The 576,716-nt window shown below is 36.3% G+C and overlaps 1 protein-coding gene across 6 annotated transcripts; it reads left to right on the top strand.

Annotated features, from left to right (window-relative positions):
• Window positions 1-1,173: 1,173 nt before the first annotated feature.
• ROBO1 (roundabout guidance receptor 1) lies at window positions 1,174-405,491 on the top strand. Of its 6 annotated transcripts, none has more exons than XM_067739205.1 (30): window positions 1,174-2,439; window positions 80,857-81,183; window positions 258,178-258,335; window positions 291,013-291,133; window positions 291,484-291,622; window positions 293,893-294,020; window positions 319,658-319,782; window positions 322,940-323,111; window positions 330,478-330,683; window positions 332,189-332,270; window positions 332,423-332,591; window positions 332,678-332,844; window positions 339,742-339,863; window positions 340,567-340,798; window positions 341,777-341,898; window positions 345,331-345,502; window positions 349,048-349,245; window positions 353,431-353,457; window positions 354,868-354,910; window positions 361,611-361,765; window positions 364,491-364,661; window positions 366,871-366,978; window positions 370,241-370,382; window positions 373,569-373,817; window positions 379,213-379,275; window positions 384,622-385,028; window positions 387,941-388,093; window positions 395,321-395,629; window positions 402,156-402,349; window positions 403,804-405,491. In XM_067739205.1, the coding sequence occupies exons 1-30, from the start codon at window positions 2,385-2,387 to the stop codon at window positions 403,816-403,818; spliced, it is 4,731 nt and encodes a 1,576-aa protein (XP_067595306.1). In that variant the 5' UTR covers window positions 1,174-2,384; the 3' UTR covers window positions 403,819-405,491. The 6 variants fall into 6 exon arrangements, with proteins under 6 accessions (XP_067595306.1, XP_067595302.1, XP_067595303.1 ...); XM_067739201.1 differs by having other exon boundaries at window positions 1,175-2,439; window positions 364,326-364,661; XM_067739202.1 differs by lacking the exon at window positions 353,431-353,457 and having other exon boundaries at window positions 1,178-2,439; window positions 364,326-364,661.
• The last annotated feature ends 171,225 nt before the right edge of the window (window positions 405,492-576,716 follow it).

The following is a 576,716-nucleotide window of genomic DNA, read 5'->3' on the forward strand; positions in this document are numbered from 1 at the left end:
GGGGACGCGGGTTTGTGCTCCGGTCCGGGAAGATCCCCCACGTCGCGGAGCGGCTGGGCCCGTGAGCCATGGCCGCTGAGCCTGCGCGTCCGGAGACTGTACTCCGCAAAACAAAACAAAACAAAACTGTATCCTTTGTTAGATAATGCAGGTGCTCACTTAAAAAAAAATGTACAACAGTATTTAGACAAGAGTAAATCCATTCCCACCTCTCCATCCATCATGCATTCCCCTCTCCAGAGTCAACCTCTGGAAGCAGGTTCTGGTATATCCTGACAGATAACAAATAATTTTGAAGTTATTGTACATAACTTGGTGCATAATAATTTGTGGAAAAGTATAATAGTCCTAAATATCAATATCTACCATTTACTGGGCACTCACCATGTCTCAGGTGGTTTTTGTATAGTGTCTTTTTTAATAGAAAGAAAGAAAAATGAATGAGTGAATAAATGCATGAATGAATGCAAGAATGCCCATCAGATGCGCTAGGTTTGTTTTGCTTTGGGTATGATTTGTGACTATCTCAAGAGTCTCTGATTCAGAAAGGAAAACGGAGATTTGGCCTGGTAACAGAGCTAGTAACTGGTAGGTTGGGATTTCAGGGCGAGGTGTATGAGATGTTAAAGCCCACGCCTTTTGGTTTTGAAATGCTGAATGACTTCTCTTACAATCGCAAACTCCCGGGTAGCAAGGATGTTTTTTACATTTGTCCCTCTTCCTTAGTTACTTCCCCATTGTTAGCATTCGGATACTGAGAGTCAATGAAGTTGAAGCAGAGGCATTTGCTTACAAAAGATAAAAAGTCCCCATGGCCCACTCCTGCGCCCCTCGAGTTGGGTAGCCTTTCTACGGGAGACTCAACAACTACAGTTTAAAAGAAACTGATTTTCGTATTACATATAACTACGTAATAAATTCTACGTAGTTATTTCTCTACCTCCTGTCCTATAGGCTTATTTGCCCACGTTTGATTTTTTTTTTTTTTTTTTTTTTTAATGGGAATAGGGAAGGGTGAAGACAAAGTTATTTGAGAGTTTACTTCAACTCCTGTAAGCGGTAGGGAAGAGGTTAAGCTGGACCAGGAGGGTTTTTGAAGTCTTTGGCTGGGAGGTTCCATTTGGAGAAAGGTGCAGGGGAGCCAGGGGTGTCGAGAGAAACAAGGCAAGTTCCAATTCGCTCGGCTTTGTGATCCTGAGCAGTTTGATTCTCACCTGAGGGCGTAGTCGGGCACCCTGGCTTATGGATGGAAATATTAACGAGCAGAACTTGCCAGACCGGCGTCTGGAGAGTGTAGAGTGAAGCGTGGAAAGGACCGCGCGGCCCCTTTAAGCATTCTCGGGCTGGGAAAGAGAGGGAGGAAACCGGGAGCCGCGGGGACTGTGGGGGAAACCCGCAAGCAATCGAGCCAGAGAAGAGGCAGCGTGAGAGTAGAAACTTCAGACGCCGCTGATCCCGGCGGAGTTCGGGTGAGCCGCGGCAGCCGTCGCTCCCACCCGCAGCGGCATCCTCCTGGCCCCTCTCCGCCACCCCGGGGAGGTCGGGTGCCTCTCTGCAGCTACCACGAGCCAGGGCTGCGGGCAGCCACCGCCTGGAAGTTTAGGCTCCAGCGTTCCAGCCGCGGAGAGTTCGGGGTGCCTTGCGCGCACGCCCCCGCGGGCGAGGGGCCGGAGGGATGGTGAGCGCCGCGCTGGGCTGGGGGCGCCCGGGAGGCTTGAGTGTGTCCGCGGAGCTGCTGCCTTCTTCAGTACCCTCCGCATCCCCCAAGTGATGGGAACAAGGGCCCGCCCAGGGAACCGCTGTCGCCGCACCGCCCCCTTGCTCGCCCCCAGCGCGCGGAGTCACCCAGGCACACCCCCGGCACCCTGTGCCCGTCCTCCCGAGCTGCTGCCACTGCCTTGGCTGCCTTTGCCGCCGGCGCGGGTGGCCAGCTGTTGACTGGGCTCGCCTATAGACGGAGAAGCACTTTTCGGCCCTCCCTAATCCGTTCTCACACGCCAACTTTGCCGCCGCCGCGCCGGCCCTCGCCGCGGGAGCACGCCGGGAGGCTCGGCAAGATTGTGGAGGCAGGAAACCGCACAACTGCTCTTCTGCTTCGGCTCTTTGTTGTTCGCTTTGGATGGTCCTTGGAAGTGGCCAAGCCTCCTCGGAAACCCTGGCGCCAGAGAAGGCAAACCTTGGAATTCTTAGTTTGCAGAGGGCTCAGAGATACTGAGAAGCGTCCGGAGAGGTGGACAAGTAATTGCCCTAAAAACTCCTGGCGGATTGACCCACGTTGCTTATATTAAGCCTTTGTGTGTAGTGTGTGGCTTCATAAATTTGGAGACCCCATTTCTACTCTCTCCTCTTGGCATGAGACTGTATGCAGGATCCACCCGAGGACAATGATCGCGGAGCCTGCTCACTTTTACCTCTTTGGATTAATATGTCTCTGTTCAGGTAACCCCGCGTCTTCTTCCTTCACCCTCCATTCCCCTTGCACGCCCCCTCTCCACTTTCCAAAATCAACCCCGAACTGCATTTTGGTGACCTCTCCCTTCTAAGGCCGGAAGGGCCCGACCCCTGGCAGGAGTTTTAGACGAAAAGGTTCTTAGTTCCTACTTTGTGTTGTCCCCTTTCCCTCATCTCCCAAGACCTTCCAAGCCTCTTCGCAGACCTAGGCCTTTTGCCAAGTTCGAGGCACGCCCAGATCATTCTGGGCAAACGCACGTCGGAGCGCAAGGGTGGGAGAGTCAGCGGTTGGCGGTGAGCTTGGGCCATGAGGATGAGCCAAAGTGAGTTTCAGCCCTCGGCTGCTTCCCGCGGGAAGGGAGATGTGCGCCCGGGGAGCTGGAGCCCAGAAACCCGCCAGGATTCCTGAACCTGGTCCTCCAATTCGCCCCTCCTCTTTCGAGCAAAGGGGTTATTAATAGTTGTTTTATATAACCAAGGTCTGTAATTAAATTCGATTCTGAAGAAACTTCAGGAAATAACTCCTTCTTACCGTAGGATATAAAGTATCCCCTCTGCCTGGGTGAGTTTAGAAGGAAAACAAGAGGTTGCACGTATCTGAAAGGGAACACTTAGTTGCCTGGGAGTTTTCATTGGCAAGGGAAAACAGAAGGCTGAATTTAGGATTTTGGGGATTCATTAAATAGCACCAAAACTCTTCACATGAGCTGTTGGAAGGATACTGCAGTGGGATACGTCTGACCTAAGAGTGTACACTGCATCTGCACTTCCAAATAGTTTTCTTACTCTCCCGAAGAAACTTTTACTATGAGGGAACAGAGCCACGGCTCAACTTTTCTTTCTTTCCTTTTGGTAGATTCTGGTTTCAATCAAGGATCCGATTTCAGGCCTTAACACACACACACACACACACACACACACACACACACACACAGTGTACCTCAGGGAATTTTTTATAGTCCTGTACTGAGCTTCAAGTTGCATCAGAGCCTGTACGTTAGAGTCACTCAATTTCCATGATTATGAAACAGTTTTGAAAGGTTGGTTTGAGCTTTTTGTGGTCCACGGCTATGATTAATATTTTGACCAAGGATTTTACTTAAGGAAATATGTAAAAGAAAAACACATCAGCTAAATGATGGCAAATAAATCCCTAAAATAATCCCTAAAATATGCTTTCTGACTAAAAGGAACCTTTGCAACGGAACTAAATGAGAAATTTATTAAATTGTTATTCCTTTGAAGAAAACAGAAAACTGAAGTTTTCATTCCTGTCACAGTGGAAGGATGACTAGATTAAACAGACTCTTTGGGGCCAGCCACCTCTTCTTTCTTCCAGCTTCCCCTCTCTCGTGTATTTTTTTCTTAGTTTGCATATCTGAGGGATTGAATGGTTTCCCACCCCCATACCAGCCAAGGATGCAAATCAGAAACATTCAGATCTGATCTCTCTATTTGTCTCTCTTCGCCAAGTCTCCCCCTAGTTTAATTTACAGCTTCAGATACCTTTGAGATTTTTGTTGATTCACCTTCTCGGTTAAAGTTTATTCACGTGTGTAAAGTGAAGTGTCAGTGTGATAAATGACTGGAGGAGCAGATTACTGAAGATAGGGGGATTAATGGTCATTAGTCACTGTTTGAGCTGAGTTTGTATATGTTGGGACATTTTATCATGGCAGTAGATTAAAGATAGGGTCACACTAATAGGATGTCACTGAAAGCTAGTCGTGTCAGCGTGCAAATTCTGTCTTCACTTGGAGAAATATGTTGGAGCGTGTACTGCCCTTTAGATTTAATAATTTGATTAGTACTTAGTACCTGAGGTTTGTAATTTAAATAGATAGAAGGCATTTATAACCTTAGAGCTGAAATGATTTCTGGCTTTGTTTTTCTAATTTAATTTTCCACCGAAGCTACTGGTGATTTTAATAAACCTAAGTTTTTCCGATAGGTGTGGTTATCCACTTTGTTGGTGGGGTCAGAGTTGTCCTTGTGAGATGCTCTGTCATATTTAACCTGAAGCTGTTTATCGGTCTTCTGCTGACTTTCACTCCAGCTGTGAATCTGAACTTGGGGAGGCCAGATTACTGGGCTGCTGGGGAGGGTTCACGACCGTGTGCTATTCTAAAGCCACACTATTGACTTGCATAAAACTTCACAAAACTCAGATAAGTAAGTAGAGTTGGGCGTGCTCAAGACACCTGGGCAGGGAATGAATGAAGTTCTTGAAAGATTGTGTTTCATATCTTGCCTCAAGCCTAAGATCACAGTCTATCACTTGTTAATGGAGTGTATTTAAGAGAAATGTGGTGAGTTTAAATAAATCAAAGTGTACTGAGGGGGGTAAGGTACCTTCAACAAGATTTAACCTGTAAAAACATCTATTGGTTGTCAGTTCTTTTTTCTTTTCCTTTTTTTTTTTTAAAAAAAACCTGGCTGCCAACTTGATAAAGTCCTATAGTTTTCTTCAAACAGATTATAAACTTCACGTTGATGTCATACTTAACATCAAAATATTATGTGTTTGTTTTTTGTAGTCTTTTATTTATTAGCCTAATGCTACAATGTATAACTTTTTATTCTAGGAAACTAAGATTTTGGAAAAAATAGGTATTTCTTTAGAAATTCTTTTTCATGGTAAATTTCTTTAGTGTTTGTATACCTGAGTTCTTTTCTGTGGAGAGCTAGACTTTGGTGAGGGGCGCAGATGGGATAGCCCTGGAAAAAAAAAATCTGTGTGATCTCTCAGGAACTGATTCTAAACATTCTTTCTTTATGGACTTCCTCTCCTCAACTCCATTTGATCAAAACTGCTTTTAAGTGAAAAAGTGATGGAATTTCAGTTCAGACTTAGGATGAGATCTGAACTTCAAATGAAGTAGAAATTCACTAGTGCTGTCTTTCTTTCCTCCTTTTTTTGGGAGGGAGGAGTCTTTTTCTCTTGGGGGGAGGGAAATTTTTTAGATAAGTTTCACTATGAGAGCCACTTATCTGGCTCTGTGGTCTCTGTAACTGGAAAGATTCTTCGGTAATTCCAATAATTTCTTATTAATTTCTTTATAAACTTATTGGCTTTTAAATAAACTTATCTGAATACTGTGACATCTTTTAAGGCATCCTATTTCTTGATAATGGGCCCTCTAATACATAAGATATTTACAGTTAAAATGTCTCAGAACAATAAATTTACCTGAAATTTTCCCTTAGTCTTCCCTATGACAAATGAAATACTCTTGTGTGAATAAAGTGATACAAAATGCTAAATTTCAAACCTATAATCACAGTTGTTTGTTTATTTATTTATTTTACGTTGAGTAGGTATCTGTAATTTAAAATACTGGGCAAGAGGAATAAGATTGGGAGGAAGCTAAAATAACAGCTTGCCAATGAAGATCATAAATAGTTGAGTACGTATCATCTTCTGTGTTAGTAAGAGATGTTAAGGTAATGCTCATTTTAAGTGCTGGCCTTTAGAAAAATGTTTAATTCTAAAAACAAAAGTATAACTGCCTTGCATGCTTGATTTCTTATAGAAAAATATAAGGAAATCAAAATTGTTACTCAATTAAAAATTAGGCCTAAGGTAATCTGTAGAGTATATTAAGAAATTCGGTAATAAGAAAGGAAAAAAAAAAAGTGGAACTAGAAGCAGAAGGCTAGAGAAGTACAGTAGAAGAAACAGATCCATAATCAAGCTGGTTTTAAACTATAGGAGGAGGGAGAGTGGCAGTAGACAGAGCCAATCTTAGTGCACCCTCTGACCACACATAGCACAAAGAGCAAATCTGAAAAGTGGGCTCTTGAAAAATTGATGTCAGTGTGTATGCTCTATGTTTAACAACTATATAAAGAACTAGACAATTTTTAAAGCAAAGGAGTAGTTTGAAACATGGAGTAGTTTGAAAACAAAGGAGTAGTTGGAATCTTTAATGAATTCATAAAATAGGTTTTTTTTAAGCTATATTTAAGAAGACTTTAGAATGTTGACTTCCTCAATTTATACATAGGAGTGGAAAGCTAAGTAGTTACCTTCTGTATCATAATGTTTTTGCTTAGAGGAGACCAGCAAGTGAGAGAAGGAAATAATAAAAACAAAAATGAGATCAAGTTCAAATTCTGGGGCACCGTAAGAAACTTTATGATGATGACTACTGCTAGTGCTATGAAGATATGACTGTCATTTGTGGAATGGTCACCATTATCTTATTTAATGCTTATAAGAGCCCTATGACATAGGTGCTATTGTTACGAAAATTTTACTTTATCTGTATTTTATCGCTGTGGAAACTACATCATAGAGAGGTTAGGAGATGTGGATGAGCAGGGATTTGAACCATGCTGATTCCAAAACCCTTAACCACTGTGCACTTTCCTAGCTGAAAGAGAGAAATGAAGGATTTAAAATAAGAAAGATTATGGTTCAATCATTTTTTTTTTAATTTTAAAACATGTCCCCCTAATTCACCCAAACAAGACTGTGGTTTGAACTCTTGAGAATTTGGAAGGGAGGCATTTTTTATCCTGCCATTAAGTAAATGATCTTTAAATTTTTAGATCACCAAGCAAGATGATCGGTTCTTTACATTCAACCAACTCACATCCAGCCTTTATCATGTCTGTATTTCCTGGCATGCTTAAAAAAAGACACCGAACAGAAGTCAAAACAATGACTGCTGGTGATGTAGAAATACACGGATTCCAAGTTGTATTTTGAAAAATGAATGCCGTCCTCATTCATGCACACTTGAGGAAAGATTTTGCTCTGAGTCCCAAGGCAAATAATTGGTGCTTATCAGGGAAGAGCCTGCCTGTGGAGAAACAATCATTTCCCCTGGGGTTGCACCTTCCCCTCTGGGTTGGGCATGCGCTGGTGGTCGTTTAGCAGTAGATGAGCCTTCTGCTTGACTGCTATCCACAGATGACTCACTTCATGGTTACTGATCATGGAAGGGTGTTGAGTGTTAATACCTGGTTGATCAGCTGGTTGGAAACTGCTTATGCATAGCCAATAAAGTTGCCATCCTGTGGAGATCAAAGGCCACCTCCTTTCCCTACAATTCTGGATTAGCATGGTTTCCTTTTCCCCTTGTCCCTCTACCTTCAGCGCTTTCCTTCAATCTTGCTGTTGAGGAAGAGGAAGAAAAAAAGATTATCTGTAGTGTACAGGGAGATAGCTTTGATCTCCACTTCATTGCTTCCCTCTCTTTTGCTCCTTAGCCAACCAAAAGGCTATTTCTAATGCTGGAAGGTGTCATGTTGCTTGCTTCATGGGAGAGCTCAGTCTCATTTCCTGTAAGCCAAAACAGATTGCTACAAATTCCCTTACTTCTGTGATTTTACTTGGCTTCCAAATGTCTTATGACAATGTTGTTCCACACATAAACCAATATTTTGAACAGCATCACTGTGCATATCTTTCTGACTTCATTCAATGAGAGAAGTACCTCTGCCGTGTTCACAGCTGTCCGTGGCTTACAGCCGGAAAAGAATATGTTTATTTTATTTAATTAATTTATTTTCTGATTGGGAGGAGAGTGTATAGAAGGTAAACAATGGTAGAAAAGGTTCTTAGATCGTGAGTTTGATGCTGAATGGTCTGCAGGCTTAATGCCTGTCACCTAGTTTGACACTTAAATGAAGCATTAAAAGCACCACCAGTGGATACAAGCAAATGTATACAGAGCAGTGTGGTTCTGCCTTAAGTGGGAATATATTCTTTTTGTGTCAAGTGAGTGATTTATATGTAGCATATAGGAAGTAGTAGGCTTCAATTCCTAATAACACCGTGTATCTCAGGGATCTGTTTTTTCGATCATGTTAGTTTTCCTTACTAGAAAACACATTTTTAAAGCACTTCTGGCAAGTAGTAGCTCATGGTCACACTTTCTCAAAATGCTCTTGATTGGATTTCAGAAAGTATCAAGTTCAAAGTATGGGTCATCTATGCGTATGTTCAGCTTATGTGTACATGCCCCGAGAACCAGGGACAGCTTATCCACAGTCAGCCATGGAAAGATCATGGAGCCTTTGGAACTTTCTCCCAAAGTTATTTGCAAGAGGTTCTGCTTGACAATGTCAGAGACCGAATCTGTATCCCTGACACTCTGTAGGTTTTTCTTTTCTTTTTTTTTTAATTTATTATTTTTGGCTGCGTTGAGTCTTCGTTGCTGCGCGCGGGCTTTCTCTAGTTGTGGCGAGCAGGGGCTACTCTTCGTTGCGGTGCGCGGGCTTCTCATTGCGGTGGCTTCTCTTGTTGCGGAGCGGTGGCTTCTCTTGTTGCGGAGCGCTGGCTCTAGGTGCGCGGGCTTCAGTAGTTGCAGCATGAGGGCTCGGTAGTTGTGGCTCGCAGGCTCTAGAGTGCAGACTGAGTAGTTGTGGCTCATGGGCTTAGTTGCTCTGCAGCATGTGGGATCTTCCTGGACCAGTGCTTGAATCCGTGTCTCCTGCTTGGCAGGCAGATTCTTAACCACTGCGCCACCAGGAAAGCCCTGTAGATTCGTCTTTTAATGTGAGGAAAATTCTCTTAGGAGTAATAAAATCGTTACATGTGACCATTTAGTACTTTAAAAATCATTTCAGGTATATGTTATTTCTTGATATAACTTAAAATTTCAATGAACGTAACAAGAGGTGTGCTTATATGACAGTCAAGTTCCTTGTAGCATGTGATGTATGGTCATAATTTATGCACCATCATGGAAAAAAAATATCAACTCTGTAAACTCATTCATGGATGTTAGCAGAAGAGGAAACAGAGGCCAGATTTTAGTTTCTCTCCACTCATGTGACGGAGGCCCTTTTATGTCATTAGCAATCCCAGGTAGAGTTTGAAAGGAAAATGGGGCAAAAGAATAAGTGAATCAGGCTACATTTGTCTGTTCCAAGATCATTTGGCATCAGACGGTGCTAATGAGGTACCATCTCAAAATTTAATCTCCAAACTTCCATAACATGCATACTCTGTTATATTTTCTGTTTTAGCATGTGGTTGTTTTCTTCCACTAACAATGTACTAACTTTTAGTTTGGCTAGAAGTATCTGCCTGCAATTCCTTTCCTATATAAAGGAAATATAAAATGTATACTTTGCAGTTTCACTGATCTAAAGCTGATTTTGTTTACTCAGGCTTGATTTAAAAGGCAGTCTTTTATTACTTGGAAACTTCACTAATGGTGCTTGTTCATATATCAAAGTGAGTTAAAACACATTTGTAAGTGTTAACTACACACCTCTGGGTAACTTTAAACTACTTTAGTTGCCTGGTTTGGGAAGTAATTTCAGCGTCTCCAGACCATTCAATTAGCAAGCTGTCTGAATAAAGTAAACTGGCTTGTACAGGCCGTGGGAGATAGACTCATCTGTTTTTCTCCCTTATATTTGAAGAGAAGTGAAAATTTCCTTACCAATCTGCTATTAAGTTTGGAACTGGAATTTGCTTCAATTAATGAACTTAGTAGTTCATTAATTGCCAAAACCTAAACACGTAGAAGGAAAAGAGGAGATGGGCAGAAGCTTTACTTGGATACTGCATGGAGATGAGGGAGCATTTAACTGACAAGATTGTTGCTATTCATCAGTTAATAATTAGGATTCGGTAGACGCATCATAAGGGCAGCTTTTATTTAGATTCAGTATGGTCAGAGAAGAAACAAAATTCATTGCATTATTTGGTCTTTTCTCCTGTTAAGGGTCATTCCAATCCAGGAGCTCGTCCTTTCCTAGGACCCCATATTCAAAACTACCCTTTCACCATTTTGCATTTGACACATTGAACATAATGCTTTAATAACCACACATGATTATTAAATATATTGTAAGATATATGTGTATATATGTATAAATATAGCCTGATGATGAAAAAAACAAGTAATTAAATGATGAGTTATGGATCCAGTTATGTGCATTGAACCTAAAGGACTAGGAATCAATAATATAATATCTCTAATAATAATTATTATAAAGTCTAAAATGTATAAAGTTATGTGCTGGCACAGTGCTCATACACCTTATCTTATTTAATACCGCATTAAGAATGAATGCATTGCTGTTATCCCTGTTTATCAATATGGAAAATGAGGCTCAGAAAATGTACGTTCCTTGACTGTGGTCAGTCAGCTAGAGTGGTAGAATCAGGATTTGAAACCAGCCTGTCTGATTGCAGAATTTGGCTCGTCACCATTATACCCACTGCACTGTTTCCTTATAGGAAAATCATTGTAGATGAAACAGTATAAAATGTATAGATAACAAGGCTAAGATGCTTCTTTGTGAGGGAACTAACTTGTGCTGCCCAGCTGTTTTAGTTGCCTTTTAGATGATAGATTTTTCTGGTATATCTGATTGTCTGTTCCCCTCTTTTGCTTGATAACCCTGATATTATACACCATAGAACACAGAAATCTCAATTCAGCCCGTAATATGATCTAGTGGAATTCAGTGCTGTTCAGTTTGTGGAGTAAATCTGACACAGGAGCGAAGTAAGTTTTATGAGAGCTCATTTGGGTAAGTGAATAGCAATGTCTTCATAGAGAAAATACTATTACTGGCATCTAATTTCTCTAAGAAACTGGTGCTGAATTTTTGTTTTTTTAGTCAGAAATAGACAGTGAACATAGTGATACGATGTTATGGATAATAAAAGTATATTAGGCAACAGCTTGGTTAGATCTGTTACTAGTATTCCTTTAAAGGTGTATCCTTCACAGATGGCAAGTTTTCTAGAAAATAAAGAATGTAGCATTGGTGAACATGATCCCTGAAAACTGCCAGAGTCTGTAGTAACTATTAAAAACAGTACTGTAATCAACCCTCTCTCAGAAGTAATATAGTTGTTTTTTTAAATGTTACTCTTTTGTTCTTCTTACTCTTTTTATTTATTTATTTATTTATTTAAGGCTGCATTGGGTCTTCGTTGCTGTGCGCAGGCTTTCTCTAGTTGCGGTGAGCGGAGGTTACTCTTCGTTGTGGTGCACAGGCTTCTCACTGCGGTGGCTTCTCTTGTTGCGGAGCACGGGCTCTAGGCGCACGGGCTTCAGTAGTTGTGGCACGTGGGCTCAGTAGTTGTGGCGCACGGGCTTAGTTGCTCCGCGGCACGTGGGATCTTCCCAGACCAGGATCGAACCCGTGTCCCCTGCATTGGCAGGCAGATTCTTAACCACTGCACCACCAGGGAAGTTCCATTCTTTTAAATAGATATGTCTGACTAAAGATTGTTCTGTAATTTCTTAGGAGTTGTTTTCTCAGTTGAACTCAACAGTCTTCCAAAGTTATTTCCAAATGTGTAGATGGGATGGTACGTTTCTCTTCTCTCTGTCCATAGGTTTATGACTTTATATAGGCTTAAATGAAAATTGAAAATTTTCCCTGTTCCTTACTCTTTACCAGTAATCGAAACTAGGTATCATATCTAAAACCCTCCCTCATATGAGACCTGGTCATAGCCTTAAGGTTTTTACTCTGTCTTAAAATAACGTCATAATAAATGTGTTTCTGTGCATTTATTGCTTTGCAGCCTGCCATTCATTTGTATTCGATAATGCTACTTGTTTTTTTATTATGAATGGAGCTTAATAACATTCTTTATTCCTTAGTAAATGACTGTCAATCTTGATTATCTTGATTAGCTAAATCAAGATTATCAATCTTGATAATAATGAAAAATTATTATTAACCAACTGTCTACTTTTGTTGCTGTTAGACACTTTGTTTTAGACCTACTGATAATGTGTAGGAGCTTTTAATACAACATCCAGGTTATGTACTTATAGACAGGAAAATGTATGTTGAAGCACATGAGTGAATTGTTGGCACTCTGTGAATGAAAGATGTTTTGATATGATGGTAGAAGTGAGAATGCATTTGAGAACTGATAGATTAAGGGGATTTACTTAGTCAGCAAACTCTCCCTGGAATAAGTAGTTGCCAAAGAGCGTTGAAAGAAAGAATAGAATATCTTGTTGAGCAAGGTGAAGTGTTAGAAAGGTGCATCCAGGAGTGGTGATCTGAAAAAAAGATATAATCTCTTTGAAGAGGTAGATTTTACAATAGTTAGTTGTTATAGAATTTCACTTATGACACTTATATTTTAGAGGACATTATTTAATAATAACATTCATCCATTCATTTGATCAATCTTACCAGGCAACAGATTATTTAAAAAAAAAAAAGCTCATTTTTTGCACTTAAGGAATTTATGCTAAATGGTTGATTGCCCAATAGGTAATTTAACAGAGGTATGTGTGACTACCCTGTGAGCCTACGTTTAGATAATAAAGAGCTTCCACCAAATGGAGAAGAGGTGATAAAAAATAAATATAAATTTGATATCATAATTCTTAGAAATTAAGACATTTACTTTTTGGCATATTCTCTGAGGGTATGGATAGCAGTGTATAGACAAACTTAGATATAATGATATATGTTTTATTGTCCTTAACCTATCAGAGAATCATTTGGACAGTATCTTAGAACAACTTTATTTCTGTGCCTCTACCCTCTCTGCAGTAACCTGAACACCTATTCTTTATTCTATCCTCATTACTTTCTGGGTGACAGGAATTATCTCCTCATAGCATAGAAGATTCCATTTATAAGTTTTGTATACATTTTCCTCATTAATGAAGCTAAAACTCAACTCTATTTCCTGTCCTACTGGACTCTGTTTTACCCTCCGAACTACCCATGGTAAATTCAGTTTGGTTTCTACATGCAACTGTTTCGATATTTGAAGACAGCTATGCTCTTTTAAAATTTTCTGTTCTCTGCACACAAGATTTCTGTTTTCTTCCAATTTTCCTTATTTGATAAAGAGTCATTTCACTTGGTTATGTTCTTTTGTTATTGTTTTTAATATATATTTTGTCAGTGTCCTAAAGTGTAACATGGATTTTGAGGATCCTGTTTTCTTTTTTAGTAAAAATTTAGATAACTTTTAACTTTTTCCTAGTGTTCAAATAAATATCTCATTTCATCTAAAAGTTCTGTCAGCATCCTGGGATGTAATGCTTTTCTGGATCAGGAGATTGAAAATATATTAATAAGCTAGATACTTATCTTCCCACCTTCATTTACCACTGAACCATCTTCGGACTGCCCTTCCTGTTCTAAAGTCATGATTCTTGGCAGGGAAGATAAACAAAATGAAATTTGTGAGATTCTGTTTTTCTTCTCTGATAATATTTTATAACGGTTGAAAACTGAAATGCCAATACAGGGCCTGTGTAAGGAAGGCCCTGTATCAGGTCTAAGGGATGGTTGGCTGGATGTTGCCATGGGGATATGTGGACTTAAATGTGGACAGACTTCCAGGGTTTTCAAGAAAAGGCATAAATCTGTATTTTAAAGTAAAATCTCCCAACCTATAATGGGAACAATTAGGTCTAAATGAATAATAAAAGTAACAACAACAATAGCAAGTCTTCACACCAGATGTGGCCCACAGATCATCATTTTGTAGCTGCAATATTACATTATCCATCCCATATAGAACCGACCTATCTGTGGCTGTTTATTCCTACTCTAAATACATTGATATCCCTTCACTCTGTTATCTTCAGCGTTTTCGAAGCTTTTCCTTTTCTGGTGTTTGGCCATCCTTACTGTATTGTTTCTAGCTAAATGGTTACATAATGGCTTATTTATTTAACCCAAAGCGTCTGCCTTTATTGGCATTATTTACATTTTACAAATTGTTAAGCCAGGCAAAGTGATCAGTTTGACTGTTTATGTTTATTCTTTGTCCTAAAGCTAACGAAAACAGAACCATAAGCCCTTTGATGAGCAGAGTTCCTGATGAATTGAATAAATAAATATATTCTTGAATAAGAAGAGAAATTATCAACAGAGACAGTCTAAAGGTTTACTGATTGCTATTAAGAGACACACCACCGTGTTGCCTATGAATTACAGGTTGAGAAAGTACATTAAGGAAATCAGAAGAAATAAGAATAAAATTGGGGCTTTGGCTGAATTGCAAAGAAGCTTTTACCTTCTGCAAGTATTTATTGCAGGATCATTTCTAAAACCCAGTTTCCCATATTTGTTTTATTATTTGTTTTATAGATCATTAGCTGTTTGACAGAAATATTATCAGGAGAGAAGCTTAATCTAGAGGGTCAGAAATCATTGCCAATTGAATATTAATGAGAAATGAAAATAAAGCATCTCTGAAATAATTTGTTGGTGAAAAATGTTATTTAATTTACAAAATATTGATTTATGCACAGTTTTCAAGAGCATATCTAGTGTTTCTGTGAAGAAACCTTGTGTATAATTCATAAATGTCTCTAAAACAACATTTGGAGGATTTCTTTAAGGCAACGTAGAAATGGGATAATTTGCTCAGGTGTTCAAGATATACTGCAAAGCTAAATATATATGAAGACACTTTGGTTAACTCTTTAAAAAAAACCCAAACTGGTCATTTCTTACTAAATCTAAGTAAAATATTCCTATATGTAATAATTTCTTGTCTTCATTATGTTTCACTGTAAAGTGGATAGAATTTCTTTTTGTCTTCCAATGACTCATCCTGCTGGAAGAATATGGCAGAGTCCCATTGGGGATCATTAAGAGCATTACTCATGTTAGACATCTATCAGGGGCAGCCCTCCTCATGCTAAATTCTAGAGCCACAGCTCACGAATAATATGAGATGCTCACAGCACAAGGCAGGGAATAACGTTGGAGTGGGAGAAGGTCAAGGCACGGGCAGGGGAAGAGGTCAGAAGCAGTATTGTGCCCTGAGCAGTGAGCACTGATTCATTTGAAGCTGGAAACCATCACCAGCATTTCATTGTCCACAGGAGGCATGTTTAAAGATGAGCATTATTTGATGCTCTGACAAAATAGCTTGCTAATAATAATGTATTCTTCATCACTTAAAAGGGCAGCCATGACTTTCACGTTTATTTGGAAATTATTTCTATAGTTGAGAACTGAAGCTTTTAAAGGAATGTAATGAAAACCTATCAGCTAATTTGCCTAAGTCTTGTTGATTTTGTCTATTTCTTCTTCCTATTTCTTTCCATATAAAGACTATTCCCTTTTTTTTGAACCACAGAAACGTTATGTTTGATTTATTTTCTTAAGAGAAAAAGTACCCTGTCTTTGGAGGTATTTTTTTTTAATTTGTTTATTTAATTTATTTGATTTATTTTTGGCTGCATTGGTCTGTATTGCTGCATGGGGGCTTTCTCTAGTTGCGGCAAGCGAGGGCTACTCTTCGTTGAGCTGCAAGGGCTTCTCATTGCGGTGGCTTCTCTTGTTGCGGAGCACGGGCTCTAGGCACGCGAGTTCAGTAGTTGTGGTTAGCGGGCTCTAGAGCACAGGCTCAGTAGTTGTGGCGCACGGGCTTAGCTGTTCCGCGGCATGTGGTATCTTCCCGGACCAGGGCTCGAACCCGTGTCCCCTGCATTGGCGGGCGGATTCTTAACCACTGCACCACCAAGGAAGCCCTGGAGGTATTGTTATTATTGATTTGATTATATTACACACCTGCCTAATTAGGGTTCCCTACATATGAACCAGCTTCAGCCTCTTATCCCTCAGGCTTTTCTAATGCTGTTCCTCTATCTGGGACTGCTCTGTCTAGACCCATTCCATTCTCTCCGTTTTCCTCCCCTTTTCCCCACCCTAACTGCTGTTTGGCCTAATGAATAAATTCAGGTGTCTCCTCCTCCAAAAACTCTTAGACGCCCCTTCCACCCACCCAGTGTAGATTTGATGTACTTCTTATGTGTTTCCATAGCACCCTCTACAAAACTGTGACCTTGCCCATGATCATTCTCTATTACATTTACTTATCCAGGTCTCCTTTCAAACTATGAGGGTCTATATCTACTTAACTATTACAACGAACACATTCAGTGAATTAATAAGTGATTCAGTACATCAATTTCTTTGCTTTGACAGTTATAAAATAAATTAATAATCCCTCTGATTCTTGGGTAAATTTTCATTCTTTTAGAAACAGAGATGTGAGTAATCAGAAAGAAGAAAAACCGGAGTTGCCAAATGGGAGCTCGCAAGAGTTTGTATTTACCAGATCTTACAAAATGCATTGGCTAGGATTTTGAATATCTACCTTTGCTTGGAGTTTCTAGGTTTTGCTATGATTTTTCTATGGACTAACTGTAGTATAGTGAGGGAAAAAACACGACTTGGATTCAGACTTGGTTCTTTCTGGGTTTGAATCTGCCACTAGGTAGCTTTTCGCCATGCCATGAGTTAGTTTCTTCACCTGTAAAATGCAGGAATTGAAACAGTGACATTAAGGCCACTTTCAGAATTTAAATTCTGTAGTTTTTATCCTAGGGAACAACACAGGGAGCTGGATTATTTATCCCTGAGTTTTTCCTAATCAGTGTGTCTTTCAGTAGAGTGTAGTGATTGTAAGGGAATGGGCTTCAGAGTTAAAATACAATGGTTTCAAATGTGGCTTCACTGCACACCAGCCATGTCACCTTAATAGCTTATCTCACTTTTCTGTTTCCTTACCAGTAAAATGGAAATGATGGGGTTGCTGTGAAGGTTAAATAAGTTAATATATATAAAGTCTTTAAAACAGTGTTTGACATGTTCTAATGTCTATTTAAGTGTGAATTGTGTTGTTTTCATCATTGCTTTGTTGATTGGTCATCTTTATCACGATTCTTTTTCTTAAAGAAACTAGTTCATGATAGTTGCTTTGTATAGACCCTGACTTACAAACCCTAAACATAAAAATTATCCCTACAGAGCTATCACTCCAAACCTTAAGACCTCTCCCCAGAGATTTAAAAACAACAACAACAAACAAACAAAGCAGAAGGGTGAATGTTGTTAAGAGAAAATTCAGGGTTAATTTGACAGGTTGGAGACAGATTTCTGGGCAGATTGCCATGCCAATGTGATAACCATTTCTATCCGAATAAAGCAAAATATATTATTGTTTATGCTGTACGAAAATGCCAACAATTAGAGGCTATATCAAGTTGCTTTCCCCTTCCAAATTAAAAAAATAATGTTACTTCCTCTAAGAGGATTAAGAGATTTGCAATTTACTGTGAATTATTTTAATGAGATTAAAGGTCCTCTTTTACTTGGAGTTCAACTATTTAGCACTTGGGGAATGGAAGTTTTCCTTTGGAGTGTGGGATGGTGACAGATAACTGGGAAGTGTCAGGGATGGAGAAGGGTGAGGCCACTTTGGCTCCTGAGTAATATGGGGGGCCAAACTGGGAGAGTGAAATTTGAAGTTGGTGGCGCGGGTGGGATGGGGGCTGGGTAGGGGAGTACCAGTAACAAACCTCACATGTTAAAGATGTTCTTTGAATCCAGCTCCCTTCTTTACTACTTAAGTCCTTCCTTCAAGAAACAAAAACTAAATCAGATTGCTTCCATGTCCTGACTATTGTAAATAGACCTGCAGTGACCACTGTGGTACATGACTCTTTGAATTATGGTTTTCTTAGGATATATGCCCAGTAGTGGGATTGCTGGGTCGTATGGTACTTCTATTTTTAGGTTTTTTTTTTTGTGTTAGATATGGTTGTGTTGTGTTTTTTTTATTTTTTTTTTGGAGTATAATTGCTTTACAATGGTGTGTTAGTTTCCACTTTATAACAAAGTGAATCAGTTATACATATACATATGTTCCCATATCTCTTCCCTCTTGCTTCTCCCTCCCTCACACCCTCCCTATCCCACCCCTCCAGGCGGTCACAAAGCACCCAGCTGATCTCCCTGTGCTATGTGGCTGCTTCCCACTAGCTATCTATTTTACGTTTGGTAGTGTATATATGTCCATGCCTCTCTCTAGCTTTGTCACAGCTTACTCTTCCCCCTACCCATATCCTCAAGTCCATTCTCTAGTAGGTCTGTGTCTTTATTCCTGTCTTACCCCTAGGTTCTTCATGACATTTTTTTTTCTTAAATTCCATACATATGTGTTAGCATATGGTATTTGTCTTTCTTTTTCTGACTTACTTCACTCTGTATGACAGACTCTAGGTCTATCCACCTCATTACAAATAGCTCAATTTCATTTCTCTTTATGGCTGAGTAATATTCCATTGTATATATGTGCCACATCTTTTTTATCCATTCATCCGATGATGGACACTTAGGTTGTTTCCATCTCCGGGCTATTGTAAATAGAGCTGCAATGAACATTTTGGTACATGACTCTTTGAATTATGGTTTTCTCAGGGTATATGCCCAGTAGTGGGATTGCTGGGTCATATGGTAGTTCTATTTGTAGTTTTTTAAGGAACCTCCATACTGTTCTCCACAGTGGCTGTATCCATTTACATTCCCACCAACAGTGCAAGAGGGCTCCGTTTTCTCCACACCCTCTCCAGCATTTATTGTTTGTAGATTTTTTGATGATGGCCATTTGGACCGGTGTGAGATGATAGCTCATTGTAGTTTTGATTTGCATTTCTCTAATGATTAATGATGTTGAGCATTCTTTCATGTGTTTGTTGGCAATCTGTATATCTTCTTTGGAGAAATGTCTATTTAGGTCTTCTGACCGTTTTTGTATTGGATCGTTTATTTTTTTGTTATTGAGCTGCATGAGCTGCTTATAAATTTTGGAGACTAATTCTTTGTCAGTTGCTTCATTTGAAAATATTTTCTCCCATTCTGAGAGTTGTCTTTTGGACTTGTTTATGGTTTCCTTTGCTGTGCAAAAGCTTTGAAGTTTCATTAGGTCCCATTTGTTTATTTTTGCTTCTATTTCCATTTCTCTAGGAGGTGGGTCAAAAAGGATCTTGCTGTGATTTATGTCATAGAGTGTTCTGACTATGTTTTCCTCTAAGAGTTTGATAGTGTCTCGTCTTACATTTAGGTCTTTAATCCATTTTGAGCTTATTTTTGTGTATGGTGTTAGGGAGTGATCTAATCTCATACTTTTACATGTACCTGTCCAGTTTTCCCAGCATCACTTATTGAAGAGTCAGTCCTTTCTCCACTGTACATTCCTGCCTCCTTTATCAAAGATAAGGTGACCATATGTGCATGGGTTTATCTCTGGGCTTTCTATCCAGTTCCATTGATCTATCTTTCTGTTTTTGTGCCAGTACCATACTGTCTTGATTACTGTAGCTTTGTAGTATAGTCTGAAGTCAGGGAGCCTAATTCCTCCAGCTCCGTTTTTCGTTCTCAAGATTGCTTTGGCTATTCGGGGTCTTTTGTGTTTCCCTACAAATTGTGAAATTTTTTGTTCTAGTTCTGTGAAAAATTCCAGTGGTAGTTTGATAGGGATTGTGTTGAATCTGTAGATTGTTTTGGGTAGTAGAGTCATTTTCACAATGTTGATTCTTCCAATCCAAGGACATGGTATATCTCTCCATCTATTTGTATCATCTTTAATTTCTTTCATCAGTGTCTTATAATTTTCTGCATACAAGTCTTTTGTCTCCTTAGGTAGGTTTATTCCTAGATATTTATTCTTTTTGTTGCAATGGTAAATGGGAGTGTTTTCTTGATTTCACTTTCAGATTTTTCATCATTAGTCTATAGGAATGCCAGAGATTTCTGTGCATTAATTTTGTATCCTGCTACTTTACCAAATTCATTGATTAGCTCTAGTAGTTTTCTGATAGCATCTTTAGGATTCTCTATGTATAGTATCATATCATCTGCAAACAGTGACAGCTTTACTTCTTCCTTTCCGATTTGGATTCCTTTTATTTGCTTTTCTTCTCTGATTGCTGTGGCTAAAACTTCCAAAACTATGTTGAATAAGAGTGGTGAGAGTGGGCAACCTTGTCTTGTTCCTGATCTTAGTGGAAATGCTTTTAATTTTTCACCATTGAGCACAATGTTGGCTGTGGGTTTGTCATATATGGCCTTTATTATGTTGAGGAAAGTTCCCTCTATGCCTACTTTCTGGAGGGTTTTTATCATAAATTGGTGTTGAATTTTGTCAAAAGCTTTCTCTGGATCTACTGAGATGATCATATGGTTTTTCTCCTTCAATTTGTTAATATGGTTTATCACATTGATAGATTTGTGTATATTGAAGAATCCTTGCATTCCTAGAATAAACCCCACTTGATCATGGTGTATGATCCGTTTAATGTGCTGTTGGATTCTGTTTGCTAGTATTTTGTTGAGGATTTTTGCATCTATGTTCATCAGTGATATTGGCCTGTAGTTTTCTTTCTTTGTGACATCCTTGTCTGGTTTTGGTATCAGGGTGATGGTGGCCTCATAGAATGAGTTTGGGAGTGTTCCTCCCTATGCTATATTTTGGAAGAGTTTGAGAAGGACAGGTGTTAGCTCTTCTCTAAATGTTTGATAGAATTCGCCTGTGAAGCCATCTAGTCCTGGGCTTTCGTTTGTTGGAAGAATTTTAATCACAGTTTCAATTTCAGTGCTTGTGATTGGTCTGTTCATATTTTCTATTTCTTCCTGATTCAGTCTTGGCAGGTTGTGCCTTTCTAAGAATTTGTCCATTTCTTCCAGGTTGTCCACTTTATTGGCATAGAGTTGCTTGTAGTAATCTCTCATGATCTTTTGTATTTCTGCAGTGTCAGTTGTTACTTCTCCTTTTTCATTTCTAATTCTATTGATTTGAGTCTTCTCCCTTTTTTTCTTGATGAGTCTGGCTAATGGTTTATCAATTTTGTTTATTTTCTCAAAGAACCAGCTTTTAGTTTTATTGATCTTTGCTATTGTTTCCTTCATTTCTTTTTCATTTATTTCTGATCTGATTTTTATGATTTCTTTCCTTCTGCTAACTTAGGGTTTTTTTTGTTCTTCTTTCTCTAATTGCTTTAGGTGCACAGTTAGGTTGTTTATTCGAGATGTTTCCTGTTTCTTAAGGTAGGATTGTATTGCTATAAACGTCCCTCTTAGAACTGCTTTTGCTGCATCCCATAGATTTTGAGTCGTTGTGTCTCCATTGTCATTTGTTTCTAGGTATTTTTTTAATTTCCTCTTTGATTTCTTCAGTGATCACTTCGTTATTAAGTAGTGTATTGTTTAGCCTCCATGTGTTTGTATTTTTTACAGATCTTTTCCTGTAATTGATATCTAGTCTCATAGCGTTGTGGTCGGAAAAGATACTTGATACAATTTCAATTTTCTTAAATTTACCAAGGCTTGGTTTGTGACCCAAGATATGATCTATCCTGGAGAACATTCCATAAGCACTTGAGAAAAATGTGTATTCTGTTGTTTTTGGATGGAATGTTCTATAAATATCAATTAAGTCCATCTTGTTTAATGTATCATTTAAAGTTTGTGTTTCCTTATTTATTTTCATTTTGGATGATCTGGCTATTAGTGAAAGTGGGGTGTTAAAGTCTCCTACTATGAATGTGTTACTGTCGATTTCCCCTTTTATGGCTGTTAGTATTTGCCTTATGTATTGAGGTGCTCCTATGTTGGGTGCATAAATATTTACAATTGTTATATCTTCTTCTTGGATCGATCCCTTGATCATTATGTAGTGTCCTTCTTTATCTCTTCTAATAGTCTTTATTTTAAAGTCTATTTTGTCTGATATGAGAATTGCTACTCCAACTTTCTTTTGGTTTCCATTTGCATGAAATATCTTTTTCCATCCCCTCACTTTCAGTCTGTATGTGTCTCTAGGTTTGAAGTGGGTCTCTTGTAGACAGCAAATATATGGGTCTTGTTTTTGTATCCATTCAGCCAATCTGTGTCTTTTGGTGGGAGCATTTAATCCATTTACATTTAAGGTAATTATCGATATGTATGTTCCTATTCCCATTTTCTAAATTGTTTTGGGTTCGTTATTATAGGTCTTTTCCTTCTCTTGTGTTTCTTGTCTAGAGAAGTTCCTTTAGCAGTTGTTGTAAAGCTGGTTTGGTGGTGCTGAACTCTCTCAGCTTTTGCTTGTCTGTAAAGGTTTTAATTTCTCCATCAAATCTGAATGAGATCCTTGCTGGGTAGAGTAATCTTGGTTGCAGGTTTTTCTCCTTCATCACTTTCAGTATGTCCTGCCAGTCCCTCCTGGCTTGCAGAGTTTCTGCTGAAAGATCAGCTGTTAACCTTATGGGGATTCCCTTGTGTGTTATTTGTTGTTTTTCCCTTGCTGCTTTTAATATGTTTTCTTTGTATTTAATTTTCGACAGTTTGATTAATATGTGTCTTGGCGTATTTCTTCTTGGATTTATCCTGTATGGGACTCTCTGTGCTTCCTGGACTTGATTAACTATTTCCTTTCCCATATTAGGGAAGTTTTCAACTATAATCTCTTCAAATATTTTCTCAGTCCCTTTCTTTTTCTCTTCTTCTTCTGGAACCCCTATAATTCGAATGTTGGTGCGTTTGTTGTTGTCCTAGAGGTCTCTGAGACTGTCCTCAGTTCTTTTCATTCTTTTTTCTTTATTCTGCTCTGCAGTAGTTATTTCCACTATTTTATCTTCCAGGTCACTTATCCGTTCTTCTGCCTCAGTTATTCTTCTATTGATTCCATCTAGAGTATTTTTAATTTCATTTAATGTGTTGTTCATCGTTGTTTGTTTCATCTTTAGTTCTTCTAGGTCCTTGTTAAATGTTTCTTGCATTTTGTCTATTCTATTTCCAAGATTCTGGATCATCTTTACTATCATTATTCTGAATTCTTTTTCAGGTAGACTGCGTATTTCCTCTTCATCTGTTAGGTCGTTTGGGTTTTTATCTTGCTCCTTCATCTGCTGTGTGTTTTTCTGTCTTCTCATTTTGCTTATTTTACTGTGTTTGGGGTCTCCTTTTTGCAGGCTGCAGGTTTGTATTTCCCATTGTTTTTGGTGTCTGTCCCCAGTGGCTAAGGTTGCTTCAATGGGTTGTGTAGGCTTCCTGGTGGAGGGGACTAGTGCCTGTGTTCTGGTGGATGAGGCTGGATCTTGTCTTTCTGGTGGGCAGGTCCACGTCTGGTGGTGTGTTTTGGGGTGTCCGTGGATTTATTATGATTTTAGGCAGCCTCTCTGCTAATGGGTGGGGTTGTGTTCCTGTCTTGCTAGTTGTTTGGCATAGGATGTCCAGCATTGTAGCTTGCTGGTCGTTGAGTGAAGTTGGGTGCTGGTGTTGAGATGGAGATCTCTGGGAGATTTTCACCATTTGATGTTATGTGGAGCTGGGAGGTCTCTTGTGGACCAGTGTCCTGAAGTTGGCTCTCCCACCTCAGAGGCACAGCACTGACTCCTGGCTGCAGCACCAAGAGCCTTTCATTCACACGGCTCAGAATAAAAGGGAGAAAAAGTAGAAAGAAAGAATTAGTAGAAGTAGAAAGAAAGAAAGGAAGAAAGGAGGGACGGAGGAAGGAAGGAGGGAAGGAAGGAAAGAAAGAAAGAAGATAAAGTAAAATAAAATAAGATAAAATATGATAAAGTTATTAAAATAAAAAATTATTAAGAAAAAAAAGAAAATTAAAACAAAAAATGGATGGATAGAACCCTAGGACAAATGGTGGAAGCAAAGCTATACAGAGAAAATCTCACACAGAAGCATACACATACACACTCACAAAAAGAGGAAAAGGGGAAAAAATCATAAATCTTGTTCTCAAAGTTCAGCTCCTTAATTTGGGATGATTCGTTGTCTATTCATGTATTCCACAGATGCAGGGTACATCAAGTTGATTGTGGAGCTTTAATCCGCTGCTTCTGAGGCTGCTCGGAGGGATTTCCTTTTCTCTTCTTTGTTCTCACAGCTCCCAGGGGCTCAGCTTTGGATTTGGCCCCACCTCTGCGTGTAGGTCGCCGGAGGGCGTCTGTTCTTCGCTCAGACAGGACGGGGTTAAAGGAGCCGCTGATTCGGGAGCTCTGGCTCACTCAGGCCAGGGGGGAGGGAGGGGCACAGAATGCAGGGTCAGCCTGCGGCGGCAGAGGCCGGCGTGACTTTGCACCAGCCTGAGGCACGCCGTGCGTTCTCCCCGGGGAGTTGGCCCTGGATTCCCGGGACCCTGGCAGTGGTGGGCTGCACAGGCTCCCCGTAAGGGGGGTGTGGATAGTGACCTGTGCTCGCACACAGGCTTCTTGGTGGCGGCAGCAGCAGCCTTAGCGTCTCATGCCCGTCTCTGTGGTCCACGCTTTTAGCCGCGGCTCGCGCCTGTCTCTGAAGATCCTTTAAGCAGCGCTCTTAATCCCGTCTCCTCGCGCACCAGGAAACAAAGAGGGAAGAAAAAGTCTCTTGCCTCTTCGGCAGGTGCAGACTTTTCCCTGGACTCCCTCCCGGCTAGCCGTGGTGCACTAACCCCCTGCAGGCTGTGTTCACGCCGCCAACACCAGTCCTCTCCCGGTGCTCTGACCGAAGCCCAAGCCTCAGCTCCCAGCCCCGCCCGCCCCGGTGGGTGAGCAGACAAGCCTCTCGGACTGGTGAGTGCCGGTCGGCCATGATCCTCTGTGCGGGAGTCTCTCCGCTTTGCCTTACGCACCACTGTTGCTGTGCTCTCCTCCGTGGCTCCGAAGGTTTCTCCCTCCGCCACCCGCAGTCTCCGCCCGTGAAGGGGCTTCTAGTGTGTGTGGAAAACTTTCCTCCTTCGCATCTCCCTCCCACTGGTGCAGGTCCCGTCCCTATCCTTTTGTCTCTGTTTATTCTTTTTTCTTTTGCCCTACCCAGGTACGTGGGGAGTTTCTTGCCTTTTGGGAGGTCTGAGGTCTTCTGCCAGCCTTCAGTAGGTGTTCTGTAGGAGCGGTTCCGTGTGTAGATGTATTTCTGGTGTATCTGTGGGGAGGAAGGTGATCTCCGCGTCTTACTCTTCCGCCATCTTCCCGGAAGCTATTTTTAGTTTTTTAAGGAACCTCCATACTGTTCTCCCTAGTGGCTGTAACAATTTACATTCCCACCAACAGTGCAAGAGGGCTCCGTTTTCTCCACACCCTCTCCAGCATTTATTGTTTGTAGATTTTTTGATGATGGCCATTCTGACCGGTGTGAGATGATATTGCATTGTAGTTCTGATTTGCATTTCTCTAATGATTAATGACTTTGAGCATCCTTTCATGTGTTTGTTGGCAATCTGTATATCTTCTCTGGAGAAATGTCTATTTAGGTCTTCTGCCCATTTTTGGATTGGGTTGTTTTTGTGATATTGAGCTGCATGAGCTGCTTGTAAATTTTGGAGATTAATCCTTTGTCAGTTGCTTCATTTGCAAATATTTTCTCCCATTCTGAGGGTTGTCTTTTTGTCTTGTTTATGGTTTCCTTTGCTGTGCAAAAGCAACCTAAGTGTCCATCGATAGATGAATGGATAAAGAAGATGTGGCACATATATACAATGGAATATTACTCAGACATAAAAAGAAATGAAATTGTGCTATTTGTAGTGAGTTGGATGTACCAAGAGTCTGTCATACAGAGTGAAGTAAGTCAGAAAGAGAAAAACAAACACCGTATGCTAACACGTATATATGGAATCTAAAAAAAAAAAAAAAATGGTCATGAAGAACCTAGGGGCAAGATGGGAATAAAGACACAGACCTACTCGAGAATGGTCTTGAGGACACGGGGAGGGGGAAGGGTAAGCTGGGACAAAGTGAGAGAGTGGAATGGACATACATACACTACCAAATGTAAAATAGCTAGTTAGAAGCAGTCGCATAGCACAGGGAGATCAGCTGGGTGCTTGGTGACCCCCAGAAGGGTGGGATAGGGAGGGTGGGAGGGAGGGAGACGCAAGAGGGAAGAGATACGGGGATATATGTATATGTATAACTGATTCACTTTGTTATAAAGCAGAAACTAGAACACTATTGAAAAGCAATTATACTCCAATAAAAATGTTAAGAGGGGCTTCCCTGGTGGTGCAGTGGTTGAGAGTCCGCCTGCCGATGCAGGGGACACGGGTTTGTGCCCCGGTCCGGGAAGATCCCACATGCCACGGAGCGGCTGGGCCCATGAGCCATGGCTGCTGAGCCTGCGCATCTGGAGCCTGTGCTCCGCAACGGGAGAGGACACGACAGTGAGAGGCACGCGTACCGCAAAAAACAAAACAAAACAAATTAGAAGCATTAATACTGTATACAAGGACCTGATTTTTGGATGAGTCATTGACATATATTTGGGAAGTCGTGTCGTTTTTAGGTGGGTAAGATTTTAGCCTGTAGAGTAATTCATTCATTTAATACATAATGACATCACATTCTGTGTGTCTGGCTGGCTGTGCTCTCATCTTGGCACTATCACTAGCTGTTTTCAAACGTACCCAGGATTTGTTTTCATCAGCTATGGCAAGACATGCAGAGACAGAAATGACTGTCATGAAGTTGTTACAGATTCCAAGAAGCGGGAGGCAGAGGGTGCCATGCTTCCCTACCTGGCCAGGGTTGGTTGAAGCAGAATGAAGGAGGCAACAGCTTGGGCAAAAGGCTTTCCTGTGGATTTCACAGGAAAGAAGGAGTAAGGCAGGGTATGAAAGCTGACCAGATTTAGGCTTGAATAGTTTCAGTAACTTCAGCAGGTTGTCAGCTACAGGGAAGGTCCCTAACTGGGGACATGGCCCTGGGGTGATTAGGGCAGAGGAATATTGCCTTCTGGAGTATAAGAGCCAGATGGAAGAGGTGATTCAGCATGTGGGATCTGGATTGGTTGGTTGTATTTGAAGAGAATGCTCTTCCGCACGTGTTTGCCATCTCTAGAAATTGACTAGCCCTAGGAGGGGTCGTCTCTCCCAGTCAGCAAGGCCCCAGATGCCAGAGCATGACGAATACAAAAAATAAGAAAACAGAGTTAATATATTAGCGAACTATGTGAACGTGGTTCTATTGCTTAAGGTTTCTAAGCCTTAGTGTCCTCATCTGATAGCAATAATATCTACCTTGAAGAGTTTTGAGATTAAATGGGGAAAGGCATTATTTTCCTCATAAGAAATATTTAATAAGTAGTAGAAGGTCAAAGTCCAGAAAGGTGATGCCGAAATGAACTGGGAGTTCCAACCAATACTAAGTTTCTGAGACCATGTGTGTGTGTGTGTGTGTGTGTGTGTGTGTGTGTGTGTGCGCGCGCGCGCACGCGCACGCGCGTGCGTGTGTGTTTAATAAGATGAGATAAAATCGTGTGTCTATTGATGAGACAAGTTGTAAATTACGGTACTTAGGTTATTCAATAAAGACATCATCTCAGTCTCACCATAGATCAAACTTATGTATAGAACTGTTACCTCCCAACCTTAACACACATAAGTCTTATAAATATTTCTTTGTATCTCTTCATATGGTATGTTTTCTGGGAAAGCAGCAGAATATTAGAGTAGTGCTATTTAATGCTAATTAAGTACTGATTAATAGTACTAACATCAGGAGGAGGGTAGGGAGAGTTGTAGGGAGGTTTCCTGGCCAAGGGAGCCATCTGTCTATTTTGTCATGTTGCTGTTGCTTGCTGAGTGGCACATCCCCCTTTATATATTGTTGTATTTCATCCTGGCCCAGTATTCCCAGTATGCTTGTCACTGCTCCTTGCTTGACATGTGCTCACACTCACTTTCTCAGGAAGCTTTCCTTACAGACTCTCTCTTTTTTTTTTTTTTTTTTGCGGTACCCGGGCCTCTCACTGCTGTGGCCTCTGCCGTTGCGGAGCACAGGCTCCGGATGCGCAGGCTCAGCCGCTCCGCGGCATGTGGTATCTTCCCGGACCGGGGCACGAACCCGCATCCTCTGCATCGGCAGGCGGACTCTCAACCACTGCGCCACGAGGGAAGCCCCTCACAGTTCCTCTTAAAGGCACTGTACACTCTTATTCAAAGCATTGTGTCAGCTTCAGTATTAATTAGTTTCCATGATTATTTAAATTCTGCTTTTTACAGTAGTCTCACATCTCTGTGAGGGATGACCCATGACTGTATTACAGAATTAAGTACCCCCAATAGTTGCTACACACTTAGCACATAGCGGGTGGTCAGAAGATATTTCTCTAACGGACAAAGACTGAACTGACCATTTTAGCATTCTAAAAAAATAAAGTGTATCTAATGAAAAAATAATAAATCCTCCCACAAATGAAAGATAAATAAGGCTATGTTATCAGATATTTTAACTATCCTTTATGTTAATAATTTTTTCCCCATAAATGTAATAGTAAAGAACTCATCGTGTTTGGGTTTGCCTTGAATAGTGCTAAGAAGAGAGATTTAAATGCTTGTTTCTTTTAGGAATCTACAGTGATGAGCTCTATATTTGAGGTTGTAGAGAAACATCTAGAGGATTCAAGAACCTCAAGTTATTAAAAAAGGGAAGTTTTAAAATAGTTTTATGTGTTACTGAAACTCATTCATAAATAGATGGGCATAGAAGATACAGTGCAATTTTCTCTTATTCTTTAGAATATTTGCCATTCAAAATAATTTTTACTGTGCACCTGCTATAGGTGAGAGACTTCTAGGCACTGGTAATCCGAAGATGGATTTAGTTATGGGTTCTGCACACGGAGTTCACATTGTCTGATAATTGAGGAAGATACATGAAAAATTAAAATATGAGGGAAAAAATACACGTGTGGTAATGGAAGTGCAAGAAAGGAATACTTCCTACTCGGTCAGGAAGTATTTCAAGAATAATTGAAGTAAATATTGAAGAATATCTTTCCTTCTGCTTGTTTGCCCCTCAGACTAAGCAGCAGAAACACATATATGTAGGCAAAGAAAAGATAAATTGTGTTGCATGCTGGAGAAACCAGAAATAGTTTGGGATTAATAACAGATCAGGTGCCTGTAAGGATAAACTTGTGGTCAAAATATGAAGCTTCTTTAATTTTATGCTAAGTAGAGTGAATGTCATTAAGTGGCAAAGGAAAGGTTTTTAGGTAGGGAAGAACCTGTTCTCTTGGGTGGGATAGAGAGATCTCCCAACCAGTGGTAAGGACAGTGGATTGAATGGGCAGGATACTACAGGCCATGAGAAGACTTAGAAGGCTATTAAAATAATAAAGGGGAGAGATGATGCATAAATACAGCATTGATGGAAATGAAGCAAAGGGGAAAGATATAGTAGAAGGAATGGATAGAATTGATAGGACATATGCAAGATAGAGGAATTTCTGGTGACCCTTAGATGACTCCCTGGACAGCAAGGATTTTTCAGTAATAAGGGAGGAGTAGTTTGTATAGAGGAAACACTGTAACTTGTACCTTGGTAGGTTGAGTGTATGATGCCAGTGAGCTGTCCATGTGAGCATTTTACAATGACTGAAATGCTAAAAAAATTACATCCGGATTTTAAGGGATTCTTTAATTAATTAATTAATTTTGCATCTTTATTGGAGTATAATTGCTTTACAATGGTGTGTTAGTTTCTGCTTTATAACAAAGTGAATCAGTCATACATATACATATGTGGGATTCTTTAATTTAGAGATACAGCTTTGGGAGAAACCTTAGTATATGTGGTAAGAGAAGTTTCTCCTGAGAGGCTAGAGGGTGAAGAGAGACACAGAGAGAAGGATCTAAAATAAATGAGCTCTTCCTGCCTGTTTTATTATTATTATTACTATATAGATTACAGTAATGGGAACCTGTACATAAGATTAGAGGTATGTATTATTAAAGGGAAAATTAAAGGAAATGGTCATTTCTGAATCTCAATTTTGAACAAGTTTATCCTTTGATAAGTACATTGCAAATTTCAATACGCACTATTGATTTAGGAAAAACGTGGAGGCTGGAGTAAATTCAAGTTACAATTTGAAGCCACAAATATTTGCCGAGTGATCATTATGTAACATTATCTGGGATAAACACTGGGAATATAACAGTGATTCAGACAAAGCCCTAGTCTGGAGGACCCCAGGTTGCATGAATGCTGATGTATGATCTTAGATAAGTTTTGTTCTTTGGAATTACAAGTTTTTCTTTCCTTTTTTTGTTTTTTTGCCTGCTCCTCGCGGCTTGTGGGATCTCAGTTCTCTGACCAGGGATTGAACTCCAGGCCACGGCAGTGAAAGCCCGGATTCCTAACCTCTAGACCACCGGGGAACTCCTGGAATTACAAGTTTTTCTAATTTTGAAGTTACAGTGTTAATTCATGATCATGCTATATAGATTCAGAAAGACTTTCTGGAAACAAGTGTGTCAGAAACAGATTATGAAGACCGATGTTTAAGGGCAGGCCCATAATGTGGTAATTGAATGAAGAAATTATAGGCTCACAGAATCTCTTAGTGGGAAGGAAACAGAGAGGTCTGGCCCAATGGATACTAAGACAGAAATTTCATTTATGTTCACATAGTAGGGCCTTAATATGTTTCTCCTCTTATTTGCAGAAAGCTATCTACTTACCCCAGCAATGCTAAACTGCTTGCCCTTTCTAACTTCTCAAGTCTTATCTTTGAAAATGCTGTTTCTTCCTCCTACCCCTCTGCCTAATTAGTACTTAGCACCTCCGAGGTAGGCCAGGCGTCAAGTCTAGAAGGACATTTTGAACTCCCATCCCTTCCACCCCATCTTCCAATTTTTCAAATCTAGGTGAATTGGCCCTTCTCTATGCTACTATAGTAGTCTTTGTATGCCTTTACAGTAAGAATGTGTGAATTACATTGTGTTGTATTATTTGTTTCCAGTGTTAGATTTTGAATAATTTGAGGGCAAAGAGATTTTTTTTCTTGATCTATGTATGCCTAGAACTCAACCGTATTTTTTGGTTCAACCTGAATGCTTCACTTATTCAGCCAACATTTAGACACATGGCCAGTGTGAAGCATAAAATGACAAATCACTGCTACTCGATTCATTTATTCTTTTTTTTTTTTTTTTTTTTTTTTTTGCGGTACGCGGGCCTCTCACTGTCGTGGCCTCTCCCGCTGCGGAGCACAGGCTCCGGACGCGCAGGCTCAGCGGCCATGGCTCATGGACCCAGCCGCTCCGCGGCATGTGGGATCTTCCCGGACCGGGGCATGAACCCGTGTCCCCTGCTTCGGAAGGCGGACTCTCAACCACTGTGCCACCAGGGAAGCCCGATTCATTTATTCTTTATTGAAGGTTTACAAGGGACCAGGCACTGTACTAGGTGTAAACCAAAATCAAAACAACAACAAAAGGGTTTTTTTATGGTCCCTTATAGAACTTACATGCCTGCAGTCAGTTAAACAATATTTAAAAAAAAAAAAAATTCACAATGGTATTGAGGATCTAATTTAAAATTATTCCCTACCTCCCCAGACCCAAACTGTAGGGTGGCTCTTACTTCTTTTGGCAAAATTGGAGTTAGGGAAACTTAACGGTTTCTTAAACTTAGCAGTAATAACATTTTGAGCCAGATGATGCTTTCTTTTGGAGACTGTGTTATACCTTGAGGATGTTTAGCAGCTGCTTGGCCTGTATCACTAGGTGTCAATAGCATCCCCCTAGTTGCGAGAGGCAGAAATGTCTCTAGACACTGCCAAACCTCGGAGGGGAAAAAAATTACCTCAAGTTGAGAACCACTGCCTTATGTCGACACGAGGAGACTCCTCAAAAAGTCCATCTGGCTGAACCACACTGAGGTAGATTAATATTTACTTGCATATTAACCATTTTAATAGAAATCATACACATATAAACATACATATGCTTGTTGTGTGTGTGTGTATGCATGTGTACACACAAAAAGAGTATTTTTTCTCTCTTCTTGCAGAAAACTATTGTAAATACTTAGTGAACAAGCAATAATCAGTCAACCTGCCAATGTGCTTTTATGAAGTAATGAAGCTTGAAGGTTGTGTGTGTGTGTGTGTGTGTGTGTGTATGTCTTATTGGCTCAGTTTAGCATATTCTGTATTGATTTTTATTGAAAGTGGGTTTTATTAATATATCAGGAAGGCCATTGCTTACAGACTAAATATTAATACATGAGGAAGGCCACTGCTTACAGACTAAATCTACCAGTGTGACTTATTCAAATCCTTGTTCATGAGGAGATACACTATAAGAAAAATTAAATAGAGTGGTGTGATAAGTGACTTGTGAGGAGGATTTATATTAGATAGAGTAGTCAGGGAAAGGTTTGAAGAGGAGACTTTTAAGCTGAGATCTAAGGGATAAGAATGAATGAAAAAAAACATGGGAAAAGTATTGTGCTAAGGATCTGAGGTAAGAAAAGCTTGGTAAATTAGAGGAAAAAAAGGGGCATTTTGTCCAAGCATGCTAATAAAGGGGGAGAGTGTTATAAAATGTCATCACCCAACAGTGTCCTATGCCAGTCGGCAGGGCTATTTGGCTTATTTCACATTGTTTAAAATTTTACGCAACATTGAAAAATTGCAGTTGCACATGAAAATCAAAATTTATAGCTTCTCTTGAAAAATTAGATGGTCTGATCACTTTACAGTCGTCCTCACACGTGGAAGCTGTCACTTGGAGCTGGATTGAGGCGGTCTCCCTGCACCCTGGTTTGCTGGTACCCTCTACTCACATTGTATATGCTCAGGGCCTAAGGTCTGTGTTGCCCTATTAATTAACTACATGGCCCTGTAGCGATGCACTTTTCATTCTCTGAGTACTATGACCTGCTTTAAAAACCAAAAAGATTACTCAGCAAGTTCTGGAATGATAGAGTATAGAGGCAAGAGTGTAAATGGGGAGGAGGTTTAAGAGGATGCTGCAGACGGGGATTGATGGGAACTCAGCCTGAGGTGGTGGGACCAGGGAGATGGAGAGAAGCTGTCTAGGTCTCTTTGTTGCGCAGTTTCAGGTGCATCGTTCATGCTGCTATGAATGACCAGCCCCTGGAGCATAGATCCCAAGTGTGGTGAGAGCTGGGGCCTCTGGGCTTGTGCAGTGTTAACAGTCCTGAAGGAAGGATTTGGAACATGCCTTGCAGGTAGAAATGAAGGTTCTTGCTGATGGATTTGCCCTATGTGGAAGCAACAGTTCTGGAAAGGAAAAAATATGAATTACCCAACTTTGATTTGGATTTTCTTTTTTTAGTTGCAGATGGAATTTGTTAGAATTAATTTATGTCAGTGTTAAAAGTATAAGGTGCGCTATATAAAATAGCACAATAGACACTTCTGGCTTTGAGTGTACAGCAGTCATTATTTTCCATCTGGTTCTCTAAACAACTGTCGTATGAAAAGTGTCCTGGTAGCTTGAATGTATGGATTCATGTCTGCGAGGTATTTATAAACACACGATGTGCCCTTTCTAGCATTTTAGTGGTTTCACATTAAATGGTAGGTCATTATACTTTTCACTGAGACAGTGAAGGGTGATTAACTCTGTCTGGCTTCAACCAGTGTAATTTTAGAGGCTACAAATATTGTTACAAGTCAGGTTAGGGTTTAAAGGTGAAAGTATAGTGAAGCTTGACTGAATGACTTTTACAGCATCGAGTTAATGTACACAAACAAAGAAAGTCTTGTTTTCTTTCCATTATGAGTGCAGAAGAGAACAAATGACTTGCTTGTTATAGAGAGGAAAATGTGAAAATTAGCTTGGTCTACAATAAAATCCATGCTGTGTGAACCCATTTACTCAGTATTCCAAATTGAAAGTTCGTTTTAAAGCCCTGTTTAACATTGCTGAGATTCAGAAACTTTAGATCCTGAATGCCTGCCCTTTGTTGAGATAAGACTATCCTAACAAATGGCATCAACAGATTTACTATCTTTTACATAAAGAAGGCGATTTACCACAATAAATACACTAGCATACTTTGAGAGGGGAAAATTGCTTTTTTCTCTCCACTGACTATTTTTGATAGATCCAACTCACCCCAAATGCTTCCATTTCTTTCCATTTCTATGAGTAAGTACTTTGGGTAATTTGATATATAGCCTTTTCCTAGTTAGATTCAAATATTGGAGACTGGATTTCAGTTAAGGAATGGAGTGTGAGGGCCTAAGTTTGCTTCTTGTGACCCAGGAATGGGATTAGAAGACTAAAGCTTCCTTTTAAAGCTGTGTTTAGTATCTACATTGATCTTAAAAGCAGATGAGCAATGAAGTTTGATGCTTAAGTAGACCAGTTTTGCTTAAGTGACTAGATTTTTTTGAGGTTGCTCACGTGGAACTTAAGGTAAGTGCTGGAAACTATAATTTAATATTCGAGACATTAAAAATCCTTATATCTAATAAACTGGCCACTCTCTTCCCCTTTAATATTTAACACTCTTTTTACTTACAGTTTTTGCTTTGGTTTGAATTTCTGTCAAAATATGACAGGATTTTGTGGGGAAAAAAATAAACATTTTGACTTTAACAGATTTTAGATGTAAACTTTAAAGAATTTAGGGAACATTTTGTTTTTACAGAAGTTGAATAGATTTAACTGTTCGTAGGTCCTGAAAAAAGAAACTCAAGAGAACTGAACAATAATGGGCAAAGTAAATAGCTTTCATTTGGGCTAACTGATCCTTTAAAAAACATAGCAGCCTGATCTGACAAGTTGTAAAGGTTGGGGTGAGATGAGTAGGTTTGGTCCCTGAGGTCACTGCGGAAACGCAAAGGTCAAGGCTTTGCACTTAGCCTTGTGTCAACAGCGTCATGCCCTAATAAGTCTCAGAACTGATTTGACTGGGTTCAACTACATATATAAGTATATTATGCTCTTTCCTCAACTTAAAGAAGCCAGTAAATGAAGGCTTTTAGGCGTTTATATTACTGCCTAAACTTGATGCACATTCAAAGAATTTACACCTATGAGGGGGAAAAAAAGTCTTAAAGAACATTTTACTCAGGATTTGAGTATGCTTGGTTAAATTGATTTTTTTCTTAGAAATATTTAAAGTATGTGTATATTCTATACACATACTTGTGAATATCTTCTTAAAATTAATCTTTACATAGACACACACACACGTCATTATGGAACATGGCTAATTCAAGAGCATAAATTAATTTCACTGTATTTTGCTTGAATTCATTCCTCCTGTGGTCAGAAAAGATTTCCTGATGACACTGATGATTTTAGATTTAGTTGGGTTCTATAATGGTGGAGATGAGTGGAGGAGAACTGAGAAAGTTCTAGCACAATATGATGAAACACTTAGATAAAATATTATCCAACTTTTCTGCCACTCCATGGCAAACTGGATATATGTACTCTCGTCTCCAACCCAATCTTGGTGTGTTCTTTGGTCCTCACTGCTGCTTCAGTTTTGGAAAAATAGAAGAATCTGATCTGTTTCAGAGCTTTCCTTGAACAAGGCTTTTTGTTGCCCTGTGAAACACTGGATGTACACAGAGATGCTTGAACTTCTTGGATGTCTTCTGGTCTGAGATCAATTTGTGATCACATTGTTTTTCGAGACCTTGATTGAGACCACATGAGTCTCTTGTGCCTTCCATCTTGACTTTAATACTTTAGGCAGAGTTGACACAGGGCACAATTCCAAGTGTATGTGTCTTCTATTTAAGTAGTGGCCCTGGAGTTATGCAGCTTTTGCTGGCAAGTCACTGTAAACCTTGATTCACAGCGCTTTGAGAAGTAAGCAGATGTGTTATGTCATATGAGCAGAAATCCAGGAGACATAAGCTGCTCACAGATGTCATCAAGCACCGTGTTCTTTCTGCCTCTCCCCATGGTTCACTTCAGCCTAGGACTGCTTTCTTGTTGAGGCAAAATGGCTGCTGGTGGTAACTGTAGATCCTTGTTTTAATTTCAGCAATAGTGAGAGGAACTGCTCCTTCAGCCTCATGAAATAATCCTTCCCTTTAGTCTGATTAACCCATTTTCAGTTAAATACCACCTTTGGACCAATAAATGTACTAGGGAAATGACATGTGGAGGTTGGCTTAAGGTTCCTGGAGCCAGGATTGAAATCGCCTTCATCTGAGACATGTTGGCGATGGGTAGATACCTGAATGGCATCAGGGCCATTGGGAAGAAGTATGCTCACCATGTTCTTTGTTAAATAAATTTATTCTGTCTTGTACCCATTAGTGGAAGCTACTCTGCCAGAGCAATCCATTATTGTGTTCCAATCCAGATAGTCTTCTCTGTAAGCCTACTGAACAGTCTTCATTTTTAATTTTAGCCATAATTTTTAATTTAGTCATCATTTTAATCTGCACAAACATGCTCTTTTTTTTTCTGATTATTCCTTTTTCATGGCATTCTTGTTTTGTAGATGTAATATCTTCCTGAATACTCCTGACTTTATTCAGAAATGAGTTTATTATTATTCTGTCCGCCCCCCCCCCCCATTTTCTTGTGTGTTGCTTGAGTTACCTTCATTTTCTTTGGGGTCAATTTTTAGTTTCTTAATTTTGTCTCTCGCATCTTATTCTGCAGCTTTTCTTGTATGTCTGGTAATCCTCCCTATAGAAAAAAGGGCCATGTAGTTAATAAAAGTCTTCTGAGTTGTAACTAATGCTTACCTGGAAATCTCACTAGGAGTTCTGTGTGAGGTAAACAGAAGTGAGCCTTTGCTGTAGGGGGATCAGCTAGGAAGCCAGCTGTCAGACTATAGGATCACTCAAATTAAAGGGTGAGGATTATGCCAGGTCTCACCTGGCAGGTTGTTCAGTTTCACTGGGAAAGGGTCAGCTATTTTTGCTGGAGGTAAATACCAGCTGCCTGATTTTGCCTGCACTTGGGAAGGAGGGGGTGACAAGAGAGAGAGCTGCCCTTATGCAGACCTTTAATCCAATTCCTATAGCTTTTAGTTCCTTTTCACACCCATCTTCCACAGTACCTGCTGGATGGGTTTTGATTTCCGAAGGCTGCTTCTGTAGACTTCTACATTTTCCAGAGCCACCTCACAGCGAATTCTAAGCTACACTCTCTATTTAATTCCTAACACATTCCTAGTCTTTCTCTTTCCATCAGAAGCACATTAATATCTCTTGTTCATTGGTGATACCCATCCCTCTACCCCATCTCAGAACTTTTGTGTTAGTGGCTCCAGAAAGAGTGGAGGCTGTTTTAATCTGCCATCTTAAACAGTTACTACTACTTTGCATAACGTAATGCATAATTAGAGTTTTAAATGTAGGTTATTACTTATAATAATAACTCAGTTGGTTGGAATATGGTATTAATATTTCCACAGTGATTTATTAGACACCTAAACGGAACAAGCACAAACTGATTCCTATTACAAAGGCAATTCATAGTGTATTTATTTTAACTCTGTGTGCAACAGTTTATATTTACCATTTTATTTTATCAAGCTTGTTTAATCAGAGAGGTTAATTTATAAAAAGCTAAATCCAGGATTAATTTCTCTTGCTGCTCCTTCATCCATTCAGCAAATATTTATGGAACTTCCATGAAGTGCTAGCTACTGTGAATGACCTTATATATAATTTCTTTAGTTTTACGTAAACAATTTTTGTTTCAATAAAGTCTAACTAAACGATAAGAACTGACAGTGGGGTTTGAAACAGAATGTAAATACTTCTGCATTCTAGGGTGAACTAAATGTAAATTTGCAAGGGGATGGGAGATGTTTAACTATTTTTATGGTTTCTCCTGTACCAGATACAGCCCGTGCAAATAATAATCATTCATAAGTTATATTGAAAGCATGAATGCAATCCCATTGCTTTGTTATTGGTTACATATTAGTGACATTGCAACTGATTCATTTTCACTTTTGCTTATAATTAGCTGAAAGAGAATACTAACTTATTCACCAGAAAACTGACTCAGATTCATTTGCGTGTGGTGTGGTAAACTTTTGGTGGGTTCTATTGTTCTCTTGCTTAAAAGCTGGAGGAACACAATATATAAAATTCTGAAATATTACCTGAAGAATGGTTTATTCACGGATTCTTATGTATTCAACATGAGCAAAATGGCATACTGCCAATCAACAATGATTGAAAGAGTATTAAAGGAAGAAAAAACTAGTGTTTTTTTAGGAAACTATTGTTAGTTTAAAAGGAAAAATCCAATGTTGGCAGGCAATTTCCCCTTTCTTTCTATTTTTTTTCCCTGCAGTGACTATTGCTGTTATTAAACACCAATGAGATATAAAAATGTTTAACCAAAAGGCAAATACTTTGTTTTTATACCCATTATGCATTAACTTTTATTTTGGCTTCTTATAATAGTCTTAGGCTTCTACTAAATTATTTATTACATCCAATTATATGTAAGCAATCAGAAAGAGCAGTAACCTTTTTTTGAAGATATATAGATTTGTTTTTAGTAAATTAGTGAATAATCAACAGTGGCAATTAATTTATAGAACAGAAGGTGAACCGAGGCAGCTGTTTTCTGTTTCCATATCCCCTGAGGTATATGCAGCTAAAATTCAGTGTTATATCCTAAAGAAAAGGAGGGTTTTTTTCCCCAAGAGAAAGCTGTTTTTCTCCGTTAAAAATATGTAATATCTTATTTTTGAAGCTCTTACCTCAGCATCATTTTTCTTTGTATATAATAAACAGTAGACATTACATTCCTTATAACTCAAGGTATGTGGTATATGATCTTTCCATACCAATGTCTTTCCTAAGGACCATTGACTATTATCCAACTATTACGTACGCATTTCCATCATTTTTTTGCAAAATAATAGCTTGACAATTTTGATGGCATGTAATGACCCACTTTAAAACTTTAAAAGGAAATAGACAAGAAGAATAAACCTTGTGACAATCACAAAACAAAGAATTTTAGGGTTGTGAATTAATTCAGTGACAGATAAAATGTACCAAGGGCTATAGTTTAAAATGGGTGATTTAAAATCTAATTTGGGTAAATATACTTTTTTTCTTCCTGAAATATGTCTATGATTATCTTGAACCCAGTTATGTTTCAGGCTTCCAGCAGGTGGAGATAAAAGGTTTCTAGGAATGATGCTAGTAATCTGGTGTATCCAATAAGGAAAATGTTAGACCACAAAAATGCGAGACTGGAGAATTATGTTGTGGAAAAGTCAGAGCAGGCATCATTCTTTTTCTGTCTTCACAGCTCTTTTGCTTTTAGTTTTAGCTAATTGAAACGAATGTTCCCCCAAACTGGACCAGATAGAAGAGTCTGCCAGTCTTGTGAGATGAACACATTTTCCTTCATAAAAAGTTGCCTTTTAGTTCTTAGCTCTTTTTAATTGACATGAAAACTCTGACAAAAAGTGAACTTGGAAACAAATCACAAATGTATGAGAAAAATACATGGGCAGCAAGATTTCAAATTTCACTCTCAAGAAGAAATAACATTTGGACAGTCAGTTGTTCACATCATCACAACTCTTCCCCAGATTTATTTCAGTAACTTTGATGCTGAAGAAGACATTGGAATATCTATTTACTTGCCAAATATTATTAAAAGTACATGCAGGGTGTGAATCCATTGTTATCTTATTCATCAATTATTTACCTTTGGATACAGTTCTGGGTATTTAGTGACTTAAAATATATAATGTCTTTATAGCATGACTCTTGACTCAAGGATGTTTTAACAAGATCCCACCTACTTGTCAGAAAACAAACATCTACCCAAAGGGAGGCTTGTTGGTCTACCTCAGAGGTCACGGGGTTTATCACCAGGTTGTTATCTTTTCTTCATTTTTATGACCTATATTTTATTGCCAATATAATTCTGTGAGGAGTAAGAGTTACCCTTCCCTAATCTGTTGTGTATGTTGTTTTTGTTTATTTCATTGGGGTTTTATAAAGATAGGGTGCAGTTGCTCATTTTTGTGGTCTAGATAGCTCTGAGGAAATCAATCTATCTATATCTATCTATCCATCCTATCTCTATGTATGTAAACTATTTCTGATTTTCTGCCCTTTTTCTTTCCATCTCCTCATCCTGTGTTTGTGGCAAAAAAAACAGAAAAGAAAGCAGCTTTTTTCCTCCCGAACACTCAGAGTACTTTGTCATGTTTGGGGGGAAGAGGTTAACATTTAGAAACACTGCTGTGTTTTATTGCCAGTAAATGTTTTTACTCACTAGTGAAAAGTTTGTAAATAGGCACTGTTTAAGAAAACAAAGAGATGGTAAGTACTCAGACTTTTCCCTTCAAATTCTCTATACCTAGGAAAATGCATTGGTGATCTCAGCCCTTCTGAACAATAGTTGGGATCACAAAACCACTACTCATCATTCAGCCTGCCTGGCATAATTAGCGGCTTTGATTCAAAGGAGACTAAGGGGTGTTTAGAAAAGAGGGAAAAGCCTCCCCCCCATCCCCTGTTATTCACAACTAAGACTGCACATAACCCAAAAGGCCAGGGTTGCAGCTGAACAAGTAGCTGCCTTCTATACCTGTTCTTCCGACGAAATGTTTTCTCTGATGTGCCATTTGGAGGACAGTCCATTAAAAGCCTGAAAGAACAGTAGAGTTTGTGCACCAGATGGATGGTTGGGAAACATTTTCTGTTAGCTCAGTAAAGGCAAGTCGTGCTGAACTGAACCATCACTGTTGCCTGAATTTGATCAGCTTGGGACACGTGAATAGCTGTCATTGAAGACTTCTGCCTGGGTGAATAGTGTATATTACAAAGAGATTTGAGAGGCAGGATCTGGCCAGCATGGTTGACTGGTTAGCATCCACGACTCAGAAGGACTGGGTTTTATTCTTTCTTTCCTCACTGAATGCTACCGTGGAAGTATAACCTATGCTGATAGTAATTGCTGGCCACTCAAGCATGGTTAAGTCTACATGAACTCTTTGATTCCACTATGGTAACAGAGGACTGCTCTAGGGCAGCAAATGGTAAGGTGGTGGCTTGAAACGCTCATTCTAGAGCCCTTTTCTCTGAGATAGCCAACCATTCCCTTTTGGCTGAAAGCAACAGCATCATCTGGGTTCTTGTTTTCTTGGCCCTTTCTGTGAACTCTGTCTCTGATTAGCTTCTTCAGACTCCTGGCTTTGGAGGAGATGGCATGCCATAAGCTTTGTTCTTCTCTTTCAACAACTTTTTTGCTAATGTCTTTTACCTGATTATTAACTTCACGTTACCCATTCAAGGTTTAGCCCTGGACTTTCTGCTGCCCCTCCTTTATTTCACTGTCGAGGTTTTCACCATTCATATAACTTGAATTGTAACTCTGTAGAGCTGATATTTGAATAGGTAGAATTTCCACAAATGCTTGGCAGTGCGGATTTCCCAGGCTTTGTTTGAAATCCCACCTTTGTTGCTGTCTGCAAATCTTCTTTCGAATATAAATACTCCATATAAATACTAATTTATAATAATAATAGCAAAACAAACAAAAAATCCTTAAATGTATCTAAAATGGTTGTCCTGGACATTTGGCAATGTGGATTGTTATAACTGGGCAAATACTGGCATCTAGTGAGTCGAGGCCAAGGATGTTACTCAGCATCCTATAATACACAGGACAGCCCTTCACAACAAACAATGATCCCATTCAAAATGTCCATTTGAGACAAGTTGCGAACCCCCGGTATAAGACAAAATCATTTTACTTCCCCATTCAGTTTTTACACCTTTAAAACATTGCCTTCTATGCAATACTACCACTTCCTTTCACTTTTCTGGACCAAAATTGGTGTAGTTACCTGCATAGTCTAATCTGCCAGCCAGCTGATAGGAATGGCCCGTTTTTCCTCATCCTCATTCAACTAAGAACAAGGTCTAATGGGAAAACTAATTCTGGGGCAGAGAATAAAGAAAGACGCCCTCACTGCTCACTCAACAAGCGTCTCTGAGAGCTAAAGGTGAATAGGAAGACACAGGACAGTCCTGGACATTGAAAGGGAAATACTATATGATATCACTTATATGTGGAATCTAAAAAAGCCCAATTCTAGAAACAATAGAATGGTGGTTACCAGGGGCTAAGGGTGGGGAATCAGGGAGATGTTATTTAAGGGAACAAACTTGCAATTAGTGGACAAATACTTCTGGAGTTCAATGTACAGCATAGCGATTATAGTCACTGATAATATAGCGTAGACTTCAAGGTTGCTAGAGACTAGATCTTAATCGTTCTCACCTCAAAAAAGATAATTATGTGACACGATAAAGGTGTTAGCTAATGCTGTAATGGTAATCATACTGCAATATATGAGTCAATCAAATCAACACGTTGTACACCTTAAACTTACACTATGTTGTATGTCAATTATATCTCAATTAAAAACAAAACAAAACAAATGGTGTTTCTGGAAGCCACCGAAAGACTTTTATACCTTTTATACTTCATTTACAGTATATTCCCAATGTAATTATTACTGATCTTTTGTCTGTATACCTCTCACATCATTCATTGTGAACCTGATGTTTATTGAAACAGCCTCTTGACTTGCTTCCCTCCCTCTGACCTCCTTTTTCTTTGTCTACCTTCTGAACATCTCAGCAGTAGTTTGGGGAAGCTGAGCTTAGCAGTAACCTCTGATTTTCCTAATCTCATGTATCAGCATCGAATAAGGGTAAATAGCATAGGTTCTGGAGTCAGCTCCCATCCCTGATATCTCCCAGCCTCAGTTCCCCTTTCTGTAAAATGGAACTGTAAAATCATCACTGGCATTATTATCCCAGTACGTTCATAAATTTATTGGAAGAATGAAGTGAAATACTAACACAGTGTTTGGCACAAAGCTTTGATAATTTATTTCTGTATTACTCTCGTTGTTATTAACATTTTCTTTGTTATACATTGATAGCATGCTTGAGTAGCATGGATTCTCCTAACAATATGTTTATGTGTTTCACCTTATTTAAGTTTGTCACCCAGATTACAAGTTGCTTTGAGCCAATTGCCCTTAAAATTTTCTTCTTTAACACTTGCCTTTCTGCTTTCAATAGACTTCTCAGTGTCACTACACCAATATCCCTACCCCAACTTCCTTCCATTTTAACCCAAGATAGTATCTGTTCTCAATTACTTAAATACTCAAATATTAATATTTACAGTTGAGATTGGTCACATGTCTTTACCCCTTTCTTGTTCCTCATACGTATGTTCCTTCACATTAAAGCTTTGTGTTTTTTGTTGCTTAACTCTTGTAATTTTCCTATATTATTTTTTACAATGCCAAGTATGACTCACTCACAGAAGAAGCGACTACATTATGAGTTCTGATAGACTATTTTACCTTTATATTAAGCTGAGTTTGCGGATTTGAATCTTGTGGCAATTTGAATTAAAATGCTTTTTTGATTAGCATTAGTATCGAATGTCCTGACCTATGGGATTGAGACATGGATTCTGTAAGTGTCTGCCAGGGTTCTTTGTGTTTGCCTTTGAGCAACTAAGGGGGAAAGATAGTGTAAGTGGTAATTTAATTCAAAATCATTTCTTTGTTTCCTTTAGGAAGTTGGCTTGTGCATGTGTGTATGGGGGGGTAAGGTGGAAAGAAAGGGGGTCGTAAATTTGCTCTTTAGTTGCTACCTTTTAATTTCACATTTCCATTTATCAGTTATTTAATTTTGATAACTGTGATTAGCATATTGAAACCTTTCGAAGTGACCTCACTGTTTTTCTCGTCTAAAAATGTAAAAACCACAAAAAGACGGCTGTTGAATATCACACTTGGAATTTGTGATAGAAATGCTCAACTCTTACGTAAACATTTTCAAGCCAGCATCTTTGATATTTCCGTAATTTTAAGGTGTGACTATTTTTTTTTTTTTTTTTTTTTTTTTGCGGTACACGGGCCTCTCACTGTTGTGGCCCCTCCCGTTGCGGAGCACAGGCTCCGGACGCGCAGGCTCAGCGGCCATGGCTCACGGGCCCAGCCGCTCCGCGGCATGTGGGATCTTCCCAGACCGGGGCACGAACCCGTGTCCCCTGCATCGGCAGGCGGACTCCCAACCACTGCGCCACCAGGGAAGCCCAAGGTGTGACTTTCTTAAAGAAAAAAAAAAAAAAACTCAGTTTTTTAATCTAGTTACTATCATTTCAATGTATAGGAGTGTGTTTGTTTATAAATGTTTATAATGATACAAAAATGCTCAGTATTGACAGCTTTAGGGAGCGGGGGCTGGGGAAGGAGTTATTATTTAATGAGTATACAGTTTCAGTTTTGCAAGGTGAAAAAGTTCTGGAGATCAGTTTCGGAAAAATGTGAATATACTCAACACTACTGCAGTGTACCCTTAGAAATGGTTAAGAGGGTACATTTTATGTTATGTGTTTTCACCACAGTTAAAAGAGAAAAGCTCAGTGTTTAATCAGGCATAAATGCCTTTATTGCAAAGCCATGGCTTAGTGAGCTTTGAATAGTAGACGTGGGGCATCTCATTCTTGTTTAAAGAGGTTGTCACTTAAGAGGGTAATAGGACTTACCTCATGACTGTTGAGAGATTTAAATGAGATAGTTTGTGTGAGGTGCTTAACATAGTCTCTGACTCCAAATGTGAAACCACTGCTGCTATGTCGGGTACAATAAAATGAACTACAATATACTATAATTTCTTTAATTATATAGAATGGCATAATGGTTAAGTGCACAAACTCAGTGCCTAATTACAAGCTCTATGAGCTTGGGAAATTTGAATTCCTTAAACTTTTGTTGCTCATGAGCTTTCTCATTTCTTTGGTGATAAAACAATAAGATCTATTTCATATGGTTGATGAAAGGATTAAATAAGCTAATACATGTAACTCATATACTATGTTTTATATGTCATTATTGTCTTACTTTGATGATTTAGAAGATAACGATAGTTTGGATGTTAGTAGTGGTTTAGAGTTTTAAAGTAATATATATTTTAAACTCACTAATTGCTCTCAATTATTATTTCTTTTTATTTAATATTATCTCCCTTGATGGATCGTTTTAAAGCTATATCTACCAGGGGTGGAATCATTACACATTCCCATGGATTGAAGTGTCTGGAGGTGGTTTATAGAATTGCATATAACTAGGCAGCAGGGAAAAAAGACCTAAGAAGCTAAGTTCAGTCCAAGGAGCAAAGTTTTTACTGCATATCTTTCAGCCATTTCCCGATGATGTGAAGACTAGTAGTTACTGTTACAGTGTTTTGTTTGTTTTAAATGAATACCAGGCTGCAGAGAAACAGAGATTAGTATACATGCAAGAGCTGTGGTGAAAATATTCAAGAAGATATTTAAGTTTTTGATAGAAGGAATGTTCCTCTGTTGGAAAAGTGCTTTATTAGTTATCTGTATATGTTTATATTTTTCTATCCTTTTAGAGTTTTTTGTGTAGCTTCAAAGAAGTAGTTGGTGCCTGCTGAAGTTTTCACATCACATGGCATTTTGACATTGTGCCAAGCACAGATGAAAATATGTTAAGTTCTTTGTGCCCATGTTTTTGGCGGGGGGTGTGGCGGGCAGGAGGTGGTGATTATAATCTTCACCCTTTGTCCAGACATCTTATATCCTGCCCAATCTTAGGGAGTAGGTCACTTTCTTATAATTACAGTTTTGGGCTAATATGCCTCTTTGAACATGTTGAATTCTTACTTAATGTATTGATTTTTAAACATGATTATAACGTGAATGTAATTTGGTATATGTGTTTGGAATATGTGCTACTCCTTGGCAAATGCTTCCTTAAATTATATGCTTGTGCCTGTATTAAAGTGTAGGAAATTATTGTTTTACTTGTAACATGCTCAAGGTGTATTTCAATAAATATAAAGGAATACCCTGAGGCAGGGGAACAGTGAGATCAAAAGCTTACTCTATTTTAGAAGCTAGTTTTATTAAGGTTGATTATTAATTTAAGGATTTATTTTTGGTGGGTAAAATGGCTGGGAGGGGTATGAGACTAAGTAGATCGTTTGTGTGTGTGTGTGTGTGTGCGCGCGCGTGCGCGTGTGTGCGTGCGCGTGTGTGCGTGTTCATTTTCTTTCATTTTGCCTATATCCTGTCTTATCCCACTTCCCCCTCCCACCTTTTTGTTTATTATGCCAATGAGCTTTCATAGCACTTTTAAAACAGCAAAGGCCCAGGGTACTGGAGCTGTGGGGGGGGGCAGATTTCAGTCAAAGAACATGTGTTGTTTTAACTCTGGTTAGTAAAGTGAGTTGAAAGCCACGTAAGTAAAAGGAGATCAACAAAAGAGTCATCAATTTCTAGGATCCTAATCCTCCCCCAAATCTCTATGATGCTTAGTATAAATGTGAGAGGAGGTCTTACTTAGTGATACTTTATCAGAATGTGATCTGCATTGCTGAGGAGACTGAAATCTTTTAACAGTTGCCTTTAAGGAACTGTAAATTTCAACAATTATTCAGCCCACTGCTTTCAGCACCTTTTGTTCGCTTATTAGTGTGTAGAACAGCAGGGTTGAAATGGGAGGAAGAGCCTGTGCATTTTAATTAGCTCCAAAGACAGTGTGAGATAAAAGCCAGGATTTTTGCCTCATTTTCATTTCGCATGGGCTGATTAAGGATGCTATTGTAGGCTGAGCTGGTTTGACCTTATCTCGGTGACCACCCATTTATGGAAGGGGAATGGCAAAAACTTGCTCCAGTTTTCTGAATGGGATTAGGAAAGCACTAATTAGCAAACCCTGCAAGCCATGAGGCGTGGATAGGAACACAGCACCCATCCTTAAGGAACAAATGCAGTCTGGGGAAACATTCACCAATTGAACCAATTAATGATTGCATATATTAGGCACTTGGTGATGTGTTTTCCGTTTTTAATTACTTAACCATGAATAAGAGCCTGATGTTCCTCAAGCTGTACTTGTTGATTAAATAAATACTTCTGGCCTGAAGAGAGATGTCAGAACTTGAAGGGTACTAATGCTGATAAAGAGGTCTGTAAATAGTTGGAGAATAGATTTGAGCTGAATTTGACCTCTGCTGGAAGGGAGGTGGCTGGGAATACAATCTGCAGAATTTTAAAGTTAACTCTTTCAGCTTAAGCACAGTCAGACTTTAATTGTTGAAAGGGAAAAACAGTCTATTTGGGAATCATCAGCTCTTTCCTTCTCTCTTACCTATTTTTAATCACACAGAATATTATGGGAAGAGCACAGGCTTTGGAATCAGCCTTTGCGACTTACTGATATAGAATATTAGGGAAGGTACTTCACATCTTTGAGTTTCAGTTTCTCTACCTTCCAAATGAGGATAATATTATCTATTTTATAAAAATGTTGTTAGGCATGACATAATATGTGTAATGTCATGGGTAGTAGCTGGTTTCAATAAGGACTCCTTAAGGGGCTGTTGCCATTACTAATTATTACTATCATTATTATTTCTCAGCATTTCAAACAAATATAAGGTAGCATATATGGAAGAAGTGAAAACTGAAGATACTTTGTCTAGAACCTTTGATCCAGAAGAGACAGGACTAGGCTTATTTGGCTGAAATGAGATTGGAAGTTTCATTTGGATTTCACTTACCCATTCCTTTACCCCTACTTTGGTTGGTTGAATTGGCCACAAACGGAAGCATATATTTTTATTGGTTTTACATCTGTAAATATATAGGTCTTTTATAAGTAGATATGCATATCTAAAATCAAAATATCAGATATAGTCTGTGTAATTGATAATTTTTGAAATCTGTAGAACTAGATTGAGACTCCTGTATAGGAAAGAACAATAAAAATAACTTAAGATTACGGAAATACAGATGTGGGATTTGTATACTTGCAAATTATATTCAATATATTGGTAATGTTTAAAATTAATTGGCAAGACAATTCTGTCCTCCTAGTTTAGATGACAGATTATAATTCTTTTTCTTAATTTATATACATTAGAGCGGCTTACTATATGGATATTAAAAAGTTATTTAACTTAAGTACTTTCTTAGCCTAGAGGGACTGATTACATTTTCATCAAGGTCCTAAGTGTACATAATCACTAGTTTGAGCAGTATTGAATATGTTAATAAGTAGGACTTAAGCCTCCAATGTGTGATGCTAATTTTGTGGTATATATTTCTAAATATATCAGGAAGATTTTTATTTTCTCATGGTTCATTTCTTTTATGCTTTCCTCTATTTCTCTTCAATGTATCTTAGGATTTTTTTAAAACTAGTAATTGGCTGCTTGAGTTGAGATCCTCTGCTAGATGCTCTGGTTTGAATAAGAAAAAATAAAAATTTCTGTTCCTTTCTTCAAGGAACTTACATTGTAGTTTGAGTGAAAAAAATATAAATAGTTGAATAATATATGCGATTTTTAATTCCAGACGACAAGGAAAAATGATTCAAAACTTTGTAGGGAGAAATGATTTCATGCTGGAGTAGGTACTTTAAATTAGTGAAGAGGAGGGCAGTGGGAAAAAGGGGAATTTTAGGAAGAGGGAAGTATGTGGATAAAGAGCAAAGCATGTTTGCAGGCCAGTGAGTAATCTGACTTTTCTAGATTGGAAGGCAGTCATGGGAATTGGGGTTTAAAAATGTAGATTGAAGGGCTTCCCTGGTGGCGCAGTGGTTGAGAGTCCGCCTGCCGATGCAGGGGACACGGGTTTGTGCCCCGGTCCGGGAAGATCCCACATGCCGTGGAGCGGCTGGGCCCATGATCCATGGCCGCTGGGCCTGCGCGTCCGGAGCCTGTGCTCCGCAACGGGAGAGGCCACAACAGTGAGAGGCCCGCGTACCGCAAAAAAAAAAAAAAAAAAAAAAAGAGGTTTCTAAAAAAAATGTAGATTGAGTTCAGGTTGGGGAAGATTTTAACTGACTGGGCTAAGTGCTGTGGAATTTATCCTATAGACAATTGAGAACATTCAGCTTAAATAGTCATAGTCACTTTAGGAGAGGAAAGGGATAGTTTCATACCACTTTCTTTGTCTTAAAGTTCTAGTTGAATCCCCTTTTCAAATTGCATGAAGAAATTTAAGGGAATTTGGTGTTAGGCAAAGTTCACATTTTCACTGTTAAACTGTAATAGGGCTATTAGATTTGCTGTAATTCACCATATGTACAAGGCAACCACATATTGGGGTCTTAAAGAAAATTTTAGCGAAAATTTATGTGTTCTTGTTCTCTTTGGCAAAGGATTACCCTGTGCACTTTGATTGCTGGCTCATTTTTATTTCTCTTCCAATGCAAAAATAGATTGTTTCTTGGTCATATTGAGTGAAGAAAGGCTTCTGAAACTTATAGCTGTATGTAAAGTAAAATATATAAATTCAGTTAGTTGATGAAAATAGAGAGTCTGTATAGGATTTGGGTAGAACTAAAATTGGGCAAATGCTGATATGAAGAGGAGAGACAAAATACCCAAGAGTTTGGTTACAATTGGTGAGGGATTTGGAGGCGACGTGAAGGTAAAGATTATGCTGTCCTGTGCCTTAAGTGGGAAGCTACGTCAAGGAAAAGTAGGCTGCATGTAATTCCAGGTAGACAGAAGACTGGAATCTTGAGGCATCTGACAGTCAGGATTATGTCTCCAGGTGCCTAATCATCTAGGCACAAGGGACTCTCAGGCAGAGTGGAAGCAGCCCGAGGTCACACTCCGGACTGGTGTAGGCACTAATTCTAATGCATGATTAAGAGGTTCTTTTCCCTTTTTCTCTTCTCTCTTCAGGGGAGTCTTTGTGTCTCCACTTTGGGGTTCAGGGCAACACTGAGTTCAAATTGCATACTATAGGATGGAGGATTATTTTATTGCCGCTGTTATTTCTCAGTACCCTGTCTTAACCCTTAGCTCTTGATTTTGAGACCCTACACCTTGCTGGAGCAGTTCTAATGTGTGTATTACAGTGAGCCTGCTTTTCTGTTTAGGACTTAATTCACGTTATACCCGAATATGAAGAATTAATTCTGGTTAAACTTGAAATTGAAAAACCACATAAACAATAAAATAAAACAAAAGAACAAAGTTAGGCTCACCTGTATATTTTTATGTAATTTATTTTAAATATCTGGTGAGCAAAGGTCTTTATGCTACCTTCAAGCAGGTAGAGTTTTCAGGTTCAAAAGAAACACTTATTGCAGGCCTACTTTTGTGTCAGACTGTGCTAAGTCTTTCTCACACTATATTTCATTGAGTCCTCTCAATAGTTACTTTTTTTTTTTGTCAGGAAACTAAGGATAAGAGAGGTTAAGAAATGGGTGGCCCAAGTTTACACAACTAGTTAAAGGGCAGAGCTGGGATTCCAAAGTCCAGGCCTCATTCTCTATCTATTGTGCCTCAGCAGTCTCCCTAAAGCAGACAGGAAGGCATGCTGTTGGGTTTTTTTTTTTTTGGCCTTGCCACGTGGCTTGCGGGATCTCAGTTCCCCGAACAGGGATGGAGTCTGCGCCCCCTGCAATGGAAGCCAGGAGTCCTAACCACTGGACCGCTGGGGAATTCCTAGGCATGCTGGTTTTATCTTTATGAAACCACAAATAAAATTGTTACAAAAGTTTTTATTTAACCTGATCAAATTCCCCTTGTATGTAGGCAAAGTTGTGAAAATAGGAGATAATCTTTCAAATGCTTATTTATGTGATACATTCAGATGAAACCAAAAAGATTCATTTAAACTGTCTTTTACTATCAGAGCTAGCCTGGAAGAGATTTATTTTAAATGTAATTTACTGCAATATCTTTGGTAAGGGTGAGCCAGAGCCTAAGAGACATGTCCTAGACAACTCACTTTTTAGAAAAAAAATCAGCTTCCTTGATTCTCAGATCAGCTCTTTTCTCTGCAGGGCCCCATATCCTCGTTTCATTCCCAAGATAATGAAAATTCTAATTTATATTGGAAGAGCCCCCTATTCACCAGGAAAATGACTAATCAAATTGAACTTTCTGGTCCTGATTTAATTTGGTGGCATTAGTAGAGATGGTCTGAGGCTCTTGGGACAGAATTATTGAACACTAATATAAACTTGACAAAATATAATCTAATATAAAATTTACCTTGAGCAACAAAAAAATGAAATTATTGTATTTGTATATGTATATAGGGACTTTGTATTTTGGGTACAGTATTTGTTTCTCTTAGGTTATAAAGAAATTCTCAAATGATGTATCTTAAAAAAAATAGAAATAGACATTGTTAGTTTATATTCGGTAAGAAATAAGAAAGAAGATCAGCAGTAATGGGGCTTCGGTAGGAAAACCATTAGATGTGATCTCTTCACCTGTTAAACCCAGCTGTCCCTTCTGGGATTTGGCTTTGTTTTCTGAGAACCATTTCTATGAAAATCTAACGAGGAAGCTCTAAACTGCTGGTGACAAGAGTAGCCTATTTTACAAGCCATACAGTAACCAGGATCAAGTATCAGAGTACGGATTCAAGCCTCTTTCTGCTTTTCATATATTGAGTTTGGTGGCATTTTGTAAAACTATCTATCCTTCTTCCATTGCCAAGCTGACTAATCGACTGGTCTGTTGACACCATCTGTCTAAAGAATCCACAGCCGCTACCATGACTTTTGGTTCAGCTTTCAGTAGAAACACATTCCATCAAGAAAGAAAAAATGTTTTTTTAAATTTCGTAAGTCTGAAGTTGTGAATCACATTGGAATTTCCCTTTCTTTGGATTTTTCAGTCTTTTTCTTTCTTGCTTGCTTTTCATTGTTCAAACACATTTATTTAATGTTGTATTGCAAGAGAGTTGAGCACTGTGGATTTTAATGATACATTAATAGAAACTGATCTATTGGCTCATGATGTGAACATGACATAGGATGCATATGTTTGAAAATAATTTACTTATAACTTGTTTTTAAAAAAGAATTCTCTAAATGAGTCCATGTTTCTTAGAAATTAAAACAGCAAGAGTATACTGTTTTAAGAAAAATGCTTTTGATTTGGTGAATACTTATGGTTTCATTTAGGTAGCTCATTTATTCAGTCTTATAAGTTTTAGACTTAAGTAGAACAAAGCTGATTATATATTTTATGAGAAAAATATAATGGACACTAAACACTTTTTGAAAATGAATTTTTTTAAAGAAACGAAATTTAAGTGGACTTCCTGTCCGCCTCAGACATTATTATTTAGACTAAACACTTCAGAAGAATTCAGAGAACACTTTAGATGATAAATACCTGGTACTTGTGTAACATCTTTTGAGTGAATCAAATTTTTAAACTAGTACTACCTCCTCAGTTTCCACTGACAACTATGAAAAGTATGCCAGAACTTGTTCACTTGCCTTTACTATATATGTATGCTTGTTTTGGAGGATGGAGGGAACAAAAGTTGCCCACTGAACTGAGAAGGCATCGTGAGACCGAATACCAAGGCAGGCAGCTCCATATGATCAGTGGGTCAGTTTACTATAGGGCAACTTGCTCACAGGGTGGGATCTGGATCCGGCAGACAATGATCAGGAAGCATTTGTGGCTGCCCTCTGCACCAAGGGGCCATTGGGGCAATTTTATAGTTAACCTAGGGTATGGGGGTAGGTGGCTTGGAAACAGGACGTACTTTCCTAAGTTAAGATTTATGAATGGGTAACTAGCCTCGTGGGCACTGGGAATAAATCAAGGAAGGTTTTCATCATTGTTTAGGGACTAACAGAGCATAGAGGCTACCTGGTCCTAATGATTATTAAACAATGTCTATTAACTACAAAGCCCTTGACAACAGAGAAGTGATTCACTGCACAGTACACTCCTGGGTAGAGTCAGCAGAAGGACAGTAGAAACTGTAAGGGCCCAAGATGGCATCAGTAATACTAACATCTGTACAGCTTGGAAGTGTATGAAAACCTGAGGTGATTGCAAATAAATTTAAGATGTTGGCTTTCACCTTAAGCTGTTAATAATTTAGTTAGCGAAAAAGACATATACATGTAATAAGTTAAATAATAATAGAAGATTTGAATGTTGTTATAGATAACAAGATGATACATCATAGTATTTTTCTTTAAAATAAAGAGGGCATGGATTGTACTGGTTTGGAAGCTTCATGGAAGAAAAGAAGATGAATAGAAACTTGAAGGCGTTGGAGAAGTGGAGAGGTGATAGTGTAAAATTCCTAACAGGGTCTCCACAGTGACACAGTCCAGGGGAGGAAAAGCTTGATTTAATACAGGGAAATTAGTGCATTAGGACGATCTGGTTTCAAGCAGAAGAATCCCATTCAATAACAAAAGGAAAATTCATCAACTCATATGCTCAAGCCATCGAAAACGCATTGGTGGAATCAGACTTAAGTGGCAAACGGAACAAATAACCAAATGGCACCAGCGTGTTTTCGTTTTCTCTCCTCTGCTTCCTCTTGTGTGGCTGTTTCATTTTTCTACTTTACAGATGAACCTTTTCCATTGCAAGAGCAAACATGATGTTTGGCAGCTCACAATCTAATCGCTTTCCCCTTCCAACTCTAGGTAGGAAAATCCCAGGGAAGGATTCCAGTTGTCCTGGCATTAGTCATAGTTACATTCCTGGACCAGTAATTGGTGTCACCAGCCTGGGGCCAGTGCTTGCCCCTGTGATCTAGGAGTGGAGCCTGTTACCTGAAGAGTGGAGGGAAAGCATACTGGCCATGGACTTCTCCACTCTCACAAAAAAATCGCCACCAAAGAGTGTTAATACGCAGCTGAAGAAAATTTCTATTTGTTCCTTAACAATTGGGGGCAGTGAATGATTTTAATAATCAGTGAAGGATACTGAATCATGAGTGAAATTAAGAATGCCACTCAGTGTCAAGTTCCTTTACATGTTAGTGAGCTTATAATTCTAGTTAATATAGCCCTGACCAGAACCATGTGTGTTGTTTATTTTTTAAGTTACAATATTATTACCATAATTATTATTACATTGTTAAAGCCTTGAAATGGAAATTTTTATGCTATTTTAAAGTAAACATGTTGATCCATTCTTTTTTTTTTATACATTTATTTTATTTATTTTTGGCTGCATTGGGTCCTTGTTGCTGCGCGTGGGCTTTCTCTAGTTGCGGCGAGCGGGGGCTATTCTTCGTTGCAGTGAGCGGGCTTCTCATTGCGGTGGCTTCTCTTGCTGCGGAGCACAAGCTCTGGGCGTGTGGGCTTCAGTAGTTGTGGCACATGGGCTCAGTAGTTGTGGCTCGTGGGCTCTAGAGCCCAGGCTCAGTAGTTGTGGCGCATGGGCTTAGTTGCTCCGTGGCATGTGGGATCTTCCTGGACCAGGGCTCGAACCCGTGTCCCCTGCATTGGCAGGCGGATTCTTAACCACTGCGCCACCAGGGAAGCCCCTGATCCATTCTTTAAGTTTATGAAAGAGATGATGTTATGATTACACTGTATAGCGTGGCCTGGTTTTCAAAGCATGAGTGTGGAAGGGACTGTCCTGTTTATTTAGTAGAACTTCTAAGATATGCTTTTGACACTACTTGGAAAATATTTAAACTTAAGCTTTTTTGATACAAAAAGTAAAAGGAATTCTGAAAATTACACTGTTGACCATAGTCAGCTGTGTGAGGACTGACTGGCCAGTGGCCACAGCCCTTGCTATGAGTATTTGTAAAAAGAATGGGTTTATTAGCCTTTTGGATATTTTAAAGGAGTTAAAGTGTCAGTACAAAGTATTGTAGTTTTACCAGTTTATCCCATTTTATTGTCATAGGACCTCTTCTGTTGGTGCATTAGATCTGTAGGTTTTTTTTTTTTTTTTTTTTTTTTGTGGTACGCGGGCCTCTCACTGTCGTGGCCTCTCCAGTTGCGGAGCACAGGCTCCGGACGCGCAGGCTCAGCGGCCATGGCTCACGGGCCCAGCCGCTCCGCAGCATGTGGGATCTTCCCGGACCGGGGCACGAACCCGTGTCCCCTGCATCGGCAGGCGGATTCTCAACCACTGCGCCACCAGGGAAGCCCCAGATCTGTAGGTTTTTTAATTTATTTTGTGTTAGGCGGGTTAAAGGGATATCGGAATTGCTGCTGGTGGCCTGGCCTCTTTAACTTCCCATTTCAGGCTGTTAAGGCTGACCCATTTGCTCACACTGGGACTTCTTTCTCTGTGCATCACCAGTTCTGTGTCTGTTTTTTATGTTATGAGCTGGTGCTTCTCAAACTTTGGTGCCTGAGCCAGACCTCAAACCTACCAAATCAGAACCTCTCTGTTGATTTGGTTTATCAAACTTCCCAGGTGATAAATCTGAGAACTGCTTTTCCTCTTAATTCTGTTGTTGTTGATCCTGAGAATATAGTGACATATTTTCTGCAAATCTATACCAAGAGTAAACACCCAGAGGTATCATTTATGATGAGACGAGCTTTGCCATCAAATGACCTAGATTCAAATTCTACCTCAATTACTAGCTGATTAAATCTAGGTAATATGCGTGAGTCACTTGGCACTCTTGTTCTTGGTTTCCTCTGGGTAAACTTGAGATGATAAAAGCATCCATTGATTGTGGACTGAATGAAATGAATTATAATTTTTCTAGAAGATAACTTGCTCATTACCTCTGCAAAGGTTTTTTTTAAAATTTTCATTGTAATAATTACTTGATAATTTTTTTATTATTATGGTTATTTTATGTTGTAGATGATTTAATATTAAATTCCCTGGACAAGTCATCTGGACTTCTTAATCTATTCTGATTTCAGATTTTGGGGAAGTGATATTTGAGCAACAGTTATGCTTTTAGCTCTTTAAAAGGCATAAAGGACTCTCACTCTAATGTACCTTAAAGATTAGAGGGTGGATGTAGTTGGAAGTTTGAAGGTTGGACCTTAATGATAAAAGAGCTGTTGACATCATCATGCAGTGTGGTATTATTATTGACCAGAACACCCTCTGGTCTGATTACCCAACGCCAAAGAAGGAAGGCAGAAGGGAACCAGCATTATCTGAGTATATATTATGTGTGAGGCACTGGGTTTAGCAATTTCTCCTGAATTACTTAATCTGTGAAGCAGATATTATCACCAGTTCCTCAGAATCACTGACGCTTGAACTTTATTCATTCAAGCATTAGTTATATTCTGAGTATAAAAAGAGAAAAATACCCTATTGTGATAGTTAATATATAGTTTTATTACTCCTTTTTACCCTTATCTTTATGTAGCCTTTTGCCTCCTCTTGGTACCTCCAATTTGGGAAATGAAGTGTGCTCTAAAATATAAAGGTTCATATAAATATAAACCATTTTTAGGTAATTCTCTTTCCCTTATGTATCCAAAAAGACTGCATTTAAATTTTTAAAAGTTTCCTATGAAAAGACTATTTAGGCTATCATCTTGTTTTTGTGTGAATTATGTCTCACTCATAACTCAGTGAATTTTTATCTATGTGTAATAATAGTAATTTAACTCTGCAAACACCAAATACTTTACTTGTTGTTTATTTATTTATTTTTTGTGTGCAATGGAAAATGAAGCTTGTATCCATATGACTTTTATATAAAATAATCATTTTCATATGCTTCGTGTCGGGTTTTTTGAAAGACAAACTTTAGAAAATGTGAGGGCTTCAAATCTCCACATGTGATGCTGCCAGACACATCACAATAGGCTGCTGTTTCAGTGCAACACATAAACCATTGAATATGCACACTGAAATGATACCGTGCTTCCCAAGTGGCTTGATGGAGACTATCCAGGAAGTGGAGCTCACCATAGATTTATTTGGTTCTACTACTATTATAGGCATTTTCAAATACTCTGGTCTAGAGTCAGGATGAAATAAGTTATGGTCAACCTTACTCTGCTGTCGTGTTTCTAACATTCTGTGCCAAGCAATTAGCAGTATAACCAATATATAATTCAAAAGAGTTCCTAGGAGAAGGACATTTAAGTTAGGTATTCTTTCTACTTGTAGACTTGTGCTATGCTCTACGGCATTCTCCTCCATCCTTTATGAATGTTGGAACACGATTTTAATATCTGAGCTTCTGTAATGATAATACTTATAATTTTAATAGCGTTTCACTTGGGGGAACAAAGCTGTTGGGAATTCAGTATTGTTTTAAAGAAAATTTATGTTTTATCAATTATAACGACTATCTTCTTACGTTTTAAAAAGGTACATTTGTGTGCAGAACAATAGTTATTTAGTTTATAGAGTAATACTTGATGCAGACACGATTTTGAGATTCAGTCATGTGTCCCTTGGCTTTACAAAATTCAGATAATTTCAACTTATTGGAGTAGTGTCAGACAGGCTGAAGTAATTTACCGAAAATTAGACCTCAAATAAGGTGCTTAACTATTCTGAGCCTCCCTTTCTTCATCTTCACATATTTAAAAGTAGGACATCACGGATACTCATTAAGATAAAGTCACTTTGCTGTAAACCTGAAACTAACACAACATTGTAAATCAACTATAAAAAAAAAAGATAAAATACATAGACTGGCATTTAAAAGATGCCAGATAAAAAAAGAAAAGATAAAATACATAGACTGACATCTAATTATGTCTATTATAAAATTCATTTTTATTTACCCTTACCAGTAATGGAATATATTCTGAAATTTACTGGTATATCATGTGAATGAAACTTATTTTTCAGACAAAGAAAATGCATTGTATCTCACATAATGTAAAAACTCATACCTTGTTGTTGTTGAGTTGGACTAGAAACAACTCCTGACAAAAGAAAATGGAAGTTTGGCCAAACTTGATCAGTTTCTTCTCACTAACTTATGGTCAGAGAGTTTCTTTTGTCATTTCAAAAATCCATATATTACTTACAATTGTATTTCTGCAGTTACCATAAAGTATCATGCTTTCCATTTTATGACTCCCGAGAGTATCTTACTAGTTATTCTTCAAGGTCCTTATTGCTTTGTCCTCAAATAAATCACATGGTCTCTAAAAGGAGGTAACAAGTAAAACTTTCAGAAGCTCTTTTGATAGTTTTATAATAGCACTTTAAAAATCAACTGCATTTAGGGCTTCCCTGGTGGCGCAGTGGTTGAGAGTCCGCCTGCCGATGCAGGGGACATGGGTTCGTGCCCCAGTCCGGGAAGATCCCACATGCCGTGGAGCGGCTGGGCCCGTGAGCCATGGCCGCTGAGCCTGCGCGTCTGGAGCCTGTGTTCCGCAACGGGAGAGGCCACAACAGTGAGAGGCCCGCGTACCGCAAAAAAAAAAAAAAAAAAAAAGAAAAAAAAATCAACTGCATTTAATATGAAATATTGATTTCCCTCCACCCATAATTTCTTAAACTTCAGTAGAAAAGTTTATTTGTTTGCCATTCTAATCCCAAAATGATAGCAAGTGTGTGATGGGTTCACCTTTGGAAGACTAAAAACAGGTAAACCTCAAAAGAATTGTGTACGTAATTGTAGCCAGTTTGAGAAAATCAAAACATTTTTCTTTTCTTTTTTTTTTTTTTAGATAGCATTCAATTTTACCCTAATGCTTAGAACAGTTACCATATTTTCTTATAAGGTGGAGAAATCACTTTACATAATGTTGAAACACTTTTATTAGATTTAGCGTCTTTTTAATTTTAGGAATTTTTCCTATTGATGCAAGGGATTAACTCTCAAATGTGGACCAACCCTACAGCTGTGTAATACCACTAGAAAATAAAAGATGGAGGGTGACCATTCCTTTTTTGCTTCTAAACAAGATATATCAAATGCTGTATGACCAGATTGAGGGGCTTTTACTCCCAAGTCCTGTATAAATGAAGGAAGTCTTCATTGCCCATTCTTTCTTTGTTGGAGGATGAAAGAGTGAGGGTTGTGTGTAAGGCAAAACCTAAAAATCAAGTCTTAAGTAGGGAAGCAAGGTTTTAGTTACAGGAACTGGGCGTGGCTTAGAGTGATAAACAGTAGCCTAGCTTTAAAGGTGGAGTGGAGGGGAGAGGTGGGCAAGAGTGAGCAGGTCATAGCAGAATATAGCTTGATGAAGAGTCACATGCCCTTAGATTTCCCCTGCCAAAGGGAAGCATGTTCTCAGACTCCTCCTAGCTTTAAAACTGAAAATAGAGGTTAAGTGCTTTCAGGCAAGTATCCACAATATTGACAGATGCATGGATTGAAAGGGAAGTAAATAGAAAAGCACTCAACTGAGAAGAGGAAGGGAAGTGGATACCTAGCATTTATTACCTATGTGCCTGACTCTCTGCTGGGCACTTTACATCTGGCCTCATACCAATTCTGGGAGGTAGGAGTTTGCATTCCAGTTTTATATCATTTTTTCAGATAAGGAAATTGAGAATCAGAGAATGACATTGTATAGATTTATGTAGCCAGCATTAGGACATGGATTTAAAGCTGTAGAATAAAAAAGAGTTGTGTTAATAATCAAGGCAGGTAAGTCATTTACTATAGGTTCTACAGAGAGAGAGATCTGATGAAGAGCAGCACTTGTCTGGGAAAGTTAGTTGATACTAATACTAGTGGTATTTTAGAATGTGAAATAATTTATTCTCCAGTTGTTTCTAAAGAGATGGATCTCTTTAAAAATGTTGGTTAAGAGGTGCCAATGTTATTTAAATTAAAACAATATGTTTTAACATTAGAACTCAATAGTTAGTATGAATTCATATTTCCTGTTAGAGAAACAGTGACTCAACTTTGCACTGGAACCAGAAATAGATCAGGTGTTTTTAGACTTTAATGTGCATCAGAATTACCTCTGGTATTTGTTAAAAATAGATTTTTGAAAGACTTGGTCCAGTGGATCAGGAGTGGGGATCCCTGACATCCGAATAATTAACAAGAGCCCACCTCTCTAGTTTACTCCGAAGTTCCCCAGAAATTAAGATTCATGGATATAAATTATGATATTCATTGTGATATATAGCAGTGTTTAAGAGCTATAGGTATAGGTTTTGATTGTCCCTTCTGCATTTATTTTCACTTACCAGTAGATTAGAACTGTGTTATCCAGCACAGTAGCCACCAGTTGTATGTGACTATTTAAATGAAATTAATTAAAATAAAATGAAATAAAATTTGAGTTTCAAGGCTTCCCTGGTGGCGCAGTGGTTGAGAGTTTCCCTGCCAATTCAGGGGACACGGGTTCGTGCCCCGGTCTGGGAAGATCCCACGTGCCGCAGAGCGGCTGGGCCCGTGAGCCATGGCCGCTGAGCCTGTGCGTCCGGAGCCTGTGCTCCGCAATGGGAGAGGCCACAACAGTGAGAGACCCGTGTACCGCAAAAAAAAAAAAAAAAATTTGAGTTTCAAGTGCTCAAAAGCCTCATGTGGCTGATGGGTGCTGTATCAGAGAGAGCACATATAGAACATTTTAATCATTATTGCAGAAAATTCTCTTGGACAGCACTGGATTAGAATGTAAGAATAATGAAATGTGGCCCCATTATGGTTTTTATGGTATTGGGAATTATTTTTGAAAGTTAGCCTTATTAAAATATCAATTTCTTGGACTTCCCTGGTGGCTCAGTGATTAAGAATCTGCCTGCCACTGCAGGGACACGGGTTTGAACCCTGGTCCAGGAAGATGCCACATGCCGCGGAGCAGCTAAGCCTGTGCGCCACAACTACTGAGCCTGCATGCCACAACTACTGAAGCCTGCGCGTCTAGAGTGCCTAGAGCTCACAACAAGAGAAACCACCACAATGAGAAGCCCGTGCACCACAACCAAGAGTAGCCCCCTCTCGCCACAACTAGAGAAAGCCTGCGCACAGCAATGAAGACCCAACACAGCCAAACAGAGAATAAAAAAAAAAAAAAATCACTTTCTTTAAGTAGGAACAGATGATTTCTTTACAATAGTAACTTTCATATTAAACAATACTTCTAATTAAATAATAAAGATTGCATGCTTTCTTCTTTTGTTCTTTCTCTGAAAAGAATAAACATGCTTAAAGAAGATAAATTACTTAGATGGTTTCAACTTGTACTTGGAATGGTAATCATCTGAAGACTTTTTTGATGTACATGGGATTTTCCTGCTAAAAAACTTGCCCAAAGAACATTTCTTACTCTGCTCAAAGAAGTAGGAGTGGCCTCAGTATTCTATCACTTTATAAAACAGATTTAAAGATGATCTGCAAAAAATAAAGCTAAGTGTTCTAAACAACCTTGAGGATTTGTCCTAATATTGCTTCATTATATCAGCTTGTGTGTATCAGCAAAACAGTTTCTGTATTAAATGTTCATGGAATTTAGCATTAAATTTTAAGTGTAACTATACTAGTTTGATAGCATTTTCCTGAACATATCGAAGATAATTTCTAAATTATCAAGTGAAGTTATCTTAGGAAAATATATAGTATAATTATAGATTATAATCTGAAACATATAATTCTTTTTTTTTTTTTTTTTTGTGGTACGTGGGCCTCTCACTGTTGTGGCTTCTCCTGTTGTGGATCACAGGTTCCGGACGCGCAGACTCAGTGGCCATGGCTCACAGGCCTAGCCGCTCCACGGCATGTGGGATCTTCCCGGACCGGGTCACGAACCCGTCTCCCCTGCATCGGCAGGCGGACTCTCAACCACTGTGCCACCAGGGAAGCCCTGAAACATATAACTGTTGAAATTTAAAAATCCATGGGAATGGTATGGAAAAAGAAAGCCTTCTCTACACTCTTTTAAAACATCATCTGTTGAGCTTCAAGTTGGTTTTTAAAAAATCTTAGAGTTATGTCATATTTAATGTATGAAAAAAAAACTGAAATTGACAGTGTTGGTTGTTTCTCATAGTCAAACACAAGTTTCAGATGAAAGCAACCCAAAGCTGGCTTTCTTTTTGTCTCTCAAACCCCAAACCTCAGAGCTGTTGGACTGAGTTGTGTGAATTCTTACTTCACAATGTCACTTGAATTTTTCATTTTTGTTACCTTTGTTGCCTCACACCTGTGTTATGGGGAGGTGATTATCTTATCAGTCCTGGGTCTCCTCCCACTGCTCTTCATCCTGCCCAGTCCTCCCAGTCCTGTTTTCATCCTGTTATTTTACTTATCAAAATCTTTTAAGGGGCTTCCCTGGTGGCGCAGTGGTTGAGAGTCCGCCTGCCGATGCAGGGGACACGGGTTCGTGCCCCAGTCTGGGAAGATCCCACATGCCGCGGAGCGGCTGGGCCCATGAGCCATGGCCACTGAGCCTGCGCGTCCGGAACCTGTGCTCCGTAACGGGAGAGGCCACGACAGTGAGAGGCCCGCGTACCGCAAAAAAACAAATCAAAACAAAACAAAGTCTTTTAAGAACTTCTTTGTTACTAAGAGGCTAGAATCCAGAAGCCTCTCTTGAACATTTTTAGGTCTTAGAGTTTGGCCCAAGTTGACATTTCAGCTCCTATTTTCTACTAGTCTTAGACCAAACCCTTCGTACAAATGATGCTAGGCTTCTTTCTGATACATTATTCTCTGTTTCTTCCCCTCTATATTTCTTTCGAATCATCCTTCTCACTCATTTCTGCTTATCCCAGGGGTTGTTATGGGTTGAAGTTTGTCCCACAAAAACAGTTGTTGAAGTCTTAACCCTTAGTATCTGTGAATGTGACATTATTTAGAGATGGGGGCTTTGCAGATGAGCAAGTTAAGATGAGGTCATTAGGGTGGGCCTTAATCCAATTTTAAAAGGAGGAAATTTGGGCACAGAAAGAGAGATAGGGAGAAGACCATGTGAAGATGAAGGCGGAGTTTGGGGGTGAGGTGATGTGCAGCAAAAGCTGAGGAACTTCCAGGAAACCGCTAGAAGGTGGGAGAAAAGCATAAAACAGATTCTCTCTCACAGCCTTCAGGAGGAACTAATCCTGCTGGATCTTAATCTTGGACTTCTAGTCTCCAGAACTGTGAGACAAAAAAATTCTGTTGTTCAATCCACCCAGTTTGTGTACTTTGTTATGGCAACCCTAGAAAATGGATACACTCAACTATTTTGTTGTTTATTAAAAAAAATGTTATTTTTGCCTTACTGTCCCTCTTCAAGAATCTGATGGCCTTTTCTGTGTATAGATTGTCTGTCTAGAAAAATGCAAATATGTTTATCAACACAAAACTCCAAATAATTTCAGGGGCAAAGAACCTTTGACCAACCCAAATCATATCCAGCTTTCCATGTCCAACCAAAACCTCGTCTTCTCTGAGAAAGCAGTCTCCCCACTTCACTTTTGGTTCTTATTTCTTCTCTGGCTTTTACTGTATATATTTTGTTTTTGGTGCTTCATCACAAACTTCTTGGATTCTGAACTTCCCAACATATATAAGCCCTCCCCAACTTAAAAACACCAGTCTTTCTCAGTCCTGAAGTCCTCCATTGTAAGATTTTGAAGTATAGGATTAGTTCACCAAGATTACAAGGTAAGTATATATATGATATGGGGAGATCACATGTTCACAATTCCCAATAAATGCTTGGAAGTTACTAATTTACAAAGTGCTCAGTACCTTCATGCCAGCTAGTGTTGTTCCTTTCTTAATATTAGTGTCTGCTAAAATACTTCTCCACACAAAATAACTTGAATTTCCTGCTTGGGCAAGGGAATAATAATAACAGGTGTTAACTGCGCTCAGCCTGTGCTGAGTCCAGCAGAAGTTTAAAATGTGAAGGCAGAGAAGCAGTGTTGCATGGCAATGCATTGTAAGGACTGCGGGTCCTGGAGTCCACAGCTTTGAATATGATTCTCAGCTCTCTATGAATTATTTGAGATATTGTGCAAGTTGTTTACTCCTGTGAACTTTTCTTTATTCATCTAAAAAAATAAAGATAATTAACCTTATATTTCTTGTGAAGATTAGAACCTGTCCTAAGACTATGTCGCTTTTTATATCTCTGTGCATGCCCAGAGAAATTTGCCTCCACTCTCAAAAATTCATAGACACTTTGAAGCACATCCTGGATGAGCTAAGAACACCTCTTCTTTAGACTCTTCTACAAAAGATTTTATACTGAACCTCATGTTTAAAAGATTCAGAAGGACCAGGTCTTGGTTCTGGCTACAAGGGATTATTTGTTGTCAGCTTTAATCAAGTATTTTCAATCCGTTGACTCGTCTTCCTTTGTTTGGAAAATGTGAGGATCGACAAATTTATCTGTTCTTATTCCAGCTCTAACATGCTATATTAACCTCATTTTATGGATGAAGAAACTGACCCAGTAACTGAGGATGGAGAGGTAGTCATTTATGAACCTAGGAGAAAAACCCAAGTATTGTGATATGAATTCACTACCTTCCTTCCTCCCAACTACCATGTAGAACCAAAGTATTTTTTCTAGTTTTTCCTACATTAATTTGAGAGTTGAAGAAAAATCTTTGGATTAATGATATTTATTCTTATACAAGATAAATCCTTAAATAATTGGACTGTTTTACAGCATGGATTAGTGGTTAGGTGCCTGAATTCTGGAGCTGACTGCAGGGATGTAAATCTCTGTTCCATCACTTAGTACCTGTGAAATCTTGGACTGGTTACTTATTTTCTGTGCCTCAGTTTGTTTCCTCATCTATGAATTATGAATAATAGTAGTGCCTAACTCAGAACATTTTGAGGATTGTGAGAATTATGAAAATGGAACATAAGTATATTGTAGCTATTGTTCTAACATTCCTGACTGATGAGATAATTTTAAAAGTCTTTTTCATGGAAGCAACCTAAGTGTCCATCGACAGATGAATGGATAAAGAAGATGTGGCACATATATACAATGGAATATTACTCAGCTATAAAAAGAAACAAAATTGAGTTATTTGTAGTGAGGTGGATGGACCTAGAGACTGTCATACAGAGTGAAGTAAGGCAGAAAGAGAAAAACAAATACCATATGCTAACACGTATATATGGAATCTTAAAAAAAAAAAAAAAGGGTTCTGAAGAACCCAGGGGCAGGACAGGGATAAAGACACAGGCGAAGAGAATGGACTTGAGGATACGGGGAGGCAGAAGGGTAAGCTGGGACGAAGTGAGAGAGTGGCATGGACATATATACACTACCAAATGTAAAATAGATGGCTAGTGGGAAACAGTTGCATAGCACAGGGAGATCAGCTCGGTGCTCTGTGAGCACCTAGAGGGGTGGGATAGGGAGAGTGGGAGGGAGATGCAAGAGAGAGGAGATACGGGTATATATATATATATATATATATATATATATATATATAGCTGATTCATTTTGTTATATAGCAGAAACTAACACACCATTGTAAAGCAATTATACTCCAATAAAGATGTTAAAGAAAAATAAATGTCTTTTTTATTGAAGTATTACTAATTTACAATGTTGTGTTAGCTTCAAGTGTACAGCAAAGTGACTCAGTTTTATATATATATATATATATATATATATATATATATATATTTTCTTTTTCAGATTATTTTCCGCAATAGGTTATTAAAAGGTATTGAGTAAAGTTCCCTGTGCTATACAGTAGGTCCTTTTTGTTTGTTTACCTATTTTTTATATAGTAGTGTGTATAAGTTAATCCCAAACTCTTAAGTTCTCTCTCTTCCTCTATCCCCTTTGGTAACCATAAGTTTGTTTTCTATGTCTGTGAGTCTCTCTCTGTTTCATAAATAAGTTCATTTGTATCTTTTTTTCCTTTAGATTCCTCTTATAAGCAATTTATGTTGCTACAAATGCAAGTATTTCATTATTTTTTATGGCTGAGTATTATTCCATTGTCTATATGTACCACATCTTCTTTATCCATTCATCTGTCAATGGACATTTAGGTTGCTTCCATGGTTTGGCTATTGTAAATAGTGCTGCTCTGAATAGTGCTGTAAATAGCGGTGCATGTATCTTTTCAAATTATTTTTCTCTGGCTATATGCCCGGGCGTGGGATTGCAGCATTATGTGGTAACTCTATTTTTAGTTCTTTAAGGACCCTCCATACTGTTCTCTATAGTGACTGCACCAATTTTCATTCCAACAGTGTAGGATGATTCCTTTTTCTCCACACCCTCTCCAGCATTTATTATTTATAGACTTTTTAATGATGGCCATTCTGACTGGTCTGAGGTGATACCTTATGGTAGTTTTGATTTGCATTTCTCTAATAATTAGCAATATTGAGCCTCTTTTCACGTGCCTGTTGGCCATCTGTATGTATTTTTTGGAGGGATGTCTATTTAGGTCTTCTGCCCATTTTTTGATGGGGTTGTTTGCTTTTTGATATTAAGTTGTATGAGCTGTTTTGTATATTTTGGAAATTAATGCCTTCTCAGTAACATCATTTGCAAATATTTTCTCCCAGTGTGTAAGTTTTGTTTTCATTTTGTTTATGTTTTCCTTTGCTGTGCAAAAGCTTTTAAGTTTAATTAGGTCCCATTTGTTTATTTTTGCTTTTATTTCCATTATTCTAGGAGACAGATACAAAAATTATGTTCAAACCATTGAGTTTGTGTGGCTAATGGATGAATAAGAATTAAAACTTGAAGATTTCCTGAGACTAGAATTTAAAGTTGTTTTGAGAATTAATAAATGTTTAAATGTAAATTTAATCCTGTAAATTTAATGTATAATCTGTAATGAAAATAGGGGTTTGAGTAGTCATTAGTATTTTGCAGGAAGGTTCTGAACAGTGTGAACCAAATTGAAGGCACAAATAAGCATATTTTTAAAGTGATGTAACTAGGAATATAGCATTAAAGAAAAATCATATACTTAATAGTATATTCATACTTAATTTTCATTTCCGTATATTAAAGGATTATAGAGAATTTTAAAGTAACATTTTAGAAAGGCAGTATTATAATCAAAGTACCAGACAACTGTAGGTTACAGATAAAAAAGTTGGAATTTAGCATTTTTTAACAAGGTGTTAAGTATTTTTGGAATTATTGAAATTTTTTAAAAAATACCTTTAAAAATGTATTTTTGAAGATATGCATCAACACTTAAACTTTTAAAAACGCATTGGTCCCCAAATTCCATAACTAAGATGGTATATTAAGGAAATAATTTAATACATGAATGAAGGTGTATACACAATTATGTTAAACTTTAGATTTTGATAATCCTAAAAATTTGGTAATAAACTTCCTATAAGGAAGTTCAGTTAATTGTAGCACATCAATGAGATATATTATTTATACATTTAAAGTTTTATGGTTTTTATACATAAAAAAACATAAAAATATGTTTTTCATGAGTTCCTAGTGAAAGGGCAAAATGTTTACTGTAAGAAAAAATTGATTTTAGGATATATCATGTAAAAATGAATAGAATAATATTGGAAGGAAGGGTATTAAAATAATAGCCTTGTTTTTTTTCTGTAGGTGTATGGAATTATAAGTAAGTATTTTATTATTTACTTTACTCCATACTTTCTACATTTTCTGCAATGCATTTTTTATTATTTATTTTAATTTGTATCAGTTTTTGTATATTTTTTATTTATAAAAGTAATATATAAAAGGAAGCATAACTTTTTGGCTGTCGGTTTTGAGAGGCTTGTTTATACTATAGGTTAATTTTTAACTTGAGTAAAGTTGAGACAACAGCTCAAGTTATGTTGTTATACTTCCTACCCCTGGAACAATATTTGCCATTTTCTTTCCATTTCTTGACTCAGTGATTTCGTAATGCACAAGTATATGAGTAAAATATTCTCTTTGAAGAGCGTATTCTTGCAAGTATACATTAGTCATATATATTTTAGATTTTTTAATACATGATTACACTAAATGTTGTATTAAGGTTCTGCTAATAGTTAAGTGGAGAATAGCTATTATAAATGTAAACTCTGGAGCCAAATTACCTGAGACCATGACTCAGATCTCTCATATATTAGCAGTGTGACCTCAGGTGAATTACTTAACATTGTTATGCTTCAATTTCTCATCTATAAAATGGGATTAATAATAACATTGCAGTTTTTGTGTGTCTGTGTGATAATTAAATGAGTTAATGTATTTGAAACACTTAGAAAAGTGTGGAATTCATAGTAAGCACTGTATAACTATTTGCTAGTATTAACATTAATAGTCATTGAAATATTGTAAAAATGGTATAATTTCAGAACACTCAATAATATGAGAAATATATATCATCATAGGCTCAGCTTCTAGTTCAGTGGTTCTCAAACTTTAGATTTCATTAAAATCACATTGTGTAAAGTACCACTTAGAAGTCGTCACACCCAAAAGGCATGACTGAATAGGTCAGGAACCACTTATCTACACTTTTAACCTCATCCCAAGTTTTTCTAAAGCAGAAAAATAAAATAAAGAATACTTAGAAATTAGAGAAACCTCTAAAACAAATAAAGATGGATCACATATTGAGGCTCATTGCTTTCATTTAATGTTTCATATTAAAAAAATTTTTTTTAAAGGTTACCTACTGAGTGGGTCATTACTACTCCAGTTTGGAATGCCTGTACCTGATATTTTGGAAGGCTTTATTTTGATGCGCCTATATTTGTCTCTGAAAACATTAGATGCAATTTTATACATACTTGTAGTAAACAAAATACTTATTTCAAAAGAAAAGTACCCTTACTTTTTCAAAAGACCATATTCTATAAATAAATAATATATAATATAATACATTATATAAATATAGTTACAAATAAATACAGTTCTAAAATGAATAAAACAAAAAATCAGCCAAGTAAACAAACAAAAACAACTTTCATCCCTCTCCATCTCAGTTCTTGTTTCAGTGCTAGCAGAAAGCTAGAGAAATACCTATTATATTGAAATATTTTACTAGTTATTAACAGGTTGAGTAGGAAAAATGTAAATATATTTTGATAATGTAATTGGGTCTTAATTTATTATTAATAGAAGGTCTCAGAATTGCTCAAAAATAGTCAAATGTGAAGAGAAAATTTATTTAAGATAAAAAAAAAAAAAGACTTTCCCTGAGTGACAGACTAGGAATTACCTTGTAATGTATCGAAGATAAGTAAAATAATTAGGTCTATTTGTTTCCTAAAGAGAAGAGGCGATTGATACCTGTTAATAGGTTTAAATCCATATCCAGTCTTTGAACTCCTAGTGATGACACAGGGCAGGACCAAGCAGCTCTGCGCCTCAGGGTTTGTGGCCTCTTTTCATTTAAATCTCATACAGACTTTCAACCTTTCCAGGAAGGTTTATTTTTGGTTGAAGACATTTGCTTCTGCTCATTCTATCTTGCATGGAGTACATTTGCTTCCACTAATTCTAACTATGTTGCACACAGCTTTGCATATACAACTCTTTCATTTGTTCAGTGATTGCTTTTGTGTATTCACAAAAAAGTGTAATGTTGGCTAAAAGGTATATAAGTGCATATGCATTGTTTAACTGCACACAGTGTTAGCTGTGTGTCGTTCACATTAACTTTGCATTTTTAGTAACAGAGAGAGAGAGAGAGAGAGAAAGACAGGTACTACTGTTTTTGTTTGTTTCTTTGTTTGCACTCTTCTATTACCTGCATCTAGCAAAGACCTGGTGTAGTGTGAGTACTTAGTACATATTTGTTGAGTGAATAAATGAATGCTAAAGAGTTAGCAAAAGTTGAATTTTATTTTCTCCATATTTTCCAAAACATTTTGTTGGCTTTCACACTTCTAAAATAAAATATTTTATTATGAAAATAATACCAGAACATCATGGAATACTTAAAAACTAGAGAAAATTAGAGAGAATTTTCAACAATGCCTAAGAAATTGACATTAATATTCCTTTTACATCTTTTTTCTTGGTCTCTTTCTCCTTCTGTCTCTCTTTCTCTCAGTCTATCTCTTGTGCTAGAATTGTGCAACTTACACTTGTGTTAATCTTTGTATTTGTGCTGCACATGATACTGTGTACAGGTTCCAAAGGTCTTAGAATTAATTTTAAAGAAAGCTCCCTACTTCAAATGGACCAGTGTATCTCCAGATCCTTTCAGGGAGGCCATTGCTTCAGGGCTCCTTTCCTGTGGATGTTTGCTTCCCAGAAGCAGAAGTAAAGATTTCCATTACTTTCTCTTGAACCCAGGGGTGGGGGTTGGGGGGTGGGAGGGGGTGGGGGGGTGGGCACTGACTGCCTTCAAGCATTGATGTGTGTCTATACCATGTTCTAAACTATTTATAAATACGTGTGAGGGCACCCATCATTTTTTTCCCATTATCTGATTATTCATTCAACAAATTCTGTTGAATACCTGCTGAGTGCTAGATGCTATTGTAGGCACTGGAGATGTAGAAGTATTTCAGTTATTTTTTATTTAGTAACTAAGCAGAAGTATTTCAATATTATAAATGCTTTCTAATCAAAACTGATTTTATGGCGCTTTCCCCTCAAAATTAAACCACCATCAAAATAATGATTAAAAGTATTATATTTCCTTTTTAAAGTTACATTAACATACAAAATGATAAATTCATATGGACATATTATTGCAATTACAAAATAAAAAGCCCTCAGGAAAAAGTGACAACAGACCTCCATTCCACAAGAAAAAAAAATTCCAAACGTACCTGCAAAAGAAGGAGAGAGAGAGAGAGAGAGAGAGAGAGAGGGAGAGAGAGAGAGAGTTACAAATCTCAAGTCAGAGTGCAAAAAAGAAAAAAATCCTCAGAAGAATTTTTTGGAATTTTATCATTTTGCATCAAAATTTACATATGGTAATAATTTATGTACATGGATTTTTCTCTGTTAGATCAACTACACAGAACTTTGTTGTGGATTGATGAAGTATTTACTTATCTCTTTAGAAAATAAAGATTACAGAGTCGATTTTAAGTTAACATATAGGATAGCTTTTAAATCCCCATATCTCATATGTCAAAGGATTAGAATCTGCCTCTCAGCATTTTTTTATTAGGGTGCCTTTTAGAATCTGTAAGAACTAAATTTGAAATATAATGAGAGAGAAATGGGGAAGTTATGGAGAGGTAAAGATGAAAGTTTGCTAATTGTAAAAGAGTTTGTTTAGAAATTCTTGTTCATGTCAGAAGTATTGACTGTGTTTTAAAATGAGTGAAGTTGACTGCATTCCTATAGAGATTTCTCAGTAATCTTTTAAAAGTTGTTTTAAGTGTTTTGTTTTCCAAAAGAGTAATTGTCTTTAGACTCTTTAGACCATTAATTTTAGAATTGCAATTCCATACTCTATCTTGCAGACATTAATAACTTAACCTAGATTCAGGAGTTCTCTAAATATGGCTCAAGCATGACTAATTCAAGAAATAAAGTTGAAAGTTTTATTTTAATACTTTAATTGATTAAAGGTTATTGACTAAGTAAATTATATCTATACAGATTCTATGAAAATCTAATGTAACTCTTTAGGGAAAGAATTGATAAATATTACTTTACATAATCATTTTTTAAAAACTTCTGTACAGTTAAGGAATTGCACTTTATCCATATTTGTTTTTATGTACTTCTAATTTATGATTTAAAAACATATTTTTAAGCACAAAAATAAGATTATTTTCAGAATAAAGGTTTTCCCCTAGAAATTTGAATTCAGGACAGAGGAAGATTAGTAAGCCAGGTTTATTTTATACAGTTTTAAGAGTGTTTTTGTGTTGCTATTTCAATAAGGAAAGTCTTCTCATGTTCTGTGTACTGAAGTAGTTAGCTAAAATTTATAACCATTTGCTGTTTCTGTATTATATCCAAAGAAATGAAGTATAAATTAACATTGATTGGAATGCCACATAATTTGTTCCAATATGTTGAAAATCCAATATTAGGATGAACTATATTTCTATAGCAATAAAAAATATTCACAGGACGACCCATATACTGTTTTCACAGTTCAAAATATTGTCCAAAACGCTTTGCCTATAAAAAACAGTCCTAAAAGCTGAAACAAGCGATTCTATGTTCAGACCTAAATATCTTGGTTCATCAGTATGAGCATTAATAAATAAAGAATTATTTGTGAATTTTGATAGTCTTAGTATATCTATAGAGAGTTGACTTGAAATGTTATGCTACACAATTACCAACTGTATCTGTATTCTCGCTACCCATAGGATTTTTTATATTTGTAATGAAAAGGAAAAGAAGAACAATATGACTATTCACTCAGTTTATTGAACATCTTTATGATCATTACCTTGAACTCTTTATTGGGTAGATTGGTTATCTCCACTTTCCTTAGGTCTTCTGGGATTCTGTCTTGTTCCTTCATTTGGCACATATTCCTCTGCCTCCTTATTTTGCCTAATTCTCTGTGTTTATATTTATGTAGTTAGGTAGGTTGGTTACGTTTCCCAGTCTCGGAGAAGTGTCCTTACATAGGAGACATCCTATGGGGTCCAGCAGCATGCTCCCCTCTGTTCACCAGATCTGTATGCTCTTGGGGTGTCCCCTGTGTGGGCTACCTGGGCCCCTCTGTTGTGGCAGGGCTAACTGCTGTGGGTGCGCTGGTAGGCGGGGTGGGCTTGTGGTCTGGTTGACTGCCAAGCCCTGCTTTGTGTGGTGACTGGTGCTGGGCCGCCCCCCCTGGTGGCCAGGTAAGCCTTTAGCGCTAATAGGCCAGAGGGAGGACTCCAAAATGGTGCTTGCCTACACCAGTGTCTTCATGGTATAACGAGCTCCCCAAGATGGCTACTGCCAGCATTTATGTCCTCAGGGGAGTCCAGTTGCCTCCTGCCTCTCTGGGAGGTTTTTCTAAGATCAGCAAGTGGATCTGACCCAGGTTCCTTTCAGATTATTGCCTCTGGGCTGGGACTCAGAGGGTGTGAATTTTTTGCATGCCCTTTCACAGAGGAGTCTGTTTTCTATAGCCCTCTCACTCTCCCGTATCTAAACCCCTTTGGCCTTCAAAACCAAGTGTTCTGCGAGCTCTTCTTCCAGGCAGGGCCCCTGGGTTAGAGAGCCCAATGGGGGCCTAAACGTCTCGCTTTTTGGAGAAAACCTCAGCAGTTGTGATTCTCTTCCTGTTTGTGGGTCACCTCCCTGGGGGTGTGGGTCTTGACTGTACTATGTCTCTGTGCGTCTTATCTGTCTCATTTTGGTTCCTTCTTTATATCTTTAGTTATAGAAGATCTTTTCTGCTAGTTTTCAGGTCACTCTCATAGATAGTTGCCCTGTAAAGGGTTGCAATTTTGGTGTGTTCTTGGAAGGAGATGATCTCAGGGTCTTTCTACTTCACCATCTTGGCCCTTTCAACCATAATCTATATTATTTTAAAAGCATTACTGTGTCTTTTAAAGTTTTGAAAGTAATATATTTAATCAATATATCTATATGGAATATTTTTCACACGGAACAGAGATGCTTCATTATAGATGACCTTAGCGTCAACATCTGATAATTCTTAGTAAAACAATCAGTTGGCTGTGCTAAGTGCTCTAGTTTTGTTTTATTTTTTTATCCTCTTTTGAAAACTGTTTTGCTGGAATTGTGCCAGATCTTGCCAAGAACTGTGTAAATGAGAAATTATTTTGGTTTGACTTCTCAACTAAAACTAGAGACTGGCTTAGTCTGCAACTGTTCTTACAGATTTAGGAAAAAATGTAATTGATTTCTTTATAAATTAACAAGAGTCCTAATGTAATCCCAGAAGAAGAGAATCATAAAATCAAACAATGGTCTTTATTCCAATTTCCAAAATACTACTTAATGGTTCTAACCCATGAGTTAATGCAATATTATTTTGTGCTTCAGGGATTATGCTAGCCTCTAAAGTATAGGTATTATTTTTATATTCATTTACAGAGGAAGAAACTTTCAGAGAGGTGAAGCAATTTATCCAAGTTCACACAGCTAACAAGTAGCAGAGCCTAGATTTAAACCCATTCAAACTGAATCCATTCTCTAGATTTAATAAAATTTCCCCACAAATAATGCTTTCTTGCCAATGCAGTTCCTTCTTCTGGAATCTAGTTTCTCCTCCTCCTACCTCTCCTTGTATGGCTCTTATTTTTCAGTATTATCCTTATTAATATTTCTGTCTCTTTTGTTGAACTTCTGGCTGTTAAGGTTAGGAATTTTATTTCATTTTTCTTTGCGTTGCCAATGCTTAGCACAAGTCTTAATGCAATGTAGGCATGATATATAGGTAAACTAATGGGTAAGAGAGTGAGAGAATTTGGACTTTAAGATATGCAAATATTTTGTTTGGCATTTTATTGAAAATAAAATTCTCTTATTTGCATGTTAATTGGAAATTTTACTAAAGGGCAGATAGGAAGCATGAACTCAACTGAACAACTCAACCCTCCAGTCCCTTTAGTTATAGCTTATAGTGAAATCCTGGCTGATTTGAGTCAGCTGAGGCAGTTCTTGCAGTTAATGCCATAGTAGCTTCTGCAATATTTGTATTCCATGATCATATTATTAAAAATAGGGGGAAGGGCAAGCAATATTGTTTCAAAAATTTAACTTATGCGACTGTCAGTCTTTCTCACATCTCTGGGGACACCACCATATGATATTAGATTCTGTAGAAATATTACAAAAATACCAGGGATTCATTCCTAGAATTTCATTTTGGTCTATTTTAGTAATCATTGAAGATCATAACAGACAGTACCAGTGGCACTCAGTTAATTATTGGGATTATTCTAAATTTTGACTAGAAAATAATCCCTCTCCCCAATTTGTTAGGTGGGATTATAATCAAGGGGAATTAGGAAGGAACAAAGTACCTAAGGAAAATGGCATGATCCATTAATCATATAATTATTTTAATGCATCTTGTATTCCTTTACTCTATATAAATTTCAGGTGAAATTACCGAGTTTTTCTGTAGAGTGTGCTCTGTTTTTATAGTTACAGTAAGCATGAGTATTTGGGAAATGTGTATAACTCAGTAGAGGATATTTAAGTCTACTCTCTGCACAGTGAGTAATTAATGGGTGCTGTCTTCTTATTTTTAACAAATATCTCCTTGTAGGATGAAATTCTGACAGGAAAATTACAGGATTGGAGCCCATGATAGGATTTATGTTAATAATTGGAGGCCTTTTGCTCCTTAAGATGTAAATGGAGCTTAAATAAAAAAGGTTAAGAGGCAAGGCTCTTTTAAGAATGTAAGTATTCTTTTACAAATATAGGTGTGCTGTCAAGGCAAATGTATATTCTCCACACCCCCCTTTGGGCAAATGTCACCAAATTGTCTATTAATATTCATTGTGCATATGTCAACTACTCACTGAACTTGTTTCTCTTGTGCTTTTAGCAATGTTACAGGCATTCTTGTGCTGCAGATGTTTTAATATGATACATGATACGAATGGATATTTTAATCATTTAGGTTTTCCATTTTACCTACCACGGGATAGGAAAAAGAAATTTGGATCAAAACAAAACTTTGTTAATAAAATAAATACTGCTTTGCTCAATCCGCTAAGAAGAAACAGACTTGAAAACCTAAACAAACAAAACCCTGAGACACGTATTACTGCTATACTAGAAAAGAAGAATAAAATCATACATTTGAAAAAAGAATAAAATTATATATTTGTATGTTTGCATACCTCAGCAAAATATTAACAAATCAGTCTCTTAAACGGTTACTTGCTTATGTTTCTGTAAATGCAATGTCTTAAAGGGGGGAACAGTTTACATCCAACTAGGAGTTTGGTTTCCTCATAATAAATCTCATGTGACTTTGATATATTTCCTTGAAATACTTAGCACTTACGTGTGTATCTTTTTCCAGCTGTGGTTGTGTAAATATTTAGATATTTCAGTCACTCATGTTTATATTTTATCTTCCAACCGGGCAGTTGTTGAAGGAATCCTGCCCTGCCCTTTTCCCTGATGCTGGCCTTTCCCGAAGTCAATTGCGTTATATTCCCAAGGTCCTACCAGGATTCTTGCCTTGCCTTGTCAGGATTCAGCTGACGTTATCATCCTAGTTCCTTGTTAAAGCCTCACTCCATCAGCCCCTTTCCTTTTACCCTCTCTTCTTTGTAACTTTTTAGTTTCTTATGCAGAATATAGTTGAAACCTTGAATTTGGTTTTGCCAAGTGTAATATAAACCTTTTATCTTATTATATAAAAAATACCCAAATTAGCATAACTATAATGGTGGTTATTGGGTGATTTATAGGACTCAGAATTTATGATTGAAGAAAGAAGGCATTTTATGAATAGCGAGTCAAGAATATTATATAAAGAGTGGTGTTGTGACAGAGTGGAGATGGACACAACCTCTAAGATTTATATAGTATGTTCTTCCCTAATTATTCTTGGTGTAACTCCCTCAAGGTCCTCCTTTGAGAAAGTGAATCACAGTTATTGATAGAAGTTGGGTGACGTTTTTCCCTCAAAGCATGCTGGTGGAAAAAAAAATGGGGATCAGTGATATTTAATTTTAATTATGCAAACTGTGTAGAAACTGAGGTTCTCAAATATTAAAACCTGATAAAATAGGAGAGCTACTCAGAAATGCAAGCTCATATTTAGATAAGCTCACAAGGAATGCTTTATGTTCTCATTCGTTCATCATGAAAGTCTTTACTGAGTTAACTGACTATGAAACCATATGATTTACAGTTAGATATTCTCTGATTGCATGGGAAAAGAACATTAGATGTTATCAGGTTTGACTGCTTCTTACTGTTTTCATTATCTACATTTTAAATAAAAGTAATCAAAATTAACAACTTCCAGTGTTGGAAACAAGAATGGATTTTAACTAATTAATCCTAGCAATATTTATGGAATAGTGGGAAAGAGCAAGGATTTTGAATTTGACTAGGGTTGGATCCCAGCACTGCCACCTTCCAGCCAAGCACCAGTGCTTAGTTCCCCCATATGGGTACCAGATAACAACACCCACCTCATGAAGATGCTGTTGTGACAAAGGAGATGGTGGATAATTAATATTTGTTTTCTTTTCCATTCCTTTTCTTCCTGTTTAGACATGATAATAAAGAATAATTTATTATAGTTTTTAATAGAGATGATGAGTGCAATTTATAATTGTTATTATTGAGGTTAACTGATGACTTGTGATAAATATCACTCGGGAATTGGAAAGTTCCTTTCTTGAAGGTTGTACGTTATGAGAAATGTGGCATTTCTATGTTTTTTGTTGTGATTTCCAAAAGTTTTGGCTCTACAGCCAAGTAACTCTTTTTTTTTTTTTTTTGCTAACCCTGTTCATTCTCTTCAGATTATTATATGCTAACAGAGTGTATTTTCTTTTGAAGTGTGTTCCTCAGAAGCAAAGTTCAGTGGTATGTCCCATAAAAAGAAAAATATAGAGTTCAGTGGCCAAATAAGTTTAAGAAATTGCTGCATATTATACTTTTCTTCTAGAGCACATAATGTACATTAGCAAGATTAAAAGACCCTGAGAACCCAGATCTTTTTTTGAGTAAACAATCTGAGAAAAGAATATTTCACAGAGCATTTTGAAAATTTAGCCTTTAATAGAATAGAGAGCATTTTTATTGCTGAAAGTCTTTTACTGAATGCTGCTGTACAAACATCATGGTGAAAACTTGGACCTGAGCTCTCCACTCCCAAAAGTCATATTGGCTGTGGTCCAGCTATACGTGGCTGTAGGTTAGGGATGGAGAGAGTCTTGAGCTCCACTGCACTTTCGTGGAGGCTGGGTGATCTCCAGGTTCTTTAATTGGCCGTTACTTCCTCTATACACGCTCCCTAGGCAGTTTTATTCTTTCCCAGTGTTTCAGTCTCCAACTTGATTTTCATATATGGATCCAACTGAGATTTTTTTCCTGAGGTCAAACTTGGATATTTAATAGGCAACTTGTCATCCTTATTTGGATATTCTGGAAGTATCCCAAACTCTCCACATCTCATGCTGAATAAATCATTCTCTGTCCTTCTTCCTCTCACCACATCCCACTCTTTTATTCTTGACCTTCATTGGGACTGCCCTTCACCCATTGCTCAGATCAGAAACTCAGAATCTCTCTATCCTCTGCTTTTCTTCCATCTTGTGCATTTTTCATTTCCACCTTCTCCCACATTGCCAGTGAGTAGGTCCTGTTGATACTGTAACTAAATATCTCTAGATTCTTCCTTTTATCTTCCTGTCTGTCTGTCAAGATCCAAGTTCAAGCTTTCAGAATTTATTGTTTAAAGAGTGTAAAAATGTCCTAACTAATCCCTTCCTAGCTTAGCTGCTGCAGTCTAGTTTCATACCATCAAGAGTGAGCTCTTGGGCTTCCCTGGTGGCGCAGTGGTTGAGAGTCCGCCTGCCGATGCAGGGGACACGGGTTCGTGCCCCGGTCCGGGAAGATCCCACATGCCGCGGAGCGGCTGGGCCCGTGAGCCATGGCCCCTGAGCCTGCGCGTCCGGAGCCTGCACATCCGGAGCCTGTGCTCCGCAACGGGAGAGGCCACAACAGTGAGAGGCCCACATACCGCAAAAAAACAAACAAACAAACAAACAAAAAAAAAAAAGAGTGAGCTCTTTAAAACCAAACTTAAGCATGCAGTCCCTTGCTTAAAATATTTGAATGTTCTTGTTGCCTTCATTTAGGTTCCAGAACTTTGGCTTGATGTACAAAGCCCACCTGACACCTGCCTTATACTGAGGCTGTACTAACCTACCTACAGGTCGCACAGTGTACCACATGCTTTTGTAGCTGTGCCTCTGAGTGAAATCCTTTCCTTTCTTTTCTTCCTGACTCATTTTTCAAGACCTACCTCAAGTTTCATGTGTCGGTATGCCTTTCTTGTGCAGTGTTAAGTGCCCACTCTTTGTATTCTTATAGCAACCTGTACATCCCCGTTTCCTATCTGAAATAGACTTACAGAATATAAATAAAATTGGCTTAAATTAAATATATATTACCTCAGCAGTTGCTCTTCATTAGCATCCATCTTTCATAATTACAGCCAAAATAAGGGCCAGTAATATATTACAATGCTTTATTTTCTGAACTATACAGCACTTGTGGTTGAGTAATCTTAAATTCAATTTAAATTTCATTTGCCTTCAGTATAGCCTTTGCTAAAGACCACGAGTTTCCAAGTAATTTTTTCCCCATGTAGCTGGCTTAGTTCCTCCTCTTTTAGAGCCTGGTTTCATTTAACGGACTTATAATATGCTGTATACCATGCACTGAACTAAAGCTATTTCTCAATATTTCAGATTATAAAACTATTACTCAATATTTCAGATTATAATTTTTTTGCTTCATGGTAGACATAAGCAAATAATAGATCTTTTAGTTTCATCATTCATTAAGAAATAGTAACTGCAGCAGTTACAAATTAGAGATGTAAATAAACCCCATGCAGAGCTTACAGTCTAGTAAAGGTTAAACAGTACGCCTATATGGTTACAATTTAAAAATAAAATCTTTTAAAGTCTCTTTGTACAGTGCATGATTATTAAGCTTCAGATCATTCCACTCAAATAGGGTTTTGCTGTTAGCACTTTATTTTTTTATTTACTCAACACTAATTTGTTGAGTATCTGTAGTGTGTTCAGCACTCTGCCAGGGATAAGGGAAGCAACCATGAGCAAAATCAGACCCACAGATCTTACAGAGTGATGGGAAAGACAGACAGTGTTCAAAGCATCAAACAAATAAATTTAAAATATAATTCTGATTATTTTACCATAGGTAGTTTCATACCCTTGCTAAAAAGAAGCATTTAAGTTTTGTGGTAAAGATCAGGGAAGGTCGAGATTTGAAAGAAGAATGGGTATAAACCAGGGTAAGATCCTTTTGATCCCAGACGCTGTGGCAGGCATAGGCCTGTGGTAGGAAGAAGCTTAATATATTTGTGGAACTAACAGAAGACTGGGGTGAAGAAAGCAGAGAAAGGAGTGGAACAGGAAGCATCCTGAGATCTAGATAGGGGAATGAACACACTGTCTCTTGTAAGTTTTGTTAAAGATTTTAAGAGCGATGAGTTTACTTTAAGAGCCACTGAAGTAGGGGAGGACCCAGATTGTATTTGTATTTCAGAGCCATTATTTGGCTGCATTGAAGTGAAGCTATTTAATTGCTTTCCTAAATCCTGGTGGGAATCTATAGTACTTTGATCTGGGATCGTAGCTGGCTGTAGAGAGTGAGATGAGTAGATTGATTTAAGAAACTTGGGGGAGGGTTAGAGGACAGAAAGAGGGGTGTCAAGCGAGACTGGTTTCTACTTTTCATTGTTTATTGAGATCGGAACACTGGATGAGAACAAGGTTTAAGGTTTGGTTGTTGAAGTTGAGAAATCGCTAAGATTTTTACATATGAAATCTATCCATGGCAACAGTAAGGTAGGAAACTTGATCCCTCTTTTAGAGATTATAATCTCATTGAAAAAAATAAGGTACAGACAGAAAATATTTAAATGACACATACACTCAGGCCTTCACTTATTAAGTAATATATAAGGTCGAGAATGTAGGCTCTCACCTAGTATCCTTTTTCATTGAATGTTATATTTAATTATTTAAACTCCATTATTTAACATTTCATCTTTGAAGTCTACTAAAATAGTAACAGAATTATTGGAGACAAATGAACTTAATTTATTAATAAAAACTCTGGGAAAGTAAATATATATATATATATATACACACACACACATATATACACATATATATTTATTATTTAGAAAAATATAAAGAACAGTTCCATCATATATATTTTAACATAAATGTTTATTATTATATAGCATATGTTTTGCTAAAGTGTTGATTGATGTTTCATTAAAAATGAGATTCCAGGAAGCCATGCCATTATTTGTAATAGTCGACAATTCTCTAACACATTCCTCTGCAAAAACAGGCACGTACATGGTACAAACAGACAGGGTAATGGGTTCTGAAAGGATTTGTGGACAAGGGATTTGGAGAGCAGACAGGATTTGTACAAAGTTTTAGCAAGAGCACTTTCTAAGTGGTGGGTCAAAAGGATTCAGGAATTAGAAGGTATAGTCAAGGTGGACACCAGAAGGATTAGTTAGTAAGGAGGTGAGGAAGAGTAGGTCATTATTATGCAGTGTTTAGATAGTAGTGCTAACGCCTATGCTTTTGAAATAAGACTTTTAATTGTTTTCAAGTGATGAAATGAAGATATTTTGTCAATTCTTATGCAGGCTCCCGTCTTCGTCAGGAAGATTTTCCACCTCGCATTGTTGAACACCCTTCTGACCTAATTGTCTCAAAAGGAGAACCTGCAACTTTGAACTGCAAAGCTGAAGGCCGCCCCACACCCACCATTGAATGGTACAAAGGTGGGGAGAGAGTGGAGACAGACAAAGATGACCCTCGCTCACACCGAATGTTGCTGCCAAGTGGATCTTTATTTTTCTTACGTATAGTGCATGGACGAAAAAGTAGGCCTGATGAAGGGGTCTATGTCTGTGTAGCAAGGAATTACCTCGGAGAGGCTGTGAGTCACAATGCATCGCTGGAGGTAGCCAGTAAGTAAAATGGGCTTTCTGTGTTTGGAGAGATGGCCACATGGGATCATTTCACTTGATCACAGTAATAAAAGTTTAAACCTGTATCACAGGCTTTACCTGAGGAAAATCTCTAGATTTGTATATGAATATCATCTACTATTTGTTTGAATTTTCTATATTTCTCATCTTAGCTGGTTATTCAAGCTAAATTGGGATTTACGCATAGTTGTTGAACTGTTTTACTTTTTAAAAAAATTTTTTAGTTAAAAAAATTTTATTTTATATTGGACTAGAGTTGATTTACAATGTTGTGTTACTTTCAGGTGTACAGCAAAGCAATTCAATTATGCGTATACGTATATCTATTCTTTTTCAAATTCTTTTCCCATTTAGGTTATTACAGAGTATGGAGCAGAGTTTCTTGTGCTTTGTTTTACTTTTTGGAGCTGTTTTTCTGTTGAACATGCTCACTGAAATGGATGTATTCGCCTCCTTTGTTCCTTTTAAATATATAGAAAATGAGGATGTTTATGGAAATATAATAGTGTAGGGTATTTTTCATTTGTCTTCATTAGGAGAAATACTTTCACCTGGTAGTGTAGGGTGTAGTTTTAAACTGTTTCTAATTCTCAGAAATACACTTTCGGTAAAGCTATATCCAAAGAAATGTATGTATATGCCTCATACTGTATTATCTTGGCTACACTGTAGTGCACCCTTGGAGGAAAACACATGGATGGAATCCTCAGGGAGTTGATGGTTCAGTTTATTTACACAAATACCAAAGGCTGCTCATTTGGAATTACCTCAATAAGGATTTAGTTGACTAATGATTAAGTTGTTATATATAGAGTCTAGATGTGTATTGTATTTGAATTAGAATTAGGCTTATTTTCAATAAACATTCAAGAGGTGGCCAGAAAATTCCATTCCTTTGAAAGAATCCTGCTGTGTATATGTATATGTGACAGAAATTGAGAATTGTATAGGGATTGGAGACACAAATGAAATTTAGATCTAATTCACTTTAAATTTTAATATCACTTTAAATTTAGCTGTCTATAATTATATATGAAACTGTATACATAACTATGTCTATATTTATATATAATGTTTTCCAAGGTGATTGATATTTTACTACAATGTATGTTCAAAATTTTAGTTATATACTCAGTTTTCATAATCTCTAACATTGTCTCCTGCATTCAACTAGAACATGAATATAAAGAACCGCAGATAATTATGACATTATAGACATAGAAAGGAATTTAAAGGTAGATTATTCCAACTCAATCATATTGTTAATGTGAAATCATCTCCAGAGAATTTAGATGATTTGAACACACTCACAGAGCCACGTAATACTTACCTTGAGACAGAAGGCCAAAGATATCTGATACGAGCATAAAATTTAATTAGATAGAATAAAAAATTAAAGTAACCATTTAAACCTCTGTCAGAATTAGGCATTCACATTTTTAAAACATTTACTTGAAACCCAAGTTTATATTTCTCTATTCACAGTTAACTGATAATTAACTTATTGTACTTTCTCTTATTGCCTTGATTCTCAGTGAAGGTTCTAGAGCTAAATCAGTGAGATGTATAAAAGCTATAATCACAGCAGAAAGATATTTTTCTTTTTCTTTTGTTTTTTAAGCTCAACTTTAAATGTAGCACAAGCAAAATAATTTTAAAGTTTCAACTTATTTATAAGACACATATATATGTTTTGACAAAGTCATCTTTCAAAGTTACGATATTAACACCTTTCTAATGCTTGGCATCGTTATACTTAAGAATTATTATTTTCTATGAAGATAAATGTGAGTTAACATTTGAGAACAAATTTAGAGAATCAAGAAAGATGATGTAGATAACCTAGGCCAACTCCTGTGTGGGGTATGTAAGAAACTGAGGATGAGGAGGGAAAAACAGTGTTTGTTTATTCTCTGGAATTAGAATTCTTTATAAGAAATGTGTACCAACAGAAATATCAAAGATCATCTCATGCTTCTGTATTATTTTCTACTCTCTTTGTATTCTTATCATTGTCAGAATTTTTAAAAAAGTTTATAGACTTTAGTAGAGAGTCTAAATGCTTACCCTCTAGATCTTCCTTTTCAAAACACCTCTAGTTTTACCTCAGATGATCAAGATATCCTTAATGGATTGGGATTTAGAGACCTGTTTTAATCTGGCTTTTGTGCAGTTATTTTAAAAGACACCATTAGTTTCCAGTTAAGTTCTCTTTCTAACTTAGACGTTCCATTACCTTGAGAGTCCATTATGGGAAAAGCTCTTGCAGTCTCAGTCAACAAATATACGATCATGAAATTGAAACCAGACATAAGAGCACTATATAACTTTTACCAGTAAAATATTCAAATACATAGTCCCTTAATGCATAGTTCACAAATTTTAGTGGGATATTCCTGACACATTCCAAAATGTTGTCAAGCTCCAGAGAAAAAAGGATATCATAATTTACTGAATAAAATTTAATCAAACTACTCTAGAAAATACTTTAAGATCATATTCAGTAACAATTCATATACTTGGGAAGGGAGAAGTATATAGATATTATATATTTATCAAATATAGTTTGCTGTTAATAAGGGTAGTTTGATAATAAGAATCACCTTTTTTTTTTTTTTTTTTTTGCGGTACTTGGGCCTCTCACTGTTGTGGCCTCTCCCGTTGCGGAGCACCGGCTCCAGACGCGCAGGCCCAGCGGCCATGGTTCACGGGCCCAGCCGCTCCGCGGCATGTGGGATCTTCCCGGATCGGGGCACAAACCCGTGTCCCCTGCATCGGCAGGTGGACTCTCAACCACTGCGCCACCAGGGAAGCCCAGGATCACCTTATTAGTGATAATAATTATTTGAAAACATGAGAAAAGTTCAAGTAGTGTTTGCTTCCAATAATTTTTATATAAATTGTAAAAATTAAAAGCATGTTTTAATTTAAAGAAATTGTGTTATTTGGTCACATAAGTTATATGGGAAAAATTAAGTACTCTGCAGTTAAAATGGGTTTTTGTGTCTAAAAAAATTCATGGTTCAGTGCACTACAAATAGATATATAGTAATTTAGTTCACATGTATTTCAGTTATTTATTTTAGCCAATGGTTACTGCTCATTCACCATTTTAAAATATGTTTGCATCCTAAAATCAAAACTAGCCTTTTGTATGTTACACAAATACAGGAGGGGAAGGAGGGCAGGGAAACATGGGTCATATTTGCTGTAGGTTAAATCTATAAAGTACTATTATAGCTTGGTTTTATTATTTCCTGGAGAATATTACTATTTTTTTGCATATTTTCTTAGTTTAGGTACCAGAAGTTCAGTAAGAGCTATTCTTATTCTTCCCAAAGGCTCAGACACAGGAAGACAAAGCTTTCATCTAATTTCTTAGTGACGCTATAGCCCAAAGTAATAGCATTAACAAAAGTGTCTTGAGGCAACACTGGTTTCACAGCACAGTTGTTGGTAATGCTTTTAAAAACATTTATCTGTGTTTTATTTGCCTTTAAACCAAGTTTTACAGCTGTAACAACAACTGGATTTCTTGGTTCCTAACAGTTGTCAATCTCTCAAACAGTGGAGAAAAAAATGTTATGGAACATCATTTAAAACTTTTATTTTTGTATAGAAATGAAAATATTCTTCTCTTTTGTGTTTTTAATATTTATTTAAATTTAAATAATGTACCAAAAGGATTGCATTTATTGGTTATCTTTAGGATTATTTATTTTTGTTTTCATTTAAATCGCAATTATAACCAGGTTGGACCCAGTGAAAAGCACTGACCGATCTTTAGGTGCTGATCTTTGCCATGTAGTAAAAATTGTATTCTTGTTCTTGAAAACTCAGTTTTGATGCAATTAAGTTTATCTCACACAATTATAAAGTCTAAGAATTGGAATGCTAAGAAATATATGGTAGTCCTTACACCTAAAGTTTCCACCTTGAATTTTTGGAAGCTTATCTCTGTAAGGAAACCAATTTTTAATCACAGATGCATTTTTTTTAATTTGTTTTTTTAATTATTGTTTTTCTTTGCAAGCCAAGAATGATATATCTTGATGAGGACTTTAACTTGTAAATTTAGAATATATTGCTGTTTCTAAGACTTATGAAAATTCACTGTTTAACTCAGTTTCAAACCCAGCTTTCTAAAATGGTATTGCAAGTAGTATTTTTTTGTTTCGTATTAGCTCTATTTGAGAGTCTACTAAATGTTTAGAAAAATATTTTACGAGTCTGTCCTTCCATATTCAACATTACCAGTTAGTAAATTTAGAACTTTATTTTATGCCTGGCACAAATTGATAGCACAGTTCTTCAACACAACTTATATTTAATAAGTAACTCGATCTTGGGTAATTGCATTGAATTTTAAGGAAAATTAATTTGAACCTTGACCCTCATGCTTTCGATTACAGAACATGTCTCTCTACGTCATCTGCTAAGTAGTACATAGTCAGCATACGGCTATTTGTTTCCTATGTAAGCTGTTTTCTCCTGAGGAAGAGAAATTCCCTTCAGACTAGGCAGACATCTGCTGACTGTCTTAGCAGCAAAACACAGAACTATCTTTCCAGAAAAAAATAATTTTGTACAATTAATCAGAGATTAATCTTCCCAGATTTTATTAACCGGGGTGCTTTTTAATAGTAATTACTTTGAGGTAAAATGTTTATATTTTAAAGTAATATTTTCCCACTACTTTCAATACACTATGATCTTTCATTGTTATTAAACAATTCTCCTTATAAAGTGATTTAGAATTCGAATTATCTGATTTTCCTCCTTTGGATAAAATGAGAAAGTGTACTGACGTGTATGCTAAGGAGCCAGGTGTTGGTGTAGTAGAATGTATTTCTAAAATCTGGAGCATTGAAGATGAAAGGATGACTCCTGGCAGTAAAATGGTACCGCTGAGCAGGTGAAAATAGAATATGCCATTATATTGTAAAATATCGATCGATTGATTGATTGATTGTGCACACAATCAAGTTGACCTTTATATGTGTGCACACACACATATATTGTTCCTTGAAGGACTTTTTATCTTTGAAATTGAACTAGCTCTATATTGCATCTTTGAAAATATTTGTTTCCTCTAATCTGCTTTATCTTTTAAAAAAACTTTGCGATTTTCCATGATTTGATGAGATTCTAAAACATTTATATATGTATTATTTTTGTTTTCAGTGTTCAAATGAAGAATGTTAAAGATTCATTTAGTTTAATGATTTTAAAATATCTTTTTTCTTTGTTGCACACTTATATCCTAAAATGCAATGACTTTTTGGTGCAAAATTGATTCATGAATAAATGAAATAATGCATATAAAGTGTGTAGCACAGTGACTGGCACATAATTATAAATCATAAATCTAATTGTCGGTGCTGTTGGTTTCACTGCTTTCTTCTCTTTCCTTGTATTATGGCCAGACACTAGGATTATTTATACAAAGGGGATCTGGATGCTTTTTATTTCAGAAATGGACTGACTTCATTTTGAATTTGAAGATATGTGTGTTAATATACTAAAATTTAAATTAAATGTTTCAGTAAGTAAATTTTCTTAAATTAATTTCTGGTTAAGTACAGAGCATGTTAAGTATATTAAATTCCATCTTGAGTTGAAATTCCTGGTATGAGAAATTTACCCTTATCTTTAGATTCTCGTTGTTAATGCAAGGCATGCAAATAGTATTGACTTAAATCATTTTTGTCTTAGGGTCAAATGAAAATTTTCATTTTTGTAACTTTTACAGTTGGTATAACATTAAAATTTTCGTTTTGAATTCACATGTTTTTTCACTTAAGAAGCAATATTGCTAAGTTCTGTGACATGATTATATTTACTAAAGACTTGAGTTTTTACCACCAGTTAGAATATAGTCTTTTGTTGTTGCCAGTCTTTTTTTTTTGCAGTACGCGGGCCTCTCACTGTTGTGGCCTCTCCCGTTGCGGAGCACAGGCTCTGGACGCACAGGCTTAGCGGCCATGGCTCACGGGCCCAGCCGCTCCGCGGCATGTGGGATCTTCCCGGACCGGGGCACGAACCCGTGTCCCCTGCATCGGCAGGCGGACTCTCAACCACTGTGCCACCAGGGAAGCCCTGTTGCCAGTCTTAGTTCAGGCTGCTTTAACAAGAATACCACGTACTGGGTGGCTTACACAACAAACTTTTATTTCTCATAGTTCTAGAGGCTTGGAAGTCAGAGGCCAGGGTACCAGCATGGTCAGGTTCTGGTGAGAGTTCTCTTCCTGGTTTCCTCACATGGTGAAGAGAAAGCTCTGGTCTCTATCCCCGTATAAAGACTCTAATTCCATCACAGGGGCTGCACCCCAGTGAACTCATTCCACCCTAATTACCTCCAAATACCATCACATTGGGGATAAAGATTTCAACATACAAATTTTTTTGGGGGGTGGCACAAACATTCCACCTATAGCTGTCTTTAAATAACAATTATTTGGGGATTTTTAAGTTGGATTTGTAGTTACTTTATCATCTTTAGTAACTGAGAAATAAAAATCAGAAAACCAGGGGGAAAAATCGTGTAATCTCCGTGGTCCATCAGATCACTTGCTGCATCCAAATATCGGGTTTAAATTGTGTCATAAATTGAGGATAGAAATATTATGTCTTCAAGTAAATATAGTGTGAATTCCGTATTTGTTGAGAAAAGTAAGAACAGTATCCTTTCTATACTACATTAAGAGAGGAGACAATTCTCATTTTCTTTGAAATAACATAAAAATTCTTTCTTCTTCTTCTTTTTTTTGGTTTTATCTGTCCAAAGAGTATTTAGTATGAAATATAAAAGCAGAAACCCATATTCCATAACCCATGTGAGAGATGACAGTGACGATGGGCATAAAGAGAAAGTTTAAGTTTCAATGGGTATTTTAGTAGAAAAGGACGAAGTCCGTTGACCTTTTGAACGTGGGTGTTAAAGGAGGTGGCTGTGTCAGAGAATGTACTACTTATTCATAAATAACCAACAGGTGACATTCTATCTTAAAACTACTCTTAGTTAAACCAATTATGGGCTGTAGATATGTGTGCAGTTGATTTCTTAGGCAAACTTTTATTGTTTTTTCTTTGGCTCACACAACTGTCATTTATTAATCTTTAGCAAATTTGTAGAAAGATCTTAGAGTGGGGACATGTCATACATTTTCATTCCTTTGCTCCCAAACTCAGGTTAAGGAATATGATTAGTAAGCTTACGGAGATCATTTTAAAATAACTTATTGTATGTTATTTCTAAACACATGCATTATAGAACATACTTGCTCTTTTAAAATATATGTTCTTGTAATCTCATTTGCCCAGAGTTAACCACTGTTGAAAGTTGGGTGGATATCCTTCTAGATATCCTAACATCATTGTATGTTCTCTAGGGAAAACTATTTACTATTCAATTAATATTCAGTCTTTTCTTGGTTGGTTAAATAAAAAAAAAAGGCATTGGCTATGTTGGAACACATAGCTATGTCATAAAGACTAAATGGAAGAGTTTAGCTCTCTAGATTGGATGTTACAAAACAGGTTCCATCTGCTGGATATTACTACATACACCGTCCTGGACCAGATTCAATCCAGTAATCTTGGGGTTAAAGGTTATGTATTCCATTACCAGTCTCATTAGCCACTCCTTTTATTTTCTCAAAAAGTAGATGGTGTCCACACACGCTGAAAAGTACTAAGATGATTATTCCAACACTATTTGATGCTTAGATATAAAGTCCCTTGAGGCTTCCAGGAAATCAATTCAGTATTTAGTTATTTATGGGAAATTCTTGGCAGTGTCTCCTCATATCAACAACATTGCCTTTAAAAACTAATAACCATGGTTATCTCTTAAATCTTATCATCATATCACCCTTCCTTTTAATCCTCCTAACTTACTTGTGATTTAAATGCTAGACATCTTTCCCACATACAGAGACTAACTTGAGAATCATTTGTATTTATTTAAAAATTTTTGCTTCAATGACAAGTTTAATAAAACATACCTAAACATTCTTAGTATAGTTAATTTTAATTAATACAATATAAATTAACTTAAACCTTTCATTAATTATCAATTCAAGCTTTTTTGTCAGATTAGAATAAAGCCCCATTGAATGTTTTGAAGGCATAAAAGTTCTTTTCTTAGTTACACAATGTGGGCATTAAAAATGTTGTTTTTAAAAAGTCAGGCATTAAATAAAAATATGAAGAATAACGAAATATAGTTTATCCAAAAAATTGATATTTTTCCCTAAGTAACTCTTTCCAGGCCTTTTGCTTAGTTTTAGCTATTCAGTGGTGAACAAAAAAGAAAATGGTTTCTGCCTTCATAGAAATTACAAAATAGTGGGAAGAGGGGGTTGTGATGACAGAAAATAAGTAACTAACCACACAAATAACTTTATCCTTAAAATTGTGCCAAGTGCCAGGAAGGATTGGGGTTAAGCTGAGAGCAGAAATACCCGTGGATATTACCAAGACACAAAGTAAAAGAAAAGGTGTTTCAGGCAAAAAGAATAGTACATGTAAAAGGCCATGAGAAATGATAGACTTGGGCATATTTGAGAAAATGAAAGATAGCTAGTATGGCATATGAGTAAGGGAAACAGCTAGAGAGATGGATGGGGGCCAGGTCATGCAGGATCCTGTAACCTGGTTAGTGATATTGGACTGTATGTTCAGTGCAATGAGAACCACAGGAAGTTTTCAGGCAATGATGGAGGTGACATGATCTTATTTATAGTCTAAAATGTCACTCATGTGATACTTGCGTACTGCACGTTGGGAGAATGAATTGCAGAATGATTGAGGGAGGCCAGTTAGGAAGCTATTGCAGTATTACAGGCAGGAGATGGTGCTAGTTTGAAATAAGTGTAGTAATAGAGATGAAGAGAAAAGTGAAGATTAGATTTGGAGATTGAAGACTTTGTTTAGCTTTGGAGGGTGAGTCAGTAGAAGCTGAGATTTTCCAAGAGATGCAATCATTGCTGATGGTGAAGTCAAGGTCAAGTCTATGACCGTGAAAGTGGAATTGAGAATTTGGATTAGGTGATGTTAGCTTTGAATGGCTGACAGTAGTTCAGTATGCTGCAGCCCATCACAGCCCCAAGAAATGGCACTTTCCTCTGTTTCCGCAGCCTGGAATGTGCTTCTCTTCCTGTTCCACCGGTCACTCTTTTTGTTTTTGTTTGTTTGTTTTTGCGGTAGCGGGCCTCTCGCTGCTGTGGCCTCTCCGGTTGCAGAGCACAGGCTCCGGACGTGCAGGCTCAGCGGCCATGGCTCACGGGCCCAGCCGCTCCACGGCCTGTGGGATCTTCCCGGACCGGGGCACGAACCCGTTTCCCCTGCATCGGCAGGTGGACTCTCAACCACTGCGCCACCAGGGAAGCCCCCGGTCACTCTCTTATAATTGGCTCAAGAGTCACCTCCTCTGGAGCCATCTGTGACTCAAGTGCCTAGCACAATTCCTGGCCCATTGTAAGTGACGTGATCTAACATGTAACTTGGAAGTGTTTTATTCCATGTCTGAGGAGCATCATAAAGTATGAGAACGCCACTTGAAGGAACAATCTCATTTCCACACAACTTGTTTGTAAAGGCAAGCAGGTCACGTGATCTCAAACACTCATTTGAAGGCACGGCTCTTAGAATGCAGTCTCGGTACTATTTCCCTGGGAGTTTTTCTTTCTTTCAAGATTTTGGAGTATTTAATTGGCTCTTTTGGGCGATAACATTACTCAGGAAATTTAGTTGACTTCCACTAGTACAAAAAGTCAAATGAGTTCTTTTTAGGCTCTAGTAAGTGTAGGACAAGCTCTCTAAGTGTACTGACCCCTTCTGAGTAGCATCAACCTGTGTTTATGAGTGTAATGACTGGCTGATAGAAAACAAAGGGGTTTAAACTTCCTGACTGATAAGGAAACAATTAGTATTGATGGTACCTGAAGGGATTTTTCTGAAGTTCCCTTGAGAAACTTTACATATGCAAAACAGGACCTAACCATCTTTACTTTCTCTTTTTCTTTCTGGATAGGGGGGAAAAATACACAAAATAAGTATTCTGTAAAGTAGAATTATTTGCATTCCTGTACTTTGCCAGTAATCTGTATATTATATGTAAAGCTATTATCATAGTCCAATAGATTTATATTTAATGAAGCAAATTTGATGAGAAATCAAAGAAAATTATAACATAGTAATATTTTTCATTACAACCTTAGGCTTTCATCTGTGGTTGATGAAATATATTTTTAGGAAAGCTTAATTAAAATAAGATGTAAAAACCAATGGAAATCTAGGTGCTGCAGCAACTAGGCATGATATGGATAAGAAAAAGAAGAGACCCACGCAGATGGTAACGTGTGGGGAGGCAAACTCAGATGTGGGAAGGATTGGGTCTACTACAGGCAGCAGCTGGAAGCTTCTACTCAAAATATGCTCCATGGACCATCAGCATTGGCATCACCTGGTAGCAAGTTAGAGATGCTGAATGTTGGGCCCCCCTCCTGACCACCTGAATCAGACCCTGTATTTAAACAATATTTTAAGGTGGTTCATATGATTCACATGCAAATTCAAGTTTGAGAAGCCTAGTATACATTGTGGTGAACTGGAGTTCATAGACCCCTGCTCATCTCCCAGAGCCCCAAACACCTTTTGGGAATGCAAGCCCAATGTGGTTGATTTTTAAAAAGAGAAGCAGGTGAAGTATGATTTTAGGGGAACTATCCTGGGTTTCTAAACCAGTAAAAGTGGAGGCACAGAGTGGGGAGGGATATGTAAGAGACTGGTAGAGACAGCATTCAGGGGCAGAAATGGAGGAAGAGAAACACACAGAAAGAAAAGCAAAAGAGGGATACAGCGGGAAACATATCCAGAGTAACAAGAGAAAGAGATTCAAGGAGGAGGGGGCGGAGAAAGAGAAAGACAGAGACAGGGAAGGGAAGAGAGAGAGCATGCGCACTGGGCGGGTGGCGGTGCAGCAGGTACTGGTATGGTAGGGGTAAGCTTGGGAGAGCACAAAAATACATTTGCCTGGATGAATAAGGAAAAATAATTGCTTCCTACATATGAATATTTACAGAGTGGAATATTAATCAGAGAAGGGGATACTCAAACCTCTATTAATATCCATGCCATCATTCATCAAGAAAAGTAATATGTGAAATGATCTTATATATTCTTAAGTAAATTCATGGAAGGCTATATTTGCTTAGCATAATCCAAAAGAGAAATGCTAGCTTTTTTATTTTACTTTACATTTCCTAGAATGAAAACTGTGAAATAAAACAAAACTAGGTTTTATTAATAAGAATGGAACTGTGCTGGAAGGATCATTTGGAAATCATTTAATCTGTCCTTCTGACTTTTAGTTTAAATTACCTGAAGATCATTTGTTGTATTAAAAGAGGTTCGGAACAAAAGATTATTCAGCTTCCATCATCAATATCCCTTATATGCATCAGCATATGTTAACACAAAGTTATTACTTTAATTTACTTAAATTCTGTGCTGCAGCATGACTTTCTTTCATTTTACATGGTAAGTGATAACAGAAAAGCCATTTCTAAATTATAGCAGCTCTTATGTTTGAAGATCGTTATTAAGTGCGACCTAAATTTTAATAAAGTACATCTGATGTTTAATTTAGGTTTCTGAGTATAATAAAACAGTTTCTAATCGCAGTCTCTTAGTATCCAAAGTGGAAATTGTAGCTTTTGTAACATTTTAAGTTATGTCGTATTTAACCAGAGGTTTAAATTGAAGTTTTAATAGCGCTTATGACATTTTACACTTGTCAAGAGAAATAAAAATTTATGACCAAGGTATTTAGTATGCCTGAATGGGGACATTTTTAATCTTATCCAGTGAATGATGAAGTAAAACTTAGAGTAAACCCAGAAAGTTAAGAAGAAAGTGGGAAAGGACGTCCCTCACAAGGGATCTATATTCTGTCTCAATCTTTCCTTCTTCATCACCCTGTATCTCTTTACCAAATAATACTGTACTTTATCTAGATTGAGTCATATTAAGTTACCCTTTTATTAGATTCTTATATCGGTCAGACTCTAGAAAATGGATTAGGAGCCTGTGTTTGTAGAAGGACACTGAGAACATTTTGATCATACAGTTCAGCACTTGTCATCGTCACCCAAGTGACTTCCCTTAGTTCTAAAATAGAAGTGTAGGGACTTCCCTGCTGGCACAGTGGTTAAGAATCTGCCTGCCAATGCAGGGGACACGGGTTTGAGCCCTGGTCCGGGAAGATCCCACATGCCGCAGAGCAACTAAGCCCGGGCGCCACAACTACTGAGCCTGCGCTCTAGAGCCCATGAGACGCAACTACTGAAGCCCTTGCGCCACAACTACTGAAGCCCGTGCGCCTAGAGCCCGTGCTCCGCAACAAGAGAAGCCACGATGATGAGAAGCCCGTGCACCACAATGAAAAGTAGCCCCTACTCACTGCTCCTAGAAAAAGCCCGCACGCAGCAACAAAGACCCAATGCAGCCAAAAATAAATAAATTTATATATATATAAAAAAAGAAGTCTAGGGCAGGTTGCAGCCTTGTTGAATCTTGCTTGAGGGAATTCTTGGAAAATATGATTATAACGTATTTACCTTTGGGACTACTTCAGGAAAGAAAAATTCCACAGGAACGGAGACAATGTTTTATGGCCAGTGTTTTATGGCCAGACAATGTTTTCTGGCCAGTGGAGACAATGTTTTAGGTCCTGCTGATAATTACCTTTTCCTCCACTTCTCTCATCTTTTGTCAAAATCACCAAAACCTAAAACTTGAATAATAACCTCAGAATTATGTGGTTAGACTCCCCAATATTTGTAGGCAATAAAGTCAATTCCTTACCACTTTTCTTTTTTTTCCTTCTTTTTAAAAAGTAATGACCACTTAGGTCTCTGTATGGTTTCCTGTGAAACAGGTTCCTTCTGGACTCTGTCAGCTATGATTCTTCAATCTCCTTCACAATTTTGATCATCAGCGTCAGGTGAATAACAACACCTATTCCAAGAGGAGTTTGTGTTCTTTTAATATAAGGGGTTCTCTTAAGCCATTAACCCCATGGCTCTTATCCATAGACTGCATTATGGAAACTGTTCATAGATACGATTAATTCTGTCAAGGTAAAATAAATTTTGTTCCCCACAAATTCAGTAAGTGTTCATTTAGCATAGCTTTCTGCCCTTGGTGAAGTTACTTAGCCTTTCTATACTTTAATAAGAAATGGGGATATTATTCTATTTACCTTATAGAGCTTTGGAGAGGATTAAGTAAGTTAACACGCATAATGTGCTTAGATCTGTGCCTGGCCAACAGTAAGCATTATATGAATGGTAGCTGTGGTTTTACGTGCTATTTATTGTACTAGGCACATTATTAGGCTTACCTTTTCCATTCCTGTGGTCCCAGAGAATGTATCTCTTTATTTCAGGAAGGGGGATGCTGAAAACAAAATACCATATATTGTTACATTTAGAAAAAGCTTTCTGTTCCCAGAGGTAGGCATCTTCTTATACACAGGTGTATTTAAAATCCACATAAATATTTGTGAAATGATAAGTATTCTTCATATATCAGTATACAGTATGTCTTTTATGACAGTATATTTTTAAGGGTTTGGAAAACTGTTGTTATTGGCATGGTTAGCATTTAAATATTTTATTGTGGCCTTTCTCAAAATATGCTCCAGTGAATTTTTTTCTGTGAGCTGTTAAAAAAATAATTTGGAAAATACATCTTTAAGTGTATTTTCTCTATAAGACTTCATAGCTTTTAATATATTAATGAATGATGTGAAACACCAGTAGGAGATCTAAATTATTATGATTCCCACACTTAAATGAACTGTCAGAATTTTTTTTTCAGAAAAAAATTGGTTTTCTCAGAAGACATTTTGGATAAACGGTAATATTTGGTACTTTGTGGGAGGACAAACAATTTCAAAAGTGTGTATCTCAGATTCAGGTGTGTGGTTATCTTCATGGTTCTTTGTTTCAAGATCATAGGAGTAAGCATATGATATACTGTTGTTTCCATTTTGTGTTTGGGGATGTTTTCTTCTTCTACATCAGCATTTTGAAAACCATATAACAAGGATCCATTCAGTATTCCAAACATAGGCAATTTAAATATAGTGCTTTACCAAAACTTTGCAAAGAGGTGCAGAGCGCAGTGTGTGGCCTTCCTTACCCTTCTCTCTCACTAATATCCTGTTACTCTAAATAGCCTTGACCTCAGCTTTCTAAACTTTGCCTTCTATTATGGATGTAATTTACCTCTTGCAGCCATTTGACACAGTTGACCTTATTTGTGAAATATTCCCTTTCCCAGAATTTCATGGCACCCAGCTAGATCAGGATTGCATCCTATTGCATGTAACCACAGTCAGACAATTTAGCCAAATAGGTTTAAATTTGATTCTGGAGCAAGGATGTAGAGAGAAAGTATATCGGCTCCAAGAAGCCATTAAGAATCCAGCTCCCTTTGATTTTTTTCTGCTCTACCAACCTTAGTATGTGACTTTCTTTCTTGTGGTTGCGAGGTGACTGCTGCACCTTCCAGTGTCATATTTCTGTGCTGTTCTTGAGGGAGGAATGTGAAAAATCATCAGCCTATTGTTTTTTTAGAAAAATAATAAATTTCCTGGAAGTCCCACCCACTAGAATTTGATTACACCTTGTTGGCTAGGACGATGTTTGATGGCCACCCTTAGTTTCAAAGTTGCATGGAGAGATGTGTTTTTAACTGGCCCATTTCTTCTCCAAACAATGGGTATTTAGTAGGCAACTAGCAAGGTCTACCACACATATGCTATTGATTTTCCTCTTATTCTTCTGGCTCTGCTGGGTCTACTGCTGAAGTTTGCATGTTCCAGGAGATTTTACTCTGTGGCCTGCCCTGGAGGACCTCACCTTCCTCCTGGGATTCAGTTATCAAAGTTGTCCTGACTCACTCCTTGTTCTGTTCTCTCTAGGCAGACCTCTACACTCAGCTCCATTTGGAGGTCCTGGTGGCATCTCCCACTCAAATATCCAGAATGAGACTCTTCATCTTCCTTTCTATCCCTGCCTTTCCTCTATTATTTCCTAACTCTGAAAATGATACCACCCTGCCATCTATCCAGCCCAGCAGACCAGAAACCTGAGATCAATTCCTTCCTCCTTTCTTTCTGTCTGTTCACATCAGTTGATCATCAGGTCTTCCTGATGTTTTTTCCTGAATAGCTTTAGTGTTTTCCCACTTATCTCCATCCCCTTTGCTATTTTTCTAATGAGTATCACCATCATTTCTCACTTAGATAACTGTAATACTTCTTTACAAGTAAAAACCTGATCTCTCTTGATTGCTCACTCAGAGGTTCTCAATTGCTCCTAAAATCTAAACTCTTTAAAATGACTTGCAAAGATTTGTGTGATCCTGGCACTGTAGCCTAGACTTTACGCTCTCCTACCCCCCATCCCTTTGATCTGGAAAAAGCTATTTATTGCTTCAGACCTCAGCAGAGTTATCACATCCTCTGAGCCTCCTTTTCTGTATACCCCACTCCTCTCCCCATCACAAGTCAAGGTTAACCTTACCCACGCCACACCTTGATCACAGCATGTAAGTCCTGTATTGTAATTAAATGTTTACCTGTCTGTATTTCCCACTTAATTTTAAGCACTGTGTATAACTTGTTGTACCTAGCACAGGTCACAAAGGGTGTGTTATTACTGAATTTCTGCCAGTAAAAAATTCTATACAATGATCTCCAACCAAAAACAGTGGAAAACAATGTTTTCTTTCTTATATTTGAAGGTGCTAATGTACAATTTGGCATTTTATATGTCCAGTAGAAATGAGAGATTGCATAAATTATCTGCATTTTTTGTGCCTGGTCTACTTTATGAATCTTCTTTTTTTTTCTATTTAGGAACAAATATTTTTTTTTCTAGAATCAACTGTAATGATAAGTCAAGTCTGTGATTGCATATATCAGCTAATTTTTCTGAAAAGAACTTTAAGTCAGACATTAGTTTAACATCATATTCTGATCAGTATCTCAGACTAAATTTAATATGTGTTAAATGAAGGAGTGAAGTTAAGATTTTATAATTTATACTAATAGAAGATATTTTGCATGGATAGCCAAAAGATACATGTATGGATATACATCAATGGAAATAAGCATCATTTTACCCCTAAACTATTAGATAACCTCACATTAACATTTACAGGTGAATATATAGCATAAAACTTTATCCCAAAGTTTGTTTTAATAATCCAGCATAGAATTCTTCCAAAAAATATAGAATTCAGATTTTCCCTTATAAGGTTAAATTTAAAAATTAATAAAACTAAAAACATTGACTATAAAATTTTAATATGAATTTTTAAAATATAAACATTTTCATATAAATATAAATAAGCATGTTAAGTATTTTAAAATTTAAAAATTTTAGAACATTCCTTCTGCTTTTGCCTAAAGGAAGACATAAAATCTGAGACATTGGTAACTATTTCTTTTGACTAACTCAGTTGTGCTGATGATAACCCTTTTCTAAGCTACAACAGTTAGTTATACTAAGCGGAGAGAGGAAAGAATGTTAATTTGAATGAAGTGGTTCCAATTTTAAAGGGATTTTATTGAAGCCAGAAAGGATACACACACACACACACACACACACACACACACACACACACACAAGCATACATAAATCAAGGAAATCTTTTAATATGCTGTTATGGATTCAGTTAAAGCTCCTCTTTGTTTTTTAATGTTTTAAAAAAACATCAGATTCAAATTTTCTTTAGTTTTTTAAAATAGGGTTGAAACATATGATTTATTCATGAAATTTTGGATAGGAAAATATGAACAAAGGAAATCTCCTCTCTCTCTACCCTTGCCTTGAAATGCTACAATTACTGCAATGATGAGCTCAATGTTATTATGGATTTTTTTTCTTGTAAATAATTTATACTTCAGTTTGCCTTCATCCTGTAAGATGGCAATGCATGAAATTGATTTGGTATAATTGCACCTTTGATTAATATTTAATTTGAAATTATTTTACAGATTTAAGTTTAGATGTAATTGTGTCACATTTTAGAATGTTGACTATACATTAGAAAACTTGAGTATATGAGTATACATATCTTTATAGTCACTGTTTTATTATTCAAAAGCCACCATTTCTCCAGATCTGTAAAGTAATTTTTATTATATATACATTATATATATATATATATATATATATTTTTTTTTTTTTTTGGCTCACTAACAGAATTGATTAAATTTAGAAATTCCTCCATTGCCACCTGAGTTCAGGTCATATTTCTATAATATTACATATAGAACATGTAACTGTTATAAATGAAAATATTTGCCAATTTGAAAATATAGGTCGTTAATTCCACAGGTTAAGTTCCTCCTTAAAGGGACTATTTTTCATCTCTTAGTTCACACATCTGAGGAACATGGGCAATCAGTTCGTGATGAAAGCTCTTGAGCTACTGATGCTCATGTAGGTGACAGGGCAAAGGACTTCCCTGAGGGATATATTTCTTAGGAAGCTTGAGTTGATGAGTGGGATAGGTGGCTTGAGAGAGGATTACCTTCTTCTGGAACAAGGAGTATCATCAATCACTTTCTCTTCTTCCCAGTCCCTGTATCTTTTCTCCCCTATAGGTTTTTGATTTGATACAAAAGAGGGGGCTGTTTTAGAGTAGGGTTACACACATCTCTAAAAGCTTGTTCGCCAATTCAGCTCAAATTTCTGGAATCTGTCCATTGATAACTTACAGTTCTAAGTACAGCCCCTGAGGAAGGGGGGCTCTTGATAGTTTTTTTTTTTTTTCCATTTTAGCAGTAAATGACTTGCAAATAACCAAAACAAACAAATAAACAAATAACAAAAGAAGGCTGGGATCATTTGAATAATGGTGTATAATTTTTTTACCATTGATTTCCCTTCCTGCAGTATCTGATACATTAGGACAAGGACCTTGTCACTCTGGATAACTGCTGATCTAGAAGAGTGCCTGGCAGAGAAAAAGTCTCCAAAATGTTTGGTGTATGACTGTTCTGTTAGCTTAACGCTTGGGATTGATTTTCTGGGACTTTTCTAAGGACCTGATAATGCCTCTTAACCTTTGTGACTTAATTTCCTTATCTGCAAATAGGTAACAGTTTTTACTATCTTACATAAAAATTATGTTATTGGTAACTATTGGAAGGTGATTTGGAATGGTCAGAGATAGGCATTGTACAGATGAGAGGTGGTTATCTTTATTAAGTAATCAATGATATCTTTAGAATTTATGATATTTCTTATGCTTTTGCAAAACTGTACAATCTTAGTACCTGAGGAAAGCCATTTGGCAGTTCTATAAAAATAAATAGAGGAGAGGGAAAGCCAGAAGGAGAGGGCTTTAAATTTAAATAGCTCTGACAACCTTGTCTATGATCTTTTCTTTTATGCTTTTCTATGATCTTTTCTTTAAAATTATGCTTTTTCATAAGAATTTGTGCATTTTTGATGATGTTTTCATTTTTTAATCAGTTGCTATGGATTTGTATGTCTAGGGCAGAGTGAGTGTAGGTCATGATCATATGCGGCAAGGATGAAGTCTGCTTGCAGAAGGTACGTTCCTCTGTGATCTTCCCAGACGTTTCTGCTTGGTGGTGTGGGGCTGGGGAAACAGTAAGAGATTAGTTTTTGGTCTTTTTTTCTGAAGGATAACTTTAGCCTTAGTTTTAGATTTTATTGTCAAAGCATTTATTCTAATGACTAGGCTTACATGTTTGTAATTCCATGGAAACCTAGTCTGCCTTTTATATGTTTAATTCACTAGATGGTTAAAGCTCTTTTCTGTTCTTTTACATGTGCTGTGTCTTTTCTTTACATTATAGTTGTTTGACAGATTTAACTGTTCATGCCAGATTTTGTTCCCTGTTCAAAGTGTGTTTTTGTGCTGGTGAACTATTATAAATTTTGTGTGTAAACATACCCATTTGTATTCTGCCACTTACAACCTTTTTCTTTTTATCCCTGTACCTTCCTAAAATTCTGGCTCTTTAATTAAAAAGGTGGACTTATTTTGAGAACTAAATCGTATTATTTCAGAAACATTACATTTGGTATATTTATTGTCCTACAGAGAATCTCTGTATCACACTCACTTGTATCACACTCAGTGTTTGCAAAAAATGTTCATTTATCTCACATAAGGGGCTAATCAAACTGTGTAAGTACATTCCTGGCTGTTTGGAAGCTTCTTAAGCACCATAGAGAGAGTGCTTAGCTGTGGAAATTGTGTTTGTATATATGGAACATTATTACTGAAATTCTGAACAGAAGCAAAGGAAGACTATTGAATTTTAATATTTAATCTAAAATATTAATTTTTATATTTAACTGTTTATATTTAACTTAGTGGGATAAATTGGCCCTTAGTAAAACCCTATTATAGAATACAATCTAAGTTTTTTTAAAGTTGAGGAAGGAGTTGAGGTAAAAGGCCATGTTATTTGTCATAATAACCAATGCTTCTGAGTACCAGACTCTTTATTAATTTATTTAATCCTCACCAAAACTCAATGGAGTAGGCATAATTATTATCCTTACTTTTCAGATGATGAAATTAACGCCCAAGTAATTTAAATAACTTTGCTTATGCTCATAATCTCTATGTTATTTTGCTTCTAACACTTAATGAGACTCCTTAATCATGAGGGATTCTTAATCATTAATGTGAAACTTAAGACAAATTCATTTTGCACATGAGACAATTACCTTCTCAAAAATAATGACAAAGCTTGATATGTGTATATGTGTGTGTGTGTGTGTGTATATATATATATATATATATAATTTCCTTTGGAAAATAACTGCCAATATACACAATTTTCAAATTATATTTTTCTATTTGTTTTCTTAATCTATACTCAATCATAGACAAGAACCAGTAAAAATGTTAATATTGTTTTACATGTAATTCCTTTTTACATATGAAACTCTTACATTTTTATCCTGCCATGGTTAATTCGTTCAAGACGTATACATTTTACGTTTAAGATTGAGCTGTGGCTTTGATATCTATGCATTATGACAAATCAAACTATCACAGGATTAGTATACTCAAAAATAAAAAAAGTAGACTCCCCCAATAAAATTTGAGATGGGCTAAAAAGAGAAGTAAATTAATAGTTTTTTTTCCTTGTTTTTGCCTTTATTGTCCTTTAATAGACCCCCAAAATTTGACCCGTATCAACTTGCCTTCTTCAACTTATTCTGTGCTATAAAGACAGAACAGCTTTGGGTAAAGAAACCATTACCTAATATGGCCCCTTAAAAGAACATGACCCGTATTGCTAGGAGAGATCAATATTTGGGATCTTCTGACATGGCATTGGTAATCTTTTAAAGCCTAGATATTGATAAGGCAATCACTAAGTAAATAGCTGGGAAGCAGTAAAACTTCAGTTGGCTTACATTGTGAACACATACTGTTTCCCTTTCTCTTGTATTGATGAGTTAGTTCTTGTGACATGTTCAGCTTTCTGTTAGAGCCATATACTTTGATTCTACTTAATTTACCCTTAATCATGTTGTTTTATATTGTCAAAGTCAACACAATTTTTCACCTTAGAAAATGTCAGTCATCTCTGGCTAGTAAGTTTCCATGATGTGAAAGTCCTATTATTGAATCCTGCTTTGTACTGTTTGATCAAGTAGATGTGTGAGTTCCCCTGTTCAGAGGATCCACAGAAACTCCATTTCTGACGACTCACTTGGGACTGTTTGAAGTTCATGGGACCATGATCTCCTGACAGATATAAAAGCCACTGAGAAAATCAAACACGAATTGATATGACATATATGTCTGAGGGCAGTAGTCATAATTCACTTTGATATGATTGTGTTAGAGATAACATTGTCAGTATATCACTGAACTTTTAGCTAAAATTGGTAAAGTATTTGTAAGAATATGAAAAATCATTTCAATGTGATGATGTTCCTTTGCTCCAGAAAGAACCACAAGAAAGGGGCAATAAATTGGTTGCAGAAACATGTGGTGGAGAATTAGGTAAACACACTCAGATTGGGATAATTGCCAGATGCCTTATTTTTTCATATCAGAGTGTATAATGGTGGTAGGCTGTCAGTAACCATAAGCATTCTCTTCTACAAGAGGTTTCCTAAAAGTATGAAGGATATATGTATGAATTGTACTCACCTTCACAGATAGACCCCGCCTTCTGGCACCTTGGAAGGCAGCTGCGAAGTCTCAGCTGAATGACAATCAGTGTAATAATCTGAACTTGGAAAGTTCAAGAAAGAAAGCCAGGATCTAATTGAGCTGATAATGATTTCTTTTGGCTGCCCTACCACAGACTACCTGGTGATTTTTTTTATATCCTGAAGAGTAAGCAAACACTGAGTTAGGAAAGATTGCCACAAATTAACATGATACAAAATCTAAAAATTGCCAAATAAGGGATGAGATTCATCTTTAATCATTAAAAGCATCAAATAGTCCTTTAAAATTTATAGCTAATTTTTGTTCTCTAAATTGAACAAAAGTTACCATATTTTCCATGTGAGACTTTTTTCTGGTTAATAAGTTTTCCAAGCTGCTCTTCCATCGTGGTTAGTTTTCTCTTATTTCTCTCATCACATTCTCTGACTCTTTTACGGACCATAGGCATTCCAAAATATTTACATATTTCTCACTCTGAAAAATATTTTTTTCTGTTTATAGATGTAATTTCCATTTATAGATTTATTTTCCATTTATGGATGTAAATGTTATGAACACAATCCAATCTTATGTCATAGGAGAAGGAATAAATTAAAATTGTTTTATAATTTTTCTATAAATGGTTTACCATATATATGTGTTATATATGGTTATCAACTTTTAATAGTTGATTAAAAATATACTACCAAGTGGCTTTGGTGCTCACAACATCATGCTTTATTATTTAACTTATTATCAAATATTATTCAATGTCAGTTAATGTGTGTTGAAAGCCTATGGTAAGTATAGAACTGTGCTATGTACTTAAAGATATATAGAAATTAATCATATAACAAGTTAGGCCCTTCTAGTAGCTGCTATTTAAACAACATTAATAACAACTCACATAGGAAAGGATAAAAAGAAGGAAGATATTTTCTGAATGGAAGCTGAGAGTTGGGGTTGAAAACCCCCCAGTTATTTCCTTTGTGCTTGCTTTCTTGTTTGGATTCTTTGAATTAGAATTGTTAATAGGCCAGATGAATCTGTCTAAGATAAATCCTTCAAAGCTGAGTGAATGATATGGCCCCAGAGAAACTATCTTACCTGGGACATGATCTGAATTTATGCCAAGGCCTGTTTGAAGGTTCAGGATGACTAAGAACTTCTTGAGACTGGAGTTTTAACAGTCATTCCTTGAATATAGCATCTTTTCTTCTTTATTTTAGCTGAAGAGTAACGATGGAAATTGAGATTTTATAAAATTAATCATATTTCTACATATAAAACAAGTTAATTTACCACCCTCAGCAAGTTACATTTATATTTAATATGGTATCAGAGGCAAAATAAACAGCCTACATTTGTGTAATTTAGCTTACTCTTTTTTTTTTAGAAATATTTGTTATTTTTCTAAGAGGTGGTATCTTATTAATACTGAATATTTCATATTTATTTTTAAAATAAGTGAATAGCCATTTATAAGAGGAATTCTGCCTATTTTGTTGTTGATCATTATTAAATGGGAATATGAATATTTAATGATACAACCTGAGAGTTCATGGCAAAAATTTTTGATTTCGGACTTCTTATCTGGTTTTCTAATGCTTAAGTCATTCATCTCCTCTAAGTATACTTATGTAATAAAGTTAACAGTGGAAGTTTTCCTGTCCTGACTAGTTCAAAGAAGATGGTCATAAACTCTTATGTGTACCATCGGGGTTTTTTTTGTTTGTTTTTCCTTTTCAAAAAGAGAATACCTGAACTTACCTAGTAATGTCTATCTAGACTCTAATTAAACGGAATAATAATTCCTGGAAAACAGTATTTAACTAGATTGGAAATTGTAAATTCAGTTATTGTAGTACCATACTCAGAATCATAGTTAAAACTGTTATAAGTTTTACCTCCAATTTTTCATGAGGTTTTGCTCATTATTATTTAACATTATATTTTGGATAAGATATATATAAAATACATAATCATATATATTAGATAAATAACAAAATTTTCATTTAGAAAAGATCACTTTGGAAAAAAAATGGTCTAAATATATTTCTATTTGATTTTTCCCCAAATTATATAGTTTTCAAATAGGCAAATTTGTTAACATATCTTGGATATAATCTAAATTTTACTTTAGTAATTAAATTTCATGTCTAATAAGTGTTATGCTACAGAAACTTTTTTTTTTAATTGTCATAAAATAAAATACATAAAGAGGTGGGAGGGAAAAGTAATCAGTCATTATGTGGAAATATGGGAAGTATATCAGGTAAAAACCATCGTTAATCTTATCTACATTTCTCATTGTGATTTCATTTGGAAATATGCTTGGATTATTATGAAGTTAATTTTAAATAGAAATTGAATATAAGAATATTTGAGCCTTTGAGAGAAGCAGGTTAAAATTAAATCAGAAATACTTAAGGCTAACTTTTCATATCTCCCTAAATTTTGAATATTTTTAGAATTGTGAAATCTTTTAGAAAATTATTGGTGTTTCTTACTATTTGATACCTTTATAATTGTGAGGAAATCTAAATTTAAACCGCTGTTAACTCTATATTTTTTAGCATTATGCTTCCAGGAGCCCAAGGTGCAAAGGCTAATTTTGACCTTGCCAGAAGAGATGATAGTCTTTCATTTTTTTGTCATGCCATGTGAGGTGGTGGGACCTGTATCTTCCATATCACTTCTGTCCTCTCAGTTTGCCATTGTTTTTGTCTTCTTTTTCAATAAACATCCAATTAAGATAATGAAAAAAGGGAATAGGTGCATTTGTAAGTTTTCTGTGCTGATCCTTTAAGAGAAAGTATTTTCATGTAGAACAGATGATTAATAAGGCATTTTTGATAAAAAAAATTGCCATATTTTAACTACGTCTTACCTTAAAAAAGCACTTTCTCCATTTTGACTTAAGGTTTTAGTCAGATTTAAGTAGGAAAAGTTAAATGCAGGATTGTAAACCATTGCACCTTATTGTTAAGGCTGGTGTTCAAAAACCAAGCAAGTTTCATCCAATAAAGGTATTGATTTATATTATTGTTTCTTCTGGCTGAAGTAGTGTCAGGGAAATAGGTATAGCTAGCTGGTGAGGGCCATTGGAGTCCACAAAGGATGTTAATTGGGCATAGGATAAGTATGTATATTAATACACAGCTTCTCCATCTGGCTCTTAAGGACACTCTAACATTAAACTTTTCAACGAAACTCATTATGTGCACTGAGTGAAGTAGTATTTTAAAAACCTGTAACTGTTACCTTTAAATTTGCATTAGTTTTCTTGTATTATGGACTGTTGATAATAAATATTTGGGAAATTTCTTTACTTAGTATCTTTTTTTTAGCTTTTGATGCAACATAGTTTTATGCTTTCTGATTTTTGAAGAGATTTTAAAAATATAATATGATTGTATTGGAAATTGTCAAACACAATGTCTGTTACTGGCTTATCATATAGTGAATGATTTGTACAAAATGAAATTTAAAATCGAAGAAATAAAGGACCGCAGATTTAAAATCCTAGCCATTTGAGAGATTGCATTCTCTCACTGCCATTTGTTTCTTTTGAATTAGTAGTCACTTGTGCTCAGATAAGATGAAAATCACACCCTTGTCCTCATACTTTGATTACTGAATCTTAATGCTCTCAGTGAATGAATTGTTCTCACTACAAAACCCTAGGCCTGGGGCAGTTAAGTTTTCTTGGTCTTTAGCCTAAGGAAATATGACCCTTTCTAGAAGTACTTCCCATCTGCACACATAAAAGGGCTCTGTCTTTAAACATTACAATAGCTTTCTGCTTTGCTTTAAGGAAAGTTTTGTAAATCAAGAAAGCTTTTGTAATGTGTTCCTTTAATCTCTTCTTGCTTCTCCCTATTCTTTTTATTTCAAAGTTTAATCAGGGATTCTGACATTGTACAAGTTGAAAGAAATAAAATGCTTGACTAATATAAATTAGAACTCAACCATGTAAAACAAAATACATCTGCAAATATCAGTCTATTATTTTCCTCCAAGAGAACTAGAATTTATGACTATTTACAATGATTATATTTTGAAATCATTTTATCCTTCTAGTTAACCTAAGATAAAGCAATGGGATTTTAAATATATGTTTTACTCTGTTTTTATAAATTGTTTTTGCATTGTTTTAGGTTATTAATCTTTTGGACTAAATCATATTGACTGGAGGCCTTAAATGTTGAACGCTAGGCAAAACAGCTGCTAGTGGACCTGTTGTTTGGTCCATTGTTCAGTTGGCTACAGCACAGTGTAAACATAGTAGGGCCACAACTTTGTGTTTGATTTCGATAGAGCTGAGTTAGCCCTGCATTCACCAAAACAGAACTCAATATCTCATCATTTAGCATTTTACATACTGTTGTTTACAAATTAGGCTGACCAAGTACATATATGCGTCTGATAATGAAACACAGTTTTTTTTTACTCCGTTTATTCCATAGTAGAAATGCACATTCATTTATCCATCCCCATTTGTTGATTAAAGATTTAGTAAAGGAACTGATATAACTCTAAATATGCATTTTATTTTTCAAATAAAGGTAACTTTTTTTCCAGCTATAATATTTAAAAATCTGTACGTCTTTTCATATACTATTCTCTGTCAGGTACATTCAATTATGTAACTTTTTTGTAAGTGGTGAGTAAAGGAAAACATTCTAGCAAAATTATTTCTAGTAAATTATGTATGTGATAGTTTTAATGGTTAATGTATTTTTTTAATGATGACGTAAGTTTTAATTTATTGTGACATATAGCCTGAACTTACTATGCCTTGAAATTACAAAGAAAAAAAGACCCTCACTGTTTTCTGTTTTCACATGGAGGCTTTACTAGTTAGCTAAAATATCACAAACATAGCTTATGCAAGGTTTCAGGAACAAGGAAAGAGATTTAATAAAACAGAGGCTTAGACTCTGCTTAAACACCCTGTCTTCCATGCTAATCTGCTGTTTACAGTGATCCATTACAAATATTTAATGGTAGGCAGCATGCAGACCAGAATTAGAGAACATATGGGTACAGTTATCCTGGTTAAAATGGCCAACGTGCCTTGTATTGTGTACGGAAGATAACGGGACAGGTGGTAATCCATCTTCACAGAGTGGAGACAGCTGGTATTTTCCGTAAGCTGAAGTAGTCTTTTTCAATGTCCTCTCACCTCACAGCTGATATGTTGCTTATTAGTATAATTTAAAACATATATTGATGTTGAAAAGCATTCTGTTTTTCCGTCCACTACAAAAAGCACCTTGTGGGCCAGGCATAAATCAGTATGTATATCATATATATTTTAGTTTTTGAAATTGAAAGAAATTAAGCTTCAATTTGATTGTTTTTTAAATGTAAAATAAAGCTTATATTTAACTATGTTCTTTTATAAAATAGTTTTCCTTCAAATAGGTAAAAGAACTCTCTTCCCTGTGTTCCATATTCCCCCAAATTATGAAGTTATTAGGGAAAATGATAGTTCAATCAGCAAGATATATTTGTTAAATATTTTTTAAAAAAATCATTTATCATCTAAACTATTTCTCATTTCTTATATTAAAGAAAGACTCATCAGACATACATTTGAATCAAAATAGCAGAATCTCTCAGTATCTGCTTGAATATTGTTTAACTTTTTTGTTTGCTTCACATTTTACAGAATAAAGAAGAAATCAAGTGTGTTGAATTCCTGGTATATTGCAAAACTGTAGTTCCATGTTACTTACAGTCCATTTCATGTCCCAATTACCCCCTTCAAATACTGTTAAAATTTTGACAGGGCCTTCAGTTGCAATGGCCATATCAATTGATTTAGTCCATCTCAAAATTCCCCAAAGGAGAGTTCAGGTTAAAGGTCAGGTTACTAGTGTATGACACTCTTACTCATTTTAGTAAAATCAGGATCAGCAGTTTCCAATAGCACAATGGACATATTAACATCTCCCTGACCAAGTATTATACAGTCAGTATTACTAATACAGTCCATATCCATAAAAGAGGTAAGGTTATTCATAAAGTAACTGTGAATTAAATAGGATAAGGGGTTCAGCACATGCATTAAATTCTTGATTATCAAGTGAATACTCTTTTACTTAACCACTCAATTTTAGTTTAGTAAATTTCCTGGCTTGTGTTCTTATACATCAATTTCAAAAAAGTTTATGTAGCTATGCTCTATGAAAGCAGACTTCAAAACTACAGATGTGAAATCAACAATTTGCCATAGACTGGATTTCAGAGCTTCTCAAAGTATGGCTCTAATTATCTACTACTTCCTTTAAGTTCTTTCATGTCTTTGGTTCCATGTTGTCTAATGGTAAATTTCTCCTTTTACTTACACGTTTTTGGAATAGTTGGCATTATTTAGTGCAGTGATAAACTGAAAGATCTTTTTGACCTAACTTTCTCCTCAAGGTGTAATTACCTCCAAGCTCTGTTTTCTTAAAGTCTAGATCAACAATTCTCAAACATTTGTGTTTATCTGAATCACCTGTATGACTTGTTATACCCTGAATTCCTGGGCCCCAGCCCCATACCTTCTGATTTAGCAGGCCTGGGATTGGGCCTGAGAATTTGCATTCCTAACAAGTTCCCAGGCGTTGCTGATGAAGCAGGTTCAGAGACCACCCATTGACAACTTCTCTTTTATAAAATACTTTTTAACATTGCTTTCAGCATATTTCAGTTAACACTTTTCAAAAATATGACCTCTAATAGGGAAGTTACCCAGAGAAATACCTAGAATGTTTGCCATAACATATGAGCAAAGCATTGTAAAAGCATTTGCTCCGTTGGCTTGGGAGGGGCATTTATGGAAGCTACTGGCATTTCCTCCCACTTCCCATTTCTCTCTTCTCCCCATTTCTCTCTGTCCTAACCCTCTTCATCCACTCTATAGGTTTATTCAGGATTTCCCTAATATTTGACTAATCAACTCTCTTATTAATTACTTGGTGACATTTCATATTTTCATTGATCCTTTCTAGGAGTTGAATCAGTTTTGGTATTGGGGGATTGGAAAGAATAAAATATTCCTGTGCCTCCTTGGCAGGAATTCTACAAAATCGGCAATTCTTAGGTGAACCTACGTATGATTTGGAGTCATCTTTTACTGAGAACACATACACACACACACACACACACACACATACACACACACACGGAACCATGTCTTGACATTTACCCATGTTAGGTATATAAAAGATAAATATGTGACACCTTTGAAATATATAAAGTGGCTTGAATTTTCAATTTAACAAAAACTTTATTCATAGGACCATGAAGGATTCTTTATGAATATACACATGCCGTTGATTGTCTTATACATTGAAGGTCATTCATTTTGAAGTGCAAATTTACTATTCCTCCTTTGTTCTCTCATTCAAAATAAGTCCTTCCTTATTAGGTAGTGTAATATTAAGACTCAGGAGTGTTTTGATACCCATATATTCTTTTCTTAATGTCTTCACAAAATGCCACTGTTGGTATCTGACTTTACATTAATTAAAATTTGGAGAGTTTCAGGGTCAAGTGATTCTATTCCTTTATTGTGACATCATTGTTTTTTACAGTTTTAAGTATTAGAATCAATGTAGGATACCTAATGGTTAATCAGCAACAAATATTGATTGTTATTAAAATTATCTAATAAATCATTTTAATTGCAATAATGCATGACATTAAAATTAAAATAACTATTTAACAAAATATACTGGTGGTCTTAAAAAAAAGATTCCTTTTTTTTCCCTAGGTTTTTTTCTCTTTTTAGAATTGCTCTTTTATCTTTGATGTATCTTTGATATAAATATCAAGTGAATACCCTTCTTTCAAAAGAGAAAGGAAATGAGATTAGCAATTTATTAATTTTCAGTTTGATGATTTAATTTATTAGGAGACCAGAATATTCACAAGTGTACTTAAATTCTTTTGCTGCCAGGAAATGACCTTATAAGGTTTCTTGATGAGCATGTAATTAGAGGAAAGGTGTTTGTTATGCTTAAGACACCTCATTGGGTTTAATATAGCTACCTCTTATCCCCTAGAGGAATACACTTTGTGTTTGAAACTCTTGGGCAAGACTCTTATCCTTTTAACAGTGTAGGATTCACATTGGCTGTATTTTCCTTGCTGAACCAAGTACATAGATTATGAAATTTATAACTTAATCCTTTCTGTGAACATGAAAATGATTTTATATATATGGTCATTTTCATTCTGATTGTCTGAAAAATTCCAACATTGATGTGAAATGTAGTTTTCTGTTTAAAGAAGAATGTATTCTATATTTCTAATATACCTGGGGCCAACTGGAATTTGACTCTCGCTGGGCATTAGTGAACTGGAGGTAGAGAGAATCAAGCTAATCACCATTTTCCTGCACTGAAATGCAACGCTCCATAAGTTACCATTATTAGGAGAAGCATGGCTCATAATCAGATTTTCTTTCTGCTTTACCACCTGTATACCTGTAATTTAAATATTATCTGTATTAAAAGATCTTTAATTGTTTTAAGCTTCATGTTCGTATTTTTGGCTTATTCTTATTGTTTTTAATGCTCATTTTTCAGTAAAACTAAAAAACGACTTTTCAGATTAGGGTATGGAATGCAGTTTATGTTTTTATTATATCTATGTTGGAAGGCTGACCAAAAAATGTCTATTAGAAAGATTTTAGCAAGTTCTAGAGTGCAGTTTACTCGAATGTTCAATACAGCTCATGCATGCTTTTTATCTGTGGAATAAAAGTTGTCTTTACCTCTGCTACAAGTATGTACTTTCAAAGCCTGTTGCAGCTTGGTATAGTGGAAACTTAAGGTTAACTAATGGCATAAGGGATGCAATAGTGTCTGACTTTCCATATAACATGTGATTCTAATGAGCTCAGAAAGTGGTAAAGGAAAAAGAACCACAATTAGTACCAAATACAGTAATTTTTCTACTTATAACCAGCTTTTAATATATTCATTTTAAATGGCTACTCCGATCTATTGGTAATCTCCAGTGTATATGAGTCATCATTTATAAACCCTGTGTTTTGCAAAATTGCATATTTACCACATAACACAAGTCTCTGAAAGACATTGATGTTTTGGAATTGTACTGTGTGGCACCAGATATGGTAGGAATTAGCTAGTTTATTTGATGGTAGGTTATGTTGGTAAAAGTCAGATTTACATTATAACTGCATAGAAATAAATGAATAAGAGCATGAATTTGGTAATGGTTATAGCATGGCGTAATAATTAAAAGCAATGAGATAGAAACAGATTTTTGCTGAACATTAATTTAGTTATAAATATCTTCCTTTACTGATATACTCAAGTTGAGGCAAACTAGCAAAAATTAGTGATCTCATCACATTTTAAAGAAAAAAGTTTTAAACTATTTCAATGTTTACAGAGTTTTCTATTTTAAAATCTTTTGTTTCATTATATTTTCATGAACTGTCACTTTCTTTGGGTAGTGTGCACCTTCTTTATGAGACAAAGGGAAAATGCTTACAAATTTGTTTTGTTACTGCTTTTAACTGAAGGGAATTTCTCACTTTTTAAAAAGAAAATTCTTAATCATAAGATTTAAAATTAGATTTTCTTTTTTTTTTTTTAATGCTTTCTATGTACCTACTTTGTTCCCCCTGGTAATACACATGTCCTGAAATAAAAGCACTCTGCTGGGACCTGATATTATTATTTTCTACTGACCATGAACTTTTAACTGCCAAAAGTGTCATGAATATACCCCAGAAGTGAAAGAATAAAAGTTGAAGAATAGCATGAATTATTTCAAATTGTTATGGCTCACAAGAGCAAATTTTTTCTTCCTTTTTCCCCCTACTATGTGTGAATTGCCATTCCTAGTATGTCAGTGTAACCAGGGCTACCATGTATAGTTGTGTAGTTTGTTCACTGCAAAAGCTCAGTCTGGCCATCTGACTCTATTCTACCTAAACCAAGCTTGCAAGGCTGCATCTCCAGGATGGGCCTGTTTTCTGGTTTACAGTGCTAAACATATAATGCTGGTATGAGTTAGCCAAAATCTTGAACCCTTTTATAAAGTTCTTTGTATAATTACTACACCTTGCTTTGTCACTATGCTAGATTTATTCATTCATACTCTTTAAAAATTTTGTATTGAAATATATTTGACATATTACACTATATTGTTATGTTAGTTTCAGGTGTACTACATAATGATTTGACATTTGCATGCATTATGAAATAATCACCATAAGTCTATAAATCATCTGTCCTCATACAAAGTTATTACAATATTATTGACCATATTCCTTATGTTGTGTTTTGCATCCTTGTGACTTATTACATAATTGGAGGTTTGTACCTCTTAATCCCCTTCACTTAATTTGCCTACTTGCCACCCCTCTTCCTTCTGACAACCACTCGTTTGTAATTTGTATCTGTGAGTCTGTTTTCATTTTATTTTGTTTGTTTGTTTTGTTTTGTTTTAGATTCCACATATAAGTGAGATCATATGGTGTTTGTCTTTCTCTGACTTATTTCACTTAGCATTATACTCTCTAGATCCAGCCATTTTGTTGCACATGGCAATATTTCATTTTTTAATGGCTAATAGTCCATTGTGTGTAAATATATATATATATATATATATATATACATATATATATACACACACACACACACACACACACACGCACCATCTTCTCTATTCACCTATCATTGGACACTTAGGTTGCTTCCACTTCTTGGCTACTCTAAATAATGCTGCATTGCACATTATAGTGCATATATAGTTTGGAATTAGTGGGGTTTTGTTTCAGATCAATACCCAGAACTGAAATTGTTTGATAATAGCTAGTTCAATTCTTAAGTTTTTCAGAAACCTCCATTCTGTTTTCCATAGTCGTTGCACCAGTTTACATCCCCACCAACAGTGCAAGAGGGCATTCATATTCTTTTCAGTTTTTTATGTTGGAGTGACTCTCGAAGTGTGGTCCAGAGATCCTTTCAGGGAGTCCACCAGGTCAAAGTCATGTACGGCTAAAAGATCCATTCAAAGTTCAAGATAAAACAATGGCTTTTAAGGTAACAGATTAAAAAAGTTCACTGAAGTGGTTTCAGATTCCCCACTGCCACTAACTTTTAAAGAACTACCACATGTTGAGTGTGTATAATAGTATGATAGAAGAATATTCACAATTATCTGAGAAGGCTATTAAAATACTCCCTTTCTCAACTACATGTCTTTGTAAGGCTGGATTTTCTTCATATATTTCAACAAAATAATATGTTGCAACAGACTAAAGGCAGAAGTAGACAGAAGAATCCAGCTGTCTACTTATTAAACCAGACATTTAATAAAAACCTGCAAAAATGTCAAGCAGGGTCCGTCTTTTCACTGAATTTATTTGTCTGGGAATATATAGTTATTTTTTTCATGAAATTGATTTTTATACTGACACATAATAGGGTTATTTTTAATTCAAAGTAAATTAATAAATATTTTAAATGTTTCTCCATTTTAATTTCTAACATAATTGTGTCAATGGATAAAATTCCCATAAATGAAAGCCTTTTGGAGTTGTCAATAATATTTAAGAGTACAAAAGCCTCCTGACACCAAATCATTTGAGAACAACTGCTTTAACATTTCTTTGTTAGCAATCATAGTGATGTTCTAAGTATTGGACTGGATGTACACATATACATTTGGTCCAGGAGAATTGCTTATCTTAGGAAAAAGGAATCCAACTCTTCTATTTTTTAAGGATCCCTTCAGTTTTCACATTTGATTCATCATGAGCCAGCCTACAGGTGCAGATATGTTGACTCAACTCGGCAAACACAGAGAGAAGCCGCATCATAAAGGCCAAGTCAGTGGCTGTCAGGATGGTTTTAATTAACAGGAAGGCACTATTGGTCCCATTTTGTGTGCGCTTCAAAATGTTACTTGTCCATTGAGATGGCTCACAGATGAGGCACTACTCCAGCCTCGTTGAAATGCAGCTGTGACATGCTTTTATAAAGAAGACAGGAGAGAGGAGTTTGGGGCAAATGATTCCATGTGAATTAGGAACTATTTTATGAGAGATGTTGGACAGCTGTTCTGTTCACAGTGATTGTCAGAGAAAACCTAATATGGCAGGGAGGACCTCAGGATTCAGGAATAAGAAGGTTCTTGTTAGTGATACCTAAATAACTATTTAAAAGACAAAACAGAGAAACAAGCAAAAAACAAAAAATGCAGAACAATCCTCCCCCCTCCACATTTATAAAAACCTTGTAGTTTGATTAGAATTACGTTCACCTATGAGATGGAACAGTTCTACCATCATACCTGTTCTTGACAGTCATGGCCTTAGCTGCAGAAGGCGATCTATAGTGGTTAAGCACTGGCTTTGAAGTCAGTCAGACATACTTAGACCCACATCCTGCCCCCAGTGCTTTCTGATTGTGTGAACGTGGGCAAATTAACTTTCTTCGCCAAGGCAACTCAGGTGTGAAATATCTACACAGACACAGACACACACACACACACACACAAAAGCGCATACATCCATACACACACACAAATAATAATATTAGTCATCTAAAAATATACTCACATTACCTATCATTTATTTAGTACTCTGTTAGGCCCTGTTATAAATGCTTCATATGGAATCACTGTTACTTCTTACTATAATCCTCTGAGGTAAATAAAACCATTGCTCCCATTTATAGGTGAGGAAACTACTCTCAGGATGATGAGTAAATTTACAAATTACGCTTAATGAGCACTTGGCAGAGCCTGGATATGAACCAAGACAGCGTTGCCCATTCTACTCAATTCTTTGTCTCTCTAGTGTAATCAATCATTGAAAAGTCTCCTTGCAAGACATACTTCTAAACTTTCTTTTTTAATAATTGCCTCAGTGATCTTTTAAGAAGTAAATCTAAATTTGCTTATTACATACTTTTTTTTAACAATGAAGACTAAAACAAGTGTGATGTCAGATTTGTTTCCTCCTTTCAGATGCTTTTATTATATATGACATATTCCTTTGAAGTTAAGCTGGAAGGCAGGTGTTGTGGGACAAAGCATCCAAAAGTAAAATAGACTAAATATGGAGAAAGCATTGATTGTTTAGTAGCTAAGACTTTCTGTTGGCCAAATTGAAAAACCATAATATGTATCGGATATGATGTGTGTGGCATTTGAAGTTATAAAAGAGGATTCAAAAGAATATTCCTCATTGAGGATTATGTTACTAAAAAGTGGCAAACTTTAATTATATTTATGACTTTAACTATTTGTTTGTATGTATTTGAAGAGAGTTATGTTTCTGTTTGCCCCATTTAAACTGCGGCTACCTCTTCCTTATGACAGTAGTTCTTGACTCCTGTCTATATAAATAAACAAATTTTCAAAATCTTTTTCTGCTTTATTTACCATAATGACATCTTCCTGTGACTTAGGAGTAAAAGAAAATTAACTATAGAAAAAATAAGACTCTATAGCTTGGACTTTTAGGGCAATACTAGAAAATATCTCTGTACCAATAAATATATTTTTAATATTTTACCATTCTACAGACATTTTGTATTATTTGCCTTCTTAAGAAAACACAAAACGAAAACTTAGTTATATAAAAAGTTATTCATTGTGTACTGAAGCTAGCAGAAGATAAGGCAAGAAAAATCAGTTTAGATTTTGGAAATCTCCGTCACCTAATCTTTGCAAACCAGAAAGGGATTTATTCTCTACGGAGAATAAATAGTAGTTTGTATAAGAGAATTCTTTGATCTAAAATAGAGCATAGAGCATAAAATTATTCTTTCATTTCAAACATGATTTGCTTGTTTAAATATACCTCTGCTTCACTACATATTAAAATGTTATCATACATTTTATTTCACTTAATTATTTAAGGCTTTTTGTAAAACTCTAAATATTTATTTCATAGAGTACAGAAAATATTTTACCCTTACAATAGCTTTGAGATGCCAAAATATCAAATGGTCATGGATTAGTGGCACTGAGTGATTGCCTGAGTTCCATTGCTTCCTAGGCTGTTGTTTATCAGGGATTCTAGAATGTGCGGTGGACCTGGAGTCCAGTATAAGAAACAAAAACTGTAATTTTCTGGAGACAATTATAAAGGGCACTCATATTTCATCAAACTGATCTTTCCCTCCCCCCACCCTGGCAATAAATGACAGAAAGAAAACAATGGGAAAAGTGGCCACCGTCACGGAAAGATGGGCGATCACAAAAGTTATTAGTGTAGACATTTGATGGGGTCTAATCTACCTATGGAATACTGTATTCTGTCAAGAAAAGAGAGCTAATGCATCTTCTAAATATCAAAAGACAGGAGACAATTTATGCCTGTCAGGCCTCACTTTTCACAGATTTAAATCATTCCTGTTACAGAGAGATACATTACTCCCATTGTAGTTAAATTTCCCTCTTGATTTTAGTCAAAAATAATTTTAAAAGCTTTCTGACAATTTAAAAGAGCATTTTAAAATAAATGGCATTATTTTAAAAATCCCTACTGAATACCATAATTATCTATAATTAGCAGCAAGTTTTAATGTTTTACATTGCTTCTCTTTTATATTTACCATATGTTAAAGTAAAATTTCTTCAAGGCATACTCCTATCAATTATTAGACCTTTTTTCCTTGTAAATGTTGAAGAGTTGTATAAAACTTTTGCTATCCCTAATCTGAGTGAACTTTACAGTATTATTTTTGTTGGCTGAACGAAAATCCCTGATGATATTTCATTGGTTAATTAACTTCCTAATATTTGCAGGTGTGGCATCTGCCGTATTCTTGATTGTCACGGCATAATGAAATTGTGGGCTGGAAGACATGAACGTGGAAATTTCCCCTACCCATTATATTTCTTATGCAAGCAATGTATCCTCGTTACTTTAGGTCAGCATGACATTGTGTGCAAAATTGCATACTGCATTGGGCCAGATGAGACATCGCCATACATTGCTCATGAGGATGCAAATTGCCACTTATCTGAAAAAGATTCTCACAATAAATGAACAAGCAATTTCTCTCTGTGTAGTGAGGCTGTTAATGTCTCCATGGATGGATAATGAGAAAGAGACAGATGAGAGGAATAAAGGTGTTACATTTCATTTTCTGTTTTATCTTTTCTTTTTTGTAGCTTCTGTCAAATTAATACTATAAAAGTATTTGTTTCCAACTTTTATTATTTCCATTCTAGAACATGACATTTATTTTGGAGAAAGAGATAACATCTCACTTTATTTTGGAAATTGGTTAACATACTCTATACCCAAATAAGTGTTTTTTTGTTTTTAAAGATAATATAAGAAATCAATTTAGAAACGTTTCATTTTCTACACTCAAAAATCATAGGTGAAAATCGGCGTGTTTAAGCATTCTTCTATATGTGTAGGCAAAGATAAAAGTAATAGAAACTGTCATTCCTGAAACTATTCTTTTAATGTAGCTAAATCCAGGACCAATTTAAAAATGTGTAACAAGGTTTCATTTGAAAACAGCAGTGCATCTATTAATATAAATATTTTAGTTAATTTGGCAGCCAACATTTTCATCAGGAACAACATGCAATTCTTTTATCAGATCTACAGATTAAGAATTTTAAAGTTTATATTCTTAGGCCTATACCAAAACACTCTGAATGTTTGATACAATAATTTAAGACCCATGAATCTATACATATATTTTTTTGAGAATTAAATATTTAGCAATGATTTTTTAGTTTACATTCTATGTTTATGTCGACATTGAAGAATAATAGAAATTGTCAAATAAACTTAAATTTATTAAGAATTTTGGTTGGTTGAACCAAATTAAATATTAATTTAACAACTACTTGTTAATATGTCAGTATTGATTGTATCTTAGAGAAGTGCAATTATGTGTAACTGAACTTTCTGTTTTCTTGTGGTTGGGCTTTAAATTACCATGTCTTCTGGTTTCAGTGTTTTTCCTGGGGCACAGATCATATTTCTTACTGCCAAAGCCCAGAAATAATAGCCTCACACATCCAGAGTCCCAAAGGCTTTCCTGCCTGGTACCCAGAGAGCAACTGCAGTGCTCCAGACTGTGTTGTAGACATGAAATCCTAAAGCAACAGGGATACTGTTGAAAGCAATTTCATTTCATAATACAATTCATAATTATCTGCATTTATCTCATTGTCTAAATTCCAACTGGTAACCTATCATACTGATGAATTCTTAGAGGATGCCTTTGTTCTATAGGATGTGTGCTTTTCTAGATGATATTATTTTTAAGGAAACAATCACTGTTTGTAACAAATAGGCAAAAAAAGTAGAGAAATGGTAATGAAAAATTTGTAGATATATGTTATCATTTACCTTTCTTTTACCATCTAAATGAAAGTGTGTTTAATATCAGTTTTTGAATATGAGATCTTTGTTTATTTTGAAGGCATGTCCTTCTTTTGTTGTTGCTTTATAGCCATGCCATATTTCCGTATGTTTAAAAATTTATGTTCAGAGAGTAAACATCCCCAGTTTTCCTAGTTCTTAGATATTGTCTAATACATAAACAGAAGTATATAAACTAGAATTAAAGTCAGCTACCTGTAGTGGGACATAACCATGCATCCTTCTATTGAGTATTAAATTGCAGAGAAGTATCTATTTCCATGATTTTAAAACGTTATCATTGAATAATAATCACTTCTATAAGTTAATTAATAAGATAATTATAGTTTGCAATGAAAAGTACCCACAATTTTTTTTTTTTTTTCGGTACGCGGGCCTCTCACTGTTGTGGCCTCTCCCATTGCGGAGCATAAGCTCCGGACGTGCAGGCTCAGTGGCCATGGCTCACAGGCCCAGCTGCTCCACGGCATGTGGGATCTTCCCGGACCGGGGCACGAACCTGCGTCCCCTGCATCGGCAGGCGGACTCTCAACCACTGCTCCACCAGGGAAGCCCCCCACAATTTTAATGGCTGCCAGGTATATGAAATCACAAAGCATGGCATTTTTATAGGAGTTGGGATTTCCATCTTCAGAAAATGTACTCATCTCTTTAAGTTGTCCCACAGCCTCTAATTACTTTATCTTTTAAGAAAAGGAAAAAGAGCAGTATGTTTATTCTATGATCAGTAAAGACCAAAAGGACACTTACTATTTTAAAATTGAGCCAGTTAATGACTCCAGAATTTGGTGAACACTGGGGTACTGGTATTGGCACAGAACATTGGGAATAAATCAAATGTAAGTGAGAGTAAAGAACAAATGTCCTGGCTCATGCATGATGCCTGGATGTTTTGGGCATGTTACACTGTCGGCGCCTCTGGGCTTCTTCCTGTTCCCTCTTTCTCTACCAATATCTAGACTGTGCCCCCTTCAGCCTTTGCTTTTATTCCCTCTGTTTACAAAGTAGGTGAAAAGAGACATGACATTAAAAAAATAGAAAAATTACTTTTGGGATGGAGATGGGATATGCATATATATCCCCTTTATTGGTCATATCATGTGCAAGTATTTTTTCCCATTCAGTAGGTTGTCTTTTTGTTTTGTCAATGGCTTCCTGTGCTCTGCAAAGATTTTAAGTTTAATTAGGTCTAATTTGTTTATTTTTGCTATATATATATATACACATATATATGTATATATTGTATATATAGCAAATATTGATATATATAGCAAATATATAACAAATGTAACAAATATACATATATTTGGAAATGATATATAAGCACTATCTGTATTTTGTATACTAAATATAATATATCATATATGAGTTCTACCGTTCACAATGTAAGTTATACCATTCACAAGCATTTGGTAAATCCAGGTCAAACATCTGGACAAGACTTCCTTGTTATACCATCTTTTTGTTCCCACTCAAGAATGAGGATCTATCAGTGATATACTACTTTTTTTTTCTTTTTTTGTTTTCTCTTTTTTTGTATCTACATGAGGTGATGGGTGCTAAATAAACTTATTTGGTAATCATTCCACAGTATATATAGGTCAGACCATTCTGCTATACACTGTAAACTTGATATATGTCAGTTATATCTCAGTAAAATTGGTAGGGGAAAATTTTTTTATTGATGTATTGTTGAGTTACAATATTTTATTAGTTTCAGGTGTACAGCATAGTGATTCAGTATTTTTATAGATTAACTCCTTTAAATGTTATTACAAACTAATGGCTATAATTCCTTGTGCTGTACAATATATTCATGTTGCTTATCTATTTTATACATAGTAGTTTGTATTTCTTAACCCCATACTCCTATCCCTCCCCTCTTACCTCTCCCCACTGGTAACCACTACTTTGTTCTCTGTATCTGTGAGTCTGTTTCTGTTTTGCTATGTATATATCCATTTGTTTTATTTTTTAGATTCTACATATAAGTAATATCATTCAGTATTTGTCTTTTTCTGTCTGACTTATTTCACTAAGTATAATATAATATTCTCTAGGTCCATCCACATTGCTACAAATGGCAGAATTTCATTCTTTTTATGGCTTAGTAATATTCCTCTGTGTGTGTGTGTGTGTGTGTGTGTGTGTGTGTGTGTGTGCGTATTACATCTTCTCTATCCATTTATCTGTTGATGGACACTTGGGTTGCTTGCATAGCTTGGCTATTATAAATAGTGGTTCTGTGAACATTGAAGTGCATGTATCTTTTCGAATTATGTTTCTGCTTTTTCCAAATACATACCCAGGAGTGGAATTGCTGGATTCATATAGTAGTTCTATTTTTAGTCTTTAGAGACACTTCCATATTGTTTTCCACAGTGTCTGCACCAATTTACATTACCACCAACAGTGTATGTGTTCTTTTTTCTCTGCATCCTTACCAACATAACAAAATTTGTGTTCTCTTTGATGATAGCCATTCTGACAGGTATGAGATGATAATCTCATTATGGTGTTAATTTGCATTTGTCGGATAATTAACACTTTTGCTCATCTTTTCATGAGCCTGTTGGCCATCTGTATATCTTCTTTGGAAAAATGTCTATTCAGGTCTTCTGCCCATTTTTTGATTAGGTTGTTTTTTTGATGCTGAATTGTATGAGCTGTTTATATACTTTGGATATTATCCTCTTCATGGTCATATTATTGCAAGTATTTTCTCCCATTCAGTAGGTTGTCTTTTTGTTTTGTCAGTAGTTTCCTTTGCTATGCAAAGCTTTTAAGTTCAATTAGGTCCAATTTGTTTATTTTTGCTTTTATTTATTTTACCTTATTTATTTCCTCTGATTTTTATTTTTACTTTCCTTCTTCTAATTTTGTTCTTCTTTTTGTAATTCCTTTAGGTGGAAGGTTAGGTTGTTCATTTGAGATTCTTTCTTGCTTCTTGAGGATGGCCTCCTCTATTGCTATACACTTTCCTCTTAGAACTGCCTTTGCTGCATCCCATAGATTTTTGAAAGTTGTGTTTCCATTTTCATTTGTCTTGGGATATTTTCTCATTTCCTCTTTGATTTCTTCATTGACTCATTTTTTTGAAATAGCATGTTTGGTCTCCACATGTTTGTTCTTTTCCCATTTTTCCTTCTGTAATTGATTTCTAGTTTGTTACAATTGTGGTTGGAAAAATAGTATAGTTTCTATCCTCTTAAATTTGTTGAGACTTGTTTTGTAGCCTAGCACGTGATCTATTCTGGGGAAGGTTCTGTGTGCACTTGAAAAGAACGTGTATTCTGCTGTTTTGGGATGGAATGCCCTGTAGATATCTATTAAATCTAATTGGCCTATTGTGTCATTTAATACCACTGTTACTTTATTGATTTTCTGTCTGGATGATCTATCCATTGATTTAAGTGGGGTGTTAAAGTCCCCTACTATTATTGCATTATTGTCAATTTCTCTATTTTATGTCTGTAGGTTTTTGCTTTATATATATAGGTGCTCCTGTACTGGGTGCATATATGTTAAATGAGTGTAATATCCTCTTCCTGTATTGATCCCTTTATCATTATATAATCTCCTTCTTTGTCTTTTTTTATAGCTTTTGTTTTAAAGTCTGTTTTGTCTCATGTGAGTATTGCTACCCCCATTTTCTTTTCATTTCTGTTTGCATGAAATATCTTTTTTCCATCCTCTCACTTTCAGTCTGTGTGTGTCTTTCTTTAGCTCTGAAGTGAATTTCTTGTAGGCAGCATATAGATGGATCTTGGTTTTTCTTCAGTCAGCCACCCTATGTCTTTTGATTGGAGCATTTAGTCCATTGATATTTAAAGTAATTTTTTTGTTTTTTTTTTTTTTTGTCGTACACGGGCCTCTCACTGCTGTGGCCTCTCCCGTCGCGGAGCACAGGCTCCAGATGTGCAGGCCCAGCGGCCATGGCTCATGGGCCCAGCCGCTACACGGCATGCGGGATCCTCCTGGACCAGGGCACAAACCCGTGTCCCCTACATCGGCAGGCGGACTCTCAACCACTGCACCACCAGGGAAGCCCTAAAGTAATTATTGATATGTATGTACTTATTGCCATTTTATGACTTGCTTTCTGGTTGCTTTGTAGTTCTTCTCTGTTTATCAATTCTTCTTTTTGCTTCTACCCTTGTGGTTTGATGATTTTCTTTACTAGAATGGATGTGTTCCTTTCTTTTTAGTTTTTGTGTATCTACTATAGGTTTTTGGTTGTGGCTACCCTGGAGTTCATATATGTTGACCTATAGCTATATCTTCTTGTTTTAAATTGGTAGTCATTTAGGTTCAAACACATTCTAAAAGATCTACATTTTTTACCCCCCTCCCACACATTTTGTGTTTTTGATGTGATACTTTACATCTTCATGTTTATCCTTAACTGTTTGTTATAGTCATAGTTGTTTTTACAATTTATTTTGTCGTTTAATCTTTATACTGGTATTTGCCTTTCCTAGTGGGATTTTCCCTTTCCTGTAGATTCTTTTTTTTTTTTCACCACGCCACATGGCTTGTGGGAACTTAGTTCCTCGATCAGGGATTGAACCCAGGCTCCTGGCAGTGAAAGCACAAAGTCCTAACCACTGGACCGCCAGGGAATTCACTCCTATAGATTCTTGCTTCTTTTTCTACTTAGAAGAACCTTTAACATTTCTTTTATGGTAGGTTTAGTATTGATGAACCCTTTTAGTTTTTGCTTCTCTGAAATGTTCTTTATCTCTCCTTTGATAATAAGTGATAATTTTGCTGAGTAGAATATACCAGGTTGCAGGTATTCTCTTTCAGCACTTTATATATATCATGCTACTCCCTTCTGTCCTGCAAAGTTTCTGCAGAAAAATCAGCTGATAGCCATTTGAGGATTCCCTCATTTACAACTCTTTGTTTTTCTCTTGCTGCTTTTAGAATTCTCTCTTTAACTTTTGCTGTTTTCATTATGATATATCTTGGTGTGAGTCTGTTTGGTTGTGACCCTCTGTGTACTGTGGTCGAGTTTTCTCCCCGATCGTGGCAGCCCTGTGACATGGAGTAAGTAGGGCTGGAGTGTTTGTTCTGCTTTGGCTGGGGTGCATGGTGAGGTGGTCACAGGAAAACCTGCCTCCACCCTATCTTGGGGGCAAGCCAGAACACGTGTGCTCCTCACAAGCAGAGTCCAGGCTTCCCACTGCCCTGTTAGTCCCAACAGTCCCCCAAGCAGCCAACAGAACTTGTCTCTCCTGTGTAGGACCCTAGGACTGGAGCACCCAGTCTTTGGCTCTCACCACTTACTCCTCAGGGTGGGTCTCCGCCTATGTATTATCTCATTTCCTTTAAGTCTCCTTCCAGGGCCACAGGTCCTGACCTGATCGCTTTTCTTCCCTTCCTACCCAATTACATGTGAATCTTTCTTAAAGCCTTGATTGTTCAGGAGTCTTTCTGCCAGTTTCCAGTTAGTTATCACTGAGAATTGTTTCAAATGTAGATGTATTTTTGATGTGATCATGGGGGGAGATGAGTTCCATGTCCTCCTACTTCGCTATCTTTCTTGTTTCTTATGTGGAATTATGAGTCAGCAATTTTGTTGTAAAAAGGATATAGATATTGATTCATGTTACAAGTTTATTTTTAAAATATTAGCTTTAAATAGATATTATAATGCAGTATAATAAATATAAAAAATACAGTGATAGTCCTTCAAAAATATGTTCTCGGCAATCCAGGCTTCTTTCAAAATAACTTAAGTGTACCACACAAGTTCTCACTCAAAAGTATCTCATTAATTTAATATTTTAATGACATGTTCTTAATTTCCATGAAGTGAAGTGATGAACAAAATTAACTAAAGAACACGAATGCTAACTACTTGGGATATACAAAGATACATAAGAGCTATTCCCAGTCCTGATTTCTAAACATGCTACCTGCCTGGAAATTGCTTTTGGAACATTTATGGTTCCCAGATGCATCTGCACACTGGAATCACCTGGAGGGCTTCTATAAATACTGATTGTTGTGTTTCCCACCCCACCTCACCCTCCTCTGCTAATATTGTGAATTAATTGGGTCAAGGTATGGCCTGAACTTTGGAGGTTTTAGAAGATCTAGGTGATTCTGTTATCCAGCCAAGTTTTGGAATCACTAGTCTAGATCTTTGAGGTACAAATAAGAAGGGTCACATTCACAACTACACAGATTGTTTTCTTACAGAGATATATCTGTAGATAGAAAGCAGAACCTAATGTGTATGTGAGCGTATATGCACACCTATTCTCATTCCCACACTTAAGTGATCTGAGCAAATTGTACCAAAATGTTGCTTTTTCTGACCTTTGCTTTTCTGACTCCATCCAGTGGTCAACTAAGAATGATTTTTGTGTAGGCAGATGTGTTCATTGTTGGGATTGGTGGTGTACATAGTAGGTAATTTAAGACTAGGTGTTCCTCTCCTTTGTTCCCCACCTCCCCACCTTTTCTCCTTTGTGAATACAAGATGGATAAAAATAAGGAAAGCATTTTTTAAAGCCTTGATGAAATGATTACAGGGATCAATATTTTAAAATTTAAACAAATGGAAACATTTGTTGAACACTTACCAAAGCAACTCTGTCATTTAGTACTATTATCCCATTTAACAACTGAGGAAACTAAAGCAAGGAAAGGAGAATATATTCCTCTTCGGGTACATTCTTTTATTTTAAATCAAGTTAAAATTCCTGTTACAATCAACATACCTATTTGAATAATATTCCTGGTTTTAATAGAGTGAAGGAGCTGTTTGAGTATTATGAGTCTTGACAGCCCAGAACATAATTGGCCAAAAGCAGCTGTTTCTGATAGTCTTAAGTCTCTGAAGATTTTGATGTCTTGAGCAGTTGAAGATAAGTGAATGGTGAAGAATAATTACTTTTATCTAATAGGATTAATTAAACATTCGTTCTTCCCATCTTTGAAATTTTGAGGATTGCTCTTAAGTGTATGACAAAAGTGTGGTCCTTGTTTTCTAGAAGAGTCCCAATTCAGAAAAATTACTTCCTTTTGCCAAATAGGTCATCTGAAACACATCAAATGTTGTATCCAGATTTTTGTTTTAAGATATGTGATCATTATTTCTAAAAATGGCCTTGGGTTCAAAAGAAATTATGTTGAGAATTAAAACAATCATCACAACACAACCACTGTTTCCTGCTCAAGTGAATTTTACTTTGTCAACTTTTATGATGATAATGCCAAACCCTGCCAAAGCACAAGTGATTTTTCCCCCAAGGAAAATGTTGCTTTTTAACTGATATACTCATGTTTCTGGTCATTCAGTTAAACAACAGACCATTCAATTAGTGTGACATGATTTATTTTTAAACTTATGCTTCATTTTATATTGGACTTTATAATTTTTCTCACGAAATAGGGTAGTGGATAGGTATGGCGTGCTTTCCAATGAAAACATTTAAAAATATATCCCATAAGCAAGGATTCATTTGAAAGCTTAAACCATTCTGAAAAACAAGGAAGCCCTTTCTCATTGATTACAACCCACCCCACCTTGGATTGATTTCCTTCCTCCCTCCCTCCCTCCCTCCCTCTCTTCCTTCTTTCCTTCCTCTCCTTCTCTCTTCTCTTTCCTTCCCTTTCTTTTTCAAGTTTAAAGTCTCAGCATTTCCCTAATTGTGGTGATCAAAATAATACCTTTAGTCTTCAAGGAAAGCATGGGTGTTTGTAACCATAAAAATATGGTCAGCAGCTGTATTTTTGAGTGCTGAAGGGAACTGATTTGTGTCTGCATTAGCACCCCTTACCTCACACTCCAAACCATTCCTCCCTTCCCCCCCTCCAGTGGCAGCTTCCAAACTACCAACTTGTTTTATGTCAAATGCATGTTGGGCTCTGTAATAAATCACTGATGAACAGCCAACTCTCTATTTTGGAGGTGCAGCCTCTGAACATTGATTAATGTGATTCTTCAAGAATGGAACAATGGCCCATGTGCATTGCATAAGAAAAGCTCATCCACGGCAATAGATAGCTTTGTTCCATGTGCTCCAGCCTCTCTCCTTATAGTGTTCCCTTTCTGGGCTTAGCATGGACCTCAGCTAATTGATTAACAGAACCTTTAGGCTGCCTGAGGTAGGCCTAAAACAGGGATGTAATCAGAGTCTTTCAAAGACTGGATTCTTGTCTTTGGGGATTCCTGCAGGCACATATGGTAGCCACAATAGGCAGAACAACAAGGCTTCTTATTTTTGGAAATTTTGGTGAATTTCAATGATAATTTGCTTCTGTTGTATTCTTCTTTTTCTTTAACCCAGTTGGTTGTTCTTTTGTGGCTGACAGGTATTTTTAAGACAAAAAATTCATATTAGAGTCTTTTTTCTTCTCTATTGCCTGTATGTTATTTTCCTTCTTTTTATTGATGTGCTAGGAAACCCATACTCTGTTTTAACAGTTGTTCCTAAGTACTGAATATCCAGCGACAGTTAAAATTATAATCACAAAATTTTGGTCACAAAATGCAGTTCCATTTATCCTTTAGTATCTAAATAACTTATAATTTATCAGAAAAGTGAGCAAAAATTAGGTAAACTTTGAAGAGTACTCAGTAATTTTTTTAGTATTGTTTATTTTTAAAATGTAAGTCATTGAGTGTTTTTTCATTTCTTTAAATTTTAAAAAAGTAAGTCAAAGTATACGTATAATGGTAATCATAATGGTATATTAATTGCCATTTTTTACTTATTTTTCATACCTTTGCATTTTTCTGGTTGTGAGATTATCTTTGAGATTGAATGATATGTTGGCTGAGGGAAATGTTAATGTAGGTTCTTATTTTTTTTGTTTTTTTACAGTTAGAATTATATATTCTTTTAATTTGATCTTTGGATTTATAGGTAAACAAACTACTTTTTTAAGGCAAAAAAATTGAGATTCAGATAAGTGTTGAAAAGGTGAAACATTCTGGCAAAATCTTATTTTCGCATATTCTAGAAATATTACTAGAAGTTTTCATGGAAGATCTCTTCTCCCTTTTTTATGAACAGGAGAGCTAAAGAAAGCAACTTATGTCAAAGTTCAGAATTAGTGAGCGGTGAGGAAAAAAGCAGAAGCCCTTTCATGGTCTTTCACATACTAATTCATGATCTGTAAGCTTCTCTCTTTCAAAAGAGAGAAGTTTCTCATACCGGATTCTAAAGAAAAATCTGTCATAAAATAATGTTTTAGATAAGTCAATTTTTATAATGTAGAAAAGAAGAATTTACTTATATGAAAGAGGGAAAAAATAGGCAATTTTTCTTTTATATAGGAGAGATTTTTTTCGCCAAAGTGTAATATGTTGTTTTAACTTTGAAATTATTATTCAAATTAAAAGTGTAATATGTTGTATTAACTTTGAAATTATTATTATTCAAATTAAAACTTATGATGCTTAATTCTTAAACCTGCCCAAGAAAATTATTTATAATTTATAAATAATATTTATACATGAGGCTTGGGATTAATATTAATAAACAGCCTATATATGAGACCTAGCAGTGATTCTATGACAGATGCATTCAGAATTTTAACTTGAGATATCAAGAACATATCTCCTAATAAGCTGTGCTTACCCCAGTGGCAGTGGGCAAGAGTGGGATAGAGGAAAGGATAGATGTTGCAGGGATTCTTTGCTGGTGCCAGAATGAGGTTTCCTTTTCATGATATCTAGGGGACTAAGGTTGGGAGGAAAAACAAAGGGCAATAGTGGTTGACCTGATGGAGGAGAGGACTGTAGGAAACTCCTTTCCTGAGAGTACAGTGGGAAGAGGAATTCCTGTGACTAGGTAGTTGATTTTATATAAGGGATATGAGGAAACTCAGAGATGTATAAACTAGGAATGGTTTCAGATTAATGGTCCAGTTATACATAAAAATCAAGAGAACTAAACTCTTCAGAAACATGAACTAAGCACTTTCTCCACTGATCTACCCACTGAGAATATTACAGACATTTAATTCGACTGACTTCAAGTGAGACTTTTTAGTCTTTTATTTTGGCACTCAGGATAATAGAAATGATGTTTGATGATGCTAATAATAATAATTGTAATAATAAATATTTCTAGCAATTACTGTTACCACTCACTGTGCTAAACACTTTATGTATTTTTTTTACAATTGTTCCACATAATACAGTGCAGCATTTATTATTATCCCCATCTTAGTTGAGGCTTTAGAGAGATTATGCAGCTTGCCCAAGTTGATTATGTGGCCAGTGTCTTCTCACACCAGATTTTTTTTTTTTCAGAGTACACACTGTCACCATTAGCTATCTCAACCACACCTAAATAATGAAACTTACATTTTTTTCCCATCAAGGCATGATTTGTATCACATCTAATTAGAGGTGTCAACCTCCCTAAGAGTCAGTAATGAACTGATTTTCTACCCTGTCTCAAATAAAAAAAAAAATTCTTAATTTCATTCATTCTTTTTAGTCTCCAATATTTATTGTGCCCAGGCATTCTATTGCTTGTCAGGTGCATGGTATAATGAAAAGACAACACTGTATGCCCTTATATTCTATTTATGTGTTTTCAAGTTGTTTGAAGGATTCAACTATGTTGATTTTTAATGAGAGACTCTATTTTTTCCCCATGAGAGATCTATCCCTAGAATAAATCTTTCCAAATTTACCAAATCTTTGAGTTTGCTTTCAATGCAACAAAGCCCTTAATTTCAGTGAAACACCACTACCCTATCCTTTATTTGACATTAGATTGTCTGATATTTTGCTCATTTATATTCTCAAATTTCCATTTCCATAAACCTTAAGTTATGATGAATGTACTCGATGCAATTAAAAAAAAAGAATAAACTTATTTCAAATAACAATACTTTAATGCAAAGTACTGTGTTTATTCTTAGTTTCTCAGGTCCCCTGGAAGACACAAGACTTTAAGCATAGAGGTGGCCCTAATGGTATATACAAACTTTGGTAGGAGTGCAGTGTTCATACATTTTTAAGGAAAGTAAGCCTTTCTCCTCATGTCTGTGTCATCTTTGTGGCTCAGAAATATTGTTAGCTTCACAGTACAAGGATCTGTATTAAATCTGAATGGAATCTGACCTTTCTTCTACAATGAAATTTCTGCATATAGAGTAAGGATCCTGTGCTACTTCTGAACAATTCAACATTAACCTAAATTTAAGTTTCATGACATTCCCAAATATCCTAATTAAAAAGCTGATCATTAGAAATGGCTCTAGCAAGAATTGTAAAAATTGCCCAGAAACTGTTTTGCAACTTCATATAAATATCATTGTAACACAATTGAAGAAGAAACACTCTGGTAGTTAAATATACTTGTGCCAATTTAAAAAGCAGTGGTAGTTGGAAGGTGATGGAGATGTTTATGGCATAGATTGTGGTGTTGGTTTCATGGTTGTATAATTATCTCCCAACCTATCAAGTTGCGTGCATTAAATACAGCTTTTTGTATGCCAAAAAAAAGTAGTAATAGTAGTTTTGTCATGAGATTATTTTTCCCAGTATGTCATACAACTGATACTTTAGATTAAAAAAATCTTTCCTATAATGTTGAAAAGAATACTTTTAAATTACAGAAGACCACTTAAGTATCATGAACTCTTTTCCCTTCCATTTCAAAGACATTAAAAGGACCATTCTAGGGTCGGAGATTAACTTTTGAATGTCGTTTGTTGTGAACACAAAAGCTAAATATTATAGGAATACTTCAATGCTGATTATAAAAGTCTTTTCTAATTTTGGAATTGTAAGTCTCATATTATTTGTTTGGTACTTTAAATTAGCTGACATCTCGTATTAGTTGTTTGATTGTGTTTGGTAAATTTTATATTTTCAAAGTTAATTTTAAAATAAATATCAAACTACGGAGTAGATGATCACATCTTTTTATTGACGGAAAATTTACATGCAGTGAAATGCATAGATCTAAGTTCCCAGTCTGAGTATTGATAAATGTACGTAATGACAAATCTAATCAAGGTATAGAATGTGTCTGTCATTGCAAGAGTTTCCTTATTCCCTTTTCCAGTCTATCCCTATCACCATAGTCAATTGCTATTTAGATATTTATCACAAGAGATTAGTTTTGCCTATTCTTTTTTTTTTTTTTTTTTTTTGCGGTACGTGGGCCTCTCACTGTTATAGCCTCTCCCGTTGCGGAGCACAGGCTCAGCGGCCATGGCTCACGGGCCTAGCCCCTCCGGGGCATGTGGGATCTTCCCGGACCGGGGCACGAACCCGTGTCCCCTGCATCGGCAGGCAGACTCGCAACCACTGCACCACCAGGGAAGCCCTGCCTATTCTTAACTTCATATAAATGGAATGATTCAGTTGTGTTCTTTGGTATGGCTTCTTTCACTTGACATGTTTGTGAAATCCATCCACTAGTTTAAACACATCAGTAGTTCATTCTCTTTTTTTTAAAATTATTGAGTGGAATTCTATTGTATGAATATATCACAATTTGTTCATTCATTCTCCGATTAATGGACATTTAGATTATTTCCAGTTTGGGGCTGTTCCAAATATGCTGCTAGAAATGTTACTGTACAAGTATTTTTATGGACATATGTTTTCTTTTTGTGGAGGTAGGGTAAATAGTTTGAAGTGGAATTGCTGGATTGTATCTTAAGTATATGTTTAACTTTATAAAAGATAATCAAGCAGTTGACCAACATGATTGTACCACTTTATACTCTCACCAGCAGTGTAACTGTTCTGACTGCTCCACGTCTGCACCATTTTTAGGTATCTTCAACCTTTGTAGATATTCTAGTGGATATGAGATCTCTCTCTGTGGTTAAATTTGTGTTCCTCTAATGCCTCATGATGTTGAACTTTTCTTCATATGCTTATCAGCCATTCATGTATCTTCTCTTGTGAATTGTCTAAGTCTTCTGCCCATTTAGGGATCCTATTTATCTTTCTGTTATTGATTTGTAGAATATTTTAAAATCTATTCTAGATATAAATCCTTTCTCATATATGTCCATCTGTATATATATATATATGTATACATATAATATTTTCTCTCAGTCTGTGGCTTGCCTTTGCATTTCATTAATAGTGTCTTTGGATGAGCAGAAGGTTTTAATTTTGCTGAAGTTCAGTTTATCCATTAAAAAATGTTTAATGACATGTTTTTCTTAAAAAATATGCCTACTCCAAGGGCATGGATATATGGCTGTGTTTTCTTCCAGGAGGTTTATCATTTTAGCTTTTACATTTAAGTCAATGATGTAGAGCAAATTGATTTTTGCGTGTAGTGTGAAGAAGGGGGAAAAGGTTTTTTTTTTTTCATATGTTTATCCAGTAGTTACAGCATGTTTTATTCAGGAGACTTTAATTTTCCAATTTAATTGCCTTGGCACTTTTGTTGAAATCAATTGATTTTATATGTGTGGGTCTATTTCTAGACTTTCTCTTCTGTTCCATTGATCTATTTGTCTTTGGTTATGCCAAAAACAAATATACAAACTTTCTTGATTATTATATCATTACCATCTTAAAACCTTAATGTCATTCCTCCATCTTTTTCTTTTTTAAATTATTATGGTAGTTCTATTTTTAGTTTTTTAAGGAACCCCTATACTGTTCTCCATAGTAGCTGTATCAGTTTACATTCCCACCAACAGTGCAAGAGGGTTCCCTTTTCTCCACACCCTCTCCAGCATTTATTGTTTGTAGATTTTTTGATGATGACCATTCTGACCGGTGTGAAGTGATACCTCATTGTAGTTTTGATTTGCATTTCTCTAATGATTAATGATGTTGAGCATTCTTTCATGTGTTTGTTAGCAATCTGTGTATCTCTAAATTATTATGGCTATTCTAGGTTCATTAAAGTTTAAAAAATTTTAGAATAACTTCGTTAATGCCTACAAAAGAAAAATCCTGGTTGAATTTGTATTAAGATTGTATTGAATCTATAGATCATTTTGTGCAGAATGCATATCTTAACAGTATGAAGTTTTTCTCAGTTACTGAGAGAGGATGATAAAATCTTCAACTATAATTGTAATTTATATAGTTATAAATCTAATTGTAAATTTATAATTGTCAATGTATCTAGTTCTGTTAATTTTTAATGTGTTTTCAATCTCTCTTATTAGGCACATACCAATTAAGATTGTTATTAACACTTTTATCATTGTGAAATGTCTCTCTATTCTTTTATTTTTTTGGTCTTGAATTCTATAGTGTCTGATAGTAATATAACCATACAGCTTTATTATACTTACTGGTTATTATACTTCTTTTATTTTTTTGGTCTTGAATTCTATAGTGTCTGATAGTAATATAACCATACAGCTTTATTATACTTACTGGTTAGATGTTATATATATTTTTCCATCCATGTACTTTTAACTTATATGTGTATTCATATTTGTAGTGCATCCCTCAAAGCTGGGTAGTCTTGCTTTTTTAATTTTAGTCTAATATTACCAATATAATCATCTAATAATATTGTCTATGCCTATTAAATAGAATAGTTTACATTTAATGTAATCATTGGTATAGTTAGGTTTGGGTCTGTTACTTTGTCATCATATACATATTCAAACATATATATCGGATATATATTAATATTCTATTTTAATTCCTCTATTAGATTTTTAACTATACTCTTTTAAGCTATATTATTAATTTTTAAATTACTGTGCTAGATATAAATATATGCATACTTAAATGGTAATAGTCTACTTGGCATGATACTGTACTTCTTTAAGTAGAATGTAAAAACTTTGCACCAGCATAATTCTGTTTACCTCCACTACCCTTTGTGTAATGTTGTCTTATAATTTATATTGATATGTTATAAACCCACCAATATGTTATTTTTTTTGCTTTAAAAAATAGTTTTTATAAGAAATTGAGAGAAAAAAGTTGCCTTTAACTTATCCACGTATCTACCATTTCTAGTTTAAGGTTTTCATTTCTTTGTAGTTTAAGGTTTCGATCTGGTGTTATTTCTCTTTGGTGCAAAGAAGTTCATTTAGCATTTCTGTGGTGCAGTTTTTTTAGCAGTAAAGTCTCTCAGCCTTTGTCTGAATATGGCCTTATTTCACCTTCATTTTTGAAGGGTATATTCACCAGATATAGATTTCTGTGGAGTTTTTTAAAAAATTTGTTGTCTTGTTTTGCTTTTACCTTAAAGCAGTTTAATTATTTCATTCTTTCCTGGTTTTTACTGATTCTGAGGAGAAATTAGATATAATTTATGTCCATCTTTTCCTTTGGTTTCTTTCAAGGCTTTCTCTTTAATTTTGCTGTTCAGAAGTTTGACCATGAAGTGTTTAGGTGTTTTTATTGATTTATTATGCTGATATTCATAAAGTTTCTTGGAGTTTTATGCTTATATTTTTTTTCCTACTTAAGGAACATTTTGCCATTACTTCATGGAACACTTTTCTGGCCATTTTCACTCTCCTCTCTTTTTTGCAATTTTTATTTACATGCATATTAGGCCATTCTGTATTGACCCACCTGTCCATGAGGCTCTGCTCATTTTACTTCAATCATTTTTTTTTTCTGCTCTTCAGTTGGATAATTTCTAGAGACCAGGTTTTGGGTTCATCAGTTCTTCCTTTTGCCATTTCCAATGTGTTGTTAAGCTCATGCAGTGAATTTCATTACAGATTTTTATTTCGTTTCAGTTGTAGAATTTTATTTTCATTCTCATTTATATTTTCTACTTGTCTGCTGAATATTTATATCTGTTTGATTATTATGACTATATTTTCCATTAGTCACTATACTTATTTTCATTAGCTGCTATAAAGCCCTTGCCTGCTAAGTCCAATATTGGAGGTATGTTGAGGTCTGTTTCTGTAGACTTCTTTTTACTTCATCAGCATATTTCTGTACATTAGTTACATGTTTAGAAATTTTGGTTGTATACCAGACATTTCAAATTAGACACTGGAGAGACTCTGCATTCTGTTATCTTTTCCCAAAGTATGTTAATTTTTCTTCTAGCCGGCAATTAAATTACATTCTGACACCCTAAACTTCATGGTTTTACTTTCCTTTAGTATGGCTTTTGTTTTTGGTTTTGCCTTTAGTCCAAGATAAATCTCTTATGCCTAGGACATGGGTTTTACTCATAAGATGTGGCCCTTCTAACTCGGTATGACTTCAACTCCATCTTCCTCATATTAGCCTCAGCTCTTTTGGCCTTCTAGCTGATGCGTCCCATTAGGAACACTGGCACCTCCAGTGCACGTGTGTAGTTCATGGGTCATTCAGGGATTTGAGGGGAAGTTATATGCAGATTTGGAGCTCATTCATATGTGACTCTCTCATTTCTGGATTTTTTTTCTTAGCCGCTTCTAGCCACTCTGGCAGTTCTGAGCTCCATTCTCTTACATCTCAGGCCAATAAAACTGAGGCTTTCTGCTTGAGTTCTATGACTGAGATCTAACTCATTGTTTTTGCATGGCCTGGGGAGTGCCTTCGGTAAAAAAGCTGTATTAATGTGTATTTCCCCACATTAATTCCCAATGCAGTTTCCTTTTCTCAAGGTTTAATCCTTTCCATTTTATGCCTGTTTTTAGTCACTCTCCAGTGCTTTCAAAGAGTTGTTCTTTATATTTTGTCCAGAGTATATAATAGTTATCTGTGGGTGGTTTAGTTTAATTTAAGCTACTCAGCTATTACTGAAACTGTAATCACATATTTTTGACTCATTTTTTATAATTATCTCAACCTGTTCCCACCTTTATTTCTTCTAATATTCATGTTTTATAACATTTTATTTCTCAGGGTGGAACATATAAAAAGGAATGGAAAAAACCTATTAAGCCAATTATTTAGATTGCACAGAAAAAAGTTTAATATAAATATAATCAACACATAAAGTATCCTGATAATTAAAAATAAAACTGAAAAAATAAGTTCAGAATATGTCTTTATGGACAACAAAACATTCTGCTGCTGTTCTTCAATGTACTAATTTCACTAATGGGGATTCTTTGTTTATTTACAAATTGTTATGAAACAACCTAGTCTGTTCAAAAATTTTTCTGAGTCATGGAGATACAGCCGTGAACAAAATTGAAAACATTCCCACTCTTCCAGATCTTATATTCTAGTGGGGAGAGATGACATTAGGAAAATAAGTAAAATATATGGTATGTTAGATGGTGATAGTGCTATGGAGAAAAATAAAGGACTCAATGGGATACAAGGAGTGCAATGGGGATAGGAAGGCTTCAGTTTCGGATGGTTATGGGAGAGCTCACTGAGAGGGTGATATTTAAGTGAAATTTGACATTACTGGGGGAGCCCGTCAGAAAGAAGGAAGAGCAAGAACAAGTGAGTAATGCATTAGGCTCATTAGCTTGGAAAGTTGTATTTTTATTAAAAATCTTATTTCTTCCAATCCAGTTTCTTTTAGAACCTATATTGTAATTGTTAATTTTTAAGCTTTGTGCATTTCTAAAGATATCCCTTTTTACTGACTGACTTTCCCCATCCTCTTTTCCCTTGGAGTTATTTTCTATGTTCCCTCAATCCAAACGAGGCTTATGCTGTTATGAACACACAGTTCCCAAGCAGGAATCAAAACCCCATATTGTCAGGCTGCCCAACTGGCAATATACATGGTAGTCTCTGTTCCCACCAAATTGCTGACTTGTAACATTTCTGCCTGACTAGGAAGAAATATCACGTGTGCATCAATCACTAGAAGACTATGTACACCCTAATTAGAATCATGTTTGTGTGTATGTACCCTCATGCACATGTGCACTTTCTTTCTAGTCATGGCTCTCTAAAGAAGTCAAGTTGGTGGATTTCATTTAATTTTAGGGTCCTGTGTACAGTAAACTTGGAAATGTAATTGAATTTGGAAAAAAAAGAATGTTAGAGCCTCTAGCATTCCCCTAATATGCTTCTCCAGCATATGTGAAAAAATGTGCTGTCCTGGCTCATCTTTAATTCTTTTTGAAATTTATGAAATAAACACAGACTGGCATATTTTGAAAAAATGCTTAATGTAAATATGGAACAAGGAAAGCAAAAACACTATTTTACTTCATGCTAGCGGTATTAACACACTTTATTTTCATATTGAAATCATATATGATCACTTCTAAAGGTTCCTAATAGTTTAACTCTTGAAATTGCAGCATCTACTCAAGTCATTTTTTTTAGAAATCTTCCCTCTGTTATCTATAACTATATGCTCCAACACTGCCTTTGAGAAGGGGTATCTTTGTTCAGAAGGTATCTTTTGCATCATCTTGTCATAAAAGAGATGGTACTATTGTACTTTTTAAGGACCCATTGTTTACATTCTGCTTATATCAAATATGACACATAAGAAACATCAAACCAGTGGGTGAACAGTTATTTTTTCAAATGACTCATGGGTCTTAAATCAATCTTAATGTAATAGCTAGCCATCTTATGGCACCAATAAAGGGAATTCTTGTAAAAATTGTACACTTTTTAGCATTTTTGGAGGTTGGTTCACCATGACCTGAAACAGAGCCAGGCTCTTTTCTCATTATGCTGTATGCCACTGAAAAATTGATCTAAGCTTATATATCTCTTTGAAGTCAAGACAAGAAAGCAACCCAGAGGGCTTTCTGAAATGTAAAGAACTACTGTTTCAAGGTAGAAAAAGGACTTCTATACCCTGGTTTGTTTTCTGACAGTGTTCACTTTAGCATTGAAATGGTTACTTAATTTTAAATGGACTTACATTCTAAAACCGATGTGTTATTTTTAAGCAAGAAAAGGAATATTGGCAATAAGACTTGTTTTAAGAATATTATCATTCGATACTTCAAATGTTACCACAAAAGGCTGGCAATCGCTAGTTTGTTGTAGTACATAACATAGTTTAAAATTTTCAGCCATGATCAGACTAGATATTAAAAACCCACACACCTATAAAAATTCCCATTTTGTAAATCAATGACTTACCAGTAATAAATTGTTAACATTAATTTTTAAAATTTTAATCTCAGAGAAAGGGACATTGTGATTAATCAAATATACATTACCCAGAGAAATACTTTTTTGATGGTTTATTTTGTTAAAAAAAACATTTAGCTGATCAAAACTGCATTCTAACAAGGATGAACAGGAAAGAATTCCTCTGGCCCCGAATTCCCTTTGTTCTGAGGCAACATTTTACGAAATACAGTATCTAATGGTGAACACATGTATGCAACTCTATCTCCTCATGATCTTCCCACTCTTTAGATAAGAGGACTCAAGTCACAAATGCTTTCTGGAGAGGATTTTTTGGTTGAGGGGGAGTCATGTGCAAACCTGGGAGGAGCCTCGGTTTCCCGTTTGATAATGCAGTGTGAAACAGATCCCAGCTATAGAAGCAGCTTTCAGTGATTTGGCATAAACCTTGAGAAGGTATTTGAACTGCCAAGCATTTGGAAGGGAGGTTTGTACTGATCTCATTCAGATCTCAAGGAACCAGGTGAACCTAATATTTATGTTTACCACGTAATTATAGGATAAAAACAAACCAAACAGAACACTCCTGTGTTAGCATGCAAGGCCCATCACTACTTGGTTTAAACATACCTGTCCATATAACCCCTATGCAGATCAATAAATAGAAGCTCCTTGGGGGTCCTCTCAATCTTTGCCTTTCCTTTCTCCCCACAAAGTATATATAAAGCAATCATAACTTTATTGAATGAGTGGTTTTTGAAAGGCAATTTCTTTCTTTACTCTGGTAACAGATATAACTTACATGTTTCATAGTGCAAATTTTTTATGATTGAAACTGATTGACTTTGTTCGCAACATATGAACTTGGGATAAAGAGGCTTATAGTCTAAGAATTGTTCTTACAGTCAACTTTTTATTTCTTTCCTTCCCTTCTAAAAGATATACACGCTAAATTTCTACAATTCTGATTAGTAAGGGTTAACTTCTCATTTTAGAAAGAGCATTACTGATTAAATATTTGACATAAATATCTGATATTTTTTAAGCAAAACCAAGAGAAAAAATCTTGTGTATCAAATGTATGAACTTGTTTATATCCAGGTAATATTATTCATTAAATGGATATTGAGTTACTTAAAGTGTAAAAACGCATATATACGTACACACACTTTTGCTATCAGTAGTATGGCCTTGAACATGCCATTTTACTTAACTGATCTGCAAAATGGGCAGGGTTATATGATCATTATTTTTCTAAAAATATAGAGTCATTACAGGACCTATGGTTAGAATGACAAATTTCAAATTCAGTCTCCACCTCTTTGTAGATGTTTAATAGTGAACATGTGAGTAAACCTCTCCATTTCTTATTTTAGTAATCTATAAAATAGAGTAATAAGAGTCCCTAGATCATAAAATTGCTGCAAGGATTAAATGAGTGAAACATTTAGAATATTGCCTGGCATATGTATATTCCTAATGTGTCAGGTGTTACTGTTGTCATTATCATTACTTTATCAATATAATTATTTCATTGCTTAGGTTTTCATAGATGGAAAATCCTCACCTTGGCAAATGGGATTTGCGGAACTTTTTTTTTGTTTTTTTTTTTCTTTTTTATGAGAAGCATTTTTGAGAATGCTCAGAATTTTTCATGACATTATGTGAACTTTATGAAGATTATCTCACACAACATCTCATGGATCAGGTTAGTGTGTTGTAAGTGGAGGATGGAACCTTCATGTAAAGAAATGACTTGAGTTCCATGAGGGGCACCTACAGAAGAAACACACACACACACACACACACACACACACACAAAATCTTCCTTCTTTTTCTTCCTGGCAATATTTTAATCCAGGACTTTATCATTTCTTATCTGAATTACTGCATTTTCTCAACTGGCTTTCTTGCTTTTAATACCATGTTACAGAAATCCATCTTCTACTACGTTGCTTATAATAACTGATTTCCAAAATACAGGCCTGTTATCACCATTTCCTATAGCAGAATCCTACAGTGATTCCCCATCAGATGTATAATACAACTTATGTTCCTTTGCTTGGCATCTAAGTGTTCATTAATAAAATATGTATTGAGCAGTTACCATGTGCCAGTTGTATAAAGGAATAGTCCTTCATGATCTAACTCTCGCCTTCTTTTGTATCTTCATTCTTCTCGCTCCTTCTTCCTGCAATCCTAAACTACCCAGTACAGTCAGGCTCTATGACTTTACACATGGAGAGCCATCTCCTTGTTCTAGCTTTGCTGTGAAACGTTGGGCCAAACAGTCTACTCTTTGGGTTTCAAACCCTCATTCATAAAATAAAAAGGTTATACTCGGAAGTCTTTTCCAGATCTAAAAGCTGTTAATCTAAGAAACTTCAGGCATTAGATAGGAGAGAGTTTTAAATGGTGGCTGGACTCTTGAGTAAACCCCAAAAAGCATATACTGTCGCTAAATTTACTGTATAATAACAAATCATCAACAATGCAATAGAATAGGACAGAAAATTGTAATCATTTAAATATCTTATGATTGAAGGTAAACAGTTGTAATCAAGACAGTGATTGTTGCTGTAAGAGAACACCTAGAAGTCATGGCAAAATATTATTACATTTTCTCGGTATACTGAATCCCATCATGCCACTTAGGTACTTTTTTGAGCAACAGAAAGTATAAGATTTACAACTTGAGCACAAATGGCCAAGAAAAAAAATTACTTGGAATTGAGAACAACTGCTTATTTCAGTTTTTTTTTTTTTCAGAGTGGAGAAGAACAGGAGAGAGAAGGGGTGAGGAAAACAGAGGGGTTACCTCATAGAACAGAGAGACTGAGAGATATTTTCTGCACGTTTTTGACAAAAATAAATGAATGAATTAAACAGATGAAGTGATAGATAAAGGGACAGTGAGGGAGGGGAGGAAAAAAATGGAGGGAGAAGACCTGAGGACATAGATAGACAGTTGAGGAGTAGATGTTGAGAAACATGGAGAGAAGATAGTGTGTGCATTTCCTGAGGTGAGAGAAAGATGCAGTGAAGAAGAAACATTTGGAAGATATTTCCCCATGATGGCCGTATGCTTGAAATGTCAGCTCGAAACAGCTTGTTATATTTTGAAGTAAGAAAGGGTGAGATCTTGAAGATGAGAACAGAAACATAAGGGAAGGAAGGACACAATGGTGTTTTGAACATGTAGGATGTTCACATGGTCTTTGTAAAGCAGATGAATATGTGAGTCAACTTTCATTGTTTTAGTCAAAAATTATTTACCAGTTTTTAGTTTTGCCAGGGACCTTTTTCACATTTCAATTTCTGCACGCTTTTTACCTTTACAAATCAGGAAATTGAGCATAATACCTAGGGCTCATGCTAGATTCCATTGACCATTGTTACAGCACACGCTTTCTCCAAATGTAGTCATTTCTATAACATCTTTAAATTAAAAAACTTGCCCTAAATGTAAACTATAATATTTAGAGGACGGTAACTCTAAGATCAAGGATAAAAAAATGCCTAAAGTTCCCTTTTTCACTTACCATTAGTTTTTAAAGAGACGGAAAAACAAGGCTGAAATGCACATAAACGTCAAATCTAACACCATAAAATTTACCCCTGTATTAACGTGTTACTTATTTACTATTCATCTAACAATAAAGAGTTAAAACCCATAACCTGTTTGTGTGTTTATTTCCATTTGATCTATTAATACCATGCCCATTAAAAGTATATTAAATTGGTAACTCACTAAAAAATTGAATAAATGTACTCTTATTGGAGGCCCATAAGCTAATTTAAAAGGAATTTCTATTTAAACGACTGGAAAGTATTTAGGGGCCTGACTCTGATGCAGTTATTAGTAAAATCTGCCAGTTTTTATTCCTGGGGAGGAAGGATTCTCAACAGGAAGAGAAAAATATGGAAAATAGTATCTTCAGTTAAATTCAAGAAAACAGAGTACTTATGCTGAGTGTCTGAAAATAATATACTTTATAAAATTCAGTGAAAGAAAAATGCTTTTAGTTCTTGCTGTTTACATTTAAATTATTTTCTTCAAAATATTTTACTGCCAGACATAAATACATTCATACACGAGGCTAATGCTTTTCACTGTAAATAGAGGGAGAACAAAGAGCTGTGTGTTTGTTGTGGAAAGAGGAGTCTATGAGCTAGATGCCCTACGGGTAACACAGCCTGAGAGGGGCTCCCTACCATGCATGCCCTCCAACTTGGAGATGCTTAAGTGAGTTGGTGAAATCTCCAGCAGCCTCTTGTCCTTAGCACAGCTCAGAATTCTCTCATCAATATTTCTTCCCACTATTAGAGAAACAAATAAAACTCATCTCTGCTGGGATTAATTTGCTTCAGCCTGAAGCAATGAGCTTCCACTGGCAACCACTCCTGAGCTGAATAAGCAGCATCCCAGCATCTGTTGACAATATGAAATTGTTGCAGCAGCCAATATTCATAAGAAATGGCCTCCAGAATCCAAAGAGAATACACTAGTCAATAACTAGCAGAGTCTGACCACTGAAAGAATAGCATATAATTCCAGATTTTATAAGCTATATTTAAACGGGGGCTTTTTTTCTCTTTGGATCTGAATGTGAAGAATCTGTGTAGACCTAATTTTACTTGAAGAGACCTAGTTATATAGCTGGTTTGGGCTGAAAATGCCTGAACTTATTTCCAGCTGGACATGGATCTGTCTTATGAAACCAAGGCATAAATAGCTACTCTTTAGCAGACTGGTCACTCCCGTTATGGAGCACTGTGACTGGACTAGAAACAGAAAATTGATAAAAATTTGAGTCTCAAGGTACTATGATGGTCGAAAGAGCAAGTGGCCTTGTGATGGTGCCATTTAATTTGCACTTTTGTTGATGTTGCACTTTATTTTCAATGTTAAAAAATTTATGTTTGTAACAATTTATGTGGCTTAACAGATTTACTCCTTTCTTTCAATTATTATTTTTTTCCATGTTTTTATTTTCTTTTTACCTTGTGCTGTATGGAGAGAACACAAAGGTACCCTTTGCTACACGTGATAATGGGTTTCTACTGATCCACCACCTGCATCTTCTTTTTTTTTTTTTTTTTTTTTTTTTTTTTGCGATACACGGGCCTCTCACTGCTGTAACCTCTCCCGTTGCGGAGCACAGGCTCCGGACGCGCAGGCTCAGCGGCCATGGCTCACGGGCCCAGCCGCTCCGCGGCATGTGGGATCTTCCCGGACCGGGGCACGAACCCGTGTCCCCTGCATCGGCAAGCGGACCTCCAACCACTGCGCCACCAGGGAAGCCCCTACCACCTGCATTTTCTAAGGTGAAAACCCTTTTATTCTACAGAGTGCACATTTTTTTCTGGTTATGAAAAACAGCACAATTTCACTGCTCTTTTTTTTTTTTTGCAGAATGTATTTAACTGTTGACATCTTAAATAGCTGTGTAGGATTCAGTCTTCTGATCCTAGCTTGTAGGACTGGCAGGATTTATATCAAATTAGATTGCATGATCTTTATGGTTTAAAATGCTTCTAGTGCAATAATTTTACTAGAATTTAGGATAAGGAAGAAGAGTAGTCCTAACTGAAAATAAATATGATGTGTCTTGACTTTTCTATATGAACTCATTTTATCAATTCAGCTTCTATAATTCATGGACCCTAAAATTATCATGAAGTTTGTATAAGTATTACAAGTTCTATTATACATATTGTACAGGGTCATGTATATATTATACATCACTCCTGAGTAATGACTATAGTTCGTTAATTTTCTTTCAGAACAATTTAGTATTATCATTTGAATTTTCTATTGTGGGTACCAAGTCCAGAAAAATGTGTCCCTATAGTATGTTGCAGACTGTAAATACCAGTCTTCTGTAAAATGTTGTTTGATCTTATTAAAACCTGGTTCATATGATGCCAAGTTTATCCTAAGGCTTGCGCTGGGGCAGGCGTGCACATCAAGGGGAAAAAAAAAAAAAGAGTCAATTTCCAAAGGGAGTGCTAGACAGCTAAATTCTATGGGGTTAGTTAACTCTAGTAGCCAAAGCTGAATCCAAGGGATCCCTCTGACTACGTTTTTATTGTTCTTTTTTATTTTCTTTCCTGAGATGGTCAAGGGGGCATGTGCTTGAACATGTGAGCCAGCAAAGTGTCTGTGATTCTAATCCCCTAATTAGACTATCATGCACAGATGGTATTTAGTTTTTTTTTTTTAATGAATGAAAGCGTGTGGTAATGATGTTCATGAATTTTTATAAGATTAAAAAAACTGCTACATGAGTTTTGCTTATATTTGCCTAACCTCTTATCTAGGTCAGACCATGGGTGGAAAGGTATGTGAAATTTATATAAATAGATGATGCCATTTTAGCCAGCCAGCTTGTAGGCATGATGTACGTGTAGACTCATACACCCTACCTGCCACACCTGTGCAAGTACAGATCAAGTAAATGCCATTTAAAATGTTGGGATATTTTGTTGGGGAAAATGAGAATGTTTTCTCATAAGTTTTCTGTCCTGCCCTGTAATTCTTTTGTTGCAGTCTTTAATAACTTTTATTGAGGCCGACCTAACATAACAGAGGAAATTTGTTGCACATGCTATTTAGTTTCGTTTAAAATGTTTTTGGCAGAAGGATAGTAGAGCACAGTGAATTAAGGGAAGAGTGAACAACCGTAGGGCAAGACAATGAACAGGTTTAAATTAGAGCAGCGATCTTACGATGCTAATACACTGACTCAATTTTCCCCATATTTAAAAGATAACTTCCACTAAAAAATGGCCAACTTCCAGCTTGAAAATTTTTGTTTTGTAATTGTAAGCTCTTTATCTTTTTGTCATTTGCATATTATGTAGGAAAGCAAGTATTTTTTGCCTGGATAGTAAAAGGTTATAATCAACATTTGCTCTACAGAGCACCACATGCATTTTCTGTTGCATTCTTTGAGGCTTTTGAAAATAAATATATGAGTTGATAGAAAGATAGGTGAATGAGTGATCAGTAAAATTTAGCTTCATATAGTCTATTTAGCTTAAGTGTAATACTGTTACTCTTTTATCATTGAGAAAGCAATTTGTCTGTTTTATTTTGGCTGCTTATTTCCCAAGCAGTTTAAAATACAGGTGTCCACTATGCAGTAATCTGAAATTATACATTTCACAGCTTAGTGGTATTTTCCAAGGTTCACGGCATTTAGACATTGGAGTTTTGCTGAGGCTTTGGTTTGAATCCTGAGCTGGAAGATGGATTTGGGAGTAAATTGTTTGGATTGTGACTAGGCCTGGATTGCTCAACATTAAAGTACTGTTCGCTTCTTGGTGTTTCAAACAAGAACATTCCTAAAGTAATAAAACAGTTTTCATTGAGACTAATGGCCCTGAATCAAAAAAAATCTTTAGGGAAAGTTAGTAAGGTGGTGTCAGCATAGACACAGGAAACGTGTGATTCAGCAGGTATGTAACTCAGGAGTCTGTCTGAAGCCAGAAGCCTGTACGATATAGGAGATCCTCATCGAAATGCACTTCTTAGTTTTGAATAGATGTAAATTTTTCAATCTTTTACAAGATTCAAAAAGTATTCAGATAAATTTATGCAAATTTTACCTTTTTAATACACCATGTTTCTACCTTCTTCTTTTTAAACATGGTACAAATTAGATGTTTCTCAGTGAATACATCACTTTTAAAGGTTGCATAATATTCTATTCTATGAATGAAAAGCAAGTAGCTTTACTTTGTATTCAAAGATAATTTTTAATTCTGTTAACAGATATCATTTAGGATTAGTCTGAGGGATATTGAAATTAAGAATCTAGTTAGAAGTGTGCAAGAATGCTCATTTTACTTTAAATTATTTGAAAAAGTAGATCTTAAACTAATTTTTATAATATATCAGAATTATTTTTCCTGAGCCCTTAATGAAATATTTGAATATGCATTTTTTTCTTTTTCAAATTTAGCCTAAAAATATGCTGTGTACTGTTTCTTTTATTTAGATTTATTATTGTGATGTTTTCATGCTTTTTAGTATTTCAAATCAGTGCATTCTTCTAATGCATAGCACAGTTTTTACTGAATTTATATTGTTATTCTATTGACTTTATCATTTTTTTCACATGGAAATTTTAGTTTTACATTAATATTTCTCGTTCTCAATAGATGTATTCTTAGAGTTCTTAAAGTTCTCCATAAGAAATTATTTCCTCTGTTCTTTTATACTTATTCTACTTTAAAATGTAGAGAATATAGGCATATCACAAATTATCAAGGTGTTATAAAATGTCAGTACCATCAATTGCTTCCGTGTTTATCATTTGCATTCATTTATTCAGTAAATTATATTTAGTGGCTACTATGTGCTAGACTTTGTTGTAGGCCCTTGGGTCCAGCAGTGAACCAATTTGATGAAATTTCTTGCCCTCATGGAGCTTTCATCCTATTGAAGGCACAGGGATTGGAATTGACACTATGTAACTGAATTAAGTGGAATTTATGAAGTGATGTACTCACACCAAGTGGACCCAAATGATATTATATATGCTATAAATAAAGTATCTCTTTAGTTCAAATAGAAAACAAAAAAGTGATGGGATTTTAAAGATACTTCTTTGGTTCAGAGTCTTCAGGTATCTGTTACTCTGGTTTGACCAAAATATTTTAAGTGTAACCTAGCAGAGCTTTTAAAGCTTTAAAAGCTTTAAAATTACACTCTAGTACGTTCTTTACCACGTTTCCTATATTGATCTTGAAAGGAGGTAATGAGACATTTGTATTAGTGATTGGCTTACTTCAGAGTATCTTGAGTTTCTATTCTTTTTAAATATGTAATTTTCACATACTTTTTAATATATGGTTTTGATTTTTCCCACATTGGATCAAATGAACTTATTATTCCAACCAGCCATTGATTATGTAAGTTGGAATACATTATGTGTGTAACACAAGTGCTTGTAAGTCAATGCTAGTTTCCTTACTACCACTCTTATGCCTACTGACACATACTTCCTTTTACTTATCAATAGACTGTATAACAATCTGAATAAGCACAGCAAACCCTATAGTGTAATCAAGTAATTTAGTCCTCATAAGAATGAGATATAATTATGGATAAACTTTAGCTTTTATTTCTACAAGTAGACTTGTGTTTGACTCCTTGGACAATTTTATATGTGGTTACTCTATGGACCTACTTTAAATGAGATAAAATATATCTTTATTATTGAAAACTTTGCATGTTTCACTTTCTAACTTATTAGATGATGCATTTCAAAAATGGAAACAAGTGAGTTTTGTACTCTCACAATATAACATCTTTCATTTTTGGAATTTGTTACTATCTTTTATTGTCTTGATTACTCAGTTTTGATTAACCTTTCCTTTTCATTCCTGGCACTTAGTGCTCTCTAGTCATTTTACTGTACTTAGAAAGTGACTAAGTCTTAGATGTCAATACTGAATTCTTTCTTGGTAATCTTCATTAACTATGCTCTGGTCTATATTTAGTATGTTCATATATGGTTCTTTTGATAAATAGTGATTGATTTCATGTAACAAAATCTGTCACTAAAGAAAAGTGAAGTTTAAATTGCAAAGTTTATATATGTGAAGCATTTATTAATAGCTTCTGTTTCTCCTCTGAGTTGTTAATTCCTAACATTTGACAGGTAAAAGCTTGATATTTTTTCACTTTGACTCCTCTTTTAATCTCCATGTGGGACAGATTTTCATGATTCTCTCTGTAACATTTTGTCTTCCTAAAACCAAATTGTCTAAATGTTCTGATGTTTGGAGACTGCCCGAATACTTGGCCTGGATTATGATAATTTTTCAATTGGTAACATATCCCTTTCTTTAGTGTCTTTGGACTGGTGGACATTTTGCAAATATATCCATAAGCTCCTCTGAATGCATGCATTTTGATTTTTTTTCTATCCTAGCTTTATTATAAGTTAGTAATCAGTGAAATCAAGTCACTTTAGCTACTAGATTCAATTTTTTTCAATTTACCGTTATGTATGTCATTTATAAGACTTCATAATCCCAGGGCTCTTATGATTTATTTCTTTATTTTAATTGTGTTTAGTTTACCTTTGCTTTTTTTTTAAAAAAAAGCTTTTTCTTTTAAAAAATTTATTTATTTATTTATTTATTTTTGGCTGCACTGGGTCTTCGTTGCTGCGCGTGGGCTTTCTCTAGTTAAGAGCACAGGTTCAGTAGTTGTGGCTCACGGGCCCAGTTGCTCCACGGCATGTGGGATCTTCCTGGACCAGGGCTCGAACCCAGTCTTCTGCATTGGCAGGTGGACTCTCAACCACTACGCCACCAGGGAAGCCCCTACCTTTGCTTTTAAGCTTACTAATTTTCTGTCCCAGTATTTTTCACAAAAAATCTCATGTCGTTTGACTTCTGTCACGTTTTCCTGATCAACCAGGCCAGAAAGCCTGGAAGGTAGCATGACTTACTTTCAGTGAACCGACACAGATTTCTTGCGACTTTCCTTTTCCCTTCTTAATCATTCCTAACCCATTTATTATTTAAATGAATTGCTTCATAATAACTAAAATTGCTGCCAAGATCGTTTGGCATCATTTTAAAACTCTGAAGTGTAACTTGTTTTCATTTTCTCATTTTCCCATGACTTTTCTGGAGGTATATGATGCCTTGTTTTAGCACTTCAGTGCAGTTCTGTACACCTCATGCATTCTAAATTCCTATTGTTTAATATATGGTGAAGCTCTAATCTGTTATTAGAGCCAATGATTTGTTCATTTGGAAGTACAGCAGGTGGGTGTAGATTTATTTCTTTGGATCTTAGGTAAATTTCAGTAGAATAGAGGTATTTAGTTTGAGGTAACTACTGTTGAAGTAACACTAGTTCATACTGTTAAAGTAAAAATAATTGAGACTGTAGTTTTTGAATTTTGGCTGAAATTTTTATCTATCATATGATAGAATCACTTAATATGGTTGATGCTGTCTAATAGTAAAAATAATTAAATTTCTTATATTATGAAACTCTACACTTCAGTTTTTACTAATTAAATGTTTTTTGAGCTTTATCATATATTATGATTAGTAATAAAGCAAAAACAAACAAATATTTCAAGGAAATATTGAATACCTGAAAATATATGGCAAAGGTTTTTCAAAGACTTCTTTGTCCCTTACTCTTAGCCTTAAAGTATTAGTTGTTAATACCTCGTATTATAATTGCATATTATATATTATTATAATACATATGTGGATAGCATGAGTATTTGAAAGCCGAATGCTAATTTTCTTACTAAGTATATATTACATATGTATTATAATACAAATCATGAAATAGTTTTATGACAAATTTTTTTTTTTCCTATTTACCTTTCTAATAGCAATGTGCGAGTTCTGGTTGCTCCACATCATTACTTGTATTGTCTGTGTTAGCCATACCGGTTAGTGTGCACTGATATTTCATTGTAGTTTTTTTAAAATTTAATTTATTTATTTTTTTGAATTTTATTTTATTTATTTTTTTATACAGCAAGTTCTTGTTAGTCATCCATTTTATACACATAAGTATACATGTCAATACATGTCAATCCCAATCTCCCAATTCACCACCCCTCCCCCCCCCCCACTTTCCCTGCTTGGTGTCCATATGTTCGTTCTCTACATCTGTGTCTCAATTTCTGCCCTGCAAACCGGTTCATCTGTACCATTTTTTTTTTTTTTTTTTTTTGCGGTACGTGGGCCTCTCACTGTTGTGGCCTCTCCGTTGCGGAGAACAGGCTCCGGACGCGCAGGCTCAGTGGCCATGGCTCACGGGCCCAGCCGGACCGGGGCACAAACCCGTGTCCCCTGCATCAGCAGGCGGACTCTCAACCACTGCGCCACCAGGGAAGCCTCATCTGTACCATTTTTCTAGGTTCCACATATATGTGTTAATATACGATATTTGTGTTTTCTCTTTCTGACTTACTTCACTCTGTATGACAGTCTCTAGATTCATCCACGTCTCTACAGATGACCCAATTTCATTCCTTTTTATGGCTGAGTAATATTCCATTGTATATATGTACCACATCTTCTTTATCCATTTGTCCGTTGATGGGCATTTAGGTTGCTTCCATGACCTGGCTATTTTAAATAGAGCTGCAGTGAACATTGGGGTGCATGTGTCATTTTGAATTATGGTTTTCTCAGGGTATATGCCCAGTAGTGGGATTGCTGGGTCATATGGTAATTTTATTTTTAGTTTTTTAAGGAACCTCCATACTGTTCTCCATAGTGACTGTATCAGTTTACATTCCCACCAACAGTGCAAGAGGGTTCCCTTTTCTCCACACCCTCTCCAGCATTTGTTGTTTGTAGATTTTCTGATGATGCTCATTCTAACCGGTGTGAGGTGATACCTCACTGTAGTTTTGATTCTCATTTCTCTAATGATGTTGAGCAGCTTTTCATGTCCTTCTCGGCCATCTGTATGTCCTCTTTGGAGAAATGTATGACATAATATATATATATATATTTTTTTTTGCGGTACGCGGGCCTCTCACTGTTGTGGCCTCTCGTGTTGTGGAGTACAGGCTCCGGACGCGCAGGCTCAGCGGCCATGGCTCACGGGCCCAGCCGCTCCGCGGCATATGGGATCTTCCCGGACCGGGGCATGAACCCACGTACCCTGCATCGGCAGGTGGACTCTCAACCACTGCACCACCAGGGAAGCCCTATGACATAATATTTTAAAGTTAGTTTTAAGCTGTCTTTCAAAAAGTATTAAAGGCTTATAAATTTGGGAGATAATTCTTTTACTATCTATCTTTCACATCACAGAGTTTTATGGATAGTATATAGTGAATTACTGAGAAACAAATGTACTTTAATAAACAATGACCCAGTAAACATTTATTTAGTGCCTACTGTGTGCTAGATAATCACTAACTTTATATTTATAGGAGATATAAAGTGCTGCAAGTTGATACTGTGATTGAATATATTAATACCTAATCTGATTTAATATTGTAACTCATGTTTCCTTTAGAACATTCCTTTGAAAGCTGAGCTTACCCCTACTGCTAGTACTGTAAAGTTAGTAATGGAAGTCATATATCTTCAAGAATATTCCCTCTCTACATTTCCAAAGGGGCATATGGAGTATGGGTTACAGAGACAAACCAATTGTGTTTGAATGCAAGCTATAGTATCTTAGCTAAGTCACTTGATTGCCAAAGGCTTAGTTTCCTTATCAGCAAAACTGAAATAAAAATACTTATATTAGTCACAGTGTTGATGTATATATTAAATGAGATCATTGAAATATAAAGAATCTAGCATAAGGTATGGCCCACAGAAATCACCTGGAAACAAATGAACACACAAAAAAGGCTATTTTTTAACCCTTCAGCTTTTCTCCCTGGAAAGCATTTATTAAAAATACCTTAATCTTTTCTCAGGAATATACATGATAATAAGTTTAAATTTTTGAAGAAATATTCCTTTAGTTTAATTTTATACTGGGCCCCTTACATGACTCAAATATTAGAAATATCTTTTATTAAGAAATATTTTCCAAATTGTATCCCATTTTTAATTTACTCATGTGTAAAAAGAAATTTCCTTAGTCCCAAGCATACGACAAGTAATAAAACACTTGCGTATTAGACTGTCACTCTGGGAAAAAATTGGAATTCAGGTCTTTGATGTCGTCTAAGCTAGGGTTTCAATTCATGGCCAGAAATCTGTGGAGAATCCAGAAGTAAGATCTAACAGTTTAGCCAGCTCATCTATTTTCCTTTGGAAGGAAGAGATAGGGCAAAATCGGATATCTCCAGAGGGAGATCTAAGTACAGTGGCACAATAAATCCCGTTTCGACTGACAGAGCTACCTGAGTTCCTTTGGAGAGCTAAAGAGGGAGGAAGGGGAGGAAAGAGACAGAGAGTGACTGATTTAGGAACTTAAACATAGCCCTTTAATGTAGAAAGATGAGTTTTCAGTATTTCCCCTTAGATTGTTTTGGGGAGGGGAAAGAATTTTAAGTAAATATAATAGGGTATTAGTATTCTTAATATTACCCCATAGAAGAAAAGAACATTGGGTAAGTCTTATCCAATCCAAAAAGCAGACTTTTTCTTGCTCTTCCATTAAGCAGGATCTCTTTCTCCTGAGTTGGGAAGGGAACATTTTCAATGTTATGTTTCCTAATTTTGAAATAAATCCTAAAATAAAATTTGTAAATTTTATAATGACACATTCTCTCGAAATCATCCTCAATACTTCGGATTTTAAATCCTTCTTCACTTAAGAGTTTCTGAAGTGAAAAACAGTATTTGTGGAATTATCAGTATCATGGATATTTCCAAAACTCTCATACTTGGGCTATTGAATTAAACAAGACTTCTGGAGGGACAAATGCCCTGATCTGTCTGGGGAGCTCTCTGGTAATGTGAGTGTTACAACCTGGAAACTAGCCTGCTTTAAGATGCCCAGACACTCCCCCACTACCAGCCCCAAATGTTGTATTTCATTTGGGTTTCTAACTAAGCAGAATTTGTCCTTCAGTGTGTTTGTATAATATAATGTTGGGGTCTCAAACGCAGTCACTGATTGTTAGAGAAAGAAAATAATCCTTCTCAACTGTCGAACATCAAATGCAAGGTCATAAACCTTATAACAATAAACGAAATTTCTTTTGTCCTTTTGCAGTCTTCTAGGATTCCAGAATAGATTCAGATTGCAGCAGGGGAAGTTGAAACAAGAGCAGAGTTGGAAAGTCCAGACAAGATTTATCAAACCAGACATTGTGCCTTCCCCCAAACTCAGCATAGTTTGGAGTCAATTCCTTATCAAAGCGCACAGGCTGTTCTGGGAAGGTTGTCTGTGTTCCCCCCGGAGTGGGTCAGCTTACTGTAACATCAGTCAGGTTTGGTGGGGAAAGCAGTGAGGAGGAGAGGGGATTGATCCGGACAAGGCGTCATAGAAAAGAGTATTTGTTAAAAGTCCAAAAATTCCCTAGGCTAGAGTATATGTAGTCACAAGTCTCAGAAAACAATGAAATGTAAGGCAGCTTATGCTCACATCTTATAAAATAGTTGCAATAAAATATGATCTGGGGAGACCCAGACTCAGCCTTAAGTCTCATATTGTTGATCACATAGCAAGTGACAAAGAAAAGCTCTTGGGTCCATAATTGATAGGTCATGAGTTTAAAGCAAAAGGAGATGGTTTTCTTTTATTTTTATCCTGCTTTTTATACAACTGAGCATCAGGAGCATATTACGGCAACAGATGGATTCATTCCACTTTCTGATAGTTGGATGTAGAATTTCTTAAGTAGATCTGTTTCAGACTCAAATATTTAAGTAGTGACTTTTTAAAAACCCAAACCTTAGATTTACAAATTCCTTTTTGCTGTAAAAGCATATAACACAATATCTTTTTCTAACTCTATGGAAGAAGCGTAGGTTCCCCAAATTAACTTGCTTTCTTTTCACACATTGTAAAAATAAAATTAGAAAAACCAAGACTCACTAATAGAGAGGAGGAAAATAGTGCAAAAGTAGCAACTTTTAAAAAATCAGATGTATAGTGAAAATTATATAACTTTGTTGAAATAATGGTACTGTGGATGAAAAAAAGCATATTTTAGTGAAATCAAGTGATGCCATATGAAATTAAAGCCAAGGAGATGGAAAACTTTTTTTTCTTAAAAGGGATTTAGTGAGTTATAAGAAAAGATGAAAATCTAAAGTTCAGTGTATTTTACGTTACATAATAAAAATAAAACTGACTCACATTAAAAACACAAACCTTCTTAATCATTAACTTTCAGGTGTTTAAAATCATATCTAATGTCACAACTTTCCTATGGCATAGATGCCACTGGATTCCTATGGGAGTCCTTTTCTCCTTCTCCAAACACATAACACTCACATGGGCACCAATATCTTTATATGACTTTTTTTTTCCCTTTCACAAGGCTACTCTTAGAAGAAAACAAGGAAATGCAGCTTTTCTTAACATAGGCGACGCACTGTCTTATATCTGTGATAGCACCAAAACAGCTAACAACAAATGGTACTTATTGAGTGATTTTTGTATTCCAGGAATTATATCTCATGCTTTGTACGTAGTATGTCATGTAACCTTTAAGATAATCGTATGAGGCATGTGCTATTATTTTTATTCTTATTTACAGGTGTGGAAACAGGTTTAGAAAGGAAAGGAAACTTCCTCAATGTCATGTAGCTAGTAATTGAGGCCTAGGTCCCAAGACTGGTAGACACTCTTGCTTGCGACTCTTCTCCCTCTCCCAGACCCGGTGGTTTTTCTTGTTAAGAGTATCTCAGTGTTATCTGGGAAGCCATGTGCCTGGACTGAGAGGATGTGTCCTAATTGGTTTGGCCGGTTTTGGCAATCTTTTTACCCCCTGTCATTGATGAAGGACTCAGCCATGACTCCAGAGGTTTACAAAAGGAAATTTGCCCTGGTGCCCCTGGGAAACATTTTCTCCCTGTAGGACAGTACAAAAGAAAGCCTTTTTATTCCTACCCATTTCTGTCCTTTGGAAGACATTGTATGTGAATCATCTCTTCCCTGTTAGGCAGTGCAAGGTTTGAAAGCCTTTTACTCCTAAATGCTTCTGTCCTTCTGAGGCTATTGCTGCATGAGAATGAGATGCTTGCAACTGCAGGAGTCATCATTTTCTCACAAGGGAGAAACATGGCAAACATAAGTAGAACTGAAAATGAGAGTCTGGGACCTTGAGGGCATAATTGAACATGAGAACAGACTTTAATAATATCAACAGCCTCTGGACTTACTGTCAACTAATTTTCCTTACAGTACTCTGTCACTTGCAGGCAGATAGATGGAGTTGACCAGGCCCAGAAAGGCAAATCAAGTGAACAAACCCCAACCAAAGCAAAGGTGGTACACAAAGTTGGTGTAGATGGAAAATAAGAAGTAAGCTGTGAATACAGTGAATGACAAAATACCCATTAAAAATAAAGTTGATTTTTGCTTTAAATTAATGATCCATATTTTACACAAAGTTCTTTTTATTTTCAGTTGCTATGGTATCATCTTATTTTAAGCAGCTACTGAAAGCATCTCAATCTTTGAAAGGGTGACCAAGTGCTGGTGACCTATATATTAAAGTTACTTCTCATTATCTTGTGTTGTGTTGCAGACATGAAACACCAAATTTCTTGCTTAAAGCTTATGAATTGTGGGTAGAAAGCTAAATACAAATTTTTGAAACTTTTCTCACACTCAAAAAATGTTGCGTTAAATGGAGAGATTCAACCCCAGAAATATTACACACAAGTTTAATTATTGGGTTAAGTTGGGTTAATTACTGGGTTAAGTTGAACAATGACAAAGGCAAATGAATTAAAAATTCTTAACTCTAAAAATATTGAGATTTTTAACTTTGATAAAAAAAGATTCTATTATTTGAATTGGATAGTTAAATTTCAGTTTCATTTAATCATTTGTTGAAACAGAAAGGTTTCTTTTTTTAAAAAAAAAGCTATGATGTTTATTTGTAGTTGATTTTCAACTTTAAAATTTTGAATAAATAATGTGTTCGTTTATTTAAAATAAATTTTTCATTTTTTACTCTAAAAGAAATAATTTAAAACTTACTGTTCAATAGCCAAAACTCATTCTTGATCAATATTTTAAACATTCTTTCCCACAAACATGCAAAATAAAACAAAGTTTATAATACAGAAACAGGTTATTCTTGTTCTACCTACACTTCTTTAAAAAATAAATAAATAAAAGGGTACATAGTTGAAGAGAAGTATTACCTTTTTGACATCTACATACCCATTGTTCTTTCTAAGCTTTTGTTCCCTAGCTCAGTCTGAGAATGGATAATTATATGTAATAGAAGACAGCTGTGATGTACCAAGTGTGCTTTTTTCCCTTTTTATCTTGTGCTCAAGTGCATAATTCCCTTCCTACTTCAGTGTTATATAAGGCTCAATTTTCCTATTTTTACTTTATCCTGAAATTTTTTTGTGAGGATTTTAACAATCAAAATCAATGATAGTTTTGTTGCTACCTTTGGATAATGCCTTATATTATGAATTAAAGTGAAGATTTCTAATAGTAAACCATTTTGTTGGGGAGGGTGGTAATTGCTCTGTGTATCTAAGAAATGATACGATTATATAAAAAAGAATAAAATTTTAAACTACTCATTAAATTCACTCCAATTTCTATTCAGGTCTTTCATTGGATGATACTGTCAACTTTTGGAGTACCTGTGTTTTCAATTCTAACTCAGACTTTGACATTATTTTTGGTCTCTAAAATCTCCCAAGTTTGCAGTCACATCCTCTATAAAATTTGGTAATAATCTTATTACCGAGTATGTCGCGATGTGTATTATAAGTGTTTTCTTCTGTGCTCTGTTCTAATGGTACATTGCTGAAATAAAAATACTTATCAAGTCTTATTAAGTCTTGGTGGCTCTACATGTTCCCCTTCCTCACGTCCTTAATTCTCTCCTCATACCTTATATCAGTGGTAATGGGGTAATTAGCCAGAAATGCTGTCGCCTGAGCCAGGGAGTAAGAAATGTCTCATTGAACAAAATAATCTTTCTTTGTACTCATGATTCATTTTTGATATGCTACAACTCTATCAGCAGGGAAACTTTCCTCCCCATTGGGAGTCTAACAAGCCTTTAAGACAAGAATAGACAGAGAGGTTCTGCTATTAGTCTCCATTCTAAGGCAAATTGGGCTACTCTGCTGTAGTTGCATTTTCTGCCTGCCCAGCATGAGATCTTAGGGGATGGCAGAAAATCTTCTGTTGAAGATATGATGCATAACATGATAAGAGTTCTACTGTGGGCCACTTGAAGAAAATTTGTGGCCGATCTGGCTTTTAAAACAAGCTAGAAGGCATTTCTGGAAGTCCGAAAAGCCCACTGGGTTATTTGGTTTCAACTCCATTTTGATGCAGTGTATAGATATCCGGAAAAAATGCCCTTCAGTGAAGAAAAATTTCTGTTTCTGGCTATCAGTTGCATCGTGATTCCCAAGCAAATAGCTGAGTAAAAGAAAACATCCCTTAAAGACTCCACTGCATTCTTGTAATAAATCACAAAAACATTGGTATCAGCTTTCTTAGTCATTCTGCAAGACTACAGTTAAGAATATTTCCAGATGTGTCTTACTGAAGGGAAGGTAATTTTCTTTCACGCACAAGAGATTCTTTCTGAACATCGAAGGGGAAAAATATCAAACACTTTTAGTCCTCTGCAGGTGACAAAATTTCAATTTCCTGTATCCTCAGACAGCTAGCGTTTTGCTCCTATCCTATGGGAATGAAAAGAGATATAATCGTAAGACTACAAATACATCTAAGGTAATATAAATGAAGATGGCAATTTTCCAGTTTCCTGACAAGGTAGCTTCATGGAACAATAATCTTAAGAAAAGAAAAGAATGCGCAGGAATGGAACTGATTGCTTGGTTTTGTGGTAAAGGAACAATCCCTTGAAATATTCAAGTTAAGAGCAAAAGGAATTTTCTTAATGGGGTACTGAATTGTTCTCCAGGATAAACAGAAACTTCAATGGAAATAATGTCCCAATTTGTCAAAATTAAGGATAGATCAAATTTGCAAAAGGAACTGCAAACCTGGTGGGCAATTTTGTCTTCTTATACTAATCACATTCTTGGTTGGTGGTAACTGAAGCACAAAAGGATCTATTACAGTCTGAAACCCTCTGGTGTAAATTGATGCTATGTGTAGTATCACAGTTAGATACCAGTAGAGATCTTTCATGGTCTGGCATTATGGACTATATTTCTTTTTTCTCTTCCATCATCCCACTAGTCCCAAGAGATAAGTGCAACATAGACAAAGCCCTATATGAACTGTCATTATGAAGTGCAGTTTTAAAACCGTGTAAGTTTAAGATGTGTCTGTATTCACCTGGGCAAAACAGAAATTGTGTGGATGAATATTTAGAAACAATATTAAGATTCTCAGATTCCAAAATGTGTTTTTGGTCTCCTGGATCACTATGTGAGTTTATGCCTTAGCAGTGCCTCATTACAAAATATATTTCTGGTTCTAGGTCTATATAATACTATCAGTAATTTCTTTAAGAAAATATGTGTATATCCAAGGAAATGGCATGGTGATGGGATTGTAAAGCAGAGATCTAAAACATATAAATTTAGTAAACAGAGGCAAAAACAGCTTTTTTAATGATAGGATTTAGCAGTCCCCATCTTTCTTGTCTTATTTCAGGTAAAACCTCTCTCTTTGGGCACACAGGCAATTCAAGGAACGCTCATGTGAAATGCTGCTGTCTATGCATTTTTATTTTTTTCCACACACGCAAACATTGTTATTAATAAACAAACAGAAGATACTTTTCTAATTTTTTCTGTTGCTTTTGGTTGGCAAATGTTTGCATTCATTAACAATATGTTTTCCAATACTTTTCTGTCCTTTATTCCCTTTCCTTTCCTGCTTCTATATTTAATTATAAGAAGGACAATTTTAATGAGCATACAAATAATGTTCATGTAAAAATAACGCAAGGAAGATACAGTTAAACTGTGTTTATTTTTCAAAATGTGTAATATTCTGTACCTGTTTGGTCAATATAAGATAGAATTTCCAAGAAGTTTTTTTGTTACAGTTGAATTTAGCCATCTGTGATATATACAGACATAGATATTAAAAGATCTATATCTGTATCTTCTGTTTGAGAATCATGTTCAACATTTGAATGTAAAACTAAATATATTTTATATTGGAATGTTGGCTTGTCAACCAAGGAGTCTTGTCCTGTTGAGTTAGCACATTTTTCCCATCAAACCACAGGTAAATGGAATTTGGTGTGTCTTGCTAATTTTCTTTTAAAAATCAGAATTAATATCAAGTTTCTTTCCTTCACCTTTAGGACCATTTCCTAAGAACCTTACTCTTTAGATAATCTTCTACTGCAGAATTTTAATTCTGTGACCTTCAGAATAAATTTGTATTTGATAGTTTTTACTGAACCTAGGAAATACAAACCTAAGATATGTTTGCACAAACACATTTAACTCATTTACCTTGTCATTTGGTGGGATGGCTATGAATTTGTGGTTAAAATTAACCCCAAAGTAATTTTATTTATGAAGCATATTGAATGATCATCTTTTGGTGGCATCTTTTTTTATATACCTTGTCTGGTATGAGTTGTGGAATTTAGGAAATCACTCTAATGGAGAGAATGGGGAAACATTTGAGCTTTTCTGTTAATTTTAAAATACTAACCAGGATGACTGATCAGCACAGAAAACATGGGCCTGGATATAACCAGTGAAGCTGGCATGTGGTATGGGAGTTGCCAGGTACATAGAGACCCTTAAAGAGGAGGAATATCAGATAGAAGTAGAATTTTTTCACAGATGCCCCTATTCTGGAGTGTGAGAGTTTTTTCAGAGATTTGACAAGCTAGAAAATACAATTCTGTGTGAGAGCATTGGGGAAAATTAAGGTCTTCCTGAGAAAACAGGATTATTCTTGGTAATTGGTATTACTTGCTTGTAGCCGTTCGGATTATAATAGCTCTATCTCACAGTAGCTGACCGCTTGTCTCTAAAACTGTCATAAAACTCAACCAGAATTTACTATTGTGCCTTCCATTGTTTCAAACACAACAGTTGCATAACTTTGGAACACACTGATAAATTCAGTCTATATTTTTAGAATGTCAGCTGTGTGCCAAGCATCGTTCTAGGTCCTAGTGAAGCGTTATAAGTGTAAGATACTCTTCCTGACATTAAAGGTGTGCAAATACTTGTCTCAGAAATGTAGATGAAACCATAACTCTGTATTATCTAAGAAAATGTATCATACGTACAGTAAAAAAAAAAAAGATGGCTCATTAAGCAATTAAGTTCTTATATGACATTCTTAGTTTAAAAGTTGAACATCAGATTTATTTAAACCCAAATGAGTAAAGAATACGGCGGTAAGAAAATTTTTGTCATTTTGGTATTATAGTATGCTTGCCAGTTGTGATAAAAATCAATGTTGCATTTTCCCCCAGAAGTGTTGCTATGACATTTATGACAATTTTGATTGTATTTGTTATTATTTTATATTGTTGGCACATTTTTTCCAATTACTTATTTTTCTCTTAAGTACTGCGCAAAGGGAACTGTACTTGAATAATCTTGTTCAAATTAATAAGTAAAATGTGCAGACACATATCCAGATCTAAAGAGTTTCCCACAGGCAGGCAAAACAGAAGTGTAGTATCACTCAGATAATATATTATGTTCTAAAATAAATGAATTGTACTGCAACAGAAATTGGAAGTCTGTTTTAGTAAAAATAATGTCATCCATTACAAAAAAATAGTGCCCAAATATAGAAATTTATCAGATGAAATGAAAAACAAAATCCAGTCTTTTTTTTTTTAACATTTATAATCGTAAAGGTCTTATAGTTAAACATCATGTGGTAGGGAACTTTTAAAAAATGCCTCATAAAAAAAAAATGCCTCATCTTTTTTTGTTCTTCCCTGAAATTTCTTTTTGTTTATTTTTCTTATTTACAGAAAGGGTTAAATAGGAGAGGTAATGTTTTTTAAAAATCTACAAAACATGAGAGATTTTCTATATATATGTTTTTAAAAAAGGTTAAAATGAGACATAAGACCCTTTTGCTAATATCATTATATCCTAAAATGGTTATATTTAATTCAAAATACATCTGTTTACTTAAACTAATTTTGAAATGATGTTAATTTTCTTCAATGTAATTAATTTAGTAGTTAGGCAGTTGATAACTTTCAAACATTATGCATTGCTGTGTAAAAAATATCTTCTGTATTACCATTTTTGTCCCTGAAACATTTATTTGCATGTATATAATCTCATTTAAAAATTTATTAAAATTACTCAAGTATGGGTTCTTCATGTGCTGGCCTCCCAAGGGATATGCTATATTGATTTATACCTGAATTACCTCAAATTACATTGTTTACCCTAGGCAGTTAATTTGTTTTCACTTTAATAAATATTGTGGATGTCAGGATTCTTTCTTTTAGCTAAGAGCTAGCAAACTGATCATCCAAGGCAAAGAAAAAGGTTTAGGAAAAGGTAAATGGCATTCCTTTATAAGCCATGAAGCCCATTGTTTGTTTGCTTTGTTTTTTTGGAGAAGAGGGATAAATAAGATGAATCAGTGTAGTTTGAAAGATAATAAATCAACATATTCCTCCTGATGAGGAAGGAGTAAATCTAATTATGTTTTGAATAAGATGGGAATTTGTAAACTATATAAGTAGCCCAGAATGCAGGGAGCAAACTTTCTGAAGTACCTTATACTGTTATGTTGTCAGTGATCTCTTAGCACTGTAGAGACAACAGGTTGTCATACAATAAATTTTAATTACAGAGCATACAAAGTTATGTTAGCAGAATCAGTGTGCCATGGATTCTTCCATACTATCCCAGATGAGACATTCGTCTATCTAGCATTTGCCAAAATGATCTTGACGGTAGAAAGACCCTTCCATCCCTCATTCTTTCAACTCCCAATAGTTGGACTAGAAATAGCATTCAGTGCAATGGTGACTGCATTTGGGTACATTTTGGCATATTTCCTTAGCCTACTAACTGAAAGCAGCTGAAATTTAACTGAAAGAACATGGTGGATTGAAACCAAGCATATGAAATTTCAGATTCAAAGAATCCCCTGAAATAAAGAAGCTGTAAAACAAGTGTAATTTTTGGTCTTAGTCCTGGGAGGAGCTATTGGCTCAGTGGTAGGGAGACTGTCTCCCCCAGATCCTTATATGTCCCCCACTTCTAAAGTTGCCCACTGGTGAATGACACAAGGCTGCAGTTGTCAGTCCCTCTGCAGTGGCCTCCCCTGCTGGCTTGCCATTGGCTCTAGTTCTGCACTCACACCCTTTCCTCACATACAGTTCGCATGTTTCCTGACCGACTGCTCCTTCTTTCACTTAGTCTTAAAAATCTAAAGGTTTGTAGTAAAAATGCAAGTATAGTCTTTATAAAATATGAGAGAGTTTCAGTGAATATTAGATGCTGTTACAGTTCCAAACGGATCAGATGTTGAAAATATTAGGTCTCTAAATTAATTAGGACCTGTACCATTTACTAGGTGTGAGATACGGGACAAGTTAGTTCACTTGTTTTCTTTCAGTTTCCTCATCGATTCTTTGGAAGATTCTTTGAAAGAATTGAGATATGCCATATAGAACCTTTCTTGGCTCAGAGTAAACAGTCAATACTTTCTACATATTCAGTGCTTATATTGATATTAACCTGGTATAGGCAAGGTTAGTTATTCTGACCACTGGATCTTTTAGGGGTCCATTTTTAGGATCCAGTTTTCAGAAGATTAAGATTAGCTTAAATTTCATTAAGCCAGTGTCTTTAGAGTGCAGGGTTGGTCCTTGACATTTCCAAACCAGTGTTTCTTGACTAGCTGGAGTAGGGGTTTGGAAGGGAATTTGGGAAAAGGGTGTATTAGACTTGTCAGGAGGATAGTACGCCCTGCAAATTCTGGTATACATAACCTCTTACCCAACACTATCCTCTGGTGATTGCTGAGAGGTTTATATTGTATCTTTCAAGTATGTTCGGAGTAGGAAAGAAGCTGGGGACCATATTTATAAGCCATTTAAAAATACTTCTACTTGTTTAAATTGAGTCAAGTTTTCCATGTATACAAAGACTAATCGTATAGGGTCTGTACTGAAGGTTTTAGAGAAACACCCACTTCTAGGCTCATTCATGTTGTTGGCCAAGTTCAGTTCCTTGCAGCTGTGGTTGTTTAGATTGAGGTCCTTGTTTTTTGGTGTTTTTTTTTTTTTGCTGCCTGTCAATCAGAGGCTGGTCTTTGCCCCTAGAGCCCTAGAGGTTGCTTTTATTCCTTCTCTGGCTTTCCTGTTGGCTCCATTCAACAAGGGCTGGTGGAGTCCCTTATGCTGACAGCCTCTCTGACCTCTGCTGTATCTCTTTGATACTGATCAGAGAAAGTTCTCTGCTTTTAAAGCTCCTGTAATCAGATTGGGCCCACCTGGATAACCCAGTATACTCTCCCTGTGTTAAAATGTACATAAAGCCTTCATTACATTTGCAAAGTTCCTTTGCCATGCAAGGTAACATACTCACATGTGTGAAGGATTAGGGCATGGATATCTTTGGAAAGCTATTCTGTCTACCACACTTGGGTTATTCTTAATCCAAATATTATAAAATGTGAAAGCTTCAGAGAAACTGTTCTCTGTTCTCCCTTTCACTTGTTCAGTAGTTTATCTCAAATATCTGAAGGTCTAAGAAACGTAGAGTCTAGTTGGGAAATAAAGTCTATATACTCCTATTTAGATATAAGGGGCTCCAGAGAGCTATAAAAAAAAGTGTTCAGGACACAAAGGAAATTGCAGTTCCTTCTAATGGGGAGAAAAGTTATTTCTAATGGGGAGAAAAAAGATCAAGGAAAGCTTCTTTGAAGAGGTAGCTTTTGAAGTATATCCTGAAGGATGAATAAGGGAAAGGTATTTTTTTGTCTTAAGGACTACACGACTTAAAAGAAAAGACATATGCTATATTCAGGATGTGTCAGCAGCCTGGCATTCATAGCAATAAGAAATGAAAATGGGATTTTGTATAACCTTGCTAATAAGTTAGAACGTTATTCTGTAATAAGAGTCATTGAAACTTTTAGCCTGCAGGAAGTAATAGACTAAAAGTCATGTTTTAGAAAATGAAAGCCTGGTGTCAATATGGAGGATGTATTAGAGGCAGAGTACCTGTTGGAAGGCTTTTGTGTAGAAGGGGATGGAGAAGGGAGGAAAGTGCTAGTAGAAATGGTCGAAATTATGCAGCTATATCCAGAAACTCTTTCAGGGTGACTGATTGAATGAGAGGTTGATGGTAAATGTAGAGTCCAGATATAACACTTTCTAGCCTTGAAGACTGAGGAAGGTGATGCTATTGGTCCAAAATAAAGGAGATGTGAAGCATAGGGTTTCTGAGTGAGAAGATAAGGAGTTTAGATTTGTGCATTTACTATCTTCATGCAATTTGAGAAGGAAATTGGGAGGGTTTCAGGCCAGAGGTATCTATAGGAAATCCATCAATATCAATATGATAGTTGAGGCAGAAGAATGTGTAAGGTCATATGGTGAAAAAATGAAGAAGAAACCCACAGTCTTCTTAGTGAGACTGAGGATAATCAGTCTCATATAAGGGGGAGGTAGCAGGAATTTAACTGGTAGAGGCAGTTCAGATGCAGCCACCTGGGATGCTTGGGAAAAACTTCCAGCAAGGGGGACTTCAAACCTGGAGAGGAAAGTTTGTACCCTTTTACCAACCTCTCCATTTCCCCTGATGAAAAGTTTGAGGGTCTAATGTAAAATAAGGTGACTATAGGTGATAACACTGTATTGTTAAATTGAAATTTGCTGAGAGAGTAGAACTTAAATGTTCTCACCAAAAAAAAAAAAAAAAAAGGGATAAATGTGATGATGTGTTAATTAACTAATGGGGAAATCCTTTCACGATGTATATGTATATCAAATCACCACAATGTACAATTTAAATATCTTACAGTTTTATGTGTTATACCTCATTAAAGCTGAAATTTTAAAAAGTTAATAGCTACAGGAAGAATTTAGGAAAAGATGGGAAAGTGCGTCTTCCAGGAAGAGGTACCATTTGCCAGAGTGAGGGAAACTTCAAGTAGTAGAGGACCTGTACCTGGAAGGTCCTGGCAGGGGCTAAAAATTGACCTCTGGTTGAGTTGAGTTGAACCCACTCCGTTTGGCATGTAAGCCTCATGGGCTCTGGGCGAGGAAAATGAATGCTTAGTCTTGGTTCCAGCCAATTCAGTCTGTGGTTAGACTAGTTAGTTTTGTTAAGGAGTCTTTCTTCTTTAAGCTTATTCATTTCTGTGCTTTTATTACTGTTATTATTTTGTTTTGTTTATCTCCCTTAGTTTCCTGGTAAAGATCCATGGGGGAAAAAATCCATCATGGTGTCCTGTGAACCAAGGAGAAAGCCTTTAACCACAGTTAGACCAGGATGTCTAACCAAATAAAGAGACATCATTGTGTTCTTAAAGCAGTGGTTCTCTACATTATTTTCCACTCAAAACACCTCATGAGGTAACCAAAAGTATTATTTCTCTTCCTTCCTTTTCCAAAACTCTGTTTCTTTGATGTTCATTTAATCAGACTCTACCTCCTGATATCCTTCCTCATTACTATCATATACAGTTGTCTCTCAATCAGAGGGGGATTGATTCCAGGACAATCCCCCCATAACCAAAATTTGCAGATGCTCAAATCCCTTATATAAAATGGTGTAGTATTTGCATATAACATCCATCCATCCTCCCATATACTTTAGATCATCTCTAGATTACTTAGAGTAACTAATACAATGTCATTGCTTTGTAAGTCATTGTAAATACAATGCAAATGCTATGTAGATAGTTGCCAGTATGTAGTGAATGCAAATTTTTCTTTTTGGAATTTTCTGGAATTTTTTTTCTGAATATTTTGGATCCATGATAGGCTGGATCCATGAACTGCAAACCTACAGATAGGGAGGGGTAATACTTACTCATGCAGTAATAACTTTAACACCTTATTTATTGATTTTCTTTTAATTTTGACATCTGTCACTATCTTGTAGATTTAAACATCAGATGATCCATTCAACACGTTGGCCTTTCAATTCCCTGACCACCTTATCTACAGTGATCTCTTCCTTTACATTTCCTTGGTCCTGTCCTAGATCTTACCACTTCTGAAATTGTACTTCCTCTGAAACCTATACTTCAAACTCTCTGTCCTTACATTTAAATCCATCAGCAAGACTCTACTTCCAAACACACCCAAACTCCATCTATAACACTTCTCTCCGTCTCTACTAGGACCACCTTGGCATGAGTTACTTTCTCCTGCACTGCTTCAGGGGTCTGTCACTGGTCTCCCTGCCTCCATACAATTTACCTAGAACCCGGCATGGCTCAAGTTGCTGTTGAATGAATGAGTGGTCGGTTTGTGTATGTTGAGGAAGAAGGAAAAGTTTGGGGTATTTATTAGCAGTTCCCAGATATGTCCTGAGGTGATGATGGTCAGTCTTTGGCACTCTCTTCTACTTAAATAAGTTGTAGAAACCTGACTTCTAGACTTGGCCATACATATGTATTCCTTTAAGCAAAGTGCTTTGGACACTTTCTCTCACCGATTGCAAGTTCCTACTTTCTAAAGATTTGCAGGTGCTGAGACCCTGGTAGCACCAACTGGTTGCACCATCAGGGCTAGTCTGTGACAACAGCTTAGTTAATGGCATAGTACATCAAAAGTCTGCTTTTGGTCCTGGTGAAGGAGGGATCTGGGGGATGACTGAAGAGGTGAATGATAGAGCTATTGTGAGGTGTGGAGTCCTTTTGTTTGTTACTGATTCCCTCCAGTGTGTCCTCTAAGAGAATGAATGGCCCCAGTTCTGCTCGCTTCCTAACTTTAAAGAACTCTCTCCTCATCTTAGAGCACCAGTCCTAAAATGCTGCTTACCTCCACCCCCCATTTAATGAAGAAGGCCTGTTTCAAGGCTGAGAAAGATGGGATGGAGAGCTAGTCTGGCCAGATCAGCAGCTGGGAGCTGGAGGTGTCAGATATTTCCGTCTTGAATCTTGACAGTATATCAGGAATGTTTCCTGTGTTTTACATGACAGTTGAACATTTGTCAGAATGCTGACCTTGAGGCATTGTAAGGTTCTGCAGCATCAAAGATTCCATTATGTTCAGTATACTCTCTTTATCAAGAGTAATCCAGTTTAGAAAGAAATAAGAATTTGAAACAAAAAGGGTTGCCTTCAACTGAAGGCCATATAGAAGGTACTGGCTTAAAGCATGAGATTTAAAAGAGAGAGGCCCCTCCAGCTTCACCAAGGATTAGATGTGTAATGTTAGGCAAAATATCTCAGCCCCTTGGTTGTTCTAAATTTTAGTGTGTCAGCATTACCTGAAGGGCTTGATAAAACCAGATTGCTGACCAGACCCCTGGAGTTTCTGATTCAGCAAGTCTGGAGTTGGGTCTGAGTGTTTGAATTTCTAAAATGTTCCTATACGATGCTGATGCTGGTCCAGAAACAACAGTTGGAGAACCACTGCCTTAACCTCTTCCAGTCTGTTTTCTCATATGTAAAAGCAGGAATATCTAGAGCTGATTTCTGTGGGTCTGTTGTAAGAATAGGGCACACTTCCAAACATCAGGCTCATAATCAGTCCTCGGTTGATGCCTAACTCTTAAGTTAACCCTTTATGGCTAATTGCCAGAAACATACACAAATTAAATTTTCAAAATTCCAAGTTTTTTAAGTCTGTTGGTTAACCTACTACAATTGCAAAAACACATTTCCTTATATCATATGCACCCATGTCCACTAGTTGAGAAAAATGAAGCTTGCCTACGAGGCTACAATCTTTTTTATATACATATTCACAGTACTTGTCACATTCATTTGTTTCTACAAATTTATTTCCTAATGATTATACTACCAATTCGGAGCTTTGAAAAACAGCTTTTAGGAGGATGAATATTGTGTGAATAAGTGTCATAAATAATATTTATCACCTGAGCTGTGAATGGAGATATTTTTCCAATGGATGTAACCATGAATAAAATTGTTTTAAAACATTTCAAATATAAATAGCTTTTAGTTAATGCCGTAAACATTGTTCAAAAAAGTCAAAAGCGTAATTTGGAATGGGAATTTTAAAGGTTTAGACATTGAATTTAGGACTGGCCCTTTAGGGTTAGAGAAAACAATGGCAATAATTTTCAAGTGTCTGTTATCTTTTATATTGATTGTGCCTACTATCCAGAATGTAAAATATATTTTGATCAAATATAGATAATTCATTTAATTGTATGAAATATAATTTTTAAATAGAAATACTTTTTTTCTTTCAGTATGCTCTAAACATAAAATATATCAAAGGAGCTTGGATAATTTAGTGTATTTTTTCTTAAGTGGGACTATACCTATAGGTCAGGGCACATAAGAAGAGAGAGACTTTATGAGACATAGCTGGGGCTCTTGCTATTATTGGTTATACTCTAACTGTTGGGAGAATTAATTGTGTGTCCTTACAGTGTTTGGGTTACCTTGAAAAATCCAGTGACCTTTAAATTTATGATACTATATTTTATCTCCCAAGATGACATCCTTGTAATAAGCATAGGAAAGTTATTCATTGTTAGATAGCTTCTATATTCTTCGGTGACATGTTTATTCACTTTGTTTATGTGCTTGTTCTTGGCCTTTTCCCCTGAATTCTTTAATACTTTTTTTGCTAGGGTATGATATTTACTATAGGTAAATATAATTCTCAAGTTAGCTGAAATTTTTGTTCTTCCTCTAAAATTTTTATAATAAGTCCTGGAAACATCGATCCAGATTTCCTATTCAGAACCCATTGCTGATGTTCAAAACCATAAAGGAATTATAACCATTATGTAGATTATGTAGAAAATAGATCTTTCTTTTAGAATGTAATTTGCTACTCATGAAGGTTAAAAAAATAGGAAGTTTTGAAAGTGTACCATTTCTGAATTTTCCCTTGGAGCTAACTATACCTTAACTTATAAAATGTTTTTTCCTCTTAGAATAATAAAAACAACATGTAAAAGTAATTTTTGATCTGGATGAAGTTTCCTAGTTTCATTTCCCTTCGTGTTTAAAGGGAGAAAAAAAAAGATTCTGGTACGTTTTCATCATTTTATGTTGAGTGAGTGAGCAGTTTGTGATAATTCAAGTTCCTTTTGCAATAATTCTTTGTTCCTCTTAGGATGTTAGTTTAAATCAAAATTTTTGTTGTTGCTTAATGATTTTTAAGGAGACTTTGTTCCTTATTGTACTGTTGTCTGTGACCTAGTTTTAAAAGTTAAGCTTAAAAAAAGGTTTTTTTTAAATTAAAAAAAAAAGTTAAGCTTAAAGTAATGCTCATTGTAGCAGTAATAATACTGCATGAAACCTGAGCAGAGTAGTTTAAAGACACATAATAATATGTAATATGTTTAATGAGGTTATATGAGCCACTTTTACTTTCAAGAACCATATAATTTGAATAATTACGGTGTAAAATATTAATGAGAAAACCTGAGTTGCCTGGCAGTGCAGAGTGTGCCAACTGTTTAAGGCAAATTATCAACCCAGGTAGTTCTCACAGGGTGGCACAGGCGGATTCACCTTGCTGCATGTATGGTTGCACAGGTTTTGCCAGATTTTGCTAGTTTGGAAACCTGTTTTTTAGCACTCTAAGAGTAGATCTCTTTCACAGACATAGAAACAAATTTATGGTTACCAAAGGGGAAAGTGGGGGTGGGAGAGGGAAAAACTAGGAATTTGGGATTAACACATACACACTACTATATATGAAATAGGTAACCAACAAGGACCTACTGTATAGCACAGAGAACTATACTCAGTATTTTGTAATAACCTAGAAGGAAAAATAATCTGAAAAAAGAATATATACATATCCGAATCACTTTTCTGTACACCTAAAACTGACACAACACTGTAAATCAAGTATACTTCAATTAAAAAAAAAAAAAAGAGTAGGTGTGTTTCTCAGAGTAGACCCACAGTAATCAAGCTTGGAGAGACTTACTAGTACATAAACCAGAATGCCAGCTCGAACACTTAGGTTCTCCAGACACCCCAATTTTTCTCTATGGCCATAATACAGAGACATACTGTCTTTGGGATGCTGCTGGGTGAGCATGGAATCAGAATAGGTGGTCAGGGTCTGATTCAAATGTTTAGTGGCATTAGACTTACTGAACCTAATGATAGCATCTTTAAAACAGGCACTTTGTGTACTCCCAGGACCAGATAAATCACATTTTTGTATATTGGCACCCTTCTCAGTAGACAGTGGTTGGATGATTAATCCCAAACAAACTTCTGTTTTACGACCCTCTTTTTGTCTGTTATTTTGTTGATCAATTCCCATCCTTTCAAGCTATAACCTTTCTTTTATGTTATACCGTTCTATCAAAGTATAAGCAAATTTTGGTGCCCTGGGAAATTTCTCATTCATTTGGTCAAGGCCTTTTAAAATGTTTAATATTTTGGAAATCCATAGAAGTTAGTTGAAATACATGAGAAGAACCTATAATCTTCATTGCATTTTTTTATTAGACTAGACAAACCTTTATATTAAAATTGTATACAATTTCCAGCATTTAAACAATTTCAGAAAAATTTTAACAGTTGCCATAAAAGATTTATATGGAAGTTGTAAATTTCTGATGCTTAGTTTTAGAGTTCATTGCTTGTTTCTGATTATAAAAGTAAAACTAATATATGCTCTTCCAAGAAGAATCATGGACTACATAAATGGATAACGAAGAAAGGGAAATTCATCCATAATCCTGCCACACAGAGAAAGCCACTCTTCATATTTTGGCATATATATTTTTTAACAAAATTAAACTTGACTATGAAGTGATTACAATAGTGAGGCTTCTCCAGAGAAAGAGAAGTAATAGGAAACCTTTATATAGGAGAGATATGTACACAATAGGAGGTTGTTAGAAAGAAAGATTTATTTTAAGGAATTGACTAACATGATTGGGGGTGCTGGAAAGTCTGAAAAATCTGTAGGGCTGGAGACCCAGGGAAGAGTTGATGTTACAGTCTTGAGTCTGGAGGCAATTCCTTTATGTGTTGGGTGGGGGGGAAGTAGGAAGAAGGGGATCTCAATCTTTTCTCTTAAGGCCTTCAACTGACTGGATAAGGGCCACCCACATTATGAAGGGTATTCTGCTTTATTTAAAGTCTACTGACTTAAATGTTACTCACATCTAAAAAATACCTTTACAGCAACATCCAGACTGCTCTTTGATCAAACAACTGGGTACCATTGCTTAGCCAAGTTGACACATAAAATTAACCATCACATTAATCTTATATTATACAGTTTTATTGTCCTCATGGTAAAATCCAAATCCCTTAGCCTGTTAGCCAACATTTTTAATGATTTGATCCCTACCTAACTCCTTTTTCTCACTTATAGACACCTCCCTTCTCATTGCTAAAATAACGGGGCATCAAATAGTTATCACAAAGACTTGAACAGTAGGCAAGCATTAAGTGTTTTTAATGAAAAATTATGGTAAGGAAGAATTAAATCATAATGCTGACCACATTTTCTTCCAGATTTTTGTTTGGTGACTTCTTAATATTGTTTGAATTGGTAGTCTCCTGTTAAAGAGTTTTGTCACTTGAAGTATTATTTAATACAAGTTGTTATACTACAGGAAGTAGACTTGACATTACCATACAGAAAAGAGAAATCTGTTATAATGATAAAGATTTTCACTTAATTGGAGTCAAATTTATTTCAGAGGTTTAAAGTACTCCTTCCTACAAATCATCTTTGCACTTCTGCTTAACATATATTAAATTGCTTTGCTTAATTATAAATATCCTATAATATTAAATGAGATCTTTAAATGGCTTTAGGGATTGATAGAAACCGTTAAAAATGAATGCATACTAGAAGTTATGTTTCATTTCCTAGGAACTGATGCTAAATTAAAACATGGTTTAAATTTCTTGGAAGCTACACACATTGGTTTAATGCATTGCTTAAATTTATAATATATGGAGAGATTATTATAACCTTATTGATAACTAGCATGAGCACCCCATAAGTGTTTCCCTATAATGTGTATAGTATATTATATTCAGAAAAATCACTAAATTTTCAGTATTTTTTTAAATAGAAAAATCAGTATGCCGGTTGATAGTCTATAAATTATTTGGGGTTAAATGAAGTAAATTAATCTGAAAAAAAATTCAAAATCTCAACTGCAAAGGCTACCTTACCTTTTTAAAAAAGTTGTCTATGCTTTTTGTTGTTTTATTTTTTAATAATTCTATTAACTTATTTTTTGTATTTTTCATGTCTTACATTGTTGAGGCTCAATCGATAATGGTTTATAATACTAATGTACATTTTATAGAACTGATTTTCAAGTGCTTTCAGGTGCCCTTCCCAAATAAATTCATACCTTATCTGTGAGAATTATTAGCCATATTTTATAGATAAACATCCAGTAAAAAACAGCCAGCAATTATTGAATGCTCTCTGTATACCGGGAACTGTGCTGTGTATTTGCGTGGAGTATAATTTTTAATCTCTACAACTGCATTGTAATGAGGAAAGTGAGAAATACAGTTATAACATGATATAATGAAGAGATAAACTGGGATTCGGGAGACCCTGATTCCTGCCAAAGCTTCTAATAAATGTGTTTATGAGAACACTTGTTATGCTTCCCTACCAGTAACTGAAGGGAGTTGGAAGATCCCTTAAACCTCCGTTTTTGTAAAGCATTGCTCCACTGAACTCCATCAAACTGTCAACTCAACATCTCTACTACAAGATCTAGAAGACACCTCAAGCTCACTGTGTCCAAAACAAATATTGAAGACTGCTCCACTGCCAGGCTTCCCAGCTCAGTAAATAGAAATTCCGTCTTCTAGTTGCTCAAGTTAAATGCCATAAAGCCATCGTTGACTCTTTTCTTCCTTTCATATGCCTCATTCAGTCCATCAGCAAATCTTATTATCTCCACCTTCAACATGTATCCAGGCTCTCATGCTGTTTTTCCATCCCCACTAGCATGGCCAACCGAGCCACCGTTTTCTTTACCTGGATTACTGCAGTGACCACCTAAGTGGGCTCCCACTTCCACCCCTGCCCGATCCCTACACCCCTTTCTCTTCTCAAGGCAGCTAGAGTGATCCTTTTAAAATGTAAGTCACTTCATGTTCTGCTCTGAAATCCTGCAGAATTTGTCTCATTTTGTGTCAAAGTTAAGTCTGCAAGTGACTCTGAACCTGACATGATCTCTGTTCTCACTCCCCCAGTCCCTCTTTGACCTTGTTTTCCCCACTAGGCTCACTTGTCTCCAGGCTAGCAGGACACCTTCTGCCTGAACAGTTCTATCCCCAGATGTCCACCTGGTTTGCTTCCTTACTTGTTTTAAATCTGTGCCGCACAAAAGTCACGAAAATAGGATTTCCCTGCTTTCCTGATTTCCCTCCAGGGTGAGGCAACCTGCACCCTCACTGTGCATACTCTCGCTCCTTCACACTGCTTTAGTTTTCCATTCAGCACTTATCGCCATGAGGGCAAGAACTCCATCTTCTTTGCTGACTGCTTTGTCTTCGGGACCTAGAACAAATGTAACTGCATGAATGATGGATTAAATGAAAATGTTTCCTACCGAAGTTGTGATATAACTCTGTAAATATTTCTACTTTTGTAGATGGGATGAAGAAGCAAAATCAACAACCCTCTCCTTTTCCTTTAGAACAGCTATTAGGCCAGTTTGAACTGACATTTCTTTGGTTGTTGAGAAAACTTAAAATCAGAATATTTCTTGGATCCTCCATGGTGCTATAGATCATTTGCAGAAATATAATAACGTTCTTCAGCATTCAAAATGTGCAGGTGGGTTTTATGGGGAAAAAAATGACAGAATAATGGAAAACTTTTTTTAAGCAGGCTGCTTAGTTGTCTGATAATTCTTATAATCTTTTAGCAGGTTGCCCTTTTCCAAACACGCGGTTGTTACACAAACAAAATAATTATATATGTATATATAAATGTAATGCTTTTAATTATCTTAACTTTTTTTTTTTACCTGAAAGCAGAAATCACTGAATGCCCAGTGAAGAATTTCTAGACTGAAATGAGCTGGTCTAGTTTTATTTCCACTTTAACTTAGTGTGTGGCCTTGGAGAAGTTACATGCCCTTACCAAGCCAGGGCTCTTATCTTTAAAATAGGTGTAATAATAGGTATAATAATACCACTCACTTACCTGCCTGACTGGATTGTTAAGGTTAATAAGATAATGGCTGTTTGGAACTTTGAAGTCCTCAGGAGGAAGGTGTTAACATGAGTAAAGGAATCTTACATTTTTCTTATATTTATAATTCTTTTGGAAAAATGCCCTATCCAGATATTTTGCCAGTTTCCCTGAAAGATTCATGGAAGCACGTTTGCCCTCCTTAGACAACTGTTTTGAGGTATAGCTTCAGGTAGTCCACGTGTTGGCACAGCTAATCTCTGAGATCTACCAGCTTTACACATGTGTTCTGCACTACGGAGATTAAAAAGAAACAAACTGTGGCCTGAGACACTTCTGGCATCTATTATGGAAGATACACATTTGCCAAATTCCCATTTTCCATTAGAGTAATTTGAAACTCTTTTAGAAGTAACTGTCCAAGGTAAACTTGGTTTCTTAAGAAGTTATATTCTATCCTTTGTATGATGTCTTTTAGTCAAGATCACATCTCTGGAGCAGTTATCTCCAAGAATCTAAGAGGATTTGCCTTTCACTTGCCTTTTTTTTTGGTTTCTAATCATTTCATTTTTTCAGCCTGGAGTCTAGATTTAATTAATCGATTTCCCTGTGCTGTTTTAGGGTTGTTTTTATTAATGCACTTTGCAAGCCGAGATACAGCATTATCGCCTTCTCGATCATTGTACTAAGTGTTGAGATCTGAGCAGGCCAGCTGTAGCAGCTGTGTTTCCCCTTGGATCTTGAGCTAAAAACTTTCATCTCCTTTGCTGTCTCAGCTGCTGGTTTGAGGCTATGGCCTTTCCATAACTCAAACCAGTTTCAAAGCAACGTAAGTAACCTCTTTGGAATGCTTTTGGAAAACCACAGAAAGGTTCTTAAAAAGTACACCACTTATATACTTTAAATGAATGTTTCCATTTTAAGGTAATAACAGCATAATGTCAGGAGTCAACGCATGGTATTTAACTACACTATGAACATAGCGTAGGCTTGTCTAAATAGACCAATTAAAAAAAAGAAAAAGAAAAAGAAACAGCAAAGATTGGAATCCTTAAGATGATCTCATAGTTGTGGAATCTATGAATCGAAGATTATGGTTTCCAAAATTCTATTTGTAAAGTAACATTTTCTACAGGCCTGAAGATTTTTTATCCCTAGCTGAACAATTGTATGAAAAGACACCACCATCACAAATGAGAATTGTATTGATTGTTTTAACAGGGGAGGTGCTTGGTATTCACAGGGAAACATTTCAGATTGAACTTTGGTTTACTTGGGGAGTGCAGAGGATCCAATCTGCATGCATTTTAATAACAATTTGTTAAATCAAATCATCAATGCAATAAAATGTGACTGATGATTTATAAGACTAAAGGCATTTCAGTGAAATTTGACATTTATCTCCAAGTCTGGACAAGAAGAAAACATTTGGTTTTTTATATTTGTCTTGCCTTCACAGAGGGAATTGTCACTCCAAACCTCACTTGTCTGACTTCGTAGTGACTTAACTAAGGCTCCTACATGCAGTTTGTTTGTAATTACAAAAGAGATTACTAATTAGATTTTACATTTATATCTTTCTTACCATCTCCCTAGTGTTTAGTGGCAGGAAGAAACCTCATCCTAGGGCACTGGCAGAGGAAGAGAAATCTTTGGGGCTAATTTAAGTGTCCAGTTGATGTTACATAAAAATAAGCGGAATTCCAATATTTCAGAGTCTCTAAGGGCCACCTTTAAAACCCAGCAAAGTAGAGCACACTACCATAATCCAGGAAAAATAATGTACTTGCCTTCAGAATTCGGAACACATTGTTTTTTTAGTGATTTACTGCATGGATTTTAAAGCTTTTCTTCATAAGCACTTGTATTACCTTATCTGGAAAGGCAGCTTATTGCAGTCTTCCAGGGCGACTGCCTGTGCTACTGGGGGATTAAAACATGTAGACATGGTATCACTTTCCCCTCTGGAGTCTCCCCAGACATGCTGGGTATTATGCTGAGCTTCCAGTGACCTATTCTTGAACCTCTGCCATTCCAAGACTGCCTTCGTTTCTGTAGTATTCATAGTGGCTTTAAAACCAAAATTCTACCCCCTTATGAAAGTATTTTTTATCATTTAGTCAATTCCTTTCCAATAAACATTTTTCTTTTCTTTGGGATATATATATATATATATATATATATATATATATGTATATACACACATGTGCACATACATATTGCACACACTGAAACATATATACATAAAGGAAAGTAGAAATATACTGTAGTGTACAAATGTGAGGCACATGTGTAATTTTAAATTTTATAGTAGCCACATTACCAAGAAAAAATTAAAATTAATCTTAATAATTTTATTTATTTAATAATTTTATTTCAATGTGTATTTCATTTCAAATATATTTCACCTCAATAGCTAAAATAGTAATAGCATTCTAAGGTATAATCAATATAAAAATTATTAATGAGACACATCTTTTTTTCATACTAAGTCTTCAAAATCTGTGTGCATTTTATACTTACAGCAGATTATAATTCATAATAATTCACACCAGTGATTACCTTATTAGAAAGTGCAAGAACACATATATACCTAAAGACTATTTTGAAATAAGTCCTTAGGGAGAGTCTCAGAATTGTAAACAAGTCAAATTTTGACCAATTTTTTTTCTTCAACCTCTACAAGTATAACATATTGAATAAAGTGTTATTTTAGTTTAACAAAATTACTTAAAATGTAGACATATCTTTTAAAATAGCATTGACCCATTAAGATAATACACACACCTTTTGGAGGTGCACTTAACCCTACACCCTCCCTTTTCCAGAGACTGGTTTGGAGTAATTTCAAGGTGTTATACCCCAGTGGGAGCTGGATTCTTTAATTATTAAACCATGAGGCCATCCTAACTTCTGTATTATCTACTGAATGCATGCTTTATTGATTTAATTGAAAATATATGGGAAAACTTGCATTTAAAGTATGTTAAGTGTTAGAACTTAACTTTAGACTTGTATTTTGTGATGTTTGTATTGAGAACTGTGATGCAAGACAGGTGGATTTTCAGGTGAGACAAAAGAGCAGAGAGGGCGATCTTGCCCAAGCACAAGGTTTCCCTGAACCCTCTAACTGATTTGCCCTTTGCTCATAAATCTTTCGTCATGGTCAACACAAAGACTAGTATTGATTTGCCAGTGAGCTATCTTGTCATCTCTGGGCTTGGGTCCTTTGACCTTTTATTTGTTCCTGTAAAATTATGGTGAATCACAAACTTCTTTTCTCCTAGGTTTTTTAAACTTTAAAAGGCCAGGAGACTCTGTGAGAATATATTAAACAGTTGGATAATCCAGAAAAAGGGGGTACCAAAAAATAATTGCAGACAGCTAAAGGTCAGAAAAATCCTTACTGAGTCCAAAATCACAAACACATTCTCTGAGGAGGAAAGGATTGAGGAGGAGGTCTGAGTTTCGTTTGATCCTAGCTAAATTAACTTTGAGTTTCTTCGTAAAGTGTGTCAAATTGGCATTTCCTTCATTAGTGCCTGAGTGGGGGACAGAGTGAATTTTAAAATATGACTGAATTTTAAAATGGAAAGAGAACACAAACACAGCAGTTTAAACAAGTATAATGCATCTAAATTGAATGATCACAATTCATTTCTCAAAATACTGATATTAGCATAAAGTGATTTCAGTGGAGCTCCTACAGTCTTCTTCATGCCTTTGTTTTTTTCTTCTTTTTTTTGGTCACACACATATGTAAGCCCAACATACTCTGATGTACAGATAAGCTAAAGATAGTTTCTGTAGACTGAATCTTAATGAAATAAATGTGGAATTAGGATTTCAACTTTCGTTCAACTTATTTCAAGTCCTTTTACTCCATTTGTTGAGAGTGTAATTTATTATACTGGCCTATCACCTGACGATTTCTCTGCTACATATGTATTTCTTCCCTGCAAAGGGATTCTTTTTAAACTTTAGTTTCTGGAATAACTTTTGCTATAGATCTGTCTATAAAGAAAAAGGAAAGTTAGCTTTATTTTATTTCTAGATCACGATGTAGCTCTTATTAAAATATTTTTGGAGAAATATACTATTATTGAGAGATACTTTCTCTGAGACATGTTTACCTAGTACCTGTTTGCCCTAGATGATGCCAAAATGCTGTTTTCTGTAAAGTATAACTAAATAATGGGACATCAAAGAACTTTTGGGGAGTTCAATATATAAAACAAGAATGTTAAGTAAAGTATATCAAAAAAAAGATTCAAAAAAAAAAAAAGATTCGCTCCTCCTTAACAGTCTTTTGCTAAGATGTACAACACTACTGGAAAAGAAATCATGAATTTACATTTGGCCTCATGAAAGTTCTCTCAGTCTCCTAATCAGGGAGTAAATGAAGCACTGATTTTCAGGTCTGAAAATCAGATTATTATTTTTACATAAATTGTTAAATAGTTAAGACATTTACATAGTTCAATATTCAAAAACTTCAAAAATAATCTATGGTAAAAGTATCCTGGTTTCCTAGTTCTTCTCCAAGGAAAGCTCCAAATTACTAGTTTTGGGGGAATCCTTCCAGAGGTCATTTATCCAGAGATAATTTTAAGCATATGAAAGTAAAGGCATGCTTCTCATACAAATGGTAGCATGTTATACATATAAATATCAATACATAAGGAAGTTCCTCATTTTTTTTATATGTGGATAGTATTTAGTTGTCTGAATAGTGTATACTTTATTTTGTTCCTTCCTACCATATATTTATATGGTTTCCAATCTTTTTACTGTGGCAAACAGTGATACAGTGAATAATCCTATACAAATATCATTTTGCAAATGTGAAAACTTTTCAGCAAGATAAATTCCTAGAATTAAATCACTGTGTCAAAAAGCATATGCATCTGTAACTTTGTTAGATATTGCCAAATTTTTTCTTCCCACCAATTCAAGAAATTTTGTCCCACCAGTAAGGCAAAATAGTTCCCGTTTCTCTGAAAACTTCACTAATAGTGTAAAATCAATTTTTAATTTTTTGTTGTTGAATTTTTGGTTATTTTGTACATCAGTATAGTTTTAATTTGGTTTTCCCTTATGGATGACGTGGAGTATTATTTCATCTATTTAGGAGTCATTTATAACATATGTGTGGGTCTATGTGTGAACAATTGGGTCATATACTTTTCATGTTTCTCTTGTTTATCTTTTTTTAGTTGATTTGTATGAGTTCTTTATATATTAGGTTAATTGGCTCTTGTCTGTAATATGTCATAGGAATTGCAAGTATTTTCACAATTTGTCATTTATCTTTTGATTTTGTTTATGGCGGTTTTGAAGTATAGAAAATTGGGGTTTAAGTCATTGCCTTTATTGTTTTTTTTTCTTTTATGTCTTTGGCTTTTGTGACATTGTTAGAAAGGCCTTCCCTATTCCAAAGTATATATTAGCTCTCCCATCATTATTTCCACTCCATTTATGGTCAGATCAGATAATTGGGTTGAGGCAAGTGTCAGTAGTTCTGGGCATGATACTTCTTAGCTGATTAATTATGGCCCATATACTATAGAGACCTTTTTCTTGTTCTGACTGAGGAAGGAAAGAGTTCCTTCCTGTCTCCCATGGGACACAGCCCCTAACACTTTACTGAACCTCCTTTAAGCTCTGAAGTGTTCAGCGGTAAGAAACTGTCCAATTTCAAGCCCTGCTGGGGAGATGAGTGAATGCCAGGTTTCTCCTACACCTTAGCTATGGTTTATGTATTCTCAGATAATCCAGAGCTAAATATAGTTTAGTATTACCTATGATTTAGGTTTATCCATGACCCTTACTCCAGATTATCTTGGATAATCTGAAGTTGAGTACATACTATTAGTATATATTATAGTATTAACACATAACCTTGCCTTACTGGCATTATAAGTAAAATATAATATATACATTATTCACTTTTCATAATTTAATTATTAAAATTAAAAGGCTTATCTTCTTAATTTACATCGATATAAATAGAAATTGACTTTCTATTACATTAATTTGTTTCTTAATATTTATTTCAACTAAGTGTTTTAGTCACATTATGAGGGATTAAGGCTTGAAAGTAGAGTGACTCAATTACTAGCTATGCAATTTTGCACAGTTAGCTATATGACCTCACACAAGTGTGACCTCATATGTTGGTTTCCTCATCTTTAATGTGGGTAATAACTATACCCGTCTCAGGGGAATGTTGTGAGGTTGATTTCATCAAGACCTATGAAGCACTTAAACTAATTCATGACATACATTAAGGCTTCAGTTAACGTTAGTGATCATTTTTTTATCATTACATTCAGTTTTGAAATCTAGAGTCAGATAATTTGATAGTGGGTGAATATGACTCGTAGACTGGTTATAATCTACGGACTGTTTGTTCCATATGAAGGCAAAATTTTAGTCACTTTAAGCTATCACTAGCTTGCAGCTACTTTTTTTTTTTTTTTAAACTCTGAGACCATATCTATTTCCTTTGGATGATCAGGACAGCTGAACATCTAATCCATTCATTTTGGCCCTCACTGTGATTGAAACAGCTGAATCAATCATGCAATGATTTGCTTTGATCATTAAGACAGCCAAAATGAAAGCATTGGCCATGCTGCCTAAGGTCTATTTATTTTAGAAATAACTTTTGACAGGTAAGACATAGTCCCATATTGCCTTCCTGACGTTTCATTGATATCTTGTGTGGCTTCTGGTAACATATTTATCATTTAGCTAATACACTTTTTGTTATCATTTGTTCTCTGTTATCTTAATCAATGTAAACATGATCCATGGGGGTGATTCATGCAGAGCCAATTTAGCTGCAGATGGCCTGAGAGGCAACAGAAGAGGTGGCATTTTGTGCTTTTGTTGTTGATGGGTGTGATCCAAGCGATGGGGATAGTTCAAAGGAGAGCAGACTTGAGTGGTTCAAGGGAGGGAACAGTTATCATGTGCTTGCAGAGTGACAAAACTAGAATTTTCAGTCTGTGAAGATTTAGTTTGAAGTGGATATGATTAAAGGTGATAAAATCGTGCTGTTGCTGGAATGAAGATGAATTTGTTCCTAATGAAAGAGCTTTAATAAATTTTTAAAAGAATTAATTATTCAACAAATATTATTGTTTATCTTCTTCTATCTTAATAAATATTTATTGTGATATTCCATTAACGTTACTGACAAGGGTTACTGAAAAAAGAATATTCAGTGCAAACCAACACGAGTCCCTGGGCTAAGGAAGGCCACCAATTTCACACACACACACACACACACACACACACACACACACACACACACAGAGATAAGATCAGATGATCAGAAAGGCTAACAACCAAACTTTTGTTTTAAATATTGGACAACTGTAAGAATGAAATGCAATGAATCTTAGCTTTTAACTCTTTAGTCCTCTCTGAAGAATTTAGCGACTCAGATCTACAGACCTTGGGCTGTGATTCTTAGCTAAGGGTAGATTTCAGAAAAAGATATGCCCACAAAGAAAATCTCTCATGATCTCTAGAGAATCGTTTTTTTGGTTTGTTTGTTTATCAGACAAAGCCATGGTTTGAAATAATTGAAAAGCATGGCACTAGCCTGTAATAATCATCTTTTAAAATCTAGATTTAGTCGAGGGAGTGCCAGAAATGTCTATGTTTGGGGAATGTGGGTTGGGCAATAAGGCTGACCATCCCCTTCTCTTTTTGGTCATTTCTTTTGGCTTATGTCTAATGGAAGAATTGAACATAGTGATCAGCTTTTTTGCAAGTAGTTGAATCAAATAGCAATCTAAAAGAAGGAGAGCTAGATAAAATGTTGGTCATGTATTGATTCTTTTTTGTTTGTTTTCTTCATTTAACTTTTTATTTTGAAAATAATTATGAACTCACAGAAAGTTGCAAAAATAGTACTCTTCAGCTGGTTTCCCCCAGTCATCATCTTACATAGCTTAGTTAACAAAACAGAAATAAACAGTTTACCAGGCAAAGAGTTTGAAACATTGGTAACTACAGTGTTATCAAAACCGGGAAATTGCACTCCTGTGTATGTGTGTGTGAGTAGTTCTGTGTAATTTTATCACCTGTGTAGATTCATGTCATCACTACCACAATACACAAGATACACAACTGTTTCATCACCATCAAGGAACTCCCTCATGCTACTTTTTTTTTTTGAGTGTAGTTGCTTTACAATGTTGTGTTAGTTTTTGCTGTACAGCAAAGTGAATCAGTTATACGTATACATATGTCCACTCTTTTTTGGATTTCCTTCCCATTTAGGTCACCACAGAGCACTGAGTAGAGTTCCCTGTGCTGTACAGTAGGTTCTCATTAGTTATCTACTTTATACATAGTAGTGTATATATGTCAATCCCAATCTCCCAGTTCATCGCACCCTCCCTTCCCTCCTCATGTATTGATTCTTAAGTACACATAGATTGTGATCAGTGTCAACCTGACCTTTATAATAGACAGCTTTTTTTTTTTGGTACTTTCTTTCACAATGGCCATTTATGAAATCAATGAAAAGGGGGCATAGAAAGGTTAACTTATTTATAAGTTCTTATAAATCTGAATTAAAATTTTAAAAATTTAGACTAAATGAAAGATGTTAGTTTATTAGCTGAATTTATGATCACAGTAGGCTTCTTTACATATATACATGTGTTCAGTACTATTAATAATCTTGAATTCACTTGGAATTTTAATATAGTCTTAAAAAAAAGTCAAATGCTGAGAATGTTAAGGTATATTTGCAAAATTGGGAATTTAACTGAATAACATTTGGTTAATAGTGTGAGCAGATTTACCATCTTTATAATCAGGAATTATCTCACTATGCAGCGTGGCATGTGTTTTTCCATCTAGTTATCTGTTGTTTGATGTTGTTCTTTAATGGTGTGCCTGTGTTTGTGTGCATGTGCACACACGTGTGTATATGTGTGTATGTGTGTTGCTTCATATTGGTCCTGTACAATTTTCAGTAATTTTATTTTTGTATATTTTATCTTTTTGTGGCTATGAATTATTTTCTTTGTATTCTTGGCAAGTGATATATAGGAAAGGAAAATTTTTCATTATTCAGTTTGAACACTTTCTTACACATTCTCATAAATAGCCAGTTTTTTTTTTTGGTTGCCTCATGAATGGTCATATCATCAAAAAAATGATAGTTTTGCCATTTTTTTCCCCAAATCTGTACTTGATGTATTCTTTCCTATCAAATTGCACTGGATAACACATTCAGAAAAACATAAAATTTTTAAGAAAGAAAAGCATTTCTCCTTATGAACTTTATAATAGTGTGTCACTAAATATGATTTTACCTATTGATGGAATAGATTAAAAATATCCATTTTAGATCATATTAAGCAACTTTTTTTTTTTTTTTTACTTCTCTCGGCAATGTTCTATTAACCAGAATATATATTGTAAAAAGCCCATTGTTTGGCAGTGTCATAGAAGACACATTTTAAGCAGCTTCTCCATTATTTAGGAATTTTTACTCATAAAAATTGCCTGTTATTTCAATAAAACTACCAATACTTTTTCTTCATTAAGCTTCTGTATTCAAATTAGGGGTTGAATATAGCCAACGTTATAAACAATATATGGCAAATCATTGAGATAAATGTTTTTAACTGTGAAGAACATTGATAAACCCACATTTAATATTTTAATCGTTCTATGTCATTTATTAACATCTATATCAACTAATTTGTGAATTATAATTCCTATTTTATGTTGTTTTCATTTCTCTTTTTTTCCGATATATATAATAGTAATATGTTTAGGTTTAGACTTTTTGTGTTGTTGCTCTATTGATCACAACAGATGCTTATATGCTCTTTCTTTTGGTATAAAAAATAGTCTTAGAAATTATTAAATTTGAATGCTGCAATTTAAAATTGTTATTTTAAAATGCTTCTGTCTCATTCTTACATCAAAGAGAGATTTTGTTTATAACTCAGTTTTATGGAAGAAGGAAAGAAAATTTGGGCAGAGTATATTGCTTTCCTTTATTATCGTGCAGGCCAGTTTGCCCCCTAATACAACTTAATTTCCAATCTTAATCAGCAAGTGATTATTTTACTGTGTTTTCTTGGTTTAGCCTCAGCAATACTATTATATTATAGTGTTATTATTTATCATTGTCAATAACTGTATTATAGTTTTGAATTGAAACTGTGACATATGAGTGAGTGTTTTTCATGCTTTCTAAATGAATTCCTGAATGGTAAATTTTATAAAGAGATTTGGGGAAAGCTCTGAAAGAGAACCAAACTTCTCCTTTACTAGTGAAACATGGAAATGCAGGCATTTCTAAGTACTGGTTTAGAATAAGTTATCATACAATATATTCCATCTATATTTGACAGTAAAAAGGATCAGTTGGTTTGGGCAACATTGTTTGTTCAATATGTATTTTATCTTTGGAGGCTACTAGATTTCCACATCACTAATTTCTCTAAAATAAATTTGGTCTAACCCAACTGGAATGATTCAATTCCACCTCAGAAATAGGTGAAGTAATTTAAAATTTTCTTTTAAGTGCTTAAGAAAGGTATTAAGACAGTAAGGAAAATGTCATCCCTAAGGTTATAATTAATTAGACTATTGCTTCTCTAAGATGGGAATACTTTTAGTTTAAAACCTGAATATATGACTGTGGCTTTAAAAATGTTTAATTTGGCTATCTTGCTACATTGAGATGTAGAAGATTAATATAGCAGTTAGAAATACAATGAAATGTACATTTCCCAGTCGATTAAATGTGGGAATTTATAATTCATAATTTGATATAATTTCTTAGACATGTCGTCTGCATGAAACTATGGGTGTATCATTTCCCAGTAGAATTTTTACCTAGAAATTACTGTTTTGTGATTCAGTCTTAAGCGCTCCCTGTAGGAAATTTAGACGACAGTACTGTAACGTGAAGAATATGGGCCACTGTGTCATAGCAGTTTCTTAGTTTCTTTTTGATTTGGAGGCATTAATAATGTTGCTTACAATCCCATGGCACTGAATCACTGTCTTTTAAAAATGTCATGTTCAGGTGTCTTGTCTGCCAAGTTGTAAATCTCTAAGCGCTTTTCTGTCTTTACTACCAAATGCTCATCTTATTGTTTTTTTTTTTTTTCTGGGAGGGGTAATTTACTTTTCTATTGGTAATTTCTTTTCCTTTGTTTCATCTAGAAAAGCTAAATAAGACAACATTTGGAAAATATTATTAAATACATAATTTGTGATGACATTACTCACAGAGAAAAAAATACTTCAGTTCCTTGAAATGTGGGACTTGATTTTAATGGAGGCTTCTGTTCTGTGAGTAATGAAAATTCTGGATGACAAAAACATCTGTTTAATATAGAATAGGCATTGATTCATCTTTTGGCTTCACTCTGTTACAATAGTCAGTCTGAAAGTGGTAAATCCCACTAGTAAAACAAGTTGAATGTATTTTTTTTTAAAGCTTTACTTGGGGACAGAAACTTTATACTTTTAACTGTCGTTATATACACAAACATTTACATTTTAGAAAAAAATACTTATTTCTGTAATTAATATGGGAGAGGGAAAACTTATTCTGTACTAATAACTCATTATAAAGAGCTATAATATTCTGGAAATATAACTCTTTAAAATATTTTCAGGGCAGGTTTTTAACAATCAAGTCCAACAATGAATTGAAAGAATTTATCTACTTCAGTGGAAACCAGGGCAATTCCTTAACTCAGCTCAGTTTGACAGTTCATGCATAATCATTCAAGGCCAGATCAGGAAGTATATGAATACATTTAGTATATTTTGCCTTTTAATAGTTGCCTTTCTTTGCTTAAAGAAATTAGCTTGTCTCCATGTTAATAATGGTTTTGATCATTAAGAAGTTTAAGCAGCTTGGTATGACTGCAGAGCTGCTAGAGATGTATTTCAAATAACCAAATATGAAAAACTCACTTTATTTTGTGTTCTTTGCTACTTTCATTTGCCTTTTCTAACAGCTTCATCTTCTGCTTCCTCTGGCCCTCCTCCATCAAGTTATTCCTTCCTCTGCCCCTTCAAACTCTCATTTCCTGTTAAATTCCTTCTGTAAATACACCCAAGCCTTCCCCATCCAAAATCACTACCTCGACAATAATCTGTTCTCCCTTTCCTTCCCCACTCTCCCCTCACCTTCTCTTTCCTCTTTTATTAGGACTTTTTGAAAGTTTGGTGTACCCTCATTATGTCTAGTTATTAACCTTCCATTCTCAGTGAGAACTGCTCTAATCTGTTCTCAATCCTCATCACTCCACTGTAACTCTTCTAAATTAGCTCACTAATGTCCTTCTCTTTGTAGTAAGTAAGCAGTCCTGTTTTGGTCATCTTACTGGACCTCTCTACTCTATTTTGCACTTTCATAATATTATTTCCTTAGAGTCTGTGAAATTACATTCTCTCATATAAGCTTGCTGTTCCTTCTCTCCGCTCACCCAGAACTGGTGTTTGCCAAAGGTCGGACTGTAGCCTGTTATTTGTTGTTATCTTATTTAGTTTTCTGTGTTTATGTTTTGATTCTACATGCTCTTCCTGTTCAACTTATTTAGAATCATAATATCAAATATGACACAGAGTTCCCAATGTGTATCTTCCTTCAGACTTTCCCAAGTGATATCACAATTTGCAAAATTGTGCCAACTGCCTATTGATCATCTCCTCCTTTATTTACCGTAAGTATCTAAATCATAGGTAGCATATATGAAACATTTACTGTATACCAGACCCAACATTAAGTATTTTTACTTCACTTATCCCACAAAACAATCCTAAGAAAATGTCCCAAACTGAAATCATAAATATAATTAAACATCTTTTTCCTTCAGTATTCTCTTTAGCTGTTGTTAGCACAACCATTTACCTGGTCAGCTAATTTAAAAATCCTTTGCTTTTTCCCTCACTGCACTCCTATCCTGTTTTTCACATGTGATCAAATATTAAATGCTGCTTAATTTATGAACAAACTTTTAAAACAATGTTTACCCTCTCCTTCATCCTTATTTTTCACTGCCCTACTTTAAACCCTTATGATCTCTCATCTGGTCTATTATAACAGCATTTTTACTGTTAATTCTTTGAAATCAACCCTGCATAGAGTGACCACTGTGATCTATCTAGAATGGAAATCTGATCACATCATTTACTTGTTTAAACATGTGGTTTCTAATTACCAACAGGATAAAATCCAAGATCCTTAACATGTGATATGAAGCTCTCTGTTATCTTGCCCCTGCTAGATCTATGGCCTCGTCGTACCATACATCCTACCTCATGCTGTATTAAAAGTTAACTGCTTTTGGTCCTCTGCATACACTACCTTGTTTTTCTGTTCTATGCCTCTTCTTGGGTTGTCCTCTATAACTAGAGTGCCTCCTCCCACCTTTGTATTCATTTTTTTACTGCTGTCTTCAGGAAGTAAGTACCTCCTCCAAGACGTTTTCCCTTCCAGTTCATCTGAATAGCTTTGGGATCCATCTTCCTTCATCTGAGAATATTACAAACTACTAAAACCCATGTCTGTTATTGATTTGCCACCCAGTTTTATGTAGTAAAGATGTAGATTGTGTCCAGTTTTCTTTGTATACCTGGTTCTTAGCACAATATTAACGTTTAGTTCCTACTCAACAAACTTAGTCGAATGAGTGAGTGAAACCATGAGTGAATAGTTACCCTCAAGCATCACTAGTTCGCAGAGGCAGATGTCTGATAGTTAATGAGGTTAGCCCTCCTCTGAATAAAAGAGAAGGAGCAACAGGGGGGTTTCCCTGGTGGCGCAGTGGTTGGGAGTCCGCCTGCCGATGCAGGGGACGCGGGTTCGTTCCCCGGTCCGGGAGGATCCCACGTGCCGCTGAGCGGCTGGGCCCGTGAGCCATGGCCGCTGAGCCTGCGCGTCCGGAGCCTGTGCTCCGCAGCGGGAGAGGCCACAGCAGTGAGAGGCCCGTGTACCGCCAAAAACAAAACAAAACAAAACAAAACAAAAAGAGAAGGAGCAAGAGAAACCAAGGTCTCTGTTGCTCAGTAATTCTGGCTGAGATCTACTTTAAAGGTGGTGAGTATATGCACCTGCATAAATATCTGTGTTTACACAAAAGAACAAAGGATGAATCAAAGAAAATATTTTGAGTGTAGAGAGGAAAAAGATGGTGCAGAAAGGTTAGTGAGTGAGAGCAGAAATTTAAAAAGTGTCTAACACTGAATTATCTATGAGCTAGCCAATTGGGGAAAAAACAATGAATCTATCTCAACTGAATAGAAGGATGGATGAGGGTCAGTGAGCTTTTTTTTCTTTTTTTTGAAAATTTAGAATCGGAGACTTCCCTGGTGGTCTGGTGGTTAAGATTCTGTGCTTCCACTGCAGGGGCATGGGTTTGATCCCTGGTTGGGGAGCTAAGATCATCCCACATGTCGAGCGGTGTAGCCAAAAAAAAAAAAAGAAAGAAAGAAAGAAAGAAAATTTAGAATGACCTCAAAGATAGAAAAATAGTAAAATTGACTCCCACTTATCCACAACTAAGCCTTAACAATTATTAATATTTTACCAAAGTAGTTTCATGTATCATCACCTGCCTCCCCTACCCCGGGACACATACCACGCACATTTAATGAGTGATTTTTAGTGGTGAGTTCTTGGAGGACATTAATTACCCTAAGTGAAACAAGCCTGTCCCAGGAGGACAAATAGTGCATGTTTCCACTTACATGAAGTATCTAAAACAGTCAAACTCATTGGAAACGCGTAGAATGGTGGTTGCCAGGGTCTGGAAAGAGGGGAAAATGGAGAGTTGTTCAACAGGTATAAAGTTTCAGTTAGGCAGGATGAGTAAGTTCTAGAGCTCTGTTGTACAGCACAGTGCCTGTAGTTAACAATTCAGCATTATACACTTAAAAACTTGTTAAGAGGGTAGATCTCATGTTAAGTGTTCTTACCACAAGAAAACACCACCAACAACAAAGGGACAGAAGGAGACTTTTGAAGGTGATGGATGTGTTTACTACCTTGATTGTGGTGATAATTTTATGTGTGTTTGCCTATGTCCAAACTCATCCATTGTATATATTAAATATATCTAGCTCTTGGTATATCAATTATACCTCAATAAAGCTCATTAAAAAATAAAAATAGGGACTTCCAGTGGTTAAGACTTTACTTTCCAATGCAGGGCGTGCAGGTTTGATCCCTGGTTGGGGAGCTAAGACCCCACATGTGTCGTGGCCAAAAAAACAAAACATAAAGCAATATTGTAACAAATTCAATAAAGACTTTGAAAATGGTCCATATCAAAAAAGAACAATCTTAAAAAAATAAATAAATAAATAAAGATACTGCCTGTTAGTAGCTTTCTTATGGGTAGGATAATCTGATATCTCTTCTATATATTGTATACAATTTAAAGAATTGTGCTGTGTATTTTATTAGCTATTTAACAAATATAGTATGAAACACTGAGAAATAGCGAATAGAGATAATTTTATATAATTGTCTCTTTTACATGCAGTTTACATTCAAAATAAATATAAAGAAACCCCCAAACTACTATTTGTGGAATGTTTTTATCCACTTATCTAAATATTTATAGAACTTTTAAAATCATTTTTAAGATGAGCCAGTTTTGGTATTTGTGTTACCAAAGCTATAGAAGTAATTACTATTGTTTATAATCAGATTTGCCCTTGTGTCTGGGAAGCACTTTGTCAATGAATGTGGCTTTAAAATTACAATCCAGAGTTGCCAAAGCAGGACTTGTGGGGTGGTTTCCATCAATAAATAACCCAGCCACATTCTAAATCTATTTCTAGATTTATATTCTGGAAGTTTTCTGCCAGAAAATCATGAGAACTGAGTTCTCTTTCTCCTCCCCCTACTAATGAATGATCAAATGAGTCATTCCATCTGAGCCTCCTTTTTTAAATGTGAAATTATGAATTATGATCTCTAAGGTTTCTTCCAGCAGAGGAGCACACAACATGCATCTGTATTCAGGTCATGAAGTAATATAGTCAGCAACATTAGTAGAGATTGTGATATTAGGAGTGAAGTCTTCTGGTAATGGTAGTGGGCCATTGTTCTGATGTAATGTGATGCTGAGAAATATAGGACCAGGCCTTTTAATCATTTAACAAGGACCAACAGACAAAAGAGATACATAGAAAGAAAAATAGGACTGGATGCATGACTGGGTCTTTGTCTCTAACCACCATGGATGGATTTGCTTTTCAGACTTTTAATGAAGATTGGCTGATGATTAAACAAGTCCACACTTGGATATGTGTCACCTTTATTTTATACAGCTATACTATGCCTATGTAAATTGGGGAGAAAACTCTAAAATTTATCCATAACTTTGTGTCTATTCATCCTGTCCAACTCCTTTTTAAAATGTTTTTATTTTTTATTGGAGTATAGTTGATTTACAATGTTGTGTTAGTTTCTGCTGCACAGCAAAGTCAGTCAGTTATACACACACACACACACATACATATATATATATACATATATATATATATATATATATATATACACATATATCTCCACTTTTTTTAAGATTCTGTTCCCATGTAGGTCATTACAGAGTATGAATAGAGTTCCCTGTGCTATACAGTAGGTTCTTATTTGTTGTCTATTTTACATATACTAGTGTATATATGTCAAAAAAAAAACCTAAAATGTTTTTAAAACCCAAAGAAAAATACAGTCTTCAAACATTCCAATAATGATAAATAATATTCCTGTATTTCCATCATAAAATATATTCACTAACTATCTCACCATTAGTTACACATAGAAACAAGTCAGACAACCAACTTCTAAATGGAATCTCTCCCTCTAAGGGGGCGTTAGAACTCTTCTTATCTATACAGCCCTCTTCTTATCTCAAGAGGTACCTTTATGGTCCCTATGGTCTTTTTTAAGAGTGAAAACAGGGCACAAGTCTAAAGGCCATCCTAGGAAAATGGTAGGGATGAAATCATTAGCTCTTGATGACATAGCCGTATTTGTTATCACAGATCTCTCCTCATGTTGGGGGGAGGGGCTTGTAAACATTGTATAGCTCTTATCACCTACTAAGCAGATATTTTTAGGACAGACAAATGGACTAGAGCAAAAAGGTGTAAAACCAAGCTTACAGAGTTAATCCTGACCTGTCCACGTAGATTGTGAATGATGCTACTAGTACAAAGGGAATATCAATGAAATTTAATAAGTATATCTTTAATCTGTTTAGTTTTCCAGATATATGAAGAATTACATTTGCTTCTAGAAAGTACCAGTGTTATCATAACTCTGTAATCCTTCAAAGCCGTTTCCACTCTGTTAAGTATTTATTGAGGACTCACCTCTATTTCAGATACTGTTCTAGGTTTTTTAAAAAGGAATTACATAATTACAGATCTGTTATTTAGCATATTATAGATGGAAGCTAAATATTATATGTTCATTACACTACTGAAAACACTAGAATATTAGTGTCTTTCCCAGTGAGTGATTTTTTTTATAGTTCACCTGGTTGCAAACCACTATGCTCTTATGCTGTTGAACTTTTCCTACTGCTGTTCCATGATCTACTAAGTGGTTCCCTGAGAAACATTCCACACTGTTTCCATCATAAAAAGTTTATTGTGAGGATGTATGAAAGTTCTTTTTCTACAGTTAGCTAGTTGGTTAACTGCCAGATTGCATGATTTTTTACTAGGTAATATTTCTGCAAACTTGATTTAATGTAATCTTGGATCAAGAACTTTCCCCACTAGGAAGCCATCTATTATAGTGGAAAGAACACAAGGCACAGAGTTTTCTGACATGGTTCATGCCTGACAAGCTGTTTGACCTTTGTCAAGGGCAACAGTCTGCTCTTCTAAAAAATGAGGAGTATAGTTTGGAAATATTCTAAGATCCCTTTAAAGTTACTATATGCCATGATTCTTACATATCCAAGTGATCAAAATCATGAGGAAGTATATTTTACGATTCAAAATAAAATTTTAATTTCTTTGTAATTAAGTTCATACACCTATCTTTTTCTTCCATGTACATGATAGAACCATTTGTTTTAGGGTTAGTATGGTAGCATGAAACTTGTCTGCCAGAAAATTATTGTTCTATTCTTGGATTCATGCATCATTAATCATGCATTTTCAAATGAAAATTGCAGTAGTAAATTAATGTATTCTAGCAGTGCAGTCTGTTTCACTGACCACCTTTTGCCCTATTGGAAATTCTCTGGAGCTTGTTAAAAAAAATTGGCCTTTTAGACAAGATAAAACTACATTCTGGAAGACTAAATATGCATAACATGGAACTGAAAAATGCAACATCAGTGAAAAGCAACTTGCAGAAAATGAATTTTATGCTGAGAAGAAGAATAAGTAAACTTAATATTGCAATCAGAATTTTTAGCTATTGGATAAGCTAACCGGCCTTCAAACTTTCCGTACTTAACCTTTTATGACTACAGAGCAAAATAACATAGCTACAGAGTTTGGGCTTAATTTAAACCTTTGAATGGTTGTACATCAAAATGTTAATAGCCTCAGGTCTTATTTTTTCCTAAATCGAGTCTTTCAGCACCATTTGATGGTTAATTTTGTGTGTCAACTTGACTAGGCCATGGTACCCAAATACTTTGTCAAACATCCATCTAGACATTGCTGTGAAAATACTTTCTAGATGAGATTAACTTTTAAATCAGGAGATTTAGAGTTAATCAGATTACCTGCCATAATGTGGGTGGGTCTCATTTAATTAGTTAATGGCCTTAAGAGAAAAAGACTTAGGTCCCCTAAGGAATGGGAATTCTGCCTCCAGACTACCTTTGGATTCAAGCTGCAACATCAGCTCTTCCCTGGGTCTCCAGCCTGCTGGCCTGCCCTGCAGATTTCAGAGTTGCTATAATTTCGTGAGCCAATTCCTTAAAATCTCTCTGTCTCTCTGTCTCCAGACACACACACACACACACATACACACACACACACACACACACACACTATTAGTTCTGTTGTTCTCTGGAGAACCCTGCCTAATATTCATTAGAAAGATATGATTCTACAAATATAGATTGTGAACTATTAGAAAGACCACTGATACTTACCTGTTATGTGAACTTAGATTAGTCTCTAACTTTGGGGACATCGAATTTCTTAATAATTACTTCAGGAGATTGGAATAGATTTGTTATTTGTAACTTTTTTCAAGTCTTAGGGATAAAATGTCATAGTGCAGCACAACAGACAAGTCCTATATTCTCAAAGGGATAATTGAATAATAGATTTTCATGTAGTAAGATAAGAAGTTCCAGTTCACGAAAGCTAAAACATGTGATTTCTAATTATATCTTACTGTTTAAACACAATATTTGACAATTTTCCCCATAATTTCGTGCATGTTCTTTTATTCTTTTCCTATCCAACTGAAACATAGCTATCGAACTATTCAGTTGAAATTAAAATGAACTCCTCCTACATTGCTATAAATTTAGATTTATAATTATATTATACTTGAGGTCAATGCTTACTACTAGTGTCATCATTTCAGTTTTCTGTTTTCTCTTTCTTTTCATAAAAGCAAAACTTAAAAATATATACATATGTATAAGCACAATCACACATTAAAACACAGATACAATCCTGTCCAGAAAAAGATGGCAACTACCAAATTCGAAATGTCAACTGCCAGGTCATGTCACCATAGTTACTTCAGCTGAAGTACAAAAAACCATTTGAGGGTGTCAATGTATCATGTCTGAATGTGTAGGTTGTATGAGAGATGAATATATCACAGCGGAGGGCTAAAACAAAACTGCTCTGATTGAAGCAGGAGTTGGAGAACTAGAGCCCACTCTATATATCTTTATCCCTTTACCTCTTCCTCCATAATAGCACTTGAAGTAATTCAATGGAGCATTTTGTGTCCAAGAAGTACAGATTTTAAATGGCCTCCATCGTCAACTTCAGTGCTTGATTTTAATAGGGTTGTTGGTAAAGGAAGTACTCCTTACACAATCATCTCTTACTTTTTACACTAGCACATGCTTCTGCCTCTCTGATTGAATTCTAGCAAACTTATGTTAAAACAGATGTTAAAACATCATAAAAAGGATCACCTTTTCTCAAGAACTGTTAATTTGCATCCAAAAATCATGGCATATTATGGCTTTGAAATGAGGCAAATTATAGAGTTAAAACCATTTTTGAGAAAGATGTTTCTGTAATGGTTCGATAACCAAAAAGTTCACTGAAGCAATAATGTGTAGTACACGCTGATTATTGTACAGAATATAATGTGTATTATCCATTCATTACAGGATTACATGAGATTAAAGGAGTAATGCTGAAAAACTAGCTAGTCTTTTCTGAATCTATTACTAAAGCAGCGTTCCTTTATGTCAGATGATGCAGTTTCTGGAACTTTTAATTTGGCTTCCAGCAACTTCCTTAATGAATTACAGCTGACTTAGGACTCATCAGGGAAAATAGAAAACGTTACAACTCTTTGACTGTACTACAGTGATATGGGTATGCTGATTCAGAGATTTTTTGGATATCCTAGGTTGTAGGCATTTTTTGAATGGAGAATGTTTTCTTCCAATAGGAACTACAGCAAAGTGGTCTTTGTGGGTACTTCACATCTTTCAAAATCTTAGCAGAAGTCATCATTCCTTTTATTTAATAAAAATCCTTAGGATATGACAGATTTAATTAAGCACTGAGATTGAACAGTATCAGCACATTTTATATGAGATGATTGTCCCAGAGAGAATATCACTTTTACAGTTGATATCCAAATCAGATTTACATGAAGGTACGGTCTCTTGAATTTGAAACAGGACTGACATGTAGATAATGCATTTTGTCAGATAGGGCCTCTGTTAAACATCTTGTGTGAAGAATGACATCTTCTAAGGGTATGTGTACCCAGTCTCTTTCTTCATGATGATGTGATTTAAGGGACAGGAAAAAAAATCAACAATAGAAAATGTATTTTGCTTCTCTCCTGGCTTTCTAGAGAATTGATGGCCCAAGCCTTTATGAATGCTGTCTCTTTCAAGAAAGACATATGTGGCTGTCTTAGAATAGCCTTCTATTGGGACTGGGACATTTCTAACTCATCTCCTGAGGAAGATTTTGGTTAACTTGTTATCAGCCACACTGTTTTATATGTGTTGCTTCAGGACTCTCTTTTTTCTGAGCTCAGCTATTCTAAATCAGGGCTTATTTGATGAGTAATATCGTCTGGCCAGAGATCATTTTGCTACAGGGTATATGTTCTGCTGACATCAAACTTGTTTGGCTTTCTTTGTGTACTCTTGTTCTTACTATTAGGCTAGCAGTTTTTAAGTTTTAAAAATGCCTTCGTAAGTGTGAATGGAAACTATATGAGTCTGCTTTTTTTAAACTGTAAAATGTTTACCTCTATTCAAAGATAGTTATTTGAAACTAACACATTCTGTATGTATTTGAAGAAACTCTTGTCTTGTTAGAATGATAGCCTTTAAAGGAGATTATTTTGGGTTTTATACAAAAAAAGGGTTATTCAGAGAAAAGAAAAATGAGAGTGAAAAGAGTGAGCTGCAGAATTTAGGTGAAAGGAATAGCTTTGTGAAGGAATAGAAACTCATTCCTGAGATGGAGTATTAGGCAATAGGTGGATAAGCAGAGATAAAGGGGAGAAAATAACAGATTAGGGAATTTAAACATGTTGCCTCATAAAAAATAATGAATAATAATAATTAGTATTATTATAGCTGTCCTTTATTAAGAGTGTTACTATGTACATGTAACCATTATATTACTTGCTTAATTTACGCTGTTCCAATACTTACATAAAATATGAGTGGTACTATTATGCCTATTAAATGGACGTTGAAAAGGACTCTTCTTTTAGGGAGTCTAAATAATTTACCCAAAGTCATATATCTTTTAGGTAGCTAAATCAGGACTTGAATCTAGGTTTATTTGATTCCAAACTTGTTTTCTCATCACTTCTATTATATCCTGACTTCTGTTACATCCTGACTTCCATCATTATAAACTACAGTTCCAAGTGGTATCTTAAGCCAACATTTGCCATTTATTATTACAAATATATTTTGTTTAAACACCGGAAATTTTACAGTCTGTTTTGAATAATGCAAATAATCACGAATAATCCTTCCTAGATTTTTATGTTGACTTTATTTAACCAAACAGAGTAAAAGAAATCTCCGAATCAAATATAATTGCTTTTAGAGAATGGAAGATAAAGGGCATTGATAATATATAATATATATCTCTTGTCACAGACCATTATACTTCTTGCCATTGACTAATGTGAAAATTTGGGAACTATCATACATGCCCATTGATTTACTTAATTTAACAAACTTTTTTTAATGTTCCTACGATATGCTAAACACTGTTCTAGAAATAAGGAAACAAAATGAATAATTTCTGGTTTGTGCTCTTGGAAAGCTAGTGTAATACAGACTTAAGGAATTCAGCAAGTCATATCTCTCATTAAGATCAATGAATCATAAATGTGCAGATCTCTCTTTATCCCAAAGCGTTGGATGAAAATTGTTATTCAGTTATTCATTTAATTGACTAATGTTAATTGGGTGGTCACTAGCTGTGATAGATGTTGAGTACCTGATAGTGTAAGAAATAGAAATGCTTTCTAGACTTGGAAGCCATACATACTGTGAGTAGGTACACACACACACGCAAACTGTGACAAAATTTATGAGGAAAATAAGGAATACTCTTAAAGAGAATGTTGGTAGTTTAAAATTCTGAAGGTAAGAGAAAGTTATTCATGTTCAGAGACCACAAGGGATGGGGGGAGGGAGATGGGAAAAGGTGTGAGCTGAGGCTGGAAATATAGGTAGGGCCAGGTCTTAGAGAAGATTATAGACCATGTTCTTTTGCAGATTTGTATAGCCTGGATGATGACTTAAAGGAGCCATCGTCTTCCTGCCACTTAATTATATGTAGATGATCTTTACGGTTTATTAACAAATGACTGGAGTTAGCCTGCTTTCTTTGAGTTATGCAATAAGGATATGTGTCCAGTATTTTTTCCCCTATTACTTATTTTCCTCTTAGATCTTGGACTTGTTAACAAAGAGATAGGGTAGGAAATTATCTTAAATTCCTTGATACTTTATGTATATTATCTATATATTTGTTTGTCCAGTGAGAAATCTTTAAAATGTGACATTTCTGTATTTATAGTGATTATCTAGCATTAAAAATAAGGAGCCAAAGCATTGCAGAAACTGATGGGAAAATGCAGTAATGAGGATCCCAAGAGCTGAAAATGCATCAGCAAAACATAATTTAAAATCATTGTAATTATTTTTAAAAGTTTCCCTTTGACACAAAAGGCTGAATCTTCACTATTGAAGACATGTCAAAAGTAGCTTGATTAAAGACAGCAGTATTGCATTTTTGCCATTAGAATAAAAAGACTGAATTGTTACTGAAAAGCCATGAAGTGCAGAACTCTGGAATTTGTGGTGAAAGGAAATTGAAAAAGAACAGAACATTTGGATTCATGTTTCATGAAATAATTTGTGTGACAGAATAGGAAGGCAGTCTGAGGGAAAATTGACATAATTTTTCCTAGGACTAGGAAAGGCCAGATAAATATGTCACTGTTAACAAATGCACTATTGTGCATGAACAAAGCATGTTCAACCAAATTTGTAAATGTTAATTTTCAATCTTTGGAAAATATTTACATTTTTTAAAAGTATAAACAACCACTTGATCTCTCCTCCTTTTTTTTCCCCTTTTCCATTGGCTTCCTTTTAATTTTGGATAGACATTAAATTGGAACAGAGTGAGGAAGGCAGATATAATTTTTTTAACCCATGGCAATGTTCATTCTTCAGGGGAAGACGTATTGTGCTACGTATTGTGAAATATGTAATATGTAGTCTGCCTGTGGCCTTCTGCAATATATAAATCTAGCCTCTTTGAGCTTAGAGAATCCATATAGAACCCTTCCACCAGATTATAGGATCATAAAAGCTCACTACTAGTCCATTGGGTGGCAGGGACTGTGTCTTTCATATCTTTGTCTTTCCCACAGTGCCCAATTTAGTTTTTGTGTACAGAAGGTGCTTGGAGAATATTTGGGTGATCCAGGGCAACTGGCACAAACAGAATTATGAATAGAGAGAAAGAATCTCTAGATTTTTCCCTTTGTGCACTTTAAGGATATTGTAGTGGATGCTACTGGTTTAGCACTCAAATCTGCTTTGTACTCACTGCTTTCATACATGCGCAGGGCTTTCTTCTGCAAATACGTGTGACTCGTTCTCTGACCCTGTGTTTGGCTGTACATGTAGGTACCCTGAAATTGTGGGGAATTAACATGTCCAGAACTATCCCTCAATCAATTCCAGATATTTGTCTTTTTCCCCAGAGAGGATCTGATGCGTAATTATACCTTATTGTCCTATCCCCTCTAGTGGAATAACTCTGAAGGGTATTCCATATAATGTCCTAGAGGGCTCCAGTAGGACTCCATCTGCTCATGAGTACGTCCTGTATTGGTTTCCTTTCCTTCTTTGTGTCTGAATTTCCCACTCTCCTAAAGGTGATGGCACTCAAAGCCTTGTCTCAGGATCTTTTTCTGGAGCAAGGGACAGGGACCCAGGTTCCTGGAATATTGGAGTAGCCACAGATGTCTGTAAAAGTTTGTTGAAATGAATTAAATTATGTAGAATTTAATTGAATTAAATGAAATTATCCTGTAACCTCATTTCTCTGGGCCAAATCCAAATACTCATTATGTGCTGTTATGGGAGCTGGGGAGGAAGGGGTGAGGCATGCTATTATTATGAATCTGATGACAATTCATTTATACACAATATTAACTAGTTTGTAGTCCGGTATCTAAAACCTGTTGCATGTGAAAAGATATCAATTAAGAGGAAAAACAGAAGTTAAGAATAGGCACACCTGAACAGGTAAAATGACTTTACAGATGGGATGTCATAGGATAAAACAGAAGCATTATAAAATGAAGATATAATCAGTTATCTATACTTCCCTATATTTTGAAGTGTCCACTATATATTAATTGACATTTTCAGATTAAAAGATTAAATTTTGCTTCATAATTTGTACCCCCCTCAAAAGGAAAACTAGCTAGCTAGCCTGAATTATTTTTTTAGTGGGCCAGACAGATGAAATTTCACTGTAATTAGAATCATATTTTAAGTCAAGAAAGATCGCATAGCATTTTAGATTATGTATGTGTGTGTGTGTGTGTGTGTGTGTGTGTGTGTGTGTGTGAGGATTTTTTTCTCAAAAGAAAGAATCCTAGAGCAACTTTTATAGCTACCAAATCAGAAAGAGGTTGTGGTGGTATGTTGCCACTGAACTTCTGGTTTGAATGATATATAAGAGACAGTCTGTTCAGCAGTTATTTGTAGCAGTTTTAATATAGTTACAGACCAGTATGAGAGCCTGCCTGGACTTCTGCAGTTCTTGGCAAGAGAAACAATGCATAGATCAAGCTGCAGCTGAAGGAAATGATTCCAGAGTGGGAATCATAGGTCTGGTACAGACTCAACCTATCAACAATGAATGATTTAAGTCAATAAAATCTCAATTAATATCATACATCTTTAATCGCTTACAATGTATCCACATTGGCCTCTTCCAAATTGAGTTCTATTACCATTTTTTATACATGTAATAAACATTTATTCAACCTAAACTAAGAAAAACTTGGGTTTCAATCCAGGTCCTGCCACTTACTGGCTATTTGTCCTTGGGCAAGTTACCTAACCTCTCTAAGATTCAATTTCTGCAGGTATAAACTGGAGATAGTGGTATCTATCTTACAGAATTATTATAAACATGAATGATTAAGCATGAAATACTTCATTCTTTGCTAGGCATGACCTTCGCAGACATGCTAAATACTGGAAAGCATCAAACACAACAGTGCAAAATATATGAGGGTTTTATTGGAGTGAGCAAACAGTTCTATCTTAAAAGAATTTGCCTCTAACCATACAGATACTGCATACACTAAAATAATATGTATAAATAGCCCCAACCTGACAGAAAATAAGGAAACTGCTGAGTGTAGGCTAAGTATAAAATCCTTTAGCTTTCAAATTAGATCACTTTATGTTTTTGTTACATCACACTCTCAATTCGTTCCAGCAACCCAGGTGCATTACAAAGACCTGTTTATAGAGATGAGAGAGTGGACTGAATCAAAAAGTTGTAAAAATCCTATCCTATTAGGCAATAAATAGCTATGGTAGATCTTAGCTGAAAATCATTTTCCCTCAATGAGAATAATGATTCTGTTTTATTTATTTTCTTTCAATTTCAATAAAAATCTCAACAGGATTGTGTCCGTGTGTGTGTGTGTGTATGTGTATGTGAGGGGGCTGAGAAGCTGATATGAAATTTTTATGTAAGAGCAAGAAACCAGAAATAACCAAGACAGGTCTAAGTATAAGAATTAGGTGGGAGGCCTTGCCTTATCAGAGGTAAAAGCTTAGTATAAGACTATAGTAATGAAGACTGGTACAGACATAGACAAACAGATCAACAGGCACAATTAAGAGCCCAGAAACAGAGACAAAGGCAAATGGAAATTGAATTATGACAGAGCAGATATTACAGGTTGGGAAGAAAAGATGATCTTTTCAGTAAAAAGTGCCAAGACAAGAGGCTATTCATATGGAGAAAAGAAAAAAAAAGAGGTAGACACTCTACATTCTACAAAGACATGTGTCAGATAGATAAAAGTCATTAATGTAAAAAGAAAAACTATAAAACAATATATGAATAAAGCTTTATGACTTTGGGGTAAAGGTAAACAAAAGATAAACAGCACTTCCTTTACGATTATAAAGACAAAAAACTCCAAATTTGACATTAAAATTAGAATTTTCAGTTTATCAAAAAGACACCATGAAGAGAGTGAAAAAAACATGACAGGAATCAAGAGATCTTCACAACACATACGAAAAAGGATTAGCTTTAACAATAAAAAATAAATATTAAAAATATATCAAATATATTAAAAATTTATCAAATATATTGAATATTAAATATATAAATTAAATATTGCAGAGTAGGGGTAGCAAACAGTCCAATAAAATGTGAGCAAGAAAGTTGAACAGGCCCTTCACGGAAGCTGAAACCCAAATGGTCAAGAAACAGGCACACAAATGCTTAATTAAGCTCATTTGCCCTCACGCCAGCCGCCATATTCCCAGCAGCACTTGCGGGCTTGAGGCAGTAAAGCTCCTAGGTGGCTGCTGGCATCCAGGCTCTGTCACTTTCGCTCTGGTCTCCAAGGCACTGACTGCCTCTACTTTCAGACGTGGGGACACGGTCACGGCTTCCACTGCTGAGAGCAGCAGTCCCCTGCCCGGGATCTAAGCCTAGGCATCCAGGGCTGCCATGGTGGTTGCAGGATTTCGGCTTCCACCAACCATCATTGGCAGATTCAGGCTCTAGCAGACTGAGGGAGGTCAGAGCTTGTACGGACCTCACAGTGGCGCGGTGAATGAATGATGCCACCCCCGGAGGATCTGGCTGTGGAACTTTAGGCACCTCTGTCATCTCTGCCCCAAGCCCCACAGAGCCCTGGCTTCCTAAACTCCAATGTGGAGTCCGTAACCTAAATGTCAGCTGGGAGTCTGGATAGCCTAGGGCCTCTGCAATTTACTTAAACCTTCCCTATATTAGACTGAATATTAAACGTGATGCAGATGGACTCATTCATTCTTAGCTCTTCTGGCTGCAAAATGTAGCCCTTGAAGCGGTTTTAGTTAGAAGTTCTGTGCACAGCTTTTGCTTAGCTGTGTTTTGATTGAACCATGAGGGACTATTCCTTCCAATGCTGAATTACTCAAGACTTTGGGGTGTGATCTGAAAAAGTTCCAACAGCAGACAGCCTCACCTCTGTAGGTCTGCGATGTGCACCGTGGACTTCTGTATTTTTACCTCATTTTCCAGATTCCAGTTTCACAGCCCTAGTTAGGAACCATGGTTGTTGGAACTATGATCATCGAAATTATCTATGACTGTAGGGACTGTTGAGGTTGGAATTCTCTAACTTTATTTTTTAGGACCTCTTGAGCAATGTTGTATGGGAATGGTGATACCAAGCTTCCCTGTCTTATTCCTGATTCAAGAAGAGCTGCTTCTAATATTTCTCTATTAAGAGTAATAGTTGCTCTAAATTTTAAATATATAATATCTTTTTAATTTTCTGAGTTTTTCTTTTTTTCATGAATGAGTTCTGAATTGTATGTAATGATTTTCCTGGATATGTTGAGTGTGTCACCTGTGTTTTTACCCACCTTATCTGTTGATGTAGTAAATTCCTATGTATATTTTAATGATAAACCAATGTTGAATTTCTAGATTATTAACAATCTGACACGATCCCTTATATTTTTATGTATTAGAAATTATTTTCTGTTCTCAAAAATTAAAGGCAAAATATATCATAAAGCCACATTTTCTACAAGCTGATAGAGTAAAAAGGTCCGTCAGTAGTGGAATAACTATGCCTAAAGGACCTTGCATCCTGTTTTAAATATTTGTCTCAGAAAGACACACTTGCAATTTACCAATAAGAAAATTGCCATACACTTAACTGAACAGCCTAGTATGCTAACGGGTCTAGGATTTGGGAGGAATGGAACATTTACTTAAATATGAATGAATGAATCATGGAAGGAAGGAAGGAAAAAAGGAAGGAATATCTGTACTCGGATCCAGCCTAACAGGACAACATCCATGTAGTTAGTAAGTTAGAGCTTACAGATAGAACTCAAGTAAGCTTTGCCTGTAGTGGACTTCCAATAAATGATAACTATTACTCTGACAAAAGTGAGAGCAGAAATGAATGTTAATAGCCTTAGGCCAGTGCTACAGGGAGACTAATTAAGAATGAGTAGTGGTCACAGACGTAGAAAACAAACGTATGGATACCAAGGGGGAAGGGGGTGGGATGAATTGAGAGATTGGGATTGACATATATACACTACTGATACTATGTATAAAATAGGTAACTAATGAGAACCTACTGTATAGCACAGGGAACTCTGCTCAGTGCTCTGTGGTGACCTAAATGGGAAGGAAATCCAAAAAAGAGGGGATATATGTATACGTATAGCTGATTCACTTTGCTGTACAGAAGAAACTCACACAACACTGTAAAGCAACTATACTCCAATAAAAATTTTTTTAAAAAAAATGAATGAACTCTAAAGTCAGACTGCCTGTGTTGAGATCTCTGATCTATCTAGTGTATAACCATGGGAATGAAGGCACAGGTGTGCATGGCATAATATATAGCTTTCTTTTTTTAATGTGGTTGACCAAAAAAATGTTTTGGTTAAATGATTTTTCCGAGGATTCTATTTAACTGATTTTGGATTATCTGGGAGTGCAGTATACTAATGTTTCAGTGTAAAAATAAACTGTTAGGGCCATATATATACATTTTTGGTCCAGGTGAATAGAGACACATCTATATTTATATATTTATACACGTATTTATCCCTTGTAAAAAACAGAAACATCAAGAAATGATTTTAAATTTGACAGATAATTTACAAACATGAGCTTTCAGCTCAGACGTGATGTGAATTTCAACCTTTATGACTTTGAAGACGTTCTTTTTATTTTGTTATCAAAGTGTGATGTGTGTCTGTGTTAGTGTGTGTGTGAATATATGTTTAAAGCTTCTAGATGAAAAATATTTGGTATATAAACTATTTTATTCCTGATTATTTTAAATTTGGTTAAATTGTGGCTTTTATTTTCCCAAAGATTAGATCATATAATGATTGACAAAATAGCTGTGTATTTTAATTTTATTAAAGAATCTGGAACAGTTCATAGTTTATATTTTTCTAAGATTTAAAGGAATTTTTTTACTGAAATTCTTCTATCAATTTCTATAAAACTACAAAAATATGTAAAAATATTTTTAGACATTAGGTGTAAGCTGTTAACATTTTATACTTACTAGTTTTTCAATTCTACCATGTGAAAAATTACAAAGCTGCAATTAAAAACAATGATCAAGGTCAGGATTTTAGTTTCGTTTAGCATAGTTAGATATGCTTAGAAATACAGATATGTAGTTTAGTTTTATTATATTTATCAAACACTGTTCAGTTAAATATTAATTTAGTATCTCCTTAATGGCAAGCACTATTATAGGTGCTGGGGAGACAAAAAACAAAAAATAAACTCTGTTTCAAATCTCTGCTTTCATGGCGTTTGCAGTACAGAAAGGAGGATAAACAGTAAGTAATATAACTAAGGAAAGTGTATGGTTTGTTAGATGATGAAAGACAAAAATAAAGTAGAAAGGGATTAGGAAATGCCAAATGTGAGGATATTCATTCAGTTTTAAATAAGGGGACCAGGCTAGACCTCCCTGAGTAAGTGTGATTTGACTAAGAATCTGAAGGAGATGAAGGAAGGAGCTTGTGGGTGTCCATTATCCACACAGAAGGAAGAGTAACTGCAGAAGTCCTGAGGGAGGAGGTGTGCCTGAGGCATTTAAGGAATGGCTAGGACCCCAGCGTGGTTGGACAGAGTGCATAAGGTAGAAGTATGTTAAAGAAGTGAGAGAGTTAATAGGGTGAGCAAATGGTATAGACGGAGCCTTGCAGGTCATTATAACAATTTTGGCTTTTACTCTGAGATGGGAAAATCAGAGAGTTTTTGAGTCAGAAGTGAGTGTAGGAGAAACATGATTTGGTAGGAGCGTTAGAAGAGGGTTCAGAGAAGAGACTCGGTTTGGGACAAGTTAAGTTTGGAAAACCCATTCTTGAGTTAGCAGAATAAGCAGAATCAAGAAATGCAGCTACATGGTCTCTACATCACAAAATCCATGCTGGTGTTGCAGAGGTACTAAAGAGTGTTCAATTCCAAGTGTAGTATCAGATGGCTTCTAAAATTCAGGTACTGTGCTAGGAAAAGATTTTATGGTAACATTAAACAGTTCCTACTGTAAAGGAGCTTGAGTGAGATTGACAAGTGCAATGTATTCTGCTCTTACAAAGGTAAGGACTGTGTTTTATGTGAGCACATACAAATGAGATTTCCCCTGTGTTATGTTGGTGGGGGGCAGTGATGGGCAGGTAGATGCTGTGGGATGAAAGGAATTAGGAGAAATTTGTAGGAGAAAAAAAAGGAGCTAATTTGAGACTGAGACCACATACAGTAGGTGACTAGTTAAGACTTTGGGATGTAAGAAATAACATACTAGTCTCCAAGCAGTGGCTTGAGAGATGGTGACTAGTTTAGGAACTGAAATTAGTTCAGTCGGCCTGGAGGATAGAGTAGCAAGGGAGGTCAAGAGTGGCAACAGAGGAAGTGGAGAGCTGAGCAGGAGAGGAGCGAGATCCGAAAGATGCTCATCGTACAAGAACATGGGTTCTATCCTCAGGGCAGCTGAGAGATATTGTAGGATTTCGCTGTTCCCACAGGCCTGGAAGAGCAGCTACGATGTCAAAAATCAGAGTATATACATATAGACAAAGAGTCTTATAAGGTACTTTGCTTTGTTAAAGTTGGCTCTTACATCATGGAAATACTTCCAAGTAGCAAATGTTTTCCAATTAAGGAGAGAATTATAGAAAATTCCATTAGGGCTTTAAAACTTTCTTGTTACATTAGAATGTGCAGATTTTTTTGAACTTGAACCAACTGTAGTTGAATTTGTTAATGATACTTTATTACATTTGTTTTAGAAACAAAACTGAAATCCAAATCATTTTGGCACTTTAGCCAGCAGCCTGAGTAATTTCATAGAGTAATAGGCTTTAGGGATTCTATCTAAATCCCATTAAGGATTTCTGTATAATCTTGAAAGATATTAATAATCTGTATGGACTGAGAATGATCCTTAAAAATGAATTCTCAGGAGCCCAGTTACAGAGGAAAACTGGTTAGAGTGAACACATTTGGCCCCATTGGGAGGAATCATCTGGATCTGTTGATGGATCTGTTGTTTCCTCCCACTTTTGCTGTCAAATTTTGATTAATACATAATTGGGAAAATGACTCAGTTAAAGAAAGCCTTGAATTTTGAAAATCACGTCTGTTTTCCTTCTGAAGGTAAAGCATGTTGACTGTTTTAATAGAACTCAACAACAGGTATATTACATCCAATGAGGGGCAATCTGTTAAGATCTTTGGGGCAGCAAGAATGGATTACAAGGTTAAGAGAGGGGGAATAGAAGTGAATTGACTCTGATGGTGTGAACATTTATAAGGTGATGATCTTTTTGTCATGTAAATCAGGACCAGAATAAATTTATCATTCATCTACAGCAATATAAGCAGGTTTCAGAAGTAAGTCAAGATTTGTTTCGGAAGTAAATAAGTCAAGATTAGTCTGCAATTCCTTGGCTGGGTGATTCCCCCCCACTGCATCCCCCAATAGCAAAAAAACCCAAAAAACTAGCGTTGGCATTCACTTTCCCATGAATACAGCAAACTGATGCAATATCTATTCCAAAGGAAAAGCTTCTTTTCTCTCTCTTTCTCCATGTATAAAAAAGAAATGAATGCTGCAGTTGTTGGACAAGGGATAACAGTTGATTTGGAATGAACCAGCCAAAAATGTCCCAAACAAATTAATAGCATAGAAACATCTGCTGCTGTTTTATTAGAGTTTCACATAAAAACCTAGTTTGCAAGCTGGCGTTTGGAAAGCTTTTCTTTACACTGAACTCTTAACGTAGCTGCGAAAGGCAATCAAGACCATATGTCTTGCATTTTTAGGTCCAAAATTTCCTACATCTCTCTCCAACCTGGGACAGTTGCTTGAAACATGAGTGCTGAATTATGAAACCCGTTTTTAAAATCGAGATTTTTTTCAACATTTAAAGTCATTGAGGCTATGGCATTTACATTGCTTCGCTTATTATTACAACTTAATTTAAAAATCTTTGTACTTTATTTTTACCCATCATTATTTACGTGATGTTGGCTTTAGCTAGGCTTAACATTTAAAATATACATTACAGCATTAATTTTGGATGGTTTTAACCCCATCATTGGTCAGGAAGCAGAATTCTGATTTTGGGGGAGATGAAAACCATGAAATAGCCTGTGAAATAAATCATTTTATAGAAAAAATGTCCTCATTCTTGTTATAATCTGTTTATCTAATATTTCTTAAACTCTCATAAAACCCTCATGAGGAAAATGGGCAAGTTTTAGTTCCTATGTCATGAAAGCATCATTATTCATTGCTGTTCTCTCACAGTTACAGAACAGAGAACTGTAATGACAAATCTTGTTAATGGGTTTACAAGGATTTAGCAAATGTTTGTTGGATTTTAATACTAATAATGCTATGGCTTATTTTCATTTTGTAGTATGGCATGCCAGCTCTTCTGTGCCCTATTTCCACCCCTTTTTTCCCCCCTCATTTATTCTCCCTTTGGAACTTCAGCCTTTACATACACGTGCAAATACACATGTATATACTGTATGTATGCATACAGATGTTTAAATTAGAGCTTAAAAGGATGCCACCATATGTTATCATAAGCTTTTATTTGTGTACAACAAACTCTTCATTGTTGCTTTGATTCTGACAGGAATTTAAGGAAGTTCCACAGCAACTTTGTCTTTTCTGTCACTTCAGTGTTTTTCATCACTTGTAACGCCATCTTTTTATTCACATTTAACAGCTCTGAAATCTGAGTAAGTTTTGCAGTTGATGGCATTTTAGTTTCAAAGAAATATGGCAACATTTTTCACTAAAAGGGAAAAGAATAACAAAGGCTCATTTGCCTATGAGGGGGAAATTCCTTTTCCCTGACTGGAAGTCAGTTTCCTGTGTTATCTCTTACTACATACAGCTTTTTAGTTTCTTTGGAAAATGCTTTAGGTTAGTAAAAGGACCAAAAAAAGTTCAAGGACACAGAGAAAATGTCACTTGGTTTCTCTATAAAGTTGTTTAAACCTGAAAATATTATTTTCTTAAGAGAAAAATAACCAATGTTTATAAATTTTTGTAATTTGTTTTTTCTCTTTTACATTCCAGAATTCTTGATCCTACTGCTGTTTGTACTTTCCTCCTTATAGATTGCTCTGTGGGAAAGTCTTGGAAAAGAAATGAAATATCCTATTAATTTTCTGTGTCTTAGTCTGTGTAGAAAAACCTTCCTTTGCTTTTTTTAATCCTTCATTGTCCTATTCTAGAAGATCTAAATCATTAAGTGAGTATGTGAAAAACTTTTAGTAACTATAAAGCACTATATTAATTAGCAATTAATTTTTTTTTTTTTTTTTTTTTTTTTTCTGTACGCGGGCCTCTCACTGCTGTGGCCTCTCCCGTTGCAGAGCACAGGTCCAGACACGCAGGCTCAGCGGCCATGGCTCACGGACCCAGCCGCTCCGCGGCATGTGGGATCCTCCAGGACTGGGGCACGAGCCCGTGTCCCCTGCATCGGCAGGCAGACTCTCAACCACTCGCCACCAGGGAAGCCCAGCAATTAATTTTTTTAATTCCATAAAACTACCATATACAAGAATGCCATCTTGGTACTTATGTACATATAAATCTCTAATTAAAAGATAATATTATAAAGATTTATAATGTGAAATCCGTATCTTTTCGTATGAAAGTGTTTTAACACATTCTTTATGTTGTGGACTTTCATGAGTTTTTAAGAATATCAGTGTCATTGAAATGAATTTCTACATAGCTTCTGCCAAAATTGTCTTTCTGTAATGCAAATCTGGTTACGTAGCTCCCCTGCCTAAGACAAAACAGAACAAAAATTTCAGGGGCTTCCCAATTCCTCAAATATAAAGTTCAGACACCTTAATATGGCTTATAAGTCCCACTTGATGTGTCCCTTATTTATATCTACAGTCTTATCTCTTGAAACCTTCTTCCCACTTCCGCAAACACTAATCACTTTTCCAAATACTGCTTTAGTACTAAAGCATGTCATAATCTGACCTCCCAGTTTGCATATCCTTCTTCCTCATCTTGAAACACTTTAACCACCTTTCATTCCAACAACTCTCCTTTCACCTGTCAGTTCTCAATTTAGACACCACTTCCTTCTAGCAACTTTCACTGATACCTCAAGTCTGAATCAGGTGCTGTGTTGGTTGGGACTAGGGTCAGCTATAAATAACTCCAGAGCTAGAGATAACAAATTAAATATTTTAAAATTTCTTTTGTAAATCCTTTGTAAGTAAAATATTATTAAGCTATATAATAATTACAAGTTTAGCTCAAGTATACCACTGGCTAAAATAAAGTATGATTATACTATACTACATGTGTATATGTAATGTACTTTATCTTTATAATATACTGATTGATAGGTCAAAATATGTTATATCTGTAGGGTACATTTCAAAATACAGAAAGTACAAACTTCAGGTTTAAAATAGTATGAGTGAAATTCATTATAATAATATTGAATAGTATCAATGAAAGTTTACTTATTATCATCTAATTGGTATATTTTACTCCAATAGACCTAGTTACCCTAAAGAAAGGTGCTGTAATGAATGTCATCAAAATTAATTTTTTCTCAAACCCTAAAATATGTTCATATTTGGATACTATTGTGATTATGAAAAGAACCAAGTAATGGGGATCTTAAGACCAAATTTAGAGTTAGAAGAAAGAGATACATTTATTTATCAAAAAACAGATCAGAGAATTATATAGATAGCTTTAAATATGGTTAACTGACAATTATTTCTGTGTAAGTAATTTAAATATACACTTTAAGGAGAGAATTCCAATTCCACATTTCTTAGTGACTTTCTCACGTGGTTTGTGTCATTAAGACACAGAAGGGGGGAGAGAGACTAAATTAGTCACAAGAAATCTTCTGGCAAATATATTTCTCAACGTGGCAAATACCAGGAAAGAAAAATACGTACATAAATACTAACTTTCTCTTAATTTGGTATGAACTTTCCCAAGAAAGCCCTAGTAGTGCACAATTGGGAATGTGTTAATTGGGCTGACAGACTTTCAAGTGGTAGAATGAGGATAGGACCAATAGTGATTCCTTCCAAGCATTTGAAGATCAAATGAATCGTTATGAATCCTGTAAAAGTTCCAACAGTCAGTGGTTACTTGGAAAAGAGCATTTAATAAACAGGCACAAACAGGAAGCTATATAAAGGAACAAGCAGAAGGAGCTCTTGTAACCAAAAGAGGTTTTTTTGAAACTGAACCTTCAAGGAGCTCTTATAAGCCCAACAAGTGCTGAGCTGAAAAGGGAAATGCCTGAAGCAGATGAACCCAACCAATAGACATTGGAACTCTTAATATATGGACAGCAGTTGTGCCACAAGCCAATGGAATATGTCCAGAGGAAAGTTTGTCGCCAAACCCTGAGTGTTTTCTCTTTTTGCTTTTGCTCCAGTGAGTTGAGTCAAGGAACAGATACTCAATTTCTCATCCGATTGCCAGATTCCAGACTATTCGTCAATGAAGAAAAATGTCTTCCCCAGAACATTTTTTTCCCTCAGTACTATTTTTTCAGAGTTAAAAAAAAAAAGAAGGGAGGGAGGAATGATTGAGAGGTACAGTGGGTTTAATAAAAGACTCCTTTGCCAAAGAAAGGGTGGGGTGGGAGGAGAAAGGAAGCCACTCAGAAGTAATAGTTTTTGAAACATTCCCACTGGCAGAAAACAACTGTTGTGGTTTTCCTTACTTATGTTGTATACACAGAAGATGTTTTAGTGGAAGAAAGAAGAAACCTAAGCTAAAATGCTTGAGAAATAAGACTAGCTTAGCTTCATTTTTAATATAAGAACAAATCTGTTAATAAATCTATTACATGTTTGAGGGAAAAAACCAGAGCTGTGCTCACTATTCCATTTCTATTAATTCTGATTTAGAACAGAATTAATAGTAGAAAGCCTGAAAAATAAACAAAAGTCTCCAAATAATAGTCCAGCATATTTACCAAATCTAAATGTTATAATCTATAGGGAAAGATGTATTAGTTTTGAAAGAGTATCTCAAAATGCTGTGGGTAGGGGTTTGTTGGTTGACTTTAATGAAATCTGAAGGACATGGGCTTTGAAGGAGAATGATTTGGTATGCTCTTAGAGACACCATACTTTATAGGATAAGGGTTTAGGTGCATATGGTTCTTATGTAGAAGGAAAATCTTTTTAAGTACAGCTTGCAGCACGTAGTGTCACTGTGCAACTTTACATCTTTTGAAGTATACATGCACATTTAAGAGGTAATCACTCTCAAGATATAGTACTGAGACTTTCTTTAATTGGGCAGACTTAGTAGCCTTCTTTCATCTTACTCCCTTTTGGTTTTCTGCAAAGTAAGCTGTATGTGTGGCTAGTTTCCTAAGCCATAGTTGAGTCCATGGCCAATCTGTTCCTATATTGTCACTCTTCATGCTGCCAGTAGCAACCATAGCTTAGCTTACAGGGGAAAAAATAGGAAGAAGTCTTAGTGAATTTAATGTGTTTCATGGAAATATCTCAAAAAGAAGGCTAGAGGGCTTCCCTGGTGGCGCGGTGGTTGAGAATCTGCCTGCCAATGCAGGGGACATGGGTTCGAGCCCTGGTCTGGGAAGATCCCACATGCCGCGGAGCAACTAGGCCTATGAGCTACAACTACTGAGCCTGCGCGTCTGGAGCTTGTGCCCCGCAACAAGAGAGGCCGCGACAGTGAGAGGCCTGCACACCGTGATGAAGAGTGGCCCCTGCTTGCCACAACTAGAGAAAGCCCTCGCACAGAAACGAAGACCCAACACAGCCAAAAATAAATAAATAAATATTTTAAAAAAAGAAAAAAAAAAGAAGGCTAGATACAAAGGCCTTTAAATAATGTGTAGAGAAAAATTAAAAGACCACTTACTATTTGAAACTAGAAGTATTAGCAGAATATAGCTAGCAGAAAGTGAATAATCTAGACCACTTTATATTCTCTCTAGTCTGACATTCTATAAAAAAAGTGATTGGTGCCTCATTTTTATAATCTATCATATTTTCAGTGTATTGTTTTCTGTTTGACTTTTTGTTCTTCTCAATGATGAGAATTTCCTCAAGAACAGTGACCGTATAATTTTTTCTCCTAGGCATAACATTAGGTACATGGTATAGAATAGTATAACATTTGGAGGGAAAGGAACAAACATTTTTGTGTTTGTGTATGCATCGTATGTTCTAGACATTGCCCTGAGCCTTTGTCATATGCATCTCATTTATTTTCACAGTAGCCCTATGCGGGAGGGAAAGAGAGGAATATTTCCAGTATGCAGGTGAAGAAGCTTAAGGTCAAGCACACTGATCAGTTTACCAATGATATTTAGCTACTTAAGTGGAGAGGTGGGAATTTGAACTCACATGGGTCTGATGTTCATGTCCCTACTCTTTTTACAATGGCATAATTTCTCCTGTTAGAATTGGATGACTGCATTGATCAGAGATTACTCCTTCTTTTCAATATAGGTACAATGTAAATACGTCTAATATGAAGGGAAAACAGCCTTTATTTCCGGCAGTGTTTATTCAGAATATTTACTAGCTGTGTTTCCTTGGTCAAGTCATCATAAAACATTTATATACCTTTTCTATACTTCAGTTTTCATATCTATAAAATAAAAACATATATATGAACTCCCTACTTATAAAGACATTGTAACTTAAAAAGGAAAGAATAAAATTGAAAGCACTTCGTAGAATGCTTTTAAGGGTAGAGTCCTATTGTTAATGCTGCAGCTGAGGCCCATGATGATGATGATGGTCCATGGGTTCCTTCTATAACATGGTTTCCATAAAGTCTTATGTAATATTGAAAACACTTATTTGATAAATTAAAATTAACTAAGTAGGTTTAATAAAGAAAAAGCAGATATATCTCTGGATTGAGATCTAGTGTTTTTTTTGTTTGTTTTGTTTTTGTACCAAATCGTTTGATGAGCCTGCCCAAGTCTTTTGACATATCTTAGTTATATATTTGGAGTATTCTTTTTGTAACTTAGTAAAGAAATATTTGAGTTCTGTGTTGCCTTCCAGTGATTAGGGAAGGACTCTACAACATGCTTCTTCACGTACTAAAAGTCTTGATGTGTAGTTTGTTCTTATTTTCTAACTTGAATGGTTATATCTTGAAAAGCTCTTTATTTTTATGTTTTTTCCACTAGTAGCAATGTACCACTGCAAGAATATTCTCCCATAAACCATGCATTCTTCAGAAAGAAATAGCAGAACTGGTTAGATATGGAAAATGTACTTTTGTAGAAAATTAGAGAAATTATATAATAAATTCTTTGAATCTAGCAGATACACCTCTCACGGCCTGTAAAACTGCTCTGCCTCTCATGAAAATCTCTTCCTAGGAAATTTTTGGCCTGTTGAATCACCCGATTGGAGCAGCAAAGAAACAGAAATAATGGCCAGAAAAAGTGCCTTCTGTTTGGAAAGATTTGACATTTATGAGACCTCTTTAGGGAAAAAGATCAGCATGAGAAGATAAAAATGTGATTTAATATAATCACACTATAAAGTGAATACATTGATTACTACAGGGCATCAAACACTAAAAAAAATCATCACAAACCTACAGGAAGCATTTCCTTTTCCTGTTTTTGTCATGTCATATATATCTTATGTGTAAATGTACCACTAAATGTTTCCAGAATATTTCTGTTATTAAATTGCTTACTGGAATTTCATTTTCAAACTTGTTTTATTCTTATTTGTTATAAGCTATTTGTCCGGAGAAATACTAATTAGGTAAAATACTTGTTTGTTAAGCCCATAACTTGTAGAAAGTACCCCATATTATGTTTGCAACAGATAAAATACTTCTGGATTTGTTTCCTGATTATCTACAATTAGCCACGTGCTTTGCATTTATATTTTATATAGCACAGTTACAGGAATTTTTCTTCAATTTAACTAAAATACAGCATTTTCATTTTGCCTGTATGTATTTTGTTAATGGCAGAATTAGGATAAAATTGTAAAGAAAGTTATAATAGAGAAAGAGCACTGCAATTTTAGGTTTTTGATACGTGAATGCTTTTGATATAAACTTTTGTGTACTGAAACATTGAATGTATCTTATGTTATAATAGGTTCAAGATTAAAAATATGAACAGAATATCCTCTATTTTAATCCTCTATTTAGAGGATTAGAAAACTATTTCATAATTGACTATATCCTGAATAAATTTTCAGCAAAGATAAAAGAAATGTTAAGCATTACTTCATGCTATCCAGAAGTTTTTCCATGCCAACTGCAGCATGAACTTTGGGACAAGTATGTTGGAAAAGTCCCTAACTTCCTTTAATAATACCTTCTAGATCTATCTTTTATGATCCCTAAACCTCATGTGAATTGGATTTTTTAGCCATACCATAGCTCACAGTAGTAAGTACTCTAAGTTTGTGTTCATCTGAATAAAATAATGTACTCTATGTTCGCCAACCTGAAGTGGTGTGGCATTCAGTCTGTGATGAATCATAGAGAATTAAGATAATCAGTATTCATTCTATTCGTGAACTATTTAATATTTCCTTGATTAGAATTTTCTCAACTTTTAATTTCTCGATTGAATTCACTTTTTAAAAACCTTTATTATATCATCTTCACGTGAGGCTAATGTGATTTTTTTTATTACAAATGAGGGTAAGTCATCGTATTCTGAGGTTGAGGGCTGATGGCTTTAGGGGACCCCTTTTGATTGCAGCTTCATTGCAAGCTAAGTTTCCTGAGCATACCCATTAAAGTGTTCGTCACCTTTTTTCCCTTTCATATTTAGGCAAATATCTTTTAAGAATTTAACAGGGGATCCAGAAATGATCGTAATTCCATTGCTTACTACTGGTCAGATATTGCTACAGGACTTAGCTATCTTTTTGCTGTTGATATTTGTTTCTGAGTTGCTTCCTAAATCCATTTTGTCCCAGAAATATTGCAGGATTTAAAAATGTATTTTAATAGTAAAATAAACAAAATATACTCAACTCTGAGGATAATGAGGACTGTTAATGTCAGCTATTATGAGAGCCATTATAAAATCCTTTTGGAACATCAACAGCACACTTGTGCTGTTAGCAAAACATCTGTCCAGACTTCCAACTTTAGAACCAATTACAAAACAGGAGACCGTGTTTGATGAGGCACTCTAGGAAAGTACTAGAGTGAACTGGCACGCTACTTGACATGTTAGGATGACTATGACTCAGAACCAAGATATGCTTATCAAGGGGAAAGAATATGATAAGGGTGAATCCTTGAGCAGAAAATACAATTGATTTTGAATGACTGTTTGAAAATAGCATCGAATAGCAGGCAGTGTGTGGTATCAGGAGAGCCTGTCTTAGTGTGGTAGGTGAGGGTCCCAGCATGTAAAGCGTTGGCGCAAGAGAAGCATGAGTTCCAGAAATGGTGGTACAATCATTGGTACTGAGGGTGGAGGAAATCCAGAAGATTAGAGAAAAGAGCACCAGAACGCACGAACTAGGCAGAGAAACAAGATAAGGATTCAAAAATGGTAGGATAAAATGGCTCAGTTTCTGAAACTAGAGTAGGAAATAGGTTTGGATATAGAAGCAGGCCAAAACTCAGTTACTGCACTGGATGACAAATCATAAAATAGGTTTTTTTATCCACCAGAGAATGGATCCCACACATCCATTAAACTTCCCTTATCTACAAAAGGGATTTAACAAAAGCTGTGAGAATTTGGGGCAGGCGAAGAGAAGAATTCCAGGAATGGTCATTAGACCCCAGCTACATGATACTAATCTATCGCTTTATCAGTCTCATACCTCCAATAAAAAATTATCCAAGCTGATTTTCTCAAGGCCCCAAATATAACATGTTCCTTTCTACCTGCATGTTTTGCTTTTTGATTTTCTATCTACCTGGAAAGATAAACCTCTTTTCCCAGCTTATCTTTGCTCTCATCTTCCTGTTAGTCCCTACTCAAGTCTTAACCTTCAAATAACTACTAAATAAGTTTCCATGAAGAGCTTCACCTATAAGACATCAGTAAGGAAAGTATGAAAGTACACCAAGCTACTCATGAGTTTCATTGAACTGAAACTTTCCAAGTTGTTGTACCTTTGGATTACTTGATGTTTTGACATATGTGTGTTCCTATACGTTTGACTGGTCAGGGATCTAAAAATATATGATGAAGTCTCATTTGATCTCCTTTGTTGAACATCTGAAAAAGTTTACTTAGCATGTGGTAATGATTTTAATTTGGGAGCACGCTGGTAATAAAAAGATGTGTGTGCGTGCATGCATCCACAAGTTAAAAAATGAGTTCACATATATTTGTTCTTAGCATTCAGCTTGCTCACTTTGTTTTTATAAACAGAACTGTTAAGCTTGTGGCTTTGGCAGCTAAATGCAGAGTAAATAAGAGTCAATCAAAAAGGTTGATAGCATCTATACGTACTACCTAGTAATCTTATTTATTTGGTGTATCGGTTCTAACATATTTACTTGACACTTTACTGAAAATATCATGTGCAGTACCTATTAATTAGCCGTTCAAAAAATTAACTTCTTATGTTTTTCCAAAGAAAAAGTATTTTATTTAGATGTAACAGATCCTGGAATGATGATATACTATATTCTGTACTTGAACAATCCTGCATTTTTCTATACTCATCTGGATTTTATAGAATGTTTTCTAAATAGCATTTGTCTTCTTTATACTAAATTACACATGTGAAATGTGAGGAAAATAACACATATATCAACAGTTGTGGTTGATTTGGATTATTTAATGTTTTTTTAGAGAAAGAGAAACCAAAAATTTATAATAACTGATAGCATACTACGTTGCTATTCTGTTTCCTCATATCATAGAGAACAGTCATTATATATACAAAGAGAGATCACATTTTGTTTTTTGTTATCTCATGCCAAGTATGATGTAATTTCAAGAGGCATTTTATCACACCTAAATATCTGATTTTCAGGGGTTTCAAAATTATGTATATATTCATTCATTTCATATGTATTTTCAAGATATATGGTTATAATTTTTCATAGTGGTGGTTTTTAGGAAAAACTGCTTAAGAAACTTCTTCCATTTTGGTGTAGAATCAAACGTTTCATTATACCAAGGGTTACATAATTAACTGTTATTACTACTCCCCCCAGAATCTCTCTGCTTTATGAAAGGTGACTGAAGAGTGATATCTGGTTATTCCTGATTAATTACATAACCTCTTGAAATATACTCAATTTTGTATTTCAGTAGCCACCGCTCAGAAGCAGACTGACATCTGGCTTAGCTAGTGTAGGGCCATAAGGGGTGATGCTGCTCCAGTACAGCCATGATGGGTACCAGAACCCTGATTATAGTAGGCAATTGAGCCTTCCCATTCTATATCTAGATAGATAAATTGATTGATTGATTGATAGCAATATGGAGTTTTAAAATGAAGGCCATAGAAGGATTGATTGGAAATAACTGAACCAATACTGTGGGATGAGAACACTATAAAGTTCAATACCATCACGATTTCTTTTGCATTTGTGTGTAACTGACACTGGGCTAGGAGTTAAGAATAGATCAATGAACAATGACACTGCCCCCAACTTCTGAGAACTTTTGGTCTTGTGGGAGACTCATTTAAACATGTGGGTACAATGATGAGGTATAAACTTAGGAAGGGGAATACAGGATGATGGCAGAATAGAAGGGGCACCTGTGCCAGACTTTTAGAGAGTGAGGAAGAGCTCCAGGAGGAAGAATTATTAAAGTTGTGGCCAGAGGTAAGTAGGAATTAGCTAATCAAAAAGAAACACATAAGATGAAAAGTAGTTCAGTCGATTGGAGAGATTAGAGTCCAGGGGGTGGAAAGATAAGACATTAGGGTGGAATAAAAAGGGTCAACATATAAATGATAAACCACCCTAAAGACTTTGGACTTTCTTCTAAAGGAAATGAAAGGCCATTGGGATTTTTACCCAGGTAGTGACATTTTTAAAATATGCATTTAGACAGTACACTCCGGTAGCAGAGAGGAGAAATTACAAAGGGGAAAGGTTGGAGACACAGGGAGTAGCTGCTGTGAGTTAGTCAAGAGAAAGGATGGAAGTAAATAAGAGTGGCAGTGGAGCTTCCCTGGTGGCGCAGTGGTTGAGAGTCCGCCTGCCGATGCAGGGGACACGAGTTCGTGCCCTGGTCTGGGAGGATCCCACATGCCGCGGAGCGGCTGGGCCCGTGAGCCATGGCCGCTGAGCCTGCGCGTCCGGAGCCTGTGCTCCGCAACGGGAGAGGCCACAACAGTGAGAGGCCCGCGTACCGCAAAAAAAAAAAAAAAAAAAAAGAGTGGCAGTGGAGTTTTAGCAAAGTAGACAGAATTGAGATCTGGATGATAATTAATATTGACAGAACTTGATGGTAGACTGAAAGGACTTGGAAGAGGAGCTAGATTTGGTACCACAGAATTAATGGGGTAGTAGGAGTAGTAGTAGAGGAGGGTAGAAAAGATTAGAAGCTCAGTTTTGGATACAGTGAGTTTGGGGTGCGAGAGGAACATTGAAGTGAGGATATCTAAGTGTCTGTTAGATAAATTGGCTTGGGACAGCTATGTTCTCTGTTTGGTAGTAGTTTGTTACACAGAAAACCTCAGCAGGGGGCGTGGGTGCATGTGCAAGCACACACAGTATAGTTGGCGCTTCATATGGGTGGGAAAAAAATTCCAGAAATTTCCAAAAAGCAAAACTTGAATTTGCCATGCTCCGGCAACTCTTTACATAGCATTTACATTATGTTAGGTATCATAGTTAATCTAGAGATGATTATACAGGTATACAGGAGGATAAAGGAGGATGTGTGTAGGTTAAATGCAAATATATGCCCTTTTACTTATATAAGGAACTTGAGCATCTGAGGATTTTGGCATCCTCGGGGTGTCCTGGAATCAACCCCTCACGGATAAGACTGTATGTCTGTACTAATACTATATGGGATTCTGGTGTTGAGTTTCAATCTCTCATTAGTCATATCTTTTAGTGAGATGTGACTAACGAACATGTATCCTTACTTCATCTGTAGGAAGATGTTCCTCATCATTTTGGTTTACTCTGTTCTAATAAGTAGAAAAATAACTATAATAGCCAACATATATTGAGTATCTGCACGGTGGAATGCTTTATCTCAAACATCTTACCTAAATTATTTCATTTAATCCATATCACTGTCACATGAGGCAGCTACCATTATTGTCATCCACATTTTGCAATGATTAAAAGGTAGAAGGAGATAGTGTAACTTGTGCAAAATCACATTGCTAATACGTGGTGGAGGTGAGATTCAAACCTAGACTGTTTATTGTGTCAAAGTCTATCTCAAGGATTTGAAGTTCATATTTAAATGACACTCCATCAATACATTGAAAGAAGTGGCTCCTCAAGAAAGTTTTTTCCTTCCATTTGTGAAGGGCCAAGTTCTGCTCTGTGCTCAGATATATCGTTTCCATTTTCTTGGGTTATGCCTCCGTGCTTGTGCCACTGTTCCCTTTGGTGATGAAGTGTAACTTCCATATGAGCCTGAGTTGAAAGTCCTCTCCTATTTGCAAAAACATGGATTTTAAAAAATTTTCTGTGTAAATTACACTTTTTAAACTCAACCTTGAGCTGTAGACTGGCTTTTCCTCCTTTTGAGTTCAGAATTATAATACTGTGTGCTAACTCCCTTTTAGTTGTTTTATGAGTAATTGTAAATCATCTTCATGTTTACAGTTGTATCCTCACCAAAAAGGTTATGCCACTTGAAGGAAGTGACTTTAGTATTTTCATTTATATCTTCCCGTAATATCTTGTTCTTTGAGATCTCAATAAAGATGGTTCCTGGGCCCTATCTTAATGTTATTTACATATACAAAGCTGTTCATGAAGGCTATGCAGTTTTCAAGAGTTTTCTGTCAAAATATTTGGCCTTTAAACCAGAATGTTATACATTTTCAGTTATGGGAAGGGGAGGCTATGATTTTGGTGCTTGAGATTAGGCTTGAGATTAGGTTAAGAAGGACTCTCTTATTTCCATTGAGAAATAGCTTCCTATTTACTAATGGGGATAATCAAAAGGATGCCTGGAGTATGAGCTGATGCTCTGACTTTTATCATGCTTCATTATTTTTCTTGGTTAATTTGTCAGCTTTGTTGCTGAAGAACAAAGGTTAGCTCTGTACTGTGTTATCTAGGGTAGGTATTGGAAGAAGATGTTATCTTTTTACAGACAAATTTTTTTTCTGTAAAGAAACCATAAATGATGCATCAGTAGTTTGAAAACATGACATAATTTTTAGTATGGATTGTTTTCTGTTCAATCTGATTACAATACTGGCCTATTTGTAAGTTACTTTTCTGAAACATATTTAAAATGAGTCATTTGAAATTATTTCTTTTTAAAACTCCCAGAATATAGTCACTGGTAAAGAATGTCATTGCTACAGAACTACTCTTTTGCTCTGTTCAGCACACTATATACTAGTTTTGACTGTGCCTTGTCACTCGCTTTTGCAAGTGACTCAGGCTTTCATTTCCTTCTTGTAAAATAAAGAGGCTCCTCCCAACTCTAAAGTTTCATACTACTTTATTAGAAATTGAATTTTTTAAATTTAAAATAACAGTGATGATAGTAAACATCTATATAGAGCTTACTATATTTTGGACACTAATCTGTTTTATATATTTTAATTTTATGTAATTTCATATAATTCAATAAAGTAAGCATTATGATTATTATTTCCATTTTATTAATAGGGAAATTGAGGCATAGAGAGGTAAATGACCTGCCCAGGGTGACACACCTAGCTCAGGCTAGAGCCAGAATTCCAGTCCAGACAATTGAGTTTCATAATCCATATTCTTAACCAATACACTATAGTACCTCCTACTATATTTTTATTTGCTATATATATATATATATATATTTTTTTTTTTTTTTTGCGTTACGCGGGCCTCTCACTGTTGTGGCCTCTCCCATTGCGGAGCACAGGCTCCAGACGCTCAGGCTCAGTGGCCATGGCTCACGGGCCTAGCCGCTCCGTGGCATGTAGGATCTTCCCAGACCGGGGCACGAACCCGTGTTGCCTGCATCGGCAGGCGGACTCTCAACCACTGCGCCATCAGGAAAGCCCCTATTTGCTATATTTTTGTAGTTTTAGAATTAAGAGTAGAGTGCAGGTCTTTAATTACATGTAGAAAATTTAGCCAAATATTAACTTTTAAAAAGTCACAATGATAATTAATATGATTTTATTTTTTAAGATGAGGAGTTAGTTAAAAATAATTCTGTAGTTTCTTTTAAATTTAAATTTTTAAAATAATTCAAGGCCTTCCCTGGTGGCGGGGTTTTGCTTTTGTTTTAGTCATAGAGAATTGCCTGTACATGAAAAAATAATGTTACCTGAATATCATGTGACACATTTATATGGATAAAACGCAGTACCTTGAAATTTTTTAAAAAGCTAATTTTTTCAGTTCTTACTTTTTCTCCACCTCCTAACGTAAGGTATAATATATCTTTAGCATTAGCATGTTGATATACTCTATCTGAGGTCCTACATAGGATTCAGTAATTAAGCCAATTGCTTTTGATGATTTATTTGTCACCCAGGCAGAGAGAAAGCTTGATCTGCGATATTTCAAAAGGAAGAAAAATATTGGACCATATACTTACATTTAGACCCCATGATTAGCATGTTTCTTTAACTCATTATCAAACTCTAGGTGACATTGTTGATTATTCTTTGTAAGACTAAGTATAGTCTGAGGGTTCCAGTTAAAGTGTGCATTGGAGTTACCTATGGAATACTTTTTAAACACAGAAACCAGATTCCAAGCCTGAGCTAGTGAACTCGATAGTTATGAGTATCTTATTTAAAAAACAACAACAAAACTGTATAGGAGATTCCATTATGCACTCATGGCTAAAAAGCAATGAATTGAAATGAAGTCTTTGGAATCTGAAGAACTCATGTTTATATTTCACCTTCATGCATTAATAACTGTAATTAGTAAGTTAACTTCCACCTATCAGCTTCTGCTTCTTCATATATAAGCACTGATATTATTACTTATTTCATAAGATTGTCCTAAGGGTTAAATGTGATAATGTACAATAAGACCTTAGCAGAGTGAGGCATATAGTAAAAGCTCAATAAATGGTAGAGACTATTGATATTGATTTTAATTTGTTTTAATTGATATAAAATGTTGAGGGGGGGAAATGAGGCCACTGTAGAATTTGTCTTGGGTATAATCCCCATTTTACATGATTGTTCTCATCAATGCTGTAGTGATGGCCAGGACAAGAATAGTTCTTTCTCTTTGATACACAGGCTGCTCATCCCTGCACCCCTTGATAGCTTTCTACTTGCTATTGTCCATTCAACCCTTGCAGCACTTGGATGCACTCAACCCATGACTGCATAATTGCTTGTGAAATTGCTTGTTACCGAATTCTGCTATTTCAGCAGCTCTCTATCTAATAATGGCACATTAGTGGGTAAAGTAATAAATCATATTTTAAAACTCATAACATTTGCAAGAATGACAGGATGATGAAAACAAAGAAACACATTCCAGACCAAAATTAAAGTCTATGAAGCTATTGTGCTGTCTAGTCTTGTTTATGGAAATGACACCTACCATCACCACATTCAATTACAAGACAAATTCTATCAGCATCTCTTAGTACCACGCTTCACACCAGATGGTAGGGCATAGTTTCCCACAATGAGATCCCAGGACTCATGCAATCCTGAGAAGTTGAAACCATTCTTCGCGAAACTCAACTCCCCAGGGCTAGAGGGGACATGAGCACATGGCAGGCAGATGAAACCCTTGAGGGTCCCCTGTAGCACAGCCTGAAGCAATGTAACGTCACAGTAGATAGCTGGAAAACACCTGCAGCTGAATGGGTATTCTGGACAGCAGTCAGGGATGGTACAGCTCATTTAGAGCTGAGCTCTTGTAATATCCTGGAGACGAACTACAGGAGCAGATGCAACAGCGGCCTCTTGCTGGAAAATAGCGGCCACAAGAGAACACTGTATATCGATGATTATAATAATTACACAAAGCATTACTACATAGCACTTCTATTTCTGTATCTCTGATTCTCATCACAGTTTTGCAAGCAAGGTGGGGCTCCTTATATTAAGCCAATTTTGAGGGTAAGGAAATGGATGGATAAAGGGGTAGGTGACATGCTCAGTAGCACCCAGGTAGAAAAGGTTGACATATCAGCACAGACGGATACAGGTTTTTAGGAATCTAAAGCTCTTAAAAATTTCAGAGTCTTTTTACAATACAAGAATGCGCAATCAGGGGTGTTGGAGGAGCCTGTGTCAGTGAAGAGTCTTAAAGCTTAAACTTTATTAGATTCAGGATAAATCCACTTGTAAAGATTGGTTTTTAAAGTTGCTGACTTTCCCAAGGCAGAAATATCAGAGTCAGGGCTTGAATTGCGATGGCGGAGATTTGGTTGTATTGTTTTATTTGAAGCAAAGGACTCTTTCTGGCATGCCGTGCTGCCCTTTATATTAGATAATTCAGCAAATTGGCATGTATTCTAATATTAACCTACAGGGTAGGATCAACCAGTAATACTATACTATAATATTAATATAATATATATAATATAATATATAATATAATATAATATAATATAATATTAATACTATAATGATTCTTCTGATTTTGTGCCTCACTTAATAGTGTGCCTATAATGAAAGACTGTAGGAAGAAAAAGTGACAACAGGAAAATGGATAGTGGCAAGAAAATAGAGAATCATACCTTGCTGGTTATGTATCAGGCAGTTTTCTCCCCTTCATTCTCGGTGGCAGAGCTTCAGTTTTGAACTGGTGTGTTCATCTCTCCACCATAAGACTTAATTAAGGAAGGACAGTCCTCTTACGAGCTCCAGGATGAATCCTTTTTTGTACTATCCTACACTTCCTTAGCAATAATTGGTTTCATAAATGATGGTTGACCCCTTCCTTGACAATGAGATAGGAATAGAAGTCTGATGAGACTACTTCAAGAGGCTGAGGTGGCATTTCCCTTTTCCTACTACCTCTTCATATCGTTTCGCCTTATGAGAACTAGAATTATAGCTGCCATCTGTCAACCATAATGCGGAAGCAAACACAAGAGGTGAATGTTGGAGACTGGAAAGACGAAGGGACCTGGATCCATAAGGACATTGCTGACTGGAGAATGGACTAGTTCTGGAGCTTCCTACTTCAGGACTTTTTATTTGGTTAGATAATGCCCTTTCCTTGTTGATTAATCCAATAGAGTAGGGAGCATTGGCAATTTTGAGCCGAGTGTCCTTGCTGATACAAATATTTAAAGCAATGGGCCATGAATTTTAAGCTGTGTAGGAGAAATTGTAAATCTAGGAAAGGGATGCTATGAAAAGAAAGATGGGGGTTGGAGTGGCATCTAAGACCTGGATGTTTTGATAAGTTTTAGTGTCTTGACACCAGGTGTAAAAAGAGCAAGAAAACTGGAAAAGAAGGCTGTCAGAGATTTGAGAACTTATCTTTTAGAGTTCAAACAGCCTCCAGTTTATATCAGGGTACATTGTTTGTGGACAATGGAGGACAAGGCTTACAAGTGGAGATTAAGTTCATTATAAAAGGTAAAAAAAAAAAAAGCTGGGATTTTGCATGAGCCATCTGTAGATGGTGAGCTACAACAAGATGTTGGTAGACTTGGGGAAGGTGTGGGGAAGAATATATGGGATTGAATTATCCAAATCCCGATTCAACAGAGGTGGTAGCTGAAAGTGATGGTGTGATGGGATAGCTAGCTGTATGTACGAATGGCTTGAGCTAGAAGGGGGCGAGGGTAGCTCTTGAGAGTGTGAGATCAATGAACTAAAAGTCTCAGTGAGCTTGAAAACGAAATGCTCGCACTCCGTCCTAGCACTGAAAAACTGAGTGAGTGACAGCCTCCCAGTATTCTCTCAGGTTAACCAGATTTTATTGAAGACAAAAGGATATGAAGAATGTGGAAGAGATGGAAGATAAAAGGCAGATCATTTATATAATTTCCCAAAGGATATAGTGAAAACAAAATGTAGGCAATTTTTGATACCATACGATGACAACTATCATTTATATCTTAAAGGCATGGTTTATTTTTATCTGCATGTGAAATACTATCTGTGCTGCTCAAAATGTCGGTCACAAATCATTACCAAGAGTGAATCTATTTTTGTATTCCAAGGTGCTGAGAGATCGTGGAAAAGCAGTTATTCTCATTCATTAAAAGATGAGTTTGTACTTGAACCCTAATTTCATTTGCAAATTTGAGCCCAAAGTTGAGGTGAAGTCTAAATTAATGCTTTTGAAATGAGAATGCTATTATCAATATCTTAGGTTTAATTTTTCTCTTTATTTTCATCATTAAGTGATAACCTTGCTCTTAATTCATTCTAGTCCCCTGGGACACAAAACCAGTGACGACTTGTTGAATTTTAGCTATGTGTGGTCTAGTTCTCTAGATTTGCCAAGATCACTCAACACTTATTAGAAATAAATTTCAGCACTTCATTCAGGCTTACTAAATTTATTACTGGGTTTATTAGTTTGGATGACAATAGTGATCTTTCACATCTTAGTACTTGGCTCAGCCCATACTGGGTTAGTGAAATTAGTCCATTCATAATTCTTTTCCCCTAAGTGGTAGAGACATTTACCTATTCTCCTGAATATTATACCTAGTTGTGGCATTATTAAAATTTCATAATGTGAAATCTTGTCTAATTCTCACTGGAATATATTTATAGAATGGTGAAATTGTAGAGTAACTTAGACATATCTTTTTCTAATTCCTTAATTAATTTTTAACATCTTATAAATTTAGGATTTAGTTTTAGCTGTGTTGGTTTTGCCAGTGTGAATGAGAAGCCCTAACATTTTGTAATCATAGAACCAAATGCACTAAAACTTCAATTACTTGTTTTTTTAAACAAAACAATAACACATCAAGAAATGGTAAACAATTAGATAATTTGGAATTATTTCAAATTGTACCTGTGATAGAACTGTTTTCAGAAGACATGAATGTGGTAAATGCCTTTTAGAAAACAAGCAATATAATTGGACTCAAAGTGGAGAGCTGAATTTGAATGTCAGAGATCTCATTATTTTATTTGGCAGCACTGAATGTTCCAGGTCCTATGGGTAACTTTTGAATTCTACTTTTTTAACTTTTTCCGAAATCAGTATACATAAATATTAGTACACAAAAACCACACAGAAGTGATAGCTTGTATTAAATCAGATTTTTACTAACAGTAATGTGAAGCAACAGACAAAATAAACTCCATCGAAGTGAAAGCAGTTATGGTTATTATGTACCCTGGATGAACTTATTTTCTTTAATAAATCAGTAACATCTTGCTTCCAAAAATCAGTATGGGATTATTTAAAAAATTCTGATTTATTTCAACTAAATAAATGGTACTTGGATTTAACTGTATTAAATATTACTTTTTCCATGTTCTATCCCAAGGAATCATTGAAGTACTTGCTGTCTTCATTTCAATTACTATAGTTAATTTTTAAGTACTAAATCATATAAAGATAATAATATGACAAATTGTCATATTATAATGAACTTGAAATATTGGTCTATGCCTACAGGATTGCTAATTAGTTTTTTAATAGGTTACTTAATGAAACAATCAAATCAGCATGTTTAATAATTTAGGCCAGTGATTCTCAAAGTCTGTTTTTTTAGCTAGCAGATTCTATATCACCTGGGAGCTTATTAGAAATCAGATTCTCGATCCTATAGTAGAGTTAACTGAATCACAAACCCTGAGCCAGGGTGCCAGCAATCTATATTTTATCAAGCCACTTAGGTGATTCTGATGTGAGCTAAAGTTTGAGGGCTGCTAGTTTAGGAGTTTCAGCTCTGGAATTACACAAACCTCTAAGCTCAAATTCTGGCTTGTGCACTTATTAACTGTGTAACCTTGGGTGAGTTGCTTAACTTCTCTGAGAACTCAGATCTCGCATTTTGTAAAATGGTAAAATGACAATACCTGTATCATGGGGATGCCATGAGAATTAAACTAAATGCTCATATGAAATATGTAGCATCATCTTGCCACATACTAAGTACTCAATTTATGATTATTTTAAGAATAGTGTCAAGAAATAATTCTTGAAATTCACTGAAACTTGTTTTATAAAACACTGTCTCATTAATGTGTTTTTCCTATCAAAAATCAACATCATTATTGCTCATATTAAGCTTAGTTACATAATGACCATAATAATGTCACTTTTGTAAGTTACATGCATATTAAACTTATGTGATAGAAACGACTATTAACTCTACTTTTCAAAAAACGAAAAGGATAAGCAGTTTCCTTTATCTCAAGGATAGGAGGAAAAAAGCAGAGAAAAGCAATGAGTAGTAGGTCACGGAGCCAATTTCAGATCTGGAAGTCTGACCGTAGGACTTGTGCTCTTATCTGTTTCTTTCTACTGATTTTGTGTTTTTCAAAATAAAAGTAGTTCACATTTGTTTAATTTATATACCCTTGTTGAATTGAGAGTTTTTGTTTTTTGTTTTTTGGGTTTTTTTGCGGTACGCGGGCCTCTCACTGTTGTGGCATCTCCCGTTGCGGAGCACAGGCTCCGGACGCGCAGGCTCAGCGGCCATGGCTCACGGGCCCAGCCGCTCCGTGGCATGTGGGATCTTTCCGGAACGGGGCACGAACCCGTGTCCCCTGCATCTGCAGACGGACTCTCAACCACTGCGCCACCAGGGAAGCCCAAATTGAGAGTTTTATAGTGAGAACTAGCAGTTTTCATTGGCGCCTTTAAAAAGTACTGATTCTGATTTACTTTTGAAAACCAAAGAGCCCTCTGTGTGAACTCTGATAAACTAAGAAAGAAGTTAAATAAAATATCCATTATTAGAAGAGGGCGTTTATATACTCATTAGGATTTGCAAAACAAAGCTAAATGAAGGCAAGTACACAGAGAATAAATATACACTGTTACATTTCTACTGTGAAAACCTAAGGTGGACAGACATGGAAGTTACTAGGTATAAGAAATTGTTGGAATACTTGGAATCGGGTTAATTTCAAGCAATATTGTAAAAAGGAAGGTACTCATAAAGAATAAAGAATTTCCTTATTTATCTTCAAATAAGGAGGAATTGAATCATAGGCAGAATTTGTGAGATTTGTCTAATTGAGAAGCACAGAAGACAGGACTGTATGAGGAGTAGGAGTAAGGAGAAGGCAAAGACAGTTAAGGAAAGGTTATCAGGGCTTACCTGGTGGCTCAGTGGTTGGGAGTCCGCCTGCCGATGCAGGGGACGCAGGTTCGTGCCCCGGTCCGGGAAGAACCCACATGCCGCAGAGCGGCTAGGCCCGTGAGCCATGGCCGCTGCGCCTGCGCGTCTGGAGCCTGTGCTCCGCAAGGGGAGAGGCCACAACAGTGAGAGGCCCGAGTACCGAAAAAAAAAAAAAAAAAATCAAGTAAGCAACCCACAATTGTACTTTGAGGGGAGTGAGATAGTAAAAGTTCATTGGGGAAGGTAATGAGTCGATGAGAGCTTGGAGCCTCACCGAGAGAGTGTATCCACTTTGAATGTGGTTGAGGTCTCTGCGCTGCACTGTTTTTACATTGAAAGGGAATAAATATGGAAATTAAAGAAAAGGACTTAGAAGGGTTTGTTAATTTTTGAACTGATTAAAAGAATGAGAACTATAAAAGTGATTTACTGTAATGTGGTTATAATATACCTCAAACACTTTAATATAGGATTATAATCTTAAAATTTATCTCTTTGAAATTTATGCAAAAACCTGCAGTAACATCCCTGAGCACAGCTTGGCAAGTGAAGTTCAAGCTGCATTTCAGACCCATTCACCCTCTTTGCTGGGTGTACCTGTACAGTGAATAACCTGCACAACTGTACATGGTGGTCCTGCTTATTAATTTTATAGTATTATAGAATGGGAAGAAAATTTAGTAACTGCCCAGATGAATATGTTCACATTATAGACGAGAAAATGAAGCCCAAGGACAAGAAGAACTTTTTAAAGTTATTGAATAAGTAATTCTGATAGTTGTCAATGTCTAATGGCATCTAGAATTATCCTATAAGAAATTAAGGCATGAAGACGATTTAATATTCAGGACAGTTTGTAACCTATGTAAAACAAATTCCGTAAGAATATTTTTGCTACTATTTTTCGGACAAATCCAATATATATTCATTTCATTCCTTAGACCATTAGAACTTAAACCTTTTTTTTTTTTTTTCCTGCGGTACGCGGGCCTCTCACTGTTGCGGCCTTTCCCGTCGCGGAGCACAGGCCCCGGACGCGCAGGCTCAGCGGCCATGGCTCACGGGCCCAGCCGCTCCGCGGCATGTGGGAATCTTCCCGGACCGGGGCACGAACCCACGTCCCCTGCATCGGCAGGCGGACTTTCAACCATTGCGCCACCAGGGAAGCTCCAACCTTTCTTTTTCCAGTTCACTTTTGATTGTTAAACTTTCCCAGATGAATTTCATGCATTGTTATTATCGTTTATTAATTCATAAGTGCATAGTAATCATGACTTCTATACTTAGTGTATTATGTTTCCTTAGATGCTTGATGTAAGTTTCCACACAGCTCAACATTTTGAATTAGAATTTTGAGATGCCTGTCTGAACTTAATGCTTGTGCTCCTAACCATTTGTCTATACTGGCGCCTTATGTATTTGATCATAAAACTAATAGTGGCTTACCATTATTAAGTGTTTTAGAATGTACCAGCAATGGTATTTAGGCTTTACATGAGTAATCTCATTTAGTTATAACAATTAATAATTACTATTATTATCCCCATTCTACAGATGAGGAAATTGAGGCATTGAATAGCAAATGGGTAGTTTGACCCAGAATTCACTCTCAACCTCAGCTAACCTAAGCTACAACTCTTGTCTCTATATGACAAATTATAAATATTTTGGTTATGATTGTTCTATACTGATAGTGCTTATATGGTGTTACCATATTTGAGGAGTTATGAACCTATCCTTTAAAATGTGTTTTTTGTTTTGTTTTGTTTTTTTTCTGGTTAGGCACCATTCCCTAGCAATCACTCTTGTTTTAGATGCTCAAAAACCTGAGTTAGTTCAAAGCCACTTAGTATTTCGTAGAGCCGTAATGTTTTATATTTCTCAAGTCTCACTACATTTAAACAATGAGGAGCAATGTTTTATTCATAGTAACGTTCTGTTCCTTGGACAGTGAAGTGTAATTCAGCATGATTTAATCTAGGGCCAGATATCCTGGTTCACCAAAAGAGAATCAGTTTGGTATGGTCTAAGGAGTGCAGTCTTTGGAGGTGTGATGTACACTGGTGGTTCCGTTATTAACTAGTTGTGTGACCTAAGGCGAGACATTTTACTTCTGTAAATCTGTTTTTCCCTCTGTATAGTAATGAATTTATGTCTTCTAGTACTGTTATTCTATTAAGTCTGAATTTTTCCTGCAGTTAGAATATCACAAATGCAGTAGAACCTCAGAGTAAAATAGACATAATTTAGTTTTGTATTAACATAGCATTATAGGATCTTGAATTTCTTTTAGATTACTATTATGAACATAATTTATCATTGTGCAGTAGGTGTTTAGAGCTGCTATTAATAGTGAAGTCCTATTAAGGAAAGAAAACAATTAATTGTATGTGTAGATGAAATCCTGGTCCGTAGTAAATTTGAGCTACTTTTGTTTATTTGTTTTAGTAATGGCTATTTTTCTTCTGATTTTCCTTGTAACAAACAATATTCACTTTTAAAATTCATTGTATTCATTTATTTATTCAGAGATTAATTTTTTTATTGTTATTTTCATAGTGCTTACATGAGTGTCTGGCACATAGTGTGCAATCAATCAATATTTATTGAAAATCTGAATGGTTTATAAGACATATATTAAGCCACTATTGTACACTTAGCTCAATGCCAAATATTGGGAAAGTATAAAGATGAATAAGTCAACTTTTGTCCTTAAGGATCTCAATATTTAATAGGAACAAGCCAATATATATGATAATAATTGCAGTATAATGTGATAAATACTCCAGTAGACATTTAATTAATGCTGTCTAGAGAAATCTTGGAATATTTGAGAGAAGAACTCTGTTTTGTCTTTGCAAATTAAATGGAGGTATATCAGGTAGAAAAGAAGGAAATTTACCACTGTAGACTGAGTCAAGTAAATGTGAACAGGGACATAGTATATTGGGATAATGGAGCAAATATTGCAGCATAGGATATGGGGATGGAAGAGTAGAAATGAGGCTAAAGAGCTTGAAGAGACACCGTGAAGGTACTTGCAAGCCCTATTAAGAATTTTTACTTATTTTTTAATAGGTCACTTAGTTAAACTTTCTACTTGGAGTTAAACAAGGCAGCTTGGAGTCAATAGAGATTTTAAAACAAGGGAGTGACAGGGATCATATTTGGTGTTTCCAAAGGATAACTACAGTGGAATAATTCCTTGGTCCAAGAAGATGTGAGGCTGGGTGAAAGGAGGCCCATTTGCACAGTGAGAGGTGGCGAGCTACATAATTTATAGGGAAAGATTTCAGACTTTTCAGTTTTTACATGCCTGCTTAGTAACAAATATTTGCAAGTAAACTACAGTTGTGGTAAAAGTATTTACTTTTTTTTTTTGTTATTTTACTACTATATACCGATGCTAAGGTATTATGTACATTTTTAAACATCATATGAAGTTTTATTAAAAATTTAAGGATTAGATTTAACATACATAACAATAGAATTTCTATTAATATCCTATACCAATGGATTCTTTTATGTAGACCTGGAATATTGCTCACTTACTTTAGATATTATTGGTTTAGAAGAGAGCGTCTCAACTTTGGCTGTGTATTGGAAATAGCAGGTTGTATTCTAGAGCAATTACTTCTGAATCTCTGGATGTGGGACCCATACATTTGAATTTTTCTATCGCAGAGGATTCTAGTGTGAAGTCAAGGATAAGAACCATGTAAAGGGATTAGAAGAGTGATTTCAACCCTGAGCCCAGAGAAAACAGGAGAGAGGAATGGTAGTGATATTAGAATCACATAGGAAATTATTTCAAACTACATCCATTACTTTACTTTTCTAGAGACTTCGTGTAGCCAGCTGGGGTTGTATTAGATGCTTTGGGTTCATCTAGATTGAATTAAACTTAGACGGTTAATCTAGACAAACATGCTGGCTAGGATCTGATTTAATATGTGAATTTGGAGTTGGAGAGAAGATGACTGGTTTGCAGGAAAAAATGTGGTAAGTTTGACTATGAATATGGAGCTGATACAGAGTAAGGATTCCATGTTGACTCTAGGATTTCTCAGCATACTCATATACTGAGAGAGGATATACTCAAGGAATAAAAGTGGTAATTGTTATTATTTTTTAAGACAAGTGGTATTGGTGAAGACCGTGTGTGTTTAGGATTCAATCATATGAGGCATCCAAGTGGTTATGTATGACGAAAGTGGTATAATTGATTTAGCACTTGGAAGAAAAATCTGGGCTAGGGTTATAGATACTGAAGCTTCCCACATACAGACAGTATAGAACATTATATGGTTGAGTAATATTGAGTCAGGAAGAGTATTTAGCAAAAAAGGAGGAGAAAAAAGACAGAACCTTAAAAAGACAACATACGGAGAAAAATTCATAAAGACCAAGAAGGAAAACAGCTGGAGACAAGGAAAGAAAAGCAGCAGAAATGAATGTGGTAGGCCAGAGTGAGAGTAGGGTACCAAGAAGAGGCCGTGGTCAACAAAAACAAATTCTGCAAAACAATCTAGTAGGATGAAACCTGAAAAAAGGCTTTCTAATCAGGACAACTAAGATTTTTAAACTCTAAATTGAGAAGCGTTTCACTAGGATAAGGACGAAAGAAGCTTAGACTGTGTGTCTCAACCTGAAGAATGTTTGGCAATGGAGGAAGGAATAAGATATGAAAATGCAATTAAGGGAAGTTTGAGGGGATGTTTTTATTTAATGGAGAGATGTGGTCATACATGCATATGGAGTAAAAAAAGTATTAAAGTAGAAAGACAAAAATGGCACAATGGAAAAACAAACTGAGCCCGGATTATTTTATATAGTTGTTTTTTCTTTTCTAGCATCTAAGTTATTTTACATTTCGGAAATTGTGTCTTATTTTAATATGCTGCTGTAACATATGGCTGTGACATTTAATCTCAGTTAATGATAAATCAATGATACATGTGAAAATAAATATTTTTATAGAAAGTAAGCAAAAGTTTTTATTTTGACTTTTCTTTTAAATTAAGTACTGTTGAAAAGAAATAATCACTAAAGTAGATTAGATATGTGCAATTAATTTCATGGGTGCATTTCTTTTTTGGTTTCACCATAACATGACTTTCAAATACAAACAAATATAAAGAATGCTGGTTAAAATTATATCTATTCATTTAAATAATAATAGTAGTAAGAATAATGTGGTACCAGATGACATCTGTTGTGTATATGCACTGGGTAAAATTGTGATACAGCCTAAATATGTCTTCATGAGCCTTCCATTTCTTCTATTTTAGTGTGTCTTTTGACCCACATTTTAAAATCCGTCTCAATTTGACATTGCTGTGTGCTTTTTCTTGAACCTTGCCATCCTTTCATTAGAAGTTAATGTTTCTTAGTAGAATCAGTTAGGAGAGGTTTTTTGTATAAAGATGTTACTGATGCTGTTTTAATTAATAGCTGAAGGTGACTACATAGTTTATCTATATTCTAATCGGGTTAGCAGGAGTTTGGTCCTTAACTTTCCATAATCAATAAACAAATGTTATTGTCCTCCAAAAAACAGTCAACCCGTTAGGGTCTAGTTCAATCTAACCAGTCTCCCAATGGGATTAATAATAATAGTAATTATCCTAGAAATAGAATTCACTATTATATTAATATTAACCACATTAATATTTACCATAATATCTAGCTGGTATTTGTAGCTATCATTCAGTTCGTTGGGCACTATTTTAATGTGTCACATATAGTAACTTATTTAATCCTTACAATTCTCTGATAGTTTTTATTATCAATCTTAATATCAATCTATTTCATTCTTCTTCTTTTATATATGAAGAAATTCAAGCACGAAACACTTAAACAGCTTGTCCAAAGTCATATGCTAAGTAAGCGGCCGAGCCAAGTTTCTTACCCAGGCAGTCTGGCTCCACAGTCTCTGCTCTTAAACACTGTTCTATCCAGATTTATACAGTCTAGTTTAATATAAATAAATTTGGAAAGGAAAATACCAATGTCAGCAGGTGAGTGTATTTTTTGCCAGTTATAGCCAAAGGTTTATTTCTTGTTGTTTATAGAATCGTATTAAGGGCCGCCAAGGGCTAATTCCTCATGGAAACACTATTAAAGGATTTCTTCACACAGAAGAGTGCCTGATGGGGGATATGAGGTTCATTCATTCAGTCATTCATCGTACAGTACTTATTGTCTACTATGTCCTCGATGCTACTCTATGTGCTGTGGACCAAAGCTTTCTTGGGGCATGAGACAGGTGGGGAAAAGAGACAATTAAAAAAATATATATATAACACGCTATAATATAGTACAATGTAATAACATATAACCATAGGACAAGATTCTGATTCCATAAGTGTGTCCTAAATTCAGAAGAGTAGATTGTACTTAAATGGAACGTGCTGTGTTCTCTGTCAATCCTGTGAAATGAGATGCTGGCTCTCAACCATCGAAAAAGCTGTTGGAGCAGTCTGTGCACAGACCTCAGCAGAGATGGGTTAAAACAATATCTAAGGCGGCTAACAGAAAAAAAACACTTTTCAACAGAAGTCCAAAAATGATTCCCAGACAATAATTTTGCAGTAAGCAACAGGGCAAAACTGGGTCCAGAGGACTAAACTATAGTGAAGTAGCGTGAAAGCACACCAGCAAAAACTAGGTGAGCTTGTTAGAAAAGTTCTGAACGCTGTGAAGCTGGAATAGCTTGTATTTTGTTCTCAGCAAGTTGAAGAACAATCTTTGCACATATTTAAAGGAAGATACTGTTGCCACTTTTCCTGTAACTTTGCCTCCTTGTACAGAGTACTGACTACATTATTGGATGTTGAGTGAAGTGCTAATTCAAAAAGCGTAACTGCAGTCCTGTAGTACATGATTTAGTAGTCTCACCTGTCTCATTTTATTTTAATTATTTTACTTATACTTTAGAAATATGAACAGGTGTCTTTATAGAAAAGTGTGTAAAATAATAATCTGGGCTCAATTTGTTTTTCCATTGTGCCATTTTTGTCTTTCTACTTTAATACTTTTTCTACTCCATAGAAAGTGTAAATAGAGCAAAATGTATTATATAAAAAGAATTCAGCGTGGAAAAGAACATTTTTCCCCTTATTTTGGTCATCTGAAAAAAGAACATCTGTATCTTCATACTCGCTGCAATTTTCCACCCTAGCAATTACTCACATGAGCTAGTGGGATATAATTGTCCAAGTTTTGTGTTTATCTGTGCAATTTAGTGGAAAAACTTCTTTTAGGTTAAGCTGACCAAAAGATAGAATTTTATTGGATGGTTTACCAGTTAATCAGCTTTGTGTTATGATGGCTACAAGTTGGCATCCTGCATAAAGGAATATGTACACATAATGGATTTCTTCAAAGTGTATGATACATAAAAATCAGAAATGTCAAATACTAAATGTAGGAAAATTGGAAAACATCCACTCCAGTAAATTAAAATTATAAGTAAAGTTTAAGTTTCATGATTTGCTTTGAAGAGTATTTTCAAATTACCAGTGGATAGTGACTAAATATATGTTTGATAGAAATTTATTAAAGGGTAAATACTGAATACATTTTCAAGTCATTAATACTTTGCAAGGCGAATAGAAAGTCATTTCTGAATGTTTTTGCCTATACAGAGTAAATGTTTTTGCATATATAGAGACACTTTGGAGACTGTTGGTATTAGTGGTTGTTGTTTATAAACTTCTATTGAGCAGGGAGCAAAATTTGAACTGCATATTCCTTTTCTTATTCATTTTATAAAAACTAATGCTTATCAGGTTATAGAAGTTAAAGTGTGCTTCCTCTGATACTTTCAAGTGATAGATTATCATTTTTTATTGAAGTATAGTTGATTTACAATATTGTGTTAGGTTCAGCAAAGTGATTCAGTTATACGTATGTGTATGTATATATCTATACTCTTTTAAAATTCTTTTCCATTATAGTTTATTACAAGATATTAATGTAGTTCTCTGTGCTATACAGTAAATCCTTATTGTTTATTATCATTTTTTATTAAAGATTATTTTAGCAAGTATCCTTGTTGCAATAAAGCATAAAACATTTAAAGGAGTTTTTTATTTAAGCTTAGCTTAAAGGATCATTGTGACCCTTGAAAATACTAAAGATGGTTGGAATATTTAAATTGTGTAATTACTTTTGATTGTTGCTGTTTTTATAATTCAGTTTCAGAGCTGAACTAAATGATAGTGAACAGATAAATGGAAAGGACTTGGCTGTGGAATTTGACACACCTAAGGTTAGGCCTGGTCACATACTAGCTACAATTCCTTGGGCAAAATTCTTAACTTAGAAAATGAGTAAAAAAAATGAGCACACCTCCCTTGATTGTTTTAGGGATTAAATGGGATTATTTTGTTCATTCAAAAAAATATGTGTTTAGGTCCTTGTTATAAAAAGAAACAGTGCCAGACCCCAGCTATGCAGAGACAAACAAGACATTGAAGCTTAGTGAAGATACCAAGATGGAAATTAAACTTAATATTAAAGCAGTTCAGTCATAAAACTAATAAGATGTGTAGGGGAGGAAAAATTGTTTTTGCTACTACCCTCCTATGTTCTCTGGCTGGTGCCCTGTAAATTGGACCGACAAAAGACCGATTAATAGGAGAAAAGCATACACGTTTATTTTATATATTTTACATGTCACAGGAGTCTTCATAAGGAAATGAAAACCTAAAGAAGCAGTTAAACCTGAGGTGGTTTTTTTTGTTTTTTTTTTTTTTTGCGGTACGCGGGCCTCTCACTGCTGCGGCCTCTCCCGCTGCGGAGCACAGGCTCCGGACGCGCAGGCCCAGCGGCCACGGCTCACGAGCCCAGACTCTCCGCGGCATGTGGGATCCTCCCGGCCCGGAGCACAAATCCGCGTCCCCTGCACCGGCAGGCGGACTCTCAACCACTGCGCCACCAGGGAAGCCCTAACCCGAGCATTTTTATACTAGGTCTGATGAAGAGTAGAAAGTCATGAAAAACATGATAGGAAAAATAGGTGTGAGCTAAGGATAGTAAAGTGGATGGAAATAAGCAAGGTCTGTTAGTTCAGGTCCCTCTCAATGGCCCTCGATCTTCAGCAGTAAGGATTCTCGTTTCTTCCAGGTATAAGATGCACCTCTCACATAAGGGTCTTATGCTTCAGTGGAGCAGAGGGAGGTCAGAGGGTCCTTATTCTACCTGCCATTTCTCAGATTCCTTCATCTTAAAATATTCAATGTGCCATTCGGGGATAGTGTGTTCTGTCTGTCGTGTGTATTAAAGATAGCAACCAACATTTTTGTGCACCCATTGTGTCAGATACACGTTTCCTAAGGTTAAGTAGAGGGAGAAGACATAACTAATGAAAAGGATGCTTGGGGATTATCTAATACACCATGCTGAGTGTGGTGTAAACCCACCATCATGAATTTTTTTCTTTCCTGTCCAAATCTGTAAGTCAGAAAATCATAGAATACAGCTACATAAAATACTTTTTTACCATTTTATTTTATTTTATTAAAAAAATTTTTTTTTCTTCTGATGAGAACTTTTTTTTAAGATGTTGGGGGTAGGAGTTTATTAATTTAATTTTTTTGCTGTGTTGGGTCTTCGTTTCTGTGCGAGGGCTTTCTCTAGTTGTGGCAAGCGGGTGCCACTCTTCATCGCGGTGTGCAGGCCTCTCACTGTCGCGACCTCTCTTGTTGCGGAGCACAGGCTCCAGACGCGCAGGCTCAGTAGTTGTGGCTCACGGGCCTAGTTGCTCCGTGGCATGTGGGATCCTCCCAGACCAGGGCTCGAACCCGTGTCCCCTGCATTGTCAGGCAGATTCTCAACCACTGTGCCACCAGGGAAGCCCTTATCATTTTATTTTGAACCATATTTTTTTAAAGAGATGTTTAGATATTTATCAAAATCTAAGTATATTTATGATACGGGTTTTTTCTTCCCTCTGGGATAACAGTTTAATTTCATCATTTTAAGAAAAAAAAAATGAGTAGAATGAATAAACATCTATATACTGATGTAAGCAATTTGAACTAAATTTGCCTTCTAAGCTTCCCCCCCCCCCAAAAAAAAAGAACACAATTTAAAAAGTGCATATTGGGATAGCAAAGCAACCCTCCTGTGGTGTTACACTGATTTAGTGAGTAAGAACCCTGATTTTAGAATTAAACTGATACGGTGTGTATCCTGGTTTTTGTACGTCTATACCTCTTAGTTTTATCACCAATAAGTTGTGATAATAATAGTATTAAACTCATATGGTTCTGGTGGGAATTAATGAAATTAATGTATAACAAAATTTTAGCCCAGTTCCTAGCACAGCATAAAATACTCATTAAGTGTTAGTATTTAGGACATGCACACACACACACACACACACACACACACACACACACACACCTTCCACCTAATATTGAATGTGTTAAGTATTAGTTTTATTTGGTTATTATCATATGGTACTATTTTTGATATACTTTGGGAATATCTAATATGAAGCCTAATTCTTGTCCTCAAGATTTTAACAGAGTTTAGTGTTTTAAAAGTATGGGATTTGACACAAGACTGACCTAGGATGGGATCCTGATTACCCCATATAGCAAGCAAAATATCAGTTTCTTCATTGGTAAAATAGTGAAAACTTTTCATCAGCCTTTGTGAGGATCTAATGAGATTCAGTTCTTAATTCAAAGGCTTCCACATACAAAATGCCAGATTTTTAGCTATTTGTAGTAGGGGGATGAGAAACGATATCATGTATACTTATGCAGTATATGAAATAAGATGCACTTAGTACAATGTATGCTTTTCTCTCTTATAAAAACAACATAGGTTCACTATATTAGAAAAATCAGACACAAATGTACAAAGGCAAAGATTAAAAAATCATAATCTCATGACTCAGAAGTGACTACTCTTAATAGTTTATCTTCTCTTTATGATTCTGCTTTCTACATATACGCATATATATTTATGTTTTTTGCAAAACTAGAAACATATTTTATATTGTCCATTCCCAAAGTATATTACTAAGGATTTTATTTTAGAAAGAGGGCATTGATGTTCCTCAAGTAATTTATAAAACTAAACGAAGTAAAGTTGGCATGGTCAAATGTGTTTGGAAAATACTAGGGCAACAAAGTTAAATGAGTTTCTTTTTATTGTAGGACTTCACAGTACTTTTAATATGCTAATGAATGTTGTAATTTTCCAAACGTTGGCTATAATATAACATTTTCCAAACATAAATATCTTACTTTTTAAAGCAAATACATATTAGGATCACTTTGAACTAGTGTTTTATAGAGCGTACTTTCGGAAACTGAGTCATACCTATTTTTATATGCTTTCTTTTTTCAATTAACATTTTATCTTGAGCATTTTATTACTTTATTTTAAAAAGAACATTATATTTAATGTCTGTGTAATAGTCCCTTATAATGAGGTGCCTATTTTTAATAGCAAGTCCAAAATTTCTCTTTAGAATGAGTAATGTGGGTATTGAAAGTTTGAAATTCAAAAAGAGCAAGGCTAACGCAGCCTAAAAAAGCTTTAGGGAGGTACATGTGAACTGGAGGTGAGCAGGTGCTGCAGAAAAATATCGAGCCAAAGAGATGTCAGGTGAAGCCATTTGTATATTCCTCTAGGAGGAATTGTTTCAAATAATTTCATGGCTGCCTGTCACTCTGAAGCAGATTCTGTTCTTTCCTATATAAATGATATTCCGACTGCTACATGCCTTTTTCCTTTGTTCAAGATCATTTTGAAAGGATAATTTTTCAACAAAATGATCTCAACTAGGAAGTTGCAAGGAGGAGGTTAGGAAAATTTATTCAGGCAGGCATTTTAATCAAAGAGGTATTTGTTAGAAATACAGTTAAAAGTGCAGTTGGCCAAGTCATACAAATAGTAACTTTTTTTCCCTTTGAGCTCTAGCCCAAGGCTTTGGAAATGAGTTATGAATGTAAATAAATACAAATCAACAGGAGTTCTGTTTTTATTTTTTCACTCGGAATTTCTGTACAATTTGAGAGCAACTTGCTGCAAGTTCAGCAGATGATTAAGTTTAACCTTGATCTTGAGCCAGCAAGATTGGCTTACTTTCTATCAGCAAGGGATGTAAATTTACTTGGACACATTTTAATTGGCATTTATGCAACATGTACACACAGATGCTGAATTCATTGAGAAATCCTGAGTGCCATCTGTTTAACTAGCTTTGCCCTCTATTAAAGTACATGATAAAATGAGACTGGAAATCTTTGGCTTGCTCTTATATGTATCTTACACTATACGGCATTTCCAAAGACCACCTTATTAGTGTTATACTCTGTTAGATAGTAATGATTACTAGAATAATCTAAAAATATACTTTATTTTCTCTTTCCCTTTATAAGACTCTTTAAGACAGTTTTTCTTCTACTCTTTCCCTTAGTAAAAAGATTATGAAGTAGCTTTTTTAAGTTAAAAAATATGTATTTTTGTAGTTTAAGGTAATTTTCTTAGTAAAACCACTGAGATTGCTGTATAGATATAGAATTATAAGTACTTTTTATCAAACTTATCTTCATAATAAATTTAATGTTTCTAAATTTTAAATGATTTTTAAAATAATCACTTTTATTCCCCCTGTAAAGTTTGACATACAAGCAAACTTTTTAAGATCAGTCCTCTCTTCCACATATAATCAAAATGCTAGATTGGACCCAGTTCCAAATGAACGAGCTATTTGCCTTCCCTGAAAGATTTCGGGTAGGCAACAACAATATCCCATCATATCTACATATACAGAACTTGAAGGAAGAGCTGAAATTATTATAAAAATTAATGGGGGGGCTTCCCTGGTGGCACAGTGGTTGAGAGTCCACCTGCCGATGCAGGGGACATGGGTTCATGCCCCGGTCCAGGAAGATCCCACATGCCGCAGAGCAGCTGGGCCTGTGAGCTATGGCCGCTGAGCCTGCGCGTCCGGAGCCTGTGCTCCGCAACGGGAGAGGCCACAGCAGTGAGAGGCCCGCGAACCGCAAAAAAAAAAAAAAAAAAAAAAAAAATTAATGGGGAGGTGTTCCTCTTTAATCATGCAGTACCTTAATACGCATTTGAAAAAAAATCCAAAATATACATTGATTCCATGATGAGGTGTTAAGATTGGAATCAAATTACAACCATACTTTCCTGATATATTGTCTTTTACTTAAAAAAACCCCACTCAAACCCTCAAATTGTTTTTCATACAGTTTCCTATTAAACTAAAGTAAGTATGCAGTCTTAGGAGAGCTGTCACTTTTTATAGCTGTCATGATGACAGAATGAACCATTTATTTTATCAGTATAGGCCTTATATCTCTGTGACAGGTGGAGATTATGATGACATTGTCTTCAACCTAAATTCATGAGCCTAAGAATGAAATTCCTAAGCTTGAAGATTTTCAAAACTGAAAGTAAACTATCAGATATAGTACCAAATTTTTAAATGGTTGTTACAGGAATGGGTCTAGTTAATTTCTTCATGTGGTTAATGCTTATTACAGTGATATTACTTAGTATATTAATATAATTCTCTCTTTATTGTTGGGTTTCTGGGACTGAGCTAGCAAGAAAACTACAAAATAAGCAACCCCTCCCCAGTGAACCACCTTGAGCAAATCCTGTGACTGACAAGGACTTTCAATTAAAGCCCCAGTTAAAGCTGCTTCAGAAATACTCTAAATTCCATCTCAAATTCAAAAAAAAAAATTTTTTTTTTGCAATTAGAAGCTCGTTGTTATCTTTGGATTCTGTTCTAGTTGTCAGTAGATAATGATAGTCTAATTGGAAGTCAATGGGCTTTCTTAATCTCTTTGGGTTGTAATAGCATTAAACCTTGCTGAACTCAGTTTTCCCATCTGTAAAATGCAGCAGACGTGGGCTAAAAAGATCACTAAGTTCCTTTTAATTAAAACATTCTATAATTCAAAACAATAAACATATGAAATAAGATCACAGAGTATAGAGTGGGCTGCTTATCCTTTATCTCTCTCCTGCCTCCAAAGTATAAAACTTTAAAACATTTCACTATTAGGGAAATGCAAATCAAAACTACAATGAGATAACATCTCACACGAGTCAGAATGGCCATCATCAAAAAATCTAGAAACAATAAATGCTGGAGAGGGTGTGGAGAAAAGGGAACACTCCTGCACTGCTGGTGGGAATGTGAATTGGTACAGCCACTATGGAGAACAGTATGGAGGTTCCTTAAAAAACTACAAATAGAACTACCATATGACCCAGCAATCCCACTACTGGGCATATACCCTGAGAAAACCATAATTCAAAAAGAGTCATGTACCAAAATGTTCATTGAAGCTCGATTTACAATAGCCCAGAGATGGAAACAACCTAAGTGCCCATCAACAGATGAATGGATAAAGAAGATGTGGCACATATATACAATGGACTATTACTCAGCCATAAAAAGAAACGAAATTGAGCTATTTGTAATGAGGTGGATAGACCTAGAGTCTGTCATACAGAGTGAAGTAAGTCAGAAAGAGAGAGACAAATACCGTATGCTAACACATATATATGGAATTTAAGAAAAAAAAATGTCATGAAGAACCTAGGGGTAAGACACAAATAAAGACACAGACCTACTGGAGAACGGACTTGAGGATATGCGGGGGGAAGGGAAAGCTGTGACAAAGCGAGACAGAGGCATGGACATATATACACTACCAAACATAAGGTAGATAGCTAGTGGGAAGCAGCCGCATAGCACAGGGAGATCAGCTGGGTGCTTTGTGACCGCCTGGAGGGGTGGGATAGGGAGGGTGGGAGGGAGGGAGACGCAAGAGGGAAGAGATATGAGAACATACGTATATGTATAACTGATTCACTTTGTTATAAAGCAGAAACTAACACACCATTGTAAAGCAATTATACCCCAATAAAGATGTTAAAAAAATTTAAAAAAACATTTCACTAAATCCTTCTGTTGAATTCAGTTGAAAATCTATTAGAATTTTTCCTTTGCATTTAAGATGAAGCAGAGTTATCTATTGAAAATCCACATCCATTTCCAGCAACATCGTTGGATCTTGAGCATATCATGCTAAGTGAGACAAGTCAGACAGAAAAAGACAAGTACTGTGTGATATCACTTATATGTAAAATCTAAAAAAGTCCAATTCATAATAAACAGAGTAAGATTCTGGTTACCAGGGGTTGGGGGGTAGGGGATAAAATTGATGTTGTTTAATGGTACAAACTTGCAATGAGCAGTAAATAAGCCATATTGATGTAATGCACAGTATAATGAATAGAGACAACAATGTTGTACTATAATTATGTAATGTGAAATATGGCTACCTTGGCAGTCATATTACAATATATTAAATGTATCAAAGTAGCATGTTGTACACCTTAAATTTACACAATGTTATATGTCAATATAGTCAATAAAAAAATTAAAGAATTCCACAGAGGGAAAAAAAAAAGAAAATCCACATTCAACTTCTATTTATTTGTAGCTTCTGACTAAAATTAAATCTTTTAGTGCATAATTATCTCTTACACCTCCACCCTATAAAACTTTTACTTCATATACTAACCTTAACTGATTAAACTACTCACACTGTCTATGTTGGTTTCAAATTCCTTTATGTGCAGACTTCCAGTCTTTGAGGCCTAAGTTAGGAAGTGGGAAATGGGGTAGCAGTATGAAATGCAGTAGGAGCTGAAGAAGGAAGTGGGAAGGGAGGGTTGGCTGAGGAGTTCCCCTGGAGTCAAGTCCAACAGAGGGTTTCAACATTGGCAGCATCATAGATGGAGACAGTTTTTCAAAGGCTCCCAGTAGTAGAAACTCAAATGTTTGTTGACTGAAATAAAATAAAAAATGAATAAACAAAAAGTAGGCAATCAGTTAGGTGGAGTTGGAAGATGAAGAGCAGGTAGCATTATTTTGTAAAGTCTGTTTGTAGGCTTGTATTATCACACTTCATGGTGAATACATGGCTAAAAGTTAGAGTTGCTTCAAAAAATATTTCAGTTTTGCACATGTCAATCCCAAACTCCCTAACTTGATGATAACCTGGAAGATTAAGGTATAAATTTCTTTTTTATGGTAAAGATGATAAACTATCACTTATATTAAGTCATTTAAATTGGAGGACTGTTCATGGATTAAAATATTACAAACAGCTTCAAAATACAGAAGGTGCTTGCTCTAAATGTTTTCAGTAGTTCATTTTCTAGCCACTAGGGTACAAAATCAAAAACCTGCAAGAAATTTGTTTACTTGTTTTTTTTGATGTTTTTACTTTTATTTGTTATTTTGCTACCAACACTGAATTTATGTGACCATGTAATGCAGTTAGGCTATTTTAATTGCCAATCTTGACTTTGAGCCAGCTCTTATCCTTGTTAGAAATGTGGTAATATGTTTATTTCAAGTGTTACTTAGATCAATTAATTATGGTTGTAGTAGCTGTCAGTTATTTACAGTATTTGGGAGTAAAATCATGTCTCTTGTGTCACTTATCATATTGCAGCATGCTTATTTCATCTTTTTCTGTATTTAATTACCTTTTTCAATATGTCTATGATTCCCTCAAATTCTGGAACACTGTATAATTACTGGTTGTGTTTTTTCTTTTCTGGTTATGATGCTTTGAAATGCCTTTCTTTGATTCTTTTGTGTCTAAGCAAAGAGGAATAGTGTGATTTTTATTATTTAAATGTTAATAGTTTGATTAGTAAAGACAATAAAGTTAGTAATTCTTAAAATGTTATACTTTCCATCAGAAATGTTAAACCTAGCTGATTTTTCCTTATATGAAATGTTGGTCATGACCTTTATTTTTTTTGAAGTTAAAGAAGAAATTGGTATGCATAACTCAAGCAAAGACTTTTCTCTCTAGTTCTGCCCTTGAGAACACAAAAGAAAAAATTAATTTAATTTAATTTAGCACATCATTTGTTTAGTGACATTGGAACATTTAATGATATATATCACAGATTATTATATGTTCACATAAACTTCTCTTTTTAAACAGTGAATTTGAAAATGTTTAACCAAATAAAATAGCAAGTAAAAATATTATTGAGAGTAGGAACAATGTGATTTTTTAAAGTTTATTTATTTTTTTATTAATTTTTATTGGAGTATAGTTGCATTACAATGTTGTGTTAGTTTCTTGCTGTACAGCAAAGTGAATCAGTCATACGTATACATATATCCACTCTTTTTTAGATTTCCTTCCCATTTAACAATGTGTTTTAAATTTCATTATTTTCCTGCCTTTTGGTATTTAGGTCAAAGGGCTACTTGACGTTTGCCATGCTTTTTTTTTTTTTTAACATTTTTATTGGAGTATAATTGCTTTACAATGGTGTGTTAGTTTCTGCTTTATAACAAAGTAAATCAGTTATACATATACATATATCCCCATATCTCTTCCCTCTTGCGTCTCCCTCCCTCCCACCCTCCCTATCCCTCCCCTCTAGGTGGTCACAAAGCACCGAGCTGCCATGCTTTTTTTAAACTAGTAAATAATCCTTTACTTGACTTAGCTTTTTGCTCATGAAGACCTTGTGATTCCTCTATGATGTCTGCAAGTTCTGAACTTCATCTCTATTAAATTATAGGTCATTGTCAGTTAAAAATAATCATGTATTTAAAGTGGACCTTTTATATACTAGCCTAAGATATCTGTTAAAAGAGTCAAGAAAGCATATTTAGAGCTAGAAAAATTTATAATTTATCAGGATAAGGTACTCTTGCATCATTGTTGATAAAGAAAATATTCCTGTTTTGAAAATAAATGTGAATTTCAGCTGTGTAGATTTTTAATGAAATTGAGCTCTTTGAGACTGAATATATATGACTAAGGATAGGAACACCAAATTAACTTAGCATTAAGTTCACTTTAAAAATCTTGATTTTACAGTGTGAAAAAATGTTGATTTTTGTCCATAAAAATTTATAATATTGATTTTAGGCATCAAAGTTTTATGAGTATTTAAAATTATTATGTCAGCAATTGTGCCTTATTTTGTCAATTGGATTATTATAAATTTCAACTTAGAAGGTTATACACTATTAATAATCAGTTTTTGTATATCCTTCCAGTAGTTGATAAGGGATACATGATTAAAATTGGTAGCCAAAGTTGTCATTCTTTGTTTAGTTTTTATTGTAACTCTTAGTTAAAGAAGTGCTGATGATTGAGAGAGAACTTGTATTACATATATGTCAGGGAGCCTAGCAAATATTTAGAAAACAGACAAAAGTTTTATGATCATCAGAGATTTTATTGACTAGCTATAAACTACTTGGTTAAAAAAATAGTAACAACTTTTAGCACTTAGAAAATAAAAAAGATTTTAAAATAGAAAAGCAGAAGTTACAGCTTCTCCTTGTGGAAAAAAAAACCTTATACATTTGTTTAATTTACAAGAAGTGTTGCTGTTCCAACTGGGGTCTGTTAAAGAAGAAAAGTAATCCCAAGCTTGCCAGCATTGCAGAGAAACTGAGAGGTTTCTTTGTATTTATTTGAGCTCCTTAAAAGTAGCTAATGGTTTTATAGTTCTTTAAGTTGGTTGTAGCGTATTTTAAAGAACTGATCAGCTAACCTGGTCCCAAGAGCCATTTGTTCCTCATTATAAGCAGAGGTCTTAAAATCTCCAGAGGAGCATTTGGCCCTCTTCACCCATGAGACCAGGTTTTTGCTTATTTGATTCCCATTTTGACTACTGATCATTTAAAATTGTACCTTGATCTATTGGGTCATAGATAATTTACTCAACCCAGTGAACATAATAATTACGTTTGGTTTGGATTGTTTAACTTCAAATTCTACAATTAAGCATATAAACCATGTTAGCATCAGCTTAAGTTTATGAAATTTAACCAAATTTTGTTCAAGGAAGATAATTCATGTGTATTCATGAGGTTCTGTACATGCTTTAGGTCCCATTGTAATAGAGATGAGTTGCTAACTTCTTTAATGCTGGTGACTAGATTAGTGGGTGTGAGGGCTTAGCCATTGTAGAGCAAGTGGTCTTCAAACCAAAATACCTGTACATTTCAAGGGTGTATGGAGTATGGTTGTTTTACATTTTCCAGATTCTCACTCTCCCTATATATATCATTTCTAAACCTGAGGTACCTGAAAATGTCTTTGCTTGTGGATTCCCCTTAGGTTTTTATATTGATAGAGCAATAATTATTTTTATTGCATTGTTTTATCACGTTCAGTATTTGTTTCTTTTTCATCTGATACTTCCTTAGGAGGCACACATTTTATATTATGTAAAACGCTGAGGGTTATTGGTAAAGATAGCAATGGTTAATAAGAATTACAAAATGATTTGCTTTTCTACCAGTTTAATCCCTAGTACCTTAAGGCAAGGCTTGTTAGCATGACTCCAGCTATCAGCAAAAAGAGGTCTTAAACTTTGTCTGCCAAAGAGTTGAGGGCTGAGTGAACTCTCCCAAGGGCTGTGTAGTTTGTCAGGAAAAGGCAGCTCACACAGCTACACAATTGCATGTTTGTTATATTCCTTGGAGATTGAAAACTCTGTTAGGTACTTGGCATTATTATTCTGAAGCCCCGGACAGCCCAGTGATAGGGGAAGATACGAGGTATTAACAGATCTGAAACTTATTATGTTGGGGAATAGTAACAGTGATTTAGGGCAGATTGTCACCAATTAAAGACTCCTTTGTTTAGTTGATATGTCTGTGTGTGTGTGTGTGTGTGTGTGTGTGTGTGTGTGTGTGTGTGTGTGCTATTTAGACTTAGTTTCTTCCTGTCACTTAAATATTCCTTTCATTGGGGGTTAGGGGGAGATGTTTATAATGGGCAATATTAATTATGCTGCACTAAGATACATTAGGGAGAATAGTTTGGTTGGGTTTTTTTTCGGTTTTGTTTTTGTTTTTAAATCCAATAGCTATTTTCTCGGGCTCTTCCCGATTACTGGAGAGGTTTTAACGAGATCATTTTAAACTGTGAGGATTTTTCTCCCTTGAGACTGTTGCCATTAGACCCCCATAAAATCTGAAAACTGCTTTTAGGCCTTCTCCTGTTTAGCTGCTGGCATGGAGCTTGAGAAGGTAAAGAAACACCTGGGGCTTTGTTTCTGTTTTTTAACAACCACCTTTGTTTCCCAGTAAATATTTTAATTAGAAAACATTCTAATCTTTCTCAGGCACTTCAAAAAATGCCTATGAAAACAAAGTATGAAAAATAGTTGTTTCAAGATCAGTCCTACTGTGTCCAGTCAGTCATTTGTACAACCTTGAATCCATTTATTTAGCGCCTGACTTCAGGTCCTCATTTGTACAAGCTTGAATCCTTTTAGCGCCTGACTTCAGGTCCTCATTTGTACAACCTTGAATCCTTCTATTTAGCGCCTGACTTCAGGTCCTCATTCGTACAACCTTGAATCCATTTATTTAGCGCCTGACTTCAGGTCCTCATTTGTACAACCTTGAATCCTTTTAGCGCCCGACTGCAGGTCGTCATTTGTACAACCTTGAATCCTTTTATTTAGTGCCTGACTTCAGGTCCTCGTTTGTACAACCTTGAATCTTTTTATTTAGCGCCTGACTTCAGGTCCTCGTTTGTACAACCTTGAATCCTTTTAGCGCCTGACTTCAGGTCCTCATTGGTACAACCTTGAATCCTTTTAGCGCCTGACTTCAGGTCCTCATTTGTACAACCTTGAATCGTTTTATTTAGCACCTGACTTCAGGTCCTCATTTGCAATTGGGGGTGGCGGTGGAAGTGGGGGAGGTTGCACTTAGATTGTATACGTTTATGGTTTTAGAAGCTGTAGTAATACAGGCCTATTTTACGCATTATTTTAGAGGCAAGGAATGACGACTCCACATTTCAGTTCGAAATGACAGTGAAAGCTGGATGCATTTTGAAATGGCACAGAAGTGGAGTTCTCTTATAAACTGCCAAGGAGACAAACTCAGGTCTGAATATCTATCTATCTCCTAAAAAGCCACTAGGGTTTAGTGCTAAAAATGTAGGCTCTGGTATCCCACTGAATCCAGGTCCAAACCTGAATCCAGGGTTATCACTTAACTAGCTACATACAATATAGCTATAGGAGCTGGGGAAATTTATGTACCCTCCCATATGTCAGTTTACGGCTAGACCTGAATTCCCCTGCAGGGCAGACCCAGTTGGAGGAGTCAACATTATCCCCTTGATCTATTTTGCATGTTAAACCTTTGTCTAAAGTTTCAGTTGAACAAGGCATTCTGTGACAAAAGAGAAAAAAAGAAAGAAAGAAAGAAGAAACCCAAATAAGTGCCTTGAAAGCATAGATCAACTATGTCTTGTTTATCTTATTATCCACCACCTCCTAGTACAATAGTACTTTTATTGAATGAATGAACAAATGAGTGAATCACAAATAAATCCTCAATAGTTTCATGATGCAGCATTTTCCCAGGGAATTTTACTATGCTTTAGAGATTTTGGAAACTTCTGACAAATGTGAATTTTCTGACTATTCTAATTATGTAAAAACATTTATTATGCTATTGATTCTCTTATACATAAATAGTAAATTAAGCTTAATTGATGGCAGTCCGGAAAAATGCCCTAATGTTTTGAGTTGTCTTATTCTCTGAACAAAATGACTAAGTGAGTTTTTATTAATTTGCTGCAACGTATGGATATCAAAACAATATTTCAGTTATTAGTAATCATATATATATCATATACATCACACATATACAGACAGGTATAATCACATATTTGTATATATACCTATATAATCAAAATCAGTTAGTTTTGTGTCAGATTTTCAGTCAGTTAAAAATGATATGCATCAAACAAAATTAAACTTTGTCATCCTAATAGTTACAATATAATTAATCAAGAGATATGAGTGAGCAGTTGAGATTTGGAGTGTAGTAGCATAAAGGTCTAAACAGGTAAATGTGAGTCCTGTGTTAAATACTAAGGGGCAGAATTTGAAACCATAGCATTTTTAATCAATAAAACAATTTTCATATTATTCTTCTCCTCCCAAATTATCAACTTTTACATATGTACACATAATTTGATGATATGGGTTTCTTATTTTTCTATTCTCCTCATGGGAGGATTTGTCTGTATATTATCTCTCTGTCCTCTTATCCCTTAAAAATGGCACGTTCAGTTCTTCAAATCAGAAACCTGGGGTATCACTGTTGACATCTTTCTCTCTTTCAGCTTCAACCCCTCAAGAAATTGTTTTGATTTTTACCCCCAGTGTATACCTCTCCTTTCCCTTTTGTACCAAATCCAGTGTCATTATAATAGTATAAAAATAATCATCATTTTTCCCCTTAATTACTACAATAGCCTTCTAATTGGTCTCTCCACTTCAGTTCTTATTTCCCTCTTCATTTCATTCACAGAGGCACTAAAATGAATATTTAAATAGGATAATTCCAGCTCTGCTTAAAAACCACAGAAGTGGCTTCTCATGGGAATTAAAATACAAGCTGACCCTTTATCATGACCGCTGTGCGCAGCAGATCTGGCCTCTCCTTCCCCTGACAATCTCATGGTGCACCAGTGTCAACCTGTCCCACTAACCAGAGCCTGTCTTAAAGTTTTTTTCTTCAACCTGGATTATTTCCTATGCCTGCAATACACTTCCATAGGATAAGTTCTATTCATTTTTCAGGATTTAGTTGAACTGTTATTTAAATCATGTCCTTCATTAGTTTCTCACACAGCAATCCTGTCCTTTCCTTCATGTCATGTATCACGATTGTAGCTGTGTATCTATGCATGTGTTTATTTGACTATTATCTGTCTCCTCCCCATACCTTGCACACCATGAACGTAGGACTTGAGCTGATGTTAGCGCTATTTCAGATATAATACCCAGCATTCAGAAGGTGTATTGTAAATATTTATGTTCTGAATGCCCACTATGTCTTGGGCATTATTCTAGGCACTGGATACATAGAGTGACAAAAACAAACTTCTCGTTCTCATGGAGCTGACATTTGAATACAAAAAGCCAGACAATAAATAGATAAGTATATTCCTTTGATCAAGGAATATATATATATATATATTTCTATTTAGCAGGGCGCTAAATAGAAAGTTGGATGTTATAAAAGAAAGAACACGTCTCTCCTGCCCTAATCAGGGTCCCATACCTCAGATAGTCTCATTGTATCTGTGTTTTTTTAACCCTGCCAGGCTACTCCTGAATATGACTTTTGCTCTGGCACTTAGAAACCCTCATCAATGGCATTCTTTGTCCTCCTTTCCATTTGCACTGGCAGCTGAGAAATTTGGCAATTCCTCACATAGTGACTAATAGTAATACTTCTTTGCAGATGTAATGCACATATAAATGGCAAGTCCTGTACAAACACTAAATAATTAGTCTTCGTAATAACCCTAGCAAGATGGAGTGTAAAATTTTCTGTTCTGAGCCATTCAATAACTGAGCCATTGTGAATATACCTATTAAAATCATAGCATAGTGGTGGGATACATGGGGTGATTCTAAAATCCCTGACTTGTGTTTTTTGACTCCTAAATAAACATTATCTACAAATAATACTCTATCAAATGGTGTTTTACAAAAGCTGCATTCTTCATTAATAAATCCATTTAATTTATAGATGAAAGTGTATACAAATCAAACATCTAGTAAGCTACTGACATCTTTAAGTGAGAACATATGATTTTAGCAACCTGACTAACTTTGGGAGTTCATTTTTTATGATCTACCAGATTGCAAGTCTGCTGAATATTAACTGTTTAAATGTTGATCCTTATTGAGGTACGCCTTTCTCTGGAATGCATCATAGGTTTTAACGTAAATCTAGCATGCCAAACTTCACCCCTTTGTCTTGATGACTTGGTGCCAGTGTAATACACTCTAGGGTACATCTTGTAGCACACATGATTCCTGAAGTGAAATAATGAAACCAGGAAACATTGACAGCAGAGAGCTGTGAGGGCTTTTCCTAGGAAGTGTCACTATGTTGTCCATGTTTCTGCAAAATGGGAATGTGGTTTAAGCTTGGACCCAACCTGGAAGTAATTCTAATCACTAAAAGAGCAAGGATGGCTTTCCCCCATTGCTGCTGCCCAGCAGAACACAGAGGCATGCAACTGTGTTTAAGCCTGTTCCTCCATCATATGTTGTTTAAAACAAAACCCAATTAATAACTATTAATTACTTTCATTTTGGTAATAACTTATCTTTCTATTTGCAGGGCTTTGTATTCAGTGCTAGTTAAGATTGAGTGATGTTTGACATCCATCCATACTATATCACTTTTTCAGAATGTATAATTTTTTTTAAAAAAGTACTGCTTTCCTAGGGTAGAGCATAGGAGGTTTGTGAATCTTGAAAAGCTGCAGTAGTTGAGAAAATAAGTGCTTTTACTAGCATACTTTCTTCCAGGATCTTAACCAAAGTATAATTTAAGGTTTCAAAATAAAGTTGCATGCTACAAAAAACACAAGTGGAAGATGACATAATTATTGAAGAGCATTCATAGATCTTTTCAGTGTCAAATTCTAAAAAGTAAATATGTACCCTTTAGGAAATGATCATGACTAAATCATAACTTTATACAGAATTGATGTGTGCATGCATCATTTTAAATATCAAATGCCTTAGCTTTAGAATATGATGCTATAAAATAGATAATACTTCATGAAAGATTATTTTATACATTATCATTTTAGTTTTTTTTTTTAATGGGTTAAAATATCTTTCTGGACATTCATCCCGTTGGTTGGAATGCTTTTAAACATTTGGAATTATGATTTTATTTTAAGAAATGTTAAGGAGTTTTGAAAAATATTTGTACCCCAGATAACACTTTCCTCTTCTGGGTAATGCTGTGAGCTTAAAAAGTAAGAATGCAAATAGTTACGCCTTTATGATATGCTTCCTTGGCTGGCTCCTAAAGCATATATCTTAATACAAAATAACCTGCAATAAACCCTATTGTATTACCATTTCCTGACAAGGTGAAGATTAATGTTGTTTCTTGACCTACCTCTCCACTGATGTAAACTGTGCTGCAAGGGAAATACAAATGTTATAGCACGGATGCCAAGCACCCAAGTATGTGCTCAGTACAGATGTGTTAAATGAAAGAATAATAGTTATTTTAAAATGAAATACAACTTACTTATGTTAAGTAGACATTTAGATAACGAACTAAAATATCAAAGAAGTGAGTAATACAATCTCTGCTAGTTAAAGACAATAGAAGTGATTAGTGATTTTGAAAGCAGTTGAAGTGGTACATTGTAACCGAGGCAGGCTGTCTCTGAGCATCCTTAAAGCTGTTGTCTTTGGGAATACACTTCCTCATTTATTTTCTCCTCAAATATGTCCCATTTTTAAGGGTTTCATTCATTTTTTTCCCTTCCCCTGTCAACTGCTTACTACTATTTGCTGCGAGGTTTCATTGATAAAAGTTATCTTTTCAAGTAGAAAAATAAATTCCCAGAACTGCATATTCTCTTCCTCTGTTTTTCCCAAGATACCCATTAAAATTCTAATTAAAATGCCCATATTTAATTAAGATGCTTTTTATTGTGCAGCTTTTTCAGTCGTTTTGTTGTTGAAATAGAAGAATCATAATAAAAGCACGACATAGGTAATCTGAATGATGATTTCTAATTCTCAGTATGCCACTGAAAATCTTCAGTGGCCTCTTCCAAACGTGGAAAAATCTGAGAAGATACAAGAATACACAATATATTCAAAGGTAGCCATTTGAGTGTCAAGAGGGAAATTTCTCACTCAACTTCGGTTCTACTGGAAAGAGGCTGAAGTATTAATTATATCATAATAGCTATATATTTAGAATTGTGCATACAATGTTAAGATCAGATGGGTGGGCAAGTTGATGGAAAAGTGTCCTTGGTGGACTCTGCTCCTGTCTACAAATTCCGCATTCGTAAAATGAAACTAATAAAGTCACTTTTTCATAGCCTTGTTTTGAGGATTAAATGGGTGGATACTTGGCATGGTTCCTTACATAGTAAATGTTCAATAATCATCAGCCATTGCTAACATTATTATTATATTGCTAACAATATCATTATTCTTATTTATGTGATGAGCTCCTCTCCTCCTGAGGAGCCTTAGATTATTAATTTCTAAAAGAAAAAGTTTGGGTCCCACATCTCCTAGGCCCCTGACTACACCAAGATTCTGTGATTCAGGAAGCCAGAGTATTATAGTTCACATATGTTCACCACATGATTAGGGAACAAAATTAATTTTGGGAGCATTTGAGCCTCACCAAAATGGGGCAGTCCTGAGACTGCAGTGCATTGATGTACAATCACTGGTGAGTCAAACCTTCTGCAGTAAGGGAGTGGATTTGTTGGAAATACAAAAGATTAGGAAAATTGCATTTTATGGTAAAATGGTGACATGGTAAAAAATTTTAAAAAGAGCATTGCCTCGGAAATCAGGATACTGATGTTTTCTTCTGGTCTGTTCCTGACAAATAACACAGGCTAGTGACAAAGCTGGGACTCAGTTGCCTCTATTTGTGGGATGGATTAGATGTTGTCAAAGACTCCTGCCCTTTCTATAATTTTATGTTTCATTCAGTTCTAAAATTTCCCACAATGCTTTTAAAAAGTGTGTTACAAATATTAAAATCTCCATAATATTTGAAAGTTTCCATTTAACGTATTTTTTCACTTTGCCCCTTGTCTTTTCAATATTACCCAAATAGGTTGCAAAGTCAGCACTGAATTTTAGAATCCTTTTCTGAAAGCAAATTTACTTATTCTGAGAACTGTATTAAAATTGATGTATGGTTTTTCAGAAAGACAAATGATTATATGTTTTGTTTTAAAGGATAAACTTTAGTTGGCCATTTTTTTTAGACCAAAAACTTCAGGAGATTCAGATTCAATGAAGCTTATGTTTTTTTTTTCTAATTGAACAGAATGAAAAAAAAGTGAAAAGCAGTTGAGCCAGATTACATGCACCAACCTGTAAACATAAAACAATTACATAAATATGGAAGAAATACGATATTAGGATGAACTGTGGTTTAACAACCTTTTTAGGTGGTGTCTACTTGGATACATTATATATGTTATCAAATTAATATTAAATCTTTTCAAAAGTTAGTTCCATATTTTAGAATTTCATACTATTCAAATCAAGAAACATTTGAGAATATACACTTTGATTAGTAGACATGTTACGGAAGAAAAGGAGAGATTTTCTTTTAAAGGATCTGTGTTTGAGATTATTTATGGATACCATTGTTTTTTTCTGCAAGATGCTGCCAGTCATTTGAATTCAATTTTTATTTCTTAAATATACATATGAATTTAAAAAATTGGATAGTTTAACCAGAAGTTCATATCATTTTATAATGTGACACATACTATTTTTTCCCCAAAAGGAAATGTTCAAGGCAAGTAAGAAAAAAAGTTGCTTTTATAGAAGAGAGAAAAAAATCTTAAATTCATAACTTTATGCAAGGTTGCCTGTCACCATAAGCAATGCTAGAGTTCTGTGTTTCACAGCTGCAAAAATAATTACATGAGCATTATCTAAGCAGCAATCTTTAATGGATTACATTTTGTTAGCTTTTCATTATATACTGTAAAAACCCAAATAACATAGTAAATGGAAAAGAAAAAAAAAAACCTTGATTTATCTGACTTAGACCTTTGATATTTTTGAAAGACATTTTATTCTTCATTGGTTTATTTGAGATATCTCAATTTGTAAATAAGATATAGTGTTACCAAGTTGGTTTTAAGCTCACCAAACAGACCAGTGGTGCAAATTATTTATTTTAATTTGAAAAGTATTTCACTTCTGCATGTTTCGAGGCTGTTAAAACTTTTCAGAGGTGTTATCTTAGATTAATAATGTGATCTAGCAAAAGCACATACTGTTTGTTAAGGTCAGTTCATTTGCTTTTTCTATAAACCTTACATTTTATTTGTGGTGTATTCTTAATACCTAATAGTAGTGTAAATTCATAAATAGTGGAAGTCTTCGTACTCTGTTCTTTTATAATGTGCTAACAGTAGCTGCAGTTTTCAGTTCAGCAAGGCTTATCTTTGTGTCTGTGTATTTTATTAGTAAATAGTGTGTCTATGGAGTTAGACTTACAACATTGTGGTGTGATCATATCTCCTTTGCTTTTTCCTTTTACTGTTCTTTCCAAAAATGAGGACAGACATCTCCTGTTTGAAGCGGTATTTTCCAAGTGTTAATACTGTCATATTGTGCCCAAGTTGTTGTAATATGTAGATTAAAAAGTGGTTTTGTTGAGTGGATATTAAGGCTTACTCAGATGTATGCACACACTTAGCTGGCATAGAGGAAGGAAAAGTGGAGAATTGTAAGAGAAAAGTATAGTATTTTGTAAGTCTCTAAGCTTATTTGGGGTTTTGAAACCAAAATTTAAGGGTGACTTTTGAAATCGTAAGTTTTTTTTTCATTGTAGTACTTCATCCATGACAGTATTTTTAAATGCCATTGAAATGGAAAGACATTCATTCCAGTACAAAATTGTAGTATCAAATATTTAATTCAATAGATTTTTAAAGATAAATATTTATCACTTCGAATCTGTGCACTTAACATACCAATGAGCATATTAAGTATCAAATTAGATTACTAAAATTGTTCACCTTTTATTACACACTGGGGGAAAATGGGGTGGGAGAAAGGTAACTAACATTTTTAGATTTTGTATTGAAGTGTGTATTTCCATTCCTGCTTTGTAAATATGGAAACAGGTATTAAGTAATGTGTTCGAGATTACCTACCTCGTAAACAACAGAGCTGTGATTTAAGGCTAATTGATGCCAAATAATTCATGATTTCTTGGTGTTAACAAAATACTGAAGACAATTATACTGTATTAACTATTTTCGAAATACATGTTTGATTTATTTTCTACATTTTATTCCAATAATCGCAAAGTGAATAATACTGGTTCACAGTATGTTAGTATTATATTAGTATCCAGTTAGGATTATAGTAATGAATTGTTTCCTCCTCTAAAAAATTATGTTTAATAATATAAATGGGGTTAATAATATCTCTTATTCTGAGCAGGTTTGAGATTTAAATGAAGTAATGTGTACTCCTCACCAAATCCACAAAAAATAAAAAGTACAGAACATACAAAGTGACATGGTTGGTAGCAATGCTGTCATCATCACTGGTGCCTTTTAACACTGCCCCTCACTCAGTGATAATGGAAAAACAGACAGTGTTTTGAATTTAGTCACTTTGCAAGTATGTCTAAAGTTTTTGTAATGGACATATTTAAATTATAGTGACTATATACTGTTATACACTAGTTTGAAATATCTTTAAAATACCTCAGTCAAATGCATGCTTGGAAGTATATATATATATATATATATATATATATATATATATATATATTTTTTTTTTTTTTTTTTTTGTGGTACACGGGCCTCTCACTGCTGTAACCTCTCCTGTTGCGGAGCATAGGCTCCGGACGCGCAGGCCCAGCGGCCATGGCTCACGGGCCCAGCCGCTCCGCGGCATGTGGGATCTGTCTGGACCGGGGCACGAACACGCGTCCCCTGCATCGGCAGGCGGACTCTCAACCACTGCGCCACCAGGGAAGCCCTATTTTTACTTTTAATATTTTTGCTTGTATGCATGTGTAATCCATTTAATAACAGAAAGCATCATCCCAACGTGTCATGTAAGTAAAAGGAGGGTTTGGTTATATTCATTAGCACATGGATGAGGAACTGTAGGCAGTAGACAGAGAAGTGCAAGTTAGAGATAAGCCAAATGCTAACTGTGAGGGCACTAGGCAGCAAAAAATACTTGCCCACTGGCCTGTGAAGAATATCAAATTATCCCTGTCGTGTGCTTAAGGCCAGATATCATTATTAAATTGCATATGTCTGTAAGTAGATATAGATTTTCCAAGATGTACTGAGATAGCTGTTAGTAGTCGTTTACTATAATAAATGTCTCCTTCGCTGAAGTTCAGAGATAAGGACTGTATATTTCACCGTTGAGTGTAATGATTTAATCTTGTACCTGCAGTACTACGGGATGACTTCAGACAAAACCCTTCCGATGTCATGGTGGCTGTGGGAGAGCCTGCAGTGATGGAATGCCAGCCTCCACGAGGCCATCCGGAGCCCACCATTTCGTGGAGAAAAGATGGCTCTCCGCTGGATGATAAAGATGAAAGAATAACTGTAAGTATTTAAGCCAGCGGTGGGGGACATTTAAAATCCAACTGTGTATATCTTCACGAAAGAAAAAGAGAAAAAAGTAGGTGCTTTCAAATACAGGATTGCATTAACTCCCATTTTCAATTCTTCTTTTAAAATAAATATATTTCAGTTCTCCTTGTGTTGACATAAAAATAAGTGAGGAAAATGCATGTTGTTTAGTTTGCTATTCAGTAAAAGAAGACTTTAATTTCTATGTCAATGTCTTAGAGTTAACACTTTTGTGTATGACATAATTATTTGCATCACTCAGGGCGTATCACATTTCTAGATGGTATAGTAAAAAAATTATAAATAGAATTCAGAAATACAGTATATTTCCAGAAGGAAATCCCTTCAGAATTTTTATCTCTTTCTCCTTTTTAAATTGATTTTCTGTTCTGTAGAGTTTGATATCATTTCTGAAAAATCAAATCTCATTCTGAATGATGGTTAATGATGGATTGATCTCATTCCAGAATAAAATAGTGTGACTAGATTACTGGATTTCAAATTTCTGCTGTGATGTGAGTAGAGAAGTATGCTGTCTGTAGTAAGTAATGATGCGTTTTCTTCTGACAGCAGCGATTCTATGAGGCTTCTTTGCTTTTTCTATCTTGTAAGGTGTTAACTAAAGTACCTAAGTAAACCAGCTCTCATTGATTCTATGATTGTACAACATTCCCCTTTTCTGTTTTCTTTGTTCTGCACATACTGTCTATCTATTGTGAATTTATGAGCCAAGATTTAATGTTTCCCAGGAGAATGTGTGTGTAAGGCAAAGGTCACTGCTAAAGTTGTAGAAGAACAAAATTATAACACAGACCACATAATCCTAATAAATGCTTGCACTGTTTCTGAATAACCAGCTAGCAGATTAGCATGAAAATTAAATAGTGAGGAAAAAAAAGAAAGAGAGAAGTTTGTGGTGGACAGGGATTTAGAGACCTTGAAAGAAAATCAAGCATTTTTCCGGCATTGATCCGAATTAGAATGAGTCTGTCAAATGATTAAGTCTAGGAATTGGAGTGAGAAGGACCTAGCTGTACTTTTAGGAGATGCTGACGAGCCACATAGCAAAGTGAACTCTATTTGGAAATATTGACTCGGGGAAATAGAGTTAAGGGAACAGAGGAGTAGAGATTCTGGGACCAAATGCTTCTCCTGTTAGTGATAACAGATTCCTTTTAGACTTATGCACAATTAAGATAATGTTTTCCCCTTTAAAAACTATTTTAAGTCGTTTGATGACCATTATCTGTAATTTACATTTTCCTACCCTAATAATTCAAACTCATTGAAACCATTATTATCCATCTCCTCCCTCATGTCTTTCCCGATTACCTATTTGTGTTTAATACAAATTAATGATAAAATTCTCAGCATTGGAGATGCAGCATTAAACAAAAATCAGTGAATGCCCTTCTGGAGTTTATATTCTGTGGTTACTTATACAGATAAAACCAAAATAGATAGTATAACATATAGTATATTAGACTATAATAAGTCCTATAAAAAGTAATGAAGTGATAGATTAATAAAGATTGGGGTAGAATTCCAATTTTAAATAGAAATGACCAGAAATGCTCCACATAAAGATGTGAAAAAATTAAGGGAAGGAACTAGATAGGTATCTGGATAAAGAGTGTTCACACAAAATAGTAAGTTCAAAGACCCTAAGGCAGGGTGTACCTCTACCATTCAAAAAATATAAACAGGCAGAATGGTCAGTGTGGATGGAGCAGAGTAGCAGAGTGAGCAAGGGGAGATTTGTTGGAGATAGCATCGGGGGTGACAGCTAGCCAGACGGTATTCAGCCACAAGAAAGAACAAAATAATCACATCTGGAGCAACATGGATGGACCTAGAGACTGTCATACTCAGTGAAGTGAGTCAGACAGAGAAGGACAAATATCGTATGATACCGCTTACATGTGGAATCTAAAAGAATGGTACAAGTGAACTTATTTACAAAACAGAAATAGAGTCACAGATGTAGAAAACAATCTTATGGTTACCGGGGGGAAAGGTGGAGAGGGAGAAATTGGGAGATTGGGATTGACATATGCACACTACTATATATGAAATAGATAACTTATAAGGACCTACTGTATAGCACAGGGAACACTACTCAATACTCTAATGACCTATATGGGAAAAGAGTCTAAAAAAGAGTGGATATGTGTAAATGTATAACTGATTCACTGTGCTGTACAAAAGAAACTAACACAACATTGTAAATCAACTATACTCCAATAAAATTTTTTTTAAAACCCCCAAAACTAGCCAGACTGTCTAGGACCTAGTAGACATTGTAAATAGTTTGGCTTTTCCTCGAAGCAAGGTGTAAAGCATCAGAGTTTTCTCAGCAGAATCCTCCATGCTCTGCAGTACACAGTGAAGGGCGATAATAGCTGACGTGGAGAGCACAGTGGGAGTTTTTGCAGTAATCCAGGCAAAGGGGAAACGGTGGTTTGGACCACTCTCTTAGGAGGTAGTTTGAAGAGGAGAGGTTATATTCTGGATCTGCTGTGAAGAAATTGCAGACAGAATTTGCTAAGAGATTGGATGTGGCTTGTGAGAAAAAGAGAAGGATTATCTTAATCCATTGGTCTGAGCAACTGAAAAGGTCGAGATGCCATTAAATGTAAAAAGGGAAGATTTGGGATAGGAAGTATCAGGAACTCAGTTTTAGACACTGTAATTTTGAAATTCTTATTAGATATCCAAGTATAAGTGTCAAGTAGGCAGTTGGAGACATGAGTCAGAAATTCAGAGTTGAGGTTGAGGCTGGAGAAAAATTTGAGTTGTGGTAGACATAACAAGTACTCATTACCATACAGTCCTCCCTTCCTTCTGGGCAGATGAAACACTTCCCAGCTTCCTTGCCATGGGGCAATTTCACTGGTTCAACTTCATGAGCCATGAGTGAAAATTAAAGACGTTAAATACTAGTGGGTGAGCTTCCAGCGCTCTCTCTCTTTATCAGGTGGCAACCAAGGAGGACACATGTTCCAGGACACCCAAAGAGCCTGGGTCCCTGAGTTAGGTGTAGTAGACTTTCCACCCCATACCTCTGTCTTCCCATGGTGGACATGTAGAATGAATGAGAAATTTTCGTTGTATTAAATCATAGAGAATTTCCTAGCACAGACTAATGTAGCCTATCTTAATGAATATGGGAGTCATCAGCATGTACATATTATTTAAAAACAGGAGACTGAAATCACCAAGGGAGTGATTATACATAGAAAGGAAGAGAGATCCAGTCTTTAGCTCTGTGCGGGGGGGTGGGGGGGGGGGGGGTGGGGGGGGGTGGGGAGGCAAAAGAGCAGTGGAGACTGAAAGGGAGCAGTCAGAAAGAAAGGAGGCTAACTAGAAGGGCAGCCACCTGGAGATAGTGCTTTAAGGACGTGGCAATGACTGAATCAATTGCAGCCAGTAGATCAAGTAATGTAAGGATTGAGAATTGACCACTGGAATTGACAACTTGGTCAGTCATTAATGACCTTGACAAGAGCAGTTTCAGGGAGTGGGGTTAAAACTCACTGAACTGGTACAAGAGAAATTGGAAAGATTGAAATCAGACACGTTAGAATTGTATAGACAATGAAACGATGCCAAGATGTTAATGTATAAATAATTTTAAAATCATTTAAATGCTGTCAAAATGATGATCCATGATAGTGTTCCGTATGCCAGGAAGTTGTAATGTCTGAAACTTTTACTGTTTCTAAGACCATCTGTGTGTTTTGTGTAAATTATGACTGTTAAACTGATAAAACACTGGAGGTAAAACACATCTATACATGCAGGGAAATGAATAGATTAAAAATTAGCAGTTTGGATACAAAATTACTGCTCTTATTTAAATCATAATTGTTTTTGTTGGATTTCTTCCTTTAGGCAAAACTAAAATTGAGTAATTAAAACAAAAACTTAAAACAGAAACAGAATGCCTGATGTTATTTCTAATTTTTTTTTCAAAAATTCAAAGTAAATTCTTAAGAGAAGTTGGTTATTAGATATTTTATGTGATTCTTCTTTCCTGAGCTTTGTTTTTGAATGACTGTTTTCATTTCTATTGTTAAAGTACTTTGCCAAATGTGTTGAGTACAGACAAACAAGAGATTAAAGCACATAATATCTTTATGAAAGACAAGTGAAGATTGCATGGTTATTGCTACAGTTTTGGCTATAGGAATTTCTAGAGTTCTTTGATGTGGTGGCTTTCTTTGTTGAAAATGTAAAGTACAACTCTCCCAGCTGTGAGAACAAAGCCACACCCTACAAAAAAGGAAAATATGTAATTGAATTGTAGCTGCACCTGTATTTTTTTAATGTTCTTAAGTCACTTCTTTTTACACTGACCTGTATTCTAAGCCAAATTTTAGATTTATGATGATTATAATGCAGGAAAATATAAAAAGCATTTTCTTATTTTCCTGCCTGAGAGGAGAATCTTTTAGAACTTTTTTGGCATGTATTTCTTAGAATAATTTGAAGGAGGCCTTAGATGATGCTTGTCTCTAGTGTTCGTTCTTTTTTTTCTAAACCTTAGTGTATTTAGCATGAGAATATAAGTAGTTTAACTGGCAGGCTGGATTAAATAGTTTTACTTCATATGTCTGAGACATAGTCATAACCATTATTATTAATAAATGAATTTTTCTCATAGAGATGAATCAGAGGACCAAAGACTTCTTTTTGATGTAGAATAACATTTTGATGTACTTTATAAAAAATGATATATAGAGTTTATTTCATTACATTTTGGAAATATTGTACTTAAAGTCAAGATTATTTTGTATGAGTGAAAAACTGAGAATGTTAAGGTTGGAGAAAACAACTAATACCAAATATTGAGAAAAAAATTTGTGTTCAGTTAAAAAACTAAAATTGCCCTTGAATTAAAGAAAAAGATAAATACAGTTGAAAGTACATATCGCAAATAATTTCCTAGATTACAGAAGATCTGAAGTATGTATAAAGATTGTCAATTACAGAATTATGTTGAATAAAAGCTGACAACTAGACCCAAAAATGCCCAAGAAAAATTTTAGCATGATTTTGGGTTTTTGAATGGAGTCAATCATCATTGATAAAGAGAGAAGAGAAATTTACTAATGTCAAAACATTGTGAAATGGTATTAAGCTTATTAAAAAATTTGCCATTTATTTTATATTTGTAGACCTGGGTAGTTTTAATATTGTTACCTTGGCGAAAAGTTAAGTGTGTTAAAAATCAGGCTAGTTTTGGGGGGGTCACACAATTGCAGAATGTCTGAGGCGTCAGTTTCCCATATCTTTTTTTTTTTTTTTTTTTTTTTTTTGCGGTACGCGGGCCTCTCACTGCCGCGGCCCCTCCTGCTGCGGAGCACAGGCTCCAGACGCGCAGGTCCAGCGGCCATGGCTCACGGGCCCAGCCTCTCCGCGGCACGCAGGATCCTCCCGGACCGGGGCACGAACCCACGTCCCCTGCATTGGCAGGCGGACTCTCAACCACCGCTCCACCAGGGAAGCCCCCCGCCATATCTTTTGTATTGGCTCTCTACAAAAAGAAAATGCTCCTGGTGGTAGCTACAGGAATTGCAGGCATAAAGACAGAAGGAAATAGCCCATCTCTCACGGAAGATTTAAATAAAACTTACTTAATTCATTTATAAGCATAAAAACAAATGTATTCATAAGTTAAATGTATTAAGGTATCCAATAGTACCTAGGTGGTACTAATGAGACAAGATCAACTATATGGTTTACTTCAACATATGATAAATTGGTATAGCAAATTGATACCATTATTTTAACAAAACAAAATGACAGTTATATGTATTTGTATATGAGATCTGATGATTTATGACGGGGAATTAAATCTTTGGACTTGGATTGATAAATTAATATTTATAGGAATAATAGTAAATCCTCAGTACATGGGACATAGTAAATATGCAATAAATATTTATGTTACAGCTCTTCTGGAATGTTACAGCTCTTGTGCTTAAGTCTATCATGAAAACAAACTGAAAAAACACCACTCTATTTTTTTCAATCAGAAGTTTTTCAAACAAATGTGTGGAGTTTTAGAAATGGTTGTTGTAGGGACACCAACAGTTTACTACTCTACCATAGTAATAACAATAGCTATTGTGTATTGAGCACCTGTCATGTACCAGAAACGTAATATTATCTCATTTAATCCCCTTTAAAACTCAATGAATAAGCTATTTTCTTTCCATTATGGCACACTTATACCTGTCAATTCAGTCTTATGGATAAGAAGAGGAGGAAGAGGATATTGATATTAAACCCTTAATGTAGCACTTACTATGTGCCAGGTCCAATTCTAAGCACTTTATATATATTGACCCATTTTATCCTGACCCTGTCACACAGATACTAAAATTTCACTAGTGCAGTGGTTAACTCCAGTTGACTGCGGGGACACCTGCCTTTTGTTTTACTGACAACATTTTCTATAGGTCCTATAGATTTTGCTGCATATATTAAAGACTCTGATTTGCTATCAATGCAAATTTCAACTCAGAATGGCCATAACTCTTAGTTTCCGTTGTGAAATATTGCCTTTGAGTTTGTAAGGGTCTGGAGAGATTAGTTCACACAGTGGAGGTTATAGTGGTTTTGAAACTAAGCTTGGTACATTTGAGAATTAGTCCATATTATGTCCAGTAATAAAAACTGTAACATAACAAAGATCTATAAAATTTGAAGTTTGGTAGTTTCACAAACTATGGCATAGAAATGGTCAAGTTCGACCAAAGGTTATAGTTCAGATAAACTAAAATTATTTATTCTGGACACTAGAGGTCTTACCTCAAAAGATTTTAGGAGATTATCTAAAGAGGATGATAAATGACTGTTTGCCATTTGGCATTTAGGGAAAGAAGGACTTATATTAAAAGGGAATGAGTCAGAGAATGACTTAACTGACTGTACTTTACAGTTAATTGTCCAACTTGTGGATTAGCTAGGTTCTAATACCATCAGCTGTACACACGTCAAAAGTTATTGCTGAAAAATTAAGCAATTATGAGACATTACATAAATAAATGGATAATTAAGTCAAAGAAAATATTGATGTAGTAGCTTCACAATTTCATATAAATACAATAAAATATTGTAAAAACTAATATAGTAACAGTACAATGTAAATGGTAAGATCTGCCTGGACTCAATTCTGAAATTCCAGAGTAAGTTTCTTCAAAGTAACCTTTCACCGTCATTTATCCTGAATTATTTCATTTTAGTATTTAAAAGAAGAGCTTAAAAGACATTCTTTTCATGTTCGAAACTCAGCTTTTTAAAAAAAATTTATTTATTTTTATTTTGGGCTGTGTTGGGTCTTCATTGCTGTGTGCGGGCTTTCTCTAGTTGCGGTGAGCGGGGGCTACTCTTCGTTGCGGTGCGTGGGCTTCTCATTGCGGTGGCTTCTCTTGTTGTGGAGCACGGGCTCTAGGTGCACAGGCTTCAGTAGTTGTGGCGTGCGGGCTCTAGAGTGTAGGCTCAGTAGTTGTGGCGCACGGGCTTAGTTGCTCCACAGTATGTGGGATTTTCCTGGACCAGGGCTTGAACCCATGTCCCCTGCATTGGCAGGTGGATCCTTAACCACTGCACCACAGGGAAGCCCTAAATTCTTAGCTTCTAAGCTAAAATTTAGAGATGAACAATGCATGCTTTTCCCATCTTTTTTGTATGTGGCTTTGTGACATAAACATTTTTGAATGACTTGTATTATTCTTTGAGATAAGCTGTGTCTTGAATTTTTAATTTTTTTCCTACCTGTCTTCAAAGCAGCATGCTACAAAATGTTTTATATGTCTCATAGATTTTCTTGTTACTTAATAGAAAAAATAATTTAGATTATAAAGAAATACTTTCATTATAAGCTATTTATTTCTATCAAATCCATAGTCCAGAAACCATTTTATTGTCAATTCCATCTACTTATCAAATAACCATATTGAGACTTTATTCATTCTTCTTTGAAAATGTGGAAAAGATTTCACAGCATCTATGTGTTTTAACATGATGAGCAAAGGTTAATTTAGTAGCCTTTTCTTAAGGTTTTTACTTAGATGGGATGACCAGCCATCCTGGTTTGCAGGGAACTGTCCTGGTGTTAGCACTGAAAACCCCTAGTCCCAGAAAAATAACCCTCGGTTCTGGGAAAACTGAGACAGTTGGTCACCCTAAGCCTAGATGGTTTAAATGAATTGATTTATATATGAATGAGAAATTTCATTCATACAAGGTAAATAAAATGTAGTTTAAATAGAAGAGTTGTATCTATGTCATTTCTTTCATAAGCAAGTTAAAGACTTGAAAATCATTAGTGAAGTTAGGAGAAAAATTCAGTTATACATAAAAAATGATTTAACACCTCCCATTCCTCATGCTAAGGGGGTACAACTGTTAGAATGCAATATGTCATCAGTTCTTTTTCAAGTCCTTTTCTGCTTCCTGTGTGTCTTTGTAGGCTTCTTTGATTTCCCTTGTTGGTGTGATATTTTGGTAAAAAGCAGCTGACTCACATCCCATCCAAATCCCCAGTGTCCTCCAGATCCTTCATAAATTTGGCATTCAGCCCTCTCCTTGCCAATTACTTCCTTTCCCCCCAATTCCCACATGTCTCCTTCCTAAGCCATCTGCTTCTCCTCCCTTCCTTCGATTAGTGCTTTCCTCTGGTCTTCCAACTTCTTTCATTGTTCAATGTCCATTGCTTCCTTTTCCCCTCTGCTCCCCTACAGGAAATCAACATGCTTAATGCAGCTGATGTCATAGAGCCCCTTTTCCCTGAGAAGTTAAATTTGTGTTCCTGAAAAATAAATATGTAGTTCTGTTGTGTGAAGGTCAAAGGAAACTGGTGTATTGAACCAGAATTTTTTTCTGCCCATCTTACATAAAGAGTCATGCATATTATATATCATCTTTTTTAAAGAATAAAAATTTTATTCATGATGTTTTAAAGAATAAAAATTCTTTTTTAAAGAATAAAAATTTTATTCATGATTTAAATATAAGTTAATATGAATCTATAATATGAATCATGAGACTGAAGAAATGAGTTAAAAAGTAAATTTATATCCTATCATACTTAATTTTCAAATTTAGTCATTGAAATACAGTATTAGTAAAATTAAAAAGTTTCATATATTGTAAGACAATGTTTTAAAACCTATATGCATGATTTTATGGACGTTTGATCTCTATAAATTTCATCATATCCATCTGTGAAATTAATTGTCTAATAATACCTATATTGGTTTACAGTGTCCTTGTGGGAATCCAGTGAGGAAATACATGTTATATGTCGTTTTAAATGGTGACACACTCTGTACGTATTAGTAATCAGTATTCTGGTGATTATTGTTGTACCTGCCTGAACTCTGGGTAAATTTAGCAATCAATAACTTGACGGAAAAGGAAAATCAGGAACTGTTTATGCCACAGCAATTTCAACTTTTCTGAATTAACAAGAAGACCATATATGTATATGAAAACAGACCCAGCATTTGTCTCATCTAAATTTCTATTTATACTGATTTACAACTGTGAGAAAATCAGTTTCTACAGAATCACCATGAGTATTTAGTGCAGGTGAATATTATGAGTAAGTAAAGTTTTCAGACTAATATTGATATTAAGAAACTAATTTAAAATCCTGTGTTCACCCCTACTGTGAAATGCAATAATCAACTGGGGGTTCCACAAGAGAATTAAGCCCTAATGCCCTAAGGCATCCACTCTGTGTAATAAATTGACTTTTCTTCCTTGCACCTAGAACAGTCCTAGTTGTGTACAATTCTCAGGGGAATTGAGAAATGCTGTGATTCAGATGAGGTTCACTGGTTGAAAAAGGCTGGTTTATCTTCCTAAGGAACATCCTGAACCTTTGTGGAAACTTGTAATTCTATTTAAATAATTAAACATACACTCATCCTGTTTGGATGCTGAAACTAGAAAAGAGAAAGCCAAGCATCTCAGGCCTACCTGTGAAGCCCAAGTACTCTTTTGGAAGGATTTTAATAAACTAAGGCCTTCTCAGTTCTAGCACACAAATTAGTTTAGATGACAATATAGTTATAAATATAATTCCAGAGAGTATTTATTTGATTATTGCTCTCTAGATTTTAATTATTTGTGTGTTAGACGTGCATTTAAAAGCTTGGATACTAAGAGTTTGCAGTACCGAATTATGAAAGTCTTTGCGTATCCAGTTCCCTCTGCCTGGAATGTTTTGACACCTACACCATCTTTGTCTAGCTCACTCATTTTCAAGTTCCAACTTAAAGGCAAGTTCTTCAGAGGAGCCTTCTGCAAAACCCTACTCTGCACTTCCACACTAGATTTGACTTCCTATTATCTGTTCCTTTTCCTTTTGCTAAATATTTCTCTTTTAATCTATTGCAAATCATTACTTATATATTACTCATTGAATATACATGACACATAAAGGCCAGCCGTATTCCCTCTGTCTTGTGGTTGGAGCTCAATACATATTTCTTGAGCAAATATTAAATGAATGAAATATAAATCATAATAATGTCTTCTAGTATACTCAGAACTGAAAAGTTGCTAATATGAACATACTTGATTCTATTTCCATATGCACTTATATATTTACTTTCTTATTCCCTTATAAATTGGAAAGGATGTATCATCCATACCATTTAGTTTTTTCTAAAGCACGTTTTTTTCACTGCCTTATCAGCAAGAGAAGGAATAGATATTATACAGGTTAATTATGTGAGTAAATATATTTCTGTAAGTGTGACTTACAGATACTTACAGAATCTTAGAGATGGAGCTGAGGAGAGATGGTAAATAGGCAAGTCCCTTCATTTTTAAGAAAGAAAGGGAAGCCAGGGGAGTAGATTTGCCCTGAGTCACTTAATGGATCTGTATCGTGAGTCAGGAATAAGAGCCAGACCTCTCAATGCCTGTTCTGATTTTCCCATGACGAACTAGACCTGATCACCCCTTCTCAAACAACACTTAAATTTAAGATGTTTCCTAACAAAAAATCCACAGGTAAAGTGTTTTACTGGACTCATTTCATACAATTTTGCTACTTGTTTTGGTCCTAAATTCAGTATTTCTTATCTTAGTACTAGTTATAGAAAGTATTATTTTGGGCTTCCCTGGTGGCACAGTGGTTAAGAATCCTCCTGCCAGTGCAGGGGACATGGGTTTGAGCCCTGGTCCGGGAAGATCCCACATGCCACGGAGCAACTAATCCTGTGCTCCACAACTGCTGAGCCTGCGCTCCAGAGCCCGTGTGCTGCAACTAGTGAGCGCACGTGCCTAGAGCCCGTGCTCTGCAATAAGAGAAGCCACTGCAATGAGAAGCCCAGGCACCGCAATGAAGAGTAGCCCCTGCTTGCCACAAGTAGAGAACAGCCTGCGCTCAGCAACGAAGACCCAATGCAGCCAAGAATAAATAAATGAATAAATAAAGAAAAATAAATAAAGAAAAGAAGAAAGTATTATTTTCTATATTTTCCCTTATTATTTTCAATTATTTATCCACTGGGTACAGACATGGCCTTGTGTCACGCTGATTAATAATTCTGTATGCATTTTTGCTTTATCAATTATGTTTTTAAGAACATATCTAAATTCATCTTAAGTGATTGATTATCTGAGATTGCCTCAGGATTTCATCCAATAAATAAAAATAAATTACAGCAATTTAAATACTAAGTTAAGGTTAACTTATGGCCATCTTGGGAAAGTCTGAAGCTCCTTTTTTGAAACTGCATTAATAACTAGACCCTGGTCACATCCTTTAATTGTTGAACATACTAAGCTAATAATATCTTCCCTATTTATTAGGCTCATAATGAGAATCAAACCAGAGCAGTGAGAGTGTTTTGAAGACTCACAATAACTGCCTTACTGTAAGGTGTTATTTTAAGTAGTGCTGTCATGATTTTCAGTTAATGTTCATTCTGCATTGATATTAATAACTTGGAGAGGTAAGAGACCAGAGATTTTTAAGTTCAGAATGAAAAAGAACCCTTTTGTATTATTTAGTGGACAAAACAAAGCAAGCAAACAAAAAACGCTGATAACAATGGTATATCCTGTTTCAATCAGTTTTTTTTAAGTGTACAAATATATGAGTCTCCTTCTGGATGCCATATACTTTTAGGGGCCTCTGTAATTTATAGTCTGCGTGCCCATTTTTGTCTGGGTCCCTTGAGACACCTAGTTGTAATTCCTAATAAAATCCTTGTAAGTCCATATAAAATGACTCAAGTACCGCAGAGAGGGTGCAGGTACGGTTGGATGCAGAGATAAAGTAGCAGAGGCTAAAGAGTGCCAGATAAAATATTGTCTAGTTTAACAAATAATCTTTGGTGACTTCAGGAAACAATATACTATAATTCAACTTTGAATTTTCCTCTGAGAAGTGTAATGAACTTCCATATGAGTAAAAGTCCTAACATATGTGAAAAATCAGAATACTCTTGAACAGTTTGGTATTGTACAATGTAGATTTTTTTTATCCAGCTTTGTATTAACGTTGACTGTCAGTACTCTTTTAAATCTCTCAAGATGATTCTGGCCTTCTGAATTTTTTTTCCAAATATGTTTCCTCCAAAACAGTTCTGAATATTTTCCCAAAATCTAGTCCCACCCAAATGTTAGTTTCAGGAGTGCCTGGCAGATCTGCCTAAGCCACCTTCGGTATGGAATTCTGCCAACTCCTGAAATTCACTGGGCCAAAACCTGCTGTGGATGTACACTGCTGTTCAGCGTCCATGATCCTTCAGTCAGAGGAGATCTTCCAGAAAGCAGAAAGTGTCTCAGAAATTAGAGTAAACAGCTAAGAAAGAGTTACAGCTCATAATTCAAAGTAATTATCAATACAGTATACTACCAGAAGTATTATAACTCTACAGAATGAACACACGTGGTCAGAGACAGAGCTCATAATAGGAATTGCTGATTAACTTAGATAGCTGACTTACAAATGTTGTTGTCCCATTTGTTTTTTCCTTATAATTCAGGCTCACTCAAGCAGCTGGGTTTCTTCACTTTCCAAGCACTTTGATATATTTGATCAGGCCATTACATTTTTCCAAATAGCCAAGGACTAGTGGAATTTTACTACTGTCTGGGAGCACTTTGTTTAATTATAGGTTAAAGTAGTTTGCGAAATTAAAGGTACAATCTTCTGTGGTTTCAAGGATGGTGTTCCAACCAGTTTATTTTATTTTCAATGTTCTATTAATCACGGATGAAATGTTTCTCTAAAGATACAGTTTTAAAATTTATTTAAAACCTTGCTTATAAATCTTGCCTATAATTTGGAGAAAAGTTATATCATATCAGAGTACTTTTTCATAAATTCTGTTTTTAAAAAGTTGACTTTTCTAAATGCTTGTGATTTTGGTGTTTGCTCATGATGGGCCAGACATAATTTTATTTTTCTGTTTACCACAGGAAGAATGAATTGTAATCTTTAAAAGCAAAGTAGTAGATTCAAAAATGCATTTGATTGTACAGCATTCTTTCCTTAAAACATAGTTCAAAATGCAGAAATCAAAGAAATTATTTTAAGCCTTTAAATTTAAAATTATTTTTAATCTGAGCAAAGGGGTTGGGATTTCCTTTTCATAGTTTACAATTGGCTAAAATTGGTTTTATCTATTTCTCCATCTTGTTCATATTGTCACTTTTAAAGAAGCTCTCTCCAAAAATAATCCCAAATCTTATGCTGAGGCTGATGTCTTCTCTAATCTAATGCTGATTCTGCATTTCTTTTGTCTAAAGGTGAGTTGTTTTAAAAGTACTAATACTCTGTTGGTAATATCTGACCACTTCAATTTTTATCTCCTTAAGCCCAAAGAATTTGATAATATGATAAATCATACACTTGTAAAATAATCCGGTGTGCATTAACAAAATTACTAACAGATGGCACAGGTTTTCTCTTCTTAAATCTTACAAATCTAGGTGATCACGAAGCTTTAAAGGCTGATCACACTAGGAAAAGCCTCATGTCTAAGTCACCTTTAAGAGCATCATCTTGTATGGGAAAATTTCAAAAGCAGGTGAACTCAATCTGTATAATACTGGTTGAAAATAATGGAACTCTGTCTCCTTGAGTGGATAAAGTGTAATTTACTAAGGAATCCATTATTTCTTTGCCTTTTAACATTCATGGTGTCACTCTTCTCTCTCCTAGATACATCACATCACCATATTGTTACATACATCATGCTTATAGAAGATCATGTCAGATTTTCTCATCTTTATTAGGAAACCTTACAAATATTGTTCAAATTTTAAATATACCATAGTAATAAGTACATATTTATATGGGGAAAGAAGAGCTATTCCTCTGTATAGGAACTAACGTTAAGATATCTACCTAACTAGATTTCGCCTGCAAAGAGCACATGCATATGTGAAATGTAAACATGCACATCTTTTCCACTGGCAACTAGATGGATTAATAGCAATTAGATTGGCTATCCCAATCACTCAGGTTTAAACATGGAGTGTAATAGATGGAAGGCCATCAATCTAATGGACTCAGGGAGGTCCACCAATAGCACCTATTTCTTCGCCAAGCCGTTGGTTCTCGCAATCTATACAAGACATTGCCAATTTGCAGTTTGTGGCATGAGAAGCACAGAAAACATGAGCTCTTGTTTTCTGTCCAAAAGAAAGTGCACTATGTAAACTTTACTTTGGATTTATGTAGAATGAACTCCAATCACTTACTAAATGATCTGGAGCAAGTTTCTGATATTCTCTGAGCATTAGTTTTCTCATCCCCAAATAGAAAAATATACCTCACCTGTGAGACTGTTGTAAAAATGAAAGATGATGCATGCAGCAATGTCATATACACAGCACATGTTGCCGCGTCATGGTTCTCATTAATCACAACAGTAATGGTATTCCAGATTGTTGTTTAAATACAGTAGTACATTTACGAAATTTGCCACAGGTTCACTGATGTATTTTTCATGTGTTTGTGGAAAAAACTGCCAAAAGCATTTTACACTTAGGACATAATTTTTTTCAGGTTTTTCCAGTTGTTAAGTCATTTAAAACTCCTACTGAAACATTAGAAAATTTAAATGTATTTATTACTTTTGTATGAAGTCATCAGAATTTGAATTTGTCTTCCACAAGACAGTAGAAAAGAGTGTACTTCTAACATAAATTCTAAAATATCAAGCCTTTTTATGAAAAGATGATGACTGAAATCAAAGAATTCCATGTATCCTACATCTCAGATCTTGAAAAATCTGATAGTGTACTTTCTATGTGGGTGTTGAGCAAGATTCTAGAGATACAACAAACTCCTTGCCATTGCAGAACTTATATTTTATATAGAGAGAAACAAGAAGAATAAGATCAAGTTTTTTATTTGTTTGTTTTTGTTTTTGTTTCGTATTGACTTTATCTTGCGCCTTCATTTTCCCACTGACTGATATCACTAACACCAAAACCTTTCCCTCTACTCAATCCTGAAACCTCCTATTTAGGTTTGTATGGAAGCAACCTAGGATTCACAAAATTCTGAATTTCAAATCAAAGTTCAAATATTACAACTCATAGCCTTAGGGTTAGGAGCAATCCAAAACACTGAGATCCTTAACAGCATTAATACTTTTTGCACTACATTTTCTGTTCAGTATGTTTTTGTCTTGACTGAGGAACCGAACCATTTATGGCTGAGAAGCATTGTCACAAACAACTATCATTCCAAATGGTGTCTGAAATACTCTTCAGGTAGACATTTTCTCTTTTGTTTTCACAGATAACTATAGAACTATAAGGGCCAGGATGCATTTATTTTGATTTATTTGTCCACAAGTTAACCATTAGTTCTCAGGAAATAGAAGTACATGTGGATAATTCTGAAGGTTAATGTAACCCACCAAAAAGAGTTCATTGAAGCCCTAGCTCAAACCTTTCTTCCCAAGATTTTATTCTCTTCCTTACATGTGTAAATTAGCCTACTTGTTTTCTCTTAGGTAGTTTGTAGATATATTTTCATTTGTTTTACCGTGTGCAGTGGTGGAGGAGAGGGGGTTATCGTCTTTTATCTTATCATCTGTCCCTTATGAAATGAAGCACACATTTGCCAAATAAGAGAGCTAGGTTCCAGAAGAGTCTTGTGATCAATAAAAGAGAGTGAAGCAACTGGCCATATGGATATTGAATCTCTGACCGACCCTGTCTGATGAGCCTTGACTCTGATTAATCAATTAAGCCTGTCACTTGCAAGTCTCTTCTTGTTCTCCTTTGACTCTTTTAGATTAAAATACCGCAGAATGGGAATGAGTGTTTATTTCAATTTGTAGCTACTTTAGGGATCTTCGTACTTGTATAAAATCTGAATAAACAGTATTAAATGCTTTTATTGCTTTTTCATTTTTGCAAGTTACAAATATGTTTCCATAAAGCAATTCTCCTTAGTTAATTTCTGTACTTCATTTACATAAAGTCATCCTGCATTTCTGAATCCGAGAATCCCTTATATACTCAACCTTGGTTTGACTTTGTCTGCCATGGTTATATGTCTTCTTCATAAAATAAGTGAATTTAAATTTCAAGAGTAACAAAATAGTGTCTCTGGAAAAGGCATTATCTGAGCAATGCGTTTGGTGGTGAGGGAAATTCTCACACTGGACCAAAATTGGAGAAAAGAACTGAGCATAAGAACCCATGGTGAAGAAAAAAGATTTACTATTTGAAAAGTATTTTCAGCTGGTCCGCTTGTAACTCAAAAGAGCCAAGTGTTTGAAAATGAGCTTTTCTCCCCTCAAATATGATGAGCATTTGTCAACTTTATTTCTAGAGTATAGTCATAATTCCTTCATAGATTTTTATTTCAGGCTATCCCAACAGTGACTGTATGTAAATTCAGAATTATAGCCAGATGGTTGGAAGAGGTGATAAAAAGCAATCCTGGTTTCGTAGGAAAGTGAAAATTGCCCATAAGACTTTGTTTTTACCTTTAAAACAGCAGGACATTGTTTCATGAGACCTGTGAAGGAACCAATACATTAACTTTAATGGCTAGGAACTAAATTAATTTCTCATATGTATGCAGAATACTACCATGAAATACGTAGAATTTTCAGAGGTAAAGATCAATTGACTTACTTACTTTGGGGGGATAGCTAGCAAAGGCTATTTTCTTCCCAAACCACTCTTTATATTGCCTCCTTTTTATAGGATTCACTTTTGGGTTCTGATCTTAATGACTTGGGAACAAGATACCTGGGGAATTAGCTAAAAGCCCTCACTGTTTCATCTGCTCTCCATTTCACCAGTATTCGGCAGTTGTCTGCCCCTGGTTTAGAATACGATAAATTGGAGATGGCTTTCCCGGTTGACTGGTTCAAGAAAATGGGTGCTCAAGAGAAAATGCCAAACCCAAGTCTTCATATTGACTTTGAGCCACGCTTAAGCAAGCAAAATCGGTGTCTTTTAAGGAGACTGGGTTTCTTTTTTCTATTATTCCTTGTTAAAATTAGGATTCATGGCGAGATCCTCCGGTGATATAAACTAGATAGATAGAAAGGTAACAATTTATACCTTCACAAAGAAAATCATCCTCTCCCTTTAACTAACTATGCCTCTCTGCAGGGTGGCTCCCACTTGCCTGCAATTAGCAAAACAGCTCTTCCTGATATAGTCTATATCGAATTATCCTGGGTGTGCTTCTGTGGCAGCAAAGAGCCAACTACCAATTTATAAATCGCTATGAGGAAGAAATGAGAAGTTTAGTCGGAGAAATGAAAATCACAGAGAAATGCAGCTGCCATTGTCTTAGGCAGCGATTCTCCCAGGCCTGTGTTCTCAGCTGACAGCTCACCAAGCTGTGTAGAGAGCCACGTGTCCCCACTGGGATAATTGCTTTTTCTGCATGAGTCTCTTGTTGCTTCTCTCTGATGATCAAGTGTGTTTAAACTCCTGGCAGAAATCATGTTGGTTTTTAAATGATACTGTAAAGTGTACCAGCAAACAAATGAAATTGGATCATGTTCTCTTGTATGCATGTAGCCCAAGCAGATATGGGATGCCAATGGAGAGATCCTAATTGCCTGTTTTTCCTCTCAATTCCACTCCGAATAGAACAGTTGAAAGACCTACAATAAGTTGTGTTTTTTTTTTTCCTTGTAATGCTGTTCCTTTTAATGTCACCAAGTAAAATGTGGAATGGTCATGTGTTTTCTATTTGTCATTTTCATAATTTCTTTACGATGTATATGTACTTATCCAGGCATCCTTTTGTTGTACAAGATTTTTTCATGAAAATCTCATGAACATTGTTCATACCATAAGTAGGCTATAAAGAGGAAGGGAGATTTGCATAAGAATGGACAAGTAAATGGATTAGTAGCATTCAGGTGAAAATTTTTTACAGTGTGAATGAAATCTAACTACATTTTTTAATAATCTGTAGTAAAAAAGTATTGTAAATATTAGCACATAATCTATTTTTTCTTAGTTTAACCCATCCAAGAGACACAGTCACTCTCATTTTGTATCACGAGTCTATATTGAACTGGTCCTGAGTACATGCCAGCTTTGCCTAACAGCTTTTGGATGACGAGTTTGAAACCAGATCACATCTCATCAAGAAACTTGAGTGGGAAATTTAAGCCAATGCATTTCTTTTTCCTTCTCCCCCTCTTCCTCTTCCTCCTTCTCCTTTTTTCTCTCTCTCTTTCTTTCTCTCCTTTTTTTTGAGGTCTCTGTGAACCAGAATAAAATTGGAATAGAAAGAGTTGAATTTTTTTTGGAAAATATATTGAGAGGCAGTAGCCTTTATGAAAAGTAGAAAGGAAATAAACTTTGTTAGCCAGGAGGGAGAACTGTGATTTGGCTAACCATGGTTTATTGTTTATTTATCGATCTAAAATAAAACTTATGTTTGAGACTTTAATATGAAATCATGTTGTTATGGATACATGACATCAGTTTTTTTTTTTTTTTAACATCTTTATTGGGGTATAATTGCTTTACAATGGTGTGTTAGTTTCTGCTTTATAACAAAGTGAATCAGTTATACATATACATATGTTCCCATATCTCTTCCCTCTTGCGTCTCCCTCCCTCCCACCCTCCCTATCCCACCCCTCCAGTCTGTCACAAAGCACCGAGCCAATATCCCTGTGCCATGCGGCTGCTTCCCACTAGCTATCTACCTTACTACGTTTGTTAGTGTGTATATGCCCATGACTCTCTCTCGCCCTGTCACAGCTCACCCTTCCCCCTCCCCATAACCTCAAGTCCGTTCTCTAGGAGGTCTGCGTCTTTATTCCTGCCTTACCCCTAGGTTCTTCATGACATTTTTTTTTCTTAAATTCCATATATATGTGTTAGCATACGGTATTTGTCTTTTTCTTTCTGACTTACTTCACTCTGTATGACAGACTCTAGGTCTATCCACCTCATTACAAATAGCTCAATTTCGTTTCTTTTTATGGCTGAGTAATATTCCATTGTATATATGTGCCACATCTTCTTTATCCATTCATCTGATGATGGGCACTTAGGTTGTTTCCATCTCTGGGCTATTGTAAATAGAGCTGCAATGAACATTTTGGTACATGACTCTTTTTGAATTATGGTTTTCTCAGGGTATATGCCCAGTAGTGGGATTGCTGGGTCATATGGTAGTTCTATTTGTAGCTTTTTAAGGAACCTCCATACTGTTCTCCATAGTGGCTGAACCAATTCACATTCCCACCAACAGTGCAGGAGTGTTCCCTTTTCTCCACACCCTCTCCAGCATTTATTGTTTCTAGATTTTTTGATGATGGCCATTCTGACTGGTGTGAGATGATATCTCATTGTAGTTTTGATTTGCATTTCTCTAATGATAATGATGTTGAGCATTCTTTCATGTGTTTGTTGGCAGTCTGTATATCTTCTTTGGAGAAATGTCTATTTAGGTCTTCTGCCCATTTTTGGATTGGGCTGTTTGTTTTTTTGTTATTGACCTGCATGAGCTGCTTGTAAATTTTGGAGATTAATCCTTTGTCGGTTACTTCATTTGCAAATATTTTCTCCCATTCTGAGGGTTGTCTTTTGGTCTTGTTTATGGTTTCCTTTGCTGTGCAAAAGCTTTGAAGTTTCATTAGGTCCCATTTGTTTATTTTTGTTTTTATTTCCATTACTCTAGGAGGTGGGTCAGAAAGGATCTTGCTGTGATTTATGTCATAGAGTGTTCTGCCTATGTTTTCCTCTAAGAGTTTGATAGTTTCTGGCCTTATATTTAGGTCTTTAATCCATTTTGAGCTTATTTCTGTGTATGGTGTTAGGGAGTGATCTAATCTCATATTTTTACATGTACCTGTCCAGTTTTCCCAGCACCACTTATTGAAGAGGCTGTCCTTTCTCCACTGTACATTCCTGCCACCTTTATCAAAGATAAGGTGTCCATATGTGCATGGGTTTATCTCTGGGCTTTCTATCCTGTTCCATTGATCTATCTTTCTGTTTTTGTGCCAGTACCATACCGTCTTGATAACTGTAGCTTTGTAGTATAGTCTGAAGTCAGGGAGCCTGATTCCTCCAGTTCCTTTTCTCGTTCTCAAGATTGCTTTGGCTATTCGGGGTCTTTTGTGTTTCCATACAAATTGCGAAATTTTTTGTTCTAGTTCTGTGAAAAATGCCAGTGGTAGTTTGATAGGGATTGCATTGAATCTGTAGATTGTTTTGGGTAGTAAAGTCATTTTCACAATGTTGATTCTTCCAATCCAAGAACATGGTATATCTCTCCATCTATTTGTATCATCTTTAATTTCTTTCATCAGTGTCTTATAATTTTCTGCATACAGGTCTTTTGTCTCCTTAGGTAGGTTTATTCCTAGATATTTTATTCTTTTTGTTGCAATGGTAAATGGGAGTGTTTTCTTGATTTCACTTTCAGATTTGTCATCATTAGTATATAGGAATGCCAGAGATTTCTGTGCATTAATTTTGTATCCTGCCACTTTACCAAATTCATTGATTAGCTCTAGTAGTTTTCTGGTAGCATCTTTAGGATTCTCTATGTATAGGATCGTGTCATCTGCAAACAGTGACAGCTTTACTTCTTCTTTTCCGATTTGGATTCCTTTTATTTCCTTTTCTTCTCTGATTGCTGTGGCTAAAACTTCCAAAACTATGTTGAATAAGAGTGGTGAGAGTGGGCAACCTTGTCTTGTTCCTGATCTTAGTGGAAATGCTTTCAGTTTTTCACCATTGAGGATGATGTTTGCTATGGGCTTGTCATATATGGCCTTTATTATGTTGAGGAAAGTTCCCTCTATGCCTACTTTCTGCAGGGTTTTTATCATAAATGGGTGTTGAATTTTGTCAAAAGCTTTCTCTGCATCTATTGAGATGATCATGTGGTTTTTCTTCTTCAATTTGTTAATATGGTTTATCACATTGATAGATTTGCGTATATTGAAGAATCCTTGCATTCCTGGAATAAACCCCACTTGATCATGGTGTATGATCCTTTTAATGTGCTGTTGGATTCTGTTTGCTAGTATTTTGTTGAGGATTTTTGCATCTATGTTCATCAGTGATATTGGCCTGTAGTTTTCTTTCTTTGTGACATCCTTGTCTGGTTTTGGTATCAAGGTGATGGTGGCCTCGTAGAAGGAGTTTGGGAGTGGTCCTCCCTCTGCTATATTTTGGAAGAGTTTGAGAAGGATAGGTGTTAGCTCTTCTCTAAATGTTTGATAGAATTCGCCTGTGAAGCCATCTGGTCCTGGGCTTTTCTTTGTTGGAAGATTTTTAATCACAGTTTCAATTTCAGTGCTTGTGATTGGTCTGTTCATATTTTCTATTTCTTCCTGATTCAGTCTTGGCAGGTTGTGCATTTCTAAGAATTTGTCCATTTCTTCCAGATTGTCCATTTTATTGGCATAGAGCTGCTTGTAGTAATCTCTCATGATCTCTTTTATTTCTGCAGTGTCAGTTGTTACCTCTCCTTTTTCATTTCTAATTCTATTGATTTGAGTCTTCTCCCTTTTTTTCTTGATGAGTCTGGCTAGTGGTTTATCTATTTTGTTTATCTTCTCAAAGAACCAGCTTTTAGTTTTATTGATCTTTGCTATTGTTTCCTTCATTTCTTTTTCATTTATTTCTGATCTGATTTTTATGATTTCTTTCCTTCTGCTAGCTTTGGGGTTTTTTTGTTCTTCTTTCTCTAATTGCTTGAGGTGCAAGGTTAGGTTGTTTATTCTAGATGATTCCTGCTTCTTAAGGTGGGCTTGTATTGCTATAAACTTCCCCCTTAGAACTGCTTTTGCTGCATCCCACAGGTTTTGTGTCGTTGTGTCTCCATTGTCATTTGTTTCTAGGTATTTTTTTATTTCCTCTTTGATTTCTTCAGTGATCACTTCGTTATTAAGTAGTGTATTGTTTAGCTTCCATGTGTTTGTATTTTTTACAGATCTTTTCCTGTAATTGATATCTAGTCTCATGGCATTGTGGTCAGAAAAGATACTTGATACAATTTCAATTTTTTTAAATTTACCAAGGCTTGATTTGTGACCCAAGATATGATCTATCCTGGAGAACGTTCCATGAGCACTTGAGAAAAATGTGTATTCTGTTGTTTTTGGATGGAGTGTCCTATAAATATCAATTAAGTCCATCTTGTTTAATGTATCATTTAAAGCTTGTGTTTCCTTATTTATTTTCATTTTGGATGATCTGTCCATAGGTGAAAGTGGAGTGTTTAAGTCCCCTACTATGAATGTGTTACTGTCGATTTCCCCTTTTATGGCTGTTAGTATTTGCCTTATGTATTGAGGTGCTCCTATGTTGGGTGCATAAATATTTACAATTGTTATATCTTCTTCTTGGATCGATCCCTTGATCATTAGGTAGTGTCCTTCTTTGTCTCTTTTAATAGTCCTTATTTTAAAATCTATTTTGTCTGATATGAGAATTGCTACTCCAGCTTTCTTTTGGTTTCCATTTGCATGGAATATCTTTTTCCATCCCCTTACTTTCAGTCTGTATGTGTCTCTAGGTCTGAAGTGGGTCTCTTGTAGACAGTATATATATGGGTCTTGTTTTTGTATCCATTCAGCTAATCTGTGTCTTTTGGTGGGAGCATTTAGTCCATTTACATTTAAGGTAATTATCGATATGTATGTTCCTATTCCCATTTTCTAAATTGTTTTGGGTTTGTTATTATAGGTCTTTTCCTTCTCTTGTGTTTCTTGCCTAGAGAAGATCCTTTAGCATTTGTTGTAAAGCTGGTTTGGTGGTGCTGAACTCTCTCAGCTTTTGCTTGTCTGTAAAGGTTTTAATTTCTCCATCAAATCTGAATGAGATCCTTGCTGGGTAGAGTAGTCTTGGCTGCAGGTTTTTCTCCTTTATCTCTTTCAGTATGTCCTGCCACTCCCTTCTGGCTTGTAGGGTTTCTGCTGAGAGATCAGCTGTTAACCTTATGGGGATTCCCTTATGTGTTATTTGTTGTTTTTCCCTTGCTGCTTTTAATATGCTTTCTTTGTATTTAATTTTTGACAGTTTGATTAATATGTGTCTTGGCGTATTTCTCCTTGTATTTATCCTGTATGGGACTCTCTGTGCTTCCTGGACTTGATTAACTATTTCCTTTCCCATATTAGGGAAGTTTTCAACTATAATCTCTTCAAATATCTTCTCAGTCCCTTTCTTTTTCTCTTCTTCTTCTGGAACCCCTATAATTCAAATGTTGGTGCGTTTAATGTTGTCCCAGAGGTCTCTGAGACTGTCCTCAGTTCTTTTCATTCTTTTTTCTTTATTCTGCTCTGCAGTAGTTATTTCCCCTATTTTATCTTCCAGGTCACTTATCCGTTCTTCTGCCTCAGTTATTCTGCTATTGATCCCATCTAGAGTACTTTTAATTTCATTTATTGTGTTGTTCATAGTTGCTTGTTTCATCTTTAGTTCTTCTAGGTCCTTGTTAACTGATTCTTGCATTTTGTCCATTCTATTGTCCATTCTATCTCCAAGATTTCGGATCATCCTTACTATCATTATTCTGAATTCTTTTTCAGGTATACTGCCTATTTCCTCTTCATTTGTTAGGTCTGGTGCATTTTTATCTTGCTCCTTTATCTGCTGTGTGTTTTTCTGTCTTCTCATTTTGCTTATCTTACTGTGTTTGGGGTCTCCTTTTTGCAGGCTGCAGGTTCGTAGTTCCTGCTGTTTTTGATGTTTGTCCCCAGTGGCTAAGGTTGGTTCAGTGGGTTGTGTAGGTTTCCTGGTGGAGGGGACTAGTGCCTGTGTTGTGGTGGATGAGGCTAGATCTTGTCTCTCTAGTGGGCAGGTTCACATCTGGTGGTGTGTTTGGGGTGTCTGTGGCCTTATTATTATTTTAGGCAGCCTCTCTGCTAATGGGTGGGGTTGTGTTCCTGTCTTGCTAGTTGTTTGGCATAGGTTGTCCAGCACTGTGGCTTGCTGGTCGTTGAGTGAAGCTGGGTGCTGGTGTTAAGATGGAGGTCTCTGGGAGATTTTCGCCGTTTGATACTCTGTGGAGCTAGGAGGTCTCTTGTTGACCAGTGTCCTGAAGTTGGCTCTCCTACCTCAGAGGCAGAGCCCTGACTCCTGGCTGGAGCACCAAGAGCTTTTCATCCACACGGCTCAGAATAAAAGGGAGAAAAAGTAGAGGGAATTAGTAGAAGTATGAGGAAAGAAAGAAGGAAAGGCGGGAAGGAAGGAAGGAAGAAAGAAAGAAAGAAGCAAAGAAGGAAAGAAGGAAAGAAAGGAGGGAGGGAGGGAGGAAGGAAGGAAGGAGGGAAAGAAGGAAAAAAGACAGAAAGAAAGAAGATACAGTAAAAATAAAATAAAGTATAATAAAATTATTGAATTAAAAAATTCTTATTTAGAAAAAAAAAAGGGGATGGATAGAACCTTAGGACAAATGTTGGAAGCAAAGCTATACAGACAAAATCTTACACAGAAGCATACACATACACCCTCACTAAAAGAGGTAAAGGGGGAAAAATCATAAATCTTGCTGTCAGAGACCACCTCCTCAATTTGGGATGATTCGTTGTATAAAGGAGGGAAGGAAGGAAGGAAAGAAAGAAAGAAAGAAAGAAAGAAAGAAAGAAAGAAAGAAAGAAAGAAAGAAAGAAGGTAAAGTATAATAACGTTATTAAAATTAAAATTGATTATTAAGAAAAAAAATTTAAAAAAAAAACCATGGACGGATAGAACCCTAGGACAAATGGTGGAAGCAAGACTATACAGACAAGATCTCACACAGAAGCATACACATACACATTCACAAAAAGAGGAAAAGGGGAAAAAAATCCTAGATCTTGCTCTCAAAGTCCACTTCCTTAATTTGGGATGATTGGTTGTCTATTCAGGTATTCCACAGATGCAGGGTGTATCAAGTTAATTGTGGAGCTTTAATCCGCTGCTTCTGAGGCTGCTGGGAGAGATTTCCCTTTCTCTTCTTTGTTCTCACAGCTTCCAGGGGCTCAGCTTTGGATTTGGCCCTGCCACTGCGTGTAGGTCGCTGGAGGGCGCCTGTTTTTTGCTCAGACAGGGCGGGGTTAAAAGAGCCGCTGATTCGGGGGCTCTGGCGCACTCAGGCCGGCAGGGCGGGAGGGGCACGGCGTGCGGGGCGGGCCTGCGGCGGCAAAGGCCGGCGTGACTTTGCAGCAGCCTGAGGCCCGCCGTGCGTTCTCCCGGGGATGTTGTCCCTGGATCCCGGGAACCTGGCAGTGGCGGGCTGCACAGGCTCCGCGGAAGAGGGGTGTGGAGAGTGACCTGTGCTCGCACACAGGCCCCTCGGTGGCGGCAGCAGCAGCCTTATCGTCTCCCGCCCGTCTCTGGAGTCCTCGCTTTCAGCCGCGGCTCGCGCCCGTCTCTGGGGTTCGCGCTTTTAGCCGCGGCTCGCGCCCGTCTCTGGAGCTCTCTCAAGCAGTGTTCTTAAACCCCTCTCCTCACGCACCAGGAAACAAAGAGGGAAGAAAAAGTCTCTTGCCTCTTCGGCAGGTGCAGACTTTTCCCCGGACTCCCTCCCAGCTAGCCGTGGTGCACTAACCCCTTCAGGCTACGTTCAAGCCGCCAACCCCAGTCCTCTCCCTGTGCTCCGGCCTCAGCTCGCAGCCCCGCCCGCCCCGGCGGGTGAGCAGACAAGCCTCTCGGGCTGGTGAGTGCCGGTCGGCACCGATCCTCTGTGCGGGAATCTCCCCGCTTTGCCCTCCGCACCCGTTGCTGTGCACTCCTCCGCGGCTCCGAAGCTCCCCCCTCCGCGCCCTGCAGTCTCCGCCCGCGAAGGGGCTTCCTAGTGTGTGGAAACTTTTCCTCCTTCACAGCTCCCTCCCACTGGTGCAGGTGCCGTCCCTATTCTTTTGTCTCTGTTTTTTCTTTTTTTTTCTTTTGCCCTACCCAGGTACGTGGGGAGTTTCTTGCCTTTTGGGAGGTCTGAGGTCTTCTGCCAGCGTTCAGTAGGTGTTCTGTAGGAGTTGTTCCACGTGTCGATGTATTTCTGGTGTATCTGTGGGGAGGAAGGTGATCTCCGCGTCTTACTCTTCCGCCATCTTCAAGGTCCCCCCCTCATGATATCAGTTTTAAAAACATTTTGTGTGACAAGATTAGTACAAATAAATAGGATAAATAAAGGTTAAGTTCTTGACATTTCTTCTTATACTTAAGAAAAGTGTTGATGGTGACAAGAGTAGTAGATATAAATTGTTTTATATCAATGTTTTTTTGTTTTGTTTTGTTTTTTTTGCGGTACGCGGGCCTCTCACTGTTGTGACCTCTCCCGTTGTGGAGCACAGGCTCCGGACGCTTAGGCTCAGCGGCCATGGCTCACGGGCCTAGCCGCTCCGCGGCATGTGGGAGCTTCCCGGACCGGGGCACGAACCCGTGTCCCCTGCATCAGCAGGCGGACTCTCAACCACATTGATATAGGGAAGCCCTATATCAATGGTTTTTCAAAAACTTTTTTTTTTAATTTATTTTTTGGCTGCATTGGGTCTTCGTTGCTGTGCACAGGCTTTCTCTAGTTGCGGCGAGCAGGGGCTACTCTTCGTTGCGGTGCGCATGCTTCCCATTGTGGTGGCTTCTCTTGTTGCAGAGCACAGGCTCCAGGCGCACGGGCCTCAGTAGTTGCGGTACATGGGATCAGTAGTTGCGGCTCACGGGCTCTAGAGCACAGGCTCAGTAGTTGTGGCGCACAGGCTTATTTGCTCCAGGGCATGTGGGATCTTTCCGGACCAGGGATCATGTGTCCCCGGCATTGGCAGGTGAATTCTTAACCACTGTGCCACCAGGGAAGTCCTATATCAATGGTTTTTGATAGTGGAAATTTTTCAAAAACTTACATTTTTATCTGCTTACTAACTCCATTAAAATTTAGGTTCGAAAGAGTGAAACAGCAAAATTATGAAGGTGTATATTCAAAAATATAAAGTACCTACACATGATATTCAACCATGATTAGAAAAACATGAAATTATTTCATTCTAGACATGGCTTTTTTACTAACAGCTCTTAAGGAACTGCTTACCTGGGAGTGTGAGTAAGAAATATTGCCAAATAAGAAATACTGTATTCTTTGATATTGTATAAGATCTGAATTATATGAATTATCTTTTACTTGGTTATAATTTTTTTAACTGCTATGAGACATGTATTTTATCCAACCCTTTGCCTATCATTTGTACAATATAATTACACTACCACCAGTGTTTTTCCTTAATTTAGAATGCAACAAAGCATAATTGATTTTGAAAGGTACTGTGGTATATGTTAGAAAGTATGAATGCTTCAGTTGGAATTGTTTACATTAAAGGTTGATACCACTCTTCCAACCAGATTGGAAAGTAATGGGTATTTTTCCATTTCCTCCCATTCTCTGCTCCCTGATCAAACAATATATCTTTTTTTTTTTTTTGAGGGGGGTGGTTATTTTTGTTGTTGATTTAATGCTAAATGTTAAAGAAATAAAAGCTGTTACCGTGACTCTTCTTTACATGTCTCTGTTGAAAGGAGTTCTTAGGAACCACCCAAAACTGCCTTGCAGTTTAGTTCACCAAAGAGAATGTCTGGGGCCTGTGACTGGCCATCTGGGGTACCTGCATCTCATGGTCATTAAGAAGTCTTAAACCCATGCAAAGTACTTCCCTTCTAGTTCACAACAGTTTGATATCTGTTCTACAGGTCAAAGATCCAGGCAGAATTGGCAGCATTGCTATGAAGAGATATTCTGCCCAAAGAGACTTAGTGAATTGTTTAAGGATGATACACTAGACTATAATTCAAAACCTCTCATCTCATTTACTTTGCAAAACAGTGGTAAAGAATCAAGTGTTTCAGAAAAAATAATTTCTAAACCTGGGTGCTTTAAAATTTTTATTCCTCCTATTAACCCTGCTTATTAAGTCTTTACTACTGTAAATGAATATTTCTGAGTCTTTAATCTTTTAGAAAATTGTAAAAATTAAGTACTGCACAATTTCTCATTGGTATCATGACACCTATTTGCATCTTGCGTATATTGTTTAAACATATATCTCTCAGCATTCTAGATCAGTGTTCTTTTAATCCATTGTTAGGATCTATTTTAAAAATAGTATTTATAGTAAGAAACAGATTTTGAATGCAAAATCTACTAAAGGAAATGAGATAAATTATATGACAGTTTGGTGGTTAGCCATTTGAAATCGTCTTTGAAGCCTTTAATATAATTAGTGGTTTCGTTTTTGGTCTGCTGAATTCAAGTCACATTAGGTTAATGTAATTAAAAGCAGAAAAGATTTTGTGTAGCCAAACTAGTTAATTAGCCCCAGTTGGTTTAGTATATTAACCTAGAGGTGTATGGATAACATTGTCGGGGTGATGCCTGAAAAACAATTCCTGTGTAACAGATACTGCAAATCACCTGACTTGCTTTAGGGTAGAAAATGACGACATACCAAGGGGTTCATTTTAAGTTCATCTTTATTTCTGATTTTAAGCACTGATTGCAGAGTGAGCTGTATATGCCATAGAATAACCAGACAAAAAGCTTACTTAATTTACTTTTTAAAAGAAAGCATGCTTCTATATGTGCAAAGATAATGTTCCTTCTTGTATTCTGGAAGTAAGAATTCTGATTGTGGTTTTTCATGCTTACCAGAAATATGAAATAATTCTCTTCACTTTTGTTCGAAAAGCTACATCTTATACCTGATTTTTCTATATCATCTTGTTACTCAGTAAACAATGCAATAAAGGAGATGAAAGCATTCTAGAAGAGATTTTCAACTACTTCAGAGAAGTCTTTAAGTGCTAGGAGAGAAGGCTTTTACCCCTAAGGTATATAATCATTTATAGCTTCTTAAAGGGAAAATGCTAGTATATAAGAATCCTATATATCAAGTACATTGAGGTATTCCATACCTTAATGTCACTAAAACTTTTTTTAATCTGAAACTGTTCTGAAGAAAAATATAAAGTATAAAGATATTTGAAACTTTAACCTTTTTCCCACCTTTTCCTTTCTCCTCCTGTCTCCTTCCCCAGAAGTAGCAACACCACTAGGACCTTTTTTGTTTTGTTTTCACCTAGTATGTAGTTAGCGGAGGTCCCCCTTTAAGTGCTGTCTAGAGCTTATGGAAATGTAGGCTTCTAATGTGGTTACTACTGCAGGCTGATAAGGTAGATGGTAATGAGGAAGTGGGACTTCTGCTTCGAGTTTTGACATAGGCTAGATGCCATATTGTCGGAAAGCTTAACTCTTTCTGCTTCTCCACTACCCGGTTAGGTTAATTGAAGTAGAGCTGCTGCAGTGCAGTGTTTAACATTGTGTCTGTTCATTATACAAACTCATTTTTGATAGGTTTACAATTTGGCTGTCAGATCCAGCTGCAGGAAGAGAGCTGCCAGGAAATATTTCTTAACTTGTTTTAAATAGTGCTATTTTCACATTTATGGTGTTTTGTATGTGTTAGACATATTCTTCCTTTCTCTGTAGAGAGAGGAAATGTCAATTTTTGGTTTACAAAGGAGCACTAAGATTTAGAATGTGTATAGTCACCCTTTACAATCAATATTTTTATATGCCAGCATAAAATGGTGATTGTTAATAGTAGGTACTGCTTTAAAGCTGGTACGTTATATTTGATCGGGGTTATAGCACTATGTTTTTTTCTATTCTTCTGTTTGTTGAAAAGAACAGGCCACCATGCAGTCCACATTTGTGACCATAGAGAATAGAATTATGGCTTTTGGTTTGCTCTGTTTCAATTCAGCCATTGACATAATGCCAAAATCAATTTGAACTTGTAAAAACTGAAGACTACCATTTGCATCCGTTATTTTGTGTGTTTCTCTGTTTTCAGTACTTTGTTGTTTCTTCCTTCACTTTTGTCAATTTCTGTCTCTATCATCTCCTAGGAGATAAGTTTCTCCCAGGTTTGGTGAGGTTTGTTTGATTTTCCATTTAAGTTGTAATGTTCACTTTGGGGTTTTGAACCATTATTGCCAGTGAGTGTAGAGTAGAATGTAGGGTTTTATAGTGAAATTGTCTTGTTAATGGGATGGAAGTTGTGTAGGCGTATTTATACTAACCTGGGGACTCTCAGTGATGATTTTTCCAAATAGAGTAAACATTAATGGTATTACATGATTTTAATCCCTCCTTCCTTTTGTTATATTAATCCAGCATTTATCCTTAGGCCAGAGCCAGGTCTTTAGAACAAAGTTTCTCAACATCAGCACTATTGACATATGGGGTGTGTGATAATTCTTTACTGTGGTGGACGCCTTTGTGCTTTGTAGGATATTATTGAGTTGAAAATGCAACTTAACAAAGAAAAGCATGAATCACATGATTTTACTTTAGTAAAAGTGTGTATGTGTAACGTATATTTTATATCTATATTTCTATATCTATTTATCTATATCTATATTGAGAGAGAGGGAGGTACAAAAGAAAAATGCTCATAAAGTATTGACAGTAAACTTTTGGAAGGTTTTTTTCTTTTCATGTGACATTTATTTGTTCTTTTTATTTATTCTGTTTGAAAACAGGTAAGTATATATGAAAACAATAAATCTATCATTAATATATCTTGTAGCTGCTATAAACCTTTATGAAAATGCTTCAGTGGATAATAGACTAATTTTATCTACAAAAGCAGTTTGCATTCATTAAAAATCTTTTGAGTGACTACTTTATGCAGACATTTTTCTAAGCATGAGGGATAGAATCATGAGCAATGCAGAGAAAAGTCCCTGGATGATTTTTATAATGACACCTAGAGAGTCATGGTCATTTTTTAAATAAAAGGACTGAAAAATGTCAAGTTCTAAAGGCACAAAAATTAAAACTGCTCTGTTAATATTTGGTTTGTCCTAACACATAAAGACTTGGTCGCAATATCTAGTTTGGATGTCTGGATTGAAATAAAGCAATTTAGGCATTCCAAAACACTGTGACCCCACTTTAATAAAGCAGTAGTTTCAACAAACTCCCAGTGTAGGATGAAAAAAAAATTCTATTTGAATGGTTCCTTCCTTACTTTCTGTATTTTTTTTCCTCCTTTGTTTAATCTGTATACTGTACAAAATAACTGTGAGGTCAAAACCTCCATGAATAAACATTCTGGAAGTTATCCCTGACAAAACCTTTCTAAGGTTCAGAGCGTTATAGTTATTCAGGGGTAATTGAACTCTACTCCCCACCAAAAGCATATTAAATTAAGTAAAGATAGTTCAATTTCCGCATCCCAATCTTAATTCATGATTAGCTTTGGCCTACATATTGTACTGGAAGTCTGCTTACATTTGTAATTAATCCTTCTTCAAATAATTAAGTGTTCAAGAGTGTACTCGAATGACTTTCCAGATGATTTATTAGTATCTGTTCGGTCTCTGCCTCCTAAGACCCCAAGAAACTGTTTGGACAGCAGAGACACTTATGTTTTTTAGGACAGGTCAGGTTCTGTAATATTTTGGAAGTTAAGATATATTTGCTTAAAGCATCTCTGGCAAATTAAGTAATTAGAGACATTTTAATTTCCACATCTTGTAATACTAGAATATGCTTCCTTGAAATTACGTATAGCTAATATGTATTTACATGTTAATTATAGTCATATGGTATTAAGAATTTCCTAAACAACAAGGTCCTACTGTATAGCAAAGGGAACTACATTCAATATCCTGTGATAAACCATACTGAAAAGAAGATAAAGAATGTGTATATATGTATATAAAATAACTGAATCACTTTGCTGTATAGCAGAAATTAATACAACATTGTAAATCAATTATACTTCAGTTAAAAAAAAATTTCCTTTTTCTTTTTTCTACTTGCTAACCAAATTGTTCACACAATGTTTTTGGTTTTCATTTAATTAAATAATATGAAGGAACTTGGCTGGTTTGGAAAAACAAATTTCTAGTCATATAGAATATAATTACTTTACAAGAAATGTAGGTAAGTAAAAATGTTTTGCCTCTTTTATATTGTACCTTTGGAATAAATTCTGTTTAAAGTTATTACCTATAGAGTAAATACTACACATCAGCTTTTTGATATAGTCAGTCTTTCTTTGCATGCTTAGAAAGTAGACTTCACTTATGAAGACCTCTGTCATGTAAAAATTACTGTAGCGATTTTAATGATAGTCACGTGAAACTTTTTTTTAAGATACGAGGAGGAAAGCTCATGATTACTTACACCCGCAAAAGTGATGCTGGCAAATACGTTTGTGTTGGTACCAACATGGTTGGGGAACGTGAGAGTGAAGTAGCAGAGCTAACTGTTTTAGGTAAGTGCAATTTCATCTGATCTGCTCATTGTAAAGCTTATCTCTTATTATTATTTAGTATCTTTATACAAGGGAGAAAGAAATGACCTTTTCTAGAAGGTAAACCAATATTTTGGGGGCTGGAAAAAAGACAGAAGAAATCAGTAAAGCAGCCTGAGATAAAGTAGCCGAGACATAAGAAGACAATTCGGAGGAAACACTACACCTCGGGAGGAGAAGTAGGGAACTCGGTGGAATAATTTTCTAAGTAATATTTTAAATTATAAATCTGCTCTTACGGAACATCTAAAATGGCTTTTAGTTTGTTCATCTGTATTTTTTTTTTTTGAGATGACTTTTTCTAATTTTAGAGAGACCTTCATTTGTGAAGAGACCTAGTAACTTGGCAGTCACTGTGGATGACAGTGCAGAATTTAAATGTGAGGCCCGAGGCGACCCTGTGCCCACAGTACGATGGAGGAAAGATGATGGGGAACTGCCCAAATCCAGGTATGGATCAGAATTTAATGATGGGATTCATCCACTCGGAATTTCTACAGTTCTCATCAGACCACTTTTCACATATAAGCCATTAGAATGGTCTATTCTAGACTCCTTGATCTCCTTGGGCCAGACATAGTAACGGAGATAATTAGAATCAGAAGGTTGCCATGCTTTCTTTGAGCGTGTACAGATAACTGTAAGTTCATGACCCCAGCCTGCCCAGGGAACCCTTGGAAGATGTGACATTCCTTAAACAGTTTTCTCTTTGTCCAACCGGACAACAGTTAATACCAATGTCTTATATGGGAATAGGTAGGGAAGGGAGGTACAGCACTAAAGATGTAACTACAAACCAGTTAAAAAGCAAACTCCCTTTTCCTTAGCTACAACATCACCAGGGAATGGTAGAAGAGGTCAGAGTTTCTTGATATCTGTCAAATCCTTAAATTGGCTAGAAGCAGAGATACACTCGCAGCCTTAGGGAATGAGGTAATGAAATGAAACTTTCAGGCACTGTCTTTAGGCTGTCTTCTCTAGTGTGTCCATTCATTCAGCAGACATACTTTGAACCCCTGCTAGGTTTGGGGGTCACAGCAAGTGTTTAGGTATAGTTTCTGCTGTCAAGGAGCTCACCAAAGGAGTCATGTATGGATAGATACAGAGTAACGTAGCAAACCCTTTTGCTGCATAAAGGTAGACCCATGGGAGCAGAAAATCAGGAGAGAGTTCTCAAAGGAAAGTGACATAGAAGCAATGTCTTGAAAAATATGTATCAATTTGACAAGAAAGAAAGAGGAGAAGAGTATTCCAGGAAAAGAGACATCACAACATAGACACAAATCTAAGACTGTTTTGAGTGGTGGAAATTTAGCATGGCAGCACACAGCGCATGTGGCAAGAAGTTATGGGAAACCAGGCTGGAGATAGTGAGGCCGGATTTACAGGACTTTGTATCGACTAAAGAATTCTGAATCATACGGCATGCACATTGATAAGCCAAGAGGGATAACTATGAACAGAATTGCTTTTTAGAGGAAATAATTTTTTTAGCATTATGGATATCACATTAATGTGGCAAGGGGTTGGGGGGTTGCCGTTGGCTGGGTCACCATTGTTGTTGTCCAGATAAGAGATGTGAATCGCCTGAACTGGGAGATGAGATGGAAATAGGCTAGGGGTCCATCATGGAGAGAAAGTTCTGAGACCCAATTGATGAATTGAATGATTTGTTATATATAGGGAGCTGGTGAAGGAAGATAGGTAGGTTGTGTTAGGAGAAGGAGTTGTTTTATGTGATAGGGTAAGAAAAAAATGTTTTATCTAACGTATTAAATATTAAGTGTCTCTGGAGGTATGATGTCTAATTATTAGTCAGGATTATGAATTTGGAGCTTAAGTGAAATAGGGGCAGCAAATGTTTGTGTGGTCGATCAATATATAAACTAGTGTAGATAGTATAACTCAGGGATATCATATAGAGTAAAAAGAGGACTGAGGTGAAATTTCAAGGGATACCCAACATTTAAAAAAAGGCAAGATGAGGCAAGGCAAGGGAATTCCAGAATAAGACTCTCTGGGTTTAAATATTAACTCTGCCATTAAAATAGCTGAAGACCAAAGCCAAGCTACCTTACCTTCCTATGCCTCAATTTTCTCATCTGCCAAATGGAGATGAGCATAATACTTCATAAGGTGTTATAAGAATTTTAAAAGATAGAACCTACAAAATGCTTGAAGTCTGACATATAATAAAAATGTATTTAATGGTCACTTAAATTTTAGTATGAGTACAGGAGCTTGAGGAAATAAATAAGCGTCAACTTTGCCTAAAAATATTCTGTTAAAAAGTAGTTTTAGGGCTTCCCTGGTGGCGCAGTGGTTGAGAGTCCGCCTGCCGGTGCAGGGGACACGGGTTCGTGCCCCGGTCTGGGAAGGTCCCACATGCCGCGGAGCGGCTGGGCCCGTGAGCCATGGTCACTGAGCCTGCGCGTCCGGAGCCTGTGCTCCGCAACGGGAGAGGCCACGGCATTGGGAGGCCCGTGTACCGCAAAAAAAAAAAAAAAAAAAAGTAGTTTTAATATTTTTGCCCACACGAATATAAAAGAAGTGCTCTTTTCTATGCACACGCTTACTTAGAAGAATGCTGCATTATTTACCTTCTGCTTTAAATTCTCGAGAATGTTGGCTGTGATTTGATACCTAAATACATATTTGTAATGATGGATTCTTTCAAGTAGAAAGTCACTTAACTGTGCTTTCTTTTGTTATGTCACTAGATATGAAATCAGAGATGATCATACCTTGAAAATTCGGAAGGTGATGGCTGGTGACACGGGGTCATATACTTGTGTTGCGGAAAATATGGTTGGAAAAGCTGAAGCCTCTGCTACTCTGACTGTCCAAGGTAAGGTTTGGGGAACATTTTTTGTGGTTGATTTATTATATGAGATACAATGTTGATATTTGGAAATATTACATATTAGAGTAGTCTATATAAAATATAGACTTTAAATAGTGCTGTATATATATACATTATTCCAAACATATTTAAAGGAAATTATTGTTTTGCCTATGGGAGCTCTATAAGTGTCTGTTACAGGAAATTGAACTAAGTTTTCAAAATTATGAGAGCATTTTCTCGGTCAAATAGAGGAGGGGAGTGTGCTTTAATCTCTGGGTCTTCAAACACAGAGCTTTAATTAAATGACAGCTACTGCCGCGAAAACTTGATCTTTCAATGAAAATAAGTCGACCATTCCTTCAGGTCATGCACTTTCAAGGGTCTGTACAGTTCAGAACAAAAAAGTGAAAAGATTCTGTTTCCCACTAGAATGTAAGATGCATCCAAAGAGTAGGGACTTTTGCAGTCTTTTTCTGTGCACACCGTGCCTGTGACTTAACAGACATTCAATAAATATTTGTTGAGTGAATTAATTGCATTTGTACTTTGCTAATTTTGATGAAGATTTATTATTTGGTGTGATGTGAGCCAAAATGGCTGCCATATTCTTTGGCTACAAGTTTTTTGAATGTCAAAGTCACATCTTAAACTGATATGCAGAAATGGTTCTGTCACCTCCTTTGTCTCCATAATTTCATATGTTTTTCATTCTCATTATCCCTTTTCCCCTTTTTCCATGATGTCATACTGATTATTTCTTACTATGTATCATCTGAGAACTTTCTCTCATTTTTTTCCTTTTTAGGGACAAATTGTTTATTGTGGAATTTGAGAGACAGGGACCTTTAAAGAGCATTTTGTTGGTGAAAAAAATTCCTTATTTTGACACGTATATAGAGTAAACAGGGATTTTGGCCATAAACCACTTAGCTTGTTTCTGAATATGACATTAGCAACACCTGCTCTGTCATCTTTTCTGAGCACTGTCTCCTCTAAGGCTATTACGAAGGAAAAGGTGGCTTTTGAAGGAGAGCTTCTACTGTGGGCTTTCTACAAAAGAGCCTTGTGGGCTTTTTACAGTAGAAAAAAGGAATAAAGAATATTTCCTTCCTGTCTCTAAAGCCATTATGTCCCCCTTTGGGGTTTTTAGCTCAACCTCATAAAAACAAAAGAAAAAAATGAAAAGATCAAGAACAAACATTGAATTTCTAAGGCCTAGACTACTTCTCTTTAATCTAAGTTAGACTTGAACTCCACATAAGACTAAAACTGTAAGAAAAGAAAACCCCTTTACATTTAGAGAAAGCATAAATTTAAGAGATGTCAAGTTCAAGTTCAGAAGCCCTCCGGAGGGAGTGAAAGTAGCCCAGGATGAATCCAAGACATGAAAAGGTGTGTCTATCTCCAGGCAATTGTGACAGGGAGGTTGATTGTCTATTATATTAGTCAGAGAGATGATGCTTTTATAAATAATAGCCATTCTGCTGTGTCTACAGTAGACATTGAAATCAAAATAGAGTTTCTTCCAGCAGTTTTATACTCAATTCCAAAGTTAATTCAGCCTTAAGTTTTCCATATGGAATTCTTGCTCCTAAGCCTGGATTTCAGTGAAAACTGGGTACAAATGATCAAATCCAGAAACTACTTAAGGAATTTAGAAGTTCTTATTTCAACTGCATTGGGTTTTCTATAAACTTATGAAAGATCTGTGTATTGTTGAAAAGTTATTATTTTATTCAACTATTAAAATAAAATATGCATATTAACATCACTGTGAAAATACCTTTAACATGCTAGAATAATATACACAGTATGTCAAAGAAAGTAACATGATTCCCAACAGCAAAACTTAACTAAGAAAAAAAACAAAGGAAACTTTTCAAAGGAAACTTGAGAAGTTATGTATTTTTTTCCTTTGAGATTGAATATAGAAAAATATTAGTTACTACAAAGGAAACTAATCAGAAATGAATACATTTGATAGCAGGAAACAATTATTAGAAATTCAGTAGCATAGTTGTTTTTGATTTCTGTATTTCATTTGTGGTTCATTTTTGAGGCACTATTGGAGTCAGTATGGGCTTAAAAATATTCTTCCTTTTCCTCACTCCTCATGCAATAAATATTTAATTTTGAGAATTGATGTTGGACAACAGAACCCTGTGTTCCAGTAGCAGTTTGGGGAAAAAAACTTTCTTAAATAAGGGTGAACGTTTGATTTTCACCCCCAGTACAGATATGATTAGTTCTAACATTTAAAAATTAACCCTCATTTGAGAATTACTTCCTTTTTTTTGATATATATATATTTTTTTGAAATCCTGATTCTGCTGTTTTAGAGACTCTGTCTGTATGTATTTCCTCAAGTATTCCATTCTCAACTCATGATTTCTTTGGTTTTAATACTTGTGTATTTTTCACAGTCCTTAGTATGGTACTGGACATCTAGTAGGCACTTTATGTAATAAATACTTGTTACAATTTGAACTATGCATTTGAACTCCAACCTTCTGCTTGTGTGGTAGAGATATCACAGTACAGTACATCACAGGGGAAATTCAAGCATCTTCTGGTGACTTTGATCCTGAATGCTAGCAATAGGTTACATTGGATCAGATCTGAAGAGATTATCATCTCTGATGGCTGCCTGGTGGTCTGTGTTTGAAAGGAACAGAGTAAAACCTGGGGCTGGACAGAGTTTCCTAAACTTAGATGAAGTTTGTTATCTGATCTTATCTGAACGTGTATATCTAAACTTATCTGAAGCTTGTTAAATATACAGATTATCAAGCATGCCCCTGGAGAACCTGATTTAGTAGATCTGGGTTAGAGAACAGAAATTTGTTTTTATTTTTGTTTTCAAGCAAGTTCATCAGTCTCTGGAATGTGGAGTTACCTGTTGAGCTGACAGAAAGAATAAAGGGCTTTAAAAAATTGCTCTAGGGCTTCCCTGGTGGCGCAGTGGTTGAGAGACCGCCTGCAGATGCAGGGGACGCGGGTTCGCGCCCCGGTCCGGGAGGATCCCACATGCCGCGGAGCGGCTGGGCCCGTGAGCCATGGCCGCTGAGCCTGTGCTCCGCAATGGGAGAGGCCACAACAGTGGGAGGCCCGCGTACCGAAAAAAAAAAAAAAAAATTGCTCTAGGGTTTGGGAATTACCAGGGCTGGATGAAGTGTGTTACAGAGAATTGTGTAGCGAAGAGTATAGACATTGGTGTCAGACAAAATGTAGTTGAATCCTATTTCTGTCATTTACCAACTGTGTGGCCTAGAAAAGGTTATTTAAATTACATGAGTCTCAGTTGCCCATGTGTAAAATGGGTACAGTAATACCAACCTCACAGCATTTTTATAAGGATTAAATTAAATTATATATATATAAAGCTTAACATATTGTCTGTTACAGAATGTTTTATAAATAAGGAGTGTTGTAGTCATATAAGCGTTATTATTAGTGATAGCTTTATCACTTAATTTTAATAATTATTGGTTATTTCATAAGAAATGTAGTAATGTTCAGATAATTCTAGACAGGTAGGTCTTCCTTTGCTATTGTAAATGAGAAACCTGAAGTAGTAATATAATCATGATAATTTATTATGTAACAAGTTATTAAAAGTCTTCTCAAATATAAAGCATTACATTTTTATTAAAAAAAACTTTATTGGCTTTTAAACTAAATGTGTTAAATCTTGTTAGTGCCATCAAAACTAGTGCTAGATTTAATGTTGAGGTTTTGCAAAATAACTAGATAATTTAATGAAAATTACGACCACTTGGGAATAGAAATGATTCAAAAACCGATTACATTTTATGTGCAATGGAGTGTTATCGTTATGAAAAAACGTTCAGCAGAGACTCAGAGACTCTGCAGTAATTTGACCTGTTGAAAAATAATTAATGTCCATTACATGACCAATAAAAAATGGTGAAGTAATGCTGTTTGGAATGATCACAACAGAGAAGTGTTTCTGTTTAACTCCCAATTAACCAGAAAATTCAGTTAACCTGAACTTGATATTCTGTCATTTTTTGGAATAATCAAAACTTTATTACCTATAAATGTAAATGTTGTTACATTTACGCCTGATGTTTGTCTGCCTCATTTTCCCTCCATACTGTAATAATATCTATGCACCTCCTCAAGAATTCTCTTTGTAAACCTAAAATACACAAATTCAGGCATCTTTTAAAAGACATATCATCTCAATTTTGATTGATTACATTGTGATATTTGCATTTTAATGTCTCAATTCGACAAGTATTAGGATTGCTAGCTGTCACAGTAGGAATGAATTATCTTCTGAACTAGTGTTTCATGTTGCATAATGGCCCCATCGTTTAAGGAAAAAGATATATACTGTAGTATTTATAACCATTTTATAGGTTGTGACATACCTATAAAATGTAAAGTCTAAGTTGAACAAAATAGATGCAGTGAGGCACCCTGCCAGATTTTTTAAACAGTGTGCTATAGAAACTGCTAAAATTTATGCCTCTGCTTGGTGCTCCGAGAATGGTTGCAGGTTTGTTTTACATTATTTTACTATCTTAATCTAAACCCATTAGGTCTTTATTAGATGCTTGCCAGGTGGGCCTTGAGGTTCTTCTTGTAATCACATGATAGCCAACATAAATTTTCCTGCTTGCTTTCATTTTTGAACCAATTCATAGTAATTTAAACAGTGGGTACTTTTTTTTTTCCTTTGTTGAAGGTAGCCTTTAAAGAAAAGCATGGTGGATGCAGCCTCAAAACACTTAAAAGAAAAATAAAGGCAGAAAAATAACTTTATCATTCTATTAATAGCAAAACCTTTAAAATTAGTGATTATTTATGATGACAATCATGTCTGTAGCTTTTTAAATAATTCCATTTATGAGGTGTGCTCTTCTGAAAGAAAGATGGAAGATAAAGCCACACAGAGTTTAAACTCCAAATTTCTCCCATTTCCAAGTCTGTCCTCCACCTCTAAGATTTCTTACAATTCTTTGGTTCGGTGATACTCACTGCTTAAACAAGGCAAACTCGATGGCATTATTAATCTTTCCACTCCCTCTGCAACTTCACAGATAAAGCAGCTCTTATTACTGTCACAATTTCATTGACAAAGTAAATTTGCGACTCTCTATCACCAGAGTGATCGTGTTCCCATCGCTATGTCTGTCACAGGAAACCGAACTGAAAACAAACTTCCATGTACCAGCCATTTCCCAAGCAATCTCATTTTATCTGTGCTGACTTGAACCATTAAGAAAATCTAATCCCATTTTTGTCTGTCTTTCTTACAATAGGCACTAAAAGACATTTAGTCCTCCCATTTCCCTTTAGCCCTAAGTGCTGAGCCAGTCAGACACAGGAAACTGGACGTTTAGTTCACACCCCACTGCACTCCTCCACAGGCCTCTCCCAGGGACCAGTTATTCTTTGAAGCTCAAAAAACAGTTGCTTTTCTGCCCTTTCAGCAACAGCTGTGTTAAAAGAAAAGGCAGATGCCAAACATCTCTAAACCAGGTGATGCTCTGTTACCAGACAATTGGGATTTCTGTGAAATCCCAGCTCTTTTCTCATAGGCGCTTATCCGTTTTTCTTCCCTTGATGTGAAATTACTCCATTCTCTCAATTTCATCACCTGGTTTTTGGGGGGTTTTTTTTAGTTCTAAAATATGGTATCATGAATGATGTTGATATCTCCTTAATGTATTCTTGGCATACAATAGGAATGTTCAAATGGATCATCAAAAAGACGTGCATTCTATTCTGTTCTGAAGAACTATTATTTTGTCTGATGCTTCCCATAAGTATTATGCCTACTCTGCAGTGAAGGAACAGAGCACTTCCCCGTTAGGATTGGTTAGCCACTGACAGCCTGTGGAAGGCTGAAACTTGAAGTCTGAGATTGATGTGAGACCAGAGAGACACAAGGCAGAAAAAAAAGACCAGTGCAGTCCTTTGGCTGACTTAACTGCTACTAATGGAATGTTTCCTAGAGCTTCTCTCCTTGCTGCTGGTGAACTGCATGCCAAAGAAAATAAGAAGAAAAAAAAAAAAGAAAAAGGAAAAGAAAAAAAAATGCTGAAATATCTTGGGCACTATAGTTTATAATTGACCCCTAGTTAATATCCCAGTGAACTAGGAATTGATCAATAGTTATGATTTCCAGTAAAACAAGAAGCAACAGTCAGAGGTTTGGCTAAGCTTTTAAGATTCTCCTAACCCAGTGTGTGAGTATTAATTCACAGGAAATAGTAGTGATGCAGTGAAAACAGGAGCAGACGAGCCATAAGAAGCTGAATTCTTCCGTATTCTTCATTTCAGTTGATGGCAATGCAACCTGCAAATACACAGTAGTAAGCAGCTTGGGTGCTGGTGGGGTCATGCTTTACTCTTCCATTTCTCGAATGTCAGTCACCTTAAAATCCTATTTATTTTGCCTTTTAAATATTTCTCAACTCTCAACACCTGTCTTATCTTCTTATCACTGCTTTATTATCTCTTGTGCAGTGAAACTTAACATCTAACCAGTTTCCTTGCCTCCGTCTTGTCCTATAGAATCCATCCTTCATACAACAGGTACATTGACCTAAAATACAAATCAAATTGTATTAGTTCCATTCATGAAACATTGTCATGCTTCCCATCTCTCCAGATAAGGTTCAAAGTACTTAAATGCTGCTCTGCCTGGCTACTTAGCCCCCTCTTGGTACTCCCTTCAGGGTAGTAACACTATATTGTTTACATATTTTTTCATGTAAATATCACCATGGAGCTTCCGTCTGGGCTTTTCTTTTTGTTAGTCCTTTGGTCTAAAATGCTCTGCCCCCACTGACCCATCTTCTACTTGCTAATTACTCCTATCCTTGGATCCAGCTTAGGCAGGCATCTTGCAGGAAGCTTTGCAGGCAGTCCTTACCCCAGTGTCAGGTTAGGTATGCACATTCATGGACCCGTCGCATGCTGTTGCCACCCTTATTGCATTTCAGTATCTGCCCCATTTGACTGTGAGTTCCTTACAGGCACACTTTATGTACTTCACCTTCTTAGTCTCGTTGCTTATTGCAGTCTTAGGAGCATCCTTGGTGCTCATGTAACATTTTCTGTCTGAGCGAGTCAAGGGCTGCCCTGATATATACCAGCTGTGGTATCCTGGGCAAGTCACTTAACTTCTCTGAGTTTTAGTATACTCATCTGTTGAAAAAAATGAATGTACGTGGACTATAAACGTCAAAGATGATAGAAAAGTTTTAAAAAGATAATTAACAAAGTATATTCTCATAAAAGTGGTTTGTGGATTATGAAATGCTTATGCAAAATGATGGTTGTTATGATTATTTTTCTCATCTCTTCTTTCAAAACAACTAAAAACCCATTAGAGTCTCAGTAATGTTTACTTTGACCATAGAGATTTGAAATTTTAGTTGCTGATTAATGTAGAATTTGGTAATTGTTTTGCTTTTCTGCAATTATAATTTTCTGTGATTCCTTGATATTGAGATCTGTCAAAATCAGCCCTCAGGGGCTTCCCTGGTGGCGCAGTGGTTGAGAGTCCACCTGCCAATGCAGGGTACACGGGTTCGTGCCCCGGTCCGGAAAGATCCCACATGCCGCGGAGTAGCTGGGCCCGTGAGCCATGGCCGCTGAGCCTGCGCGTCCGGAACCTGTGCTCCGCAGCAGGAGAGGCCACAACAGTGAGAGGCCACAACAGTGAGAGGCCGGCGTACAGAAAAAAAAAAAAAAAAAATCAGTCCTCAATATTTTTTTTTTGCTGCTGCTTTAGGAAATGTTCTGTAGGGTAGAACTAACAGTCTTTTCTGACAGACACACATGGATTCAAAAACTGAATGTACAAGATGTTAAATCTCTGATTCTCAGTTTTCTCCTCCGTAAAGGAGAGTAAATATGTCTCCCTCATAGGATTTTGTGGAGATTAAATGAGCTAATAAATATGAAATGCTTAGCACATTGTGTGAAGCATTTAAATGCTCAGCAAAAGGAGAAGCAATAAAGATGATATGAAGAAGGCAGAAGAAGAGAAGGAGTCATTTCAGTCATGTGTCTTTATATGTGTATATATCAGGACTTTATGTAGCTTTAGTGCTCTTAGCTGCTGTATAAAAAGATTAAAGTCTGGGCTTCCCTGGTGGCGCAGTGGTTGAGAGTCCGCCTGCCGATGCAGGGGACATGGGTTCGTGCCCCGGTCCGGGAAGATCCCACATGCTGCGGAGCGGCTGGACCCGTGAGCCGTGGCCGCTGGGCCTGTGCGTCCGGAGCCTGTGCTCCACGGCGGGGGAGGCCACGGCAGTGAGAGGCCCGCGTACCGCAAAAAAAAAAAAAAAAAAAAAAAAAAGATTAAAGTCTGAGTCATGTATGCATCTCCCATTATACTTTATATAGACACACAATAAATGCTTTTCAATAAACAATGACTATCAAGATTTCTGTAATTGTGGTTTAAAAAAATGTCAATTTTTATTCTAATTGCTTCAAGAAACAGAAAAAAATTAGGTATAACACAAAAAAATCTACATTAGGTAAAAATACTTTTTTGTCTTTATTAATTGTGTGTATTTGATATGCATTTGAGACCAAAATAGTTTTTTTATTAAACAGATCCATAATTAACATGATTCCCTTTGATCTTTAAACATAATTATTATCCCCCCTTACATGTTCAATGCTGCTAAATTTCCTGATAAAATGAATAATATTGAATCCCTTCACTGCACCTTCCATAAATATAATCCATATATTGGACCAGTTGAAACTAGAGATAAATATAATGTGGATAGATGGTCCCCAGTAATAACTTCCATATAATTTAAAACTTTAATAGTCTTGAAAATGAATCAGAAGGCATAGTCCATTAAAAGAAATGTGCATTTGTGCCTTGAACATTTTCTAAGATGTGAAATAGCAACTTTGAAGTTTACCAAACCACATGTTAATTTCACACAATGCAACATGTCATGTGCATGGCTTTTTTTTTTTTTATGGACCACTATATAATTATTTCAGAATGTAAAATTAAAATTTAAGTGAAAATTAAACAATGTAGCTTACTGTAGATTTTATTGCCAGTAGTGAGGGATAAACTTTAATAAACTTGCATTCAAAAACAAACTCTGGGGGAAAGAAAGCCTGTTTTGTAAATTTGTAGTTCCCATAAACAGGCTTCACCAGGCTAAAGCTTTCTATCAGCATATGAGATCTGATAGAGGGTAAGAGTCATCTGACTTTTTAGAGCTGGTATAATATCTAGACAGAAAAGAAGTAATGAGAGAAAAAACTGGACGCTTCAGTTCTGAATTTCCTTTCTTTGATGTAGACTTCATTTAAATCATTTGTTGGAACAGTGTGCTTAAATTGCTGATTTCAGAAAAGCTGGCAGTATAATAGTACATTGTTTCTGACCAATAACGTGGTTATTTGAGTCAAAGCCAAAACTAATAGTGTCAGATGGCCCTTTTGCAGGTTCAAGTCAGGTTTACTATAATCCAAGATTTTAGTTAAGAACTGTGAATTCACTATTATGAAATGGTAAATAAAGTGTTTCAGATTAAAAAAAAAGGACTGTGAGTTCAACGTTTTGATGAAACACATATTCCAAGGCCCCCAAAGCTTTACTGGATGACTTTAAGAACCTTGATATGTGTGTGACCATGTCTGCCACACTCTGACAAGATATGGCAGACTGATTCTTTGGAGAATGATTCTTCATCACACATGGCAGCAATCCACAAAGGCCCAGTAAAGTCAGTCGTACTAGAGTAAACAGTGCTTCAGGGATTGGGATACACACACACACACACACACACACACACACACACACAGTGTCATATATAAATTTACCACCTCCTATATGTATGTATTGCTACACTCAATGTTGAACTCAAGAGTCTTACTCAGAATGCCTCCCTTATAGGATTTGTTGTGGATTTTGTGTTTTTGTTGTTGTTGTTGCTTGTTTTGTAGTTAAAATAATGATTTTAAAAATTTAACTGAAGATTTGAGGAGCTAATGAGAATTAAAAAAAAGATTAGTTATTATAGAAAGAAAACCCAAAAGACAATGTGTGATTGAAGAGTTTTAAAGAGTCAGTATTGCCAGCTGAGCTCTTTGTGAACAGGCTGAAAGTCAAGTGCTATCATTCAAGAGGTTTAATGAAGCCCCACTACAGAATTTAACAAGAGAATGATTTGTGAGAATGGCTTCCTCTCCTAACTGTTCTGATCCAGTGGCATAAATAGGATGCCGGGCTCCACTCCTGCTGGGGTTTTTTTTATGCTATTTGATTTGATTGAGACCCAGCAGCATTATGGCCTATGATTCTTTTCCTTTTTTTTTTTTTTTTTTTTTGTAGAAAGGATAAAGTAAAGAACTTCTTGTGTTCTTATAGCCTTTCAGAAATAGTCATTTTAACCCTAATGACTGTTGAAGATGTGACATTCTCTTAGATTTCTTTCACTTACTCATGAAGGTTTTGGGTTGCTTTTAGTTATTTCAAACAAACTGATAAAATCTTAAAAATTAATCAAAAGAAAAAGCAATTCTCCACCTAGCCTTCCTACAGAGAACTTGAAACACTCTCTTAATGTTTTTTGCCAAGCAAGTATTTGAGGAAATAAGTAGAGCAGTCAGGTACAAGAAATAATTGATACATAAGATGATTCTGTGACAAATAATGACACAATACCACACTAGTAAATAGCACATCATGGGTCTTCCGTTATGTTCTGAGCTTTACTGTGATTTATTCATCTACATAACAGTGGATAAGTTTCTCTCGTTGCTCAGTTACATAGATGTATAACTTAGCAACTGTCTTTAGCAACCTACATTATGAACTAATGACATCATCCTGGAAATATGTAACTGAGTTGTGTGAATCTACACAATCTGCATTATGCAGCCTGAGAATGAAATTTGAATGAAATAAATTAGATTTTTGCTCTAGTCATTAATGGGTAGCTCATTCTAAAACATTAGATTCATTACTGACAATCTCACATAACTTTAAGAATTGGAATTATTTTGTGATATTGTGTATAATTCAATGTAAAAGAATTAATTCTAAGTTAATTTACATTGATGTATCCTATTTTGTCCAGAATTATTAAGACATAAAGTGATTGAGGTAAGTCATTGTTTAAGAGAGAATAATCATAAAGAGAATAATTTTAGACTAATTGACATCAAGGGCACCCTTTTCTTATGATGAACCCTGGGTGAATTAACTATGCAAGATAATTGAAAAATGGTCTTTTTATGCATCCATATGTATCAAATTTTATTATTTGCTTGCTATCGTTTTAAATATTTTATAGGTATACACAGAATTGAAAATTACACTGAACAGTATTCATCCTTATAGATTCACAAATCATTTCAGTATATTCCAAACATTAGGGTCATCATTAGAATAGTTATACCAGCAGCAGCTGGTGTCCTTTGAGCCTTATTTCAATAATTTCAAAATATACTATGCTTTTTATTTCATTTTTTAAAAGATTCTGTATAAATTGGAAGTTACTACCTTTTAATATCATACCCAAAGTTTGCAAAACTGATTAAAATACCACGAGCACTTTAATTTGCTTTTAAACTGTTATTCTTGATAAATAACGTGCCAGTATAAACACACCTGTAGAAAATACTAAAATAAGTATAAGACAAAATGTAGCTGAGTAATTGCTTTATAACAGAATTATGAGAGTAGGAAAATCCATAAATGGTTGTTAAGGTTAGCTTTAGCTGTAGGACATTTATTTTGTGTGGTCAGTGTTATTAGGAGAAAATTTACAGCATTACACAACTAAAACTGATAGAAATGACCATTTTACAAAGGTGCTTTTAAAAAGTTAACATTGTGTATGGTAAAATAGTCATTTCAAACAGTGTTCTTTTTAGGTCATTAGTAAAGAGATGAGGTGTGCTCTTGTGTTTTTCCTTAGGTTTTTTAATTCCCCCCAAGTGTACTAAATGACTAAATATAATTGATGATCAGTAATATTGGCCTGACTTAGGCTTCTTGGAAATAATGGTAAATTACATAATTCCTGTGCTGGATTGTTGAGATTATGAATGTTAGACATGGATGGGGGCTCTGTTTTACTGATGAAAAAACTGAGGTCAGAGATGACTTTATAATGTATAGCAAACTGTGAACATATACATTTGATACTTGACTGCATGAATTTAACATTTATGGTAGTTGTCCTAAAAGGTTGCATCATATCATCTTTCAGGGATGGAAATTGGCTGTTTGGACATTGTTGTTTTTTTTTTTAAATGAGAAAATAAAATATAGCATGAGTCATTTCCTTCCCTAAAACCTTTTTATATGTTTGAAACATGCCCATATGTGAAGCAGATTATGTACCCATGGTAATTTAATATATTAATACATATTGTGCATTTAAACAATATCTTTTTTGTTAAGGTATAATTGACATATAACATTATATTCGTTTCAGGTGTACAGTATAATGATTCTATATTTATATATACTGCAAAGTGACCAGTGCAGTAAGTCAAGTTAATATCCATCACCATATACATAGTTAGAAAATTTGTTCTTGTGGTGAGAACTTCTAAGATTTACTCTCTTAGCCACTTTCAAGAATGCAGTAGAGTATTACTAACTATATTCCCTATGCTGTACATTAGATCCTCATGACTTACTTATTTTATAACTTGAAATATGTAACTTTGACCCCCTTCATCCATTCCATCTACTCCTCACCCTCACCTTAGGCAATCACTAACCTGTTCTCTGTCTCTATGGACTTATTTTTTTTATTTTTTGTTTTAAATTCCACATGTAAGTGAGATCATTTGGTATTTTTCTTTCTCTGTCTGACTTACTTCACTTAGCATAATACCCTCCATGTCCATCCATGTTGTCTCAAATGAGAGGATTTCCTTCTTTTTATGGCTGAATAATATTCCATGGCGTGTGTGTGTGTGTGTGTGTGTGTGTGTGTGTGTGTGTGTGTGTATTCATTTAGTTAGTTAGTTTACATTTCTTTATCCATTCATCCAGTGATGGGCATTTCGATTTTTTCTATATCTTGGCTATTGTAAATAATGCTGCAGTGAACATGGGGTATGTATATATTTTTGAATTAGTGTTTTTGTTTTCTTTGGATGCATACCCTAGAGTGGAATTGATAGATCATATGGTAGTTCTATTTTTAATTTTTTGAGGCACCTCCATATTGTTTTCCACAGTGGCTGCACTCATTTACATTCTCACCAACAGTGCGCAAGGGTTCGCTTTTCTCAACATCCTTGCCAACATTCTCATTTCTTGTCTTTTTAATAATTATCCATTTTAAGAGGTGTGAGGTGATTTTGTGGTTTTCATTTGCATTTCGCTCATGGTTAGTGACGTTGAGCATCTTTTCATGTGCCTATTGGCCATCTATATATCTTCTTTGGAAAAATGTCTATTCAGAGTCTCTACCCATTTTTCTAATCAGATTATTTGATATTTTGCTATTGAGTTGAATGAGTTTTTAATATATTTTGGATATTAACCCCTTATCAGAAATATAATTTGCAATTATTTTCTCCCATTCAGTAGGTTGCCTTTTCATTTTGTTGATGATTTACTTTGTAAATAATTTCTTATTGAAAGTTATTTCGCTTAGGTCATGGAGCCAAAAGATTTCAGAACCAAATTTACATTAGAATAAGATTTAACACTTTTTAAGAATTTTCAAACAAACAAGTCATGCAAGGTAGTAAAAATAGCAAGGATTTAAAGAGCTGAACAGGCCTGAGCTCCAATCTTCCATGTCTTACCTGATGTGTGACCTTAAGAAAATTACTTAATTTTCACATTTCTCCCTTTGCAAAATTGGCATATTGAACTCTTTTCTACAGAGTTGCTGAGAAGTTTTCTATGTGTGATCTGACACATAGTTAGCTAACATTGATGGCTCTTTACTAAACTGAGATGTAGAAAGGTTATGTGATTTATGCAGGATAGATCTGATTAATTTTGCAGAGAATCTTGATCCAAAGTTGTTTAATTTTATCATTATTGAATAATTTTATCATTATGCCATCATGTACCTTAACGCTGACCCTCCAAGAATTATGCCATTTGAAGGTAAGTGTTCCAGATTTTCAACTAAACAAATTCTTGAGCACCTTCTGTATATAAAACAATATGCTAAGCACTGTGAAGGATGCACAGATAATGAGACATGGAGCCTGCCTTCACGGAGCTTATTACAGCCTATTGATAAAGGGAGATATACATAAATGTCTACAGCATCAGCAGTATATGAAAAGTGGATTTGTACAGATAGGCCAGGGAGGAAGAAAGTGCTTTCAGCTGGGCAATGGGAACATTATTGTCATTTGTTCACTCTTTCAACAGATATTTACAATGTGAATAATGTCCTCAACTTGATAAGTTCTATAGAAATGCTGGCAAACAAAATGGTTAAATACTTGCCCACATGGAGCTTATAGGCTAGTTTAAGAGACAGACATTTATAGAATAATCACAAATGTATACTTTAAAACTACAGTAAGTGCTCAAGGAGAAAAGTTGAGGTTGCTGTGAGAACATATAGCATTCCGATAAAATTTAGTATCAAATTTAGAGGAAGCTCTTTGAAGAGGTTTTTTTTTTTGAGCTGAGGGCTAGGGTGAGTAGGAATTAAAAGTGGGATCCCAGAGCACAGCATAAACCGGAAGTAAGATGGAGCAACATGTACTCGAGGATGAGAAGAAAATCTACGGGGCTAAGATAGGGTAGTGGAGGAGGGGAAGGGATATGAGAAGACACCAAAGAGTTACATAACGAGGCCATGTTCGAGATTTTGCTCTCTATTTTAAGAGCAATGGGGACCATATTGAAGGGTTTTAAGCAAAAATGTACTATAATAAGATTAGTTTATTTTTAATCATTGTGGCTGAATTGTGAGATTGGAATGGAAAAAAGCAAGACATTAGTTCGGGTGAATGCTGGTGGATAACTTGTCCAGGGTGGTGGCAATAGAGATAGAAAGAGGTGGATGGAATGGAGAAATAGTTATGAAATAAAAGCTATGGAATTTGGTAATGAATTATGTATCTCTCGGAAGAAGGAGAGGAAAGATCTAAATTTCTGGCTTTCTAAATTGACTTCGGGAGTATTACCACCAAAATTATGATCCTGAGATCCTATGTCTGGTGGCATACACATTATCATAGTTTGCTGGGTAGCTGCATTTCAATCTCAGACTCTTTAGCAGGCAAATAACTAAGTTGCACCATTTAATAACTGCTTGTGGGGACATTTGTAGAAGCAGAAGGAAAAGAAGAATATTAACTTTTTCTGAGCACCTGTAATGTGTCAGGCATAGTGCAAGGTATTTTGTGCAGATAGCAAGGTTTCTCAGTCCTGGCACTATTGACATTTTGGGTTGGATCATGCTTTGCTGTGGGAAGCTGTCTTGTGCGTTGTAGGATGTTTATCAGCATCCCTGACCTCTGCCTGTTGGTGCCGGAAACACCCCCCCTTCAGTTGTGACAATCAGAATTGTCTCCAGAGCCACTGATCTAAAGAATAAAGTGAGATATTTGAGTGGAGGGGAAAAGTTCATGGTATTTTATGTATCCATTAAATATATTCTAAAAATGTTCCTCTTAATCACTCTATTTTTATGTCTGAAAAGTTGAAAGATGTAATGACAGGCTTTTATGTTAAACTCAATCTTTTCCCTAAAAAGAAATCATACCTAGTATTAAAATATCTTGAGGGTTTTTAATTGTTAGAGATATTATCATTCATGAGTATCTATGCATATAATTTCTCTGGTGTAACAGTGACTGGGATTTGTCAGTTCAAATGTAGATACTTCACTCCTTAAAAATTTGAGTGTTCCTCTGTTTTAATAAAAATGTGTTTCTTCTCAAAAAAATCTTGTAACTCATTACTTTACTCCATTCATATTCTTCTGGAATGTGGTATTTACAATTCTAGTCTGTCAGATTTGTTAACTGAGCCCTGCTGTTCAAAAAGCACTGTGTATAAGAATGAAAAACATCACATCAATTTAGGGATTCACTGCAATTTAGCTACTAATAATGAAAATGAATATCTATGAATTAGCAGAAGAATTCCATAGTCAGGGTGATTTCATCTGTAGCCCATTTAAGGAAGCTGCTGTTCTCTGATATTTGCTAGTAGGATTGGTCCTACTGTTTGTAAATTTGCTTAACTATGAAATATTCTATAGGGCCATTCTATGAGTTTAGAATACTTAAATTATTTTAGACCCAAATACTGTGAAATCTTCTGTCATTACAGTACAAATAATTGTATAGCCCATTACTAATAGTGAAGAATCTCAGGACTTTAATGTGTAAGGATAAACTCCAATATTTTTGCCACTATGCTTCAAAAATTGAGATTTCAATGTGGAAATACCAAAATTGTAATTTTAATATTGTGCTAATCATGCAAATATTTTACTTTCTTGGAATTTTCTGCTATCTCCTGGATTTATCATATGAGCTATGTGTATAAAGTACTTCATCAACTTTAGGTAATATTGACTGAAAAGAATATTTTCCAGGACATTTTCTACTAGAGTATACATTTGGGTATACATAATCTGAAGGAAAAATATTGGAAGCAGAGGGGTATATCTGTTGTCTTGCTGTACCTCTGAACTTCCAGAGTCTTAAAATCATAGCGTAGAAAGCACTTTAAGAGTCAGCTACTCTATTTCTTTACCAGACAGCGTTATATAGCTAAACTGTTGTGGCCAAATGGAAATAAATCCCATTTTTAAAGACCTCTAGAGACATCACAGTTGGCAACCAATTCATGGTTCAGTGACCTTTACTGTTAACTGCTTCTTTTCTATACTTTTCCTAAGTCGTTCGTGCTATTATTTAGGCCCATTATCTACTTCTCTTCTGGCCTAAGTAGTTATTAAGATTGGCTGGTCCCTGTATTTATTAGACATAATCTGAAGACTTCTTAAGTATCTGTCCAGCTAACTTATTTTCTCAGACCAAAAAAAAAAGCCTCTTCCTCCAGCTTCTGTATAATTTTTTCAAACATGTATCATCTTTCTGACTTATGTCTCCTGAATATGACAAGGAGATAGAAGAAATGAGTTTTTCTTTCTCCTTTCCTCCCTCCCTCCCTTCTTTCCTTCTTTACTTCCTTATTTTCATTTCTTTTTTCTCTTAGCTTCTTCTCATTTATACCTAGAAATTATTGTCTGAACAATGTACATTCTTAGAATAAGATTTCAAACTAATTAGATAATCTGGAACCCTTCGATGGCACATTCAAATGAGGAAGAAAATCTCTTATTCTAAGTGTGTGTATGTGTGTGTGTGTGTTTGTGAGAGAGACGAGAGAGACGGAGAGAAACGGAGAGAGGCAGAGAGAGAGCAAGAGGCTAAATTCTCCTAAACTTTTTGAACAGTTCTTTTTCTAAAAACTGTTAGTCAAGTGTATGTTTGTATATCTCCAAATATTTGGAAGAAAGCTATTCTTTTTCTTTTTTAGACTCAAAAGAGAACCAGAGTTTTATAAAATTATATAATTAACGTGTATTATATATATGTATTATATATATATATATATATTTAGACTTTGATTAACTTCCCTTCCTCCCCCACCCAACCCCAAGAAAATAAAATCTAGGTGAAAACAGTATGCTTTGTATACAAACTCAACTTAGTGGCAATTCTCTAATCTCTCACGCCTTTCCAAACTCCCTCCAATATAAGGAAATTTAAAGCTGTTCCTGGAGATGGATTGTAATCTGCACAATGTTGCAATGTTAAAAAAAAAAAAAAAGAAAAACTAGTAAGGTTTTTTCCTCTTAAAAATATATATTTATTTTTTAAAGGTTTTTTTACCTTCCTATTTGACCCATTTACCTTAAAAAGTGTTTTTTGTTAAGATCTTATTCTCATGCTTCAAAAGAGTAATATTTTATTCAATTTCTAATGAGATCAAGACAAGAAATGATTAAAATTGGTTCACCCTTAAGAAATGATTGCATTACATTTTTTTCCCAAAAAGGTGAACTTTTTAAGAGACTTTAAGTCTGTTTTCTTCTCACTTGTTAGTTTCCCATGTCTTTTTAAAACTCTAGCTAAATATTCTTTAAAGATTTTTAATGTCATGAGGAATTCTTTAAAACTATTTTTATGTGTAGGTAGTAATGATTTTAGATTAAACAGTTTATGACAGTTTAAATGTAAAATCAAATAGATTCTGTGTCCTATTGCATATAGTTCTCCCCAAACTGATTAACTAGTAGGGAAATTTGTACAGACATGGATTTAGTCGAGAGACCTGGAAGACAGCCTTTGGTTAGTCATCTGTGACCTTGAGAAAGTTATTTAACAATTTAGGTTCTCCGTTTTCTCATGCAAAAAGATAGGGTTAGACTGATAAGTGCTAAGGTCACTTCCAGAGCTAACATTTTATTGTTTTATTGTTTTATTAGAGATAGAGACAGACAGGCTTTTCGTCTTTCTTAGGGAGAAAGGGGAGCTGGGATAGAGGTGCTCCCAGCCTTTAAAGCAGAAAAAAAAGATGAGACGAGTTATGTGGAGGGTGGGAGAGAAGCAGCCCGTAAACCAGGAGCTTTAGAGGATAATGAATGAACAGGATCCAAATGACTCTTGTTTTTTCTAATTCTTTCTGGACTTTCCTAACCGGACAATAATAGGCACTGCCTGTTGTGTAGAAGATCTCTGCTTTCTGTATGGGGAAAAAAAAAAAAAATCATTTGACCTGACCCTGAGAGAAATACAGAGAAAGGGGAAATCTGAGAAAAACTTAAAGAAATTTCTATCATTTATTCTCCAGAAGAGAAATTTGGGGATGATAATTTTCTTCAAATGAGAAAAAGGATTTTATTTGGAGGGTATAAATGGCATTTATTTGTTTACTGAAACTCGAACAAATGAAATTGTGATGGGCAGGTTTTCATTTAGATAAGAAGAATCACTTCCTGATAATCATGGTTGTTAAAAGCTTAAATGATCATTCAAGATACCTCTGATCATTCAAAAACCTCTGATGTTTTAGGAGCTTCTGTGTTAGATGTTGTTTTAGATAAGTTTTAGGGCCCTTAATAGACTATGAAAAACCTTACAGTTATCAATTGTCATTGATGTGATATGCAACTGCATTAGCCTAACATTCTTTTTTGTGTGTGTGGTACGCGGGCCTCTCACTGTTGTGGCCTCTCCCGCTGCGGAGCACAGGCTCCGGACGCACAGGCTCAGTGGCCATAGCTCACAGGCCTAGCCGCTCTGCGGCATGTGGGATCTTCCCGGACCGCGGCACGAACCCGTGTCCCCTGCATTGGCAGGCAGACTCTCAACCACTGTGCCACGAGGGAAGCCCGGCCTAACATGCTTAAACACAGTGGATTTTAATTAAAAGATTCAACTGCTATGGTTCAATTGCTGGTAAAACCTATAGGCAAGGGAAAAGCGCTTTTTAAAATTTTAAATGAGCTGCTTCCCAGTGATTTTTTTGGTTTCTAACATGTTAAATATTTTTGAAACTGTTTAAGAAATTTTAAATTACTGAAAATACATGACTAGAAACTATTTAGGAATCATTCCTTTGATCTCCTGACTTCAAATAAGGCTTGATTTTAACTGCATCAATCTAATGAGATCAAATTTATTTTCAGATTACCCAAAAGATAATTTTATGACTTTTTGTTTTCTCAAAGCAAAGTTCTGTTGCTACAGTTGTCAGGTTCTCTCTCTTGTAGTTTCTGAACATTTCTTCCTGTCATTTAAAAGACATCATCTTTAAGGTGATGAGAAATGTAAGCAAGTCCCATCCTCTGTTTGTTTTCAAATCTGGATAACATAGTTATGCTATGATAAAAATTATGCCTGAGCAAATGAGAGTATGCTTTTTTTAACTTTTCTTGCCTGCGTGATGGAAAAATTATGCTTAGAGTTTTTACCTTAGAGTGAAAAGTAGACAATTTATTTCACTCACGTTAAAGGGAACGTGTGAGTTAAAATGTGCTTCTGAATTACCTTTATATTTGCATATGTGGTAACAATAGGCAAGAGAACTCCTCTCTCTATTTTAAAACTACCATTTCACAGCAGCAGTGCTTGGCATAGTTCATTTATTTAAAGTACCGGAATGTATATCAAGTCTAATTAGTTGTGACTTGCTGAAAGACATGGACATTATTTATTTGAGTAGAATATATTGTGGATGTCTACTGGGCTATTATGAAAAAGCTCTGCATTTGACAGTAATTACCTTTGTTTCTAAAAGAGCAAAACAATTGCTTTCCAGTTTTTAAATATATAATACATGAGCTTTCTATGTTAAAATACCCAATGTTTCAGCATTGAAAACAGGTAATGTGATTATAACTTTATTAGATAGTGTTATAAAGTTTTCTCTGTTTCTATAATGTGTTTATATTTTTCCTGTGTGTTTTCTCAATTAAAAGTATGCAAGAATTCAAATATAATACCTTTTTTTAACCGTGCTACTCAACCTATGGTCCTGTACCAGCAGCACGTGGGTTCTGCAAAATCCCTGGTCACACTTCTGACCTATACAATCATAACCTGTATTTTAACCAGATCTTAGGGTGATTCTTATGCTTATTCAAGTATGAGAAGCATGGGTTTAATAGAATATCATTGACAGCATGAACCTTTTAAAATTAATCTGATGGTGGAGTTACAGGATTTAATACTTCTTTATCTTTGATTAAGATGCTTGATTTCTATTCTATGTAGCATTAGCAGTTAAGATTTATAGTGTGCTTTTAAACCCATTACATATATAGTTATCTAATCCTGGTAGCAAAATGTAAAGTCATTGAAAAGTGTTTTATAATTTCATAGCTATCATTCATTGTAGCTCTGCCATTTAATCAAAGTAGAGATTTTAAGATTCATTTCTGTTCTTCTTAAATGATTTATGATGATGCTGGAAATGCTAACAAATATTCATTCATGGACAGTATGAGCCATGTATCCAAATATTAATGTGTTCTTCATTTTATTTTAAAAGAGCGATCATTGTTAAGTCAAATCTTATTACTTTTTCTGTTTCATTTTCTGTTTATTTTTATTTATTCCATGTTTTCTTTTTTTGTTTCGTTTTAGTTGGGTCTGGTAAGTTGACATTTTATTGGCCATCTTCTAATCATCGTGTCACTGTGACTGGAACTTCTCTTCCCCTTTCCATCCATACCCTTCCATGTCCTTCAACCAATCAGCCTCCATGTTTCACTTGTCATTGGCCACAAAGACAGACTGCACAGAATAAAGTCTGCAGGAAGTATGGGTAACTGTGACAAAGAGTAAAGGTAATGGGGTTGCTAACTTTATGTCTTATTAAATGATGTGTGATCTGCATCCTTTTATTTTTTCTCTTTTTAAATGAGTGATAAAATAAGTGATAGGACTTTATCTTGATTAAGTACTATTTCAATTTATATCTCACAAGATAAACAAATGAAGAAAAATAGCTGCCCAGAGGACAGTTTGGGTTTGGGGGATCCAAAATATGTTTATGAATCCATGTCTGTCTTTTTGTAACTGTTATTCAGTATTAGTCATTAGAAGTCCTGCTGGTGAATAACCGTGCACTTAGGGCTGTTTGCACTCATTTTCATTTCTATGTGTCAGAATCATTTCATTTTATGTAAGAAATAACCACATGATGTGTCTGAAATTTATCAAAGTTTGCTTTGATGAACAATTTGTCCTCATACAAATAAAGGTTTCTAAGTACTTTCATGATCAGTACTTTGGGGAAGGTCCATTCACATACTTTAAGGATGCTGGAGCACCATTTTTGGAGAATTTTTTATGGTGTTCCAGGGAATAATTTTGACCCTAAAAGAATCTCTCTATGTTTTAAGTTAAAAAGCTATACACATATTATAAAGATGTCATTTCATACTAATACAGATAAGAGGATGGATTGTTCAATAATGGTGATGCAATAATGAGCTATTAGAAAAAAATAGCTTTCTATATATGCAAAAATATAGATGGGTTAAAATTTAATAAAAGCAAAATACAGGATGAAAATAGAGTGAATATTTATATAATTTCATATGTATTATGTAATCTATTTTATATAATTTTACTGATAGAACAACAAAAATGACTAACTAGATTAGAAAGACTTTTAATAAATGGAAAAATATATCTACAACATTTTTGAGAAGTGGATAAAATTTTAGCTTATCCTTAGTTCTTAGAAATCAAAAAATTAAGCACAATTTAAAAGGCAGTGTTTGGATTAGGCTGATTTTATTTGAACCACTACCTAGAGTAGAGGGACCCCCAGAAATGGCTTCAGAAGCCACTTCATGGAACCCCCTCCCCTGTCCCCAAGCTGTTATCTATTTAGGAATTAGATCTTTGAGGAAGAATTTGTTTGGAGGAGAAGTTTCATGGCTTAAGAAGACAAAAAAAGTTTGTACACCATTGAGATAGATTTTTAATCTTTTCTAACATTCCAGCCCTTATAACCCATAACCCATACCCCGCCTTTTTATTTAGAAGGGGAATACTGTATAGCAGAGGGAACTATATTCAATACCTAGGATAAACCATAATGGAAAAGAATATGAAAAAGAATGTATATCTACGTATAACTGAACAACTTTACTGTATAGTAGAAATTAACACAAAATTGTAAATCAACTATACTTCAATAAAATAAAATAAAAAGTTAAGCACAAGAACACAATATCCACAACAAATAGGATATCAATGACAAGGTAATGTGAATATAAATGTTTAACCTCACTAATATAAAGTGCCAATTAAGAGGAGATTCTGTTCTAAGTTTGGCAAGGATGTTAATGTTCAGTATTCGTGAGGTTTGGGAGGAAAGTGAGGTTTGGGAGGAAAGTGTCCTATCAGAGAGAATTTCAGTTGAAATAAACTTGAATAAAATTGAGAGGGATGTAAATCTCACCATTGTGTTTAATGGGGGAATTAGCAACAATCTAAATTTAAAGACAATAGATTAGTTAAATAATTAAGATTAATTTGTATTTAGACCATTAAACAGTCATTCAAGTGATACTGTAGGAGAATATTTTAAAACAATATGGTACAATTCGCATGGCTGAATTATAGGTAGCTTTTCTTTGCTTATCTAATTTTCTGTATTTTCAACACTGAACATTATATTAGTAACATGATTATGTGTTTTTAATTATGGCAAGTTTAAATATTGTAGCTCTTGAAAAATAGTCCAACATTTTATCATGAACATCAGATGCATATGGTGATTGGCCTTCTCAATCTAAATAGATAAGTGATGATAGAAGATTGAAAAAGGCATATTTAATCCATTTAAAATTTTTCTTAGAGATATGTCTATATCTAATATTTAACATACATGTAGGAATGGGTTTTTTCTGAGACATGCCTCGTGGCTGATGTCATTGTTGATGTTGGCTGGAGGATATGCCTATAAGATATAGTAAATTCATTTCCAGGCAAATATCCTGTGTGGAAGGATTGCTGCAGGATAAATGTAGTTTGTATAAGGGTTTGTATCCCTTGTTCCCACATAAGTCTTTGAGGTTTGAGGAGAGCTGGCGTTTTATAAAAGAAACATGGATTCTGGCACATGTTATTAGACATGGTTCTGAGATTTAGAAAAGAGACCACCCGAAGTTTTTACTTGTCTAAGTGATTTGAACATTTACATTTTCCTACTCAAATTCCCTGCATATATTGGAAAGTCATATTTTCCCATTCATTTAATTAATCACTTGGTTTTCTTTCATTGAAACAAACCAAACTCTCTTCTGGTTTTGGTTTATTATCCAGTCAGTCCTTTCAATTCCTTGGTCTGATTTCTATGTCAGTTATTCCAACCCTTAACTAAGGAATCAAACGCTCCTGTATGGATGTGTGTGGAGGAAAATCCTCAGGCAATGATGCACACACCTGTTATTATACCTGGATAATGACAGTGTTTGCCAAATTCATGAGTAAACCAGTCAATTACAATCAGAGTTTAAAAAAATTATAAGCTAGAACGTCAGCATTACCAAAATTGAACCTAAACTTATTCTCCTAACTTTGTATTTTCTTCCGTATAAGTTACAGGACATTTGAGGGCATTTGACCTGATTTTTCAGGTCTCCTGTAATTTTCTTGTCAAATGGTATAATTTCTACTAAACCTCAATTAAAAATAAAAAGGGAGTATAGAAGAAAGGACACTTATCTAGAAGTTAGGAGATCTAATTGCTTTCTTCAGTTTTGTGACCATGCAAGTTGTTTTACATATCGCCTTTTTTAAAGGGGTTTTACATTCCACTTTACACACATGTATATATGTGTATACATACAAATGTGTAAAGTTGATAAATGTATATATTATATATCATAAATATTTGTATATATGTCTCAGATACAACTGACCAGAAAATATTTAGCAAGAGAAAAGGGTACCCTTTCAAATACTCATCTTCATTCACAAAGAAGTCATATTCTCATGAGCAGAGAAGTAGCCCTTGTGGACATAATCTGAACATACTTTTTGATTCATATTCACTTGAAGCAGTTATCCTAAGTGACTGACATAAGTAACTAAAAGTACTTTTAAGGAAAAGGTTAGAAATAATGGAAGAGTCTTAAAAAGCGGATTATCCTGTATAAACTGTTCAGTGTCTGGCTTGAAACGTTCACTTCAGTTTGAACTGAGACAAGAAAGGAGAATAATTAGGCGTTTCAGACAGCTGATAACAAATGAATTTGAAAAGTGTAAACAGTAGGTAGAAAGACTTATGTTCAGTGCACAGTTTTTCCAATCATAAAGCACAGCCCCAAAACAAGCTTTTTAAATTTTTTTTTTTCCCAGCGAGTGACCCCATCAGCACACCTCATGTTTTCAGCTGCCATTGTTCTCAATGTAACTGACACAATTTTCTGACACTCTATTTACTGCTGGATGAAGTGGCCATTTAAGTCTGTATAAATCAAACAGTTTGGACAAAGCTGGCAGTATTTATAATGTCAGGATGAGCAGATGTTTCAACTTTGCCCTCATTTCCATATATATTCTGTTTGAACATGCCCTTGCCTATGTAAATGAAAGAGGCATTCGACTCCACTATTGCTTTAAATTCATTTCTATTCAAGTAATTGGACTGAAGATTTTAAATGGTTATAATTTCCATGGTAGCATTTCGGGAGCTTTTGAGTTAAATTAATTTTAGGGCCTGCCTACATCAGGAGGTCCTTGTGTCTGTGATTAACATCCATGCACCTTTAAGCAGCTCTAAGTAAGAAAAGATATTTATTCATACAAATTTCAGGCATACGTTGAATGTAAATGGTCAAATTGTAGTTCAAGAATTCTTTTTAATAAGGTAGATAATCTTAGAAGGTCAAGTAATTAAAAAGAAAAAAAACCTCTTTACAGAGCTACACGATTCCACTCTATGAATGTGCACTTAATTTAGCTTCATTTAGGTTAAGGATGAGAATTGGTACATTATGTATATCTATAGAGTACATAACAACTGGTATAAAATAACAGCAGCACTTGGGATATCAGCAAATTGTCTCAAATAGGACAATGACTCCATGCTTTTGATTCAGGGTAATTTGTTTCATCTCCTTCAGAACCTCCACATTTTGTTGTGAAACCCCGTGACCAGGTTGTTGCATTGGGACGAACTGTAACTTTCCAGTGTGAAGCAACTGGAAATCCTCAACCAGCTATCTTCTGGAGGAGAGAGGGGAGTCAGGTATGACCTTGTTCTAATATTTCAATCAGTAAAGATGAGTGCCAGATATATAACAAAAAGCAACAAATTATTTAGTCACATATCTGTCGCTTTAAGAGAACTGAGAAATCTCTGAGTGACCTAAACATTTCAGCAATAAAAGAGAAGACAAAATTTCCTACCTTGTTTTAATTCTCAAATTTTCCCTGCCTAGTTTTGGTACAGAGAGTGGTATGTAGAATAGTAATTGTTTTATTGTATAAAATTTACCTTTATTTCCAATTCAACCACATTTTTTTAAAAACTACTTTTTTTCTCAACTTAATTACTTATAACTTTTTATTATTCAGATTTGTAATTATATGTTAAAATAGATTTACACACATTTAAAACAAAGATGATAATTAGTCAGTGCAATTTTTCTGAAAGCACCAGGAATCTGAAGTGTCTTCTTTGCTTCTTTATGTTTTATCTATCATATATCTAGCAATTAAAAATTCATCAAACTATATGAAAGTCTCTTTAACATAGATGTCATATTGGATATAGTTCAGTATATTCTAATTCTTTGAAAACTGTAATATGTGGTCACCATTTGCTATCAAGTCCTACTCTCTATATATTTTTATAAACCAGAATTTTCTATATATATTGAAGCTAGAATATAGAGATCTGTGGTCTTAAAAATTAAGTTCACTATTAGGCTTCAGCTTATTAAAAAGGGAATTTTGAAACACTTTTACTTTAAAAATAATAGGAAACTTTAAAATAGGTTTCTTTTTAGATTTTTTAAAACATCTTTATTGGAGTATAATTGCTTTACAATGATGTGTCAGTTTCTACTGTATGACAAAGTGAATCAGCTATATGTATACATATATCCCCATATCTCCTCCCTCTTGCGTCTCCCTCCCACCCTCCCTATCCCACCCCTCTAAGGTGGACACAAAGCACCGAGCTGATCTCCCTGTGCTATGCGGCTGCTTCCCACTAGCTATCTATTTTGCATTTGGTAGTGTATATATGTTCATGCCACTCTCTCACTTCATCCCAGCTTATGCTTCCCCCTCCCTGTGTCCTCAAGTCCATTCTCCACGTCTGCATCCTTATTCCTGTCCTGCCCCTAGGTTCTTCAGAACCATTTTTTTCTTTTTTAGATTCCATATATATGTGTTAGCATACGGTATTTATTTTTCTCTTTTTGACTTACTTCACTCTGTATGACAGTCTCTAGGTCCATCCACCTCACTACAAATAACTCAATTTCTTTTCTTTTTATGGCTGAGTAATATTCCATTGTCTATACGTGCCACATCTTTATCCATTCATCTGTTGATGGACACTTAGGTTGCTTCCATGACCTGGCTATTGTAAAAAGTGCTGCAATGAATATTGTGACACATGACTCTTTTTGAATTATGGTTTTCTCAGGGTATATGCCCAGTAGTGGGATTGCTGGGTCATATGGTAGTTCTATTTTTAGTTTTTTAAGGAACCTCCATACTGTTCTCCATAGTGGCTGTATCAATTTACATTCCCACCAGCAGTGCAAGAGGGTTCCCTTTTCTCCACACCCTCTCCAGCATTTATTGTTTGTAGATTTTTTGATGATGGCCAAAACACAAATTTTTTCTTATCTCTTAGTGACTTCAGTTCTTCAGTAAATGGACACATTTCCCTTTACTTGTTTTCTGATACTTGTAAAAAATTATTCTCATTCATTTTTGATACAGTTATTCCTAACCTCTTTTAGTTTTTGCTTAAATCAACCTTGGGTGTGTTGCTTTATGATCTTGCTTCTACTATGTTCATACAAATAACACACAGTGTACTGACTGCACTCACTAATCATTTGTATGCAATGCCATCAAGTTCAATATAATTTTCACTTTGGTAGGCAAATATCAACTTGACTATTGTACAGAGGCTGTCATGTAAGTTCTAATACCTCAGTTGGTTCTAATACGTTTCATTTGCCCTCAAAGGACTAAATTTGCTGACAGCAAATTAAAGACAAGAAAAAAACAAAATATTTTAGTAGAACAGGAAAAATTGAAAGTGTATTATATAAGAATATCAAGTAGCGATAATAGTAAATCCACTAGCAGTTCTTCTTAGTAGAGTAATATTTAAATGATTCATTTAGTTATTTAAATAAATTATTCATTGTCACCTAAAATCTGTTTCAAACTTTGAAATAATTTTGATTTGGTTTGGTTTGATTTAATGATATAACTCACTGTTACCTAAAATTTTGTCATTGGACACATTTCCATGCAATAGTAGTTAAGCCTTTGTAAATGACAAATGTTAAAAGGCACCTAAACTTTTAAAAAGTAGCAAATTTATTTGATTAGAAGAAATGTTGATATTCTTTATTTCATGAAAAACAATGACATGATATGTTTTTTACATGAAATATACACTCTCTCCAATGAGCATGATATTTTGATTCATAGAGAGAAATTTGTACCACAGAATAACATCACATTTTGTCTTGAGTTTGTTTTTAAGATAACTTTCTGCAAAAATAAAACTCCATTATGAATTCTTAAATTCAGTATTTGATTAAAAATTTATAATAGATGTGCCCACCATTTAACCAGAAAAACAAGAAACTGTTAACAATTTGATAGATTAGTGAACTTTTATAATGGACAGGTAACAGGCATAGTTATAATGGTGCCTAAATGATATTCTTAAACTTAATTTGTCAGAATGTGTTTAAATTTTAATGTTGTTTTTATACATGAAAAGATTTAGAGTTTAGAATCCTAATAGGCACATCTATGTGAAACAAAGCTTTTGACTTTGTTTTGGTTAAATATGTAAAACTTTTAATCCTAATGGTATCTAACATCCTTTTATATCTAGTATTGTTTGAAACTGAAATTATAAAGGCATATATCCATATTTAGAATTCATTTAAATTTTCAAATAACCCTATTTAAGGCTAGATCATTAAACCTTGTGCATTTATATGTTTATGTGTGTGCACATCTATATCTGGGTATGTGTTAGAGGATATTTAGCTTATTTGCATACACAAGTATGTGTGTTTGTGTGTGTGTAAATGTTTATACATCTATTTGTAAATATATGTATGTATGTATGCCAACATGTTGGAAACTAGCAACTAACCTATTGTTATTCTTTCCTCCCAAATTCTGGGTTCTAGAATCTGCTTTTCTCATATCAACCACCACAGTCATCCAGCCGTTTTTCAGTCTCCCAGACTGGTGACCTCACTATTACTAATGTCCAGCGATCTGATGTTGGTTATTATATCTGCCAGACTTTAAATGTTGCCGGAAGTATCATCACAAAAGCATATTTGGAAGTTACCGATGGTAAAGTAGAGCATTTTATTTCAAAATGTCCAAGTTTGGCTTAGGGTCTAAAGAGAGTGCCAGTAAATGCATTTATTTTCAACTTTGTATCCTTTCTTACAGCAATTTTGGTGTAATGTGAAAAGGATGAAGATACAGTGATTGAATGTAAAATCATTCTTATTTTAACTTGGCTATACTATAAACTTCTAGCATCAAATTACATTCATAAAAGCCTAGCAATTATACAAGGAAAGTTTACACTGAGTAATTGTACGTAGGACTGTGTCCATGTTTTGGAAAATGCGAAGTTATTTTAAAATCTCTTAGTGTAAAATATCATCCTTTTTCTTTCCTCCCTACTAAGGAGATAAGATGAATTGTTGACAAATCCAACTCACAATTCATGATGAGTAAGTTTTTCTTAGTAATGTGGTTTTGTTCTATTTATCAACTCTTCTAAGCATGATTAATTAATACCAAATATATTATAAAAATGCAGTAATGGAGAAAATCTCCAAACCATAAGATGGAGAGTAGTAAGAAGAAAAGAAACTATAAGTAAGCATGTAAATATATTAAATATATATACATATGTGTATATAACGGGTTTCCCTGCTCTCCAAAAGTAGAGCATTCCTATGAAACCTTTTGTAAGCCAAAGAAATGGCATCAAGTGAAGAAGCAATTTCCTCTTTTCATAAAAATGAAAATCCAGTTCAGATTTATTTTGATTAGTGGGCACATGTACTAATGTAGGTCTTTCATAAAAGCAAAGTGGCTTAAAATGAACTTTCAAAAAATGCACAGTACCTGTATACACATATGTATATATACATAAAATAAACATATATACATTCTTTTTGTTGCTGTATAGTATTCCATTGTATAAATAGCTCACAATTTATTTTTGGACCCTTTATTGATGGGTTGTTTTCAGTTTAGGGCTTTTATTAATAAAGCTAAATATTTCTGTATAAGTCTATGGGTGGGCGTGTGCACTCAGTTATCTTGTTTGCCTTTTGGTGGATGCATATACTCATTTTTCTCTCTCGTTTTTTTTTTCATTTTCCCATGTATTCCAGATACAAATCTTTGTCCGATATATGTATTATAAATATTTCTTCCCAGTCATTCTATTAATGATTTTTTTTGTTTGTTTTTTGGTTGCGGTACGTGGGCCTCTCACTGTTGTGGCCTCTCCCGTTGCGGAGCACAGGCTCCGGACGCGCAGGCTCAGCGGCCACGGCTCACGGGCCTAGCCGCTCCGCGGCATGTGGGATCTTCCTGGACCGGGGCATGAACCCGTGTCCCCTGCATCAGCAGGCGGACTCTCAACCACTGCACCACCAGGGAAGCCCTCTTAATGATGATTTTAAGGCTTAAGTAACTAATTTTAATGAGGACCAATGTATTATTTTTTTTTATACGTGGTGCTTTTAGTTCCCTAATCTACCTTGAGACTGTGAGGATATTCTCCTGTGTTTTTTCTGGAATCTTTATTGTCTGTACTTTTGAGATTTAAGTTTTTAATCTGTCTTGAACTAATTTTTGTGTATAGTGTAAAATAAGGGTCAAAATTCCTTTTCTTCCCTTATATGGATACTAATTGTTTCAGCATCACTTATTGAAAAGACAGCCCTTTCCCCACTGAATTGCAGTGGCATCTTAATCATAATTCAAATGAGCATACATGTAGTGGCCTACTTCTGTTCTCTCTGTTATATTCCATTCATCTATTTATGCAAGTATGTATGGTCTTAATTATTATAGCTTTGTAGTAAGTCTTACACACTGTTAGTGTAAGTCTCCAACTTTGTTTTTCTTGTTTTGGGTTGGCTGTTAGAGGTCCTCTACATTTTTTTATAAATTTTAAAATCAACTTTTCAATTTCCATACACACACACACACACACACACACACACACACACACATTTTAACATCCTAAACAAACAAAAAAATCAGAATTTTAATTTTGATTCCACTTAAATTATTGAACAATTTAAGGAGAATTAACATCTTAACAATCTGAGTCTTCCAATTTAGGGAATTTATCTGTCCAATCAAGTTAAATATATACCCAGTATCCACCAAGGTCTGACACATGGTAGACTCTCAATGGATATTTTTTGAATAAGTGAATGAAACAAAGAAGGAAGGAATGAAGAGCTAGCTGTTGGTTAAGTCAGAATTAAAAATTAAGATTGTCTCACTCAAAAGTCTACACTCTTAACACTATCTATGATATATATTATATATCTACTGCCCTAATACGTTAGAATGACCTAAAATGTTTTTACAGTTTCTTACATACATTAGAGCTATTAAGTGATGATTGTGAAGACCATGTAATGAATATAATGATTAATATAATCAATATATAGGAAAAGTAGAACATAGATTTGCACATATGTTTATGATTGCAACTTTATAAAGCAACTTGTATGTAAGGATATACATTAAAAAAGGCCAAAGAAAACTATAATAAAATATTTTCAAATATCTCTTATTATTCTCATAATTGAAAGCAAAACTTTCTAGGTGCCTTTTGACATGGCCTTATGGTGAATGGTTATATTTGTGAGCATAGATCAAGCATGTCAACTTTTGCTAAACTAAAATGAAAACAAAACTCCTAAATCTGTGGATTTGGGGTTCATCCCTGATAGCCAATTCACTTCTAAAAGTTTCATCTTACAGTCTCTGGGGAGATTTAAGGTGATTTTGTGTTTGGTACTGTATTTTTAGTTTTGTTTTCTTTATTTTGGAGTCCATCAATATTGTACAAACAACTTACAACTATGGACTCATTCTTCATAGGTAAACTGTACTTACTGTGAGTGCTGATAATATCAGTATTTACTTATTACCAAATCAAGTCGAAGAGAGGTAATAGGCAGAGTATTTTCTGGAAACTATTTGACTTTAGTTTCTTGACTTTCTTTCTTTACTATTTGCAAACAGAACAAAGGCAAAGGCAGAATAAAACATGAGACACAGAATATGGTAGAGTAGCAGCTGTCTTTGAAATGTTGTTTTTCTGTAGCTGAGGCCTACCCCAAATCCTGTTTGACACAGGAACATAGAAATTCATATAACCTATTTAATTGAAAATGTTTCTTCTCTTAATTACTAGAACGTAAGAAGTAGTTAGTGATGATTAAATGACGTATAAAATCTAAAATCACTTGCATTAATCTCTCAAAAGTGATTGATATACAGTGGAAAGAGCATTAACTTTCTAATTACTAGCTATTTGCCAATGACTAACTCTTTGATTTGGACGAGTCACGTGAACTTTCAATGTTTCAACTCCCTAATTGCTGAAATGAGGTAACAGTTTACAGCCTAACTCATGGGTGTTGAGATATGTTTACAAACTGATGGCAATTGTGATATATGACTCTGATGTTTGCTGGTTTTTAGATGTGAATTTTACATATTTAAACCAGTCAGTGTGTGTGTTATTCTGTATTCTTTTTCACCTAAAATTATTTTATGAATATTTTTATATGTATTAACATAGATTTTATGATTATTATTCTTGAGGTGACAAAAAATATGACTTCTGATGAAATACTCTCATTTCTTAGGGTCTTTAAATCTTTCATTGAACATGTGGAAAACTAGGTAAACTTTTATAAACCCTGCTCTAATAGGGTTACATCATCTGTTACACTCCTCATATCTGTACCACTACCACCACCATCACCACTATACTGATATTTATAATAAGAAATTTTTTTATTGGAGTATAATTGCTTTACAATGTTGTGTTAGTTTCTGCTGTACAATGCAGTGAATCAGCTATATGTATACCTATACCCGCTCCCTCTTGGACCTCCCTCCCACCCCTCCCATCCCTCCCATCTAGGTTGTCACAGAGCACCAAGCTGAGCATCCTGTGCTTTACAGCATGTTCCCACTAGCTATCTGTTTTAAGCATGGTAGTGTATACATGTCAATCCTAACCTCCCAATTTGTCCCACCCTCCCCTTCCTCCGCTGTGTCCACATGTCCGTTCTCTACATCTACGTCTCTATTCCTGCCCTGCAAATAGGTTCATCTGTACCATTCTTCTAGATCCCACATATATGCGTTGATATATGATATCTGTTTTTCTCTTTCTAGCTTACTTCACTCTGTATGACAGACTGTAGGTCCATCCACATATCTACAAATGACCCAATTTTGTTCCTTTTTATGGCTGAGTAATATTCTATTGTATATATGTACCACATCTTCTTTATCCATTCATCTGTCGTTGGACACCTAGGTTGTTTCCATGTCCTGGCTTTTGTAAAGTTATTCAGTGCCTCCTTTGTGCCAGGCATTATGCTAAGAACTTTAAACAGTTCAATAATTTCAAATCTGACTTCTTATTTTACAGATGAGGAAACTGAGGCAGAGAATGGTGAAAAGATATACCCAGATCCTTCAGATACTAACTAGCAGAACTGAGATTTTAAACAAAAGTTTGACACTACCAAATGTAAAATGGATAGCTGGTGGGAAGCAGCCGCATGGCACAGGGACGTCAGCTCGGTGCTTTGTGTCCACCTAGAGGGGTGGGATAGGGAGGGTGGGAGGGAGACGCAGGAGGGAGGAGATATAGGGATATATGTATACATATAGCTGATTCACTTTGTTATTCAGCAGAAACTAACACCATTGTGAAGCAATTATACTCCAAGAAAGATGTTAAAAATAAAACAGAAAAACAAAAACAAAAGTTTGCACTGTCCAGTATGGTAGGCACTTGCCACATGAGGCTATTTAAATTTGAATCAAAATTACTTAAAATTAAGTAAAGCTACACATCCAGTTCCTCAATCACACCAGCCACACTCAGGTGCTCAGTAGCATTTGAAGCTCTTGGCTTCTGTACTGGAGAGCACAAATACGGAACATTTTCTTTTTACAGTGCTATGTCCTTCTGATTACAAAGTCCATGCACTTACTTTCTTTAAATCATATTTCTGTGTCTTACACATCCTATTTTATTACCTGATAATTCATTTTAATAATCCAAATGTGAGATATTAGACTCTATTTGAAGTTTTTCTCATAAATCCTAAACTTAGTGTTGACTGCTAAATGTACTACACATCTTAATTTGTGTAACTTTGAACATTTCATCAGTATTTTATTCTAATCTGTGACAACACCAAAATGTTTCATTGTCTTTACCTAAAAACATAAAATTGCTTTAGTGAACTTTTTTACCTCTGATTTACATATTACTATTTTATAGAAAAGGATCGTGATATCACAATTCATATAATTGTCTAGCTTTTTGCAATTAGCAAAGTACATGGAATATTTGTTATTCCATTTATATCTTCATAGCAATCCCCTGAGCTGGTTAGAGCAAGTATTATTATCCTCATGTTACAGGTAAAAAACCGAGACTTAGATAATTTAAGGAACTTGCCTAAAGACATATGACAGATGGTGTAGCCTGATAATCAACCCTGCTTCTCTTTTCTTGCTTTATTTTTGTAAAGTACCCAGTGTAAACCGGGAAGAAATCAATAACAGAGAAACAACATCATTAAACTGGGTTAGAATAGGATAAGGAAGTGAGGATGACGCTAAATATGATGCAAATATCAAAGAACTGTAAAGGTATAGAAAGTTGAATAAATCCCCGGATATTGGATTGTTTCTAAATATAACAAGACTACGAAATGTAAACCACTCTGTTACTGGATTTTATTATAATCAGTTATAAAGAAACACTCTGTTACTAATTCAATTAATATCTGGAAATAAATATTCGTTCATTCTTATAATCAAGGGAACACAGGTGGTAGAGTCTTGTAAAAACCCCAGTGCACTAAAACACTTATCATTATTTTTTCATACTTACCAGGAGGGGCCTCTAATTTGATTTGAGCCAAAATCAACAGATAATGTAGAAAAGATTAAACGATTCTAAGCAAAGGAATTATTGGCTTACATGTTTCATCCATGGAGTATCTGAAACACTCCTGCCAAGTTTCAAACTCCAGCCTTCTAATATACCTCCACGGTATTAACAGATTTCACACCAGCAACCAAAGATGGAAGAGAATTGGAAGGGTGGAGTGAAACTGCACAGTTGCTGATTTCACTTTCTTGCTTTCTTGTTTTTCTTAGATTGAATGCCCAAAACTAATAATTATTGCATGATAAATGAGGAACAAATTGAAGTGTGACTCCAGCTTGTGAGAAATCTTTGGCGCATAAAACTTTGAACATGACACATCCAGCTTTGCAAATGGTTGCATCCAAAATTTAGTCACTCTGGCAACCAGTTTTGTTTAATCAGGCAATTTCTTAGAGTTGTGTTTTGAATATTTGTGACTTAAAATATTTTAAACTAATATTCAGAATTTTAAAGTTTAATAATGAAAAATGAACTTTATTTTTAATGTTTATTCATTTAAAAAACTATCTATGGAATTTCACCTAAATTGCCTATGTCAGGAGATCAGAACATCTCTCTAATGCAGGATTTATACTAGTTCCACTACAGTTGTTTTGGATTTTTTCCTAGAATTATGACTTTATTATCTCAGATAGAGTTTTTAAGTTTTAGATTTTTTCATATAATAAGAGTAATTTTATTTATATGTTATAAAAATGCCTTCCATTGTTTCCTTCCATGGGACATTAAAACTGTTAAGGTGATAGATTTAGCGAAAGTGCCTTCCCATTCCTATAATTCTGATATGGAAGTGTGTTATATCCTGGGTTAGGATATCCACTTCAATTATATTTTTGGATTAGCTTACCAAGAATATTTTTAGACAGTTTTCCAGTTTCTCTGAATTCACTATGTACTCTTTTAATAGAAAAAATTCCAAGATAAAAAGAGCTCAGTCATATTGATTGATCAGTTATCAAAGTCCAAAGCACATTTTTGAATCTAAAATTGTCAAGCATGCTGGTATGATACCATCATTCTTTCTGTTGGACTCAGAAAGATTATCAAGTTGGTTTGGGGTCATTTATGAAAATCTGTCTTATACGTTTCCTTGGGGTAGATGGGTTTTTTGTTGTTTTGTGTTTTACGTATTTTAAAGTTTAAAAAGCACAGTATTCCATTTCTCTCCACTATACATTTCCTTCACCATCCACAATCCTTATTTAGTCTCTGAACTCTTAAGTAGGTCCCTTGACAATGCAGCAAGCCTAGTCAGTGGTTGGTCATTTGAAAGGAGTACATTTTAATATTCTGAATCAGTGCATCATAGAAATGCATTCTGAATAATGCATGTCTCCTACTTTAATTACTTGTTTAATTAGTTTGTTTCAAAGCCTAGAGCAACTGCTGTTGTTCGGATGATTAGAAAATTGCTTCCAGTTGCAGAAATCTATTTCCTGTTGTTTGTTCTGGCAGTGATCTCAGACCGACCTCCCCCAGTCATTCGACAGGGTCCTGTGAATCAGACTGTAGCAGTGGATGGTACTTTAGTGCTCAGCTGTGTGGCCACAGGCAGTCCAGTGCCCACAATTCTGTGGAGAAAGGATGGAGTCCTTGTTTCAACCCAAGATTCTCGAATCAAACAGCTGGAGACCGGAGTACTACAGATCCGATATGCTAAGGTAACTTGAAATGACACCCTGGGTTTCCCATTTTGTTCCACTTTGGTTTTGCCTCCAGCAACTAGTGTTGAAGTCTCAAATTTTAGAATCAATGAAATGTTAATAACAGTATTAATATATTTTTAATTTGATGCGTTATTCTTTCAGACATTTCACTGTGTATATTAAAGATGATTTGACTCATAATTTAACCCATGGCAAGTAGTTTAAGGTTTTACATGGAGGAGAAAAGGATGAGGATTTATGGGAGATAAAAATACCTTCCAAGTGGTGATGTGATGCATTCATTCCGTATAGCATTTTTCAAAGATATCTTCCAGTATCATATTATGTGCCGTGTACTTGAAGAGTTCTTTTATTGTGAATATTTGGTTCAGAATTTTGCAATTACAGAATACTCTGCATGCAAACAATAAAGCAATGTACACATTGAATGTACATTTCAAATCAGAATATTAAATGATGAAAGCCCACAGGTTTGTGGGAACAATTTAGGGATTTACCTTCCCAGGGCATCACATCCCATACCTGTTCTTTCAGGACTGTGTTCTTTTGCTTTGATTTTTGTTTTCATTTTAGATCAAGATCAGACAAGCTCATGAGGCATATGAAAGAATAGCCTTGACAGCAATAAACATAAATTTCGATTGCTTTATTGCCTATTGTGGGCGGCTTCTTTGGAGTTTTGGATCAACATAGCAGTTCATTTTATGTGCCACGAAAGTTAATATGTTGTACTTTTATGTGACAATGATTGTGACTTTGTTATTACAATTGCCAGAGCAAGATGACAGTGTTTTTGTTTTATCTAACATTATTTGATGATAGAATTATTACCTTAGGCAGAGGTATATGGGTTCATTATGGTACTGATGATTTTAACATTGAACATGTGACCTGTGTTTGTTTTCTGGCAGTCAGTCTTTCAAAGGAAGAGAGAGCATCATTCCAGCTGGAGTTTGACTTTATACTTACGAAACTGCCTTAAGTTACAGGTTAAAAAAATAAAATGAGAAAAAAGAGTGAATGCTTTAAGAAGAAATCATTTTGTGTCTATCCATTTTCTATAAATATTTGTTTATCTCTGATATCCATATGGGTGTAACTCACATAATATATGAAATAGCAAGAATAGTCACTGGCTAAATTTTATTAGCCCTATTACGTGACTTATTAAATATAAAGCTATAAATTAGTAATAAAGATTAACCCTTTGAAATTAAAGTTATATAGCTCATTGTTTACTGTGCGACACAGAAAATGGTGATGTTAATGCACTTAAATATTATATTTTTATTATACAGTTAGAATAACATTTTTGTCTTCTGTCTTCATGCAATATTTTACTTCACATTCAATAAAAACAAATTAAGAGGCAGTTTCTGGTTAGTGCTTTTTAATGCAAGTTATCCATATTCATGGACCATATACAAAACTATAATTGCTTTTTCAGCCCAGTGAGCTCTTGATTGTTCCAAATATTTATTTTGCATCTGTCTTCTCAGCTGGGTGACACTGGTCGGTACACCTGCATTGCATCAACCCCCAGCGGTGAAGCAACATGGAGTGCTTACATTGAAGTCCAAGGTAAATTCAATAGTATTTTACCTTAAAATAAAGCTTTTGTTTACTCACTGGTAAAAAGATGAAGAGCATGTCTTGATGTTTGAGTAGGTGGATGGGTATGATATCTACATTTATGTGCTTATCTGCGTAAACATCTTTTTCTTCTTTGTTAGAATTTGGAGTTCCAGTTCAGCCTCCAAGACCCACCGACCCAAATTTAATCCCTAGTGCCCCCTCAAAACCTGAAGTTACAGATGTCAGCCGAAATACAGTAACGTTGTCATGGCAACCAAATTTGAATTCAGGTGCTACTCCAACATCTTATATTATAGAAGCCTTCAGGTAGAGTGAAGACGATGTTTCCTAGTTGTTCTCTCTTTTGATTTACCATTAAATATGCATGTTCTAACTTGTGTATCTATCCTTAGCCATGCATCTGGCAGCAGCTGGCAGACCGTAGCAGAGAATGTGAAAACAGAAACATTTGCCATTAAAGGACTCAAACCTAATGCAATTTACCTTTTCCTTGTGAGGGCAGCAAATGCATATGGAATTAGTGATCCAAGCCAGATATCAGACCCAGTGAAAACACAAGGTAAATATTGATTTACTCAGCCTTGAGACATCTACTTATCTTTAGATGTTATAATTTTACAAGTAACTCATTTGTACTACATGCTAGGATTGTATATTTAACATAGATCTATTATCCAAGTTGCTCAATTAATTTTTAATACACAGTGTCTGCATACTTTCTTATTTTCTGGACTAAGCACTCCAAGACAAGATGAATAACAGAGAAATGTTTCTCATTTTATAAATCACAAATCCAGTGAGCAAAAATATTATGTGAATATTTTTGTATTATTTTCAATTTTTTGATTTTTAAATATGACTATATGTGGGTGTAAAATTTTAATCACGTAATTGTTTTTAAAATTGAGTAAATTTTATGTATGTTGAGATTAATACTCATGACCTCCTGGATGAGTTTTGAACATTGCAACCATTGCAAAAATAATTTAGGTCTGTATGTTGTTTCGCCTATCTTTCATTGCCAATCATGTGAACCATGATATATTAAACTTTTAAATGGAAATCATGTATATTTTCGTCAAAGCTGGGTTAAAGAAACAGATAAAAGGAAAAATGAACATGTTGAAGCTGCTTCTAAAAAGATTTGAAATTGGAAATTTTTTCACTTGGACCACATTCTGGATACACTGCTTTTTATTGTCTTTCATGAATAGGAATTATTATTATTATTATTATTTGTGTGTGTGTGTGTGTGTGTGTGTGTGGTACGCAGGCCTCTCACTGTCGTGGCCTCTCCCGTTGCGGAGCACAGGCTCCAGACACGCAGGCTCAGCGGCCATGGCTCACGGGCCCAGCCGCTCCACGGCATGTGAGATCTTCCCGGACTGGGGCACGAACCTGTGTTCCCTGCATCGGCAGGTGGACTCTCAACCACTGCGCCACCAGGGAAGGCCAGGAATTATTTTTAGCTTTCAACAGATTATTATCTCCTACCCACCCTCTTGCTCCTCCTGTTATTTTAATGTTTTAATAGTAGTAAAATTTATATATTAAAAAAAGATGAATTTGAATCAACCTTTACCTTTTTTTAAACATATTGTCATCACAATTAAAATATACTTTATTAATATAAGATTAATAAAGAAAGGTAATTCTAGATGGTAGGAATTAGAAATATAAAATTCTTTTCTCAACATACAGAGGAATCATAATGTCTCTATCTTAATTCATATATTTCCAAAGGAAAAATGGAAACTTAGTTACAGTGACAGAAACAAATTGCACACAAAAGTATTGAAAGATTTAAATTACTTTTTCCTGGTTTGGGAGAGGGTCTGCCAGCCATGTTGCATGTTTTGTCTTCTCCAGTGAGTATATAAGCAATCTTTTGGGAAGGACTTTTTGTTTCAGAATTCACTGAGAGAGCAAACTGAGTTGTAGAACATGCCCATGTCTGTTTCTTGCTGTGTGAAATCAACACACCCAAATGCATATATTTGCTATTATGAGTCACTTCACCAGTAGCTTTAATATTCTTGGAGCCTGCCTTAAGGCAGTTTGAGGTTTTCAATATTAGATACGCATTTGTAAAGGATGCAGAAACTATGACAGCTGTAAAGTGAACTTAAACTTTTGTCCCCAGTACAGTGGCCTCTACCCAGTAGACCTTAGGAAAAGTTTTTCATTAACTGCAGTTCTGTCACATACTCATATGAATGATTTTGTAAAATATATCCTCAACTCTTAAGCGAGGAGGTAGTCAACATCTTATCAGTGAGTTAATTTAAGTTTTTTAAAAAATTTAATCAACTTACCTTTATACATGATAGCTAGTAGAACAACTTAAAGGAAACAAACCCATGTCAACTGGAAAACTGGAAACATAGTGAAACAGTCATACAATTGTGAAATCAAAGAATTTTTCATCTCAGCTCTTCAACCTACTAGCAAGTTAGTATGTTCCCTGAGCATCGGCTCCCTCATCTATATAATGGGGCTAAAAAATCCCTACTCCACAAGATTGGACAAGGATTAAATTAGCCAATTTATGAATATACAGGGCTCATATTTCTTTTATATTATATGCCATAAGACTGTCATTGGACTTGTATTTCTTTCACTGTCTGGAATAAAAACAGAGGAAGTTCATAAAATTTGAGAAACACAGCTAGTGTGCTGAGTGAGAAAACCAGAATTAAATGTATCTCGACAGTCTGGAATGATGGGCCAGCACTAACAAGATTAAAATTAATGGAGCAAATGTATAAGTCTGGTACTTGAACTTAGGTTTAAAAAATTAGCTGTAGGGGCTTCCCTGGTGGCGCAGCGGTTGAGAATCTGCCTGCCAATGCAGGGTATACGGGTTCGAGCCCTGGTCTGGGAGGATCCCACATGCCGTGGAGCAACTAGGCCTGTGAGCCACAACTACTGAGCCTGCGCATCTGGAGCCTGTGCTCCGCAACGAGAGAGGCCACAACAGTGAGAGGCCCGCGCACCGCGATGAAGAGTGGCCCCCACTTGCCACAACTAGAGAAAGCCCTCGCACAGAAACGAAGACCCAACACAGCAAAAATAAAATAATTAATTAATAAACTCCTACCCCCAACATCTTCTTTTAAAAAAAAAAAAAAAATTAGCTGTAGAAGAATAGGCTGAGGCTACTCGGCTTAAAAAGAGAGTACATGAGTGTGTGTCAGGTGCGTCAGGATGACTTCAGTGTTGGAAGTCAGTTAGCACACCTGTCTGAGCCAACGGAGTGAGTAGTTGTCGAAGAAACAAATCTAGTCTTAGCAGAATTATACGCAGATCAAAATCTGAACTGGTCAGATCACGAAGGGAGTAATGTGTCCTATTTTGAGCACTGCATTTTCAGGTAGACTTTTAAGAGGAAGACAGTGAGGATGGTTGGTGAGGCTGCACTAAAGGCTGAAAACCACATCATTGGAAAAGAAATCCAAAGACTTGGCACATTTAACCCCCAAAATAACAACGTTAGACTGGGCTTGACTTTTTCTTCCTTAATACTTTAAGAGTAAGATATGCTTATTCTAACTCCAGGCACCAAAACAAGCCAATGCGTGGAAGTTAACATTGAGGCAGATTTCATCGTCTAGTACTTAGACTGCTTTTGAGACACACCGAAGCCGAGCTGAGTCAGGCCATAGCAGGAGCCTGGGGAAGAACCTGGGAAAATCCAGTTGAAGGGTACAGGACGTGTAAGCAGTTAGGAGAAGAGCCAGGGGTAGAGGGAATTCAGGAAAGACTTGTTGGAAGTTGATTCACGAGGGAGCAGGCATAATTTCTTTAATTACTTCTGCAGCATGGCTGCAAAAATAGTCTTCCCCAAGTGGGCATTTCTATGAATGAGCTGGGTCTTAAACTTGCACAGATCCAGGGCATGGTTTCCTGTTCAGGAGTCAGGTAGACCTAGGTCGCAGTTGGAGTTGGAGCCCTGTCCCAGTGTAATCAAAATGTGCTTTCCCAAACACAAGATTTGATAATGCAAGGAAGATGACATGAGCACCTAGCAAGTGGGAGTGGGCTGGGGGGTAGACATTGCTGAGATGAGGGTAGTTGTTGCCACTGTTAGTACTATTCTTTATCCATGTTCTGTCCACACGGCATTCTTGAGCCCTATCTTTTAAAGAATATGCACACAGACATAGAATGTACAGAATATGTGTATACTATAGATAATAAGAGACCAGTTATTGTAAATAATGAAGGGGGGCCTGGATAATGCCCCCCCCAGAGATTATGTATAGGGAGCTCCAATACTGGGGAAATAATGGGAGTAGAATCATATCTGAGATTTCCTCCAAGTTTAATTCTGAATGTTGGGAAGACCTTTCACATTATAATACCTTTCTTTCAGGAGGAGAAGGAAAGCAAGAACAATAAAGGGACCAATTAATACATGTCTCAATATTACATTATTAGACATTACTTTCCATTTTTCTTTCCGATGAGGAATTTTCTAAAATAATATTCTATTGCCAAAATGGTTACACTAGGGATTTTTCCTAGATTTCATGAAGGGATTAGCTGGCATGTTATCTCAACCAGAGAAATTAGAGATTGCCATGCAAATTATAGTAGTTACCTTTTAAAATGATTACTAAGACACTTCCTAAAAGGTAGACGATTCCCTGAGGATGGAAGTTTACATGTGAGAGAACATGTTTAGAAGCTAATATAATATGTTTGATATGTGTGTGTTTTCCATACAGTAATTCACTTTAACTCAACTAATGTTTATTAACACATTCTATATGTATGGAACTGTGCTAGGTATTCTGGGTTCATAAAAATTGACCCAATCCCTACCTTCAAGAAGAGGACTTTATATGCCTTAAAAAATGCAGTTCTCACAAAAATCCCCTCCTCAGAAGTAGCTTCCATTGATATTGCCATTTGACAGATGAGGTAACTGAAAATAGTGAGGTTAAGAAATCTTCCCAATATTACATAGCTGTCGAGTTGCTAAGTTGGGGAAACTTATTTCTGTCTTATTTCTGTCTTATTCCAAGAGCTCGACTCTTACCCTAGAGATAGATGGTAGCTAAAGTTGTAGGAGCAATGGAGACCAGTAGAGAAGTAAATCTGCCTGAGATGGAAAAGTTACAATCAAGTGCTTTCTGACTCTAGTCTGTGAAAATAGGTAGCCTGAAGACCGATATGAGCCAAAGCTATTCCAAAGGCCTGATAAACTATGAGAAGCCAAAACTATCTCAGGTTTTCTCATTTTGCTTATTTATACGTTTATAAATGAAGGTTATTACATCTAAGGGTTTTGAATAGCACTCTTCTTTTTGCGGTACGCGGGCCTCTCCCGTTGCGGAGCACAGGCTCCAGACACGCAGGCTCAGCGACCATGGCTCACGGGCCCAGCCGCTCCGCCGCATGTGGGATCTTCCCGGACCGGGGCACGAACCCACGTCCTCTGCATCGGCAGGGGGACTTTCAACCACTGCACCACCAGGGAAGCCCCTGAATAGCACTCTTGTTCTGTCTTGTCTTTCATTTGCTTGCCTTCCATGGACTTCATCAAACATACTTACCAACCTCATTTTTTAAAATTTTTATTGGAGTATAGCTGACTTACACTGTTGTGTTAGTTTCAGGTGTACAGCAAAATGAATATTATATGCACATATGCATATGTCCACTCTCTTTTAGATTCTTTTTCCATATAGCTGACCTCATTTTTTTTTTGTTTGGCCACGCCATGAGGCATGTGGGAATCTTAGTTCCCATCCAGGGATCGAACCCTTACCCCCTGCAGTGGAAGCTCAGAGTCTTTTTTTTTTTTTTTTTTTTTTCAGATCTGTTCTCTCTTTCTATGAGTTTGTTTGTTTGCTTGTTTGTTTTTGAAGTATAATTGACCTACAACACTGTGTTAGTTCCTGTTACGTAACATAGTCATTCGATATTTCTATACATTTCAAAGTGATCACCAGCATGTCTAGTTACCATATGTCAACATACAAAGACATTACATAGTTATTGACTACATATCCCACCCTGTGCATTTCATACCTGTGAGTCATTTATTTTGCAACTGGAAGTTTGCAAAGAGGTATGAACTTCCAGTTGACTTGCATTCTTAACCAAGAAACTTAGATCCCATGAATAAGGTGGTCTGGGGTAGTGAAAAGAGCATGCATGATTTGTGTCCAAAGGCCTGGCTTTTACTGCCTGCTCATGGATGCTGTGGCCTTGGAGCAGGTGTTCAGTCTTTCTGTAGCCAAGTTCCCTTCCTTGAACACTGGCAGCGCGGAGTCTTAACCATTGGACCACCAGGGAAGTCCCCAACCACATTTTTCATATTCATGTTTTTGTGTTCTATCCGACCTCAGTTCTTTAAAAGTATTTAATCATTCATAAAACTAAAATTCTTGTTTCTGTTGCTTGTGCGATGGAAAGTAATCCGGAATATATGTGCCAAGATACAGTACTTTGAGAAGGAGAATTATGGATATTAGAAAAATCTTAATTTTCTTCTCTTGTTCATCCTGTGTTCCCTATTACTACTGTAAACAAAGCAAAGCATCTGTACTTAGAAAATCTCTTTAGAAACAGGCAATTTTTATCAAGTACAGACTTCTTAGTAAGTTTAACAAAACACCCTCTTGTTGGGAAAAAAGCGCAACATAAATGAACACTAGTAGCAATTTAATTCTTACTATGTTCTTGGTCTCCTTTCCAAAAATGTCGGTGTTCTTGAGATTTAGAACTCTTTATTGCACCTTTCTGACAGTGATACAATAACTAAACTAAACCAAACCATCAATTAAATAGATGTTAAGTACTCTTTTCTCATCAGATTTGTTTTGTTCTGTTCTATTCTGTTTTATTCTATCTTATCCTGTGCTATCCTATTGTGTTGGTGGTTCCTGTATCCTCCATCATAACCATTAACTTATCATATATCTTATTTGGGAAGCTATCCAGGTTCATGTTATACGGTGAGGATGTCTTTTTGTGCTTGCTTTTCACTTATGTGTGTCCATTCTCTCCATTACTCATCTGCTGTGCTGCAAATCCTGGCTCTTTTCTTTCTGGCATAGTTAGGATCAGTACAGAAGGTTGTATAACAAACTCAGAGGAGATTGCATAGGCTCCTCATCTTTGGCAAGAAAGTGATCATTACATGACAGGAGGAGCCCTCAGATGCTGCTGTTTGCCATTGTTATCTTTGCCTCCTGCTCTTTATTGCTGTCTCCATGCCCTCTGCTTGTTGTCTCTCTCTATATGTCCTATCCTCCTGACTCCAGTAAAAAGGTTAAGTTGTTCCTATTTTATTCTGTATCACAGGTTGGAATTATCCTTCACAGTTGGAATGCTGCTTCTTTTCTGAGATTTTTCTATGAATGAAAGGATTGTTTCCCCCATGCTTTCATTCAAGTCAGTTGCATTGTCTAGGATCTGACACAGTCTCCTTGGATTGTTGCAGATGTTCCCCCAACAAGTCAGGGGGTGGATCACAAGCAGGTCCAGCGAGAACTGGGAGATGTCGTACTGCATCTCCACAACCCCACCGTCCTTTCTTCCTCTTCGGTCGAAGTGCACTGGACAGTGAGTCATTGTTGCTGCCGTAATATTTGATCTCAGTTTTAATAAGCAGATGACTTTGGAAGATCATTACCTGAAAAAATATATGTATATATAGAGAGATGCAACAGATAGTTAAATTATATATATCTGTTGCTTACCTCTCTACCAATGATAACTTTATAATGTAAGCATTGTTTATTATGGTAGCTGTGAAATGGCTTTAAACAGAGAAAAATTTCATCTTGTGTGTATTTTATATTATGCTGCAGTAATGAACTTTACCAGTCTCAGGCGAAACAAATTATATATTCATAGTACTATAACGATAGGATCATTAGCATATGAATTTTTTAAACTGAAAAGTATTTCTGAATAATATTAAGTAGTCTTTTAAAATTAGGAAGTGGAAAAATACATTTTATTTCCTCATCCCCTTGACACTCTGACTTACCTCTAGATATCTGTTGTGGAAGTGCCATGATGCCTCACATTTCTGCATGAAGCATAGAAATTAGTATCTAATATTGTACATAAAGGCTGCAAAAGCGGACGTATTACAAAAGACAGTGATTTGTTTTTAGTATTCTACTTTATGTAAACTAGAAAACTGTGGAATGAAGTCAGATAGAATTTTTTGGCATTGTGTCACATTTAATTTTCATAATTTTCTAAAAAGCCAATAAAAGGACATGAATGGTTGCATTTTTATTTGTCATTTTAACAGGTGGACCAACAGTCTCAGTATATTCAAGGATACAAAATTCTTTATCGCCCGTTTGGAGCCAGCCATGGTGAATCGGAGTGGTTAGTTTTTGAAGTGAGGACTCCAACCAAAAATAGCGTGGTTATCCCTGATCTCAAAAAAGGAGTCAACTATGAAATTAAGGCTCGTCCTTTTTTTAATGAATTTCAAGGAGCAGATAGTGAAATTAAATTTGCCAAAACCCTAGAAGAAGGCAAGTATAACGAAATGTGCGGTTACTATGCATTGCAATACTTTTTTGTTAGGCTTTTATTAACTTAATGGAAAAGTATGAATGACATTAAGTCATAATATTAGTGACATTAATTATTAACTGTTTTGATAGTGAGCATTGTATTTTGTTAATAGGATTTATTTAATTAGAACTACTAAAAACCAAAATTCTATTATACTCGACTTGCTTTAGTAGTGGCCTATCTAAAAATGTGCGAATGTGTACATTGTGTTACTTAATGACATATTGGATATATTTAATTATTCAGAACTAAGATTCACATTTAAAGATGAAATTATCCTCAATTTGCTTGTCTTTCCATTAATTATTTTTCATTCATTTATCAAATGTTATTTTGAGTGATGATCCGTAAATAAGGTGAGTAATGTTTTGGTTTGCCCGGGACCTTCCGGGCTTAGCATTTTATGCCTCATGTCCCTGGAAACCCTCAGCTCTAGACAAACCAGTATGTTTGGACACTCTATAACTAGAGATTAAAAATTAGTATTTACGTAAAGGTTAAAGGTTACATGTCACAAGTGTACTCTTTAAAAATAACCAGAATTTTTCCTAAAATGTCTTTATTACTTTGATTACAATAAATTATAGGATACAGTTAATAACATGGATGGTTAGTATTTATCTTTATGCTTTTGAACATTTTTAGGGAGAACATGGGACTAGGGTTACAGGGTAGGAGAAAGAGGAATTCTCCTGGGATGTTTTGTGGAGATAATCTATATAACTTTGGTTATGGAAAACTCACAATAACAATAGGTTAGCGATATCGAGGAAAAACAAATAGTTTGGGACTATTCAAATTGAATGAGATACATCTTTAAAACATATACATATATGGATATAAATTTTATATGTTTTTGTTTAAACGTTAAATGCCTGCTTTCAGTGTTCTCTAGTGTGCTCATAATATATCTACTTTTTAAAACAATTTCATAGCACCCAGTGCCCCACCCCAAAGTGTAACTGTATCAAAGCATGATGGAAATGGAACTGCAATTCTTGTCAGTTGGCAGCCACCTCCTGAAGATACTCAGAATGGAATGGTCCAAGAGTATAAGGTAAATACATATATAGCAATTTACTGATGGACACTGCTCTCCCCTGCAGAAAAAAAAAAGGGGGGGGAAAAAAAAAGCAACCTTGGTTAAATTGTTCATGGATATTTGGCGCCATCTGCTGGTCCACACAGCAGCATGTAAAATTATTTTTAAAATACTTTCCTGTTTATTCAATAATTGTGAAATAATTTTTTCTTAAGCCATTTGAAAAAAAGAATTTAAAAGAGAGAATTTACCTGGTCACAGTACATATAGGTACATATAATTTCACACAAACAACAAACGTAAAGGCTAATAAAAGAATCTCTTTATTTTTCCCCTTAAAAAACAGCTTAAATACATTTTGCAGAACTAGTTTGCCCCATGGAATTGTATCAGATATGGTTTGATTTCTTTCTTTTAACATGTTTGGAATTTTGTAACATTGGAGCTAAGTTGGAAAAATTATTTTATTGTGCCTGAAAATTCTTTTATAAACCTTGTTTTCATCTCTAAACAAAATTTTATGTCTCAGAGGAAATTCAATTATAAACTTCTGTATATATTTAAATGAATTTTTTAAACATGTGATGTATTGTCAAGTAATGTAATCCAGTGATTCTGAATAATTATTTTTACCTGTGAAGTTATCAGCTCTAATCATTGAATTTAGAGAGGCTTATATAGATTCATCTCCAGCAAATATTTTCAAGCATGCCAAGGTACAATAAAAATTAAGAACATGAGATTTATCCTGTTAATGAATATACATTAAAGCACAGTTTTAATGAGCTATGATAAATGAATAAACGATAGATTGAATTAGGGAAATCTCAATAGAGAGTAAATTTTATGTGTATTTTTTCAACACTTATGTAAACACACTACATACTAGAAGACTTTTAACTGTAAAACATGTATTTCTATAGACACTGAAATATATGCATATATATTTCAGTATATATGTCCATTATACCTCAGTATTTTTCTAGTTACTAGCTAAATTATGATACTTTGTAAATTATCTCATATATGTAAAAATTTATATATGTTTATTGATATGAAACTGATGCTAAGAAGGTGAGCACATTTACCTTCTACAGGTAGTTATATGCTAACATCAGAATCACTTATGGAATCATTTTCCAAATATAGGTGCCTGGCCACCATTTTCAGAGATTCTGATTCAGCAAGTCTAATAAGGCCCTTGCATATATACTTTGGTAGATCTTTCCAGGTGATTCTGTTGTGCACTTTTGGATAAAACCCAAATAAAGATCATAAGTGTACTTTTGAGTACCAAATTAATTTGTACAATGACCAAATATACTGAGCTCAATTTTAGGTATAACAGTTTATTTTTAAATGATTTTTAAAAACAAACTAAAACCTCTGTATGACAGTTGCATGTACTTTAAAAGGGCAACATATTTTTAAAGTATTTAAAATACTGCCATAAATGTGCTGTGGATATTTTAGGGTATTTCAAATAGATCTTCTACTGTAATTGAGTCATTAAAAGGTAAGAGTCTCTACACTTTCAAGTGCCTTCTCATGAGTTTCAAGGTTATTTCAAGACTGGGAAGTGATGGGGTGCTATGGTTCAGTCCAGAAAAATAAACCGTCATAGAGATTTTCAAGCATATAAAATGCGGCGATGTCTAAGCTCTTAAGCGAAATTGTGTAATGTAGGCATTTTCCCCTAAGAGTCAAAACTCATTTCTCTCCTAAAGAAATGTGAAAGGGTGGATTTCACTTAACTTCATGGTCAATTTAAAATAATAAAATGCCTTTCACAACCTGATTGACTGGTACAAAATCAGTTTGTGGCTTTGGTTCAGCTGTGTAATGTAATTGAGGGAGAAAAAATCACAAAGGACTCTTTATTTCCAAATGGTCAGACCCTGGTATAGAGTCTGACCATTTGTTGGTATTATGCATTGAAATTATATTAAAATAATATTAACTTTCAAAGAAAAAAAATTAAAGGCTCTTGCCCGTGTGATAGAGGACACTGACACTCTTAGATTTATTTGAAATCCCATTTCCTGTTACAGTTTAGACAATAGGCTACTTGAACCTAATCCTACACCTTGCTTAAGGACATCGTAAAGCATATAGAGCATGTTTTACTACTCCATGGATCATTTTCTTATAGAACCTGAGTCCAAATACTGTCATGCATCATATTCAAGCTCTATAACATTGCAAAAGATCACTCTAATAATTAAATAATCTGTTAGTGACATTTAAATTAAGGATTATAGCATAGTTCAGAAATCTTAATTTCCTGAAAATAATTTCCTACCACAAATATCAAAGTTAATGAGACGGGCTTCCCTGGTGGCGCAGTGGTTGAGGGTCCACCTGCCGATGCAGGGGACACGGGTTCGTGCCCCAGTCCGGGAAGATCCCACATGCCGACGGCTGGGCCCGTGAGCCATGGCCGCTGAGCCTGCGCATCCGGAGCCTGTGCTCCGCAAGGGGAGAGGCCACAACAGTGAGAGGCCCACGTACCGGAAAAAAAAAAAAAGTTAATGAGACATACAATAATTTTCTTATTAGGAGAATATTTTTCTTTTAAATCAAATATGTATTGTTATTCTTTATGATCTTATGTATGTTATTAAAGGCTAATTTAAATTACTGTAAATACAAGATCAGAGTGCTATGTTTCTTTCATTTTTCTTTTCAGTGCTATTTTTCTTTCAAATTTTTCTTTCATTTTCAACCTACCATAGGTGGAATAAATCCTAGAATGATCCTTATTCTTTATGTTCAGTTTTATTTTTAAAAACCATGTTTATGCCAAGATACTTTAGATTATTCAGAAGCTCTCTCTTTTTAAATCAACTGTTTCTCGATTTTGACACGAAAGGTGATGGGACTGTGACAGCACCAGGGAATTTTATCTAGAGAACTGTTGAAGTAAAGTATTAGACACAGAGTTTCCTACTCATTTTTGTTTTGTGATATCTGGTCAGCTAGTATTATGCAAGTTCATAGTAGGAATGCAAATACTGAATGATAATAGGTAAGTTATTGTTCTTTATCTAGATGTATACAGCTTTTTGCAAGTTCCTTTTATTTTTTCCTGGCATATAATTTCTAGGTGTTAAAAAAACAAAAAAGTCCTGATGATAAGGTTAAGAACCAGGGTCTTGGTAGAATCATTTGTAGAATCATCTGATATAATCCTTTGTAGAAACTTTTATAGAATCACCTGGTATAATCCTTTAAAAGTATATAAGAAAGTTCAAGGAGGACTTTAAGGTACTAATAAGGTACTACTAGGTTTGACTAGAAGAGTCTTCTCAGAACTAGATCCAGGAGAAAAATGACTTTTGAAACTTCCTACATTAGGTTCGTGATAGGTCTGAACTCTGTCTAAGTCTAAAACCACAGTGCTGATCTTTGCATTAACTTATATAATTTGTTGTATTCTTCTTATAGGTTTGGTGTCTGGGCAATGAAACTCGATACCATATAAACAAGACAGTAGATGGTTCCACCTTTTCTGTGGTTATTCCCTCACTGGTTCCTGGGATCCGGTATAGCGTAGAGGTGGCAGCCAGCACTGGGGCGGGAGCCGGGGTGAAGAGTGAGCCACAGTTCATCCAGTTAGGTGAGTGCCAGTGCAGATCTGGTTTGAAAGACATATCAGTGTACCCACTGTCCTGCTTTTCTTTTTGGTATATAGTGGAGCCAACCATTGCAAGTTGAATAGGCTATGGAATGTGGCAATAGAATTATGAAAATGACGGTGTTAGCTTTATTTTACCTATCTATAATATCACAACTGAATTTAAACTTATCCAAGCACACATTTTTAAATGATATTTTAAGCAAAAGGCTGTCAGTATTGTGTCATCCTAATCCTGTCCTATTGAATTTTTTTCATCTTTTCAATAAATACTATTAATTGAGCAAAAAGGATGCCTCAGGGAACAGGAAAGATGCAGTCTGCACCTGCATGGAACTTACAGCGGTTTGGGTTTAAAAAGAAACAACTTAAACTAGGTATTGGAAGTTTACAGCAAGATGTAATTTATATTCACCATTTATGTGTCTTTAAAATTGTATTGCTTTTGATAAGAAAAAAGATAGATTGAGATGTAAAAGAGCATTGGAATATGACATATGCTAATTACTTAGAAAGTTAAAAATGCAATGTGTGCTTCAAAAGTGGTTAGATGAATAAAAAAGAAACACAGAAACCTGACAGAAGCCTTAGTTACCACACTTCATGATAGACAATGTGGCATGAACATAAAATTCAAATTTATTGGTTACCAGTAAAATCTGAAACAAACAACAAAAAAACAGCACCAAAATTATAAATGGAAAGGGGAGAGAAAAGGGTCAGATATTAAGAGGTGATATTTAAATTAAGATACTAAGAAGTATATAGTCAACTTTGTTTGTTCCTTGCACATCAGAAGTTAAGCATTAGTAATATTTCATGCCAGTTGCTAAATTATGAAAATGAATCAGATACATGAATCTTTATATATCACAAATAAGTATATAGTACTGTTGCATGTTGATAATATTGATGACATATTAGAAATTATTTCAGAACAAAATTAAGAAGCATTCCACTGTGAATAAACTTTGTTGCTGTATGTAATGAACTTTGCATTCAATTTGGAAACAGCTATTGATGTTCCAGTGTTAAGACTGCTACCCGCTGTAACAGATAACACTTGCAGAACTTCTGGAGTGTAATATAATAAAGTCTACCTGAAGTCCAGTGGTTGTAGCTATGGAGGGTCACAGGCTGATGAGGCGTCCGTTCTTTAACACGGGGCTTCCAAGGTTGACCCTGGGCCAGAAGAAAGGAAGAAAAGAAACACATAGTGTGGAGGAGGGTTTAAATGGCACATGTCTGGAAATGGTGCACATCACTGCTGCACAGAGCTTAGTCTTGTGATTCCAAACAGATGAATGGCAACACTGCAAAATCAAGTAACTGGCTAGGGAGCTACCTCCCAACAACTCTATGCTATGAGAGTACAATTCACGTCTTTAGTGGAGAGCTGGCTGCTTCTGCCACAGCCACTGGCCAGAATTTGATTTTTGGATTATCTCTTACAACGAGCACTTTGTTTTTCAACAGAGATTATAATATACACAACTTTTAAGCAAAAAGAGCTTCATGGTTTATTTCTGGTTCATTTATTCCAAAATTTTTAGGCAATACCGAAAACTATGTTTAAAAATTGTTTGATGCATCTGTGACAACGTTATCTAAGGTATGGGGGAAAGTAGTCTGAACATAGATCTTTTTACTCAAATAGTTGCCTTATTAAAACTGAAATTAAAAGTTACATGGTAATGACCTTATACATTGTCATGTCATTTACTTATTTTGTATAATATATGACTTTCAGTACTGGGTTTTCAAATATGAATTAGAAAAAGGACCATGTGTAATTTTATTTATTTAAGATTTAAATCATGGGATTTAAGGGTCAAATTGGTTTTCTTGAAATTATAGATGTGTTCCAATTTTCCATATCTTAATATAGCCTCAGCTGCAGTGAGACAAAGACTGAGGTACAGAGAGGCCATTTTAATTCATTAGTCACACCACACTTTATTCTGTTAAGCCCATCTGGTCGTCTGCATGGAACCTCTCTTGGCTGTCTGCATAAAATCTGAAGCTACCCAACTTAACCTTGCACAAATAACCATGAAATCTATAAACCTAGCAGATACAAAGGGTGTAGCAGAAATAAAAAGAAGAGTCAGCTTGGTGAACTTTCAGAGGATGAAGTGCTTGTAGGATAACCATAGATAAAAGAGTCTGGAACATGAAATAAAACTTTCAGTCAACAAACAGTTGAAGGCAGGTGACGACAACTGCTTGTGAAAATAGGTTTTTCAGACTTGACCCTCCATAGAATGAAATCTGGAATTCTGTTCAAGAAAAAAGCAAATAAAAAACACACGCATGGGCTTCCCTGGTTGTGCAGTGGTTGAGAGTCCGCCTGCCGATGCAGGGGACACAGGTTCGTGCCCCGGTGTGGGAAGATCCCACATGCCGCGGAGCGGCTGGGCCCGTGAGCCATGGCCTCTGAGCCTGCGCGTCCGGAGCCTGTGCTCCGCAATGGGAGAGGCCACAACAGTGAGAGGCCCGCGTACTGCAAAAAGAACAAAAAAAAACAAACAAAAAAACACACGAATGCACAACATGAGTAGCAATTTAGCCTTTTTACGTAGAAAGGGGTGCTATTTTCCTAAGACTGTTTCCTTAGCCATTGAATGCTACTTATTTTACCTGCCAGTGTTTTAACAGGATGCAATGTCATTTAATAAGAAAAAATAATCAGTAAGCATTTTTTTTCTGTTTGAGAAATGTTATTCATAACTAATGAGTTATACCAATTATTTTTCTTGGAAAAAAATAGAGTTTTGGACTGAAACAAATGTTTCTACTTTAAAGCAGGTGGTGTTAGCAGAACATTTTCAGAGTCAAATGCACGGGCTTCAGTAGTTGTGGCACACGGGCTCAGTAGTTGTGGTGCATGGGCTTAGTTGCTCCGAGAATAGCAATAAATTCTATCAATTTTTAATTCTTGAATCAAAATAGCTGACAGAAAACAGGAGACTTTTTGACTATTCATAACACTTGATAATTCTTGCCCATATTTAATGAACGTTCTTATAGCTATTGCTGGCCATGTTCATTATTTTAAAAGAAAGATTTTTCATAGTTCTTTCAATGGTAACATGATTTTAATTTTTCATTGTTTTTTTATTAATGATTCTGATTTTTTTTTTTTTTTTTTTGGCGGTACGCGGGCCTCTCACTGCTGTGGCCCCTTCTCGCTGCGGAGCACAAGCTCCAGACGGACGCGCAGGCTCAGCGGCCATGGCCCACAGGCCCAGCCGCTCCGCAGCACGCGGGATCCTCCCAGACTGGGGCACGAACCCGCGTCCCCTGCATCGGTAGGCGGACTCGCAACCACTGCACCACCAGGGAAGCCCAACGATTCTGAATTTTTATAGACCCTTCTAAACATAGTTTCAAACAATATGTTTCTGAGGCAGTTAAGCATCTTAGATTATTCAAGGGTGAGAGGAGGGGAGATACACACACACACAATTTTTTTTCATTGTCTCATTGAGTTTTACACCCAAATTAACCCAAAGACGGCTTTTCAGATTCTCATGGAAACCCCGTGTCACCTGAGGACCAAGTCAGCCTTGCTCAGCAGATCTCAGACGTTGTGAAGCAGCCAGCGTTCATCGCAGGAATTGGGGCAGCCTGCTGGATCATCCTAATGGTTTTTAGCATCTGGCTCTACCGACACCGGAAGAAGAGAAATGGGCTGACTAGTACTTATGCGGGTATCAGAAAAGGTATTAGCTTTCCTAAGCTTTCCATATTTTACTGTGTTTACATAACTCTTCATTTTAATCTGTGACTCCAAGTTATTCATGATTATTCATATCCTATATGAAATTATTTTAATATATAAAGATCTTCAAAAGTGCTTTTATTTTATTGCAGTGTCTAGGTATAACCTCCTCTTGAGTATCAGTACTACAAATAGGCTTATCGGTTTCAGGCCCAGTTCCTTTAAAATATATTTCACCAGGGTAGGTCTACACTTCGTTGCGATACCATTCCCTTGTTCTCTTAGGGAATTACTTTATATTCTGGAGGAAACTTTTTAATCTCCTTGTCACAGGAATTATAAATACAAGCTTTGGACTGTCGCACAACTTTAAAGGGCGTGTTGTTGCCCTTTGTAAAGCTAAAGAGATTATTTATAAATAATGATATTTCCGATTATTTCTGATTATTTATAAAATAGTTTCTTGATAAATGTGCTTCAGTTTTCAGAGAGAGGAGGTTTAGAACTTTTTTATTGTTAAATTTAAAGTTGCAGAGCTGAATATGTATACTGTTAATGGGTGATGATGATTTGTTAAAAATGTGTTTACAGTTTAGAAGAGAACGTTTATTTAGCTGCAATTGTTTACAACTTTATGGACGAGCCAAATATGCTAAGGATTTCACAGACATTTTTACCACATATTCTCGAAGTCTGTAGGTTGGTGGTTTGTATTTTATGTTTTGTGATGAGGTTGTTAACACTATCAGATAGATAATCCTTTTGCCTTTCCCTCCTCAAATAGCTTCATCCGCTCTGGGCATCAGATCTGGGCTCTAAGGCAGGGTGATTGTAAGTCCCAGTTTTCAGGCCACCATCCCAATTTATGTCTTTAGTCCAACTAAATTATTTACAGTGCTCCTTTGGCTCTTAAAATTGTCCTCGTTTTTGGATGGCAAATTATACACTCACGCTAGTTATAGGGTCCACACTTAACGTCTAAGATAACACTTTTGCTGCAAAGCAAATTTAAAGAGGATGACGAGTAAACACATACCTCCCTGCACCATCACCACCCTTTAAAAAAAATTGTCTACATATTTCCTAAGTGAACATTTCCTGCGTGGCTTGGCCAAGTCATTTCTCTGATCAATGATATGGCAAAGTCAGAATTTGTTAGTGCTAGCTAGACCTCTTCTCAATGAAAAGTTCTATTGAATATCCCTGTACGCTTGTAAAACAGTCTGGGACAACAGTCTTAAAATATTTGTGCCCTTGGTCCCAAGGTGTCTTGCCAAGAGTCAACACAAATTCATCACCCACACTGTGGAAATCCATGAATGTGCCTCCTGTCCGTGGCTCCACAGCAATCTCTTCGTGTACCTACGTTCACCTTAGTGTTATCATCCTTAAATATGTCTTTTTCAGATATGTGTCCTATGCAGAGATAAAGCAAAATGTCAGTATCCCTGCCTGTGAAATGGAAAACGAGGGCTGGGAGGTTACCGCAGAGAGACTGGTTGCTCGTTACGTATACAAAGTAGATCAATGTCAGGCACACGTGTTACCGTATAAAACCTTTGACTGAAAACCAAGGCAGAGAAGGGGTTTGTGGGTGTCTGTGTGTTGTGAAGCCGGGCAGGGGCAGGCTGTTGGGAGTTGTGTGTTTGAAATCCCATTTGAATGAAGAAAAGTGACTAATTAACGTCTAGACGTAGAGTCTCCTGAATTCCCCAGGAATCCTGTATTTTTTATTGCCATGAAGTCTGATAGCTGTGTAGTTGTAACAATTGAATGCTCTCTCTTGTCTTGAAATCTAAATATGTGACATGAAACCCTCTCCCCTTCTGAAATGTTTCTTTTCTTTTACTAATGTACTTTAAGCATGCCGGCAAATGCCTATGTGCTCTTTCTGCAAAACCTGTTAAACTAATATCATCGTCCTTTTAACTAGCTTGTGTTTAAGCAGAACTCATAGAACATAATTACAAATGTAATTGGTGAGCATTCGATTCTGCTTTCCTCACTTTGCCGTGTTAGCACTTTTTCATAATTCTGGTTGTATGCAGTTTTGAAAAGTGCATCCTGAAATCTTAAATTGTCTATGCCCAGAACAATGCTGGTAATTCTAAGAAAAAAGGAAGTGAAATATTTTAAAGAAATCAATAGGCTGTTGACCTATAAACCATCAAACCAGAGTGTGACTTTCGGGTAATAGTGAGCATTTTTATCATTTCCCCCCTACATTTATCCGGAGGTGTGCCCTCTGCTCGTACCCCTTGTCCACATACGTAGCGGGAGTTTATTTTATTACTGGAAGCTTTGAGAATTAAGTTGTCCTTTGGTGTACAAGCTGTAAAAAATTCATTTAGACAGAACTCTTTTCATCTCTTCTTCAATTCCTTAAACTGAGATTAGCAGTGGGCTAGGAATACTGACGGGGACCTTTCATTTTTTGCCTGTGTCCTTTTGACTGCAAATTAATGTTCAGGCACTGCATTCTTGCTCGAGTAGCTTTACTTTCAAATGTACCTCTTTATTATTTTTTATGAGGACTAGTTACTATGGCTCTGAATTTTTGATTGTAGCTAAATTACTTTGACTCTCTGAAAAGACCTGACTGAAAGAAGACACAGTAGAATTCCTAAGACAGAGACCGCTGTGCAGCAAAGGAAGCCCAGTGTATAAACTGGATCCCCAGCATTGAGGGTTTTGTTTTTGTTCCTCCTAGTATGCTCAGAAATAAAATGGTTTGGTAAGAAGTGACAGTTGTAAAGGATGCTACGGCATTTGAATTTGCAACCCCAGTGCTCTAATCTTCAAGTAAATTTCTTGGAGAAGTTCAAACGTGAAGTGGCAGCTTTTTGATCCGTGATAAGTAATCAACATTCTAGTTTGTGTGTATTAAGGATTTCTTAAAAGCAAATTTTAGTCTGCAAGGAAGTAATGTAGATTTCCTTGCTTTCTTTACTAGAGCAGTGTTTACTTTAAATTCACGTGAAGAGCTTGGAAAAAATGTCAGCCTCCTCCCTCTATGAAATGACATGGAAATAGCTGTGGTGTTATCCAACACCCAGGAATGAGAGAAGATAGGAAAAGTGGCAGAGGCAAGGCTGCTACTTTTGAGGTCTGCAGTTCAATTTCAGGCATTATTGATTGGATTAAGATTTATAACTGCAGGGTGAAGGTTTTCAGAGGGGCATTATTGTTCTATTGTTTAGCTTTGGGTGTGGTATTTAAAAAAAAATGCTCAGCCTACTTCTAGGAAGCTTCTAAGTGTAAACTATAATAGAGAAGTTAAAGTTTAAAGCTCCCCATTTTTCCTGTCCATTCACAAATTTCTATCATGATAAAAATGTAGCATTACACTGTTTATATGATAAGTATCAGGCATTTCTTGGCAGTGAAACAATTCAGTTTTATGGGTTTTTTTGTTCCAGTTCTTTCTTTGCTTGCTGCCTTCCTTTCTTCCTTCCTTCTTTCCTTCTTTCTTTCCCTCCTTTCCTCCTTCCCTTTCCCCTTCTCTTCCTTCCTTCCTCCCTCCTTCCCTTTCTTACTTTTTCCTTTCTTTCTTTCTTTCTTCCCCCCTTTCTTTCTCTTTCTTTCTTTCTTTCTTTCTTTCTTTCTCTTTCTCTCTCCTTCTTTCTTTCTTTTTCTTCCCACCTCCTCCCTCCCTCCCTCTCTCTCTTTCTTTCTTTCGCTTTTTGTCTTTCTATCTTTCTCTCTGTCTCCTTCCCTCTGTCTCTCTTTCGATGATGAATACTTAAATGCACCTGTTAGTTAGCCCACTTTAATAAGCCTTTACTTTAAGATTTCTAGATAAGGTTTAGGCAAGACCCTGGTAATACTTGTTTAAGAACCCATTATCCAATGTTTGGAAATGATTAATAGTAGAGGACTCCTGTTTGTACTAAAGCCATGAGCTAAATCTCTATTACTAAATGCAGGGGTCATTTGCAGGCTAACCCAGCACAATCCCCACCCCCTCCCGTCCTAGAACGTCAGACCCTTCAAAATGGTACCTCAGAGACAAGCTTCTTTTTTAACTCAGATTTGGTTTTATTCATATATCAGAGTGTCAGAACTACTGTCCTAGTTATTTACATTTGTTTTATGTTCAGCTGTCTGCTTGATTTATACTAATGTGATATGTTCCCTTTCTCTCTTCAGCTTAATAACTGGTTTATATTTTGTTTTGATTTTTCAGTCCCGTCTTTTACCTTCACACCAACAGGTATATATTTGCGCTTACCCCCCTCCTTTTCTTTGTTAGTTTGGCATGTGTTGTACTATTGTGTTCCTGTTTTTATTTCATTTTCTGCAGTAAGCTGGGGGGAAAGGACTTACAATGGAAGACAGTACATTTACTCAGGCCAGGCATGCACTTGAAGTAGAAATGGTTGGTGTTGCCTGTCGTTCCTTCGATGCCGTTACTTATTCGTGACTCCGCATTGCATCTTAGCCTTGTTTGCATGTGTTTCATTAGATGGACACACTGTTTCTACCCTCAGCATGATTTAACATGCTAATGATCACATTGATTATTTCAGACTTGGCAGTGCATTTTTTTCCCTTAACTTAAGCTTTCAGGTTTTCAAACAAAAATTTCTCTCCCTTGCAATTCTCTATCCGTACAATCAACATTCTTAAAGGTAACCAAAATATCCAGCACATGTGAAAGATAAAACTTGTCATTTGCCTTAAGTCCGAGCACTAAGATTCCATTCCATTCAGTTTCTTTCAAAGTGGGTCCTCTTCTTTCGATTCACCTCTAGTAAAAGATGTACCTGTAGCCTTTCCTCCTCGGTTTTAATCCAGTTATTATAATCACTGGGAGCACTTATCTCTCCTTAACAGACTCCCAGTTTGGAGTTCTTCTAAGTAGCAGAATTTAGCAGCTTTTAGAACCATATTTCTCCTTAGAAAATGGGTCTGTATTTACAGAAACGCTAATATCCTTAACCCCTTGCCTGACTATGTGCAAATCTTTTTCTGTTATGGCTAAATTTTATACCCATAATTTATTAAGCCGAGGATGCTTTCAAGAGCATTAAAATATATTTTCAATATGTATACATGTCTGATGAAAATACATTGAGAAGGGTTTTCACAAGCCACAGTAAAAACTAGGTCGCATTCATTACTAGTCACAACTTGGCATACATCTTTGTGTGTGGAGAGAAAGAAGGTTTATTTTAACGTTTATCTTTGTCTTACTGGTACTCGTATTTCTGGGGAAATGGTCTGGTAGGTTTTTTTCTTCCCAAATTTAAGATTCCACTTACATAAAATCATGAAATTACATGAAAATAATAAATTCAAAATTGGAATCTATGGGAATGTGAATGTACAAACGTGTAATAGTTATAGTTAATAAGAGTGAACTGAAGTTGGCTTCTGCTTAGTTTTCAACCTTGTTGGCACGTAAAGAGAATAAAAATAACTTATATCTAATTCTGTACCATCTTAAAAAAATACTAGTTGAATTGGAAATCTATTTCCTGTGATGAATTTTTGCAATGCTTCTAAGTAGAAAGGAAGAAAACATGCCATTCTAGAAATATGCTCATGAATGTCATAGCTTTTGATATATAAACACAAACATGTCTATTAATTGTTCCTTTTTTTTTTGGTAACATTCCAGTAACTTATCAGAGAGGAGGCGAAGCTGTGAGCAGTGGAGGGAGGTAACTATCCTGCTTGTTTTGTAGATTCTCAGGGGAATTCCAGGTATTTCTTCTTGTCTTCATCGATGAGATCACTTTCTTTGCTTAAAAGGTTTAACTTAAAGGTGAAATTTGTTTAAATATCTCGGAAATACTCCATTCTGTTGTGCTGTGGAGCCAAGCTTGTTTACACACAAATGCACTTGATTGGAGCTGTTGCATCTTAGTCAGTGAACGCCAGAGGGAGCACTTTAACCGGGAAAGACAGACTTGCTGATTTAGCAGATGATTAAAGGAGTTAAAGTAATTAAGCGATGGCATTTATGAAGATTAAGAAATATAGCTAGTTAACAGATACTATCAAAGAAAAAGTGTTCATTTGGAAACCTGCTGAACACAGCATTGGCTCATAAGTTGTTGTAGTTTATGTCTGTTTGTTTGTTCTTGTTATGAATTCAACATAGTTCAGTCTCCATTTGCCGGAAAATATGTTGAAATAAAAGGAGAATCTAGGTAGCTTGTTAACACGGAGGATTTTTTTTTCTTCCCTCTCATTAAAATGAACCTCAATCCTACATTTATGATTTTTTGGTAATTATTATTCAGTGAACTTTAATATATTCACAGAGAAACCACAAATTGATGTGACAGACGGCTGAAAGGGGCTGAAAGAAGGTATAAGTTACATGAGTCAAGCTTCAGGATTTTCTATGATAATTTTTTCTTTTCGAAAACAGTAACCTCTAGCTTAAGGTGTAAGAAAAAAAACCTTTTGACCAGAACCATTTTCTAATTCAAATTCAGTTAACTTATTGAGTGTCCTGCTTTGTATAGTTAGATATGTGGTTGCAACTGGAAAAGATAAAAATAAGAAAGAGTGGTGAAAAAATTGTTGACCACCTTTAGCAAATGCTGTACAAATTTGACAATTAGCACTACTGTTTTCTTTCCTGGGTACTGCTGCTAGCTTCCTGTTTTCATACCTGTGAAACAAAGTCAGCCACTGAAAGACCCCAAAGCTAGGGAGGTCTTCATAAGGAATAAATCCATTTGATTCAGGAATTAAACCAGGGCCTGTTTTTGCATCCGGGGCAATTCTGTCTAAATCATACCCCAGACATTCATGAAACAGTCTCTGGCATAAGAACATTCTCTCGTGGATAAATCTGGAACCTGATGCTATAACCACCTCTCTCCATGTGTATATTCATGACCGTAGACTTCAGCTTTCTCATTAATCAGATCTTATGAAAATGCTTATTGAGCATCTTCTGTGGGTTCTGCACCAGCCTCTGTGCATGAGCACGTGCACAGATGTGCTCTCTCTCTCACACACACACATGCGCACACATATAAAATATGTCTAGTTTCTGCTGTAAAGGAATTTTCAACCTAGGTAGACCAGATTATCAAGGAGGAAATGATGGCAGGGATCTCTCAGTACCAAATGCTCGTTTCTTCAGCAGGACTGAAAAATTACAAAGTTCCATTTGGAAAGGTCGCTAAATCATCATACAGAATTAACCTTCTGAATGTAAAAATAGTATAACAGTGAAATGGATTTATTTTAAATACCAAATAGAAATGATCTTTTTACCAAATAAAATGACAAAAAATGCTGGAATGTTATAGAGGCAACAGTTAAATAAAGATCTTAGAGTTCGTGCTCAAAATGACAGTTACATACACAATTTTAAATTTATTTATTCATCACACCTATTTATTAAATACCTACAATGTGACAGGCAGTGTTCTAGTTGCCTGGGATACATCAGTGAGCAAAGTCAATAAAAGTTCCCGTCCTTCTGAATGTTACATTTAGTAGAGGAGATAGAAGATTAATAATAAACATTTTTTCAAAAGTCAACTCTATAGTAGAAGCAGTTGGTGAGTGCTTTGGAAAAACCAGAACAGGGTAAGAGCAACAGGAATGCGTTAGGAAGAGGTCTCATTTTCTAGCCATCTGTGAGTGTGTGGTGTGTGTGTATTTGTGTGTGTGTTCTGTGTATGTGTGTTGTGCGTGTTCCATGATCCAGTGTGGTAAGAGAATGAACAGTGAGTCAGACTCTTGTACTCACTTCTCTGATGCCACCTCTTAAACATTGGGTTCCCTCAGGCATCTCAGACTCTGTGAGCCCTCACTGTATCACCCGACTCATGTGGTTAATGACACCTAAGTCAAAATGTCAAGTCATCCTCTTTCTTGCATCTATTACTGCATTTCGTTGATCCTGCCTTCTTCTCCCTTCACTGTCGCTGTATTGTTCCACTTCAAGCTCTTTTTGTCCCTTGTCTAATCTGTTAAAATTGCTCCCAGCAGTCCTGCCTTCATCTACCTTCATTACAACTATTTCCTGTTAATTCCCTTTGCCCGTTGGAACCAGAATGAAATTTTGAAATGCAATATGGATCATGTCTCTGAGCTTCTGAAGATCCCAGTTTCAGTAGAACACACCATATTTAAAATAGCAAGTCCAAACTGGACAGAACATGTGAAACCCACAACCTCTAGGGCCTTGTAGCCCTCCTCATATCTCTGTGTGCCACCCCCTACAATCCACTGTGTCAACCCACCTGCCAATCACCAATATTGCATTCTCTTCTATGCACTTATTACATCAGCCCGTAATGTGTCCCCCTTCCCCTTGTTAGTTGGCTGAGGTTCACCTGCTGTGTCCTCCAAGAACTCTTTGTGCTGTATAAATACCACAGTTAAGCACCTAATAAGAGGTAATGCAATTATCTTTTGTTTATATCAGGGGTCAGCAAATTATGGCTCTTGGTCTGAATTTGGTCTGACACCTGTTTTTGTAAATAAAGATCTATTAAGATACAGCCAGACTCACTTGTTTACATATTGTCTGTGACTGCTTTCCCACCACAATGGAAGAGTTAAGTAGTTGAAACAGAAAATATATGTCCCACGAAGCCTAAAATGGTTGACCTCTAATCCTTTCTAGAAATAGTTTTCTAACTCCTGGCTTAAATGATTGTTTCCCACCATAGAATGTGAGATCCTGGAGTTAGAGGCTATGTGATTTACTAATCAATAATTAAATGCATGAATTTTTGTAATGCAATAAATGTAATTTATTGGATTATATCCATAAATTCAATATATGAATTATTGATCTTTGAAAGATATCACCAAAAAGTATCTAAAGAAGGAAGGGATGAGTTATCGAGTAAACAAATGTCAGAAGACTTGAGTTCATTCCTTGATGAGAGAAGAGTTTGGGGCCCTGGACATTTTCCTCTGATAAAGGAGAAGGTTGAGAGAGAAGGAGAACCTGAGAGCTCTCCTCGTTCTCTAAACTGTGAATTTCCCTCTTCACATAAAAGGGAAAACGAGGATGGCGGGAAGCAAAGAGACCTCTTCTCAACTTAAAAAGGGCAAAGGATTTGCAGTGTAATCCAGTGGCAGATCATGGATCTTAAGTGGCTGTTTCTATTCATTGGTTTTCCTTACCTCACACATCTCGATCTCCTCTTCCAAACAATGAAAACCTAGTTAAAATCCAAACCACAGCAGAAACCAGGAATCAGCAGAGAAAGCCTGAAGAAAGGCATAGGAAAGTCAGGCTAACCAGGTCGAGAATGCCAATAGCACATTTCCTGGCAGTGGGAGGTGAGAAAGAAAGAGTTCAGGCCTCGCTTCTCTTTGAAGGACTGACGGCTCTCAGCTCTATCCCTTGCTTCTTCCTGGGCTTCAGAATTCTTTCAAGCTATCGAAAGAAAGAGGAGACAGCCTACAGGCAACCCTTGCTGCTGGGCCCCTTCACTATTTTCCCCAGCCCCTGGACCCTTTAGTATCAGTATTTTATTTTGTGGTTTAGGAGTTCAAATAGGTTGGTTGGTTTGTTTGTTTTTGGAGTGAGTGATTGGAATGTCTGGAGTAACAGGAGCAGAGGAATTGAAGGTAATTGCCACGTAATTATTTAAGTGCATCTGTCCTCTTTTCCTTTGTGACGCAAAACTATCCCCTTAATATAAACTGGAAATTAAATATGGCTTTTGGGAGCCCTAGTCTCTTCCTTTCCCTGATAATATCTTTTTGAAGACAAGGAAAAAATAGACAAAACTCACATATATTAGCATGAAAGTATAACAACTAACATGTTATATGATATATATGTATAAAATGGTTGCATTTTTATATATATAAAATATGGTAACATTATATAATATTTCCGACATATATTAATCACTATAACCAGCACTGTGTTTTGTTTCTGCTTCATTTCTTATTTTTGGGCAACTAAATCTGTCTCATACACACTAGATCATCTTAAATGCATAAAAATAGCTTGAGAGATTGTTAGTTTCTAAAGACCCTAACACCCTTATCAGAGTAGCTACATATGACCTTGACTTCCTCAGAGTTCTCTGAAATATACCCATGGCATTTTAAGATTCATTATGGGCCAGTAATCATGACTCAACCTTCTTCCCTAGATAATTAGCATTCCAAACAAAAGTCTGAACTGAAAGCTAGGATGTGAATTGTTAATCCTACTTCCTGTTGGAAAGCTCCCATACATATGAAAAGTTCTTTTCAGCCTCTGATGATATCAAAACGTTCACTTTTTTTTTTTTTTTTTTTTTTTTTTTGCGGTACGCGGGCCTCTCACTGTTGTGGCCTCTCCTGTTGTGGAGCCCAGGCTCCGGACGCGCAGGTTCATCGGCCATGGCTCACGGGCCCAGCCGCTCCGCGGCATGTGGGATCCTCCCGGACCGGGGCACGAACTCGTGTCCCCTGCATCGGCAGGCGGACTCTCAACCACTGCGCCACCAGGGAAGCCCAAAACGTTCACTTTTAAAAGTGTTTTTCTGAGGGAATCGTAGCATGAAAATTTTGTCTATTCCTTTTGAAACATGTAAGACAGGCTTGACCCGTACTTCAAACATCCTATAATATTTCTACAGTATCAAATATGGAGATTTATTTTTAATAATTTTAAAAGTGATAACACACTTTAAGCTCACGAGAAAATAAGGAAAGCTATAGACTACTAGGTGCAGAATTTCTATAACCAACATGGATTTCAAAAGCTCCAGGTATCTGTGATGCAGCTTGCATTTAAATGTTTTACATTTTAACAGGTCAGCAACATTGCTCTTCAAAGCATATTTTTATCAACAATTTTAATAGTAAATTTATTCAGTTTTAACGGCATTATTCTGAACGTTTAGACTTCAGACATTACCCCACTCTTCCTTTTATTAAGAATGTTTGAGGATTTTAGGAAATTTCAGCACTCTCCAGTATATGTGTTTATAGTATTCTGGCTTAGCGTGTGGATTCTACAGACAGACTCCTTGGATTTGAATCCCAGCTCTGCCACTCGCTCACTTTGTGTACCCATGCACAAGTTTCTTAACCTTTCTCAGGTATCTCAGTTTCTTAATCTTTAAAATCTGAATAATAATAGTAACTACTCTGTAGATTATTAGAAAGATTAAATGAGTTAATACATAGAAAGGTCAGAACAATGCCTCACACATTGTAAACAAAGGGTAAACATTCATTATTATTACAGATATATGTATACACACATATATACATATACGTATACAGATATATAACTTATAAATCCATATTTTTCATTGGAAGTGAATTATTCCTCAAATAACCATCATTTGCGTAGAAAGTTTCCTCGGTTGATTCTCTGTATGCCAGCATAGGAACCATGGTGAGTGAAATGTCAGGTTCTTGCTTCCCAGGTAAATGAAAGTGTGGTTATTGCACTTTAGCAAAGAAAATGAAAGCATGAAGAAAATCTTTGCAGACTCTGTAGTGCCAGTCTGTTTATTGTGGATCTGACAGTACATCATGCATCGTATCACCTCTTTTGCTGGATTATCCAATGGAGTCAGTATTGGAAAAGGACCTCAGGATTTCCATTCCTGGACTTCAGTCTGTGTCTCTGGCACTGGTGGTCCAGGGCTGCCATTAATAACTGCTGATGTACTTTGCATTCCCAATGCACAGTGAAAGAGGATTAACATCTGTCGTGCAAAAAAAAACATGAGCGCTAATATTTCTTACAGTGGACAACGTTTTACCAGATTTAATTCAGTAGCTTTCCTTTGTTTATATAGGATTTAAGGCATCTTACATTGTCACCATCAGAAAATGTTGACAAGCTTACAGAACTGTGCACTGAAACACTGATGAGGCTCTCTGCAAAATGTCACAGAGCCCCAAACTCACTATCTCTGAAACATGGTTTTGAAGAAAAATATGCGAATGTGCTTGCTGTGAAGCATCCTTTATCTCAGTAAAGAAGCTTGTTCCATTTTTTAATGAAGTTGTGAGAAGGATCATTATTTTTTAATGGGTCAAAAATTAAGAAATGCAAGCTGTCTTAACGAGAATATTCTTTATGCTACTAAAACACTACAAAATATAAGTATCCACATTTTTTAGATTCCATGTTTGATTTTTAGCCACTGTGACTGAAGGCGGAGTAGAGCATTACAAATGGTACAATATTTGTCTCACTGTTTACAACATAATGGCTCTATAAACTGAGGCATGCCTCCGACATTACATTATAGTTGCCTTGTCTGTAAAATAAAAGGAATTAGTATATCTTTCGGCATAGTTGACCAAATTATTTGTGAGCATAGTGAGATGAAGAATTTTCTGGAATTCTGAATAGGAAATATCATTTGCTACTTATATAAAACTTGCTTTTATACATATTTTTTTCTTTAGGCCAGGACTTCTCAACATCAGTGAACCTGCCACGCAGCCATGGCTGGCAGACACGTGGCCTAATACTGGGAACAATCACAATGAGTGCTCCATCAACTGTTGCACAGCAGGCAATGGAAACAGCGACAGTAACCTGACCACGTATAGTCGCCCAGGTTAGAGGCACAGAGACAGCTTGATAGGCAAGCTTGGCATTGTTAGGAACAAGCCACGAGGAGATAACTTTCGTTTTCTTCTCCTTAAACTGAAAATGAAATTTAATCAGCATTTTCATGAACTATTAACCATGGTTTAGCAAACTAGCCTGATTCAAATATTTTCTCCATCCCTATATCTCCACACCTCACCCTCCACCCAAAAATGTTTCTCAGTATGCAAAGGGAGAATGGAGAATATAAATCCTAGAATAGATAGCAAATAAGGAAAAATGAAATTATACAAAAGTATTCATCTTCATGAGAATGTACGTAATTATAATTTTAATTGTAGTTATTTATAGTATTTATTTTAAAGATTTTAAGAATAAAGCAGATCAATAGATCTATAGTTTGAGTAAACCAAATTTTTAATAGCAGCAACAATAATAATTATATGGTGGTAATAAATAACTTTAAATGAAAGCTAACTGAATTTCAAAATTAGATTTTTATAGTATACTAGTAAATCCTAAGATACAAGAAATATATATCTTTTGCAGGTGTGTATACTAATACTAATTTTGTATTGTGTCTTTTTGGTTCAGAAATATGTGTGGTAAATTGCTCGTTAAAATCTCATGCTAAAACATGACAGTAAAATTCGGATGTAGAATATGCAATATGCAAAGGAAAAAACAGAAAATTACAAATAATTCTTACAAAAAACCTTTTAACGTTCATTCACAATATAGGAAATATAAAAAGAATCATAAAGAATCAAAATATATGACTATAGAAGTAAAATGGAGTTAAGGAAAAGGGAAATAGGACATGGCATTTAAGTAAAAAGTGTGATGCACCATAAAGAACAAATCATAGCCTCCATTGGATATGGATATGGAAATGACATATCCATGTGACCAAGTCCATGTTCTCTAGAGGTCCATATCCTAGTTGTCTAGAAGAAGTGCTCACATAATTATAAGTAAAAGAAAGATTATGCTGAGCCCAATAAAAGAAAAATGACAATATCCATTTAAATTAATATGTAGAGCTGTGTTGTCTAATATGATAGCCTCTGGCTTCAGGTGGCTATTTAAGTTTAAATTTAATAAAGTACCATTTAAAATCCAGTTCCTCATTTGCACTAGCCACACTTCAAGTGGCTAGCTAACCCCATGTGGCTAGTGGCTATCATGTTAGACAATGCAGAATAGAGCGTGTCCATCATCCGAGAGAGTTCTATTGGATATTACTCATATGGAAAGATTAGCAAAGAAAAACGAGATTGCCAAAACCATATTGCCATTAAAAATATTGTTTAACCACTATTATATAAAACTTAATACCTAGAAATTAGAAATAAGAATTACTAAAAGCCAGATTGATCAGATATCCCTGATCCCTGATCATTTGTTGTTGAAATGCAGGGTAGTTGAATTCAGTAGGATAGAGAAGTTGCAGATTTTTCTTAAAACTATATTCATTTTTACATCTTTAGTAGTGACCGTGTTAATTTATCATTTTTTAGGATATCCAGTTGAAAACTTATCCTCAAGGTGACCTGTTAATGTTGTAGCCACTATGAATTAAAATAGTGGTATTTTTACTATTATAACTTGACTAATTTTTTATTTTAAAAATGTTTCAATTTTAAATGATGATTTAAGTTGTTCCTGCTATTTGAATATTTTCAGCTACAGGCTTTGAATATTTCCTATATATATATGTATATATATATATATATACATATATATATATTAGTTATTTCACTCAAATATTTAAAGAAAGGGAAAATTAGAGTGAAATATTAGACATATTAGGTATTATTTCACGTGTTATTTGATAAATTGCCCTTGCTACTATGATTCATTTTGCCATCATTATTGTCATTTTATACTTCTTGAGGTGTCATTATGAAACCATGAAAAATGATTACATAACATCTTTTCCTGATAATGATTATCCTGCATGACCAAGGGAGAAAACTAATAAAATTCTCCTGAGCACTATTTACTGTCACTTTACCTCTGTTCCTCATATTTTTTGAGTAGAGTTATTTTATAAAATATTGAAATCTCAAGTTCTTTCATCTGAGGGCAGAGGGTTTTTTTTTTTTTTTTTTTTTTTTTTGGTCTGGATTCTTAACCTATAAGCTTAACTAGTAACTTCAAATAGTTCAGTAACTCCAGACTAGAAAATGTTAAGTTGGCACATAAAGATATTCATGTATATATTATTTTAGTGCAATTCCCATTAATTGGGCTGTTAAAGGAAAATTATTTAATTTGGGTGCATTATTTATAAACTGTGTAACACTAGCAGAAATTCAGAATTATTTAGCCTCCATATAAATTACGTGTCCTCTCTTATTCACTCAATTTTTCTTTAGAAAGAACATTTGACTATGTTCTTTAGAAAGGACATAAGAATATTTGCTCCTTTTTATTCATTATATTTAAGCCCATTTATACTTTATAGAACAGTTTTACTGTGACTCACAAAACTACTTACAAGGAAATTGAAAACGAATAACCATGCAGAATGACTTTTTCCTTTTCCTCTCCATTGCACATAGCTGATTGTATAGCAAATTATAACAACCAACTGGATAACAAACAAACAAATCTGATGCTCCCTGAGTCAACTGTTTATGGTGATGTGGACCTTAGTAACAAAATCAATGAGATGAAAACCTTCAATAGCCCAAATCTGAAGGATGGGCGTTTTGTCAATCCATCAGGGCAGCCCACCCCTTATGCCACCACCCAGCTCATCCAGTCAAACCTCAGCAACAACATGAACAATGGCAGTGGGGACTCCAGCGAGAAGCACTGGAAACCGTCCGGACAGCAGAAACAAGAAGTGGCACCAATTCAGTATAACATCATGGAGCAAAACAAACTGAACAAAGGTGAAGAGCCTTGCCTTTATTCCCATCCTTTTCTGTATTGGCATCCTTAACCCTTCAGCACTACATGCCGAAGCTTGTCTGCAACTAGCGTGTGAAATCTTTCTTTGGTCGCTAAGGTTTTCTTATTTCTTTGGTTTCAAAATTTCCAGTGTCAAGAAGTTAATTAGCACAACAATAACCTTGGAATATTGACTTTAGAATAATATATAACTATTTTCAAATGGTTTGAGATTAATTTAAATTTAATCGTAGGTGAGGGATGGCTCAGGACAATCTTTTATTCATAAGGCAGAGGTACAACCATCACAATACCTCACATTTTAAATAAATAGACTCTCCCATTCTTTCCACTCGAGAATGGAAGATAATTGCTTCTACATGGTCATATAAACGAATGGCTTTTTTATCAAACTGAAGAAAAATAATTAAATTAAACTTGAACTGGAGAAGCGGTTCAGTTTGTTATATTTCTCCTACCTCATGTGATTACTAAGACTGCTGCAATGTATGATTTCAGAACTTAAATTTCTTTGGGTAACCTGATTTGAAGTCTGTCACGATAGAACCTAAAATAAATTCTTAGTATTAACTTGTTGCAGCAGAATAATATTTTATGGCCTGAAGGGAATGTTTCTCTGTTACAATATGGGTGAGTTGGAAGAGATAGGTATTTGATTTCTCTGTAGTCCCTCAGACTCCTGCTTTAATAACATGATTTGTAAAGTTAGACCTCTGGAAATAAAGGAATTGCTCCGATTTGAATAGATCAGGACAATTGTGTATGAGTGTCCAGGTAAAGAATACATTTAATTACAGATAATTGGAAACACAGATTTCTTTTTTTTTTAGGTTTGAGTTGGGAACAACTTATCACAGTTGGAGACTGCAAAAAGATAACTTAAGACAAACATTTCATTTAAGTTAGCGTTATATGTTTTAATTTAATAATACAGTTATCTTGCTTTTTTTTCCCAGTTTAAGGAAACATTTGATTGGTATAATAGCCCAATTCAATAAATATTTATTTTTTTAACCATTTTTCTTCTCAAAGTATAGTTGATGTACACTATTATATAAATTACAGGTGTACAATATAGTCATTCACAATTTTTAAAGGTTACATTCCATTTATAGTTATAAAATACTGGCTATTTTCCTTGTGTTGTACAATGTGTCCTTGTAGCTTATTTTATAAATAATAGTTTGCAACTGTTAGTCCCCCACCCCTATATTGCCCCTTCCCCTTCCCTCTCCCCACTGGTAACCACTACTTTTTTCTCTATATCTGTGAGTCTGCTTCTTTTCTGTTATATTCACTAGCTTGTTGTATTTTTTAGATTCCACATGTAAGTGATATCATACAATATTTGTCTTTCTCTGTGTGACTTATTTCACTTAGCATAATATATGAGTTCATGACAAAGACTGACAAAGATGAATAGGACAGTTTCTGTAATTGTAAAGTTTACAGTGGGAATTCAAACTATTGTCATATTATTCCTGTATAGTATATGGCTTTATTGTGGACTTTGGAAAGGTCTCACAGTCCTCTGTACAAGTATTTCAGAGCTCTGATTTATTGTTTATACTGCTTATAAACAGACTTGGTACGTCAAAGTATAATAAAGTCACTGGAATGCAGCTAGCCTGACAGATTATTACTCAGTACGTTCCAGTGGTGAGTTTATCATTTGGATTTTCACCTCTGCCTAAGTAAGCAGAAGCATTTGTGGGAGACTGAGATACTTCATCTTCTTAACATGGATATATTTTTTATTAGATATAACCTTCCTGGCAAGTTTCAGTTTTATGTTTTATTTTATTATTTTATTTTTTTTAATGATTCACACACATGACATTTTCCTGATCTCTTGTTATTAAAATTATTTTGTTACTATATTTTTAAAGATAAGAAGTCAAACAAATCTGATTTCTGCCTTAGCTAACTTATAAGTATTTTAAAAGAAGAAATAGTCCCTGGTAGGATTCATTCCGGTTCATGTGTAGAAGATGATGCAATGAGTTTGTATTTTATAAATCTTAAAGGAGACATGTTTAAAGATCTTGATCTTTTTTCTTGACCTTTCATTCTGAACACTTATGTACATCTTAGCAGGTGATCAACATGATAGTTTGAAAGCTTAATCGTTGGTAAATGATTGAGGCACCAAAATAAATGTTTACTTTTTTTCCCATCTGAAATGTCTAGATTATCGAGCAAATGACACAATTCCTCCAACTATCCCGTATAATCAATCATATGACCAGAATACAGGAGGATCCTACAATAGTTCAGACCGGGGCAGTAGTACATCTGGTAAGTAAGGGAAACCAAGGAGAAAGCCAATCTCTCCTTTAAAAGGATGGTACATTTCAAGATTACAACTTGAATGCTAATGATCTGATGTGTGTATATGACATGTCTAATCACTTTATATGATTTGAATCTTCCAGGGATGGGTCTTGTCTCTGCAATTGGAGGGACTGTTCACTCACTAAACCATTTTTTTTTAACATCCTTATTGGAGTATAATTACTTCACAACGGTGTGTTACTTTCTGCTGTATAACAAAGTGAATCAGCTATACATATACATATATCCCCATATCTCCTCCCTCTTGTGTCTTCCTTCCACCCTCCCTATCCCCCCTCTAGGTGGTCACAAAACACCGAGCTGATCTCCCTGTGCTACCATTTTTTTATGTTCTATTTGGTAACAAAGATTGAGGCTCCTATTTTCCTCCTTGTTAAAAACCTTTATTAAAACCAGAAGCATGGGGGCTTCCTTGGTGGCGCAGTGGTTGAGAGCCCGCCTGCCGATGCAGGGGACACAGGTTCGTGCCCCGGTCCGGGAAGATCCCACATGCCGCGGAGCGGCTGGGCCCGTGAGCCATGGCCGCTGAGCCTGCGTGTCCGGAGCCTGTGCTCCGCAACGGGAGAGGCCACAACAGTGAGAGGCCTCGCGTACCGCAAAAAAAAAAAAAAAACAGAAGCATGACTTAATCTTTAAAGGCAGTTGAAACTTTTTTCCATCTCAGCAAAAATATAACTTAAAAATGTTGCACATATAGTTAATCTGCTAAATATGTTACCATTTGAAGGAAGGCTATTAAAGCATATAAAATTTGAGTACACTTGAGCAGAATCAAAAACCTAAGCGATAATATCATGAGATTTAGGTACAGTTGGAACCTGCCTCAGTTTATAATCTCTCTACTATCCCTCACTCAGTTCTTGCTCTAAAACCTCGTAAAGCAACTTCCCAACTTCAGTCTTTAAGTGCCTCAGAAGCCACATTGAAGCCTCTTCCCTGTGGTCTTCATGCTGTTGCAGCTGTTTGCCAGCTGTTTTCCTGATAGGGGTTGCAGATGTGAGCTTGCTGGTACTTAAGTCCTGTTTTTCTAATTAAAGACGGTTCATTATTAGAACTAACATGTGGCACCACAACAAGTCATACCACAATGAGAACAAAACCAATTGATCTTGACTCTAGTTTGTTTCTCCAGGAGAGGATAGAAATATTACTTCCTAGCAACTGGATTAAAGTTGCTGGTAGGTGCTTTTAGCCAAATGTCTCTAACTCTCTTCTGTAATGGAGATGGTATTTGCATTTTACTAAGGCATGCTGATTTGGCATTTTCTAGGCTGTGTTTTGTCACTGATTGAAATTGTTTCTATTTGAATTAAGGATCTTAGAAATAGCTCCTATACCTTTCTAGATCTACTCTTGTTTTACTATATATGGTTTGATTTTTTTTTTAACAATCAAATCTTATCAAACAACTTTTTTTTTCTTTTTCGAAGTAAGTAAACCCTAAAATTAAGGGAAAATTTTCAAGGATGTTCTCTTGGGAAAAGTATATGAAATATTTTCATATTTGATATCTCATGGTGTTTTTTCTTTGAATTCTTAGCCACTTAAAGAGAAAAACATGTCTTAATGGAAAAAAAATGATTCTAGGTTGTTAATATTCAATTGACTTTCTTCATCCCTCAGCTTAGATACATATGTGGTAAAAAGATACAAAGATGTGAAATCTGATGGTAATTAGGGGAGAGAATGAAGCAATTAAATTAAGTGTAGGAGAGATTTGTGATGTTAGGCCTTTCAGGACAGACGGAGTTGTTACAGTAGATGTATGCCAGGAAGTCAAGAGGAAGGCTCTGGGGATAGTCAACTCCACAATACATGCATAGCCATTCCAATACAGGACAACTGAGTGGAGGAAGAGAGAATGGAGACACATAAGCAGAAGCCTGACCGTCATAATTTATGAATAACAGCATGTCCCTCAGCCCACACTTGGTGCAGTAACATACCAGTGCAAGAACATCTGGCTTAACAAACACTGCCATTAGAAAATTTCCAAGTGACTTAAAAACAAATAAGGCTCACTGAATGTACTCAGACTTGGTTTCATGTACCATGTAACTTGGAGCTGTTTCAGAAAGGTTTAAAAAAAAAAATCAAGACAATTCACTGAATTTAAGGGATCATATGAGAAAAATAATTATAGACTCATTGTCTATAATTTACATAAGAATCTAAAATGTATCATATTGGAGGAGGAGGATAAAGACCATTTTATCCCCAGATATCTTTTGACCAAAAATTATTTTAGAATGAATACACCAAAATGTGCAGCTACCTATGTTTAAAGAATATGCCAAATCTAATATCAGAACACTGGGGAACTTGGATAATTGAGCTATTCTGAATGTCTAAGAATGTTCAAGCAACATTATTTCACTCTAAGCCATAATTTTATAGAAACAGTGGCTAAAAACATTTCTGTTCCTTTTTTTTTTTTTTTTTTTTTTGCGGTACGCGGGCCTCTCCCTGTTGTGGCCTCTCCTGTTGTGGAGCACAGGCTCCAGACGCGCAGGCTCAGCAGCCATGGCTCACGGGCCCAGCCGTGGGATCTTCCTGGACCGGGTCACGAACCCGCGTCTCCTGCCTCGGCAGGCGGACTCTCAACCACTGCGCCACCAGGGAAGCCCCATTTCTGTTCCTTTTTAAAAATCATTTTTCTGCTTCTTTTGTTGTTAGATATATTAGTTCTTCCAGCAATTACTTTCACCTGCACCTGCCTTTCTGACAAAAACGAATAAATTCATTATGCCTAAAACACTTCAATGGACAAGTACAAATTATATATACTCAGTGATTTAATGCAACAGTGGAAATGTAATAGATCGCATCTGTATCATATTGTATTTTAGGTTCCAGCAATTAAATAATAGAAAGGCAATTCAGAAAATATGTCTTCAGCTCATTTGTTTTAGATGATAATCCATAATGCAATTAATTGCTGTAAGAAGATCACTATTAATGATATGACTTGTGAAATTCATTTATGATTTTATTGCTTTTTCCCTGTTTATTTTGCAGTTAAACTTGGCAATATTCTGCGTCTTCTGTCGTACAAAGTGCTGTTTAAAATTAATGAAGAAGAGTGTGTTTATCTCTATATATATATGAATCATAAGGTCATATTTACAGAAAATAATTAACCTGTGGATAATAGAAAAGATTTAAAGTCCAGAAGTAAAAGACTTGCATTTTATTTCTTTTCAAGGGAGTCAAGGGCACAAGAAAGGGGCACGGACACCCAAGGTACCAAAACAAGGTGGCATGAACTGGGCAGACCTGCTTCCTCCTCCCCCGGTGCATCCACCTCAGAGCGCTAGTGAAGAGTACAGTATTTCTGTAGATGAAAGGTAAGAGGGATTTAGAACAGAGGTAAGTGGAATAATATGATTCCTTAAACCCATGTTAAGTAATTGTTAAACTCGATCACCAAGGGAGACTGACTCCTAGGGTCCATGAACATCTGTCTCTGAATAAAACATTTGTCTCTGAGCTACTGATAGCTCAGCACAGCTTAAAAACCTTCCTCAGTGTTGCCAGAAAAAGGAATTTGCATCTTGGAAGCTTCTTTTGGAACTAAGAATCATGAGTTGAATACACACACACACAAACACACACACACACACACACACACACACACATCTATACACACACATAGTTTACATATTTATATTTAAAAATATTTTACATTGTATACACATAGTTTACACATATGATCATGAATATATATGAATTTATATGAGATCACATATATATCACTCTCTGTATATGATTTTGTATTTTTCAAATATCAGAACTTCTGTTGCACATCTCTAAATTTTCATAAAATAATTGTATGGATTTATACCACAGCCACAGTATCCTGAAAACTGTTTCTTCTTAGATATTATCACATTCTACTGAAAACTGTAGAAATTTAAGCTTATTGAATTGTCTCTCTCAAGGATTTTACAAGTATAAATAATCCACACGATTATCCACAATTAGGAAGTGAGCGTGCTTCTTCCTCACTCCAGATTCTGTAGAACTGGACATGGTCCCGCCCAGCAAAACAAAACAGCAGCTTCACTAGTGTGATCGGTGGAGAATTAACACAAAAAATACAAATCGACCTGAAAATAGTCTTTTTAATGACTATTATAGAAATGAAGACATTGTTCTTTCATCCTCCACAAAAAAACAAAAACAAAACAGAACACAGTTTTACAGTTCCAACTATGCCAGGAAACAAAGTCTCTGTACTTTAATTTTCCAGTCACTGAATTAGCGAGTACTGTGCCATGCTCCTAGGAGAAACGCAGGGTTAGGTTCCTGCAAGCCTCTGGTCACAACATTTTTGTCAGTCCATCCATACATAACCTTGTTTTATGTGTGTTTTTGTTTAAAGACACCCTATTTAATATGTATTGTTGATTAACTAACATTGAATTCACAGCCAATGTCACTGTAAGTCATTCCTGAACAAGGCTTATCTAATACACATATTTTCTCCATTAAGGCACATCACAGCCTTCTTGCCCTTGGGAACCCTAGACATCCCTAAAGCACTACACTTGGGGGTCATTTTAAACAGGGAACTCATCAACATAACACAAAAAAAAAGAAAAAAAAAGAGAGTGAACAACATGGCACTATAGGCCATGAAAAGGAGCTGAAACAAGAAGGTGGAGTGTTGTCTTGTTTGACCTCATCTAGGAATGTATGCGTCAGGTGACTCAAATTTTTTGCCTCTCTGCACATGTCCATGAATGACCGCAAAAGTGCTATGGGTATTGACTTTGGGTTACAAACATTTTTTAGCAAGTAGATGAATCTGCAAATATGGAACGTGCAAATAACCAGGATTGGCTGTATTTTAAAACATTCATTTCCTGGGCTATATTAACAACATTCATTACTATTTTAGTCCACCAAAAATAGGAATAAAATGAAATAAGTCGATATAGTTTAACAAAAAATAAAAAACAAGGGATGCAGCTGTGCCCGAAAAAGAAAGGCTGATTCTGAGGAGAATGAAGCTTTCCTGTTTTTGTTTTGTTTTGTGGTATGCGGGCCTCTTACTCTTGTGGCCTCTCCCGTTGTGGAGCACAGGCTCTGGACACGCAGGCTCAGTGGCCATGGCTCACGGGCCCAGCCGCTCTGCGGCATGTGGGATCTTCCCGGACCTGGGCACGAACCCGTGTCCCCTGCATCAGCAGGCGGACTCTCAACCACTGTGCCACCAGGGAAGCCCGCTGCTTTTGTTTTTGAGCTTAACGAATGAGAAGTTTCTCAATCAAGAGGAGGGGTTTTTTGGACATTGAGACCACAGAGGGATGTGGACTAACATGAGAACTAATATGAAACACATGGTAGAGAGTGAGAGGAAGCTGGGAAGGCAAGTGTAAGCCAGATTATACAGGTACTTGAATGCCTTGTTTAGGTCCTCGTATTTTATCCTCTAGGCAATTAAAGAGCCATTTATTACTTTAAAGCAGGTGAATAACCAGAGAGTGATGCATATTATAATAAAGTAATTTTGGAAACAATGTGAGGATGGAGAAAAAGGAATCGATTTTAGAGATTTTTTTTTAGAAGTAGAATAGAAATGAACTGGGGAACAGTTTGAGGTAGAAGAGAGAGAGAAATGTCAGGATGAATACAAGATACCTAGGAAACACAGGAAAAAGTGTCCAAGAGGAATATGGTAGGATTAGTTCAGTTAAAGAAGATACAAAGAAATCATGTTATATGAGCATCAACTTTCCTAAGTTCTGGTAAACAAGTCAGGTGGTGGAGAATGAACAAGAGAGAGGGGTAGCATGAACACAATTTATATAATGCATTAAGTTACCCATTCTAATTAATAACCATATGCCCTGAGGTAAAAGAGAAAGTCATGAATGTTCCCCAGATCCATTTAGAGCTTCCACACAGCTCTAGCAGAGGAGTAGAAGGGACATTTTATTGTTTATTGATTATTTATTGTGTTTTTCATTCAGCATCCTAAATGCAAGCCATGTACTTTACAAAGTACTATGTACTTTATTTTGTGCTCAACTGAAGAAATAGTGATCTATTATAATTTTAGAGGAAAAGTAGGTTGTATTGGACTAATAACTTGATCTCCAATGTACCTCCCTCTGAAGGGATTTTCAAGAGTAATTTTTCACAGAGGTTAGCATATCATCTTTGGATTATTTGCAAGACCGTCCTTGAGTCATCCTTTAGAGATCATGTTGAGTTGGAGGGATAGAATATATCAAACACTTTGGGGGTTTACTAAATTAAACTATGTTAAATAGATTTCTTTATTGCATGACTTCTCAGAGCCTGTAATGAGCCAATTAAATTGTAATCCCTCAGAGAAAAAAATGTTATATATAACAATTCACACACATTTATGACAGTGAACTATTTTTTTAAACAATACCTTCTTAACGTGGCCGGAAGATTCAGATTTCAAAAGCAATCCAAAGTTGATATTTCACTAACTATACAAATAGTTTATTTGAATAACCTGAAGTCAATCTAAGTGTTCTTATAATTTGTTTTAGCTATGACCAAGAAATGCCATGTCCTGTGCCACCAGCCAGGATGTATTTGCAACAAGGTGAACTAGAAGAGGAGGAAGATGAACGAGGCCCCACTCCTCCTGTGCGGGGAGCTGCTTCTTCTCCAGCTGCCGTGTCTTACAGCCATCAGTCCACTGCCACTCTGACCCCCTCTCCACAGGAAGAACTCCAGCCCATGTTACAGGATTGTCCAGAGGAGATCGGCCACATGCAGCACCAACCCGACAGGAGGTACGTTGCTACCAGTCTTTACTGACAAATCAGATAATTTCCACTCCTAAGTGGCATTTACAGAATGCTATTACATGAAGTAATTTTCAGGTCACATGGGGCTTTTTTCCAGTATCATCACACAGTATGCCTTGGTAATTAGATATCAAGTAATATTGTTGATCAGAACATTAGATTAATTGATCCCAGTGAACTTGCAACCATAAAATAATGTGCCTTAATTCTCACCCACTTATGATAATTGCATTCATAAACAGGTGGAGATCATGTAGTAAATATATGGGTTGCTAATCTTGTAACATTTTATTGATGATTTTGTATTTTAGTTTTCTTTATGCATGGGCATATCACTTCTTTAGTCTGTGAAGAATAGATTTTTCTCCTTTTACTTTTTGTTTTTAATAACTTGTTTTTTTTTTTTGGCTGCGTGGGGTCTTCCTTGCAGCGTGCAGGCTTCCCTCTAGTTGTGATGTGCGGGTTTTCTCTTCTCTAGTTGTGGCGCGTGGGCTCCAGGGCACGTGGGCTCTGTAGTTTGTGGCAAGCAGGCTCTCTAGTTGAGACGCACGAGCTCAGTAGTTGTGGCGCACAGGCTTAGTTGCCCCGAGGCATGTGGGATCTTAGTTCCACGACTAGGGATCCAAGCCCTCATCCCCTGCATTGGAAGGCAGATTCTTTACCACTGGACCACCAGGGAAGTCCCTCTCCTGTCTTTTAAAATTAAGTCTGCAGAATGATTTGTTCTTTCATAGCTGTAATGTTACAGAAGCATGAACTTGGTATATTCATTTTGTGTTGACTCAGGTACATTTATTTTGATTGAATGTTAGGTTGCAGTCCTTTTGTCCAAGCTACTTAGTAGTGTGTGTTTGTGTGTGCATGTGTGTTTCCTAGACTTTCTTTAACCTATATGTTCAGCATTGCTAACGAGTACATTTTTGTTTTGCACAAATCCTTCACTTGGCATTTCTACCACATAAAAGCTATTGCTGCATCATGTCAGCACTTCTCTCACTATTGATGATCTTGTTTGTACTATTTTATTGCCCTTGACACATTACATATATATTACTTTCTGTATTCCTAATATCATTTGAAACTGAGTATATTATTTGCCCCAGAAGATCTCCTTCAATATTCTTGAATGAATAACAAATTCTGGTTTATGCTGCTTGAATTCTGTAGGTTAAAATAGAATTTGCAGTGTTTATTAACTATTCTACGAGTAAGAGGTTATAGCCATATTTAACTCATATACTCTCTAAAATGAAGGAAGCAGTTAAATTTTCTTCTGTGTGGCAAGGGGGAAGTTGGATTGCCAGACATTTAACTTTAGTATTATTAACTCATGGAACTTCAGGAAGATTGAGAATAAATAAGGCATCTCTTTTCCCTATTAAGGTCACAAGCATCTCTGCCACTCTTATTCGGAGAAAATGAGACGCTAATAGAGGCTGTTAGCTCTGAAATACCTCAACATTCTTTTCTCATTCTTTCAAATTACCTATTTCCTCACCATCCTCCTCTGTGTTACAAGTGGTACACCCAGTCTTCCTGGCCAGCTCTTCTTTTGTGTTCCTTATGTCATCCTCTTCACCTTTCTTGATCACTATCAAAAAGCAGCTTATCTATCTTGACTTTTCAGCCTCTTTCTCTTCATTCAATCCTTTCTCTTCATTGTTAACCCTACTGCTTTTTTGGGGGGAGTATAACTGCTTTACAGTGTTGTGTTAGTTTCTGCTGTACAATGCAGTGAATCAGCTATATGTATACATATATCCCCTCCCTCTTGGACCTCCCTCCCAGCGCCCCCCATCTCACCCATCTAGGTCATCACAGAGCACCGAGCTGAGCTTCCTGTGCTGTATAGCACGTTCCCACTAGCTATTTTACACATGGTAGTGTATATACCTTACTACTTTTTAAACTTTCCTTAGCCTCCCCTTCCAGTCACCCTGCTCTTTTTCTCTCCTACTCTGTAGGATTCTTTTTTATTATTATTATTTTTTTTTGCGATACGTGGGCCTCTCACTGTTGTGGCCTCTCCCGTTGCGGAGCACAGGCTCCAGACGCGCAGGCTCAGCAGCCATGGCTCACGGGCCCAGCCGCTCCACAGCATGCAGGATCCTCCCGGACCGGGGCACGAACCCGTGTCCCCTGCATCTGCCTCAACCACTGCGCCACCAGGGAAGCCCTGTAGGATTCTTTAATCACTTCTACCTTCCTAATTCTTTTTCACACCTCAGCCCCCTGTATGCTGGCTTATACCATTTTGCTTCCATCAGGCTTCGGAAGGTAACCTCTTAATCGTCAGTCTAGAGGCTTCTCTGTCTTTATTACACTTACGCTTTCTGCAGTGATAACAATTTTCTGATTTCTTGTGAGAATTAAATGAAATCGTGTATATAAAGTATCTAAAGCAGGATAAGTATTCAACAAATATTAGTTCCCTACTGTCCTCACCCTTATGCTGTCATCCTTACACTTGGTTCAAGTATTACTTATATTCTGATGGCTTTCGCATTGATTTCGCCAGCCCAGCCCTTTTTCTTGAGCACTACCGTGATATTTTCAGTTGAACATCTCAGACTACACATGTCTGAAATCAAATTCTTTTTCTTTGCACTTGACCTTTCAAACTTGTTCCTTTTCCTCCTTTATTGGCTATCTTGTTTAGAATCATTAATCCTTATTTATTTGACCAACATATTAAAAATAAAAGAGCCAAGGGAATAGGCAAAAAAATCACAAAGAATTGTGATTTTGAAATCAGTGTAATTATCTTATAGTTTGATTTCTTCTGTTATCTTCCTACCATTCCCCAAAGTAAGTTATTCACCAAGCCCCTTCTTTTCTAACTCCAAAATATCTCTTGATTTTGTTCCTATGTTTCCATTCCTAGAATCCCAGGGCAGGCCCTCAGTCCCTGTCTCTTGAAATATTGCTACATCCTTGACCTGACCACCACTTTTCTTCTCTCTCCCCTTTTGTGTCCACTCTCCACATTATCTTACTTTACCCCCCAGTCTGGTAATGTTACTCCCCATTCAGAGTCAGCTCTTACGTTTAGCCCAGTATTCAAAGCCTTTAACAATCCTTTTTCCTTTACTTACCTCTTCCCTCCCAACCCCTCCACACACCCTCTTTTCTAATTAGTCTGTTTGAAATTCCCTGTTGTCTTAAACTCACCAACAGCCTGTCAGCAATGCCACTCTCCGGCCCACAGAGGGCTAGCAGGAGGGGCAGGCCGCTCTTGCCTTTCATGACTGTCCCCAAAATCCTTAGCGCCCTCACTAAGCACATGCGTCTTGGTACATATTGTTTCTTTGATTGCCTGGTGAACACTTCTCATCTTTCCAAGTCCTGTTCAAATGCACCGCCTGTGCAACTTTCTTCTTGTTGCCTGGCAAAAATTAACTAATCTTTCTCTTTACTCTTGACAGTGGTCTGTTCACAGCTCTGCTACCACACTAATCAGGTTTTCACGTTGCATTAGCATTGGCTGTTTGCATCTGTTTCCTTATTTAAATTAAAAGCTCTTTGAGAGCAGAGCTCAAGTCCTACTCACGTCATTGAGTTCCACAAAGCCTTCTTCAGTAAGTATCTGATGGATGGAATCTGATACTAGAGGAGTTGACTGACTCCCTGCTGTTTTGGTGGGGGTGAACTCAAAGTGAACAGGTGTAATTGGGAAATGCATTGGGTATCTGCCCTCAAAATCCTCTTTGACTACATTCAGCCTTTTTTTAAAAGGTATGACTTTCAGTCTATGAAGGTACAATATTAATAACACTGGGCACTAATATGAAGTAGATGAAAGCCCATTAAACAAAAAACTATTACTGCTCTTTTATGCTGAAGGTATATTCTACATGTTTACCATAGAAATTTTTGAAAATACATAGAAACAAAATGAAAATACAAAAGTACCAATGATCTATGTTGTCAGAAATTGTCACCATTAAGAACTCAGGGGCTTCCCTGGTGACACAGTGGTTGAGAGTCTGCCTGCCGATGCAGGGGACTCGGGTTCGTGCCCCGGTCCGGGAAGATCCCACATGCCGCCGAGCTGCTAGGCCCGTGAGCCACGGCCGCTGAGCCTGTGCGTCCGGAGCCTGTGCTCCACAATGGGAAAGGCCACAACAGCGAGAGGCCCGCGTACTGCAAAACAAACAAACAAAAAAAGAACTCAGTAAAGATCTTTTCTGTTCTTTGTCTCTACATGTACTCACACTGCTTTGAATTTGTGATATGCCAATATAATTTTATAAGGTATTTTTTTCACTGAACAGTGAATTTTTCCATGCCAATTACAGTTTAGATACTCACGTTAAACAAATGTATACTGCAATTTATTTAAACAATTCCTTAATATTGGGCATTTAAGTCATGTCCACCTTTTTGATACTATATCTAATGCTGTAATTCCCATCTCTAAGTCTTTGAGTCAAGCCTCTTCTCAAACCTTTAACCTATTTGGATGCCTACCCCATCAGTAGATGACTTCTGTTTCTCATCATCCTGCCGCTCCCCTCATGATGCGCTCATTAAAGATGGCCAGGTATTTCTCTACAGATTTCATTCTAGAGAATCAGACCCTTATATCCAAGTACCTGTTCCTGCAGATTTTTACTGCTTGAATATCACTCAGAGCAATACATGTATCTCCAGCCATAAAGGCACTTCCCTACTTCCTGCAGCCATTTTCTCTTGCCTGTATTACTATAATGGTCCATAAGTGGTCTTTGTTGCCTTTAGCCTTGCCCTTTCTTCAATCTAATCTTCTTGCTGCAGACTGTGCAGAGGCATTTTCCTAAAATGCGACACTGATCAAGTCTCTCCATTGCTTAAAATCTCTCAATGACTTCTCATTTCCCTTAGAATAAAGGCAAGATTCCTTAATGTAGCAATCAAGGCCCTTTGTGACCTGACCGCTGCATGCCTTCCTTTGCCTACCCATTGCCACTCCCCCCCTCCCTGTTCCTGTTGCCTTTACTCTAAGTTTCTTCCAGTTCCTGGAATGACCAGTGCTCTTGATCTTGGGTGGCCTCAGCCTGCAGCAGCTTGAAGAAGGATTTCGGTTCCCCGGCCAGAGACCGAAGTCAGGCCGCAGCAGAGAGAACGCTGAATCCTAGCCACTAGACCACCAGGGACCAGTGGCCAGTGGCAAGGCCAGGGACAAATAAATTTCCACAAAGAGACAGAAAGTAGTGAAACAAGTGAAGTGTTTATTAGAGGGAAAAAGAGTACGTGTGAATAGGCACACACAGGCGGGCTCAGAGAGAGAGTTGCACCCTCGTGGTAGTTTGAATCTCTTACGTGGGGCATTTCTTCCAGGTTTCCTTTGGCCAATCATCTTGCTTTGCCTGGCTCTGAGTCAGTATTTGGTTTATTTCAGGGTCCTCCCATGTGTGCGTGCCCATCTCTTAGCCAAGATGGATTCCAGCGAAGAGGCCTGTGGGTAGGTTGACATTGCTTACTATGGGGTGGCGCCCCCCCTGCATTTTTGTCCTTCAAGGAGCCTTTCTGTGTGTGTGTAGTCGGGAAGGTCTCCTTGACTTGGAGAATGAGGAATATGTGGTCTCTTTATCTCTCATCTGGGCAGGGCTCAGCTTCTCCTCCCTCCTGCTATTGTCTTCATCTTGGTATATCTGTCCACAGGGGACAAACTCCAGGCGCTCAGCCTGGGGCCCATCTATCTCCTGCCTCACTCTCAACCACTTTGAGGTCTTACCACTTGCCTTCTCATCTTCCTGGGACACCATTATCCCCTCTCTTTTTTTGGAGCTAACACTTACATATCCTTTAGATCCACGATTAAATGGCAGATGCTCTCATTAGAATCTTTCCCTGACGTCCCAGCTCTGAGATTGAAGCCAATTCTATGTGTTCCCACCGTGCCCTAGATATCTTCTGTCGTGGAGCTTTGTGAATACTGCATTACCATTGCGTATTTAATTAATTGTCTCCTCCGCTAGACTCTAAGCCCCTTCAGGCAAGGAACATATCTATTTTATTTAGCTGAATTTCTAGCATAGTCCCTAAGTTCCTGTTTCTATTGCTGCCTACAAATTACACTAAAACATAATCACCTAAAACTGTTTTGTTTTACTCACAACTCCATGAGTCAGGAATTCTGAAAGGATTCACCTGGGCAATTCATCGCCAACCCACATGGCTTCCTCTGGTCTTTGGGGCTGTGAGATCAACTTTGAAGTGAGTTTCTTCACTTATATGCCTGACGTTTCAGTGCTCCGTGACCTCTCTCTGGCTCCTTATGGAGTCTTATCCTCCAGGGGCTCTCCACCACAGCCCAGGCTTCTCGTGACATGGCGATCTCAGCGGAGTGGCACTTCTTATGTGGCAGGGAAAGGAAGTTGCCAGGCCAGTTAAGAGCTACACTCAGAACTGGCACAGTCTCACTTCTGCCACGTTCTGTGGTCAGAGCAGTCACAGGGTCCACCCAGACTCAGGAACTTAGAACTAAACTCCTTCTCTCGATGGAGGGATAGCAGGTTCTCATCCCAGAAGAGCATTGTGGATGGAAGATATTGTTATGGGCATCTTTGCAAAATACTGCCACGGACTGATACATAGTTAGCTTTACTAAGTATGAGTGCCTTAAAATCGAATCCTTCCATGTCTTAAAGTATAATCGGTAAACCATTCCCTAAGCCGTGTCCTTGTGATCCCTTTGGTCTCAGAACCTAAAAGTTCCTTCACCATAGTTAGTACACAGTAAAGAATGAATACATTTTTTACTTTTTTTGCGTTTTTTTTTTGTTTTTTTTGTGGTATTCGGGCCTCTCACTGTTGTGGTCTCTCCCGTTACGGAGCACAGGCTCCGGATGCGCAGGCTCAGCGGCCATGGCTCACGGGCCCAGCCGCTCCACAGCATGTGGGATCTTCCCAGACGGGGGCACGAACCCGTGTCCCCTGCATCGGCAGGCGGACTCTCAACCACTGCGCCACCAGGGAAGCCCCGTTTTTTACTTTTATGTTTACTGATTAGGGGCATTATAAATAGTGTAATGAATAAGAAATTACTGAGCTAAAACCATTATAACTTTGCAATATTTAACTAGATAAGTATTTCATACTTGCATTATTATGGATATTACAGTTTGGGCATTCTCATTAGCTTCTGAGATATTCCATTTTTTGTCCAAAACTAGATAAACTAGATGACCAGCATAATAGGAATCTTCTCTCTTTTCAGACAATAACTATGAAAATAATAAAATTAAATGTATTTACATATACTGTTTTCAAAAGTGTCTGGTGCTATTGAGTTTACTGTAGTTGATATTTAGTGAAAAAAAATCTCTTGAAAAGTAAAAGGAAATTTTATGTATGGAACAGGAAATTTATAGATATTTTATTACTGTAGATGAACTGAGTATGATATAATTGGAAGGAAAAGAAAGAAGGCCAAGAAAAATTAAATATTTTGTCTGTTTACAAACCAGTTAATGATTAATTATACAAAGTATTGAAACTATACCAGTTTTTAAAAAAAATCTCAAAGGTATGTATTTTCCCCCTTCCATCTTTTGCCTGGTAAATGCTATGTGGTAAACTATATAAATACCTGCTTTCATAAATCAATGGACTTTTTCCCTTCTTCTCTTGAACATGCTTATGAAGGCATCATTTTTGCAGGAGCCTAGAGTGTTGTGATTAGCAGCCATGTAGCTGTACATTATTTCAGAAGACATTGAAACCCCTCAGGGGGAAAAACTGAGAGGGTTGAGGTTCATTTGTGGCAAGTCCCACTTGAGTGCAGCATCTTGAAATAGCTTTCTGTTTTCAAATAGAGTATATTACATATTTCAAACCGTACAGGTTTATCACACGTTCCCTGGGCTTGCCTTGTTTACAGATGGCTTGAATAAATTTTTCTGTCTTTCCTCAGCATTTGTACAGGGTGATAGTAGTTAAAAGCCAGCCCTCATTTAACATGAAGATGTTTCTGCTTCACAGAATGTGAATTATCCAAATACAACAATGCTAGCATCCTTTCATTGTGAAGTTGGCTGTCTTACATCCCTTCACTGATGGTCAAAATAGTCCCTTTTGTGCTAAAAAGTCTTACATGTATTTAAAAAAGAAGTTTCTTGTATTTTGGGTGTGCCTGCTGACAAAGACTGTAAATTGACTTTTAAGTATGGTATTTTATAACAATCCAAATTAAATAAAGGTTTTCATCCTGTGTGTGTAACACACTCCATATTGAAACAATTATCCATTTTAATCTCTTAAATAACTTCAGCTTTGGCATATTCTTCATGTTTCTTCTAGTGCCACACACAGATGCATTAGAAACGACCCAGAAATGAAAAATAACACATTACACTGAAGAACTGTGTATGTGTATATATATCACATATGTATATATATATGTGTATGTGTGTATATATGTGTGTAATAGCACCATTCTTAGAGGAAAGGCCATGGCCTTGGAAATGGAATGTGGGATTAAATTCTAAATTTGATACATACTAGTTGTGGGAACTTTGGGAAGGTCCTTAATTTCAATGTCCTCTGAATTTCAATCTCCTTATCTGTTAAAATAATAATAAAATAAGTACCCTGGAAAGTTGTTGAGAAAATTAAATGAGTTAACGTTGTAAAATACTTAGCTGCAAAGTAGGTGCTCAATAAATTAGTTAACTGTAGTATTTTAGTAATCATTCATTTTTAATGCTTTCCATTTGTGTTAATAAAACATGTTTATTGAAGTGCCTCAATTCATTGGGATAAAAAGCACAACACTTTTTTCTTCGAACAACTGCCATGCCACCCTAACCACTGTGCTATATTGAACTTCCGTTTCCCTCTCTATAGCAGGTCCCTAAGTTAGATCTTGACCAGATCCTATATGATTTTTTTTGTTTGTTTGCTTTCTTTTAATTTAAGACCCGGTCCTGTTAATTTTAAAACCATAATCATGCATTACCAGATTTTTTTGCAGATTGCACATGCCTGTGGCCATGGTGGCATGGAGTAATGGGTGTGTTCTGTTTTTAATCACTTCCTTCCTCACTCTTCCCAGTGCATTCTCCCAAGCGCTAAGGCGAGGAAAAGGGCACATAAAAAGAGCAAAGTAGATGAGGATCCGATCTTCTCTTTGGTTAGCCCGACTGACTGTTCTGTCTCATCTTGCTCTCTGAGTATCACAAGAATGGTGAGGGAAGGGGGCTGGCACCAACTTCCTCCACTGATGAAGGACTCAGTCCTGGACAGCATCGATAGGCATTTGTAGTCCTTGAACAATTTAGCCACATCTTCAGATGGACTACCAGTGAGTGGCATTCATGCCATATCTCTCCTAGCCTCCCAAGCCATAGGGTCACCAGATTACACTAGATCCTAATGTCACTTACCCTCCAACACTAGTGCTCAGGTCGGCAGGCTTATTTGGAATCTATCCTCTTTACTTCTCAGGAGCACAGAATTTGATGAGGTGTTGTCATGACTCTTCCAAATGATATTCCCCTTATGTCATCTTTTTAACCTTGCTTAGAGAGCACTGGGACTGTTGAGCACATCACTAAGTAGTCCTCCAAGTGGAAATCACTATATGTATCCCTTTTTTCAGGCACTTTCCTAATTAGGAGTTAATCTCTTGGCATTCTCCAGCCTTGGGAATAGCTTATTTCCACAAACCTTGCTTTCCACTAATGTCCAAAAGCTCTCTACCTTCTCAGTCATCTTATATTCACTGTGTGTGATGGTGTTGGAGGGTAGGAGGACTGCTTTTCACTGATGTTCCCCAGATCTGTGGAGAGATGGTTGAAACCAGTTATTGGTAACTGTGAACTTAAATTGTAGGGTACTGCTTTATTTTGTCCTGAACTTTGGCACTTAACTTCCAGAGCATCAAGAAAAATACCTGTAAGCATTTTGTTAAACAGGTGGAATAATGGTAAAAGCAATATACTTGCAGATGGCTAATAATCTTTATAAGTAAGTAATTTGGAGAAAAACTGCTCTTGGCTCTTAGACCTTGTTAATAGACTAAAATCTAAAGGAAATTGTGTCATATGCTCAGTGCATAATTTTTTAATCCTATAAAATTCTACTCTCTATAGTCAAAATGAATGAGTCCATTTGCTTACAATGGTGGGAGTGGCAATGAAGGAAAGGGAAAGGAACATGTTTATATGTTTATGGAGCAGCCTGTTTCAGGACTGATGTCTGCTGTCTTTGGTCATAATAAGCTGTCAATAATATTCCATACACTTTAGGACAAATACATAGATGTCAATTTTGAAATAGGTATTACTTACCCCTGTTTTAACTGAACGTAATCCAAAAGATAAAACGTAAGGAGACTTATAGATAGATGAGTATATTTCTATTAAGCTTGAATCAAAAGGTAGCCCACCATGCTTCAAAGTACCTCTGGGGCTTCCCTGGTGGCGCAGTGGTTGAAAGTCCGCCTGCCGATGCAGGGGACACGGGTTCGTGCCCCGTTCCGGGAAGATCCCACATGCCACGGAGCGGCTGGGCCCGTGAGCCATGGCCGCTGAGCCTGCGCGTCCGGAGCCTGTGCTCCACAACAGGAGAGGCCACAACAGTGAGAGGCCCGCGTACCGCAAAAAAATTTTTAAAAAAGTACCTCTGGTTTTGAGGTAAATTTCTTACAACTCAGAATAAAACATACACATGCTCTGATTTACCGTTGTTTTTCCTGAACAAATTATCTCCACGGAAGCAAAGACTTGTGAATTTCTTGGTTAATTTATGCTTTTGTGTCCTAAGTAATGAGCTAAGCCATACCTGTTTATTCATTTTCCTGCAGACGGCAGCCGGTGAGCCCTCCTCCACCTCCACGGCCGATTTCCCCACCCCATACTTACGGCTACATTTCAGGACCCCTTGTCTCAGATATGGATACGGATGCGCCAGAAGAGGAAGAAGACGAAGCCGACATGGAAGTAGCCAAGATGCAGACCAGAAGGCTTTTGTTACGCGGGCTTGAGCAGACCCCTGCCTCCAGTGTTGGGGACCTGGAGAGCTCTGTCACTGGGTCCATGATCAATGGCTGGGGCTCAGCCTCAGAGGAGGACAACATTTCCAGCGGACGCTCCAGTGTTAGTTCTTCTGACGGCTCCTTTTTCACCGATGCCGATTTTGCCCAGGCAGTGGCAGCAGCAGCAGAGTACGCTGGTCTGAAAGTGGCACGGCGCCAAATGCAGGATGCTGCTGGTAAGTCGTCCGCTTTTCTCCAAGCTGGGAAAGAAAATTCGATGTGCATTTGTCAGTTGCTGATTGGAGATCCATAATCGTATGTTGCTGATTATGGAGATCCATAATCTTATGTCCTATATGAAATGCAACTATTATTACTCTTTTTTTTTTTTTGGCTGCCTAAGGAAACCAAGGTCCAAGATGATGATGTAGCTTGCTTATTCCCTTTTTCATAACAGGCTTTTTAAATCTTCTATTTTATTTTTATTTAATAAATCTTCTATTTTATTTTTATTTAATAAATCCTATGTAATGTGAGTGAAGCTACCTGAAAAGTCTTCATTTTTAAGATAGTCTTAGCAAATATATGTACAATTTCTTTTGGAATGTATATGGTCAATTAAATGAGGTTTGTGTTATATGGGTTTTTTTAAGATGTAAAAAGTCACCAAAATAAAATTCATTGAGGTAGTTCTCTCCTCCCATTTAATTAGAAAGTGTCTAGGAGAAATAGATAAATGTCCGGAGGGGACACTCAACCATTGGAAACTGGGCTGTTTCTCCTTAACCCCTATTCTCTTCATGCCCTCTCAATTAGAACACTCATTTAATTGAGAAGATATAAAGACGTTTGTACTATACACACATTTTCAAGCATAAGTATGTTTGACACTTAAAGTATACATTGTTAATCTAATAATTTGGAGAGCAAGTTAATCCAAACGCTTATGTATTTTTTCCATCTATTTTCCCTTTTCATTGCCAGTAGCCTGTTTTTAATTACTGTATATCCATTCTTATGTTTTAACCCATTTTTACTTATCTCCCACTCCCAACTCTGTTTAGAAAGTAAATAATATGAGAAAGAAAAAAATTTTAATTTAAATCATACATTTATCACATGATTTTCATTTCTGTATAATGGAATATGTACATATATACATTCATATACATGTTGAGTGTATATATATTTCTGGTAACCAAGAAAATATGAATAGAATAAAAATAATGTGGTCAAAAAGAGAGCTATTTCTGAGAAAGACCATCACAACAAATCAATAATTGCTATTTTGTTCTATTTTTCTTAGTTTAATAACTATCACATTGGTAGTTTTCCATGTTCTCTTCAGATATTGGATTGGTCATTATTTCTTATCAGTGTAGAATATATTCAGAGAAAATTTAACTCACATCATAAAGTTTTCTTTTCCTATATATTATTTATCAGAAATGTGTTGCAGGAAAAAAGAATGTCTAATATCTCTCAAACTATTATCATAGAATGCGTACTTATTTCAGCCAGCCCTATACTTTATGATATTCAACCAAATTTCCTTTTTCTCTCCTAGTTGCTTCTGGGTATAATAAAATAAGTATGCAAACATATCTATCGTTCCTAATAAATAAATAACATTTAACTTTATATATAGCTTTTGTTTCTCCTTATTTTTTAATCTTCTGTAAAAAAATAAATAAATAAGTGAAATTAAGCATCTCAAACTACTGCTTTCAGATTGCATTAAGCGTGTGTTTCAGTTCATTAAATCAACAAGACATAGAAATAATGTCGAAAATGCATCTGCGAACGACCTTATGCCTTAGGGTCTATGAGCAGTAGATGGCCTTACACAATAGAATGAGTAATGGGTTCAGTCTCAGCCCTAATTCTCTTTTCATGGATATGTAACTTTAATTGTAATAGTCTCCATCATAGCTAAAAAGAGTTTGGTTTAATATTTTATTGTACTGTAATTTAGTGGCTCTTCTGGTTTTCGTTCGGTTCATAATTATAATGAACTAAACAGGCATTGGACTCTGCTTATTAAAGTGTTCTTTTCAGGAAAGGGTGCTGCTTATCATATGACTTGAAGTTAATATGAATGAATAATCCAATCACATTGCTTCTCACTTGGCTGCATTAATGTCTTTTACTTAATATGCTTCCGTTAGCACATTTAAATGTGTTGATTTTACTAGATGTGGCTTCTTCTGTTTATAGCCAAAACACATATTGTCTAGGTCTCTCTGAGGTTTCTTGTAGTACAACAGAAAGTTCTGGATTTGAATCTCTGGAATTTCAAGGAACCAAAATAACAAAGGTCAAGTGTAGGGCCAATAGATCTCCACTGCCATTATGGATTAAATATTTTGTGCTGTTGTAATATGTCTCTGTAAGAAAAAGCCAGAGAATTGGAGAGCACCGCAGTGCACCATGTCTGATTAGCAGATTCATTTATCACCTGTGAATATTGTCCCTCTAAAATCAAATAACCGAAAACAACTACCTATACCATCACCAAAAAATATAAAAGTCTCTGGAGGGGGTCACTTTAAATATCCATAACCAGCAAATAAATATCTTGTGAGAGAAAAGGGGTGTGAGTAATTTTTGGCAGGTCTGAATACGTGAGCTAGCTTAATTCCAGGCCACCTTAAGAGAAAATATCTGAGAATGTATTAAGATACTAGGAATCTGTCTTCAAAGAATAGCACAAACATATTTAATTAAAATAAGGGATGTATTTTGTACCGTTCATTCTTAGAATATGAATTTCTTAAGGGCCCTGGCTATTCCTTTTGAGAAAGCAACAGACATTGGATATATTATGTAAAAATTTAATTAACATTTTTGCTTAATCATAACACTTTAGTGAAGGTAGATGCAACAGTCAAAATGCTTTTCTTTAATAAATAGGTATCAGAATAAAGGTACCATGGTTAAAAGAAAGAGCCTGCAAATGCTTTTAGGGTATTTTTTCCAGTGGATAGCTCAAGCAGAATAAGAAGAATCCTATTGTTTACTAGAATAGTTTATTTAAGCTTTTTTTTTTTAATTAGGGATGTTTATAGTTTTAGTGTTTTATTTTGATTATTAGTGTTAAATTAAATTAAACTTTATTGGTGAGTTTGGCTCTGATATTTTTCCTCAGGCCGCCGACATTTTCATGCATCCCAGTGTCCTAGACCCACAAGTCCTGTTTCCACAGACAGCAACATGAGTGCTGCGGTAGTACAGAAGGCTAGACCAGCCAAGAAACAAAAACACCAGCCAGGACATCTGCGCAGAGAAGCCTACACAGATGGTAAGTCCATTGAAATGTATGGAAACATCTATGAATCTCTCCTCTTTACCCTGGCTCTCCAGGACTTGAAAATGCATCCACTGACATTAGAAATTACATTAAAAATTCATTAAACAGTAAGCCTCATATTACTTATAGGAATGATTGACTTCCATATCTTGTCAGGCATCTCAAGTCCCTGAAGTTTTCTAGTAAGTAGGTTATTTCAGAAAGTAAAACAATGTATAATACTTTTAATATTCTTAAAAGGTTATTATATAGTCTTAAACAAATAGACATTATTGTAGTTGAAGTCATGGCATAGGGTTAACCTTCATCACATTCACCGATAACTCTTCTGAAATGTCCTCACGTTTTTTTCCTGGTGAATTTTGCATTCAAATAGAAGACAATAAGCTCATTTGAACATAAATTCTAACTATAGTGATGATATGAACAGTTAGTCTGTGCCCCAAAATGCAAATGAATCATCTTCTTTCATGCCTTCACATACAGTATCCATTCTCACTGAAGAAGTAAGGCTTGTATTCTCCAGGGAGCACAGGAGAATACCGCAAACATAGTGATGTTTTCTAGAGAAAGCCTTTAATGAAAGTGCCTCAGGTGGCCCGGCATTTATTAAACTGCCACCTTCTCGTTTTATAAAACAACCCCAAGGGCTTTGTTGGAAATTCACGTAAGATAAATTCTCTCAGACTCACCCATCTTGTCAAGTTTGCTGAACCTGCTAAAGGGTTGGGGGGAGAAGATTATCACAGGCGCTGTTCCCCAACCTGATAGAACCTTCATTACCAGTCAGCAATGTTTCGCAAAGGGCATCATTTTCCACTACCATATGAAAGACCAATGTTATAGATCCTTATCCAAGGTTACAAGGAAGGTTTTCTGAGGCACTTCTCTGATTCCTGCCACTTGACAGAAAAAATTTAATACAAAGCTCACAGCATGATGAGCACAAGTAATTTTGCAATGAGTGGCTGTCCATGCTATTATCTATACTTTATTCGGAGTATTTTCTCTCACTAGCATCTATCTGATATTAGACTACATTAAATACTGGCATGACACAGCGCACCTGGGCCTCCTGGATCCTGCCCAGGACTCTTCTGTCAGCGAAACTGAGCTGTCAGAATATTATCCGGTTTTGAAGGGTTATTATAGTGGCTTTGTGCATGTTTCCCTCTGTGAAGGGACAAACACTAGGTGTAAATCCCCAAACTGTATTGGCAGTTTTACATTTATGGGATCCCTATAATGGCATCTTACAAGTTTTATAGCTCTTCTATCAGTTTTTATTATCTAGAAGAGAGTGCTCCTAAGAGAAAACTGGTCAAACATCAAACCTTGATGTAAATACATCTAGGTTGAATACATCAGGGAAAAAACCTAGCCTAAAGGTTTGTGTAGCTCTTTCTACCTCTTATTTATACTTGTTTCAAGGGGCTTCTGGCATTGAGTGATGCTTTTTAAAATGCTTTAAAACTAACACGGTATTGTGAAGCAATTATACTCCAATAAAAAAAAATGCTTTAAATAATGTAAACATGCCAGTTAAAGGGCATAGTGTTGCAGTTACAAATTACACTGTGCTTGAAAATTGTGATCTATATTTATTGCCCCACGTTCTGTAGTACTTATTTCAGTGTGTTTAATAATTAAATATAAATTCTAACTAATCCCTGAATAACAGCTATTAAATTGAATGATGAAGCAACCAAGTTATTTTTTAAGTTAATTTCAGAAATACCAAAGAAATATGTTAAAATATTTGAAAGCGAAAAAGTTAATAAATATTATTTAAATTTCTAAATGTTCATTTCACAAGTGATTATGCAGAGTAGTCATAATATATACCACAATGTAGAAGCCAGTAATTATTTTCTCTAAGTCACAGAAATAGACAAAATTGAGATACAACTAAAGCTGTTTTTTAAATACTAGCTTTACCTTCCTTTTAGCATTTTGATAACCAACTGTCTTTTAGTTATGTTTACTGTACTAACAAGTCTTGAATATAATTCTGGATGCTTTCTGATTCGGTAACAAAAAAAATAACAAAGCTATGTGTTATTTTATACATTTCCATAATGCATATTGATGAACCATAATCACTTAAATGCAGATACTTCTTAATGCACCCAATAAAAGAAATGCACATACTCTTGATAGTACTGATTATAGCATGGAAACAAACATCATTTTATCAGAAATCACTTTCTCATTTTTTGAAAAAACTATTTACAGTTCATTCATGAAGAAACTCAATTGCAGATACAATTTGTACAGTTATTAAAGAAAGAGAGAGAGGAAAGGGAAAGAAAGAATTTAAAGAGCTGCCAGTTGTGAAAATGAGAATTAAATATATTAGTAAGACCTGGAGGTTCTTTCGTTTTTGCTTTTTATGATTAAAATACATCAACTGTGATGGATGAGTTTGATTATTTTCAATAGACTTCTTATGTGAGCTATTTTCAGCCTATGGTATGTCAGTCGAGTGTGCAGCATCTTTACTTTGTCAATTTTGTTCAAATTATCAGTTTCCTTTGCAGAATTTTTGTAAATTCTATAAGGAGAGATAAAGAGTGGCTGGGTCTCAAATGATAAAGAGTAATTTGTGATGATCCTTGTCAGTCAGCTCTGATTAGTTTTCTAGGGCTATCCTAAGAAAGTACCAGAAACTAGGTGACTTAAACAACAGAAATTTATTTCCTCACAGTTCTGGAGGCTAAAAGTCCAAGATCACGGTGTAGGCAGGGTTGGTTTCTTCTGAAGCCTCTCTTCTTGGCTTGTAGATGACCACCTTCTCCCTGTGTCTTCACTTGGTCTTCCCTCAGTGAATGTATGTGCCCTCTTCTTATAAGGACACCAGTCAGGTTAGATTAGGGCCTACCCTAAGGACCTCATTTTAATTTAGTTACCTCTTTAAAGACCCTGTCATCAAATACAAGTCACATTCTGAGGCACTGGGAATGAGGACTTCAACATGTGAATTTCGGAGGGGACACAATTCAGCCCGTAACAGCCCACAAGCCCCTAATCCATGGCACTGTGCCATACCTTTTTTGCAGGTAAATTCTGGGTCTCATAAACACTCAGGGAGTACTCATTGCAAAGCAGAAGGCTGCATGCTATTGACACACTGACAGGCAGAATCCAACTCTTTATTTATTTCATATTTGCCGCTTCCAAGTTTAACCCAGATGAAGGGTAGTATTAAAATATATGAATATTTATCAGTCAGACTTTTATCGAGTTAAAGCCAAGCATAAGTGCATTTCTAGGACCTTCTAATTGATTCTTTCCACTGCTTTTCAACCCCTTCTGAAGCATTTACATACTTGATTTAAAAACCAAATCTACATTATTTCTCCAGCTCTACTTTTCATAAATTATAAATTCACCACCCTCTTTGGAATGATGCTGTTTTGACTTGATATATCATTAATTACAAGGTCTGGGAATTTAAGTAGTTAAGTAAATAGAGTGCTGGATCTCCATAGTGAGTTAACGCCGGCAGAATTGTCTCCATGTGTATGTTCTTACGTATTACTTTACATGCATTATATTGGTATTTAGACAGTCTTGTATAAAGAATGGTGTTTATATGATTGTATAAAGGAAGAGTCTATACATATATATGAGTTCCATAATCCCATTTGTTAAACCCAATTTTAGCTATTAGGGGTATGAACTGGATGAAAGTACTATTTATCACTTTATGAAATATAGAATTGTTTATACTATGATAATCCCTGATTTGACTCAGGGATTTTACAATACCTAAAAAAGAATTTATTTGGTAATCTGTTTATATTAAGAAATTATGCCCACCAGCATTCCCCTCTGTCACTTATATACAGTGGCAATTATATGCAGGAAGTTAGAACTCTTAGAAATATCATTGGATTCTCTTCTCTTTTTCTACCTGTATTATAGATACAGGTGTATCTATATACCTATATAGAGCATCCAGTAATAGATTTTGTCTCAAGAGTTATAGATTCCCAAGGCTTTGTATGATCTTATGATAGTGATAATCATCAGCTTTGCGATCCAATAAGCACAGACATTTTACGATTTGATGATAGTGGCAGTCATCAGCTTCCTGATAAACCGTGTTTGCAATCAGTTTGAGTTTGTAGCAAGCAGATAGTGCAGAAATGAGCCTGCAGTCACTCATTCGCTCTGCTTCCAGGTATGTTCTGAATTAGGCTTTTCTCCTCGCATTGTCAGTCCCAGGCCAAGTCTGAACTTAGAACAGCTCAGCCTTGGGCCTCTTGGCTTTAAGCCACTCACTACAATCTGTCTTCTAACTCTTTGGTTGTTTTTAATAAACAAGCAGCAGATGAGGGAGAATATCATGATAGTACTTTTTTTTTAAGTGTTGTTTTAAAACAAATTGTTAAAGTCGTAAAGGAGGAAAATCAACACTAGTGACAACGGCAATTTATGTTGTAAGACAAAAAAATCTTTTGATTTTCCCAGATTCTTGGGAAAATTAATGCTATGGACTGTACTTTGGCCCCCATTTTATTTTTATTATTATTTAAAAAATTTTTTTGTGGTACGCGGCCCTCTGACTGCTGTGGCCTCTCCCATTGCGGGGCACAGGCTCTGGACGCGCAGGCTCAGCGGCCATGGCTCACGGGCCCAGCCGCTCCGTGGCACCTGGGATCTTCCCGGACCGGGGCACGAACCCGTGTCCCCTGCATCGGCAGGCAGACTCTCAACCACTGTGCCACCAGGGAAGCCCATGGCCCCCATTTTAGATAAAAAGTATTGAGGCCGTTTACATGAAAAGGAGAACATGGTGAGCTGTGAGAACTAACAACAACAACAAAATGCAAGTTACAGTCTGACCACTTTTAATAATGGAGTCCTAAGTAAAACAGCTGGTAGTAAGATGGTACCTCAAGCTTTCTGCTTTCAAAAACCAATACAACAAATTCTAATGCCTTAGTTATATAGCACATAAGGTCAAAAGAAAATTAGTTTTTAAAAATTCGTATCTACTTAAGGAACAAAAGAAAAGGATTAATTATTTTTTAAAAAAATAAAATAATGAGAAATACTAGATTAAAACTGTTGCTTCCTAGAACCCTTAATTTGCTATTATATTAAGAACTTTCAAGGCACAATTTTAATATTCAAGAGTTTATTATGCTGGTATATGTAAATGATAGTCAGTGGACCATTGCTAATAATAGTAAAATATCTGGAAATAACCTAAATATTCCTCTGTAGGGATTGATATGAATAATGATATATTCATAAAACAGAACATTATACAAACTTTTCATAAAAAGAGGTAATTATATGTACACATATGAAAATGTATACAACTACACAGGTGAAAAAAGTGCAATCCCTTTTACGTTACTAAGAAAGAAAGACTGTATACAACTACACAGGTGAAAAAAGTGCAATCCCTTTTACGTTACTAAGAAAGCAGACAGCCACTCTACACAATCCCAGATGTGGCCATTTTACATAGTTCCTAATGTGAATGGTGTTCCCTGGAGTTTTGCAACTTGGCAGCCCTGCTTTAGATGCATAAATAATTTCTGGAATGATCTATAAAAACCTATTCAAACTGATTACCTCTGCACCAATACTGAGGATTGGAAATGAAGGTAGGGAGGTATAAAGGATTGTATTTCCTAGTCTTTATGTACTTTTGAATTTTTACCATGTGAGTGTATATTTTTTGTGGAAAATCTTAATGTTAAGTTTGTAATAACTAAGCATTTAATACATGTTCTGTACATGTTTTAGTTGACTTATTCTATCACACAGACATTTCTCTGCAAATATGGAAACATTACCATTTCTAAAGTCATGACGAAAAAAACTATGTTGATAATTCCCAAATCTCTGTGTCTCTGGTTTTGACCTCCCTTGAAATTCAGATTTTATGTACAACGACCTGCTGGACATCTCTATCTGGATACTTCAAAAGCTCCTCCTATTTACTTTTCTAGAATGGAACTCACGTTCTTCCCTTACAAACCATCTCTTCCTCACCCCTATATTCCTCATCTTCAGAGATGTTTCTCTCATTCCTCTAGTCAACTATGGCAAAAATCCTGAAAGTTATCTAATGGATAGTCTTCCCCTATTATATTCAATTGATCATTAAATAATACTGATTTTTTCTTCCTTTTCCTTTCTCAAACATATCTACTCTCCATCTGAACAGGCAACAATACAATTCTATCTCCTATCATTACTTACTGAGCTATTAAAATAACTTCTTGGCCTCCTGGATTCAAGACTTTCCTTTTAATCCATCCTCCAGACTACACCAGAACAGCCTAAAACTGGAAGCTATTCATAGTCTTCTATTAACTTTCCAGCTATTACTAGGTTATTTACTTCTTTTCCCTGGAGTATGTACATAGGAGTCATTTTTAAAAAATAACACCACTTAAAGGAAATGAATTTTCTAGAAATCAAATTTTATGCCTAATTTTATCTTTAAGTATGTCTATAATAGAAGTTGAATTATATATAATATCCAATTATGTGTAATATATTAATATATAATTATAGATATAGATTAAATTATATTTATACTAGTGATCATCTTGTTTAAAATCTGTGGGTGCATATACAAAGTGGAGAGATCCCATCAGTGAATGGTAGATTGTGAACATCCGATAGAATGAAATAGTAGTATAAACAACACTGAACCAAAAATTAAGAATTTGGGGGCATTAGTCCTGGTTCTGATCATATTTACCTTTAAGATTAGAAAATAACTTAAGATCTGTGTGTTTGAGTTTCCCTATCTACAAAATGAGAAAGGATTCAGGGTGGATTAGGGATGGCAAATAGGTCTCAACTCAAGTGCCAGCCTCAGTCAATTTGAAGTGATTGCCTCAAGCGTAAGGGTATCCATCTGGAATCAGCAACATTACGCTGAAATCAATTGGGAAAATCTGCCGTGGTTGCAGTAGAGAAAGTTATGGCATACATACCCACCATGGTAGCCATCCCAAGACCAGATAACCTCTAAGTCCCAGCTCTATGATTCAATATTCCTGTGCTAGATAAAAATGAGAGTACATTAAAATTGTTGGTCATCTTATTCCTTGGTTGCCTTCAGTTGTTCCAGTTCATTTAAGATATATTATCTCACAGTTGAATGTGACTCTAATGGCAATGCTAATGTTGACAACTTTATAAGTGGCAAACTTTTACAGTATTTTAAATATTTCTTTTTAGATCTTCCACCTCCTCCTGTGCCACCTCCTGCTATAAAGTCACCCACTGCCCAATCCAAGGCACAGCTGGAGGTACGACCTGTAATGGTGCCAAAACTCCCTTCCATAGAAACGAGAACAGACAGATCATCAGAGAGAAAAGGAGGCAGTTACAAGGGGAGAGAAGTATTGGATGGAAGACAAGTTGCTGAAATGCGACCAAATCCAGGTGACCCCAGAGAAGCACAGGAACAGCAAAATGATGGGAAAGGACGAGGAAACAAGGCAGCAAAACGAGACCTTCCACCAGCAAAGACTCATCTCATCCAAGGTACTGATTTAGTCAAGCAGCCAATAAATATAGATTGAACATGTTTGCATGGTACTCTGCTAGGTTCTTTAGGATCCTGTGCAAAGGGTGAGATTTAGAAATTTGCTCTCTGTTGGAGGAGACAGGCATGCTCCCAGATAATTTGAATACAGTTAATTCTAATACATGACATATGCAAGTCTTCCTTGGAGAGGTGCCAACTGAGTTGAATTTTAAAGGAAAGCATGATTTCCACAAGTTAAACAGGGAGAAGGGGATATCTGGCAAAGGAAATTAGTGGTGAAAAAATATGAAAGTGGGAAAATGAATGTTTGATGAATACTTATTTACAGTTTGGTTGGAGAATTAGATACTTGGGGACAGGGACAAATGGTAAAAGATACAGCTAGAAAGGTGGTTTAGCCTGACTGGGAAGGCAGGGAATACTATTCTGAAGAGTCTGGGATTTATGATATGGGCAGTGATGAGCCAGCCAAAAATCTGATCAAGAAATTACATAATCAGATTTGTGTTTTAAAAAAATAAGTGACAGCACTCTACAGTGAAGGAAGAGTCGGGAATTGGGTAGCTGAAAGTATCAGAACATTGCAAAATAATCTAGGTATAAAATATGAAAGCACTGAATTAAAACAGTTATGCAAATTTGAAGGAGAAACAAGCTACATAGGCATTTCAGAGGTAGACCTTATAGGACTTGGTGACTAATTGAATGTAAAAAAGTAAAATGAACTAATGAAGTAAAAGAAAAGTTACTCAGATGTTAACTAGATGGCTCTCTATGACTAGTGGAACATAATTGTATTAACCAATGTAAAGAAGAATGGGGAAAAGGAAAAAAGTCTTGTGGAAAATAACTTCAGTTATGAATGGATTAAGGTACTGACAAGAACACAAATATGAAGAAAATCAATAAGAACTTAGAGAACTAAGTTTAAAGATCAGGAGAAAGGTTGTAGGTAGAGAGTGGATTTTAGAACCAGCAACACAGAGGTGAAAATTGTTTGAATTACAAAAGCTAAATTATCTTGCAGTGAGTGATACGGTAGATAATGTTTAACAATCAGTTCTCTGGAAAGAAAACAAAACAAACCTCCAGTTTGTAGCCATTTGCTTACTTCTGTTGTGCAATTACTCCCAAAATGGCTAGTTTCAAGCTACTACTATGAAATCAGTGTATGTGGAGTTGGGAGGAGACGAGTACAGTGAGCTCTTATGAGAACAAGTGAGCTCTCTCCAACACACCACAGTCAGAGATGATTGTATTTAAAGGTTACCCATGGGGAGAGGGAAAGGGGGAGGGGCGGGATAGGAATGGGGAATAAAGAGGTACAGACTACTATGTATAAAATAAATAAGCTACAAGAATATATTGTACAGCACAGAGAATATAGCCATTACTTTAAATAGAGCCTAATGTATAAAAATATTGAATCACTCCGTTGTGCACCTGAAACTAATATAATGTTATAAATCAACTACACTTCAATAAAAATACATACATACATACATACTTACATGTTCGGCAGAGGGACATTCTATATAGAAACTGAGGTGGATCTACCCAGTGATATAAAATAATCAAGCTATCCAAGCTAGAAATAATAGTATCCTAGAAAGAATGGAGATAGATATTTTAAGATAGGAAGGACTATAAAATGCCACAGAAGTGAAAGGTGGGTGTGAATGGGGGTGAGGGTGAGAGAATGGGTGGAGGACACACAGATTTTACAAAATGTTTTTTGTGGGTTGTATTTAAAAGAACTGTTTTTAGTGGAGTAGTCAGAATAGAATCCTGCCTGTAGGGGGCTGGAAAGTGAATGGAAGTTGTGGAAAGGGGTGATGAGTATGGGCTCTTTGCAGAAGGTTGGGAAGGAGAAGAGAGGTCGAGGTAGGGTTTGACAGGAAGGCAGAATCTGTGAAAATGTTTTAGGATAGTGTATTTGAACATTATTATAGAATAAGGAGAAGAAACTATTTAGGCAGAAGAGATACAAGAAAAGGAAGGTGATTGATGAAGGAATCAGGAAAGAATGATGGGGAAATGAATCTTAGAAGGCTGTAAGTGCACTTTAACTACAACTGTATTTTCAAAGCTGTACTTTAGTAAGATTAGACATCAATCTATTGTTCTATTTACTACGGGCATCTGGTCATTAGCAACTTCCTTTCAATATGGAAGACAGTTTCACTTTGTTCTGTGACAGAAGCCTGAATCCCTCATCCAGGCATGGACTCAGCCGTGAAATGATGGTAACACTGTGCATTCCTATGTGACCGCAGAGTACTTGGTGACATCACCACAATCTGAAGTTTGAAAAACTTTGCTTGTTTTTGTCAGTTAAGCCAAAGGTGATCTGAACTTTTAACTTTGTGTGATTATACTCCAAGTAGTGATTCATAAATTATGAAATTTATGTCTGGCTGAAAGTGCAGACCAATTTGCTGCTCATAGGCAACCTTCCTCCAAAGTAAGCTCAATTCTTCAGGAGAAAATTTTACAACTCGGAAAGATCTTGGTGTATGCGTAATTAGAACAAAGAGATGAAATTATGTGTCTTTTAATTATCATTTCTGTACATTGCTATAATTTTAACCTTCATAATTCAATTTACATTATTTATAATAAAAGAGGCTCCCTGATTTACATGTGTAACAAATGGTTATTTTTAATTAAGGAGAGTGGTCTTCTAGACTTCAGGGTCTGATATTTTTGCTGATATTTACCTCAGTTAGTTCAATTTATTTCTACATATATCAAACATCTACTGTGTTATTAAGCATTGTACTAGTTCTGAGATTTTTGCTGAAACATGAACCTTGACCTCAAGGAGCTTATAGTCAGAGAGGGAGACAGGTATCTATAGATTCACAGGTATACTCATATTTTTTTTTTAACATCCTTATTGGAGTATAATTGCTTTACAATGTTGTGTTAGTTTCTGCTGTATAACAAAGTGAATCAGCTATACGTATACATATATCCCAATATCTCCTCCCTCTTGCGTCTCCCTCCCACCCTCCCTATCCCACCCTTCTAGGTGGACACGGAGCACTGAGCTGATCTCCCTGTATTATGCGGCTGCTTCCCACTAGCTATCTATTTTACGTTTGGTAGTGCATATATGGGCATGCCACTCTCTCACTTCATCCCAGCTTACCCTTCCCCCTCCCTGTGTCCTCAAGTCCATTCTCTGCATCTGCGTCTTTATTCCTGTCCTGCCCCTACGTTCTTCAAAACCACTTTTTTTTTTTAGATTCCATATATATGTGTTAGCATACAGTGTTTGTTTTTCTCTTTCTGACTTACTTCACTCTGTATGACAGTCTCTAGGTCCATCCACCTCACTACAAATAACTCAATTTCATTTCTTTTTATGGCTGAGTAATATTCCATTGTATATATTTGCCAGGTCTTCTTTATTCAGTCATCTGTCTATGGACACTTAGGTGCTTCCATGTCCTGGCTATTGTAAATAGAGCTGCAATGAACATTGTGGTACATGACTCTTTTTGAATTATGGTTTTCTCAGGCTATATGCCCAGTTAATGTTTATGATGCTCTGATACTTGAGAGTCCAGAGAAGAGAAAATTAGCCCAGTCTTGTGGGAGATGGAATATAAAGAAAGACTTCTTGATCTTTCCTGGTGGAAATGACCCATAAGCTGAGTGTCCAGGATGGGTGGAATTTAGCTTAAGTAAGAAGAGTGGATAGATTGTTCTGGAAGAGAAAGTCAGCATGAAAGGTTGAGGTACATTGAAGAGGCTGTAAGAAATTCAGTATTACTAGACATTAAACATGGTAAAGTGGTAAAAATGAAGCTCTTGCAGTAAACGTAAGCTTAAATCAGAGAGAGCCTGTAGTTACTATAAAAGGAAGGTGCCTGAGTAAGCCAGTTTAGAGGGAAATAACTTAAGAAGCAGAGACCTGTTAGAAGATATTTTCAACCCCCAGAAGAGATGTAGAGAATATAAACCAAGCTGTGGGAGCAGGGATGAGTGAGTGGGAAAATTCAGGAAACTTCTTAGAGTTAAAATCATCCTTACATGTTATATAGTTGAATGTGTGGAAAAGATACATTTTAAGGGTTATGGGAAGGTTTGTTGGAAGGGAGGGAAGATCCTGAAATAATTCCAGTTTTCTGTCTTAGGTATCTTAATGATGAGTGATGTCATTGGCTACATTAGGGAATACAGAGAGGGAAGAAATCTCAGAGAAGTGGACATGATGAAGTCAATGTTCAACATGTGGAGTTTGAGGGACCCTCAAGAGGGAAGTGTTCAACCAGGCAGAGTTCAGGAAATATAAATTAATAACTCATCATGATGAGTTAAAAGTTAAGCCACTCATTCATTCAATCAGCATACTTACTGATGGCCTATTCTATGTCAAACTGAGAGTGTATCAGTACACAAAGCAGAGAAAAATATCTGCCCTCATGGCAGCTGTATTCTAGAAAAGTTTACAATATGAGAGAATGGATGAAATCACCCAGGATGAGTGGAGAAAAAGGTTTTTCTGTACACACACACACGTGTGCACGTGTGCACGCTGGACCAAAAGCAGAAACCTGCAGGAAGGGCATCAACATAAGGGCATCTGCACAAGAAGAACCCACAGAAGATTGGCCAGGAAGGAAGGAGGGATATAGGAGCTAAGAGAGTAGTCATGTTTAAATTGATAGTGGTTTTCAGATGAAGGGCAGTGAGAAGTCCAGAGACGTAAGGGCTGAAACATGATTAGCATTATCAAAGTCAACAGTGAATTTTCTCAGTTTCCTTGTAGTAATGTGGGCATAAGTAGATTTCAGTGGGATACAAAGTGAATGGGAGTTGTGACGACCAATATTGAGTCCAGGTTGCTTTTCAAGAAGCTTTGCTAAGCAATCAGTAGATAAAGTATTGATTTATGTAGAGCACAGACTTAGGGGAAAGCTTTTAGCAAATGAGATATTTTGTCATAATGTAGTTTGTCAAAAACTAAATTCAGTAGAGGAAGGTGGATGAAACAGGGACTGAAGACGAAGGTCACAGAGGACCAAGTGCCGTGAAGCTAGGGTGCAGGTGTAGTGGTCCACATGGACTGTGAAACCCCAGAGAGTCAGAAGTCTGCGTCAGGAACTAAAGTTGTGATGAATAGAACAGGAAAAAGGTATCATCAGGGTGGACTACACAGGCTACGTAACTCGACTGCTTGGCCCTCACAAGAGGAGGATGTTTTTTGTGGAGGAGCAGTGATTTAGAGCTGGTGTTAGTGAGCTAAAGGCAAACCTTCCTCCTTCCACTGCAGGGAACTGCAGTGGAAACTTTAGGGGAAATCAGATTTCATTCAGGTAATGTGGGCCGTAGAGGAAGCTTTTAGAGGAGGAAAACAAAAGGGCATGAGGAAGAGGTTTTGTTTTGCTTTTTTTTTATGTGTTTGGTGTCCAAAGGGTAGAATGGATAGGCTTTGGAGAGAAGCGAGCAGTCGGAAGATGCATCAATAGATGCAGCACCAAATTTAAAGCAGTATGGAGCTAGAAATTCAGGAGACAGTACTAAGCTGGAGTGGCTTGTTTGTTTATTTATTTATTTATTGGCTGCATTGGGTCTTGTTGCTGCATGCAGGCTTTCCCTCTAGGCGAGCAGGGGCTAGTCTTCATTGCGGTGCACAAGCTTCTCATTGCAGTGGCTTCTCTTGCTGCGGAGCACAGGCTCTAGGCACGTGGGCTTCAGTAGTTGTGGCACTCGGGCTCAGTAGTTGTGGTTCACGGGCTCTAGAGCACAGGCTCAGTAGTTGTGGCGCACAGGCTTAGTTGCTCCGCGGCATGTGGGATCTTCCCGAACGAGGGATTGAACCCGTGTCCCCTGCATTGGCAGGCGGATTCTTAACCACTGCGCTACCAGAGAGGTCCCCTGGAGTGGCTTGTTTTTTGAAGCTAGCAATGATGTCAGGCTTTTGAGAATCAGGGTTTCACAATTTAAAATATGATATTGAAATGGTAATTGGCATCTAGGAAGTGAATCCGGGCTTGGCTCTGTTTTGGTGATTCGAGAAGACTGGGCTTTTTTTCTATCAATGCCTTATAATTCCTTCATAATTTACATAGGGACATATTAGAATGTCTCACATTGTTTTCACATCAACACTAGCAGCTCCTCTGAGTGTAGATACTATTATCACTTTTTTAGAAAAGTTGAAACTAAAGCCTAAAATAATGGGAGATCACATGGTTAAGGATAGAACTGGAAGCCATGTCTGACTCCAGGTTTGGGTTCCCTCTTTTAAGGATGTTGATCTCAACTGAATTTGAGGTAGACAAGAGCTTATGAGTAGAGTCAACAAAAATCCCAACCACTACTAGGAAAACAGCAAGGTTGTTATTTTCAAAAGACATTGCTGCCTTGTTCATTACTGTTATAAAACGTCCTCATTTATTCCTCAGAAACACTGATGTTTCCCCATTCAGAATTACAGACACAAGTGACACATTATACAATGAAATGTACAGTGGTGTTCATACGCACTTATTATATTTCATTACACAGAGGATATTCTACCTTACTGTAGACCTACTTTTCCGACATCAAATAATCCCAGAGATCCTAGTTCTTCAAGCTCAATGTCATCAAGAGGATCAGGAAGCAGACAAAGAGAACAAGCAAATGTAGGTCGAAGAAATATTGCAGAAATGCAAGTTCTTGGAGGATATGAAAGAGAAGATAATAATGAAGAATTAGAGGTATCTATAATTTTTTTCAAGTTTCCCAACATTAGACTAGTTTTTATATCAGTCTCAAAGTTAAAAACATCATCAGTCTACAGAAATGTTACTGTTTCATCACAAACCCTGTCACTGATGCCAGCAACTGAAATTCTGAGACTTTAATGATTTTTTTGAAATGTGTTCCAAAGTTTTAAATGGTAATATCAGCTTGTTTTTAGGTCTTAGTGTTCATATTTATCTGTAGCTATTCACATAGGAAATATATATGGCAAAAATGTTGTTAGGATATAAGAACTGTTGATCTAGATAATTATGATTCATAATATTACAGTAGGTTATAAAAACCCAATAAAGTGACAGAGTTATCAGGTGTGAGTGCGGGTGTTTTGCCTGCGTTACCTGCCACCCTAGTGATCACTGGAGTTAATCAGGATGACCTGGCCAACTCGTTCATCTTCAGTCTTTTGAAAATGGGAAACTGATACTTGACACTGACCTTCCCAATCTTCTTGAGTCAAAGATACACTCCTTTGTTGGAATCTATAGGTAGTGTTTTAAGATAGAGTTGGCAGTAAATCACATCATATTATAAAATCATCTCCTGTTTTTAAGATTGCGTTTTCATCATTTAATAAAAAAACAAGCTGGGGACAAATTTATCTTACAAATATATTTAATCTCAAGCAGATTGTTTAAGTTGAGTGTTAAACTTTTTATAATAGAAGATGAAAAATTATAATTAATTATGTCAAATTGAATTTTCTATAATGCCCAATATATCAAAATTTTGATTTTGAGGTTTGGAATAAGAAGGCTTTCCTGGGCTTCCCTGGTGGCACAGTGGTTGAGAGTCCGCCTGCCAATGCAGGGGACACGGGTTCGTGCCCCGGTCTGGGAAAGATCCCACATGCCGCGGAGCGGCTGGGCCCGTGAGCCATGGCTGCTGAGCCCGTGCGTCCGGAGCCTGTGCTCCACAACCGGAGAGGCCACAACAGTGAGAGGCCCGCGTACCGCAAAAAAAAAAAAAAAGCCTTTCCTTTTGCAAATGCTGTTAGAAAAGTTATTTTTTAGGTTTTTGATTGTTTTTCTTTAGAAGAGCCCTTTTGGGGGAAAAAAGTCATCATAGACAGCCTACTACTTAAAACCAATAAAAATTGAGCTATAATGTTGAGTTGAGGCTGGAGGAGTAAAGAACTTGGCCTCTTCCTTCTCCTCTCACCCTGTGCCACACCTGCCAACACCCAGACACTGTGTGGAACACAGTTTAGTACTTGTTAGAGAGCTATTAGATTTGCTATCAAAACCAGCTAAAATTGACAAATTAATATGTTGCCATGAGCACTTTCTAGTGTAGCTAGTGAATGAATGAAGAAACACAAATTATAAGAATAAAAGCATATAATTAAATATGAAATAGGACAATACTCTAAGATTTATTTTAAAATTTAACAAGAACTGATCTCTTACAGGAAACTGAAAGCTGAAGACAACCAGAGAGGCTTGTGAGATCTAATGTGAAAGTTATCACTCAAGATGCCTCGTGTCTGATGACATATGACGCCAGATAAAATGTTCAGTGCAATCAGAGTGTACAAATTGTCGTTTTTATTCCTCTTATTGGAATACCATTTTTTTTAAAAGTTTATTGGGGTTTTATTGTTGTTGTTTGATCCCTATCCTTACGAAGAACCTCCCTATTCCCCTCACTGTTGGAACAAATCATTACACCTTGCTTCCAGCAAGGGAAGTATTTGACTTCTTGCTTCAGTCATCAGCCAGCAGGAGAGAACAAAACAGTTCTTTTGCATTTTGCCCCTGAGATGTGGCATTGCACTGCTTATATACCAAGCCAATTTACAGCAAAATATTGATCAAAGATACAAAGTTGACTAATCAACCTCATGTCAAGGGCTCTCAAGATATAATCTTTCTATAACCAACTGCTAATGCAAACTAAAACATAACTTCATTTTAACATGATTTTAAAATCAGTCTTTCATACCACCCTCTGCTGGGAGAAAAAAAAAAATACGTAGCAAATGCAGAACAACCACAAACAATTTGAATGGGGTAGAAACATTGTAAATATATACTCTTTGCAACCCCTGGTGGTACTTTACTTTGTCTTCATTTCAATCATTGAAGTATATTCTTATTGGAAATGTACTTTTGGATAAGTAGGGGTAAGCCAGTTGGATATCTGGTTGTCAAGTCATTGTCATAAGTCAGCCTAGCAAAAACCTTGTTCTATTTTTCAATCAAAAAGCAATTATAAATGCATATTACAAACAAATGGATGTTTTTAATGACCAATTGAATAAGGACATCCCTATCTTAACTGGCCTAAATTTCTTCTGGTAGTGTCAGTTCAAATTTCAGAAGTGCCACTTAAGGAAGTTTGATTTTTGTTTTTGTAATGCACTGTTTTTAATCTTTTTTTTTTTTTTTTTGGTTTTAAAAGCACAATCACTAAACTTTATTTGTAAACCATTGTAACTATTAACCTTTTTTGTCTTATTGAAAAAAAATGTTGAGAAGCGTTTTTAACCTGTTTTGTTAATGCTCTATGTTTGTATTTGGAATATTTGAATGATGACAGATGGTGAAGTAACGTGCATACTTTATTGTGGGCCATGTACGCAATGGTTCTTACTTTTCCCGGACTTAAAGAAAAAAAGGTTTAAGTTTGTTGTGGCCAATGGTGAAACTTACAAGATTTCCTTATAAGCTCAAATAGAGGCATTACTTGCTTTGAATTGCCAAATGATGCCCTCTGACTGTAGATTTTTATGATCCTTTTTTTGTCATTATATAAATTTCATTGACTTTATAATTGGTGCTATTGAAGAAAAAAAATGTACATTTATTCAAATATAGGTATCAGGCCTGACCCCACTGGAAAACAAAGCCAAACAAAACTGAACCACAAAAAAAAAAAGGTGGTGTTCACCAAAAACTAAATGTGTTCATTTAGATAATTTGAAATTTACATAGAAAAGGTGTGCAGTACTAAGGGAACAATCCATGTGATTAATGTTTTCATTATGTTCATGTAAGAAGCCTCTTATTTTTAGCCATAATTTTGCATACTGAAAATCCAATAATCAGAAAAGTAATTTTGTCACATTATTTATTAAAAATGTTCTCAAATACATCATTCTTTCTTGTGTTGATTTCTTTTTTTTTGCATTGTGTTATCAAATGTATTCCATTTAGTCACAGAGTTGTGCTGTCTTAACATGTCACCACTGTATTATCAAATGCGTAAAAATTCTCTTTTATGAACAGCCAGGTTTTACTTGTAAGGAAAAATTCTCATTTTACTTTTCTGAAATTAAAGATATAAGATGAATCATAAACTAAAAGTCGTTTAATCAGAGAGTAACTGTCAATATTAAAAATGTACTAAAATGTTTATGTGTATGAATCTGAATTTCAGTTAACCTATTTCTGAAATAGTCAGAATTCAACTACGATAAATCTGACTTGTAAAGTTTGGACTACTTATGTTTTGTCAGCAAGAAAATTATGTAAATCCAAAAGGTTTATCAGTAATTATCTGCTTTCTGGTTACAAATATATGTGAAATTTTGACAATACAATACCTATCATATACCAGGTTGCATACTATTGTTCATTAGATTAAAGTTAGCATATTCAGTTATTCAACTTTGGATGAATGAAGTGGGCATCATGTCTTGGAAGTTCCAAGGGCAATAGAATTTAGTGAAAGTTTTTTTCCTATGACATATACATTGCTAAATTTTGTGTTGATCATACTTTGAAAATATGGAAAAAATTTGAAAAAATGGGGGTGATCATTTGAAATTTAATTTTGCAAAAATGAAGTAACCACCAGCATCTACCTAGAGATGAACAGGTCCATAGGTCAAGAAGTCAGTTTCCAAGCTATATCAAAGAAAAAAATTTGGAGAGATATGTTTATGGCTTAATTTTTCTTTTCCTTTTGGTGAGTTGACTAAAATTAAGTTAGTCTCTCTTTTGTAGTATATGATATACATACAAATTATGTGTATCAGAGGGCCTGAGTTTGACTCCCAGTTTTGTCATGGGCTGTGTTTCCTTGGACATATCACTTAACCTCTAAGGCTCAGGTACTTCACCTGTAAATTCAATACCTACCTCATGGAGCTATTGTCATGATTTAGTGAATTCATGTGTATGACGTGGACTCTGTAAACCTCCAAAACAATACAAGATATTGTTGTATTTATGGACTGAAATCATTGCACACATGCTATCTCCACTTTTCACACATAGTTTGTTCCCCGTAACCTGCAAAGAGTTTTTCTAAAAAGGTCAAAAAGTAAGTGTGGTTCAAGGATGGGGGTGGTTCCATTTCCGGTGAGTAAAATTCACAGTGAAATACCTAATTGTGGAATAAATTCTTGGTGTTTTAGCTTGTTTCCTTGCTTTTGAATTCCTGAGGGCAAGGATATGACATTTTCAGCATGTATTTCACAATTCAGGGGTGTAAGCATATGACTTGAGGTCTCAATGACTAGACTTAGTGTCTATTTTGGGCTGCTCTTCCAACTAGTGGGAGAAAATACTGTCTTAATGCCAGGGGAACTCAGTTATATCTTTCTCGATCACTCTGAATATAGAGTCTGGATCTTCTCCTCTCTCCCCTCTCTGCAGGGTGGTATCAGAATTTCAGAGGCTGTCTTCATGTGCAGAAGGTGTATAGGGTCAGATGGCAGGGGCTTTGGCATTCTTGCTATCGTCCAGGTTTTCACTCATCTCCGTTTGTCAGAACCTTTACTCTGCATCCTCCTTTCCCCAAGCTCAACAACCCTCATTATTTGCTGACCCTCTGCTAAGCCTTTTGATGTAGGTTGGGTGTAGGGGACCCAGAATGGGACTTTTGTATGCTCTTCCATGCCATCTGGGGCTCTGGAGACTGGGGTGTGGAGGCCCTTCCTCAAGGCCTCACACCATATCACTCTGTCTCCTAAACTGCTTGTCACGTGTAGGCTGCGTGCTTTGGGAGAGGGAATGGCAGCTACTTCTGCTTTATGAAGAAAAAAGCGTTGGTTCCAGATCCAGACAAGATGTGCTTGACTTTCGGCCCCTCAAATTATTAGCTGTGTAAACCACCGTTTAAGGTAATGAATCTATGCCTTAATCTAGTGATATTAATATAATTAATAATACCTACCTTACAAGGTTGTTGGGATTAAATGAGTTGATATACGTAAAGCATATAGTAAGTGCCCAATATTTATTGGGCAATACCTGCTGCCTCTTTGGTGTTCAACTGGAAAAAGCCTCATAGGTCGCTTTACTTTCAGATTCCCCAAGCCCTAGAGGACTAGAAGGTGAGAAAGCACAGGAATCAGAAACCTCAGTGACACACTCGCCATATTTAGTTCCCTCACCTCCTATTTAATTCTCTCTTCCCAGTGAGATGGAAAGGGAGGGAGAAAGAGAGAGGGAGAGAGACAGAGAAACTGAGAGAGAAGAAGGGAGGGAGAGAGAGGAAAGAAAAGAGGGAAGGAAGCAGAGAGGAAGAAAAACTATTATGCATATGGCTTGTATGCCAGGTCTTCAGTTTGCAAGACCTTATCTCTTGCCAGTCAGCCTTCGCTCTGCTACAGATTTCAAAAATCTATTTTGAAACCCAAAAGAGAGCGTTGAATTGCTTTTCTGTGGTAACCATTCCTTTGCATTTCTCTGGTAACCATCTCAGGGCAGTATATATAGAAAGCCCTCTCAGTTGCCTCAAGTGGGGTGGGTTAGCAGGAAATACCTTATAACAGGTGCAGCTTCTGCTAATATTTCAAAATATGATCTTGCTACAAAAGATGAAAGAAAACATTAAACCAGGAGGTTAGTCTTTAAAAATAGAAATATCTTTTGTCAAATTCTAGTCTTCTCAGCTTATTTCAAGAAAATTTAGCAGAGAGAAATTAAATGTTGAAAAAATAAGGATTTGGCAACATATTAAATGGAATATTGAGCATGAGAGTGTAAAGATCATTTTAGTGTCCAAAAGTTTTAGGGAAGTTTTCTCCAGAGAAATATGGCCATTGCCATTTTTCTTTTCACAAAGGCGTCTGTATCAAGACTCCCAGTGAATAGCCTTAAGGACCTTGTATTTCTGGATCCCTACGTGTAGTTTCTGTTTTGGTAGTGATGCTCAAGTTTTGTTTTGTTTTGTTTTTTCCATATATGAACACACGCCACCTGCAAAGTCCAGTGCCTTCTCATTAAGGCCACATTTCTGTCTGTAACACACCAAATACCCCAAGCAGATCATTTTCATCAGCGTTTTCATTTTTATTATTCCCTCGTCTTTATAAAATGACAAAACACAGAGTATTCAAATAGCACCACAAAGACAGATGCCAACACTGCCAAATTGAACTGTTTGCTTAGCACGTATCTGTCAGCTGTAAAATTCTGAATTTAGTGGTTTAAAGAAATCAACCCACAATTAACAAAAATGTAGAGTATATGGAAATGGAATGTAAGAAATTAAGAGATCTTGGGCTTAAAAATAAAAGATTTGCTCATATTCAGAATACAAGCATAAAATTATTTTGAAATAGTAAATTGACTTTTTAAGCAAATCCTAAACATTTTTTGGTTGTTCCCTTCAAAGTTTGCATGAGGAAACAAATGTTGCTTTATGCTTCAAAGTTAGATAATCCTTTATTATGAAAATGTCTTATTCGTAACAACAAACTAGACTAATTAGCACTTTGAGTGCTATTGAAATAGTTGAAAAGTTATATTCTTTTTCTTTCTTTCTCTTTCCCTTATTGCCTATTTTGAACATTAGTGAGAGGAAAGATAACAAATGGGTATTTAAAAAATATTTTCAAAAATTCTTGTTCTCCAGAGACTATGTTTCTCAAAGTGATGTTCATCAATGTGTCTTCTGATTGTAAATGTAAATTCCTGATTCTTGTTCTGATTCTGCTGAGTCGGAATCCCAGGAGGCAAGACCTAATGATTTACATTTTGGAGACAATCCCAGGTAATTTTATGTTAAAAAAAAAAAAGTTTGAAAGCCACTTACCCTAACATATCAAATGTAAATTTCATTGTAATATATCTGTGTCTTACAACCACTTGCTGTCAGGCAACAGTTAAGATGTATTGGGTTGGCCAAAAAGTTTGTTTGGGTTTTCCTATATGATCTTACGGAAAAACCCGAATGAACTTTTTTGGTCACCCCAATAGTTTTCATTGCCTGCTATTAAAAAACATACCTCATACAAACAGACAGTGAGCGTGTGTCCAACTTCATTAATAAGGGAATCAGTGGAAAGACAAAGAGCATTTGAAAAACAGTTGTGGAAGAAACAAATATGATTGCTAAGTTAGCAAGTATGACATTAATATCTTTACAGAAGCAGAGAATCATAGCACCTCTTATTCTTTAGGTTAATCACTAACCTTCATAACTACATGAAATCTGCACCTTTATCATTTGAATTAGTAAAAAATATACTTTGGCAATTTACATTTCCCCCCCCCCTTAAATCAGATGAGAATTAAACAGTGACTTAGCCTTGTCTGTGGTTCCCCAGAGGCAGAACTTGTGACAAAGACTTAGGTGCTGTTTATTTAGGAATTAATTTCAGTAGATGGGAATGTGAGGAGAACAAGAGGAGAAGTCAATTTCTGTTCTTTAAAGTATGTGAAATTGCCTCCAGGGGGACCCTACTAGCTCCTCCAAAAATCATACAGAATCCCTTCCAGAATCTTTCACAGAAGGAGGCAAGCCTAGAAGTTCATCAGTTTGTTCCTGCTTCTGCCTTGATTGCAGGCTGCTTGTGGGGTAGGGATGGAGTGGCATGAGGTGGAGTGGGGTGTGGGATTTATCTCCCAAGCATTAGTGAGCAGACCAGGTGGGAGTAGAAGACCCTGGGGCAGATAGTGGACACGCATATGGCAGGTGTTTGAGATGGGAAGGTGCCAAGATGACGTGAGTCTGAACTCAAAAGAAACTGTTGCAGAGGAGTCCTCAAAGCCATATGCTAAAAGCAGGATTATTGGGAAATGTTTTAGCATGCTAGCAAAAATTAAGCAATCATCAATTTACTTTTTCTAAATTTAAGATAAATTTTCTTTCATACTATGAATATATGAAATTAGTCCTTGGTATTTATACTACTTTCACATTGGTGGAGTTCTTACCAATTGTTAGTACTATGGGTGTTGAGTTTGACATTTAACGTATTCTGGAAAAGTTTACACTATCATCACTGAAACAAAACAAAAGCAAAAAAGTATGGAAACAGCAGTGAGACATGAACTGAATCATTAGAGTAACTGTGAGCATTTTCTAACAATGCAATAAGCTTTACAATACCACAATAATTAATTAAAGTTGTGTCAGACTATACACGCACAATGCAAATAAATGCAGGTAAAATTATCAAATACCTCAGAAAAACATGAAATATCAAGCAAAGTTGAGGGTGTGAACAATTTGTGTCTGTGAGATTATCATCGAGGCACTGTTTCATAACTACAATTGGTAGCATTTTTCACAGTGGAATATAAAGATCTTCAAATCAATGGAGTCTTACATTTGATGAACTATTGTAACATTTATACAAACCCATTGTCTTAAATAAATTGGGCTCAAAATATTTACTTGGATTTGGTACTTTTTTTTCATTCCGATCTTTGGCATAATCAGTAATTCCACACGTTAAGACTGAAGTTGCACTTTGAGATTTTAGAAATTATTCTTGCATTTGAATAAAGCTCTGAGTTCTTTAATTTCAAGTAAAACAGAGCTTTCGATGCCTCCTACTTAAGTGATTTCTACAACCTGCTCAGCTTCAGAAAGTAACAAAACTAACCTGGACAAGCAGGGCTGCTGTCCCCACCCTGCAACTCAGGGATCTCCTGCACTTTGAAGTGCCTTAAATCCTCCTCCAGTGCCTAAGTCTGGTCAGGGTGGACAGTGCCTTAAGGCTCGGTTCTGGGACCAACCCGGGCCCAGGTGCCCTGCTCGTGAGTTCCATACCCAAGGAGCTGCAGAATCCAGATTTGTATCTATTGGGTTCCTCCTGGGGCCCTGCAGCTGGCCCCTGGTTCCAGGAGGGCTGCCTGGTTAGTGATTGCTACCATTGGCTGTCACATTTTTTTCATGAGATTGAGTGAGCTTGTGTTGCCAAAATTGTACTGATGTGCCTGATTTGAGGTGACTTAAATTGTTTATAAAACAGAGGTTCTGCAAAATATTTGCCCTGGCTGCCACACTAAGGAAACCCTGAAGTTAGGAAAAACATATATTTGTAAACCAGCGTAATAAAAACCTGAGTTTTTACATGGAATGACTATTTAATAGACTGCCTTATGTTTTTCACAGTGTGGAGTTTAGATACACAGTATCTTACCTATGTGTTCTCTGTAAAGGTTATGTGTAAATCATCCCTAAAATGCCTTTTCATTTTGTGTGTAAGAGTCTTCACGTTGTTCCTGTGATTTTAGAGGGGAGGCAGTGATAGTAAATTGAATGAATGGTTCTTTATATAAACCCTGTTTTCAAACCTACAAGTCACAATTATGCAACATGTTGGTAAGGGCTTGGAGAGTGACAGGCATTTGGAATAGCTACTATGGGGAATACCATAGGAAGTAAATTATGGATAAATAGTTCATGGGGAAAAATTTGACTCATTTATTGTGTACCTGCTATGATTTAAATATGTAATCAGATTAAAATTTTGCCACAATTGTTTTGAAAGGGCTAGCCTTAACCCCTTGACAGATAAGGAAACCAAGATTTTGAAAGACTAAAAAATGTGATGAAATTCTCAGGAGAGAGACATAAACAGAGTATAGATATGAATCCAGCTTTAAAACTCCTTCTATTTCTAGGAAACAAAACTGCCCCTTAGGAATGAGAAACTTGTGAATAAAATTTAGAAACAATACCCAACTTTCTTTATTTCATTAATTATAACTGAAATGCAGAAAAAATGGTGTCTGTGTTGGAAGTAGGAAGATGCGTGGATGCTAAATGTTCTGTGCTGTTGGCACCAAATATTTAAAGCTCCATTATCTTTAACTAATATGTAAATCTCAAAGTACTGCTTAGGCTCCAAAGGCGATTTTTAAAAATAAGAAATTATTAATGATAATTTCTAAAACATAACGACTATGTGTATAGATGTAGATATGGATATATAGATAGATAAAGTTATATATAGATATATACAGGATATGAATCCCATATTAACATTCCTCAAATTAAAGGACTTTAACAATCTGACTGAAAACCAACTGAACCTTCCAAGAACACATACCTTGGGACTTCCCTGGTGGCGCAGTGGTTAAGAATCTGCCTGTCAATTCAGGGGACATGAGTTTGAGCCCTGCTCCAGGAAGATCCCACATGCCTCGGGGCAACCAAGCCCATGCGCCACAACTACTGAGCGGGCGTGCCACAACTACTGAGCCTGCATGCTGCAACTATTGAAGCCCGCGTGCCTAGAGCCCGTGCTCCGCAATAAGAGAAGACACTGGAATGAGAAGCCTGTGCACTGCAACGAAGAGTAGCCGCTCGCGGCAACTAGAGAAAGCCCACGTGCAGCAACGAAGACCCAATGCAGTCAAAACAAAAACAAAAACAAAGAACACATACCTTTGTTTTATCAAAACAATTTGGGAAGTTGCTCAAGGTCATACAATATTACTTTTTAAGTTGAATTTTTAATTGCTTCGCCCACCTCAGCAATCCCTGCCTCTCTGTGGGAAAGAGAAATCTTTTGGAGAGGTTTTAACTTCTTTTTTTAATCTGTCTTTTTTAAATGGGCTAAGACATTTATTATAAGTAAGATACCTTACCATTTTGAATGCTTGAGTTCTTTGGGGAAAAATAAGTCAGGAAAAATAATAAATTACTTTGACTAATAATGCACCTATGCATAAGATTAGCATACATTTGGAAGTTAATATATTTATCTGGATGATTTACTATCAACTGCCATTAATTAAGCCCCACATGTTTCAGGTGTGCATAATTAAACAATCATTTTGAAAAAAACTTGATTTCTTATCCTGTTATATGCTGTGGTGCCAAAAATATGACTACTGGACTATTCTAAAATAATAGTCACCCTCTACAATGTAATCAACAGAGTTCGATTAAATTACTTATAAACTTTTACCCAAGCTCCCTACCCTGATTTTAATCTAAGCATTCATTCATTGGTTTAGCAGTCTACTGAGCATCTATATGCTAAGAACAAAGATGAATAAGCTCCAGAAATGCTTGCTAAGAATGTAATGGGAAGCAGGTACACACACAACAGAGTGTGAACCATGTAATAAAAGTATTTACACGGCGATTTAGTGCATTCGGGCAGCTATAACAAAAATGCCTTGGACTGAGTGGCTTATAAACAACAGACATTTATTTCTCACAGTTCTGGAGGTTGGAAAGTCCAGGAACGAGGCACTTGCAGATTCTGTGACTGGTTCCGGGTTCATAGACAATCATCTTTCACTGAGTCCTGATATGGCAGAAGAGAAAAGGGTGCTCTCTGAGGCTCTACCCTTATGACCTAATAAGCTCCTAAAGGCCCCAGCCCCTAATACTATCACACTAGGGGGTAGGTTTCAACTATGAATTTGGGGGACACATATTCATACTATAGCACATGGCAAAAACGGAGCTTGTTGAAATTCTAAACAGGAATTGAGGCGCTAGTTTGTCTGGATTATGAAGGCTGAAAAGGAAGTCATCGATTCATTTATAACATATAAAACTTGGGTAGTCTCAAAATTGTACTGTCTTCTACTTATAAAAATACATATTAAATATGTTTTAAAGTGAAAGTACATTCAAATGAGCCCCAAAGACCAATTCTTAATTATGTGTGAGAAAGGTGATTTGGATTATTTATTTGCTTGGTTTTTTTTTGGACAGTTTCCATCATTCTCCAACTAAAATAATTTTAGAATCACACAATTTTAAAGAATTGGCCAATAAAAACATAAAAGGATTAACTGATAAAAATATTAAGAGGATTTGGAATTAAATTGCTTTCTTTTATATTTAATTTCTCTCTTTCATATAGACAGAGTATCAGTAATGATGCTTCTGAACACAGATATGCATAAAACACATAAAATCAAACTCAGTGTGGCTGAGCAATGAAAGAAATTTATGGTGTAATGGAACTGAAAAAAGGATAACAAAAGTGCTCTTAGCAGACACGGTTCAATCAAGGCTCTTACTCTTTGTCTTTGCTCTGCTTTGCTCCACATGTTACTTTCTCCAGCTGTTATCAAGATGGCCATTAATAGGCCAAGCCTCAAGGCACACATGATAATATTCAGAGGCCAAGAGACAAAAGCAGGAAAACTCAATACTCTCTAAAAATGCATCCCAGTGATCTAAATCATTACATATGCTCTTTCCAGGACCAAACCTGTGTCCAGAGAAATACCAAGTACCGTTTGGCTTAAGTCTGGATTCCCTTAGACTCATCAGGTCTTCCACTGGCGTGTATTGAGCTGTTAACTCTGAAGTATATGGACTGCCTGTTGAAGAGATTGGATAATGGAACACATTCAACAATGAGCAACACACACATCCTTATTCATACATTTTGCAATGAGTCTGTGCTCTATCTTTAGCTTTTGTATATAGTTTATGTAGTAATTTAAAAAAATGACTACAGATTTTTTAACACTCTTCTCATCAGGAGGCAGTCTATGACTCATCCCCTTCATGATAAAATTGTGACTACCTCAACCAATAAAGAGGGTTACTGACTTTTGAGTTTAGCTCATTAAAGTCCATGCAGCTTCCTCTCGGTTTTTGAACATTTGCTCTGCAGAAACTTGCTCTTGGAATCCAGTTGCTACGCTGTAAAAAAACCTAGCCACCTAGAAAGTTCTTGTGTCGGTCATCAGTCTCAACTGAGCCCAGCTTTAGTGCCTGTCATAGGAGTCTAATGATTCCAATCCACTTGAGTCACCCCTGACATTCGCAACATCCCAGCCAGGGTCCTGGATTTCATGGAGCAGCTGTGAAGACTTTCCAAACAAGCCTTCTCAGCTCTGCTTTGAATTTCTGACCCACATAATAAATTGATGTTACTTTATGCCAGTGAGTTTGAAGTGGTTTGTTACACAGCAGTACATAACCAGAGCTGCTTAATGTCTTTAGTGAGTAGGAAATCCATAAACTTGGAAACAGAAAGAAAGAAGATCTGAAAATAAAGGCAGTTGCCAGGCATTTAAGCAACAGCCTATGTTTTGAGGGGAGGATGTTGATTTTGAAATAGGATGATGGTAATCAAAACCCTTGTATTATATGCCTAGTGTCACCTTAAATGATCCCAGGAATACATTGTCCAGCTGTAAAGAATCTTCTGCTCCAAATAGTCACATTGAGTCACTGATTCTTGGGTTTTACTTTATAAACCAGAAATGTGATATTCCTTCACATTTGCATGTGCCAGAGAAGCTATAGGGGGTTTTGTATAAATTCTGAAATTTAGGCAACAACCCTTCTGGTAATAACGGGGACCTAAATTATTCAGAACAATCATCTTTGCTCTTTCTTTCTCTTCCTACCTTTAATCTTTTTGTTTATTCCTTATTTGTAACTTCACCAAAGCAAGGAAAATGAATAGAAATAGAAATATACTCATTTTTAATTCCTTTTTGTAGGGATAATGGCATAACAGGGAAAAAATAAAATTTAATACTTGCAGAGTATTTCCCTGCTTCTTTACAATTTTTATGGAATTTTGCAGTTTACAGTGTATTTTCAAGTACATATTAAAATCTAATCTTCACTGCAATATTAAATATTAGTTTGTATATGAGAAAATGAAGAGTCATTGTGGTTATGATACTGATCCTTTTGAGTTGGGCCCCAACAAAAGTCCTCCTTCCCAGCATCATATGAGCCAATAGAACGAGGTCAGAAGAAAAGGAAAGTTCCATTCTCTGTTCAGAGAACGGAAAGGCGCGAGCTCCCTTTCTGCTCTATGCTCTCTCGCAGACAGGCGGTGGGCGGGGCTGCTTATAGGGATCGCTCAGCGGGAGGGAGACGGAGTTCTCGCGAGGCAGGTGCAGCTGTGCTGTTCGGGCTCCAGATCGCAGTGCGCATGGCCTGCCGCGGCCATCTTGGATTGGATGCCGTCCTTGGCTTTTGCGCACAGATCCGAAGCTGAGGTGTCGGCACAGCAGCGGGAGCTCTGGCCCGAAGGACCTGAGGTGTGGCTTCTGCACGCGGCACCCTATGAGCAAGTGAAACTAGGAAGCACCAAGCACCAAGGAAAAAAAAAGGTTAGACTTTATTTTATTACCCAGATTCCCCAGGATTGTTAATGGGCTTTGCCTGTGAAAAAATCCCTCCTCTTTCTTTTGTCCTGCTGCTTATTCTTGAGGGTCAAAGGTCCATCTTCCAAACTGCTTCCTCTTGATTTGGGGGAACATAATAACCATGGGTAGAGGAGCAGCATTTCTCCCCAGCTGCCTTTAGATGTGTTGGGTGGTCACCAGGCCTTAGCATTAACTGTTTGTATCCCTGAGTGACCACCATTTGTCTAAACGTTTGGAGACAAAGGACACCATGTACTTTACGATGCGTGGCCCAAATATTAGCAAGAGTAATGGTCGCATGTTAAATGTTTCTAAAAATGAAGGTATCTAAGTTTTTGTCTGCAGGGAAGTGTACCCTGATGTCCAAGCTCACTGCCGGGGCTGAATGCCGCTGGTCACACTTTGGTTGTTTTTCAGAAGAGAAGCTTCAAGTCAGAGAGAGGTTTACATGAGTAGTCAAGGGGGCTGTTGCCCCAGGTTGTCCCTCCGGAGGTTGGGGCTCCGGGACCTCTTCCCTCAAGTACAGTGTCCCCACTGAGCTTCAGGGCAGAATGGGTGGTTGGGGTCACCAAGTGGGCTCCCTTCCGCTTAGGAGTGAGCTGGCCTTGCAGGCTGCTGATTTTCCAGACTTTTAGGTGCACCCAGGCTCCTTGCCAGAAGGAGTAGAGGGCCAGGTCAGTGGCTGTGGGCGGCACTTGGTTACGTGTTCTGTGAGACCTTTCATGGTTTCTCCTACCTGGAGGGCACACTTGAGTTGTTCCATTTCAAAAGGGCTAAAGTGTCCCTTCTCTCGGGCTTGAGGAATGGGTCTACCATCCATGAGTTCAAATGCACTGAACTTTAACTTATCCCTTGGGGCTAACTTCATGTGGAACAGAACAATCAGAAACTACATAACTTAGAGACCCCTTGAGGGGCCAACTTTCCCCATCTCCCAGGGTCAGGCTGTGTTACATAGGAAGATTAAATGTTTGGGGGTCCGGGGTTGAAATCCGATGAACTTCCAGTTCTGCAGGATGCGCCCTAACGGGTTATTCTTCAGTATGGTGGATGTTTGGTTCCCGCACCTCAGATGTTCTGGTTTTAGGGTGTAGGGATTGATTTCCAACAACTGACGGGCAGTGATTTGTTGGCACGCAAATGCCACAAGATTTGACCCAAATAAGGTTTCCAGTTCAGGAAATTTGGAACCAGCACCAAACTATTAATGGATTCCTCAAAACAGGCGGCGTCCCAAGAGCGTGAACTCTGATATAACTGGGGGTCCCCTTGATCGTGATGGCCTGTGCTTGAGATAGTCCCTCCTCAGTAAGAACATCTTACAGGAGGTTAGATGGGATGCATCTGGGCCAGAGCAGCTTAGCCGTGTTAGTTCCTAAACTGCTAGGTCTGGTAGGGGGTGGCACAGCTGTCTGAGGCAGGGTCTCCTCTTTCCTCCTTTCAGCCAAAAAGGAGGAGCTTTTGGACTTTCCGCTGGGTGAGGGCTAAAAGCATGAGGGATCCCCATGGGGTACTCTCCAAATGGCCAGAGCAGCTGGTATTCTGTGCTGATACGGGGAGGAGAGCTTATGGAACCTCTGTCAAGGTTGATAAAAATCATCCAAGGTTTGCCTCACAAGCAGAGGGGAGGGAACAGTAATGGGGTTCCTGGTCTTGAGAGGGGCTCACAGGGCTCCCCAGCCCACTTCAGAGAAATTAGCGCTGACCAGAAGAGGTCAGGTCACCAGTCGAATACCTACCTTGGGACCCTTTCACACTTGGGTGTCCCCGGTGCCTTTTCCTGAACTCAGGTTGAGTGCCCTCATTCCATTTTGTCAGGTGGTCCTCATTACCTCGGGCATTTCCCAGTCTTGCCTCTTGGGGCTGGCCACTTTCCTTTACCAAACTGAAAGTGATGGTGGAGAACACTACTATTGATCCCTGGAGGTTGCTGAGGAGGGGAAAAAGCCCTGGCGCGGCCGCTATTGCCTTGCACCGGGGTCAAGTAGACAACGCTGCTGGCGAGACGGCAGGCAGGACTGCTGTGGCTCCCACTTGTCCACGGGTCCCCACTGTCCCCAGGTGTCTGGTACTGCAAGAAGGCTAGTCAGAGGCAGACATGGGTGAGTTTCAGTCTGCCATCCCCAAAGATGTTACAGTGTGATCCCCTCAAGGGGGAGCAGTTCAGATTACTCTGGGGGCTACGCTGTGTATGCACCACTCCTGGTATCCGGTTGCTGGGCAGAGTTGCTCTGAAATTGGCTGAAGGCTGCCGCCATTCTACCCTTTAGAGTGAACTCAAAGACCAGGGTCAGTCATCCTCACACTAACGTCCCGAAGCCTCTGCTGTCCTCCCGCTGGAGCCAGGGCAAGCCTGGAGCCTAGCGGATAGGCACAGGCATGAAGGCCATGGTCCATCCCATGTGCGGTGCCAGAATTTTGTTACTGACCCTTCCAAGTTGAGCCCCAACAAGGGTCCTTATGCCGGTATCATTTGAGCCTATGGTGTCAGTATTGTAACTAGTCCTGCACAGTTGCTTATGAACTATCAGGAGTTACTGCTCCTGCAGGAACTTAGCTAAAACATGGTACCGTCTCATGTTCAGTGTCAAGAATATTGGTCATTTTTTAAATTGAGATATAATTGTCATATAACATTATATTAGTTACAGGTATATAGCATAATGATTTGAGATTTGTATTGGATATATTTGGAAATGATCTCCATAATAATTCTAGTTAACATCTATCAGCATAATCACAAAAATTGTTTTCTTGTGATAAGAACTTTTGAGATCTACTCTTAGCAACTTTCATGTATGTAATAGAGTATTATTAACAGTAGTCACCGTTTTGCACATTACATCCCCATGACATTTATTTTATCACTGGAAATTTGTTCCTTTTGATCACCTTCACTGATTTTGTCCTCCAACCCACTAATCCCCCTGACCCCAGCTCACCCCACCCCTCCATCTCTGGCAACCACCAATCTGTTCTCAGCATCTATGAGCTAGTTTTTCGTTTGTTTGTTTTAGATCTCACGTGTAAGTGAGATCACATGGTATTAGCTATTGAGTGGCTAGGGAGGCGAGAGTGACGGAGAGTGACGGGGTCTACAGTTTGCATGGATGTAGAGGTGGTATGTCCAAGTGGTATGTTGAGGACCCTGTAGTCAGGTTTGCAGGAAGAGGAGAAAGAGGAGGATGGCTAGAGAGGGGCAGTAGAAGTGGCCAGTGCTGACATCACCTGGTATTACCAGTTGGGCTTCCACTCAGGTTTTCTGCTGTTCTGACCTCATGTTCTGATTTTTAGACGGGAACAGCTTGATGGGGTTGCTGCAGTTTAGACCTTGGCAGAAGTCTGATCGAGTCCCAGGGTTCTGTGCCAGAAGCCCACATCACTGCCTACCCTCCAGGAACCCACCCCAAACATGGTGCATTCTCATGTCCAGTGTCAAGAGGCCATGCCTAGTTCTCTTTCTGTTGGTGAGATGAGGGTTCTCATCCCCTACCCTATCTCCTATGTCTCTTCCTTGAGGATGAACTAGGATTGTGCTTTATCTCTGAACTATTATCATTACTTTTCTTGCTTAATTGCTTTCCCTTTGTTTCTGTATTCCCTCACTTCCTTAATTAATAACTGCTAGTACCTGCTTTTTGGAACTCAGGGGAGGCCTAGGAGACTAAAGCCTTTTTTTTTTTCCAAGAAACGGGGGACATGGAGGGGCTTTTGCACACAGGAGGGCCCCCAAGGCTCCTACTTGGTTTCAATTCCCCCTTTTCTTTGACACTCTTCAATCCCAAGGGGAACAGGAGTGGGACAAGAAAGGGCACCACTTTTGAGACAAAGAGATCAAAGAGTTTTAGGATGTAAACTGCTGATTTTTCCTAATGAAGGGTTGATGGTCTTTTGAAAAGTTCCTATGATAAAGGGAGAATAAAGTTATTTGCCTGGGTGAGAGTCTCTTGGAATAGTAAAGTTATGCTAATGAAGACAATGGAATGGTAATTCATGTTTATGCAGGCAGTAAGCTCTGTGGGAGGTAAGGAAGCTCCCAAGCTTCCAAGCTGTGGGTGGGGATAATGTTTGCTTCACACCTTCAACTAGAGCAAAACTCCTTGAGGGCAGGGATTTGTGTAAGTTTTGTTCACAGTCCCTAGAACAAAGTCAGGTCTACCATACATCCTCAGTAAATATATTTGGATGAATTGAGTTGCCTCTATACTCAGCAGAGGCAATCTCAAGAGATAATCTATTTAAAAAAAATCCTTGTTTTTATCTTGATTTATTTTTCTCTATATCACTTTTCACACTATCTTTATGTTGTTGTTTATTGTTTGTGTAGTCTCACTAGGATATAACCTCCCTGAGGGTAAAAATTTTGATTTATTCACTACCCTTAAAGAATAAACTGAGGCATATTAAAATTTGTAAAGAGTTTATTCAGAAATTGATTTGCACCAGACAGAGCCAAACAGGAAGTTGTTAGGAGCATTCCATCAACAGGAGTCAAGGGTAAGACTTTTATAGAGAAAATGCAGAAGCAAAGTAAGGAAATTGATTTGCTATACCTTAAGCAGTTGCCTTTTGGGAAAGCCTAGTTGGCTGTTTGTGATTGATTGTTTTTAGGTTTTGATTTCTTAACCTTAACATATTTATAGGCTTAGATTTTAGTTTGCTTACACAGGCCATTAGAGCCACCTCAATCTAATGATCTCCGTGTTTAATTAATTTCATACGCAGTGTTTACAACACCTAGAATAGTGCTGTTGATGAAAAATTAGTCAGTATAAGACAGAAATGGAAAATTTTATTCGAGCCATATTTGAGGATTATAACCCAGGAAGAGCATCTAAGAAAGCTCTGAGAACTCTTGCACCCCTTAGAAGTCAAGGCACAGTTATATAAGTTTTTTGAGACAGAGGGCTGTACATCACATGACATATTATTGACAGTTTACGTAATCCAGATCTAAACATCATCGTGGTAGGTCATGTGACCCCTTATAAGATCAAGAAGAAATGTTATCTTTTAAGGACTTGTCCTGCTGCTAGGAGAATGTTGCTCTTTATGGTTGAGCAGGTATTCCTGCTATTGGGGGTGGTTTGGACAGTGCATAGTGCAGATATACAATGCACAGTAAGGGCAGAGAGGAGGCCAAAGGGCAGAGAAGAATTTTTTGTTTAAATTTTTCTTGTCTTGCCATAAAATTATGAACTTTATTTCACAGTGCCTGTGGAATATATAATAAGCATTCAAAAAAGTATTTGTTGAATTCATGAGTGAAATTGTTAACAGTTATAGTTAATATTTTTTAGTAAGTTCTGGACAGAATGTTGTTTCACAGTTATTCTTATTTAATCCTCCTAATGATTCTATGAACTAGGTACTATCTGCATATTTCATAAATGCAGAAAGGTATTTAGAGATGGTCAGGGGCTTGTTCTAGGTCACAGGACTAGGGTGTCACAGAAGTAGGATCTGAAGCAAGACCATCTGTCTACAAGGCTCATGCTCTCAACTCCCACTCTATACTACTATATAACTACTGTATATAGGCCCTTAGACTTAAAATATCCTCTTCCTTTTAATAACCATGATAATCTACACTTCATGTATTTAGCAGGATTGTTCTTCTCTTGAACTTGCTTAACTTTCTTTCTCTCATCAACTTTTGAAAGTAAATCATTTTGAATTTTAGTCTGATTGTGGACAATGTAGATGATAGGTGACTCCAATTCTCTCTCTCTCTCTCCACTCCCACCCCCTTCTCTTAATATGTGAAAACAAGTCTGCTTGATATTAGTAATGTTTCTTAGATAAGAAAATCCAGACAGAGGGAAGGAATCATCTTTCATTTGGTGTGCCAATCTTCCAAAACTACTTATTCATGGGCTCTAAGAAGGCAGTTTACTAGATTTGCTGCTAATACATTTTTGGATGTTGAACCTAAAACCATGGAAAATAAAATAATCCTGAGATATTAAAGGTGAAAAAAATAAAAGACACTCTTTTATTGATATTTTAATTTTTCTTCCATTTTCATGTTTTAAAATTCCTTCAACAAGAGACATAATAAATAAAATAAGTTTTGGGAACCTGTGTTTCTGCAAAAAAAAATAAACATAGAAACTTTATAAAATAACTCACTCTTAATACCTTTCTCTTTTAATTTAAATTTTCTTTATATTTGAAGAGAAAATATTTTCTTCTCAACTAGTGGATGAAGTTTTATTAACAGGTTAGGACTTTAGCTTCATATATTGATACAAAAACAAGTTCTTCCATGCTTGACTCTTATAAAGGCTGGCCCTGCTATTTCAAAAGAGGAGTTATAAAGGAAATTCTTATGTAATCCTTCCTGTTCTCCTGCAACATAATTGCCAACAGTATTACTGAACAGCAGAATAATTTATCCTGCTGAAACAGCTCAATGGCAAATTGGCTAAAAATCAAATTAACTTAATTGTTTGGTGTTAGAAAATTGGAAAGTCCCCTTTTCCATATAATTTGTTGTGAAACATTTAAAAATCCCCAATTTGTTTTTAAAATATATAAAATGTAAATATCAAAAAAAAATACAGTTTTTCAAAGAAAAGCTTTTGCTTTGAGATTATACTTAATTTATTAAACAGGACTCTTTCTACCACGAGTCTTCCCACTTTTTATACTTCACATTCAAGGAATGGCAGCATGAATTGGCTGACTGCTGCGTTGACTGCCAACAATAGGAATCTATAAAGTGACTACTCTGTAAAATGCGGTGCACTCAATACACATGTAGATCCAAAGAAACATAAAATAAGTTCCCTGCTCCATGTTATAAAAGCAAAATGTATTATCATACAAAGTAACATTATGTGTTGCTCTAGTGAGTGCTAAATTATGTGCTAAAGACATTTCAGGGTGTGTTGGACTTGTGACCAAACGTAGCTGGTTTAAAACAATTTATACTAACCTCTCCCTAAAACTCCTTTAAAATAAAATTAAAAGGGATAAAAAATAAATACAAAACAACAATGTGGGCAAAGAAGATAGGGGGTAAATGAGAGCTAATAATAGATCTCAAGCAACTCTAAAAATGGGGAGCAGATTTTGCAAATGATAGCTGACTGTTCAGATGTGAACAGTTCAAATTAATAACCTTTTTTTCTTTTCTTTTTAACATTTTTATTGAAGCATAATTTCTTTACAATGTTGTGTTAGTTTCTGCTGCATGACAAAGTGAATCAGCTATGGGTATACATACATCTCCATATCTCCTCCCTCTTGCGTCTCCCTCCCACCCTCCCTATCCCACCCCTCTAGGTGGTCACAAAGCACCAAGCTGATCTCCCTGTGCTATGCAGCTGCTTCCCACTAGCTATCTATTTTACATTTGGTAGTGCATATATGTCAGTGCCACTCTCTCACTTCATCCCAAATTACCCTTCCCCATCCCCGTGTCTTCAAGTCCATTCTCTACAACTGCGTCTTTATTCCTGTCTGCCCCTGGGTTCTTCAGAACCTTTTTTTTTTTTTTTTTTGGATTCCATATATATGTGTTAGCATATGGTATTTGTTTTTCTCTTTCTTACTTTGTATGACAGACTCTAGGTCCATCCACCTCACTACAAACAACTCAATTTCGTTTCTTTTTATGGCTGAGTAATATTCCATTGTATATATGTGCCACATCTTCTTTATCCATTCATCTATCAGTGGACACTTAGGTTGCTTCCATGTCCTGGCTATTGTAGATAATGCTGCAATGAACATGTGGTACATGACTCTTTTTGAATTATGGTTTTCTCAGGGTATATGCCCAGTAGTGGGATTGCTGGGTTGTATGACTTGTATTTTTAGAAACTCCATACTGTTCCCCATACAGGCTGTATCAATTTACATTCCCACCTACAGTGCAAGAGGGTTCCCTTTTCTCCACACCCTCTCCAGCATTTATTGTCTGTAGATTTTTTGATGATGGCCATTCTGACTGATGTGAGGCGATACCTCATTGTAGTTTTGATTTGTATTTCTCTAATGATTAGTGATGTTGAACATCCTTTCATGTGTTTGTTGGCAATCTGTATATCTTCTTTGGAGAAATGTCTGTTTAGGTCTTCTGCCCATTTTTGGATTGGGTTGTTTGTTTTTTTGATACTGAGCTGTATGAGCTACTTGTAAATTTTGGAGATTAATCCTTTGTCAGTTGCTTCCTTGGCAAATATTTTCTCCCATTCTGACAGTTGTGTTTTTGTTTTGTTCATGGTTTCCTTTGCTGTGCAAAAGCTTTTAAGTTTCATTAGATCCCATTTGTTTATTTTTGTTTTTATTTCCATTTCTCTAGGAGGTGGGTCTAAAGGATCTTTCTGTGATTTATGTCATAGAGTGTTCTGCCTATGTTTTCCTCTAAGAGTTTGATAGTGTCTGGCCTTACATTTAGGTCTTTAATCTATTTTGAGTTTATTTTTGTGTATGGTGTTAGGAAGTGTTCTAATTTCATTCTTTTACATGTAGCTGTCCAGTTTTTCCCAGCACCACTTATTGAAGAGGCTGTCTTTTGTCCATTGAATACTCTTGCCTCCTTTATCAAAAACAAGGTGGCCATATGTGTGTGGGTTTATCTTTGGGTTTCTGTCCTGTTCCACTGATCTGTATTTCTGTTTTTGTGTCAGTACCGTACTGTCTTGATTACTGTAGCTTTGGAGTATAGTCTGAAGTCAGGGAGCCTGATTCCTCCAGCTTCGTTTTTCTTTCTCAAGATTGCTTTGGCTATTCGGGGTCTTTTGTGTTTCCATACAAATTGTGAAATTTTTTGTTCTAGTTCTGTGAAAAATGCCATTGGTAATTTGATAAGGATTGCATTGAATCTGTAGATTGCTTTGGGTAGTAGAGTCATTTTCAAAATGTTGATTCTTCCAATCCAAGAACATGGTATATCTCTCCATCTGTTTGTATCATCTTAAATTTCTTTCTTCAGTGTCTTATAGTTTTCTGCCTACAGGTCTTTTGTCTCCTTAGATAGGTTTATTCCTAGGTATTTTACTCTTTGTTGCAATGGTGAATGGGATTGTTTCCTTAATTTCTCTTTCTGATCTTTCATTTTTAGTGTATAGGAGTGAAAGAGATTTCTGTGCATTAATTCTGTATCCTGCAACTTTCCTGAATTCATTGATTAGCTCTAGTAGTTTTCTGGTGGCATCTTTAGGATTCTCTATGTATAGAATCATGTCATCTGCAAACAGTGACAGCTTTACTTCTTCTTTTCCGATTTGTATTCCTTTTATTTCTTTTTCTCTCTGATTGCTGTGGCTGAAACGTCCAAAACTATGTCGAATAATATTGGTGAGAGTGAACTTACTATGATTTTGATCATAAATATTAAAATCTCTTTGCTAATGGGTGGGGTTGTGTTCCTGTCTTGCTAGTTGTTTGGCATGGGGCGTGCAGCACTGGAGCTTGCTGGTGGTTGAGTGGAGGTAGGTCTTAGCATTGAGACGGAGATCTCTGGGAGAGCTTTTGCTGATTGATATTATGTGGGGCTGGGAGGTCTCTGGTGGTCCAGTGTCCTGAACTTGCACCTCAGAGGCTCAGGCCTGACACCTGCCTGGAGCACCAAGACCCTGTCAGCCACAAGGCAAAGATGGTGCACTCAACCATCAATTCTTGCTTGTCTTTGGTCATTCTCCTGGCAATGACTGTCTGTAGCACCATCGACCTGCCCCTTGAGATGGGAGAATATCCTGACTTACTCATGAGCACCCAATTTAATCACAGGCGTTGTTAAAAATTTTCTGGGTTTGGTCCTGGCTGTGGACCCTGCAGTGCCTTGTAAACTGGCTCTCGTCCTTCAGCGTGGTCTCAGAGCCCCTGGAGAACACAGAGTTAGACTCAAGGATGAGAGTGCCTTTATAGAAGTCCAGGAATCATAGAGTAGTTCCAGCATAACAGGCATACAGCCCTTCGCCTGCGGCTGACAGCACGGCTTCCCGGAGTTCATGCCTCTGGCGAGCTGGTGCTGCACCACGTCACTGCGCATGCCTAGTAACCTTTAATTACAGGAAAACTATATAAAATTGTACAAGAAAAGGAAGTGTTGTTCTAGTATACCATATGACTCACCTGTGAACAGTATTGTTATTATTGCAATAAGGTAAATACCCATTTAAAAGTTTCATCTAAACCTAGAAAATGGATGGAGGAAAAGAGAGTTTGTATGATTAGGGAGTGATGAACATAAGAGAGCTTAACTGTCTTTTTCATAAAGCAAAATAAATAATGTCTAAATTTTGAAAGGCAAAAATATGTAAAAGTATTATTTAAAATATGGACACAGATGTGAAAGGAAACAGATAAAGTGGGACTTGGATGGGAGCAGATTAGCAAGATATTGCTTTTTGTTGTTGTTTTTATAGCCTTGTAACATCATTCAAGTATTAAACCATTGTACATATAATCATTTGAATTAAAAAAAAAAGAAAAACTGGAGAGAAGATGTAATAAAATATTCGTTATTCAGTACCATGATGCACAAAAGAATTTTAAAAGGGAGAAATAAAAATTCTCGTTCAAGTACTGTCTAACTAAGGGAGGCAGTGTGGTGTGATGGAAATCTATGATTGTGTAACTCTGATGCTTAGATTCCAGTGTGGGCACTTCCTTTGTGTTTGTTATCTGACTCCTCTGATTTTCAGTTTCCTGTTATGTAAAACCACAGAATGATAACACCCCACCCCACATGATTGTAGGGTACTAATGTGATAATAGCCAAAATATCTAACATAGCACGTGGTATATTGTTTGATGTTTAAAATGTATGAAATACCTAAAAAATCATAATCTGGTTTGAGACTGTGGTTCAACTTTTCTGAGTCTCTTCCCGGAATTAATTTCTCAAACAAACAATTAACATTATCCCTGTTAAGGAAAACAGCAATGATATTGCAAGTTATTTAACCAGATTTTGCATCTGCTGTTCTTCATAGCCACTAATCGCAGTGTTTAATATCTTTAGAATTTTTTAAAAATCCATTTTTCTAGATCTCTAAGTACTTCATATGGTGATAATGGATTCCACAAAGTTTTAATATTGATTTTGAGCATTGTAGATCTAAAAATGGTGGTTAGGACCAACTGTTTCTTGGCAAATTTTAATGTTATCTATATGGCCTTCCATGAAAAAAGAAGAGCCTCTGAAAACATTACAATTTGGGAGGGGTCTCCCTAAATTACTAATTCAATAGTCATTAGTTAGTGGATAGAAAGAACAATGAATAAGAAAGATGAAAGGAAAAAACAAATATAGTTTGTGTGAATAATTTGTGGAGCTGAAGGGCAATGGGTGAAATAGAAAGGTGATCAAAGGCTCAAAAGTTCCCGTATAAAGGAAAGAACAAGAAGGCCAGTGTTAATCATTACACTCACAGACTGGTAAGCAACTGGTGTTGCAAACCCAGTACTCTGCCAAAATAAGCTAATTTCTTTAGAAAGCCTGTTTAGTCCTGTCTGTATTCTATGTGAGTTAGTGCCAAATAGGCTCATTTCCAGGTATCAAAATGAAAGGAAAAAAATATATTTTACTTACGTTAGTACTCAAAAATGTAGAATGAAGCCACTCAACCCAGATTAAGAGGAACTATTTGAAATGAATGAATGTGTGTGGCTCTTCATATGCTTCCTCATGCTCTACATTGTAACATGGGGATCTGCTGTACTTGTGCCAATGACTTCCTCTATTCTTTGCCTGCTCTTCCTTCTTTTTTCACCCTCCTTCAGGTTGGATTTGGAAATTTTCCATCTTCAGGATATGGTAAGACTCCTTTTCAATGTTGATTGTAGAAAGAATAAAGCACATTCAGGGTTCGTGAGATTACTGCCACAACCTTCTCTTATGAATTCTATTTAGATTCTTTACCTTCAGTGTCGGAGAAAGTTACTTGATCTCTAAGTTTCAAAATGTCTAAAACATTGCATGCCTGGTCTTGTTTAACTTTACACTGAAGTATATACCCAAGGGTCAAAATCAGCAGGAAGGCAGACACTGTGATTTTATGTGTTTTTAATCTGAAATCAAATTTCTATCCTCCAGTTAACCAATGAATCACAGCTAAAGCAGTATTTCAAAAGGTATGTTTGTCTCAGATCAGCCTGATTATAGGGGTCATATGTATGTGAGCAAGAGATCAAACGTGATTTTCTGCATTAGTGATTATCCTAATGAAGTCTAGCTGAACTTTCTGGTGACTTTACCACCTTCTTTATTTCAGAGATTGATTGACACAATATTTATTGGTTATTTTTACTCTAATTTGGATTGCTGCCTAGGGCATAGCAAGAGTAAGAAGAGAAGGTTTACAGTTCTTTCTTTGAAAAACAAAAAATCAAACATTTATTTCTCTTACCTTAAGGGAAGGGAAGTCTTAAGGGAAGCTTTCTTAAGAAGGCTGTGAATCCAAAGGATTCTTCCTGGAGAAGGAGAGAGAGAGAGTGGAAGCAAAAAGAGAGAATTTCCATGGACTTGTGCTCTTTTTTCATAAGACATGAAAGTTTTGCTGCTCAGCTTCACTCTGGGGTGGGAAACAGAAAGGATTTCAGCTCTGTGGTATTTGCAAACTGGGAGAGGACTGCAGATAAATGAGACAGTAGGGGAAAAAAGAATCTGATGTGATATGGAATTTTAGTTATTTAGGCAGTATGGGGGAAGGCTGCTAGGAGTAGAACTTTCTAGAGTCAGGGAATGATATTAAGTTCTTCAGGCAAGAGGGAATTAAGCTTTCTCCAGGAACTGAAAGACCTGAGTGGATCAAACACCAAGATTCGTGGGAGAGTAGTTTCTTAAGAGGCTGAGGGGGAGGGCAGCTTTTGAAATTTGAAAAAAGATGAACTGCACAGTTGGGTCACCATAAGAAAATGCCTGAATTATCCAAGAAGGTGCAAAGGGTAATAAGCACCAAGGCAAAGTTATCAGAGTTGAGACTAGTTACCCAACCTTGCAGGCTGAGATGCTTAATTTTGTTATTATTGATTGGCTAAGGGCACAGGTATTGGAACCAGGCAGATTTAGGGATCTAAAACCCTAAACAAAAACCTACTGGTTATAAAGCTGTAGGAATGTGACTTATTTTCTCTACCTCCCAGTTAAAAACAATTTTTTTTAAAGACGATTTTTTAGAGCAGTTTTAGGTTCACAGAAAAATTGGTGGGAAGTACAGAGATTTTCCATACACCCCCTTCACCCACATATGCATAGTTTCTCCAATTATCCTCCACCAGAATGGTACATTTGTTGCAATTGCTGAACCTTCACTGACACATCCTTATCAACCAAAGTCCATAGTTTACATTAGGAATCATTCTTGATGCTGTACATACTGTGGGATTAAACAGACTCATAATGATGTGTACCCATCATTATGGTATCATACAGAGTATTTTTACTTCCCTAAAAATCCTCTGTGCTCTACCTCCCCATCCCTCTATACCTTCTACATCTCCAACCTCTGGAAACCATTGATCTTTTTACTGTCTCCATAGATTTTTCTTTTCCAGAATGTCATATAGATGGAATTATACAGTGTGTAGACTTTTCAGACTGGTTTCTTTCACTTAGGAATATTCATTTCAGTTTCTTCCATGTCTTTTAATGGCTTGATAACTCATTGCTTTCTTAGTGCTGAATAATATCCCATCATCTGGATATACCATTCTCCTGCTGAAGGACATCTTTGTTGCTTCCAAGTTTTGGCAGTTATGAATAAAGCTGCTATAAAACTCCATGTGCAGGTCTTTTGGTAGGCATAAATTTTCAACTCCTTTGGGTAAATATCAAGGGGTGTGACTGCTGAGTTATATTGTAAAAGTATGTCTAGTTTTGTAAGAAGCCACCAAACTGTCTTCCAACATGTCTCTATCATTTTACATTCCCACCAGCAATGAATGATGGTTCCTATTGCTCCACGTCCCCACCAGCTTTTGATATTGTCAGTGTTCCATATTTTGGCCATTCTAATAGGTGTGTAGTGGTATCTAATTGTTGTTTTAATTTGCATTTCCCTGATGACATTTAGTGTGGAGCATCTTTCCATATGCTTATTTGCCATCTGTATATCTTCTTTGGCCCATTTTTTGAACAGGTTGTTTGCTTTCTTATTGTTGAGTTTTAAGAATTCTTTGTATACTTTGGATAATGGTTCATTATCAGATGTGTCTCCTGCAATATTTTCTCCCAGTCTGTGGCTTGTCTTCTCATTCTCTTGATACATTCTTCTGCAGAGAAGAAGTTTTAAATTTTAGTGTAACTCATCAATTATTTCTTTCATGGATCACGTCTTTAGTGTTGTATCTAAAAAGTCAGCTCTGTATCTAAGGTCATCTAAGTTTTATCATTTGTTATCTTCTAGGAGTTTTAGAGTTTTGCATTTTACATTTCTGTGATCCATTTTGTGTTCATCTTTTTAGTTTGTTTGTTTGTTTGTTTTTGTGTTCATCTTTGTGAAGGGTGTAAGGTCTGTGTCTAGATTCATTTTTTTAATATGTGGCTGTCCAGTTGCTCCAGCACCATTTGTTGAAAAGACTATCTTTGCTTCACTAACTTGCCTTTACTCCTTTGTCAAAGATCAGTTGATTATATTTGAGTGTTTTCCTGGGCTCACTATTCCATTCCACTGATCTGTTTGTCTATTCTTTCACCAATGCTGCACTGTTTTGCTTTCTGTAGCTTTATAGTAAGTCTTGAAATCAGGTAGTGTCAGTCTTCCAACTTTGTACATTTCCTTCAATATTGAATTGGCTATTCTAGGTCTTTTGTGTCACTTATGAACTTTAGAATCAGTTTGTCAATATCCACAAAATAACATGCTAGGATTTTAATTGAAATTGCATTGAATCTATAGATTACTTTGGGAAGAACTGTCATCTGGCATCTTGACAATATTGAGTCTTCCTACCCACAAACATGGAATGTCTCTCCATTTATTAATTTCTTCTTTGATTTCATTAATCAGTTTTTATAGTTTTTCTCATATAGATTTTATACATATGTTGTTAGATTTATAGTTAAATATTTTATTTTTTGAGTGCTAATATAAATGGCATTGTGTTTTTAATTTCAGTTTGCACTTGCTTATTGCTGGCATAGGAAAATGATTGACATTTGCATATTAACTTGTACCTACAACCATGATATAATTGCTTATCAGTACACGAGGTTTTTTTTTTTGATTCCTTCAGATTTTCTGCATAGAAAAGTCATGTCATCTGCAAACAAAGACAGGTTTATGTCTGCCTTCTTATATATATATACACACACACACACACACACACACACACACACACACACACACACACACACACATACATACTTTTTACTTCCTGTTCTTGTTTTATTGCATGAGCTAGAAATTGCAATAGGATGTTGAAAAGGAGTGATGAGAGGAGATATACTTGCCTAGTACATGACCTTAGTGGGAAAGCTTCAAGTTTCTTTCCATGTAGTATGAATTAGCTGTAAATTTTTCATAGATGTTCTTTGTCAAGTTGAGAAAGTTCCCCCAATTCCTAGTTTTCTGAGAGTTTTTATCATGAATAGGTGTTAGATTTTGTCAAATGCTTTTTCTGCATTTATGGATAGAATCCTGTGATATTTTTCTTTCAGTCTATTGATGTGATGGATTACATTAATTGATTTTTAAATGTTGAACCAATCTTCCATACCTGGGTACCTCTAAGGTTTTTGTTTTTATCTATAAAATGGGAATGATAGTATCTACTTTGTAGAATAATAGAGGATTAAATAAATTAGTATCAAAACATCCTGTAGGGGAGGAAAATATCTTTTCCTCCTACTCTTTTTAAGTTCTTTGCTGGGGCCCTTGTAACAAAAGATAGGTTAGCAAGAGGAAAGTATACAAATTTATTTAATATAAGTTTACATGACACGGGAGGCTTGGTAATGAAATTACCCCAAATAAGTGGTTAAACCTGAACATTTTTATGCTAGATTTGATGGAATAGAAAGTTGTGGGAAATGTAATAGGAAAAAGGGTATCAACTAAGTAGAATAAACAGGGGGGAACTTGACAAGCTCTGTTTGTTCAGATTTCTCCCAGCATCCCTCTGATGTTCCCCAGTCTTCAGAGATGAGGATGCTACGTTCCGCTGGGTATAGGAAGGGAAGCTCTCCCTTGATGGCCTTAGGACCCGCTTCAAGGGAAGTTCTGAAAGTCCTTCCTACACCTGTTTATTCTTAAATTTCTTCAGCTTGAAATATTGAATATTTCAAAATGCCATATTTTAGGGTGTGTCCTGAACCTCATAAGTTCTTTACAATGTTTAACAGATCCAGAGAACCCTGTAAATGGCAGTTTTTACTCTTAGAGGCAGATTCACACTAACTAATCTCCTTAGAGATGGATCTGTGAATCAGAATAAAGGTTTGCTCACGTGTCACAGGGAATAGTTGGTGAATGCTTTGGCCTGTTATTTTTTCTCATTAAGATAATCACATGATAACTAATTAATTGTAATTAATCAAAAGGTTGCTTGTGAAAGCAGTACAGTCAGTGCTCCATATTTGGGGGTACTGCATGTGCAGATTCAACCAACTACAGATTGAATTTGATCTGGAGTTGGTGGAATCCACGGATGCAGGGCCCTTGAAAACGGAGGGCTGACTGTATAAAAGCTAAGCATTAGGTCTGTGAGTCAAATGTCAACATGGCTTTAGTTGAAACATTAATTTCCAGGCAAAGACAAGTATGGCTATGGTTACTCTGCCCTGGGCAATGGTTCAGGTGGTCTTGCCAGTTCTGTCACCTTTTCCTTCATTACTAACTGCTGGTAGAGAACTTCTTTTCTTTTGTAAAAAATTAATAAACAGAAACCTCAGTAAAATAGAGTTGGGACATGAAAAGCGGGAGCCCCCGTGACCTGCCATGATAGCAGAGCAAGAAAAAAGATCCCTTTTCTTTCCTGGTAAGAACTCAGCCCATGAAAAGCCATAGACTCTTGTTTACTACAGCCCTCTCACCTTCCTTTTCCTCTCTATAAAAGCATTCTTCTTCCCTTGCCAAAGGGCACTTGCATGTGGTTCACTGTGGTTGCAGACCCGAAGTGCAATTCTCTGCTAATCCTGAAAAACCCATCTTTGCTGGAGAAATATCCAGCAGTCTATTTGGTTCAGGTCAACACTTTAGAAATGTTAATGAATTCAATTAGACTGCTTAATACTGAAGCCATTTTGCCTCTTTGGGGTTACTTTACATTTATCTGCTCAGATGATTTGAATTGCATTTAAAGTTTAATTCTCCCTGGATCACCTTGTTTCCAGGTTCTTTTTCACACCCCTATATCACTTGCTCTGCATATTTCTAGGCACTCTGTAAAATGTAACTGTTTAAGCTATTCTTATTTTAATCAAACTGATGACGTGCCTTCATTGCCTGTCCTCTAACCAATTTCCCAGTTTTCTACAGAATAATGTCTGAATTCTTCAGTTTTAAGTGTGTATAACTATGGCCTAGTTTTTTTAAAAGATTTTTTTTTTTGGTGTGGACCATTTTTAAAGTCTTTATTGAATTTGTTACAATATTGCTTCTGTTTTATGTTTTGGTTTCTTGGCCCCGAGGCATGTGGGATCTTAGCTCCGCTACCAGGGATTGAACCCGCACCCCGTGCATTGGAAGGCGAAGTCTTAACCACTGGACCACCAGGGAAGTCCCTCTATGGCCTAGTTTTAATAATCCAATTTTATCCTCCACTCTTTTCCAGCAAGAAATCAAAGCTCCTGAAGACAAATGAACACACAGTAGTGCCTTATTACTAAGATTGCCTCCTCGTCATCGTTCCTCTTGATTTTTCCTCATTACCGTAGCCACGTAATCTCTCCTTTCTCAGAACTCTAAACCACTTGTTTCATGTCATTCATTTTCAATGTTTATTCATGTATTGTTCCATACTATCTTATTATTTATTAGTACCTAACTTTTATTTTTCTAAAACATATTGTTTAGTTTTGGTTTCTGTTCTGTTTCCCACAGAGCTGAGTACAAAAATAATACACACTTGTTAGGTGATTAATAAATACATACCAGTAGAGTTCATTTCTTCAGACTTTCGACTGAAAAAAATGCACGACATGAGAGCTGTGAGTTAAGTTTTACTGGGCAAAGTGAGGATTATAGCCCAGGAGGACAGCATCTCAGATAGCTCTGGGAAACTGCTCTGAAGAGGTAAGGGGGGAGGTCAATATACATGTGATTTTAGTGAAGGGGATAGGCATGGTCCAGCACACATTTTGGCAGAAGGTTGCTGCTAGTCATGAGGAACAGATGTCCCCTTTAATGATTTTAGTGCTTTTCTAGATATGAGAAGATATAAGAATTGGGCTCATAAAATCTTCTCTTGAAAATATCTAACTATCTGAATGCCTATTTTGCCAGTTTTTCCCAGAGCACAGAGTGCCTCATTCTTGATCTCCTTTCAGGGTGTGTTATAGGTCAGTGACTGCAGTGGCTAGTGACCTAATCCTGGTAGAGGCAGATAGCAAGTTGGCAGAAGGTTGGAATATGGTCTAATGCTTAGGAAACACTCTTATTCCTGCTTTAGGGAAATATCTATTTTAAAGTATTTAAAATAAATTTCCTAAGATAAAAGCAAATTATCTATTTGATACACAATTTGAGATTTTTTAAATCGTAAGCAGCTGGATTTTTAAAAGGGAAATTTGCTTTGCCATTTTCTAGAGTCACGTTCAGAAAATTGAAAATAAGTTTTAGGGTGACTCGTTACAAAAGTTGCTTTTCAGCTCTAATTCATTTTGGCCTAAAGAGCTTTGAGGAGAAATGAAATCAAGTGAGTTTTGAGAGGGCCTTACCACAGAGAGGACAGCAAGGTCAGGATGTTGAGTTAAGATCTGGAGGTCTCTAAGTCAAGCCAGCAGCTGGGAAGGTTGTGTACATCTGGACTACAGAGATGCCTGAGAGTCAGCATTTTGGATAATTCCTAGGTGATTCGAATGGGACAGCATTGAGAATCACTCTTGGGAAAAGAAAGGAAAAATAAAAATTTGTTTAGCATAGGCATGATTTAAGGCCCAGTGTAATGGTCACAACTAAAGCCAGCAGCTGTCAATCACCTGAAGCATGTGCTGTGTTCTTCCCTGCTGTTTTGGGAGGAGCATCTTCTTCTCTAACAAAGTTTTGAGTTCCAGTACATCCACACAGAAGAAGTTACCATAGGTATTCATTTTAGTAAGAGGTGATAAGCATGGGATTATTATTATTATTTAGTAAGAGGGATAAGCATGTCACGTTGAGGTGACAGATGGGGACAAAGATTTATGTCAGGAAATCCAATGTGATGGAGAATTTTGCCTATAAGATTTTTATTTGGAGCAGAGATGTATATTGCATGACTGGAAAAAAATGTACCCTTAAGACATGTGTATGACTACTGAAAATATTTTATGTGAAAAATTGTAATTTGAAGGGGGAAAATTATAATGAACGCCACAAAATCCCTTATTGTCCCCTGAAGCAGTTAGTTGGTAGGTTTCATTTTTGGTATCTGGCATGTTTGACATTTGTTTTTTTCTAAGTATCATCTTTATGTCTTATTCACTTTCTATTTACATTCACACAATATTCTACACATGTTCTTATTTTCACACAGAGGTTCTCTAGCCAATGCCCTTGTCTTTTAAAGAAAGTCAATTTTTAGAAAACGTCCAGAAAATAGAATATAAGTATTTCTTCTGGGTAAGCTAGTTAGTCGAAAGCCTCAGATAACCAAAAAGTAAAATGAATAGCTTTAAAGAGGCATCTCTGAAATATATATTTCAAATACATTTGTGTGTGTGTTTTTATTTATATTCATATATATAGATTTTGAAGCACTTTAACATAGTAATAAAAAGTTTTCTAGATTTTCCGATTTATTTTAAAACTTTGTGACTTTTTTTCTGAAAAGTTTCTTATCTGTTCCTACCTATTCTAAATAATACAAATTGGAAGAATAGAATTATGGGCAGACCCATAGAAAGATTAAGCAGTTACCCAGGATTTTGATATGCTAGGACCAGATGTAGTATTAGCTTGTGAACAAGTTTATAGGCACTGGAGGAAGAAAATATGGTTTCAACAAATGACTGTTAGTAGAGAGTTCCAACCCTGAGCCACATAACAGATTATAGAACTTGTTTATGAATTTATACTCCCAACTTCTACCCTTCCCAAGGCTCCCAGAAATATGAGGGGAGAAAGGAGAGAAGAAATTATTATATTACTGTGGGAGCCATATGTATGAGAATGGTCAAGGATATAGCTTTCAAGATGAATTCCTGAAAAATCTTCTAGATAAGATTAAAGTCAAGTTTTTAAGGACGTAGGGATTAGGTGTTGATAGAAAATGAAGGAAGTATATTCAGATGGAATAAATTGAAATGACCTATGAAAGGCATAGTAATAGAACTGGTGAATAGAAAGTAAATTAGTTTGGAAGAAAAGGAAGGTCTTTTGCAGGGTATAATGAGAAATTAACTTGGTAAAATTGAGGTGGGAATTGACGCTGGTCTGAAGAAGCTGAAGCCTGAATTTAATATACTAGGCAAGACAAAGGGATAGGATAATTTTTTTTTTTTTAAGTTATAATAAAGGCCAACTGTCCCGGTGTGGCAAGTTCACTGTCTGTACGCAAAACCCATTTCCACAGTTAAACCACTTTTCCAGCCTCCTCTGCAGTTAAGTGTGGTTGAAGGACAGAGTTTGGGCCAGTTGAAGGACAGCAGAAGTAATATGTGGCACTTACGTGTCTGGTCCCCAAATCCTCTCCTGTGAGATCTTCCTCCTTCTCTTGCCTGTTGGATAAAGCTGCTCAGAATGATCTTGGAAGTGAAGCACTGAAGTTGATGCAGTATCTGAGGCCTGAATCCCTGCACAAAATGACTGTATGAAGCTGACTCCTCCTCCTATAACAAGGAACACAAAGCATTAGACTGTACATGAACAAAAAGTAATCTTCTATAATGTGTCTAGCCATAGAAATTGCAGGTTTATTTGTTCTAAGAGATATCTAGCCTAGCTAATGCACACAATAGGACACATTATATGTTAATTATTTTGCATAAAGGAAATATTTAGCAGAGTAATATACTTAACTGACAAAGGGATAAAGAGTAGAATTTTTAATTAATTAATTTTCATAGAAGAGACTTCTGTAAAGGAATCTGCATGTTTTCATTTATCCCTGCCAATGTAACTACTTAAATGCATTAAACTTGGATTGGTAATTTCTCTATTTTATATCTGAAGATCTGCATCACTCTCATTGGTTTCCCTGTCCAGAGGCTGTGAGTTTCCACGATGAGATAAATGGCAGTGCCCTTTGATGGAGAAGATCAGAGTTCCAGAGTAGTTAATGATAAAAGGAAATGGGTAGCATGGGGTAGTTAATGGACAGAAGCAAGTTGAAGAGGGAAAGAAACCAGAGTGGTACCATGTTTACCCATGGCAAAGGGAGCAAAATGAAGTGTCAGAAATGGAGTTGTGCCTAATCCACAATTATTGGGTGCCTGGAGGATTTAGAGGATTGAGGGCCACCAAGCAGAAAAATCTCAAGTCCACGGGTATCAGTGACTGGTGCTGTAGATTGATGCTTCTCAAACATCTTTATGTTAGGGCACAGTTGTGTACACGAGTATGTTTGTTAATTGCTGGAAATAATAGGCTTGTGGCTCAAGTCCTTGTGGCAACACTGGCTAACTTAAAATTTGTATTTTCACTTCTGTAGGATAGTTGTTTCTGGAAGGTGGTTGCCCAGCTAGGGACTATATATCCTAGGATTTTTTGTGTCTCTTTGTGGCCATGCGAGACTAGTTCTCACCAATGGAATGTAAATAGAGATAATATATGGCACTATGTAGTAAAGGTGGTTAAAAAGTAGGTGGCAGAGCCAAAGGTGAGGAGAGCTGTGTTGGCTAAATCACCCCATGGACAAAAGCTACTTACTGACCGCAGCTGACCAGAAAATTAGCTTTCGACAGATAAGCAAGAAATAAACTACTAGTGTGTTTATTATATTATATATATAACAAATATATATATATTTGCTTATATATATATAAACATGCCAATGGAATGGTGGAGCTTGTCACAGCTTCTAGCAATATCTTAACTAAAATGATCATTATTTCACCTCATCTGCAATCCATTCACAGCAAGTGGTATGTCCCAGTTGGAAAGCTCTGCCTTAGATTATCCAGGTAATTCATTAAATACATGAGTGCAATAAGGGCACGGGGAGCAGCCTTCCTTTACTTCATCATTAAGTGCTTCTACTTCATTAAGGGGCCATATTTTAAGAAAGAGAAGAGAACTAACATTTATTAAATTCCTATTATTAGAACCTTGGTGCTTATTATTAGCACCATCTTGAGATTCTTTCCATACATGTTTCATATAATTTTATGCAAAAATTTAGGCATAATTTTCTGATATCACGTCTATCCCTTTCCCTCATGGTTTACTTTGTCCTTCTCTACCAATATGCAATCCTGAAGGACTGCTCTTGTCCCAGGGCATATCAATTAGGCAGCTTTAATTAAAACTATTAGAATATGTAACCTGACAGTAATATAATAATAATAATAATAAATAGGCAATCCATCTAACTTAATAGTTCCAATTCAGGTATACTTAGATTTCTTGATCTAAGGCTTCAAAGATGTCACCAGTTTTTCAGTTCTGCTTCCCTTACTTTAGCCCATCACTAAGCCTCTTTGTTGTAGTACCTGTCAGCTTTAATTTTACATCATTTTAACACACAGTGCATCAAAGGAGAGTCTACCACTCTGATTGCTCACACAAAAGTCCTAATATTGGCCCTAAAAGATCTTATTGTTCCAGTTTGGGTCATGTGCCAGTCTCTGAACCAGTAGCTTTGGCAAGGGGATGGAAAGCATTGATTAGCTTAGCATCAGTTGGCTGAGTTACCCTACAGTTACCCTAAAGGCTGTGGATTTCCTAAAAACAGAGTACAGAAGAAAAAAAACATCCAAGACCTTCTCTTGTTTCCCCTTTTTCATCTAACTAGTCATACTCTCTGAGTTTTCCACATCTGAGATAAGTATTCCCATCCCTACTTTGCTTCATCTGGCTCTTAAATTTCATAATCCCTTATACCTATTTAAAAATCCCAACCTTGTATTCTCAAATCTCATTTGGTCTGAAGGTGGGTTTTCCATTTTATCCATCAGTCTGTCCAAATAGCCTTTCATTTCAATAGGAAAATATTCTATCAGACATGAGCTTCATGCTCTTCTTCCCCTGAAAGAACATTTGAAAGAAGATTAATTATATTTAATATATAAGAAATGACTTGTAATGCTTATGTATGACATCCAAGGACAGATGTTGCACAGAAATACAAAATTAATATATGTAAGAAATTTAATTTAAGAAATTAATTTTAAACTGTAGGAATTCTTCTTAAGAGGACGTGTTGTTTACTAGACTAGAGGAGATCATGCAGAAGAGAATTTTTTTAAAATGTAGAAGACCTAGGATCAAGCTCTGCCCCACCACCAATGGTGACCTTGAGATGTCAGTTCATCTCTTCGAGTTTTTTCAAACACTACAAGGAAGGGAGTGTTCTAAAGGGATAGATAAATGTTAAGTAGCACAGGATAATATCTAAGTCAGAAAAGCACTGTTAGTATATGCTCTCAGCCAGCTTTTGCCTAGTCATTCAAATGATTTTTTAGAATTGGATAACTTGCCAGGAAGTTGTCTGGGTCATGGGAACATAAAGATGAACAAGACTCATCCTTAACTTTCAAAGAGTTCTCGGTTTGGTGGCAGAGACAGAGATATAAACAAACACTGATAATACACTGTGATTCTTGCAACAATAGAAACATTCATGGAGTGCTGTGGAAACAGAGATGAGAGAACAAAATTGTTTTTCCTTTTGCCAGGATGTAGAAAAATTATCACTAGTAGCTGAATACTGTAATATTATAATATTTGAAATAGACTTCATTGCAGGTTTTTCAGGAATGATACAGAATTTACTATAACAAATTAACAAAGAAAAGTGGCTAATTTGATTGTTGGTTGGACTTTGAGGAATATTTTTTACATCTGTTTGTAGGACAGAGACTGAAGGCAAAAGGACAAGCTAGACATTCTCAAAATTTGTAGATGATTTAAACATTTCTTAACCACATGTTCAAGACATGTTCAAGACAAAACTGTGTCCAAGAAAGGACTTATGGAACATGGTGAATATTAGAATGGGATAAAGAAGTGTTGTGTCTTTGTTAAATTAACATTTGTTAAGTAGAGCCATGGGTATCAATGTTGGATGGATCTGTTCAAAAAAAAGTTTGAAAGAGAAAGTGAAATAGAGAGGTTTATTACTCACAGGTCCTGGAGGAGGTATACAGTATGCCTCAAGGTGCCACATGGGGAGGACAAGGCAGGATGTAGGCAGGGAGAGTGGGTGTTTAGGTAAGAGGATGGAAAAAAGGGTCCTTGGGTACAGTAGGAGTCCCAGACTAAGGCTGGATAGATTAATTTAAATAAAAAGAGCAGTGTTTTGGTAAGCTTTGGGTTGGGAAACTTATCTAAGGGAAGCTCTAGGGGAGGGCCTGGGGAGGGCCCTGGGAGGCCTGGAAGAAATGCTTATCACAAGGGCAGCTGAGGAGTCATAGGAGTAACTTACATTTACATGTTACCTAGGGCATGCACTTGCAAGAGGGTCTAGTGTTAGCTAGAGGCCCCTGCAGCCCACTTGGCCATGCTAAATGGACGCTGAAGCAGCAATATTGTGGAGTAGTTTAGCTGAATTCTCAACAAGGAAGCTTAAAGATAGGAAATGGAATAGGCCATGATCCGCTGGTTGATGAACAGAATGGCTCCTTGCCTGCTATTTGAGAGGGAGCAGTGCACTAGCTATGGAACATATTTTGGATCCCTATGACATTGGGGGTTAAGTAAAATAATTAAAATGAAATAAAACAAAAAAACAAACAAAAAAACATACCTCCTTCCCTTCCCAGAAACATGTCTGAAGAAAATGAAATATCAAGGGAGGCAAGGACAGGGCAAGCCCTTGATGCTCCCACAGTGCATCAACCTCCACTCTTCATCTAAACCTGACCCTAGAACTTCCCAATACAGGGAAACTGTAGAAACGTGACACCAGTTTTTCCTTTTAACAAAAGGTGGCTCAACAGTGAGAAGGGGTCCTCTATCAGAAAAAGAATTAATCTGGGAAAGCAAGAAAGAAGTCGAAGACAGCCCCCTAAGTGACAAATTGTAGGGGAGGATTTTTTCATAACTCTGGAAATATGCCATTTAATTAAGTGTGAAGTGTTCATTTTATTTTATCTGCATGACCTTTACCATAATCCTTCATGTAAATTTAACTTTCTTCCTTTTTTATTTTTTAAAAACTAGAGATAAATACACAAGATAAGTGATAAAGTGTAATGATTTAGCTGGATAATTGCTGTGAGAACCTGGAAGACTTCCTTTGATTTTTGAAGAAAGGATGGTATCGATATTTGTATATTATTTTAGTATTTCTGCCAAAATTCATATTTTTAAATTCAGGGATATCTAAATAGAAAAGGAGCATAAATATATTTATACAATATATTTGTGTATAAAATGCATGATTCTAGGAGAAGAAATTTATAAAGTAATGAATGAAGGTGTAAAGAAAGTCTTTCTAGCAGATCATAGCTATTCTGCGCCAGGATCTGGGCCAGACTTTTAGGCCATGCAAGCTTCAGCTTAATGGAGGACCAGATGAATGTTACAAATATTGCAGTGTAATTGTTGACATTGTGTAGTTTTCTATGCCTTGCATTTAGTTTCTTTAGCAGCCAGTTAATTTTAAATAATTATCTTGGATTTAGTGCTAGAAATGAGTTACTTTGACCTAGAGATTTTCTGCAGCCTACCAACTTTTTGTTTTAAGAAAAGCAATATTTATTCAATATCTTTTTTCTGTCCTTCTCTCTTTTATGTGGCCCTTCCACCTTTCGTTCTTACTAGACCTCCAACTCTGTGCCACAAATCACAAACATTAATTTCCTCTTGTCTTTGATTAATTGTCTGCTTTGTTATTTAGGCATTCCATCAACATGAATCATTAAGAATTCCTTAACAATTTCCTCCTTGTGTTTAATCTGCTTATTAAATGTGTTTACAATTATTCTACTTTCATCATACAACCAGTTTATTGCATTTGACTTTACTGATTTATAGTTTCTTCCTAAAGGGCTTCTCCTTCCTCAAGCTCTGTTGGAATTAAATGCTTTCAGATATAATCAACCTGTTCATAGATTGGTCTTGAATAACTCTACAGTTAGGATGAAGTTCCTGAAAATGTGTACTGAAAAAGACCTTTCTGATATTTTCTAAATGCCTGTTGTTGCAATACACATACTAGAGGCTCCATGAATTACTATAAAATAGAATTGAAGCATACTAAATGAGTGCTTCAAGACATTAAAACATACGTCAATAACACAGTGTAGCAAAAGGTTTTCCAGGCAGGGACTTAGAAGGCTGGAGTTCTAGTCTGAGATCTAATATTTTTTAGCTCCATGGTTTTTCAAATCTTTTTTTTAAAAAATATTTTAGTATATAGTTAGCCCATGACTTTACAATGTAGAGTGATATGGTCCCAACCCAAGGAATGCCCAGAAATGCTGAGATAGATACCAGAAGCTGGTAGAGGCAAAGAAAGCTCTCTCCTAGAGGATACAAAGAGTGTGCAGCCCTGTATTTTTGACTTCCTGTTTCCAGAACTGTGAGAGAATAAATTTCTGTTCTTTTAAACCACCCAGTTTATGGTTATTTGTTATGGGCAGCCACAGGAAAGTAATTATTTGGTAGTCCTAGAGTGTAAAAGAAAATGAATAAATATTTTGAGAGGAAGTGAAGATAACCTGGCACAGCAACAATAAAACTGTAGCAATGATAAAATTCACAGAAATCTTCAAAGATGTCGTGTGTGAATTGGCTAAGTCATCTATATTTATAGTATTGACAATTTAATACTATAAATATAGTTATAGGACATTACTTCTTAGAAAATTTCAAAAATGGCATAGAATAGCACCCTGGTAGAATCACTGAGCTAACTGCTGAAATAAGATAGTACAGTAAAAGAACTTTGAACTAGCAGTCAGGACCCTAAAGTACTAGCATTGATTTTGGCTGCTTAATAGCTGTGTGATTTTAGACAAGTTAGTTAAACTGCGTCTCCTTTTCTGCATAGACTTAGTAAAATCTCAAGGGTGTGGGAGGGAATATTTCTACATGAGCTGCTGTTTGTGGTAATGAATCATCATTTTGGAAGAGGACACATTTTTCTTGACTTTGGATGCTGGTAGCCCAACTTAACTCTCATAGTTTTTGTTTGTTTTTACTTTCTGGCTTAATGAAAGAAGTTAGAATTTTTACACAATCACACACAAATATAACTTCATTTATAATTGACAATTTATGTAGCTATTTGTGTGTACTTTTGTCAGATCCATCATGCATACAACAGTTATATCCAACCACTGCCCAGGAAGTTGGGGTATGGGCTAATGTCTCTCCTATTCCCTTGAGAAAGTGCCTTCCTGTTATCATTGACATATGTCTTTAGTTTTGGCCTGTCCACTCTGAATCCTTAGAGCTCTAAAATCTCAAGCCACAGGTCACAGAGATAGACTCTATAATGTCCCTGTCACTTTTTCTAGTGAGACTATTAAATGAGAACTTGATTTTCTAGAGATTTTCTTCATAATCAGGACTGAATGTCCAAAGAAAGAAACAAAAAACAGGCAGATTTTCTGCTTTTCTCTCTACTTTAGAAATGTCTCTCCCTTTTATATTGATATACATATTTTTGTCCCCCTCTACCAACTTATAGCTCATCTGCTATTTCTGTACAGGTAGCAAAAATAATATTAGGAGGAAAAATTTAATTTGTAAAATGCCTTATTGGAAGCACAGTATCTGTCTCCTTCAGTGCAGAGGGAAGAAGAATTCTAGTAGCTATTGGTTTAGTTGTAGCAAGTGACACACCAGAAACTTTGTAGTTTGTGGCAGACAATGAAGCTATTCCGTGTTTAAGTTGTCCTCCTAGGCACAGGGTAAGATGGCATGTCCCTTCTTCCTTTGTAGTTGTCATGTAATCTGTGGCTTGCTCTGGCTACTGATACGGGAGCAGAAGTGGAAGAGAGTGCTCTTTTTTCTCTGCCATGGTGCTCATGGAAACTTGTGTTGAAACAGAGTCTCTACCAGCCCCAGTCCCTAAGGGAATATGATGACCAGAGCATCCCTCCACCCACCCACCCACCTGAATATGTAGAATGAGGGAGGAGTAACTGTTTTGTTAATACTAAGATCAGGGGTTTGGTTTTTACTGCAGTGTAACCCAGACTATGCTGACTGATAAAGGCAGATCAAATTATATCTGTTATTATCTATAAAGTTATGAGGATGAGTTAGACTAGATGTTTACCAAGATTGTTTTCAATTCCTAATATTCTATGAATCTCTGAACATGAACGTAGATTGTTTCCGCTTCTCTATTAAAAAACCTGGTCACCAACATACTCTATAGTGGAAATCAGTTAAAATTTTCTTTTTTCAAACCAAACTCATCCATAAGCAAAGTGTTCTGATTTCCTGTCATCCTGAAATATCCTGAGGTTTCTACTTCTCGAGAGCGCTCTATCTGAAAAGTGAGCTGTTTGGGTTTGATTTGATTTATTATCACCCAGCTCTGAGATACATTTCTGTATCCTTCTAGCACAAATGCATGTTTCCTGAAGAAAGGAGAAGGAGTAAAACATTACATCTGGTACACAATAAAATAAAACTATCTGAAATTCAATTTTGATTTTTAAAAAAATCAAACATAACTTTAAAAAATTCAGAAGAAACAAAAATACTTCAAACACAGAAATGCAGTTTTTTTTTTTAAGATGAGCAGCAGCAAAATAATTGAGAGGACTAGAAATCTCCCACTCAGAAGACTGCCTGTCATTTTAGCTAAACAAACTAACAAACAAATCTCTAGTTAACACAGACACACACACCACACACACTTGCAGGGCATAAACAATAGAGACACAGAGGAAAGATTAAACCAGACTTCAGATGCCACGTAACTTCTTAATCACAGAAGCCCCTCCAACCCAAATTTGTTATTTCCATAATAGGGTGCCAACAGAAAGGCACTTTCCTTGGATTTATCCCTTTTTCCTTTCCTTTAGGGTTCCTGCTTTGTGTTGTACCATACCAGAATAAATATTGTGAGTTCCTTAGGCCTTCAGGTTTGGCTTACAGTTTTACAAGTTGTTGCTTCCATCTTGATCAGGCATTGGCAAATATTTTGTAAAGAACCATGTACTAGTCTAACAGGGCGGTTGTAACAAAATACCACAAACTGGGAGGTTTAAACAACTGTAAGAAACTTATTTTCTCACAGTTCTGGAGGCTGAAAGTGCAACATCAAGATACCTATACATTTGGTTTCTGCTGAAGCTTCTTCTTGACTTGCAGATGGCAGCATTCTTGCTGTGTCCTCATATGGTCTGTCTTCTGTGTGGGCACTCTTGGTATCTCTTCCTTTTCTTATGAGGACACTAGTCCTGTTGCATCAGGACCCACCCCTATGACCTCATTTAACGTTAATTACAACCTTAAAGTCCCTGTCTTCAAAAACAATCACATTGGGGGTTACAGCTTCAACATATGAGTTGGTGGGTTGAGGGGGCACAATTCAGTCCAGAACATGCCAGATAATAACTATTTTAGGCTTGGGAGTCAAAAGGTTTTCTAAGTACTCAACTCTCCCATTACTATATTGAAAAATCAGTCATAGCTAATACATAGGCAAATATGCATGGCTGTGTTCCAGTAAAACATCATTTATGGACACAAATCTGAATATTACATAATTTCACGTGTCATAAAACATTATTCTTTTGATTATACTGCTATCATTTAAAAGTGTAAAATCCAGTCTTAGTTTTCAGTCCATTCAGAACTGCATTTGGACTGCATTCAGTCCATTCAAAACTGTCACTGCATTTGGCCCACAGGCTGCAGATTGCCAACCACTGATCTTTGTCATACTGGATGTTCATGGTAATGTCATCTAGTCTTGACGTTTCAAGATATGTTTAGTTGATAAAATGAAAGCAAGTAAAAAAGTACTGCTCTCTGATCTGTAGTCATGGAAAAGGAATCCATTAAGGCATCCTGTCATCAGGGAAGGAAGAAAGGGGGCATGCCATAGTTTCTTGAATGTTTCACACAATCAAATCTGGGTTAACAGTCTCAAATGCACAGTGATACGCAATGACTCTCAGCTCTGAAATTCTGGGCACTTTATAATTTTGTAATTTTAGCTCTTTTTGAAGCGATTATTCTAGGTTAAGAAAAGCAGAACAGTACAGAATCAATATTTTTTAAGTTAAGAAACTTCCAAAGGAGGCTAATCAGATATGCTTCTCTTTAGGTAATTTTACTGCATAGAAGATTTTCTAGGTCTTAATAAATGCTAAAATCAAGTCTCAAAAGTGTATTTTAGATTTTCTATTTTTATCTGTGTTGCTTGTTAGTTTTCATACTTGGCAGGAAACGGGGCTGGCAGGAAAGATAAGTGATAGTTGTTCATTGGTTGTATTATTCAGCCACATGCAAAACGAGTTTCAAAATTATTTGGAAAATTATAAAAGACAACATATTTTCTGATTTCTTTTAGTATGATGGTCTTTCTAGTCATTTCCCAACATTACTATTCAGCCTCAGTTGTAAGAACTGAGTTAAAAATAATACTGCTTTAGATTTTTGAACAACTCTGATATTAAGTTCTTCCCATATTCTTGTACTAAATTTTAAGGCCATAAAATTCCCCAAAAGATGTTAACCATACTCAGGAAAGGAAGGAAAAAAGCTCCATTTTTCTTTCAATAGTAAGAATCTCTTGAAATAAACCCCTTTTGGAAATTTCTCTTTACTTTTTCCTGAGAACTGTAGCAGGAACCTCTGGTAGAGTAAAACAGAGTTCTAATAGCATATGGTTACATAAATTAAAATATCACTTTCAGAAATGCTCATGGGAGCAAATGGCTAGCCAGAGCAGACTGTCATATAGATTATATCCAATCTGCTTACTTTTAGGAAGGGGAGCTGTTAATTATGAGGCCAAATGATCATTCCAATAGGTCTTTACTAAGGGTAATCCTAGATAGTAAAATCTCAGACAGATATTCAGCCTGCACTTTACATACACCACAACAGCGTCCTGTCTCCAATGGTGATATAGGTGATAGGAAATTATCTGACCCCATATGAGGCAGTGAATGACTTTGGGGCACATTAGAATAGGAAGGCTCTATCACAGAGGGTAAGAAAGTGTGTTCACATTACTCTATCATCATGTTGAATTAATTTCAAGATATACTTGTCCTGAGTAAATTCAAATTAATTAATTTTAAATGTTAATCTTTTATGACTATAAAATTAGTACATGCTCATTCTAGAAAATTTGGAAAGAAGAAAAAATAAACAGAAGGAAAAAATTGACTTTGATTTCACAATTCAACAGCAACTGTTAACATTTTGGCATAATTACTTTTAGTCATATATATTTATTTAAAATTTATTTATCCCTATTTCTATTAGATCTTTTTGCTTTTCCCTGTCTGGATTGAGTCTAATCCTCAATTCAGAGTCAGGCATTTTGAAAACTGTAAATATCTTAGGATAATTAAATGTGTTTTGTCAAAAGAAATGAATGTTAAAATACCTGAAGTTAATAGGTAATGGGTCAATGATATATGTCCTAAAATGTACCTCAAGAGTAATTCCTGAGAAAAAATGAAGGTAAATAATAGTAGATTGAAAATCTCTTGTGACTAGACACTTAATATACTTTACAGGAATCAATGAATATACGTCTATGAAAATGGATGGTGCTAGAAATTCTATGTGAGGTCTGTAGCTGCAAATTTGAAGTTCAGGATAGAGAAATAAGTCCTAAAGATAATATATTCTGGTTTTTGTTTTTGTTTTTTTGAGAGAACACACCTAGGTTGATGAAACATTTATTTACTTATCCACTTCTCCAACAAACACCAAATACCTGTTATGTATATAATACATGATTGATGGTATATATTCAGATTGAGAAAGGAGAAAAGTTTAGGAAACAAAATAGGTTTTAATCCTAAACATCTATTCTCAGTCATTATAAACTAAACCAAACCTAAACCAAATTAAAAAGTTAATCTCTTGAATTTTTACTTGATGTCTGTCTGTACCAGGAAACATATTGTGATCTTCCAGATGTATAAATCAACCTAATTCAATGATTACTTCATTAATTTCCAAAATCAATCTTGTCATATGATGGTTCTTCTATCTTAAGATGGAGAAATGTTTATTCTCTTCACTGCCATATTTCAGATATCTTTGTTGTGTATGATTTTATTTATTTTTTAAAATTTTTATTGTTTTTGGTTGTGCCACCTGGCTTGTGGGATCTTAGCTCCCCGACCAGGATTGAACCCAGGGCCATAGCACTGGACCGCCAGGGAATTCCCTGTATGATTTTACTACTTATAAAAGTTAACATGCCTCCTTTGTGATTTCTTACAATGAACCTCAAGTGGAAAAAGCCAGTTTTTGTTCTGTAGCTTCACTAGCAAAGCATAGCCTCTTTGGCAGGGAGGGGAGAACTTATAATACTAAAAATTAAAATCTTTCCTTGTCATTTATAAAGCATTTGCTGCTATCAAAATAGGGTCTCCCCTGGACAAAACTGTGACAATTATTGATTGAAAATATATTTAGTGCTCTGAGCAGTGCTAGGTGCCAGAGATTCAGAGCTAGTTGTGTTTCCTGAACTAGGAACCAACAAATGTGGATAGCTACCATGTAACGTCAGAGTGGTTGAACCAGAGAAATGAGCAAAGTGCTATGGAAAATCAGAAGAAGGAACAGATGCTGTGAGTATTTTCTGTGGGTTAATGTCTGGGCTAAGACTTAAAGAAATAGACTGTTGTGGACAGAGAATAGAATGGGCCAGGGTCGGGTAAGGGCAAGGCAGGAGCAGGATAGCTAGCCAGGATTCTTTGTAAAGAGATACCAAGTTAACTCTGAGACATAAGCATACACAGAATGTGTGGAACAGCTAATAGTCCAGTGATGAGAAGGCAGATTGCATATGAGAGAAAAGGTATACTGGTGGGCTGCTGAAGATGAATGTATGGGTAGGTAGCCCAGGTCAAGATCATGGAGGCCTGGGATGTCAGCTAAAGAATTTGGACCTCATCCTATGAAAAACAACAAGCCTTTAAGATGGTTGGAAGCAGGAAAGTTACACTGTCAGATTTATATCTGACTTGCCTATTTTCTGCTTTGGTTCTAGTGTCTCACCTTGAATACCCAACACCCTCACTGTTCCTTCTGACAGTCTGTGCCCCGTACCTGCAGATTCTATTCTGCCATCCACTTTCCTGCTGCGCCCCCAGTTCCCACATCTCTACATTAAATCTTTCTCAACCATGGTGTTGAAAAACAAGTTCATGTTAAGGTGGCAAACAGATTTTGACTTCCACATCAAATCTTTCACTTTAGTAGTGGTTTAGTGGAGCATGGTGTTGGGGGAGAATCATGTTTAGTATCACCAAGAAAGAGTTCCATGATCTATTATGAATGACTGGTATGCTTGTAAGAGAGGGACAAGACTGAGGTTGTGACCACTATTGAAGTAATAATAGCTGGCTGTGGCTTATTTTTCTACAATCTCCTGGAGATAGCTATATTTAGAAGAAATCTTCCCCAAGTTTCAGTCATTCATATAAGACTTTCACAGTTTTTGCTATCTTCAAGTATCATATGTACTTTATTCCCCTAATAATTTCTTTTGTTTTTAAAATAAAGGTATTAAGCAGAAAATAGTGGGTATATATTTTTAATATGCCAAACTATAATAACCACATATGGGAATGATGCAGATCAACTTCATAATAGTGGAGAAGGGAGGCAGAGAAAGAATGAGAGGCTTTAGCTGAACATGTTCATTTTAGTTATTCTTTTAAAGTGATTTGCAGGGAGAATTAGGAAAGGTCCACATCTTTTAAATCAGGGTTGTGGGTACATGGAAGACTGTTATATCTGTACATTTCTATAGGTTTGATATATTCTGTAATGCAAAAAACTAAAAGAAAACTAGTAGATGATAAGAAAAAAAGGACAAGTTCAAAAGGGCAGAAGCACCAGGACTTCTGGAAGAAAGGGCAGAACTCAGAGTAAGAGGCACAGACCAGAAATGCCAGGGCTGGGAGCAGAGCAAACACAAGAGGGTCTGGGATTGTTGAGTCATAATCCAAAGGGCAGCGGAGTGTGTAGATAATGAAAACAAGTGAGAGATGATGAAATTAGGGTTTGGGTCCTCAAATGTCCCCATTTCTGCACCAGTGGTTCCCCTGAAGCTGTACTATTGAGTGTGATGGTGCCATGATTGGTGATGGTGATGAAGCAGATTTATACCATTTAATTAAATACTTCACTCCTAGCAGTCACTTAGAGTGGAGTGGTGGCAGTCAGTGACTACTGATGAAGTGGGCTTATTTCTATAAGTTAGTTTACCATGCCCTTGAAGAAAAATTCTTCTATGAATATGAAGGACTTATATTAATAATTTTTTTTTAAAAGGCAAACAAAAAACCCAGCTGTAAATACCTGTCATTGGTTGAGGTAAATCTTAACTACTGTTAAATAACATTTAATAAAAATACTAAAAATAAATGAAGATTGATGTTCTAATGATTTTCTATAATTCCTATAATTACTATAGAGCAATTATAATTTGCATCCTTCTAATAAGGCTCTTTTATATAAAATTTTGTCATTCTACTATCTGGGGTAATGAAATATATCTGCTGCTATTTACTTTGAAGTAGTTAATGCAGTGTTACCCATAGGGAAAGCAGATCAATTACAGATCAACACCTGTAGTTTGAAGAACTAAGCTTATGATGTAGCAAAGGTCATGGCAAACCTGAAGCTCAGAATGAAAGACATTTAAAAGCAAATGGAGGACTTCCCTGGTGGCGCAGTGGTTAAGAATCCACCTGCCAATGCAGGGGTCACAGGTTCGAGCCCTGGTCCAGGAAGATCCCACATGCCGCGGAGCAACTAAGCCCATGTGCCACAGCTACTGAGCCTGCGCTCTACAGCCTGTGAGCCACAACTACTGAGCCCACATGCTGCAACTACTGAAGCCTGCACGGCTAGAGCTGTGGTCCGCCACAAGAGAAGCCACCGCAATGAGAAGTCTATGCACTGCAACAAAGAGTACCCCCCGCTCACAGCAACTAGAGAAAGCCCGCACACAGCAAAGAAGACCCAACGCAGCCAAAAAAAAAAAAAAAGAAAAAAGCAAATGGATAATTCCAAGGAATCCTATGGTACTGGTTTTGTGGGGACAAATGTGAATCTTTCCATCCCATTGCAATCTGTCGTGGTTGACCCTCATGCATTATTTTAAAATTGCCTCAATTTCAGAGGTTGCTCCAGTAATACTTTTTTAAAGGCCTTTGGGTGCTCAGTGTAGTATATTGTAAAAATGGCACAGTTCTTTGCAGCTCCTCCTTTTAAGAGATAGTTTCTTTCCTTACTCCTTGAATTGGGGCTGGCTTTGTGACTTGCTTTTGACCAATAGAACACAGCAGAAGTGACACTGTACATCTTTTAAATCTAGGCCTCAAGGGGACCATGCAGTGTTTGCTCTCATGATACTGGAACCCTTTAACTGCCCTATGAACAATTCCAGGGAGCCTACTGGAAAATGAGGGGTCATGTTGCCAGAAGCTCTAATAGTAGCAGCTGTCCTGGACTATTACTAAATAAACCACTGGCCTGGAATAAAGTGCTATTCCCAGACGAGGTCTTGAACCCAGAGTGAGCCTAACTAAGAACCCTCTAGCTTGCCCCAGGTAAGAACTATTTATCTGAGCTTAGTCCAGATTACTGACCCTGAAAACTAAAAGCAATGTGGTGATTATTTTAACCATTAAAGTTCTGAGGTGGTTTGTTTTTGAGCAAAAAGTAACTGATGCACTCAATAGCTAGATCCACATAATCTTTCTATCATATCAGTATATATCTTTATGCTGGGGGTGAGAAAATATAGTCCAGCCCACCACTGGTTTTTGTATGGCTATGAACTAAGAATGTCTTTTATATTTTAAATGGTTGAAAAAAATTCAAGGAATAATTATTTCATGTAATGTGAAAAATATGGAATTCAAAATTTAGTGTCCATAAACAAAATTTTACTGGAACACATCCACAACATTTATTTTATATATTGCCTATGACTGCTTCCATGTTACAGTGCCAGAGTTAAGAAAATTCCACAGAGACTGTATGTCCTGCAAATCCTAAAGTGTTCACTATATGGTCCTTTACAGAAAGAGTTTACTGACTCCTGATGTAGGCACATATTTCTACTTTAAGACAAAATGAAAATGGCAAATTTCAGATACTAAGATGATAGTAAATTCCATAACAAATTGAGTCTGAGCTCGTAGTTAAAACTCTATTATTTTCCTCGGTCCCGGGCATCTTAACACCATGGCATGTTTTGCATGATCAGCAGCCTAGCAGCCTTCATGTGTACTGGGGTTTCAGTTTCCTTTATGTGCTGTGTCTTGCCCTGTTGGACATCTTGAACTGTTTTTTTCAGTGGCTCTGAAAGATGACTGATGATTTCTGCTGGTGCTCAATCATTTTTGGCATTTTACAGGCAGTCTTGGTTATCTTTGAGAAGGCATGTTTTTCCCTCTTGGTTGCCAAATTGTCCTCATGTTAAACATCAATTTCATTTGCCCTTCACTGGGGTTTTCAACTCATATTGCTCTCAACCTGTTTTCTCTTTTAGACCATCTTTGGATTCCTGAAATTATTATTTTAAAATTTTTAGCTCTGCATATTTGTCATCAAGCTATAATAGGCATAGTAAAAAATAATAGATTGCTTTGAAATAATCAATACATATTTGGAACGATAAGCATAAAATTAGAGCAAAATTGAAAATAAGTGTACATTTCAAACTTTAGCTTATTGGTATCTTTTAAATAATGTGCTACCTTATTCTGTTTAAGGAAAAAAACTTTTGGAGTCAACTAGAGACTCTTAATGTGAGATCCTCCTATAACCACAAAACTAATACGTTAAGGCAACCATCCCAAATATGCCATCAATTTTAGTAACAATCATCCATCCATTTTTTATGTGAATGTTATATTAAACAGATATATGAGCGGAACCTTAATTGTATTGACATAGATAAGAGTGTTGCATATTATTTATTCTACTAACAAGAGCATCTTCACTCAAGATTCTTATTTCTTTCATTAACTTTATGTCCAGTTTTAGGGAAAATTTCAAAATTACCATACTATATATTTCATAAAAATATGTAAATGATTTTTCTTTTAATGTAGCCTACCAAGATGCCTTTATAAATATATGAATTACTCCACTTTTAAGCAAAATGTGCATCAAATGAAAGTGAAAAATAAATTATTTATATTAGAATTATCTTCTTTCCCCAAAGACTCACTCATTTCATGGGAAATGAAGGGGGAAAAAAAAAAAAAGAATTTCTTATGAAACCCAAAACAACTAAAAATAATTTTACACTTAACATGCTTGTGTTAAACAATACATACTATAACTGTATATATGAGTTTGACTTTTACAACTAGAAGTTGGGAGTTATGCCAATAAGAAGGGAAAAGGAAAACACACAAAAAATAATACTCCAAAATACTGAACCACCATATGCTTTATCAAATCCTCAGAAACCACTTGCTCAGTATTCTGGAAGTCCTTCCACAAATGCAAAATTGAAGGAAGGCACAGATTTGAAAACCCTGCTTAGAAACAGATGAGAATACTGGCTTATTCTTTCATGTAATGTTTTCTGGCATATTTAATGCATATGTGAAGACATTGAATTGCATCTGGAATTAAAGAGAAAGCTGGAATACAGACTTCTTATCACGTGTTCCAATTTATTATAATAGCTGTTAACAGACACCTGCATTTTACACAGACTGAAGATTTTGGCTAGTCTTCAGAAGTTTTTGTACAGAGAAAACTGTTGTGGTTTACTAAGACCAAATTTATTTGGCATTAATTACATTGCATGAGAGTGGGAAGACATACCAGCTATGGCTAGAAAGGGGAATACCAACTTTTGTGGTGGTCTGATAAAAAAAGAACTTTTCAGAGAATATCATAAATTGATTGTGGAAGAAAGTGTTTTTGTTCAGTAAAACACCCTTCTTTCTCTCCTTATAATCCTCTGAAAGTCAGTTAGAATTGGAAAATGAGTATCTGTGAGCCCTGGCTGGAAAGGGATGATAAAATGGATAAAATAAAAAATTAGCAGAACTGTTCTTGTGGGTAATAATGAAGATCTGAAAAGGGAGAAATGTAAAGAAGCATTAAAAAGAATTATATTCAATTTTAAGTTGTTTGAATGTTCTACCATCATCAGATTTTCAGCAAAATCTGCTACAAACCCATATGCATTTTCATATGTATGTTAATTTGTGTGTGTGTGTGTAAATCACAAAAATGAGGACTGTGTTTCTTGATTTAGGCAATACAGTGAGCTCAGGAAGGGGAGATGGCCCATATACCATACCAATGAAGCCTAAATGCAGAAAAGAAATATCTAAGAAAAAATGTAAGATAATTTTCCTCTCACGGTATCTGTATCCTCTAGGATATCTTGGGAGGTATTCAGAGACTTTCATTGAACTTAGGTTGGGGTTCAAAGAAATTGTATTTGGATTTTAATGGACAGCATTCTTCAGCTGTTATTTAAAATACTTGTAGAATGAAAAAGACACCTCACTAAAAGCAATAAGGAGCAATGAGAAAATTCTCTATCAGTCGTCTTCTCACTCTGTCTCAAGGTCTCTCCCTCTCATCACCACTCTCTCTCATTCTCTGTGTATCTCTTTCTCTTTCTGTCCCTCCTGCTTTCTCTCCCCCACTCTGTCTCAAAATCCTCTAGAAAACCATGTTATAGTACCTCACATTAAACACAAACCCACACCCCTTTTACCAGTTTCTACAACAAGAACTTGGCAATCTGCAACCAGGAAGAGGGCTCTCACCAGCACCCAAACATGCTGGCACCTCGATCTCAGACTTCCAGCCTTCAGAACCAAACGTCTTGGAGATTGGTTCAAGATGGCAGAGTTGAAAGACATGCGCTCACTCCCTCTTGCGAGAGCACTGGAATCACAACTAACTGCTGAACAATCTTCGACAGGAAGACACTGGAACTCACCAAAAAAGACACCCCACAACCAAAGACAAAGGAGAAGCTGCAATGAGAAAGTAGGAGGGGCGCAATCACAATAAAATCAAATCCCATAACCACTGGGTGTGTGACTTACAAACTGGAGAACGATTACACCACAGAAGTCCGCCGACTGGAGTGAAGGTTCTAAACCTCACGTCAGGCTTCCCAACCTGGGGATCAGGCATCGGGAGGAAGAATTCCCAGAGAATCAGACTTTGAAGGCTAGTGGGATTTGATTGCAGGACTTTGAGAAGACTGGGGGAAACAGAGACTCCATTTTTGGAGGACACACACAAAGTAGTGTGTACATCAGGACCGGGGGGAAGGAACAGTGACCACATAAGAGACAGAACCAGACCTACATGCTAGTGTTGGAGGGTCTTCTGCAGAGGCGGTGGTGGGGGGCAGCTGTGGCTCACTGTGGGGACAAGGACACTGGCAGCAGAAGTTCTGGGAAGCACTCCTCGGCAAGAGCCCTCCTGTAGTCTGCCATTAGTCCCACCAAAGAGCCTGTAGCCTCCAGTGCTGGGTCACCTCAGGCCAAACAACCAACAGGGAAGGAACTCATGCCCACCCATCAGCAGGCCAATGGAGTAAAGTTTTACTAAGCTCTGCCCACCAAAGCAACCGCCAGCTCTACCCACCACCAGTCCCTCCCATCAGGAAGCTTGCACAAGCCTCTTAGATAGCCTCAACCACCAGAGGGCAGATAGCAGAAGCAAGAAGAACTACAGTCCTGCAGCCTGTGGAACGAGAACCACATTCACAGAAAGACAGACAAAATGAAAAGGCAGAGGACTATTTACCAGATGAAAGAACAAGATAAAACCCCAGAAAAACAACTAAATGAAGTGGAGGAAGACAACCTTCCAGAAAAAGAATTCAGAATAATGATAGTGAAGATGATCCAGGACCTTGGAGAAAGAATGGAGGGAAGGATTGAGAAGCTGTGAGAAATGCTTAACAAAGACCTAGAAGAATTAAATAACAAACACCTAGAAGAATTAAAGAACAAACAAACAGAGATGAACAATACAATAACTGAAATGAAAAATATACTAGAAGGAATCAATAGCAGAATAACTGAGGCAGAAGAATGGATAAGTGACCTGGGAGACAGAATGGTGGAATTCACTGCTATGGAACAGAATAAAGAAAAAAGAATGAAAAGAAATGAAGACAGCTTAAGAGACCTTTGGGACAACATTAAATGCAACAGGGGTCCCAGAAGGAGAAGAGAGAGAGAAAGAACCTGAGAAAATATTTGAAGAGATTATAGTCGAAAACTTCCCTAACATGGGAAAGGAAATAGCCACCCAAGGCCAGGAAGGTCAGAGAGTCCCAGGCAGGATAAACCCAAGGAGAAACATGCTGCATCACATAGTAATCAAATTGACAAAAATTAAAGACAAAGAAAAATTGTTAAAAGCAACAAGGGATAAAAGACAAATAATATACAAGGGAACTTTCATAAGGTTAACAGCTGATTTCTCAGCAGAAACTCTACAAGCCAGAAGGGAGTGGCACGATATATTTAAAGTGATGAAAGGGAAGAACCTACAACCCAGATTACTCTACCCAGCAAGGATCTCATTCAGATTCGACAGAGAAATCAAAAGCTTTACAGACAAGCAAAAGCTAAGAGAATTCCACACCACCAAACCAGCACTACAACAAATGCTAAAGGAACTTTTCTAAGTGGGAAACACAAGAGAAGAAAAGGACCTACAAAAACAAACCCCAAAACAATAAGAAAATGGTAATAGGAACATACATATCAATAATTACCTTAAATGTGAATGGATTAAATGCTCCACCCAAAAGACACAGGCTCGCTGAAAGGATACAAAAATAAGATCCATATATATGTTGTCTACAAGAGACCCAGTTCAGACCTAGGGACACATACAGATTGAAAATGAGGGGATGGAAAAAAAAAAAATTCCATGCAAATGGAAATCAAAAGAAAGCTGGAGTAGCAATACTCATATCAGATAAAATAGACTTTAAAATAAAGAATGTTACAAGAGACAAGGAAGGACACTACATAATGATCAAGGGATCAATCTAAGAAGAAGATATAACAATTATAAATGTACCCAACATAGGAGCACCTCAATACATAAGGTAAATGCTAACAGCTATAAAAGGGGAAATTGACAGTAACACAATAATAGTGGGGGACTTTAACACCTTATTAACACCAATGGACAGGTCATCCAGGCAGAAAATTAATAAGGAAACAAAAGCTTTAAATGACACAATAGACCAGATAGAGTTAATTGATATTTATAGGACATTCCATCAAAAAAATAGCAGATTACATTTTCTTCTCAAGTGCACACAGAACATTCTCCAAGATAGGTCAAATCTTGGGTCACAAATCAAACCTTGGTAAATTTAAGAAAATTGGAATCATATCAAGCATCTTTTCTGACTGCAATGCTATGAGATTAGAAATAAATCACAGGGAAAAAAACACAAGCACGTGGAGGCTAAACAATACGTTACTAAATAACCAAGAGATCACTGAAGAAATCAAAGAGGAAATCAAAAAATACCTAGAGACAAATGACAATGAAAACACAACAATCCAAAACCTATGGGATGCAGCAAAAGCAGTTTTAAGAGGGAAGTTTATAGCAATATCATCCTACCTTAAGAAACAAGAAAAATCTCAAATAAACAATCTAACCTTACACCTAAAGGAACCAGGGAAAGAAGAACAAACAAAACCCAAAGTTAGTAGAAGAAAATAAATCATAAAGGTCAGAGCAGAAATAAATGAAATAGAAACAAAGAAAACAATAGCAAAGATCAGTACAACTAAAAGCTGGTTCTTTGAGAAGATAAATAAAATTGATAAACCATTAGCCAGACTCATCAACGAAAAGAGGGAGAGGACTCAAATCAATAAAATTAGAAATGAAAAAGAAGTTACAACAGACACTGCAGAAATACAAAGCATCCTAAGAGACTACTACAAGCAACTCTATGCCAATAAAGTGGACAACCTGGAAGAAATGGACAAATTCTTAGAAAGGTATAACCTTCCAAGACTGAACCAGGAAGAAATAGAAAATATGAACAGACAAATAACAAGTAATTAAATTGTAACTGTGATTAAAAATCTTCCAACAAACAAAAGTCCAGGACCAGATGGCCTCACAGGTGAATTCTATCAAACATTTAGAGAAGAGGTAACACCCATCCTTCTCAAACTCTTCCAGAAAATTTCAGAGGAAGAAACACTCCCAAACTCATTCTATGAGGCTACCATCAACCTGATACCAAAACCAGACAAAGATAGTACAAAAAAAGAAAATTACAGACCAATATCACTGATGAATATAGATGCAAAAATCCTCAACAAAATACTAGCAAACAGAATCCAACAACACATTAAAAGGATCTTACACCATGATCAAGTGGGATTTATCCCAAGGATGCAAGGATTATTCAATATATGCAAATCAATCAGTGTGATACACCATAATAACAAATTGAAGAATAAAAACCGTATGATCATCCCAATAGATGTAGAAAAAGCTTTTGACAAAATTCAACATCATTTATGATAAAAACTCTGCAGAAAGTGGGCATGGAGGGAACATACCTCAACATAATAAGGGCCATATATGACAAACTCATAGCAAGCATCATTCTCAATGGTGAAAAACTGAAAGCATTTCCTCTAAGATCAGGAATAAGACAAGGATGTCCACTCTCGCCTTTATTATTCAACATAGTTTTGGAAGTCTTAGCCCTGGCAATCAGAGAAGAAAAAGAAATAAAAGGAATGCAAATTGGAAAAGAAAAAGTGAAACTGTCACTGCAGATGACATGATACTATACATAGAGAATGCTAAAGGTGCTACCAAAAAACTACTAGAGCTAATCAAGGAATTTGGTAAAGTTACAGGATACAAACTTAATGCACAGAAATCTCTTCCATTCCTATACAGTAACAGTGAAAGATCAGAAAGATAAATTAAGGAAACAATCCTATTCACCACTGCAACAAAAAGAATAAAATACCTAGGAATAAACCTACCTAAGGAGGTAAAAGACCTGTAATCAGAAAACTATAAGACACTGATGAAAGAAATGAAAGATGACACAAACAGATGGAGTAATATACCATGTTCTTGGATTGGAAGAATCAATATTGTGAAAATGACTATACTACCCAAAGCAATCTACAGATTCAATGTAATCCCTATCAAATTACCAATGGCATTTTTTACAGAACTAGAACAAATAATCTTAAAATTTGTATGGAGACAAAAAAGATCCCAAATAGCCAAAGCAGTCTTGAGGGAAAAAAATGGAGCTGGAGGAATCAGATTCCCTGACTTCAGACTATACTACAAAGCTACAGTAATCAAGACAATATGTTCCTGGCACAAAAACAGAAATATAGATCAATGGAACAGGATAGAAAGCCCAGAGTTAAACCCACGTACCTATGGTCAACTAATATATGACAAAGGAGGCAAGGATATACAATGGAGGAAAGACAGTCTCTTCAATAAGTGGTGCTGGGAAAACTGGACAGGTACATGTAAAAGAATGAAATTAGAACATTCCCTAACACCATACACAAAAATAAACTCCAAATGGATTAAAGACCTAAATGTAAGACTAAACACTATAAAACTCTTAGAGGAAAACATAGGAAGAACATTCATTGACATAAATCACAGCAAGATCTTTTTGAACTCACCTCCTAGAGTAATGGAAATAAAAAGCAAAATAAACAAATGGGGCTTAATGAAACTTAAAAGCTTTTGCACAGCAAAGGGAAGTATAAACAAGGCGAAAAGACAACCCAGAGTGGGAGAGAATATTTGCAAACATATCAGTGGACAAAGGATTAATCTCCAAAATATATAAGCAGTTCATGCAGGTCAGTATTAAAAAAACAACCCAATCCAAAAATGGGCAGAACACCTAAATAGACATTTCTCCAAAGAAGACATACAGATGGCCAAGAGACACATGAAAAGCTGCACAACCTCACTAATTATTAGAGAAATGCAAATCAAAACTACACTGAGGTATCACCTCACACCAGTTAGAATGGGCATCATCAGAAAATGTTCAAAGAACAAATGCTGAAAGAGGGTGTGGAGAAAAGGGAACCCTCTTGCACTGTTGGTGGGAACATAAATTGATACAGCCACTATAGAGAACAGTATGGAGGTTCCTTAAAAAACTAAAAATAGAATTACCATATGACCCAGCAATCCCACTACTGGGCATATACCAAGAGAAAACCGTAATTCAAAAAGACACATGTGATATTCATTGCAGTACTATTTACAATAACCAGGTCATGGAAGCAACCTAAATGCCCATTGGTATATGAATGGATGAAGAAGATGTGGTACATATATACAAGGGAATATTACTCAGCCATGAAAAGGAACGAAATTGGGTTATTTGTTGAGATGTGGTTGGACCTAGAGACTGTCATACAGAGTGAAGTCAGAAAGAGAAAAACAAATATTGTATATTTATGCATATATGTGGAATCTAGATAAATGGTACAGATGATCCAGTTTGTAAGGCAGAAATAGAGACACAGATGTAGAGAACAAACATATGGACACCAAGAGGGGAAAGCAGGGGCGGGGGTGGAGGTGGGATGAACTGGGAGATTGGGATTGCCATATATACAGTAATATGTATAAAATAGATAACTAATAAGAACCTGCTGTATAAAAAATAAATACAATTCAAAACAAACAAAAAAATAAACCCACAAAAAAAAGAAAATTATATCTTCTCTTCAAATCTTCCTACAGTTACCATCTTATTTACATGTTCTTGTTCAGAGAAGTTCTTTCTAAAGTGTTGTGTAGGCCCATGGTCTCACCTCCTATTCACTCATCACTCTTAAACCACTCTAGCTCCTATCTTACTCATTCCACTGAAACAACTATAATTAATGTCACTAACAATCTTCATGTGGTCAAACCCAACAGACACCCTTCTCTTTATCACATGCAGTTTTTCAGTGCCATATGGCACAGTTAGCAACTCCCGCCTGGTGTTGATCTGTACTACCTAGTTAGGTGATCCCTATAGTATCAAGGCTTTAACACTCAAAGCTCCAAAATCCTTTCTCTATGTATCATCCCTGAGCACTTGGATGATTCACAGCCTCTGAGCCTTGTCCAGAAGAAAACACTTTTCTCTCCGGCTCCACACCCAGCCTCTTCTTCCACCAGTCTTCCCCATTTCAAAGTATGTAAAAAGAGCAACCAAACCTAGAAAGGATTGCTTTACCTGCCAACTCTTTCTTTTGAAGAATGTCAGACCTACAGACTTGTTCCAAGAATAATATGGCAAACACAGACTTGTTAATATATACTTGCAACATTTGTTTTCTATTTATATTCCTTTTTATTTTGACTCAACCATTTGAAAATAAGTTGCAATCATCACATTTCACCTGTAAATACTTTGAACAGGAATAAGAATATTTGCCCACAACAACACAAGGAATTTGCCATTGATATAATAATATTAACTAATATAACGTTCGTGTCAAAATTTCCTTAAATGATCCCAAGCTGTCCTCTGTAGCTCTTTTTTGTTTTAAAAATGGAGGTGTACTTTTAATCTATACCATAACAATATCCCAATATAAGTAGACAATCTAATACTTTTAGTAGAGCCGTGCAACCATCACCATATTCTAGTTTTAGAACATTTCCATCACCCTAAGGAATTCCCTCATATGCGTTTGTATTCAATCCTTATTCCTAATCCCAACCTCAGACAACCAGTAATCTGATTTCAGTCTCTATACATTTATCCTTTCTTGAAAATTTATTTAAGTGAAATCATAAAATATATAATCTTTGTGTCTGCCTTCTTTCACTTAACATAATGCTTTTGAGGTACATCCATGTTGGTACATGAACCATTAATTCATTCATTTTTATTGCTGGATAATGTTTCATTGCATAAATATACCGTCTCACTTGGAATCCAGTTTCTCCAATCTTCATGAGTCCTTGTTGCTTGAATGTAGCAATTCTAGTGGGTGTGTAGTGGTATCTTATTATGATTTCATTTCCATTTCACTAATGACTAATTATATTGGGCATCTTTTCATGTGACTGTCAGCCATTTGTATGTATCCTTTGGTGAAATGTACATTCACATATTGAGCCTATTTTTAAACTGATATCTAAATTTTCGTATTATTGAATTATAAAAATTCTTCATATATTTCGTATACAATTCCTTTATCAGATATGTGATTTTCAAATATTTTTTTCTCAGCCTGTGGCTTGTCTTTATTTTCTTAATTTTGATGATGTCCATATTTTCTATTTTTTTTCCTTATAGATCATGTTTTTGGTGTCATATCTAAGAAATCTTTGCTTAGCACAAGTCACAATTTTTTTCCTAAATTTTCTTCTAGTTGTTTATAGTTTTAGCTCTTATATATAAGAGCTTACATATAAGCTCTGTGCTTTACCTATTCATCTCTCTTCTTCCCCTTCAGCCCCTGGCAGCCGATGATCCTTATGGTCTCCATACTTTTGGATTTTCCAGAATGTCGTAAAGTTGGAATCATGCAGTATGTAACCTTTTTAGATTGGCTTCTTTCACTTAGTAATATTCATTTAAGGTTTCTCCATGTCTTTTCAAGGCTTGATGGCTCATTGTTTTTCAGCAATGAATAATATTCCGGTGTCTGGATGTACCACAGAGTATTTATATATTCACCTACTGAAGGACATATTGGTTGTTTGCAAGTTTTGAGTAAAGCTGCTATAAACATTCACGTGCAGGTTTTTACGTGGATGTAAATTTTCAGCTCCTTTGGGTAAATACCAAGGAGCACGATTGCTAGATTGTATGGTAAGTGTATATTTAGTTTTGTAAGAAGCAGTCAAATTGTCTTCCAAAGTGGCCGTACCACTTTGCATTTCCACCAGCAATGAATGAGAGTTACTTTTGATTTGCATCTTTGCCAGCATTTGACGTCATTATTAATTTTATTTCTTATCTTGGATTCTTAGGGATAGCCTCTGTATCTATATATCTTCACAGGTAGCCAATGTTTAATCAGAGGTTGTGCTCAAACACTTGGAACCAGTTAGTCTTCTGCTTTTGGCCAGTGAAGATGTATGTGGGTTGGGAGCATAATTTTCTGGACCCTCTCATGTCTTTCCTCTGCCAATGAGCAGATTTCCAGTCATTCAGGATGGTGTAAATAGTTTGGGCCTTTTCGGGTCTCTTCGGCATATGTACAAAGCCTTTCAGTCAGCCAGGGCTGTGTGGACAGCCTATTTAAGTCCCGCTATGGCTCTTTCCCTGTCAGGATGTCTGTGTTAATTTATGTCTAAGCACTGGTCTCCTACGGACTCCAACCAAGTCTTAAACCTCTGGCTTGCAGAACTATATGCTGTTCCCATTTGTCTACTGCCAAGTTTTCTCCTCTTACTGACAAAACCCCTTGATTTTTCTCCCTTTGGTCCAAATGAAATCAGCCCTTCCAGCAGCAAAGCTGATGATTTTTGATCAGCCCCACCCTGGTAGAGCTACAGTACCATCTGGGCTGGAGGGGAGGATGGCAGCAGCCCCAGGCAAGAGAGCCACAGACTCCACTGTTCTTTCCCAAAGTTTAGAAAATTTTCATGAATAAATATTTCTCAGTTAATTGTTTTCAGTTGATTTCAGGGTCCTGAAATGGTTGTTTTGATAACTGAATCAAGTTTTATAGGCTTTTTATGGGAAAAAAAACATTGCCAACTTCTTGCCATTGCTGGAAATCCTATTCCTTTTGTTTTTTGATCTAGTATTCAAGTAAGGATGCCTCCGGTGGTCATAGGTCTTTGATCTATGAGAGTAATCTCACCATCCCATCATTTTTATCCTTTGTGACAATGATGTTTTGAATACAGGCGAGTTTTGATTCCTGCCTTTTCCTTTCATTTATTCATCAAATACCTTTCATTTTCACTCCATCAATATTCTTTTTGGTTATTTTTTTCCCGAAAATGGGTCCCGAATCCTTCTACTTCTGTTCATTCTTATTGCTACCGTTTTAATCCAAGTCACTGTTGTTTCTTTTCTGGATCATGGTGATAATATAATATAATATGTCTCCCTGCTTCCATTTATTCTCTCCCAGAATCTATTCTCCAAACAACAATGACTTTTTAAAAATGGTGCAATATTTTCTGTATTTAGACAGAATTTTCGAAAAAAGGACACTGAAAATTTTTTTTATCATCCTAATCATTTTTAAGTGCACAGTTCAGTACTGTTAAGTATATTTACATTGTGAAAGAGATCTCCAAAGTGACTTTCAAATCATAAAGCATATCATAGTCCCGTGCTTAATATCATTTTACTTTTATTTATAACTTTTTTTTTTTTTGAAGTTGTACTGCTTTTACTTTTTGTGCTCTTAGAATAAAATCCAGACGTATGCTTGTGGCCTATAAGGCCAGAGTCTTAGTCCGTTTGGGCTGCTGTAACAAAATACCACAGCCTGGGTAACTTATAAACAACATAAATTTATTTCTCACTGTTCTGGAGATTGGCACCCTAAGATCAGGGTGCCAGCATGGTCAGGTGAGGGTCCTCTTCTGGGTCACAGACTTTACTATGTATCCTTACATGGCAGAATAGGCAAGGGAGCTCTCTCTTGAGTCTCTTTCATAAGGGCCCTAATCCCAGAGCCCTCATGACGTGATCACTTCCCAAAGGCCCCACCTCTTAAGACCATCACCTTGGGGGTTGTTAGGTTTCCACATATGAAGTTTGGGTGGGACACAATCAGACCGTAGCAGCCAGGTATTAATTATCTGGCTGAAGCCTATCTATTCTATTTCCTCTCATCACTACTCTCTTAGTATATGCGTTCAAACCAGTCTCCTTTCAGCTTTGTAAATTTGCCAAGCTTCTCCCCACCTCAGAGCCTTTGCACTTGCTATTCCCTCTACCTGAAATATTTTTCACCTCTTCACCACATGCCTGGCACCTTTTCATTCTTCGTGAATCAGCTTCAGTGTCACCTCCTCAGAAAGGATTTCTCTCACAATCTCATCTAATTCAGTATTGTCTATTCCTCAGCCAATTACCTTCTGATGTATCACCCAGGTCATGATACTTATTATAATTGGTAATTATAGTGTCTATTTGACTACTTATTTATTTTTTCTTCCTCTAATTGATGCTCTCCAGGAAGAAAAAAACCTGTCCTTATTCACCACTACATCTCAAATTCTTTGAATAGTGCCTGGCATATAGTGGAGTCCTTATCCCACTCTTCCATTAAGAAATTAAATGAAAGAGAAAAAAGATTATTCTTCTCAAATTGCATTGTTCAGAAATATTAGATAAGGAGACCAGCAAATACTTATGCTAAAATTAACAACTGAAGTAAGCACACTAATTTCTCAGTGTTTTTTTCCTTGTGTTTTCCAACAGCACGTATTTTTGTTAATGAAGTAGTTTCAGATGTTCTTTTTGTGCAAGTAAGGTGTTAAACCAGAATGGTTTAATAAAAAGAATTTCAAAATAAAACAGAAGCATGTTTCTTATTCAAACAAGTGGTATAATAAAGTTCAAATTATCCATTTAAAAATGGAAATAATATAGACATTGTAGCCTAAGAACGTTGTTTTAAACTCGAGAGACTTAGAAAGTGCATGCCATTTCTAAAAAGAAACTATATTTATTTCACATATTATGTATGAAAAAGGACTATTTAACATTATTTATTATCTGGAAAACCAAAGCATAATAGCTATATCTCTCCAAATCTGTATTCATGGTGATTCTGTCATTTTCTTCTAAAGAAAGTTTAGGCATTTTAGTCAGTTTATCTCTTGTCTCTTGAAAAACTTTACACCTAGACGTTTTTAAAATCTTGGTTTCCAAGGAGAAAAAATATGAAACTGCAACTTAGTGACTACTAATACATTTAATCTATAAATCAGTAGGGACAGAAAAATAATACATATTATTTCTAGAGCTTAAAACTTCCATAAATAAAAATTTCATTTTCTGGTACTGACAACCATGCTAGTGAGTCCTCATCATGTCACTTGCTCTTTATGACTAAAGTAAGTATTAAAGTCCACATACTTGATAGATCTGCAGTGGTCCTCTTTCCACTCAGCTTTTGAAATGAAATAAGGGTTCAAAAAATGATGCACTACAAGTCTTTTGTTCAGATGCATACAGTATATCTTTTGATATGTACAGCATATTCATTTCTTCCTAATGTTTTTTCGATCTTGGTACTTGGGGGTGAAGAGAAACAAAGAGTAGAAGCTGAAGTGCTGACATATTTACAGAAGGATTCAGAAAGTATAAAGTTTATTGGGCACCATTTTCAAGAACAGCATTTAATGTGAGCGGACTTTTTTTTTTTTTTTGCGTTGTCACAACTAGGATAGGACTGATCAGGGTCTGAAAACTTTCAGGTGCTTTTCACTAAGAGACATAATTAAAGTCCAAGAGGCTTAGACTTGGGGACTTAACTTCAAGCAGTCCCTCTTCTGAAGCTTGAACTTGCATCCCATCCTGGTTTTTCCCTGTCTCATTTTAAATCATCATTATATATTACAGTAGCAGCCATGAAAATTAACATATTCCTACATGTTCAGGGCATTCAAGAAAGCCTATGAAGACGAAATAAAATGGCATAGACTTTTCTTTTTCTTGTATTTATTTTTTGTTAAAACTTCCAGTGCATTGTGCAAGAGAGGAAAAAGCTGAATTTATTTCTAACCAACAACGTCTTTGTATTCATAATGCAGTGAAATAGAAAACTGGTGCTAATTTCAAGAGAGAGAAAGAAACTTGTTAGGGCAATGGTGGATGTATTACCAGCACTCCTTCTGTTACAGAAGACAGAAACTCAACAAACTTAGGCATGAAATACAACTTACTGGTGAATTTAATTTGGTAGTTGAGAAATTGGCTAACTTTGGATGAGCTTAGACCCAGGGACCCAAACAAAAGTTATCTTTCTCTCCCTTCATCTCTTTATTCAGCTTTTCTTGGCCACTGGTCTCTTTCTTTCATACTGTAGACAAGCACTCTGATATGGTGGGGAAACCAGCTACCTGGAGACATCTAGTTATATTCTACTTATTCCATGATCCATGTTCTCATCAAGTCATTCACTCCAAAACTCTCTATTGCATACTTATTATGTGCCAGATCTCTCATGAAGATTACTTTCTACCGAGTACAGACAGAAAATAAATAGAAAAAACAGAGATAGCCACGTGCCCAAATCCCCTGTTTCCTTTTTCTGGAAACATAACTTCAGCTACCACCAGATGGTCTTTGAGAACCCTTTCTATCAGAAGTAGTATTTGTCTTTTATTATATCTGTGTTACAAACGCCAAACCATTGATGTCTTTCAGTATAAAGGGGGACCATGTGCCAAAATTATGGATAGCCTCTAGAAGCTGAAAAAGGCAAAGAACAGATTCTCCCCTGGAGCTTCCAGAAGGAATGCAGCCATTTTTGCACCTTGACTTAGCTTAGTAAAGTCCATTGAAGACTTCTCTCATCTACAGAACTGTAGAGTAATAAATGTTGTTTTGTTTTAAGCCAATAAGTTGGCAGTAATTTGTTACAGCAACAATAGGAAACTCATATACCCTCTATTTGCTACCATTGCTGGAAACGTGTATCTCCATTAATTCATGCCTTCTCTTTCCTTCTTACGTCTTCCTTCCACCTTTTAATTCTCTCTCTCTCATGGAAATGTTTCCTCACCATGGTGAGTTAGCCACTATAATTCTACCCCACCCTTTCCTACAGTGAATTTGTGTGATCATAAGGGAAAGTAATTCTTACCAATCCTCGGCATGTCATTTAGAGATTGGTGCTGAACATTAGTTCTTCTAAAAAGGTTTATTTACTTTTCCTGCTTCCAGTTTTACACTTCTCTTGTGTGAGAGCCTTCTGTTTTCTTATGGCTTAAAAAAAAAAGTCTGTTCTTGATTTTGTCTAAAATCATTCAGGAAACAATTGATGAGCACCCACTATGTGCAGGGCATAATGTTATGTACTGTTACACATAGATGTATAAGAAATAGTGTCTAGATTGTAGAACTGATAGAAAAGCCATCTTTCTGTAACATATCAATCTAATTGACAGGTTCTAATAAGCAATATCTAGGCCTTGGTATTTCTGTTTTGAAGGCACTGTTAGGCATAGTTGTTATTTAATATGTATTAAATAAAAGTAATATGACAGTGATTTTCCTATTGCTCCAATTTGGTAAGGACTGTCTACACAAATTAAATTTTGATTTTGTTGCGTCTTCTAAAGAAACAAATATATTGCCTTGTAGGCTTCCCTACATAGAGAGAAAAATCAATACAAATAAATGATTTCATTCTTTTGCTGGCATCACAGTTGCCCTGAAATTGCTGCATATTATAAAAATCTCATGTGTACTGCTTTTAAATCCTAGTAAAGCAAGTATTACATTATTGTTTTGTTATAAATTCCAGAATTCTGTGTTTTTTTTCATGCTGCACATAATGAAAGACAAACCTATCTCTGAGTAATCAAGCAAACGGAACATTTTGAAGGAGCATGTACTGTCCTTTTATTCATATCCCCCCTAGTTCCCTGAAAGCAAGCATTATTTGAAGCTTATTTTAAATCAGCCTTACTATAAAACATTTGGCTCCCGCCTGTGTTTCAAAGCAGTTCTTTGAACAGCTTGAAATCATTAGGGAGGGAGGGGTGGCAAAAAGTGGAGCTTCAAAGACCTTGTCCAACTGAAACAATACACCACACTCAGAGCTAACAAATCAACGGGGAAGATGCTGCAAGCAAGGTCAAAGCTTACAATAAGGTCATTTACTTTTTCAAGGTTGTGGAAACCCATTTGCTGGCCTACAACAATGCTTCAACCAGGCATAACTAGGAGGAAAAAAAATTTGAAATATCATCTGTCCTGAAGATATCACTTATGGTTCAGTTAAATAAGAAAATGTCTAGGAAAAAATGGAGTGATTTGATTATCTGATGAATGTTGAGTCTTACCTGCAGTCAACTCCGTTCAGACTCTGAACTTTAAAGTCTTGAATGGGGCTGATTGCAGTCCTGGTACAAAACATCCTTTTTTTATTACTTAATTAACAACATAAATATATATTTTCCAAGATAGGCATTTCCTAAGTGCAATAAGAAAATTACTCTACTTGACCAGTGTCCATTTTTGAGAGGGTATTGTCTCCTTTAATACTCTGGACTTTGGCAAGGGATGAAACAGTGATTACGTGTATGGGCTCTAATATCCGACTGCCTGTGTTTACATACCAAATTTACCACAAGCAGTGCAATTTTGGCCAATTAATCTGGGAGTGTTTCCTTTTCCTCTTCTGTAAAGTGGAGCTAGCAGTAACCACTATCTATCTAACCACCCCTTAGTTGTTGTGAGGATTAAAGGAGGTAGTTAATACTTGTAAAATGATTGGAAAAGTAGTCGTTATATTATAGATGCTCAATAAATGTTAGCCATTTTTACTAGTCAGTGTTCTCCACAGAAACAGAACCAATGGGATGTGTATATATGTTGAGAGATTTATTTTAAAGAATTGGCTCACACAGTTGGCAAGACTTGGTAAGTCCAAAGTCTGCAGTGAAGGCCAACAGGCTGGAGACCCAGGGAAGAGTTGTAGTTCAGGTCCAAAAGCAGTCCGCTGGCAGAATTCCTTCTTGCTTAGGGGAAGTCAGTCTTTGCTCTCCTAAGTCCTTAAAATGTTTTTGTGAGGTCTTTTCTGCTACACACAGATTAGAGGGTGTTATGGACTGAATGTGTCCCCCCCCAAAATTCACATGTTGGAATCCTAATCCCTTCTGTGATGGTATTAAGACGTAAGGCCTTTCAGAAGTGATTAGGTCATGGAATGGAGCCCTCATGTATGGGATTGGTGACCTTTGAAGAGGAGAAGTGAGTTTGTTTCCTTGCTCTCTGCTCTCTGCCGTGTGAGAAGTTGGCAGTCTATAATCTGTAAGAGGGTCTTTACTAGAAACACATCATACTGGCACCCTGATCTTGGGCTTCTAACTTCCAGAACTGTGAGAAATAATTTTCTGTGTTTATAAGCTGTCTAGTCTATCATATTCTGTTATAGCATCCTGAACTAAGACAGAGGATAATTTGCTCACAATGAACTTAACATTAACATTTAAATGTTAATCTCATCTTAAAAACACTTTCACAGAAACATTCAGAAAAATGTTTGACCAAATATCTGGACATTGTTGACATATAATATTAACGATCGCACCATTGTTATCAATACATAAACTCAATCTCAATAGATAATCTCAATCTGAGCAATATAATGGGGAGTAAGTAAGACTTGTCAGAGAGGACCTAGACCTATGCCTGTGTTCCACCTGTCCTGGCCTCAGCCCTCAGTCATGGGAGTCTGAGCAGGAGAAAGGTCAGTTTGAATGGAATGAATTTCATAACTTTCTATACTACCTGGCGGTAAAATAGACAGACGATTGTTAAGTATAATATACCAGATAATAATAAAGGCTCACCCCTGTCAAATCAAACTTCCATGGCATTTTTCCATACTCTCTACTAGATCAAAATTTCTTGCCATTTTCCTCATAAAGGGTAAGACAAGTGGGTATAATTATTTCTGAAAAGGTATTTTGGAGATGTGGATGCTTTTCTGAAAGAAGTGGAGATGGCCCTTAAATTGCTTCTTTAGATCTCTTTAGCATATCAATCTACAGTTTTCTATTATAATTGTTATCTCTTATTAGGTAATATTATTTCATCTACCTGTCAGTGTTTTCCATTATCCAAGTTTGTGTTTAGAGTGTTTATTTCAACAGTGTTTCCCCCCAGAGAATTAATTCATTCCCATGGCTTCCTTGCTAGGCAGCATACTTGACAACCCCTTGGATCCTGGCAAACCCTGGGGTAGGGGGACACTGACCCACCCAGTTCCTCAGAAGAGCTCGCATTTTGGAGTACCTTCCTTAAAATGTGTTAAGTTTCCCTCTCTCCAGTGACTGGACCAGCTGGGGGCAACAATGCCTTCTGGGACAGTGTACCCATGTGGTCTCTGGTCCCTGTTTCTCCGTTTTTGGGTGCTCTCTGACCCTTTACCCTTCATGGTGATCAGATGCCCTCTAGGAGCTTCAGGAACTGAGCTTATGGGGATTATCCAGTACTCTGTAGTTTGCCCCTGGTTCAAGAAGAGTGGCCTAGAGAGCAGATTGCTCCTATTTGCCTGAAAGATAGATTTCTTTCCAGGGTAGTGTGAGATTGGGTTGTCAGAATGGGGATGGCATGATGATTTTTGGTGACTTAAATTTTTTTTTTTTTTTTGGTGGTACGCGGGCCTCTCACTGTTGTGGCATCTCCCATTGCGGAGCACAGGCTCCGGATGCGCAGGCTCCGGATGCGCAGGCTCAGCGGCCATGGCTCACGGGCCCAGCCGCTCCGCGGCATGTGGGATCTTCCCGGACCGGGGCACGAACCCGCGTCCCCTGCATCGGCAGGCGGACTCTCAACCACTGCGCCACCAGGGAAGCCCGGTGACTTAAATTTTTTATATGGAGCTTTCTACCTCCCAAATAACCAGAAAAGGCCCTGCATATAATGCCTTGCAAAATGGTCATGAAAGCATAAAACTGGATCTTTTAAAAGTATCCCTACAGAAACGGGCATTTTTATTCACTTTTGGTGGGAACGTACGTTGATGTAGGTTTGGGGGAAGGTAAAATGGCAGTATCTGCCAAAATTTTAAATTCATATCATTTGGCCTAGAAATACAACTTCTAAGAATTTATCTTACAGACACGTAAGTGTACAAAGATTTATGTCTGTGAATGATTATTATAATATTAATTATAATAGCATGAAATTGGAAACCATCAATTGAAAAAGTTACATAAATATATACATATATATTATGGAATATTAGGCATTCATTGGGAACAATGAGGAAGGTTATACATCCTGACACAGTAACCATTTCAATTCACAGTTTTAAACAAATAAGAAAAAACAAGTTGCTAAGCCTCTGGGAACATACTCTACAAAATGATTAAGAGGTTCCTTCCAGCAAGTGTGATTAGAACTGGACAGTAGTGGGTAATTTTACCAAAAGTTTCTATCCTTTCATTCTTCTAATAAACAAAAGCAATAAAAAAATGTAGCATACAAATAGATTGATCAAACATTGGCATGTTTCTCAGTTCTGATTCAGATCTTATGCTCTGTAGTGAATTGGGTCAGTCCAAGGGATATGAAACTGGATTTAAATCCTGGTTTTTCTCATTTACCGATTGTGTGGTCTTGGGCAATTTATGTTAAATTCTCCTCATCTGTAAAATGAGAGCAGTAACACCCACATCACAGAATTTCTGTGAATATTGCATGAAATAAACCAGTAATGTTCTTGTTTCAGACCCAGACCCTTAGTAGGAAAATTCAATATTTTTTAGCTATTACTCGTGGCTTCTTATGCCCTGATGGCCATCCTAATATATATGTCACCAGAACTTCTGAATCCAGACTGTAGCAGATGTATATGCTCACTTATATATCTCATTATCACCTCAGATAAAACACATTCAAGACAAAATATCATCTTTTCTCTTGAAAAAACTTCCCTCTCAACTTTCCTGCCTGTAAAAACTGCCATTCTCCTAATAAGGCAGATTTAAAACTATGGATTATTTTTGAATCAAACTTTTTTTTCAAGTTGTGGAAGTCATAGGTAATATTGATTGAATGTGAATGTCTTTTCATTCCAATTTAACTATAACTTATCAAATGTTTGCTACGTTTTTATGTACAATACTAGAGTCTTAGGATATGAATATGATGGAAACACAATGCATTCAAATAGGCAGGTCAATGTTAAGGAGTACAGACAGTTAAATTATAGTACAGTGTAATCAATGCCTTAATAAAAAAAAAATAAAAGAATATATGGTTACAGAGGCAGCAAGTCAATAACTTCCCTTTCAAGGGATTGGAGTGTTTCTGAAGTTAAAGAGAGAGAAAAATCCAGGGATGTGGTCAGTTCTGGCAAATGTGTGGCATCTTAAGAGATATGAGAACTAAAAATTTATATTATTAAAATAGTGAAAATGGAAAGCAACATTTTCACTTAGATGATTGAATAAGTGGCAAAAAGTAGGAGAGCAGATATAGAAATTTCTTTCCAAGAAGTATAACATCATGAATCTGGAAGGATTGGGATGGGTTTTGGAATCAAAAAGACCTATTTTCTGTGAGACCCTGTTTAAAATCACCAATTTCTCCACGACTCAGTTTCTTCATGTGAGTCATTAGCAGAATTTATCTGGTTGTTGTAACAATTAGATATGACAGATGGAGTGTCTAGCCCTGATGGTGGCACGTAGGTGCCTCTCAATAAAAATAAAACATTCTCTTATCTTCCTTATTCAAGAATTGGGCAATAAATAAAAAGAAATGGGACACCTTAATGAAAGAGGAAGGATTGAGGACATGTTTTTTTCTTTTTTTAATATTGTTTTTCCAAAGATGGAAAAGCATCATTGTAGTTAAGGGGAATAAACCGAAGGAGAAATAGACTATAGGAGAAGGAAGGGGTTGTATATTTTAGATACGTGTTGTCCGATAGAAATAAAGTGAAAACCATAAATGCAAGCCACATATGAAGTAGCCACATTAAAAATAAAACAAGAAACAGTGAAATTAATTTAGATAATCTAGCTTACTTATCCCAATATATACAAACAATTATCATTTCAACATATAATCAGCGTGAAAATTACTAACGAGATATTTTAAATTATTTCATGTAAAGCACTTAGCAGAGAACCTGGCATGTAAGAAGAGCTCAATAAATCTAGCTATTATTATCTTCCTAAATAAATTGTAAGCTCTGTGAAAGTCAGTATCATGCCCCTTCAATATCTCTCTTAGGCACACTTTATTTTCAATCCTCACTAACAGTATATGAGCTACTTCTGTCCTGGATTATTCTAACACTGGTGGTCTCTCTGCTTCCAGGTTGATCTTTTCCATTACTATGCTTAGATTTATCACCCTAAACCCAAATGCAATCATATTAGTCATCTGCTTGAAACTTTTCAGGAGCTCCCCAATGCTGTCAGAAAAACTATCAACTCTTTGTGGCCTTGATTTATGTTGTTTTCCTCTTTATTTCCCCAGTCCTTTTCCTGACTTCAGGGGGGAGAACTTCTCTTTCTGTACACCACTGCTTCAGGGAAGGCACTTGGCTGGGGAGAAAGCAGAGGTCGTCTGCAAGTCTTTCTAGATTCATTTTTAAAGTGCTGAGTCTTTAGGAGATTTCAGAAAACTTTTATGGAGATAAAATGTAGAAAGGAGTTTAAAGGTATAGCCAGAGTGTCTTTGAAAAGCAAGAGTGAGAAGGGAGATCTACCTGACCAGAAAGACGTTACAGGATGCAAGAGAAGGGAGAGAATCTATGGGTCCGGAGACAATAGTAACCTTGTAAATCATAGTGACTTGTGGAAGTGCCAAGACCCGGGAAAAGAGTGACTCTGTAATATGACTGGGGATATTTGACCACAGGTTTTAAAGTATTTTCTGCTCATATGGCTTTTGGATGAAGAATCATTTTTCCACATTTCAGGGAAGCAGACTAGATCTTTCATGAACTGCATGTTGCCTTGCTCTTCCAACTCCTCATGCCTAGTCTTCTATGCCCTAGTTATTTGTACATAAACCTTGTCATACACAGAGCGGCATTACAATGTAGTAGTTAATAATGTAAAATTTGGAGCCAACCCACAGGCGTTCATATTCTGGCTCTTCACTTACAAATGATATGTCTTGGACAAGTTATTATGCTTCTTTTACCAAGCAATTATACGTCTCCAAGCCTCATTTTTCTCTGTAAAATGGAAATAATATCAGTATCTACCTCATAGGTTTGTTACAAGGATCAAATGTCTTATATGTAAAGTACTTAGAATAGTTCCTAGCATATTGAAAATTCTATATAACTATGTTATTTTTATTATTTTCAGTAATTTATTATTATTATTATTTTCTCATTATTAATTGTTGGTGAAACAAAGAACCATTATTTGTTTCCGTGCCTGCCCTCCTCATTAGCCCATAAACTACCTGAAGAACCTAGTATTATTACAGAAACTGCCACAACAAGTGTTCGATAAATGATTGTTAAATGAATACGTGAATACTGTGTGGTTCCTTTGTATCCCCAGCACAGTACCTCCAAGAGCCTGGCTCAGATAGCATATCTTCAGAAAAGAGAATGTTCATAGTCTAGAAGACAAACTCACAGGGGCAAAGTGTGTTATGTTCCCTTGTGGGGTGCTGGGCATCTGAGGAGCAACATAAAGTTGTTAGATGTGGCAGACACCACTGCTTCTCTTCCCACCGACTACCCACGGCCTTACCGCCTTTCCAACAGATATCTTATCTTGTTTACTTGTCAATCCTCCTCAGCAGAGTGATGTGCTGTCGTGGGGCAGCAGCCCCGGGCCCCAGGCCATGAAACATTATAGAATAAACCAATCATGATAGTCTCGTTCCCTGGCCGGGGATTGGTTTAGGCATGGGCCTGTAACATTGTCCTCCTTTCACTGGACACTGTTGTGTAGTAGCCATCTTGTGACCATGGTATAGTCAACATGTTGAATTAAGCAGAACTAATAATTGACAGAAACTACATACCTGATGTAATTTTGTTGAATTTCTGCATTACACAAACTAGAGATGATTTTTTTTAAGACTTCTATTTATAGGATACTATAAATATTCTTTGTTCATGTTAGAGTCAGAGGGTTTTTTTGCTTGTTTGTATTTTACTGTGCAAGAAAAATGATTATTAACAGCACAATGGACCAAAGAGGAAAGACCTGTCTATCCACCAAGGGATTTTCCTGTCATTACAATAAATTATTAGGTTTCTGGTAAGAAGTTGTTGAGATAACTATATTAAAAACTATAATAACAGCTCTGTAATCATTTTATCTGGATGCTGCCTTGGGCTTTTTGGTGAATCAACCATAACTATTTATTCCAAGAAAGAATTTAGAGTATAGAGCACGAAATTGCTGCTCGAAAGGCTTTCTTCATACATGTATTTGTTTATTTTACTAGGAGCTAGAATCAGTTTTGTTATTTTTTAATTTTGGTACAATTTTTTTTTTTTTTTTTTTTTTTTTTTTTTTTCAGTATATGGGCCTCTCACTGTTGTGGCCTCTCCCATTGCGGAGCACAGGCTCCGGACGCACAGGCTCAGCGGCCATGGCTCATGGGCCCAGCCGCTCTGCGGCATGTGGGATCTTCCCAGACCGGGGCACGAACCCGTGTCCCCTGCATCAGCAGGCGGACTCTCAACCACTGCGCCACCAGGGAAGCCTGGTACAATTTTTTTTTTGATCAAACTTTCTGTTAGTTTGATACTGAGCAGTACCTTCAATTTCCTTATGTAATATTGAGGATGGTGAATTACAAAGTAATGAGATACGTGTGGATATTCCTCTTTAATAGATACGTATTCTAATGTGCACATAGTTTAAGTTGTTATTTTTTTTTTGAATACTTCACTTGGTAACTTAAGGTTTTTTAGGTAAAGCATAGCTTATAAAAACAACATTTAAAAAGTCACATGAGCATTTATCATTATTAAATGTTCAAAGTAGGTTACAAAAATAGCATGATTTTATCTTATTTAATATATATAACTAGATGAAAGAGTACATCCACATCAAAATAATTATATTAATAAAAGTTATATTTGAATATTGATACAGTAAGTGATATTTTATGTTCTTCATGCTTATATTTATTCTTAAAACTTAAAAAAATGAACATGTAAACCATATGTTATCTTTTTGGGGGGAGGGGTATGAGGGAAACCATTGTGGGAATAGAAAATGCCATTTGGAAATAAATAATGTGCTATTTCTTATGCCCAGGGTTTTGTAAAATACTCTCTGTAATATCTGAAGGTTGATTTGGATAAGAGGCACAATAATTTGTTTCTGAAAGATTTTGAAAACACTTCTGATAGTCATGCATAGGGCAGCGCCTCTCAGCCATTCTCTTGCCCTACAGAGAGACACAGAATGGGCACCATTCACTTCTGACGAACCATCCTTCATGTCCTAGCCCTTAACTTCAGTTCCCAGTATGCAAACAGTTATTCTACTTCTTTCTCTCCGTTCACTCAATAACATTTATATTGGAATGCAAGAAAGGGAGAATGACTAAATTGAAGAATTACTTTGGTCTAATTATTTTCTCATAACTATTTTCCAACTTTGGTGTTGCATTATTAGTAACAAATTATGTGTTCAGAGTATTCAGAATTTCACAGTGGAGATCTACACTAGGAAATAAGTGCTAAGGCAGTGTTTCTCAAATCAGTATGTATCTAAATCACCTGGGTGGACGTCTAAACTCCAGATTCTGATTGAGTAGGTCTGAAATTCTGCATTTTTAATAAGCTTCCAGGTAATGTTAATGTTGGTGATTTTGCAGCAAAGAATTAAGGTAAACACTCAGGTAAGAAGAGGCAAGTGAGGCCCAGCACCCCATATCTGTAGCAAACTCAGGAAGGCATGTTAACTTTGTTTCCCTTAAAGCCTCATGGAGTGTCTAAGAGTAAAGGAAGCTCCCAGTGTCCAAGTGGGCGGTAGGAATAAAAAACTAACAAGCCTTTGCATTTCTTTAGCAAACGTGTAGTGCTTGTCATATGCCTGGAATTGTTCTATGTGCTTTCCGATACTAACTTATTTCAGCCTCCTAACAGTCCTGGGTGGTAGGTTCTATTCCTTTTTTTTTTTTTTTTTTTTTTTGTGGTACGCAGGCCTCTCACCACTGTGGCCTCTCCCGTCGCAGAGCACAGGCTCCGGATGCGCAGGCCCAGCGGCCATGGCTCACGGGCCCAGCTGCTCCGCGGCATACGGAATCCTCCCGGACTGGGGCACGAACTCACGTCCCCTGCATTGGCAGGTGGACCCGCAACCACTGCGCCACCAGGGAAGCCCCAGTTCTATTATTTTTATTCTTCCCATTTTACTGGCTGAGGAACTGAAATACATCACAGCCCCAAAATGAGCAGGCTGGGATTGCACCCAGGCAGAAGTCTCCAAGATTCTATCCTTAACCACAATGCCAGGTTACTTTTCTGACCCAGGAGGTGAAACTGATCAGAAGCATGGACCTAATGAATTAACTAGAAAGCAGGGTATGGGGTTGTTTTGTTACTAGGATCATCAGACCTTCTTGTCAGGGCAAAGGCTTAGGGGGCTGCATGAAAACCTCGATCTAAATGGGTCCACTGAGTCTGTGTGAGCGACTGAGGTCCTTTCCTTCTATACTGTCAGAGATACTGATACATGTCTATTGTGTTTTACAACCAAGATAGGACAGAATTTGTGTGTGTGTGTGTGTGTGTGTGTGTGTGTGTGTGCGCGTCTGAGAGTAGGGGCGAGGACTAGACATCAGTGGGATTATATTCAGAATATCTGAGAAAGATAAAGGCAAAAATGAGGCAAGGGTTAATTGTTCAGAACTTCTGTAAAATAGCATCTCATCAAAATTTTACAGCTCCCTTACGGACATTGAAAGGTTTTGTTCACTAGCCTTAGGTTGCAAAATAAGTCAAAGTCAAAATTAGGTACACCCTCAGGAGTGTCAGTTTTAGATCTAGTTTGTTTGAAAAGAATCATTGGAATATTCAACCCCAAAGATCTCAGCTGTTAATATCTCTCCATTTAAAATTACCATAATAACCATGACAAAGGAGTATGTATTTAATAATATTCATATACACTCCAGATTGTTCCAACCAAATTAATGACCAATTCTGAGACTCAGGTAGTGGGCCCTGGAAGAGGTTTTTGCGGCAGTGTGACAGACTTTAACTTTGACATAGTAGGGCCTCAGTCCAGCAGGACAGAACTGCCAGGGGGCAATAGCTCCCCACTTCCCAGTAGAAGGCAGGAAATTTACATTCACATTGTGTGTATTTGTTTGTGGATAGAGAATTTAGGTTCTTAAGTCATCCACTAGCAGCCCCATGAATGGGAGATAAAAGTGAATTTGAGGAAACCAAGGGGAAGATAAACAATGCCTAGCCTCCCAAGAGTAGTTACTATGCCCAGTTTTCCAGACTCAGGACCAGCACTTTCACACCAGTATGTGTTTAGAAGTTTCCATTTCTATGGGTTTTCCGCTAACTTTTGCTACATTTTGATCTCTCTTTTCTGAAGCATTTTTTGTGACTAAACGTTAGATAGCTGCGGTCCTGTTTCCACATTTGCTGACTCCGTTCAGCTCTCCAACAGGGCTATCTGGCTTTGATTGGCAGTCACAGGGGACAGGCGATGTTTCAGGTCAGTGCTGCTGGAGACTGTCAAGGCTGGCGTGGTGATGATTTATTATTTCTGATGACTAATTATAGGGAGGTTTGTGTTTCATGGGTGTTTTGATGGGTGGCTTTTGCAGAGCTATCACCTTACTGAAATACTTCAATACTTCAACCTTTGTCAACACTTAAAGATATTACCTTTCTCGGTGGGTTAAAGAAGATAAGGAAGCGGAAAAATATTTATATGGTCAATTTCATGATTTCCTAGAGAGAAATTAAGAAGGTTTAGGAGGGAGATGACTGATCTCAAGATTTGAAGGATTAAGACCAGGCCCAAGGAAAGGTTTATTAGGCATTAGAAGGTGTTTATTTGGAGGAAGTTGGTAGAAAGCATATATCTAAGAATGCAATGCAATGATTTTATCTGGATTGTGTTAAAAACCTTAAAATACTGTATATGCTTGGCATTGAATGTTGTCTCAAAGGCTCATAAATCAAATTTATTTCCTTAAACATGGGATTGCTTTTAAAAAAAAAAAGACCTGTATTAGGCCTATTTTAAAGAATGTATTCACTGCTAACCAATGCAAATTATGTGTAAAATTTATATGAAAAAATGGCTTGAATGAAGCATAACATTTATCTAATTTGATTAGCAGATTTCTTAAAATGGAAAATAGAACTAGTTTTTGCTGTAGCAACAAACAACTCCAAAAATCATAGTGGCGTATAACAACAAATATTTATTTGTCACAAATATTTATTGTGGTTTCATGAAAACCATAGGTTAGCTATGACACTGCTAGGCTCAGCTGGGTTCCGCTGGTCTAGGCAGACCTTGACTGGGCTTGGATCCATGTGGCTCTTTTTCCAGAGCTCAAGGTGAAGGAATAGCCATTATCTGGGTCATGCTTTTATTGCAGCAGGGAGCAGAAGTTCAAGGAGGTAAAGCCAAATTACAGAAGTACATTTAAAGTTTCTGCTTGAAAATGGTGTAAGTTCTGTTCACTAATGTTCCATTGACCAAAGTCACATGATCAAACCCAAAGCCAGTGAGGTAGCCAAGCATTTTCCAACCATAATGAAGTATGGTCAAGTCAGGGATGAAGCAGATTATTTTGAACAAATAACACCATCTACCACAATGACCCAAAACTTTGAAGTGGCAAAAAATCAACTTTAGAAATAAAATAGCAGAAGGAAAAATTGAGGGCAGTAATGTTAGTGGGATAGTTTTGAGAGAGGTGTTTTTGTTTTGTAAATTCTGAGAAGTACTTGTGCTCCCTAGACCGTGCTGAATCGACTAAGAAATGCTCAATTTAGGGCTTGGCAACACCTGATATATGTATCTTTCTTTGCCCTACACCTACTGGAACTTGTAGTAAATTATAATTTGGAGAATAATAATGATCATCTACCCATCACTTATTCAGAGCCAGACTTTGTGCTAAAATCCATGAACCTCATGAAGCCATTCATGGATTCTCTTTCTACATGGAACTCAGGATGAGAAAAGCATATTGGACAGAAGCTCACCTAACTCCTAAGCCCTGGAGTTAACTTTCACTGGATAGCAGTTTAGTCTTTTCTTTTGATTAGATTGAAAATGTCTTGCTAGTTGATATGTTTTTCAGTCTTAACTATACTAACTCTGCTGTGACCAGTACGTTGTACCCAGTGCCAGATGATGGCTTATTTTCACTCTTAATTAACCTTTTAAATTAGGTGTATCCACCTGCAGGTTATAAGTGACTGAATCTACCTAGTTTACTAGGTAGTAACAAACAGAATTCTTGACGTAAAGTATTACTCAATAAATGCTTGCTGGGCCATGTTGTATATTATAAATATATATTATATATATATATATATATATATATATATATATGATGATCATATATATATGATGATAAAGAGATTTTAGAGGCCAGGTATCAAATATCCAAAATCTACAGGTGAAAAACACTAGATTTAGAAGAATGGTTGTGTCATCTCCATAGAAAGAGAGATCAAGGATGAATCTTGAGAAATTCTGATTAGAGAATTGGTGGAAACTTGGATTTACTAAAGTTGAGGTGCCCATGGGAATACCCTGGCTAATACAATACTGAGTCAGATATGACTTTTCTTTTCCACAACTAAAATGTCAAGGCTTGTTAGAGAATGAACAACAAATGAAAATGTTTTCTTTATACCTTTAGTCAAACAGGGCTTAGTGCCCATACTGTCCTCTCTGCTGGCTGCCAAATAATCGGTTTAATAAATAAATTTGTAAACGAGGTTCCCTATTTTCAGGCCATGTGCAGTTTCCCATCCCCTTCCTGTTTCTCACTTACTAATCCTATTTTTATCTTTTTTTTCTTTGCCTTAGTCTACAGCTGACTCCCTCACATGTGAGTAAATTATTTGCCTGCAAATTACCTAAACAGATTGCAGAATCGCTCCCTTAATGTCTTTGACCTGTTCTTGAATAATCTAAGGCTGGGTAGTTATGGTTACTGAGACTGTACATAAGGCTATGGGAAGGTAGTGATAGAAGAGGATACACAGACAGGCCTGGCCGATTAGTGAAGACTTTTGTATGTTAGACTAGAAAATTTGGAATTCATTTGATAATCTGTATGGAAAAATCGAAGCATCTAAAAAAGCAGAATCATGATCAGAACTGTACTTTATAATTGATTAATTAATTCAGTATCTGTTTGCTGAAAGACCATATACTGCCAGGATGTGTACTGTGATGGTCCAGGCATTTGTGACATCTGTTGTACAGAGGCTAAAAGCTGGTGTGGGGATAGACCAAGAATAAGCATACAACTAAATCACTAAATATTCGTTACAAACCATGTGAAGTCTTGTGAAGAAAAAAAAAGCACTCTGAAGGAGGTATGAATGATAGATTGGAGGGAAATGAGATCAGGAAGGGGGCAACCTGCATCTGTCTGGGCGAAAAAATAAAGTGCTGAATTTTTTAAATGCTCTCACTGTTGAGGATGCTTTTTACCTAAAGATATAGAAATTCCAAGCCAACAGCTTTTAAAATAAGGAGGTTTATTATCTCACACAAATAAATCCACAAGAAAAGAGCTTCCAGTGTTGTTAATTCAGCAGTCTATTTCAGATATGATTGAGCACCCAGATTATTTCCATATTTCTTATTGGATCTCCTCAGTATGTAGGCATTTGTCCTGAGGTTTGTCCCCTCATGGATCAGATGGCTACAGCAACTCTAAGTATCATAGCGTTGCACAACATCCAGAGGACAGAAAAATGTCCCTTTCTTTTTCCTGTTTTTATGAGGGTGAAGTTTGCCAGAAGTCCTCTGGCCGACTCTTATATCTAACTATCCAAAATTCTGTCAGATATCCATTCCTACACAAATCACTGGTGAGGGTTAAGGAAATAGTCTGATTGGTACCTGTGCTGTCTAATCAATTAGCCATTAGTTTCATGTGCCTATTTAAATTTAAAATAATTAAATACCATTAGGAATTCAATGCATTATTGGCTCTAGGTACAATTCAAATGCTTTCTGGTTAGTGGATACTATATTGAACAGTACAGATTATAATTCATTTCCATCACTGCAGAAAGTTCTATTGTATAGAGCTGGTTTAGATATATCAAGACTCACATCCCAGGGTCCAGGAGGGATCCAGTCTTCCTTGAAGCACATAACCTTCTACGTGAACAAAATCATGGTTCTCCTAAAAGGATCAGAGGGGTGAGGGAATGAGTGTTAGATGAAAACCCAACAATGCTGTCCAGATATTTGTGGGGCAAGCAAGAATGTGCGAGATGACTTCAGGGGCTAGAAGCAGTAGGTTTTGGGAACTGATGGACAAGGTGAGAAAGAGGAAGAAGTCTACGATGGCAGTGAGGTTTCTGGCTTAGGTAACTTGACAGGTGCTGGTCCCACTCACTGAGAAAAGGATTGTAGAGAAGGAGTAGTTTTGGGGGGTGGGGAAATGATAATGGATTTCAGTCACATAGAGTACAAGGTATACCTGTCGGAATGGTGAAGATTTCCAGTAGGCAGTTGGCAGTCCAGGAAAACAGTCATTCAGCAGTATGAGAGAACCTGTGGCTCTACTGAAAACTGGAGCAGTGTACGATGAGGCACTGAAGATGGTCTGTCTTAAGACTGAGTGATCCTTCCTAATATTGATTTAAATATGGGAAAAAGACAGTGGAGTAGTAACCGATTCTTTCTTTTGATCAGAACCAGTTTTAAGTAGTAAAGAGATAACAAATAGTGCGTACCATTCCAGTACAACACTTGTTCTCTACTGAGACCCGAAGTATTTGCCTTGGTTAAACAAAAGTATCACAAAAAGTATAGACTAATAAACATTTGACCATATACTTGCTCCCTTTGTGTACAACCTAATATTGTGTATTGAATATGATTCACAATAATGTGTTTTCAAACTAAAGGTATATGTCATCTTCACAGTTCGTCATTTGCTAGAATGGTTTCACTCAGAATATTAAAAATATTACTGACATTTAATTAAGGGAGTGGCTAGCCAATAGTATCTGATTCACGTTCCTCCAGTTTGCCATTGAAATTGTCATAAAAGACAGAAGTATGGTTTAACATCATGAAACACTAGGAATATTGGATCTTAGGTTATGGAAAGGGTGCAACAATTTTCCCCTTCTGAAGGCAGAATGGAGAGGAAAAGGTAGAGGAAGGGCAGATTTGCATTGATCTCCAATATGCATCCTGCCACACAGATGAACAGAGGAGGCCAACCAAGTAAGATCAAAGCACTGTTTCTTCCTTCCTACAGTTCCTCATGTCCCCCTCAACGCAGTGCATGACATATGCTTTCTGAGAAAACCAGACACATTCTGTTTTCTGCCATCCACTTGAAAATTCTTTGTAAATTATTTACTACTACCCAATATTTACATAATACATACATGCACATATATATTTTACATGCTATGTATACATATTTGTGTGTGCATATGTATTATGATGTATATGCATACGTATGTATACAATGTGTGTATGCATATGTGTTACATAATATGTATGGTATGCATATGCATATTTATATACCCATATGTATATACATAAATTAATGATTTATTTATTATCTGTCTTTCCCATGAGCATATAAACTCCATGATAGCAGGAACCTTGTTTATATTTACATTGCAAAAAAGAAGATTAACAATTATTGGCTAAATAGGTACAGAAAATCTTTAAAATTTATCTTCAACTTGTTTTTTCCTTCTTAGTTTGTCTTGTAATGTGTATAAGAAAAAAACGTGTTATTTCCTGATTACTTCTACAAATGCCTAATGTGACCTTCATGTATCACTCACAATGGAGACAACTATGATTCTAACAGGATTGTGCAATTGCAGTTTATGTGAAAAGTTGACAAAAACTAACACTAGCTCTGAGAAAAATCTATTGGTAGACTAAGTGCTATTTGAAAACTCAAGACTTTATACTATAAAGGCACTTGAAATAGAGGCAAAAGGGATTTTATCGTTATTGCTGGGAGGCTTTGTGAAAAGATACTCTCCTCTGGTTCTTAATATAAAGCACATTTTTGATAATCTTTCTAGAAGCTAATTTATTTTTATTTTATTTCTTTAGTCATGGAAGATAGCATGCCTCTAACAAAAATGTCTTTATGTAGTTCTTTTATCCAGGGAATGAGTAATAGATACAAAAATAATTAAATGGAAATTCAGACCTCTAAACCTAATGCAAGAGATGAGCTAGCACAATTTTGGTTAAGGAAACAACACCAAATAAATGAGATATACTCATTATCCAGTCCTTTAATTCAAGTGGGAAATCACAGGAAAATAGGGTAGGAGGAAAATCGTGCATTTACTTGTGAACACTAAGTGTTTATAGGAAGGTAAATAAACAATTGTGGATGGAATGGGGAGAAATACGGTGTAAGATAGGCTAAGGCAGATTTTGTTGAGTTAAAAAAATAAAAAAGACTCTAAAGTTATCAAATTCTTAGTGTTATACACTCAAACTCTTCTGAGAATTAGATTGACAACTTAAAATATCAACTCTTTTGCTTTATTTCAGTTCAATTTGTGCTTAATATTCTTTTTTGACTTTTTGCTTTCTATCTCTTCATTGTTTAGGCAGCGTGGATAGAGGGAATGATAAAAATTTGGAAGCAAATATTATTTCAAATCAAGCAAACACTTCATCTTATTCATTTATTGACCAAACAGTTTTAGACAGGCGTGTGTGTGTGTGTGTGTGTGTGTGTGTGTGTGTGTGTGTGTGTAAGGCATAACTGAAGATGGGTGTCTTTTCTAAGTGTATATGTAAAGATTTTTATAGATTTAAGGGCTTTGTGTGGTTAATTGTGCAGGAGCTACAGAACATTATAGAGATCTTCACAAACATTTTATGAGAATGGCATGTCAGAAAAGACACTAGGTGTAAAATTATTAAACCTATTTTTCTTAATTCATTCAGTTCAATACTATTTTTGGGTGGTTCACTACTTGCATATGAAGAGTATCTATATCTATATGAAAGTTATATAGTCTTCTACTTTGGGATGAAATTTTAAAAGGATATTTGGAAAACAGAATGGTGCTATATTCTAGAATAATACAATGGAAACTTTAAGAATCAGAACAAATCAATTTCAAAAGTTAATAAAAGGTAAGGTTCAGTTATATGAATCAATCTGATAGAATTTGAAAAGTAAGATATCCAATTTTCATCAGATGCTAGGGGAAAAAAATAGGATCTAATTGAATCTTCACTTGTTCCTGTGTACTGTGGTGAGATTTGAGTATGAGGGTTCAATGGCCACCCGACTTGTAGCCGGGTGTTGGCAGTATGAGCGAATGGTAGAAAATTGTCCACATAGACAGGTTAGTAAAAAAGCACTATTTCCTAGAAATAAAGGAAGAGTGGTGATGGTTCTGCTTGTCCCCATCAAGTTGATAACAGAAAATTAGAATGAACAACACTTTCAATAAAGGCAAAATCCTGGCAGCCTTTTTGGAAGAGAGAATATTTTGTTTTCCGAAAAGCTATAAATCTTAAATGATTCTAGTCTTCTGGATTTTTTACAGGTAAGATTCTATATGTTTCACATGGCTTTATATGTGACTGCTTTGGCCAATAATTGTGAGTATTTGTGTATATTTGTGAGTATTGTGTGCTTTTTATAGCTGTTTTTTGTGCATAGTATATAGGTGTGAAATTTTCAAAATTTCCAAATTTCCTAGTAAAAGCCTCAGCTTCTCTCCCTGCCAAAACAGTCTTTGTTAGCCTCCACTCACTCCTCTACTTTCACTGATCTATGAGCCAATACAAAGTCACAGCTATTGCTTTTTACAACATATGTTTGTGAAGGTCTCTCACTGCACATGTCAAGACAACGCTCTTGAGCATATGTGAGTTATTTATCATCAAACAGATTTCATAGTAACAGGTGCATCCATGGGACCTAAATGTATAAAAAAGACTAATTTCCTTCCTCCTCCTAAAAGACAGTGACTAAAAGTGATAAGATAATGGCTGGAATCCTAGACAACTAAAAGCTTCCAGCAGATGTAGCTCTTGAAGCTTTTACTAAATGCTGGAAGAGCATTATGCAATGATTGCAGGCAAACGGGCAAGATGACTGAAAGATATTAATAAACTCATGCTCCTCTCTTAGAACAATGGAATGTTTAGACATGAAAGCACCCTTAGAGGTGCTCTCATCAAACCTCTTCATTTACTGAGGCCAAAACTAGGATGGATGTTTTGCCTAAACTCAGAAGTTGTTCCTACAGAAACCAGGTGTTGTGACAACTAGCCCAGGGTTCTCTGATCCTGACACAATTCCACCTTTCTGTTAAAAACAGCAGACATCTTGTTTTTTTAGTCTCTTAACTGGATAGTTTCTTGAATATAGCTTTCTCCACCCTCTATTCATATTTATTACTCTCCTTTTTCTTACTCCGAATTTGTGAAATGCTCTTTGTGCTTGTATGAAAAAATGTTAAGTACGCTACAAGGAATGATTTGAAAAGAGTATTATCAGGCAGAAATCCTATGCTGTGTGTGTCACACCTGCAGTGTAATAGTATTTTCTCCTGGCATATGATCACTTGACACAGAATTAAAAATCAGCAGCTCCAAGAGAAGGGCTATGCAGCTCCCACCAGGCCCTCATCACTGGTGGCTGAGCTCGAGAACACTTACTTACAGTGAGTGCAAAAATCAGCTCTGAACCTGGCCACTCTGCTGTGTTGTGTCACTTACTCAGACTGTGCATGACAAATCCTCAAATGCGTTTGGTGACATTTAGAGAGCACTGTGGACTTTGCCAATATGCCAAGCAATCAGAGTGTGCATGACAAATTATGAAACACATACTGTGAAAATTATGGACCCTGTCACAGTGCCAATCTGCTGCTGAAAACCTACTGCTGCTAGAAGTAATGTTGGCACAAATTTGTTGCTAAATTCAGTCATATTTCTAATTCAGTAATGGATTGATCTGAATGGTGAGTTGCTGTACCGGTTTAGGTTTCACACAGTTCTGTTGGGGCTAATGGCCTCACCCGCTACTATAGGTAACCGGAGGAGCTGAATACTTTTCCACCACTCGTCTCTATTGATGGCTCTCATATACCTCTCTGTGTCACACCTGGTTTACCTACAGGCCCTCAATTCTTGGTCTCCTCAAAGATTTTTTGGTTGTGGGCAAGCCTAGGGTAAGAGCTATTTCCGCATGCACTAGAATGTTGCGGGTATTTACATCTCAACTGCATCTTAACACGGGCAACACCATCCTCACCTGTAAGATGCTTGTCTGAAGAGCTAATTGCAGAAGGAGGTTGTGAACTGAATAGGGGCAGTTCTAAGGAGCTGTCTTGGAGAAGTGAACAGTTAAGACCTGGACCAAGTTAGTGTTGACACTCAGCTAATGATTGCATCAGATCATTAACTAAAAGTTCTGAAAGAGCTGCTTCACAAACCCACAAATACAAAATAACAACACAATTCCAGCAATTCGATGAGAGAATAAGAATATAGGAGCTAGATATTCATAAACACATGTTCAAGGATACAGTCCCACAGCCTGATAGAAATCAGAGTCAAATAATTTCTGTCTTTATTTTTTATTTTTTAATTTTTTGGCCATGCTGCGTGTCTTTCGGGATCTTAGTCCCCCGACCAGGGATTGAACCCAGGCCCCCTGCAGTGGAAGCATGGAGTCCTAACCACTGGACCACCAGGGAATTCCCATAATTTCTGTCTTTAGAGTATGCACTTTCTAGAGATCATCTCTATTGATTTATATGAAAATAACGTGTGATAATGTGGATTATAACTAGTATGATATTAAGTTTATAAAGCTGAGAGCTGTAACTTTTTTCCTGTACATTTTGTTTTAACTTTAATTGCAGCTTTAATTTTATTTCCTTATTTTTGATTGGATTAGTCCATATTATAAGGAACATGGAATTTTGTACAGTGATATCATGATGGCTTCTTTTCCAGATATCATTTTTTTGCAGAGTTATCTTTAGTAAAGCAAACTCCAAACCGTGTTGAGCATTAGATGGATTAAAATAATAATCATGACATGTACTTTTATCACACTAAAAAAATAAAGTGAATAGCGATCTCCAAAGCAAGCCTTTATATCAGGTTTGTTACAGTATATATGTGTCCCTTGCCTGGTTTTTAATTTTCTTGGATCTAGATCATCAGCTGTTTTAGCTATTGCGTTAGCCTATGGAATCTATCATTTAGAATTGTATGAATTCTGTGTGGATTGTTAAAAAATAATTATGATCAAAGCTCCATTTTTCTCCATTGAATTAACTTTTGTACGGAGTTTTTACATAGAAATCATGGACCCCTCAAAAGCATATTAACATTTTTAGCTGATTTTAGTACCAAAAAACAAAGTGAAAACCCTGGTATAAAAGAGATTTGCAAAATTAAATAACTCCTGGATCTGGGGCTACCACCATATGGATATGGCTCAAGAAAGAAAACAACAAAAAAGAGGGATGGAAGGAGAAGTCTTTCCAGGACTTCCCTGCATGATGCATGCTGAGGCTTTGATTTTTAGCTTCTGTCAATACCAGACGTCTTAAAAAGGAAGCCAAGAGACGCCCTCTGACTCAGTGTTCCTTCCCTTAAATGAAAAGAGAAGTTGACAAGGCAGCTACCAGCTAGGCTCTCCCAGACTTCAAGTCTGTCTGATTTGTTAGTTAGCAACTCTTCTTTCAAACGATATAGATGAGGATTCCCCAAAATTGAAGAAAGCTGAAGCAAGGTTTTAGAAATAAGCACAAATCTTACATCTAGGAAGCGATGAAAATTAGTGAAATGGTTGTGTTTAGTGATCTGAACATTAATTTTCCTAAATATGAGAGGTTTTTTTTTTTTTTTTTTGGCCAAAAAGACAGTCCAGGAGGCTGACTGATGCCAAATGAAAAAATGGCAGCACTCCTTCCATCTATGTCTCTGATTATAAAACAGCAGGAGAGATCATTAGAGTAGCATACACGTTCTGCTTTGGGGCATATGTCAGGTTCAATACTGAGAGCAGATTTAAGCTTTGCCAAGGATGCCAAGTAGTTCTTCCTGTGACTTCCCCGACAGTGAGGTGCTGGGCCTGTGCTGCTGGCAGTTTTGCAGAAAACTGTGGTGGTGAGTGACACAGATGGTGTGGAGAGTCTGACATTGCATATTATTTACCAATCAGAAAATGACTCAGTTATTTTATGCACACAATTATAAAGGACCACCTGTACCAGTGTGTGCTGCCTGCTTGTGGGCAACAGCAGGAAAAGGGCATGTGTCCATGTAAAAGATAGACACTTTTACTCTTTGTTATATATTTTTGTAGTTTTGGTACCACCTTTATTCGTATGCGGTTTGTGAGAATTCAATAACATTTCTCCTCCCACTGGGACTCTGCCTAATGTCATTAGTATAGATGGAATTCAGTGTGAGCCTATACTTCCTAAATCCCATTTTCCAGATACAGCTCCTGAAATCAAAATGCTACATTGTGAACTTATTTCCTTGTCTAACCTCTAAAGCCTGGCATTCTAAGGAAGTTCAAGTGTATTATTCAGACTTTTCTTGGGTGTATTTCAGATATTTAGGAAATACTTTGATTATTTAAAGACTTCATGATGACGTTAAATGGTATCCTCTCCTCTTGGCATTAAAAGGAAAGTGGCATTTCTTCAACACCCACAGTAGGTACTTTATAGATACTGACTTATGTAATCATTGCAATAACTCTCTGAGGTAGATAGTGGTATTCCTCTGTACAAAGAATTTGAGATTCAGAGAATTTAAATAAATTTCCAGATTCACACAGCTAGTAGGTGGTAGAGAAAGATTGCATTCCATTGTGTGATTCTAAATTCTGCTCTATTTTCACAAAGGTAGATTGCTTGCATTCTCCCAAAAGGGCTGTCTTATTCTGTCTTCATTAGGCTGCTGGATTGATTTTTTTCCCCCTAAAATGAAAGTATCTTTATATATTTATTGTATCTGTCCATTGTAAAAATTAACTATAGAGAAATATGTAACAAATGAAAATTCTGTTGTTATGCTACTCCCTCTTCCTGCCCAACCCTCTCCTTACTGCCAAGAAATAGCTACAGTTAAGATTGGAGGACTTCCCTGGTGGCACAGTGGTTGAGAGTCCGCCTGCTGATGCAGGGGTTACGGGTTCGTGCCCCGGTCTGGGAGGATCCCACGTGCCGCGGAGCGGCTGGGCCCGTGAGCCATGGCCGCTGAGCCTGCGTGTCCGGAGCCTGTGCTCCTCAACGGGAGAGGCCACAGCAGTGAGAGGCCCATGTACCACCAAAAAAAAAAAAAAAAAAAAAAGATTGGAAAGTATATATATTTCAGCTTTACCTACAAATGTATATACACACATATTCATGTATAAGATCATGAAATACATACTATTGATATTTCAGAAGCCATTCACTAAATTGTATATTGTGGGTTTATAGATCTAGGTCTAACTCACCCCCATTCTCCTATTTATAACACTCTGCAGTATTCCATATTATGGATAGAAGGATATCACACTTTATTTAACCAAGTCCTATTAATGAACATTTGGATTGTTTAAATTTTATTGCTCTTTTATACAGTACTCAGTGAGCATCCCATATTCTGTTGGATTCTAAAAATTCTTGAAAGAGAAAATAATTTGTCAACATGTTAATTAAAATTTTTGATATAAAAGTTAAAATTGTCTTTAGAATTGTGTATCTTTTACAATTTCACTGATATCTAGACATGATTAGTTTTTAAATCTTTGACAATTAGATAGGTAAAAGAGGCTATTTCACTGTTTTCTAAATGTATAATTTTAGTAATAAAAAGCAGAGCAGCTTTTTCATATTTTTATTGACCATTTGTGTTCATCTTGGATTATTTTTCATGTTCTTTAGCCATTTGAAATTTTGCTACTTTTTTCTTATTTTTCAAGAAATTTTTTACAATAATATTGTTATTGCCATGCATATTATTTTATATATAAAATATGTAATATATAGCGACTTATGAATATATTCCTAATTTGTCATGCATTTTCTGTACTAGTTTAAAATTTTTTGAATAATAAAGAGTATATCTTATAAACAATTTTAAAATGTATAAAGTAGAAGGTAAACTCTAGAAATATCAGCAGAAATCTTGTTAGCCGTATCTACTCCCATTCTCATATCCTAGTTATAGCTATTATTAATGGTTTCTTGTGTATTCTTTTTTAAACACCTTTATTGTGGTATATTTATGTACGGTAAACTGCATTTTTAAGGTGTACAACATGATAAAGCATAACTACAGTTGAGGTGGTCAACCTGTCCATCATTCCCAAAAGTTTTCTAGTTTTTAGACTATTTATCTTTAATGTGACTTTTTATATGGTTAGCTTTAAGTTTATCATTTTGCTATTTATTTTCTACTTGTTCCATTTCCTTTTTGTTATTTTTTTCCCTCCTTTTCTGACTTCTTTGGGATTGTATATTTTTTTATTATTCCAGTTTATCTCTTTGTTAACTTATTAGCTGTAATTTTTTATTATGTTATTTCAGTGATTGTTATTTGGTTTGTAATATATATATTTAACTTCTCACTTATTTTTTTCTCACTTATATATTTAACGTCTCCCTTCATGTGATATAGAGAGAGAGAGTGAGATATATATATAGAGAGAGTGATATATATATATATATATATATATAGTGATATATATAAAGTGTTACCTATGGTAAAAGAATCTTTTAACAGCATACTTCTGTTTCTCCCCTCCCAACCACTGCCCCATTGTAAGAAATTTTAGTTCTGTATATGTTGTAATATCTGCATTACTTACATTTTGTTTATAGTGAATTATTGTTTAAAGATATTTAAATAATAAGAAAAATCATACATATTTATCCACATAATTATTATTTTGTAGTTTTTTGTTTGGTAGATTTATATTTCTACCTTGGGTCACTTTCCTTCTGCCAGAGGGATTTCCTTTAACATTTCTTATAGTAATCATCTGCTGGCAATGAATTGCTTTAGCTTTTGTGCATCTGCGATTATTTTTATTTGTCCCTGTCCTTGAAAAATATTTTTTTCCAAGCATAAAATACTACGTGGATGGTATTTTTTTTTTAGTACTTTAAATTGTTGCTCTACTATCTTCTTGCTTACATCATCTTCAATGAGAAATCTACTGTATCCTTATCTTTTTTCCTGTGTGTAATGTGTCTTTTTGTTTTGCTGCTTATATGACTATCTCTTTGTTATTGGTTTTGAGCAAGTTGATTATGATGTGCCTTATTGTGTTTTTATTCTTGTTTCTTGTGCTTGGAGTTTGTTGAGCTTCTTGGGTTTGTGGGTGTATAGTTTTCATCAAATTTGGACAAATTTTCCTCATTACTTCTTCAAATATTTTGCCTATTTTCCTTCCTTCTTTCTATCATTGGTTACAATTATACATTTATTAGGACACTTGAAGTTGTCTCACAGGAGACTGATGCACTTTTTAAAAACTCCTTTTTCTGTGTTTCATTTTCCTATTATTATGTATTCAAATTCATTAATCTTATGAATTTGTCTATGCTGTTGTTATTTCTATTCAGTGCATTTTTTTATACCAGACTTTGTAGTTTTCATCTCTAGGAGTTTTATATGTGCTGTTTATAGCTTTCATGTCTCTACCTAACTTTTAGCATATACGAAATATGATTAGAGTAACTTCTACTTTTCCTGTCTCAATTCTTGCATGTGTGTCAGTTCTGGCTCCATTTCAACTAATTGATCATTTTTATTACAAGTTCTGTTTCCCTGCTTCCTTGTATGCCTGGTAATATTTGGTTACATGGCAGGCTTGTGAATTTTATTTTGTTGAGTGCTAGATATTTTTGTATTCCTATAAATATTCTTGAGTTCTGGAGTGCAGTCAAGTTTCTAGGAAAGAGTTTGATCCTTTCTAGGCTTGCTTTTACAATTTTCTAGGCAGTTCCAGAATAGTGATCAGTCTAGGACTTCTGAGTCAATATCTTCTAGAATACTTTACTCAATCCTTCGTGAATTATGAATTATTCTAGTTGGATAGTGGAAAAAGGCACTATTCCTAACCCTTTGTGATATCTGGTCACTGTTCCCTCCCATGCTTTTGGGTTGTTCTTTCCCCAAACTTGAGTAGTTTCTTCACATGCATGCAATGATCAATACTCTCTTGAATATTCAAAAGGGACTCTCTGCAGATCTCTTGGATTCTCTCTGTGTATAGTCCTCTTCTATCCAGTACTACGTCCTGCAAACTTTAGCCTCCTTGGTCTCCCTAAATACATAGCTTCATTTCCTAAACTCAAGGCAGCTACCTGTATCTACTGGCTTTCCCCCTTCCTTCAATGTAGCCTGGAATCTCTCTCAAGATAGTAAACTAGAGCAATCACAGGGTGGATTTGAATGTTTCCTATTTCTTGGGCATCACTGTCCTTCACTCCTAATATCCTTTGCCTTGGAAACTGTTGATTCATATATTTTGACAGTTTTTCCCCGCTCTGGTTGTTTCAGGCAAAGGCTATAACCAGTTCCTGTTTTTCCAACTTGGCCAGAAGTGGAATTCAAACAATTTTCCTTCAAAATTTAAAGTCAGATTGTATTGACCTCCTCTTAAAACCCTCTTGTGGCTCATTTTCTCCTTAATGTAAACTCTAAACTTCTCATTAATGCCACAGAACCTTGTATAATTTGGCTCCTGCCTGCTTTCTTGCCTTATACCCCAGTCTTCCAGGAAATTTGTATATGTAGCAGAGGTAAAATTCTCTTGCTCCTCTCTCTTTAAAATGAGAAATATAATAGTTTTACATGTATTGTTCTTCAGTTTGCTTTTTTTCACTGAGTAATATATCCTGTAGATATTTATATCTCAGCACATAAAAATTTACCTTTTCTTGTTAATGGCTGCATTTTATTTCATGGACAAAAATATAATTGGCTAAATTATAATAAGTTATGATGTACCCTTTTAATCCATACTGAACAATTATGACTTTTTCCTGACCTTGAAAATTGTAGTTGTGCAAATAGGGGCTTCACAAAGGTTCTATTCTTTTGGCTTCCTGAACATAGTGTCAACTAATGGGACAAAGGTGGAAAATGTTTCTTGTTTCCAAATGTAAAGTCTTGTGTGTAGATAAAATTTTGATTTTCTGAATTTAACTTTCTATATCAATGATAATTACACCCTCTTAGAAAGAGTCCATCCAAGAGAATGTCCCTTTTGGAAATTCCTCTATAAGAACTATGGATACCAGTGTTTGTCCTAGCACCTCTGTTGATATGTGTACTACATATGGATACACAGGGGTTTAGGAAAAGAGGGATGAGGTTGGTTTGTGAATAGCTGAAGCAACACCTTCATATAAAAGTGATCCACAGACTTTTAATATATATGTATATATTTTCTGTTATATGTAAAAATGTATTAGATGTACGTATATCTTATTTAAGGTGACAATTGTAATTGTTTAGATTTTCAATTACTTTTGGAAAAACTTAAAACTAATATTTTAGTAAATGAAATTACTTGTAATGTTTTTAGATTTGCAATATATATTTTCTCTTGAACAATTATTACTGGGAAAAATATTGTTCACTTGTTCCCCTTTGTTTCCTTAGGTATTGAGGATGTTTGAACTCATAATCAGTAGAACATATTACCTGTTAAAAGAATGATTAAAGAAACGAACCTCAGAGTTTTAATAGGGAAAATTTACCAACAAATTTACCATCTTCAATAAGCTCACCATAATTTTTAGATTTTTATATAATGATGCCTGTATTAACACAATCAAGTCATTCATTAGAATATAAGCCTTACCATAAGAATGTAAGCTCTGTGAGGACGGAATGTTTTGTTTACCACTACATCAATAGCACTCATAATAGTGAAAAACATATTGTACGTACACAATAAATATTTGATAAATTAATAATTTTGAACATATGTTGTTTAAAGAAAAGTATAAAATGTTTTATTTAACTACAGCATTTAAAAAGTTCAGTCAACATATGTAATTAGGATTTCATGTCAGTATACACAAAATAAAATATTTTTTTCACAATAAAATGTTTTTTGATAAAAGAGATTTGAATATAAATTTTGTATTGTTTACTTGATTCTTTTGTCACATAATGACTATAAATTCTAGAAGCAGGAAAAGTTAATCTCAAACATTATGAATCTTGAATATATTCTGGTATTGCTCACACACAATTATCTTCTAAAATTTTTTGTTTTCTAAAATCAATATGGTTTTTGGTAGGTTGAATCCACCCAAGTACTAGGCATGGAGTATTATTGACTCCAGTCAAGGAGCAACGATAGGTCTTGGCCAAAGTGACTACCCCTCCCCACCCCCCATAAATAAGCCTATAACCCAATCAGGGCAATGAGAAGCAAGAAGAATCCTGGGAAAGAGAAAATTTCTTCTTTTTTCAAAGAACTTACTAGAAGAGATTTTTTTCCTCCCTAGGATAGGATTGTATGATATGAGGATATGAACTGTGATGTTATTACAGCCATTTTGATTCCAATCAGAGGGAGTGTCTAGAACTTTTGGGAAGAGGCATCTTACTGAGCCTAAGGATAAGGCAACAGCATGAAAAGCAATGTGGAGGGGCAGAGAGAATTTGGTCTATGGTAACATTGTTCAGCTGTGAAGTCATGATGAAAGACCTGCACTACTTCTAAAATTTTACTCATGTAAGGTAAATAAATTTCCAGTTTAAATCCAGTTTATCTGTCCTTGTGACACAATAAGTACTAAATGTTGTAGTTCAGACATGATTTCTCCTGTTTTGCCAAACACAGTTTATAATGTCTTTGGAAAATATAATACACATATGTAAAGAAGTAATTCAGGAGGTAATTATTTTGATTTAGTTTTTATTTGAGCCAACTTCTGGTTTTCATTTTCTGGTAGAATGCTTTAAAAATTGATCTGTATAAATCCATAACTGTAAATAAAGTTTGGTATTGAATGATTTATTAGGGGATATAAAATTTGAAAGTGTAATTTTACCAGCTTATTTTGTGTGCTGATTTTACAGACTACAATGAGATATGTATTAAATTCAGTTCCAGTGTGAGTAAAAATATCAGTTTAAAATAATTTTCCAGTCCATATTTACAGTTAGTTGACGATTTAGCTCTCATGTTCACCAGTGAAGTTTATTGAATTGTTTAGCATAATTTTCAACTCTACAAGTCACATGTTAACCCAGAAGGTTTGTTGAAAGGCAGCTGAAATAATTATTTGCCTTTACTCAGGATTAAAGGAGACTTCTATTTATGATTAATAAGACTGAAGATAGAGAATGTTAAAGAGTCTAGGAAGGAAATCTTGTGGTAATAAATGAAAAATAGGCATTTGTCCACATTTTGAAGCTATTGAAAAAAAGAAACCATAAAACGGCAGGGGCAGTTAACCTATCATACAGAAACTCTTCCCAATTCTAAACACATATTTAGAATACTGTAATTGTGATTCAGAATGATGTGTCAGGACAAAAAACAAAAACAAACAAAAAAACAGCTGGATGAAACTATTTATTATTGATTACATTTCTTTCTAGAGAAGGAACATATTTTACTAATTTATACCACACCTGTGGCTATATAAAACTTCACACTGGGCAGTTTTCTCTTAAACTTTTTGGTAGCCATTTGGTGAAACATCCTTACTTTAACTTTCTTTTAAAATATGACAACAGTGTATTCTCTAAAATAAATGTAGGTGAGTTTTTCTTGACTGTGATTTAAATATAAGGTTTTCAGATACATTGGAAAGATTTCCTGAGTAGTAGAATGAGGTAAAACTCCATTCAACCAGGAACCATTCAGATCAGGATTGCTCATCACCACCCTGTATGCAACTGGTACTATCCCTGCCTTTAGAATGAGGGATGCAAAGCTTAGAGTGAAGGGATTGCAGAAGGGTTCTAAAGTTAGTAATTTGAAAGCCAGTGTTTGAATAGAGAATTAATAACATATTTTACATTTATAAAATTCTCATATCCCCTCTTAGACAGAATAAATACATGAGTAAGAATTTTAAAGGAATATTACTTTAAAATTTATTTTTAAATTAACATACAGTAATACTGACATTTTTGGTGTGCAATTCTATGAAATTCAATATATGTATAGATTTGTATAACCACCACCTCAATTAGGATACAGAAATTTCCATCATCCTCCAAAACTCCTTGTACTATACCTTTGTAGTTACTCTTTCCCTCTTCTCTAACCCCTGGCAACTTACGATCTATTCAACATCACTATGGTTTTGTCTTTTGAGAACGTCATATAAATGGAATCATAAAGGCACCCACTTCATTTATTTCTGCTCTCTTTTATTTCTTTTCTTCTGTTTTCTTTGGGCTTTTTTTCCTCTTCTTTTTTCTAGTTTCTTGTAGTGGAAACTTAGGTTATTCATTTGAAACATTTCTTCTTTTGTAATATAAGCATTTGACTTTTTAAAACACCGTTTCTCTGTTTAACAGTTTAACAGGGAAATACTGTTTTAGCTACATCCTACAAATTTTGACGTGTTGCATTTCATTTTTTTTTTCAGTTCAAAATATTTTCTAATTTCCCTTGAGACTTCCTGTTTTATTTATGTGGTATTTAAAAGCATATGTGCATTTTAATTTCTATGATTCTTCTGTATCTTTTGTTATTGATTTCAAGTTTAATTCCATTACGGTTTAAAAACATACTTTGTATGATATACATTCTTTTAAATATGTTAAGGTTTGTTTAATATCCCAGGGTACCATCTGTTATGATGAATGTTCCATATGCACTGGAAACTAACACTTATTTTCTATGTTTCAAACTGGAATAGGAGGGCTTCTCCTAGTATTCTGTCTGTTCCAATGTATACTTCTGGGCTCTCACTGCCTTGAGACCAAGCTTGAAGATACTAAAGGGGGAAAAAAAGGTAAATTCACTACTGGATTTGTGGTCCTTTAACTCTGTTCTACTACAATTTCCTGCTATTATTTCCTTTCCAGACTTCTCAAATGGTGGCTTCATTCATTTTCTCCAGATTTCATAGCTGCAGTCATTAGGAGAGAAGGGGTAGGATGTGCTTACTTCATCTTAACTAGTGAAAGAGTTATTGAGCTAAATTATTATCAGTTTCACCATCTCCAAAATCAAACATGCCTGATTTTAGGTAAATTCCTTTGTTTGTAGAAAGTGATCTTTTATTTATGCATTCACAAACATTCACTTAGCATCTTCTGTGTTTTGGCACTGTTCTAGGCATGGAGGATATACCAGTGAACAGAACACCAAAAACATTCGAGACTATGTTCTAGTAGGAGATAGACAAAATACAACTGAAAAGATGTAATACATCAGGTGGTGGTAGTTGCAATAAAGAAGACTAAGGTGGAGGCAGGTGATTTGAAGTTTTGTGGAAAGAGGTAATGCAGCTTTTAAAAGGATCATGAGGAAAGTTATCACCTAAAAGGGGATATTTGAGTGAAGAAAGATTGGTATTTGATTGTGCAAATTGTGATCACTATCTTTGAAAACTGGATTTGAAACAGACGAAGTTGAGGAGATCTCTCTCTCTCTCTGTGTGTGTATATATATATTATACAATTATCTATTCAGTTAAAAGTTGTAGTTATCTCAGTCACAGGTGCTTTATTAAATACCATTAAATTATTAAAGTTACGTGCCAAACAAATTTTAAACTTATATTAGACAAAAGTAATCTTAATAATGTGTGAAACTAAATTGAGTTGGCCGTAAATGATTTTACACAACATAGGTTGGTCTCTGCTGGACTAGTAAACTTCTGTGACTCGACATGGAAAAAGCATTTTTTTTTTTCTCTGACTCTATTCAATAGTTTTCATTTAAGTTTTGAGATTGGTTTCTCCTTATGAATTGCCATAGGGGGAAAGTCATCAAATTAAATTTGTGGTAAAGTTTTAAATAGCATCTCTGTTTTTCAAATGCTGAAGCACATCTCCAATGTCAATATTAAATGTCAGCTGCAAACACAGTCTTTAATTGCTTGAACATCTTACCTCTCCCTTTGTCAGGAGTCATGAGAACAATATGGACATGCTAGGACAAAGTCAGCTGCCACTATCTTAGGTAAAATTCCATGTCCAGATGTTGCCCTGTGCAGTTGCAATGTAATTCTAATTGACTCCTTGGGGAATCTCAGTTTGTGCCGCTGAGGGCGCAATTCAGCTTTGGAGTTGTGAGTGAGTAACTGATGACAGAGGTTGACTCAGTGTGTTTGTGTGTGTGCAAGTGTTGAGAGTAGGAGGTTATACAAAGGCCAACAGTCATTACTTCCAAGGTCCAGTGGAACTTACACCTTGCTTGTCAGCTTTTACCTTTAGCACAATCACATATGTATTTTGAAATATGAAAGCACTTGAAACTTATTAACCAACAAGCAATAATTCTTTCAAAAACAAAATAAAGGCTAAAAAATATGTATTTGTACACACACATTCACGTATATATGCATGTATTTGAAAATATACAAACTTTTTAAGTAAACGTAGGTGTATTACCTGAGAATAGTGGCATCTTTTCTGGAGGTTCACATATTTGACATTTTCATTGCTGTGCCAGGTAAATGGTGTTGTCTTTGGATACTTTTATGTTCTTTTTTTGTTCTTAAACACAGCTTACAATAGGTATTCTCTGCTAAGAAATTGGTGTACCTTCAAATTATTTATTTTACTCTAAATTCTCAGCTAAAGGGAAACATATTCTTAAATTTCTGTATGAAAATGACAAAAAGACCATCTAGGGATTTCTTGTTCCTACACAAGTCACCGTCACAAATTTTTAGTTGAATGTTGCCCAACTCTAAAACTTCAACACTCTTTGATGCATAAATTCTGACTTATTAAAACTTTTTTTATTTAAAAATAACTCAATAGTTTTAAAATAGAAAAAGAAAACAGATGAATCCTTTGCCTTGTATCAAATAGTACTTTGAATTTTACCTCAGTAATTAAAGAGAACGATTCTTAAAACATAATTTAAATTTTCATAAGTTCTTATCTGAATAATCTGGTGTCACTCTGGAGAGATAGACTAATGTGAAATGAAGATATGAAGAAATGAAAACAAATCCATAGAAAGATATGAAAGGTATAAAATCACAGAGAGTCTACCTAAGTAAAAAAGACTCATAAGCAGAGGATAAGACAGTAGTTTGCTTTCAAAAGATTAGTCTAAATTAAAATGAATGTTAAGAAGCTGCTGATAAAAATTGCCTATTCTTTTGCTCTGAACTCTCTTAGGGAATCTTTTTCCTGTAATTTCACATATACATGTGTAGAATGTTTGATACTGTAAGAATTTAAATAAGAGGAAGTTACAGGCATAGTTTTAAGCTGTTTGTATGATTATAATTAGTTTCTTTTGGAAATAGTTATGCTGTTAATTTCTGTATGTACATTTAATGAAAGAAAAATGTCAAGAATCTTAATATTATTTAATTTTAATAATAATATCAACTTATTTACTGAACACTTTCTCTGGGACAGGTGAATGTTTCATATTTAATTAAAATATTCACAATAGGCTATCAATTACATGAAAAGAAATCATTTAGTATTTGACAAATATGTTTATCAATAAGACAAACTAATAAGATTTCCTCTCAGATTTGTGTGTCCTAATGATTCTTTTTTGTTGTCAAATGTAATGCATTCTTCAAGCATATATTTTGTGACTTGGAATCTTCTTAATTAATACTGAGGATGTATCTATTCTCTTCCTTAGGTATTTCTTCATGAACATTGTTCCGTTTTTTCAGTCCTTTGTTAACCATAATTAGAAGTAGTGAAGATAGCAAGTCAGAATGAAAGGAAAATTTCAATGTTTCAGTTTTGGAGTTTATGTATGAATAAATAAGAGTATATAAATATTGGTACTACATAGAAAATTAAACAGAATAATTTAGAAGATATTAACAATAGGTTAAAATGTAATTGGTATAGTACATCACCCTATGGGCAGCTTATACATAACTCTATTACACTTATGTACATAATGTTGAGTTTTGAAGGAATTATAACAATTTTTAAAGTGTTGAACTATTCATTACACTGTTCAGTGTTAGTAATCTCCATTTCCATTATTCACTGTTTTTTCCTTGTTTGCTTTAAAAATTTTTCTTCGTGGTTTGTAAGTCTCCTTTACGTGATCTTGTTTAGTGTTTTTCCAACTACAGGTTGAAATTCACTAATTAGCAGCAGGGAATTTTAAAAATTTATAACTACAGAACAAAATATTAGAGTGCCTTTCATGCATTACTTTAAGGATATGTTTCATGGAAAAAATTGCTTCACTTATATATACTAGGTTGCAAGGAAAACTGAATTTCTTACTGTATGTTTTGGTAAAACATTACTGAAAAGCCATTGGACTGGATGAAAGGCAACTGAAGAACACTGTGTGTATACTCTTATTACTTATGTCAGTAGTTCATTTACTGTATTTTATCTATATTTTAGAATATATACAATGAATATGATCAAGTGGCCCACTTTCAATGCTGAGAACAAGATTTCACTGATGGTTGATGAATTGCTCATAAGGATGAAAAACGAAGTGTTAGACTTAATCATTTCACTGTCAGGGATCTATGTATCAATCCTTAGTGAAAAACATCCTTGAGAGAAGAAACTGGCTATTACTAAATTAGCATTGGAATATTACAGGCACAGGTTTTCATTTCATAACCATATTTCAGATGAATTATGAAACTAAACAGAAGTCTAAGATGTAATACAGGCTGTAGATACTGCAAAATTAAGATGGGTTTGGCCATATAACAAACTTAACTGAACTGCATTCCTGTGAATTTGCAAAAGCAATCACCATATTTAACCGAACCAGGTTACTGTGAATTTGAAAAAAAATCCCTGAGCACAGAGACTCAGGGCATGGATTCACTGGTAAAAATCTTATACTCAGAGTACATGCAATATTCTATATTACACTAGGAGAATGTGACATTAAACTCAGCTTTTTTTATGAGATGAAAATAAGCTGGTGATTATAAGCTGATAGAAACATTATACCAGTTTCAGATATTGAGGTATTTATGGCAGAATTATTTGGAGTCAGGATGTGAAAATGAACGTGGAGAAGACATTTTGGCTCCTGCTCTGTACCATTAAGCCATTAGGTTACACTGTCTATGCTAATGAATGAATAAACGAATGAATGAATGAACTAATTAATTAATTAATTAAAAAATTGATGGGTATTTCTATAAGCTGGTATTCTATGTAATTTCTATTTTTTGTTTATTTTTTGTTTTTCAGATTTTTAACACTAAGCCATATTATTTTGACTTTTAAATTTTTATAAAATTGATGTCATATAATACAACAATATTAAAGAATTTTTTTAATAAAAAAGAGCCTAGTCCAAATTCTACCCTAGCATACAACTGCTTTTAATTATCCATTTGCATCACTCTTATAATCAGGGCTAAGGAAGGACAACTAGATAGTTTTAGCCATAAACATAAAAGTATAACTATAGATGTATAACCAGACATATATTTTCATAATTTAAAAAGAGGGCTTCCAACACCTTTGAGTTATTTATGCTCTAACTTAATTCTTGAACTTTTTTTCGTGACACACACAACACTTTCTTTGGTAATTTTTCCTTTCCTTCCTGGCTTTTCACCTTGGATTAATTCTCTTACAGAAAGCCCTCTTATGGCTCTGATTCTGTGTTTGCACTTTTTGACTTCCTTCCTTGCTTCTGGCCCAGATGCTATCTTCACCGTCCCGGCCAACTCTCTTAACAGCCTGTACCCTAGACTCAAGGGTTATGCTTGCCTCAGTGGTTCTCAACTTTGGCTGTCAGTTGGGGCACTTTCAAATATGTGTGGGCCCCGCTCCAGAACTGTTACATTACAATCTCGGGGGGTTGAGCCCAGGTGTAGAGAGACTGTTTTAAAATTCTCCATTTCATTCTAAAGTGCAGCTGAGGTAGAAATCATTGCCCTAGAGCAGACTACCTCAGTCTCAGCACTATTGATCTTTTGTGTTGGGTAATTCTTTGTTGTGGGAAGCTGTTCTTCCTGTTCATTATAGGATATGTAACAGCACCCCTGGCCTCTACCCACTAGCTGCAGTAGTAACTCCCCGCACCCAACCATGTGACAACAAAAAATATCACTAGACATGGCCTAATGTTTTCCTGGGGTCAAAATTACCCCCATTTGAGAACTTACAGTTTTACAGCTAGAACACAGTCAGATAAAAAGTTTATTTACGAAACTGGAATTCTAAAATAAAGCAATGAGGAAGACCAAGTGACTCAGGGGCTGACATCTTTCAAGACATGTTGGACATAACTTAGGTGGAATAGAAACCTGACTCTGGCCACTTGTGTGGGGTAACTACTGGGGAAGCTGGCCCGGTTCAGGTGCTTGAAGAAGAGGGATCCAACGTGTGTAAAGTTGACTCACTGTAAAACAACCAGTGCCGGGTGCTGCCCATGTGGCATCAGAGGTGCATTGCAGGGAAATGATGTACAATAATGATGGTTCCCAGAACAGGGTATACTTACATGTCTCACTGAATAGGGCCAGGGTGAAGTCACAACACAGGAAAGCAGAAATGAATAGTAGACCAATGAGGGACTGCACTACCTATGTATCAGATAACATGCAGAGTGTAAGCAGGTCAGAGGTGACTTTAATAACATAACAAAGAATCTGCAGTAGAGAGTTGAGAATTGGTGCAACTGTTCAAGATTTTGCAATGACCCAGAATCTTTCTGTTTTCTCTACCTTCCTTACACTTAGCTCACATGCTTATGATGTCAAGGTGTCTGCTATATCTCCAGGCATTGCATTAACATTTTAGATAAGAAATAGGAACAAGGGTTAAGGGCTAAGAGCAAAAACCCAAAGGATTTTCTCTTAGAAAAAATGTAGGATCTTATGTCTTCCCGGGAGAAATCCAATTACATCTTACTGACCAGAATTCTGCTAATAGATACCCTAGCTTCAAGAGAGGCTGGGAAATAGAATGTTTTAACTGGTCTCATTGCCACTCTGGAAAGAAAGAAATCCGTTAGTGTGGAAGAAGGAGTGGAGGAAAGGATATTGGGCGGGCCACCAGCAGTATCTGCAACAGGGGATCTGGAATCTAATCTTGTAATCTTGAAGACAATAATGCAGAAGAATTCATGGAAATAACCCAAGCAGTAGACACGAGAAAAAAAGGGAAGACGTTGTCCTGTAACCAAGTCAAATAACTGTCTCAGTCAGGAGGGTTTTGTATATTTTCTACTGAGCGGTGGACCAATTTCATGGCACAATCAAACCAAAACCTGGAAATCAACACGATTAAATTATTGTACAGAGGTGGCTATTGGTTAATCTGCTGGAGAAGGAAATGTCAGGACAGAGTCTGAATAAAATCTGACTTGTATAAAACACTTTAATTTGCGAAGTGTTTTCCATTTTCTCGAAGCACGGAAAAAGAAATTGGTAAAAAGTTAAGATTTCATGGAATTATGAGATTCCAGGCACTCTTGCCTCTTTTCTAAAGTCTTAGTTTAAAAGCATTAAGCATTTAAAAAATACTACTTGATATGTAATTGGCAGCAGCATTCATTTTTTTTTCCACTTGGCTTTTATCTTTTGTCTGCAAGCCATGCCTTTACTGTATAGGCCTTAGTCAGTGTGTTTCTTTTGTGTCCATGCTCATGAGCTGTAGGACAAAAAGGTCTAGATATTAGTTAGTGCCTAATGGTATATCTCATTTTACAGAGATTTTTATATTTCACAGTTATCCAATCAATGACAGTTATCCAATAAATAATAGTTATCACAGTTATTTAATAGTTATTTATAATAGTTATTTCACAGTTATCCAATAAATCATATTTATTTATTTATATGCATCTCCTTTTAGTTTTTTAGAGTTACAATATTATGCATATTGATCTAGAATTCTTTAAATACTTAGATTGTAATTCATTTTTTAAAAAGTACATAATTTATCGTAATATATTCAGAAAAGATTTTGATTACAGTTTTTTTCATGAGTGTTATTTTTATTTATACAGCATATGTTTTATTGGTGTTCCATGAAAAGACAGTCTTTATTTTCCAATCTCTCACCAAATAGTGGTTATAATTTTTTAATAAGGCGTGAATATTAGTTATAATTTGATTGCAGGGGTTGGTGAAACAGGAGTGACTAATTTTCATATTGAAATTGGATTTAAAAAACAAGTATATTGGAGTGGAATATTTCACTGAGAAAGTACAGTGGTTTGTTTTGTTTGTTTTAATCAATTGCTATTTGTGAATTAAATGGCTTCTTGTAAGGTTCAGGGGGTCCATTTAATAGTTCTCAAACTAGAGCTTATGCAGTGATGTCCAAAAGAAATATAATGTGAGCCACATGTATGATTTTTAAATTTTCTAGTGGAAACATATTAAAAAAGTAAAAAGAAACAGGTAAAATTAATATTATTCTTGATTTAAATGAATATATCTAAAATATTATAATTTCAACATTTATAGCAATATAAATGATACTATAATGGTAATTTAACATTATAAATGTTAATTGTTATAAATGTAAGTTAACATTCTTCTTATTCATACTAATTCTTTGAAATCCAGGGTACATTTTACATATATAGCATATCTAAATTTGGACTTGCTCATAGCCACATGTGGCTTAGTGACTACTGTATTGGACAGTGCAGTTCTAACTGCTTAAATTCCATGATTTCAAGGCAACAGAAAACTACATTGCTCAATAAAGGAAAAACCAAAATACAAATTGATTCTTTATTTCCCCAGTAAAAAAGACTTTCAAATTTAGAGGTATCAATAAAAGAGTCAAATATCTACTTCTGATAGATAATTTATTAGTTTAATTGCATCATATATTTAAAATTACATGCTCTAAAAATATATTAATTAAAATATTACTTTTAACTCATACTTCATAAAACAAGTTTATTCAGACTTTTCCTGTTCACCTCGATATTCATGTCTTTGTCATCCCTAGAGTCCTCTACTTTCTGGAGCACATGAGCTTCACTATCGCCTGAGTAGATGGAGATAACAGCCCTTTTTGAATTTGTATCTCATGCTGTCACTAAATTTTAACTCAAGTCACAGAATTTATTCCGTAACTTTAGGGCATTAGTTCTCAGTGGGGTGTATGTGGGATTTTGTGCCCCAGGGACCATTTGGCAAAGTCTAGAGACATTTTTGACCATCACATCACAACTGGGAGCAGGGTGATATTGGCATCTAGTGGGTACAGGCCTGGAAACTCCTAAACATACTGCAGTGCACAGGACAGTCTCCCACAACACAGAATTTTCTGGTCTAAAATGTCAATAGAGCCAAGACTGAAAAACTTTGGATTAGGACATTGTCTTTTTTAAGAATTCATCCAGTAGGTATATATTTGTGATCTTTCCATTATAACCCTCACAGTGGTACTTTTGAAAATGACCTTTAAAAATTGTTTACAATATAGTTCAACATTTTCAATTCTGAATTCAAACCACAGAAAAAATGAATAAACCTGTATTAAGCCTTTAGTCTTCTTTTTAATTTATTCTATGAATTAATTTTTTTTGCACTTTAACCATCACATTTATTATGAATTGTTTTCTGATGAAAGGAATACATAGAAATTTAATATAAAATATAATTATGGATAAAGGTAACCACTGTCGGTATTTTGGCATATATTCTCTCAGTCGCTATTCTATACATAACACACATAAACGTATACACACCCACACATTTTATTTTATTTTAAAGGACTGGGCTCATGCTTTGCAGCAAGTTTTGCTGTTTGCCAAATAGACTGTGGCTCCCTGGCATTAGACTACACACTGATTATTCCTAGTAGTGGAGTATTCCAAACCATAAATGTACATTACAATTCTGTGAACTGATTTCTAAAGCATCTGAAATTAGCACAGATTTAGGTTCTTTGAAGCTATTGTATTAAAATGAGTCTATCCTTTTATATAAAAAGGATTTGAATACAGAATATTTTTTTATTCCTAAGAAATAATATTTTGAGGGGAAAAAGTCTTTAACTTTATTCACACATTTATAGTATTTACAAATAATTTCCACCTGAGGTCTTCAATGTTCCCAGAGTTGTGGTGCAGTCTGCTGTTGGTGCATGAGACAAGGTCTACATAAGTATTATTATCTTTTAAAAAATTAAAAACATTTTTTAGAGCAGTTTTTGGTTCTGAATTATCAAAATTGAGTGGAAGGTACAGAGGTTTTCCATATTTCCCCTGCCCCTACACATGCATAGCCTCCTCATCAGCATCTCCCACTGGAGTGGTGCATTTGATGCAATTGATGCGCCTGCAATGACAGATCATTATCACCCTACTCCATAGTTTACATTAGATTTCAGTCTTGGATTTGTACATTCTATAGCTTTGGACAGATTTATAATGTGTCTGCCACTATGGTATCATACAGAGTATCTTCACTACCTTAAAAATTCTCTGTGCTCCACCTATTCATCCCTCTCTCCTCCCTAACCCCTGGCAACCCCTGTTCTTTTTATTGTATCCATAGTTTTGCTTTTTCTAGAATGCCATATAGTTGGAATCACACAGTATATAGCCTTTTGAGATTGGCTTCTTTTTACTTAGGGATATGCAATTAAGTTTCTTTCATGTCTTTTCATTACTTGATAATTCATTTCTTTTTAGTGTTGCTATTTCAGTGTCTGGATTACCTCAGTTTATTTATCCATTCACCTATTGAAGAGCATCATCGTGGTTGCTTCTGAGTTTTGGCAGTTATGAATAAAGCTGCTATAAACATCTGTGTGCTGGCATATATCTTGTGTGGACATATATTTTTAACTTTTTTGGGTACATACCAAGGAATGTGATTGCTGGATCATATGGTTAAGAGTATGTTTAGTTTTATAAGAAACTCCCCAACTGTCTTTCGAAGTGACTGTACCACTTTGCCTTCCCACCAGCATGAATGAGAGTTCCTGTCTCAGCAGGAAGATGAGACTCCACATCCTCACCAGCATTTGGCGTTGTCAGTGTTCTGGATGTTGGCCATTCTGATAGGTATGTAGTGGTATCTCATTGTTTTGAGTTGTATTTCCCTGATGACATATGATATGGAGTATCTTTTAATATAACTTTGCCATCTGTACGTCTTTTTTTGTGAGGTTTCTGTTAAGGTCTTTGGTTCATTTTAAAATGTGGTTGTTTGTTTTCTTATTGTTGAGTTTTACATGTTCTTTGTGTATTTGGATAGTAAAACTTTACCAGCTATGTCTTTTGCAAATATTTTCTCCAAGTCTGTGGCTTATCCTTTTATCCTCTTTTACTTTATTTCTTTTAGTTTGAAGGGTATGTTTCAGCATGCCCCAGACTACTGAAGCCCTAAAAATTTCATTGATCTTGTGGGCGCCTTCCCTTCCACTGATATCAATTCCCAGTGCATCATTGGTGAAATCTCCTACACTCTGGAGCACCTATGTTTTATAAAGATTTCCGACATACTTGCTACTTCTTGCTCATCCACTCTAATTAACATGATGTCATCAATCTATCATATATAAAATGTGACCATTATAAACTTCTGAATAATATACAGATTCTCCAGGTCCCTTCAGACTATGTTTTAATAGAGGCTAAGAAGATTAATCATAGCTATGGGGAAAGATGGTAAATGTACACATACTCTTGTTTGTCCTACATGAATACATACTGTTGATCCTGCTTCTTGAGAGGAATAGAACAGGATGCATTTACCAGATTGATGGCCATATACTATGTACTGGAGAACTTGTTAATCTGCTCCAGCAAAGATATCATATCAGGTACAACAGGTTTAATGGGTTTCCTATTTGGCTGAGTTTACGGTAATCCACTGTCATCCTTCTATATCTCTTTGGCTTTTATAGAGTTCGAGATAGTAAATTAAATGGATGTATATTGAAAACTACTATCTCTGCATTATTCAGATATTAATAGATGACAATAATCTCTATTATTCCCTGTAGGATACAGTATTGTCTTTGATATACTCTCTTGGCCAGAGGTGGGGTAGGTGCTGATAGAGACTTTCACTTGACTTTTCTCACTGTGATGGTTCTTACCACAGAGGTCAAGGGGCCAGTGTTGGGGGTTCTACTCATCTCTAAGTATGTTCATCCTAATTTTACATTTTGGAACTGGGAAATGAACCTTGGGTCTGTGGAACTAGTGGAGCTGCTCTGAGTTGGATCTGGGTCTGAACTCACTAATGTATTATTTGGATCCTATATGTGTCTACTCTAACAGAGGGTCAGTGATGATGCTTCAGATCCTTCAAATATCCAAATATCACTGTCAGAGAAAATTGTGTCTAAATGTCCTCAAAATGACGAGGTAGTCCCTTGACCCCAGTGTGATGTTATCTGAATAAATTGCTTAGGACCCTTTAGGGAAGGACTGGAGGAATCATTACCAGGTATCAAAGTCAGCTTTATGGTGGACATGGCGAAATGCCATCCATATCCCCTTCAGTAAGGAACTTGTTGCCCCAGCTGCTGAGTGTGTCTTCAGGAACAGCCTTAGCTCTAGAAAGCCACTTTACCAAAAGTCATCCCCTTTCTCTGGGCAGTCCACTTCCAGTTTCTCATCAGTGAGAGTGTATAAAGACTGTACCATATTGGGTCAACTTAAGACAACTCTGAAGGGCTAGTCTGTTGCTGGACCATCATAACACTTGACTTCTACTTCTGACGCTCTTGTTTCTTGCCTCCCATTTCCATAGGTTTAGATTCTTAGTGTCCTTAAACATCCTGCACATTAAATTCCATCTTAATGTCTGTTTTTCAAGGAACTCAACCTGTAATGATTCAAACTGTATGTCCAACAGTCTTTGAAATGTGTGAGTTTATCCCTTACCCCAATATGTTTACAAGCCCTTTGGAATAAGTCTGAGGAATTAAAATACACGTATAAGGGTTGAACAAGGTCCTTCCTCTCGGGGATAAAGCCCGTGCTTCATTCAGGGGGTCTGGGTCTGAAAACTCAGTTCTGGATATCGGGAAATTATCATGAATGTTAAATGGGATTGCTTCCCTTAGCCTTCTGACCTACACTTGAATTCTTATGTTTGTACAAATTGAGCAAACACTTATTGGGCATCCTAGGTTTCTTTAGTCCTATTAAGCATCTCCATAGCAATCTGTGGGTCAGGCCCCCAAGGCTGACACTGCAACCTTATCACTCAGCAGGATCATTGCTCACACCTGGCTTCTGCAGCTAAGTGTACTACTTGGCCTTTATTATTCTGAGAATCTATCAGTCCAATTGAGCCTAGTTTTATAAAAGCATCTCATACTGTTAGTTTTACCCTACAAAGGAGTACCATGACTGAGCTTCTTGGTGATACTCGTGCCCATCTCACCATGGCATTTCTTATTATTTTGGTAAACAGTGTCCTCAACCAGGAAAAAATGGTCATCTGGTTACATAAGAAGGGAATTTCTTTCTTTCCTGCCAGGAAAACCCTCTGACTTTCACAGTTAGCTTTTAATTGGTTATTAGTGCCTTTTAACAGTGCATTGATTATCCCCAAGTTCAATGTTCTTATAATTACTATTGTTTCTAGCACTTCTTAAACACCTGAAGCACTGTAATCATCACTCCCCTTTCACTGGTATCAGTTCCCAGTGCATTACTGGTGAATATTTTAATAATTATACCAGCATTGCATGCCAGGATGGTCTCAGTGCTTCACCTGGGTGATGAGATCCTCGTAAAAGTCTAGAGGTTGGTCATCGAACACCAAAATCCTACTTTGGTATTTGCCTTCTAGTACCATTTTTCAGACCAACTTCTGCAAGTCAGGTTAATGAGAAGACAGACTTTGAAAATATAAGATTGGTATGCAGGTGATTTATCACAGAGTTCCTTTGGGACCAATGTCTGTGAGGGACTAGATTTTAAAAATCGAGACTTTCCTTTTTTTAACCACTGCCTTTACTTTCAGCATTTTCTTCCTCAAGGGCTGTAAAGGGTTGCTTTTTAAAAGACAGACTGAATCATAGAAATACTTTATAAAATTTTTATGGAGGAATTAATACTTACTTGTCTCAGAGTAACAGAGGTCTAGACTTTTTCTCAGTTTGGTGGTTGATTTTATCATTGCGATGTTGGCACACGTTCTTTCTTAACAGAGTCATGTCAATCTGGTTGGTTGTCAGGACTGTTTGAATGTATAAGGTTAAGCCTCAATCTCCTATGGCTTCTGGTAGTGGTGCTGGGGGCTGGTAGGGAATAAAAATGACAGTGCATTGAACAAGGGTGTAGAAGTCAGAGGACAAGGCAGTACTAGGAGATCTTCAAGGTGGCCTGAAAGACAGGGCAACGCTGAGCAATAAAGTGACCCTCTAGCAATGGCTTCTAAATTTCTATTGATGATCTTTCCACTTGCTCTTAATACATTTTGGACACTTATTCTTCATATTTGTCTGCTTACCATTTTTTCTTCGCTCCTTATCTTCATGCAAGTAAAAAAGCAATCTCAGTCATCTGTGCTTAACTTGGAAAATTACACTGTAGCTATTTCTTCCCCAACTGGTTAGCAGATATTTAGTCTTGTCCAAAATGGTCCACGCCAAAAGGTCCTTGAGATTTGGTCATATCCAAAATGTTCGTGAGCATATTTGGTCCATGTTAAATGGTTTTGGATAGGACCGAATATCAAGGACCTTTTGGCATGGACAAAATGTCTTATAAAAAGATGTTTTGAATAGGACCAAATGTCTTACAAGGCTCCAACCACTAACCCTTAATCACCCTGTTTCCTTGTTCACCATTCGTTTCCTCCTCTTAGTTTTGATGACTTCGTTTCAGACAGTTCACTCTGTCTCAGATCTAGCTTCTTCTTAAATTGCAAATGTTGTTATGGCCCTTCAGTGAAACATCTTTAGGAGATGTCCTGTCTGCAGGCTTTGTCTAAGCATTTTGGATACTGTTCTTGCTGGCCTCAGAGCAGTGTTTAGTACTCTTTATAGAGCAACAGGATCAGCCTCTTTGGTCCTGGAATGAGTGATCATGCATACTCTGTTATATTCCCACAGATGTGTGCTTTTTAACAGTAGAGAACAAACTATTTTCCAATTCTATTAAACAATTTTCAAAGATGAAGGCATATTTTTTTTTTTTTTTTGCGGTACGCAGGCCTCTCACTGTTGTGGCCTCTCCCGTTGCGGAGCACAGGCTCTGGACGCACAGGCTCAGCGGCCATGGCTCACGGGCCCAGCCGCTCTGCGGCATGTGGGATCTTCCTGGACTGGGGCACGAACCCGTGTCCCCTGCATCGGCAGGCGGACTCTCAACCACTGCGCCGCCAGGGAAGCCCAAGCCATATTTTTTGAGGGTAAAGAAAATCTAGTTGTGCAAATCAAAACTACAATGAGATATCACTTCACACCAGTAAGAATGGGAATCATTAAAAAGTCTACAAATAGTAAATGCTGGAGAGGGTGTGGAGAAAAAGGAAGGCTCCTACACTGTTGCTGGGAATGTAAATTGGTACAATCACTATGGAGAACAGTATGGAGGTTCCTTAAAAAACTAAAAATGGAGTTACTATATAATTCTGCAATCCCATTCCTGGACATGTATCTGGAGAAAACTATAATTTGAAAAGATACATGCACCCCAGTGTTCATAGAAGCACTATTTACAATAGCCAAGATATGGAAACAACCCAAGTGTCCATCGACAGATGAATTGATAAAGAAGATGTGAGACACACACACACACACACACACACACACACACACACACACACACACAGAGGAATATTACCCAGCCATAAAAAAGAATGAAATAATGCCATTTGCAGCAACATGGATGGACCTAGAGATTATCATATTAAGTGAAGTAAGTCAGACGGAGAAAGACAAATATTATATGATATCACTTATATGTGGAATCTAAAAAAATATTATACAAATGAACTTATTTACAAAACAGAATTAGACTCACAGACATGGAAAACAAACTTATGGTTCCCAAAGGGGATAGCGGGAGTCAGGGGGTGATAACTTAGGAATTTGGGATTAATGCATACATACCACTATACATAAAATAGATGAACAACAAAGGCCTACTGTATAGCACAGGGAACTGTATTCAATATCTTGTAATAACCTATAATGGGAAAGATTCTGAAAAAAAAAAAAATATATCACTGAATCACTTTGCTGTATACCTGAAACTAACACATTATAAATTAACTATACTTCAATGAAAAAAATGGTTAAAAATTCAAAAAAAGAGAACTTAGTTGTGCTGCTGATTTGGAATGATAGATGTAGTTCAACATTAATATTTGGGATAATAGGAATGATAACAATGTGAGATGCTATAAAAATTGTTATAGTCATATTGCATTATACTATTGCAAGCATGAATTAGAAAGCAATTTCATTTTAAAGTGTCTACCAAGAGAGTGAATTTGCAAGTGTATGAGAGTATATATGGGTGTGGAAAGTAAATAGAAAACAGAAAAAGTCAAAGCAGTATTTTAACACTCTGTTGATCCTATTCCTCTAAAAAATACTACTCAGATTCACATTCTGAGAAAAACGCATCAGCTGACAAGCCACCACGGATATAAAGCTGTCACCCAGTTAGACCTGGGGATCTTGCGTCAAGGCTAGGATGGTACAAGCTGTAGAGACAATAAGCATACACGTTAGGAAACAAAGGAGACCCATAAGCAGCACATAGCATCTCTGCACATGAGGCTGGCTTCTGCAATGACTGCATATAAAAGACCCATGAAAATTAAATATCTCAAGGATATGTTGAAACTACAACAGGCTGCCTCTTGCCTTTTGCCTCAACAGAGCAGACCATTTTTGGTAGCATATAGGAACCATAAATCATATGTAGGCACATTTGTGTGTGTGTGTCCATTTCAAGAGAAGGAGATTGAAATGACAGAGAAGGAAAGGTAAAATTTTGTGATTAATAAATCAACTAAAATGTACATAGAGCACCTTTTAAAATTTCTCTAACACTCTTTTATTTGTAAGGCTATCTTGCTGGTGGACCACCAAATTCTTATCTTTAATTAACAAATAAAGAATTTCAATATTTTCAAAAATGGTTACAATTTTGATAGATTATTTCAATGTGTGGCTTTCAACTGAGGTCCACCTCACTACAGTGTTTCTAAAACTGAGTTCTGCCTAGACTTAGGGTTCCTAAAATGTTCTTCAGGGAGTGATTGTCCTGTCACTAATATCTCATTTGATTTTTACAGGAACCTATATTTATTATTATTATTATTATTATTATTTTTTGCGGTATGCGGGCCTCTCACTGCTGTGGCCTCTCCCGTTGCGGAGCACAGGCTCCGGACGCGCAGGCTCAGCGGCCATGGCTCATGGGCCCAGCCGCTCTACAGCATGTGGGATCCTCCCGGACCGGGGCACAAACCCGTGTCCCCTGCATCGGCAGGTGGACTCTCAAGCACTGTGCCACCAGGGAAGCCCCAGGAACCTATAAAGTGAGTGGTAGTATCAGCCTCACTGATGGGACAGCAGAGCAGAAAGGCCCACAATTGGCAAGAAGTAGAGCCAGAGCTCAAAGCCAGTTTTCCTTCTTCAAATACTGTATTCTTTTTTCTGTACAACCATTGCTTCTGGTATGACAATAATAACTCATGTTTGTTTGGCAATTTAGAGTTTTCAAAGTATTTCATTAAATTAACATATGCATTAAAAAAAATTCTGCCACGTAGAAACTATTTTTATTCTCTATCACATTTTTTATAGATAAGGAGTTTGTGTTTCAGATAAAGTAACTGACAAGCCAAAGATAAACAAAAAGCAAGTGCTAAGCCCAGGTCCTCTTATTCTGGTAGCCACATTCCTTTCACCATGTCATACTGCTGATCCGGATGGGACGCCTTAATTATTAGAAAGAGTAGTGAAATAATTCTGAGATGTAAATGGGTGTTTTTTAAAGATGGATTGCATGTGAAAACAGAAGCTTAGTCTCCTGTTAAAATTTTGAAGCAATAAAACTTTAATTCAAAGCCCTTAAGCACAGACAGAAACAAGGCTGGCTAATCAAATTCTGCATGGCAATATATAAAATAACTCTGTATCTGTCTGTATGTCTGAAGAGACTGATGTTCTTATATTTGTCTTAGTTAGATTTAATTTTAGTTCATAAGTCACACTGTCATTTGTTATTACTTTATTTTTTTAAATTCATGCCTTACATTTTATTTCATGTCCCTCTTTAGGTAACATCACTAGGTTTTATCATTCAAAGTACTGCCTTTTGAAATATGTATATGTTTCTCTCCCGTTCTCTCTGTTTCTCTCTTTCGCTCTCTCTCTTTTTATATCTCTCTTCCTCTTTCTCTCTTTTCAACGCAAGTGAAAACACTAGGGCACAGAATAAGCAGCACTTAGTAAAATACTTCAAATCCGAATCATTCTCAATTATAACACAGGGTCGTTTTATAAAAATAAGGTTTTCAATACAGAAACAATAGAAAATCCATTTTGGGGGGTTAAGTTCCAACAACAAACATCATCAAAGAAATGAATATTTTTAGTTATTTGGATGGTTTTTCCTGATGATGGAATGTAAAATGAAAGAAGATCACTTGATAAATTTAATATGATAAAGTCCTCAGAAAATTGTTCTAGAATGTTAATAGAAGAACTTTGAAAAAAAAGGTTGAAATTATAAAGTTAAAGAGCTTTATTGACAGCATTATTTCCTGGAACCCTTATAGAGTTCTAAAGTTGTTTGATCAGCACTCTGCTTCTGAGCCACATTTTCCGCAGGACTTTTATTAACATCTTCTCCAGTAAAACCCCATAAAAGAGTTGAGCAGTGCTGTGTTAGAGCTATAGATAGACTTTACTGATAAAAAAAAAATAGCTTATGATCAAGGATAATTGGATTTTTTTTGTATCCATTTTGTAGATTCTCTGATAGATCTCAAATATCTGATTAAGCATGTTTTTGGCCAAAAAATGATGAGAATTATGTTTTCTATATCCATGAAAAAATCTCAAATATTTAGATCCATAGTAATCATAATTCAATTATAAATAATCAGGTGGGAGATTTTGAAATTCAGAAAGAAGTAACATTTCTCCTATTGTTGCATCCTAGTGTCTCAGAGAAAAAGGTATTCACGTGACTATTACTAAGAGTTTTCCCTGGGACTCTTAATTGCACAAGACACCTTGCACTCTCTCCCTGTCCAATACCATTGGTCTCTCATTTTCACTCAAAAATGGTTTTTTTCTCCGTAAATTCAGCATGCCCTAAAGCACTCACGTTACACCTCAAATCAGTATCAACCCTCAATTTCCACATTACTTTCAAAACCACCATCTATTTTCCAATTTCACAGGCTTCAAATTTATGTTGATTTGAACACATTCCTTCCATTATCCTGCTATTTCAGTTTAAAGAACCCCTTGAAACTTTATTGAGTGTCTGTCATGCCCCACACTGTGCTGGTGCTCAAAGTCAAATGTTGAATAATATAAATTTCTGGCCTCAAGGTACCATTTAGCTGGGAAAAAGTCACGGAAATAAATCAGTACAGTGTAGTGCCACAAAAGAAATGTGTACTCAGTATGATGGAAGACTGAAAGAAGGGCATGTTGGTCACTTCCTGACAATAGGAAAGGACTGGGGTACACAGGAAATACTCCACAGATAAAGGAGGTCCTATCTGCAAGTCTTAAGTCATGCCAGGATTTGAGAGTGGCATCAATCCAGGTACAGACAGCACTGGAAATAGACATGGGAGAAGGAAAGAAGAGTCTGTTGGATAGGAAAAAAGGTTTGGTTTGGAGTCTTCCATGTCATGCTGATGGATTTGGACTTTTTCCTCTAGGTATACAATATAGATTTTAATTGGGAATAAAGTAAATGATTGGATTTTAGAAAGCTCATGGACAAAGCTATGTATAAGACTGATTGGAGATGGGTAAGTCAGGAATCAGGGATACCAGTTAGGATAAAATGTCAGATTAAAATGAATGATTATGAGGGCTTGAACTGAAGTTGTAATGCTGGGAAAAAAGAAGCAAAAGATGTTAAGTTACTATGTTGATAACATGACCGGTTATCAAAAGAATCTTGTGGATGATAATCATGTTCATGGGGATGACCAATTTAACATCCCAATTACTCAACAGCCATTTAATGGCAACAAACTTTATTTTACTTTCTTCATTCATTGACAGAGTCACAACCTGAATCTTCTATCCCATGAAACTGCTGCATCTTTGAAATATTAAAGACGTACCACTTCTTATTCTCCAGCAGCAGCTCTATCCTCCCAGTGATTATGCTCAGCCACTCCTGCAACTCTTGTTCTTTGACTTCATTGGACTGTCCTAGTCATTGACTCTTTTCCTCTACTTACCTCCCCTCTGAGTTATCTTCCATCTCTATGCATTTTTCTGTATGTCTGAATATCTTTATGAATTTCCTTAGTCTCATTTTCCAGGAAAAAAACCCCAAATCAGGTATCTGTCTTCTCTGTGCTTGCCCTGGTCAGATAAATACTGCTGGGGGGAAAAAATAAAATCACATAATAGGGAACTCAAAGTGTACTGTCAACTGGACCTCATCAAAGTACACAACGTTACAGTAATTTACTATTCAACGCTTTTATTCTCTCTTGCTCTTCACAAAGAATATTGGAGGTTTTCTGCCAACTTCTCCAATGTTTCACCCATTTCTGCTCCTCGGGGTCATTTAGTACAATCAAGGCAGCCAAGGCCTCATTGCTGGGATAGGGAAATGGTTTTGAGTGCCACTTAGGGGAAGAATGGGGATGGGCTATAGACTAGAAATACACTTCTAAAAAAGATCTATTCCACAAGGATTCTACATTCTAGAAAACTTTCCAGTCACAATAGCGGAAGCAACTTTAGCTTAAAAAGTTTACTGGAATACTGTACTTCACAAGAATTAGAGCTAATTGAAGAAGGAGTCATTTATCATATCACCCTCATTATCTGCCCAATTAATCAATAAAGTAACATAGAGAAGAGAAAAAACTAGTTGCTCTCATCAAAAATAAATGCATGCAAGCAGCTCATGCAGCTCCATATCAAAAAAACAAACAACCCAATCCAAAAATGGGCAGAAGACCTAAGTAGACATTTCTCCAAAGAAGATATACAGATTGCCAACAAACACATGAAAGGATGCTCAACACCATTAATCATTAAAGAAATGCAAATCAAAGCTGGGCCAATCTTGATGCCAGAAGTACGGCTTTTATCTAGGATATTACCTCTGTTGTTTTTCTGGTCTTTTCTCAGATCAATATGAGTAACAACAGCAATGACAGAAGCACTGTAATTATTTCAAGTTTCTTATTTCCATGAAGTCAAAATCACAAATGGTGATATTACACTGAATTCTTAGAGCCAAAGAATAACTTGCATCACTTAAAAAGAGACAGGGCTTCCCTGGTGGCGCAGTGGTTGAGAGTCCGCCTGCCGATGCAGGGGACGCAGGTTCGTGCCCCGGTCCGGGAGGATCCCACATTCCGCGGAGCGGCTGGGCCCGTGAGCCATGGCCACTGAGCCTGCACATCCAGAGCCTGTGCTCCACAACGGGAGAGGCCACAAGAGTGAGAGGCCCGCGTACCGCAAAACAAAACAAAACAAAACAAACAAAAAAAAGACAGAGTTGACTTTGGTCACTGCTTGTCCCACCACCAAGAATGTATCTTGTCTGATTCTGCTAAAGGCAAGACAAACAAAAAAAGGTGAGGACTCAGCCCCTACTTTCAATGATGATAAATGGCATAGTGAGAAGGATGTGAGATGGGATATCTTGACTCCTAACTCGGGTCTTTAAAAAAAGGTTTGGGAGAGTTTTTATTTTAATTCTAGGTCTTAATTTGTATGCAGCATGTGCAAGCAGCTGCTCTTAAGACTTCGTGCACTTCTCTTGGACAGCTCTTTGTGGATGAGGTAGAGCTTCACTTGAGAGCCTGAGAGTAGTGTAACAGTGCTTTTCTCAAACTTGCAAAAGTCCGTGCCGTGTGGTGGAAAACTGGATTCTTACATAGAACCACAAATGCTGAACTGTCTTTCTGCTGCCATTACAACTATTTAAAATCGTGGAATAGGACATTTCTTAAAGAATAATTTGGTCGATCTCCAGTTAATTCAATCCGTGTGGAAATACTAAATAAGGATCATGGCTCTGGCACTTACTAACAGTTTCTCTATGATAAAGGTATTTTTGTTGAATGAAGATGGCTTGTGGAATTATAATTAATGCTGTTCTCTTAACAGTGCATAGAAACCGGAAGTAAAAATAGCTCAAAATTTATAGTTAAGATCTGAGATTTAATATAATCCCACACTTTCCTAGTTGTGTGATCTCTCAACTTCCTTTTTTTCATACTCTGCATTCAGATTCATTTGATTCCAAGACCTTTCCTCTTAACCACTGAAGACACTGCCTTTTCCTGTAATGGGAAAGGAGAGCACGGCTACTCTGAGGTCCTCCTCTGGAAGGACACCCCTAATGGGCTGTTTGTACCTCTGTCGCTGGGAAAGTTTGAGGATGCGGTGGGGGAATATACGGTTGCCCTCTGAGGTTCTTGGCAAATGCACGGTGGTTAACACTAAAGGTCTACTCAAAACCCATGCCACGGTTCAAACTTATATTCCAATATATAGACCAGGGATGCAGATGTATAAAAGGTAAGAAAAGCTGGAGTTATAAAAATAATATTAATAATGTACTCTGCAAAGCTTAATGCAAATCGGATCATCTAACTCCATCCATTAAACCATAAAACTTTTCTGAAAAAAAAAGGGAAAAATAAAACCTGCCCCTCAAATCAGATAATATATGCTTCAGTACTGTGAAATTTTAAGCAGCATTATTATTATGGATGAAATCTAATATCAGTACTCCCATAACTTATGGGTTATTGTTCCCCCAAATTTTAAAGGCTACTATGGGCTCCTATTCCCTGAAATATTAAAGGATGCTGCGACCTGAACTCTGGGGCACTTGCAAACCTATTCCTAAACTCTTATTAAAAATGGAAAGGAAGTGAGGTGCAATGAGGGCAACAATGTGTTGTGAGAGCGCCGAAGAGAGAACTTAGATTTTTTAAAATTTATTTTTTCTCCCCATGTTCCTTTGTGATAAATTACAGCCATATGTCACAATTCAGATGCACCTCAAAATCAAGGTGTATCAAGGTGTCTCTTTTTAAGGGACAGATGCCACTGTCTCTTAAAAAGTTATACACACCATTTAAAGATAGTTTCCACTCTCCACCAATCTTATCGAAGTTAAATGCTGCATTTTGCAGAGTGTATGATACCAAGAAGAGGAAATTACAATGGTGCGACAGAAGACAGCTGAGAATCAATATGAGTATGCCTCCTTTAGATACTGATAGATAGATGGTGGGAGATCTGAGGATCAGTCATTGTTATTAATCATGTACCGTAATGTGACTGATTGTTATTACTTCATACGCTAGGTGGCTAGGAATGCAGCCAGTTCAATAAAATCATTTTAACTTCCTTTTCATGGTAGTCATTTTTCTTGTGTCTCCTTTCCTCCTTTGGTGTTCTTCAATTAAGAAAGAAAAGGACTTCCTTCCATTTCAGTGTAAGTGACCCATAATTGGGGTTCACTGGGGAAAAAAATATATGACCACACTATTCAGAGCATGTCTTTTACAGTGGGTGCGAGGGCTCTGTAAGGCTTCATGTAAACCATGAAAAGAATTGGGAAGTTGATCCCCTCCTCCTGACTCTCCGCCTGTGGTTCATAGTCTTATTGTTAAGGAGAGGTAAAGCCACACAAATTTGTTTCTTTTTCTGTACAGAAAGTACTTTCAGATATTTCTGTACATATTTGATGTAGAGAAATTCCTCTGGAAATGAAAAAAAAAAAAGAACTTCTAAATGTGGAGCAGACCATATGGTTTGCTATTTGAAGTATCCCCATTTGAATTTTGCAGGAAATGTAACACAGCTAATAAAATGTGGCCTTAAGTGTTGAATGTTCTGGACTAAAGATATTTTAAAGACAACTTACGGCTTTGAAGATTCCCAGAAATTCTAGACTGTGGCGGATATTATTTTGCCTTTGCTGAACTAAGTGCTACAATTTTAGAATTCCTAAAAATTCAGATGAAAATGACTTTTGTTTAGTTGAAGTGGAGAAACATCAATGAAACCATTTCATCTATGGATGAAAAGTCATTTGTGCATGGCTAGGTATTTTTGTCTGATGTGAAGCTAAAGCATATTGAAGACAAGAGTTTGCTTGTACAGTATGTTTGCAGAGCTGTATTTTAAATGTTAGAATTATGTTACATATATGTACAAATACAAAACTATTAGAAACACTTCTTACAAAAACTGCAGTGGAAAAAAATGAGAATGTAATACATAATTCATTTGGTTATAAATAGTCATTTTGGTAATTGATATTAAGTTTAAATGGCCTTCCCCCCCACCATTTACTGTTGCTGTGAATCCAGAATTTGTGTTATTTTAAAGGGGGCTGTCAAATACTGTTGCCCATCTTCATTTGCTGGTAAAGAATAATCCTTTTGATTGTAAAAATTTCCAGGCACTGACAGTGAGAGATTAACTAAAACAGTATTTTATTCCCTGCTGTAATGGTGAGTACATAGCATTAAATATATTATTAATCCAACAAAATATTTTCATACTAAGCCATTTGGATCCATCAGTAGCCCCACTGTAATTGATGGATTACTGCATTACCATTTAATTTAGTTTTATTTTAAAGGCATAACACTCACTATCGTTCTAGTTAATTGTATAACCAAATAAGGAGGGAAATTGCTTCAGGAAAATGAGTAATGTAGAAGAGGATTCTTGTTGTTAAGAGAATTATGAATTGTTTTCTTAAAGGCTTTACACATAGAACTGCTTACACTCTCAATACTAACCTTCAGTGTAACTCAGGAAAAGAGGGAAGAGAGAAATCCGATTAGTTGTAATTTGGAGGTTCTACCTCTCCCTTAAAATATCAATAATAATATATCAGGTCAGTTTTTGGCTTTAGTTTCTCTCAGAGCAATTTTCAAATACAAAACCCACTCAGCTCAGAAGGAGAGTTACTGGAAATCAATTGCTGTTTCATTTATGATGCTTAAAATTGCACCCCCTGCTATTTCTGCTCAGTTACACCACACTCAAATAATTTGTTAAATATCTGCATGCCATTGAGTCAATATATGGAAGTGACTGCTACCTATATAGTTGTGTGACTTTAGAAAACAACAGAAAATTCTTCCTTTGATGAAAATTGCCTGAATTTGAAACTCATGAAATTCATATTAAATTGTTCAAATATAACTCTTTTAAAAAATAACCTTTTATATGAGAACATTTTAGATTTACAGAATTATTGTAAAGATAGTACAGAGAGTTCCCATATACATCAGACTCAGTTTCTCCTATTACTAACATCTTACATTAGCATGGTATATTTGTCACAATTACTAAATGAACATTGATATATTATTGAATTACATACTTTATTCAAATTTCCTCAGTTTTTCCCTAATGTTCCTTTGTTGTTCTAGGATCCCATCCAGAATACCATATTACATTTAGAAATCATGTCTCCTTAGGCTCCTGTTGGCTATGACAATTTCTCAGACTTCCCTTGTATTTGATCACGATAATTTCAAGGAGTATTGGTCAGGTGTTGTGTAGAACGTCCCTCACTTGGAATTTGTCTAATGTTTTTGTTATGATTAGACTGGGATTATGGGTTTCAGGAAGGAAAACCACAGAAGGGCCATTCTCATCATGTCGTATCAGGGGTACGTAGTATCAGCATGACTTTCCACTCTTGACGTTGACCTTGATCACTTGGCTGACGTAGTTCTGTCAAGTTTCTCCACTGTGAAGTCACTCTTTTTTCTCCTTCCTTCTCATAGTGTACTGTTCAGAAGGAAGTTACAATGAGCAGCCCATACATAAGGAATGGGAAGTTGTGCTCTTTCTCCTTGAGGGCAGAGTATCTACATACATCATTTGGAATTCTTCTGCACTGGAGATTTGTATCTTCATCCCATTTACCTTTTTATTTAGTAGTTTATTTATATCAGTACAGACTCATGGATGTTCGTTTTATACCTTGGGATATTAACCAATACTATTCCTTTACTTTTATGTACGTATATATGTATGTTTTGTATTTAGCTGAAATTGTTCCAGTTTTGGCCATTGGGAATTCTTTCAGTTGGCACCGATACCCATTTTATATATCCTATTATTGTGCGGGGATTTTTGATTCATCTGTTTTTGTTTTGCACTTCCTTGCTTTCTGGAACTACAAGATGCTCCAGGCTCTTCTTATATATTTCCTGCCCAGTGCTAGAATCAGACATTTCTACAAGGAGCCCTGGCCTTTTGTATTGGAGAATGGAATTAGAAACTAAGCTCTGAATGCTAAGTGTGCTCAATGTTTTTTTCTTTTTTTAACTTTTTTTTTCCTTCATGAATATCTTTGGCAAGATGACTTGGGAAGTTTGTGTGTATTTAATCAAGAAAAATTGAAAATATCAATGCATCTTAAAATACAAATGTAGGTTGTATTTTTAAAACAAAATTAAAATGATTTTTTTAGAGTTGCCTAAACATAGCGTACCAGTTTATGAGATTACCTTTGCTCTTTGAAAGACAAGCAATTCATGCTGAGTTGGATCAACAGAGGGTAGATGTTTCAAAGCTGGGAACTATTGTAAATGTTGTCTGAGGTCTGGATGCACTCACAAAAGTGGATCAAAATATAGGCATAATCCTTCTACTGAGGTTTAGATAAATTATTTCTCAAAAAAAATGCCCAGTTTCTACAAACAGCTCTCATGATTAATAAATTACTCTGAAATTAAGCAACTGTCCTGCCTCAGACAGAAAAATTTTGACTTAAAGTTGACTATCATTAGTATGTTGAAAATGCTTTCTTTTCCAATTGTGCAGTGACAATTACCCAGAAAGAATGTGTGCACAATAAAAATAAAAACGTGTGTTCTTTCCTGTTTGCAGTATATTTGTGCTGATTTTGCTTCTCTTTTACTAGTCAATAAGTGTTTGAAATGAGCACTCACTGAGGCAGTCTCTGTGGTATTCAGAAGGTCTTGTAAACTTTAGTGTTTGTTATGTAGTTGATGAACAAAAAGAGTACAGTGTATACTCTATGGAAGGGGTAATAGGAAAGATCTATCACGTTGGCTTCAGTAGGAACTGGCTATTACTGAGTTAACTAAACTTACATATCTGTTGAACAAAGCTGTGTAAGATCAAAAAGAACAAGGCTGATGGGTTTCTAGTTTATAGAGTGGTATCAGAGTTGTTACACATAGCTGATCCTTAAGGAAAATAAACAAAATTTTCATCACACTGAGATCAATGGACAGGATGACTAATATACTGAATAAGGCCATATATTTAATATATTTATTCGACTACTAATAATAATCATTACTAATAGTACTATTAATAACTCAGTAATATTAAATACAATGTACCAGCCATTGTTATCACTTTGTATATAGTATGAATTTAATAGCTAAAATAGGGTTGCATATTTAATACCTGCTTCAAAAGTAAGGAAAGGGAGATTGTGAAAGGATAGTCAATTTATGTGAAAGGATAGTCCATTTAGATTGTGAAAGGATAGTCATTGTTCCTTACAGAGAGCAAGGAACAATGTTGGTTTTTAATACAAGGACTTCTGATTTATGTTCCTAATTGCTAGACCATATCACCTCATTGGAAATGACTAGATTTGGGACATAAATCCATTTACAGTTAGAGTAAAAATCTGTCTGACAACGTTATGAAAAGCCTAACCAGTCTATATTAAGATGTGTAGTATATTGCTATTATAGAGCTATGTGTGTATACATATATGCATGTATATATATACACACACACCTAAATATAGAGCGAGAGGGAGAGAGAAAGAGAGTAAATTTAAATCAAATTTTCTATTGTAATTTGACACAGCGTTTGGAGATTTTACTAATAGCTAACATGGATTTCAAAGTGTAAATTTCACTATGGTTATTAGGATATCCCCTTATAGCTGTTAAGAACTGAGAGAAAAACAATAAAGGCAGACTAATGTAGACGAGAAATTACTCATGTTGAAGAAACATTGTTCATTTACTTCTGGCATAAGTTGAGGGAAGAGACCATATATTTATGTCACAACATAATGGCATACTGCAGGCTATTTCTATATGCATTCTCATTCCAGACTAATTTGTCAATTGTCAGTAAATTCAGCATCTTCCATATCCGGATAAATATAGATTTCTTTCTCAGTTGACGGTAAATACATTGCAGCTGCTCTGTGGCAGGCAGCAGATAGATGGAGGCATTAAGGTGACTTTCTTGCTGAGTGTAATGTAGTAAAATCAGGCACTCTGTAGACAGTGTATTTGGAATATGTTAGAAAATGAGGCCAGAGTCTCAGACCAGCCCCACCATCATCATCATGATTCTTGCCTTGGCCAGTGTGGTTACTTGAGTTGTGGGAAGGCAGTTAGAAGCAAGATGACTCAGTCCACAATAAGGGGCTGAGGAAATCAGGTCCTGATTTCAATAACTTTGTGGTTTAATTAGCTTTGCTTTGATCTGTCTGCCTCAAATTTTGGAACAGGATGGGAAATAAATATCTAAATAATAAGAGCCTAATACAAACTTTGATCCATAGTCATCTTTGATCCATTGTATAGTGACCAGTTATCTCAGAAATGTTCTGGGGGTTAAAAAGAAAATAATAGAAAGAAAAGTTCTAATCGTTGAATAATGGAGTCCTAAATATTATATTCAAATAAAAAGTATAGCACTATAAAAGAAATTAATATGGGGAGGTTCAGGAATGAGAAGAATAAAATTTTAAAAAGTAGTGCATATGGTTGTAATGTGATTCTCAAAGTGTGACATTAGGACCGGAAGCATCAGCATTACTTTGGAACATGTCAGAAAAGCAAGTTTTCAAGTCCTAACTCAAATTGATTGAATCTGACATTCTGATGATGGGGCCCAGCGATCAGTATTTCAATGAGCTTTACAGGTGATTCTATATGAGAATCATTGGGTAAGTTGCATATCAGGAAAAAATAAACGTACGGCTACTCAGAAGTGATTTCAGGACATTTTTCCATATAGATCTCATCTGTTTCAGTTTTGCAAAAGCTGTTATGGTGGTCCAGATAGATGTGTAAAGTACCTAACAATTGACCTTCCTAACTCAATACCCCTGAGTTGAAGGGCTCAGGAATCTAGAGCATGTCGTGAATGTTTGGTGGGCTAATTCTAAAAGAATTTAATTCAATTAGTACTTATTAAAGGGTGACTGTGAATATGTCAGTGAAGTTGGTGATGTGGAAAATATATTAATAAACCATGACTCCTGATATTAAATTGCTTACCATTTTTATTTACCTAGAAAAAATCTTGGAAAAGACATATTTTACTAGCAGGTATTTGCATAAATATAAATTATCCAAGCTCTCATTTTGTGCTGGCATTCTCTAAAATCAGAGCTCAGATTATTTTAGATACCCATCCCAGGCAAATCCACATAGTGATGACTGGTTTCTGATGAGTCCCCTCATGAATACAACTTTATGATTTTCTCTTAGAATTGATTAATTTTTGAGGCACAGAATTTAGTAGTAAATAATAACTCTGTAGTCATCTTAGTCTCCAACAAGAGCAGAAGGTCATGAATTCTCAGCCTCATTACTTTAAACACAATTTTTTTTTTAAGTGTATGCTTTCATTTATGTAACTTTTTTTTTTTTTTTTTTTTTTTTTGCGGTACGCGGGCCCCTCACTGTTGTGGCCTCTCCCGTTGCGGAGCACAGGCTCCGGACGCGCAGGCTCAGCGGCCATGGCTCACGGGCCCAGCCGCTCCGCAGAATGTGGGATCTTCCCGGACCGGGGCACGAACCCGCGTCCCCTGCATCAGCAGGCGGACTCTCAACCACTGCGCCACCAGGGAAGCCCTATATAACATTTTTGAAGTGACAAAATTTTAGAAATGGAGAATAGAATAGTTGTTGCAGGAATTAGAAATGTATGGTGGGGTCAGGATAGAAGTGGGTGTGGTTATAAAAGGGCAACATGAAGGATTCTTGTGGTTATGGAACTGTACCTTGACTGTGGTGGTGGATACGTGAACCTACACATGGGATAGAATTGTATAGAACTAAACATACATACACGCACATGAATGAGTACAAGTAAAATTAGGGAAATTTGAACAACATCAGTGCTTTGTATCAGTATATTTTGGTTGATATTATACTGGTTTTATAAGATGTTACCACTGGGGGAAACTGGGTAAAGGATACATGGGATTTCTCTGTATTATTTCTTACAATTGTATGGGAACCTACAATTAAATGAATAAAAATTTCAATTAAAAAATCAGTCAATTGAAACTGATCCAGACTGACAGATTTTAGAATTAGCAGATATGAACACTGACACAGTTATTGTAACTGTATTCCATATGTTCAAAAATATAAAGAGATATGCAAGATAGTAAAAAAAAAAAAAAGACCCCAATTGAACTTCTATAGACAAAAACTATGAGGTGAAAAATACACTGGATGAGATTAAAAGCAGATTAGACATTGCAGAAAAGACTAGTAAACTTGAAGACATAATAGAAGCTATCCAAAATGAAATAGAGAAAGAAAAGAGACTTAAAAAAAAAATGGACAGAGTGTCAGTAATCTATGGGATGATTCAAGTGTAATTCAAGTGTGTAACTGGAATCCCTGCAGGAAAGAAGAGAGCAGGGACAACAATAATATTTGAAGAAACAGTGGCTAAAATTTTCTTGGATTTGATGAAAATTATAAGCCCAGAGATCCAAGAAACAAAATAAACACAAAAAGTATGAAGAAAACTACCCTAAGGCACATCATAATCAAATTGCTCAAAATCAGAGATAAAGAAAAAGTCTGAAAAGCAGCTGAGGGATGGGAGAATGTAAACACAAATTGTTGCGAATAACATTTTAAAGCAGCAAATAGGGATCCATTCCTAGTGTAGGAGTGGAAAAAAATGAATTTAGCATGAAGGAATAGAACGTTCCATATCCTTATATAAAAAGCAGGAGAGGGCTTCCCTGGTGGCGCAGTGGTTGAGAGTCCGCCTGCCGATGCAGGGGACGCGGGTTCGTGCTCCGGTCCGGGAAGATCCCACATGCCGCGGAGCGGCTGGGCCCGTGAGCCATGGCTGCTGAGCCTGCGCGTCCGGAGCCTGTGCTCCACAACGGGAGAGGCCACAGCAGTGAGAGGCTCGCGTACCGCCAAAAAAAAAAAAAAAAGGCAGGAGATAGTTGGGAGGTCTAGGAGTGGAAAGAAAATGCCAAAATTGCTAAAGTAGCAATGAACATCTTTTCAAAGGGAGCGAGTAAAGTAGAACACAACAGTGCACAAATAACTAGAAAAGACTTGTAATGGTAAGGACGGTGCAGCTTAAGCAGAAAATTAGGCCTAAGGGAATAAATTAGAATACAAATGCAGTCAAATATTCTGGAAAATGAAAATAGTTACCTTTTATTAGATATGAATGAAAAGGTGATGCTGGAACTAAAATAGAAGATCGAATGAATTGATTAAAACTCTGGTGATGATTAGGAATAATTAGTTGGAACTGGGCTAGCCTAAACTTAGAATCTAATAAACTAAGCTGGAAATAAGACATTTTTTGTTAAATATGTATTCAAGTGGTCAGTCCTGACTACTTGTTCTTTAGTGAATCCATGGAAAACTTGAAAGTCAAAACAAGGTCTACTACTGTTTTGGGGAATCAGGAAGCCCAAGAAAGTATCTTGATGAAGAGGAGAAAGTAAAACTTCTATTTAAATGTAGCAACAACAAGTTTCTACAAATGAAAGATCTGTGGTTTCAATTATAGATCTGTGCTTAGTATTATTTACAAGTTTCAATTTATAATAAGAGAAAATTAAACATTGGAAAATAATGCCTCTAATAAAATTTTTAAACTTAATCAATAAACTGTAGTATAAAAATTTTGACAAACTGATTGTAAAATTCATATGAAAGAGTTAACATGTAAGAAGAGCCAGGAATTATAACTGGTTATGACAACTTAGTGGAATAAGATAAGTTAAAAATTCTTTCAGTACAAATATGTAGAAATTCTGGATAAAATATAGATAAAACTTTAACTTAATACCTGCTAATCTTAGAAAGATGAAAGGAATATCTAGGTGACAGAAACTAACAAAAGAACCAACAAATCGCAAGCCAGAGTATAAATGCATTAAGTTGGTGCTTCAGCAGTGTGGTGGTAGACAGTATAAGGTGGAAAAGATGAAGTGCTGTTTAGACAACCAACTGACTTAGGTTTAAATGCTTAAATGGGGACCAGAGACCAGGCATTGCAGCAATATAGGAGGGAAATCAAAGCAAAGATCCTGGCATAAACCAGAACCCTGGTAGGGCTGCACATTGAGTGAAATGTGAGTTAGAAAAAAATAAAACAACTTCAGATTAAAAAAGATGACAAGGAAGTTTTCTCTTTATGCCAGAGTTTTGACGGAAACAAAACATTTCTCCAAACAAAACATTGCTCCACAGTTTTTCCCAACCGATTTTGACATAGAAAGTGGTCCCAAGTAGTTTACATATGCGAGCAACTGGAAGAAACAAGTGCAAAACTGCTTTGGAATAACCCCCAGGTTAAACAAGAAGCCTCAGTTAAATTTCCTCTGAAGATGAAGTCGTAGTCCAAAGTCACAGGGCACATGGGGAAAAAACCCTCTGTGATCATCACTCGATAAAACCAGTAGGAGAATTTAAGTGCTGAAAAGGTCACAAACATACCTATAAAATAAGTATATTTATTTAAGTAAATATTTAAATAAAGGGGTAGCATTCTTTACTGAAATATAAACATGGGAATTAAAAATACAATAAAAGACATGTCAATGTCAGGCAAGGTTTTAAACAGACAGTATATGACTTGCAATATTTATGCATTATTTTCTTATTTGTTTCATCTATTTAGATAAAGAGATAGAGGAAAGAGTAAGCATCTGAAAGAAAAAGTAACTTTTCACACCATGGACTAAATAGATGCTACCATAGCAATCAGTAATGGAAGTTTTCCATTCTTTTTCTTTTTTCTTCTTTTTCTTTCTCCATAATTCACAGAATTTTTTTTTTTTGATAGAAAAAAAAAATAAAATGTTTAAAATTGTGATTAGATTCTCAGGTTAACTCAAGTTCAGGTTTACTTACAACGTAATCAAAATGTATGTTCAAAAATCACATAGTTCTCTACATTTTTTTTTAGTTCAAAGCACTTTAAGTTAAATAAGAATATATGATAATCAAGATATCCTTTTGCATATTAGATCTATTAAATATGGGAGAAATGAGCAGATTTTCAAAGATCCAGTATAATTTCTAGAAATAAAAAAAATAGTTAATCAAATTTAAAAACTCCATAGAGGTTTTGTATAGCAGATTAGACAGAGGGGAAGAAATAATTAATAAACTGAAAGTTAGAGCTGAAGGAATTTCCCAGAAGGAAGTGAAAAGAGAGGAGCAGATCGTTAATGTGGTAGAGACGTTAAGGAATGTAGGAAATAGAATAAGAAGATCCAAAACATGTCAAATAGATTCTTACAGAAAGAGAATAGAAATGAACTATAGAAATATACAGCATCTATTGCTAAAGTAGAAAAAATAAAGATGTGTCATAGTTGTTACACCATAATCTATATAAAGGGATGTAGTATGCACATGCTATTATATACAGGCGACCCTCGAAAAACGGGTTTGAACTGTGCAGGTCCACTTGTACTTGGATTTCTTTCACTAAAAATATACTACAGTACTACATCATCTGCAGTTGGTTGAATCCATGGATGTGGAACCACAGATACAGAGGGTACTCTATAAATTTATAATCAGATTTTCAACTGCGCAGAAGGTTGGTGCCCCTGACCCCTACTTGTTCAAGGGCCAACTGTACATGTAAGTTACCTTTAAAACCTATGGACAGAATACCCAAGACACTGCTGAGAATGGTTGACTCTGGAGAGGAGGCCTCTGAGTCAGAAGTAGGAGAGAAATTTTTACTTTTATATGTATAATAATTTTATTTTTATTTACCTCTAAAAATTATTTTTTCATACAAGATATTTTTTCAGTGTTAAAAATTCATGAATGAAAAAATGAAGAAAAAGCAAAATGAAGATAAGAAGATAAGATAAAACCAGTGATAAAGTTACATAAAATATGCATGTATTGTTTTTTTTCTAGTGATGAACACTTCTTCAGCTCAAAGTCTCTTATTATTCATTACAAAGAGGAAAACATAATCATGTATGATTCACAGTTTTCAAAAACAAAGGCAGACTAATAGCTTGGAAAGAAAATAACTATGCTGTGTGTTCAAATGAGAAAGAAAAGTCTCCTGCAGACCCTCAAGACTCTGGAAAGTGCAATTATTTAAATTTACCTAAGTCTCCCCATAAGAACCCAGAGAATTGTCAGCACCAACGCTGGGGATCTAAGTATGCAACCCTTATGTTTTTATATTATTTATTTGTTGAATTTTTACTGAACACCTATTATATCCCAGGCACTGAGGAAACACTGACCAGAGTGGTTCATATTGTCATATGCAAAAGGAAAAAAACAGACATTAAGTCAACAATTACAGTGTGATGTGATAATTAATATGACAGAGATATTCACGAGGAGCAACAGGCTTAACAAGAAGACTGGGAGAAGCAGCTTAACCTGAGCGAAATTTTTTCAAAAGAGATAAAAGTTTGTAGGAAGATAGAAATACTATAGTTAGACAAGTAAGACTGTGGCAGGGAGAGTTCCAAGAATAGGAAACACATCCTCCCTATTCTCTAGAGTTTCTAATTTACTTGTTTGTTAGTTCATTTATTGATTACCTTATTGATGCCTATTTATAGATATTTATTGATTCCTTTCTATGTTTCTGGCACCATATTAGGCAGCTGGAGTGCAATAGTGATGATATAGTCAGCTATCTTCCTAAATCACAAATAACATCAGGTCACTTCTATTACAAATTTAAAATTTTAGAATGACTCTTTCTTGTCAGTGGAAGTGATCTGTACACTGAGACACTTGTACCTCTTGGCCACAGGAAGACCTCCTAGGGAATATGAGGTTTTAATGAAACATATTTCCAGATCTTCAACTTCAATGTATATTTTCTCCTAAAGTATATCTTCCAGAAAATGATCTTGCTGTCTAGAAATCCTCCTTTCCCAACACTCTTTTCACAATTATCCTTGTCTTTTTTCTCATCCATCTCTCACATTCCCCATATATGAATATCTCCAGGGTTATCAACAAAGAGACATTTCAAGAATGCATAGCTTCTGAGAGTGATTTTCCTAAGAAAAAAAGCCAAAAGGGCTTCATTGAGAAATGTTAAAGGGAGGCTTTATCTTATTTCAACCAGATAGTTTATTTTTGTCAAGGCTCTATTTTATAATCCGTCTGTCTTGATTATTTATCTGTCTACCTACACGTTTACCTAAATACCTACTTGCTTACCTTGCTGATATGGATGATGGGTTTTAATGAGAGGACTTCTTTTTTCATTTAGCTTGCATGGAGGATATTTTATTTAAATTAAATGAGGTGCTCTGGGACTCAAAGATTTGCAAATACAGTCATCCCTTGTATCTGCAGGGGATTGGTTCCAGGACCTGCTGAGGACACCAAAATCTTTGGACGCTCCAGTCCCATAGTTAGCCCTCTGTATCCATGAGTTCCACAACTGTGGAGTCACAAACGACTGATGGTGTATCAAGTTTGTGATCCATGGTTGGTTGAATCCAAGGATGCAGTGCCCGAGGTTACAGAGGGCTGACTATACTTTTTGAAAAAAATCTGTGTATAGGTAGACCCGTACAGTTCAAACCCATGTTGTTCGAGAGTCAACTGTATAACTAATGCATGTGTATAATATACCAGAAATTATTCTTTGAAACAATTTAAAATTATGATAAATTTTTTAGATATCAATTGGAAATATAAAACAGGTAAATAGTTTTTTAACAATATAGTATATATTTTTATATATAGTGTGTAGTACACATATACATATTACATTACAAGGGTAAATAGTTTTTAGTATTTTGGGTGAACATGAATAAAATGTATGGTTACCACTGGAATGAAATTAAGCCTTATCTCCTTGCAATGATAAGCAAGTCTTACAATCTGGTCAGATCCTTCTTTCTCACCGTACTACTCTCCATTTTCTTCTCTTCATGCCTTGCACCCTATGCTTTTTGCCACATGGTATGACTTGCTCTCACAAAATAAATTTTGTTTTTATACTTCTTAATCTCACAATCATTATTTTCATTGCCTTGAAAGTATTTCCTTTTTCTCAGTCTCATCCCTCTCCAGAGTCTTCCCTGACATCTAGTTGGTTACTTCCTTCTCTGTTCTCTTTAAATCAATGTAAGGGCTTCTATTATGTTGGGTATTACAAGGCAATTGTCTGGTCATGGCTATGTCTCTTTTCCTTAGTGCAGCTCTTTGAGGGCAGGGAATGTATTATATATATATAGTTATAACCATTCTTATCATGCCAAATATAGAATTGTAAACAGAAAAATGAGAAAGTTCCAATTTCTCATTCCTTCAATTTCCCATCTATTCAAGATATTATTGACAGTTTGATGAACATCTTTGCATAGTTTTTCATACACAAACAAATACAGAGGTATATTAATGATTATGATTTTATCTCTTCCTTTCCAGTATCCAAAAAAGTACCCTTCTTTTTGCATTGTTTCCTTTCTTTTTTTCTTTCTTTTTTAAATTTACAATTTCTAGGCTTTTGAATAATAGTGGCAATATAGGGAACTTGTTTGTGACTTGAATGAGACTCTCTTTAGTGATTCACCCTTTCAGAATAATCTCTATAATTATTTCTAATTTTTACTTTTTCTATTAAGAATATCTTCTATTCCCAGTTTGCCAAAACAAATGCCAGAAATACTTGGATATTATCAAAAGACATTTGTCATCTATTTCTATGATTATATGATTTTTTCCCTTTCAATTAATAATGTAATGAATGAAAAAATTCTTATTTTTAAACCATTTTTGCATTTATGGGATAAACTTCATTGTTCATGGTGTATTATTATTTTAGTGTATACTAAGGTTATTTGTTATTTTATCTAATCCGTAATATTTTCTCTATGAATGAGCAATGACTGAATCTTAATATTCTTTTATATTCTTAGTATTTAGCAGAAGAGGTGTTCAATAAATATTCCCTGAATAAATGGATAAATAGATGTTAGTATCTGATATTTTTATTTGTACATAACTTTAATATGTGATTCACTGCATTATTTAGTATTCTCTCATTTGTGTCTATCTTCATTTATTCATATGTTCATCCACTCATTCACCTATTCAGCAAATATTTGCTAGCAGCCTATAATGTGGCAAGCCCTCTGCTAGGAGCTTGTTATACACTGGCGATAAAAACAAACACATTCTCGGCCCTTGTGGAACTCGCAGTCTAGTATCTAGTATCTACACTACCATAAAGATCTTAACTACCTGAAGAAGCCTGTATTTTTTTATTGTAAGCTCCTAAGGCACAAAGACTAAGTTTATTTCAGTGGAAAGTAGCAAATCAATCATGATCCTAAATATACACGCAAAAATGTTTTACTACAATGCCAAATTAGCATATGGCGATTTCAATGTTATCCTCTTGCTATATTTAGCATTTCATCTTTATTAGAGGACCATGCCCAATGTGAGGCTTCTTAAGGATTTTAATGAACTTTGTGTAGGATTCATTGGAGAGCCATATAAATGTAAGAGCTGGAAAATTATACTTAAGAGGAGACATTAAAGGAATTGAAATGATTCTGCCTTTAAAGTGAGAAACTGAGACCAGTTTCAAAATAATCCTTCAGGGCTCACTCAAAAAACTGATCAGCTCTTCTAAATCTCTACTGGGGATAGAATTTTAACAAACAATCATTCAGTGCAGCAAAATATTTCATTTATTGCATCCAGATTACAGAAATTACTAATGGTGAGAATGGCTTAAGTTTGGAATATGCTATCAAAAGAAAATGTAAAAGAAGCAAAAGTGGGAAAACAACTGCACTGTCCTAGATGGTTTATTTGTCTCAGGAAGGTTACACTTACTTACTGACCAAAGATGGCTCAAGGGTTTTCCTAGGTCAATAATAATAAATTAAAATATTAACAACAGTAATATTTATTGAGCACCTACAGTTCTAAGTCTACGTGTTTTCCTTGTGCTTTCTCATTTAATAATGGTAGGTACTGTTACTTGTAGGAAGACCATATGTCCTGGATTCTCTTGAATGGTCCTGGTTTTTATGCTTGTTTTCTTAGAGTAAAATCATTAACATTCTCTACCATTCACAAAGGTGTCTCTGTTTGGAAAATAAATTACATGGTTACCCTAGTTAACATCTATTTTTCAGCATGAATCTTTATAAACTACAAAGAGGTTAAATAATTTGCCAGGGTCACACAGGTAGTAATTGGAAAGCTGTGAATTTATGATTAAATAGCTGCGTATTCATGACCTGCATTAAGGACTCTGAAAATAAGGAACAAGACTTAGTACCTGTCCCCCTGCAACTTATTAATTAAATTACATTATATCTATGCCTGGGTATAGCAAATACAATTCCAGACATAAATAGTGAGGAAGTCATACAACTCAGTAATCTTTAAACTATACTTAAAATTCTGTATTTAATGCATTAGAATCTGTATATAAAGATTACAGTTCTCTTAGTCTTCAGAAGACATACTCTTTCAGTAAGCCTTAGAAGTAAGCAATTGAGGATGGTGTTTGAAACCAGAGTAAAAACGGACCTTTGACTTTAAAGAGAAATGTAAGAAAGGTGACCTTGAAATGGAATATGCAGCAGAAAGGGCAGCATCAGGAGGAAGTAACCAATGGAGGAGATGAGAAAGCTCACGAGATAAAAGGTAGCTTTACTATGGGTCTCCAAGCTTCTTCATGTAACATCCTTTCCTCCTCCTTTTTCTTTTTTTAAAGGGGAACAGAAGGTTTGCATCTAAAGCACAAAAGGAACTTCTGGAAGTATAAGCCACTTTAATCATCTAAAGGCCACTAGCTGTCTACCTGACCAGCTTCCTTTTCCCCCATCCCTGACCCAATGCAGTCACAAAATTAACAATCAGTAGGAACAAAGGGACGTTTTCATGAATGCATTTATTGGCATGTTTGGATGGTGCACATATCAGTGTTCCTGGCTCGTGACTTCTGAAATTGGTAAAGTGTGAAAAATATTTCCAGAAACTGTATCTCTTCAGGTTGAACGCTTAATTGAAATGGGAAACCTAACAGTTTTACTTGTTTTGTCCCTTTATTCTCTCACTCACTGAACACTGAATGAATAGCTGTTATGTCCTAGGCATCAAACTATAGGCTGAGGATACAAAATGATGATATCATATCTTTTTCCTCAAGGAGCTTGTAGCCAAATGAGGGAAGCATATAAGGCAACACATAAGATAATTTTGAAAACACAGTGAGTGAAAATTTGAAAGAAAAAAAAACCCTTAAGAAAGTTTAGAATAAATTTAAACATAAGACATTTTATTTGTCTATCAAACATATTCTGAAATAAAGAAACAGCAAGTTCTTGATTCATTTGAAATTAAATCCACTAGCAGACACAGTTGCTCACTTCCTACTTTACACGTTTTCTTCACTTGGATTCCAGCACAAAACCCTCTCCTGCTTTTCTTTGTGGAGGCTCCTAGGTCTTTGCTGCTTCTTCCTTTTTTCTTGCCTCTTTTTTTTTTTTTTTAATTTTGTTGAAGCATAGTTGATTTACAATGTGTTAATTTTTGCTGTACAACAAAGTGATTCAGTTATACCTATTCTCTTTCATATTCTTTTCCATTATGGTTTAAAACTGGTTATTGAATATAGCTCCCTGTGCTATACAGTAGGACCTTGTTGTTTATCCATCCTATATATAATAGCGTGCATCTGCTAATCCCAAACTCCCAATCCTTCTCTCCCCCATTCCACCTCTCCCTTGGCAACCACAAGTGTGTTCTCGATGTCTGTGAGTCTGTTTCTGTTTCATAGATATGTTCATTTGTGCCATATTTTAGATTCCACAAATAAGTGATATCATATGGTATTTGTCTTTTTCTTTCTGACTTCCTTCACTTGGAATGATAATCTCTAGGCATTTCTTAATGTTACAGCTCACCTGAGATCTTGCTCACTCATGCCCTTTCTGTTTATACCCATTCCTCAGCTAAAAATCCTGAAATACCTCTCCATTTTACTCAGAGCAAGGATAGGTCTAGGGCTTAAGGGATTGAAGCTTATAAAATATAGTTCTCTCTTCAAAAGAAACAAATATGAATTTATCTTCTGAAGTTAGTAAACAAAAAAAACTCACAACCAAATTATAAACTTAAAAAAAGCTAATACCACAAATATCACCAAATCAGTAAAACGACATGTTTTATTAACTGCTTGATCAATTTTTTCTCTATTTTGGCTGCATATTCTTTTATCTCTTCATATGATAATAATTTGGTACTACCATGTTCTGTAGAGCATCTAAAGAGGTAATTTAGTCTTTCCTCTAGTTGAATTTTGTTTTTATTATTAAATTTTCTCTTTCAGCTTCACAACTGTTTATTGATACGTGCATGTCAATTTCTGATTGTTTGAGTTTGAAAAAACTTCTGCTAAGTTTCTTTCACAGATGTGCTGTGAGATTCAGTTTCATAGATTAGCTTCTAGCTGCATATATCTCAATCCTCATCTCACCTTGTGGTGCCATAGGACACTGTCATATTATTATATAGCTTGCTGTTTCAAAGCATGATGAGTCACTGAGTCACTGCAGCGTAGGTAGGAAGATTCCTGAATACCATTCTTAAAAGCAGAAGTTATTGGAACATACATAAACATATCCATTAAGCCCAACAGTGTATCCCCAAGTCAACTCTCAGGGATTTGATTGGAGCTAGTAAAAGAGAAGGAGACTTGATTATCTTTGTGATAAAAACCAAAGTCCTTACAATGACCTTCGAAGATCTAGATCACGCACACCTGCTAACCAGTACCTTTCTGATCTTCTGCCCCCTCTTCCCGGTTTCTCCTTGCTCCCTGCTTCTATTACACTGGCCTCTGCTGTTTCTCAAACATCACAAAATCTTTGTTTCCTTTACCGGTAATGCTCTTCCCTAGGTATTACCTTGGCTTACCTTCCTTGCAGTCTTCCTCTAAGCGTTTGTTCAAATTCACTTTCCCTTAAGACCTACCCTGACCACTTAAGACCTACCCTGACCACTTCATTTGAGACTACACTCTGCCTTCCTACCCCATTACTCCCCATCTTTCCTACTCTGCTCTACTTTTTTTTTTTTTTTTTTGCGGTACTCGGGCCTCTCACTGCTGTGGCCTCTCCCACTGCAGAGCACAGGCTCTGGACGCGCAGGCTCAGCGTCCACGGCTCACGGGCCCAGCTGCTCTGCGGCATGTGGGATCTTCCCGGACTGGGGCATGAACCTGTGTCCCCTGCATTGGCAGGCAGACTCTCAACCACTGCGCCACCAGGGAAGCCCCTCTGCTCTACTTTTTTAGCCATAGCTTTGATCACCTTCTAGGATAGTATGTAATTGCTTATTTATTATGTTTACTGTCTGACTCTCCTTGGAAGGTAAGGTACATGAGGGAAGGGATCTTTACTTGTTTTTGTTCACTGATATACCTGACACAAAGTAAGCTTACAAAAAAAAAATTTTTTTTTGAATGAATAATGTATATTGAACTTACAAAATATACTTTGTTTTAACTTTAAAAACTTGGCACATATGTACTTTTTTAAAAAATTTAATTTTATTTATTTTTTTATACAGCAGTTTCTTATTAGTCATCAATTTTATACACATCAGTGTATACATGTCAATCCCAATCGCCCAATTCATCCCATCACCACCCCCACCCCCACCTCCCACAGCTTTCCCTCCTTGGTGTCCATACGTTTGTTCTCTACATCTGTGTCTCAGTTTCTGCCCTGGAAACCGGTTCATCTGTACCATTTTTCTAGGTTCCACATATATGCGTTAATATACGATATTTGTTTTTCTCTTTCTGACTTACTTCACTCTGTATGACAGTCTCTAGATCCATGCATGTCTCCTCAAATGACCCAGTTTCATTCCTTTTTATGGCTGAGTAATATTCCATTGTATGGCACATATGTACCTTTAAAATGGTACATATTTGAAATTAAGTATTAACTTTTACCTTGTAAGCATTTCCAAGGTAACTTATTAGATTTTTCTATAATCTTTGGTCAGGGGAAAAAAAGACTGTACCACTTGCTAATAAATTTCAAACTTTTATTTTTATTTGAATTATATATCCTACATTGCTTATAATTAAGTATAAGTTTTCAGAAAATTAGATTTTTTATTCACTCCTGGCACGTATGTAATATACTAATCATTAATGTGGAAATAACTCATCAAGTTCAGTGATAGAGTTTCCTCTGTCTCCAGAAGGATCACAAAGTAAGGGAAATAAACATCATGACCCTGACATTAGAGATGCTGTAAACATCCTTACCACCAGCCTCATCCCTACCACAGCAAGATTGATCTGGTCAGTCCACTGACTTGACTTTTAGAATCTTTGATCTAATTTCTTACTAAATAGTAAAGTAGTATAATGTTTTATTTCCATTTACTCCCCAAATCCTTTAATATGTACTCCTTTGGACAATCCGTCCCCTCATAAATCTCATTGTATATGGTTAAACTCCCACTTCTATATTGAATTTAATTCTCAAATGTCACTCATAACCTTCAAATTTAATTACCTTTCTTCAGTGCTACTTGACCTGTCTATGGCATGTGGTATCATTAAATCTCCATTCCTCGAACTATATTTTCCTTGCCTTCCATGACTCTGCATTTTCCCATTCTCCACCCTCTCTAATCACTGCTTCTACTTCTCTCATTCATTTTCTTTTTCTTTCCCCATTCCTTAAATGTGGCTGTCAGCCAAGCCTCTGGTACTTGTCCTTTGATCCTGTCTTTTCACTCCTCCATGCAGTAATACATTTTCAAGACTGCAAATATCAGTAGGTGAGTCTCCAACCTATAATCCTAGTCATGGTCTTCTTGCTGTTTTCTTATTTATTTCCACTTTTCACATGACAACATTAATTAATTGTCCTACTATTCCTTCCAACAGGTGAAGTGTGTGCTCTCAAGGACCTATTTTCAAGTTAGGAAACAAACAATAAATTCCTAAATTTGTAAAAGTGTTAACTATAATTGTGAGAACTACAACAAAGGAGACAGAGGAATCTAGCCTAAAGAAATAAGTTAATTGTAGCAGTTCATTCATTGATTTATGCATTCAAAGAACTAAGACTGACAAACGTAAGGAACAAAGCTACTAAGACATAATTCATTCCATGAGATGTTGTTATCTAGTGTAGGAAATAAGCATCCAAACAAATAAATACAATACAAAATACCTCAACTGTGATCTGTATTAAGTTGTAACAGAAAATTAAGGAGGGAAATACCAATTCTATTTGAGAGGTGTTCAGTAGGGCTGATCCACCTCAATGAGAAACTAAATGAACTATTTATGGGATACATAATAATTTAGAGTTCAGAGAGAAATGATTGTTAGAATATTTGAAAAATTCTTCTTTCAAAATATTCTGCTGGGCTTCCCTGGTGGCGCAGTGGTTGGGAGTCCGCCTGCCAATGCAGGGGACACGGGTTCGTGCCCTGGTCCGGGAAGATCCCACATGCCGCGGAGCGGCTGGACCCGTGAGCCATGGCCACTGAGCCTGCGCGTCCGGAGCCTGTGCTCCACAATGGGAGAGGCCACAGCAGTGAGAGGCCCGCGTACCGCAAAAAAAAAAAAAAAATTCTGCTTACAAAAAGTTATAAAGAGAGGTATGAACTATTAGGTATAAAATAAGTTACAAGAGTATACTGTACAACACGGGGCATATAGCCAATATTTTATAATAACTATAAATGGAGTATAGATACCCTTTAAAAATTGTGAGGTATTGTATGTCTCTCATTTATATAATATACATCAGCTATACATCAATAAAAAGAAGTTAAAAAAATTATTTATCTTCAGTTGAGACATGACATATTAGGCCCGACTTGTCAGTTCTTAGCATAACTTGACAATTGCAGCTAGTCAAAATACACAAACTGTTAGACTTCTAGTCAGCCAGACTTTCATAGATGGTCCATCAGCATCACTGAACAGACAAAACTGTACAAAACATCCCACTTTTGTCTGCGTCTCTCAGCAGAATGCGAGCTTCTTAAAAGACATTTTTGTGTGGTATTCCCCTCTGTGATTCTCAGCCCAAGAGATTGCCTGGCATATTTGTTTTGCAAAACTAAAATTACTTGAGAAATAGTATTAAAGAACCAAAATGATTTTTCTGCAGTACAATCGTGGCATGACTATACATATATATTTTTAAAATTTCTAGCTTCACATTTATTTTAATTGCTTTACTTGCATCTTCAATGTGTTTAACATTTTAAGCTACGTGTGTGAAACAAATTCTCTTTCTGCAGATTAAGATGATATGAAAAGTTATTATTATTATAGTTATTACTTTTAGATCTGATTTAATTCAATGCTATATGGGATTCAGCACTGGAAAAGATTAGAAAATTGACCTACACACATTTGTATGGAACAAGATCTAGATATACTTTTGTAAATGGGGCATTACATGTTATACCATGATTTTGTAAGATAGGCACCTTATGTTTTCAAGCTACTGTAGGCTGCTAATGAATCAGGGAAAAAATTGTGATTAGATGTTTAAAACTTCTAGAAAAAGATATGCTTTGACTCACATCATTACAGAGAAAATCATTTCGTAGAGTATATGACATTATAGTGAAATTTAGCATAATTCAGTCTATAAGTGAATTAATATTTTTTTAGGGAAAAAGTGGGCCTTTAGCATTCTATATAGCTTCTCCTTCTCACTACGATGTTACCAAAGTCTTTTGAGAGTTAACCATTTCTTTGTGACATCATTCAAATATTTCAGACATCAAAAATTTCTTGGTGGGGGCTTCCCTGGTGGCGCAGTGGTTGAGAGTCCGTCTGCTGATGCAGGGGATACAGGTTCGTGCCCCAGTCCGGGAAGATCCCACATGCCACGGAGCGGCTGGGCCCGTGACCCATGGCCGCTGAGCCTCCGCGTCTGGAGCCTGTGCTCCGCAACGGGAGAGACCACAACAGTGAGAGGCCCGCGTACCGCAAAAAAAAAAAAAAAAAAAAATTTCTTGGAGTTCTTTCCACTCCAGATTTAGAGTGTTGTCTAATAGAACTTTCTCATTTATGGAAGTGTACTGACAATATGGTAGCCACTAGGTTCATGTAGCTACTGGGTATTTGAAATGTAGCTAATGCAATGGAGGAATTTAATTTATAACTTTATTTAATTTTAATTAGTTTCAATTTTAATTGAAATAGCCCTACATGGGTGGTGGCTACTGTACTGAACAGTGCAGAGTGCAGAGGTTAAAGCTCCTCTCAGATTACTGACGTTTTACCCCTGGAAAAAATTGTCAACTTTAAAAATATCTGTGTATAGAAATGAGAAAAAATAAAATACAGCCGAGCACAAGGCTCTTATACATAAGTCATGTATGATGAGAAAGAAATCTCAATTTTCTCATTTCCAAAATACCCCTAGAACAAATAATTGAGTGTCTAAATTGCAGTTGAGTATCTTTGAGCAATATGTTACTCCTCACATCCTTGATGAGAGTTGCTGCATATGCACTGTATTAGAGCACAGTAGTCATGCTGGAATTCACAGGTTCAGCAGTCAATTCAGTCTTTGTGCAAAGTAATGTCTACAACTCAGAAAAAGTACAAATTACTGTGTGTTATGTTCAAGTTGTTCACAGTCCAAACAGAAGGTTAAACTGCTCGTTGAATACAATTTCTATATGGAAAATGTAAAGTACATATCTTTCTTGAGGACAGTATCGCCTCTGCTCCTGATTCTGTTTGCTGAGTTATCTAATTCTAGTACCTGTTTCACTAACAGCAGCTATTTGATTCATAATGTGGTTATGAACAGTAATGTTTTTTAATTAATAATTTATTTATTTTTGGCTGCGTTGGGTCTTCGTTGCTGCTTGCGGGCTTTCCTTTAGTTGTGATGAGCAGGTGCTACTCTTTGTTGCGCTGTGTAGGCTTCTCATTGTGGTGGCTTTTCTTGTGGATCATGGGCTCTAGGCACGTGGGCTTTAGTAGTTGTGGCACACAGGCTCAGTAGTTGTGGCTCGCGGGCTCTAGAGTGCAGGCTCAGTTGCTGTGGCACACGGGCTTAGTTGCTCTGCGGCATGTGGGATCTTCCTGGACCAGGGCTTGAACCCGTGTACCCTTCATTGGCAGGTGGATTCTTAACCACGGCGCCACCAGGGAAGTTCTGAACAGTAATGTTAAAAGTTATGGTCACAGAATCCTTCCCCACTGCCTATCAGGTTGGCTCCTCATGAATAGTCATGATGAGTTTTGTCATCTTATGGGAGTTGCATGTCTAGCTTGTTAGGGATACATCTTGCATACACGAAGAACCATAACACCTATGTGAAGGCAGTGGGTAAAGCATTAAAACTTGTCTGGGCACCAACCATAGTGGGCCTACTTAATGGGATAAGGCATGACCTGGGGAAATAGATGTAGGTACAGAAAGTTTACAATGGCAAGCATTCATAGATTTTGAAGGAAGATAGACAAGGAATAACATGGAACATAGACAAGGAGCTGGTTTGTGGTGAGGGTTAATGTGAAGTAATGGAGATGGCATAGGAGATGGGAATATCAGAGGGATCATGTCTGCCCAAACATGTTGGCAAATATTTGGCATCTGGGAAGTCTATCATTAAGAAATAAGTGACAGTGCAAGAGGAAGGTAGGACTGTGGTGCTGAAGGGACTGAAGAACTGAAATGCCACCTGGAGTTTAATGGAACAAGCAGAAACCTTCGTACCAGAACTAGGGTACAGGTTCAGGACCAGAGTAGCAGTACAATTGATGTGATGCTAAATCTGGTTGTGCTGATTTAGAGTTTAGTACCACCTTCTTGTCCAAGATAAGGTTTGATTCTAAAGACGTTCCCTGGGTGAACTTGTAGATATGGATTAATCGGCCTCAGCTGGGCCTCAGGGCCTAGGTTGTAGACAGAACCTGGCTTGCTCCAGCTGAGCAGGATTGCTCCCTCCTCTAAATTCCTATCAAGGTCCTTACTTAGCATGATCCTGTAGAGCTTTGCATTAATTTTCTTAAAAACTTACAAAAAAAGTAACAAATTCCTTTTATGCATTTATTTCCAATTTGAAATTGACTAACCAGAAGTTGCAGAAAGAATACAAAGAATTTCTCTGTACCCCTCACCCAGCTTTTCCAAATGTTAACATATATAACCACAGCACAGTTATCAAAACTAGGAAATTAATATTGACACAATACTGTTAATTAATCTACAGACCTTATTCAGATTTCTCTATTTCCCCAAATGTCCTATTTCTCCTTAGTTTCCTCTGATCTGCAACGATTCTTCAGTTTTTGTCTTAATGAAGTTCTCACATTTGAAGAGTGCTAAAGAGATATTTTGTTGAATGTGCCTCAGTTTTCACTTGTCTGAGGTGGAAATCATGCTGTGAATTTTTGGCAATAATACCTCAAGAAGTGGTATTTATTCTTTCTCACTGTTTCATGTCTCAGTATATCTCATAGAATCAATATGTCCCACTACTGGATATTAATCTTGATCAGTTGGTTAAGGTGGTGTCTAGCAGGTTTCCCAACTGTAAAGGTATTTTTTCCATTGTAATTAATAAGTGTTATGTGAAGAGATGCTTTGAGGCTATACAAATACTATTTCTCATTTTACTTTTACCTGCTAATTTCAGCAACTATTGATGATTCTAAATCATAAATTTAGAAATCATCACTATCAATCATGTGTGTTTGCCAAATAATGATTTTCTGTTTATGTCATTTTTTCTACATTTGTTAGTCAGAATTCCACTATAAGGAAGCACAGTCCCTTTATCTGCCTATCTTACTTCATCTGGATTAAAGGATATTTATATTATTTTAAGGGTTATAGTATTACAATCAGTACTATTTTTAATTCTTATCTTGCTCAAATTGTCCCAGATTTGGCTATTGGGAATTCCTTCAATCTGGCTCCTGTATCCTTTTGACATACTCTCATCATTTTCTGAGCACTTCTTTATTTTCTAGTATTACAAGATGTCAAAAAATAAATTTTAACATAGACTTCTTCAATTTTCATAATAAAATCACTGAACACCACAAATATAATGTATGTGAAATGTGTCTACATGAATTAAAAATATCTGGCTAAGGAAAAAATTAATTGACTTACTTTTTCATTTCTTCCACATGTTTAGACATAGTCTACATAGAATGTTTTGGATTAATGTCACTAACTCATTGGAACTGATAATTAAAAATAAAATTCTCTTGTATCAGAAAGTATATTTAACATTTCTATATTCATTTTTGTCAAGTCTCAAATCATTATACCTTAAAAATATTTGTAAATCAAAGGCAAGTATATGTGGTTGTGAAATAATATTTATACAGTGAGGGTGATCAACATGACCCTCAAATTTTTGTCAAGAGTAGTATATAGAGACATTACCAGCTAGACCAGACATACGTTTGTTTACTGACTCTACATACATCATGTTTTCTATGAGTTATTGATGAGCTTATAACTCAAGAGTGCTAGGGCAAAGCAAAGTTAGAAAATCATGATGAAAGGTCATCAATAACTTTGTGAATGTATTCACAGCCTGCCAATTGAATATGTTATTTATGCAATGCTGGTTTCAATACATATTATGTCATCATACAGGGATTGGTGGAGATTTATTTCACTTGATTTGGAGGAATCTGTTTCAAACAATTGTTTCTGACCTCCTAGATGACTGGCAGTTCTACTTCAAAACATAATTACCAACTTCATGTAGAATAATTCAATCAATCTACCAGTTCTGAACCCTCCTTTTTTTCTTTTTTTTCTTTCTGTCACAATATTGAGTTCTCCAGAATATATCTGAACCTTACAGCATTTGTGCTTGTGGATTGTGTTTGTGTGTGTGTGTGAGTTGGAAACCAATACAGAGTTATCAGCTTATATTTTACACAGCAAGGACTATTTTGCCAACAACTATTTCCTATCACTATTATTCTATATAAAAAAGACAGTTTAACACAAAAATGTAGAAAGAACATCATCTCAGAATGATCATCTTAGAACATCACTCTCCTTTAAGTTCCATACGTTTAGCTTTGTTACAACCTCATATATTGTTCTTATTTCTTCCATTTCATCACAGACTGCTAAAGACGTGAATGCAGTATTTCTGATAGCAATCTCAATACTAGCAAATAAACAACATATAATATCAATGGGGTACACTACTATTAAACTATTAATCCTTCAGAGAGTAGCTGGATGGCTCATTTTGCAGGAACCATATCTTTTCTTATACTTCTACTTTTCTTGTGGATACACATCTTTTTTACACATATAGGAGAGCTGTGAGATAAATGATCTGGAGCTCAGGGTAGTTGCAAAAACTTGCTAGCTGCTCCCAGAGTATGGGCGAGGCCCAAATTCTTCATAAAATATTCTCTGCACCCACGTTTAAAAGATTTAAAAATTTACCTTCCACTAGTGCTGCCTTACCAGCTTTCTATATCCTGATGGTTCCTCTTACTTTTCCATAACTTCAAATTTATTAGTCTTACTGCCTAGTCTTTGGGTTGATATTCTTTTGGGTGATCTTGTTCTTGAACTTGGTTTTTACTAAACTATCTTTCAGTAACACCTGACTTCAAGTTTTAAAGCCCATGGGCTAGTTCCACCCTCCAGTCTAATCTCAGCTCTTGGAACACACCTATCAGAGCCAAAGAACTTCTAGTTCTCTGAAAATAAGGTTTCAGCCACTGGCTGTAATAGCTAAGTTACACACTAGTTCTGTCCTCAACTTTTAATCCCAGGCTTACTGAAGTAGTATTTCTGAGCAGAACTCTCTAAGGGGTGGAGTCTTATTTCAAGTTAAGTAATATATAAACTTGTGGATTTCTGGAAGCTTTAAGGACTAAGTTTTAATTTGGCATGATCCAACAAGGGATATTAATAAATGTCCACTGTTGGAGTTACACATGATCCATGGCCAATGGACATTCCTTTGAGAAGTGATGCTGGTGGTCACTTGCTCTATATCCTCTCCTGTGAGTTTAATTTACCCTGCCTTGAATGCTCATGAGGTGACTCTAGGAAAGCCTACAGTTTCCAGCCAGCTTCAGACCTCTGAAATCACTACTGTTTGGGACCTCCAACAATTCACTCACTGCTTACTAACTGCTTATGCCAAAGATAATAGACAAATTTGTCGCCTGTGGAGAAGTGTTGTTATCATTGAAGCAAAGGAGCTGTTTCTCATCTAGATCTAATTTGTGGCAGGCAGCCAAAATCACATGCTGTCTGCTTCTCTCCAGATTCTGTTCACAAGTGGCATGACAAATAGAGCTTCACTCTGGGAGATCCTTCACTCAGAAAATCATAGCCATTCCGTCATGCCTGCAGTTGACATTAGTCATTGGTTTTGGTTAGAGACAGACAACTACATGTCATGTTGCCTTTGAGCAAGTCAGTGTTAGGGCACTTTCAGCACCAGTTGGCAGAAAATCCAACTTAGCTTAGGTTAAGAAATAAAAGGAAATTTATGATTCATAAAATTGAAAAAGGTTAAGTTAGCTCTAATTTCAGGCCCAGCTGGAATCAGGGTTTAAATGGTGTGATCAGAACTAGGTTTTTCTTGATTATAAGTTGTTTGGTGTCAGCAGTATTGGTTCATGTGGGTCCAGTCTGTTATTTTCCCAAACTACTTCCAAAACCATGTTCCAGTGGATTGGATTTTTTTTTACATACTTGGTCCAAGAACTGAAGACATTGGAATGTGATGGGCAGCTAGGTAGGCTTGATTCACATTCTCTACCTTTGGGGCTAGGAGTGAAACCTCACCTAAACACATGGGTTAAAAGTTGGAAGTGTGTCAGTTTCCAGAGAAAATTTTAGTTATTAATTCAAGGACTAGGATGGATGGATGCTGGTGGCATAAGCAACTGAAGTCCAGAAAGAAATAGTATATTCAGACTGATAAATATTTAAGTGACTGGATATTAGCTATGAAATGAGATGTGCCATGAAGAACTGAAGTTCAATCTCAGTAAATTTGTTCCCTCCTGATCCCCCCCAGAAAAAAAAAAAAAAGACTGTTGTTTAAATATTATTACTCTCCTGTCTTTTTGTTGTTTCTGGATATATATAATTTCTATGAAAAGTTAAATTTGGTACCCATGTTCTTATTAGTTTGCATTAGTGGAAAATGATTAGTATAGAAATATATGTAGTTTTATGACTTTAAGTTAAGCAGTAAGTGAGAAGCAAACCTGTCCTTGGCAAATTCAAAATAGGTAAAATAATTTTGTTTCGAAATCATTAAAACTCATTTGTCTAAAGTTCATGCTCAGATGTGCTCAATTTCTTCGTAAATCTTCTTCCAAGGAATCTGATCTTGCCAGTTACTCATTCTATACATTCATCTTAAAGCTATTATTCATGAGACACAAAGCTAGATGCTATTTGAGAAAGAGTATATAAGATATGATCTTTGCCCTCCAGATGTTTACAATCTAATTAAGTTTTCAGTGCTGTCAAAGGACCAACCAAGAAGAAAGTCAACAGATACTTGGAAGTGCTCTTTGTCTCTCTGTAGGGCTTCTTCATGTGGGCTAATTTGATGCCTATAAAGGACTAGTATAAAATTAAATGATTTGAGTGTTCCATTTAGTATTTCCAAACCATGTCAGCCACCACCTACACAACCTCAATACCAGAGAAAATTGCACAGTCCATGAGAATGTACAAGGAACTTAGGAATGAAATAGAATAAAATTATAGGAGTATAAATAATTAGGTTTCCAAATCACAAATGCTTTCAACACAGGATATGACTTTAGTCTCCACAGTAAAGAGGTTAATGATTAAATTATGTTCTTCCATTTCAAACTTACTCTTCAGATCTTTATTCTATTTCAAAATTTCCATAATGAGCATGTTGTGCTTGTCAGAAGTTGACTTCATCACTAAAACTTTCATGTTCATATCATTCACTTTCATCCCCAAAGTCTTAAACTTCCAGTGACTCCCTGTAATTACTTCTCCCAGTCACACCTGTCATTAATCATCTTAGAAAAGCCCATGCAATGTCACAACATTTGAAGGGCAGAAAAAAGATGTGAAGCCTCAATGGCATCGCCTGTGTTAGCTTACATGAATTGGGAAAATATTGAGATTTCTCCCCAAAGCATGATTATTGACCCAGCTGGGACCTCAACTAATAAGGCAGTAGTCTGAGCTAGAAGAATTCTATTTACTATGCAGGTTTATACTTATGTTTTTATATCAGCTTAAAAAAGAGTCTTGAATAAAACAGGAGAATAAATGAACAAGAAAAGATTCTTAAATTTACTCTGCCAAATGCTTCTTGCCAGTTAAAGTTTTAAAATACCTCCAAATATCACATATTATTCCCTAGACACTGGTCACTTTTGATGAGCATAACAGAATTTGGGATGGATTTTATAAGACAAAACACTCAACAAACATTTTAATCTCAGATCCCTAAGCAAATATTTATGGTGATTTCCACCCCCAAGTACCTGTAACCCTAACTGACAAAACAACATACTAAATGTGGAAACCTGCTGGCAATGAACTTGGCAGTAGTTGTCAGAGAGAGTGGTACTTGGTGTAGTTTCTTTGCTTTTGTGGAATTATAGGGGTTAGAGGAGGAGGAGCTATGATATGGCAATCAACTGATTTTCATATACTTACCAAATCTATCAGACCACTTCCCAGGATAATACAGTGCTCTCAGTTGACGTCTAAGCTACCAAAGCTGGATTAAATGTTAATTTGATGACAGAGTTTATATTGAAAGCTTAGAAATCAGTTAAAATATGGAAATCTGTTTTTTGATATCTGGAGGTTAACTCTTTAAATCTCTTTAGTACATAATTTTTTCACTACTTTTCTATAATATTATCTTAGCTCTATTTATATAAACATTAATTATCACGTGACATCAAAAATCACTAGTTACATTCAGTGTTTAAGAAATCTAGGTCACTTTGGATAATAAAGTTCAAAGAAATTAGAGATGATAAGATTGTTTCAACAAAGACTGAACCAGGCAAACAAGTGGGAGTAGTTAGACTAAGCAATAACATACATATACTGCTCTTTATGAGGTTTCCGATGAAATCATGTAAGATTGTGATAAGGAGTGTTTGATAAACATTCCTTGGGAAATAGAACAAATGTTTCCAAGAGTTCTTAGACCTAACTCCTAACCATGGTTAAGTGTTAGTAAATATTTTAGCTAGAAATAAAAAGACCCTATGTCACTTATTTTTTGGAGATATGAGTGACTCATTAGATTGTTGTTGAACCTTTTCAGTAAATACGCATCTGACCTTCTCAGCCCTTGTGTTTGGCAATAATTTTACATTTCTCCTTACTCTAGGTCATGTGATACAAATATGTCTTCCTAAACTTTATGTGATAGAAGTTAAAATTTGTTTGGTGTTTTCTTTCAACACTTTTCATCAAATGCTAAATTCGCGTGCTTTCTAACGTTATTAGGATCATATGAATCTAATGCAACATTAAAAAATGTCCTGTGAAAATACTGTAATATAAAAAAGCAGAAAAGGACACATACGAAATATTTGGTGTAGTAATTATATAAAACTCACATCAGATTCTTCCAAAACTTAGTATGAGCCTGAGTGCCATGACCCTCAGCTGTCAGCATCCTGTGCTTGTATCAGTATCCATCTGGCATATGTTAGTGATATGTATACTGTTGTATGATGATATATTGGTTCCACAAATGATTCATTTCTTTCCCAGTCTCCTTCATTGCATTAAATGCAACCACTATGCACCCAGTTGCTTAAGCCTAAAATATGAGAGGTGACCTTGACTCTACATTTCCTCACTTCCCCACATGTGGCGTATCAACAAGCCCTGATTGTTCATTTATTCAAGGTCCCCAGAGGAAACAGAATTCATCCCAAAAGGTGCAAATAAAAACAGTTGAATGAAAGGATGAGTTTTGGTGATGTGAGAAGAATTATGAAAAAGGCAAAGAACGGTGAGGCAAACAGATTAATAACAGCAGGAAGTCAATAAAGTCCCAGGGGCTGAATGGATAAAGGGAGAAAGGAATATTATCAGAATCAGGAAGTCTTGAGAAGGTGAAGTAGAGCATATGGGGGAGAAATCATAGTCACGGGGAAATGCAGATACTCTCAGAGATTGAGGCCTGAAGTAGGGAGTGTGTAGGGGAGGGAGAAATACCTTCGCACCTTCCAATTTTCTACCAGCATCTCCTGTTGGCTAAAACCAAATGGAAGACACCTACAAAGGGAGCATGGATGATGCAGTAGGGATGATCAGCCTCCTAAATGCAGAGTAGATCAGAGAAGGATGAAAAAGTTTTGAGAGTCAATAGGACAAATTAGCAATAAATGGCATGTTGTACCTTAAAAATATAGCCAAAAGTATTCCTTTTAATTTCATCTTGCTGAAACTACACTACGCTAAGCCACCTCTCACTTGGCCCATTTCAGTAGCGTCCCAGCTACTCATTCCATAACTGTGCATGCTTATCTCCCAACATCAGAATCATTTAAACCAATAAAATTATAAATTTCTCCTGCTTAAAACTCTTTAATAGCTCTCCACTACACTTAGAATAAAACCCAAATTCCTTACCGTGTGATGAAGAACAAAGAACAAAGAGGCAGCAGATTCAGAATTCTTTTCCTAAGGTTGTTTAGGTTGCTCATGGTAGCTACACTACATTTTCCATTGGAGCCTATTACTAACAGTCAGAGCTACAGTTCTTGACTAGGCTGCTTATTTATTCATGCTGAAATGAAAGATCTTCCCTTGACCAGATGAGGGCATGAAAAATACCTTTGATTATCTAAATGCTTTATTTAAAAATTTATAATGGCAGTTCACCTTTTTTCCGTAGGGTTTTCGTAAGATTATAAAATGTGAGATTTGAAATATAATTGAGAAAGCCATTGCACCAACTTTTTTGGGTTTTTTAAAATTTTATTTTTATTTTTTTATACAGAAGGTTCTTATTAGTTATTTTATACATATTAGTGTATATGTGTCAATCCCAATCCCCCAATTCATCCCACCACCCCCTTCCCTCCCACCACTTTCCCCCCTTGGTGTTCATTCGTTTGTTCTCTACCTAGTGCATAGGTTTGGTTTGGAAACATGGAAACTGTCAGTGTTTTTTATAGAAAACCAAATACCTAACAGGTATCAATCTATCTAAAAATGGCCACTCCAAAAGAACAATTTTATAATTCAGTTTTGTTTTCAGTGAAGGCATTGTCATGATTTATTTAAACTCTCTTCAGTACAATTAGGATAATGGAGCTATTTTTTTAGAATATAATCAAATAATGACTTCTAATAATATACCAAACTAGAATCGTTTGCCTGTTGTCAGTGTTCTACTTTTTCTTTTTTTCCAGAGGTAACTCTTCTTTTCTATTCTATATCATTGCCTTGTAGTACTTTCGATTCTCATCCACAACTTTGCATAGAACAAGCATTTGCTGAGTATCTGCTATGCACCAATCACTGTGCTAAGTAGTAGAAATATAAAGATTAATAGGCCATAGTTAATGTACTCAGGGAACTAATAAAGCAGAGAAGGTAATATTATGAAAGGTGAATGGCATTCATTTACTCATTTATTTAACCATAATCTACTAAATGATACATTTTAAGCACTGCTAGTTTCCAGGGATACAAATATAAATAGAGTACAGTCTCTGTCCTCAATTTCACCATATATTGGGACAACTGACATACACAGAGATCAATGTAATATATTGTGATTATGTGTAAGTGTAGAGATATGTAAATGGTGCACAGAGAAGGGTGCACAGAGAAGGAAGAGCTATTTCAGACTTGAAGGATCAGGAGAACCTTTCTGGAAGAGTTATTACCTTAGTGGTAGAACACAAGTTAGAACACAAGTTCAAGTTAGAACACAAGTGGTAGAACACAAGTTGTATATAAAGATATCTATAAAGTGAGAAATAACATGGTGTACATGGGGGATCTACTAGCAGTTGTGGTTGACATAGTGTAAAACACAGTACAGGGAGTGGTGAGAGATAGAACCAGAGAGTTAAGCAGGGCAAGATTTTGAAGGACTTTGAATGTCATATCAGAGAGATTGACATTTGTCCTTTGGTCAAAAAATAATAAAATGGTTTTGAAGAGATGAGCAGCATAACTATATTTGCATTTTCATACACCATCATGCCAATATATTAGACATTGAATTTCTTGGTACAAGATGCAAAGTAGAGAGCTGAATTCCAAGACTGATGCATTAGAGCAGGCCAGTGATGACCACAGATTAAAGAGAGTGGTAGAATGTATGAATAAAAGGTTTAGAAATTATAAAGGATCATGTCAATATGGCAAGAATTTGTGATTGATTACAACTGGATTAGGGGAATAAGGAAAAGAAAAGAACCAGTTTCATGCCTAGATCTCAAGGGGAAAAAAAATCAAGAAAAACAATAGATTTTTCTTTTTGAAAATGGAAAAGAATGATGAGTTTGATTTTAGACATAGACTGTAAAGTTCAGAAGGGCAGAATAAAGTCTATTTTGTTAGTAACCATACACATGGTGACTAGCACAATTCATGCTACATTTTAGGCGTTTAATATATTATATACAATATATATAACAACAAATGGATATGAAAGTGTATTTGCAATATTCATTTCAGATATTTACCAATGTATTCATATATGTATCCGAAACTTAGAAACAAAGAAATGATTTGACGTATGAATGTAAAACTTAGAGAGAAGTCTGGGTTAGACTTGTACTGGGAGCCATTAGCATATAGGTGGTGATCAAAACCAACAGAATGGATGGTATCAGAGAGAGTGAATTATGATAATTTCAGTGGGCTAAAGGGAGAAAAATTCCTTGGGTACACCAAGCTTTAAGGGGTAGGCAAAAGTACACACACACACACACACACGAGAGAGAGAGACAGAGAAGTAGTCCTAGAGTTATAGGGAGAATCAGAGAACCAGAGGAGTCTGTTGTCATAAACATAAAGGAGTAAGGGTTTTAGGAGAGTTTGGTTATATCAAATACAATAGAGAGAGTCTAGGACATGATTTAAAGTGTGTTTTAGATTTGATAATTAGGAAAAATCAAGTTCAGTGGAATTGAGGAAACCAGATCGAATAATAAGTACTGAACAGTAAATAAGAGGTCAGGGAGTAAAATCAGCAAGTTTAGATTACTCTTTTGGAAAGAAAAAGACTTGAAGATGAGCTCAGTGGTAATTTTGTGTCTGGGGACATGATTTTTCAAAGTGATAGTCTTGAGGGTGCAAATAGGATGAAAAGAAGTTGAATGTAGAAAGAGATTAAGAAAGAGGGAAAGAGGAAAGTGAAAAAGAGAACACATGAAAGGAAATATGGTTTTCATAAAAAAATTAAGCACTACAGAAAGCTGAAGATGAAACATATTTGTGTTAAAATGTTGGAGGGAAAACCCTCTGAAACTAGAAGAAAGTTGAAGATGAGTGGAGATATCAATAAATGTTTGAATAGCAGAGTGGAAATTGTGGTGGTCCCTAAAATAAGAGGCAAGTTTACCTTCTGAGAGTTCTGGGATCAGGGACTGAGTAAAGGGTTTGAAGAGAACTGCAAGCAATTATTATTGGAGAACACCTGAAAGAGAAATAAGTGAGGATCAGTGGAAGGTTTGACAGACAGTACTCTGATACCCAACTGTGATTGAAGGGCAGACATTTGGAGTGATAGCTCTGTGTGAATTTTCTTCCATAGTACACAGCCACTAGGCTTTGGACCAATGAAAGTGAATAGTAATGTCAGCCAATATGATATTTTTTTCTGGGTGAATACATTTTAGGATAAATAGAAAAGAAGTTTAGAATGTGGTGGAAAAGTAATTTAATATTCATAGGATTTAGGCTACATCAGAAAAGAACAGATGTTTTGAGGAAGAAAATTGAGACATCAAGGGATTGTAGGTTTTTATAAAGTTAAAGAGCAGGAGTTGTGTGATTCGTGAACTAAAGGTTACAAAGTGCAGAAAGTTGTGGTCAGTATTTAGCTGAGTTCAGGATTTCAGAAGTAAATGTTATAGGTGAAAAATGTTATAAGGTATGGCCAGGAGAGTGAATGACTCAGATATAGATGAGGAGCCACCAAACTGTGGGCTAAAATTTTGGATAAATTTATCCACTTTGTGGACTTCCCTGGTGGTCCAGTGGGTAAGACTCCATTGCTCCCAGTGCGGGGGGCCTGGGTTCGATCCCTGGTTGGGGAACTAGATCCCGCATGCACGTTGCAACTAAGAGTTTGCATGCTGAAACTAAGAAGCCTGTATGCCACAACTAAAAAAGAAAAAAGAAGACCCTGCATGTCACAACTAAGAGCCAAAATAAATAAATTATTGAAAAAAATTTATCTACATAGATTTTGAAGCTACCCAAATGACAATTAGACTTGGGGTGGAGACGAAGACTATGACAGAGTCTTTGATTAATATGGTGATATGAATAGGTCTTCAGAAAATTGTAGAGATAAGTGTAGATAGAGCAGAAAGACATGAGTATTTTTACATAGATTTGTGGAGGCAGACCTGGAGATCTAGAAGACAGTTCAGACATCTCTCCACTCAAACATAAGATAATGAGTAGGCTATCTTTGAAAGCACTGATAGAAGCTATATGATGTGGGAAAGAAGTAGAGTTTAGTTAAAATTTAGTGTATAGACCATATGAAAATAGATTAAGGATACAAGTTATTTTGTGCCACGGCCTAGAGTGGAAATATTTGAAGGGCAACAGTAAGAGATTTGGGTGCCCTTATAATAAAAATGAGAATATGGTATTGTGAGATAATAGATGAGGAAGAAAGTTGTGAGGCTAAAGAAGCAAGGAAATTGCATTTCAGTTATTACTTAAATGAGGAGTAGCAATTATTCAGAAGGCCGCTGTAATTCCGACAGAAGGAACCGCATGCACAAAGGCAGAAGAGAGAAGAGAATATAGTGAGAATAGTGACATGGTTGTGACTTGTAAGGGCATTAGGTATAGTACAAGATGAATGTGCACACTTGTGACTGTGTGTGCTCCTGTCGACATGGTGATAATAAAGTGATTTGAAGTGAAATTATAGAATTTTAATATGGAATGTTGTGAAGCATCTGGGTTTCCATTTCAAGGTAGCCTACTTAATCTATAGGTAATATAGAGGAGACTTACGGTAAGATACTCAAATCTGTGTTTAATAAAGATAACTCTGGGAGCAGTTCAGAGCACGAAATATGTATGGGGGAGGTGAATAAAATGAAGAGGACTGGTCAGGAGTTAATGTAATAGATCAGGTGAGAGAGGAATGGCCCTGAAATAAAGATGAAGCTTACGACACTTAGATGTATGACTACAGTTTTCAGAGAGGCTGAAGATGACCCCAATATTTTTCGCTTTGAAACATAGTGAACATTACATAAAATAATGGTAATTATTTTAAATGATACTAAGTGTGATGAGTCTATAGCCTATTGGATAGAAAATATCTATTAAGAAGTTGGACAAAGATGGCTGGAGCTAAAGAAATAGATGAATTTTGAAGAGTGTATTCTTGAAAGTAATCTGAGTATACATATAGTAGTAGAACTGACCGATAAAGAGAGGGTTGCCAAGGCAAAAGTATAACATAAAAGTAAAACAGGACCATGGACAGAGCCCTGCATGGTATTAACATTTATGAAATGGCTGAGGAAGAGGGAGTGGAGGAGTAATCAGGGAGACAAATGAAAATGAAAGAACATTTTCAAAGAAATGTACTGAGAAAGTGGCAAGAACTGTGAAGAATCTGACATTCTTACCTTGCTTGCAAGCAAACAAATTAACCTTCCACTCTTTTCTGGGTGCTGACAGAAGATACAAGACTACTGGGTCAGAGATGAAGGACTTTAGTATTCCTTCAAAAGCACTAGCCAGACTTCCGGGAAGATGGCGGAAGAGTAAGACGCGGAGATCACCTTCCTCCCCACAGATACACCAGAAATACATCTACGCGTGGAACAACTCCTACGGAGCACCTACTGAACGCTGGCAGAAGATCTCAGACCTCCCAAAGGGCAAGGAACCCCCCACGTACCTGGTTAGGGCAAAAGAAAAAAAATAAACAGAGACAAAAGGATAGGGACGGGGCCTGCACCAGTGGGAGGGAGCTGTGAAGGAGGAAAAGTGTCCACACACTAGGAAGCCCCTTCGCGGGAGGAGACTGCAGGTGGCGGAGTGGGGGAGCTTCGGAGCTGCGGAGGAGAGCACAGCAACAGGGTTGTGGAGGGCAAAGCGGAGAGATTCCAGCGCAGAGGACTGGGGCCGCCCGGCACTCACCAGCCGAGAGGCTTGTCTGCTTGCCCGCCGGGGCAGGCGGGGCTAGGAGCTGAGGCTCCGGCTTCGGTCGGAGCGCTGGGAGAGGACTGGGGTTGGTGGCGTGAACACAGCCTGCAGGGCGGTAGTGCACCGCGGCTAGCCGGGAGGGAGTCTGGGGAAAAGTCTGGACCTGCCGAAGAGGCAAGAGACTTTTTCTTCCCTCTTTGTTTCCTGGTGCGCGAGGAGAGGGGACTAAGAACGCTGCTTAAGGGAGCTCCAGAGATGGGCGTGAGCCGCCGCTAAAAGTGCAGACAACAGAGACAGACATGAGACTCTAAGGCCGCTGCTGCCGCCACCAAGAAGCCTGTGTGCGAACACAGGTCACTATCCACACCCCCCTTCTGGGGAGCCTGTGCAGCGCCACTGCCAGGGTCCCGGGATCCAGGGACAACTCCCCCGGGAGAATGCACGGCGTGCCTCAGGCTGGCAACGTCATGCTGGCCTCTGCCGCCGCAGGCCCGCCCCGCACTCCGTGACCCTCCCTACCCCCGGCCTAAGTGAGCCAGAGCCTCCGAATCGGCGGCTTCTTTAACCCCGTCCTGTCTGAGCAAAGAACAGACGCCCTCCGGCGACCTACACGCACAGGCGGGGCCAAATCCAAAGCTGAGCCCCTGGGAGCTGTGAGAACAAAGAAGAGAAAGGAAAATCTCTCCCAGCAGCCTCAGAAGCAGCGGATTAAAGCTCCACAATCAACTTGATGTACCCTGCATCTGTGGAATACATGAATAGGCAACGAATCATCCCAAATTAAGGAGCCATGTGGATGAAAGGCTCTTGGTGCTGCAGCCAGGAGTTAGTGCTGTGCCTCTGAGGTGGGAGAGCCAACTTCAGGACACTGGTCCACAAGACACCTCCCAGCTGCACATAATATCAAACGGCGAAAATCTCCCAGAGATCTCCATCTCAACGTCAGCACCGAGCTTCACTCAACGACCAGCAAGCTACAGTGCTGGACATCCTATGCCAAACAACTAGCAAGACAGGAACACAACCCGACCCATTAGCAGAGAGGCGGCACAAAATCATAATAAGTCTACAGACACCCCAAAACACACCACCAGACGTGGACCTGCCCACCAGAAAGACAAGATCCAGCCTCATCCACCAGAACACAGGCACTAGTACCCTCCACCAGGAAGCCTACACAACCCACTGAACCAACCTTAGCCACTGGGGACAGACACAGAAAACAACAGGAACTACGAACCTTCAGCCTGCAAAAAGGAGACCCCCAAACACAGTAAAATAAGCAAAATGAAAAGACAGAAAAACACACAGCAGATGAAGGAGCAAGATAAAAACCCACCAGATCTAACAAATGAAGAGGAAATAGGCAGTCTACCTGAAAAAGAATTCAGAATAATGATAGTAAAGATGATCCAAAATCTTGGAAATAGAATAGACAAAATGCAAGAAACAGTTAACAAGGACCTAGAAGAACTAAAGATGAAACAAACAATGATGAACAACACAATAAATGAAATGAAAAATACTCTAGGCGGGATCAATAGCAGAATAACTGAGGCAGAAGAACGGATAAGTGACCTGGAAGATAAAATAGTGGAAATAACTAATGCAGAGCAGAATAAAGAAAAAAGAATGAAAAGAACTGAGGACAGTCTCAGAGAACTCTGGGACAACATTAAATGCACCAACATTCGAAATATAGGGGTTCCAGAAGAAGAAGAGAAAAAGGGACTGAGAAAATATTTGAAGAGATTATAGTTGAAAACTTCCCGAATATGGGAAAGGAAATAGTTAATCAAGTCCAGGAAGCACAGAGAGTCCCATACAGGATAAATCCAAGGAGAAATACGCCAAGGCACATATTAATCAAACTGTCAAAAATTAAATACAAAGAAAGCATATTAAAAGCAGCAAGGGAAAAACAACAAATAACACACAAGGGAATCCCCATAAGGTTAACAGCTGATCTTTCAGCAGAAACTCTGCAAGCCAGAAGGGAGTGGCAGGACATATTGAAAGTGTTGAAGGAGAAAAACCTGCAACCAAGATTACTCTACCCAGCAAGGATCTCATTCCGATTTGATGGAAAAGTTAAAACCTTTACAGGCAAGCAAAAGCTGAGAGAGTTCAGCACCACCAAACCAGCTCTACAACAACTGCTAAAGGAACTTCTCTAGGCAAGAAACACAAAAGAAGGAAAAGACCTACAACAACGAACCCAAAACAGTTAAGAAAATGGGAATGGGAACACACATATCGATAATTACCTTAAATGTAAATGGACTAAATGCTCCCACCAAAAGACACAGATTGGCTGAATGGATACAAAATCAAGACGCATATATTTGCTGTCTACAAGAGACCCACTTCAGACCTAGAGACACATACAGACTGAAAGTAAGGGGATGGAAAAAGGTATTTCATGCAAATGGAAACCAAAAGAAAGCTGGAGTAGCAATTCTCATATCAGACAAAATAGACTTTAAAATAAAGACTATTAGAAGAGACAAAGAAGGACACTACATAATGATCAAGGGATCGATCCAAGAAGAAGATATAACAATTGTAAATATTTATGCACCCAACATAGGAGCACCTCAATACATAAGGCAATACTAACAGCCATAAAAGGAGAAATCGACAGTAACACATTCATAGTAGGGGACTTTAACACCCCACTTTCACCAATGGACAGATCATCCAAAATGAAAATAAATAAGGAAACACAAGCTTTAAATGATACATTAAACAAGATGGACTTAATTGATATTTATAGGACATTCCATCCAAAAACAACAGAATACACATTTTTCTCAAGTGTTCATGGAATATTCTCCAGGATAGATCATATTTTGAGTCACAAATCACGCCTTGGTAAATTTAAGAAAATTGAAATTGTATCAAGTATCTTTTCCGACCACAACGCTATAAGACTAGATATCAATTACAGGAAAAGATCTGTAAAAAATACAAACACATGGAGGCTAAACAATACACTACTTAATAACGAAGTGATCACTGAAGAAATCAAAGAGGAAATTAAAAAAATACCTAGAAACAAATGACAATGGAGACACAACGACTCAAAATCTATGGGATGCAGCAAAAGCAGTTCTAAGAGGGAAATTTATAGCAATACAATCCTACCTTAAGAAACAGGAAACATCTCGAATAAACAACCTAACCTTGCACCTAAAGCAATTAGAGAAAGAAGAACCAAAAAAACCCCAAAGTTAGCAGAAGGAAAGAAATCATAAAAATCAGATCAGAAATAAATGAAAAAGAAATGAGGGAAACGATAGCAAAGATCAATAAAACTAAAAGCTGGTTCTTTGAAAGGATAAATAAAATTGATAAACCATTAGCCAGACTCATCAAGAAAAAAAGGGAGAAAACTCAAATAAATAGAATTAGAAATGAAAAAGAAGTAACAACTGACACTGCAGAAATACAAAAGATCATGAGAGAGTACTACAAGCAACTCTATGCCAATAAAATGGACAACCTGGAAGAAATGGACAAATTCTTAGAAAGGCACAACCCACCAAGACTGAATCAGGAAGAAATAGAAAATATAAACACACCAATCACAAGCACTGAAATTGAAACTGTGATTAAAAATCTTCCAGCAAGCAAAAGCCCAGGACCAGATGGCTTCACTGGTGAATTCTATCAGACATTTAGAGAAGAGCTATCACCTATCCTTTTCAAACTCTTCCAAAATATAGCAGAGGGAGGAACACTCCCCAACTCATTCTACGAGGCCACCATCACTCTGATACCAAAACCAGACAAGGATGTCACAAAGAAAGAAAACTACAGGCCAATATCACTGATGAACATAGATGCAAAAATCCTCAACAAAATACTAGCAAACAGAATCCAACAGCACATTAAACGGATCATACACCATGACCAAGTGGGTTTTATTCCAGGAATGCAAGGATTCTTCAATATACGCAAATCAATCAACGTGACACACCATATTAACAAATTGAAGGAGAAAAACCATATGATCATCTCAATAGATGCAGAGAAAGCTTTTGACAAAATTCAACGCCCATTTATGATAAAAACCCTGCAGAAAGTAGGCATAGAGGGAACTTTCCTCAACATAATAAAGGCCATATATGACAAACCCACAGCCAACATCGTCCTCAATGGTGAAAAACTGAAAGCATTTCCACTAAGATCAGGAAGAAGACAAGGTTGCCCACTCTCACCACTCTTATTCAACATAGTTTTGGAAGTTTCAGCCACAGCAATCAGAGAAGAAAAGGAAATAAAAGGAATCCAAATCAGAAAAGAAGAAGTAAAGCTGTCACTGTTTGCAGATGACATGATACTATACATAGAGAATCCTAAAGATGCTACCAGAAAACTACTAGAGCTAATCAATGAATTTGGTAAAGTAGCAGGACACAAAATTAATGCACAGAAATCTCTGGCATTTCTATACACTAAGGATGAAAAATCTGAAAGTGAAATCAAGACAACACTCCTATTTACCATTGCAACGAAAATAATAAAATATCTAGGAATAAACCTACCTAAGGAGACAAAAGATCTGTATGCAGAAAATTATAAGACACTGATGAAAGAAATTAAAGATGATACAAATACATGGAGAGATATACCATGTTCTTGGATTGGAAGAATCAACATTTTGAAAATGACTCTACTACCCAAAGAAATCTACAGATTCAATGCAATCCCTATCAAACTACCACTGGCATTTTTCACAGAACTAGAACAAAAAATTTCACAATTTGTATGGAAACACAAAAGACCTTGAATAGCCAAAGCAATCTTGAGAACGAAAAATGGAGCTGGAGGAATCAGGCTTCCTGACTTCAGACTATAGTACAAAGGTACAGTAATCAAGACAGTATGGTACTGGCACAAACACAGAAATATAGATCAATGGAACAGGATAGAAATCCCAGAGATAAACCCACGCACATATGGTCACATTATATTTGATAAAGGAGGCAGGACTGTACAGTGGAGAAAGGACAGCCTCTTCAATAAGTGGTGCTGGAAAAACTGGACAGCTACATGTAAAAGTATGAAATTAGATCACTCCCTAACACCGTACACAAAAATAAGCTCCAAATGGATTAAAGACCTAAATGTAAGGCCAGAAACTATCAAAGTCTTAGAGGAAAACATAGGCAGGACACTCTATGACATAAATAACAGCAAGGTCCTTTTTGACCCACCTCCTAGAGAAATGGAAATAAAAACAAAAATAAACAAATGGGACCTAATGAAACTTAAAAGCTTTTGCGCAGCAAAGGAAACCATAAAGAAGACCAAAAGACAACCCTCAGAATGGGAGAAAATATGTGCAAATGAAGCAACTGACAAAGGATTAATCTCCAAAATTTCTAAGCAGCTCATGCAGCTTAATAACAAAAAAACAAACAACCCAATCCAAAAATGGGCAGAAGACCTAAATAGACCTTTCTCCAAAGAAGATATACAGACTGCCAACAAACACATGAAAGAATGCTCAACATCACTAATCCTTAGAGAAATGCAAATCAAAACTACAATGAGATATCATCTCACACTAGTCAGAATGGCCATCATCAAAAAATCTAGAAACAATAAATGCTGGAGAGGGTGTGGAGAAAAGGGAACCCTCTTACAGTGTTGGTGGGAATGTAAATTGATACAGCCACTGTGGAGAACAGTATGGAGGTTCCTTAAAAAACTACAAATAGAACTACCATATGACCCAGCAATCCCACTATTGGGCATATACCCTGAGAAAACCATAATTCAAAAAGAGTCATGTACCAAAATGTTCATTGCAGTTGTACTTACAATAGCCTGGAGATGGAAACAACCTAAGTGTCCATCATCGGATGAATGGATAAGGAAGATGGGGCACATATATACAATGGAATATTACTCAGCCATAAAAAGAAACGAAATTGAGCTATTTGTAATGAGGTGGATAGACCTAGAGTCTGTCATACAGAGTGAAGTAAGTCAGAAAGAGAGAGACAAATACCGTATGCTAACACATATATATGGAATTTAAGAAAAAAAAATGTCATGAAAAACCTAGGGGTGAAACAGGAATAAAGACACAGACTTACTAGAGAATGGACTTGAGGCTATGGAGAGGGGGAAGGGTAAACTGTGACAAAGCGAGAGAGAGGCATGGACATATATACACTGCCAAACATAAGGTAGATAGCTAGTGGGAAGCAGCCGCATAGCACAGGGAGATCAGCTCGATGCTTTGTGACCGCCTGGAGGGGTGGGATAGGGAGGGTGGGAGGGAGGGAGACGCAAGCGGAAAAAAAAAAAAAAAAAAGCACTAGCCAGGGCTTCCCTGGTGGCTCAGTGGTTGAGAGCCCGCCTGCCGGTGCAGGGGACGCGGGTTTGTGCCCCGGTCCGGGAAGATCCCACGTGCCGCGGAGCGGCTGGGCCCGTGAGCCATGGCCGCTGAGCCTGCGCATCCGGAGCCTGTGCTTCGCAACGGGAGAGGCCGCAACAGTGAGAGCCCCACATAACGCAAAAAAAAAAAAAGCACTAGCCAGATTGTCTACGGGCCTAGATCGATGTCTGCCCACACATTGGACTATATTACAAGAGAGAGACTCTGAACCTCAGGAACTTGCCACTTTATAGCAGCCTGTAAGGAAGCCTGTATTTTTATTCAAGGGGGAGACATTACCTCATCCCTTAAGATTGCTGGCTGCAAACAGAAACCTGAGGAATGGCCCTATGAAGAGTGGTCAAGGCCTTACCTTCTTGGTGTGGATAAGCAAGATGTATAAGAGTTCCATGGAAGACTGTTTCCCAACAGAAAGTTTCAAGAAGGAGAGTATGGTCAGCATATCACGTGATGCAAGAAGATAGGATGGTTCTGGAAAGAAGCTCATGGATTCGGCCATTAGATGTTTTTTGTAATCTTTTAATGTAAATGTGTTTCCTATTTGGTATTATTGAGGTAAATGTTCCACAAATTGGAGTTCACTTTCTCAGGGATTTGGACTTATGCTTGAGATGTGAGACTTCTCTATATAATTTTAATTTCCTTGTTCAGTTTTAATGTATTCTAGAAAAGGTGATGTAAGCATATGCTGAATTATTTGTTTAACTATCTTATGTAGTCATCTTATTTCAGTCTCTCTCTCTGCACATTTGATCATCGTGGATGTCTCAAATGTTATTACTTTAGTTGACATATGCTGAAGAGAAGAGAACAGAGCCAGTGTTGATATGTAAAAGATCCATTTACCCAAGTTTAAAATCAAGTGATATTATAGCATGCTGTAAGAAGGATTTGCAGAACTTTAAATATAGAAAACTACTAGACCTATGCTGTAACACACTATTTGTCATAAAAAGTATACCAAACTTGAAAGAACTATGCCATGTCTCTCAGTTTGATATACATGTTGCTTATAATCTTTTTTTTTTTTTTTTTTTTGCGGTACACGGGCCTCTCACTGCTGTGGCCTCTCCCGCTGCGGAGCACAGGCTCCCGACGTGCAGGCCCAGCGGCCATGTCCCATGGGCCCAGCCGCTCTGCGGCACGGGGGATCCTCCCGGACTGGGGCACGAACCCATGTCCCCTGCATTGGCAGGCGGACTCCCAACCACTGTGCCACCAGGGAAGCCCTACTTATAATCTTAACTTCAGCAAAATAAAATGTTTTAAATGTGATTTGACTAGTTTTGTTATACTTTAAAAATCTCGTATGTTGTATTACTGAATTGTTCCATGGTCCAAACATGACAAAAAGAATATTAGAAAAGAATCTTTCTGTCCTGCCTTCCAATTTCCCATCCTTCCCCTCTTCGCACTACTACACACATACACACCCAGTTTGCCACTGTTATTACATTCTCATCTATTTTTTTCCAGAGTTTTCATCTGCATATAAAAGCAAATAAGAATATACCTGTGAAAGGCAGAATTCTAAAGATGTCTCATCAATTTCCTGTCCCCTGGTTATTTAACCAAATGCTAATCTAGGTACTACTGTGGAGATTTAGCAAATGTAATTAAGGTTACTAATCAGCTAACCTTAGAATAGGGAGATTATCTTTGATGATTCTGGACCCAAGGTCATGAAGCCCTTTAAGAACAGAAGAGAATGGCATAAAAGTAAATCAGAGAAAAGGAGGCAGGAAAGTGAGGCAGTGGGGGAAATCAGAGATTTGAGCAGTGAGAAGGACTAAGCAGCCATTCCTTGCTTGAAGATAAACTGGCCCCTAAGCTTGGGAATGTGAGTGGCCTCTGGAGTTGAAAACGACTCCCAGCCAAAAGCTAACAAGGAAACGGAGACCTCAGTCCTGTAAGCTCATGGAACTGAATTCTGCCAACAACCTGAAATGAGTTTGAAGTGTACTTGTCCCAAGAATCTCCAAAGAGACTGGGATGGCCAACACACTGATTTCATCTTTGTAAGACCTTAACATAAGTAACCTTACAGAAACCATGAAATGATAAGTTTATGTTGTTTTAAACTGCTGAGTCTGTAGTAATTTGTATGGCAGCAATGGAAAATGGGTATAATATTTTTTATTTTCCCTCTCCTTTTTATATAAAGAGCAACATACCATCATACAGTTTGCATTTTGCTTTTTCCACCAAACAGTGTATCTTGGAGCTGTTTATATAACAGTACTGGAGAGTTTTGTATTCTTGTTATCAGCTGCATAATACCTCACTGTATGATATGCCTTAATTTATTTGAGTAGGTCCCTATTGATGGCTATTTGAGCTGCTTTTAATCTTTTGCTAATATGCTACAATAAATAACCTTGTTCAAACTTCATTCACATATGTGCTAGTATATCTGAGAGGTAGGTATTGCTAAGTCAAAGGACATACAAATATAATTTTGATTGATATTGCTACAAGGGTTGTTTCCTCTATTCTCTGCTGCTTTTAGACTGTCATTTCTTTACACTCCTTACTATTGCCTACAAGGCCTGTATCCTCTAACCTCTTTTCTCCTGAAATATTATGCTTCTAATACACTTGCTTTCGTTCTGTTTCTCAAATATTCTAATTCCTTTTTGCCTTAAAGCTGTTGAATTAGATGCTCCCTTGGTTTATTATGGTCCCCACTCTCCTCCTTTTCTCCATACAGCTGCCCCCCCCCCCCTTGCTGTTTAGGTCTCAGTTCATGGTTGCTCCATAGCTTGTTGGCTAGATGAATAAAAAAATTAAATAATGCAGGAGCTCAGAGAGGAACATGGTCATAAACTCTACACTGGAGTTAGGCAGACTGGGGCTGGGACAGAACTTGCCAAGCATGAGGACAATGCAGATAGAGATTATGAACAGCCGTGATGACAACATCATGTAACTTGAAGTTCATCTTGTGGACTAGGAGAACCATTGACAGTTTCTGTCTGGGAGTGATACGATACAGCCATCTTGAAGATCCCTCCCTTTAAAGTGATCAGGGGAGAATAACAGCCTCCACCATAGCATTGGGTATCATGTATGTCAACCATGTAATTATTTAGTGAAGATAAATGTTAAGACAATATATTTTTGATTATCAGCAAGGCTTTTGTATTAGATTTATGGTATTATTATATACAGACATTTTATAAGTTCCTGATGTTCTATGTATTAGTGTATTGTAGGTATCTGTCAATCATTGCAATTTTCATAAAATATATTTTGTTCTATCAGTGGAATCCAGAAAGTCATTATAAAGGTAAAATTCACTTGTTAATATCTCAGACTATAGTTAATGTTATTGCTACAAATTAAAAAATAAAAAGTCTTAAAAGGAATTCAAGCAGCACAAAAAAGTTGTTTGCCATTTTTTTTTCAGAGCAAAAAAGAATTGTTTGGTTTATCTCAATATAGAATCTAACAGAAATGATAGTACATAGTAGAATAAGATAGTATGATCATGAAATTTTTAACAAGTAAGGAATAGTATACTGGAGGTAATGTAGTTGCTTTTTTTTTTTTTCTGTACGCGGGCCTCTCACTGTTGTGGCCTCTCCCGTTGCGGAGCACAGGCTCCGGACACGCAGGCTCAGCGGCCATGGCTCACGGGCCCAGCCGCTCTGCGGCATGTGGGATCCTCCCGGACCGGGGCACGAACCCGTGTCCCCTGCATCGGCAGGCGGACTCTCAACCACTGCACCACCGGGGAAGCCCTGTAGTTGCTTTTTAAAAAGGAAGTCTAAGTTTTTCTAAAAATAATGTGAGTACTGTCAGCTATGGCACTTATTTATTGAGGCAGTTTAATGTTCTCAGAAAAAACAATGGACATGAAAGGGTCATTGGTGACATGGCACATATCTACTTTTAGCCTCTAAAGAAATGACAGCAGCTGTGGAGAACTTCTAGTGTCACAAGTTCAAGATGAATTTGACACAGGAACTTCTCTGGAGAAATATAATTTTTAAAGTATCGACCTTCTAAGAAGAAAATGTCTGAGAGACAAGTGGAGGAGAATAAAATATCAGGGTTTGGCACTTCCATAAATGAGACTACATTTGTGAGAAAAGTGAGGAGATTAAATATAAAACCTGAATTTCTCATACTTCAACTTACAGTTGTTTACATTTTCTCAAACACTTTTTTTTTTAACATTTAAAACAAAAATACCTCAATAATTAGAGATAAAGGTTTTTTAGTATGCCTGATCCTGTCCAATAAGTACCTGCCTTCACAGTTAATTTGACCACCAAAAGGTCAAATTCCACCCCCCATACACACACACACACACACATTCCAAATGCCTCTACATGGACCCATGCTACCCCCCAGTTTTGAACTGCTGGTCCAGGTGGACCAAATTTTTTCCCCTTCTGTAACTCCAAGGGAAAAGTAGAATAACAGGATGAAAATTAGGCTGGGGTAGACAAGGAGGGGGAGGAAGACTTAATAAGGTTGAATTTTATCTGCGTACATGAAAACAAATATCATTATGCCAAAAGACATAGTGTTTCAGACTTGCGGAATTAAAATTAAATTGAAAGCAAAAGATATTTCATCTTCAAAAAATGTTTAAATCTTAAAGAAGTTTATTTTTTCTTAAAGTTAATATTGAGGCTCATCTGATGAAAGAGTTGAAGGATTAAGCACATTCTGGGGTGTTACATTTGATTAACTATAAACAAGGAAGAATATACTTTAGACAAATAGACTGATAGTAAAGTTGGGAAGCAATGATTAGAAATACACTAGAAGGACTTCCCTGGAGGTTCAGTGGTTAAGAATCCACCTGCCAATGAAGGGGACACGGGTTCGAGTCCTAGTCCAGGAAGATCCCACGTGCCGCAGAGCAACTAAGCCCGTGTGCCACAACTACTGAGCCTGCGCCCTAGAGCCTGCGAGCCACAACTACTGAGCCCATGTGCCACAACTACTGAAGCCCGCATGCCTAGAGTCTGTGCTCCTCAGGAAGAGAAGCCACCGCAATGAGAAGTCTGCGTGCGGCAACGAAGAGCAGCCCCCGCTCGCCGCAGCTAGAGAAAGCCCGCGCGCAGCAATGAAGACCCAACGCAGCCAAAAATAAATAAATAAATTTATAGAAATACACTAGAAGTCTAAGGTAATGCTGGAGCGGTGGGGTTAGACTAATGCCTAGGTTGCAAAAGCCTTTAAAATAGAGTTTACCAGGCCCCAGCAATTATGAGAATGGAACAGTGTCAGTGATACAGAATGTAACCATAGACGAAGTGTTACATGTAAGCTATTATTCATGTAATTTAAAACAAAACATAAGTTTGCCTCAATTACCTAGGTTTTTCAGCTGACATATTATTGGTTTGAATTACTCATTTTAATTGCAGCAATTCTATGTGTCTCTTTGCATTCATAGACAGTTTGGGATTCAGAGAAATTGTTTGGTCTGTTTCCTGACATTCTGTCACGCAGCTGTGCTCAGAGCCCCCCAGAAAGTTCAAAATTCTTGAGTAAAATAGTATGAGATGCATGTCAATTGCACTCAGAGGGGAGCAAAAGGATTAGGAGAGAATATGGAAAATTGCTTAGCTGGTCTTTTCGATTATCCATGAGAAGGCAGAATAATCCAGGAAGGGACTGTGTTACCTCCCACAGCAATGTATTCTCTGATTAACTCAAGGAAGCTGATATCAGAGTGTACTTGGATTCAATAGATTGCACCAGAAAAGTCTGCAAAAGGATTATCTTATTAGCTGAGAGAGAACACATAAAGAAAATTGATATACACAATAGATAGGAGTACATGACAAATCCTCAAGCACTGTAGCCTCAATGAAAATTTTAAGATCAAATGCATGTACATCCAAGATGAAAGGTGGGATATTAAAAGTTGCTAAGACAGGTGGTTTACAAAAAGATGGGGAAATACAAAACAGAGGAAGGCAGTGTGGGGAAAACTGGAAACTGACAGCATGTACTTTGTAGCAAGAAATTTGTTGACATATATTTGGAAACAAATTAAGAACTATAAAGAGAATAAATAGATTCTTGGATATTGCTGTAGTGTAGGTCGCCAGGGCCTTAACAAAAGGAGATGGGGAAATGTTTTTATAGATTGGCAAAAGCTGTGGCAAGGCAAGTTCTTTGATCCTGGCAGGATTTTAATTGCTTTGCTGGTGATTGGCATGCAACTATGTTCAAATGAAGGAAGAGAACATATTTCGAGAGTTATTTCAAGGATTGCTTTCTGATACACTTCATTGAACAGCTTAGGTGGTTAGAGGCTGTTTTGGACTATAGCCTAGAAATGGCTCTGAGTAGGATAAATAAGGCTGAAATAGAAGACAGTTGCTATTCCACACTATAATCACAATAACCTTCATTTAAAAATACTCGCGAGGTCAGGAAAGAAACAAGTACGTTACAGAATGAAGTATACAAGATCTTAATTGGAAGAATTCTGAAATGCTTGGATAAATTTTGATTGTATTCTTAATAGAAATGAAGAGCAGCAGTAGAGCTGTTTTTTCCTTTGGGTTTCAAAGCACCTGTGTGTGTGTGTGTGTGTGTGTGTGTGTGTGTGTGTGTGTACATACTCATACAAAATCCAGAGCAAATAAAATGAACCAGATGCTTCTGTGGGTTGCTCTGTCTTTCCAGACTCCCTTCCTAAAAGATGAGTTAAGACATGGTAGGACAAGACATGATAAGAACAATAGCCAGACCCCTGTGAGTTCTTGACAAAGTACATTGTGTACTGTTATTTTCCCAGGGGATTCATGACCCTGCATTATGGATCATTAAGAGGAGAGTGTTTAGGAACCGGGATCCTCCATAAAAATTCTGTTTTTTTTTTTTTTTTCTATGATTGTTTCCAACACTAAAGGTACACTGAGAATGCTAATTTATATGGAGCCCATCCTGAGTAACTTAGAAATTTATTTTTTTCAAAAGTATATTCTCTTGAGCTTTGTGGCTTTGGGTAGACTTTGCTTAACAGTATTTGCTTCCACTTTTCATCCAAACATATCCATGGTGTGTCCTATTTTTTGAAGTATAGGCTTATGGGTTAATTTTTGAAAGTTATTCCTACAGCTGTCCAGGGGAAGCCTATAAGGTTCCCATGAACTAGGCTGATTTCTTCCTACTATCCATCAGGGAGAAGGGGAGGTCTGACAAAAACCTATGATAAGTCTAGCATCTGGATGAAAGCACACAAATATTATTGTTAGACTTCCGTTAATACCAAGGATTAAACTACTGGTGAAAATGTTCTGTTCCCACATTTCAGTCCTGTCTGCAGGACAGTTTACATCAGGATGAAAATTGAAACTGTCATCTATCTGTGTCATCTATATATGGTGTCAAACACCCAACTGTGTAGGGAAAACTGAAAAATGAGTAACTTTTCCACTTCATCCTGGGTGTTCTGTTTAGAACCTCACGTTTTATAGACTTCCTCCTCCCTGTAAAGAACATGTCCCCTAGCTACCTCTTGTAATCGGGACGTTTCTCTAGAGACCCACAACTCTCTGCCTTCCCCTGGTTTGTGTCATGTTGCCTTCCACTAGGATTCTCTATAGCCTTATCAGGCTGTTCCCTCATAGATGATTGGCATGGCTTTGCATGTTGCTTCTCCTCAAGATTCTACCTCTTGGACTGTTCCTTGTATTCCCTGCCCTACAGCCATTGGACCAATATGACTCCTTTCAGCCATCTGACTTCATCACCAGTATCTCAACCTAACCAGGAGCTTGAGGGTCTTGCTTCTCTGGGAAGACATATTTGATATTCTACTGACAGAGCTATTTTGGGGGCCATGTGATTTGAAAAGGACAGTTTTTCTTTCTATGCAAGAACTGGTTCTGTACTCTAGAGAGAGCTCTCCCTACAGCAGAATAAACAAGGGTCAACGTTCCAGACTCAGGTTGTTGATGGAGGAATAATGACCCTGAAAGGAAGCGTAGCGCAATGTAATCAGTCTCCCCTCCCCCATCGAAACTAGGGCAGAATTGTCCCCTTACCCCAACCACCACCAATACACACATAATTCAACTTTTGTGACTTCATTTTCACTGTGCCTTGGGATTTCTCTGTTTCAAAAATGGTCCTGAAAAGGATTTTGATGAAGAGTATATCATTGCAACCAGTGACAGAGTGTGAAGATACCACTATTTCATTAAATGCTTCTTCTAAACTGGCCTGCTTTGTCTTATTTCAGAGTGGTTTCAGTTCAGCCTCACTGTAAAATAAATGTGCATCCTGAGTACAAGCAAGTGGTAGCATATCTCTCCAGCTTTCTGATATTCAGGATGTAGAAGGTGGCTTATAGGAAAGAGTTAAGCAGCTCACACAGTTCTTCTGTGTAGCTCTTCATTCTCTCTCCACTGTTGCCTAATGAGATTTGCAGATTTGCTGTTAATGGGAAGAGGCATCTTCTTCTCCTTCAACCCATATCAGTGGAAGCAGTGTCCCCAAATCCAAAGGAATACCTCCACCTGGATTTTGGTTCAATCCCCTTCTGCCTACTTTGGCACCTTTCTCCACCAAATATCATCTCTCTTTTCTACCTTTATTTCCTTTTTTTAAAAAAACTATTAATTACAAAGACAGTTCTACCTGAATCATCAATGACCTCTTTAATATTAAATCTAAAGAAATTAGTTTTTCAGTTGCAAATCCTACTTTTCTAATTGCCTTCCTTATCTTCTATTTTTTTCTTGCTACTTCTGCCACAATTTCTTTCACAAGATCTTTTTCTTCATCCATACCTTATTAATATTCCCTTATTGCAATCTTGTTGATTTTTTTCCCTCCTAAGTATTGCATTCCCTCTCATGTCTTTTTTTTAAAAACATCCCCATGACTTATTTATTTTGCATCTGAGAGATTGTACCTCTTGATCAAAATGGGTGACCATTTTGCCTAACCCCCATCCCTCCTCCTCTCTGGCAACCACCAATCTATTCTCTGTATCTTTGAGTTTTGTTTTGTTTGTTTTGTTTTTTTCAGATCCCACATATGAGTGAAATCATACTGTATTTATCTTTCTCTGTCTGACTTATTTCACCTAGCAAAATACTTCAAGGTCTGTCCATGCTGTTGCAAATGGCAAGATTTCATTCTTTTTTGTGGCTGAGTAGTATTCCATTGTATACATATACCACATCTTCTTTATCCATTCATCACTGATGGATATTTAGGTTTTTCCATATCTTGGCTATTGCAATGAACATAGGGGTGCATATATCTTTTGAATTAGTGTTTTTGTTTTCTTTGGATAAATACCCAGAAGTGGAATTGCTGGGTCATATGGTATTTTTAATTTTTGAGGAACCTACATACTGTTTTCCATAGTGGCTGCACCAATTTACATTCTTACAAATAATGCAGGAGGGTTCCCTTTTCTCCATATCCTCGTCAATTATTTTTTGTTTATTATCCTTCTGATAATAGCCATCCTGACAGGTGTGAGGTGATACCTCATTGTGGCTTTAATTTGCATTTTCCTGATGATTTGTGATGCTGAGCATCTTTTCACATGCTTGTTGGCCATCTGTGTATCTTCTTTAGAAAAATGTCTATTCAGATCCTCTGCCCACAATCAGTTGTTTTTTAGTGTGTGTGTGTATATTATTGAGCTGTATGAGTTCTTTATATATTTTGGATATTAACCCCTTATCAGATATCTCTCATGTTTTTAATCACTGTTGATATTCTTAGGGATCTCAGATCTGTGCTGCAAACCCATAGATTTGTTTGAAGAACATCTCTATGTGGAGGTTCTGTGAGCAACTCAAACTCTGTATGACATCCAAGTCTGGACTCACTGTATTTCCCCTCAAACCTACACTCTCTCCTGTATTGTCTATTTTAACGTCCCAGAGAGGCCAAGCTAGAAACATGCAGTCATTCTGGACACCCACTTTCTTTCACTGTCCCCACCAAACTAACTCATTCACCAAGGACTGAGGATTCAACATCTAAATCCCTCTCTTAACCAGCCAACCAGCCTTGTTCTCAACTGCCAGCCCTGCCTTCTTGGTATAATGCAGTTCTCCTGAATGGTCTGCAGCCTCCAGTAGAGCTCCCTTTGTCTAATTCACCTTCCATATTGCAGCTACAATGTAAATATAAACATATGATGCTTCTCCTTAAAACTGCTAAATTTTTCCTCAGAGCTTTCAGAGAAAAGATAAATATCTTAACCAAGTGTTCTAAGTCCTTTTTTCTTCTAGTATCTGTCTACCTGCTTTATATTCTGCTCCTCCACTAATACTTCATTTACTTAGAAATAAGGAGTCCTTTGGTTTCCCTAAATTCACCTCTACTCTGACTGGAATGTTCTGTCATTTGTCCCCATGCAATACAAGCCACATACAGATACACACAAACATATATACA

The sequence above is a fragment of the Pseudorca crassidens genome, chromosome 5 (assembly GCF_039906515.1).
Source record: "Pseudorca crassidens isolate mPseCra1 chromosome 5, mPseCra1.hap1, whole genome shotgun sequence".
Classification (NCBI taxonomy): Eukaryota; Metazoa; Chordata; class Mammalia; order Artiodactyla; family Delphinidae; genus Pseudorca; species Pseudorca crassidens.

What these genes read in the sequence shown, in the direction of transcription:
- ROBO1 (XM_067739201.1), top strand. Translation starts at nt 2,385, where the DNA reads ATGATCGCGGAGCCTGCTCACTTTTACCTCTTTGGATTAATATGTCTC. An exon ending in GACCACGTATAGTCGCCCAG is followed by an intron (nt 361,766 to 364,325) that starts GTTAGAGGCACA and finishes CATTGCACATAG; the next exon opens with CTGATTGTATAGCAAATTAT. An exon ending in AGTATTTCTGTAGATGAAAG is followed by an intron (nt 370,383 to 373,568) that starts GTAAGAGGGATT and finishes AATTTGTTTTAG; the next exon opens with CTATGACCAAGAAATGCCAT.